Genomic DNA, 563,808 nt, shown 5'->3' with positions numbered 1-563,808 from the left:
GTAAAATGATAGGTAAGCATTTCATAAAGTGGTATATAATAGTTGAATTTATGCTTATTTTAAAGTTATTAAAATTTTTATCCTAATTCTGTATATAACTTTCTTAGTTCTTTACAGTTGATGAGGGCAAATTCTCTATACAGGTCTCAGAAAAATCTCTTGACTTATACAAAATGTGAACTTATGTCTACTTTACAAACATGTTTTATTTAAACTTATTTATAAAATGTTGAACAGATAATTAATTGATGGGTTTACTGTGATACCTAACTAGATACTAACTCGAGGGATGATTTAGATTATCATAATCACACATGAAAGTTTAATTGATTCATTGTGATATCCTTTTATCTAGCATAAATATTTAGAGACAACAATCGTCTACGATCACAGCATTAATTCTTACTAGGATTAGATTATAGTTGGACAATATAATTACATAAATGCTCAAACTGAGGTAACAGAAACAGAACAAGATTCCCTAGGCTGGTTTACAGTCATCCAATTGCTACTGGTGATGGGAGCCTTAGAGATGATGAGCTTTGCATAGGAATGTTAGTAGCAAGCATCAGCCAAGCAGAATGTTGTTTAATGACATGAGGCCATAGGAAATGGTAAAGGCTATGACCCCCATAATAAAACTTTATGAGGCTACAACTTCCTAATTCTGAACAGTCAGAAATGAATTAACAACCCCAAATCATTAAAGAAAAAATTATCCAATTGTTATTCTCCAACTTCTTATAATGAGACAGTTCTGTAACCACATACTTCAGTATATGATTTTGGGATTCCTAAGTAAAGAGAGACATTTTTACTAAAACAAACTAGTAATTAAGTTGCCTATACTATGTTATTCATTAACAGATTGGTAAGAAGGTAATGAACAAGGTGTATTACAAAATGGGTAAAAGCATTCTTAATGTGTAATGATTTTTGAGGCAATTGGGAAAGAGAGTATAAAGACAGTTTATGTTAAGTATTTCTAATTATCATATATAAATTCTATAAATTCTGTAGTTTTCTTCAAACCACTTACACACATTTCTTGGTAAAATTATTTCAAAGTATTTTGGATTTTTGTGTAGATATTAAGAATTGTTAACCTCTAGTAGTTAATAGTATATATGAATGCAAAAGTCTTATCTAGTATTTAGTCACATTACTAAACAATTTTGTCAGTTTTGCAATCGATTCTTTGGCCTTTTCTGAATAAGCAATCTAAGACTGTAATTACCAATATTGTTAATATTGTATCACTGTTAAGTGTCAATAATGTTTAAAATGTCTTTATAAATGACTTGTTCATATTGGGATCCAAATGAAATCCACATACTGCATTTGGTGGATATGTTTCTTGTAATCTCTACAGCCCCCTCCTGTATTGTCATGACATTTATTTATGGATAAATTTGATCATTTGCCCTGTAAAATTTCCCGCAATCTGTATTTGTCTCATGACATTTTAAGATGTTTCTCCATCTCCTTTATTTCTTGTAAACCAGTAGGTAGGTGCAACATCTTAAATGAATTCAGGTCTAAAATGTTTTTGGCAAGTATTCTTCATAGGTGATGCTGTATACTTTCAATTGTATCACACTCAGAGCATGGTAATGTCTGATTGTTGCACTTTTATTAATGTGAAAATGGGTCAGTGATTTCACGTGATGTCAGACTGATTCATTCATTACAAAAATTGATCGACTTTTTAACCTAATGATTTTAAGCAGCCATCGATAATCATTGCCAAGATCCATTATTTTATTAAGGAATCAAAATGGTGATTTTTCTAATTTTGTCATTCTTCTGCATTTATTCACTGTGATTTTTCTGTAAAGAACCTTCCTTCATCAACTGTGCTTATCCTCACATACAGGTTTTAAGGGAAAAGATGAATATTTGATTCAATTTGCAGAATAATGAGTGAGTTCGTAGCAGCCTCCAGAAGCGACAAAATGTTTTGTTTTAATTTTAGTGTATTCTTGCAGAACATGGAATATACAAATATATCTGTGTTTTTTCATCTACTTTAATTCACTGTAGTAATTTATTATTTTTTTTAATAATGAAAGTGTTCATGAATCTGACATATGGCTTTTGGCTACTTCCCTTAAGAGTGAGTATGTGTGTTGCAGATGTGTGTGTGTGGTTTGCAGTTTTTTGAGGTTTTGGTTTGTTCTTATTTTTCTTATTTCACATTTATGTTTTTAAAGTTATTGTTTATTTTTTTTAAATCACAGCAATCCTCCCCTCATCTGTGGTTTCATTTTCTGTGGTTCCAGTTACTCATGGTCAACCATGGTCAGAAAACAGGTGAGTACAGTACAATAAGATATTTTTAAAGAGATAGCATTCATGCAACTTTTATTACAGTATATTGATATAATTGTTTTGTTTTATTATTGTTGTTAGTCACTATCTGTAATTTGTAAATTAAACTTTATCATAGTTATGTATGCATTGGAAAAGCATAACATATTATATGGTTTGAATCTGTGTCCCCACCCAAATCTCATGTCAAATTGTAATTCCCAGTGCTGGAGATGGAGCTTGGTGGGAGGTGATTGGTTCATGGGGCTGTTTCTCATGAATAGTTTAACACTATCCCTCTCGGTGCTAGTTCTGTGATAGCAGGCTAGTTCTTGTGAGATCTCGTCACTGAAAAGTGTGTGGCACCTCCCCCAACCTGGTCCTGCTCCTGTCATATAAATGCCTGCTCCTGCTTTGCCTTCTGCCAGGAGTAAAAGCTCCCCGAAGCCTCCCAGGAAGCAGATGCTGCCATGCTTCTTGCACAGCCTGTGGAACCATAAGCCAATTAAACCTCTTTTCTTGACCCAGTCCCGGGTATTTATAGCAATGTGAGAACAGACTAATACAGTATATATAAGGTTTGGTACTGTCCTCAGTTTTGGGCATTTACTGGGGGTCTTAAAATGTGTCCCTTTAGGATAAGGGCAAACTATTGTGTAGTAAAAATATGATCTTCATAATTTCTGCTGTTGGGAATTTATTAAGTATCTTTCTCTACTCCATTATTAATTTTCTACATCTTCTTTATTGTGTCTATTTTACCTATTATAGATCAATACTGTAAAGTCTCCTACAGAAAGTGTGTTTCTGCCCATTTTTCTTCATATATCTAATATTTTTATTCTACATACTTTTGCAACCTCTACATATTTTTTCTTCATATTTGCATGATAAATTATGCCATTTTCATTGTTTCTATTGTTCTTTGTTATTTTGTTTCAGTACTTTCTCCTGGAGATAAGGAATTTGATATTTGTCCCATCTTTTCTTCCCAGTCTGAGATTATAAATTCTCATTTATTATTTTTGTAAAAATAAATATTAATATATACTTTCAAATGGTTAAAAGGATATTGAATGTTCCCAACACAAACAAATGATCAGTGTTTGAGATGATCAATATGCTAATTACCCTGATCTGATCACTATACATTATGTGTATGGAAATATCACTATATACCCTATGAATGTGCTAAATTATTATTAAAAAGGATAATAATAAAAATTAAGGTTGTAACCATGTATAAAATAATCATTTAAATTTATAGTTATATTGTTAGCTGATTTCATGTTCTTTATGGTATCAACACTCAATTGTTATTTTTGTTTTACCTTTAATTTTTCTAGGATATGCTTTAAACATTTTATTCAGTAATTATCCGTATTTGGCATATATTTAGGGTTCTCATAATCAGGATTTCTTTCTTGCCTTCATTTACAGATGGAAACCTGAGCAGAAACTTTAGTGGGAAGAAAATCTTGGGGTTACAACTATTTCTTCCAAAGCTCTGTAGATGTTGCTTCCTGTCTTCTGACACCCACAGAAGAAATGTCTGAGGCTTTCAAATTCCTTTTCTTTTGTGGGTAGCCTAACTGTTTTTGCTGGGTTTCCCTGGATCCTTTTTTACCCCACAGATCCCTTTAAACAGTATCTTCACTGGATCAATGTCATTAAGTCATCTGACTTAAGATACAGATATTTTAATCTCTGTCTATTCTCTCCTTGTCAAGTAGAATTTTTGAAAGAGAAAATGTGCCTGATGACATCTTTTCTAGAATTCTGTCCAAACAGGGACATAAGTGGTCAAATTTTCATGTATGTAGATAACTCTGATGACAATGAAATATCACTATGTTGTCAGGGAGGATAAGAATGGGTGAAGAGAGAGAAGGAACACTGGAGGCTGGGAGACCCAATAGGAGACTGTGTCGTAATCTAGTAAACAATAATGAGGGTAGCAGTGGTAGGAATAGTGAAAACGGGATAAAGTCATGAAATTTGATAACATGAAATCCACATGACTTGGTGACTCACTGGCTTTTGTTAGGAGGGATGCACAGATTGCTGATCAGGTACCAGTTAGGGCCATCAACTAAAATACAAGGGGAAAAAGTGGGGTTGAGGGAGACCAATTTTGTTTCAGATTCCTTTTATTTTTTTTTCTTAGGAAAAAGAAAATTATTATTTTGCTTATATTTTTGATCTGATTTTAACTTATGGGTTTGTCTAATTATTTTCCAATGTATTTGTGTGTGTTTGTTGGGGAAGGAATATGATGTTTGATTTAACAAGTCACAGAATTTTTCTGTGTTCTTTGTTACTGCATTGTTGCTCATGTGTTAAATTTATTTCATTTCCAGTGTCTATATTATTTACATAATGATGTAAATATTTATCATATTTTAAAATCATATTTAGGACAGACTCAGAACATGGTCAACCTTTACAGCTCTAAACAAGTGCATAAATTAGTTTCTAATAATCATAATAGCTTTGAGATTAGATGAGGCTCTAAGTTAATCATACAAAAAATTCTAAACAAACCCTAAATCATTTAAGGGATTATAGAAAGTATTAGCCAAATTTGAAATTTATGTTATTTATTGTAAATTTCTTTCATTGACAAATTAAAATATCCCCTGCAAATTGTAAGAAGGGGTACATATTTATACTGGGAACTCTGACTGTTAAAAAAGCATGTTAATGTTACTTCAGAATTACTACAAAAGAGCTAAAGAAGGCAGTTTTCCTTCCATTCTTGAGTCATTGGTATTTAATGAAGAGGGATTTGGGGTTTCCTGATTTATTAGGATAGATTTTTTTTTTTTTCTAAAAAAGCTACAACAAAAAAATAATATGCAGTCTTCTAAAAGTTTTTCAATTTGGGCTTAATAAAATCTTAGGATTGAATCTTACTGTTTTGAAACTTGTGTATTTATATCACATATGAGGCTACTTTTCAAGTTTCAATAAAGACAATTATTTTTCTTGCTTTATAATTTTGTTTCTTCAGTGATTTTGATCTTACAAAGTTTTCAACTTCAGTTTATCATTAATAATTTAATTACAAAATAGTAATTTTCAATTTTAAAATAAATTCAAACAATACCAAAGAATATGATGTGAAAATATTACTTCAGCTGCTTCTCATCCCAGATCCCATTCTCCAAATTAAGCATATTCATTGTTGCTTGATCTTATTATTTAACCTTTAAAGAAAGCCTAATTCTTTAACTTTAAATAATTTAGTCCAGGGGAGAAACAGTATCTAGTTCTCTTACAAGTAACAAAAACTAAGTATCAATACCTTTAAATTTTTGATAACTCACAAACCTAGAGATACTGAATAATATTGAAAATGTTTGAACCTCTTAATTTTAGCAACACTAAGATTGTCTTATTGTTGCTAAGATGGCCAAGTAAACTTTGTTTTGAGTAAGAACATAAGCTACACTTCTAAAAAGATGCTTTTCTATATTTCTAATAGATATAGCAAGTTTCACTATTCATGTCAAATCAATATATAATTTCAATATGTAAGTTTAGTGATCCTAGCTCTATTTAAAAATGAAAAATACAGTTTATCAGGGGTATTTTAAGTGTTATTCATCTTAATCCTTTGAAGGCTACACATTCCAATATCCAAGTTTTAAAGTAGTTTGTATATACCCAGCATGCAAGCCATGACTTTAATCATTTCCTCACCAGAACTTCAATTATGCCAAGCACTTTTTAATTATCCTGCAGCCCACAAGTCTATTCTTAGTAAAAGTCTGACTTTTATGGAGGCAGTCTTCTCCTCTGTGGCAAAAATCAACTCACCACTTAGCAACTCCACCCATGAAAAACCCTGTGAATTAAAACCTACTAAATTAAGTGTGTATTTTTAACAGCTTCAATTTTAAAGTCTATTTTGGCATAAAAGTTGAAGCTTTTTTTTTTTGAAGTACAAAAATGCTATGTTGGCATTTCCTGGTATTTTCAGAATGCAATTTGTGTTTTGAGTTGTCCCTTTTATAGTCAGTTTCTTATAACATCAATTTATTTTTCTGAAGAGAATATATGTAATCAACTTGCCCTATCACTTTGTATTTTTTATCTTGTTTTAAAAAAGAAAATTCTGAACCAAGAAGAACAATGATAGAAGAAGAATTTGTGTGTGAAGCAGGGCTGTAGGATAGGAGGAGAGGGTTTGGGGGCACAGCGGGAAGCAGAGGAACACAGAGCTGAAGTGTAAATGGGCTCAGTCTTTCCTGCACAGATCAAAACCTGGAACACAAATCTAGAAATTAAGAAAAAGTAAAGCAGGTAAAATTATTGTGCTTTTTACTATTTTCATTTTATAGTAGTGGAAAATCTATTTTTCCCAATTAATACAAATAGAATACAAAGTCATTTTAGGAAATGCTTGTATAAGGCTAATGCTTATAAGATATATTAAACACTAGTATATAATACATTCATTCAAGAAATAATAAGGACCTGCTGTGTACAAGGCCCTGTACTTCTCTTGTGTTACAGTGCAGCTCCAATAAATGATTGTATTATGATCCACCTTCCCAAAAATGTGGTGTTCAAAAGCTGAACTTAGGAAATGTGGCACATACTGTGCCCTCAGTCAACACCTGTTTTCCTTGTTTTTCCCTGCTTTCATCTATTATAGAGGTTGGAATATCTAAAAGTTCCCCAGTTTGCCTTACAGATGAAATTTGCTTGACAAGGTTCTGGCCAATGAGATGTGAAGAGAAAGTCACTGATACCACACGGTCTCTTTCTAGTATGCTCTGGAAGTGCTGCTTCATTCACCTCAGGTGGTGGAGCTGAGAAGCCAAAAGAGTCTTTGAAGGTGCTCTTGACTTACTATTCTAACTGTGAACCTCCTAATCAGGACTTCTTATGGCATAAAATATACACACCTCTTCCTTGTTTAAATGACCATTCGCTGGGTTTCTGTTACTCTCAGCTGCGTGAGTTACTGACTCAGGAAAAAAATTTGGCAATAAGCATGACAGTGGTCTTCATATTCCAAATTGTGATGAACAGTCTCTAAGACGGCTCACAATGATCCCCACCTCCTTCACCGCCTTGTGTAGTTCCTCTTCCACTCTCTACCAGGGTCAGTTTCTGTGACCAATAGAAAGTGGCAGAAGTGAGGGTTGTTGCTTCTGAGGTTATAAAAGGTTACAGTTACTGGGGTGCTCTCTCTCTGATTCTTTGCTCTAGGGAAGTCAGCTACCATGTTATGTGAGCGGCTCTATGGAAAGGTCCACATCGTACAAAACCAGAGCCTCCTGCCAACAGGAGCTTGGAAGCTGACTCTGTGGTCACTTCAGATGATGGCCATCTCACAAGAGACCCTGAGACAAAGCCACCTAGCAGTGCCCCTTTCAGATTCTTAACCCTCAATAGCAAATGCTTGTTGTTTTAAGCCACTACATTTTAGGGTGATTATTACTTAGCAATAGAGAACTAAGTGATTATTACTTAGCAATAGAGAACTAAGAAACAAATAGATTGATTATAGTATCTTAAACGGTGTGCTTTAAAAATACTCAATTAAAAATATTTTATAGTTCTTTAATAACACCTTTTGGTTTAGGAAATGGATATATCCTATATATATATATATAGGTAACTTTTTCATATTGAAATATATGTCCTCGTATGTTTGCTATTAAAACTTTTTTGGCCTTCTTAATGTTTGAGTGCTATTTACTGACTCATTGAATACGTGATCTAGATAGTGTTCTTTATGTGAGTCAGAAAATATCCCAGCTTTCATGGAATTGCTACTGTGGTGTGGGAGGCAGGTAATTGAACAAGTAAACAAATAAGACAGTTTTATATAGGGCTGATCATTGGGAAGGAAATAAAACCATTAAAATGATAGACTCGGGATGAAGATGGCTGGATTTTGGAGAGAGAGTGACTTATTATGCTAGGAGGGAACATTGTTACTGAAATCTGAATGCTTAGAAGAGGCCAGAAATGTAAAGGTCCCCCTAAGCAGAGCACGCAGAGAGTGCAGAGGCTAGGAGGTGGGAATTCTTAGCTTGCTTAAGCAATAGAAGTAAGGCCATTATGACTGGACCACAGTGAATGAAGGAGCATAGGATGAGGGCCTAGTTCCTTGAAGGTGGCTTCTTGTTGATAGAAACAAAGTAGGCAGGGCTAAGCTTTGTAGGACATGGTAAGAAGTTCAATGAAAGCCACTGGAGAGTTCTAAGCAGGGCAACGTCATGATTTGTGTATTGATAACGATCTGTGGGGCTGCTGGGTACAGGCTGGATAATAGGGCAAGAGGATGCAGAACAACTAGGAGAAAGTTGTGCTTGGCATATATAGGAACTGTATGAGTGAGTGTGTGATAAGCGAATTAATGAATATGTCAGAGTCAGTCAAGAATGACTATAGTTTGGGTCAGTGTGATGGCAGTGGAGATGCAATCATGTGGACAAATTTGCACTATATTTTGGAAATAGAAACAGTAGAACTTGATAATGCTTTGGAAATGTGCATCTGGAAAGGCAGTGAGGGAAAAAGCAGACTCAAGAAAAAATAACTCCCACCATTCTGATGTAAGCAACTGGGTAGATGAACATGCATTTATAAGTTGGGCAAAGACTGCGGGGGAGTGTATTTGGGAGACAAAAGCTTTTGTTGGTTTCAAAATATCTGATATTTTCATGTGAAGATTGTAATCAGAGAACTCAGCTGGGTATTTGACTACATTGCTTATAAGAGGAGTCAGGACTAGAGAAATACATTTAGGAGCTGTCATCAATTTCTCAGAGATTCATAGTGCAGGTTAATTTTATAGAGGCTTTCAAAACCAAGCTTCATTGGCTGTGAAATCTTGTCATGCTGAAGGGAACCATCAGACTGAGATAAAAATATATAGGTGCTATTTAGATCATGCCACTGGATGAGGTACAGCTCTAGAAGAAGACAGAGCTAGTGGAGCTTAAGGGTGCTACAGCATCACAACGATGCTTTAACTGTGATACCATCAAAATTGAAGTCACGTTAGAAAACATTCTGAATAATTTCCAGGTCTTTGTAGAGCTCTCTTTTTTCAAGGAAATTGACAGAATTTTGTATCTTGGCTTAGCACTCTCTCTACCATTAGAGTCATGTGGCTTTCTGTGTCTTCTTAGAAATAATAGTTCTCATTTCTGGGGCTGTAGATGGTTTTCTTGAAGTTTATTTTTAAAATGTGTGGTATTTTCATAGAAAAATAATGCAATAATGTACCACCGATATGGCACATTGATTATGCATGCTTTTCTTCTTAATACAGCTAGTGTACAAAAAGGGATCACAAGAGAAAAACAAAAGAATTCTGCTACTGAAGATCTTACAACACTGTGTGAAAGGTATCTGTTAGCAATAATAGGAAGCTACTTCACACTTCAGCAGTGATCTGAAAACTGTCAGATGCTTTTGAACTTGCCATGTTGGCATGCAGCTCCTGCACTTATTTGAGTTACATGAGGTTGCATGTTCTTATTGAGAATTAAGAGTTCTCATTTGAAAGCAGTCCAGTCTTGCAAAACTCTAATGATGAAAGTAACTCACTTACTGGAAGGTAGTGTAGATGTCTGGGTCACTAATTGAGAATAAGTGACTTCGGGGAGGTTAAGCACCAATAAAAGGCAGTTTCAGATGGCTGGCCAGCTATCTCACACAGGAATCTAAGACAGGAAGGCTGCAGTCATGTGCAATTTAATGGCAAGTCTAATAAAGATGATAATTTCAAAGTAGTGATGAAAGTAAAAGATATTTGGAGATATCTCCAATAACAGTAATAAGAGATTAAACTATCTGTGGTTACTATTGGTGACAAAGTGACTTGTTCTGCTCCTACAATGGTGATTTGCTGTCTACATTCATAATGAAAGGAAAGACTAAATGTCAGTTAGAAGTTTAATGAAAATAGGCCGGGCATGGCTTTGGGAGGCTTCTGCAGGCGAATCGCTTGAGGTCAGGAGTTTGAGACGAGCCTGGTCAACATGGTGAAACCCTGTCTCTACCGAAAATACAAAAATTGAAACCCTCTCTCTACTAAAAAGATACAAAAAATTAGCCGGGCATGGTGGCAGGCGCCTGTAGTCCCAGCTAACTGGGAGGCTGAGGCGGGAGAATGGCGTGAACCCGGGGGGTGGAGCTTGCAGTGAGCTGAGATCGCGCCACTGCACTCCAGCCTGGGCGACAGAGCAAGACTCCGTCTCAAAAAAAAAAAAAAAAAAAAAAAAAAAAAAAAAAGAAAATACAAAAATTAGCCAGGCATGGTGCCGGGTGCCTGTAATCCCACCTACTTGGCAGGCTGAGGCAGGAGAATCACTTGAACCCAGAAGGCAGAGGTTGCAGTGAGCCAAGATTGGGCCACTGCACTCCAGCCTGGGCAACAGAGCGAGACTCTGTCTCAAAAAAAAAAAAAAAAAAAAGAAGAAGAAGTAGTAGTTTAGAAAAAATAAAGATGTGATTTACTTTTCCCATCTATGTTTATGCATGCATTTGTGGACCCCAGGTAAGAGCCCCTGGTTTAAGTGTCAATTAAAATAATATGCCTGGGTTAACATGCTGTAGTTTGAGGGGATCACTGTTCATCTTTTCACTATTTATCTTTTCTTCCCCACCTGATTTTAGGACAAATTGAGAGTAACAGATGCAGGAATAAAACACAGAAATCAAAATAAAGGGTTTACTGCTGAAAAATCCGCTTGAGCAAGCCTGTGAACATGTCTTTCCTGAATGAAGCCAGCTTACCCATAGGCCTCCACTGTCCCTCAGGAGAGAGAACACGTAAAACAAACTCTCTGCAGAAAGGAGGATCCCAAAGAAGGGGCCAAGCTGTACATTTATCAGGAAAGCTGCTCCACCCTCTATTGCAGCCCCTACAATTCAAAACAAGTATTCTTCCTAACACATTAATTCATGAGTTTATCAGTTCCTTTCATTTTTACTTTGAGATTTTTGTGAATAACTATAGAAAAATCTATTTCACCTGGCAGTAAATAGGAAAAGGCACAACATAATGTTTAAATACAGAGAATATTGTTACATGTGAGATGTTGATCGAATGTTCTAAATACAATCGAATGTGTGAGAGGGGGAAAAGGCATATTCAGAAGGACTTAGGTGAAGCCAGATGAATATTTTCGTGACAGATTGTTGGCTATTGATGTGAAGAAAGTAGAGGAATAGACTTGCTAAAAGTTAGAGGAGCCTAGTTTATCTTCCAAGAGGCTTTGCAACCCTGTAATACTGTAGAAATCACAAATTTGGCAATAATTTTAAGATAATTTATATTTATTTTTTATGGAATGCCATGTTTCTCTTTTTATAAATGACATTTTTCTGGTCAGTAATAATATATATCCTTTATTAAAATTAGAAAATACAAACAAACATTTTATTTATTTATTGGTAAAAAAATTATTAGCCTCATTCTTTTTATTTTTTTAACCAGTAAAAATCTGGGTAAAGAAAAACATTTTAGAAAACCACTTGTAGAGCACCATGAGCCAGTCTCTCTTCTCCATTTGTAAAAATTTATTGACTCACCTTTTTTCTATAACTTTTTGAGATACTATTTCAACCACTTTGCATTTAGAGAAAAAGAGGCAGAGAGTGATTAAGAAATCTGCCCAATGCTACATGGATAGAAGTTGAGAGAGCTGGGATTTGAGCTTACGTAAGCTAGTTCTAGCATTTGTGAAGTTCTCACCTAGTAAAAATTATCTGCAACTGTAACCAGAGCAAATCATTTCTAGCCTCCTGTCTACAGACACGCAGACACATTTGTAATGTTTTTGTTTGTTTGTTTGTTTTTAGCATGACAGATCAATTTCTGCTGGCATTATAGTTCTTTAACTATCATAGCTTCTCTGATTTTTCAACACATCTGTCATCTGTATTCTGCAGGCATAGCCAACACTGTCAGTGTCCCCTCAGGCAATCAGAATCAGCAGACAGAATGAATGTAGGACAGAAAACTGGCTGCAAACATGTTGGAAGGGCTGGAGGAGCAAAAGAGGCAATATCTGTTACCTAGAGATTAGTAACTTCCAGAAGTCACCACTATACTAGTGCAGGAGAAGCAGAAAGGCAGATGCTGCTACCCAGAGTCCACAGTCATTGTGCCCCTGATGCTGCCGGAACCCCACTGCAGCTGCTTTACAGAAAGCAGGGAGTTAGCGCTCTTGCTGATGCTACAGGGATCCAGGATCCCAAAGTCATCAGCTGCTGTCCCTCTTGCAGCCTAGGGAAACTGTCCCGCTGAGGCTGTTGGGGTACCTGCTACTGCATCTACTGTCTGAACCATGTTGCCTGAGCAGATGTCCAGGGCTCAGTCTTGCCTGCTGCTGTCACTGCTGCCACCATGTTTATCAGAGCTACTTCCAGAAGAGAAGAAATCCTCCTAATTTCCAGTTTTTTCCAGTGCCTCCCACTGCCTCCCAGAATGCCAAATACTCTTTGAGAGACAGCTGAAAGGAAAGTTTGGAAAAGACTCTGGCGTATGCAGATTCTGCTTCCCTGCAATAGGGGGAAAGCATGGGGTGGAGCTGGAGCTGAGAGCTCATCACAAATGAGCAAATCAGTCTTCAAGACATTTACCTTCCCCTGAAATGTTTCCCTTCTTTTGCCGTGTTTTCCATGTCATTATTCTTCCACAATTCTGCATCATATTCTGTTAACTATTAATGCCCTGGACAAGTTTATTTGCTCTTTCTTAGGGTTAATTTTTCTCCTTTTCTTTGAAACTTTAATTTGCAGGTTGAGCTTGTGTGGGAGTTTTCATCTCCATCCTCTTCAAGACTCCTTGATATAAATTTTTTGGTTGCTTTCACCAACTCTCCCCCCACCATCTCTAGACCAGGGCATGGTCTTAGTTGGTGGCTTGAACTCCTGTGGCTTGGTGTCTTTTGGGATATTAGAGATCCAGTCACTGAGCTGGCAAAGGGAACACTGTCCTTGCTTCCAGCTTTAGGAAGAATGCTTTGCTCTGTCACCCCACGTGAGTCCAACTCTTGGCTGCCTACGCTGCCTGAGTCTTCAGTTCCGGCATCATGCTGCAGGTGATCTATATCCTGCTTTTGAATGTGGCTATGACTTTTCTTTATATATTTTTTAAAAACGTTGTTACTGGTATGTTTACAGTGAAGGGAAGAATGTAAAGCATGAACTCAAGAGTCACAGTAATGATAAATTTTAATGATTGTAATTGTCCTGTCATAATACATTTATTTAGTTGATTTGTTTGGATTTTCTACGTAAATAATCATGTTATTCAAGAATAATGAATGCAGCCACCATGTAATCATCACTGATTCCATGGCAAGTACAGTCTGCCTTGTGCTTTATATACTTGTCAGGACTCAGAAATGGGCAAAGGGGATCACTGGTGTCTTTCAGTGGAGTGCTGGGCATTACAGTGGAGTCCTGGATTATCTGATTCCAAAAATTCACACCTTGACTTTCTGTTGACTAGGTTATTTTGCAGCTCTGCAGAGGTAGCTGTTAAATTGTTGAAAACTGCTGACAATGCAGCAAATTCTTATTCATATCAAAGCAAACAAATTTTGACTGGTTGATTAGAAAGCTCTATAAGTCAAATTCTCATTTGAACAAATCTTACTATATTAGCAGTTCCCTCAGTAATTAAAAAGTTGAATAAAATCTTTGACATATGTTTCTTTTATAACTGTAGAAGGGTCATAATTTTACTTTTTTGAAAATTATCCTTTAGCATACATAGTATCTTTTAGTCTTCACAACCTGAGAGGTATCACTCCCATTTAATAGATGAGAAAACCGAGACTCAGATCAAATGCTTGCCTGCTCAATGTCAAGCTAGTAAGTGGTCAACTAGTAAGTGGTCAAGCTGGGATTCAAATGCCAAATTTTGCTGTCTTCAAGCCCTACCTTCAAGATCTATGCTTTTATATATTTTTTGCTTCCGGAGAAACCATTTATTCACAAATAAAATGATGAAAAAATATGAACTTTGATAAAACAATATTAATAATAACTAATATTTATTAAGTGTTTACTGTGAGCCAAACACCAGACTAAACTTATGTGGATTAACTCATGTAAGTAACAATGAGAGAAGTAAGTTTAAAGAGGTTCAATAACATGCTGAAGGTTTTACATGCTATTTCTAGCTTTTTCTTTTCTTTCTCCAAATGCCTAGTTTTCCACATTGGCTGCATGTTAGAATCATCTAGAGAGAGCTCCTTAAAAAGATTAGGGTATCAGCATATCTTATAAGCTTCCTAGGTGATTCTAATATGGAGAATCACCACATAATATAGAGGACTTATCCTGCTTCCCTAGCTGATACTTAAGAGAACTGGACAAATCCGTAATATTTGTTTTGGTTTTCCTGCTGTAGCTTGGAAAGGGAGTAATTGGGCTGAAATCTGTACTGTCCTGAAGGTTGAGTATCTAGATGTATGCAGGGCTTAGCTAAAAGCATTTGAAAAAGCATCTCAGCCAAAGGTCAAATCATAGCAGGAGCACAGCAATTTAGAGAAACCATCTGAGTGGTAAGAAAATGACTTTTACGTGGACTTACTAAATGATAAAGATCTGCCTTAATAAGGCCAGACAATAACACATAAATGTCAGTATTTGCTAAACAAGTTCTCTTCTTGTTATTTAGAAATGATTTCAATCACATATTAATATTTTCTATAAATATCCTTATCTCCTTGCCCATAGAAGCAGACACAGTGGCCTAGCTACTCAAAAGCCATTCTCAATCTTTCATTCTTGTCTTTTCCTTCATCATGACTTGAAAACTAAAACATTCAGGTTTCCAGCCATCTTTCCATTAGAAGTAACCATGTGACCCAATTCTCAACCAGTAAGATGAAAGCAGTTGTTATGATATGAAACTTTGAAACACCGTTTTTAAAGAGATAAACTAAGAAGCCCCTGCCTTATATATAAATGAGCCTTGAGGTGGTAGAGCAGATATTTTGTGACCATGCAGAAAAAAGCCACAAGTCAAGAATGGTGGAACAGAAAACTAAAAGGATTCTGGGTTCTGGATGATATCGTGGAGTCATGTACCAGGCCTCAACAGCCTCATATCAGAAATTTTTTAACATAAAAAAGGTAGTCCCTTAATCATACAGTCTACTCTTGGTTGGTTTTTCTGTTGCTTGCAGCTGAACGAAATCCTAACTGATACATTTGTCAAAACATGGAAATAAGAATGTATTTTTTGTTGTTATTTTATTTGAAAAACCACTGTTAAACAAAAGCTTCTGAAGGCAAACTTCAGTCAATTTAATTAAGCCCAATAGAAATATACCCAAGTCATGCCTTTTTGTTGTTGTTGTTGTTGTTTTTTGAGACGGAGTCTCGCTCTGTTGCCCAGGCTGGAGTGCAGTGGCCAGATCTCAGCTCACTGCAAGCTCCGCCCACGGGCTCATGCCATTCTCCTGCCTCAGCCTCCTGAGTAGCTGGGACTACAGGGACCCGCCACCATGCCTGGCTTATTTTTTTGTATTTTTAGTAGAGATGGAGTTTCACCATGTTCGCCAGGATGGTCTCGATCTCCTGACCTTGTGATCCGCCCGCCTCGGCCTCCCAAAGTGCTGGGATTACAGGCGTGAGCCACTGCGCCCAGCCGTATTTTTTGTTTTTAAGGCAGTCATGTGGTGTTGTCTTCTACCTTAGTTTCCATTCTGATTTCAAATTGAGTGACAACTCTAGTAATATATACCCAGAATTTTTCTAAATTAACTCCTATTTTTTCCTCTTTTACAATAATACATTACAAAACCTAACACTTAATAGAAATCAGATTTCTTCTCTTAGATTTAATTGTAATGCAGAAATCTAGCAACAGGATCAATTGTGATATTTTGTAATACAAAACTCCCAAGTAACTTTTAGGCCTTTAAGCATCTCATCCTGAGAAACATGGATTAAATATATAATAACATTGTTAGAAAAATGTGTCCTGTTTTATTGGAGCTTCCTGCTGCTTTCTTTTCTCACCTTTTCATGTGGTTTCTTTATAATTGTTCTACCCAATTCTCAACCAGTCTTGTTTGTTCATATTTCAGATTAGTAATGTGGTAAAAACATAGTGATTTGTGATGTGAAGAATAGTTTGATTGATAAAATAGATTAAATCTAGAATATCTAGATTAAAATAGCAAGTTCTTAGATAATCAGAAGAATACTATAATTTCTCTCTTATATAATTTTTATTTTAATTTTTTAGAGACAGAGTCTCTCACTGTCACCTAGGCTGGAGTGCAGTAACATGATCATAGCTTACTGCAGCCTTGGACTTCTGGGCTCAAGCCATTCTGCCCTCTCAGCCTCTCAAGTAGCTAGGACTATGATCAAATGCCATCATGCCCAGGTAAATTTTTTGTTTTTTAATTTTTGTAGAGATGTCTCTCTGTGTTTTCCAGGCTGGTCTCAAACTCCTGGCCTCAACCAATCCTCCTACCTTAGCCTCCCAAAGTTCTGGGATTACAGGCATGAGCCGCCATGCCTGGCCTGCCATATATAATCTTTAGGTATTTTAGTATAACGTACTTAGTTCTAAATTTTTTTCTAACCATAATACAATCTTTCTTTAATTCACAGTACATAGTCTTTTCTGCCCAGTAGAGCTTACGTTTCTTTTAAGAAAGTTTTCTTTTAAGAAAGTTTTCTTTTATAATTACCCATAGGTCAACAAATTTTAACCTTTGATAGAAGACTGAATTTACTTTTCAAAACTGAGTAAATTATTAAACTCATTTTGAGTGATGCAAGTAACCCATCCAATGCGATATAGATTGTCCTTCTTATCTTTATTATTAATGAGGAGAAACACAACCATTTAGAGTCTCTCAAAGGAGATGGAATTTTATAATATTCAGGGTGTGGGCCAGTGTTTTGGAATGAACATGTTATTTCTTCATAAGAGTTTCATTAAACATGTTTACTAATGTTTTGCACCAGTGGAATTTCATATCTGTCAGAATTCATGATCCCATTCAGTTGTTATAAGAAAAACTTTAGACAAATTAAATTTAATGGAGTTTAATTGAGCAAAGAATGGTTTGCACATCAGACAGCCCTCAGAACCAAAATAGGTTCGGAGCAATTCTGGTGCTGTAGCATGATCAGATCATATTTATGGACAGAAAAAGGAATGTGACATTCAAAAAATGGAAGTGAGGTACTGAAACAGTTGGATTGGTTACAGCTGGGTGTTTGTCTTATTTGAACCTGGTTTGAACAGTTTGCTGCCTGTGATTAGCTACTTGTTACAAGAGTAGGTTACAGTCTGTTTACATATCAAGTTAGGTTATAGCTCACTATGCATGGAGAAACCTTTAGGCAAAAGTTAAAATATGTAGGGAGGCAGCTTTAGGCCAAACTGAATTTAACAATGACCCCTTCAACCTCTCAATTATACCATAAACTTTAAGCATAATGTCACTTTCTGTCATTATTGTAAATGGACAGACTTATTTGGTCTCAGTATAGAATTCACAAGTCTTATTGGGTCTCAGTTCCCATCTGTTTTGAGATCTGCTTGCTTCTTTAAGGCTTTGGTTTGATTATGTGGAACATAGCATAAGTGACTCCAAGTTGGGTTAGTGTAGTCTGTTAAGGCCTAGTGCAGGAGTTCAGTTCAAACCAGTGGCCTCCCATAATTTTGTTTAACAAATCTTAGATGAGAGCATGACCAAAACTTAGAGCTTTATTGCTATTCTTGGTTACCATCATTTTGGGGTTCTAGTCTCAACAAGTCAGTCGTAAGTTACAGTAGTGTCCTCATGATCACATGTCTTTGGGTTTTTGTTGTTCTAGTTGAAGAGGGACCACTTGGCATTCTACAGATGGCTGCATGTACACCTTTAAAAATTTTAAGAGAATACAGCACATCAGGGAGACTACTATTATGGCTATCAAAAGGATAATATCAAGAGTTTAGAATATACTTCTTAGCCAGGTTTCCCCTGAACAAAACCAATCAAAATCAAATACATCAAAGAACGAACCAGATGAGGAATCTACCTATTTTAACTAAGCAGCTTGTTGCTTAATCCCCTGTGACTGAGTCCCTATAATACCTGATGTATTCATCTATGTGTAATAAGAAGTGTCAAAAACTGCACAGATTCCTCTCTTTTCATAGTTAATCTAGAGCAATTTTATTACCTAATAAAACGTTAGCAAGAGAATTTAAAGACGTCTGTTGTGCAACCACAGTCTTTGCAGTTGAACCTGCTGTAGAGCCTATTATGAGTGATACATTTGTAAGCATTGCCTCATTTATATTTAATGCAGGCCATGGGAAAAGAGACCTAAGAAATGATGCCCATCCAGAAGAGTGAAGACTTCCTGGCAATGTTCTTTTAACCTAAGATGTAGGTTAAGAGGAGTGAACAAATGTTCTGTTTCTGACTGATCATGGAGCAGCAAAGGTACTATTAAAATTTCTAGCCCATATTGGCCCTTCATCTTCCATCCATCAAGGCATAAGTTGCTCAGGTATAAGGTTGGCTGAAAAATCCTCCACAAATAAAAGCATACTCCATTGGTGCACACAAGGCCCCTTTCCCAATTATATTGTTCATAGAGGCATAAGCAAGGAAAAGAAAAAAACTAAGAGAGGTAAAATTTTTCTGATGACAGAGAATTCTTGATCCACGATCTTGGGAAAGTTGTCCATGTCTAGGATGCTGTCTGCTTCTGGGGAGAGACTTCCCTGATTAGCTGCACCTTAAGGTCTCCTACAGGTGTACAGTTCCAAGAGTCTGAAGGGCCACTCTGAGTTGTGTGATTACAGGCCCAAGGTTCAATGTCCCAACGTTTTGCTGCAGTGTTGGTGGCAAGGGCAGTCTTCCTCTATTATCGTTCCCAGGAAAACCTGGTCTCCACGTTGTAGATCATGAAGGGTTTGATTGTCTTAAGTTGGTGAATCATGAAAAGTTTCCTTTACCTGGTGAAAATACACTTTGGCATAGGCATTAAAGCTTTGCAGCATTTAGTCATATCAGAGGTTAGAAGCAGAACATAAATGAGTTTCTATTATTAGGGAAATAGGCCTTCCAGTAACTCTTCCCTAGGGGATCAACTTGTGTTCCCATTGGAAGTGGATTTGATTGTAATCAATCTATAATATCTTTGACTGAGGCAATCCAGTTGATTCAGTTTGCTTTGCTTAATGTGACTGTATCCATAATACCTTATTTAACTGTTTTACCACTTGTCCAGTGAAACAAGTAGATCTATTGCTGGAATTTTCTCCAGGAATACACCATGAGGGAAACACATTTTCTAATAACTTTTTAGCTACTCTTGTAGCCTTCCTATATGGGAAAGCTTCTGTACAATCAGAAAACATGCAGAGAAAATGGCAATTGAATGAAATCCCTTTATAAGTGACCCATCAGATTGAAGAAATGTACCTGAAGTTTTGGTTGTCTTATCAGGATTATGGTTTTGACAAATCAAAAATTGGTCATCAACCATTACAGAAATTTAGAACAGTCACCACACCAATATTTTTTCCCATAATTTGGATCACTGTATCTCTTCCATGATGAGTCACGGAGTGCAAAGCTTATAATGAAGCTTTAGGGACTCAGGAAGCAGTCAAGGCTCCATGAGTCCATGCTTAACCTTGGGTTTATATCCTCTTACATTCCAGTTTTGTTTTTCTACTTCAGGTGTGTAGCACTCTTTGTTAAATATGTTATCATAGGTAATTTGACTTGGACCATGGAATTTATTGGAATTGTGTATCTTAACAATTTCAGTACTTATAAACTTAGTATGAAAATCTGCAACCATATTTCCTTGGTATTTAATTAATTCTAGTCTGCTTGGGTAAACAGTTTTATAAACCAGTTTCTTCATTAGAGTTCTGAGAATTCTTACCTAATCCAAATGATATGATCCTAAAGTAATCAGAAATCTGTATTCAGGAGTGCTTGTCAGGGTCCTTTCCATCCTTTCCATGCACCTCCTTGAAGATATAACACTTTAGGATAATAATTGCTTGTAAAGAGCTTTCAGAAAAGGCATCAGAATTAATCAATTAACTAGGACAACAAGACTTAAAATGGTTATAACTAAAGACATAATTGACAAGAAAGTTTAATTCTGTCTGTGGCCTACAATAATTTAACATAATAATCATAATATCATGACTGATAACATATACCATGACATGTCAGAATTTTAGAAATCTCATACTATTTTTGGAAAATGATGTAACTCAGGAAAAGGCTAAACATCATTTCTTATTTGACAATGCTTCCCATATAATTAAACATACCAAATAAGCCTATTTATTATATCTGTTTTGAATGCTTCAAGGGCGCCCTGTAGCATCCGAAGGTTAGTTTGGAGTCAAAAAGGCTTATTTTTTCTTTTGAAATTTTATGTTGGGAAGCCTGTCAAATATGTCAAAGGTTTAAAACACTTGATCAAAATAGGATCACAGATCACTCTGAAATAATAATCAATCATTTAGCCAAATTGATAATTAAAAGTTTTAAAAAGCAAAAACCTTTACTCTTTGTTAGAGGGAAGACCTAATTTTCCAAATAATTAAAAGACCTAAAAAAAGACATCATGAAGCACGTAAAATCTGTTTCTCTTTCTCTCCCCTCCCACTCTCACCTTTTGCAGTTTACTCAAAAGGTGAACAAAAAATCTTTTACTATCTCTTATTACAGAAAAATCTTTAAAAATATTTTTCCCTTGATACAGTCTCAGGAGATGCTGAGAACCTATGCCCCAGAAAAATCTTGTTTAAAGGAGAAAACCAAATTCTCATTTTGTATTAGTACAACTTTGATAGTAATGCTGTTTTTAGAAAAAACTTATAATTCCCTTCCAATTTTAGCCAGCTTAATTGCACATAAAATTCTTTTCACAAGATTCATCTTTCATAAACTTTCCACAACCTTTTCTCTTTCTTATTTTGGGACAACTAATCATCCTTAGTTTTAGTTAATGTTTAGTTAATTTTAGTTAATGTTTCCCTTAACTAAAACACATCTTTCATGTAAGCTTCACTTACCAAAAACATGTCTTACTTTCCTTGCGTAAGGAGTTGTTTTAATTACCATATGTTAATTAGATTTTTAAAACTCTAGTAACCTTAATTTATCATGAAAACCTAGGACATAAGCAATTTTGAACTGTTTCATATCAACATTTTGTCAATGGTAACCATTTCATAATTTTCAGAAACATGTTTCCTCACAACAAAATTTTCATGTTTATTTACAAACCCAAATATATTTAGCTTATCCATACCACATAAAAATATATCAAAATGTATAAACTTAAATTTATGCTTAATAATTAGTGTTTCAGTGTTTTAACTGACTTAGAAATGGCCCAGACATTTAATAAATATCTATTACTTAATTTAATATAACTTTAAGATTCAAAATTGCTAAAAAGGATTTTTGAAATTGTTACAAGTTAATTAATAAACTTTTATTCCATGACACATCAGATTTGATTTTCTCATTCTTAACAATTATAGCTGAGTTGCTCATTAAGCAAAGCTAGCCATTGAAAGATGTTACTTAACTTCTCTGTGCTTCAGTTTCTCATCTACAAAGGAGAAAATAATTATCCCTGTTTTCTAGGGTGCTTGTAAGGATTAAGCAAGATTAGATACTGGTAGCATTTAAAACAAGGCTTGACATATAGTAGCTATTTTGGGCTAACTATAGGTAACTTCTTACTATTATTGTCATCATCATCATCTTATCTCCCTGCCTCCTTCCTTTGTGGCACTCTTCGTGAGCTGTAATTACATTGGTTACTTACTTACTGATTGTCTGCAGCACATACAGCATGGTAGAATGCAAGGCCCCATAGTAGGATGCAAGGTAGAGGGAAAGAGGCTCTTCTACCTTGTTGATTTCTCTCCCCTTTACATCTCCTTTGAGCTTGGAGCACAGTAGGTCTCAATACATTACACATTTCAACCATTCTCTTTATCTCGTACTACATTTCTCATTGTTGACCATGCCATTCATTTTTCTTTAAACTCTCTTTTTTTTCCCTTTCCTCATCTTCCTCTGCCCATATTTATAAATGCCGGGATATGTTTCTGTGAGGGTAAAGGACAGAGCAGAGTCATGAGTGGTAGTTGAGACCAGGTGAGACCTGGGTATCCAGTGGAGCTGATAAGAGTAGAAAGGATGCCTGGGGCTGCTGATCGTAATGGAAGAGTAGAACACTGGACTGAGCCAACGGGGTGAAGTTGAGAGTAAAGGGCTTGGGCTTACTTTTAAGGTTGTAGATCAACTCAGTATGAATTAGGCCCCCCTATGCATAAGACTGAACTGGCATTAGATTAAAAACATAAACAAGGTATGGTCTCTGCCAACAAGGATATCAAAATATAGATATGGATAGACAAAATATAAACAAATACTTGAAATTCACTATAGGAAGAGTTGTGTAGAGGTGTGCGCAAGGTTCTGTGCTGGTAATGAAGAGTGAAATCTGCTGTCTCGGGGCCCTGGGATAGAAAGAGGAGTAGAAATGTGAAGTGAGTCTTGAATGTATCACACCAACCAGGGAAAGAAAACTCAAGCTGCAGAAATAGCACATGCAAAGGTAGAGAAAGATTTCTGATTAATATTCAGTATGGTGGATGGAGCTGACATGAAGAGATTCCCAAACATACAGAGATCCTTAGCATCCCTGCAATTGTTATAAAGCAGATCCAACTTTGGGAGGAGAAAGTTTTATATGAGTTTTAAATGAATTTCATTTTGGAGTAAATCATTTCTCTAATTTGTGGTTTGATTTGATAGATAGAGCTACTACTTAATCTTGAGAATTCTTAATATTGAATTCTACGTGCCAATTTTAGAAGGGAGAGAGGGTAGATGGTTATTTGGGATAGGGGTATGGGTGAGTTGACTGGGGGTAGATGGGTAGGTGGAAGACTGGGAGATTGATGCCAATAAATCCCATGGAGATTTCGTATGGTATTGCTTTACAGAAGTTCTGCTTGGACAATATACCCAGATGCAATAGTGACCTGGGAAAGCCATCCACATCGTCCTATGTACCAATTTCAGATTTTATTATGATTTCAGTAGTTATTGATATCTACTGTGTATCTGACATTATACTGGGTTGTTTTTCTATATTATCTCTAACTACCCTAGAAGAACAATTTGAGGAAATTGAGACTTAGAGAAGTTACTTACCGAAGGTAACAGAGAAAGTAGATGGCCTGGATTCAAACCTCGATTTACATAAATCTAAAGCTCATGTTTTTCCTACTATATCACAAGGATGATTCCTACTTTTTTCTGAGCAAGGATACAATTTGTTTCTGTGCCCACTTGCTAATCACTGGTCTGCTTCAAGAATTCTCTCCAACTCTTGGAATATAAAGGGCAGCTAGGAATGACACTGCTATTCCATTTCCATGATGCCTCTCCTTTAATATAAATGATTTTTCTTCTAGCACTGAATGACCTTCGGCAATATCAAATGCTTTTTTTTTTCTGTTTGGAATGGTGGCCACCACCACAGTCAATTTTCTTCTGACGTCTATTTCATGCTTCTCCAGAGAGAATTATCAGCTGTGGTTTCTGTTATTTGCAATTAAGACTTTCTGGTTGGGCTAAGTATTAAGGAAATTATTACCAGCTATTAGATGGCTTACAAAATCATTAAAGTGGCTAAAAGAGCAGGCTCTAGGCTATGTTTCTAGGAAAAACTCCCCATTTCCAAAATCACCCAACTTTTGCGTGGCCAAGAATCTCACAATCTCCTCCTGACATTTTGGCAGGAAACTGATAACAGGAGATCCTTGATGCCACAATCAGCAGGCATAAAATGGAATGCTTTCTTTCCACGAAGCACCAGCTTCATGAGCAGGTGATCTATGCATTCTTTCTGGGCCCCCATCCATGGAGTTTAGTGCTCTGTGGCTACCATGATGAAATTCTTAAAAATTTGTCTTTTAATTTGTGTTTTAAAAGTGATGTCCTTGGGGACAATAGAGTATGTCCTGGGGGACCTTAGGTCTTCTTCTTGCCACCTTCCTGTGACAGCTTCTCAGCCAACAGCTCCTCTAACCCACACGTCCCCTTCCTGGGCATGGTCCACCAATCACTGCCTCCCTCCACCTCTGGTGGAGCCCTAGGCATGGATAGGAAGAAGATTGGGGTTAGTTAGAGTCAGGCACATGCTCCCAGAGCATCTCTATGCAAGACAGGATAGGAGAGGGCAAGGCAGTGGCAGTCCTTGCCCCAGGCTGGTAGCATCATGGAACATTCAGTGGGTGACTTGGTGAGGGTACACCTCCTGTCTCCATCCAGCTGTCTCATTTATCTATACATGAAGGTGACAGTACTCTCGGGGGTCACCCAACAACCTTGAGTTGCTGTGGCCAGTGGAAGGAAAAAGATGCCTGATTGAACTTGTGGAGCCTTTTGTCTTGCAGCAGGTAGGAGGGAAACCTTATAGCCAGTGGGCTGCACATACGCCAGATTATAAGTACTGGTGAGGATCTGCCCTCATATCTGAGTATCCTCACATTTCTGGGACTATAACATTCAATAGCAAAAAACAGACAAACAAAACACCCTGATAGATGGTGAGAAAGACCAGGGGAAGAAGACAGGAGGAAAAAGTTTTTTAACTGCCTTTTGTACAAGGGTCTTCACACTTTAATTTTATATTGGCTCTTCCAAATTATGTGGCAAGCCATGTCTCCACTTAATTTAGTTACAATCCAAGTCTTCTGAGTGCATCTGAATGGTGGAATCCCAACCACATCCTAAACTCTGACTATAAGGGAGTCTGGGAAATGTAATTTCTAGCTTTCCAAACTCAGGAGTACTGGAAGGAGGCTGGAATGGATATTGAGGAAGGCAATCCATTTTAGATGCCCCATTACCTCCACCATGGTTCTGGCAAAGAGTGGTACCCTAAGGTCTGTGGGGCAGGGGCTGCATCTGGCTCATGCACTTCTCTATCCCCAGTTCAGGCTATAAGTCCTGTCACATAGTATTATCACAATATTTGTAGAATTGAATTGCAAATCATCCATTTTTATATGCTACATTTATGAACCTATACATTTAATGGTATAACTTCTCTTGCCATTGTTCATATTAGCTGGAGCTCTTCATTACCAGTGGCAAATTCATACATAAAATATAGTGAGTTAGGGAAAAAAAGTAGGTAACTGAATTCTACTTAGTGATTTCTTTTCATGTACTGGGCATAGCTAATGCAAACAGGGTACCATATGTCCACTGCACTTAATAAATTAAATCACTTTCTAGGCCAGTATGAAAACATTATTAATGTTTATCTAGTCACAGAAACCACTAATATGAAATTACATTCCTTACGGTCTTCACCTTTCAATGTTCACAAGCTGGGATTAATTTCAAAGGGAACATGTTTCTGGCTGAGGTACATTAAGGGTGGGCAAATCACTCTTAGAATATTCAATGGAAAAATTAGTTTGATTTAAAACAGGAATGCTCTGAGCAAAATCAAACTTTTCTTAATACTTTTCACCATCTCCAAAATGGAAAGTAAGGATATTTCCCCCAGAATGTTTTAATTAAAAAGTGTTTTGGAATATGCATGTGTGTATAAAAATATCTCCTAATTACAAAGGCATAAAGTTAAAGCTTTTACCTGAGATTTAATTAGTAGTCTAAATTATGTAGTTTTGGAGTGGATGATGGTGAGAACAGCTGGGAATTTGATGGATGGTCTGATCATCCAAAGCAACTCAGGAAGTAAAGCTGTACCTCTCGGAACTTCCCTGACTAAGTGGTGGAGAGTAGAGGGCTTGCTCCAAAAATTTTGTGCATTCAATAGGATAAAAGAGGTCTTTGGAATCTCCATCTTTAGAGGCTCTGCTCAGGGGTTGTATTGTGGAAATCTGGCCTGACAATGTGACAAGTCCTGAAATAGATCTAGTCATAACTCAGAGCATATGAGTTGCTTTACGGGAATCAGTGAGCCAATTGTGCATGGTTACTGGTTGTGATGGCCTGGAGGCACAGTCTGGCCCTTGAGCCAAAGTAGGAAGTCAGATAATTCTGGTTTCATTCAGGAAATGTGGAGCAGATAATGTTGACTCTTATTATCCAGGTAATCTTGTCTTCCACATCAACTTGACTGCAGAATTTACCCTAATCTATTTTGCCTCTAAAGCAAATAGTTATATTTAGACAGTATAACTATAATACAACTATAAAATATAACTACAATAAAAATTATCCCCCCGGATGATCCAGGGTAATTTCCCCATCTCAAAATTTGTAATTCAATTATATCTTTAAAGTACTTTTTGTGATATAAGGTAACATTCATAGGTTCCAGGGATTAAGGCATGGATATCTTTTGGGAGGAGCCATTATTCAGCCTAACAAATATACTACCTGAGGATTCACTAAAACACAATCCTAATTACTACCTATTTTCTTATTTTTTATTTATTTGTTACAGAATGACAGACAGAAGGAAGACTACTTATTTGTTTTGAATTGTTATCATACACCTATAGTGATATAATCAGTACCAGGTGTTTTGTTGTTGTTGTTTTAGGGTAAGAAACATGGTCTTGGTCTGTCACCCAGGCTCAAATGCAGTGGCATGATCATAGTTCACTGTAACCTTGAATTCTTGGGCTCAAGTGATTCTCCCACTTCAGCCTCTGGAGTAGCTGAAACTACTAGCACGTGCCACCATGCCAAGCTAATTTTTAAAATTATTTTTGTGGAGATGGGATCTCCCTGTGTTGCCCAGGTTAGTCTTGACCTCCTGGCCTCAAGTGATCCTCCTGCGTCAGCCTCTCAAAGTGTTGGGATTACAGGTGTGAGACACTGTGCTCAACCCCATACCAGGTTTTGAAAGACGGTTATTTTAAAAAGAGTTGTTTGGGGGAACATCTGAGAACATGGTTTCTGTTTTTAAATATCCAGACGAATTTACAAGTCTTCAAAAATCCTGAGGGTAGGATTTATTTGAATGAAATTTAATTATGGTTCTGCTGTATATGTTATTGAACTTCCTAAATTATCATGTGTTTCTGGGTGTTTTTGATCAGCCATGTGGAAGCTATAAGACCTGGAATCTGGAGTGAATCAACACTATTTAATTTGGATCACCCTGGGACTGATAGGTTATGCTTTGAACTAGATTAAGGCTGAATTAATAAACATTTTTTGATGAGTTTACACCCAACAGGTCATTTAATATGTCCTAACTGACCTTAAGCATGGCTATTGAATTATTATTGCTGAAGTTTAAATGGAAAGGCAGGTAGCTTGTTTCAGGATCCAAACGTTAAATATAAGGACAATTCCAGCTTTGTTCATTGTTGTAAGATTCTGACTACCATGTATCTCACTAAACAATTTTAAATTTGTCCTGTTTTTGTAAAATATTTTGATAAATTAGAAAATGTAGCCTTTAGAGCTCATAAACTTTCTTGGGCTTGACTACTTTCTGCTGTTTAAAATGTTAGTTACAGCCACCAATTACTGTACTTGGGACTTGTAGTTCTAGTTCTTTTAGTGGAAACATGCCTTCAATACACCTAGAACTTCTATTGAGCATAGACTCTATGACAGCCATGATGTGAGGGACACAGTGGATATGAAGATATCTAAGACTTGGTCCCTGCTACCTCTAGCCTGTGAGCTCTGGACTGGGACCAGGTTTTATTTAACTTTAATCTTCAGCATCTATGCCACTTTGCAGCACATATTCAGCTCATACTGCCAGCTTGCAGTCAGCTCACATTTCTTCATTAAATGGACATTTGTTTAATGAAATTTTTGTTCATTAAGTAGTTACTGAATGAATAAACAGTCTAGAAATTGAGCTGGTAATGAAATCAAATAACTGAGATAGAATGTTTATATCTTTAAATCACTTCTAAGTGAGGTATTGGAGGTCTCAACAAGGCACTCTGGGACCCCAGAGAATGGAGCTACCAAATCAGCCAAGGAGAGAGTCATGTGATTCAAGTCCTAGAGAAAAAGAGTCCAAATCACCGATTCACCACTTGTCTTAATGTACTTGTTATTTTCTCTATTTAGTTTAGATGGCCCGATTCTCATTGGGTCTCCATAATAGTGTTTCATGGAATGTGGGGTTTGTCTCTGCCCCAGCTCCTTGCTGCTTATGCTGGAAGGAGCAGGAAGTGAGTGAGTACATGGGGGAGAGGTGGGGAGCAGAACCAGCACACAGCACAGCCCTTGCAGGGAGAAAAGAGACTAGGAAGAGACTAGGGGCGGAATGCCTGGGAAACCGAGAAAGGAGGAAGCTGGGGCTACTTCTTATTTCTATGAAGAATGTATTTATGCAAAGTGGTTATATTTGGGGATATATTCTGTATGAGTATATATTCCCTGAATATATCTTTCTCTTTATGACCCACATCCTCTCTCTCATTGCAATCAGCAAATGAGCTGAGCCTCCTTCCCATCTTGCCCCTAGCAGAGGTCTCCTATCTCTGTCCCCAGCTCTTTCCAGCTGCAGCAGCAGGAAGCTGGGTAAAGATAAATTAAACATTCCTTAAAATGCTGCTATGAAAACAAAATTAAAACTGATCAACTAAAAGTTTACATAAATCTTTAAAAGCTATTAAAAAGATCTCATTCAATGTGGATTGCTGTAAACTTTATAAAGAGTTCTAAGGAAGAAGAAAATTTGGCAAACTGTCCTTGTGGAAAATTGGCTTTCTGCAGTTTGATTTTTGGCAAATTGACCCAAAACCAGTCTTGAAGAATTAATACACATTCACCTAGAACAGAAAAGCAAATATTGTGAATGATAAAAGATATATAAACATAGATAAAGATTAAAAATATAAGTAAAATGACCATGTACAGTTTTGGCATTCAAGAAAAATCTAGATGGAATAAATTGTTTATGCTAACTAAAATTAACTTAAGAAAGGGACAACAATCTGAATAAATCAATAACCATACAAGAATTTAAAAAAATTTAAAATTTACTTTTTAGAGGTACCAGATCCAGTAGATTTATTTGACTGTTATAATAGATAATCAACAAAGATGGCACAAAAATATCAAAGCATGTAGCCCAATCTCAGATACGATGATGAAAAAAACCCCCCAAAACTTGAAATATATCAAATCCAGAACATTTATAACAGAATATGATAATAAACTGTAGTTTAGTAGGGTTTTCCCTCTGTGATGCAAGAATAGTTTGAAATAGGAAGTCCATTAATATAATTAACTGTATAACAGATTAAAAGAAAAAAATATAAGCACCTATTTCTATAAATATTAAAATATAAAATTCGCCATTCCTTCCTAATAAAAACCCATGGCAAGAAATGATAACTCACTTAGTATGATAAAAAAGACTTTTTACACAAATCAACAACTACAAAAACAAATATTATGCCTGGTACTAAAACCTAGAGGCATTCTCATTAAAGTGAACAATAAGACGAAGAAACAGTAACACTATTCAGAATATTTCATTTCTTCTTCTTCCAGGCATCTTATAGATTACACTATTCCACCCCTTTGACATTTACATTTGAGGTGGCTTGTTATAACAGGTTGCAGCCAGAAATACTATGATTCCTTTAAGGTCAGAGTAATTATTTCTGGCTGGACACTGCTACTGCTCCCTATTCTGGTTATAGAAGCATGTGTGCAGAAGGAATTTCCATGGCAGAAGTAAGTCCTTATTTAATAATAACATCGAATGTGAATGGACCAAACTCTCCAGTTAAAAGATATAGAGACTGGCTGAATGGATGAGAAAACAAGACCCATTGATCTGTTGCCTACTGAATACACACACACACGTACACACACACACTGTCTCTCACACACACACTTCACCTGTAAAGACATGCATAGACTGAAAATAAAGGGATGTAAAAAATATCCCATGCCAATGAAAACCAAAAAAGAGGAGGAGTCACTATACTTATATCAGACAAGATAGATTTCAAGACAAAAACTATAAGAAGAGATGAAGAAGGTCGCTGTGTAATGATAAAGGGATCAATTCAGCAAGAGGATATAACAATTTTAAATATATATGCACCCAACACTGGAACACCCAGATATATAAAGGAAATGTTATTAGAGCTAAAGAGAGAGAGAAGCTCCAATACAATAACAGATGGAGATTTCAACATCCCACTTCCAGCATTGGACAGATCTTCCAGACAGAAAATCAACAAATATCAGTTTAATCTGCAATAGAAACCAAATTGATCTAATAGATAGTCACACAACATTTTATCCAAGAGCAGCAGAATATGCATTGTTTCCCCCAGCACATGGATCATTCTCAAGACAGACCATAGGTGAGGTCATAAAACAAATCTGAAAACATTAAAAAATTGAAATAATATCAAGCATCTTCTCTGACCACAATGGAATAAAACTAGAAATTAATAACAAGGGGATTTTGAAAACTATACAAATATATGGAAATACAACAATATGCTCCCAAATGACCAGTGTATCAATGAAGAAATTAAGAAAGAAATTGGAAACTTTTTTGAAACAAATGATAATAGAAACACAACATACCAAAACCTATGGGATTCAGCAAAAGCAGTATTAACTGGGAAGTCTACAGCTATAAGTGCCTACACCAAAAAAGAGGAAAAACTTCAAATGAACAATCTAATGATACATCTTAAAGAATTAGAAAAGCAAGAGCAAAACAAACCCAAAATTAGTAGAAGAAATAATAAAGATTAGAGTGGAAATAAATGAAATTGAAATGGAAAAACAATGAAACAAAAAGTTGTTTTTTTGAAAAGTTAAAGAAAATCGACAAACCTTTAGCCAGACTAACAACAACAAAAAAGATGATCAAAATAAATATAATCAGAAATAAAAAAAGGAGACATTACAAATGATACCACAGAAATTCAAAGGATCATTAGTGGCTGCTATGAGCAACTATATGCCAACAAATTGGAAAATCTAGAAGAAAGAGACAAATTACTAGATACATACAACCTAATAAGATTGAAGCAGGAAGAAATCCAAAACCTGAACAGATCAATAACAAGTAATGAGATTGAAGCCTTAATAAAACGTCTTCCAGTAAAGAAAAACTGGAGACCCGACAGCTTCACTGTTGAACTTTACCAAACATTTAAAGAAGAACTAATACTAATCCTACTCAAATTATTCAGAAAAATGCAGGAGGGAGGGAATCCTTCCAAGCTCATTCTGCGAGGCCAGTATTACCTTAATACCAAAACCAGACAAAGACACATTAAAAAAAAACTAGAAAAAAAAAAAGAAAAGAAAACTACAGGACAATATCGCTGATGAATATTGATGCAAAAATCCTCAATGAAATACTAGAAAACCAAACTCAACAATACTTTAGAAAGATTATTCATCATGACCAAGTGGGATTTACCCCTGAGATGCAAGGATGGTTCAACATATGCAAATCAATAAATGTGATATGTCATATCAACAGAATGAAGGATAAAAACCATACTATCATTTCAATTGATGCTGAAAAGGCATTTGATAAAATTCAACATCCTTTCATGATAAAAGTCCTCTAAAAACTGGGTATAGAAGGAACACCCTTCAACATAATAAACACCATATGTGACAGACACACAGCTAGTATCATACAGAATGGGGAAAAACTGAAAGCCTTTCCTCTAAAATCCTGAACATGACAAGGATGTCCACTGTCACCACTGTTATTTGACATAGTTCTGGAATTCCTATCTAGGACAATTTGACAAGAGAAAGTTAGATATAAAGGGAGTCCAACTTGGAAAAGAAGAAGTCAAATTATCCTTGTTTGCAGATGATGTGATGTTATATTTGGAATAAACTGATGACTCTGCCTGAAAAAAGAAATAAAAAGTAATCCCAATTACAACAGCCACACATAAAATTAAATACCTAATTAATTAAAATTAACAAAGAAGTGAAAGATCTCTGTAATGAAAACTACAAAACACTTATGAAAAAATTGAAGAAGACAACAAAAAATTGAAAAATATTTCATGTTCCTGAATTGGAAGAATCAATATTGTTAAAATGTCCATACTACCCAAAGCAACTTACAGATTTAATGCCATCCCTATCAAAATACTAATGACATTATTCACAGAAATAGAAAAAAAATCCTAAAATTTACATAGAATCATGAAAGACCCAGAATAGCCAAAGCTGTCCTACACAAAAACACCAAAACAGGAGAAATCACATTATCTGACTTCAAAATATACTACAGAGCTATAGTAACCAAAATAGTATGGTATTGGCATAACAAAAGACACATAGACCAATGGAACAGAATAGAGAACCCGGAAATAAATCCATACACCTACAGTGAACTCATTTTTGTCAAAGGTGCCAAGAACATACACTGAGAAAAAGATAGTACTGCAGTAAATGATTTTGCAAAAACTGGGTATCCCTATGCCAAATAATGAAACTAGACCTCTATCTTGCCATATACAAAAATCAAATAAAAATTGATTAAATACTTAAATGTAAGACTTCAAACTATGAAACTACTATGAGAAAACATTAGGGAATATCTCTTGGACATTGGTCTGGGCAAAGATTTCTTGAGCAATGCCCCACAAACACAGGGAGCTAAGGCAAAATTGGACAAATGGGATCATATCAAGTTAAAAAGCTTCTATACAGCAAAGGATACAATTAATAAAGTAAACAGACAATCACAGAATGGGAGAAAATATTTGCAAACTACCCATCTGACAAGGGATAATAATCAGAATCTGTAAGGAGCTCAAACAACTTTATGGGAAACAATTTAATAATCCAATAAAAAATGAGCAAAAGGTATATGAAAAACTGCTCAACAACATTGACCATCAGAGAAATGCAAATCAAAACTATAATGAGAAATCATCTTACCTGAGTTAAAATGGCTTATATGCAAAAGACAGGCAATAACAAATGCTGGTGACGATGTGGAGAAAAGGGAATCATTGTACACTATTGGTGAGAATGTAAATTAGTACAACCACTACGGAGAACAGTTTGGAGGTTCCTCAAAACACTAAAAATGGAGCTATCATATGATCCAGCAATCACATTACTGGGTATATACCCAAAAGAAAGGAAATTAGTATATTGAAGAGATATCTGCACTCTTATGTTTGTTGCAGCACTGTTTACAATAGCTAATATTTGGAAGCAACCTAAGTGTCCATCAATAGGTGAATGGATAAAGAAAATGTGGTACATATGCACAATGGAGTACTGTTTAGCCATAAAAAAGAATGAGATCTAATCATTTGTAGCAACATGGATGGAACTGGAGTTGATTATGTTAAGTAAAATAAACCAGGCACAGAAAGACAAACATCACATGTTCTCACTTATTTGTGGGATCTAAAAATCAAATCAATTTAACGCATGGACATAAAGAGTAGAAGGATGGTTATCAGAGGCTAGGAAGGGTAGTGGAAGGTTGGGCTAGGGGTAGGTAGGGATGATTAATGGGTACAAAAAATAGAAAGAATGAATAAGATCTAGTATTTGATAGCACAAAAGGGTGACTGTAGTCAATAATAACTGTACATTTTAAAAATAAAGTATATAATTGGATTGTTTGTAACTCAAAGGATAAATGCTTCAGGGGATTGATGTTTTATTCTCCATGAAGTGCTTATTTCACATTGCATGCTTGCATCAAAACATCTCATGTACCTCATAAATATATATACTTAGTATGTACCCACAAAAATTAAAAATTTTTAACTCTATATAACATGGAAGAGAGGAAAGAAAGAAGAAGGAGAGAAAGGAAGGGATAAAGGAAGTTAGAGCACCATTAGAACTTTGCCAAGGGGTGGCAAGGCTGTGGAGAAATAGGTTTTTACACTGTTGGTGGGAGTGTAAATTAGTTCAACCGTTGTGGAAGACAGTGTGGCAATTCCTCAAGGATCTAGAACCAGGAGTACCATTTGACCTAGCAGTCCCATTACTGGGTATATACCCACAAAGGATTATAAATCATTCTACTATAAAGACACATGCACACATACGTTTATTGCAGCACTATTTACAATAGCAAAGACTTGGAACCAACCCAAATGCCCACCAGTGATAGACTGGATAAAGAAAATGTGGCACATATGCACCATGGAATACTATGCAGCCATAAAAAAGAATGAGTTCATGTCCTTTGCAGGAACATGGATGAAGCTGAAAACTATCATTCTCAGCAAACTAACACAGGAACAGAAAACCAAACACTGCATGTTCTCACTCGTAAGTGGGAGTTGAACGACGAGAACACATGGACACAGAGAGGGGACCATCACACACTGGGGCCTGTTGGGGGTGGGGGACAAGGGGAGGGAGAGCATTAGGACAAGTACCTAATGCATGCGGGGCTTAAAACCTAGATGATGGGTTAAGTGCAGCAAACCACCATAGCACGTGTATACCTATGTAACAAACCTGCACGTTCTGCACATGTATCCCAGAACTTAAAGTAAAAACAAACAAAAACAAAAACAAAAAAAAACCTTTGCTAAGGAACAAAATAAATAAATGGACAGATGTGCCTATTCCTAGCTAGGATCTGGTGAGGTAAATTTCTTTCCAAATTATTCAGTATAGTATGTAATTCTGCAATGACAGAACAGACAGTGGCTAGTTTGTGCTAAACATGGTTGAAAGTAAAGGGATGATAAGTATTAACTTAAAAATCACTATGTATAACAATGTATACATTTAGAAAAGAGACATTTATTTCCTTTTTTTCTATTTTGGTTCCTCATCATTCAATTTGATGAGGTTATGAGCTTTATTTCTTAAGAAGGAGATTACAACCTCCAGGCAGGAAGCACAACCACCATCAAAAAAAGCACTTTGAGGCAGAGGAGGATGGAACAGGGATTTTTTTGGAATGGGTTGGCCAAGTATACATATTCAACAGGTTACAGGAGGAGCTATGAATATTCATGAAGTTGGTCCTCATGCATGTTACACACCACCCATGTTCACTTAGGAGTGGAAGATTAACATTTAAATGTATTACAGCTGAGCCAAAAGGTGAGGCAGGGACACGAAGGCATTCCAGTGTGCAGTCTCTGTAAAACCCACCAAAACCAGTTCATGATAAGTGGTCTCTCATCAGAAGAAAGTTACAGAAATCAGTCTGTTGTCCAATCAAGGCTTGTGGAACAGGGTGTCAGTTAGTGAACATCTGGTGGTGAGTGGCAATTGTTTTAATATTGTTTATTTCAAGGCCAGTGCTTGTTTAGCTTCTAGAGAAAAAGAAAAACCTTGTAGCACTTTGCACATACTTTATTCTTTAAGTGTAGGGTGTATGATTTAATCCTTCTCTGGCATGGCCTTAGGTCCTATTTATAATCTGGTATCTTATTTCCACGAAGAGTCCATTCTGTCAGTCTTATGATATCTATTTTGACATTACTGCTGGTCAGTTGTTTCTAAACCACAAAAGGAGGTGGGTGTAACAAGGGGTGTTGGACCTCCCATCCTGACATGGCTGGGAACTAAATTTGTAAGGTTTCTCTGGAGTCCCCTTGGCCAAGGGGGCAGGGTCCATCCAGTCAGTTTGAGGGGCTTAGGATTTTATTTTTAGTTTACAGAAACAAGAGGATTCATGAAGAATGTAATTATTCAACTGCAAAGCTGAGGAGAAGTAGCAAGAAAGCATTCTCTGAAAAGACATGTCAAAAAAAGTCCACTTCTTTCTACAGCTGTTGCTAATCATTGTGAGCTGTGTTGTTTGAGTGAGAGAAAGCATACTGATCACAGAAAGACTATATTTGTCCCTTCCACTTTCCTCCCTACAGTTGACTGAATGTTAGTAACAAAGTGACTCTGGAAGATCTGTTCCCAAGGTTCTGCATTTGTCCTTCAATCTTGTGGTGGATCTTGGAGAGTTACTCTTACTTAACACAGAGGCAACGGGGATGGTAACAGGTGAAACAAGCAAATAATTTTTTTTTTCTTAAAGTATAACATGAGAGGACTTACCTACTAGGTATGAAAACACACTATAAAGCTTTATTACTACTACTGTTTTTAGTGACATTTATTGAAGGCTTACTGTGTGCCAGATGCTGTGCTATGTTTTACATACCTGATGTCATTTAATTATCTTACAAACCTTATAAAGTAGATAGCATTTTTAATACCTAATACTTAGAGGAAGAAACTGAGGCTCAGAAAAGATGCATTTGCGGAAGATTAAATAGCCAGTAAATAATGAAAATAGAATTCTAATCTAGATATTATAACTCTAAAGCCGTTTTTATCATTACTATCAATATAATTTTGACTGTATAAAAGAGGAACGGTAGAACAGAGAAGAGTGTAAAAACAAAATAGCCATATCTATGGATTTCATCATATGATAAAATTGATGTTTACATCAATTTAATAATTATTGCTAGACAATTGGCTATTCACTGAAAAGTAGCTATTATCTCTCATACCAGAAAAAGATATAATTCAGAAATTTAAAAAATATATATAAAAAGATAAAAATAGTACTAAAAAATATAGAACATACAGCAATCTGGTGGCCATAAAAAATAAGTTAGGGACCAGGGAGGTCCAGGTTGCAATGAGCTGTGATCAAGTTACTGCACTCTAGCCTGGATGACAGAGTGAGACCCTGCCTCCAAAACAAAAACACCAAAGCACCAAATGAGTGAGGGTTGGTACATAAGTGGAAGCCTATTTGCTACTTCTCCACAAAAACTGAGAATGAATGAAAAGAAAAAGTTTTAAATTAAGAAGTTTCAAACTTTGGCTGGAGACTGTTAAAACATTCTCCAAGACGTATGAGGAGAAGGAAATATTTATTTTCCAGTGCAAATTCAATCATTTATTATTGACATTGTTTGATACATATGGATAAAAAAAAATCCTGCATTGGTTAGAATCAAAAGACACAGTTCCTGAATGACATAATATAAGAAAAATAGGCTGGGCACAGTGGCTCATGCCTGTAATTCCAGCACTTTAAGAGGCCGAGGCAGGTGGATGACAAAGTCAGGAGTTTGAGACCCACCTGATCAACACAGTAAAACCTCGTCTCTACTAAAATTACAAAAAAGTTAGCCAGGCGTGGTGGCTGGCAGCTGTAATCCCAGCTACTTGGGAGGCTGAGGCTTGAACCTAGGAGGCGGAGGTTGTAGTGAGCCGAGATGGCACCACTGCACTCCAGCCCAGGCGACAGTGCGAGACACCGTCTCAAAAACAAAACAAAACAAAAAAGTGAATGAGAATAGCAAAATTTGACTAAAAATCTTGATCAATGACATCATTTATTTAAAAATTGTATTATTTATATTACCTTGAAGCTATAAAACAAAGGTCAAAATAGATTGTGGGAACTTCTATTTCTAATCAAGATGGAGTAACAGGAACCAGATTCTTCTTTCTATCTTTGACAAGAAAAAAATAAATAAATAAAAAAGGACAACATACAACATACAGGACACAATAGTTCTCAGGATGCTGGACATTGGGGAAAAAAGACAGTAACCCCATAAGAGACAGGAAACAAGCAAGATGAGCCCTATGGTTGCCCCAGCTTACTGTCTTGAGAGAATTTCCAGGATGAGGCGCTGAGGGGGGAAATCCAGGAGAGTGCAGTGAACTCTGAGTTGAGGAGACAGAGTTGAGAGTTCAGGGAGACTAAGATGGCCAGAGTCGTAGGACAGAGTACTGGAGAGCAGAGACCTGCAAAGAGAGAGAACTTCAGAGATCTGCAAAGGATTCCTCTCAAGTATTCAGATGAATACAGATTAGCACTTGCCTATGAGGAAACTGCGTGAAGAAAGGAAAAAATCCCTAAACATATTAGAGGAACCAGTGCCCAATGCTCACACAAGGCTGAGAGTAATGTCTGTTCCCACCATCCAGACTGGAAAATCCCATAATTCACAGGACATTTGCTACAGTGCATAGTCGGGTCTTGCCTCAGTGGGGAATAAGTAACTCTACATTGAATATTGCTCTGGGCCAGCCTAACAACCCTGAAAGGATAAAACTGTTTCCAAGCATCTCAGAACAAAGCTCAAGAATACTTGTAGGAACACAGAAATATCCAGCACCCAATGAAACAAAATTTACAATGTCTGATAGTCAGCTAAAAGTTACAAGTCAAAGAAACAAGAAAATACAAACCATATTTGGAAAACTTATCACCCAATTGAAACAACTCAGAATTTACACAGTGTTAGAATTACCAGACAAGGCAGTAAAGTGATCAGAATTACATTTTATATGTTTATAAAGTTAAGGTGAAACATGAAAGATATTTGAAAAACAAAATAAAACAAAACACATTGAACTTTAGAGATAAAAGCTGCAGTAGACCCACAGAAGATTAGACATTGAAGAATAAAAGAGTAGTGAATTTGAAAACATAGCAATAGAAATGATCCTAAATGAAGCACAGAGATAGGAGAATTAAAAAGAGGAAAGGACATCAGTAAGCTGTGGGACAACTTCAGACATCCTAATATGTGTGTAATTAGAGTATCCAAAGGAGAGGAGAAAAGAGGAAATAGAGAAATAAACTCTTAAAAGTAAATTTTCCAAATTTGATGAAAACTCAAAACTCATAGACTCAAGAAGCTCAACAAACCCCAAGCACAGGAAACATGAAGAAAACTACATCAATGTGCATCATAATCAAAGTGCTCAAAACCAATGATAAAGAGAAAATCGTAAAAAGCAGCCAAAAAAGAAAGACATGATACATGCAGAGGAACAAAGATAAGGATGACAGTATAATTTTTATTGGAAATTGCAGGTGAATTCACTGTGAAGCAACATATTTAAATTACTGAAAGAAAAAAAGTCAACCTAAAATTCTATATTTAGAATTCTATACCCAGAAAAAATATTTAAAAAACAAAGGTGAAATGAAGACTTTCTAGACATAAAAAACTGAAATAATTTGTAATCAGTGGATCATCAGCACTATCATAAATGTTAAAAGATGTCCGTCAGATGAAAGGAAAATTGTTAGCTATATAAACAAGGATACATCACAGTGACAGCATTAAAGGTTATGTGTTATAGTCAAACACTTTAAAGAAAAGGATCTGGAGAGGCTGGAGGTAAGCTCCAAATATTCTTCCTCTACAGAGAGTACTTTCCTCCTACTATCAGAAATGACATCACGATGTCCACTTCTTCCACTTCTGTTTAACATTGGGTTAGATGTTCTAGCCATTGCAATGAGGCAAGGAAAAGAGTAACAGGCACACAGACTAAATAGGAAGGAATAACACTGTCGTTATTCACAGACATGATAATTACGTAGAGAATCCATGGAAATCTATAAAGACACTTACTAGAACTAATGACTTTAGCAAAGTCACAAGATACAAGATCAATATACGAAAGTATCTCTACATACTAGTAAAAATGTTATTTACAATAGCAGCAAAAAACATGAACTAACAAAGGTGAAAGACTTGCACATTGAAAACTACAAAACACTTGTGAGAAAAATTAAAGAAAATCTAAATAGGTAGGTATGAGCTGAGTGCAGAGGCTCATGCCTGTAATTTCAGCACTTTGGGAGGCCAAGGCAGGCAGATCAGTTAAGGCCAGGAGTTTGAGACCAGGCTGGACAACATGGCGAAACCTCATCTCTACCAAAAGTACAAAAATTAGCCAAGTGTAGTGGCACATGCCTGTAATCTCAGCTACTCAGGAGGCTGAGGCATGAGGATCCTTTGAACCTGGGAGGCAGAGGTTGCAGTGAGCCAAGATCGCACCACTGTACTCCAGCCTGGCGACACAGCAAGACTCTGTCTCAAAAACAAAACAAAACAAAAAACAAACAAACAAACCAATAAATAAATAAATAGATATGTCTTGCTCATGGGTCAGAAAACTCACCCTGACCCCTCCATTAATGTATAGATTTAATGAAATTCTGATCATAATCCTGAAAGTCTCTTTTGTAGGTATTGATAAAAACAATTATAAAATTTACATTGAAATGCAAAGGCCTAGAATAGCCAAAACAATGTTGATAAAGAACAAAGTTAGAGGACTAATACTACCTGATTTTAAGGTTTATTATAATGCTAGAGTAAGCAAGACTAGTGGTACTAGCACAAAGATAAAGAAATGAATCAGTAGAAAAAAATGGAGAGCCCAGAAGTACACACACCAATTTTTGAACAACTAATTTCAAGTCTTTTTAGCAAAAGTTGAAAAAAAGGAACCTCAATCCATTCCTTAACACCATTTACACAAATTCACCAAAAATGGATCATAGACCTAAACATGAAACCTAAAACTATAGAACATCTAGAAGGAAACATAGAAAGAAAATCTTTGCTGCCTTGGATTAGGCCAAGATTTCTTAGACACAACACTGAAAGCATGATCTATAAGGGAAAAATGATATATTGAACTTCATCACAGTTAAAAACTTCTATTCCTTGAAAGAAATAAAATGCAAGCTACAGAGAAAATACTTGCAGATCGTATATCTGATATATCATCTATATGATATATTTGGATAAACTTGTATCCAAAATATATAAATAACTGAAGACTTAATATAAGAAAGCAAATGAGTTAATTAAAAAAATGGGCAAAAGATTTGATCAGATTCCTCACCAAAGATGACATATAAGTCTGTTTTCTCATTGCTGTAAAGACACATGAGACTGGGTAATTTATAAAGAAAAGAGGTTTAATTGGCTCATGGTTCTGCAGGCTGTACAGGAAGTATGATGCTAGTATATCCTGGGCTTCTGGGGAGGCTGAGCTGTAGGCATCTCACATGGTAGGAGCAGGAACAAGAGAAGTGAGGGGAAGTGCCACACACTTTTAAATAACCAGATCTCACAGGAACTCACTATCACAAGAACAGCACCAAACCATTCACAAGAAATCCACTCCTATGATCCAATCACCTGCCACCAGGCCCCACCTCCAATATTGGGGATTACACTTCGACACGATTTTGGGTTGGGCACACAGATCTAAACCACATCAGAAGACAATATGACTAGAAAACAAACATATTAAAATATATTTAATATCATTAGTCGTTAAAGACATGCAAATTAAAACCACAATGGATAGCACCACTCATTGTCAGAATCACTAAAATTTAAAAGACTGACCATACCAATATAAAGGAACTAGAATTCTCATGCACTGCTGCTGAGAATGTAAAATGATACAACCCCTTTGGAAAACAGTTTCTAAGTTTCTTTGGTTCATAACACCATACATAACACCTTGTATATAAAAATTCATAGCAGCTTTACTTGTAAGAGCTAAAAACTGAAAATAACCCAAATGTCTATAAACAGATGAATAGATAAACAACTGGGTTACATTTATATAATAGAATATTAGTCAGCAATAAAGCAGAATGAATTGTTGATATATGCTATACCAGAGTGAATCTCAAAACAATTATGCTGAGTAAAATTTAAAAGGTCAAAAAAGGATACATACTGTATAATTCCATTCATTTAAAATTCTAGAAAATGCAAACTAATCTAGAGTGGTGTAAATTAGATCAGCAGTTTCCTGGGAATCTGGACTTTAAAATTACAGAGGGGAATGAGGAAACTTTTTTGGGTGATAGACATGTTCATTATCTTGATTGTGATGATGGTTTGGTGAATGTGTACATATGTCAAAACTAATCCAATTGTATACTTTAAATATATATGATTTGTTGTTATTTGTCAATTATATCTGAATAAAACTTTTTTTTTTAAAGTTTGTATCTAAAAGGATAGTAAAACTACTCTCTTCTGAAGGCCAGATTTCTATAATCCTCAATTCTCTGATGTAGAGATATGCATCCAGAATTTTTTTTAAAGCATGATGAAATGGCTTTGACAAAGCCACAGCACTCTGGCTAAATTCCTTATTTCCTAGGTGACCTTTTAAACTCTCATTCAGAGCCTGTTTGATTCTACCTAACACGCTTCAATTAAGCTTGATAAGTTATAAACAATACATTTGAAGAGAGAAAGGGGCATAAAAATATTTGAGGGAGTCCCAGTGAAAAGTGATTATCAGTACTGCAAGAAGTGAAAAGAATTTTGGAAAGTAGCTGGAATTTCACTCTGCAAGCACTATCTAGTAATGAGTATTCATTGAGATAACCAAGGAGAGCGTCTTTTTTTTAATAAGTCAGGTTAAAATGTATGGACTTCAAAAAGATTTATGTCAAAAATAAGATGCAAAAGATTTTCAATTCTAAAGAGATGATTCTTGGTTACGTGAAAATCTGATTTAGGTGGCATACCTTGTTGACCCACAATGAAGTGCTTTTGAGGAAAGTCTTGAGTATTACAGAAAGTAGTTGGATTCAAACTAAGTAAAATATTGGAAAGAATGTGAAAGAATATTCCAGCATTAGAGGAAAAATAGAAAGGTTCACTCCAATCCTTTTCCCTTTATGAATGTGCATGTGTCTTTGGTTTCCTAAAGTGCTTTTTGTGTTTAAATTGACAGGAAGGGAAGAACAAGTCTTAATGCCTTATGGCTCCAAGATCTGTTTTCCAGTCATTTCACATATGGCTCAGAATGTTAATAATGGAAAGTTGATCTATGTTGACTACTTGCCAACTTTATTACTTAAATTCATTCCTTGACAATAAATCTTGTCCTTTCAAGGACAATTCTGGAATTAGACTCAGAATTCTGACAGTATGACTCTTCTGTTACTGAAAATTACATCTATCATTTAAAGCATTTTATTCTGCTAAACCTGTAATGAAAATTTTTGAAACATCACATTTCTAGGAACTCCTAAAGAAGAAATCATCCATTCAGTGAGAGCAAATGAACACACCAACAGACTGAAACAAAGCATCTTTGCAGGAGACATGAATGCCAGAAAGCGAAGAGAACTACAGTCAGGGTCTCTGCTGGCATGGTCCAAGCCCACCGTGGCATGACCCAGAGAGACGAGTCAGCAGAGTGCTATGGACACCTCCCATACTCCTCTCGCAGATCAACAAGCCAGCACATAACCCAGGGAGATAGATAATAGTGATGCTGTGCTCTGTAGAGGGTAGTGGCAACAGTGGGATTTCTTCTGGAATAAATCTGTAGTGAGCCAGATGTTTCTTCTGACTGTATTACTTCTGACAGTGTATAATCCAAAATTGTTTCCTTGGCCTTCCAAAGAGTTTTATATGCTACCTAACGGCTGCAATAAATCCCTTTCTTCTTAAACTAGCTAAAGTGGATTTTTGTTCTCTACAAAACAGATCCTGCCACTAAGAACCCCACTAGTATTTGTTGACATGATTAGGGAGAAAGTTAAGCCACTGTAAGCGGGGAAAAGCAGCTCCAAGTACAAGGGCTTAAATGTGTTAGAAGCTTCTTTTTCATATCACAGTTCAAGATGAATATCTGGGCTATGCTCCATAAAGTCATCTAGATACACAGGTTGCTGGGGCAAATCTGCCATCTTCTACATTTGGCTTTTCTCGCTAGGTCAAAAGTGTTTTCTCCAGTGATTGTCAACTTCACTGGTTCCACATTCCAGGCCACAGAAGGGAACAAAAGAAAATATGAAGGGCAAACAACTTTATTTTGAAAAACACAAAGCAGAAGTGGTTACTAAAACTTAGGCCTTGCGGGGTGGCTGACATCTGTAATTCCAGCACTTTGGGAGGTCAGTGCAAGAGGATCACTTGAGCCCAAGAGTTTAAGACCAGCCTGGGCAACACAGGGAGATACGTTCTCTACAAGAATTAAAATAAAAAATAAAACAAATTAGCCAGGTGTGGTGATGTATGCCTGTAGTCCCAGCTACTTGGGAAGCTGAGGTGGGAGGATCTCTTGAGCACTGATCAAGGCTGCAATGAGCTATGATCACAACACTGCATTCCAGCTTGGGTGACAGAGCATGACCTTGTCTCACAAAAATAAAATAAAACCTAGAAGCTAAAACCAAAACTCAGAGCCTTCTCAAGAGAATGTGGGAAACGTAGCCTGTAACTGGAGTAGCCGTTAGTCTAGCCAAACCTTGATGGGTGTGGGGTGTTCTCTTAGTAAAAGAAGAAAAGAGAAATGGACATGGAAAAAATTCCAAAACTTTATTCAAGAGGACATCATCAGCTTTTGAGACTTCAGCTGTCCCCTGCAAATGGGCTTTTACTCTCCTCTCTTTTCTTAAAGCAAAAATACCTGCAGGAAGCCGCAGAGCAGTGGCAAGATCAGAAAGCATACTCCTCAGTCCTTCTACCTAAGTAGCAATGTAACAGTGAGATGGGCATAGCTATTTTTACTCTCTTACTAAAGTAAAACATTTAGATTTTGAAACACCAACTCCTCCTCCAATGTAGAACTTCCTCTGTGTAGACCCTACGAGATACAGAAGTCAGCAAGGCTGGCCTGACCACTGCCCTGTTGATGCTTTCGTTCTGGGATGGAAAATTAATGTTTTGGTAGTTGATTATTTAACTAATCATTAAGAGTGCTCCAAGGAAGTACAAAATGGATATGTGTATAAATGGATATGTGTCATAAGTAAATGGATATAAGTGTCATAAGTATAGGACACAAGAATTTGACCTTGGCTGAAGAGATCACAATGCATTTTCCTCTTAAAGTGATATTTAAGTATATAAAAAATTATGAACAGATTTACTAGTGAAATTTATTTCTGCAAGTTGGCAAATTGTTTACATAACCTTTCTGTTTAACTCTTTAGTTATGATTAGATTAGGAGTTTTTTTTTTCACTTAAAAACATGTATCAACATTTTTTGAGTAGGTATTCATTTACTTGGCTTAAACACGATGTATGAAAATGTAGCTGGGCACCATGGCTCACACCTGTAATCCCAGCACTTTGGGAGGCCGAGTCAGGAGGATGACTTGAGCTCAGGAGTTTGAGACCAGCCTGGGTAACATGAAGAAACCCTATCTCTACCAAAATACAAAAATTAGCTGGGCATGGTGGTACACACCTGTAATCCCAGCTACTTAGGGGGCTGAGGTGGGAGGATCGCTTGAGCCCAGGAGGTCAATGCTGCAGTGAGCCATGTTTACACCACCGCATTCCAGTCTGGGCCTCAAGGTGAGACTCTGTCTAAATAAATAAATAAAGAAATAAATAAATGGAAGAAGGAGAAGGAGGAGGTGGTGGTGGCGGAGGAGGAGGAAGAGGAGGAGAAGGAAGAGAAAGAAAAAGAAGAGGAAGAGGAAGAGGAAGAAGAAGCTTCTATGGGGAAGTTTAGGGAGAGGGGCTTCTCATACAGGAATTGTCTTTTGCAACATACAGGCTAAAATCATCAAAGTGCAAGACAATCAGTAAAGCTTCACCATTCAGAAACCAATCAATGTCCTTTTCAGTATCAGTTAAGTTACATATTAATTAGTACATCAACAGTTTGAGGAACCCACTATAAGATTTCAGGGACTCAGGATAAATTTCTTTACTCAAGAATAGGATGTAAGCCATGAATCATAAGACCTCCCTAAGGTGGATTAATTTGGAAACCTGCCAAATGTGGCGTCTAGGTTATCATATCCTTGATAAGAATTTGTATTTATCTGAAAGCTAATAAAAATAATTATATTTTTTCTCCTTTCAAGTTACAGATAATAGGAAATTATACAAATTTTACCTCCCGTTCTAGCTTTTTTGACTTACTATAGCATGGAGATATTTTGATATGTTGATAAAAAAGCTTTTTTAAACAAAATTATAGTATTCCATTTTATAGATATACTATTAATGTATTTAACCAGCCCCTTATTGGTGAGCATGTAGATCATTTCCAATATATTGCATTATAAACAATGCTTCAATGAATTATATCCAAATGTCCTTTCATTCTTATGTGTTTGTATCTATAGGAAAAATCCTAGCCCATTTGAAATTTACCGTGGGTTAGGGTGTGAGGCATACATCAAACCGTATTTTTTTCTCCATGTGGCTTCCTCGTAGTTCCCAGATGATTCATTGATAGCACCTCTTTTTCTCACTGATTTAAGATACCACATTTATTATATACTAAAACTCCATATGGATTTAGGCCTATTTCTGACTATACATTTTGTGTTAGTCTGTTTGCCTATTCATGTGTCATAACAATAATAATCACTGAGGCTTTATCTGATAGAGAAAAATCTTCCTTTAGTGGTTTTCTTTTGTGGAGATTTCGTATTTTTTTGTTTCTATTTCCATATGTGCTTTTTCTGTTTTTTGAGACAGGTTGTTGTTGTGTTGCCCAGGCTGGTCTCAAACTCCTGGGCTCAAGCAATCCTTCTTCCTCGGAATAGCTGGGATTACATGTGCATACCACCATGCCTGGCTTACTTTCATATAAACTTTAAAATTATTTCTGGTCTAGTCTGGTTCTAAAAAAACCCAGATTTTATTTTTATTGAAATCACATTAAATATATAAATTAAGTTCAACATCTTGATAATATTGACTCTTCCTATCCAAAATGCCTTTCCATTTGTTCAAGACTTCCTTTTCTCTTTCAAAGAATGTTTTAATGTTTTTGTCTGTAGAATACTCAGCCTTGAACGTTTCTTTTTAGGCTCATCACCTCGCTATGGGGTCTTTTCTTCTATTATATTTTCAATGAATATTGATTGTATACATGAAAAAATTTGCATATTAATTTTGTACCTTCCTAATTTACTGAATGTTTTGTTTGTTTGTAGTAGTTTTTATTTGACCTCCTTGAATTTGCTAGATATGTTATATGATTTACATATAGTGATAGTTTTATTGCTTTGTTAATTCTCACATCTCTAATTTCTTTATCTGGCATAATCGCATTGGCTAGCATTTCTGGTAGAATGTTAAATAATAGTGATGATAGGACCTTTCTTAGCTTGTTCCTGAGTGGGGATGCCCTAGTAATTCTCCCTGAAATGTACTACTGATTTGGGAGGTGAAATAATTATATTTCAACATTCAAAGATGTATCCATTGATAAATACTTAAGAATTTCATCAAGAATGGTTATTAAATTTTGTCAAGTATCTTTTTAGCATATATGAAGATAAAGGTGATCATATGATTCTCCTCCTTATGCCTACTAATTGGTAGATATAAATAGATTAATAGGTTTTCTAAGATTGAACCTCCTTTGCAGACTTGTAATAAATCCTATTGGAAATGGTACATTTCTCTTTTAATGTACTGCTAGATTTATTTAGGAGTTTTCTTTAATATTCATATGATATTGGAGATAGTTTTCATCAGATTTTACCATCAGTGTCCTGCTTGCTTTATAAAAATAATCTAGAATTCTTTTTGAAGATCTCGTAAAATTGCTCAGAGAAATAATTTCAACCTGGTGTTTGGCCAGGGAAAATGTGCAAGAGGTGGCAGTATCTCTTTGATGAAATTCTGAGTTTCTGTTAATGAAAATTATGCTACTTAGATTTTATGTCTTTTCTAAGCTTGAGTATAAAATTGTCCAATTTATTAAGATTTTTTTCATTTTTATGATAATTTCCTCTCCTAATCCTTCTCATTTTATTAGCACATTTTTACATTTTTTTTTATTAAGTTAGTAGTTTATGTTTTTTGACTTTTTTTTTTCAAAGCAGCAGCTTTCAGTTTTTGTGTTCCAACTTCTTAAATTCTGCTTTTATCTTTATTGACTTTTTCCCTTGATTCTCCTTCATTTTATTTTGTTTCTTTTTTAACTTCTAAAGTTAAATGTCAAATTCATTTTTTTAGTCTTTCATGTTTATAATGGAAGTATTATTTCCTCTCCTCTCACTATTGTTTTAGCAATTTGTAGTTTTCTTATTATTGTTTGTTAGATGTTTTGCAATTATAGTTTTGTTTTTTTCTCTTTGATTCAACAATTGTTTAAGTGAGATTGTAAAAGCTAAGAGGTATTGGCTTTTCATTTTTAAATTTAATTATTAATTTCTAGTATTACATAGTGATCACAGAATGTTGTCCATATCACTTCAATTTTTTGTAATGTATTTAGGTTTTCTTTGAGTCTTAATATATCATCAATTTCTGTGATCATGGACACTTAAACAGAAATGTGTACTCTTTTTTCAGGATACAGAGTATGATATTTATAATTAAATCTGCCTAATTCATTGTGTCATCTAGATTGACTTACTTTTTTCCTCTTCATCTATTATGGCCTGAGAAAGGTGAATTAAAGTTTTCTTCTATTAGTAAGTTTCTGTTTTTTCTTATAGCTCCTCTAGTTGCTTGAAGCATAAATTTTCATAACTGTTACATCACTATTGTGAATTACCTTTATTATTATAAAGTTCATTCCTTTACCTCATTTAATATGAATTGTACATTCCATAATATTAGACTGCGACCTTTACATTCTCTCCTTCTCTCTCTCTCTCTCTTTTTTCATTTGCCTCATATGCCATTCCCCCATTTTGACCGTTCTGAAATACTTTATCTTAGAGTGCATCTCTTAAAGACAGTGTAGAATAGGTTTAATAAACTAATTTGAAATCTCTTTGTAATTGGTTTAAGCCTACTTACTCTTATTGATATGAAAAACATATTTAATCTTAGTTTCATTATTCAATATTGTATTTTCTGAATTTATAGATTGTTTTATATCTTTATAAGCTTTGTGTTCTGTTTTTCTCTGTTTTGCTTTCTATGTGTGATTCTACTGATATTAAGAAAGGTTTGTGATTTTGTTCTCACTGTTATTTTATAATTATAGCTTTATTTAACATCCTTAGTTCTTCACAAATCATTATTAATAAGAATTCTCTAGATAAATAGAACCAATTGGTTAGATAGATAGATTCATTATATGAAATTAACTCACATGATTATGAAGTCTGAGAAGTCCCAAGATCTTCATTTGGCAAGGTGGAGACCTAGGAGAGCCAAGGATACAATTCTAGTCCAAGTGCAAAGGCCGGAGACTGAGGAAAGCCAATAGTGTTAGTTCTAGTCTGAGTTCAGAGGTCTAAGAACCAAGAGAGCTAATGGGATAAGATTCAGTCTGAGTACAAGTCTGAAGGAAGGAAAAGACCAGTGTTCCAGCTCACACACAGTCAGGCAGAGACAGTAAATGCTCTCTTCTCTTTCTTTTTGTTTTATTCAGACTTGGATGAGGCCCACCCATATTAGGAGGGCAGTCTGCTTTGCTCAGTCTACTGACTCAGATGTTCATCTCATCCAGAAACACCCTCACAGACACACCCAGAACAATGTTTAACCACATATCACACACCCAGAACAACGTTTAACCAAATTTCTGGGCACTCCTGACCCAATCAAATTGACACATAAAATTAACTATCACAAGTCTCCCCCTTGTCAAGTCGGCCCCCAAATATGTCTCATTAAACCATATTTAATCTCCAAATAAAGACAATAACAAGGCTATAATTCTCCCTAACATGATACAACTATACCATACATAACCAAAAAAGCACCTACCATTGCCTCAGAAAAGAAAGAAAAGTTCTTGGGTGATGTTTATTCTTCTCCTTGATATCCTATAACTTAAATACTATGATGTAAAATTAACAATACTTAAAAATACTACGATATAAAATCAGTATTTTTTTACATGATAAGAAAGAAAACAAAGGTATTTGAGGTGTGTGTCTCTGTGTGTGTCACACACATTCATAACAAAATAAGGGGAAAACACTTATGACAACTACAGTCCTTGTTTCTATAGCTGGCCATATGGTCATAGCTAGTATTTACCTTTTTCCACTACCCATTTTGTATTCCCTTTGTTTTCAGCAAACACCTCAGCTGGTAATGGTTCTTTTCCTGGTTAAGAGGTCTAAATCTTCACTCTATAAGATTTGGAGATGTTGGTAGTGTAATGTTGCCTGGATTGGGCTGTTGTAGTTTTCTGTTGACCTTAACCACGTTGCATGGTAATCCTGAAATGCCCTAAGGGCTCTTCTGTATTGCAGACATACTCTTCCTTACTTCCACTGTGGCATAGCAGTTTAACTTCCTCTTTGTAGTTGGGACAAATCACCCTGGTCAAAGCATTAACTTCCTTCTTTGCCTGTTGATTAAGAGGCTTGAAGAGCCCAAAGTAACCAGACAGCAGGCTTAACTTCCAGTTCAGTGGAATCATTGTGTCTCTTGGTGAAAGCCTTTCTCTTTCTGAGACTGAGGGCATAAGATTGCAAAAACTGGAAGCAACATTTTTGCTAGTGGGTCACTAGGGGTAATAGTGAGTGGTGCAACTTCCATTTCCACCCCAATGACTCCTGGATGATGAATCTTGGCTGTGGGAGAAATAGCATCATACAGTGGACACTGATTCAGAGTATATACAGCCTTCTAGAGAACCTTATCCCCACCTTGCAAGATGTTACCACCTAGCTGATATTGTAACTGCCTCTTCAAAAGACCATTTCATTGTTCTGTCAAACCAGCTCTTCAGATGGTGGGGAACATGGTAAGACCAGTGAATGCCACAAGCATAGGCCCATTGCTGCACTTCCTTTGCTGTGAAATGTTTTCCTTATTGGAAGCACAGCTGTGTGGCATACCAGGACAGTGTATAAGACTTCTATAAGTCCATGGATGGTAGTTCTGGCAGAAGCATTACATGCAGAGAAGGCATATCCATATCCAGAGTTAAGTCTATTTTAGTAAGAAATAGACTGCCCCTTCTGTGATGGAAGAAGTTCCATGTAATCAACCTACCACCAGTAGCTGGCTGATCACCCTGGGGAGTTTTGGATTCAGTGTTGGTCTCTGCTGCTAGCAGACTGGCATGTGGCAGTGGCTGTAGCCAGGTCTGCCTTGGTAAATGGAAGTCTGTATTGCTGAACCCATACACAACCTCCATCCCTGCCACATGGCCACTGTGTTCATGAGCCAATTGGGCAATGACAGGAGTGGCTAGGGAAAGAGGCTGACTGGTGTCCACAGAATCCACTTGATTAAAAGCCTCCTCTGCTGAGGTCACCCTTAGGTGAGCATTTATGTGAGACGCAAATATCTTCATGGTTTTTTGTCCATTGAAATAAGTCTATCCACTTACCTCTTCTCCAAATTTTCTTGTTACCAGTTTTCCAATCGTGCTCCTTCCAAGCGCCTGACCGTCTAGCTAAACCATTGGTCACAGGCCCAGAATCTGTATATAATGGTTCATCTGGCCATTTCTCTTTCTAAGCACAGTGCATAATCAGGTGTACTGCCCAAAGTTCTGTCCACTGGGAGCATTTTCCTTTACCATTGTTGGTTGGTGATGGCCCAGAAAGGGGCTGTAGTGCTGCAGCTGTCCACTTTCAGGTGGTTCCTGCCTGTCATGCAGAGCCATCTGTAAACCAAGCTGTGGCCTTTCCTTCCTCTGTCAGCTGATCTTAGAGAACTCACAAGGCCATAGGTGCAGGCTAGGAGAAAGAAGGCAGTGTAGCATAAGGCCTGTTCTCTGTTTGCTTTGCTTTGCTTTCTGTATGTGATTCTACTGATATTTTAAAAGATACGTAAGTTTGTTTTCACTGTTGCCTTTGTAATTACAGCTTTATTTAATATGCTTATTCATATCTTTAGTTCCCTTATATGAGTAAATATAAAATTGAGATCTTTCATACTTTTCCTCCTTTCCCTACCTCATCTATATCACTAGCTTTAGAATTTACAACTGTATTGTGAAATATTCATATAGATTTACTTATATGTCAATTTTAAGTGATATCTTTTTACTCCAGATAGTACATATCTAGGAAAATCAATATTTTTTTTACCCACTTTCTTTCCCATTTCTCTTCCAATGTTTTTGTTGTAATTTCTACCATGTTAGGGCATACAGTATTAATATTCTCTTATGTCCTCTAATCTCCACATTTTTTAGTCTGAGTTCTACATTTTACATATATACCTGCATATGTATCATGAATTAAGTAATTTATAGATGACATCATGAGAATAACTTATAGACATTCAGTTATATATCTGCTTTAAGTAAATTAAGCAAAAACATCAGGAAATTATAAACTCAAATGAAATTTAACTCTTAAATCCAACAATTTGAAATGAAACATGGACTAAAACATTTTTCTGGCAATAATCCTTTTCATTTGGCCTTTTCTGTTCTCTTTCCAACCTCCCCACCTCAAAAAAATCAACCAAGAAATCAAAAAGCAGCTATACAGTATCATCAAATCCATGTTAAATCCACATATGGTTTGGAAATATTTGAGACCTAGCCATGTATAAGCAAAGGCAGATGCTTAACTTTTTTTTTTCAGTTGACAGTTTCAGTGTTATTAACTCTGTTGGATATTAGAAATACTCTCAATTCTACCCACTAGAATATACTATTGTAACTTAACACAACATCCTAGAATTGATATCTTCTTCTACTTTCAGATCCTAAGGGCTATCCTGCAATTCATTCATCTAGAATAGACTCCAAGAGCTTCAAGAATGGGCTTCTGGAGTGCATTCCAACTCCATTCTTGCTTCTTGGTCCCTCTGGTGCTGGTCTGGCCTCCAAGGATGTGAGCCAAAGGTTTCTAAATGTTTGATGAGTTTCAGAGTGTTTGACTTAATTTTGGTTGATGCACTGACAGTTGGGGCACTTCAAAAAAAAATTTATGGGTTTATTGTTTTTCTGGATTCTTGCATAGGTTACTTCACTTTTCTTAGTTTTTAAAATATGAATAATAATGCCTTCCTTGCCAGTTTCACAAACTCTGTTTTATTTGTGTGTGAGGGCTAAATTAGCAATGCATGTAAAAGTACTTTACAAGATGTATAATATGAAACAAATAGGAGAGTGACATTATTTACTTTTGTTTGGTGGCAGGTAAAGGGGAGAAAATAGCATAGAACCACTTATATCACAGTCTCAGTGATAGAAACCAGTGGAAGAGAGCACATGGTAAGACTCTAAAATTGTGTTTAATTTTCTTTATTCAACTACATACTGCCATGTGCTAAATGTCTAAGTCTCCATTAATTATTCATCAGAGCTGGCAAGTATAGCTTGATATTTGATCTACACACCTTGCCTGGAAAATATATCAATGTCATCCGTATTCTTGGACTTTCTTTCCTAAATAATTTTTATCAACACATTGGCACCAGCTGTGGCTTCAAAACATTCAAAGCAACCATATTTAAGTACTTTAAAATCTAGTGAATAGGAATTTTATTGGACCTATCAAAATTGTTGCCAAATGGGACATTTGAGAACACGACTAACTTTTGAACACGTTTTTAAACACAATGATGTTTAAAGCTTGTGAATAAAATGTTTTTATCTTGTGAATTTTGATAGTTAACTCTAATCAGTGTGTCCCTGAAACCTTGACTATGGAAGAAAAGGAGTAGAGCAGGTTGGGCGAATAGAATGCTCCACTGATTGTCCCACTCCACCCCCACAAGGATACCAATTTAACAACCATCTACATGAGAAAAGCACTTTCACAAGAACCAAAGATCAAGCAAGCACCCACAGTACCTAGTTTTAACTTCATATTGCTGAAAGAGGCCCTGAAGAGGGAAGGAGACAGATTTGAATCACTGATGCCACTCTTCCCCCCTATTTCCTGGCAGCTGCTGCAAGGCATGGAGAATGAATCTGTGTACTTGGGAGAGGAAGAGTACAGCAATTGTGAAACATTGCACTGAACTCAGCGGTGCCTTGTCACAGCAGAAAGCAAAACAATACTGAAATCAGCTGACTCCTGCCCACAGAGGTAGTATTTAAACCAGCCCTAGCCAGAGGGGACTCACCCATCCCAGTGGTTAGCACTTGAGTTTTGGCAAGCTTTCCCACTGTAAGCTAAAGTGCCCTGGGGTATTAAATAAACTTGAAAGGTAGTCTAGGCCACAAGGACTGCAACTCCTAAGAGAGCCCTAGGTCTGAACTGGGCTCAGAGCTAATGAATGGGGGCAGCATGCGACCTACTGAGTCAGTAGCTGGGGCAGCTAAGGGAGTATGTGTGCCACCCCTCCCCCAACCCCAGGCTGCACAGCTCATGGCTCCAAAAGAGGCCCCTCCTTTTTCTACTTAAGGAGAAGGATGAGTGCGGAGGACTTTGTCTTGCATGGTGGATACTAGCTCAGTCACAGTAAGATAGGGCACCAGTCAGAGTTTGAGGCCCCCTTTCTAGGCCCTAGCTCCTGGACAATGTTACTAGATACACCCTGGGCCAGAAAGGGAACCTGCTACCTTGAAGGGAAGAACTCAGTCCTGACAGGACCTATCATCTGCTGATTAAAGAGCCCATGGGCACTGAATAACCAGTAGCAATACCCTGGTCATATATTATGGGCCTTGGGTGAGACTCTGAGACTTTCTGGCTTCAGGTGAAACTTCACACATTCCCAGCTGTGGTGGGTAAGGGGAGAGACTCCTGCTTGAGAAACTCAGAAGGAAAAATTAGGGGGTTTTGCCTTGCACCCTTGGTAACAGCTTGGCCACAGCAGGGTAGAGCACAAAGCAGGTTCTTGGGGTCCCTAATTCCAGGCCTCTGCTCTTGGATGGCATCTCTGGACCTGTGCTGGGCCAGAGTGGAGCCCGCTGCCCTGAAGTGTGAATTGCAGTCCAGGCAGCATTCATGACAAGCTGACTGAAGAGCCCTTGGGCCTTAAGGGAACATTGACAGCAGCCTGGCAGGACTTCCCATGGACCTGTGGTGGTGGCCACTGAGTGAGGATCTTCTGCCTGTGGAAAGGGGAGGGAGGAGTGGGAAGGCTGCACATTGTGGTTGAGTGCAAGCTCAGTCACAGTACAATAGAATTCCAGGTAGACTTCTAAGGTTTTTGACTCTAGTCCTTGGCTCCCAGATAGCACCTCTGGACCCTCTGGGACCTGGAAGAACTTGCCACCCTGAAGAAAAGTATGTAAGACTGACAGGCTTCCCCACCTGCTGATTGTAGAGCTCCAAGGTCTTGAGTAAACATAGGCAGTAGCCAGGTAGTGGTTATAACAGGTCTTGGATGAGACCCAGTGCTGTGCTGGCTTCAGATCTGACCCAATGTAGTTATAGTGGTGGTGGCCACAGGGGTGCTTGTATTAGTCCACCGCCAGCTCCAGGTGACTCAGAACAGAGACAGAAACTTCAACTGTTTGGGAGAAAGTAAGGGAGGAGAATAAGGATCTCTGCTGGATAATTCAGAGACTTATTCCAGATCTTATCCAAGATCATCAAGGCAGTACTTCACAAGTCTGCAAGAACCATAGTGTTACTGGACTTGGGGTGCCCCCTAATGTAGACATGGATCACAATCCCAAGTCTTTTCAAATACCTAGAAAGCCTTCTCAAGAAAGGTAGGTACAAACAAGATGAAACTATGAAGACTACAATAAACACCAAACTCTTCAATGCACAGACACAGATGAACATTCCCAAGCAAGAAGACCATCCAGAAAAACATGACCTAACCAAATGAACTAAATAAGGCACCAGGGACCAATCCTGGAGAAACAGAGATACGTGACCTTTCAGACAGAGAATTCAAGATAGCAGTGTTGAGGAAACTCAACTAAATTCAAGATAACATAGGAAGGAATTCAGAATTCTATCAGATAAATCTAACAAAGAGGTTGAAATAATTAATAAGTAGAAATTCTCGAGTTGAAAAATGCAATTGACTTTCTGAAGAATGCATCAGAACCTTGTAATAGCAGAATTGATCAAGCAGAAGAAAGAACTAGTGAGCTTGAAGACAGGCTATTTGACAATATACAGTCAGAGGAGACAAAAGAAAAAAAGAATAAAACACAATGAAGCTTGCCTGTGGGATCTAGAAAATAGCCTCAGAAGAGAAAATCTAAGAGTTATTGGCCTTTGAGAGGAGGTAGAGAAAGAGATAGGGGTAGAAAGTTTATTCAAAGAGATAGTAACAGAGAACTTCCCAAACCCAGAGAGAGATACCAAGATCTAAGTATAAGAAGGTTATAGAACACCAAGCAGATTTAACTCAAAGAAGTTAAACACTTTTACCCCAGAACAGTATATCCAGTAAAAATATTCTTCAAACGTGAAGGAGAAATACTTTCCCAGACAAAAGCTGAGGGATTTCATCAATACCAGACCCATCCTCAAGACATCTAATAGTCAAACTTTCAAAGGTCAAGGGTAAAGAAAGAATCCTAAAATCAGCAAGATAAAAGAAACAAATAACATACAATGGAGGTCCAATACGTCTGGCAGCAGACTTTTCCGTGCAAATTTTACAGGCCAGGAGAGAGTGCTGAAAGAAAAAAAAAAAACACTTTTACCCCAGAATAGTATATCCAGTGAAAATATTCTTCAAGCATGAAGGAGAAATACTTTCCCAGACAAACAAAAGCTGAGGGATTTTATCAATGTCAGACCCATCCCACAAGAAATGCTAAAGGGAGTACTTCAGTAAGAAAGAAAAGGACATTAATGAGCAATAAGACATCATCTGAAGGTACAAGGCTCACTGGTAATAGTAAGTACATAGAAAAACAGAAAATATTATAACACCATAACTGTGGTGTGTAATCTGCTCTTATCTTAAACAGAAAGACTAAAAGATGAATGAATCAGAAATAATAACCACAACTTTTCAAGCCATAGTACAGCAAGATATAAATAGAAACAACAAAAAGTTAAAAAGCAGGGAGAGTCAAAGTATAGAGTTTTTATTAGTGTTCCTTTTGTTTATTTGCTTATGCAAAGAATGTTATCAGCTTAAAATAATGGGTTATAAAATAGTATTTGAAATCTTGACTGCGATTTTCAAAACCAACTAGATTATTATTCAAATAGGCCTACCAGTTGGGAAAAAAATTTCTGTTGCACAGGACTTAGTCTACAATGATTGAATTTTGAACGCCCACTAAAATTCTGACAAAATGCCCTCTAATGGATAAGCCTCTATTTCCCATTAGAGATACTCTGAACCCATGTTTTAGAACTAGGCTTAACGTACACAAACAAAATTTTGGAGATTGCATACAGAAACAATCTTGCAGAATTCTAACCTTTTCAATTTTTCTTCAGATTATTTATGGTGTAGGGAGAGAATGGGACAAGAAGTCTTCTAGTTTCCAAGGCTTTCAAGGCCTTTGAACTACCAGTCTACAGAAATTTCCTTGAACTACGCACAAAGGTGACAAAGACAATTTAAACTGAGCATTGACATTCATTTTCTATAATTAAAATTATTGATGAGAATATTTTGATAATATTGAATTTACTAGAATGAGTCAGTCAATGTACTCAGTACTTGGCACACATGATCTTATGTAATCTCATAACAATCTCATGAGGTGAGTATAATTACTCCATGTCATCAATAGGTGCAGAAAGCTCAAGGACCTTGTTGAGGTCTAGCCACAAAGCAAACTTGTGTTCCTTTTTTTTTTAGATGAGTCTCGCTCTGTCACCCAGGCTGGAGTGCAATGGCACGATCTTGGCTCACTGCAATGCACTCTGCCTCCTGGGTTCAAGCAATTCTTCTGCCTCAGCCTCCCAAGTAGCTGGGAGTATAGGTGCACGCCACCAAGCACAGCTAATTTTTTTGTATTTTAGTAGAGATGGGGTTTCATTGTGTTGCCCAGGCTGGTCTTGAACTCCTGAGCTCAGGCAATCCACACGCCTCAGTCTCCCAAAGTGCTAGAATTACAGGCGTGAGCAACTGCGCCTGGCCCAAAGCTTGTGTTCTTAATCATGATACATTCCCCTCCTTTTTTTTTTCATCTAAGCATGCTATCAATTTTTTAAATTTTGGTTTTGTAATACTGTAGCATGGCAGAACTTCATCACTTTTCTTTCAAAAATTTAAGAACAATAAAGACTTGAGTAAATACATATGGACAATGTGGACATTTGGAAAACAAATGTTGATTTTCAGACTTCCTATTGATATTTTACTTGAAGCATTCTTCTGAAATATATGTATATTCACCCACTGAAACTGGCATTGGGCCAAAGTTAAACTCTCCTGATGTCCAGTGGATGATGACATTTCCCAAGCATCCATTTGACACACAAATATGCTGCACTAGGGATAGTATCTAACATGAAAAGTGTGGAAAAGGAACCATCCCAAAACCAGCACAAAATTTGTGCTGATCCAAGGCAGTTTATTGTCATCCCATCAAACTGAACTCATTCCTCTTGGAAATGCAATTAATTCTTTAGGTGAAGATAATTTTAAAAGCCTGCATTTGAACATCAGCCTCCTCTTGGAAGAGCTGAGAACTCAGTTTGCTCACAACTCATGCAATGGTGGTTATTTCAATCTCTGGATGAGCTTTCCTATTTCTGATCTTGCTCTATTGGGAGTAACTTGAGTTTAAATGTTAGTATCAGTTTTACTAATTTTACATCTGAAAGGGACATAAATTAGTAATAAGTGTTTTATTAATTTTTAATCTTACAGAGTTTATCTATTCCCACATGTAATCTTATTGGGCTGAAGTAAAATTTCCCGTAGGTATTTAATTTGATTAGATTTCCTATGTATTTTAAGTTAAAAAAGACATCTATTAAGGTTCACTAATCACATGAGTTTATGCAGACATATTTTTGCCTAAAGCTGAGCATATTCAAAAGTGAGATAGTGGCTCAAAAAATGACAATGTATTCAGTCAGATGATTTCTTTCCTCAGGTGGAAATGAGAGGTATTTCTGTGTTCCATTAATATATGCATGTTAAATGTAAGGCTCACGTGACCTGTCCAGGCATGGAGATCACAGGATTCTCTAATGACTAAAATATTTTTACATTTCAGCAGTGCTTTCCATGCTGTTTGTGTTAAATAATATTTTTAGTTATCCGTTTTATAGACAGGTCATCTTTTCTTTATAACTAACTTCGGAAATATAAAGAATTCTGTCATTTTAATGTAATATAAAGAACTACCTGAACTTACACATTTAAAAAATTATAGGATTATTAAGTCTTAAGCAAACATATGCTATTTCTGTCAATAAGCAATGACTGTATATGACAAAAGCAATACAGTACATGAAGTCTGGATTTTTTTTTTGTTGTTGTTAAGAGGGGATGGATTAAGATATTTATTCTGATAAATTGACAATGTCTGCAACATTCCTTGCACAACACCTCCTTCTCAGAGGACTAAGAATTGTGGAAAGTTAGGAGGTAGAACCTGGAAGCAGGAAGTTCCTTCCTAGAAATCTTTGGTATTGTGTGGAGTCTGCCAGATAGCAGATAGCGACATTTTCTGCTTAGATGATTCTGCCAACATGGCATTCCTCTTGGGCAAGAAGATGAGCTAAAGCTACAGCAGCCCCATAGACCAGGCTTCTGCCACCCTGTATACTCCACAGAACTCCATCTCAGGCTAAGATATGTCACTGGGAAAAAACGTTCTGACCTTCAATAACTGTGAACAGTGTTAGAGAACAGTTTGGTCTCTGTTGGCTGATTGAGAACAACTAAATTAAGCTTTCTAAGCCTCAGTTTCTTCTCCTGAAAAATGGGATTCATGATACATATGAACCATAGGGCTGTTTAGAATTGAGTGAAACAAAGAATGAAAACACTTAACACAATGCCTGACATATTTTAAGCTTCACTAAATTATAAAGATTCTTTATATTTTTATACTATGGCTCAGAATGTGAAATTCTTGTTGTTGCCAAAAAAAGTCAAGCTAGGAATAACAATTTATTTGGCTGGACATCTGTGAAATTTGCTCTGGGGAAGAGGTTTCAGAACACTGTATTAGTGCATTCACGGCAACAACAAACCCAAAGAAGCAAAATGTACAAAATCTTTACTCATGTGGCATAGCTTCAGCATATTTGAATGAGTGAGTCATTTATACTGGAAAAAAATCTTATTTGTTATCAATAAATTTATCTCACAATTTATCTCACCTTTCATTGTCTTTTCTCTACAGAATAGTTTTAGGAAGTTGTTTTTTCTTTAAAGTTCAGTTTCAATTTTCACTCTAAAACTGTAAACAGAGAGAAATAATGAAACAGTAATAATCCACAGCCCTCCTCAGTGTATTTGGATAGAAGAAACAATTGGGCACTTGGTAGCTGTGGTGATAATGGTGATTTGGAGGAATTTTGAAATGTATTTCTGACTATTAAGTTTGCTAGAAGTCCACAGACTGCCAAGAGTTTGTCAGGAAGCCAATAGAATTATTCTCTTTCCTAATTAATATTCGCCAAACTTTCAAGGAAGGCCTGGCATATTATATTTAGTAACATGAGATCTACAGTCCCTTAACAAAATCTGGTTCTTAATTTCAAAGTACTACTACTTCTATTGGCATGATCAAGAGACACTTATTATATACTCACTACCTATGAGGCACCATGCTAGATTCTGCAATTACCAGAAGAAACTAGGAAGGATCCTTGTCCTCTAAAGTCTTATTATCTAGTTGGAAGAATAGGGCATCTGTAAGTTCAAGACTGAGTTCTTTGAAGACAAAACTATGTTTTATTATAGACCGACTGTAGGGTCAAGATATAAAATGACGTCAAAGTGTTGGATCAGCTTGTACCTGTTGGATCACTGCACTCATTGTTGTACTCAAACTTTAATGTGCTTTTGAATCGCCCAGAGGTCTTGTTCAAAAGCAGATTATGATTCAGTGGGTCTGGGATGCAACCTAAGATTCTCAGTTTCTAACAAGCTTTCAGGTGATGTTGATGCTGTTGGTCCACAGAACACAGTTTGGAAAGAAAGTCTCTAGAGCAGTGGTCTAAAACTGGCTGCACGAAGAATCACCTGGGAAACAAAAATCTTGATGTCTCCAACCCTCTTTACAAGTGGAAAATTCCCCACTCCACTCCACTTCACACAAGAATCTGGGAGCTTTTGCCTCTCCTCAGGCTTCCTGGCCTCAATCAATAGGGGGTCAAAAGTGTGCCCCACAAGCTTGGAGCAAGACTGCTCCTTTCTCGGGTTGGCAATTTTACATATTGCCTGGAAAGTTGATGAAAAGGAAAGAAGATGAAAGACAGGAATCCATATGTCATCAGAATCATGCAGCCACTCCAAAATGTTTCCAGTATTCCTTCAAGTCACACTAATAGACCAAGGTTCTATAGTGTTTCCTAAATATTTTTGAACCAAAGCTTACAAAAAATTGCATTTGTCTGTATTTTCCACATTGAAACTACGTATCTATTTATCACAGTTTCTTCATTGTACATTGGGAGGTCTTAATTAATGTTAAGGATGATACTCAAATAAGAATAAGTATTAGCTGAAAACACAGGGAAATGAAAACAATTATATATTTGGAATATCGAGTAGTTAAGATGTAGTGTTGACTTCTTTTGTATTAGTAGCTTCTAACTTTACCTGAAGATGCCAAATTTATAGATGCTGAAATTAGTGAGGATATAATTGATGAGGTCATGTATGATGGATGTCTGTCTTTTTCTAAGCAGAGTTTTAGTTTATGATTAACTGATTCATATATCTTCCTAGCTACATGTGAAATATTTTTAATGCTGGTCCACCAAGACTTTTCAACAGCTTATTTTAGCTTGATTAATGACCATTTAATGGTAGCAAAACTATATGTAAAAATGTAATCTTAGAAATTGAGGTTTTTCTTTTTTTACTCTCCTTATGATATATATTAGGCTGATACACCATGTTACTGCCTACCAAGATATTTTCTTTCAGTACACTGATTTGAACCAGTCTTTCACCAGCCACTTCCCTCCCAAATCCTTCCACTGTGCCTTTGGAACACATAGTTCATCATGCTTTGTTGAATATAAATCATGCTTTGTTGTATAAAAACTACCTTATGGGGCTGTTAGGAGGATTTAATGAGACATGCATATAACATGTCTAGCACCATGCGTGGAACATACTCATCATTCAGTGGCAGCCAACCTTTAGTATTGTTACAACTGCTATGATTATTTTAGTTAAGTGTTCCAAGCAAAAAGAGTAACACATACAAAGACAGTGGGGCAGGGGTAGAAGCCATCAGGGTGACTTAGGGAGAGTCTACGTAGAGTGGTTCAGGACTGGATTCATATTAGGATTCCAATCCTCGCTCTGCCACTTTCTTGCTATGTGACATTGGAAAGTCTGCTTCCTCATTTTCAAAATGAGGATAATAATAGTGCTTACTTCAGAGGAATATTGTGGGGATTAAATTAGAAAATAATGCAAAAGTTCCTCACCCAATGTCTGACACATAGTAAGTTTTCAGTATGTTTTAGCTAAGACAAAAACAATTGGTCAGAAGCCCTTTAGATGTATTTACCTTTCCTAGTGATAATGCTGTCTTCTGAATAGGAGGTGGGTTCTCCACTTCCTCTTGGAAATGCTAATATTCACGCAAGTAATGGTCTCTCGGCTTGACCAAGGATTTCCTACCTGGACACAGGAGTGCTTCCACCTCGTGTGTCTCAGCACTTGCAGCAGCAAATATACAGCGATAATCTTTGTATTATTCCCATATATTTCTTGCAAAATGGTTCCTCTTGATCCTTTTTGTGGGCTTATATTCACTTTCATGGTTTGTACTGTTTTTATCAGGTTTTAATATGATAGCTATGCTAGCTTCCTAAAATGAGTCAGGGAGCTTGTCATCTTTTCTATGAGTTGGAATGACACAAATAATATAGGCATTACCTGTTTTAAGAGTAAAATCTAACCCAATTACAAAACTGTTTTTGTCTTGGTACATGTTTATGTGGCATCTCTTTTTTTCATTATTTTTAGTTTTTGAGACAGTCTTGTTCTGTCGCCCAGGCTGGAGTACAGTGGGCAATCTTGGCTCACTGCAACCTCTGCCTCCCTGCGACCTCTGCCTCCCAAGTTCAAGCAATTCTCCTGCCTCAGCCTCCCGAGTAGCTGGGATTACAGGTGCCCACGACCATGCCCAGTGGCAATGTTTTTTGTATTTTTAGTAGAGATGGGGTTTCACCATGTTGGCCAGGCTGGTCTTGAACTCTTGATCTCAAGTGATCCTCCTGCCTCTGCCTCCCAAAGTGTTGTGATTACATGTGTGAGCCACTGCGCCTGGCTGCATATCTTTATTTTAATGGGAGACCTTTAATTATATTTCCAATGTAGTCTATAGTTATGAGTCTATTTAGGTTTTTTTAACCTCTTCTTGGATCAACTTTGCCTCTTTTTATTTTATAGGAAATCATATAATTCTTCCAGATTTTCAAATTGTTTATCATACAGAAACACATAATATTCTCTTATAGTTCTTTTAACCTATTCTATTAACATATCCTAATCTATTAACATATCCATGGTATCTTTCTCATTGCTAATCTCACATGTTTTTGTTTTCTTTTCTTTTTAGAGAGATTTACTGCGTCTTTCCACTTTTTTTCTTTTGTGCTGATTTCTATTTCCTTCATTATTTTAATCTTTTATCTTTATTAATTCAAGTCTCTTACTTTCTTTTAGTTTACTTTGGTATTCTTTTTCTAATATTTAAAGTCAAATCATTTAATTTTAGTCTTTATTTTTAATCATAAAGTATTGAATAAGTAAGTTTTTCTCTGAATTTGGCCTTGGCTATATCTCACATATTTTAATATAAAGTGGTCTTTTTGTTACTTTCTAAATAGTTTGTTTTTGTTTGGGTGCGGTGGCTTACACCTGTAATCCCAGCATTTGGGGAAGCCAAGGTGTGATTATCGCTTGAGCCCAGGAGTTTGAGACCAGCCTGGGCAACAGAGTGAGACCCTGACTCTACAAAAATAAAAAATTAGCCAAGCATGGTTACGCACATCTGTAGTCCCAGTTGCTTGGGAGGATGAGGCTGGAGAGTTGTTTGAATTCAGGTGTTAAAGATTTCAGTAAGCTATGATCATGCCACTGCACTCCATTCTGCCTGACTGGCAGAGCAAGAATCTCAGTGAAAAAAAGTTTGTTTTTTTACTTTGGTCTAAGATTATTTTGAGTGTTTCTTAATTTCCAGTGTTTATGTTTTTACTGCTTTTTAAATTGTTGATTTCTAGTTATTAGATTATAGTCAGAAAACAAGGCCTGAAAACATTCCTGCTTTCTAGGATGTATTAAGGTTCTTTGTAACCAAATATATAACCAAATATCATAATTAGAGAAATAATACGTATTCTTTGTTTGTAGGATACAAATTTTTGTTGTGTTTATTATGTTTCTAAAATTGTCCTTCATTTTCTATGAGTTTCTTTGGTGCTAGTACTGCTTAGCACAAAAAGTGGTATGTTATCTCTTTGTGAATTGTACCTCTTGTCATTTCATAATATCCCTCTTTTTCCTTGAATTCTTATTTAGTCTAATGTTAATATTGTGGCACTTTTTCTTTTTGTATGTATATTCCTAGTGTATATTTAATAGTCACTTATTTTTGCCCTTTCTTTGTCCTTTCCTTTTAGGTGTGTTTCTTATTAATAACATTGAGTAGTTAGGAAGCAGATGTGCCTCTCCAGGGAAACTCACAGGGGTCCACTGGGCTAGTATCTGCAGAGAACCATCGCAGTTGTGGTCTCTCTCCCCAGCTTCAAGCAAGGGCAAGTGTTCCCTGTGTCTGGTTCTTCTGCTGTCACCTGAAGCCACAGAAAATGATCTGAACCTGCTTAGTCCCTGGATGTATCTGGGGAATACAAAGTCTCAGACTCACTCTCTAAGAATTGCCAGCATGTTCTAGAGATTCTTTAGATGCATTGCTGCATGGAGCAAAACAGGGTCAGGAGATGTGTGCTGAGGTCAAGGTCTTCTCTTATGTTTCAAAAATATTAACATTTCAGGCATGTCTTCTTTTAAAGAATAGTTCATGTATATGATTTTAAAAAAAGAAAATCTACCAAATCAAATAAAGAAGTCCTGGGAGTTCACCTGGTGTTTTCTACAGAACCAAAGTATTCATATTGAGATCCTTCAATATAATTAGCTATGTGACCTTGGTTAAGTTAATTAAAGTCTCTGAAACTGAGGTTCCTCATCTGTGAAATGGAGATATTCAACAAGGTGCCCTGTGGGGATTAGATGAGATTGCACATCTAACTGCCTAGAGTGTAGTAAGGGGTCACTGTTTCCTCTTTACTCCTCAGGAAAATTTGATTGAACAAGGATAGAAACTTTGATTCTAGGGACAGAACGTCTTCAGAAGTCTTTGAGGCCAGAGGGCCTCTCACAGAACTGCAGTGTAGGTTCATTAAGACACTTTCATCCTAATGTTTATCCAGAGTGTCTAATGGATTTAAAAGGAAGACAATATGGCACAGACTATTTGGGAAACCTATGCCCATTCTGCCAAGAGGATATCTCTATTGGTGGTCAGACTACTTCACTTATAAGTTTTCTTCTTTCCTTAAGTCATAAAGATTAAAATTTACTGAAAATTTGAGGGTCCATTAATGGACTCCCACATGGCTTTCCTCTTTCCTTTGAGCTGGCTTCATTTTCACTGACTCCCGAGTCCCACACATCTGACAATTGCTTCAGACCTTGGACATGCTTGAATTATTTTATGCAAATCATTTGAAAAGGCAAAGTACCACTGTTCTTTCTTGGGTTTCTTCATAAACTGGCTTCTAATTTATCTGCTGCTTTTTCTTGATCCAATTTGTGCCTATGCCTTACTATAGATTCTTTGGAAATAAAGAAATAAATAGTATATCTGTAGCTATTTTGTTAAACTAAGAATGTTTTAAAATACTTTATTGTAAAATAAAATTCCTTTGTTCTCTCAGAACTTAGGTTCATAAAAATCATTCACTAGGAATTATTGTGTCAGGCAACATTATTTAATAATAGATATCTACCCTAAAGCAACAGAAACATTGCTTAGGAATAACTCTGCATTTATATACATTAACTATAGTACATTAGATTATTAGATTAGATTCTTTTCTAACCTGGCCTTAAGTAGAATAGGACTTTTTTTTGGTCTATAACTTTTTGGTTTAAATGTTTACTGGGTTGTTATTGAGGGTTTTGTTGTTTAGTTTTGCTTTCATTAAATAATTAAAACCTTAAATCAAAGATATTATCTTAGATAATGGTTTTATTTTATTTTTAACTGAGCCACATTGAAAGAACAAATGCAAATTAAGGTAGGTAGCATTGGACTAAATTAAAAGCATGTTGGATAACTGACTCTACTGGAAATCTTTTTATTTTATTTTATTTCATTTTATTTTTTGAGACAGAACTTCACTCTTGTTGCCCAGTCTGGACTACAATGGCGCTATCTTGGCTCACTGCAACCTCTGCCCCCCTGGTTCAAGTAATTCTCCTGCCTCAGCCTCCCAAGTAGCTGGGATTACAAACACGCGCCACCATGCCTGGCTAAGTTTGTATTTTTAGTAGAGACAGGATTTCACCGTATTGGCCAGGCTTGTCTCGAACTTGTGACCTTGGGTGATCCACCCGGCTCAGCCTCCCAAAGTGGTGGGATTTCAGGCATGAGCCACCACGCCCAGCCTTGGAAATCTTTTTAACTGCATGCTTTAGTCAAACAAAAATCGTTAGCTTTCTTTTTTTTTAAGCAAACAATCTCTACATATAAATTACACTGAACAATGTATGTAATTATGAAACATAAATAGAATTTTGATGGCATGTACTCAAAAATGCTCCCAAATGTAGGTTAATATGCAGTGCCCTTTCATTTGGTAGCTGGAAATTGAGACCCTGGCAGGAGTGATAAATATTGGAATTAGGGTCTTAATAGCAGAGCATGTAGAACATTTAATCTTCTGCTTAGGATTTGAAATGCAATAAAATAGAGCCAGTTTCACTGTCCAGATTAATGCTCACCTTTGCATGTTATGCCTCCAAAAGGAAAGTAGCAGCGGCCACAGTGGCCACCTTCAGCAGGAAGCAACACACGATGGCAATTCCATGCTCACAAGGGGCGATTCAGCACAGCTATTGGCTTGGCCCTGGGACTACAGGCCTGGTGTGATGCCTCAAATGCATGGGCAGCACCAAAAAGGAGCTGGGTTTCTGCATGAAAATCGTTTATATCAAAGTGCCTTCCAAGAACAGCATTCTTCTAATGGGTGTTTGGCCTCTGATTTCAGTCTCTTTTTCTTTCACCTCAAATAACTTAAAAAAAACAAACAAAAAAGTATCTGGAGTTTGTACTTACCATGGTACCCAGAGGCAGACAAGCCACAAAGACCAGTCTACAGAAGGCACGAACCCGGTGCCAGGCACTTGGAGGGGCTCAATAATGGTAGCTGTTATATTATGGAAACAAAGGGCAGCTGTAGAGGTGGTTTTCCAGGCCTGAGTCCAAGCTGAGACTTTCCGTTTTATATTTGAATTAGTTTTGCTAACTGAATTCTCATGAGTAGAGATGAAATCTGCATGCTTGCCTGAATTTTACAATCAAGTCTAGCAGAAAGGTCAGCCATTCACTTCTCTGGGCTCAGGCTTTTCAATATTTATTAAAACTCGCAGCCCATGGTCCTCTCTGACTCTTGCTACGTCTGCCTGTTAGAGCTCACTACTTCCACTTCCTCACTATTCAGTCTGGCCTCTGCTCCCACTTCCAAGCCCTCATCTGTGTCTATCTAGTTATTAAATCCTTATCTTCCTTGATCTCTTTGCAACAGTTGACATAGGAAATACTCTCTCTGACTCAAAATTCTTTCTATCTTGGTTTCCATAACAGCTCTGGCTATCCTTCCGAGGCTTCTCCAAATGTTCGTCCTCCTCCCTCGTATGTTCTGTCTCAGCTCTCTCCTCATCCTACACTTTTTCTTAGCAGTCTCATCCATTTCCTGGACTTCAACCACCACATGCATGTGGGTAAGTCACAAATCTCTTTCCTTAGCAGCAAGGGAACTCCAGATTTTCACATCCAAACTCTTAGTCAACATCCGCACTTGTTATACAAGAGACACCTTTAGCTCACATGTACAAAATGAAACTCATTGTCTCCTTCAGGTCTGCCCCTTTTCCACCCATTTGCTTAAGCCAACATTGTATAACTTTTCTTTTGTGCCCCATAGCACTTTGTAAATAATTTTATTAAAATGCTTATTGCCCCTATGTTGTAATTGTCTTTTTAAAAATCTGTCTTCTGGCTGGGCACGGTGGCTCACGCCTATAATCCCAGCACTTTGGGAAACTGAGGCGGGTGGATCACCTGAGGTCAGGAGTTCAAGACCAGCCTGGCCAACATGGCAAAACTCCATCTCTACTAAAAATACAAAAATTAGCCAGCCATGGGGTCGCATGTGCCTGTAGTCCCAACTACTTGGGAGACTGAGACAGGAGAATTACTTCAACCTGGAAGGCAGAGGTTGCAGTGAGCTGAGATCGTGCCCACTGCACTCCATCCTGGGTGACAGAGCAAGACTCCATCTTAAATAATAATAATAATAATAAAAATTTGTTTTCTTCATGAAGACTGTCATTGTCCAAAGGCCTAGTACATTGTTCGTCACAGAAGAAATCATTAAATGACCTTGGTACACAGGAATGCTAGATAATGTCTCAAACTAGCTGGGTTGTTTTTCAATTTAAATTAAAACATTCCGGGAATGGTGGCTCACACCTTTAATCCCAGCACTATGGGAGGCCAAGGCAGGTGGATCACTTGAGGCCAGGAGTTGGAGACCAGACTGGTCAACATGGCAAAACCCCGTCTCTACTAAAAAAAATACAAAAATTAGCTTGGTGTGGTGGCGCACGCCTGTAATCCCAGCTACTCCAGAGGTTGAGGAATGAGAATTGCTTGAATCCAGGATGTGGAGGTTGCAACGAGCTGAGATTGTGCCACTGTACTCCAGCCTGGGTGATGAAGTGAGACTCTGTCTCAAAAAACACTAAAATACCCACTTTAAAGTGTGAAGTCATCTTTAACTTTAACTTTAATGACTGACTTGGCTGTTTTAGCTATTCACACAGGTAATGGATTTCTTGGCATTCAGTCTTTGTTAGGTATCAAATGTTTGACAATCTTTTTAAAATCAACTTTATTTAATTAAAATTTACATCAATATAAAACATACCAATTGAAAGTGTACAAATATACTCACTCATCACCCCAATCAAAATATAGAACATTTCTATCATTCCAAATATTTTCCTCTCTCTTCTTTCCACACCTGGTCCTGGGCAACTAGTAATCTGCTTTCTGTCCCTATAAATTAGTTTTGTCTGTTCTAGAATTTCACATGAATGAAATCAAATAGTATGTATTCATTTATGTCAGGCTTCTTTGACTCAACTTTTTTTAAGATTTGTCAATATTATTGCATGCATCAATGATTCATCTTTTTAAATTACAGAGTAATATTCCATAATAGAGATATACTACAATTTTTCCATTCACCTATGGACAGATATTTGGGTTGTTACCAGTTTTGACCTACTCTGAATATAGTTTCTATGAACATCAATATACAAGTCCTTGTGTGGACAAGTGCTTTTCCTTTGTTTTGGGTAGTAACGTAATAGCAGAATTGAAGGTCATATGGTAAGTACCTGTTTAACTTTGTAAGTAACTACCAACCTTTCCCAAAGTGTTGGTGCCATTTTGCATTCTCACTAGCAATGTATGAGAATGTCAGACAAGGTATATCCTCTCCTATACTTGGTATAAGTCTTTTTTTTTTTTTTTTAATTTTAGCCATTCTACTGGGTTCACAGTGATATCTCATGATTTAATTTTAATTTTCATTTTGATTGATGATGTTGAGGACAGCCTTTTATTATGATGTTTGGTATCAGATAGTCACTGTTAACTTAATATTGTATGAGTCATTACTTTACCGACAAGCTAAACATTAACTAGAATATAATTGTTTGTAATGCAGTGGCAGTAGCATAGCCTTGGAATCAAAGTTGAATTTAGATATGGATTACCATTTACCAGCTATAACTCTGGGCAAGTTATTCTTAGCTTTACAAAATTGGGCCTATAATACCTTTATCCTAGCACTGCTCTGTGATTTTAAAATAACAATCATAGAGTTCTTAGCACAGTGCCTGATAGTAGAAGCTCAATAAGTGATAACGGTTATTATGAATATAATTATTTTACCTGTACTCATACCTATAATTAAAATATATGAACTGGCAAATTGTACCATCAATGTAAAGGATCTATGCTAATTAAAATAAAAACAGCAAATGTTGCTGATTTCTAAAAATACGTTGCTGAAAATGATTTTCACAATCCAACTAAGACTATCGTTATGAGCATTATATATAAAGACCATAGGAAATATCAAATGATCAGTGAGGAGGCTATTAAAACACTCCAGTAAGAGATCATGGCAGTGGCACCAAACTGTTTGTAAAAACAAAAGTGCAGCCTAAGATTTTATACATATATTTGGCTTTGACTAAACATCATTTCTTGGAAGATAGCAGCTTCAGTGCTTCCAGACATCTTGCAGCAGGCTCCTTCTTGTCTTTGTCTCAGAGAAAGCTGCTCTCATCTCTAGAAAAGAGTAGCTCAAATTGCCACTAGATTCTATTAGCCTGAATTGTCTTCAAGCACAAAACTATATTGATTTTTCATATTCATTTACTTAGTATTAAATACTAAATGCATAATATTACATTGTTTACAAAAATAATTTATTTTATTGCCTGGATCTTTAGTTCTGGAATGTAAACATGACAAGAGCTAGTATATATCCTATCTTGTTCGTTGTTATATCTTTGACACTCAATAAATTGTCGGTGCTGAGACCACCAACATCTGTAGGTAGTCAATAAATACCTGATGAGCAAATAATCAATCAATTAATAAAACAATAGGTACAAAGTCTCTAAGATATAAAACATTGTGACCTTTTTTCAGAAACAGCAGTTTGTTTAAGGTAAAGGCTATGTGCTAGGGACAATAATAACAGTATTCGCTTAGCACTTCCGTGTCTGGTTATGCCGAGACTTATACTTATGGTATCTCATTGCAGCCCCATGACAACTTTATGAGATCAGTACTATTATTAACCCCACTTTATGGATGTGCAGGCTGAAGCTCAGAGAGATTAAGGGCAAACACTGGTCAATAACAGAACCCAGAGAGAGAGAGAGAGAGAGAGAGAGAGAGAGAGAGAGAGACTCCCAGACTATTGGAAAGGCTCTTGGAAGGAATTTGAACTCTATCCTGTTGGCAATGACAGGACAGTGGAGATTATCAGGCAAGGGAGTAACAAAAGCATTTTTGTCATATTTGTGCTGATTTGTGTTTTAGGGAGATCATTGAGGAGTGGTACAGACAATAGACTAGAAAAGGGCAAAAGTCAGGGAGATCAGTGAGGAGGCTATTAAAACACTCCAGTAAGAGATCATGGCAGTGGCACCAAACAGGGCAAGAGGGACTGGATTTAGGGATTTCCTAGGAGGCAGATAGAACTCAGTGAATAACTGGATGTGGATATAAAAGAGGGGAGGCACTGAGGAAGTTTCAGAGGATGGATGTGTGGTTTGGATGTCTGTTATCTTGCATCCTTCACACTCCCAGTCCCAATATTTGTCATGGAATTCCCAAAGCGCATACTTCCTCCATGACCTGGGAAAGTCTGAGAGTCAGCACACAGATGAGCTGTTGGTAATTTTGGAGATCCTGCTGCATCATGAATATGAAGCACTAATGTAGAAATAAGTTAGGGACAAATAGTTTCCTTTCATCATAGTCCAACCTTGTAGACCTAATTATGTTATCTGTGACATTGTACAAGTAACATTTTGAGTATTATTCCTCTTCAGTGAAACCAAGGCAGAGGTTAGGTTTCTGGAGTGTCTGTGTGTGTGTGTGTGTGTGTGTGTCTTATTTTCAAGGATTTTGTTGGTAGATTTTTTAAAAAAGTTCTTTGCATGTTCAACTAGTTTATTATTCCTTAGTAATTTTCTCATTCTATGCAGCCCATATTTCATACATACTTCTGAGGAGGCACTGAACCCTTTCACGGGTCTGTGTTGTGGTGGCTCAACAATGCGCTTCTGGAAACTCTGTGGATAGAAGGACGAGCTAACTCCTTACAGCTGCGGCCTCCCTTGCTGCTCCTCATCAAGAAGACTGCCTCACTACCCAAGAAAGCTTTCTTAAAAGATACTTCTGAGGCTTTACTCAGTCCCAGAGGTGTTCCAGGTTCTTAAACACAAATCAAGGCAGGCTCCTACCAGCAAGACAGACTATCCAACAACAGACAACTCACAATACAAATTCTGGGTAAGTAGACCCTGAAATTGAACTCCTTTCTCTTTAAGTTGTTTTATTGTCTTCAGCCAGATAGATGGTTGAAAGGAAATGGTAACCAACAAATAATGGTTTTCTAAGGAACCCTCCCAGTCCAATGAAAGAGTGTCTCTTCTACACTATAGGAGATGCCTTGTCATAAGTGGGTGTTTTGTACTCAGTTGAGTAAAAAAACAGGTTGCTCTTAAAACTGTTAATGATAGAACACATGGCATAAATTATACCGTAAACTCCAAACAACTCTGAAATTATAAACATTGCTTAGTCAAGGCTTTTCTTTTAACAATGCCCTGATGTCTCTGGCATAGGCTAGTGATTTCAATCGATGTTATTTTACTTGAAAGGAGGAATTTATTTTCCAAAAAATAGTCTAAGAAAAACTGTCTTCCTGGCTCACTTCATGAAACATCTTGCTCCAATGGCCTGTGTCATGTCTTGCCCAGGGCTGAGGAGAAGGAATATAAGATAGACAGAGGTTTGAGAAAAGTCATGTTATGAAGAGAAACTGCAGGTTTGGTCCTGACAGGAGGCTGACTCTAGTAAGTGGGAACTATGACTAAAGAGAGACTATCAGGCTCTGAGCCAACGTGCTTAGGATCTGGTATGGTGTTAGCATTGAATTTGGAGTGTCTTCCTGTATTTGCCTATCATAATAGTTATCTAGAAATGGGGAAGCAGAGAGATGTTTTGTAAATTATGAGAATATGATTTAAATCATTTACAGCTGACTTTTATTGGGCACTTGTTAGATGCTAGGCACCTTGGCCAAATATTTTATGTAATTATCTTATTTAATCTTAACAACCCTCGAGGTAGGTACTATTATTATATCTTCATTATGGACGGAAACTGGTGTTCAAAGAAGTTAAATTTTGCCCAAGGTAACATAGCATGTAAATGGAAGCCGGGATTCTAACCCAGGGCAATGTGACTTAGAGCCTGTACCGTGAACTATTAACAGCTATGTTATGCTTCCTCCATGGGGATTAATTAAGAAAATGTGTGTGTTTTAAAAACAGCAAATGCTGTAGACGTGCTAGTGATGGGCTCTGGAGTCAGAAAAGCAGACCCATCCTGCTTCTTAATGGCTCTGAATGTTAGATTTGTCAATAAGATACTTGTATCCCAGCCTCTTACTCACAGTATTGGAGATCTAGCCCATCTTTGGTCATCATGGTGAGAGCCTTTTCTTTCAATGCTGATCTGTAACAGGTATTTCATTGTCCTTGAGCCTGATTTGGCTGGAGTCTTTTCATCATAAGCGTTTTTTTGCTTGCTAACCTCAAATTACACTTTTACTTGGGGCTTGTAAGCCTGTAAATAATGCTATCGGTTAGATAGGAGAAAGGTAAGAAAATTTAAGTAGTTTGATTCAGTTCATTCCCACTCTTGGAAAAACAGATGCGTGCCTGTCCTCCAGTTAATGGAAAGGTAGCATCATATCTGTAAACAAAGACTCTCTTTGACATGAAAAGGAAAACTTAAATGGAGAGAAGTATCATTTATCTATCTAGAACATTTTCTCCTAGCCAAAAACAGATTAGGCAGTGGATCTAACCAGCACACCTCTCTAATCTGACAGATTCCTGCCTTGTGGGGATGCTTTAGTGCAAATGTTCCATAGTCCCTGAGTTTATTCATATGGTGCATCTCCCTATGTCATACTTACTCAATGAATACTCAGTAAAGTCCACATTCTGCACCAGGGACTGTGCTGTTTGGATGATAAAGAGTCTCTGTTACAGATGGGGTCATAATATAGTGGGGAATTATAGTATAACCAAAAATCATAATATAATATGAAATATGCTATGTGAAAAATTTTGAGTAAAGTTCTAAGGTGATGCAGGAAGGGGAACCTGGAAATTGCTTCTAACTCATGGAAAATAGGCTAGAGTGAGAGTAGCTTGTCTTTGTGCTACTGTCACAGCAGACGTGAGAGAAGCAGGCGGTAGACAATTTTGGTTCTTCATTTCTGATTCATTTCTCATTCTCAGCAGCAAATTAGGGCATGTTGAAGACTAGAGAAATAGGTATTTAAGTACAATTCAATATTTTTACCTATCTTAATTTGGTGAATGACAACTTGGCAGTCATGGAGCCCATCCCGGGTATTATGACATGATGGGAAATATCTGCATTCCATCTTACAGGTGGTACCAAATCCAGCACAGGGCAAATTCAACAGCTTTAGTACCACGTGGCACTGCATATCCAAATACAGAGATCTAACTAATGAGAGACTGTATTTTGTAAAGAATTATTTGTGAGGCGCATTTGGATGTCATAAATAGCTTGTACTTGTGAGTTGCTTCTGTCCCTTAGCTGTGTGAGAGGCTGACAACTTGCTTTGCTGAGCTTCAGTTCTCTCGCATATAACAAGAATAATATAAGCCTTTTAAATGTATGCGTATATATGGCTTTTAATAAACAGCATTGAAAATTGTTATATATCTATCTATAGCACTTTAATATATAGCATATATACATAACATTTTTTCAAGCTTCAAAATGTTATAAAATAATGATTAATATTGAAAGCTCTATTTAGGTAGTTATCACTGTGTGCACTCCCAAGAGCCTCTTGTATGCAAAATCCCACTAAGGAGATGGATAGAGGACAGGTTAGTCCCTTGAAGATATTTTGGGAAAATAGTACAACACAGATACTCTTGAAATGTGAGCTCCTCTATGTTCATATCACATTTTCAGCAGTTTCCAGAATAGCAGTTCCTGACAATGTTCCCATAGTCACGACCTGTGTTATTAGAATAATAATCTTTGAAAAAAGATGCTTGTGAACATAACCAAAAATAATTGTAATTTCTCCACGTAGTAACGTATGGCTAAAGTAAATAATAATAATAATTTATAATTTGGACTTGTGACTTTTTCCCTATTTCTACTTGAAACTTGAAAACTTTAAAAAATTACCTTTGCAAAGAATAATTTTTTTCTTTTTGGATATAAGAACTGTGGCCCAAAATTCAATCCAAACTAAATTTCAAATACAGAGTTATAACCCCTACCTCTGCATGGAAACCACGGAGCCCCTCAGCCAGAGTGGCAATTGGCAGTTCTACCTTGTTCTCCAAGGACACATACAGTGGGATACCAACCAAGAAAAAGAACAGGGAAAGAATACAAGGGGAAATGCTAAAACCATCTGTACAGAGTTGGGTTTTGTATGCTGCTGCTACAACAGGATTCTTCTTATCTTAACTAGAGTCCCATCTCCTTCCCATGACTACATTTGAAAGAATAGTAAATGCCTCTTGTGGTACTGATTTCACAGAGTCCGTGTGGTTTAATATAGGGGTCATTAGAGTGGGGGTCAAGAGACAGGGTTCTATCCTAGCTTCATCATCTCGTGGCAGGCACCTTGCCCTCTCTGTGACTCAGAAGCATCATCTGTAAATGTGGATATTAACAGTTGTAACCACTTTGCAGGTCGTGGGGGGAAAAACACACTGAGATGTATATAGCATTACTTTAGGCTTTCCTACTAGGACAGACCCAGGCCTGGCCCCTCTGGATACTCAGACTCTGGGGTGCTGATCAAGAAAGAACCAAACTGTCCTGGAGCCCACATCCTCCATTCCTCTTTCACTAGTCTAGAATAGGGGAGAATTATCTCACAATGCAGGCTCTAACAGAATTCTTTCCCTGTGGTCTGTGCCCACCACACCTGCCTCCAGATGGTCCAGACAACATTGAGAGCAGTATCTACCTAGGTCGGTGCCAGAAGAACCAATCACTGCCTCATTCCTGCCCATCCTTCAGAAGCGGTGGTGCTAGGGCCATGGGCCTGGCCCTGCAGGATGAAGGCCCTTTGCCACTGCCAACCTGTGGTCTGGGTCATGGACCAGCTCCTATAACTCTGGTTCACAGTCCCAGCAGTCACTTTTATTTTCCAACAACAGCTAAGATTGTTGTTTTTGGATTCCCTGTTCTCTGAAAGAGGAAAATTAATGTAAACCCTTAGACAAATATGTTCAAAAGATGATTATAATGAATTTTAAGTAAAAACAGAATGAAAACCAAGGAAGTGTCTAACAAAGCGAAAATTAACAAGCACCTCCTCTATCTGAATGGAGATATATATCTCTGGTTACAGTTGTGCTACAACACCACCATTGTGGTTTATTGTCCCATTAAATGGCCATCAATATGGTCTTTTATGGGGCCTGGTTTGCTGCATGGTGGTCTTACCTGAAGATAATCTTTAGCAACAAATACACAGTGAGAAGGCCTAGATTTCTTATTATATCAACCTCTGGTCATGATTTTTTTCTTCTTACCTTTCTTCTAGAATGTGTTTATGCATAACATGTGTGTGTAGTCTTCAAAAGAGCCTAACATATAACTAGTGCAGGGATAGGTACAAATAGAAACTGCCCCAGTATTTATTTTGTGGATTATTTTCTACATTTTTTCCATTTCTAAATCCTCCCAAAAGACCAATTTTCTTTGGTAACAGAGAATATATTTCTCTTTAAGTTTGTAAAAGAAGCTACATAAAATTCTCCAGACACATGTTTAAAATGTGTGGTCAAACTGGCATCTTTACTTGGAAATGGCCAGTGGTGGAGAATTTTTAAGTTTGTCTGATGATACCTCAAAGAGATTTTTTTTCAGTGGAACATTAGGTCTGCAATTATGAATTATTCCCACATTTCAGACCTACCCAGTAGACTTTTCAACTTTAAGCCGTTTTTGTTATTAATGAAAAAATTCATTATTCATTTACGAAGTCTGGTTCTTCTTACTGTTCTGACTTTAGAGGAGGATTTAATTTAGAAAGTTAACCTGTGGAATAAACTATGTCTCACATGAACCCATTTAGAGACAGATGGGTTTCTGTAATATGTACTGTACAATCAATTTGCATTTATCCAAAAAGTTGCCACATTAAATGGACTCAATAGGCAAAATTTAAACTATGGAAAATGTGCTTTTCCAAACAATAAGAAAGAAGTTCCCCTTACACCCTGGAGTCTTCTGCTTTGTGGATGCAAGATGTCAAGCCTGCTGCAGTCACCTGATGCGAGTGAAGATTAGAACACATCTGAAACACAGCTGAAAATTTTACAAAACTGAAGCACAGAAATAGATGGAAAAGAAAATGACCGAGGCAGGAAGGAGGAAAATAAACTCACATGCCCACAAAAATCTTAAAGGAAGGAATTAGGGGAAGTTAAGTCTATTTCATATATGAGACAAAGTCAGAATTAATTTGCTTAGAAGTTGACAAACAAGACACTAAGGTGTAGTCATTAGAGCTTGGATCTTGCCACCAGACAAATAGGGGTTTAAATTCCTGCCCTTCAGATTACTAGCTGAGTGACCCTGGATTTTTGCTTATTTTCTCTGTGGCTGTTCCTTCATCTATAAAGATGTAAAATGGGAAAATAATTCCTACCTCAGAGAGTTATTGTGATAAGTAAATAAAAACAATTTTCATAAAGCTCCAGACAGTACCTGCCACTTTATTTAGTGTTCAATAAATTGGAAGAAGTCCAGAAAATTTCAGCTTTGTCATAGCTAAGAACTATTAAGTGATTTTTTTTCTTTTACCATTTAAAAAAATAATGTTAGGGATATATAATTTATATATCTTAAAATTCACCCACTCTAAGTATATAATACATTGATTGTTTTTGTAAATTTATAGAGATGTACAACCATCACTGCAATCCAGATTTAGATTCAAAACATATTCATTACCACAAAAATTTCCTTATGTCTGTTTGAAATTGATCTCTGCTTAGGCAACCACTAATCTGCTTCCTGTCTCTCTATATTTGCCTTTGCTGAATATTTTACATAAGTGCAATCATACAGTATGTCATCATTTGCATCTGGATTCTTTCACTTAACATAACATTTTTTAGATTCATCCTTATAGCATATATCAGTTTCTTACTCCTTTTTATTGCTGAATAGAATTCCATTATATGGATATATCACATTTTTACATTTATTCACCAGTTGATGGATATTTGGATTGTTTCCAGTTTTTCACTGTTATTAATAATGCCTACATTCATATACATGTTATGTTTAGACATATATTTTTATTTGTCTTTCTTGGGAGAACTGCTGCATTGTGTGGTATGTTTACATTTAACACTTTAGTAAACTGCCAAACTGTTTTACAAGTTTCTGCACCATTTTATATTTCCACCAGCCATGCACGAGCATTCCAGTTTCTCTACATGCTCATCGACACTTGGTATTGTCTGCATTTTTTTCATTATAGTCATTCTAGTGGGTATGTAGTGATATCTCATTGTGGTTTCAGTTTGCATTTCCCTAATGACTAATGATGTAGAGCATCTTTTCATTACTTATTAGTAGTCCATGTATCTTTCCTGGTGAAATATCTTGCTCATTTCTTAATTAGGTTTGTCTTTGTATTATCAAGTTGTAAGAATTCTTTATATATGCTAAAGATGCACATTCTTTATCAGAGATGTAATTTGCAAATATTTTCTCCCAGTCTGTAGCTGATCTTTGGCACTTAAAAAGACACCATTAAGAAAATAAAGTTCTAAATTTTAAAATAGAAATTTAAAATTTGTCTAATTTTATAAATTTTAATGGATGAAATGAATTGTGCTTTTCCTTTCATAATTAAAAATCCTTTGCCTCACCCGAGGCCACAAAGACTTACTCCTATTTCTTCCAGTTTTATAGGTCTAGCTCTTAAATTTAGTTTTACAGTCCATTTTGAGTTAATTTGTGTGTCTGGTTTGAGATAAGAATCTAAGATCATATTTTTGCATGTAGATGTCCAGTTATCCCTATATTATTTATTGAAAAGTTTACCCTTTCCCCCACTGAATTATAATGGTACCTTTGCCCAAAATAAAATAACCATACATTTAAGGGTTTATTTCTAGGCTTTCAGTCCTGTTCCATTGATTCATATGCCTATTATATTTGCAACAGTCTTGATTGTGTGCAGGGAGTCCCCACTTACATCAATACCACGCTGTCTTGATTGCTGTGGACTTAAAGTATGTTTTGAGATTGGGTAATAAGGAAGCATAAGTCCTCCAACTTTGTTCATTTCTTTTTCAAAGTTGTTTTGGTAAATGTAGATGCTTTGCATTTTTATATACATTTTAAGATGATCTAGTTAATTTCTGTTAAAATGTCAAATGGGATTTTGATAAGGATTACTTTGAATCCATGGGTCAATTTGGAGAGGATTGTTATCTTGACAGTATGGAGTTATAAGCTGATGAACATGGGATGTCTCTTTGTTTATTTAGATATTTTAAAATTTCCCTCAGCAATATTTTATGGTTTTAGGTGTAAAAGTCTTACATTTATTTTCTTAAATTTAGTCCTATTTTATCTTTTTGGTGCTACTGTAAATACAATTATTCTCTTTATTTTATTTTTAGATTGCTTTTTGCTAGTATAGAAATGTAATTGATTTTTGTATATTGATCTGTGAACTTGCAAACTTATTTGTTAATTCTAATAGGTTTTTAATGGTCCCTTTGGTACTTTTTACATATAGTATTATGTTTTCTGCAAATAATGACAGTTCTTTCTTTCCAATAGGAATACTTAATTTTTCCCCTTACATCACTCACTACAATCTATAATACGGCATTGAGTAGAAGTGGTGATAGAAGACATACTTGCCTTGTTTTCAATCTTAGGGAGAAAGTATTCTGTTTTTCAACATTAGGAATCACATAGCTATGGGTTTTTGCAGATATCCTTTATCAAGTTGAGGTTATGTCCTTATATTCTTAATTTGCAGAGCTTTTATCATAAAAGGAGGTCAGATTTTTTCAAATGTCTTGTCTGCATCTATTGAGATTATTATGTGATTTTATTCTATATTCTATCAATATGGTGCATGACATTAATTGATTTTCATAAGTTAAAACAACCTTGCATTTCTCAGATGAATTTCATTTGATCACGGTGTAGAATTTTTTTATATGTTGCTGGATTCACTTTAATAAATTTTGTATCTATGTTTATGTGGGAATTTCTGTAGTTTTCTTTTATTGAAATGCCTTTTTCTGGCTTTGGTGTTAAAATAATCCTGTCTCATAGAATTAATTAAGTGTTCTTGTCTTTGTTTTCTTAAGAAAGGATTAGTATTTTACCTTTTTAAATTACTTGATAGTATCCACCAATAGAGTCATATAGGCACCAGGGCTTTTCTCTGTTGGAAGATTTATTTTATTTTAATTAATTAATTAATTAATTAATTTTTGAGATGGAGTCTCGCTCTGTCACCCAGGCTGGAGTGCAGTGGCGTGATCTCCGCTCACTGCAAGCTCCGCATCCCTGGTTCACGCCATTCTCCTGCCTCAGCCTCCTGAGTAGCTGGGACTACAGGCCCCTGCCACCACACCCAGCTAATTTTTTTGTATTTTTTTAGTAGAGACAGGGTTTCACCATGTTAGCCATGATGGTCTTGATCTCCTGACCTCATGATCCGCCCGCCTTGGCCTCCCAAAGTGCTGGGATTACAGACGTGAGCCACTGCACCCGGCCAGAAGATTTTTAATTGCTCATTCAATTTATTTACTTGTTATCAATATATTAATATTTTCTATTTTTTAAATCATTTTTATAGCTTCTTTTTAGGAATGTGTCCACTTTATTAAATAAGTTGTGTAATTTGTTAGCATGAAGTCATTCCTTTTCATTTCTGTAGGATCAGTAATGATGTACATTTTTTTCATCCTTGATTTTGTTAATTTCTGTCTTCTCTCTTTTTTTCTTAGCCAATCAGCTAATGATTTGTTAATTTTGTTAATCTTTTCAAAGAACCAGCTTCTGATTTTATTGATTGTCTCTGTTGTTTTCTGTTTCTATTTCACTCATTTCTGTTCAGATCCCTCAGAAACCAACAAAATATTCCAGAAGTCTCATCTTTTCCTTTACCCTTGTAATCTGTAATCCTGACTCATTCAGAAGACTTTAAAATTTATAAATAATTACAGAAATTTAACCAAAGGGAATCCTGAAATATAATGTTGGTCTTTGAGGATATAGGAGTGTCTTCGAGCCTTCTCCAAGGGGCTTTTTTAACCCTTGAATCTCCACATTACCAAATTACTTCCTGCCATGTGCAAAGCTTTGCAGTCATACGGTGTCTACATTCAGTCCAATCATTCAGAAAACATTCTCCAAACCTGTTTTCCATAAATAGCCCATACATATCTCTTCTTAAAATTCTGTTTTGGAGAAGTCCCGTCCTTAGTAAGACAGCGTGTGAAAAAAAAATTATCCAGCAAAGATAAACATGATATGTAATCCATAAAATAAAACATATTTATCTTCAACTCTCTTGCCACCTCATAAATCCATTTAAAACAGAAAAATAATAAATGAAAGTCATCTTGTCCCTTAGTACATAAACTTGTAGAGAAAAACCTATGTTTTTTAAAATACTGTTTTCTGTGGTTGTGAGGGTATGTTGAGGGCTGCTAATGAAATCTGTTTCCATTAAGGGCTTCTGCTTGAGGTTGATGAAGACAGAAAGGAACTATCTTTTTAAGGCATAATAATTTGAAAACTGGTACCAGAAATATGGCAAGAGAAATAGAGTAATAACCTGTCTGCAGGCTGTGAGTACAGTTTGTTTTTGTTTGCTTGTTTTTCTTTTTTCAGAAAGTCCTTCAAATGGCCAATGTTTTTCTAAGGAAAACATCAAAGAAAGGAACCCAACCAAGACTACTTGGGAAAGGTTTCAAAAACCCAGACCTAGACTACCCTTTGGAAAAATGGCTCCTTATAAGCTGAACAATTTTAGTCAAGCCAGTTAAATGCTCTATGATTACTCTGGCTAATTTTTCCTCTCTTCTATGGCCCCAAGATTTAAAAAAATTTATCTTGGTATATTTTACAATTTGACCATTAGTGCAAAAATAGCTATCAGAACCTGTCTGCCCCAATCCTATTCCATGACAGTGATAGATCTGCATGGTGTAAACCACATCTAGCAGATTACAAGGAGCGAATTCTGAACTTAGAAAAGCATTCTAGAACTGGCATGGCATGAGTCCCTAGGTGCCCGAGAGACTGCTTGGTGGTTCTCTCTAGTACACTTGTTCCTGGGTTTCTGCTCAGGTTTCTAATATGCATTCTGTGTCTTGCCTGCCTTACTTCTCTAGACCTCATTCCCCAGGAGTTGGCTTAAGCTTCTTGCTTTATCTGGATATGCTGCTTGGTACCACAATCCTGCCCAGAGGATTCTGGAATATCAGACTGGTAGACCTTCGTGTGATTTTGTGTATTGTGTTGTGATTTGGATTACAGGTGTCCCTATTCTATCCCATAACCATCAATGGTTACTCCTGTCTTCCTAGTAGCCCATGAAATAGCATGGACTCTATACTAAGGTCATATAAAATATGATTACATCCAGAGAGAGTTTAAAGGATCTGTAAAGCAGAGGTCTGCTGAATCTGTGGGGAAAATGTGCAGATGTTTGGAAAAGCCAGTGGGCTTACCAGTCCTTGTTTTTGTCCTTCAGACAAAGAGTAAATCAGAGAAGCCCTTCAAACTGTAATAGAAACCAAAAGCTTTTAGTTGAAAGGTAGTAGTCTTCTACTCTGCCGCATCAGCCCACAGATGAGAAAGCTAACTCAGCATCTAGCTTTCTACTGTGCAATATTAGGTTTCAATAGTAGCTACCCATGTGAAACCAAGCCAAGCGCTGGCCCAGCAAACTAATTCCAGAATGTAATCAGGGAGGTAGGATTTGCTTGGAGTGGAAGCTGGAAAGAATTAAGACAACTCATGAGTGAAGTGGGTAATGCCAGGAAGAATGGAATATAGTGTAGTAACAGGGCATCAGGCACCAGAATGCCTTGCTGTCCTGCAGCTCTTCAACCCTATCCTGACCACTGCTTTCCTTGTGGAAGCCTGGCATGTGAGTCCCTCGGTAGCTTTCAAAATGAAAGAGGCATGGCTGCACTCTGAAGCGAAATGACCATGACAGCTATCATAAAAGGCAAGCACTTAAGGAAATTTGTGGTGAATCTTCTGAAGAGGAACGTGTGTCTCTGCCTGTCTCTTAATGAATCTGTCTGCTGCTTTCTTGAGTGCTAACCAAGTGAACATCTGCCTGACAGAACACTGAACAAGATGCCCAGTGGAAGTCCTCAGGGGAATACTGTTCATTGAAAGTGGTTTTGCCCGTTTAAAAAATAAATCTGGATTAACAAAGGGTTTATTTTCATGGTAGCAAGAGACTCAGCTATATGGCCAACTGCTCTCTTCCCCTGAAGATAACCTAATAACTTTCATGGTGTGGGAATTCCAAAAGCCTTTTCCTTGCAGTTCCTATTGGAGTATTGCAAATGATGCCATGTCACACCTGCCACAGGAGCTCTTCCTTCGCTCCTTCCTCTGTGAGCTATTATGCATTGTGTTGTTTGTATTCACTTGCAGGTGTATGAGAGGTATATTGCCTCTCAGAGTTTATCTCTTTAAATTACTTACTGAAGGTTGAATTTTAAATTAAACAAGTAGCAAATTCTAACAAGGCAAATATTAGGCAAATGCACTATAAATTTCTGTTACATAGTGGAGGGATGGACAGTTTCATGTCACTGTGGAACCATACACAGTTAAGAATTGAAAGGGACCTAGTAGGTCATGTAATGTAGTCCTCAGCATGACAACCCCATTCTACCTGGATGAAATCCCTCCAGCTTAAGTAAATACCAAATATCTGCTTCTTGGTATTTGGTGTGTCTCAAATGAGCTATGCATGTTTTTAGGAAAATGTAAGTCTCTCCCTTTTTCTTTTTTTTTTTAAATTGAGAAGCTACCAAACTGCAAGTTTCCATCTTAGCTGGAAGTGTGCTCTCTCTTTCCACTGTATATCTTCTATATTCAATATATTTAATACTTAGTTGGCACTTATTTTGTGTGGTCTTGATTGTGAGTCTTTACATGTACATACATGATCTCCTAATTAATCTGGAAATGTAAGTATACCAACTCTGGCTACATTAATCTCTCTACCCCTAATTTCATCAGCTGGTATATGAAAAGTTTTTAAATCTAATTTTTTACTCCTTATATCTATTTTTTCCAGCTACTTCTGAAGGGGTGGGCTCTAGGATAGTTCATGAAAAGCTATCTACTAGCTATCTCTAATCTCAAACAAACCTTATACACAATCTGAGCTTGAGCTTCCCCATCTGCAATGTGAAGATGCATGACTCATTTAGCGCTTCTCAAACACCTTCATTTAGGAAGCCCTGATGACAGGGAAATGAGTTCCTGTTCCCTGAGATTGAGGCTACTGGCTGTGAGGCTGACTTTCTTTTAAATTTCACTGTTTTTTAAAAATGAAGGTAAATTTGGCCACGCGTGGTGGCTCACACCTGTAATCCAAGCACTTTGGGAGGCCGAGGCAGGTGGATCACATGAAGTCGGGAGTTTGAGACGAGCCTGACCAACATGGAGAAACCCTGTCTCTACTAAAAATACAAAATTAGCTGGGCATGGTGGTGCATGCCTGTAATCTCAGCTACTTGGGAGGCCGAGGCAGGAGAATCACTTGAACCTGGGAGGCAGAGGTTGTGGTGAGCTGCCGAGATCGCACCATTGCACTCCAGCCTGGGCAACAAGAGTGAAACTCTGTCTCAAAAAAAAAAAAAAAAAAAGAAGGTTAATTTACAGTGTATTCTGCTACCTATTTCATACAGCAAAACAACTTTTGCCCCAATCTTCAAGCCAAATGAAAACTCAGCTGTGCCATGTTTATTTAATAGCTTCATACTTCGAACACCTCTGGTACAGAGTAATGTTTTTCAGTTTGAGATACGTGAGTCATCTCTCTATGGCCTTATCCTTTATATAGCTATTCACTGTAATCCAGCCAACACTGGTAGAACACATACAATATGTGAGGCACATCACCAGATGGTAGTCTTGAACTAGGGAGTTATATGCCCCCACCATTCAGAGGCTGATTTTTGGGTAATGTTCATGGCACAAATGCCACATGTAGTGAAGACTCAGTAACTACAGTCATGAACTGCATAACAACATTTTAGACAATGATGGATTGCATATACATTGGCAGTCCCATAAGATTATACTGGAGCCAAAAAATTGTCTAATGACGTCATTAGCCATTGTAATGTTCTAACACAACGCATTGCTTGCCAGTTTGTGGTGATACTGGTGTAAACAAACCTAGTGCTCTGATATTAGTGTAAAAGTCTAGCACATGCAATTATGAACAGTACATAATACTTGATAATGTTAATATGTTATCAGTTTATATATTTGCTATAGTTTTATTGTTATTTTAGAATGTACTCCTACCAAAAAAAAAAGTTAACTGTAAAAAAGCCTTGGGAAGGTCCTTCAGGAGGTATCTAGAAGAAGGCATGGTTATCATAGGAGATGACAGCTCCATGCATGTTATTGTCCCTGAAGTCATTCCTCTGGGACAAGATGTGGAAGTAGAACACAGTGATACTGATGATACTGTGTAGACCTAGGCTAGTGTGTATGTTTGTGTCTTAGTTTTTAACAAAAACATTTAATGAGTAAAAATAAAAAAAATTAAAAGTAGAAAAACGTTTCTAGAATAAAGGTATAGAGAAAAAATATTTTGTGCAGTTATACAATATGCTTGTGTTTTAAGCTAAATGTTATTACAAAAGAGTCAAAAGGTTAAAAAATTGAAGCTTATAAATTAAAAAGTTATAGTAAACTAAAGTTAATTTATTATTGAAGAAAGAAATTTTAAAAATAAATTTAATGTAGCCTAAGTGTATAATGTTTATATAAAAATGATAGTAGTTTACAGTAATGTTCTAGGCTTTCACATTCACTCACCGCTCAGTCACTGACTCACCCACCCGGAGCAACTTTCCAGCCCTGCAAGCTTCAATCATGCCCTATAAGTGTCCTATATAGGTGTACCATTTTTATCTTTTATACCATATTTTGCTGTACCTTTTCTATATTCCGATATGCTTAGATATACAAATACCATTGTGTTACAGTGGCTTACAGTATTCTGTACAGTAACATACGAGTACAAGTTTGTAGACTAGGAACAGTATCTGTACCATATAGCCTAGGTGTGTCATAGGCTATACCATCCAGGTTTGTGTAAGTACACTTTATAGTGTTCACACAATGAATAAATCACCTAATAATGCATTTCTCAGAATATATCCCCTTTGTCAAGTGACTATGGTTCCCCTTGATTTTCAGGTCATGGCTCCTGGAGCCTCAGAGTGTAGTGGCAGTGTCTTAGTCTCTACAGTAAGGAAGGGTTTGAAGGAGAGACTGAGCTTTCCTTAAGCTAACCAGTTTTGCCTTTATCTGTTTAAGTACATTTTTACTTAAAGCTTTGATTTTTATAGATGTCCTTTATCCAGTTGAAAATGTCTATTTCTAGATCTCTGAGAGTTTTGACCAATAATGTTGAATTTTATGAAATGATTTTTCCTCAGCTATTGAGATTATCATATAGTTTTTATTTTTTAGTTTAATATGGTGAATTATATTACACCCATGCTGGAGTACCGTGGCTGCTCATAGCTCACTGTAACCTCGAACTACTGGACTCAAGGGATTCTCCTGCTTCAGCCTCCCAAGTAGCTAGGACTGCAGATACACGCCTCCAGGACTGGCTAATTTTTTAATTTTTTATAAAGACAGGGCCTCACTATCTTGCCCAGGCTAGTCTCAAACTACTGGGCTCAAGAGATGCCCCAAAGCACTGAGACTGCAGGTGTGAGCCACCATGCCCAGCCCATTGATTGATCTTTTAAACATTAAGAAAACGTTGTATTACTGGAACATATGTATTATCCTTTTTATGTATTACTGGATTCAATTTGCTAAAAATGTTTTGTTGTTCATGAGAGCTATTGGTTTGTAGTTTTCTTTTCTTGTCTTTTTCTCATTTTTGTATAAGATTAATGCTGACCTCATATGTTGGTATGTATTCTCTCCTTTTCATTTTTTTGGAAGGGTTTGTGCAGAGTTGATAATATGTCTTCCTTATATATTTGGTAGAATTCACCAGTGAAACCGTCAAGGCTTAGAGTTTATTTTGGGGTAAGGTTTTTAACTACCAAGTCAATTTATTTAATAAGTACACATCAGGTTGTCTGTCTCTTCTTGAGTAACCTTTGTTGTTTGTGTCTTTAAATACATTTGTTCATTTCCTCTATGTTGGCCTATTAATTGGCATAAAGTCGTAACATTCCCATATTATACTTTTAACAGCTATAAAATCTATAATGATGTTACCTTTATACTCTGTAATGTTGGTAATTAGGTCTTTCTTCCTGATCAGTCTAGCTAGAGGTAGAGAGTGAGACAAAGAGAGAGAGAAAGAAAGTGTCACTCTGTCACCCAGGCTGGAGTGCAGTGGCATGATCTTGGCTCACTGCAACCTCCACCTCCTGGGCTCAACCTGACTAATGTTTGTATTTTTAGTAGAGGCAGGGTTTTGCCATGTTGGCCTGCCTGGTCTCGAACTCCTGGCCTCAAATGATCCACCCGCCTTGGCCTCCCAAAATGCTGGGATTGCAGGCATGAGCCACTGTGCCCAGCCAGAGGTTTGTAAATTTGAGTGCTTGGTTTAATTGATTTTTTTTTATATTTTCTGTTTTCCATGTTATTGATTTGTACACTAATTTTATTTTTTCTACTTATCTTTGGTTTAATTTGCCCTTCTTTTTCTAGTTTATATAGGTAGAAGCTAAGGTCATTGATATCTTTCTATTCCTGGTTTTCTTGCACACATGCCCTGGTCAGTATTCAGCTGAAGCCTCTGCAGAGCTGCAGAGTTCTCCCTCTGAGCAGCTGTCTCTTCTCTGGTACTGTTTCCTATGAACCCTCACTGCCTTACTCTCCTTAGTTTCATCTCCTCAGCTCAAGATGTACTTTGTGTATCTCTTGTGTTTTCCCATACCCTGGGAAACTCTTTTGCAGAAAACTGGGGTACTTATAGGGCTCACTTTGTTTGCTTCTCTTCTCTTAGAAAGCACTTTCCTTTGTTGCCTGATGTCTAGTGTCTTGCAAATTACTGTTTTATCCATTCTGTTTATCTTTTAGTAGTTTCAGGCAGGAGAGTAAATCTGGTTCCTGTGACTTTATCTTGCCTCAAAGAAGAAGTCTGGACTGTATTTCTAACTTTTTTTCTGTGTTTTATCCCTTTCTGTATCTAGTGTAGTACCATTTGCATGGAGCAAAGCTCCATGTGTACATATAAAGTATACAGGGATACAAGGCAGAGTGCCTAGGTTTGAATCCCCTGTGCATAGAGTAACTGATTATGTGCTTTGAGCAATCATTTAACCTCTTTAAATGTAGTAATCTATCCTACTCAGTCTAAAAATAGTAAGAATGATCATATAGTGAGCATGTGCCATGTGACAAGCACTGCGCCAAGAGCTTTATGTAATTAATACTCACAAAACAGTTTAGCAAAGATTACCCCATGTAATCATCACAGCATTTTTATATGACAAATTTTATTAATCCACATTTTATGATGAGAAACTGGTCCTTTGGCCAAATTAAGTGTTTTGCATCAGGTTGCTCTACTCAGCTGGTATTTTACTCAGAGTCCAAACAAATCCCCTACCTATGTCATATTGTCACATGTTTGGCAGGTTTGTAAAAATTAAAAGAAGTAAAATGTAATAGTTAATTTTATGTGTCTGTTTGATTGGGCTAAGGAATACCCAGATAGCTGGTGAAACATTATTTCTGTGTGTGTCCATTAGAATGTTCCCAGAAGAGCATAATGTTTGAATGAGAAGACTGAGTAAAGAATGTCACTCTCCCCAATGTGGCTGGGCATCGTCCAATCCACTGAGGGCCAGGCAGATCAGAAACGTAGAGGAAGGGTGACTTTGCCTTCTGCTTGAGCTGGAACTTTGGTCTTCTCCTGCCGTCGAGCATCAGCCTCCCAATTCTCTGGCCTTCAGGCTTAGACTGAAATTATATCACAGGCTTTCCTGGGCCTCTATCTTGTAAGTGGTGAGTCCTGAGACTTCTTAGCTTCAACTAATCTCTTTCTGTATAAATATATATCGTGTTGTTTCTGTTTCTCTGGAGAACATAGACTAATATATAATGGATACAAAAATGTTTTACAGAATGTAAAGCCTGGTGAAAAATAGTAACGTTGGGTAAATAATAATTCAGTATCAGAAATTTAAGCTCATTTCTGACTAGGTCTGTATATAACTCTAAAGCCAAAAACAAAACAAAACAAAACTGTCCATTTCCCAATTTCTAGAAGAAATCTTCAAGGACTTTGAGATACTTTGTTGTTTAATATGTTTATAACTCATCATGGGTTATAAACAAGAAGAATTAGAAGTTTACTTCACAGATTTGCTAAGAGTGAAAAGTATTTCTCTTTGTTGCCTGAATCAAGATTGCAGATATAGGGCCCAGTTCATTTTCTACATGTTGGCCTTCAATTTTCTACACTTTGCTCGTTAGTGAAGGACTCAAATGAAGCAAATATTTTATCTTGTCTCTGCTTATCAGACACAGCTGGAGCAACAAGTCCATTCTGCCTGTCAAGCCAAACTTCAGGCTAAGTTAGGGCCTCTACTCCATGTGGGGAAAGAATATGACTTGACATGATCCAGGCGATGTACATTTGGACTGGTTTGCAGACTGTTCCACATTTGTTGTAAACAGTTTGGGAATCTACAGTCATGTCTAAGGTTACGTATGGAAAAAATGTGTTTTTTTTTTTTTTTTTTTGTTGTTCTTGTTGTTGAATGAACTGTGCAAATAAGAGGAGGGAGGGAGCTGGCCCACTCCTTTCTTGCTATGTGAGAATGCTGACTTTCCAATTTTTAACAAAAGGATCTCAGGCTTTCCCTTCTTGAATGACCCATGACACAAGGTTGAGGTCACTAGAGGGAGAAAGCCATTGTGGCCTTTATAAACAAAAAGAACAGTTTTAGAGTTCTGATTGCCTTGTAAGTTTTCACGACATGTTCTCAAGTCAAATAGCAGAGCTGATGGCACATCAATGTAGTGCTTTTAATGCATCCACGTAGAAATCTGCTGAAATTCTGAATTCCAGTTCTCTGAAAGGACTGAAATTACAAACTAAAATGTTATTTATTTCTCTGCTTTGGAAATCAAAACCTGCTTGTTTGTTGTTTGGTTTTTCCTTTAGTTTCTAATCCTGTCTGACAGAAGTATTCATCCATAGAATGTATTCCGGTCCACCACTTCCCTCTGGTCCTACAAGCTGTCTCATGTTAAGCAGAATTTGTTTCAGAACAAAAACACCAGGCACACTGAGTTATATTTTCCAATCAGAAAGTGCCAACATGCAGATTAAGAGTTCAGTGCCGCCACACTTGGCCAACAAACTAAAAATACTTCTGTTGAAATAACCCAGAGTTATTATCTCTTCATTCATCCATTCATTCAACTATTTGAAAATAATTTTTCTCTTCTGCTAAAAGGATATACTTCTTTAAATAAGCAGCCACTAGAAATTCTGGTCAATCACACAGTTTTGTTCAATTTGTTCAACTGAGAAGCAGTTTCAGATTCCTGAAAATCAAAGCTTCAGCTTTAACTGTAAAATAGTGATGACTACTACTTCATTAGATAGTTGTGTAAATTAAACTGGTTAAGATTTATTAAGTGAATATCATATAGTAGGCATTTTTAAAATGTTAATTCTGAGGCTGTATTCTCATTTCTCATTAAAGTTTATATGGTATCATCCAGAAGTAATAAAGTCTTATGGATGAATATTTAATCATGGCCTAAAAACTTTTTAATGTGAGATAAGAAAAGCTTACTGAGCCAAAGTCAGAACATAGGAGCTCTAGTAGTGTTACTGTATGCAGTGAGTAATTTAATCTTGGGTAAGACCTCTTATAGCCTGCTGATAGTTACTCATCTCCAAGGCTGGACTTGCATCTTTCCAGGCTCCAGCAACTCCCTTGCTAAAAAGAACTACCTTGTCATTATATAGTATTTCTTTATTTGAGTTGATTATATTACTGAATAATTTTTATTTTTATCTAAGTTGAACACATAAGTTTAAAATACTAATAGTGCTGAGTCTTATAATGGAAAAGTTAGTGCTCTTCTCCATCTTCCACCACTAATTTTAGCCGATCACTTTCAAAACACTTTTAGCGATTTCTTTGGCAATCACCACCACATATCTAAATAACGTTCTTATAATGGTATTCTTGATTGTTTTGTCAGCCTTATTATTTATTGACATACCTGTATAGGAAAGAAAAATTTAACACTGCTGTCATAGACACACACACACACACACACACACACACACACACCCCCCTTCTGTTCCATCCTTCTTATATTGTATGTCATAAATTTTGGTTAGATATTCGAAATTTACGTTATCATTCACAGTTAATTCAGGTTATAAATATAATAATTATATATAACTGTATTTTTTTCCTTGCACAACTTTTTTGTTTCCGTGAAGGTTATAAATTTATTGCTTTCCTGTTTGCTTAGTTTTCTTCATAGTGTCACTAATTCATTCAAAAATCTTTACAAAAAGTATAAATATCATTTTGCTACATATGAACACATATAAACATGTTTATATGTGTTTACCAGATTACCACATCTGGTAATCTCTCAGTTTGTGAAATAAATTGCACTTCGAGTTCTCCATTCTCTTATGCCAAACTGGACTAGTTGCTCTGTAGCTGTACCATGTTCTATTTCATGGAAATTTATCTCTTTTCACCATCCTCCTGGGATACTCTTCCTCTCACTCTGTAATGAACCCTCTTTTTCCTGGATTTTCCGTCTTCATTTTACTTTTACTCATTTTAGAAAAGCACATCCTCCAGGAGTACTTTCTAAAAAGAAGATAATGGTTTTTGTTTTTGAGATCTTTCATATCTGAAAATGTCTTTATTCTACACTTACGTGTAATTGATAGTTTACTGCGGTATAGAGTTAAAGATCAGGAATATTTTTTTCTACAGATTTTAAAGCATCACCCCATTGTCTTCCAGCTTCCAGTGTTGCTATTAAAAAGTCAGATGTTAGTCTGATTTTCAATACTTTCTAGGTAAACTGTTTTTTGTTTTGTTTGAATATCTGTAAACTTAAATTTTTAGTATTTGGAAAGTTCACAGTTATATGTTCTTATGTACACAGTTATATGTTCTAATATAGATATATTTTCGTTTATTATAGTGGTTTCTTGGTGGAGTCTTTCAAATTGGAAATGCATCTTTCCAGTCTTAACTATTTAAAATAATTTTCTTTAAGTAATAATTCTAACATGCTCTAAACTCACAAACTGAAAAGTCACTTTCAATATTGTTTTCTTTGTCATTAGAATTACTGCTTGACATCATAAGTGAATAAAGTGGCTGGAGTTAGGAGAATAGGATAGGCACTTCTCAACAAATATTGAGACATTGAATTTTCTGGAATAAGTTTCTTTAACCTGTTATAAAATAGGTGCTTTCCTGATTTATGGTAGGTGATGAATAAGGCCTATCCTGTTTTCTAACATAGATATACCACTGCAAAATCCCTTTACATCCAAACAAAATGGAAGACATTCATGAGTAGCTTAAATGTTTCCCAAGTGAGAACAGTATGTCCAATAATAGAGTGTCATGAAATTTATTCTCAGTTTCTTGGTACTAGAATATATTGCTAATATATAATATTAGCATATATAATATAACAATATATAATATATTGCTAATATATTAGCAATGAATAGGCACCATTCACTCTAAAATTGAGGAATTCTTAGATTTGCATTTGGAATTGAAGTAAATGCATTTTTGCAGGAATGTGCATTAATATAACCCTTAGGAGAATGTTGATATTTACTTTACAAAATATTTATTAATGCCAGTTTTTCATCATTTTTATTCAGAGCTGTGAAAGAAAAAAGTATTTCTAAGTGAATGAAAAAGACTAGGGATAAAAATTAGTATACCTAGCATATAGTCTCCTAATTATGCTTATCAGAGCAATTGCTCTATAGAATTGCAACCTCCTTTATTAGACATTTTAAGGAAATTACACATTCCACAGGGAAATTTAGACACATTCCCTTATTTTCATTTTACTGATTTTTAATTAAAATTTTTCTCAAAGATATTATTTATTTGGCTAACTTAAACCAGGATCACAATTTTAACAGACTCTGCTGAATATTATTGCTCCTCAACTGAAGATGAAGTTACATCCTAATAAACTCATTGTAAGTTGAAAATATTGAAATCAAAAGTGCATTTAATACACCTAACCTACTGAATGTCATAGCTTAGCCAAGCTGGCCTTAAACATTCTCAGAACACTTTCATTAGCATGCATTGGGCAAAATCATATAACTCAAAGCCTATTTCATAATGAAGTGTTGAATATCTAATGTAACTTATTGAACACTGTACTCAAAGTGAAAAATAGTGGTTGTATGAGTATTAAAGTACCATTTTTACTGAATATGTATTACTCTGTCACCATAATAAAGTTGAAAATTTGTTAGTTGAACTGTCACAAGTCGGGGACTTTCTGTATCATGTAAATTTTTCTTGGTAAGTCAAGATCATCATTCTACATTAATGACTATGTTAAACTTTAGGAGAGTTATGTCCTTAGGGGTCATGAAATTGTGCAGTGCAATTGGTCCTAAATTTAATGTTTCAGAGAAATTATGGTTTTTGAGAAGCTCCTACCACTCAGTAAGAGAAAGCAAAGTAACCCAATTTTTAAAAAACGAACACACATTTTACAGAAAAGGAATAAGAAACAGCTTATAAACATATGAAAAGATTCTCAGTCTCTTGGTGAATAGAGAAACACAAATTAAAACCACAATGAGCTTCCACTGCACATCTTTATTATAAAATGTCTGACAAAACCAAGTGTTAGCCAGGATGTGGAACTGTAGAACTTCTTTATACTGCCAGTAAATTTTTATAACTCTATGGAAAACAACTTGGCATTACACAATAAAGTTGAATATGCACATCTTAACCCAGAAATTCCACCCTTAGATATAAATCCTGGAGAAAATCTTATACATATGTAGAAGAAGATATACATAAGTATGCTCCTGACAGTATAGCTTATAACAAAAACTAAAATAACCTAAATATAGATGTGCTATAAAAGAGAGATGAATTGAGTTGAATGCACCTGTAGTCCCAACTACTCAGGAGACTGAGGCAGGAGCATTGCATGAGGCCAGGAGTTTGAGACCAGTCTGTGCAACATGGTGAGACCCCATCTGATATGGTTTGGATTTATGTCCCCACCCGAATCTCATGTCGAATTATAATCCCCAATGTTGGAGTAGGGACCTGGTGAGAAGTGATTGGATCATGGGAGTGGATTCCCCCCTTGCTGTTCTCATGATAGTGAGTGCTTGTGAGATTTTATTGTTTAGAAGTATGTAGCATTTCCCCCTTTGCTCCCTTTCTTCTTCTCTGGCCATCTAAGATGTGTCTGCTTCCCCTTCACCTTCAGCCATGATTGAACGTTTCCTGAGGCCTCCTCAGCCATGCTTCCTGTCCAGCCTGCAGAACTGTGAGCCAATTAAATCTCTTTTCTTATAAATTACCTAGTTTTAGATATTTCTTTGTAGCAGTGTGAAAACAGACAAATACACCATCTCTAACAAATTTTTTAGAAAATAGCTGAGCACTGCACTCCAACCTGGGCAACAGAGTGAGACTTCCATCTCTTTAAAAAAAAAAAAAAACCGAGATAGATGAGTTATGGTGTACTTATACACTGGAATCCCATCCATCAGTGAAAATTACTGCATTAAAACTATATGCATCAATATGGATGAATGTTATAGTGTTGAGGGGGAAATAATAAAGTTTTAGAAAGATATATACAAGCATTATTCAATTAATATAAAGTTAAAGATCTGGATATACTAAATATGTATTTTATATTTTGTAGGATATATAAAGTTTGGTTCAACTATAAAGAAAAGCAGAGAAATTATTAACAAGATATTCAGCGTATTTACCTAAAAGGAGGGTAGGTAGGAGTATGATCACAGAGAGACATATAGAGGAATTCAAATGAATGATAATGTTCTATTTCTTTAGTATCATTTAGTTCAACCAACATTTACTAAATGCCCACTAAATGCCAGGCACTGATAGAAGTACTTGGAATACAAGTTCAAACAAAGCAAAGACTCCTCTTCATGGAGCATGTATTCTACAAGGAAAGGCAAATAAATAAATAGAATGTAATAAAGTATTAAATTATTACTGTGTTAGATGGTGATAAGTTCTATGAAAAAAATAGGTTAAGAAGGCTAAGGCAGATTAGAGTGGGTGTATAGGTTGCAGAATTAAGTAGGATGATAAGGGTAGGCTTCACTGAGAAGGTGACATTTAAGCCATGATTTGAAGGAAGTGAGCCATATCGATATCCGGGGGAGTAGCATTTCAGGCAAAGGGAATAGCCTTTGACCTTAAATATGTATTTTCTTCCCTATGCAAGTGAGCTGCCAGAAGTAGTATAAAATGACTAGAGTGATTTATGAGAAGAATCAAATGTCTAGAATAAATGGAAACTTAAGATTCAAGAAGAGAGATCTCATGGGAGCATTGTGATTTCTTTACCCACCATTCCCTTGAACCTAGCCCCCTGCTCCTTAAGAGTACACCAGTTAGCACTAAGGAAGGGGAAGGAAAGTTAAGCAAAGGATAGGGACGGGGACAGAAGAGGAGGGAGAAAAGAAAGAAAATCCTGAAGGACTGCTGCTTAGCTGAGATGACATCAATGCAATTCCTATAACTGATGAGAAGAAATTTTTTGTTAGACAAATTGCATTTCTCTCAATGTTTCTAAAAGGACAAGGGAAAAACTTAGGAAAAGGAAGACAAACAAGATTCATCTCTGGGACTCCATGCTCAAATTCCTGTAATGTCTTCAATAGCACTTTTGACAGTGGTGGATTCATTTACAGTGAAATGATGTAGAGAGAGGCAAAAAGTTAGTGTTTTCTATGTTATTTTAAAGAAGCAGGAGAGAACAGTGTGCTTTATAGACATTCGAAAGATTTGTACCGATCTTGGAGTTTTAAGGAAAAGAAACTATGGTTAGAAATGAAAATGGTAGGCCAGGCGTGGTGGCTCAAGTCTGTAATCCCAGCACTTTGGGAGGCCGAGATGGGCGGATCACGAGGTCAGGAGATCGAGACCATCCTGGATAACATGGTGAAACTCCGTCTCTACTAAAAATTACAAAAAACTAGCCGGGCGAGGTGGTGGGCGCCTGTAGTCCCAGCTACTCGGGAGGCTGAGGCAGGAGAATGGTGTAAACCCGGGAGGTGGAGCTTGCAGTGAGCCGAGATCGCCCACTGCACTCCAGCCTGGGTGACAGAGCGAGACTCTGTCTCAATTAAAAAAAAAAAAAAAAAAAAAAAGAAATGAAAATGATATTTGGTCCCCTAGGAATTTACAACTTACAGTGAGAAAACAAATACATATGTAAGCAAAGAAGTGAAACAGGTAGGTGGGAATATGGAACTATCCAGGCAGCATGTTCAAGCACTGGTGCTCTGGTGTGGGCTGTTTCTAAATTCCGGCGTATAGTTTATGACAGTTCATCCTCCTGAGACTCTTAAGGCTGAAGGCAGAGAGAATGTTAATGAACAATTTCTGGTCTAGAACAGGCCTTCCAGCCCCCCTCCCGCATTTCATCCAATAAGTCAACCCCATCCAGTCTTAACATATATAACATTTTGATACTCAGATCTCACCCTGAGTTGTGATCCCAGACCTGACCTAGGACTCAGAGAAAATAAAGGTATCTTTCCCCAACACATCTGAGACAAGGAGAAATACCAAGGTGAAAGATTCAAACGAAGCCAAGAAACACGCAGGGGAACTCAGAGAAAAAAGTCTCTGAGGAAATGTCGGTAAGAGTCCAAATCTGGGGTGTGGGGCAGGTACAGAGAGAGCCAAGGGTTTAGAACTAGAATGGTGAGAGCAAGCACAGTTAGGCAAGGATCAAAAGGGAGGTGAGAGTGGGAGCTGAGAAGCTTGAACATCTGTTAACATTTGCAGCTTGATTTTATGGGTTTGTGTGGGTGTGTTAGCCTGGCTTAAAAGTATCAGGGGTGGGGCAGCCACTTGGCACAGCCCAAAACCACATGGACCTCCAATGGTGGAGCTGAGAGACAAGGCTGGAAAAGACTTGTGGGACTGCTCACTCCTTAGGACTGTGCACCAGCAGCAGGTGAAGACATTTTAAAACAGGAAAAACTAAGCCATACCATTTCTCATGTGAAAAGAAAAGGGAAAAGAAGAGCATTTGGTGTAACTATGTGAATGTGGGCCCTGACATTGTGTTTAAACTGCTCCATTTACAAAGTTTTGTGACTTTGTGCAAATAACTTGAAATTTCTGAGCCTAAATGTTTTCATCTTTAAGATTGAGATTTTAATATGCAACTCACAGGTATTGATATTGTTACATATAAAATAATATTACGTATACATGTAAATATATTTACACATGAGTTGATTGTATAGTGCCTTGAACATAATAGATGCTCAATCACTGGCAGTTACCTTCCTCCTCTCTTGTTATTGTCATGTTCCTTGATGAATGATTAAATTAGTAATTGATTACTTATCAGCGGGTACTATTTATATAAAATGTAAGTAAACTATGGACTTTAGTTAACAATAATTGTATTAATATTAGTCATCAATTGTAATAAAAGCATAACTAATGTAAGGTACTAATAATAGGAAAAAACTCTATGGGGAGAGAAGAGGGAGTTTATAGAAACTCTGTACTTTCCACTCAATTTTCTATAAACCTAAAACTTCTCTAAAAAGTAAAGTCTATTAATTTTTTAAAGTTTTTTGATCTTCATCTGCACTACCTTGTGCAGGTGAAGATAAAGAAGTGAAAGATAAGATCTCTATTTCCTAGAATTTTACAGTTTAATTAAAAACACAGATATTCATAGGAGAAGAACTAGTTTGTGGAGATAAGACATACCTTTTTAAGAGGTTAAACCAGGATTTCACAACAACAGCACAATTGACACATTGGACCACATAATTCTTTATCATCAGGGCTGTCCAATGGATTTTAGGATGTTTACCAACAAGTCTCCAGATTTTGCCATGTGTCTCTTGGGAGGCAAAATTTCTCCTAGATGAGAATCCCTTGGTTAAATAAGAAATCTTCTTCTTTCTTCTTCCAGCCCCACTTTCCTCCAGCCCCACTTTCCATTGATCTATCAGCCAGTCCTGTAGTGTCTGGCCTTTTCTAGATTTTATTTTTTCGCTATGGGATACACCCTGCAACATATCCTCCACCACAACCAGGTCCCCATCATCTATTGTCTGGACCACATCGGTAGACTGCTAAATCACCCTACCTGATCTCACTGCTTCTGCATCATCTTCTTCAATGTATTCTTCCTACAGGAGCCAGCAATCTTTCAAAAAAAAAAAAAAATCCAAAGCATATGAATCCTCCTATCTCAACCATCGTATGCTGAGATTCTCCACTTAGGAAGGACCGTAGTGGGGATTAAACTCCAGCCTTTATCTCCCCAGCACAATGTGGCAGCTGAAGCCTCTGCTTAGCAATTTACCCTTCATCTCCTGCTTTTTTTTCTGAGTTTCTTGGAGCTTTTCCCTATACATGCACAGCTTAGCAATCATCCAGTACTTTGAGGGGAAACTACACAAAACTTTTGGGTTTGCTTTCCTGCAATTCTCACCTCCCTGGGATTTTGCCCTTCAAGGGAAAAAAAAAAAAAAAAAAAAAAAAAGCCAAGGTGAATATGAAGCTGTGTTTCACTTCTCTCAGGAATCGTAGCCCCTCAAGTCCTATCAGAGTTGGTTACTCTCCAATGCCTTGAAACTGTTGTTTTGTGTGCTTCATTTAGCTTTTGAAGTTATTTTCAGTGACAGGATTGCTCAAATTCAAGCTATTCCATCATGGCTGGTACCAGAAGTCCTTACACTGAGATTTTTAAAAATCTCCCAGGTGATCCTACAGGGTAGCCGAGATTGAGGACTGCTTCAAGTGGTTTACCACTGCATTTAGATTTAACAATTTGCAGCAATTCTCCTTGACCAATAAGTCCGACAAACCCCAGGGACTTCACTACCTTATTCACCAGTGTATCTATAGCATCTGGAACAGTATGTGGCACATAGTCAGTTGAATTAGATATAGTATAAAAATTAATCTACAGTATCAAAATTAATATAAAAGCCATCACAAAGAAATATCCCACTTTAAGGACAAATGAGAAGTGTAAAGAATGTAGTAACAGCTTAGAGAAATAAAAGATGAGTATGATCTATTATTAACAATAAGAAACTTTCCAAATTAAAAAATAAATTAGTGCCACATCTCTCTGTATGAGTCTAAGCTTATCTAATTGCACTGGCTTTAAGTGGAAAATGAGGTCAATGGAATATGAAGAATGGTTTTTGATGATGCTATAAAGTGTGTGTGTCAGTGTTCAATACTTCCCTCCTGGGGTCAACAACCTCAGAGAGGCCTTGCAAGAAAATGATTTTAGCTAAGTAGTCAGAAAGCTCCAAAGAATATGTTTGGCAGTTTTAGACTTAGAAACATTGCAGATTAGGGGAACCAGCTGGCCCAGCATTTGAATTTGCTAAAGTGTGAACTCAAATCAAGGCCAGACGAAATGATAAAAACAAAACAAAACTTGCTGTCAGGATCTCAGAGTTTGAAGACATTAAGGAGGCCAGGTGCAGTGGCTCATGCCTGTAACCCCAACACTTTGGGAGGCTGAGGTGGGTGGATCATTTGAGGTCAAGAGTTTGAGACCAGCCTGGCCAACAGTGTAAAACCCCATCTCTATTTAAAAAATACAAAAATTAGCCAGGCATAGTGGTGCACACCTGTAATCCTAGCTACTTTGGAGACTGAGACAGGAGAGTTGCATGAACCCGGGGCAGGGGTATTTGTAGGGGCAGAGTTTGCAGTGAGCTGACATCGCACCACTGCACTCCAGCCTGGGCGACAGAGCGAGACCCTGTTTCAAAAAAGAGAGAGAGAGAGAGATTATGGAAAACAAGGACAGCATTATGCTCTGTTAATTTAAGGTCCTGCAACTTGAATTGATATTGGCTTAAGAAAAAGAGGAATATTTTGCAATTGACATTGGCCTAAGAAAAGTCAATGCCAATTGACATTGGCCTAAGAAAAAGAGGAAAATATTTTTCTCCATTTATCTGAGGCCTGCATTGGCCCCAAATACCTTATGTCTCTTCTTGGGGTCTTGGAAAACAGAGGGTTTTCCAGGTTGTTTTAGTACCTCAGAGTGACTAATATAGGGAAGGCCAGTGATATGTCTTGGTGTCCCTACTATTCCTGTTAAGATAATATTTCTAGAGTATAAATTCCTCCTCCTTGAAATTTTTAGTAAAGTCTCATATGATCACAAACACACACATGCAATACAATCTAAAAAGTCAGGGTGGGGTTGCCTAGCTTTCTGTAGAGCTGGTTACTTATAGCTCAAAGGTTAGATGTTACAAATTGAAATAAAAACATCTGGTAGGTATGCTAGATAGTTTTATTATTTCAACTGTGATATGTAGGGATTTGGTAAAAATAATAGTGGGGCTAACTCATAGGGAACTGTGTTTTCCTGAGGACCTTGGAAGCTGAATCCCAGGGATGACCCAGTTCAGTATAACCCTCGTCCATTAGGAAGCTGACACTTCGGGGCGTCTATCCTAGCTACAATACATATTGGGCATATGCCTTTAAAATGAGACCTCTAGTCTTGAGAAACCACAATACTGACGGGCTGAATGCACTGCCTCTGAACCTAAAAACAGTTGTATTAGTTTTCTAGGTAACAAAGTACCACAAACCGCGTGGTTTGAAACAACAGAAATGTAAAGTCTCACAGTTTCAGAAGCTAAGAGTCCAAAATCAAGTTATTTGCAGGTCTCTGCTCCCTCTGAAACCCACAGGGGAATCCTTCCTTGCTTCTAGTAGTTTGCTGTCATCTTTTGCATTCCTTGGCTTGTAGCCATGTAATTCCGATCTCTGCCTTTATCAAGTGGCATTCTCGCTGTGGGTATATCTTCTTAGAAGGACTAGTCCCATTAACCTAAGGGCACACGCTACTCCAGTATGATCTCATCTTGACCAATTACAACTGCCATGACCCTATTTTCCCAGTACGGCCACATTCAGAGGTATTAGTGGTTAAGACTTCAACATATCTTTCTTGTGGGGAACACGGCTCAACCCATAACAGCACTTATGTGAGTGATCACATCAGCCACACTAGAGATAAGAAGAAAACTATTTCCTCAGTGACAGACCCTCATTCTCTGTTAATGATATTCTACAGGAGTGGACACAAACAGCTGCATGAAACATACCTCATTCTCTCTGCAGGGTCCTCTGCTTCTCTTTTCCCCGCAATTGATCTCTCTTTGTTTAATCATGTGGAAAAGAGCCATATACCATTCACTGGTGATAATGCAAAGCTTTTGACTAGAAGAAAGCCTCTATTGATATTTATGGAGAGTTACTACCTTGAAAGGGTTAACTTTCACTTGGGCTTAATGTTTGCTACTGCTTCCAAGGACTCAAGCTGAAGGATGCAACTCTCCTATTTTCTGAGCTAGCCTAACAGTGGAAATCAGAAGGTATCTGCCTTTTTTTTTTTTAAATCTGCCTTTCCAGTTTGTTTGCCAAGGTCATGTCTCCCCTCCATAGAAGCCATTCACACTTCACATACCAGCCAGTTGACTATGGCTGTGAGGTTATTAGAGAGATGGGAGAGAAAGAAACTGCCAGACTTTTTTTTTCCCTCCAATTGTCTGGGAAAAAAAGACCACTAAGGTCTTAGAAGAGAGCATCTATGCCCAGGGATCCCTCAGCAGTGGTAAATGTTTGAAGTTTGAGGAGATGAGAAGCAAACATCCAGTTTATAGCACTGTTATTAACCAGGATTTCCTCAAGAGCAACAGCCAGCTGTGTATGAAATTGTTAGGAACACCAGAGGAGGATATTTACATAACAGTTGTACTGAATTTGCATATGTCCACTCAAATTATATCAGCTGTTCTAAGACAGCTTTAGAAGTTAAAACTGTTTTACAGGCATACTTCATTTTATTGTACTTTGCTTTGTAGCCCTTGACAAATAATAATTTTTTTTTTTTTTTTTTTTTGCAAATTGAGGTTTTGTGGCATCTCTGTATTGAGCAAGTCAGAGAAAGTGTTTTAGGCCCTTGGTGAGTAAGAGAGTATAAATCATCATAATCTTGTTGATATTTGTGTATTGACAAAATGAATTTGTTGAAATGATTTTAAGCTTCGGGAGAGTTCTAAATATGAATATAGATCACATTCAAACAGGTAGTATGCATTAATGTTGCATGAAATAGAGAGCTATCACTAGGCTTAAAATGCTGCAGAATTATTGTGTTCCAAGGAAAGAATCAGCGTTTATTTTCTCTGTTTCTCTGCTTTCAGTTTTCATTTTCCTGTTTCTCAGAGATGTTGAGCATGGAACATGTGCTTGACAGAGAGAGCATCATGACATTACGAGTCTGCTAAACTCTCTATTCCTAGGTAGGATTTTCTAGAGTTTACCCGAATATCAAACATGTGATAAATGCTTTATTAGACATTGACAGTCTTTCCACCTCTCCTCCCTGCCCTACCTTTACCTCACTCCACCCCACTGAGTAACCCAAGCTCCACTGATAGGGAAACATAAGCTGGATAAAGGCTTATGTTTGGTTCTGGACTGTTTCAGGTGAAATCAAATGATTTGGTTCTGGACCTTTCTGAAACACTTCCTGGTCCATTCAGAGGGAACTTATGGGGTTGGGTGAAGTTTTCAAACCCCAATTTGCCTTTGTCAAGTGGAGACAAATTATTTTAGGAAACCGAGCCAGTCCCACCCTGAATTAGTCTATATTAAACTGTACCACAGAGCCCTCTTGCCTCTGGAGCTGCCTCCACGTTGGCCTTCTATGACTTTCTAACCTACCTCCTCTTGCACTGCCTGGACTATGTTTTCAGCCCTTATGCTCAGGAGGTACAAATGCCTTTTGTATAAAAAGCTGTAAAAAGGCAGCTCGGGTGTCACTTGTCATTATTTTCAGAAGGAGAATTCTGGCCCTCATGGAAGCTATGGGTTTGACAGTTTCCCAGGATTTCTCACAATCACTTTTTCTTTTTCTTCCACAGTTTAACACTACTCTGCTCCCTTTTCGGCCTTGCTGTTACATTCATTAGGAACTGTGTTGCCACAGTTGCTTTTTCTATTTTTGATATTTGCTTAGGCTAAAATATCAGACTTGTTCTGGCATGATGCTGGCCCAAATTAGAGAGAAAGGCAACAGAATAGTCAGGAATAGAATCTCAAATCAAAAATCTGCTAATCTGCTAAGTTTAACATTTCTATGAGAGTGAATGAGCAGGTTTCACATTTGTGAGTTTGGGAAGAAAGTAAAAATTTCCCCTCTGGATCCATGACCAGATTTCATTTTTCTGGTGTGTTTGATGTACCATGCCAGTTGCTGTGGGCACAAGATGAACAAAGCATCATCCCTGTCCCCAGGAGCTCACTGCCCCTCACACATCAGGTTCAGTGCATGCCAGCTCAACCACAGGAAATCCCAGTGCTCAGGCTTTGCCCACACTGTTTGATAAACTGAATCCTGAGCATATGTAACTTAGAATATGCCTCATGTTCCGCCCTCTGCAATGAACTGTTAACCCTTTCAAGTTAGAAGCAAGACCTCCTGGGATTTTCCAGTATCTAGGACCCTACATGTAATCATTCCTATCTGACAGACACTGGGTTGCAATTAAGAGTTTGTAAAATATTCCTATAATATTCCTATGATTAGCAACATCTGTAATATGGTCAGGACAGCTGCTATTATCCACTTTACTGATAACAAAACTGAGACTGAGATCGCACGGCTCAGCAGCCATTGTCAGGTAACAAGAAAAGCAGTTGTAGAGCTGGAACTAGAGCTGAGGTCTTGACAATTTCTCCTGTTTTTCTTGCCACAATTTACTCAAACCCAGTAATCTGATAGTAGTCATCTGAAACCATTCATAACATTCTCATATGTCTTTATGATGGAAAGACAGGAGAAAATACTAGTTTAATCAACTTGCTATTGATATCCTGAAAATAACATCTCTACCTCAAATCCTTGTTTTCGAAAAAGGAGAGAACAAGGTAAAAAAAAAGAAGAAAAAAAAATGCGAGATGATGTAACTTGGTAGTTAAACTACTTTGGGCAAGTTGCTGAATTTACTAAACTTCCATTTCTTCACCTGTCAAATTGGAATAATATTAGTATATATTCATATATAGTAGATGCCCAACAAATATTAGCTATAATTATTGCTATCATAATTATAATTGTAATTATACTAAAACAAACAAAATCAAATCTTAAGCAGCTCTGGCTAGTTTGGGATGTCCTGAGCCTTCTTGAGAAAACTTTTAGGTTGGTGCAAAAGTAATTGAGGTTTTTGCCATTAAAAGTTACTTTGCTATCACTTTTAATGGCAGAAACCAAAATTACTTTTGCACCAACCTAATAGAAGTCAAGTCTTGGGTCCTGTCACTTTGAAAGGGCATTTTCCTAGACGGCATTGCTTTTGAGGAATTCAGGAAAGAAGAGGAAGGTGGAGATGAGGAAAGAAAAAGAAAATTAGCAATAGATTTATTGAATCAGACTTATTTCCTTTTAAAGGCACTATCGTCTCATGGTATCTTAGCACATGACATGTTTAGATATTTTCTTGCAAAAGAAAATGGATACCTTCCTAGAGAAGTGGATGCTGAGGTAGAGGCTATGAAGCTGGCAACTGTGATTTAAAGAGAGTTTAGGAGTTTAACCTTGATGTGGTTCAAGATCTCCCAGGACATGTTCTGGGAGTGAAATACAGAACTCTAAACAATGGTACTGGCAATTGACGTTGAACATAACTCATAGACATCCATGAAATTTATAGCTTACTGAGCCTCATACACATACGCTAAAGGAAGATAAAGTGAGACAAAGCTAAGTGGGAAAACAATCCAAATTAATATTCCTCTGAAATTATTTTTGGGTTATAGAATTCAAATATGAAAAAGCTGTAAGCCTTTAAAAAAGCAACTACTGATTACTTACAAATAGGGTATGGACAAATTATTTTGTATAGTTTTTCCTAATTAAGAGATCCAAACAAATTGGAAGAATTTTGTATTTTCCGATAGGGATATTTGACCTGCACTGTGCAGAAGGGGTGGGGACACTATGGTTTTGAAAGGGCCTAAGAACATTCATTTACATGCTGCAATTGTGTTCTGGTTTGGTCCAGAAGTCCTTCCCCAAGGAGCCACCTACAGTATCAGAGGGTCAAAGTTTATTTTGGATTGAATAAAGATGAGGCATGTGAGAAGCTTACGCATACAAACTTTTTTTAAATGTAGGAACCACAGTCTTTTCCATTTCCTCTTTAAAACTGAAGACTGGGAAATTCATCAAGGAGACAAATTCATTCATTTTAAACATGTTATATAACTCAGGATTGTTAGATCAGGAAATGAAATGGAAAAGTCATTTCTGCCATCAGGCTTGTAGCAGTCTGTGGTGGCATTTTACTATTTAATGTATGTTGTTGGGGACCATTAGCCTCATGTGGCTTTACATTGGAAACTTTAATCTGACCACCTGTACTTGTTATATATGGATATTTACAAACTTGTTTCATAACTTTTTATAGAAATTTGTAGTCTATATCAAGTTATACAAATGATCTAGTCACTGGCATACATTATTCAGTGCTTGCAAAGTTACATACTTTTAATTATGCTAAGATATTTTCCTGAAGAAATCAAACATATGTTTGCCTGTTGCCTTTTCACATTCATTACTTACAGCATCTAGAAACTTCCAAAATATTTTTATGCCATGCAAGAAGGTTATTTATGTGAAGAGGCATCCAGTTCAATTAGCTCTAATCCCATTAAATTATGCAGCTACTTCTTTATGCCTTATTATACATACGCTATGCTATAATGACAGATGCCTCATTTGTATAACCTGATGCATTCATTATTTTGGTTTCAATTACGCTCTCATGAATAAGCTGTACAAAAGTCACGCTATTTCCCTTTTGTTTCTCATGTTTCCCATTGACCCTACTCCTCCAACCCCTTTGTGAGAGATGAAAGTCAAAATGCATACATATAGAATACAACATTGTTCCAATTTTGTTTGAATTCTTAAGTGAAAACAGTCACTCTAGAGTTCACCATAAAGTGAGGCAAAATCCCAAAATAAGCTTTGGCAATGTAGTCACCAGGAAATTCCTATGGAAGAAAGTCTAATATCTGTGCTGATGAACAGGACACAGTCCTTCTCAGAGTGGCTGAAGCAAGATTCTTAGAATACAGTAGATAGACCATATATATGGTTGTTGAACTGAACCTTTGGTGTCACCTGGGAAATCTGACTAATTACAACAGAGATAGCAGGTTTGGAGAAAAAACTAAAAACTTCATGGGACATTATAGCATGAGGATGTTGGTGGCATCCCATGAATTCACTTTGAAGAAGGGAGAAAGATGACTGGAAGAGATGCAGAATTATTTCAAAATTTTTTCATTTGATAGTGAATGTCTAAATTTATAAGGTTTCATTTATATAACATTTTGTATATAATATTTAATAGCACTGGTTGAGAGTATATTTAAATTCTCAATTTTAGAGGAAACACCACCACCATTTCACCATTAAGTGTAAGGTTTGCAATAGGTTTATTGGAAAACAGCCTTTTATCAAATTAGGAAAGTTTCTATTTCTAGCTTCTAACAGTATTTATCATGAATGGATATTAAATTTTATCAAAATTTTAAATATTAATTATAAAGATAATCATGAGATTTTTGCCTTTTATTCTATTAATGTGGTAAATTACTTAGATTTTGAATGTTAAATCAATCTTGCAATTTTATAAATCTAATTTGGTTAAAATGTATGATCCTTTTTATAGACTATTGGATTCTGTTTGCCAGTATTCTGTTTAGGATCTTTGTCTTAATGTCAAGAGTGAGATTGGACTGTACTTTTTTTCTTGCAATGTCACTCTCAGGTTTTGGTGACAAGTTTGTGTGCTGGCTTCAAGCAGACTCTTCTTGTGCTCCTCCCGGTCTTGAAGAAGTAGCCTACCAAGAAGTAAATGCTCTGCATAGAAAGGAACCTCTAGGGACTAAATAGAAAGGGTAGCCTCTAGGGACTAAAAGTGGCCACCAGCAAGAAACTAAAGCTTCAGTCCAGCAGCTGCAAAGAAATTAATTCTTCCAACAACCTGTGGGAGCTTGGAAGTGATTCTTTCCCTAGTCAAGCTTCCAGATGAGAACACAGCCTAGATGATAACCTTGATTGTGGCCTTGTAAGACCCTGAACAAAAGACCCAGATCAGTTAACCCTGGTCTCCCGTCCCACAGAAACCATAACATAATAAACATAAATTGTTTTAAGCATCTAAATTTGTGGTACTTTTCTATATAGCAATAGAAAACTAATATATTTCTTGTTTTTTAAACATGTTCCATCAATACTTGAGCACTTCCTTACCTTATGACCAACAGGATATTCCTGGCTCAGCTTGTGCTTTCTGTGAATAAACATGGAATTAATCATTTTTGCAAGGATCTCTGCTACCTTTTGGTGGAGAATGGAATTTAGAAAACAAGGCCTGAGTGCTAGGTGTGTCAATATTCTTAGAGTGTTTTGTTCTTAGACTTTCCCATTGGATAGAGCTAGGGATATGTGTGTGTGTTTGTGTGTGTGTGTGTGTGTGTGTGTGTGTACTCAAATTTGCTTCTATATTTATATCAGTCTCTATCCGCTGCAAAACATAGGTTCTTACTGAAACCCTGCATTCTAACCCAGTACCACAGTGTTTATTCCACTTTTCTTTCCTTCTATATGTGTAACTCTCTTCTCTGATAGGAGAAACCTGACTCCTATTATTCTCAATATGTTTACTTACTGGATAAATTCTTTCTGTATGTGACAATCTCCCATCATCTTCATTATCTCTCTTGCTTCACAGATTCCCTCCTCACCCTGTTCAGTCTGTACCAATGCTGTACCATCCTCAAAGGCACTAGGCCCCATGTAATGGATTATGAACTAAATTATCCAAGAAAGGAGGAAGGTCTAGTTATTTTTAATTAAGCACTAGAGATTGTATATGAAAATCTATAGGAATAATGTGAAGCCCAGTGTGATGTTTTATTCCCCCAAAGAGTATGTACCTTGTTGCAGGCAGCTAAGGTCGTTAGCAATGCCAGTTCACCTAATACAGACTCATAATTGAGATGAGTTGAAACTGGGCTTTCATCACTACGAGGGCTAGTTCAAGTTGACTCTTACTCCTGGTTTCTAATCCAAAACCTCCCTCTTTGGAAGCCCTTGAACTCCAGCTTTTGTCCTCCTTAGCCCCATAAGGCTGAAAAAAGCTCTACTCAGTTTCTCAGCTACTTCCTCCAGAATTGGAAGAAACTGCTAGGAGAAAAAAGGCCCTCAAAGCAGGTCTCAGCTCTCTGGAGTTGCTTCTTCTTCCAGGTATTACTCCCATCATTTTTTCACCATGTTACTAGCTTTCTGATGTATTCAAGAATTTTTTAAAGTATATTTTGTCCAATTATCCTAGTTAGTATCACTAGGGGAGAGGTACAAATTATCTAGTCCTTCATTACTGGGAGAAAAGTCTTCTATTGGTAGCTTCCTATTTTTAAACTAACATATAGTGAATACTTAGTGTTCTTAGTGCCATTTAAACATTTCATGTGCTTTATCTCGTATAACTTTTACAACCTCCTTAGAGATCAGTACTATTATTAACCTATTTTACAGTTGAAGATCCAACATTTAGTGAGATTCACTATCTTGTGCAGGGTCACATAGCAGTAAGCAGAGACCAACTCAGGTCTGTCTGACTGCAAAGCCCAGGATTAAAATACCGAGCTGTGTCATTTCCCACCATTAACTTTCACAGCCTAGAAACATAAGCACCCTGTAGGGACAGTCTTAGTTACCAGTCTATTCAGACAATTTAGAGAGGGAATAGAACAGACTTTTTTTATTTGCTTAAATGGCTCTGAGACAGGGACAAAAATAGCACTCAAGTTTGGGCCCAAAGTGCCACATTTATTGCTTCCTGTTATCCAAACAAGAACTGTGATGGATTTGAAATTAAATTAAATTACAAGACTCAAATGGGGGAAAATGTCACTATCCTAAACCTACCTTTACATATTTTGTGGCATAAATTAAAGCTTTTTTTTCCTCCTCCCGTCATAGGAATCTGTCAGTTGACATAAAATTGTGCACCATGACCGGATGTGATAGAGGCAGACAAGCAAGATGTGTCTCACTGATGCATCTGGACAGGAAACCTTAAATATGGTTTTCTTTTCTTAAAAAAAGAAATCCCAGCCACATATGTTTTTGTTTTTCTTCTCAGCATTTGGTACGTGAAAACACAGGGCATGTTATTGCAGGTAGCAATTCTCCAGAGAGTGGTAGTACTTTTTGAAAGATTTTAGGAGCCCTCAAATTCTTCCAGGGATGAAGATCCAGGTATTTTGATCTGATACTTTAAAATATATACATATTTATTTACACTCTTTTGTGTACAAACTGGAACAAGTTGCCTACATTTTCTTGAAAATTTTGGGAAGTTACTTCTATTTCAGAAATACTTTTCTGTCAGCAAAATGTTATTAGTGAGGACATGAAACTCGATTTCAGAACTTCCAGGTTCTCTGGGGACCATACTTTTATTGTATCACACTGAATTTTGAAATGTAACAGTCTGGTCTTTCTTCAAAGAAGTCAGAACACCTTCCAAGATGATAAGCACTCTTCCTTATATAGCATTTGTGAAGTCTGTAAAGAATAAAGGGCTGATGAATGTTAATTGATTTCTGCTAGTAGACTTGAGGCATTCCATGCTGACTCCAACTACACAGCCAAATGTAGAGTCACTAGAAACAGTATTCCCGGCTTTCTTTGCATTGCTCTTTTATCTATTTTGTCTCTGTTCCTGTTTTGACTCCATTCAAGCTGCTAATAATTTTCTATAGCAGGTTCCCATTTGGTTGGTAATATTTGATCATGGTCAGGTTACATTCTACCTGGATTCCAGGACTGGTAACTAAATAGCTATGGGGACATTTAACCACACAATAGGAATCTCTCATCTTTCAGCTGGTGTAGAGTCTTCTGAGAGAAGCAACAACATTAAGTCATCAATGAATATTCCAGTAGAACTGCTTTTATTGATCGACTTGGTATAATCAGGTCTGGACTGAGAAAGGTGAGAGCCCTAGATAAGGTAATAATGAAGCACCCATCAAACTAATGTGTTTAAAGTACTTTTTAAATAATTATTTAGTGGAGACAGTCAAAAATGGTTTCCAATATTGGAAATAAAACACTACTCACTTTATGTTTTAGATAAGAACTTTATAACATGCAATTACTGGAACTAGACTACTTCTTGGGAGGCATGTAGAGTTATGTAAAATGTGAATAAAATAAATCTCTTTTTCACAGTAAATGCTTCAATCCCGTGAATTACTCAGACTCAGCATTTCAGTTTCAGGTGCCTGGGAAATGGCTGGTCTCAGAGCTGGTGATACAGCTACATTGTACCATAAAACTTATTTGTATGTACTTCAAAAGATTAAACTAGGAGATAAGGTGTGGCGTTTTTCCCTCTACTGTGACCCAAGGAAACATTTTTTTTTAATTTTTATTTTTATTTCAATAGTGTTTGGGATACAGGTAGTTTTTGGTTACATGAGTAAGTTCTTTGGTAGTGATTTCTGAGATTTTAGAGCACCTGTCACCCAAGCAGTGTACATTGTACCCAATATGTAGTCTTTCATCCCTCACCCACCTCCCAGTCTTCCCTCCTGAGTCTCCAAGGGAACAGTTTCTTCAGCAGATTCTCATTTGGTAAGATCAATTTCTGTTTTACTAGATATGTATGAAGTCACATATAGAAATCTGAGTCAACTGGTACTGAATTTCTAATTCACCAAAGACAATGTTTTAATGTTTCTTATAAACTAGCACCCCAGGAATATGTCTTGCAGGCTGGCCCCTTGCTTTAGCTCTTGGTGTGATATTATCAGCCATACCATGACCTGAATAAATTTGTCTTTAAGAAGAATCTTTATGATATTAAATTGTGTCATCTTTATTAGGGACATAAGAGCAATTCCATTTTAGTCTTAATTCTAAGAATGACTTGTAAGCAATTGGTCAGTTTTTACCTAAACTATGAATTGGGCAATTGATTAATTTTTTTTTTTAGTTCTTGTTATTAAAACATTGAGTCAAATAATAACCCACTCTTAGAAAACTCATGGGTGGAAAGAAACATGTTTAAAATTAACCTTATCCCTGGTGTCATTTTATGTTCCTTTCATTGTTTTTCTTTCCTACTTTTACTTAAGCTCTCTTGCTTTATTTTAGGTATCCCCATAAGCTGCCCTTAATCCTCTCTGGAATGAGAAGAGTATATAAAAATAAGTCCACAGTTGCTAACTTAGTAAAGACTTTGTTCATTAGATTTGCAGAAAGTGAACAGCATGCTGAAGGAACAGAGCATTGTTTCATGAGTGTTGGTGGGGGGGCTTCGGGGGGATGGGGACGGGTCTGGGCTTCTGCACAGCAGGGAGAAATCACCACCAAAGAACTTATCCATGTAACCAAAAACCACCTGTACCCCAAACACTACTGAAATAAAAATAAAAATTTAAAAACTTGTCCCTTGGGTCACAATAGGGGGGAAAATGCCACACCTTATCTCCCAGTTTAATCTTTTGAGGTACATATGAATACGTTTTATGGTACAATGTAGCTGTACCACCAGCTCTGAGACCAGCCATCTCCCAAGCACCTGAAGCTGAAAAGCTGAATCTGAATAATTCATGGGTTTGAAGCATTTATCGTGAAGGAGAACTGAGCCGGCACAGCACAGATGACAACTCTGACTTGTTTCATGATTCTGCAGAGGGTAGGCCCTTGGAAATACAGAACCATCAGATAAATGATTGCTGGAAATGCCGGTGGAAAAATTGTTGTGTGCCTCAGTTCTAGTAGCATCTATACTCGTATTAATTCCTACTGCTCTCCAAGACATACACCTGGCGTTAATCTATTGAATTACCTTTAACAAAACTGGCTCATGATCCGCCTTCTCTGACACTTGCCTTCCTCACTGAAGAGTTGTCCCTATTTGTTCTGTCTCCCTGCTACAAACAAACTGAACCCAATGTGAAGATGAGACTTAAAGGTGCTAGCTATACTGTGTTCATTGCTTGAAGAAAAATATGTGAGCTGAGAGGTCTGTTCTGTGATTGCTCTGCTTGTCCACAGAGCAGAGCAAACTCTTCTCAGCGAGAGGTCAGAATAAAGCTGGCACTTAGAGCAGCAAGAATAGGATACCAATGGAGTTCTAGAGTTGCACTTCCTGTTTCCAGCGCCTCACGAGGCTCAGAAATGGCTCCTGCCTCCAGTTTGCTTGTTATTCTCCTCCTCCTATGGGCCAAGGTTGCTCAGGTTGCTGTCCACCACTCTGAGGTTAATGGTGCTTCACTGAGACATTAGCCCTGAAAAGAAAATGTTTCCAGTGGAAATCACCAAAGATGCACTTAGGGACTTAAATACAATACTCATCCATTCAACAGGTATTTGTTGATGGCTACTATACTAGATCTCAGATGGTATAAATCATTGAATCAGATAAGTAATGCTGTTTACTGTCTGACAGAGGATAAACCCATAAACTAGGTTAAATGACAATGAGGAGAAATATTTACTGGCAGAGAAATATATTCATAATAAATTGTTAAGTGAATAAAGGAAATTAGAAGACAGTATGTATAATACATTTATAAAACCATATATAGTATATGTGTATCATACATATATATGCACATGCATATTTTTTCTTTCAATCTGTACATATATATTTGGTATATATAACATACATATTTACACATATATCATGTTTATTTATAGACTGGAAAATAAAACAAAAATAATTTGAGAACTTGAAGGATACCCAAATGTTAAAAGTGGTTATTACGCTGGCAAGATGATTATTGCTGGTTTTTATTGTCATACTTTTTCCTGTTGACATGTATTATTCTGAATAAAAATTATAAACAACAATATCCTTTTGGAAATTCTTCAAACATGTACAATAATATATGTTTTGCAAAATCTGTCAGCACAGATGTATCTTTGTAAACCACAGAAAAAAATAAAGTCAATAACTAATTAACGTTTAAATATATACCCAATAAGAGGTTGGGTATTAGAAAACTTTAGAGAAACAGTAACATAAAAATGCTTTTCTTTTTTTTTCTTTTTTTCTTTCTTTTCTTTTCTTTTTTTTTTTTTTGAGACAGAGTCTTGCTCTGTTGCCCAGGCTCGAGTGCAGTGGCACGATCTCAACTCACTGCAAGCTCTGCCTCCCTGGTTCACACCATTCTCCTGCCTCAGCCTCCTGAGTAGCTGGGACTACAGGCGCCCACCACTGCGCCCGGCTAATTTTTTGTATTTTTTAGTAGAGACGGGGTTTCACCATGTTAGCCAGGATGGTCTCAATCTTCTGACCTCGTGATCTGCCCGCCTCGGCCTCCCAAAGAAAAATGCTTTTCAATATAACATTTGCAACTAAGTGACATTGTTAAAAAATACAGATAAATTTTATTTTATGTCATTCAACAAATATTATTGAGTACTCTTCCCGTGCCAGGCACAATTCTAGGTTCTTGGTGGTACATCAGTGAATAAAATTGACAAATGTCCTTGTACTCAGCAACTTAATCCTTTTAGAAGTCAAGTATGGGGGACAGCATCTATAAGTGTCAGGTCTGCTTCATTTCTGTTTACTTTCCTATGTGCCTGCCATAACACTGGGCACATGGAGCACAAGCCCATCATAATGGAAGGCCTGCACTCAAGCATCTCGCTGTCCCCGGCAGCATACAAATAAATAAAGGGCAAATTTACACAGCATGATAAGGGTGAGGAGGAGTAAGCACAGGGGCCATGGGCATGGATGAAAGGCAGAGTCATCCTGGGCTTTGTTTTGGGGATAGGTGATAGCAAGGAAGACACATTGCCAGGAGGAGACAAGATATCCTGGTTCCCATTACTATCTGAGCTGAGGCCTGAAAGAGAAAAATAGGAATTATGCAGGTGAAGAGGCTGGAAGAGGGGCATTTCAGGAGGAGGAAGCAAGGAGAAACAGGATAGATATTGGGGAATGTAAGTGAGTCAGTATAGTTAGAGCTTAATTTGCAAGCTAGAAATGACCAAAAAATGGGGTAAAAAGGGTGAGCAGAGGCTGTGTGTTAAGAGTCAATGCTGTATAGTACTCAAGAGTGTGGTTATAAACCCAGACTCTGACACCTTTTAGCTGCATGACTCAGGAAACGTTACCTAGCTGTTCTGTGGATCAGTTTCCTTACCTATAAAGTTGTATAATGGTATGTAAGTCCTTACATGCGGCTATTGTAAGTATTCAATGAAATGATGTATGTAAAAATTACTCAGAAAAGAAAGAGCTTCTTGTAGTTAATTTGCGCTGCTATAACAAAATACCTGAGACTGAGTACAGTTGGCTCTTGAGCAATTCAGGGTGAGGGGTGACAGCCCTCTGTGTAGTCAAAAACCCATCTGTAACTTTCAGCTTTCCCAAAATGTAACTACTAATAGCCCTCTGTTGACTGGAAACCTTACTGATAACTTAAACAGTATTTACAGCTGCTTCCCATCACTTGTATTATCACCTGAGCTCCCTGGCATTAGATTCTCAAAGGAGTGTGAACCCTATTGGGAACTGCACCTGCGAGGGATCTAGGTTGCATGCTCCTTATGAGAATCTAATGCCTGATGATCTGTCACTATCTTCCATTACCCTCAGATGGAGTTGTCTAGTTGCAGGAAAACAAGCTCAGGGCTCCCACTGATTCTACATTATGACGAGCTGTGTAATTATGATGAGCATTGTAATTATAATTTACAATGTAATAGTAATAGGAATAAAGTCACAATAAATGTAATGTGCTTGAATCATCCCAAAATCATCCCTTCCCTGGTCCGTGGAAAAATTGTATCCCAGGAAACTGGTTCCTGGTGCTGAAAATGTTGGGGATCTCTGCACTAAACCATATTCCCAAGCCCATTATAAGCCTATAGATACAATAAGTAAAATACCTTCCTTAGGGCATTTCAGGATGAGGTGGTTTTTGGGGGGCAAAAGGGTGATTATGACCTATAAAGAGATGGTTATGAGTTGGGAAGATGAATTCTATCCTTGAAAATATGATGATTTATAGAAAAATAATTTTTCATATAAATCTTTGTTAGTTTGGTAAAAATGTTGAGAGACAGTGCAGTATACAAACAGCCCAGAGTGAGAATTAGGGCCTAAGTGTGATCTTGAGTACATTCTTTAAGTTCTTTGAGATTTGGCATTTTTGTCTTTCCCTAAAAGAACTGGACTAGCTGATAACAGGTCCTGGGCAGCTCCAAATTGCTATGGTGCTGTGATCCCTGGTCAGCTTCCAGAAGAGCAAAATAGACTCTTAGATGACAATGGACTTCTTCAGACTTTTATAAGTCATGTGTCCCATTCTCTGGCTGGTGACCAACAGTTTAGGGGCATGGACTTGGGGTGAGCAGGGCTGCACCCAGAGAAAACTTGAGAACCAAGCAAAGGTAATCTACATGCTTACTCAATTGTCAGTTTTTATCTTTTCTTAAAAAAAAAATATTTTATTTTAAGTTCCAGGATACATGTGCAGGACGTGCGGGTTTGTTATATAAGTAAATGTGTGCATGGTGGTTTGCTGTACCTACCAACCCATCCCTTAGGTATTAAGGGCCACATGCATTAGCTGTTTATCCTGATGCTCTCCCCACTTCCCTCTATTCTTGTCTCACTTTCTTCCTAGTCACCTCCAGACTCTTAATGTCTTCCTTACACCTGTGTACATTATAAAATTTTCTCATTAAGTTTTCTCAGCACATTTTCCCATGGTGTCTGCCTTCACAGCATTTCAGGAATTTTCAAATATATTCCCTCAGTATCTGAATTTCACTTTCATTATTCCCCAGATGCTGGCTAAGTAACTAGTCAGTTGGAGAAACAAATCAGGGCCGTGGGGGTAATGGTTGATAGTAGCCTAATCCCTAATATGACAGGGACCATTCAGGGACTTAGTCCCAAGAATCTAATGGGGCAGGGTTAGAAGAACTTTTGGAGTTTGCATAACCTAGCTATATTTAACACAAGGTCTGGATGAAGAATTAATTTACATATTGTCAGAGAGTTTTCTTCAAGCCAACAGAGCAAATATTTATTAAGTGTGACTATATGGCAGGGGTTTGAAGTTTTTTTGCTCTCATGCAAGCTCCAGTTGAACTCCAAGCATAATTCAAACAAATTGTTTCCATTTCTGGAAAGGGTTTCTGAACTCAACTGCTGCCTCTTCCAAGTTCTGTGACCTGGGAAATATAATCTTCATAGAAACCTAAGGTCCCCATTACTTTTATTTGTCTTAAACCCAGAACCAATCCCAATAGATTAGCATCCTGCTTTCCACTCTCCAGCCTTCACCTGACCCCTCTTACGTCTCCAGAATCATGAGTACTTCCTAAGGAAAAATGTCCCTGACGCCAAACAACAGAGAAAGAAGGAGAACACAAAGATAGGAAAGCAGCACAGGTGCTTATATCAGTGAATGTAATCAAGACATGTCTTTCTTCGGAAGTAGGAAATACAATATGTCATGATAAACACCACACTACTGGTATCTATTAATTGTCACTGAGCATAAGATTTGGAAGTTTTCACAGAAGTGACTATTTTGAGCTGGACTTTGAATGATGAATAAGTGTTTACCAGTTCAAGCTGTAGGCAAATTCCATGTCCAGGGAAGTACATGAGCAAAATTTGAGAGTTGTAAGCATGCATGGGCTGATCAGGAGATAGCACGGAGTAGGGTGAGGCTGGAGCATAGGATACATGGGACCAGAGCTGGGAGATGAAGTAGAAAGGTTGGGTGACTGAGATTAGAGTTTGTGTACTTGGCCTGAAAAAAATTCAACATATAAGACTAAATAGGAATGAGTCTTAACATTTTCTGGGAACTAGGAAGCTCTATTACTATGTTGGAGCCTAGTGGGAGAATCCTGGAGTAGTCAGGAAACATAAATTCTAATTCTGGTTGTGTCTGAACCAAGATTATCTGGTGGCATATTCCTCATGAGTTATGTAGGAACCGGACCAGGTGACCCAGGTCCTTTTCTGCCTTACCCTGGTTTTAGGAATGTCAGACATAAACTAACGTCATTTTGTAATGGTGCCACCCATGGCCCCAGGATGTGGTTGCAGGGGAAGGACTGTTATTGAAATACCATTATTGGTTTCTGCCAGAAGCATCTTTATAGAAATGACATTTTATTTTATTTTATTTTTTCATTACATTTCATTTCACTGTTTAACTCTCCAGGAAACACTGGCCAAGTCAGATTCCTACATTTCTTTACTGGAAAGCATTGGCTGTTTTAGTTAAATACATGACCTCAATCCTAAAGCATTGAGGTATGTGTGTGTGTGTGTGTGTGTGTGTGTGTGTGTGTGCGCGTGTGTGTGTGTGTGTGTGTGTAGAAATTGCCATTATGTCTTGGAGTCGCTTAGAGATTTGAGTGGAGTCCTATTGGCTGACAACAAGTGTGGCATCTGTTGAGTAGGGTCAGATGAAGAAAAGTGAAATTCATGTTGCTGTTAGCAGACACAAGGTAACTAGAGGCCTAAGAAGTTTATAAAGACCATGTCCCTACCCCTCTAGACCCTCAACTCTAGGATTGTAGCCAAATCCATCTGTGTGTGGGACACTTCATGGAGCAGGCCTTGCCATGTAGGGACCGCGGTGGTCAGGCTGACCTGAAAGAGTCCCAGCTTCATCCATATTATCTGTGTGATTTGAGTAACTTGCTGAACCTGTGAGCGCCTCGGTTTCCTCATTTATAAAGTGATCCTTCATAGGGTTACTATTAAGATACAATGGTGATCAATATCTGAAAATGCCTGCCTCATTATGTAAGTGCGCAGTAAACTGTAGAATTATTTCTTCTTACTGAGTCAAAAGCAGCCCCCGATACCGATTGCTCAGACTTCCCTTCTTTAGAAGAAATCATCCTGGTTCCTTAAACGTTTTGACTGAGTCTTGTTTCCCAGCCTCTTATTATCTCTGTGGTTGTTTACAAACCTTGCCTTTAGTGCTCCTTTGGTGACATTTGAGAAAAGCCCAACCTTTGGGAGCTGACAGCCACAGTTACATGCCAGTCTGCCTCATTCTTATCCATCACACTCCTTCCACTTCCAGTATCCTCCCTCCTCCTGGGATGTGAGCCAAGTGGAAAGAGCTTAGCCACCATCCCCACCCCTTCCCAAATGGTGGTGATGACTAGTCCTCACAGCAGCCACTCCTGAGACCGACTCTTGGCAAGGGTTCAGGTGCTACCAAGAAGTAAATCCTGCCCCTGCAACTTTTGGGGATGAGGGAGTCATAAAAAGAGAGGGAGGGTTTATCTGTTGCAAGTTCATCTGTAGCATTTTTAATTCAGCAATGGATAGAGTGTATAAATTCTTCGAGGGGCCAGAATTGACACCACTGCCAAACAGTCTCCTACTAATGCATAACTAATGCAAAACCAATGCATGACTGGATATCCAATACTGGATAGTTACTTCAACTTGAACTGAACTGAAATAGCATTTTGTGTGTGTGTATGTTAAATGTGACCCACTACTACGAAATAAGGAAAGAATCCCTGAAAGTTTTCCTGTTATATAAAAACAGTCATGTGCTTATTGAATTAATTTTTTTAGCAAACATTCAAGTGCAGATTGTATGTCAGATTCTATTCTTAGGGACTTAGTATGTGTTCATATTAAATGATAATATGTGTAACATTTACAATGTAAATAAGTCTCTATCTTTTTTAGTTAATTAGTTTGTTTTATCTCTCACAGTACTACTTACTTTCCACAAATGTCAAATTGAGGTTGAAAGCAGGTATGCCTTTGTCTGGAGTAGAATCAGATCCCATAAATAGAATCTTTGGCTAAGCCTATTATTTGAATGTATATAGCATCATAGCCTTCATAGTATCTGCATTTCAGGCTAGAATAATAATCTAGTGCCTCTACCTAAAACATTTTAGAATTCCCATCACCACCTAGATTTCACTAATTCCTATTCTTTCAACTGAACAAAATGTTTGAGTGCTAAGAAAGTGCTTGACACCTTATTTTACCAACTCCTTGTGCCTTTCCAGAATATTTATAACATTAAAATGGTGGTGTGGTGGTGGTAATATTAAGATGAGACTCAGAAATGGAAATTTCCACAATAGAAACCAGAAAATTTCCTGGCTTTTGTGTAGATTCTGACTCTTAGAATCATATAAGACTAAAATTTGTCATAAAGACCAGCAGGGGATCTACAAACTTGGTTGTCTGGCAAATTTTGATCTTTAAGAGAAAGGTCAAATCAAATGTTACTTGAAACCTTCAGACAGGAAAACTGAATTTGAAAGATCCTTTTAGACATAGTTATTAATGCATTTAAATCCCACCCCAAAACTGTCAGTTCTCCATTGTACTATTATTAAGGTCTCCTTGAGCTTACTGTGTGATTCCCTGATGCATTTCAATTGATAATTGGATTACATTTTGGGTAATGACTTCCATAATTATTTTAATGCACATTCTAGGTGCAAAGAACTGTCAGGAAGCTAAAAATCTGCCATATGATATTAGATTCTTAACTCAAAGTTTTTCAGTCCAGTTGTTTAATTCAAAATTGACTTGTTTCTGCTAAAACAACAACAAAAAATCCTTTAAAAGAATTCCGGTGCTTTTTTCTTCATCTCCTCCCTGAAGTAGGGAGAGAAAAAAACCAAGTCTCAAAAATATTTGTCTGACTAATGAAAAAAGGAATGAATCCTCTTAGTTCTATGTAGGAACTATGGGGTTAGCATGAGTCACAGCATCATTTCTGGGGGTCACTGGTTCTGCTGAATTGTTCCTGAGTAAGGAGCCCATGTTTGGGGATGCTCCCTTCGTATAAATAGTAGTTGAGGAAAGCTTCTTTGAATTGCAGAAATACTGATAATGATAATTTCTCAAGGTAAATTTAATTCAAGAGTGTTTAACCTCCTTCAAATTACTACTCAGTATAAATGGGCTCTCCTAATTGCTACAAATGCTAACTTGACAAGACTTTTTTTTTCTACTAGTTCTCAGCACCAGAAATGAAATGAAATGTACTAAGCAAGCAGATACTTCTCCCTCCTTGTTCTCACAGCTTTTCTTTGTTTTTGTCTTTTCTTAAAAAGAAATGAGTGAGACAGTAGCCAAAAATGGAATTTAGTTCTTGATTTCTTCCCATCTATGTGCTACACTCATTAATTATTTCTTTTTCCAATTAAAGGAGAAATTAATTACTAATCTTTGCCAAAGCTGTCAGGCCAATTTATTGACTGATAAACATACTGGTTTTCTCCTGATGTTTTTGTCTTCTCTTTTCTCACAAACAAACATTTCAACAAAGTCTATTACCAACCATTAAAAAAATACAATTCTTACTACAAATACCATCATTCTATACATGAGATATGAAGAAACATGATGTTTGGTTTTCATATCTTTTGATATAGCTGCATGGTAAAAGGATTTAAATGCAGAATATCAGACTGTAAGTTAGACCCACCTGTGGAGGCAGCCAACCATGAGTGAATCCCTGGCCAAGGAGATCAAGAACAGGAATTCTGCAGGTGTATCCATCAGAGTCTTCCCGAGAAACACATGAGTGTGTGTTCATCTCTGTGTATGTATATGTGTGTGCATTGTGTGTGCATGTGTATGCGTGTGTGTGGGCATGTGTGTATGTGTGGACATGTATGTGTATGTATATGTGTGTATGTGTGGACATGTATGTGTATGTATATGTGTGTATGTGTGGACATGTATGTGTATGTATATGTGTGTATGTGTGGACATGTATGTGTATGTATATGTGTGTATGTGTGTAAGTATATGTATGTGTGTGTGTGTGTGTGTAGAGAAAGTTTGAAAATTTTAGGCAGTCTGGAAACTCAGACAGGTGTTAATTGAGTCTTGAGGCAAAATTTCTTTTTTTCCAAGAATCCTCAGTTTTTATTCTTAAGGCCTTCAACTTGTTGGATGAGAGTTACTCATATTATTGAGGGTAGATTCATTTACTTAAAGTCAACTGATAACAGATATTAAACACCTCTACAAAACTACCTTCACAGTAGTACCTGGATTCATATTTGATTAAATAACTGGGACCATAGCCTAGCAAGGCTGACACACAAACTGTCATGATGGGCATGGAGAAGCACAACACGGGTTCAGATTATGCTGTTTCATGCCTTCATGCCCTTGTACAAGCTATAACCACCCTTTGGAATGCCCTCCCTTATGTTGTTCCTTATTTCTGAATGAGCTTTCTACTTATTCATTCAGATTCACCCCCTTACTAATGTATGGGTCATGGGGATGGAAAGAAAAGAGGAGATTCAAGAACAGTTTAGGAAAATCAATAGGACCTGGTGACTGATGTATTTGGAAGTGGGAGAAGAAACAAAAATATGTCATAACTCCCAGGTGCCTGCCTTGGGTAAGTGATTGGTGGTATCATTCACTGATGCAGACAATGGAAGAGAAAAGTAGATTTGGCAAAGAAAATGGTCATTTGGACACATTGAGTGTGAGTTGCCTGTGAATCATCCAGGTGAAGATGGACAGAGGGAAGATAGGGCTATGAAAAGAGATCTTAACTATTGAGCTCTGCACATACGGATCTGAGATGTGCCCATATGTAAATAGAGTTGAAATAATGGGAATGGAAGAAGTCACCTAAGGAATTACACAAAGTGGGAAGATCAAGGACAGAATCCTGAAAAACACCAGAAGAATAAATAGGCCAAGAGAAGAAAGGTCTTTGAAGGAGACTGAGAAATGATTGTCAAAGAAGTAGAAGGAAAACTAGGCAAATGTAGTGTCACAAAATAAAGGCAATCAATCAGTGTCAGATGGAGCAGATAAGTCAAACAAGATGAAGTCCAAAATGTTTTCCACTAGAGTTAGCAACAAGGCTGTTAGTGATCTTGGAGAGAACATTTCCAGTGAAATGGTGGGGGTGGAGTGAAGTAGGATAAAGAATGGATAGGACATCAAGAAATGGAAGCAGCAACTGTAGACAAATCTTCCATTGACCAACCTTCACTATGTAAATAAAGAGATTGGTTCTTGGATTCTAGCAGTCTTGTTTCAGGAGATTGAAACCACACCATGATTTAAACAGGGGAAGTTTAATAGAAAGAATTAAAGTGATTAAGCTATGATACTAAAGTAACCATAGACTAAAAGAATACTCTATATATGGTACATCAGAGCAGAAGGAGAGAGAGGCACAAACTTGGAAGGTAGCACCCTTCCCAAGACTGCAGTTCAAATCTCATTATAGAATGTGTAGTTGAATTCAGCAGATGGTAGGGAAGTTTGCTGGTTTGCTCATCAGAACTGCAGTCACAGCAGGGAAGAATATGCTGGAGGGCAGGCAAGGCTGGGAGCCATAGCTGGTGGCCAGTGCCTGGCAATGCAGCAGGAGTGGGACCTTACTGCTGCAGGAGGCCTGGAGTTCACATGGGGAGGAAAATGAGATTGAGAGGGGCACAGCATCAAGAGGACTGTGGGAGATGGACCTGAGGACTGGGGTGAGTGCAAGCAACCAGGGAGCCAATGCCAGCAGGAGGCTGGAGCACAGGGTGTCTGTGTGGAGAAGGCAGCAGAAAGATGATCGCTAGGCCATACTGGGGCTGCAAAGCCCCCGAAGGACAATGCCTTCTGGGCTAGTGGCTGAGGCCAAGCACCTCCAGATGTCCCCACACCCACACTGTTGACCCACTAAGCTACAGCCTGAAGCCTCAGGAGAGCCCTTCTTCCTGCAGCGTCCCTCCAGGGCTCTCTCGTGAGAAAGTATAATATCATGCTCACTTTAATAGAGAAATGCTTTATCACAGAGCATATATTGAGGCTGATTTGGAGCTGAGAGACAATCAACTGATATTGGCACAGACTCCGTACAACTTGCTACTTTGTTTACTAGAGACCTTTCCTTCCATCGCTGGTAAAGATTAATGGGACACGATTGAGGAAGCAATTAAGCTGGGAGATCATGACTTTGCAGCAGCTCCAATTTGCAGAGCTATTTGCTTTGTCATCAGTTTTAAGCCATCCAGGCATATGGATAGAGAATGCTGATGGAGTACTGATCCAGATTTTGGTTTTACTGGTGAGGGTGAAGAGGGAGATAGTGATTTGTGTACCAAAGACTTCAGTGAAAGACAGAAAGTCTCCAGGAGACAGTAAATGTTGTTACCAAGGAGGGTTAGAAATGGGACTGTGGAACAATGTGAGGCTCAGGAAGGATAAACTTTACTAGAGTGGGAATCATCAGTGGTTTGGAAGCCACTGAGGGAAGCCAGGAGAGGGCCAAGTCCTCCTCTTGGCTCAAAGGTCTGAAGAGGTTGAAGATGTAAGGAAGTCAGCATTGGAATAAAGGATCCAGAGGCCACAGTAAAATAGAAGGGGTAGTCAATAGCAGATGGCACTTGAGGTGAGGCATTTCTGAGCAGTAAGAACATGACAAGGAAGGGAGCCTGGCCCTTCCTTAATGAGTTGAGAAAAAAGCATGCATGACAGCTACTAGCCTCAAATGTCCTAACTTGACCACAAGTTTGTTTGTTTGTTTTTGTATTTGAGTGGTATTCTGGTCTCAGAGATGTGACGAGGGCTGCCACAAGGCTTGTGAAAGGGAGGCGAGGGTCCCGTTCTGGGCAAGGGCTTGCTCAGTGCTCACAACAGTAGTCAGGGTCCTGGTTAGGATTCCAGGATGCTTGTGAACTTTTTATTTTATTATTTGCTTTTAACTTAGGTATTCTCTTAGTATAAAAACAATGTAACCACGTTGCAGAAAATTTGGAAATTGAGAAAAAAGAAAATAATAACAATTTCATCGACCCTAATGTAATGATTTGGAAGTTTCTCCTAAAGCTTTTTCCCTATGCACATTTTAAAATCTTGTTATACTCAGAGTGATACACAATTTTATATCTTTTCACCTAACAAATCATAGACATTCTTAATGTGCTGTGTGGTCTTCATAATTATAATAAAGGTTTGTGTAATAGTTCTTTCACTGGATGCATTATAATTTATTTATTTCTCTATTGTTAGACTGATTTTCTCAGAATTGTTAACAAGTCGTTCGGTGAACTATGATCTGTGGTCGTGGCTATGTATGACTATTCATTCATTTTTATGCCAGAGTCAGTATTTCTAAAATTCTTGTACCCAAACCATAGCTATTCATGAAGAGTTTCCTAGGCTACATTTTGAATTCAGCGTATCTTTGATGACATCATAGTGGAATGCCTTTTATTTCAGAGGGAGGTCCACAATTCTATCTGATATTTCTTTGACTCAGCATCAAAGGCTTTCATGCATTTTTAGTCTTTTATAAGTCAGAAGTGAAAGAAGATAAAGGAGCTCAATGTCTTTAGAAATAACACGTTTTTCAGTGGCTAGAAATCTGGAAGCTTATTCATTATGAGTGTTTCTCAAACCACCCTCACCCCTGCTTTCCCCAATTCAACTGCAGCTGCCTCTCACAGTGTTTCAGTTCTCACCTGCACAACTGGATAAAATATTAAAGTAGAGTAAAATAAACTCATAAGTGTGTCTTGGGATGGATTTTAGTTACCTTCTATGAAAACCCATGTTTTAAGGTGAGTAGCGTTCTTTGGCAGCAAGCCAGTCCCCGAGGAGACTGGATATTCTCACGGTACAACTAAAGAATAAGGCAGGGAACGGGGGCGGGGGGTGGTGTGAGGAAGCCTGGAACTCAGTGCTGAATCAGTGAATCACCAGCTTAGGGGCCTCACGCTCCCCAGGTCTGGGGATAAGATTAGTCTCCAAATGTGGAATGGTGCCTTGCCCACAGGTTAGGGTTAAGTGACCTTACCTGTAAAAGAGAATGCAGGGCAATGAAACCAAGTGAGTAGTCCTTCCATTATCACTATGAAACCAGAACTATGTCAGGGGTGTGTCGGAAATGAAATGACTGATACCAGTTCCCAAAGGAGACTGTTGAGGTTTAAGAAACTTTGCAGCTTTTTGACTTACACTGGTAATTTGAAATCAGCTATTATAGGAGTATCTACAACACAGAAATTAGCACCACAGAATTACACCACAGAAATGCTACTAATCAGGACTTTTCTCTCCCACAAAATCTGATGGCTAAACATTTACCAGAACACCTCTGGGGGTACCTCCACTTTTAGTAATAGGTATTTTCACTTTTTCTCTTTTTGTTAGAGAGTCAATGTCTCTGAGCCTCAGTTTTCTTATGTATAAAATGTGAAACCCAGCATTTAGATTGGAAAGATATTTTAGAAATTATGTGGCCCAAACTTTTTATTTCACTGATGCTTATTCTCTCTGACCAGAAGGTGATGTATGTATTTTTTTCCTCAGAGACAGAAGCCATGAATGCATCTATCACTTAGTAAGATAATCAGCATTACCCACTCCCTCCTGAAGCAGGATTCTTAGCAATTGAAGCCTAATGTATTGCTTGGCACATTTTCATAACTCATGGTGATGAGCCAGGCAGCAATAGCAAATCCCAGACTGGGAGCCCAGGTAGCTAACTGGGAAGGGGAAGCCAGTCAGTCTGGGAAGAAGCAGGTAGGTCCTTGTGGTTTGATGGGTTAGGGTGTCATCTGATGAGTTGAGGCGGGAAAAGATAAGATCCAGGCCAGGCACGGTAATCCCAGCAATTTGAGAGGCTGAGGCGGACAGATCACCTGAGGTCAGGAGTTTGAGACCAGCCTGGCCAACATGGCGAAACCCCATCTCTACTAGAAATACAAAAATTAGCTGGGTGTGGTGGCATGCGCCTGTAATCCCAGCTACTCAGGGGGCTAAGGCAGAAGCATTGCTTGAATCCGGAAGGCGGAGGTCGCAATGAGCCGAGAATGCGCCACTGCACTCCAGCCTGGGCAACAGAGTGAGACTCAGTCTCAAACATAAATTAATAAATAAAAGATCCAGGCTGGATGCAGTGGCTCACGCCTGTAATCCCAGCGCTTTGGGAGGCTGAGGCAGGCGGATCACGAGGTCAGGAGATCAAGACCATCCTTGTAAAACCCCGTCTCTACTAAAAATACAAAAAATTAGTTGGGCGCAGTGGTAGGCGCCTGCAGTCCCAGCTACTCGGGAGACTGAGGCAGGAGAATGGCGTGAACCAGAGAGGTGGAGCTTGCAGTGAGCTGAGATCACGCCTCTGCACTCCAGCCTGGGTGACAGAGCGAGACTCCCTCTCAAAACAAACAAACAAACAAACAAAAATTCAAACCCAGCCAAAGTCAGGGTTTTCATTCAAACAGATGGGACAATCATCTGACAAAGTCTAGGCAGTAGGACAGTAGATGTAAGAAAAAAAATAGTTTTCAGAAGTTCATGCTGAAGTTCAGGAAAAAAAAAAAAAAGTCTTATTAACAACAGTTGAGATCCCAGGGCCTATTTCAAATTGCCTAGCATACATACTACATACACAATATCAAAGCTTGGCATTGTCAGTATAAACTTCTAGAATGTCAAATCCACTGCGCCCTTTGCCTTAGGAATATAGACCTTTTGTAACAAGGAAAATGGTCTTGATTCCTAGTTCAAAAAGATCCTTGAAAGATGTCTTGGGAAAATAGATGAGGGCATGTACTTTTCCCTCTAAGACTCTTATTCTTTTCATGATATGTGAACATTTTACTCCCATGCCTTGATTCCAATCAATATGGCAGTTAATTTTGATTACAGAAACCTACCTCTGAATTGGCTTGCTGCATCAAGTTCAGATTTTGACTAAATTCACTAGCCTTTCTTTACTTGCTAGCGATCAGAAGAGCAATTAAGCCATCTTTTGATTGAGCAATCAAAAACAATAAATCCCTTTCATTTAAGTATAGGGATGCAGGTGAGGAAATAGATTTCTCTTAGTTATGACCAGATAAGTGCTGGCATCAAGATAGAAATATGGTCTCTGAGGAACACGTACCAATGGAGGCAGCTGATATGAACTTGACATAGGAGATAGAGCCATTTAGGGGCCCAAATCAGAGCCCAATTAGTGGAGTTTTAAATTCAAAGGATAACTTCTCAGATTACCCTTATCAAAGACAGCATCGCTCCAACAACACAGGGTGAAAGTGAATCTTGAAGTGGTGTGGATTTAGGAAAACACCAGGCATTACATTATTACAGATGAATTGGCTTAGAATATCTCATTTTTCTTAGTAACTAAGTGATGGAAAAAGGATGTCATGTCCACAATATCACTAAATAATAGCTAATGAATGTTATTCTTCCACAAAACAGGGGTTGTTAGCCATAGTTGAGTCATACTAAGTTCTGCAGTAGCAGTGTCAGCATTCTCCATCTTACAAGTCTGGCATAAGGAGGCACATTGAAGTTGATTTGACAGATAGCCTGCATGCATTTTCTTCAATATTGGAAAATCACTTCATCTCAGTTGTTTCCCCATGTACCTTAATTTATGCGAATTTTCCTCAGTCTACCTTTTTTTCCCCTCCCTATTGCCAAGTTCATGGACTATAAACTTTTTGGCATTTCATTAATTTTGTTACAGAAATAAATTAGTCAAATCTTGTCAAATTAACCAGCATTTGGAAGAATTAGTATCAAAAATATTTTATTAATTTTTATTTTTTTCTTGAGTTTAGCTTATAGTAAAGGGAATTTTACTCACTACAATTTAAATGGGATTTGATAAACAAATATTTATTAGGTATATTACTACCTAAAACATACATTATTAGGCCGGGCACGGCGGCTCATGCCTGTAATCCCAGCACTTTGAGAGGCCGAGGCACACGGATCACGAGGTCAGGAGATCGAGACCATCCTGGCTAACATGGTGAAACTCCGTCTCTACTAAAAATACAAAAAAAAAATTAGCTGGGTGTGGTGGCGGGCGCCTGTGGTCCCAGCTGCTCAGGAGGCTGAGGCAGGAGAATGGTGTGAACCTGGAAGGTGGAGCTTGCAGTGAGCTGAGATCACACCACTGCACTGCAGCCTGGTCAACACAGCGAGACTCTGTCTAAAAAAAAAAAAAAAAAAACATTATTAACTATAATAGTATTTTTTAGGAAGCCAGTAAGAGTTCCTCACAATGTTTTACCTATAATGCCTTATGAAAATATTGCTATCATGGATTGATTAGTCAATTTTTCCCCTGAGGATAACTACTCACATATATGCATGATTAAAAAAAAATATTTCTCTTCTTCAACAATAGGAACATAACATTTTTATTAATGGCGGTCCCAGAGTGGATGGGAGAAAATGGAGTGAACGTGGGCCACTAGACAAAAAAGTCTATCCTACCAACCACTAAACAATACTAAATCTGTATGACCAATGTGCTAATTATAAAAGATGCCATCTGTGACACTCACTCAAGAAAACAGGACTTGGGTAAACTAATAAAGTTGAGATGAGGACAAGGGCACGGCCTGAAATTAGGCACATGGTATTATTAGTCGTGGGGGTGCTAAGGGCAATGGTAAAAACAATATTAATAGATAAGAGCAAGGTAATGTCTAGTGTAAAATACGCTAGCTAGAGCAGAAGCTGTTTTGTCTTAAGAAAGCGTATCTTATCTGGCCCTGTGGTTGTTGAAAAATTGGGGAATTGATTGATTGCACTTCACAACTGATGGGCTGTGTGGAATGTACCAAATGAGCACTGATGAATAACAGCTGTTTGTGATTTCCAACGCCAGCATCAAGGAGGTCAAATTAAGATGATCTGGCATGAAACAAAGACATCATTGTAATCATCAGGATGCTTTTTACACATTGTCCTAAGATCATTGTGTAATTGTCTGACCCTCTTGATAAGTTCTCTGCCACTGATCCAGTTATTTTGAGAAATTAGACCTCCATGATTTTAATCACGAAAAACTGAAAGATGACTATTACAAATTAATGGCCATGCAAGGGATCAGTGGTGGAAGGAAGGAATGCTTCCCCATTAGTCCTGTTCAGTGGCTTTTCAGTGCCTTTTTTCTTTTTTAAGTAATTATTTTCCATTTTTATTGAATATTTCTACCTGGAGATATGTAATTTCCTTTCTCTATGGTGGCTTTTTTTTTTTTTTTTCCTCCAGTGCTGTCTTTTTTCATCTGGTGGTGTCACAATATCATACGAGCTGTCCCCTGACATCATAGCTGAATTCCTGAGAATGCTAGATAAATTCTGAAGTGACTGTTCTTGTCACTGTTCATGTTTTATAAATGTCTCTAAAATGTTTCTGCAACATCTAAACAATAAACAAGTTAACTTACTTATAGCTCCATTGATTATTATTTACGGGCAATTGAACATAAACGCTTTTCAGTAAGAAAGATTCTGGAATAAATTAGGAATAATTGGATTAAAAAAAATCTTGGTCAGGCCAACCTTTGTCAAATCAACCTACTCAAATTTTCCTTGCCTTCTGAAGTTTAAATTCTTGATTAATTAGAGCTAGGGTGGAAATTTAAACTCTAAACCAGATGAATTTCTCTAACTACCACATTCTAGCAGACAAAGCATGTCTTAACCTTTTATCCTTAATTCAGCTCTCCAGTGCTTTTAAGAAGTCCTGGTTGTTTACTTAAAGGTTACAGGAAACTTTGAAAGACATTATCTGTAAAACCACATGAAAAATCTGCTATAAAATTAATATCGAATTCAAAGTATTTCTGCTCTGAGATTGTAAAGCTTTTCTGTTTGGGAGAAAAATAGATTACTTCATGTCTTAATCATCATTGTAATCTTGTTAATGAGGTTTCCAGCAGGCACCAGTGAGATGTTGCTGAGATCAGATTGTCATGTAAAGCATCTTTGTACTAGTTTAAGACTTTTGCAGGATCTCTCAATAATCTGACAGGATGAACAGGAATACTGAAACTCAAGGTGATCTCTGCTGCTCTATACGTGTGTTGGAGAAGGGGGTTGCAGTGTTTGGGATGAACAAATGAAGCAAATTTATGTAAACAGGAATCAATCAGCAAATTTATGTAAACAGGGTGCCTGCTTAGGGGATGGGAAAATGTTTTATCTGGTTAAGAGCAGAGAAGTAGAGGGAAATGAGAGTTGCACTTAGAGGTTTACCTTCAAAATTTAAAATTCAGAGTCTGGTTTTGATGAAAAAGAAAGGTGTAACTCATGGTTTTGCTTGGCAACTTGGGATCCATTGCAATGATGGACAGGCCTATAGAGGTTTCAACAACCACTACAAGGTGGTCACCAGGAAATACAGCATTGGGGAAATATTGGTAAGATAGCTTGACTTACTTCTAGAAAGGAGACTTACTTGTACAGATGTACCGATTACAAGAATAAGCTCTCTATCCACCCATGTTTAATCAAAGTAAACTCTAATACTATCTATATATCTCTTACCTATGCAAATATGTTTAGATGGTGTTTCTTTTTTAAAATCTTATTTGTATACTCACTAGTTCAGCAATGCACTTTCTTTAAATACTCATGTGTTCACCTATATCTACCTATAATCGCCCAGGCTATTGTCATTACTTTCAATCCCATCTGTTTCAACTTGAATTTAGTTGCTATTTTTAACCCAAGTGTAAATTGCCTCATTAGCACCACAGGGCTTCTCCCACAGCAATTAATAGCTCCCCAGCAGCAATTAATTTATCCTGGCCTAAGTGATTCCTCTGGCACTCTCCAGCTCCCTCAACTGCCTTTTAAAGAAAAGTCTTTGCCTGCTCCCAGCTGCTTTTGATTCTTTCACTGATGGCGGTTCCCCTCAGTGGGGGGATTCAGATTCTTATTATTTAGGAAACCATTTTTAAAGGACTAAATACAGACAGATTACTAGTTTCATTACATAGTGCAAAAAATGGTGGGTGTGGTGGGGGTGGAAAACAAAGCTCTAACATCCATGCCGCCTTTACAAGCACCAGGAATTCTGCAAGGCACTTTTCAGACACTCATGCTTTAATGTCCACCATATCTACTTTATTCTATTGGCCCATTTTAGAAAAGAGGAAATGGAGGCCCAGGCCCACAATTTCTAAAAGAAAAAAAAAAAAAAAAAAGCTAGGATTTGAATCTAGATCTGCCTGACTCTCAGACTACTGTACTTTTAAGAGGTAAAAGAAAAAAGTGTTGATAAAATGTAGAATGTGAGTGAGTGCAATCAGGATAAGATGGGAACGAGGGTGGAGCTGACCGGCACCGTGTTCATGCCACCAAGGGAGTGTCTGTATTTCATCATTGTGTGCTTGGTGCCTCCAGTTCAAATATTATTAGAACGCAAAGTTCCACAAGCAAAACAGCACTATGACAGATCCCCCAAAGAACCTATCATTTCCCAAAACTTTTCTGGAGAGCCTCAGACTTAGGACAAACAACTCAGGGTAAAAACTTAAGCTTGACCACAGAGATTTCTTAGTATGATACACTGGATTTTCTGATTTAAAGAACCTTTGATCTCCTTCCCACTTCAGCAAAGCCTTGCAGGCTCCACAAAGGACTGCTGGAAAAGAAGAAAAGATTTGGGTAAGGTCCTATTAGTTTTGTCATTAATTCTAATGACTCACCCCCATAAAACTGCAATTCTGTCTCTTTGCTTTTGATAATCATTTGAGATAGCAAGACTTGTGATCATCTATTTTACAATAAGTGGCTGCATTGCTATCATAAACACACAATGAATATATTTAGTGATCTCATGTACTAATTAAAAAGCTTGAAAAACCTGGTTCTCTGTCAGAGCCCCCAAAACTCCTTGGGGAGAATACCATATGACAGTCTAGAGCAGACTGCTAACGTTTCTGTAAAGGACCAGATAGTAAATATTTTAGGCTTTGTGGGCCATACAGTCTCTGTCACAGCTACTCAATTCTGCTGTTGCAGTGCAAAAACAGCCATAGACAATATGTGAACCAATGAGCGTAACTGTGTTCCAATAAAACTTTATTTACACAAAGAGGCAGTGGGACAAATTTTCTCACTTGCTATACTTTGCCAAACCCTGGTCCAGAGCAGTGGTTTTCCAGGAATGATTTCTGAATCAGCAGCAACACCTGGACATTTGTTAGAAATGCGAATTTTGGGGGTCCCACCCCAGCCGTAATTACTGAATCAGAAATTCTAGGGGGGCTCACTCCTGTGTTTAAGCAAGCCCTCTAGGTAATTCTGAGTTATGTTAAAGAACCACTGATCTACTGAAAGGTAACGTTTATTGAATGGCTGATTTGTTCCAGGTGCTTCCAATATTTTTTCTCATTGAACTTACGACAACCCTTTCAAATTAGATGCTTTCTCTACAACTGGAGCAGCTAAGGTTCAGAGAGGTTAAATGACGTATCAAATACTGATGATTATTAAGGAATGGAGCTAAGATTCAATCAAAAGGCTGGCTGACTCCAAAATATATCTTAGCTAAAACATCTCCAAAATTATCCCAGAGATCAATCTAATCCACCTGCTGATTTTACAGGTGACAGAATTAGGGACCAGAGAGATTAGGGAAATTTACCCAGCCTATTTCTTATTGCTCCCAATTTAGTAATCTTTCCTTTGCATCATGCCAGAATTGCAAAGTGAGCAGATCTCTGCAAGTGCTGGGACAGAATGTAAATACACCTAGAATAGACAATCCCAGGCACTGCTTGGAATGGTGGAAAGCCTCCACTCTATCCAAAGGAAATCTAACAGGTTCCATGCTGCTAAGGCAGATTCTGGAATTGCCTAGTCATTGAACCATCACTTGGGTCTGTGATGCTGGCATTTCATCCAGCCCCTCCCCAGTTCCAGGATATCAAGGCAGAGAGATGATCTCAGGCGTGTTCTAAAGATTTAACAGGGAAGAAGAAGAAAAGACATTTATTGAGCTATTTATGCTAGGTATTATTCTATCTACTTTGTATATATTAGTTCAAATAATCCATTTAAGAATCAACAAGGTAAGAATTATTCCATTATGTAGGTAAGAAAACTAAAAGGTAAAATAAATGTAACTGAATTGGAAAATATCCTACAACTATCTGGACTCTATGTAACTTCAGAGTTCTTTCTTCTCTTCCATACCATCTGCTGACCAAATCTTGGATGCTCTCTGCTACTTAATGTCCTCAGTGTGTGTTCACAAGTTAGTGAGCTGGTCCTGTGCTCTCTACCCTCTGAGTATAACCAGGATATCTCAAAATGCACTGTGTACTTTTGGGTGAAAGGTTTTGTGTTTGTTTTTAAAATGCAAGTAAAATCAACTCCAAAAATGTGAACAAAAGCAATTGCATAAGAATGAATTTGAATGAACACTCTCACAATTTGACATTTTGGAATATAATACACAAAATCACTTTGTTATAATGTCTCTCGCTTTCCCCAATTTCAATGTTTTCTCATACATAACACTCATAAGTCCCAGCCAGAGACCCATAAAGCAATATTTTCCCCCATGTAATGGTTTCCTGCACATAGAGTTCAAAAACATGGTCTCCTGGAAAACATTATAAAGACTTCTACAGTATTAGAATGTAACTCACACTCCTTCAAGATCACTAACACCACTTAAACATATCCCCATGTTTAAAACACCTCTTTCTGTAGTTGTCTTTCCATAGTTTATAAATATCATTCCCCTCCAAAAAAGTTTAAAAGGAAAATGAAGTGTGAAGTTCCTGCCTACAAAACATATATTTTAAACAAAATCCGACTGAAAATATTTTTAAAGCTTTGTTTCACAATGAACTTAAAAATGGAGAAAAAATGGTTTCCTGCTTCTGAAGTGATTGTATTAGTTTCCTAGGAAGCCAAAACAAAGCACCACAAATATCTCAGCTTAAGACAACAGAAATTTATCCTCTTGCAGTTCTGGATGCTTAACCTCCAAAATCAAGGTGTTGGAGGCTGTGCTCTCTGTAAAGCCTTGTGGGAAGAATCCTTCCTTTTCTCCTCCTGGTTTCTAGTGGTTGCGGGTGTTCTTTGCCATTCCTTGGCTTACAGCTGCGTCATTCCAGTCTCTGCCCCCATTTCACAAGGCCTCCTTCTCCATTTATCTGTGTCTATGAGCCTGAATCTCCCTCTCCTTTCTCACATAGATACTAGTCATTTGATTTAGGGCCCATCCTAATCTAACATAACTTCATCATAAGTTGATTACATCTGCAAAGACCCTATTTTCAAATAAGGTCACATTCACAGGTGCTAGGGGCTAGGGCTTGAACGTAACTTTTTAGGGGACGAAATTCAATCAACTACAGTTATCAGGTAAATATATCTGAATATTACTTCAGTCATGAGAATAGGTTTACAAGTTTTTCAAAATCTTTGCTTTTACAAGAACTAATTTTTTATTTTCTACAAGAAAAATTTGATCTAAGTCAGATTTTTGGTTAATAACCAAAGTAGGTGTATTGACTCCTTCTGGTTGGTATTGATGAATATTATTATTATTATTTATTATCTTAAAATGATTTGATAATGACAATAATAGTTACAGTAATAACTATATATAAAGAACTTACTGCGTCCAGCATATCCGTAGTGCTAATCTTTTAGTCTGAACAATAATTTTATGAAGTCAGTACAGGTTTACCCTCATTTTACAAATGAGAAGACTGAGACCAAGAGACATTAAGGAGGTTGCCCATTGTCATGCAGCTGAGTAGTAAGTGATACGTCCAAGATTCAATATCTATTTCTTTGGTAAAGAATTTCTATTTCATTTCACTAAGGCAGGAAGCCAACCTACCCAGCAGTGTGCCAATGTTTCCTTTCTTTAGTGTTTCCTGTTCCAAAGTAACTGGAACAGGTGTATTTCCTTGATGTTCTTTCAATAGCAAAGATTTGTCAAGGACAGTTTCCATGGGTTAGGCACCAGAAATTTAAATAGTTAAATAAGTAAACAGATAGAGACTTTAGAGCAGCCTACTTTTAATGGTTGCCAAGATAGCTAAAAAATATTAAAACATCATGAATTATTTCACCTTCTCTAACCCTCAAAGCAAGCAATAGCACTCTGCTGTTTGTCTTTATACAATCAAGATTAGTTTAAATTAATATGCATCTGTGTAGCAACAAGAGCAGAACATGACATAGTCAGAAACAGAGTAGGGGAAAGAGGTGGGAAAAGGGAATGAAGAGGAGAAGGGAGAAGAAGAAACTGGTAAGTCTGTAGCACCAAAATGTTCCTTCTGTCTAGGACCAGCATTTAACAGATTTAGAAGGGAAACCTGAGGATACAAATCACTGTGGACCTTTGGCTTAGTCTCCTCCTAGTTGCCAACTACTAATAAGGAATGCCATGACCTGGATGTAAGCAAGAAGCTGTCTTCTGGAATTATGCAGAAATAGTAATGGTATAAATTTTATTTGCCAATGGCTGCTCCTGAATTGCTAAAGGAGTTTTGCAATTGAATCCCCAATTGCCCTTTACTCTACAAGTGGAAAACTTAAACTTTTAGTGGAACAGGAATGGCTCAGAGTTGTACAATGACAGTGTTTTTTGCTTCAGTTCCTTAGCTCATGGGAACACGCAAATATATTCGTCATTATTGCTCATGTTCTTCCAGTTCAATTGGTACCTTAGTTTCACATTTGTGGTTGGTTCATCGGAGGACTTGTTTCAGTGAAAACACTGTGTGGAAAGAGTTTATATCTGGTCTACAGTAGCCAAGAGGTGATACTCATGGAGGGCAGAAGAAAAGGAGAGAAATGGTTTCACCACAAGATTAAATAGATGCTCATTCCCTCCTCATAAAAAAGAAAAGAAAAACGTTCTCAAGTATTTGCAAATATTTTCTATACTATAACTTTGTTTTTAATTATAAAATAACTCAAGGAAGGTCAAAATCAATATTACTTGTATTTTTTACTATTTAAAGAGAATATTTAAAGGTAAAATAACAGAAACAGTCTATACATGCACAAATGTTGATCAATTTTAATTGTTAATGCATAAAACCATCATGTCTACCAGCCTCCCTCATACCTTCTATGCAACATGAACAAAAACTAACTCATCATTGTTCCTCCTAAACTTGCTCTTGATCCTAGATTTCCTATGCAGTGAACGGAGCCATTACCACCTAGTCATCCAAGCCAGAACCCAAAGCCATTGTATACCCATGGAGTACCTCTGCTTCTGGTTAAAACTGGATAACTGGCACGGGACTAGTGTTCTGCCACAAACAACTATAAAACTGAATAAAATACATGAGCTTACTATTTCTAAGCATTAGACAACAGGCATCACAAAACTGTAATATCTGAGAGAAGGAAAGCTTGCTCTTGCCCTCTGTCTGGGGACAATTTCTTGACCCTAGTGCAAGGTTGGAATCCAAACATGGTGGGAGACTTTAGAGTTCCAGCCCAACCAGAATGGAGAGACTGAGGTAATGTCATCAACATCTCAGTCATTCAGTGGAAACACCAGTAAGGCTCTACTTATGAATAAGGACCACCCTCCAGAATAAGACCTACTCAAGATCCACTGTGATGAAGCCTCAGCCTCCAAACTGTTCCCATGTAGAGTTGAATATAGCCACATAGTAGAGACTTGGGAAACACCTTGGACTTTCCACAGATCCATGCTAACAAAGTATAAGACTAAGTCTACCTAAATTCAAGTTGATGGGCCAGCAATTGAAGTACTTCTAGAACAAAAATCAACACTCTTCAAAAGGAGATGATTATCAAATGTCTCCACCATAAATTGTCCACAAAGTTTGTATGTAAACAAAAATTATTAGACATGCAAAGAAATCTGATAATCAAAAAGCGAAAGGGTGGTTAATGTGAACCAGCCCCAAGAGTGCTCACCTGTTAGTTTTAGCAGATAAAGGCTTTACTACAGCCATTATAAATATGTTAAAATAATCAAAGGAAAATGTGTTCAAATAAGTAGAGGAAAATAATAATAATATTTTTTTTCTTTTTTGAGACAGAGCCTTGCTCTGTCACCTAGGCTGGAGTGCAGTGGCAAGATCTCGGCTCGCTGCAACCTCTGCCTCCCGGTTAGCTGAGACTACAGGTGTGTGCCACCACTCCTGGCTAATTTTTGTATTTTTAGTAGAGACAAAGTTTTACCATGTTGGCAAGGCTGGTCTTGAACTTCTGACCTCAAGTGATCTGCCTGCCTTGGCCTCCCAAAGTGCTGGGATTACAGACGTGAGCCACTGCGCGCAGTCTGGAAAACATAGTCTTAATGAGGGAAGAGATAGACTATCTCAGCAGAGAACTAAAAGCTATTTTTTTAAAAAGCAAATGGAAAGTATATAGTGGAAAATTATAATTAAAATTGAAAAGTCACTGTTTGTGCTTAATAATAAACTGTAGATAGCAGAAAAAAGAGTTGGTGATCTTGAAGAAAGATCCAAGCATCTTCCAATCTGAAGAACAGAGAAAAAGAATTGAAGGTAAACTTTCCAAACTGAAGAATGGAGAAAAAAATTGAAGATAAATTTCCCAATGTGAAAAACAGAAAAAGAATTGAAGAAAAATGAACAGAGACTCAGGGCCTTTTGGGCAATATCAAATGATCTAAGGTATATGTGATAGAGTCCCAAAAAGTGAGTAAACATATTGGAAAGTATACTAACTGAAAGTTCCCTAAATTTGATTACATTGACTTAGATCCAAGATTAAAGCAGTATTAACATAAAGAAAACAAAATATGTAAGTACATATTGAAGACCAAAGGAAGAACATCTGAAAAGTTGAGGGGAAAAAAAAGACACATTAAATACAGGACAACGATGATATAAAAAATGACTAACTTCTCATCAGAATCAATGAGGGGCAAAAGACAATAGAATTCTATCTTTAAAGTGCTGAAATAAAATTTTTAAAACTGTCAATCCAGTTTTTGAAGAAATTTTGAAATATCCTTCAAAAATTCTTATAGTGAAGACCTACCTGCACTATAAGAAATGCTAAGAAATATTCTTCAGGCTAAATGGAAATAATATAATACCATATACAACTTCAATCTATTGTAAGAAATGGAGCACACTGGAAACAGTAAATGAATGGGTAAGTATGAAAATCATCATTTAAAAGAAAAATAATATAAAGTGAGGTTGGTAGCTACCTGAAAGTAAAAGCTACAACAATAACAAAGGGAGGGTAGGTAGGTGAGTGGAGTTATCCTTTTGTAAGATTATTACACTTGTGACATGAAAAGTAGCAAATGGGAAGTCTGAGTGTCAGGTATAAAGAGTGAAGTGGTAAATTATTGGACTCTAAATAGTCTTTAATAAATACATTTATTATTAGTGCTAGAAAAACCACTTAAAAATAATGACAGAGATAAAGTCACGAACCCAATAGAGGAAACAAAAGAAATACTAAAAACCTATTTTATTAACCCAAATGAAGTCAGGAAAGGAGAAAGAGAGGAATAAAATATTTGGAAAAATTTGAACAAAAGGAAAACAACTAGCAAGATAAATAGAATAAATGATAGATTATCCACAGCAGCTTTATTTATAATAATCTCAAGCTGGAAACAAGCAAAATGTCCATCAACAGTTAAATGGATAAATGAATTATGTTATGTTTACACAGTGGAATATACTCTGCTGAAAAATGAAAACCAATGCACACAACAACGTGGATGAGTCTCAAAAACATCTGAGCAAAAATAAGCCAGATCAGAGAGGGTATTATATGGGTCAATTTACATGAAATCCTAGAAAAGATAACACTAATCTATAGTGCTAGATATAAAATCAGTAGCTGCCAGGGTCAGGGGTGTGTGTGTGTCTGTGTGTGTGTGTGTGTGTGTGTGTAAGGGAGCTGGGAGTTAACAGCAAAGAGGCATGAGGAAACTTTTAAGGTAATGGAAATATTCTATACCTTGTTTACAGTGATGGTTTCACAGGTATGTACATTTGTCAAAATCATCAAATGGTACAGCTAAAGTAAAACATTTTAAAAAGCTATCTGTGGAATCTATTCTCTTCTCCTTGGCTAGCAGCAAATCCATGCGTCTTGAGCCCAGTCCAGGCTCTTTCTAGAATGTCTTACTGATGTCAGGTACTATTTGCTGGTGGTTATCAGATTCTTTATTTTGTGTTTTAGTACTAGCCTTTTTTCATCAAAGAGAAAACATATAGAGATTACAATGGCAGTTAGTACCAAAAGAATTAACAAAGTTGTCCTGTATTTCTGAATTTTTCCTGAGTAAAATTCTGAGTGTTGGAACCATCTGGCTTATTTCCTAGCAAGGGAAATACTGGAGTGGTTTTTTTAAAAAATGAAGTTTCCTTCCAGGGAAAGTAACTTTTCCCTTAAATAATGTAGAGAATATGGGGAATTTATAAACGTTTAGAATTATGATTTCAAAAAGTTGTTTTGGTACTTTATCTTTTGTTTCAAATGTTTTGGCCATTTTTAAGCAAACATTTGAAGATTCCTAGGAAATGCAACATGTTACAGCTATTTAAAAGTTGATTTTATTACATCATTTTCCTCCTAATCATCTTGGGTTGATGATTTCATATTTAATTTGGGAAAAAACCCAGTTTGTCCGAGTTTAGATAATGTCTAATTTAATATTAATCTGTTTTCTTATTATTCACTTAGTAGGCTTTAATACTTATTTTAAAATTCACATATACACATTCACACATATATGGCTGAAAAATATTTAAATATTGTGACAGTTTTGTTGTTTGAAAACTTTTTACTTAAAAGTCACAAGTTATGTTTAGGAAATGTCAGTTTAATATAAAAAATAAAACCCATTATGAAATATTTTTTAGAAGGCTGGATTAGGCAAAGGACTTATTGAGGGACAGCTAGGAAGGGATGCTGTCTACAGAAAAGAGTAGGTGAATGATCTTGAAAATGCATGTAAATATGAAAGGAATCCTTGACAAAGGATAAGCTAGGAAGCATAATGAGAAGATATTTGGCAAAAGAATGGATGCCCTAGGTCCATCACATTTCAGTTCTCTTTTGCAATTTCTGAAAAACACTCTCATGAGAACAGCCATCATATTGGAGGAAGGAATCAGATTGAGAAGTGACATAAAGAAGAATTACATTTCTTCTTCACGCAATAAATTCTGAACACAAAATTCCCTGTTGTGGCACTCACATTTGATCTCCTCCAGTTGCCCCATCCCTTAGTGAGCTCTCCATTGCCTAAACTCCATTAGCACTAAACTGTCTGCAACACCCTTAACATGGATGTGATACCTTGTACTGTATTTTGATGAGTTTTACAGCCTTTTTGCGTTTATATCGCTAAAGCCTTGGACAGTGTTGACATATACTAGGTCCTCCTCAGTGATGAGGAAATGTTATTATTAAAATATAACATGCCCCTCTGACATCTTTTCACCAAACATTGTATCATTTAATATTTACTGCACTGTATAATTGTCAGTACATTTGGTAGAATTCTCTATACTAGAAGATTCTTGAAGTCTGAGACTGTTTTATTCACTTCCTTACTCTCATTGTCTTGCACAGCTTGAGTCTAAGAAATCTTTGTTGGACAGAAGTATGAACAAGAGAGAACTGGACCAGGAGGAGTAGATGTTAGTCCTCTACAACTAATTGGTTCAGAAAAATTGAACAAGTAGTTTAGCATTTGTCTCTCAGTTTCCTCATATATATGTAAAATGAAGTACTTGGATTTGGTAAAAATCAAAGACCCCTTACAGTTCTAGAATTCTATGATTTGGTGATGATGGTGATAGCTTAAAATAGAAAGTTGCTTTAGTTAAAATGAGTTAATGAGTTAGATGATATCAGCTCTTAGCAACTGGCTTTCTCCTGCCTCCAAACCTTTCATCCTGGAACTCTAAAGGGGTCCTTGCTGAAGATTTTGGAATTGTCATTATATTACAAATAGCTCCTCATAAGGAACAGACTAGAGACCCCCAGATATCAGTAGTTCAATTAGTGAGGCAACCTGTTTAGATTTTGAACCAAAGGTTAATTTACTAAGCATCCTTGATCCTCTCCCATTGCCTGCTCGGAAATAACATCAATTGGTTTGAGGAATTCTCTAAATCTATAGATACAGAAGCCCTACATGTCCTACATACATTTGTTGAGCACTATGTGCACACATTGTTCTAAGCTCTTTGTGTATTATAAATCCTCACAACATCATCATTTGGCAGATAGATAAACTGAGGCAAAGATATCCAAGGTTATACAGCTAATAAATGATAGAGGCAGAATTCAATTCATTACTGACACTAAGCGAAGGATATTAGAATGGTACAGTTTATAGAAGCTCCCTTTCTCATCCCCTGCAGGAATTGGGAGGGGGGCATTAAGTATGAATAATTCAGACTTTGAGACGATAAGAATGCATTGCCTTCATCTCCCAACAATTTTGCCTATGTGTAGAATACAGAGATGTTTCCCAGACTATTCCCATTTGTTTGGAAAGCCAGTTACCATTCCTTGGAGACCAACAATGGGATTACATTAACTGGTGATCTGAACTTCATCCAGGTCTGTGTATCTTGGGAGCAGACCTTGTCTGAGAGAATGCAGCTGTGCTGTCAGTCAGCGTATTAAAGCAGGTGGGCCTCATTATGAGTTAGAGAACCAAGTAAAGGGCTCAAAGACGAAGGTTTCTCTCTCCTCCCAGCCAGAAGATGGAACATTTATCAAGTGACTCTGTGGGGAGATTTTACTCTGTTGCTTTCCATTTTCCTGGGATTCTGTAAACCTTGTAATGTGGGACAGAGAACAGGGTAATTCTGGTTTATGTTCTTATTCATATTTTCTTTATTATGTTCCCATATTCATATTTAATAACTATAAATAGAACTATAACAGAGCCTTTCTTTGACACAGGAGGAGTTATCTGCCGAGATACTGGCAAGTTCTTTTACTCATCTTACAGGAACCAAAATGTTCTGGCCATTAAGTCCAAATCTTTCAGCAAGCATTATTTATGAGACAATCACAGTTATTATTTTGGCTTAGATTCCCAAAGTATTTGCAACAGTTTCTGAGTGGGATATGCCTGGCCCTTGACTCGGAAAACTAAAAAAAGGCTCATGTATTTCTCCTTAATGAATTCAAACAGTCCTGGAAACCTCAAATATTAAACAAGCAAAGAGCTCCCAATGATTTGTAAATTCTCACATTCTGATGAAACAGTTTTTGTAGTCATTAAGGAGTAGTCTCTTGGCATGGAAACCAAATCCTTATCAGGGAATGGGTCCCTCCTGTGATATGCAAATGAGTCAGTTGTCCTGCTTCTGACAACAACTCCAGGGGCTGGGGACTCACTCTCAATAAAAGACTTTTCCCCATTTTTGGGCAACTCTAATTTTTACAAAGTTCTTATTTTGACCTGAAATTGTACTGCTGCACATTTTGCCAGTGTGGATATTCTTTCTTGCTCGTCTTTATGAGCTTCTCTTTCTCTGCCAGGCCTATTTAGGTGTTCCTAGGAAACCAATATTCTTATTTCACATAGAATATTTCACATAGATTGTCCCTGGACAATCTATGTTTAATAGTTCATGCTCACAGTGAAAAGTGTATCTCAAGCCCACACTTTCATGCTGAGCTCCAAGTCAATATATTCAACACCAACATATCTACCTGTCTGCCTCACAGGTACCTCATATTCCATTTATCCAAAGTTGGTTTTACCTTTCCTTAGACTCCTGAATTTGGTGAATGATGCCACCATCCACTCAGTCTCCTAAGTGAGAAACCAGAAAGTTTCTTGGATTTTTGCCACCAGTCGTCCATCACTTTTGATAGTGCCCTGTTAAAATCTCATGTATATTTCTTCCTGCCCAACTCCACTACCAGTGGTCTTTGTTGTTTCTTGACTAACAATTATAAGAGGTTCTAAATTGCATCCCTGCTTCTGGCCTCACCTCCTTCAACCTTTCTCCTTAACTTCTCTAGATTGAACCACCTAAAATTTAAATCTCTTGCTGTCATCTGCTCAAAATTATTGAATGATTTCATCTTGTGAAAGGATAAGCTTAGTGTATTTGATGGCATTTAAGTTCCTACACACACACCCATTAGGATGACAATAATATGTAAATAGCTCCTACAACTAAAAAAAAAAAAAATAAAAATGGGGAAAAGATTTGAATAGCTATTTCTTCAAAGAAGATATATGTATGGCTAAGAAACACTTGAAAAGCAGCTTAATAGCTGGGCACACAGTGGCTCAAGCCTGTAATCCTAGCACTTTGGGAGGCTGAGGTGGGTGGATCACTTGAAGCCGGAAGTTCAAGACCAGCCTGGCCAACATGGCGAAACCCCATCTCTACTAAAAATAAAAAACTTAGCCTGGGGTGGTAGTGTAGGCCTGTAGTCCCAGCTACTCAGGAGGCTGAAGCAGGAGGATCAGTTGAACCTAGGAGGTAGAGGTTGCAGTGAGCAGAGATCACGCTACTGCACTCCAGCCTGGATGACAGAGCAAGACTCTGTCACAAAAAAAAAAAAAAAAAAAAAAAAAAAAAAGACGAAAAGAAAAGAGGCTTAACATCACTAATCAGTAGGGATATCCTAATCAAACTGCAATGAGACAATTTACACCCATTACTATGGCTACTTATCAAAAAATGAAAAGTGAGAATATGGCAAAACTGGAATCTTTGTGCTTGTAGGAATGTAAATGGTGCAGCTACTATAAAAAACAGTGTGGTAGTTCCTCAAAAATGGAATTACCATATGATCCAGCAAATCTACATCTGGGTGTATACCCAAAGTACTTGAAAGTAGGTGTGACTTTATTACAGTGAAAAAAAAAAAAGAATTAGAAGTAGGGACTCAAAGAGATATTGGTACACCTGTGGGTATAGCAGCATTATTCACACAATAACAAACAAACAAAAACAGAAGCAACCCAAGTGTACACTGATGTATGAATGAATGAGATGAAAGGAATGAGTGGATCAACAAGATGTGGCACGCACATACACTTATTCAGCCTTAAAAAGGAAGGAAATTCTAACATACGTTACGACATGGATGAACCTTGAAGATATTGTGCTAAGTGAAAATAGGCAGTTAGAAAAGGACAAATACTGTATGGTTTCACTTCTGTGAGGTACCTAGAGTAGGCAAATTCATAGAGACAGACGTGGAATGGTGGTTGCTAGAGCTGCAGGAAGTTAATGTTTAATGGGTACAGAATTTTAGTTTGGAAAGATGAAAAATGTTCGGGATTGGATGGTGGTGATGGTTGCACAATGATGTGAACGTACTTAAAGCTGAACTACACACTTAAAAATTGTTAAAATGTCCAATTTTAGGTTATATGTATTTTATCACAATTGAAGATCCTATGGAACCTGATTCTTGGCTAGCTTCTCTTGTCTGCCAATACGTGGTCTGGCAACCTTGAGCCACTTGCAGTTTCTCAAACACACGAGGCTCTCTCATGAGTTAGTGCTTTGCGCTGCCTGGCAATGTTTTACTCCTCCTTCTGGTTGCCGCTCAAATCTAGGGTGCCCAACCATCAAGTTAGCCTGGAACTGAGAGGTTTCCCAGGATTCAGGATTTTCAGTGACCAAACTGAAAATTTGGGAAAATTTCAGGCAAATTGGGACAAGTTGGTCACTCCACTCAAATTCCAGCATTACATCATTTCCAAATTTGATCAACGTTCTCAAGTGTCCTCATCTAAACACTTGAAAATTTCAATTTGGAAAGGATCGACATCAGAACTCTGCGATGTACTAAAAGATGTTTATGAAAGTTCATATCCATTAATTAACATTCCTTGCATAATAATGCAGTATATTCTTTGCCTTATGTTATCTAAAATATATTTCTCTGTTTTCTCCATGACAGTATCATAAAAATCTAGTCAAATGCCTTTCTAAGATCCAGAATCACTGTATTGAAATGCATTTCTTTGATCGCCTGTTTTGCCTACCTGTCCAAAAAAGATATTAATCTGTTAGAGCTTGTTGTTTGTGAACTCACACTGGCTTCATGTGCTCAGAGCTGCTTGTGTATGTGTGTGTGAACAACTGTTTCAATTAACCCCTCAACAACTTTTATTTGTTTATGAAAAAATATTATATTCTACCCTGTACCCACATTGTCATAGATTTCCTAGGTTTTCAAAGTTATTGAAGTTAATAAAAAGAAAAAGGATTTTCCTCTTCTGACCACATTAGATTCAGTGACCCAGTGTTAGGCAGGATTTGTGTTACTGAAATAGTCTCTCCCAACACAGAGCTCCTACCTGGTAATTCCTGGTGAAATGGCTGAGCCCAAAGCAAACACAAACTGTAGGGATTCATAGAAATGTTTGTTTCACATGTAAACCAGCTATGTGAATACACATTTATTCATAAGAATATAAATACAGGTCTTGATTAGTGGCAAGTCAGCAACATTAAACCAATAATTGTTACCATTTGGAGAGGTTTGGAGGCAGATGCATCTTGGTCTAAACTGATAGCTTAAGTAATTGCAGCATTTGTTTTAAGTTTTGTTTCCAAGTGAAAACAGGCTGATTCTGGTTGTCCTGGGTTTGGACCATGCAGCTGAGGAAGAGAGCCTTTCCCCTCTCTGAGGATAGTTTGTTCCCTTCCTGCAATGTAAGCTTCGTAAGAGTTGCAAGTAAGAAGCAAATTTAAAAAGAAAGGGGGATAAAGGGTTTGTTAATTAATGTACAAGATTTATAATAATTTCTTTATTGTGTCACAATAATTGGATTCAACTTTCTATTTCTGCCACTATGACTGAAATATGTTGTTTAAGTTTTAGAGTAAAATGTCATCAATCAACTAGCATGAAATTCACTACCCAGAAGTAGTAAAGATAATGTTATTGTTATTATCATTATCATCAGAAAGGTCTGCCTTTCTAATGTGACTCTGCTATTCACTAGCTGTGCATCTATAGCTTTGATAGCTTTGTCTTTAAGTCTATTTCATCATTTGTAAAATTGGGATTAAAATTATCTATACTGCAGGTCTGAAGGCATAGTTAGGAGACAGTAACATTTACTGAGCATGCGCTGTGTGCCAGGGACTGTATGGCATCTTACATAGATTATTTCACTTAATCTTCACAGCACCCCTATGAACATGGTAATATCATCCTTGTTTTACAAACAGGGAGACTGAAGCTGAGAGACATTACATAATGTACCTAAGGTCCCACAGCTTTTAAATAGCGAGGTTAAGATTTGATTCTACACTGGGCTAAGTCAACTCTACTATATCAGATATAGATGTGCACGGACTTCTGTTTAGCTATATACCTACCTGTAGAAATGTAGATACATGAAAAGAGCATTGATTCTCTCATCCAGAGTGAGAGGGGGATTTTATACATTCCTTTGGATTTCCTAAAAAGCCTGTATGATTTCACTGACATCTTAAGTCAAAAGTAAGGGAGTTAAGAGACTCTTCCAGAAGTATCACATAGAAAAGGTAATATTTATATAACATTAAAAATTTCACCCACTATTTACATAAATGTACTTAATATCACATTGCATTGAAAAGAAACATTCCACACAAAGCTTGTATTCATTCATGATATTCAAGTGCTACCTAACTTCATATAATGGAAACAATTCTTTATGCAATCTGGTATATGAGCTTTAAAATCCTTTCACATGCATTCTTTTATAAAATGCTACTCAGGGAACAAAATTCATCCTCGCTACTGTTGCTTGAGAGATGTTTCTCTTGCATCTTATTCAAACCAAAGTCTAAACCAAAGATTTTTAGGAAGAACATCCATCTCTCCTAGAATTAGTCTGGTTACCCTTGAAGACATACTCTAATTCTTTCCATTTCTTGTATTTCCTAAATGTTTTCTATCCACATTTAGTATTTCTTTAACCAAAATAATACTCCATACTCTGGGGCTGACACTAACGGAATTCTAAATACTTTCTCCTTGAGTATATATTCCAAAAATATATTTTTCTGGTCCTAAGCTACAGATATTTTGTTTTACACATCAGGTATAGTGGTTATGAGAATGGGAAATTTTTTAAAAACCAAAACATCCTCTGAGAAGAAAATGATTGGTAATTATGGTGGTCAGCTACCATCCTAATTCCCTAGTTTTGGAACAGTTTAAACATCAAGGTGTTCTCACATTTCTTTCTATTTTAGTAAATATTAACACAAATTATTCCATTAAAAATTTAATTCCATTAATTTAAAAAAGTGTTATAGAGCCTTTAAACATGACTAAGATTTCCTCCGAGGAGCGAAGTAATTTTTATGTTAACCAACTAGTGCCTTTCGGTTAATTTGCTTTCTAAATTAAAATGTGGAAATATGAACTGAATAGACAGACTTGAAATAAAGACCAGTGACGAAAGAGAAATAAGTTTGTTCTTGAATTATATATCTGTTTCTGTACACGTGTGTGTGTGTACATGAGCATGCACACACACACACACACACACACACATACACACACACACCAGATTCATAGGAAAACAATCTTGATTTAATAATCTGTGTGCAAATAATAAAACAAGAGGGAGGGAAATATCTCTACATAATTAGCTTATACAGTTAGTATAAACCTCAATTTGGGTTAGAAAAGCAATGGGAGAAATACTGTATCATAGTAAATGTAAACTAAAAATTGTATGACAGAAAAAATAATTTTACAAGGCACAATTCAGAGGGCAAATTTAAGAAATTTCATCTTGGAATTCTTGCCAATCTGAAGCCTTTGAGATATTTGAATAAATAAAAGTGTGCCTACGTTGGAAATCTTATTTTAGAGCACGAGAGGGTCAAATATAATCGTTTGGATTCATTTTCCCTATTGGATGAAAGCCAATAATTCCTGGTAAGTGTAGTTATATTGAGCCCTACTATTAATCACACGCTCTTCTTAGTTTCAGTACGGCCAGGAAACAACTGTGGCAGACAGATTGGGCTGGCACAGGGAGATCAGAAAGGGACAGCTCTTCCCAAGCAAAGACGTAGATTCGCCTTGAAGGAGACAGGGACAGATTGACCAGACAAATGCAGAAGTATCTGAAGCTAAAACCCAAAGGATTTATTTTCAGTGGGGAAAGAAATATCATAACTCCTGCTGTACTCTTTTCCAAGAACCTTTAACTAAATATTAATTCTTCATATACTGAAAAACAAAATTATTTTGGCCCAAACCTTGTTATAAATTTTTCAAATGTTAAAAGCTCTGATTTGGGGTCTGGAGGGCACACAGAGCCTTCAAAGGTATTAATAATATAGTATTTCTTATATGATACTATTGTTTTCTTCTTTAAATTTTATATACACACAATGAACTCTCTTCCAATGATACATTTCTTGAAAAAACTTTAACATTAGGAAATGCCATTTAGTGTGTTACTGTGATTCTAAGTGCCTCAATTATCTGTTAGCATATCTGCAAACTATTACTTGAAAGTTATTTTATTTGTGTACATCTAGAACAAATTGCATTCTAATTATAATATGTAACCTTAAACTTTTTTTCAGCGACTTTTAGAACAAAATTTTGTCATATGAAAAATGAGGGAAATTTCCAGAGGAGATTCAGGAAAAGTAAATCTGGGTAGAAACTTTCCTTTTACTCCTTAAATACCTATTATTTCTATAAATTGCTCTATAATAATCGTTCTGTAAAAGAATTTGGGTAGAGATACACTAAAAGGTTTAGAAAAAAATGTATCACTGTAGAGAGTTGTCCCCCAATCAGTCTCTCCCCTGTCTCCAACATGCTACTACATCTGGTATTAGGGGCACATTGTTTGTAGCAATTATTTTTTAATGGGAAGAGGGACTCAGGGGAGATATCCTCAAAATTTTAAAGGCAAATTCCAAAGTACCAGTTTTAATTTAACTTTATATATACATTTGAAAATTAATGGGCTCTCTGGTAATGCTGTAGCTTTTGGAATTCATTCAGAAAGGGTTTTAAAATGGAAATGCTGACAGATCGTGAAGTTCAGTGGTATGAATGGTGCCAATGTAACACTTTACTATGCAGGCATGATGCCCATTGTAACAAACATCCCTGTGGCCATATTTTAATATTTTTAAACTTAAACTTTACACATACAGATTTGTTTGAAGGGCGGACCAAAATCAAGTATCAGAGTAGCTAGTGGGGCAATCTGCCATACATATGTTTCCCTTTTAATTTATCTTTTTTGGTGTTTATTCTTGTTTGTTTGCCTTCAAATTTGTTATTACTCTCCATTTAGTTCACTTTGCAAATGAACAGTATGAATCTAGGCTAAATGGCTAGAATTGTGAGACAGCATACAGGAAGAATAAGAAACAAGTAATTGGGATGGCAGAGGTATGAAATCTTAGTTCCTGGCAATTCCACCTTTTGTTTGCACAGGCAAGCTAGGCTACAGTAGGTGTGAAATGACTAAACTAAATTAGTTCAGCCATTGTGGAAAGCAGTGTGGTGATTTCTTAAAGAATTTAAAACAAAAGTACTATTTGACCCACCAATCCCATTATTGGGCATATACCCATAGGAATGTAATAAATTCTTTTACCATAAAGACACATGCACGTGTATGTTCATCACATCACTATTCACAATAGCGAAGTCATGGAATCCACCTAAATGCCCCAAAATGGAAGACCTAATAAAGAAATGTGATACGTATACACCATCGAATACTATGCAGCCATAAAAAGAATGAGACCATGTCCTTTGTAGCAACATAGATGGAGTTTGAGGTCATAATCCTAAGCAAATCCTAATGCAGAAACAGAAAACAAAATTCCATATGCTCTCACTTAGAAGTGCGTCCTCAATATCAAGTACATATTGGCACAAAGAAAGAAACAACAGACACTGGGGCCTACTTGACGGTAGAGAATGAGAGGAAACAGAGGATGGGAAAACCACATATTGGGTACTATGCTTATTACCTGGGTGATGAAATAATCTGGACACCAAACTCTGTGACATGCAATTTACCTATATAACAAACTTCCACGTGTGTCCCTGAACCTAAAATAAAAGTTAAAAAAAAAAAAAAAAAAAAAATGGTTGAACTGGGTAAACTTGAGATCCTGCTCAAAGAGAAGTGATTGATGGGACTGAAATGGTTCACGGTTAGTACTCTACAAAATATGTCAAAAGTGTCTGTTTCTATCTAAGGGAAATACTCTTTTTCTTGTCTAGTCCCAGTCAACATGTCACACTTCCCACCAAAACTCAGAATCAAACACCTTTTTGGTGGCACATGACCCAAAGCAGCAAGAAGACCCTGGGGATCCACATGGAAGAAGAACACATTATGTGGAGCTCACTAGATCCAGGACCAGGCAAACCAAGAAAGGAAAATCATTCTGCCAACTGTTTTAGATACACATTTGAGTAAATTTACAAGAGGCAGAATAAAGGCCCACAACACAGGAAGAAATATTCTAGCATAACCAGATTTTGGGAGAAAACAGTAACAACAAAGAGGATCAACAGCGTTTGAGTAATAAAAGAGAGGAAATCCAGACAGAGTCAGACACTGAAAAAAATTTTTCACCAACCAAGCTAAAGGTTTTCATCAGTTTCCCTTGTGAGGAGGAATTGAGATATTTTGTCATTTGTAATCTGTTGTATATAAACATGTATGAGTCAACTATGTGACAAAATGTACGTAGTTCTCTTCCCAAAGTGAATATTGCCATTTCTAATGACTCTTTTTAGCTCAAGAGTCCTTTCAGCTATTGGCATGGGCCCCCAACTGGTTATTGCAGCATTCCTTGTTACTTTAATAAAGTCTGTGCCTCTAAGGTGCCTTATGTTCTAAACATAGGAAAAAATCTTAAATTCCAGGACCCATATTTTAAACTGAGTGATATTTAAGCATGCTTCTCTCAAATGTTTCATCAGTTTCCAAGGCATCATTACCATTTGCACTAATATAAAAGAACCCTTAGGCTGGGCATGGTGGCTCATGCCTGTAATCCCAGTTCTTTGGGAGGCTGAGGTGGGCAGATTGAGCCCAAGTTCAAGACCAGCACCTGGGCAACGTGTGGTAAAATCCTGTCTCAACAACAACAAAAAAATGAGGTGGGTGTGGTGGCATGTGCTTGTAGTGCCAGCTGCTCCAGAGGCTGAGGTGGGAGGATCACCAGAGCCCGGGGAGTTTGAGGATTGCGTCACTGCACTACAGCCTGGGCGACAGAGTGAGAGTGAAACCGTGTCTCAAACAAAAAAACAAAAACAATAACAACAACAAAAAAATCCTTCAAGATACTCTAGTCTAATAGAGATGAAAATTAGGCTAAGTCCAGATTCCTGAAAATTCCTGCATGACCCTTCCAGCCTCATCTCTATGTTGTGGCCATTACAGCTATAGGTCCCCAGTAAGAGTGCCAGAGTCTTTTATCTCTCCATGCAATTGCCCACACTGCCACCTCTGCCCAGACTGGCTTGACTTTTCTTGTCTACTGAGCTTTATATGTTCCCACTCACCCACAATAGGATTGTGTTCTATTCCTTTGTACCCCAACTGCCCTATATCACCAAGTTGGCTATTCTTATTTTTTTCTATCATCTATACCAGTTGGTTTTTCTTATTAAAATCCGTCCCTGCAGGTTACAAGCTCCTTAGGGGTGATAATTATACCATATATCTTTATAACTCCTGGTCTTAGAACATTGCCTGGTGCATATTAGACATGCAACTCCTTATTTAGTTATTCATTCATTCACTCATTCAATAAATATTTAAAAATGAAATTTCAATTAAGCCACTTATTCTTTTATTCTTATTCTCGTTCATTTATTCTTCCCAGGTATCATGAACGAGAGTATTTACTCATTAAGAGATTTCACAGCAGTCTGTAAGTACTGTGTTGGTAACTAAATCAGGAATGGCTTAACATGTTAATATAAGATCACCAGGCTATCTGCATCATGATTACGTGTAATAATTTTAACAAATGCTGTTGTTAAAAATGCAGATTCCTGAGACTCACCTCAGACCTAATTAGAATCTGTAGGCATAAGACTCAAGAATCTGTAATTGTAAAAAGCCACTCATGTGACTTGTATTTACACTGAAGTTTGAGAATCATTGGATTCTAAAGAGCATGAACTTCAGGAAGTGAGGGACCTGAGCCAAGGCTCCGAATCTACCCTTTATTTGCTGTATGACCTTGGAAAAGTAAACTAACCTCTTAGATCCTCAGTTTTCTCACTTATAAAATGAATATACTGATGTCTCCCCATTGGGTAATTGAAAGGATTATGTAAAATGAGGTAAACCACCTAGAACTGTGCCCATGACACAGAAATGTGTGATAATGTCAATTATCTCTTTGTCTCCCTACTCCAGCTTCACTTTGTTCCCCAAATTCTCTCTTCTGAAAACAATCACGTGTGTCCCTTAGAGCTCCGCTGTTTAGAGTTTAAGCAATCTTGACATCACCATAATAATTTTGAATATGATTGTTTGAACTTTGCATATGCTAAAATATTCATATTTTTATTAAATTCTCCTTGTAGGAGAATTAAATCTCCTTGCAGGAACTAAACAGATTTTGATATGGGTTATATAGAAGTTTTACTTTGGCAGAAATGGATACCCCCTTTCTCATTTTATGCCAAGACTTGAAATCATGTGGTGGCATCTGCAGGCATTCATTGCCTCCCTATTAATTTCAGAGACTGGCCTGGTGCAAATTAACTTTTCCTCCTGTTCCATGGAAAAACTGATATTTTTATGTTCTTTCATAATATTGCCATTATTGTTGCAAGAATCTTATTCCAAAATATGGAAAAGTTTCTTCCACTTCTATGTCTCAGAAAATACTCTTACCATTTGTCTGTTTTCCTTTTGTGAAAAAGTGCGTGGCCTGTGTTCACTTTGTAATTGTTGGAAAAGAGAAAATATAAATTTCCCATATTGAATTTTCTAATGTACATTGTAAGGTGCAGGAATTTTTGCTAAAGGTGGTGAGCGAGGATCATGAGATTGACTCTGTGTTCTTAGGTGTCATCTCAGGCAGATGACTATCCACGATCAGTTCTCATATGACTATACATGATGCTAGTCTATCACTGGTTTCTATCAATTAGGTTCTCTGTTAAAGCTGGCAGCATCTGTATTAGTATTCATGTAAAAAATACTAAAACACTTGAAATAAACCTTTAGGAAATTGCAGATGGAGAAAATAAACCTTATTATAAAAGAATCACAGATGGAGAAAATAAACCTTATTATAAAAGAATCAAAGATATAATGAAACATGAGAGAAGCAAGATATTTTATTTGGCCCTTTAATAATTCCAAATGGCAACTATCATTGAAATACTTTTTTTTCCCTTTTCTTTTCTTTTTTTTTCTTTTTTTTTTTTTTTTGAGACAGAGTTTCACTCTTGTTGCCCAGGTTGGAGTGCAATGGCTTGATCTCGGCTCGCTGCAACCTCTGCCTCCCAGGTTCAAGCAATTCTCTTGCCTCCCAGGTTCAAGCAATTCTCCTGCCTCAGCCTCCCAAGTAGCTAGGATTACAGGCATGCGCCACCACAGCCAGCTAATTTTTTTTTTTTTTTTCCAGTAGAGACAGGTTTTCTGCATGTTGGTCAGGCTGTTCTCAAACTCCCAACCTTAGGTGATCTGCCCGCCTTGGCCTCCCAAAGTGCTGGGATTACAGGCATGAGCCACCACTCCTGGCCTATTGTAATACTTTCTAAAGAAAAATACTATGTTTTATCCTTACCTACATTTGAAATTGAAAATCTTGTTTATTTGTCCTATTATATTCTTATCTCAGCCTACAGTTACCTTCTAAATGAGATTCCATAGATATTCAAGCAAACATCGGTCAGTTGTGTGTAACTATCTCAGCTGATTGAGAATTCTCTGCAGTCCAATTCCATTCACCCTCTTCTTTTCATTAGTAAAAGAATAATATTTCCCCTTATACTAGAAGACATTGTAAAAATTAGTAACTGGTTAGTAGAAAATTAGTCTTGGGAGCACTGAATATGAAAAACCTCCATCTCTGAATGGAAGCATATCAACCTGTCATTTTATAATTTCAAATGTAAATTCTACCCTTCCTAGAAGACTACTCCAGTAGAGGGCTCCAGCTTGCTTTAACTTGTTGTGGAGAAACAATTAGGGAGATTTTTGAAGACGAACTTTCAATGTGGCATTAAAAATGTAGAGTTTTCCCCCTGGCATGACTATACAAGTGTTTACATATCTACCTGTTTGGTTGTTCTAGAGTCGAGCTCAATTTATGGCTCTGCCTTTCTCTAGCTACACAAACACATCTTAATCCATTTATTAATGTCTTGTTGCTCCTTCCCTAGAATCTTTTCCATGTTAGTTATTCCAAACCATCCATACGGTCCTCAGGAGCCCAATCTATTTCCCTCAATCTTGAAACTCTTATGTCCTTTTCTGATGTATGTAAATAATACATGCTTATTGTAAAAAATAAAAATGGCAAAATACAAATGAATAAAGGATAAAAATTAAATCAGCATCCCTAATTTTACCACCCAGAAATTCTCTTTATGCTACTATTAATATTTTGGTATATTCACTTCAGTCTTTTTTCTAGGATACACAATATATACTATCACACTCATATATAGGATAGAGTTTTTAATCTTGTTTGTTCCACCTAAAATATTTTAAGAATTTTTTCATGTTAAGAAATAGTATCCCTAATGTTATTTTTTGTAGTTGCCTAGTATTGTATGAATGTACTATGATTTGTTTACCTAGAAATAAAATAACACTGTAATTATCATCCTTATACATGTTTTCATGGGCAAAATCTGATTAGTATTTACTTAAGATGCATTTCTAGATTTAAAAAATATGACATTTTTAAGGCTCTTACTGAGTACTGTCAACTTTCCCTCTAGTTGTATCTAAGAGTACCTGCTTAACACTGCCGTCACCAACATGGGATGTTATAGTTTTAAACAATCTTTGTCATTTGCTCTGGGAGCTTATTGTATTAACTTGCATTTTTTGAACTGAATTAGTTAAATATTTTTATATGTTTTGGGCCAATTTGATTTCTTCCTATGTAAATTGCATTTTCTATACTTCTATCTATATTCATCACTTTTCTTACTGACATAAGAAATCTATGACCGGGCATGGTGGCTCATGCCTGTAATCCCAGCACTTTGAGAGGCCAAGGCGGGTGGATCACAAGGTCAGGAGTTTGAGACCAGCCTGGTCAATATGGTGAAACCCTGTCTCTACTAAAAATACAAAAATTAGCTCGGCATGGTGGCAGGCGCCTGTAGTCTCAGCAATCTACTCAGGAGGCTGAGGCAGGAGAATCACTTGAACCCGGGAGGCACAGTTTGCAGTGGGGTGAGATCACACCATTGCACTTTAGCCTGGGTGACAGAACAAGACTCCGTCAAAAAAAAAAAAAAAAAAAAAAAAAAAAAAAAAAAAAAAAAAAAGAAAGAGAGAGAAAGAAAGAAAGAAAAAAAAGAAAGAAAGAAATCTTCACATATTAACGATCTTGACATTCTACAAAAATAATTAATAAAATCTGAACTGTTTAAAAATGGTCAAGGTCATGAAATAACCGACCATTCAAGTTTGCCTGGGGCTGAGTGGGGAACTTTCAGTGCCAAAAGCAGGAAAGTTGGACAAACAGTGATGGGTTGGTCACTCCACCTCAGAAACTTTTCCAGATTGAAGGAGACTAAATGCACCTAAATACAAGATGTGATCCTGAAGCAGGAAAAAAAAAAAAGGCGGCGGGGGGGAGTTTCTGGTGACAAACAGCAATAATTTATGAAATTTGAATAGCTCCATACATTAAATAATAGTGCTATGTAAATATTAATTTCCTAATTTTGATCATCGAGCTGTGGTTGTGGAAAAGAATATCCTCATTTTTGGGAAATATACACCGATGGTGTATACTGAAGGGGTTAATCAGCATAATGCCTGCAGTTTACTCTCAAACATTTTGGGGAGAAAGAGAAAGAGGGAGAATATAATAACATCAATGTGATAAAATTTTAACATTGCTGAATATAGGGGAAAGGGCATACAGAAATTTTTTTTCACACTGTTTTGCTATAAATTTGAAATTATTTCAACATAAAAGCTTATTAAAGATGTTAATTATCTGCCATGCACTACAAATAAATTAGGTTCTCTGTTAAAGTTGGTAGCATTTTAATGCTACCTCAGTTTGTCATTTGTTTCTTCATCTGTTTATATTGTGTGAGACTTTTGTTTCTTTATTTTATGAAATTTCAAATTGCACTGCATTCAGCTTTGTCTTTCTGAGAGACTGCACATCTTCCAGAGCAGGATGAATCTGCCTGATGATTTTCATCCCCAGTTCATAGCAAAGTGTTTGGAACCTATTGCTGTCCCATAAATATTTGATAAATTAGTAAATATAAATAATTTTTTTGTTTTGTTTTGTCCTGTGCTTTTATTCTTAAAAGAGACTCACCTCTAAAGAAGAACATTTTTACATATATTTATTTCTAAATCTTTTCAGAATTTAATATTTTTGAACAGCCCATTAATGTATATGGAGTTTCCTTTGGTATACAGCATGAGGTAGTGATAAGTTTTTCCTTCCTCAAGATGAATTGTTTCAGCACTATTTGTAAAGCAGGTCTTCCTTTCTATATAGTTGTGAAATGCCACCTTCATTATATACTGAATCTCATATTCTTATAAGGAAAGAGAGACAGAGAGAGATAGAGAGAGAGAGAGAGAAATTACTGAGGGTATGGACTTCATCCAGAGTCAGTCTGAATTGGTTTAAATATTGATGATTAGGCCAGGTATGGTGGCTCACGCTTTGCTTTTAATCCCAGCACTTTGGGAGGCTGAGGCGGGTGGATCACTTGAGGTCAGGAGTTCAAGACTAGCCTGGCCAACACGACAAAACCCCATTTCTACCAAAAACTACAAAAAAAATTAGCCAGGCATGGTGGTGCACACTTGTAGTCCCAAGCCACTCAGGAGGCTGAGGTGGGAGAATCACTTGAACCCAGGAAGCAGAGGTTGAAGTGAGCCAAGATCCTGTCATTGCTTTCCAGCCTGGGCAACAGAGTAAGACTCCATCTCAAAAAAAAAAAAAAAAAAAAAAAAAAAAAGATCAGTTTTATAATCTCTTATAATCTCAGGCTATTTAATCCTTTATTTCCTTCTCTTTATAAGGAAGATAAATAATATCTAATTTAATATAATTTTAAGGGATAAAATAATTTTATAATAAACACTTAGAATAAATCCTGATGCATACTAAGCATTATTAAGTATTTGCTATATTGTTTTTTAAGCTCCTATACTATTATTTAAATAATGTTATATGCTTCTTGTTCTATCTCCTTTAATTCTGTACTGTTTCCTTTCACTTTCTGGAGTCTAAGTTTGTATCCTCGGTGCTGTACTCCCTGTTTTGATAGTCTTTTCTTTAAAAATAGACTCTACTGTCAAGGCTTCAAATACCATTTTGTGCAGATGATGATGAAATCTAACACTCTAGTTCTGGCCTCTCGCCTGAACTCTCTCTCTTCTACTCTATTGAATAGTTCCAAAAGAATGTCTTACCATGGCTTCAAACATAATATAATATGCCTCAATGTGAATTAGTTGTCTGACTCTTTGACATTGGCCAGTATCGTAATTTCTTTATCATTCAGGCTTTCAATTTCATCTATGCCTTCTCCCTTCCCAATCTAACCAATTATCAGATATTGATTTATTTTAATAATGATTCTCTTATTTAGCTTTTCTACCATTCTGACTATAGTCGGAACCTATCTCAACATCTACACCTAACTTATCCCCTTTTCAATCCTGGCATCTGATGCTGACTCATCTTAAAATGGGAGTGTGGAGCAAGCGAAATTCTAATAGTTTTCTATTGGCTATAGGCATAAATCTTAAACAGTAGGATTTAAACTCCATAACGGGAAGGATTTTCATGTATTTTGTTCACTGCTGTAACTCAGTGCCCAGAAGAATTCTAGGCACATATTAGGTAATATGATAAATGAACCCTTATCCTGACATTCAGGGACTTTCACAGTTTGCCTTCAACCTCTCTTCCAATGCAGAAACCTCTAGTCCAGACTGACGAATCTGTTCTTTTTCTCTGGATATAATTTAGATATACTCTTCTTGGTTCATGTGCTGTTAGTCATCTAACATCCATTTCTAAACATAATACCTTTCTCCTTTCTATGTTTGTAAATCCTTTTTGCTTTTCATGGACCAGCTAAGTCCCAAGGTATCTGTTTAATCTGTCTCGATCAATTGATCTATGCTAATCTCCATCATCCTATAATGTCTATAGCAGTTAAAACTTACATTGTTTATCTTTTACTGGACAAATGCCTCCTCTCCCCGAATAAATGTACTCTGAGGGTATGTGTGCACTTGAGCATCTTCTACATATTAAGTGTTCCACTAACTCTAACTAGCAACTGTCATCTTATGCTCAAATAACCTGAAATACATTTTAATAACTTCATTTCATACAGCATTCTATTCTTCAGACTCAGTATTGTAAACAGAAAAAAAGACTTTATTCCAGAAGTGTATCTCATGGAAAAATGGAGATGGAGATTGAGTTACTTAAGCTCTGCTCAATTTTCATCTATTGTTCTTTCCATCAAGCCAAATTAGCTGTCTTTCTTTAGCTGACTAGTAGGAAAAAGCACAAAAACCAGAAATTAAGGGCATTTAAGAATGACTGCCTTCCCTCAGTCCTGGGTTTCTAGGAATATTTCATAAATCTGTGGTTATTTGTTACAAAAACTGGGAGAAGATTTTACAATGGCAAGTCCTGTGAGGTGAGCACATTGACTAAGTGATCAAAGTGAACATCACTGGGAGGTGACATATGAACCTCATATACACCTGAGATTGATGCCCTGAGAAGGGCACACCATCACTTTAGTGTTATTTATGACCAAAATACATAACCTGCAACCAATCATGAGACTATGTCACAGAAATCCAGATTGAGGAACCCTCCACAAAATGACTGTTCAGTGCATTTCAAAAGTGTTGAGGTCGTGAAAGACAAAGGAAGACAGGACTGCCACAGATGGGAGGAGACTAAGGAGAACTAACAATTCCGTGAATCACTGTGTTAGTTTATTAAACACAGTGTAGGATCCTGAGTAAAATCCTGGACCAGATAAAGGACATTAATGGAAAAACTGACAATATTTAATAAGACGTATAGATTGGTTATTAGTATTATATTGGTGTTGAGTATCCAGGGTTTTTATTTTTTATTTTTTTTATTTTTGAGATGGAGTCTTGCTCTGTTACCCAGGCTGGAGTGCAGTGGCGCGATCTCAGCTCACTGCCACCTCTGCCTCTCTGGTTCAAGCAATGCTTCTGTCTCAGCCCCCTGAATAGCTGGGATGACAGGTGTGCACCAACAAGCCCGGCTAATTTTTGTATTTTTAGTAGAGACAGGGTTTCACCATGTTGGCCAGGCTGGTCTCTAACTCCTGATCTCAGGTGATCTGCTCGCCTTGGCCTGCTGTGCTGGGATTACGGGCATGAGCCACCACACCCAGCCCAATTGTCCAGTTTTGATAACTGTAATTTGGTTATGTAAGTTGTTAACATCAGGGGAAGCTGAGGGAAGTATATATAGGAACTCTGTACTATTGTGCAACTTTCTATAATCTAAAATTATTTCAAAATAAACAGTCGAAAAATTGAGGCGGGGGGGGAACATGATGAATTTCTATATTCTTGCATTTAAAAAATTACCAAACTTGAGAGTCACATCAATTATTGTCATTCACCAAAATGATCACTTTAACCTTTATAATGTGTGTGTAATGTGGGATCCCTTTCAGCATGTGGGTCATTAGCTCTGGGAGGCACACAGGCTAGACAAGAAAAATTTGGAGAAATGATACTCAGTGATATACAGCATTCATTCAATAGATATGCCAGGTAGGTGCTAAGAACACAACTATGAACAACATAATAGATTCCTGGCCTCTTGGAGTTTCCAGTCTTATTAATAAGGAAGATAAAATCAGAACGTTTGTTTTCTGTTTTTGTTTTTGTTTTTGCAAACATCAGAAGGTGGATTTCTTAGTATAAGGCCATGGGGGCATAGCACCTTGTGTCAAAAGAAGAAATTTGCTACAAAAATTGGAGAAGGTATTCAAGTTGTTAAGGCGGTGAGGTGTGTGTGTGTGTGTGTGTGTGTGTGTGTGTGTGTGAGAGAGAGAGAGAGAGAGAGAGATTGTGTGAGTGTAGTGTGTGTGATGTGCTCTTGATGTGAACCAGTAAAACACACTTGTAGGCAGGAAAAGGCAGAAAGGTGAATTACAGGAGAAAAATCAGTAGAAGGTCTTAAGGGGGACAGACTGAAAGGAAAGAGTGAAGGGAGGAAAGGTAGAAATGAGAACAGTTAAAGTCATTTAATAATACCACGCAAGCCACTGGCCTAACTGCAAAGAAGGCAAGAAGGTCGCAGGGTAATGAAGGCCTCCTCTAAGTGTCATTTCAGAAGGTGTGGGTGAAGAAGGTAGAGAAAAAGATTGGGGATGGGAGACACGCAAGAGGAAAACATCAAATTGGGGACTGCTGAGATGGGGAATGGAACACGAACATGGTATGGAAGGAAGGATACTAGCCGCCTACAAGTGGGGAAGGAGAGCATCCGGTTGGGTACCCAGGCAGCAGCGAGCGTGTCCGGGGTGCGGCTGGCCCAGCCCGACCCCGAAGGGCTGGCGAACGGGGACGCCTGGGACGGGCGCTGGGTCGGGGAAGGTTGTGGGGGCAGAGGGGGAGGTGTGCGCTGTGTTTGGTGATGTCATTGCAAGTCAGTGAGCGGTGAAATTTAACACCGGCCGGATTTGCTTGGCTCCTCTTCTTCCAGGCAAAAGCAGCCGGCAGCAGTCAACGCCGAGCTCCTGCAGTTGCCACCGGCCCCCTCGCACCGACTTGATTTCCGAAGTGGGTGTGTGTGCTTGTTTGACAAATGTTCGGGCGCGGGCTCTTTCCGAGGACTTCCTCCCCCACTTCATCTCCTTCCCTACCCCCACCCCTTTCTCCTCCCAGGCCCAAAGCAGAGGACTCCACTGGAGTCACAGAGTCGCCTTTGAACCGCAAGTGAACTTGAGTGCTGCACTAGCAGCCAGGCTCTCGCTGCCGCCGGCGCCCCGCGGCCTCCCAGTGAGGTTTACCTCCTCGCCCGCCCTCCCCGGGGAGCGCAACCCTGGGCTCGTTCGTTACCGAGCCAGAGAGCTAGGAAGCTTGTCCTCCCCTTCGGGTGCTATTTCCTACCTCCTCCCGACTTCACCGCCCCCCCCCCCCCCCCACTTTTTTTCTTGTTGCGGGTTTGGAGCATGGTTTTCATGTGATTGTTTTTTCCCTTTTTCATGGACAGTACCTGCACCCTAAGCAATTCAGAGTTGGCTTCTGTTTTCCGTTAGCGCTTTGCTGCACGGACAAATGCATACAAATGCATTTAGGAGCCCACAGAACAAGGCGTGGAAAAGTCTCCCCCACGGCAAAAACGTAAGTAGCCCACCCGCCGGGTAGGGTAGGGGTTAGACCAACCCCTCTCTCCACCCCCTGGTTCTGCTGAGCCTGATGGAGACCTGAGGTCCGGCTCCTTGGCACTTTTTGGCGTTGGGAGCGGGCGAGTACCCGCGGTATAGTCCCCTTGTCTTCTCAGCTTGTAAAATACCGTGTTTGAAAGGATGCCTCGTGCCAGCAGATCTCAGAAGTTTATGCTAAAGCGATCTTTTGGCTCGAGAGGGAAAGTTCGCTGGAGCGAGTCCCGAGGTCCAGGGCAGCGGCTCCCGAAGCTCCAGAGCTCGGCTCCGACGATCTCTCTGGCTCCAGCTCCCGCCGCCCCCGCGCCCTCCTCCCCTTCTCCTCCCGCAGGGCCCTGTCGAGGTCCTGCTTCCCCGAGGTGCTTCTCAGGGCGTCCAGCCTGGCGATTGCTGTGACACTAGAGATCCCCCAGGGTCGGTGTGCGCAGCCTGGACTACTGGACACAGGCATGAGGAAGGGTCGCCAGTTGGGGGAAGGGGGTAGCTGCAGAACCTCGGGCGTCGAGGGGTTGCTTTACCCACGGGCTCAGAGGCAATCCCCTCTTGTTAAAAGGCCAACAAACGTTGCCCATCAGAGCCGAGGCTGCGCCCTGATCACTGCCCTGTCACTGGGGAAGTGGCACTCGCGGCAGGAACTGGGGAGGGGAACAGGACACGGGGGCGGGCCTGCCCCTCCTGGGGAGGTTTTGGGCGGGTCCTGACGGGCACCCCACCTCCCTTTTGGGCGCTGTACCTGCTCCCATGCCTTCACTGGGAAAAGGGCGTGGACCAGGGGTTGCGCGGCTTTGGCTGGATGCCCTGGTCCCCCTGGAAGAGGTCAGTGGGTTACACAAGTTTGCTTCTGGCCCCTGGGTGAGAAGGGTGAAGCGGCTGTGGAAGTCTTCTGCAGAGAGGCTGCCCCTCAGGAGGGAAGGTGGGAGGAGTGCAGGGAACAGAATTGACCGTGTCAGCTGAGGGCAGGCGGAGGCGGGGTGCGGAGAAAGAGCGCCTTGTGGTAGTGTTTGTATGAACATGTGCTTCCCAGCCGCATGCTGCCCAGCCTGGCTGGGGCTCGCTCGCGCGCTCTCCTCCGACCCCTGGAAGCCTCGCTGCTGGGCTTCCCAGCTGACCAGATGCACCTCCCCGCACACCCCCATCCCCATTCAACAGTGAAGAGGAAACCTCCCAACCTCCTCAACCCTGTGCGGGCAGCGCGGTGCTGGAGGCTGGGGAGTCCCGGGAGCGAGTAGAGGTCAAGCTCTGCGGGTTGCCTTCTCAAAGCGGCTCACGCAGGTCGCATGGGGTTCCCAGGCAGAAGATTTCCCGCCGCTGTTCTCGATAAACATCCCTCTGTGTGGACCAGCTTGGAGAGTCGGGGGTTGCAGCCGATCCTGCGAAATTGACAGATCTTCCCGCTGATCAGGGGCGGATGCAGAGAGGCTCTAGCCCCGCCAGCCTGGAGACTCCAGGAGAGGCGGATGCGGAGAGGCTCTTGCCCAGCCAGCCTCCGCATCTGCCCTCCTGCCGCTCCCGCCCCGAGGGCTTTCCCTCTGCCACCGCGCGAGGCCCACGCTTGTGACTAACACCCCCCTTGGTAGTTGTGACCAACCTCCCGGGTTAAAGCAGATCTGCTCCTGGGTTCTGTCTTGTCTGGTTTACACTTCCCTTCCAGACGCTCCCAGAAAAGGCCCTGCATAAATTCTTGGGCAGTTTGGGGTTTGTAAATTGGGTCCAGATGATTGGGGGGAGGGAAGCAGAGAAACCAAATAGAATGGATTGCACCGGAGGAACTTCTGAAGAAAAATTATACAACGTGGAATGGGAAGAGAACCCTTGTGCAGAGACGTGGGGATGAGTAGCAGGTTCTGGATGAAGGTGTTTGTCTCCCATGACCACCAGAGGCCTTGCAGCCCTTGGTTATCTCATAATATCCAATTTGTTCTATTACAGGGGCCATTGGGGATGGGCTGCAGAGAATTAAGGGTAATCCATAATTACATCAGATTACAGAACTCACAGCTCCAACCACACACATGCAAACTTGGGAAAGATAGTTAATGATTGGGCTGAAAAAAATTGTTTCTAGAAAATCCAATTTTCATAAATAATTTGGAATTTTTCAGTTTGAAAAATAATGCCACCAACCCTTCGAAGTTTGAGGCGGGGCTTGGGGGCGGGGAGCTGGATTTGGAAGAAGTAGCTGATTTATAATGTCAGGCCACTGAATTAAACCTTGAGTCTCTGATGAAATCCCTGAGTTTTGTTTTCCTTTTGTGGTGATGTTTTGTAAGAGAGGGAGCGCTTTTTAAAATCACAGTTCTGATTAGTCACCGAAAAACATTTCCAGTTTAAAACTGGATCTTTACAGACACTTTCTTTCATGGGGTCTTTTATATGGGTTGCCTAATGTGAATTTGTAGAATTAAAAAAAGGAAATGAAATCTCAAAGTCAGCTTTAGATACCTCAATTTGACATATTATCAGAAGGTGTCCCAGGCAGGCTATTATGGTAATTAAAGACTTTTATAACCAAAAAGAATTTTTGGAATATAAAGATCTATTTCCTAGATGGCATGAAATTCTGTTTTTTAAAGTTGCTTATCTTTGTGTTCAAATAAATTTTTAAAATAAACTGATGACTCAGGGAGAGGAAATGTAATTTATGGAAAGTACTTTTGAGTGTCATTTAGACATTCTGCTTGGTAATTTGTGAACTGCAGAATGAAAGTAAATTTTATTATGGGAATTAGAATAGCTGTGCTAGTTTCCTTGCCATGCCTTCCAACTATGACTTATTTTAGAATTTGTAACTCTAAGTGAGAACTAAAGACAATTTTATTTTCATTCTCATAAAAGGCTAACATTATTCTGTCATTCATTTATTCAATATTCATTAACATATTTATTCAACACATGTTTACTGAGCTCCAACTATGTGCCCAGTGTGGTTCTAGGCAGTAGAGATACAATGATGGAGTATGACAGATCCACAATTGCTGCCCTCCCAATGTGTTCAGTCTAATAGAGGAAATAGTAAATGAAACAACCAAGTATAACGAAATGAGAGGAGGATATATACATGAGGGGAACCTAGCAGTCTTGGATGGGTGGATAGGGGAGAAAAGGATAATACTGGAAGGAAAAGGCAACCAAAGGAAATGAAATCTAGACTGAGACCTTAGTGAAAAGAACATGAAATTTTCCAGACAGAAGGAACAATAAAAGGCTCACAAATGAGACAGCACAGTGCATTTGAGGACCTGAAAGAAATGAAGTTGGTTGGAGTACACATTCTAGGGAAGAAGTGACTGGAGCTGGAGCTGGAGAGATAAACAGAGACCAAATTCTGAAAGGCCTTTAAACCATGTTTAACAACTAGAGGTTAGGGAGACTTGACTTTTCTTGATTTTGGGATTGGAGTATAGATAGAAGATACCAGAGAATTTATGTATTTGTTGAAACGCAAGACCACCTGATAGTTTCACTGGAAGATTATCTGATTCATTAGTTCATTTGAAAATCTTTATCTAACACTAGTATGTGCCAGGAACTTTACTAAGCTAGGCAGTAGTTTAACACTCCCTGTGATATTACTAGGACACTCTAGTTTAGCTGTATTTTTCTTCCCTCCTACTGACTGGACTCTAGACACTTTGGCTATATGAAGTTCTTAAGCTTTTATCTCCCTTGCACTGCATGGATTGCTTGAATTCTTGGAATTTAATGAAAAGCTCTACAGGTTGAGTACTGCTCATCTGAAATGCTTGAGACCAGAAGTGTTTTGAATTTTGAATTTTTTCAGATTTGGAATATTTGCATATATATATAAAATGAGATATCTTGGGGATGGGACTGAAGTCAAAACATGAAATTCACTTACGTTTCATGTACAGCTTATACACATAGACTGAAGTTAATTTTATAAAATATTTTTAGTAATTTTTTGCATGAAATGAAGTTTTGACTGTGACCCATAAAGTCAGGTATAAAATCATTCCAGTATGGCATCATTTCAGCCCTCAAAACTTTTCAGATTTTGGAGCAGTTAGGACTTTGGATTTTCAGAGTGGGGGTGCTCAACCTGTAGTACACCTCACACTGGTTTAGCTATACAACTACCACCTGAGTTGAATTAATAGTTGGAAAAATTCTTTGTAAGTAAGTTAGTGACAGTACTACTTTGCTCCCTGAATCATTCAACTTTATGTTCACTGCTGTGATTGAAAACTTTTTTTTTTCAGTTATTTTGAGAACAGAGAACAGAAATTTTACTATTTCTGGATCTTAGTAGCTAGTAAAGAGCAAAATCTGTAAAGCTGTCATGACTTAGAGAAGTTTTGGGCATGTAAATGTAGGGTGGTGGAGATTGTTGAAATTATTAATGTATATCACGTGTGTGTTTTTTTCAGATTTGTTCACCATTTTCAATTGGTTTAAAAGAAGGCCACCAACTCATAAAAAGTTGCCTATTCACAAGATTTCAGAAGTCCTTCCCACTATTATAAATTGAATCTATGTAGGAATGAGCATCAGTAGCCTGAAGACATATGTTATAATACCTAAGAGTCTCATGGGTACCCTAAACGAAAAAGATTCCTCAGATTACCCTAAAGCAACTTGGATCCTTTGAACAAAGAGGAAGTTGAATAACTCTAAGAATCATTTAGGAATGATGCCTGGGATGAATATTAGTCATTTACATGTTCTGAGTATGGTCTTTGGATGTATATTTTCTGTCTTCTCCTCTTTAGGCCTTTACCCTTACATGTCTGGTTATGTTTGGACTGTGGCTGGTGTCAAACTGAAAATGTGACTAGCAGCCAGACTCATGCAGAGTGTTTCTTCTTTTGTTAGATATCAATATCATGGGTCATATTTTTTGAGCCTTTATTAAGTGTTTGTTACCATATTGTTGACTTCTTTTGGATATGGTCTGATTTTGTTAAATGTCTGAGTAACTATGACTCTGTAACTTTGTATTAGTGACACATGGTCCACATACACAAACCAGTGAATGCAAACAAACATGCTTTGAATATTTGAAAAATGTTCATGTTTAATATACCAACTAGACTATTTGTGGGAGTAAACTAAATATATGAATGAATTGACAACTTAGTAGACTATTTTAGGTTACTTAAATAGTATTGGACCAAAACCATAGGAAGACCTTTACAGTTTTGTGGTTAAACAACAAACCTTTTATATATATGTATGTGTACACACACACACACACACATATATATATAACATTTTGCTAAGTAATTTGTTTTTTGTCTTTTAATGCCAGTATACTAATATGATCCCATCATACACACAAATTACAGGATTTTACATTTGGAATGTAAAACATAAAAACATAAAATTTGTATTATGTCATCACATAATAGATGAGTCAGCTAAGACCCAGAAGAGGACAAAGAACAGCTGCTTCCCTAGAGGACTCTACCATCTACTGCTAATGTGGCAACTTGATAAGTTTTATTTGTTTAGGAAATGTATAGTAAATGTAATATCATAAGGAGAAAAATCCAAAGAAACAAACAAACCTAGTCCATTAGACATTTCCCAAGAATCTTGGATTCATTAAATACCCATTTTACACAATGATGAAGTTTGGCGCTTTACCAAATTGACTATGTCAATGAAGCTTCATCCTTACTTTGTGTACCCACTTCAAAGACAAGAAAGCTAAAATGAAAAATAGGAAAAAAAAAAAAAAAAAAAAAAAGAAAAAGAAGACTTCCATATATGCTACCATAGCAGATTTAAAAAATTCTATTTCCCTTCTCTCTCTTTGGATATCTAACTAAAATTGCCTGTGTTTTATTTTATTTTTTCCAAGTATTAAAAGAATCAAGTCCATAAGGAAAAAGCGAATTCCTCAGTCATTTGGAGATAATACTTTTGATCATTTCCTTTTAAAAAGTATTTACTGTCAATTTCATGTAACACGTGGGTACACTAGAGATAAAGATGAAGACCTGCTGCTTGCTCAGATATTTACTTTCATAAAAGGTAGGACTTATAGGGGTATAATAAAGTCACAATTAATGTATCAAAAGTACAGAGATGGGGGAGAGACTCATTCTCCTTTAGAGATGATGGGAAACTTCATGGAGCAAGTATTGATTTAATTAGGCTTTGGGTATACTTAAGAATAATAGGTGGAGACTGGGAGGGCATTTCAGACATATACAAGCTCTTCCCAGCAAATGGAGAATAACTTGGTATGACTGGAACTTTGGAGATATCAGGGGTAGTGGGATCCATACTGCTGAAAAAGGAAATTGAAGCTGAATAATAAGGGCCTTGAATGCCTTGTAAGAAACTTTTCCTGTTCTTTTTCAGTTGGCTATTAGTTTTGGTTGTAACTAAACAAAGAGAAAGAGAATCTGTTTCCGTCATTGATCTCTACCACTCAATTAGTCATCAGCTTTCATACATAGGTACATTTACGTAAGGTATGGCTCAACTGATTTGTCATAATCCCCTAGGATCACCTGTCTAAAGAAAGATGTTTGATGTACTCAGGTTTTCCTGCCTCACACCAGGAATGAACTTGTTAACATGTTTATTTCCATTTTTCTCCACTGAGGTCATTGGGGAAGTTGATGAGTTTGTTGAATTGCTAAATGAGCAGTGCTGGCTGTTGTAATCGTCATTAGTTATTTTTAAGGGACAAGTGCCTGTTGGGTTGTTTCTATGCATCTGAGTGAGCCTGATTACCTTGGGCAGGTGAGACATGCCTCCATTCACATTCGACTTTCTACTTAAGACAGCATAATTCAGATGCGCCATCCTTCATTGACTGTAATCCTAAGTAAGCAGTTTCTTAATCTCACTGATACGTATCCTGCCAGTTACATGTTTAAATATAAGTTTGAAAGGTAAATAGCCTCCTTACTCAAGCTCTAAATCACATTAGGATACATCCTGGAGAGCCCACACATCATTTTAATCTTGCACAATGGTCCTCAACCTTGTTTGCACATTAGAAACACTGGAAAATGTTTTAAAATGCCTGTGCTATGGACACATTAAAATCAGAATCTCTGTGGGGCAGGGAGAGAAAGATCCAATTATTAGTAGTTTTTAAAACTCCCCAGATAGGCCAGGCACGGTGGCTCATGCCTGTAATCCCAGCACTTTGGGAGGTCGAAGTGGGCAGATTACCTGAGGTCAGGAGTTCGAGACCAGCCTGGCCAACATGGTGAAACTCCGTCTCTACTAAAAATACAAAAATTGGCTGGTTGTGGTGGCAGGTGCCTGTAATTCCAGCTACTCAGGAGGCTGAGACAGGAGAATTGCTTGAACCTGGGAAGCAGAGGTTGCAGTGATCCGAGATCGTACCACTGTACTCCAGCCTGGGTAACAAAGAGTAAAACTCTGTCTCAAGAAAACAAAAACAAAAACAAGACAAAACTCCTCAGGTAATTCCAGTGTGCAGCCAAGGGGTAAAAAGATCCAAACAGGCAGACTTTATATCATCTCTTGAGGGTCATTTATTTTAGAGTGGTGGTCCTCAGAATGTAGTCCCAGATCAGTAGCATCAGCACATGCAGGAAGTTGTTATAAATGCATATTCTTGAGCCCCACCCCAGACATACTTAATTAGAAATTCTGGGGGTGAGGCCCAGCGATTGTTCACAAGTCCTTCATGTGATTCTGATCACACTAAAGTTTGAAAACCACTGACCTAGTGCAGTAGAAAAGGATTTTTAAAGGGCCAAATAAAAATTTAAGGGTCATGTCATGTTATAAAATTAGATATATATGATTTGAGCAAAAGTAAAATCTATTTAGATATATTTTAATAACATTGTAAATGTAAACACAGTGAATGTTCTAAATAGTTTTGTCTCAGAGTTTGGTACACATACAATCTGCATTAGAATCACCTAGTTAAAATGTATGCATCCTGGATATCCATCGCAAATTTTGAATCATAATCTCTGTGTTGGGGCCCAAAATCTGCATTTTTTACAAGTTGCTCAGGTGAGTTTAACATTTGGGAACCATCCATCTAAATGAATAATGTCATATATAAGAATGTTTCATAGGCCTCATTGCAATATATGGTTTAGTTACTTATCCATATCAGCTGAAATTTCTGCAATGATTCAGTTGATTTGTTTGTAGAGTTAGTGACAGTTGTTAAGTATTCTATCAAAACCTTGTCTTATAAGAGCTGTGCTATGGACTAAGTATGGCCATAGAATGTTCAATTTTAGAATTACTAACAAAGGATAAATACCATTTTAATACAAATGAGATTTGTGTTCCATTATAAATAGTCTGATTTTATATTTGCTGGCTTAAACTTTGTAAAAAGATCATCTTTCTTACATTAAGATGCTCCTTATACTAGTTGGTAAAGGTAAAAACATCTTATTAGTAATAAATAGAAAATGTACCAATTACTACTAGCACATCAGGAATGTAATAAAAAGGAATTAATGCTTTATAGACAGCTCTATAATCACTCCTTGCAGAACTGCATTTTACAAATACATCATTTGAACAGTCCCTGGGTTAGAATCAAAAACAGAATCAGGGTCTATATTAGCAAAAGTAGGTAATGAAGTATTGTTTTCAGCCTGCTTATCATATCTCTTCAAAATTATTTCTCTAATTTTCATTTTGGAGGTAGATACAGCCAATTATGAAGAATGTTCAGCAAAATTTGTTAAAAGTTTGGTTATACTAACAATGTCACAAAATATTTTTGCTTAGAAACCTCATCAATACAAATGGACATTTTAATTTGTAGTGATTGGTTACTGTGCTTATAGCTACTACTAATCAAAATGCTCAGTGTTGACATCTACAGGTCATTGCTATTTTCAAAACCAAAGAATCATGAATCTAGTACCAGTAATTTAAGTATGATATTCAAATGACTTTCACATATAACCATTAATTTAAACAAATAAATAGCTGGTTCCCTCAATTTATAATCACTATAGTTAAGCAACTATAATTTGCATTATTTTTGTGGAAAATTCTATTACTTTGTATGAAATTGCATACATGGTAATTTAACATAATATATGATAATAATACTACCTACACTAGTTCACAATTATCGAATGTTTCCTATGTGCCAGGTACTGTTTCCTGTGCTTTACATGAACTTTTTAAGTTAATCTTCAGAAAATCTTATGAGATAGGTTTAACAGATAAAGCAACTAAGGCACAGAATGGTTAAAAAGTGTGCCCAAGTCGCACAGTAAGTGGCAAAACTGGAATTTCCCTTCAGAGCCTTTGGTCTTAACCACTATGAATATTAAAATATCATGCTATTTAAAATAAACGCTTAATTCTTAATCTTGCATAGACTTTGTTTTGGATTTTATAAGACTGTAAATGTCCAACTAGTAAGTTTTTCCCAAATGTTTTTTTCTTTTCCTAGGAAACCACTTCTTCATTTTATTGTGCTATGTGTGGCTGGGGTTGTTGTTCATGCACAAGAACAAGGTAAGAAAATTACCTTTTAATTTATTTGCTTACTTAAAAATTCTACTTCCAGACAGCAAAAGTACATAACTTTTAACTCATCATAGCCTTAAATTCAACATTAAACAATAACAAAAATTCCACCCAGTACCATGAGAATGTATGGTTAAAAAAACCAATTTTGGGGGGAAATATGACCTTTAAGAAATTACTCATATCTTCTGTCTGTGAAATTGCTTACATTTTTAAGCAAACTCTATAAAAGAGAAGTTTTGTACAATAAAAAGGCTTTGCTTGTGACTTCATTTTAAGTGGGAGTTCTTGGGGGTGGCAAACTGTGACTGCATTACCTTTGCACTTCTTGATACAACAAAAGCATATAATAAATGTTCCGTCTAGATTTGCATCATTAAGAAACAAAATGGAATTTGCATAGTAGTAGGCTTAGGATTCTATTTAATTCAAATGGGGAGGTTTAGAAAATAAACCTAAACCTGTTTTGTTTGTGCCTGCTAGTTAATTATTCTGGTAGTATGATGATAGAGTTTCAGGAGTATGTATATCCTAATTCATTCATTTAAACATGATTGAAGCATCTTGTATTTCCTGTGTAATATCCTATTGCCAATGATTGAAAATGTAAATAAGATAATGTCTCTAGCACCAAAGTGAAAAAAATGCCTTTGTCAAAGGTGAAAAACATACTAAAGTCAAAGAGAAAAATCCTAGAACTATGCTGGAGAAAGTAAGAAAAATACAAGTAAACAAATTAGAATGAAATATGTGCAAGGTAGAGAGAAGCCAAAATGGCAGAGTTGTATTCTGGTTGACCAAATTGACAAGTAGATACAGATAAATATTCTTTCAACTATTACATAGATGAATTAAAATATTTCTTAGGAGACATTTTCTAAATCTCTTTTATGGGAAATGATTAAATTAAGCCACATGTCACATGTAACTTCATGAAAAACTATTACTGACCAAGGCATTTAGGTTACTTCATTTTGCTTGAAGTAGTCATGAAGAGGAGAAAAACTCTCTCTTTTAATTTATTGGTATTATCACTGTTACTGTTTCTGAGAACTTACTATGAACTACTAGTCACTGTGCTAGTAGAATATACATTTTCTTCAACACTGCCTCATCGCAGGGTTTTGTAATTATGGCCATGATAGGACAGCTGAAACTAAGATTAAGGAGAATAGGTAACCACCTCCAAGTAACAGCCTAATGAATGGTAGAACCAAGATTTGAGCTCCTATTTTGACCGCAAAGTCTACAAATTCCTTAAAATTGAGACTCCTAGAGCCACAGAGAAGATAAGGAAGAGAAGAATACAATTATTAATTAAATGTATATTTTGTATCATGTCCTTTGTTGGTACTTTACATATATTATTCTAATCACCATAATGAACCTACATAGTACATGTTATAGATGAAGAAACTGAGACTCAAAGAAGTGGCTCACCTATAGCTTAGATTTGAATCTAGGTCTGTCAATCTCTGAAGACAAAACTCTTTCTCTTAAACATCCTCTAGCTTCACATTTGCCAGCCACTGGCATTACGAGTTTAATAATTTACCAAATACATTATTATCAAAATATTAGAAACCCATGCAAAGAAAGATACAGGGAAAATTAAATATTTATGAATAGATTTTTTAAAAATCTAGAACCAACAAAAGTAGCAAATGAAAGAAACAATATACTTCTTTCACCCTTAATATCTCATTTACGGAATGTAAAATATGTTCTTTTATTTCAGGGCAAGCATCATAATTTTCAGTCTTATAGACCTAAAATTTTATTGCCAGTTCTTAACAAAAAGAAAAGTCCTTTAGAAAACCTCTCAGACTTTAGAAAATTGAATATTTTTGAGCACAGGAAAGAAATGGAAATAGTATACTATCAGAAACTTAGAAACACTTTTTTCCTAAAAGAAATTTTGTGATTAAATTGGCATGATGCAATTTGTAACACCTAATCAGGAGATTGGAAAACCATTATCAGAAAAATTGTGTTTTTATATGATCACAGATATTATTTATATTCATATTGCTGAATATGTTTGAGTGAGAGATATTCTAAGTTAGACTTATCAGAAATAAATATTTGTGTGCTTATGAGATTTTTCAAAACTTAAAAAAGTATATCAAAGAATTACAAGTACTGTACAAAGTTTAAAGGCCAAATTGTATGACAAAACATATAACAAAAAGTAGTGTCCCTTCCCCTTACCTACTCCTGCTATTCTCTGCCCAAACTCTTTTAGCACCTTCTTTTGGTTTTAACATCTATATTTAATACTATAATGTTTAAATATTATATTGACTTCCTATTATTAATGATGAGGATTTAACATTTCTATACTATTTTCTGTGTCTTCTTTTCCTCCTTCTATTCTCTCAATATAGTTTTATCCAATTTTTGGTTAAATTAATATTCACAATGCAGCTTATTATGACCATGTGCATATTTTTTTAATCACTGAGCCATGTACGTTTATATTTTTTTCTTGTAAATATTACAAGATTGCCTCCTTTTCTGTTTGCTTTATGTTCTATGTCACTATCACTAAATCTCAGATATTTTGAAATATATTTTCCCCCAAAACACACAAAATACTCCAGAAATTTGATTTTTTCTGAGAGATATTCCTTCTGCATGCTAAAATTCTGCTCTGCTGTGGACCAGTAGTTCTCTAAGCTTCCAGTAGAGCTGATATCTGTGTTACATGGAGTTCTTGGAACTCTTATTTCATTTTTCATAGTCTATTTCCTTATTTGGGTGCAGCATATCCTCCAGTTGCATCCTGAGAATATGCACTTGGGTGGTGCATTTTTAAGAACATTCCATTTCTGAGAATGTGTTTATTCTCAGTCTTATACTTAGAGGTAGTTCAGGTGAGTATAAAATTTTAGGCTGTAAATATTATTCCCTCAGAATTTGAAAGATTTTCATCTTTTGCCTTTTTTATCTGGCTTGCAGACTTTTAAAATCTTATGTTATATTAATTCTTGATCCTTTATAAATGACCTTTTAATTTCCCTTTTAATCCCTTAAGATCATCTATTTATCTTTGATGTTTTGGAATGTTACAATAATCTTTCTTGATACAGGTCTTTTTACAACTCATTGTGCTAGGCACTTAGTAGGCCTTTTCAGGGTGGAAGCATCCTTAATTTTCTGGGAATTTTCCTGTATTATGTTTTTCTTACTGATATATATATTTCCTCTTTCTTCAATATCTTTTAAATATTAAATCTTCAGTGTTGGGCTCTTTATTTTCTTATTTTTAGATCCTATTTTCCGTCTTTGTTTTATGTACTACTTTATATGAGATTTTTCATCACTTACTATTCCAAACATTTTGTTTAATTTCTTATTTCTTCTGTGTTTAAATTTTTAAGGGTTTTTTTCCACTGAGACTAGTCCTTTTTTTTTTTAAGCATCCTGTTCTTATTTCTTTGATGCAATGTCTACTCTTATCGCTGTAAGAATAAGAATGATGATTTTTTCAACTTTTCTTCTGCTCTCTGCATTGTCTTTGTTCTAGATTTTTGTATTGGTCTGTCTTTTATGTTGGAGAAGTTATTTATAAGTATGCAGCATTTCTGTTATCATTTAAAAGTAAGACACTGGCCAGGTATGGGGCTCATGCCTGTAACCCCAGCACTTTGGGAGGCTGAGGTGGGCACATTATCTGAGGTCAGGAGTTTGAGACCAACCTGGCCAACATGGCGAAACCCCATCTCTACTAAAAAATACAAAAAAAATTAGCTGGATGTGGTGATATATGCCTGTAATCCCAGGTACTTAGGAGGCTAAGGCAGAAGAATTACTTGAGCCCAGGAGACGGAGGTTGCAGGGCACTGAGTTCGTGCCAGTGCACTCCAGCCTGGCTGACAGAGTGAGACTCTGTCTCAAAAAAATTTAAAAAAAGAAGAAGAAAAAGAAAAAAAAGTAAGACACTAAAAATATGCTTAACAACTGTTTGCATGGGTAGGCTAGTTAACTGAGATGTTTCACATAGAGGATGACTAAGTAGAAATCTGTCTGACTATTTTGTTAGGCTACACATGTCTGAGGCTGCAGAACTTCTCTAGAGAAGAATCCTCCAATATCTTACTTGTAGAATATAATCCTGGTTGCCACTGTTATTAGAGTTAAGTGATATAAAGAGGTTCTTGGGTTGGTGCGGGGAGGATTATCTCACAATTTTGTATGTCAATTTTAGCCAAATTCTTTCTCAATATGGTGCTTCCCTTCCATTTTCCTGTATGATTGATTCAATGTTTCTATGTCATTAACCTTTGGTCTCCTTTAGTCCGGAAGCTTCTTATACAAACTTTCAATCCTCCACCCTCACATATCCCCAACCCCCAATTTGAAGTCTCATTGCTGAATTCATTGATTTGGTACCTTCAATTCTTGAGCCTTTTCAGGATTTTGCAATATGAATCAGCCTGCCTGTCATTAGCATTTGCCTCTGTAAGCCCTTAGGTTCAGATTTTTCAGTTCTGGTAATTTCTTCATGTGCTTTTCATTTTCCAAAAATTTGTTGATATATTTTGTCTGCTGTTGTTTCTTCTACTCATTAACTTTGTCCCTGTAGTTTTAAACCACATTTCCTTATTCTCATTTGAGTAAGATTTTAAGAATGAGAAGAAATAAGCATCTATGTGATTTGTCATGGTTTCAGTAAATTCCCTTAAATTTTAACACAGCTAAGAAAAAACATTTTAAGTACCTTATTAATAGATGTAAATTGTAAGTTTTCTTTGTCCAAGTTTTAGGTGTAATCTAATGAATAAATGATTCTATCTCAAGAAAAATTAATTTTGTAAGCCTGAGTTTTCTGAGGATTTGACAGATATAGATACCTTTTCTTACCTGATATGTGTATTTTCATTATTACTTTGTCTGTGTTGGTGGGCCGGCTGCCAGTGAGATGCTGGCATAGCTACAACACTTCTCTGCAATGACTTGCACCATGCATAATGTGTAACTAATTCTTAACATGCACATCTTTCTCAGGTTCACGATCCCTAGGTGCAAAAACCACATGTGTAAATATCTCCGTGTAGAATACTCATCTCGAGGAAGAATTTCCCATAGAAATTAATCTGAAATGTGTTTATTGTTAACAGAAGCAGTTCATTGTAGCTGCAGTAACTTCAAGTCCTTTCTGCACAAACACTTGTATGGGCACTTAGCCGAAACTTTTATACATAGCTTAGAGCTTCATTTTTCATTTTATAAATAAACTTGAATTTATCTCTTTATACAGAATAGACGTGCTATTTAAACTAAGAATAGTTTTAAGAAACAATTGCCACCTTTAACATAGCCAGTGTGATGATGGTATTTAAGCACAGGTGTTCCAGAGCCAGCATCTTGGAGGTCTGGTCCAGCTTCAACCATTTATTATCTAACTGACCTTGAGCAAGTTTCTTAAATACTCTGAGCCTCTTTTTTAACAACGCTAAAGTGAAGAAAATAATAATACTTACTACACAAGGCTGTTGTGTGGATAAAACAACACATGTAAAGTGTTTAGCTTTGTGCCTGTTACATAAGGATACAATAACTTTGAGTAGAAGAAGGGGAAAACTCCAGATCCTTTTTTTCCCCATATCCTCATAATATTTGAAAAAATAAAATAAAGCGGTTTATTTTAAACAATTTCCTTTAGTTCCTTAACTCAGTGAACTGGAGCTGGGAAGCTGTGTTTGAGTCTTGATTCTCACATTGACTATTTAGCTGAGACTATAAAAAATAATACAAAGCGGATATTGGGCAATTGTCTAGTTAGTTTGTTTAGTTTACTAGTTTAGTCAGTTTGAGTAAATTGGCAAGAAAAAGAAAAGTATGTTGATGCCTGTATAATTGTTCTCATTTGCAAATTTGGTGACTTTATTTTAAACAATCATATTTGTTCTTTCCTACAAACTGGAAAGAATATAGCTTTGGGGACTTAACTGATCAAGACATATGAAAATTTAAAACAGTGAGAATTCATTAAATTTAAGTGCTATGTTATATTAATTCAGTGATTTAATAGTTAAGAGTTAGCTCTGTAACTTGTTATAATTTATAAAGTGATACATTACTCCTTTTTATCTAAAAATTGATAACTTTAAGTATTTTAAACTACCAATTACTAAGAAATGTAAAAATCTCCCCATTTTGAGGGAGTAAACATAATTATACAATTCTTCTTCTTCCAATTATTTGTGATAGAGTATTGCTGAATATTCACACATATAATGGTTCTTTGGTTCTCTGTACTTGTAAAACGAGTATAACCATTGGATCTTCCATATCTATTTCTTTAGGCATATACTATATTCCCCCCACAGAGTCAATTGATACAGTCACTGAGTTTAGAGTCAAAGACTTGGTTATGAGTCATAGTTTTATCCTCTACTAAGACTTAATTTCTCCTTTCTCCCTCCCTCTTTCTCCATCCCTCTTTCTCAATCTACTTCTTCTCTCTCCTCCCTCTCCCTCCCCCTTTCTCCTTCTCCCTCATCTTTCTTTTATTCTAACTTGCGATAACAATATCAGTGCTGCTTACTCTACAAGTTTCAAATGAAAGACCATAAAGTTTGGGCTGTCTGTGTCTACATAGTATGTAAGCTTAGAAGACTGATTTCATTAGCATACTAAGAGAGGATCTATTTCTCATTAGTGTTTAACGAAACAACAAACAAAAATTGTGCTGATGCCTTAAAGGGGAGGTAACGTCTTGAACTGAGCCTTGTAGGATGAATAAAGATTGGAATGGAGGGATATACTTAGCAGGACTCTGACAGGATGAGATTAAAAAAAAAAAACAGATAAGCTTTGTTATGGCAAGAAATTCAAGGAAGAGTAAATACAGAGAGTGGAGAATGCTGTGAAATGGGCAGATATATCAGTGAAGAAAAAAATGAGTAAGGGGTATGTCTTAATCTGTTCTCATGCTGCTGATAAAGACATACTCAAGACTGGGCAATTTACAAAAGAAAGAGGTTTAATGGACTTACAGTTCCACATGGCTGGGGAGGCCTCACAATTATGGTGGAAGGCCAGGAGGAGCAAGTCACATCTTACCTCGATGGCAGCAGGCAAAGAGAGAGCTTGTGCAGGGAAACTGCCCCTTATAAAACCATTAGATCTAGTGAAACCCATTCACTATTGCAAGGAAAACATGGGAAAGACCTGCTCCCATGATTCAGTCACCTCCCACCAGGTCCCCCCCACAACATGTGGGAATTCAGGATGAGATTTGGGTGAGGACACAGCCAAACCATATCGGGCTAGTATAAAGTTAGAGAGCTGTCCCCAAGACCACCCTTACTTCTGACACTAGCTTCAAGTTAAGGGGTCCCCAAGACTACTCTGAGCCTCAGTGATACTTTAGAAGGACTCACAGAACTTACCGAATTTGTTATACTCAGAGAATTCACTGAAGCGTTATATTCACAGTTAAGAATACAGATTAAAATCAGTACAAGGACACAGATTAAAATCAATATATTCACAGTTAAGGATACAGATTAAAATCAATACCTGGGTTTAGAGCATCCCAACAAGAAAGAACAGTAAGTACAAATGCCATGAGTTTAAAATTAGTTGGGTGGATTTCAGAATGAAGGAAAATACTAGTTTGGCTGGAGCAAAGTTAGGTAAGATAAAATGATAGGAGATGTGATCAGAGAGATAAGAAGAGAATAAATGGCATAGGTGTCTTATACCTTGGAAAGCCATTGGAGGATTTTGGTCAGAAGACTGGCATAATCTACTTTACAATATGAAAAGATTATTCTGCTTGCTTGTGTGGTTGTGAGACTCTTCACTGAGAGAAGCACTCAAGTAAGAAAAATGAGGTTTGGGGAAAATACATTGAAGTGGAAATGCTTTTGGAACATCTGATTTCTATTGGATAAATTCAATAGACAATTGGATATGCAAGCCTAGAAGAGAGGTTTGTGAGTCAGCATATGTGGTTGTTGTAGCCATGGTTTGGATGAAGTCATTAGGCTTGGTATTTACAGCAAAAAGAACAAGGCGTTGTCTTGGTGACACCACCATTTATTTTACACTTCAGAAGCAAATAAAGGAAGGAGATACTGTCAGTTCTGCTGTTAGGTAACACATGCCTTTCCTAAATTTCACCATGATAAGAAATTGGCTTTAGATGACTGCCTGCATGCAAATTCTGCCTCTGCACTCCCTAACTGGGTAAGCTTGGGCAGATAATTTAACTTTTCTATGACTTACTTTTCCTAACTCTCACATGGAGATAACAACAGTGCCTACTCATACAGTCGTTGTGCGAATTATGTGACTTAAAATATTAAATTTCTTAGAATAGTGCTTGGTACAAGGAAATTTAGTAAATGCTGCTATAATTCTTACTTTTTAAAAATGTAAAGTACCTAATATAGTGCTGGGTTGATCATTAATATTCTTTAAATGGTAACTGATTTTCCAAGTGACATGAACTGGATTGATTTTTTTATATAGGGCCACTCACAAAACAAGCAATTTACTTCAGACAACTTAGTTATTTCTTGTTAACATTGGTACGAAATACCTAAATTCAACCCCAAATTGTAATTTGGTGATATCTAAGTCCAGGTATAAATTAAATGTTAAAGAGTCTGACCTCTGAGTGAAAGCCTTTCTTCTTCTTCTCTCCCCCACCCCCATTTTTTTTGTCTCCAGTTCTCCCCAGCTCCACTCATATGTGCCTTCGACCCTTAAGTGTTCTTTAGTCTCTCTTCTCTTATCATCTTGCTCAAACACATTTGCTAAGTGTATTCATACTCAGGTATGAAAGCTTAAAATTAGGATGACAATTTGATAATTTCACTTCAGGTACCAATTTTGGTGGCTATCTAGAGAGTATTCCTCACTGAGATTTCTGTGGGGTAAAAGTAATACTGCCATGATTAATTAGTGAGGTTTGCCAAGGAATATGTGGAGTGGTGTGGGGAATATAATAGCTGAGAGGTCGTGTGGTGGAGCAGTCAAGAGACTTTAAAGCCATATTGATTGGGCTCAAATGCATCTCAACCATTTATCAGCTGTGTGACCAAGTTATTTAATCTCTCTGTGCTTCAGAGATTTTTCATTTGTGAAATGGGTGCAGACTTTAAGTATAAACTTGAAACCAAGAGATATTATCTTCCCACTTTTGTTCTTGGATATCATACAGAAGAAAAAAATGAATGAAATAATAAACTTAAAAATGACTTTCAGCAAAACTAGGGGACTAATATAATCTGCAAACCCCCAAAACCCCCAAAACCCCCCAAAACCCCCAAAAACCCCTCTGCTCAGAAAAGCAGAGCCCATATGGAATAAGGTCAATAGTGAGACTTCAGAAAGCACCAGCAAAACCAGACTTCCTAAAGGTGAGAAGCACACCCCAAAATATACCTTTAGCACGTGTACACAAGTGCTACAGGGTCTGGGGAAGGCAGAAGCTGCCAAGGGGAAAGTATAATAAAGAAGCACAGATAATAGCTAAAAAGGATCAGTGGGGACAGATCTCAGAAAATGCAAAAATCTGCTAACTGAGATGAAGGATTCATTCTGAAGCATATACCGATATGAGGGCATATGGAGGAAGGAGAATGAAGGGTTGTACATAGAGCTGACTGCAGAAGTCCTCCTGGACTAGATTTGGTTTAGAGAAGAAGGTGGGGCTAGAAGCCATTTGAATGAAACTGGTAGTACCAGAGCAGAGCTTTTGGGTTTTGAGACTTGGAAGTCACAGCCCATCATCTTCTTCTGCCAGCATCTTGCTATAAGTTGCTGGGCTAGGAATTAATGAGTAAAAGGAGTTGGCACAGCACAAGTAGAAATATACAATAAGGAAACATGTAAGGAAAAGCAGCAAAAATGAGAATGTACACACAAAAAATGTTGCTGTTAAACCAACAAATATTCTGACCAAATATGCCCCCCTTATCACCTATACAGAGAAAGATACTAAGGCAGAAATGAAAGAACTCAGGGAAAAGTAAAAGAAGGCAAGATATTAAAACAATATGAATTGTGAGCTTGTAGAAGTCAGTAAAGAAGTCATAGAAAAATTACCTCATAAATCTAGATGAAATTGGAAGGAGCACAAAGGGAAGTTATACTTTCAAGGAAACAGTAAAGAAACATAAGAAAATCAAACAAACAAAAATAAATTTAAAGAACATAATAAAAAGGATTACAGAGAAATGATACATATAGAAGACAACAATGATTGAACATACTCATAATAGGAATTTTTAAAGAAGAAAACCAAAACCATGAAATAGAACCAATATTCAAGGATACAATTCACTAAAAGTTTGCTGAAGTAAATTTAAAAAAGACTTGAATCTATGCAATGAATGGGCATACTGAGCACCTGAAAACATTTATCAAGAATGGTCAATATGGAGCCATATTCTAATAAAATTACTGCATTTCAAAGATAAAGAACAACTCTTTCAAGAATGTTGGTAAAAATACGGAGTCACTTATAAGGAGAAAAATATTTAGCTGACTTCAGATTTAGAAGGACCACCTGAGAACCATGGAACTACAGCTGCAAGATATTCAAGGAAATAAAGTATCATGAAATAATTTTATATCCCACGAAATTTAAGGTACAAGTCTACAAAAAATCAATTCTGAAAAGGAACAACACTCGGGAAATGTTCCCATAAACCCTTCTTGAGGAAACTAATAGAGGATAAACTTCAGCCAAAGAGAAGTGATTGGAGAAGCTACTACAAGAGTCCAGCTCTATTTGTCAAAAGAAAATGTGGGAAAAGGAAAAATATAAATGCCATACAAACTAATAATGTGGGAATGGTACAATTACAGAAAAATAGTAGGAGAAGAGAGTAAACATGTGGAGAGTAGATTAATTTTGCTGATTGCCGTATCTGAAGAAGCTAGGCATTAAATATTATATGGTTGGTAAATTAGATGAAAGAAATATAAGGATATTTAACAATGAAAAGATAAACACTAAGAAAGATACTCCTATTGACTAATATTAGAGGGTACGGGAAAGGGTTAAAGGGAGGAAAATAAAACATTGTTCAAAGGAAAGAAGTAATAGATATGTCTAATGAAAGGACTAGGGGCATCATATACATTTGAAATTTTAAAGGAAAGCCTTAGAATAAAAATACAAACCCTTCTAAATCTCAAAAGACATATACAAAGCAAAGCAAAGGAAACAAACTACATAGTGAAAGACTTCAAAAAATTAAAGTGGTAAAACAAAATAATACAACAGATTAAACAAACCATCGTATTAGCAAATGTAGATAGATTTAGTTTATATATTCAAAGAAAAAATTCAGATTGGATAAAAAAACAAATACAAACCCTTTTTCTTTACCTAAAGCACAGCGTTTCAAAGTAGATGAAAACAAAAACAAAGGCAAAGGTGTATCAGACAAATGTAAACAAAAAGAAAGTCTATCGAGGGAAGCTTAGTCTTACCACCAGTTAAGGTAACGCCAAAAAAAAAAAAAAAAAAAAAAAACCAATAAACTAGACATAGAAGTTCTTTTTGTAATTCTGAAAGGTGCAGTACTCAATAAATATGTGAACTGTATAATTATCTGTGCATAAAAACCATGACATCAATATTCATAAAGCAAAGACCACAAGAGAGAAAAGACCAAATAGACACACTACTGGTAAGAGACTTTACCTCTCAGTTGGTGGCAGATTAATTGTATAAAAATAAACAAGAATATAGAGGATATAAATTACATAAACAATGATGTACAACTGGTATGTATTAAATTTTGTGCCTTGAAACACCTTTCCAAGTACTTATGAAATGTTATTGAAAATTGATCACTCATGAGGCTAATTGAGTTTTAAAAAAGAAAGTGCTGATTAGACACTATTCTCTGATCATAATGCTATTAAGTTAGATTTTAATAACAAAAATAAGAAAACAAAAAGACCTTTCCAACGGAAAATATAAAACTTTTTTTCTTAAACCATTTGGGTCAAAGAGAAAATACAAATAAAAATACTTTCCAGAAAACAACAAAAATGCAAATGCTACATATCGAAATCTAGGAGATGCAGCTAAAGCAGCACTCAGGAAAACGTATAGCTTAAATGCCTTCATTATCAAGGAAGAAAAGAACAATAAAGAACTAATTACTCATCTTCAGAAATTAGAAAAAGAGTAAAATTAAACAAAATAAAATGGGAAGAGATAATAAAGATAAATGCTAAAGTTAATGATATAGAAAACAAACAAAAAAATAGTAGATAAACAAATCTGAAGGCTGTATAGATTTGAAATGACCAATAATGACACCGACTTAAGAATAAATAGAGCAAAATATTCAAAATTGGAAAAATGAGACAGAGGGCCACAGGCATAGGAAAACAAAAATAATTGTAAGAGATTATTAATTATGTGAAGATTTCTGGGTAATACATATGAAAGCCTAGAGGAAATTTATTATTTCACAGAAAAAATGTAAATTTCTAAAATCGTCTCAAGATGCAGTTGAAAACTAGAATAAATCAATTAACATAGAAGAGATTAGGAAAGTGGATGAAGCGCTATCAGTGAAAGAGCCAACATTATCAATTTGGTTTAGAGGTGAGTTTTTGTAACTTTTTGGGGAAAAATGTAATTTCAAAGGTTACTGAAATTGTTTTAGGCTATAGAAAATAATGAAATTTCAGTATTATTGTCTGATAAAGATAAGACAATAAGTGAAAAACACTGACCAGTCAACTCATAAATATTGATGCAGTAATTCTACATAAAATTATTAGTCAATAATCCAGCGAGGTATCAAGAGAATACCGTAAAACTAATAAGATTTTATTTTAGGGATGCAATCATGGTTCAATAACAGGAAATTTATTCAGTAATAAGTGTTCAAACACATTTGATTTTTATAAAACAACTATTTGTCATGAAAGCTCCACTAAAAATAGAATTGGAGGAAACATACATATAAAGAAACATTGAAAACACATATATGCTTTTTAAAGTTTTCAAATAATACTCTTCCCGATAATATTTCTGTATAATAGGAACAGAAATTTGAAGCACTAGATGGCAGGGGTTCTTGATAAATGCAAGGGGAGATGTTTCTGGGGCAGCGTGCAGCCCTTGATATAACACATGTATGATTCTTTTTTATATATGTAGTTTATCTGGTATCTCAGAATTATAGCTTTCTGATACTTTATGATCATATATACTTTAAATTTAAGCATTGTGATTTCCACAGAAGCAGTGTTCCTTCCATAGTTTACTTCTCAGATTGAGCTAGGCATACCCTTAGAGTTAGGTAACCCTGGGTGACGATATCCAATGCCACAGACTAACATAGCTAGTTTCAGCACTGTAAATTTTCACTGAAGATTGGGGATGAGTACAATTAGCTGATTTAGCTCCTAAGTAAGGTATATTGTATATTGAAACAACCAGACATATTATGGATTAAAGTTTAAATTTTGCATGAATTATGATGATAAAACATAAGAAGTCAAAGGGTTTTTTTTGTGATTATATGGGGACTCTTTGAAATATTTCCCTAAATTCCTGGAGGTGCATATAATTCTACACTGGTGTTAGGAATATTTTGGTGGAAAAGTTTGAGACACTCTGTCTTACAATATCATAGATATAAATGTTTTTATCCTTTAAAACTGTCATGAAATTACAACTATTTTATTGATAAAATGATGGTTGTTCTAACCTTAAAACACTTGAGTGTTTTGCGAAGATCTCTGTTAGAAAACATTTAAATTGCATCGCTAGATTACACAGGAATGGCATTCAGTAATTTCATTGTTGTACACAGTTGTGAGATATGGGAACTGAGATTCTCCCTTATCTTTTGTTATTTGTAATAAGCATGCATTATCAAATATCTACTAATTTCCTACAAAAGGAAAAAGTAAGGTGATGCCAAATGTTCCTGGCTAATCTTCAAAAACTTTTATTTTTTTCACTTATCACAATTCTCTAACATTTCTGATTGGAGATGATTATATTTATGCAAAGATAAAGATGGGAAATTTATAACCCAAAGAATAATAAAGATCATACAGCTGACTCTGCCATTCTGTATTTTAAAGACAGAATTCGTCATTCTTTATAAGTGATATTTAAATTTATATCACTCCAGAGGTGAATATGAGACCTGGTCAGATTGCTGTGGGGCAAATTCATTCATTCAGAAATTACAGGACTATTTGCAAGGCAGGTGCTGAAGAGATCTAATAATGAATCAGACAGATCCAGTTTTCCAGAAGCTTTTAATTGGGTAAAGGAGACAAACAATATACTATTGGTAATATTACAATGAATAATAAATCAGATGAATCCATAATTATATCAAATCCATATTATGTAAAATGCATATTCGATAATAGATATTGAAAGAGTCTAAAAGTTGGATAAAAGTTACTCTGGAGGACTGGAAAAAAGTGGAAGAAAGAGAAGCTTGGAAGGAACAGAAAAAGCAGAGTGATTGCCAATAAAATGAATTTAAATTCTTTTATCCAGGAATTATCAAAGGACTTTGGTAACCAGAGTACTTTAAGTGTAGCACACACTTAAGATAGTAGGCATTGGGAAAGCTTCCATGCAACTTGTAAATTCCCAGAAGGTTAGAAGGAAAAACGGCCTGAAAAATTATACTTTAAGGGATCTTGTGAATCTGATTTATAAAATGCTTTCCAAATCACAATTATCTTTGGAAGTATGACTCCACTTTCACTTTAACATAGATGTCATTAAATTTTAAGTTCTAAATTAAAGAACCAAATGGCATCTGGGAATCTTTGAACATGTATATTCATTGAAGTAACAAATAAGAATCCTACTCAAATGGAAAACAAGAGAGCTAAACTAATTAAATTTTGGAGGCCAGGTGTGGTGGTTCACACCTGTAATCCCAGTGCTGTGGGAGGATTGCTTTAGCCTAGGAGTTCAAGACTATCCTGGGCAATAGAGCAAAACTCTGTCCTATGAAATATACAAAAATTAGCCAGGTATGATGGCATGCCCTTGTAGTACCAGCTACTTGGGAGGCTAAGGTGGGAGGATCCCTTGAGCCCCAGAGTTCAAGGCTGCAGTGAGCTATAATCATGCTGCTGCACTCCAGCCTGAGTAACAGATGGAAACCCTGTCTCCAAAATAATAAATAAACTAATAATAAATAAGTTTTGGGTTTAGAGATTGGTGTGTGTGTAGGGGGAGGAGCATGTACTTTATTCAAATTATTGAGTATAATGGCTTATTCTCCTCCTCCCTCTTTCTCATTACCCGTAATTAGTTAATTGACAGAACATGGTTATTTTAGAAATTATTGTTGCTGCAACAAAGATTTCCTCATATTCAAACATTTATATGAACACATGAATGCATAAAAGTAAGATTCTTTCTCTCTTTCTTTTTTAAATTTCCAGGCATAGATATTCTTCATCAACTAGGCCTTGGAGGCAAAGATGTAAGACACTCATCATCAGCGACTGCTGTACCAGCATCATCTACACCATTACCTCAGGGGGTCCATTTAATAGAATCAGGCGTCATTTTAAAAAATGATGCTTATATTGAGACACCTTTCATGAAAATTTTACCAGTCAACTTAGGGCGGCCGTTTACAATATTAACTGGGTTACAGTCACATCGGGTGAACAATGCATTTCTCTTCAGCATTAGAAATAAAAATAGACTGCAATTAGGAGTGCAATTACTACCTAAAAAATTAGTAGTACACATTAGAGGAAAGCAGGCTGTAGTTTTCAACTACAGTGTTCATGATGAGCAATGGCATTTATTTGCCATAACTATTAGAAACCAAAGTGTCTCAATGTTTGTTGAGTGTGGAAAGAAATATTTTAACACAGAGACTATTTCAGAAGTTCAGACCTTTGATTCTAATAGTGTGTTTACTTTAGGAAGTATGAATAATAATTCTGTCCATTTTGAAGGAATAGTATGTCAGTTAGATATTATTCCTTCTGCAGAAGCATCTGCAGACTACTGCAGATATGTGAAACAGCAGTGTCGCCAAACAGACAAATACCAACCTGAAACAAGCCTTCCTCATACAACTCTCATACCAACTAAGATACTGGAACACTCTCCCCCGCCCAAACGCTTTGCTGAAAAAGTACTGTCAGAGGATACATTTACTGAAGGCAGAAGTATTCCAAATATCATAAATAATGATTCTGAAACAGTGTATAAAAGACGAGAACACCAGATATCAAGATCTCAGTTATCTTCTCTTCAGTCAGGAAATGTCTCTGCTGTGGATCTCACAAACCATGGGATTCAGGCCAAAGAAATGATCACTGAGGAAGATACCCAGACAAATTTAAGCCTGTCAGTGACCCCTCATCGCATCAGTGAGGCAGGAATGAATACCAAAGAGAAATTTAGTTCTCTCCTAAACGTATCTGACAATATCACACAACATGATGATAGACTAACTGGTCTGTCACTGTTTAAGAAGATGCCATCTATTCTTCCACAAATAACACAAGATGCAATTACTAATCTCAAGAAGGCTATCACAGCAAATCTACATACTAATGAACTCATGGAAATGCAACCGATTTTAAACACAAGCTTGTACAGAGTGTCAAATGAACCGTCTGTGGATAATCACCTTGATCTAAGGAAAGAAGGTGAATTTTATCCTGATGCTACTTATCCCATCGAAAATAGCTATGAAACTGAGCTTTATGATTATTATTATTATGAGGATCTAAATACAATGCTCGAAATGGAGTATCTGAGAGGGCCAAAAGGAGACACTGGACCTCCCGTAAGTTTTTTTTTGTTTTGTTTTGTATCTCTTAATACGCTAACTTACATTTTAAACTTTCTTTAAAATACATTTTAAAGAGAGTTCTCTGGACCAAACAATACATAACAGATAAAATCTGTCACAGAAATGCATTCTGGCACAGTAAGTGAATTTATGGTTGCTGTAACACATCTGCCAGAATGTAACCCTGGCTCAAATATTGTGCTTTTGTTCTTCAACTGGTAGGCTAAAAGGTTACTTCATTCTGGTTAAGTAGTGGGCAAACTTTGTTTTTCTTGTTCAGTTGAAATTCAATCAGTAATTCAACTGCTAAGTATAGATAATATATTTATATTTTGAAAACCGTAGGAGAATGCATAGTCATGTTAAGAGAAGGATATAAAAATATGGTAGATTAAAGAAAAATACATTAAATACGCCTATTAAATATTATTACAGCAAAATAGCATCAAATAGATTAAAATAGGGTGTAAAACTTACTTTAGATAGAGATTATTGTGTAATGAATCATTGACTGTCCTTAGTGATATGGTCAATTTATATTTATGGGTTAATTAAAGCTCCCCTTGCCTAACACAAAGAGAACCAGTTATCAGTCAATTCAATGGGGGGCAGGGGTAAAAAAAAATAACAACCAAGGCACTTGTTTAATATCATATAAACAAAACTGTGAGATAATAGACTGAATTTTTCAGCCCTGAATTTCTTTTGTTGTATAGGTGGGAATTAGAGATCAACATTTAAAAATTTCTAAAATCATTTAAAAAACCACTCAAAGCCATTTAAAATCACAGTGTTGGAAATACTGTTTTTACACTTCATATTTGTATAATTTACCTTTATGTCTTTAGAAGTTGTTTTTATCAAAATTTCAAGTAGACTAAAATATATCTTAAAGTATTTATTTAATGAAAATAAAATTTGAGTCTTTGGCTTAGCTCTAGAAATCATAGAATGGGAGAAGGTGAAGTCACTCTTTTAGCTTGTGTTTCCTTCATGGTTATTCCTAAAAGTGATTTGATAGGTATTGAGCCACTCTTGCTAGAGTAAATGTTTGAGGTTTAAAAATAAAATATGAAGAATATACTATTATAGAGAAATAAACTCTTCAACTATGGCAATTATCAACATATTGGTCATAAAATTGAATCACTGGACATGTCATATTAAGCAAATAGTTATGGAAGCAATTTACTTTCTTCAGAAAGAGTCAGTCTGATCAGATGAGCGTCAATCTCTTCTGTAAATTCAAAAATAGTCATTCAATATTGGCAGGTGAAACAGTAATATTCAGCAGATATTTACTTAGTCTCTGCTATATGCAAGGCAGGAACACAAAGTATGTGTAACCCAGTAATTGCTCAGAAAAAGCTTGTATTTCCTAATGAAGATATTTATAACTATTAAATATATCTTGTGATAAAGTAAGATAAATGTTGCAGAGAGATGCAAAGTAAGTGTATGGGCTAGAGATGTTCAAAGGTTAAAAAAAGTAGTATTTTTTTGATGGAGTCTCTATGAAAAGTCGCTTAAAGCTGAGCTGTTTAGAATAAGATCTTGTGGGCAAAGTTAGTTATGACCTAAGCTCTAAGAATGGGTAAGATTTTGATAGGTGAGAGGAGTAGGTGAGTTTTTTTATAACAGCATAATAGCTATCATTTATGGAGTACCTTGTGGAAGATGCTCTACCAGTCTCTTTACATATATTATCTTAAAAGAACTTTGTAAAGTTAGTAGTGTTATCCTCATTTTTCAGGTGAAGAAACTGAAGCCCAAAGAGTTAATTTACTTGCCCACAATGACATTGTTGGTAAATGATAGAGCCAGGATTTGAATCCATGTTTTCTTCCTCTAAAGCAGACAAATAAAGATCCAAGCTTGATGGTGTCAGGTTGTGGACATTCTTAACTGTCAAGTGATCATTCTAACTTTATCTTGTTCTCAAAGGGGAATTTTGTAGATTTCTAAGCAGAGATATTAATCGGAAAGTCGGTCTCGTAACAGTGCCCAGGATAGGAAGTTTCTGTTACCATCTTGGTGTTAAAGGACTAGAACATTATCTAGGTTGGCAGCAGTGAAAATGCAAAGGAAAAGTCGGATTCAAGATTTTGGAGAAAGATTTGGTAGAACTAGGAAATTAATGGGACCTAGGGAACAAGCAAAAAGGAAAAGAATAAAAGATGACTTCAAATTTTAAGCCTGTAGGTTGAGAGCATGGTGATATCATTATTAAAAACTGTAATTAAGAGGGAAAGTCCATTTTAGGAGAGAAAAATGAAACATTTAAAGAACTGTTGGTAATTCGGCTGTTAGAAGAGTTGAAGAAGCTGAAGTAAAGAAGAGATGTCGAGGCTGGGGATATAGATTTGGGAGTATTCCTATTGATATTATAGTTGAACTCTAGAGTTGGATAGATTTTCAAAGAGAGGAATGTGGCATAGGGTCACCAGTCAAATCAGGGGGATGTTTGCTTTTTGGTTATAAAAAGAAAAAGCAGAAATGTGATGAGAAGTCAGAGAGACAGGAGAAAAGAATAGTAATATCAAAATATAAAAGAAGCAATATCAAAAAGCCAAAGAAGAGACTTTTGAGAAGGATTTCATCAGCAGAGCCAAAAGAGAGAAGTCAAAGAGAATGAGGACTGAGAAAAAGGGGTAATCTGTTGTATATTTTGGTGAAAAAGTCATTGTTGAACTTTGAGAATCCTAACTTCAGCACAGCGTAGAAGACTACAGGTAGATTTTAGAGAGCTAATGAAAGACTGAATGGTGATAAAATAATGAACTTGTAGGAGTTGTTTTACTGCTTCTTGAAGTAGATGTGACTCAAAAGCCTGAAGCCAGCCTGGTTTTTCCTACTTTTAGGTGACAATTTTTTCCTGCCTATATACCGTGCAGTTCTGTATCTTTGAAGTTCTTTAAACCTATTAGGTTCTGAATCAGGTATTTGGGGGAATACTCTTTCGATCTGAAGATTATTTTTCGTGATAGAAAGACCTCCCCTTTTAATAACCAAATATTGCTTGGTCCCATTTTTCTAAATTCTTCAGGCATACAAGCTTGCATATGTCAAATGTCATTTGTGATGATGAATGGTATTTATTATCTTCTCTACAACTGTGTCATCATGATTGCTCTTTTCCATTTCCTTTTGTGTGAACTCATTTATTCTATATGTTCCTATCCCTTCACTGATTTTTAAATTCTATTTAATCAGTTTTTATTGCTCTGACATGGCTTTCATCAAAGAGTTTCTTTTTTTCTCTTTCATTTTTTTTTAATCTTTCACATTTTTAAAAATCTTTCACAACTCTTCTTTGAGCTTTATTTTTGAAGATTAATGTCATGTTGACATTCTTCGAATATGTAGTGAACTATGTAACTGAACTCTTTATCTGTTATATGAAGTAATTCCTCTTCTGGTAAATAATTTTCTTTTTTTTCACATTAACAATTATTCTCTTTATTATGTGCTAATAAAAAGGTTGCTGTTAGTGAATTAATGTTTAAACAATATTCATGTTAAAAGAATGGTACTAAGTAGAATTTTTTTTTATTGTACTTTAAGTTCTACGGTACATGTGCACAATGTGCAGGTTTGTTACATATGTATACATGTGCCATGTTGGTTTGCTGCACCCATTAACTCGTCATTTACATTATGTATTTCTCCTAATGCTATCCCTCCCCTCTACCCCCACCACACAACAGTCCCTGGTGTGTGATGTTCCACCCTATGTTCTCATTCTTCAATTCCCACCTATGAGTGAGAACATGCGGTGTTTGGTTTTCTGTCCTTGTGATAGTTTGCTCAGAATGATGGTTTCCAGCTTCATCCATGTCCCTACAAAGGACATGAACTCATCCTTTTTTATGGCTGTATAGTATTCCATGGTGTGTATGTGCCACATTTTCTTAATCCAGTCTATCATAGATGGACATTTGGGTTGGTTCCAAGTCTTTGCTATTGTGAATAGTGCCACAATAAACATGCGTGTGCATGTGTCTTTATAGTAGCATGATTTATAATCCTTTGGGTATATACCCAGTAATGGGATGACCGGGTCAAATGGGATTTCTAGTTCTAGATCCTTGAGGAATCGCCACACTGTCTTCCACAATGGTTGAACTAGTTTACAGTCCCACCAACAGTGTAAGGGCATTCCTATTTCTCCACATCTTCTCCAGCATCTGTTGTTTCCTGACTTTTTAGTGATCACCATTCTAACTGGTGTGAGACGATATCTCATTGTGGTTTTGATTTGCATTTCTCTGATGACCAGTGATGATGAGTATTTTTTCATGTGTCTGTTTTTTCAAATGTCATTTTTTCAAATGTCTTCTTTTCAGAAGTGTCTGTTCATCTCCTTTGCCTACTTTTTGATGGGGTTGGTTGATTTTTCTTGTAAATTTGTTTAAGTTCTTTGTAGAATCTGGATATTAGCCCTTTGTCAGATGGGTAGATTGCAAAAATTTTCTTCCATTCTGTAGGTTGCCTGTTCACTCTGATGGTAGTTTCTTTTGCTGTGCAGAGGCTCTTTAGTTTAATTAGATCCCATTTGTCTATTTTGGCTTTTCTTGCTGTTGCTTTTGGTGTTTAAGTCATGAAGACATAGGCCCATGCCTATGTCCTGAATGGTATTGCCTAGGTTTTCTTCTAGGGTTTTTATGGTTTTAGGTCTAACATTAAAGTCTTTAATCCATCTTGAATTAATTTTTGTATAAGATGTAAGGAAGGGATCCAGTTTCAGCTTTCTACATATGGCAAGCCAGTTTTCCCTGCACCATTTATTAAATAGGGAATCCTTTCCCGATTTCTTGTTCTTGTCAAGTTTGTCAAAGATCAGATGGTTGTAGATGTGTGGTGTTATTTCTGAGGCCTCTGTTCTGTTCCATTGGTCTATATATCTGTTTTGGTACCAGTACCATGCTGTTTTGGTTACTGTAGCCTTGCAGTTTGAAGTCAGATAGCGTGAGGCCTCCAGCTTTGTTCTTTAAATTTATTTTCCTGTCCTCTCACTTTTCCCTTCCTCCCAGCATCTATTTATAAATCCTCTACTGATTGCTCTCTGGTTATTATTCATTTTTAAAATAAAGGCAACTCTATCTGGGTGACTTGTTTCAGAATGGTATAGGGAGAGGCATAAGAAAGTAAGGTGGAATGGTACACAGACTCAAATTTAGATTGCTGCCTGAAACACTATCTTACCATATTTGTTGTATCTTCTACCCAGAGGCGTGTGTCCTCTCATGTTCACACACAATTTGTTGTGAAGCCTTTTGTATCACAGGTTCTCTCAGAAGTGATAGGGTGATTTGTGTTCTTCTTGTCTTTTGTCCCCGCTCACCAGAGAGGGTTCTGGTTGTGGATCATAAAAATGGTATTTTCTTCTTCAGCTCCACCTTTTCTACTCTTGGCTCTTTGAAGTTGGGTTTTTACTGGGTCATGAATCATGTTTCCTGTGGCCCATTCCCTTAAACCTTATCCTAATCAAAAAATTGTTGAAGTGGATTTTGAAGACGAATATGTATCCAAGGTTTGAGGTCTGAGGAGGTTTTTGGTTTTGGTTATCTCTCAACACCTTCGCTCCAAAGTTCCTCAGTATTGGGCAGATAATCTTCACATTTTGTGGTTTGTGGTTATGATCCTTTCCTTGTTTCAGAGGAGATGATGTTTTCTTCTTTTGGTGCTTCTTGTTGTTTATAGCTGATTTTGAGGGAGGGAGAGTAATCTGAAAAATCTTCTCACTCTGGTATCTTTTACCAAAATTCTCTAGTGATCTTTTACAAACATGAATCAGATAACATTATTTATCAGCTTAAATCCTTCAGTGGAAGAAGGTTATAGCACTTAAACTCAAACTCTGTATCCTGACCTGTGCAGGTATGTGATTTGGCCCCTGCTTTCCTCTACAACTGCCTCTTGCCCCACTTTTCCCCTTACTCTATTAGTTTTTCTTTTAATTCCTCAAAATGATTGTGTCTTTTATTTGTTTTGTTTTGTTTTGTTTTACTCATGCCCTCATTCATTTATTCCTATCTTCTGGAATTTTATTTTCTTCTCTTTTCTAGTTCCTATTAATCTTTTAGGTCTAACTAAATACTTCTTCAGAAAAGCCTTCTCTGACATCACAATAAAAATTAGGTCCACTATGTTAACCTCTTTCTTGATTGCCTTTTCTTTTCCTCCATATCACTAAGTAAAATTTGTAATTGCGTGTTTATATGTTAATGTATGTGTTTTTTTCTAGACTGAAAACTCCAGGAGGGCTTGATGCTTTATAATATTTATTGAGTGAGTGAATGAATAAATTCAAAAAGGAATGTAAGATGCAGGATTTCCAGTGTTAACTGACCAGGGGTTATTATATTTTAGAAGTATTGATCTATCAAATAGATTTACCTTAATGTATATATTACCCTCATAATAATGATATCTAACATTTACTCAGTGATTGCTGTGCCTTATGCATACCTTAAAAAATTAATTAGGCCAGGCACAGTGGCTCACACCTGTAATCCCAACACTTTGGGAGGCCGAGGTGGGGGGATCACAAGGTCAGGAGTTTGAGACCAGCCTGACCAACATGGTGAAACCCCGTCTCTACTAAAAATACAAAAAAATTAGCTGGGCGTGGTGGCACGCACCTGTGATCCCAGCTACTCAGGAGGCTGAGGCAGGAGAATTGCTTGAACCCAACAAGGGGAGATTGCAGTAAGCCGAGATCATGCCAGTGTACTCTAGCCTGGGTGACAGAGCGAGACTCCGTCTCAAAAAAAAAAAAAAAAAAGTCAATTAGGCTACCGTTTACTGGTTAACTACTATCACTGCCAGGCACAGCGACAGGTATTTTATATAAAACAGCTTTAATACTCACAATAACCCTGAAAGGTAAATTTCTATCATCAATATTTTAAAGATGAGGAAACTAAGGCTTAGAAAGGGTAACTGACTAATCCAAGGTTATTCAGGAAGTAAATGATTGAGGCATGATTTGAATCTACATTGTATGATTGCAAAACCATTGCTCTTTAAATCGAATTGTACTTTCTCTTAATAACAAATAATCTGAACGTTAAAGTGCCTTTCTTAGTACTTAACTTTATTTATAGAAAGTTTTATTCTCCTCAAAAATGTCATGCTATAAAAATTATCTTTCTTTTCTGGTATCTAGAAAATGCCTATTAATAATATGTTATCAAAGATTTTGAAACCGCAAAATTATGAAGACGTGAGAATTGATTTTAATTTAGTGCTTATTAAACAATTCAAATATTTAAATCATGACATAAAATATACCTTCTTTTCCCCCCAGTGTCTAATGTTAATTGCATCTTAGTTAGTTCAGGCTTCTATAACAAAATTCCATAAACTAGGAGGCTTATACACTATAGAAATTTATTTCTCACAGTTCTGGAAGCTGGGAAGTTGAAGATCAAGGTGCTGGCAGATTTGGTAGTTGGTCAGGGCCTGATTTCTGGTTTATAGACAGCACCTTCGTGCTGTGTCCTTACATGGTGGAAGAGGAAAATGAACTAACTCCTTTATGCCTCTTTTATAGGACACTAATCCCTGACCCATCACCTCCCAAAGTCCCCATCTCCTACTACCATCACTTTGTTTAGGATTTCAACACATGAGTTTTGGGGAGACAGAAATGCAAGCCATAGCAAACTGCCTTTCTGATGTGAATGGAATAGTGTTTTCTTTTGTCACAAATAGTGAGACAGGGCACTAAACCAAACTAGACATTTTTAAAGAAAACTTTCCATTTTATTTTTCATTTTAGTTGCAATTTCTCCTACTGGCTCTTATATTTTGGGAAATTAAATTCAAATCAATAGCTGCTAACTTTTGATTATAACAACAGGACCAGAATTAACTTGAAAAGAAAGTCAATTTTTCTTGATAATGAGTGAAAATCAAGATTTGATGGAAGCTAGTGGTATGATAATGGCTGCTAAAAATATTTGAACAGCTGAGGAAGGAGAATGCCCTCAGTTAGGGGCTGAATAGAAATAGCATTTCTCTCTCAGTATTAGGAAATACATGAAAAGTTTTATAAATTTAGGGGGTAAGAGAAGAAAAAATACAACTAAAGGAAAAACATGGACAGTCTGAAATATATAATGAATATCAGAAAACTGCAAATGACTCTAATAAAAGACAAAGTTTCAAGGAGTAGTTAATATCAAAAAAGTGAGATGAGAAATATGTAAAATAACTGTTATTTTTTTCAACATAATTTACTCATTTCCCTCTGTGTTTTTGAATTGGAATGATCCTTTCCCATCATTCCATTTTCCCTCTCCTCCTTTGAAACTCAGTGTACATTTTAGGTGTACCTGGCCATGCTGCAGTTTAAACTGTATGAAATTATGAAATTGTAGGTTAAAAAACTGTCATGTATTGGCAAGTACATATGATTTAACCTGGATTCATCTCTTTATTTTATGTGCAATCAGCATAGATATATAAACATTTTACAATGAAGAAAAATAAAGCACATTAGGTCACAGTCCTTGTTACTAGTGAGGCTAGTATTTTAACCCTGATATGTCGAATTTGGCAGTGTGTACTATTTTTACCGCAATAATGAATGAATATTTGTTGAATGGAGTATGTGTATGCTCTATAGACACCAAGAACAATGCCATATCTCAGAGTGCTCAGTAACAATTGAATGAATGAACAGATGAATGAATGAATATGTATTCAACCATATCACAAATGAGCATTTATTCTTCCACAGTTGATTGTTAAAGTAAGTAAAGAAGACAACATAAAACATTATATGGAGAAGTAAATAAGTAGTGTCCTATTTTTTATTTGATATATTTAAAAATTAACATTTAAATAACTCAGAACACTTTAACAATTGATCAGTTTTTGCTTTCTTAGTTTGTTTTATAAATCATTTAACTCTATTAGTGACTTCCTGGTGTGCTGCAATTGGTATAAGTCAGATTTATTAATGGATATACAAGAAGAATTTCATTATAACAGTTTAACACGTTACACAGATCCTTGGTATAATTCTTTTAAAAGAACATAAAATGGCCAGTGCTTTCATTTTTCAAAGCAAATCTTCAATTGTGTTTGAAAAAACCTTGTAGTTGCTGGTCTCCAAACCCTAAATTGAATTCCTCCTTCCGCAGTGAAAGTAAATTTAGGTAAAAAATTACCCACAAAACTACTAGTTGTGGTCCCTTTAAAAACCAGATACCGTGGCTGTAACCATAAGTCATAGACTTCCTGCTGCCATTTCTGACCCGATTAAAGAGGACACTTGAGTTTCAACTCACCCCTGCCGATTAGGGTAAGGGGGTTTATGTTACTTAAAAATCATCATCAGCTGGGAACTGGGAACTGAGAAAGAGTTGTCTTTGGGTGGAAATCTTATTAAGACCTGTAAGAAAAAAAAAAATGCATCTACTATCATGCCTAATGTCTTGGCATTTGTTTTCCAAGGGTCCACCTGGTCCAGCAGGTATCCCAGGTCCGTCAGGGAAGAGAGGTCCACGGGTAAGTAGATGGGCTACATTTCCTGCTGGCAGTGAGAATTTTTAACTTTCTAATATGTTTTTTCTAGTATTGTACAGTATGTACTTCCTTTGGAAACCTGCCTGGATCTTCAAACTTAGTCCTACCTTAGCCAATTCAAGAGAAGTTTAAGAACACATGTAGCCTAGTTTATTTTGAGTGTAAACACACAGCCAAAGCATTCTCTGTGAACGTGTCCAACAAAGATGATCAAATTTGTAAATTAGTGGTTGTTCTGGTACTACTTGTAACATTATTCTTACTTATAAAGTGACCGCAGTAGTCTAAGGTGAGGTTCATTTGTTTGGGGAAATGAAGAGGAGTGGGCTGCCTTAAAACAGTACATTCCTGGATTACATAGTGGAAAATTCTGAAGCTATTGACTAGAAAATAACTGCCCTGAGGGAAAAAGCTGCATTAAAGATCAGCAGTAGTTTTTCACATTACACAGGCCCAACAAAAGACTTATTGCTGTGTTAAAATTAGTTTCTTTCAAACCTACAAAAAGTGTGGATATTTTACTACAAAACGCCTTTGTTCAATAAGTTAGAAAAAGAATTGTATGACAAATGCAAATACCTTTTATATAATCCACTTTGTTTTTATTCTGATTTTTATTTAACATACGAAGACTATAAACAAAAAATTACTCTAAAATATTACCTTAAGTTGTCCATAGTCACATCAAACTCTTGTCCATTTGAGGCCTAAGATAAATTCTCACTGGGCTCTAGCTGTTTTGCATTAAAACAAATTCTCTGTAGTTGATGACCTATCACATTTCTCATGTAGCCCTTCCTAAATCTTGCTCATTCTCCTCTAGCCCATGAACCATTCCCATCCTCCTACCTCTCTGTGAGAATTTGGATCCTACTTCTCTGAGAAACTGGGCCCATTTTCATACTAATTCTATTCCCTATCCACTGCTAAGGTTGTTCTCTCAACAGCATGAACTTCAGGTTCAGAATCTCCATCTGTTCTCATAATACAGCAGTTTCCTTCCATAATTTACTTATCTTCCATTTATTTGTCCAATTCTCATTCCCTTAAGGAAGAAAGAGTGTTTTTCTCAAGGCAAATTATTTTACTTGCGTTCCTAATTTCACCTTATCTAACTTAAAATTTGCAGCTTCACATGTTTTCTCTCTGTAAATTTTATATTTGGCAACAACCAACTAGTTAACCCTCTTTTATAAATCCCAAACTTTCATTGATATTAATTTTTCCTAAAGCTATTGTTTTGGCTCACTGTTTACTGAGCTTTGTGAAATAATAATTTATATCCATTGTCCTTACTTTTAAATCAGCAACTTATTCATTAATCCCCGTAAATGTTTTACATATACTTTATTAAAATGTACTTTTTGAAGGCTACCAATAACATAAGTCATAACATCTAACCATTTATTTATTTATTTATTTTTGTGAGACAGGGTCTCACTCTGTCACCCAGGCTGGAGCGCAGTGATGGGTATCATAGCTCACTGCAGCCTTGATCTCCAGGGCTCAAGCCATCTTCTCACCTCAGATTTCTGAGTAGCTGGGACTACAGGTGCGGGCCACTATGCCTGGCAAACTTTTTTGATTTTTGGTAGTGAGGAAGTCTTGTTGTGTTGCCCTGGCTGGTCTCTCCTGAGCTCAAGTAATGCTCCCACCTTGGCCTCTCAAAGTGCTAGAATTACAGATGTGAGCCACCACACCCAGCCAAAATTTAATCTTTTTTCTTTAGTTTTCATCCTGCTAGTCATATTTTCAATATTTGCATTGCTGACATCTCTGCCTTTCTGAAGCATTCTGCTCTATTAATTCAGAATTGAAGAGACAAATAATTATTAACTATATGTTATGTGTTAAGAGGGAGGTATGACTGAAGAGCACAGAAGTAGGGTGCAAAATTGAAGTAAGTATAGGGAGCCTGGAGACATGGAAGCCTTTCTTGGAGAGGGTGACCTGTTCCTCTACTTACTGGTTGTATGAGCTGATTTTTAAATGGGAGTAAAAATAATAACCTTGCAGGATTGTTATAAGGATTAGTAATGAGAGGCACAAAACATTAACAGTTCGTAGCATATAGTAGGTACTCAGAAATGGAATCAAGTTTTGAATTCAGATTATATAATTTATCAGTGATGCAAAATCAAATTGCTAAATATTAATCGAGTGTAGCCATTCAATGTGTTAAGTACTACACTAGTAATATTTTTAAGAGTCTCTTTTCAAAGAATTTATAATCCTGGGGCTAAATAGAACATGTCATAAGGTAGTTAGAACAGCAATAAAGTATTTAAGCAACAGATTAGAACAGTATAAGAAATGTCCCGAGGCAATATACAATTACTTGGCAAATGAATTTTACATGAAGAAATTTCTATAGAAGTTAGTAGGAAAAAGATATTGCTTCATGTTCTTGTGACTAGGATTTAAAAATGAGTTGACATCTGAAGAATAATTTGGGTAGGTATAGGGGATAAACTAAAGGAAATAGGTCTTTAAGGCATATATAATAACATAAGCAAAAACTCAGATGTAGAAAGGGATAACACATGTTGACAGGAAAGTAAGCAATTGTACATTGTTCCCTTCCAATATGTTCCAAGAATGATGACTTTTTTCACTACTTGCAGGGCATACCAGGGCCACATGGAAATCCTGGGTTACCTGGATTACCTGGTCCAAAGGTAAGTGACTACTAATGAGTATCACATGATTTTCCTGACATTAAAAAGAAGATCCCTAACATTTAAGGCCAGTCTTGATACATCAAGGATCTCTATCATCTCCAGAGCATGATTCTTCAACATGATTGTCTTAGCCTGGCAGAGAGCTAGGTTCCTCTGAAAGCCCACCATACTTGGATTTATATTCTTAGTAATAAAGTCAGGTATAGGCCTGCTTAGTATTCCAAAATCATTATTGTCAAAAATATGATGGCAATGTATGGAAACCTCTGAAATATAAGATTATGATTTGAGTAATTTACCTTACTCAAGGGTCATTTTAATTTGTAAATAAACACCAAGGAAATAAAATATTATTTACCTGCTCCACACTTCCCTAATTATTTTTACCTGAAAAAAACCCGAGGATGTTTAAAGAATGGTCAAATGTTTATGAAAACATCTAACCTGAAAATCTATATGTATGAGTGTACATAGTTGTACAATAGTCATATGATAGATGATTGTGTGATAAATAGTAGTAAGAACATAGAAAAATGTATGGAAGAATACAGGAACACAGGTTACCTTGTGAGAAAGTATGGGAATGGAGATATCACTAAATATAAATATAAAATATTTAATGATATATCCATCCCCATGCTTCCTCATTAAAATGAAAGATTCCCATTTCCATTATATATAATATATTAAATAAATATATATAAAATAAAATATTCCCATTCCCTTAAAATATATAAAATAAAGTATTCCCATTCCCAATATATATATATTCTTAGTTTTTCAGGCTGCTATAACAAAATACCATAAACTGAGTAGTTTATAAGCAACAGAAATTTATTTCTCACAGTTCACACAGTTCTGGAGTCTCAGAAGTCCAAGATTAGAGCACCAGAAGATTTAGTATCTACTGAGGGCTTGCTTTTTGGTTCATAGGCAGAGCCTTCTCAATGTGTCACCACACAATGGAAGGAACTAACTACATCTCTGGGGTCTCTTTTATAAGGGCATTAATCCCACTCATACGAGCTCCACCTATCATTACGTTGAGGATTAGGTTTCAATGTATAAATTTTGAAGGGAAAAACATTCAGTCTATTGCATTAAGAAGAGGAAAAAAGAAAAAAAGTGTGCATATGAGTGATGACAGAGGTTGGGGAACAGATTAGATAAGTATTAGGATCTTGGTTGCCAGTAACTTCATGAATCTTTGAGGATCTCACCCCTCTGCTTATCAGTGATCGCATTCAGAAGTAAACATGAAATCATATAGATTGGGGTTAAGAACATAAGTTTTGGAGTCTGACAGATGTGGGTGCAAGTCTTAGCACTTTCAATTTGAATGGCTAAAAGCAAATTGCTTGCCTAGGCTCATCAAGCTTCTCTCCTTTTCTGTAAAATAGGGAGAATCATGCTACCTGGTCATAGTGCTATAGTGATGGCTAAATACATTAATGTGAGTAAAGCTCTTAACATGGTGCTATGATGCCATAAGTAGTATCATTATTATTCATAGGTAATAATAGCATATAACAAGGATAACTCAAATCTAAATTTTCTAAAATTTCTCACCTGTGTTGAAAATTGTTTTGAGTTCAATAAAAGTGCCTCAGAGAGGAAAAACCAATCTTTAAAATCAAGTCTGGATGAGTAATAGGGAAGAAGATAGATGGTTTCTAAAGAAATTAGGAATTTGTTTTTGAGTTTGTGGTTTCATAGCCCTTCGAGCTTTATTTGGGGACTTTATAATTAGTCTAGTAAGGTTAAAGTAGCTGTAAGGGCTCAGATTATATTTCTCCACAGGGCCGAAGTTATACTGGGTTTATATTCCTGCTAATTGCCTCCTCTCCACAAGATCCAGGGAGACAGAAAAAAGGAGAGGGGAATTTCCTCATGTCTTTTATTCTTCTCCCCCTTCTAGGTTGGTGCTAAAGTAATTCCGGGTTTTGCACATTAAAAAGACAGAAACCACAATTACTTTTGCACCAACCTAATACTTCAGCCAGTAGCGAACAGTTAGGCACTCTTGTAATTTATCTCTCAATCTGCAGTGGCAAGTACCAGTTTACTCCCTTTAGAGAATCCATTTTTTTTTTTTTTTTTTTTTGAGACGGAGTTTTGCTCTTATTGCCCAGGCTAGAGTGCAATGGTGCGATCTCGGCTCACTGCAACCACCGCCTCTGGGGTTCAAGCGATTCTCCTGCCACAGCCTTCTGAGCTTCTGAGTAGCTGGGGTTACAGGCGTGTGCCACCATGCCTGGCTAATTTTCTTTTTTTTAATCTTTTATTTTAGTAGAGATGGGGTTTCTCCATTTTGGTCAGGCTGGTCTCAACTTCCCGACCTCAGGTGATCCGCCTGAGGAGTGCCAGCGTGAGCCACCGCGACCAGCCCGAGAGTCCTTTCTTAATAAGCACTGTTGCTGTTTCAGAATAGAAGCAAATACAAACAAAAAATGTTGAAAATAGAGTGAGGAGAGATAACGTAGAGATGGTGGAAAGTATTTTATTTCATTGGCTTCTTAAAATGTATATAAATATTTAGAAAAAATATTTGAGAAAATGAAGAACTTTGTATCAAAGTAAAATTATCTCTGTTCCAAGATTAAACACATTGTAATAGAGATCCCAGTTACCTTGATTTGATTATAAGAGTATATCAAATTATTTATCACATGTACCTGGAGAATATGTATCAAAATAAATTTTAAAAATATTAAAAACAGTATTTTTAAATAGTGTTTAGTATTAATATATGTCTGTGAGATGACCTAGGAGAGAAGAAAATGTAATCTCAAGAGTCTTCTTTAATATTATATTTAGTAGGATGGACTTAATTTTGACTATAACTATACCAATAAGGTATTTCATGAACCCGCATATTAGGGATTTAAAAACCTACATTTATTTTGCAAAAACTTAGGCCTATTGGGAATTTACTCATATAAACCTGAACAATAGTCTTTAATTAACATTTAATTTGAGGATTTGATAACTGTGTCCAAACTAGCCAAAACTGATCATGATTTAACTGCATATATTTGTGGAAGACAGTAGATTTGTGACAGGTATTAAAAATTACCATTGTGTCACAAATGTATCATATAAATCTTGTAGTATTTGATTTTGTGAAAACGATTTTCTTAGGTACTTAACATGCATTTTTAGAGTAATCAGAATTAATAGAACATTCAAGCTTTATACTTTATAATCCTCTAATCCAATATCTGCCACTTACTTTATGTATGACATCTCTTTAGTTTTATCCCAATCATAAGTACTATGAGAGCAGGCTTTATTACCTTCTGGTTTGCACTGAAGAAAACACTTGAGAGCAGTAAGCACTTACCCAAGGTAACACTGTTTGTAAGTGGTAGAGGGGGAGACAAAATTGGAAATGTCTTGGTCTTTTCTTTACGCAAGGTTGTCTCTCCCAACACAATGAGGAATTCTTTTATAAAATACCACCTTAAGAAGGCAGGATAGTGGTGGGCTTAACTAACTTAAAGACTTTATGAATTTATTTAGTAATAGTAACAAAGTAGTTATATTCAAAGGTTTTAGGTTATCCTGTAGATAATGATAGTAATATAGATATTCTATGAGGAGTGAAACTGATTCCTAATCCCTGAGGATTGTATTGTTAAATTGCTAAATAATAGAAATATAAAGTGCCACACACAAATTTAGTGGATATGCAGCAATTTTTCTCAGCATCTAAAACTAATATGATTTAAAATAGAGAAAGACTACGGGGATCATTAACTGAAATCATTGGCTGAAATCAGGAGACTGATGGTAGAAATAATGTTCTTCTTAAAAAAAATAAGAAAGTAAATTCCATTTCCTGTTTGCCAGAGAAAATGGCTTTTTTCTTGTTATCAAATGCCACCTGGGTGTATAGTTTATCATATTTATCTATTAAATGAACTATATTTCTATTTATTTGCAGGGTGATGGAAATGTTCATTGCTATTAATTAAATACGGAAAATTATGCTATAGATCTTTGAACATGAGTAATGAATGCATGTAGAGTCTGTATCTTCAGCCTACCACGTGCTTACAATTCCAGTCCAGGCAATCTGTGGTCAAGGTAGTTCTTTTCCAAAAAATGCTTCTTGGAGGAAGCCTAAAACCTTCCTACAAACATTCACATCCTGTATTAATTTAGTCAGGGCCAATAGTTCTTTCAAATTTAATCCAGTTAAATGAAAACATCTAGCCTTAATAACCCACAGTAACAATGTTTCATTAATAATATTTAATATATTAGTATATATATATAAGTATTCAACACCAAAGAGTAGTATCTTGGTGCTATGTTCTATCCCTGGTTAAGACTGTCTTTTCCTATGTCTCCATCATGTATTTATCTTAACTAGAAGTACAATTTTTCCTTCCATATGAATTAAATAAATATCTTAAGTACAGATGCTTACCCACAATAAGAATTTTTAGTGGGTCAGATTGCCATAAAAAATAGTCAGTCCAACATTATGAAAATGTAAAGAATGATATGGGAGCTGGGCAAGATGACTGACTAGACACAGCCAGGTGGAACAGCTGCCACTGAAGACTGGGATGACTGGCACACTCCTAACAGATCTGTAGAGAAAGGGCATGGAGAGTGGACAGAGGGAAGACGCAGAAGCTGGGTGGAAGAGGGAGGAAGCTGGGAATCCTGCACAGGGCTACTTCCCATCAGGACTCATTCATGGACCCCAGCTCCTGGGGAACAGGTGAGTTGAACTGGCAAGGAGCAACCTGCTTTCACTATGGGCCTCTGGAATCCCGGCAGGAGAAGACCCATCAACCACCACAGCCACTTGATTGGCAGGGAGAGCTGCTTAGATAATGGTAGGGGCAGCACTTCAGCAAGTGTGGAGCCCAGAGGGTTTGGTGCCGGAGCATCTGTAGTGGAGCATGGCCAGGAATGCCAGTCCCCCTAAGCTCCACTTGCTCCCATAGGAGACTTTAGCCCTAGGGGAACTGTTCCCCTGGGGGAACTTTAGCCCAGCTGTAAACTCTGCAGGGTGGTCTTCCCTATCAGATGGAGCCGGTCTGATCTGAGCTTTCCTTGATTTGCTGGCCTTTCCTAGGGCACCCAGTGCTGCACTGCAAACAGATACAGCCAGGCTGGGGCCCTGGGGGCCCGCATCATAACTCCTGCACTGTTGGACTGTGCCTGACCAGCAGAGCGGCCCTCTGGACATGCAACAGCCGACCTGTTGCTTCCCCCACTGCAGCATCCCCAGGCTCCACGGCCACTCCCTGTATTGCTTTGCCAATGCATGTGTGTGCAGGCAGATCTTGCCTTCCCTGTTCCACCAGTTTTGCATGTGAACCCTGCCATGGCACTGTTGCTGGCGTGTGTGCACTCCACCTCCCCTCCCTCTGCCAAACCACCATTGCAGTCGGAGCCCTGGCAGGCATAGAGTCTTCCAGCCCCGCCCCTGCCAGCACCCCAACCCTGTGCCAACACTGCCACTGGAGTGAAACTAGGCACAAAGAAGAGTGGGCCCTCTCCCACTCTGAGCAGCCACCTCCACCTGTGTAAACACGCACAGAGGGCACACACAGTCCTGCACCTGCCAGTGCCTTGCACCTGTGCTAACACCACCACCAGTCCACCAGTGTGACCCCCACCTTCCTGAGTCATGCTACCTCTGCCACTGCTGTATATACCTGCATGGAGGCTGGTCCCTCAGCACCCGCCAGCATCCTGCCACGCTGCCACTGCTGCTGGCATGTGCAAACAAGGACAGATCTTGCTGCTACCACCCTATGAAACACTTTGGCTGGCACTACCCATTGGAGTGCTGTGACCAATGGTCCAGGAACTTAGCTCCCTACATTGCAGTGGGTTCCAAACCTTGAAGAGCCAGAGAACAAAGTCAAGGTCCAATATCAGTCCCTCAGAGTTAGAGCATGTAGTCCAGGAGCTGTGAGTTGAGCCTTGGCCCCTTAAAATCATCCAGAGATGAGGCCAGTTGACTGAGCCAGCCTTATACCACAATAAAACCCTCAAGTGCTTCAAATAGGATAAAAGAAAAATAAACCATTCAAAGGACAGCAATTTCAAAGACTGAAGTAACATCAGCCCACAAAGATGAGAAAGAACCAGTACAAGAACTCTGACAACATAAAAAGCCAGAGTGCCTTCCTTCCTCCAAATGACTGTACTAACCCTGCAGCAAGGGTTCTGAACTGGGCTGAGATGGCTGAAATGACAGAAATAGAATTCAGAATATGAACAGGAACAAAGATCATTGAGATGCAGCAGTAAGCTGAAACCCAACCTAAGGAAGCTAAGCATCACAATGAAATGATACAGGAGTTGACAGGTAAAATAGCCAGTATAGAAAAGAATGTAACTGATCTGATAGAGCTGAAAAAAAAAATAAGAATTTCATAATGCAATCACATGTGTTAAAACAGACCAAGCCGAAGAAAGATCTCAGAGCTTGAAGACTGGCTTTCTGAAATAAGACAGTCAGACAAGGATGAGAAAAAATAATGAAAAGGAATGAACAAAACCCCTGAAAAATATTATGTAAAGAGACAAAATCTATGACTCACTGGTGTTGCTGAAAGAGATGGGGAGAATGGAAACAACCTGAAAAACATATTTCAGGATATCATCCATGAGAACTTCCCTAACCTTGCTAGAGAGGCCAACATTCAAATTTAGGAAATACAGAGAACCCCAGTATGATACTTCACAAGAAGATCATCCCCCAGATACATAATCATCAGATTCTCCAAGGTTGAAATGAAAGGAAAATGTTAAAAGCAGCTAGAGAGAAAGGTCAGGTCACCCAGAAAGGGAAGCCTATCAGCCTAACAGCAGACCTTTCAGCAGAAACCATACATGCCAGAAGAGACTGGGGGCCAATGTTCGACATTCTTAAAGGAAAGAAATTCCAACCAAGAATTTCATATCCAGTCAAACTAAGCTTTGTAAGCAAAGGAGAAATAATATCCTTTTCAGACAAGCAAACGCTGAGGGAGTTAATTACTATCAGACCTGCCTTACAAGAGCTCCTAAAGGAAACACTAAATATGGAAAGGAAGGACCATTACCAGCCACTACAAAAACATGCTATGTACACAGACCAGTGACACTTTAAAACCACCACACAAACAACTCTGCATAAAAACCAGCTAACATCATGAAGACAGTATGAAATCCACATATATCAACACTAATCTTGAATGTAAACAGGCTAAATGTCTCAATGAAAAGGAACAGAGTGGCAGGCTAAAGAACAAAGACTCAATGGTAAGCTGTCTTTAAGAGACTCATCTTATAAGCAGTAGTACACATAGGCTCAAAATAAAGAGATAAAGAAAAATCTACCAAGCAAATGGAAAACAGAAAAAAGCATGAGTTGCAATCCTAATTTTGGACAAAACAGAATTTAAGCCAACAAATATCAAAAAAAGACAAAGAAGGGCATTATATAAAGGTAAAAGGTTCAATTCAACAAGAAGACCTAACTATTCTAAATATATATGCATCCAACACAGGAGCAACCAGATTCATAAAGCAAGTTCTCAGAGACCTTTGAAAAGACTTAGATCCCCATGCAATAATAGTGGGAGACTTTAACACCCCACTGACAGTATTAGACACATCATTGAGGCAGAAAATTAACAAAGATATTCAGGACCTGAACTCAGTACTGGATCAAATGGACCTGATAGACATCTACAGAACTCACCACCCAAAACAACAGAATATACATTCTTCTCATCACCACATGGCACATACTCTAACATCGACCACACAGTTGGACATAAAACAATCTTCAGCAAATGCAAAATAATTTAATTCATACCAAACACTCTCTTGGACTACAGCAAAATAAAATTAGCAATCAAGGCTAAGAAAATTGCTCAAAACCATACAATTGCATTGAAATTAAATAACCTGCTCCTGCACAGCTTTTGGGTAAATAATGAAATTAAGGCAGCAGTCAAGAAGTTCTTTGAAACTAATGAGAATGAAGATACAAATATGAGAATCTCTAGGACACAGCTAAGGCAGTATTAAGGGAAAATTTGTTGCGTTAAACACCCATATCAAAAAGAAATATCTCAATTTAACAACCTAATATCACAACTAAAAGATAACCAATAGAAAACTAACCTCAAAGTTAGCAGAAGACAAGAAATAACCAAAATCAGAGCTGAACTGAAGGAGATTGAGACACGCAAAATCATTCAAAGATCAACAAATCCTGGAACTAGTTTTTTGAAAAAATTAGTAAAATAGATAGACTGCTAGCTAGACTAATAAAAGAGAAAAGAGAAAAGATTCAGATAAACACAATTAGAAAAAACAAAGGGGATATTACCACTGACCCCACAGAATACAAGTAACCATCAGAGAATATTATAAACACCTCTATGCACAAAAACTAGAACATTTAGAAGAAATGGTAAGTTCCTGGACACACACACACCTTCCCAAGAATGAACACAGAAGAAATTGCATTCCTGAACAGACCAAAAATGAGCACCAAAATTGAATCAGTAATAAATAGCCTACCAAACAAAAAAAAAGCCCAGGACCAGATAGATTCATAGTCAAATTCTACTAGATGTCCAAAAAAAAAAAAAAAAAAAAAAAAAAAAAAAAAAAAAGCTGATACCATTCCTACCGAAACTATTCCAAAAAATTGAAGAGGAGAGACTCCTTTCTAACTCATTAAATGAGGCCAGCATCATAAACTAAAACCTGGCAGAGGTACAACAAGAAAAGAAAACTGTATGCCAACATCCTTGATGAACATTGATGCAAAAATTCTCAACAAAATGCTTGCAAACTGAATCCAGCAGCACATTGGAAAGCTTATCCACTATGATCAAGCAGACTTTATCTTTGCCATGCAAGGTTATTTCAACATATGCAAAGCAATATGTGATTCATCGCATAAACAGAACTAAAGACAAAAATCACATGATTATCTCAACAGATGCAGAAAAGGCTTTTAATAAAATTCAACACCCCTTCATGTTAAAAACTCTCAATAAACCTGGCATTGAAGAAATATACCTCAAAATAATAAGAATCATCTATGACAAATGCACAGCTAACATTATGCTGGATGGGCAAAAGCTGGAAGCATTACCCTGAAAACCAGCATAAGACAAGGATGCCTCTCTCACCACTTCTATTCGACATAGTATTGGAAGTCCTGGCCAGAGCAATCAAGCAAGAGAAAGAAACAAAGGGCACCCAAATAGGAAGAGAGTGAGTCAAACTATCCTTGTTTGCAGACAATATGATTCTATACCTAGAAAACCCCATAGTCTTGTACCCAAAGCTCCTTAAGCTGATACATAACTTCAGAAAAGTCATTCATCATCTTTTGATGATGCTAGGTGATTGTATCTGTAAGATCCTCATATCCTCTGACATCAGTTGGGTATCCAACAATTCAATTCAGTTCTGACAACAGCTTACCAGAGTTAGCATGAGTCTCCACAGTTTTTAAGACTAAGTCCCACAAGACTTCCCACACCTCACATGCCAGCCAAAAATGAGATGCCCAGACCACGACACACACTTCTGCTTGGGCAAACTACAAGCTAAGGGGTTCCCATGACCCATCCTCTCAGATTCAATATTTTACTAGAACGGTTTACAGAACTCAGGAAAACACTTTACTTGCTTTTGCCAGTTTATTGTAAAGGATACAACTCACAAACAGCCTAATGAAAGAGACATAAGGCAAATAATTGGGGATTTAAAAAAATAATGATGTGGTATAATATATATATATATTTGGTTTTTGTCCCCAGTTCCTGGCATAGAGCTCCTAAACTTGAAATTTTCTGAGGGATAGGGGTGTCGTTTGTTAGTCATAGCAAGCCCCTTCTGACCACACCAGACTTTATTCTAATAAGATGACACAGGCTGGGATCCCTAAATAGCTTTCAGCATTGGGGTCTGGTCACACAAAGACACACAAATGATTAGAGAATGGGAACTTTCAGCCCTACTTTCCCCTACCCCCTTTGCCAGGGAGGGGAGAGAGGGACTGGAAACTGGGTTATAAAAACTCTTGAACAAGATTTGAAGAGCTTCTGTGGGTGAACACATTGATTTCCTGGGAAGGTGGTATGGCAGGACAGAGCATAAAAGCTCCACACTCCCCATTTCTTTTTATGTCTCCTTTCTGCTCCTTATGCTGCTCCCTTTTAGAGTGAAACTCCTAAGTTGTTTCTGTTAGCTAGGAGACTTCCTCTCCTTTCGTTCTCTCCTGGACCTACTCTACACAGACATTTTTGTCCCTACCTCTATCCTACTTCACTTTTTCTTTCTCAATCTTATTGTTGTATTGTAAACAATGGGTTCACGCCATTGTCCTACCACACTGACAGATGATAGAAAATTCAAGTAGGATCTAAACATAAGAATTTTTAACATGATATTTATAATAAAAACATTGGTCACAAAGGGTTTTATTATATTTAAACTTTTCAAGGGCTATCATTTCTTATTTTAAAATTTTTTGTAAATTATTGCCTTGAATCAACTAGTTAGCTTTTATAATAAAAGATTAAAATATATTAAAACCAATAGATAAGATTTTTAATAGGCATTGTGATACAAGAAAGAAAATGGACCTTGTTTGCAAATATTTTCCTAAGTAATCCTTAGCAAGTCAATTAACTTTTCTGGGCTTTATTGCTTCTTTTATCTACAAAATATGTTTTACTAGATAAGCTCTAATTTCTCTTATAAATTCTAAGTATATTACCTTTTTGGATGATGACTTAAGTTTTTAAATATTAAAATATCACCAAAGCCATTTCTTAGGTTTCATAACCTTATAACCAGTGACCTAAAATTGTAGCCTTAGTAGTGGAATGAGCAGTGATGGCTACAATAAAGAAGAGGTCAACCTAGAAGACAAACTTTCCTTAAAGAAAACAAATTTTTTTTTAAGTTCAGGGGTACATGTGTAAGTTTGTTACATAGGTAACATTGTGTCATTAGGGGTTTCTTGTTCAGACTATTTCATCACCCAGGTATTGAGCCTAGTTCCCATTAGTTATTTTTCCTGATCCTCTCCCTCCTCCCACCTTCAAGTAGGCCCCTGTGTCTGTTGTTCCCCTCTATATGTCCATGTGTTCTCATCATTTAGCTCTCACTTACAAGTGAGAACATGTGGTATTTGGTTTTCTGTTCCTGTGTGCGTATGCTAAAGATAATGATTTCTAGCTCCATCCATGTCCCTATAAAGGACATGATCTCATTCTTTTTTATGGCTGCATAGTATTCCATGGTGTATGTACAGCACCACATTTTCTTTATCCAGTCTATCACTGATGGGCATTTAGGTTGATTTCATGTCATTTCTATTGTGAATAGTGCTGCAATGAACATATGCATGCATTTGTCTTTATAACAGAATGATTTCTATTCCTTTGGGTATATACCCAGTAATGGGATTGCTGCATCGAATGGTATTTCTGTCTCTAGGTCTTTGAGGAATCACCACACTGTCTTCCACAATGGTTGAACTGATTTAAAGTCCCATCAATAGTGTATAAGCATTTCTTTTTCTCCACAACCTCATCAGCATCTGTTATTTTTTGACTTTTTCAAAATAGCCATTCTGTCTGGTGTGAGATGGCATCTCATTGTGGTTTTGAATTGCATTTCTCTAATGATCAGTAATGTTGAGATTTTTTTCATATGCTTGTTGGCTGCATGTATGTCCTCTTTTGAAAAGTTTCTTTTCATATCCCTCGTGCACTTTTTAATGAGGTTGTTTGGTTTTTTCTTGTAAATTTGTTTAAGTTCCTATACATGCTGGATATTTCACCTTTGTTGGATGCATAGTTTGCAGAAATGTTCTCCCATTCTGTAGGTTGTGTTTACACTGTTGATAGTTTCTTTTTATGTTCAGAGAAGCTCTTTGGTTTAATTAGATCTCATTTGTCAATTTTTGTTATTTTTGCAATTGCTTTTTGTGTCTTCATTATGAAATCGTTGCCTGTGCCTGTACTAAATCATGTTGCCTAGGTTGTCTTCTATGGTTTTTATAGTTTTGGGTTTTACATTTAAGTTTTTAATCCATAGACACATAAACCAATGGAATAAAATAGAGAACCCAGAAATAAGAACTGCACACCTACAACTATTTGATCTTCGAAAAACCTGACAAAAACGAGCAATGGGGAAAGGATTCCCTATTCAATAAATGGTGCTGGGATAACTGGCTAGCCATATGCAGAACACTAAAACTGGACCCCCTTTCCTTACACCATATAGAATTTTTCTTTGACTATAGAATATAGGACTTTTTGCCAGTGAGGGTTCATTTCTAATTTGTAAAATGCAAGTACTTACTGGGGAACACGCAGGACTTTTCTTTTGGTATTCCATCTTTCATCAGTCAGCTTAAGTGTCATTTAAAAGCATCCCATATGTAAAAAGACATGACTATTTCCCAGTGAAAATAGCATTTAGAAGTATCTAGGAAAGGAGAACTATTTATTCTTAGTTGAGAATGGTAATGAAATCAGAATTTGAATTTTAAAGAATCTCCATTGTGGCCCCTATATTTTGAGATGTGACAAACAGTTTGAAAAAGAGTTACTTTGCTACTGTGCATCATAAAAATATTTTAATATTGTACCAAAAAACTTTAGCTGAAACCTAATGTCATATTTTCTTGAAATGTAAAAGATAAAGATCCTCAGACTATGAAAAGCATCTAATTTTATAACAGAATAAAAAGACTTTTGTGGATTAGAGGTATCTTTTTTCTGTTTATTTTTCATAATAATAAAAGTAATATATGTGCATTGTAATATTTTGGAAAACATTTAAACTTGGAATGATATCTTAGAATTTTAAGGATTATTATAAGCAGTTTTCTTTTACTAAAGTAATAGTTTTTCAATGCTAAAATAGGAATAACAACTCAATATGTCACAAAAATGGAAAAGATAATAAATCTTTACCTAGGTCCTTCAAGAAAAATGTTTCAATAGTGTATAACTTTAAATTTATTAGATTAAAAAATCAACTATGTCTAGAGAATTTTTAGGAATCTTCTCATCATTTAAAAATAAGGCTAAGAAAAATATACATTAAAAAATGAAATAAACAATGCCTATCTCAATGTAAAATTATTTTATTTAACACCATATAATGTATATAACATCTGGTAATAAATAGCTGAAGATATATGACACATTATATGCAACTTATGCTTTACCAATTGTTTTATAACTATTTTATTTAGGGCCCCAAAGGAGATCCAGGATTTTCCCCAGGTCAAGCTGTTCCTGGAGAAAAGGTAATTATTTGACCATGAAATGAAATTATAGTAATATATTTCAAGCATTTTAAAATGTAGATTTTACTGTATCAGACAGGAAGAAAAAAATGAGAATTATTGGATTTTAATGAAAGAAGAACTATTTGAAGAATTATGTAAATTTTATCACCCATTTCACTTATTGATTTAAGTCTTAACATTACTTTTTTTTTTTGTTTTTGGGAGACGGAGTCTCGATCTGCCGCCCAGGCTGGAGTGCAGTGGCCCGATCTCAGCTCACTGCAAGCTCCGCCTCCCGGATTCACGCCATTCTCCTGCCTCAGCCTCCCGCGTAGCTGGGACTACAGACGCCCGCCACCGCGCCCGGCTAGTTTTTTTTTTTTGTATTTTTTTTTAGTAGAGACGGGGTTTCACCGTGTTAGCCAGGATGGTCTCGATCTCCTGACCTCGTGATCCGCCCGTCTCGGCCTCCCAAAGTGCTGGGATTACAGGCTTGAGCCACCGCGCCCGGCCTCAACATTACTTTTATTAAATGTCTACAGTGGCCTGCCACTGTACTATCTGCCAATGGGGAGTGGATGGGGTAAAAAATTAGAACAGGATGTGGTCCTAATTGCAAAGATTTTTCTGTTAATACATATGCACACAATAATATATAAATTGTAATGCCAATTTACATCTTTTTAGAATAGTTTCACATACTTTATGATGTTTAATTACCAGGGTAACTCTCTGTGAGAGAAGCACTCATTATCTTGTTTTCCCATTAAGAAAACAGAATTCATAGATTTTAACGGACTTATCACATGGATAGTAAATGGCAGAGTTGATATATATCCAAATTTTTAGACTTCTCATCCAGTATGCTTTTCATTTCATCACAATGCTGTCAATACAAACATATACATATTTAAGTAAAAACTAGTTTTAAAGCAAAGATAACTACAAAAACTTTATCAGGAGAAGAATACTGTTTTCTAGTGAGGATAAATACAAATGGAGTCTTAGGAGGACATCTGGGAAGTTTGGTTTAGACAGGCACTTTATAAATGTAATATAATTATAGGATGTGTTTGTTTATGTAGTATACATTCACAAACTTTAAAAATCCCTGAACAATTTTGGTGGTTCCAAAATTGATCTGATCTTATTGGCTTACAGAAACTATCATAAAGTTTGAAATCTGTCTTTTTATTGGCTTACAGAAACAATTATAAACTTTAAAAAATCACATAATTACTCTACAGATACTATATGAAATAGTAAATCATCAAAAAATTATTTTATTTTGTTTTTAAAATTTTTACTTTTATGCAATAGTTACACATATTTTGGGAGTACATACTCAACATTTTTTAAATCTAAAATTTTGGTAATTTTATTATTGTGGTGGAACTGAGTTCGCTGAGTCAGAAGATTATTAGTATAAACATAGTACTTTCATTACTCTCTTAATTATTGCAAGGACAAAATTCTGCAATTTGAGAAACACAAGTGCCATATTTAAAAATATCTAAATATAATACATTTGATTTCTTAACTTAAAATTTAGAAATTAGAGGCCCACTCAGTTTTGGTGACTATTTCAAGTAAAACCCCTAGATTAAACATTCATATTTATATCAAATGCTTGGTTTTATCTTTCCCTGTGGCTTCTCTGAGCAAAATATAGGGTGATTCAATATGGGAGTTCAGACTTGGAAGCATGTTAGTCTTTTTTTACTTTTTGAGTTACTTGTATACTAACTGTGGTTAAAACTGTAACAGAAACATAGTAAGATATAAAATTTAATAGTATGTTGCCATAGAGCTTTAGTAAAATCCAACTGTTAAAATTAATAGAGGTATTCCTAAAATGGTAAAATTTAAAAATGATCTTTAGAAATTGTACTTACATTAAATTGGATTCAAATATACTGAGGAAACAGGAAACTGGTTATACACATAAATCTGAATACAAATAAAATACAAACATTAACTTGGTGGAAGTAGAAGGGGATTGGCAAACAATTTTATTTTAACCATTTAGCCATTTTTAACAATAAATATATAGTCAATGGTGAAAGAGAAAAAGAAATGCAGGATTCAGTACTTCACCATGTAACATCCACTAAGTAACATCTGTAATAGACCATACACAAAGATTTAAGCCATTTTGGGGCTTAAAAAGAGCATGCATAGATAGTTTTTAAATGGTGTAAGTTTTTCCTTTCCCATGAGACAGGTGAGATGACATCGAAATCATCATCATCACCATCATCATTATCAACCTCATTTTCCAGATGGAGGAATTTGAGGAGAAATTAAATGATTCCTTCATGACTAAAGCTATTGTAAGAGGACCAGCCTCTTGTCTCCTCTTTCCTCGTGCAGTTTTCTCTTCCTTCTATCAGAGTAATAAATGTAAAAAAGGTAGCGCTAATCGGTAACGCCTAGTCTGTTCGAGCCAAGCACATGATGGACTTACCAATCAATTTTCTCTCATTACTCCGGGGTGAGGGACGTTCTGTGGTGCTGGCACGCAGGATGAAAGGCACCAGCTCAGCTCCGGAAGCGGAAGTGCCTCCTGTGCGTCACGTGAACCTAGCTGGTCCCACCACAGCCCGTGAGATTCTCTCTGGGAGTCCTACCAGGCTGCAGGTCCTCACAGAAACGGAGTAGGGGTGACACCTCAACAGCTGCTTCACAATGCACTTGTAGATTTTTTAGGGAAACTACTTTCAATTTTCTTTTCTTTTTTTTTTTTTATTTTCTGAGACAGAGTCAGAGTTTCACTCTTGTTGCCCAGGCTGGAGTGCAGTGCCGAGATCTTGGTTCACTGCAACCTCCGCCTCCTGGGTTCAAGTGATTCTCCTGCCTCACCCTCCTATGTAGCTGGGATTACAGGTGCCCGCCACCATGTCCGGCTAGTTTTTTTGAATTTTTAGTAGAGACGGATTTCACCATGTTGGCCAGACTGGTTTTGAACTCCTGGCCTCAAGTAATCCACCTGTCTCGGCCTCCCAAAGTGCTAGGATTACAGGCATGAGCCACCGTGCCCAGCCCTACTTTCAATTTTTAAAACACGATAGACCTTGGACTGAGGCGAAGTTTGATAGCCAAAGCCTTATTACAGAAAAGAACAGAGAAAACAGAGCAAGAATATGGAGGTGGGGAAATACAGTCCAGTTATTAAGCCCTGGAAGAGATAAGGAAGGGCGGGAAGCCTCAGAAACGGGCTCAAAGATTGTGAAGATTGGAAATGATTGTAATAAGAGCTGATGTCTAAGATTAAAGGGAGCTTTAATTTTCAAGAGAATTCTAATTTTCAATTCTCTTTCATGACATTAAACTTCTGTGTTTTGTTTATAGGGTGATCAAGGCCTTTCTGGATTAATGGGCCCCCCTGGTATGCAAGGTGATAAGGTAAGATGGAATTTTACTTGTTTTCTTTTCTGTTTTTCTTTTTTTCTTTTGTCTTTTTCTTTAGGGATCCTTGTTCTGAAACATAATTGGATGATATATGGATCTTGGAGGTCTTCAGTCACTATGATCTTGTTTTGAAGTTGAGCCTAAAACTAATGTTTTAAAATTCCTTTTCTCAGCAAAAGAAAATTAGGATGCCATCATCATCCCGGAAAGTGGTGCCCACAAAAGGCAGAATCTTGAGAAAATAAAAGAAGACCCTTCAATTAATGATGGGCACAGAATTCACATGCAAGAGAAAGTCAGTCACTGATAGAATATTGAAGCTTTCCTTTTTTAAACTATGTTAGGGAAACGACCTACTTCTGAGACCTTGAAGTCACTTTATGACTTTTATATGCCCAAAGTGAGGTTTACCTGCTTATAGGTAATACATATGGATTTGTTAAGGGGTTCTCATTTTACTGGGAAATAATAATCTCTGTCTTGAGGTATATACAGATATGAGGCGTGAAGGGTAGGATGGAAGTGAGGATTGGGGATGGCTAGTAAAAAACAGTAGTCATGTTCATATGACTAAGCTTTTTGTGAGTTAGAAAGGAGTACTGACACAGCTGCAATAATTATTTTATAAAATATATCTTGTAGTTTCCTGGATGAAAGAGGTATAACTTCTTTTCTATCTGGTCAGCTTGTTTTTTCCCAAACACTAAGTTACTGATTTTCTACAGGGAATGAGGAAAACAAAAAATTTCTTCTTAAGGTGTTAAGAGTACCAAAATATTGTAGGGCAGTATTTGACTTGATATGGATGTCTAAATACATATAATAATGAGCTGTGTTGTTGTCTTAGTGTTCCATATCCCTTTCCTCTTGGGAGACTTATGTTGCAAGTGGTATTCAGGCTCTGGTTGCTTGGTTCAAATCCCAACTGCCATTTTGTAGGTTCCATCAACTTTGGACAGATTGCTTAACTTCCAAGCTTCAGTTGCCTCATTTGTAAATTGTAAGGATAATACTATCCACTTCATAGGGAGTTTGGGGGAAGATAGAATGAGACAATCCTTGCAACAACGTATCACATAAATAGTCAGCCCTTAATAAATGTAAACCATCAGCTATTTATATGGTTTTGGAAATAATCCTGACCTGTTTTGCTTTCCTTCATGGCCCCTATTATAGGGCTGAATTGTGCAATGATGAAAAAGTACTCATGAGAGTATTTTGTCTTCAATGACCACACCATTATTTTAATGTTCTTCAGACTAGTCTTCATCCTAGACATTAGTTAGAATTTGGTAACTCCCTTGAGATTGTTGGCTGCCCCTCAAGGAGACATGAAACTGCAGAGTGATCATTTCTGACAGAATTGATCTTGATACACAGGCATGAATCTGTTTATTTAATGCTACTGAGTATACATATGACTACTCATATCTCTTAGGCGATTGTACTGACATATATCATCAAACAAGACCTCATAATATGGATATGCTCTCAATTACTTTAGTTGATATTAAAATACAGTTATTGCATCTTATGCAGTGATACTGTATACTACAGAAGAATAATCATTACTTTCTGTAGTTAAATGATGTCTGTGGTTCCTGAAATTAGCACTCCAGAAAGGGACACACTAAGTAAATGTTGAGTAGTTTTTGTGTAGAAGAGTATATAACATGCAATCTCTGGGAATACATATTATTCATAGACCAAAGAAAAAAATACTTTGATTTTAACTGTTAGAGCAGATTATTGTTTTAACTTTGAAGTTGTACTTGTTTAAAGCAGAATTACTAACTTTCAGAGACCTGTGTACATGTTATATGGCCCATCAGTATTTTAAAATATTAAGAATATATTCTTTTTGGTCTGTGTAATATTATTTTGCATTCTTCTTTTCTAGTAAAGTCATAAAACAGCATTATTTTAAACATACTGGGCCATTAATTATCTTTCACAGATTTCTTGTTTCTCTTATATGATTTTTTAAAACCTTTCAATCTGGCTTTTATTATTAGCTGATAGAAGTAGACCCTATAGAAGTCGGGGATCTTGGTGTATTATCAATTAGGAGCTATTGCACGATCTTCTCAAGCTAAAATTTAGTTGAAAGTATTTAGAAAGTGACTTACTTTCTGATAAAAGAAGAATCCCTGGTTCACTGTGATTTGACAGTAGTTCAGAATAGTGTTGAAATATTTGAGATTATTTTGTAATATTTCTTGGAATATTTTCCTCCTTTTCAGAGTGTTTCTATTAATGGAAACTGTGTACAGATTTTTGAAAACCAAGTATAACTAGGAAAAGGATACAATGACTCAATTTAAGCCTAGACTAATTCTCCACCTAGCGGGCTTGAGACAAGTTTGTATCATACTCCTTGTGGTGTGTCTTACTTTGATATGAGTATACAATAGAAATACATTCAAAATGAACTTGATATACTTTTCCTGTGGTTTGTATGGAAAAGGGAAAGGACAAGACTCATTATTACGTAGAATGTTCAGGTAAAGAGCTATTTTTTTATTGAATTTGGTTCAATTTGAACTAATGTGGTTCATTTTTGGACACTTAAGGCACTCACAGAATTGCTTCCTGCAAACAGGATCCATGCTAAGATAACCTAGAATAGTGGCTCCTATTAGCTGTAACCTAGGGACTCCTATTCCTTCATCCTTGCAGTTCTCCCCGAAAGTGCTGAATGAATTCTTAAGATCAATACAAAGATTTAAGTTATTCATTTTCTAAGTGAGAAAACAAACATAAGCCCAGAGTGGTTAAAATAATTCTTCAGGGTCACTTTGAGAGTGATGGCAGGATACTGAAATTGCTGTGCTTTTAACTATTCAGTTCATATTATGAGAGATGAAAGGGTACTTAGGTTTTGGTTAATACGAAGTAATTATATCTTTTTATCTGTTAAACTATTTTATGAATTACTATTGTAACTATTACTACTAACATTTAAAGTAGCTATTTTATTGTGTACAGTGTTCTAATCTGTCTGCTGAGCAGTTTCTTTTAATCTTTAAGACAACTCATTGAAGCCAGGAGCAGTGGCACATACCTATAGTTCTAGCTATTTAGGTGGCAAAGGCAGGAGAATTGCTTGAGCCCAGGAATTCCAGGTTGTGATGTAGCACGATCCTGCCTATGAATAGCCACTGCACTCCAGCCTGGGCAACATAGTGAGATCTTGTCACTTAAACAAACAACGACAACAACAAAACAACCCATTGAGACAGATACTATGTTTGGTATGTCATAAATAAGTTAATTGAGGTGTATGAGGGTTAAGTCACACTTTCAAGGCCATGCAACTATTATTTGGAAGATTTATAACTCAAATCCAGGCCTGTTTGACACATATGACTGTGCTCTTAATAATTTGGATACTGCTTCTTTATTAATTAATTTATTATTTAGCACCCATAATGCAACTATTTGTTCCCTTAATGGTGTCCCATAAATTCTGTAGGCTTACTTTTTTGGGGGGCTGGGGGGTCTGTCTCTATTATTTCAAATGACTTTTAAGTTCAGAAATTCTTTCTTCTGCTTGGTCTAATCTACTGTTGAGGCTCTTGATTGTATTTTTTTATTTCATTCATGGAATTCTTTAGCTGTCAAATTTCTGTTTGGTTCTTTATTGTGATATCTATTTCTATGGAATTTCTCATTCAAATCATGAATTGTTTTCCTAATTTTGTTGACTTGTCTATCTATATTCTCTCATTTCTCACAGAGTTTCCTTAAGATTATTATTTTGAATTCTTTTTTTCTGGCATTTTGTGTATTTCCTTTGATTGATACCTGTTACTGGAAAATTATTCTATTCCTTTGGAGGTGTGGTGTGTCCTTGCTTTTTCATGTTTGATGTGTTCCTACAATGATTTCTACACATCTGGTGGAAAAATTACCTCTTCTAATTTTATGGAGTAGGTTTCCTAGGGAAAGACTTTTTCATATGAACTGGTCTTGGGGTGTTGTTTTGGTGCGATATATTGGCTTTGGTTCTAGATGGAAACAGTAACGTAGTCTCCATGTAGTTTCTTCAGTTGTAATCCATGCTAGTGACATTTATGAGTGTCTCGGTAGCCTAGGCCGAGAGAGTTTGCGATGGTGGTGGTGAGGCTTTGTCAGGGGTGGGCTTGCCAGGCTGTTTCTCAGGTCAGGGGCATGTGCATGCACATGGTAAGTCAGCCAACTTAGGGCTGGGGTTGGGGCTATGGGTCTCTTACTCTGGCTGGAAGCATGTTAAGTCAATATCTGTTAGATACTGGTATTTAAGTACATCTGACTATCTCTAGCATGTTGCAAGAGGAAGTAAAATACTGTTTTTCATGAAAGCCAAGGGAACAAATATAGTTTTGGATGACAGATAACAATGACTTCATTATTCTTTTTCTCTGGAAAGTACCTGTAAATATTAAAATATTTCTAATATAAACCAAACTCCAGTAATCCTTAAAGCTAAAATGTCTGCAAGAAAGTTATGTGAAATACACTAATGACTGATAAAAACTGTTGAGGTAAATAAATAGAAGATTAACGTAAAAAAAAGTCTTGAAAATTGAAAGTGAAATTGAGATAGAGAAGGCAAGCAAATTAGCAGCAGTATTCTCTTCAGTCTTTAATAGATTTTTTGGTTTGCTTCTTTTTCCCATTTTTCCATCCATTTCCACTTTTTCAAACCAGTATTAACATTTTTAATGAGCAATATGTTTTCCCTAGATTGACTGGTTATATTGCCTTAACTAAGCAACTTTCATGTAACTCTTATTTTCCTAGGAACTGAAGTGTAGTTTTACTTCTTACTGAGTGTCTGAATTTTTGCCAAAAAACAGATAAGTTTGATCCAGAGTGCATGCTTGATTGGATGGAAGACACGAGTCCTAATTCTGAGTTTGGAATCAAGATAGATTTTTACGTTTTTTAATATAGCCAATCAGTTGCTACATTAGAATGGAAAGCCTTCTATTTATAATTATAAGAGCATTAGCAATCCAATCAATTGAAACAGTTTTTCTAAGTTCGAGACGATAAGCCATATTGAAGTAGTTAAGCACCCCTTACCACAACTCAGAGCAGTTGTGAAATATGATGCACACATTTTAAAACAGATTTTTGTAAATAATATATGACAATATTTTTCTGGATATTGAAAAATCCTCTCAGTTTAGTGATAACTATAAATCCATGTGAATTTTTATTTTACTTTGAGAGAATTTGTTCAATTATTTTTTAAAAGAATCTTTTCATTGCATATGAGGCACACAGTAAATATCTGTATAAAGTTGGGCAGGAATAAAGAACCAAAAGCATCGGGTGGAATGCACTGTGACTTATCAGTCACCCCCAAAGTGTGCAGCTCTTCATAAACTTTTTAAAGCGAGGATAGTACTAAGGAGCTATATTAATACTGAATATAGATAATCACAATGACCAAAAAAAAAAAAAAAATCAGAGTTGGCATAAAAATCAGTGCCTGAAGAAAGATAATGGAGAATTCTACTGCTCTATAGCCAGCTCTATAGATCATCTCTCACTGGCTTATTATTCCTATAAAAATCTGCAGAGCTGTGTTTTACTTTGAGTTGCTTCCCAATTCAAGTGTAGTACTGAGTCTAATACAAATGCTGCTGCTTGGAAGTTGTGCTGCCACCACTGTTACCATCTCTGCAATCCCACTAATTCCACTAATGGTAGGGGAAGCTGAGAACAAGGTATCACAGTACTGAACTCTCCAACAGGCAAGCCAGCGGTTGCCAAAGTGGCGTAGTTTTGGGGACTTTGAAAACTTCCTTGCGTCCAAAGATATTTCCCTCAGTCTGGCTCATATGATTGAAATTCCAACATTAATGACAAATTCATTTGGCTAAAAGTATTTCAGTTTCCAGAAGTCTTTGTAAATATTTCTGTGTCCTCAGAATAAGCTGTGATCTGTGATTTAGCATCATTTTAAGAATTCATCTATCATACTGTTTTTCTATGTGAGGGCTGGTTGAGAGGTACTAGGGATCGATGGGACCACAGAAAAAGCCAAGTACTACTTAAAAGAGATTAGCAAGTGAATATTGTGAGGAGTTTGGGACTAACATTGGCATGAGTCTGTTGTATGCCTTAGGGAAGTATGTTCTAAGTGAGAAGGTGGGTAGAATAGAGAGGTTTGTGTTGTATTCGTCCTATAATTTAAGTCTCCCAAAGTTCTCCAGCTATCTGGGATTATTCTTTTATTTAATTTTTTTTTTTTTTTTTTTTTTTTTTTTTTTTGAGACGGAGTCTCGCTGTGTCTCCCAGGCTGGAGTGCAGTGGCGCGATCTCGGCTCACTGCAAGCTCCGCCTCCCGGGTTCACGCCATTCTCCCGCCTCAGCCTCCGAGTAGCTGGGACTACAGGCGCCCGCCACCACGCCCGGCTAATTTTTTGTATTTTTAGTAGAGACGGGGTTTCACCGTGTTAGCCAGGATGGTCTCGATCTCCTGACCTCGTGATCCGCCCGTCTCGGCCTCCCAAAGTGCTGGGATTACAGGCTTGAGCCACCGCGCCCGGCCCTTTTATTTAATATTTTAAAAAAAATAATTAAAATCTTTATTCTTAAAACATTAGGAACTTTAAGGCCTTACCCCAAGAAGTGCTTACATTATTCTGGTTGTTGATTTTCATCTTGTTCTGAATTCTTGCTTAGGGATTCTTTTTTGATAACTATACTATCCTATTTTATCACTATTTCTCAATTTTGCCATAGTTTTCTCTGGTTATTTTGGCCAAACCATGGTCATAGGCCTTTGTTGTATTCCTCAAGGCATTGCTGACATGAGTCCTGTAATATTTGACTAACTTTAGTAGAGAGTTATAATTACCTAATCTGTAGAATAAGGATATTACGTTGTAGAGAAAGAAAATTTAATGTTGGCTTTTAGACAACAATGCAGTAACAGTGGCTAAGGGAAAAATATATGGATTTAGGAAATATAGTATAAGTTGCTTAAGTGTAATGTAAGGACTACATTTCATTCACTGTGGTATTGCAGTTCAGTGTCTGGCACATAACAAGCACATATTATGACTGAATGAATGATAATGCTGCTCTTAGATTCAATTGACTCTGCCCCTTCACCTTGCTTGCTTGTCAAAGCACCACCTCCTCTCCGCTGTCTTATTTTCACTGAGTCCTCTGGCTCCAACCACCCATCATTTTATTTCAGGTTAGCTAAGTAGAACTACTTAACCTGTTACTCATCACTCAGTGATGTTGCCTTTTACAGGATTATGCACGATGGTTAGCTCACCTTTGCCTCAGCTTCCCGAGACTAGACAGAGGCAAAAGATCCAGGAAAATTGCCTCAAGCAGAAGAGCAGTTTTTTTCCTTGATAAATTCTGTAACTAACCCTAAAATTCTGCAGCTGTTTTAGTCACATCTTTTTGTCCTGCAATTTGTTCAGCAAACCACTGTTATGTAAATGATATACATATATGATATCCAGTTGATATGTATATCAACTATATATGATGTATATAGTTCCTGCCTTCAAGTAGCTTACTGTCTTGAAAAGAAAACAGTTACAGACTGAGCATCCTAAATCTAAAAATTTGAAATCTGGAGTGCTCCAAAATCCGAATTATTTTGAGCGCCCACATGATGTTCAAAGGAAATGCTCATTGGAGCATTTAAGATTTCAGATTTTCAGATTTGGGAGACTCAAGTGGTGTAATGCAAATGTTCCAAAATCTGAACAGTTTCAAAATCCAAAACATTTCTGGTCCCAAGCATTTCAGGTAAGGGATATGTAACCTATACAAAAGTAAATAATTAAAGTATCATAATAAATTATAATTATTATATATTATGTAAATATAAATTATATTTATATATTATGTAAATATATAAATTATATTTATGTTATACAAATATATAAAAATTGTTATATTTATATGTTATATAAATAAATTATGCTATGGCAAGTGTGATTATGAAAATATGAAAGAATTATTATAGTACATAGTTGAGCTTCACATAAGCTTCCTGGAGGTGAGGGGTGGATGGATACAGGAATCAGGGAAAGAGGTGGCATCTGAGATGATTCTTGAGGATGAGCAGAAGTTATCCTAATGATATTGCACCTAGTGGACAAGTATGCTGTCTACACATAGATAACACATAAGCAAAGGCTGAGAGGTAAGAAACACTTCTTTGTTCATGAATCATGAAGTGTGAGGGAGAAGGTGTCAAGAGATAGAGCTTGAGGAGTATTGAAGTACCAAATTATAAAGGGATTTATAAGCCATGTTGAAGCATGTACATTATTGTCTAGTAGAGAGGTACTACAGGATTGTAAGAAGGGGAGTGCCAGAGGCAAATCCTTTAGTCTCCAGAATTTCTTTAACATTTTTTATGAGTTCGAGAGAGATATGCTTCTATCTTTCTGAAACCAGGCTTATGATAGAGAGTGGGGGTGATTATACAGAAGCTGCCTTGTGCTATGTAGAATACTTTCTCATATGTTGGAAAAGTCTTTATCTCCATGAATATAAGTTCTTCCCATTTAATGGGGGAAAAGAAAACTGTTAAAAGGAGTAAACCATTGATAAATAAAGTTAATAACATGTAAATTATAGGGGCATTGAGAATAATTCTCAATATTTATATGCAGGCAGTCCTTACTTTGTGTGGTTCCTATATACATATATTCTGGTTGCCACAATTTAATTACATAGCATCTGTTCCCAAAAACATAATTAATATTTCATTTACCACAGTATATTAAGTATGATTAACTACATAAAGTACAGACTTTGCTACTGGCCCTTTAGTCCACAAATCACTGCATAAGTAATGGAGTCCATCATGACCAATTACCAATCAAGTCATTTCATTCACTCTGTTGGTGATTGCTCACTGTGTATCTGTTATTCAATCAGGTACAGACACTAAAGTTGTGTTGTTTCCTTGTTTTGCAGTGATAAACCCAAGCGATATTTTACGCCGATGAATAATAGAAAGGAGTATTAGCTAACAAAGATGAAAGAACAGCAAATAAAGGAATAGTGATAACAGGAATTTTAAAGAAATAGCTGACCATGAGATACTGCTGACATTTAAGACTCTGCATATGCAGCCATGGAAATTTATTGCTGGTGAACTTTTAGACATAAATGAGTAAAGTGGTTATGATGAATAGGACAAGGATGTTCCAGAGGAAGTGACACTTTCAAAAAAAAAATCTTCACATTAGAAGAACTCTTGGAAATATGTCATGACATTGAAAGTGCAAAAGATGAAATGTTGGGAATCGATCCGTACTTAGAAGCGAGTATGACAATTTGCCAAGGCATAGGAAATATGCTTGCTTGGTATGATAATTTAGACTACAACAAGAAGGCAAACACTTTCAAACTAATTTTGATAACTTTTTTCAAAATAAATGATGCTTTAATTTCTAATGTTTTCAATTATACTGTACTAAATTAATACTAGTATTTTTTTTTATTTCTCCATGCAACTATAACCAACAGTAAGAGAGTTTTTAACATTTTGACAAAAATATTTAAAGGCCATGGAACAATTGTAAATTTTCCCATTGCTTAGTAAGACTGCTTTGTACAATTTCAGCTTGCATAGTTATTTTTATTGTCCTATACTATAGTGCAAAGTGAGGAGGATCTGTGTATAAATGATACTACCGTTTTCCTTATGATTAAACATTTTATTTACATATTCAAATCTTTATTACTGGGAGTAGTTTGAAACTGGTTTCTTTTGTAACCACTAATATTTCTGATTTTGATTCAATTGTGTCTTTTTTTTTCTGTCCTGTGTGGTCACCTATTGATAACATATTTTTAGGGCTCAAATTTTTGTTAATGTATTTATTAAAATTGAAGTCTATATAAAATTGGATTATAAGCTCCATTTATTATTGGAATTCTTGCTGAGGCAATTTATTTATTTATTACTTTAATTTTGTAGGTACATAGTAAGTGTGTATATTCATGGAGTACATGAGATATTTTGGTACAGGCTGCAATGCATAATAATCACATCATGGAAAATTGGATATCCATCCTCACAAATATTTATCCTGTGTGTTACAAACAATCCAATGATACTCTTTATTTATTTTAAATTGTACAATTAAATTATTATTTACTATAGTTTCTCTGTTGTGCTAACAAATATTGGGTCTTATTCATTCTTTGTAACTATTTTTTTTGTACCCATTAACTATGCCCCTTTCCCTACCTCCGCCTCATCTACTGTTCCCCTCCCAGCCTCAAATAACCATCCTTCCTTTCCTGTCTCCATGAATTCAATTTTGTGATATTTAGATCCCACAGATAAGCAAGAACACATGATGTTTGTCTTTCTGTGCCTGGCTTATTTCACTTAACCTAATGACCTCCAGTTCCATCCATGCTGTTGCAAATGACAGAATCTCATTCTTTTTTGTATGGCTGAATAGTAGTACTCCATTGTGTATATGTACCACATTTTCTTTATCCATTCATCTGTTGATGGACACTTACGTCACTTCCAAATCTTGGCAGTTGTGAACAGTGCTGCAGCAAATTTGGGAGTGCAAGTATCTCTTCAATATACTGATTTCTTTTCTTCTGGATATATACTCAGTAGTGGGATTGCTAAATCCAGTGGTAGTTTTATTTTTGGTTTTTTGAGGAACTTCCAAACTGTTCTCCATAGTGGTTGTACTAATTTACCTTCCAGTGAATTGTATATGAAGGTTCTCCTTCTTCCATGTCCTCGTCAGCATTCTTTTGGATATAAGCCATTTTAACTGGGGTAAGATTGTAGTTTGGATTTGCATTTCTTTGATGATCAGTAATGTTGAGCACGTTTTTATATGCCTGTTTACCATTTTCTTGTCTCATTTTGAAAAATATCTATTCAAATCTTTTGCCCATTTTTAATTGGATTATTTGATTTTTTTTCCTATAGAGTTGTTTGAGCACCTTGTGTATTCTAGTTATTCATCTCTTGTGAGATAGGTAGTTTGCAAATATTTTCTCCTATTTTCTGGGTTGTTTTTTCACTTTGTTGATTGTTTTCTTTGCTGTGAAGAAACTTTTTAACTTGATACAATCCCATTTGTCCATTTTTGCTTTGGCTGGCTGTGCTTGTGGGGTATTACTTAAGATATCTTTGCCCAGACCAATGTCCTGGAGAGGTTCCCCAATATTTTCTTGTAGTAGTTTCATAGTTTGAGGTCTTAGATTTAAGTCTTTAATCTATTTTGAATTGATTTTTGTACAAGGCAAGAGATAGGGATTAAGTTTCATTATCCTACATATGGATATCCAGTTTCCCCAGCACCATTTATTGAAGAGTGTCTTTTCCTCAATGTATGTTCCTGGCAACTTTGTCAAAAATGAGTTCACTGTAGGTGTGTGGATTTATTTCTGGGTTCTCTATTCTGTTCTTTTGGTCTGTGTTTTTATGCTGGTACCATGCTGTTTCGGTTACTGTAACTCTGCAGTATAATTTGAAATCAGGTAATGTTCTCTTTGCTTAGGATAGCTTTGTTTTCTTTGCTCAGGATAGCTTTGGCTATTCTCTGTCTTTTATGGTTCCACATAAATTTTAGGATTGCTTTTTTCTATTTCTGTGAAGAATATTACTGATATTTTGATACAGATCGTATAGAATCTGTAGATTGCTTTGGGCAGTATGGACATCTTAACAATATTGATTCTTCCAATCCATGAACATGGAATATCTTTCCATTTTTTGGTTTCCTCTTCAATTTCTTTCATCAGTGTTTTATAGTTTTCATTATAGAGATATTTTACTTATTTGGTTAATTCCTAGTTTATTTTATGTGTGGCTATTGTAAATGGGATTGCTTTTTTATTTCTTTTTCCAATTGTTCACTGTTGGCATATTGAAATGCTACTGATTTTTGTATGTTGATTTTGTATCCTACAACTTTACTGAATTTTTTTTACCAGTTCTAATAGGTTTTGTTTTTTTGGTGGAATCTTTAGGTTTTACCAGCTGTAACGTCATGTCATCTGCAAACAAGGATAATTTAGCTTCTTCCTTTCCAATTAGGATCCTTTATTTTTTTTTTTTTTTCTGTTGTCTGATTGCTCTAGTTAAGATTTTCAGTACTATGTTGAATAACAGTGGTGAAAGTGGGCATCCTTGTCGTATTCCAGATATAATAGGAAAAGCTTTCAGTATTCCCCCATTCAGAATGATATTAGCTGTGGATCTATCATATATGGCTTTCATTATGAAGAGGTATATTCATTTTATATCCAGTTTTTGAGGTTTTTTTAATCAAGAAGGGGTGTTGAACTTTATCAAATGCCTTTTCAGCATTAATTGAAATGATAATATGGTTTTTGACCTTCATTCTGTTGATATGATATATCATAGTGATTGATTTGTGTGTGTTGAATCATCCTTACATCCCTGAGATAAATCCCACTTGGTCATAATGAATCATCTTTTTAATGTATTCTTGAATTCAGTTTACTTGTATTTTGTTGAGGATTTTTGTATCAATATTTATCAGAGATATTGGCCTGCAGTTTTACTTATTTATTTATTTTTTATTATACTTTAAGTTCTGGGATACATTTGCAGAATGTGCATGTTTGTTACATAGGTATACATGTGCCATAGTGATTTGCTGCACATATCAACCTGTAATCTACATTAGGTATTTATCCTAATACTATGCCTCCCCTAGCCCCCCACCCCCCCACAGACCCCGGTGTGTGATGTTCCCCTCCCTGTGTCCATGTGGTCTCATTGTTCAACTCCCACTTATGAGTGAGAACTTGCAGTGTTTGGTTTTCTGTTCCTGTGTTAGTTTGCTGAGAATGATGGTTTCCAACTTCATCCATGTGCCTGCAAAGGACATGAACTCATCCTTTTTTATGGCTGCATACTATTCCATGGTGTATATGTGCCACATTTTCTTTATCTGATCTATCATTGATGGGCATTTGGGTTGGTTCCAAGTCTTTGCTATTGTGGATAGTGCTGCAATAAACATATGTGTGCATGTGTCTTTATAGTAGAATGATTTATAATCTTTTGGGTATATACCCAGTAATGAGATTGCCGGGTCAAATGATATTTCTGGTTCTAGATCCTTGAGAAATTGCCACACTGTCTTTCACAATGATTGAACTAATTTACACTCCCACCAACAGTGTAAAAGCTTTCCTATTTCTCCACATCCTCTCCAGCATCTGTTGTTTCCTGACTTTTTAATGATCGTCATTCTAACTGGCATGAGATGGTATCTCTTTGTTGTTTGGATTTGCATTTCTCTAATGAACATATGAGTTTTTTTTTTTCATATGTGTGTTGGCCACATAAGTGTCTTCTTTTGAGAAGTCTTTGTTCATATCGTTTGCCCACATTTTGATGGGGTTGTCTGTTTTTTTCTTGTAAATTTATTTAAGTTCCTTGTAGATTCTGGATATTAGCCCTTTGTCAGATGGGTAGATGGCAACACTTTTTTCCTGTCCTATAGGTTGCCTGTCCACTCTGATGATAATTTCTTTTGCTGTGCAGAGCTCTTTAGTTTAATTATATCCATTTGTCAATTTTGGCTTTTGTGGTCATTGCTTTTGGTGTTTTAGTCATGAAGTCTTTGCCCATGCCTATTTCCTGAATGGTATTGCCTAGGTTTTCTTCTAGGGTTTTTATGGTTTTAGGTCTTAAATTTAAGTCTGTAATCCATCTTGAGTTATTTTTTGTATAAGGTGTAAGAAAGGAGTCCAGTTTCAGTTTTCTGCATGTGGGTAGCCAGTTTTACCAACACCATTTATTAAATAGGGAATCCTTTCCCCATTTCTTGTTTTTGTCAGGTTTGTCAAGGATCCGATGGTTGTAGATGTATGGTGTTATTTCTGAGGATTCTATTATGTTCCATTGTCTATCTCTTTGTTTTGATACCAGTACTATGCTGTTTTGGTTACTGTAGCCTTGTAGTATAGTTTGAAGTCAGGTAGTGTGATGCCTCCAGCTTTGTTCTTTTTGCTTAGGATTGCCTAGGACATACTGGCTCTTTTTTGGTTCCATATGAAATTTAAAGTAGTTTTTTCTAGTTCTCTAAAGAAGGTCAATGGTAGCTTGATGGGGATAGCATTGAATCTATAAATTACTTTGGGCAGTATGGCCATTTTCATGATATTGATTATTCCTATCCATGAGCATGGAATATTCTTCCATTTATTTGTGTCTTCTCTTATTTGCTTGAGCAGTGGTTTGTAGTTCTCCTTGAAGACATCCTTAACATCCCTTGTAAGTTGGATTCCTAGGTATTTTATTCTCTTTGTAGCAATCATGAATGGAAGTTGACTCATGATTTGGTTCTCTGTTTGTCTGTTATTGATGTGTAGGAATATTTGTGATTTTTGCACATTGATTTTGTATCCTGAGACTTTGCTGAAGTTGCTTATTAGATTGAGATTTTGGGCTGAGACAATGGGGTTTTCTAAATATACAATCATGTCATCTGCAAACAGGGACAATTTGACTTCCTCTCTTCCTATTTGAATACACTTTATTTCTTTCTCTTGCTGATTTCCCTGGCCAGGACTTCCAATACTATGTTGGATAGGAGTGGTGAGAGAGGGCATCCTTGTCTTGTGCTGGTTTTCAAAGGGAATGCTTCCAGCTTTTACCCATTCAGTATGATATTGGCTGTAGGTTTGTCATAAATAGCTCTTATTATTTTGAGACACGTTCCATCAATACCTAGTTTACTGAGAGTTTTTAGCATGAAGGGCTGTTGAATTTTGTTGAAGGCCTTTTCTGCATCTATTGAGATAATTGTGTGGTTTCTTTAATTGGTTCTGTTTATGTGATGGATTATGTTGATTGATTTGTGTATGTTGAACCAGTCTTGCATTCCAGGGATGAAGCTGACTTGATCGTAGTGGATAAGCTTTTTGATGTCCTGCTGGATTCAGTTTGCCAGTATTTTATTGAGTATTTTTGCATCGATATTCATCAGGGATATTGGCCTGAAATTTTCTTTTATTCTTGTGTCTCTGTCAGATTTTGATATAAGGATGATGCTGTTCTCATAAAATGAGTTAGTGAGGAGTCCCTCTTTTTCTATTGTTTGGAATAGTTTCAGAAGGAATAGTACCAGCTCCTCTGTTTACCTCTGTTAGAATTCAGCTGTGAATCTATTTGGTCCTGGGCTTTTTTTTAGTTGGCAGGCTATTAATTACTGCCTCAATTTCAGAACTCAGTATGGGTCTATTCAGGGATTTGACATTTTCCTGGTTTAGTCTTGGGAGGGTGTATGTGTCCAGGAATTTATCTATTTCTTCTAGATTTTCTAGCTTATTTGCGTAGAGGTGTTTATAGTATTCTCAGATGGTAGTTTGTATTTCTGTGGGATCAGTGGTGATATCCCCTTTATTGTGTCTATTCGATTATTCTCTCTTTTCTTCTTTATTAGTCTGGCTAGCGGTCTGTCTATTTAGTTAATCTTTCCAAAGCATCAGCTCCTGGATTCACGGATATTTTGAAGGGTTTTTTGTGTCTCTATCTCTTTCAGTTCTACTCTGATTTAGTTATTTCTTGTCCTCTGCTAGCTTTTGAATTTGTTCTTGCTTCTCTAGTTCTTTTAATTGTGATGTTAGGGTGTTGATTTTAGATATTTCCCTATAGCATTTAGTGGTATAAATTTCCTCTAAATACTGCTTTAGCTGTGTCCCAGAGATTCTAGTACATTGTGTCTTTGTTCTCATTGGTTTCAAAGAACTTATTTATTTCTGCCTTAATTTCGTTATTTACCCAGTAGTTATTTAGGAGCAGGTTGTTCATTTTCCATGTAGTTGTGTGGTTTTGAGTGAGTTTCTTAATCCTGAGTTTTAATTTGATTTCACTGTGGTCTGAGAGACTGTTTGTTAATATTTCTGTTCTTTTGCATTTGCTGAGGAGTGTTTTACTTCCAATTATGTGGTCAATTTTAGAATAAGTGCAATGTGATGCTGAGAAGAATGTGTATTCTGTTGATTTGGGGTGGAGGGTTCTGTAGATGTCTATTAGGTCCACTTGGTCCAGAGCTGAGTTCAAGTCCTGAATATCCTTGTTAATTTTCTGTCTCGTTAATCTCTCTAATATTGACATTGGGGTGTTAAAGTCTCCCACTATTATTGTGTGGGAGTCTAAGTCTCTTTGTAGGTCTCTAAGAACTTGCTTTATGAATCCAGGTGCTCCTGTATTGGGTGCATATATATTTAGAAGAGTTAACTCTTCTGTTGCATTGATCCCTTTACCATTATGTAATGCCCTTCTTTGTCTTTTTTGATCTTTGTTGGTTTAAAGTCTGTTTTATCAGAGACTAGGATTGCAACCCCTCCTTTTTATGCTTTCCATTTGCTAGGTAAATATTCCTCTATCCCTTTATTTTGAGCCTAAGTGTGTCTTTGCACATTAAATTGGTCTCCTGAATACAGCACACTGATGGGTCTTGACTATTTATCCAATTTGCTCTTCTGTGTCTTTTAATTGGAGCATTTAGCCAATTTATATTTAAGGTTAATATTGTGATGTGTGAAATTGATCCTGTTCTTACAATGCTAGCTGGTTATTTGGCCCATTAATTGATATAGTTTCTTTATGGGGTCGATGGTCTTTACAATTTGGTGTGTTTTTGCAGTGGCTGGTACTGATTTTTCCTTTCCTATTTAGTGCTTCCTCCTTGTAAGGCAGGCCTGGTGGTGACAAAATCTCTCGCCATTTTCTTGTCTGTAAAATATTTTATTTCTCTTTTGCTTATGAAACTTAGTTTGGCTGGATATGAAATTCTGGGTTGAAAACTCTTTTCTTTAAGAATGTTGAATATTAGTCCCCACTTTCTCCTGGCTTGTAGGGTTTCCACAGAGAGATCTGTTATTAGTCTGATGGGGTTCCCTTTGTGAGTAACCCGACCTTTCTCTCTGGCTGCCCTTAACATTTTTTTCTTCATTTTAGCCTTGGTGAATCTGATGATTATGTGTCTTGGGGTTGCTCTTCTCGAGGAGTATCATTGTGGTGTTCTCTGTATTTCCTGAATTTGAATGTTAGCCTGCCTTGCTAGGTTGGGGAAGTTCTTCATAATATCCTGAAGAGTGTTTCCGAACTTGGATGCATCCTCTGTCACTTTCGGGTACACCAATCAAACATAGGTTTGGTCTTTTCACATAGTCGCATATTTCTTGGAGGCTTTGTTCTTTCCTTTTCATTTTGTTTCCTCTAATCTTGTGTTCATGGTTTATTTCATTAAATTGATCTTCAATCTCTGATATCCTTTCTTCCATTTGATCGATTCGGTTCTTGATATTGTGTATGCTTCACCAAGTTCTTGTGCTGTGTTTTTCAGCTCTATCAAGTCATTTATGTTCTTCTGTAAACTGGTTATTCCAGTTAGCATTCCTCTGACCTTTTTTCAAGGTTCTTAGCTTCCTTGCATTGGGTTAGCACATGATCCTTTAGCTCAGAGAAGTTTGTTATTACCCACCCTCTGAAGCCTACTTCTGTCAATTTGTCAAACTCATGCTCCATCCAGTTTTGTTCCCTTGCTGGTGAGGAGTTGTGATCCTTTGGAGAAGAGGCATTCTGCTTTTTGGAATTTTCAGGATTTTGCACTGGTTTTTCCCTCATCTTCATAGATTTATCTACCTTTGGTCTTTTATGTTGGTGACCTTCAGATGGAGTTTTTGTGTGGACGTCCATTTTGTTGATGTTGATGCTATTTCTTTCTGTTAGTTAGTTTTCCTTCTAACAGTCAGGCCCATCTGCTGCAGGTCTGCTGGAGTTTGCTGGAGGTCCACTCCAGACCCTGTTTGCCTGAGTATCACCAGCGAAGGCTGCAGAACAGTAAAGATTGCTGCCTGCTCCTTCCTCTGGAAGCTTTGTCCCATAGGAGCACCTACTAGTTCTAGCCAGAGCTCTCCTGTATGAGGTGTCTGTTGACCCCTGCTGGGAGGTGTCTCCCAATCAGGAGGCACAGGGGTCAGGGACCCACTTGAGGAGGCAGTCTGTTCCTTAGCAGAGCTCAAGTGCTGTGCTGGGAGATCCACTGCTCTCTTCCAAGCCGGCAGGCAGGAATGTTTAAGTCTGCTGAAGCTGCTCCCACAGCCACCCCTTCCCCCGGGTGCTCTGACCCAGGGAGGTGAGAGTTTTATCTGTAAGCCCCTGGCTGGGGCTGCTGCCTTTCTTTCAGAGATGCCCTGCCCAGAGAGGAGGAATCTAGAGAGGCAGTCTGGCTACAGCAACTTTGACCCATTTTGAACTTCCCAGTGGCTTTGTTTATACTGTGAAAGAAAACCACCTACTCAAGCCTCAGTAATGGTGGATGCCCCTCTCCCCACCAAGCTCGAGCGTCCCAGGTCAATATCAGACTACTGTGCTGGCAGCAAGAATTTCAAGTCAATGGATCTTAGCTTGATGGGCTCTGTGGGGGTGGAATCCACTGAACTAGACCACTTGGCTCCCTGGCTTCAGCCTCCTTTCCAGGGGAGTGAACAGTTCTGTCTCACTGGTGTTCAGGCACCATGGGGTATGAAAAAAATTCCTGCAGCTAGCTTGTCTCCCCAAATGGCTGCTCAGTTTTGTGCTTGAAACCCAGGGCCTTGGTGGTGTAGGCACCTGAGGGAATCTCTTGGTCTGTGGGTTTCGAAGACTGTGGGAAAACTGTAGTATCTTGGCTGGATAGCTATGTCCCACAAGGCACAGTCCCTCATGACTTCCCTTGGCTAGGGAAGGGAGTTCCCTGACCGCTTGCACTTCCCAGGTGAGGCAACACCCCACCCTGCTTCTGCTTGCCCTCCGTGGGCTGCACCCACTGTCTAACCAGTCCCAATGAGATGAGCTGGGTACCTCAGTTGGAAATGCAGAAATCACCCGCCTTCTGCATTGATCTCACTGGGAGTTGCAGACCAGAGCTGTTATTCGGCCATCTTGCCTAGGTCATCTACCGTTTTCTTTTTTTGATGTGTCTTTGTCTGGTTTTGAGATCTGGGTAATACTGGCCTTATGGAATGAGTTTGGAAGTATTCCCTGGTCCTCTGTTTTTTGGAGCAGTTTGAGTAGGATTGATATTATTTCTCCTTCAAATGTTTGGCAGCATTCAGCAGTGAAGCCTTGGGGTCCTGGGCTTTTCTTTTCTGGGAGACTTTTTATTAAGGCTTCAATTTCATTACTTGTTATTGGTCTGTTCAAGTTGTCAATCTTGGTTTGTGGTTCAATCTTGGTAGGTTGTACGTGTCTAGGAATTTATTTATTTTTTCTAGATTTTCCAATTTATTGGCACATAGTTGCTCATAGTCAGATTTGTCAATTTTGTTTATCTTTTCGGAAAACCAAGTTTTTGTTTCAATGATCTTTTATATTGTATTGAAATGAATTTCAAATTTATGTCCACTCTGATCTTTATTATTCCTTTTCTTCTACTAATTTGGGGTTCAGTTTGCTGTTGCTTTCCTAGTTTATTAAGACACATCATTACGTTACTTATTTGAAATTTTTCTTCTTTTTTGATGTAGGCACTTATAGCTATAAATTTTTCTCTTAGTACTGCTTTCACTGTATCCCATAGATTTTGATATGTTGTGTTTTCATTATCATTTATTTCAAGGAATTTTCCAAATTCGTTTTTAATTTCTTCATTGACTCACTGGTCAATTCAAGAGCATACTGTTTAATTTTCATGTGTTTGTGTCGTTTCCAAAATTCCTTTGTTATTTTATTCCATTGTGGTCAGAGAAGATGGTTAATATTATTTCAGTTTCTTTGAATGTCTTAAGACTTGTTGTGTGACCTGACATATGACCTCTCCTTGAGAATGATCCGTGTGCTGAGGAGAAAAATGTCTATTCTGCAGCCATTGGGTGAAATGTTCTGCAGGTATCTATTAGGTCCACTTGTTCTGTAGTGCAGATTATGTCTGATGTTTCTTTGTTGATTTTCTGTCAGGGCAGTCTGTCCAGTGCTGAAAGTGGCGGTATTGAAGTCTCCAGCAATTATTGTGGTACGGTCTATCTCTCTCTTTAGCTCCAGTAATGATTACTTTATTTATATGGGTGCTTTAATGCATATATATTTACAATCATTGTATCCTCTCGCTGAATTGACCCCTTTATTACAATATAATGACCTTCTTTTTCTCATAGTTTTTGTTTGGAAATCTGTTTTGTCTGATATAAGTATCTTGCTCTTTTTTGGTTTCCATTGGCACGGAGTATCTTTTTTTATCCATTTATTTTCAGTCTGTGTGTATATAGGTGAAGTGTGTTTCTTACAGGCAAAGATCATTGAGATTTGTTTTTTCATTCATTCAGCCACTCTATGTCTTTTGATTGGAGAAGTTAGTCCATTTACATTCAGTGTTATTACTGATAAGTAGAGACTTATTACTGCCATTTTGTTATTTGTTTTCTGGTTGTTTTGTGGTCTTCTCTTCCTTCTTTCCTTCCATTCCAGGTTTTCATTTAGTGAAGGTGATTTTTATCTAGTAGTATGCTTTGATTTCTTACTTTTTATTTGTTATGGATCTGTTGTATGTTTTTTTGGGTTTGAGGTTACCATGAGGCTTGCAAATACTATCTTATAACCCACTATTTTAAACTGATGACAACTTAACACTGATTGCATAAACCAACAAACATGTAAAGAAAAAACTGATAAAAACTCTGTCTCAACTTCATCCTCCCATTTTTAAACTTTTTGTCGTTTTTTTGTGTTTTTATACTATGTCTTGTAAAGTTGTAGTTATTATTCTTTATTGGTTTTTAATTTAATCTTTCCACTTAATTCAAGAGAAGTTGACACACCACCATTACAGTGTTATATTAGCCTGTGTTTTTCTGTGTACGTACTATTACCAGTGAGTTTTGTATTCAGATGGTTTCTTCTTGCTCAGTAACATTCTTTTTTTTCTGATTGAATGACTCCCTTTGACATTTCTTATAGGACAGGTCTGGTGTTGATGGAATCCATTAGCTTTTGTTTGTCTAGGAAAGTCTATTTCTCCTTCATGCTTAAAGCATATTTTTGCTGGATATACCATTCTAGGGTAAAAGTTGTTTTTTCCTTCAGCACTTTAAATATGTCATGCCACTCTCTCCTGGCCTGTATGGTTTCCACTGAGAAGTCTGCTGCCAGATGTATTGGAGCTCCATGGTATGTTATTTGTTTCTTTTCTTTCACCACTTTTACGATCATTTTTTAATCTTTGACGTTTGAGGGTTTGATTATTAAATACCTTGAGGTAGTCTTTTTAGGTTAAATCTGCTTGGTGTTCTATAACCTTCTTGTATGTGAATCTTGATATCTTTCTGTAGGTTTGGGGAGTTCTCTGATATTATCCCTTTCAATAAACCTTCTAACCCTTTCTCTTTCTCTGCTTCCTCTTTAAGGCCAATAACTCTTAGATTTTCCCTTTTAAGGCTGTTTTCCATCTTGTAGGTGTGCTTCATTGTTTTTTATTCGTTTTTCTTTTGTCTCCTCTGACTGTATATTGTCAAACAGCCTGTCTTCAAGCTCACTAATTCTTTCTTCCGCTTGATCAGTTTTGCTATCAAAGGACTCTGATACATTCTTCAGCATATCAGTTGTATTTCTCAGCTCTAGAATTTCTGCTTGAGCCTTTTTAATTATTTCAATCTGTGAAATTTTTCTGACAGAATTCTGAATTCCTTCTTTGTGTTATCTTGAATTTCTTTGGGTTTCCTCAAAACACCTATTTTGAATTCTCCATTTGAAAGGTCATATTTCCCTGTTTCTCAAGGACTGGCCCCGTGCTCATTTGGTGAGATCATGTTTTTGTGGTGGTGTTGTTACTTGTAGATGTTCACTGGTGTTTGGGCATTGAAGAGTTAGATATTTGTTGTAGTCTTCACAGTCTGGGCTTGTTTGTGCCTGTCCTTGGGAAGGCTTTCCAAGTATTTGAAGGGATTTGGGCCCCAAGCCCAATAACACTGTGGTTTTTGTAGAGGTACCGTACGCCTTGGTGGTCTTACATAAGATCTGAAAGAATTCTCTGGATTACCAAGCAGAGACTCTTATTCTTTTCCCTTAATTTCTTCCAAACAAATGGAGTCTCTTTCTCTTTCTTTGCTGGGCCACCTGGAACTGGGGGTGTGGTGATACAGGCACCCCTGTGGCTGTCACCACTGGAACTGTGCTGGGTCAGACATGAGCTACTGGGCCTCACCCAAGGCCCTTCCCTTTGGAGTGATGAGTTTCCCCCAGGCCCAGGGTGTGTCCAAGGATGCTGTGTGGAAGCCAGGGATTGAAGTCAAAGACATTAGCAACTTACCTCCTCTTCTGCTCTACTGTGGCTAAACTGGCATTCAAACCATAGTAGAGTCCTTCCCACTCTTCCCAGTAATTTCCATAGGCAAATGAGCCCTTCCCTGTGGCCACCAACACTAGTCCATGGGGGTTTCTGCTAGGCTTTCACCAATGTTTACTTAAAGGCCAAGGGCTGTCTTCCATCAGCTTGTGTTAAATGCTGCCCGGCCTGTGACTCATCCTTCAGCACAGTAGGCCAGGTCCAGAAATCTGTCTGAGATCCTAGTCCTGCACTCAAGGACCCCAAGAGCCTGCTAATTGCCTTACCCTACTGTGGCTAAGCTGGTACATAGGGTGCAAGACAAAATCCTGTCTCTTTTTCCCTTTGCTTTTCTCAAACAGAAGGAGTCTTTCACTGTAGCCACCACAGCTGGGAATGTACTGGGCCACTCCTGAAGGCCAGCATGTCTCAGAGCCCAAGGCCCACAGCATACTCACTGGGTATTGTTGGTGGTTTTTCAGGGCCCAAGGGCTCTTTGGTCTACAGGTGATGAATTCTGCCAGTACTGGATCCTTCCCTTCAAAGCAGCAGGTTCCCTTTTGACCCAGGGTGTGTCTAGAAATGTTATTCAGGAGCTAGGGCCTCAAATGGGGGTCTCACGTCTCTGCTTGGTGCACTGTTGCACTGTGGCTGAGTTGGTATCCAAGATGCAAAACAAAGTCCTCTTTACTCTTCACTCTTCTCTCTTGATGCAGAAGGAAAGAGTCACCTTCCTTGTTATGAGCTGCGCTGCCTGGGCTTGGGGAAGGGATGGTGCTCACACTCCCTTAGCCATGCCAGCTGTTGTCTCCCTAGTTCACATTCCTCCCTAGTTCACTGGCTGTAAGCCCAGCCTAGCACTAGGCATAGCCTAGGAATTGCAGTCATTGTGTCCTAGACAGCCTTTGAAGTTTGCCTAGGACCCCAGAGCACTTCAGCCCATGGTGGTAAGTAAGGCTTGCCAAGAAACTCTTGTTCCTTGAGGATGTGCGATTCCCTTCTGGTTAGGGCTGGTCCAAATGCTCCTGCTGTGACAAGGAAGTACTGAGTTCAATGTAAAGTCTCCCAGTCACTGAGCTTTCCCTTCCTAGAGTGCACAGATTCTATTTCCACACTGCACGGAGATCGGGGAGGGGTGGCATTCGCTATTCAAGACTGTATCGCTTGTCCTCCTCAGTGTCTCTTTCCACAATATTAAGTTAAAACCAGGTACAGTGATTGCTATTGCTCATCTGATTTTTGCTTCTTGTAACTATGTTTTTCTGTGTGTGGATAGTTGTTAAAATTTGATGTTCCAGCGATGCGGAGGGGACGAGTAGCATAGGCTTCTATTTTGCCATCTTGCTCTGCACTCCTTTGTAAACTGATTTTATATTACAACAAAAATTAAGACACTTCTGTAATTTATTGTAATGTGTTTTAAATCTGTATTGAAACAATTTGTAAATTTTCCTATTGGCATTCCTTAAGGAATGTATTCAGTTTTCAGAATGCTAATCAGAGAAAAATCATATGCTAGTTATGGAAACATTTTTGTTATTCTTCCTGTATGAATATAGAAAATAATGACTCAAAAAATATTTTCAAAAGACCATAATATAAACTAGTTTTTAAAAATAAAATCCCTAGAGTGGAGCTATGCCAAAGCTTGAATGTAGGCAGTTTTCCAAGGAATGTATCCCCTTTGCTTTTAAAAACTTTAGAGACTAGTGTTTAAGTAGAAAACAAATAAGGCATATGGGAATAAATGAAAGTACATAATAGTGGAGATAACTTCAGTATATTACAAATACATATTTTAAAATAACAGAAAGGAAGTCTTTATTCTGTTTATTACCTTTCATTTCAACATTCAGATAATAGAGTTACCATATTAAATACTTAGAATCTATTTTCTACCCAAGTGATTCTTAAATTAATCCAAGTCTTTTCATTCATTCATTCATTCATTCATTCATTCATTCTTCCATCCATGTCTCTCCACCAGTTAATTAATAAGCAACATCTATGTACCAGACAATGGGAACACTACAGTGAGTAAAATGAAGAGCTTAAATTAAGCTTAAGCTTTTTCAAGTGCTTAGGTATCATCTTTAACTCTACCAACATAGGCTAACTTATCATTATCTTTGACCTAGACTGTCATAATAGCCTCCTACCTAACCCACTCTCTTCCATTTTGCCCACTCCAGAGTCCCATCTTTGTTTTAGAGCATTTAAGGAAGTGCCCCATGGGTGCCTGAATCTGGATTTTTCTCTGATATGTACACTGACCTTACATGAATTCTCCCTATGTCTCCAAATCTGAAATAACTCTTTTTTTTTTTTTTTTTTTTTTTTTTAGATGGAGTCTTGCTGTGTCACCCAGACTGGAGTGCATTGGAGCGATCTCAGCTCACTGCAACCTCTGCCTCCCGGGTTCAAGCAATTCTCCTGTCTCAGCCTCCCAAGTAGCTGGGATTACAGGCACACGCCACCACACTTGGCTAATTTTTTTGTGTTTTTAATAGAGACGGGTTTCGCCATGTTGGCCAGGCTAGTCTCGAACTACTGACCTCCAATGATCCGCCTGCCTCTGCCTCCCAGAGTGCTGGGGTTACAGGCATGAGCCACTGCGCCTGGCCTTCCTGAAGTAACTCTTATATCTGCTTTGTTTTTTACTCAGTGACAGCTACATTGAAAAAAGTAATGACTTTCTTATAGATTACAGTAGTCAAAGTAATCAATAAAAAAATTTAGCAAAAATGTAATTGAAAGCTGTCACTTTACAAATTAAGACATTGATGTTAACAATATGACTAGTTTATGGTAAAATTGGATCAAGATCAAGATCAAGATGGCTTGATCTGTTCATTGTTATTATCAGTAAAACAAACAAAAATTGCTTTACTTAGGCTCTTCGGATTGCTTAGAAAGGGGATTTAGGATATTTCAAGAAACAGTGATTATTTCAATCCTCTCTGCAGCAATAAGGAAACAGGGATCCCATGGAATCTAAAGCCAGGTACTGTAATATGACTTGGTCTGACATACACACTGATTCAAAGCAGCTGTATCTTAGCAGCATTAGTTTGTGAATCTTTTATTGTACTTTTCTACCAGTACTTATCTACTTTCTCTGCATCTGCTTTTTTGTGTTATCTTGTCCTCTGACAACTGTCTTAACATAATTTCTATTTCTAATTTTTATGTATACTCTGGCTTTCTTGGAGCATCTCAGCGACCCTACTCTTCCTCTTAGCCTTTCTTTGTGAATCTGTCTAGCTCCCTCCTACCCCCACTGTTAAGTACTTGCATTTTTCTATTGTTGTTTTAATAAACTTTATTTTTTTAAAAAAGAGATTTTTATTGGCCCAGCTTGTCCTTTTTTTTTTTTTTTTTTTTTTTTTTTTTTTTTTTTAAGAGGGTGCTATGTTGCCCGCACTGGACTTGAGCTCCTGGGCTCAAGCAACCCTCCCACCTCAGCGTCTTAAGTAACTGGACTACAGGAATGCCATTTGCCTGGCCCAGCTTGTTTTTATTTAAATAAAACTTTATTGACATGGATGAATGAATGAATGAATTTATTTAAATAAATCTTTATTCCAAGTCATTTTGTAAGCTACTGGCCTGACTTATATTGTCCTCCCTTAGATTAAGTGTCAAGTCCTGTGGCTGAGGTGGGGAAGGAGTGAGTTCATAAAAAACAGATCATGACTGCACGGTGCTGCCACCTTGTCAGGGTCTCTGAATGAAGAAGAACCCCTTTAAAGAGAAGTGTACATACAGAAGATACCATGATTAACATATACACATAGTTCACTATTATGGAGTGATTTGGGGAAAATAAGCTAAAATAAAATTGTGCCACCATTGCATTTTGTTTCATTATAGGCTAGTGAGGAAACTAACTCTGATTTGAAAAACAGGTGTTGGCCAAAGAAAATCAAGCTTGTAGCTAGACAGCTAGATTCAAGGGTTCACAGAATTTAAAATAAGTAAATAAATAAACACATACTTTTTTAAAAAATAGGAAAAGGAAATAGGCTCATGGCAGAGAGTCTCTGTAACCTATGAGCCTCCTACCCTGGCTCTTTATTTGTCATCCTCCAGGAAACTTCCAGCTCACACTCTCCTAGAGCTGCTGCCTCATCCCAGGGAGCCACCACCACTGTCTAGCACTGAGGATATTTCTTATCCCCTGTTGTAAAAAGTGAAAAAACTAAGCTTTGTAGATATTTTACTTGTGGAATTTTGTGTAAACATTTAGACAACTGAGCACGATATGTATTATATTATGTAATTAGCCTAATCTTGAACTCTCTTTAAAAATGTAAAAACAGTTAAACTGTTTTAAGTTTAACATCACAAAAGCTGTTGAAATCATTCCTTTAGTTTTCAAATAGGCACCTCTTCTAAATGATGTTTTTTAACCAAAGTGTCATTCCCTTCTCTCATCCATTAATCCAAACTCATCTCTTCTGATAAACCCTCAGTGATTAATACTGAATAATTCTTTCACTGCATTGGGCTATATTCTGAAACCCAGGAAATTTGTCTTTAGTTTGCAGTATATTAATTGGAAATTTTTGATATTCGTAAACTATGATTTATTTCAGGCTTTTGAGTTATATTTTAAGTCCTTAAGAAAAGGAATTTCTTTTGTATGCACCAAAATCCTGTGGTAAACAGTAGATCAAATCACTGATTTTTATGTAGAACTGTACAAATAAGCTCCAAAATCTTTCTTTATTTCATTCTTCCTGTCCTTTCTTTTAGTTTCCTTTATTTTGTCCCTATATCTTTCTTGAAGAAAGATATTGTCTATTTTATAGCTTTGGGTGTTAACTTATAGAGAGTAAGATTTTCTTTTGCTTCTATTATTTGGAAAATATTCTTTATTACTAATTCCCTAGACAACTTTATAGAACCCCTTTTGATGAACCTGTGAGTAGCCTCATGATTCTTTGAGTTAGGTCATTCTTGGGGTGTTATGACAATGATTTGGGTTAGAGGAACTGCCTGGATATGATCCAGTTTTTCAATAATTACAAGCAGATTATGTCTGAGACCATTTGTCTTAGCATTATTCAACTAAAACTAACTTTTTAAAAGCTTCAGCAAACTTAACATATCCATTGCTAGATATGAACCTTTTATAAAAGATACTGTGCTTTACTCTCTATTCAGTACTATGCTACCATTTTAGTTGATAGTAACAAGTCATTCAAATAACATGCAAGAAGGCCGGGCACGGTGGCTCATGCCTGTAATCCCAGCATTTTGGGAGGCCGAGGTGGGCGAATCACGAGGTCAGGAGATCGAGACCATCCTGGCTAACACGGTGAAACTCTGTCTCTACTAAAAAACACAAAAATTAGCCGGGTGTGGTGACAGGCGCCCGTAGTCCCAGCTACTCAGGAGGCTGAGGCAGGACAATGGCGTGAACCCGGGAGGCAGAGCTTGCAGTGAGCCGAGATCGCGCCACTGCCCTCCAGCCTGGGTGACAGAGCGAGACTCTGTCTCAGAAAAAAAAAAAAAAAAGAAAAAAAGAAAGAAAAAAAGCATGCAAGATTACATTATTAAAAGAATTTGTTATTTAATAAAAAAGTAATTCTTATTAAATAAAAAAGATTAAGTTTAATAAGAAATAAATTAGTAACAATTAAATTTGTATTGAAGAGGAAACCAAAAGTTGGGATATAAGGCAACTTGCAACCTATGTTTCGTTATTTGGCGCATATGAGTTTACTTTTCATAGAGTGTCTTTGCTTATTCTTTTGCAGGGTCTCAAAGGACATCCTGGACTCCCAGGACTTCGAGGTGAACAAGTAGGTACTTCCTTTATACGACTTATATCATGTGTGAAAAAGACACATATTAGAGAACACCATTGAGAGATTATTTGCCCCCACTTTTTCAATTTTTCTTCGCAGTGATTTTTTACTCTGTTTAGTACAGGACAACCTTTTAATTGATTAGCTGTAGACCTTTTTATTTAAAAAACTATAACAGATATTATTTCACTGTTATTCATTTTTTGCTTTTGCCCCATATGTTTCAGACTAGTAGCTCTTAAACTTCTGCAGTTCACAGACCTCTTTGAGAATCTCATAAATATTTTGAATCCTTTCCCAGAAAATATCCATATCCATACACACACACACACACACACACACACACACACAGACTTGACTTTTTTGTACAATTTCAGGAGCTTACCAGTTCACTAAAGCCCAATCCATAGCTGATTGTTCCCTGACCTTTTCCTGAGGAAATGCAAATAAATTTCAATAACAGTCCAAATTAGAATAGTACATATATCATTGTCCATAGTACACATACACAATATTTAAAAGTCAAAATAGTTTTGGAACTATCTAGTTTTTGATCATGTAACTGCTTCTCTCTCATCAGAAAATAATATATCATTATATCATAGAAAAAAATAAAGTCATATCTCTTATAGTGTTACTATATTGAAAATATAGTGTGACTATAACAGTGAAAAGGGTAAGATATTAGAAACTGACTATGATGATGGATACTGCTATTAAAGAATCAGCACAGAGACTCAGGAAGCCCTAAAGGGAGATCCAGGAAGAAATGTGATGGATGGTACCTGAAGGAAAGCTATAAATGAAGAAACAAAGCCAATTTTCCCTTTCATTCATGTTAAGTTAGACAGTATACTCTGTTCAGTCCCTGAAGCACAACTTTTCAAGATTAATAATTACTAGACATGGCAAGCAAAGTGATATATGTATCTGTAACACATGTAATATCAGTTTCCTGCAAATCAACATGTACTGAAAAGCATTTGAGCATTTACGAGAGAAAAAGATGAGAAGGGTGAGTGGGATTAGTCCCGGGGGAGAAAAAAATTTGTAGGATACTGCTTTGGCAGAAACGTGGATTCCAACAGAGGAAACCTGATACTTCACAAGTGGAAAATTGGCCATGTGTCATTACTGACCAGTTCACTCACAAAACTGCTCCATAAACTAGTTGTGGTGGTATATATATTATCTCTAAGGGTCATATACTTTTTAGAACAGTCTAAAACCAATTTTAAAGATTGGAAAATGTATATTCTAGTCAGTTCTTGCTTTCTATTCTATTTGTTTCCAGAAAAAAAAAAAAAAAGAGGCAAAAGTTGTGTTAACTTTGAGAAACAGCTGAAATAATTTTGCATTTTAATTGCGAAGTGGGCTTCATCCCTGGGATGCAAGGCTGGTTCAACATATGCAAATCAATAAACGTAATCCAGCATATAAACAGAATCAAAGATAAAAACCACATGATTATCTCAATAGATGCAGAAAAGGCCTTTGACAAAATTCAACAGCCCTTCATGCTAAAAACTCAATAAATTCGGTATTGATGGAATGTATCTCAAAATAATGAGCTATTTATGACAAACCCACAGCCAATATCATACTGAATGGGCAAAAACAGGAAACATTCCCCATAAAAACTGGCAAAAGACAGGGGTGCCCTGTCTCACCACTGCTATTCAACATAGTGTTGGAAGTTCTGGCCAGGGCAATCAGGCAAGAGAAAGAAATAAAGGGTATTTAATTAGGAAAAGAAGAAGTCAAATTGTCCCTGTTTGCAGATGACATGATTGTATATTTAGAAAACTCCATCGTCTCAGCCCAAAATCTCCTTAAGCTGATAAGCAACTTCAGCAAAGTCTCAGGATACAAAATCAATGTGCAAAAATCACAAGCATTCTTATACATCAATAACAGTCAGAGAGCCAAATCATGAATGAAATCATGAATGAACTCCCGTTCACAATAGCTTGAAAGAGAATAAAATACCTAGGAATCCAACTTACAAGGGATGTGAAGGACCTCTTCAAGGAGAACTACAAACCACTGCTCAATGAAATAAAAGAGGAAACAAACAAATGGAAGAATATTCCATGCCCATGGATAGGAAGAATCAATATTGTGAAAATGGCCATACTGCCCAAGGTAATTTATAGATTCAATGCCATCCCCATTAAGCTACCAATGACTTTCTTCACAGAATTGGAAAAAACTACTTTAAAGTTCATATGGAACCAAAAAAGAGCCCGCATCTCCAAGACAATCCTAAGTCAAAAGAACAAAGCTGGAGGCATCACGCTACCTGACTTCAAACTATACTACAAGGCTACAGTAACCAAAACAGCATGGTACTGGTACCAAAGCAGAGATATAGACCAATGGAACAGAACAGAGCCCTCAGAAATAATACCACACATCTACAACCATCTGATCTTTGACAAACCTGACAAAAACAAGAAACGGGGAAAGGATTCCCTATTTAATAAATGGTGCTGGGAAAACTGGCTAGCCGTAAGTAGAAAGCTGAAACTAGATCCCTTCCTTACTCCTTATACAAAAATTAATTCAAGATGGATTAGAGACTTAAATGTTAGACCTAAAACCATAAAAACCCTAGAAGAAAACCTAGGCAATACCATTCAGGACATAAGCATGGACAAGGACTTCATGTCTAAAACACCAAAAGCAATGGCAACAAAAGCCAAAATAGACAAATGAGATCTAATTAAACTAAAGAGCTTTTGCACACCAAAATAAACTACCTTCAGAGTGAACAAGCATCCTACAGAATGGGAGAAAATTTTTGCAATCTACTCATCTGACAAAGGGCTAATATCCAGAACCTACAAAGAACTCAAACAAATTTACAAGAAAAAAACAAACAAACAAACAAACAACCCCATCAAAAAGTGGGCAAAGGATATGACCAGACATTTCTCAAAAGAAGACATTCATACAGCCAACAGACACGTGAAAAAATGCTCATCATCACTGGCCATCAGAGAAATGCAAATCAAAACCACAATGAGATACCATCTCACACCAGTTAGAATGGCGATCATTAAAAAGTCAGGAAACAACAGGTGCTGGAGAGGATGTGGAGAAATGGGAACACTTTTACACTGTTGGTGGGATTGTAAACTAGTTCAACCATTATGGAAAACAGTATGGCGATTCCTCAAGGATCTAGAACTAGATATACCATATGACCCAGCCATCCCATTACTGGGTATATACCCAAAGGATTATAAATTATGCTGCTATAAAGACACATGCACACGTATGTTTATTGCAGCACTATTCACAATAGCAAAGACTTGGAATCAACCCAAATGTCCATCAGTGACAGATTGGATTAAGAAAATGTGGCACATATACACCATGGAATACTATGCAGCCATAAAAAAGGATGAGTTTGAGTCCTTTGTAGGGACTTGGATGCAGCTGGAATCCATCATTCTTAGCAAACTATCACAAGAACAGAAAACCAAACACCGCATGTTCTCACTCATAGGTGGGAACTGAACAATGAGATCACTCGGACTCAGGAAGGGGAACATCACACACCGGGGCCTATCATGGGGAGGGGGGAGGGGGGAGGGATTGCATTGGGAGTTATACCTGATGTAAATGACGAGTTGATGGGTGCAGCACAGCAACATGGCACAAGTATACATATGTAACAAACCTGCACGTTATGCACATGTACCCTACAACTTAAAGTATAATAATAATAAATAAATTAAAAAAAAAAAAAAGAGAACCACAAAAATCCTCTCAACTGGAAAATATACTCAGAAAAGTACAAAACAGACAAGTGGTAGCTAGATTTACTGTGACACATGGCATGTAAGCAGTAATGTGGCAGTAATGTTTTCTCAGAGTGTAAAGCAAACTGCATTTGGCTGCACTGCAGACCTCAAGACACAGAACTACCTGCAAATGACAACCATCACGATGCTGCTATAACAAAATCAGCTCTTATATGACCTCTACATTCTCTTAGCAAATACCTAAGAAACACAAGGGGACAGAATACACATGGGCCCTTCTGTTGGACCATACTAGCTATAGCATACTCAAAAACTTGGCAGAGCTAACAACCCCAGCTATGTGGAGGTCCAAAAAGTTGCTGAATTCCCTGGCAATATTTTAAATGAGTCAAGCTATGACTTAAGTTGTAAAAAACTATCATTTAGAATTTAAATGCTGTTTTAAAATCATTTGAGAATTACCTAAAACAAATGTCTAAGAATTTGAAAAAATGTGAATAATTTATAAAGGGCTTCATATAGTTGGGTTTCTAACATTTAAATAAAAAATGATTGGAAAAATCTTTCAACTTCGAGAATTGTTTTGGTGATATAATTGAATAATAGGGTAAATAAGCCTGTTAATAATTAAAATACTCTTACATTAATATTTTCACTGTACTACAAAATTTAAATGGCCATTATTTAACGTGAATGTTACATGTTAACTATTTTTAATAAAAGTAAATCAAATGCCAAAAAAAAATAATAATAATAAAAATAAAATACTATGGACATTAAGAGGAGCATAGCTGACTTGCTAGAAGACATTTGTCTTGAAAATTTGTAAATATCTTCAAATTGGTCAGCAAACATTTGGAAAGGTAATTATATCATTTATGTGAGCTCTAGTAATAAGAGCTGTCATTTACTTACAGCCCTTATTATTTGCCAAACTATATTACTATTAACTACAACTTCTAGTCATATATTCAGTTTTACATATGTTAATTAACCTAATGCCCAGCAAAAAATACAGTTATTATAGTTACTTCCACTTTTAAATATATTTCTACACATAGTTCTATTTTATCCACAAAATGAGTACTGTTATTCTATTTTACTAATGAAAAAGCAGAAACCATAGTAGCAGTGCTGGAGCAGTGCCGGAATTCTGAATGAAGTCTAACTGACTCAGAACGTGTGTTTTAAGTAAGATTAGGGCAGGCTTCCTAACTTTCTGTTCCTGATTTCTCAAGGGGCTGTTGATACAACTGTATCTCTATTACTCCATCCAATCTGCAGATTTGAGTGAGCCAACTTTTTTTAAAACTCTATCTTTAAATGCAGAGTGAATTAAGTCATGCTGTTTGTTTTGAGTTTCTTTTGAGTTTCTTTGGTTGTCTCAGTGATTCTAGGGTCTGGTTGGCTCAGAATATGTTTATGCCATGTAAAGATTATGCTGAAATCTTACTTGTTTACTTTGTTTACTGCTGTTCTAGTATAGCAGAACTTAGACACTGAGTGGAATTATTTTGTGTCTTTCTCTGCATAGCTAAACTGTGTTAGCTAGATCTCCACATGTTGCTTTAACACCCTCTGTGACAATCCATTTGAAATAGTATTTCACTTATGTTCTATAACAGATTGCCTTTTTATTGAGGTTAGTTAACTTAATTTGACTAGGAAAGGAATGGAAAAGGGATGGTGGTTTTCATTAGCCAGATAGATAGTGACCTACAGAATAAAAACAGCGTTTTACATTTGTCTTACTCCCTTCTGTTGGCATACATCAATATAAGGTTTTGTGAATGTCTAGAATGTGGGCCTGGGTGTTTTGGATTTGGATGGGGCATAAAGGAAGGTGGTTGTAAATATACTACAGCAAATCTCATAATTACAGGACTTTCCTTGGAGTGCTATTGGATGTTTTTGGCACTTCAAACCCACACTAGGGAAATGGGCCTTTGAATGGTGGTCTCTGGAATTAGACTTGCTGATTTAATTCCTGACTTCCTACTTATTAGCTAAGTAACCTTCCATTGGTGACATAAACACCTTATGTCTCATTTTTTCTCATCTCTCATATGGGAATAATGATATCTATCTTATAGGGTTTTTGAGTAGATTGAATAAGATAATACGTCTAAAATACTTGAAGTAGTGCCTGGCATATGATAAATGCTCAATAAATGTTATGGGAATAAAATATTATGTAAATATATGATATCTAATATGAATGGGGAATATTTAATATATAAATATGGCTTCTGAAATTCATAGGATATAATCTCTCTACATATAGACAAGAATTTCTTCTGTAATCCTCACAAGGCCATTGTTTATTCACATTCTCTTTAGTTGTCCATTGTCATAACTTCTGTGTATCTTAGTTTCTTTAAATGTAGAATGAAGAAAAGACTATCTCATATATGTAAAGTGCTTAGCAAATAAAAAGTGCTCAGTAAATGTTAATTTTGGTCAAGGGAAGGGAAGGGGAAATGAGAGATAGAAATGAGAGGGAAAAAAGTGAGAGATGAATTCTGAGAAAAGTAGAGAAAAGAAACTCAACTATTATCCTCTATTTTTCATTTCCTTGGTCTGTTCTTTCTCTAGATTTTCCAAATTTTTAGAAGTTTTAGTGTATCTGTACTTAAAGTGGAGGTAACACTCTTCTATCTACTTCAGAGCAAAAGGACAAAGTGCAATTATCTTTCATTATATCATTTATAAACAAACAGGAAAGGAATTTTAGGTGATAATAAGAAATCTAGACAGCATTGTTGTCATCAGCTCAACACACCTTCTTCTGACATTTCCTTGGGTCAAGAATTATTTGATAGACCTAAACTCTGAATAAACTAATGAGTAAATGAATGAATGAATGATGTATCAATGAAAAAAGAGGTGTTTTTTTAATATATATAAAATAGAAGCTATAATATTTTGTCTCACTTTTTCACCCAGTTCTGTAGCAGTTTTTCTTTCTTATGCCTTTGGGTTTCCATCTATCAGCCTTTCCTGAGCAAACTTTGTTTTAAATCAAGAATACAAAGTTGCACATTCCAAATGAGATTTGTCTAAGTCAGTTTGGGCTGCTATAACAAAAGACCATAGACTGGGTGGCTTACAAACAACAGAAATTTCTCACAATTCTGGAGGCTGAAAGTCTGAGATCAGCATGCCAGCCTGGTTAGGTTCTGGTGAGGGCTATCTTTTGGATTACAGACTGCTGACTTTTTATTCTATTTTCACATGGCCTCTTTATAAGGTCATTTATCCCATTCATGAGGGCTCCAACCTATTTACCTTCCAAAGAGCCACCTCCTAATACTGTTAGGCATTATCAGCAGGGTTAGGATTTTAACATGAATTTTGAGGCACACAAATCTTCAGTCCATAGCACCATTCAAATTTACTAGATCAGACCCATGTCATGATAAAGGTATTTGCCACTTAATATTCATTTACTTAATCAGACTTACTGTAAGGTTAAGTTTACTTTAGGAAAGAAGTAGAGGTTGGTTTTGTGGTTTACTGCCCCTCTTAGTCTTCTGGGGCTCATGCTCAGACTGTTAAGGAGTGTTGTAGGATGATCAAGACAAGAAATAATTCAATCTACTGGTAAAAAAAAAGTTACTGGTAATTAAGAAATATACCAGCTCTTCTTCTAGAATAAATGTCTGTTTTAGCTATGGATTTTTCCATCCTAGATTTATCATTATTAATGGTCAATATATAATTTAGGGCCCTAATCTAATAGCTTTACTTATTTTATTTAGCAATTTTTGCCCATTTTCCTTCACACAGGTGATTTCAGTTACATAAGCCATGTGTAGGACTCAGTATTTTTATGGGGAAAAATTATTTCCAAGCTTGTATATTGTAAATACACCAAATTTGTTTCCTTGGGCCTCCTTTGGCTTTGCTGTACTGTTTATTTTATTTATTATTTCAGGGAATTCCAGGATTTGCTGGTAATATTGGTTCACCCGGTTACCCTGGCAGGCAGGTGCAGTAACTATATTTAGACTTTTTATGTTCCTATTTATTAATACATTGTATTTCTGATTTTGAGAATTAATGTTCAAATAGTTGCTTTTATTAAATAATGAATAAGTCATAGAGAAATAATTTTAAAATCAAGTTGTAGAAACCCATTACAATTTTTCTGCAGAAAGTTTTATTTAAAATGGGAATGGGGCTTTTAAATATGTTTGATGTGATATACAATGGAATCTTCAAAATTAAAATGCCCAAGTGTTAGTAAGTTCTTAAAACAGTGCTGATTGTGATTTTACAATATTGTCACTGAACTAAATGAAGTAATAGTAAGAGTTAAGACTCTCTGTAATAAACATCATTTTTTAATAACATAGTTATAAAAATTTGAGAAACAGTATACCACTGGCAAACACTTTTATCTAACTGAATTCGGTTATTTGTAAACTGTTTTAAAAATTCATTCTAATCATTTTATATGTATTCCCTTATAACTTCTAACTTTCTCTACTTCATGTAGATTAATAACAGAACAAGCTATCTTTCCTAAGTTTTCGTGAATTGATTACTTCTAAAATTTAACTAAATGTATAAAGTTACATTTATATCTTTTATATTCTCAAGAATGAGGGAAATAAATAAGCCAAAATATTTACAAAATTCCATTTTTTAGGACTTTAAAAACACTTAGAGGTATTCTGTATTACACTCTTACTCTCAAGTGAGAATATATGTTATATAAAAATATAAAACATGAATATGTAAACATATGGACATTGATCTAAAGTTTAAAATATATTTATCTTTTTAAAAATTTATGGTAATATCTTTTAGAATAAGTTAATTAGAAATATTTTAAAACAACACAGATAATCTTCCAATGAGAAATAATGTAATGAAAAAATTTTTAAAAATCTGACAATGTGTTAAGGTACTTTATTTATATATCCAAAATATTATTTGTGTATAGATTATTTCCGATGGCTCTTTTGGTTCAGAAATTCTAAAATTCCTCAAACATTTGTAATCTTCATTAGTTATACAGAGTTCGGAATTCTATAGTTTTGAAAATGATACCTCTTTATATGCCCTTTTTATTAATCTATTTATTAACTCTTTAAAAAGTACTATAGTATGATGACGATGTCTTTTGTTTACACCAGGGTTTAGCTGGACCAGAAGGTCATCCAGGTCCTAAAGGTGCACGAGTAAGTAGGCATTTCCATTATTTTGTTAAGCATGCTTGCCTAAAAGTGGAATGAAATATATAAAACACTTACACTCTCTTAGTAGCTTTGAATTTAATTCAGATGTAGCATGAATACACTTGCTTACTACAGTAGTTACTTTCACTTTTATGGTGACAGAAAACAGTCTCACTGTGGTAGGTTTTGCATAATTATTTTATATTTATTTCCATAGCATAATATCTGGCATGTTTAGAATGTGCTCTATAAACATTTGTAGTATTATTTATATATGAATGGATACAGACCTAAGGAAGTCATGATGTAAAAAATATGAAGAGGTAAAGAAATTCATAGTGGTTCAAGGCTGAGATAATTTTATTATACAAAAACTGTCAGGAGTAAAGAAATATCTGCAAAGAATGAAGTAACCTTATTGTATCCAGAACATCCCATTTCACTCCCAAACCATTAAAGGAAATGTTAGCCATTTTTAGTCACTAAGGAAGCAAAATAAACGTTTCTATATTATATTGTATTAGTTACTTTTTGCATCACTATAAATACCTGAGGCTGGGTAATTTATAAAGAAAAGAAGTTTAGTTGGCTCATAGTTCTGCAGGCCATGCAGATAAGGCGGCATTTGCATCTTGTGAGGGCCTTGGGAAACTCAAATAGTCACAGGAGAAGGTGAATGGAGAGCAGGCAACGTCACAAGGTGAGAGTGGGAGTAAGAGAGAGAAAAACGGAAGGTCCCAAATCTTTCAAACACCCAGATCTCGCTTGAGTTGAGAACTCACTTATCACCAAGGGGATGATGCTAAACCATCAATGAGGGATCCACCCCCACGATCCACTCACTTCCCACCAGGCCACACCTCCAACATTAGGAATCACATTTTAACATGAGATTTGGAGGGAACAAACATCCAAATCATACATATGTAGTGTATAAAATAAAAAATATATTTTTAAAATTCTTTATTTTTAATAGCCAGATATTTTCCAAAGTCTACATTTGTGCCTTATATTATCTAAAATACCTTTTGTTTTGTTTTGTTTTTGGTTTGAGATGGAATCTTGCTCTGTCGCCCAGGCTGGAGTGCAATGGCACAGTCTAGGCTCACTGCAACCTCTGCCTCCCGGGTTCAAGCGATTCTCCTGCCTCAGCCTCCCGAGTAGCTGGGATTACAGGCATGCACCACCATACCCAGCTAATTTTTTGTATTTTTAGTAGAGACACGATTTCACCATGTTGACCAGGCTGGTCTCAAACCCCTGACCTTGTGATCTGCCTACCTTGGCCTCACAAAGTGGTGGGATTACAGGCGTGAGCCCCTGCGCCCAGCCTAAAATGCCTTTTAAAAAGAAGTTAAGCATAAGGTATTTAAACAATATGTGCAATATGTCTTACATTTTAAAAAATTATGAAACATTTCCAACTACTTTCATATGTATTTTATTCTTTTATTTTGCCATCGGCCCTGTGACGTAGAACAGGCCTATCATCTCCATTTTACTGATGAGAAAAATAGTAAGCTAAGGAACTTGCTTGATCTGCCAAAGTTCTAGCCAAAGCTGGCTAGAACTGGAACCAATGTCTTTTCACGTTTAGCTCTGACCTCTTTCCACTAGCTCATGTTGTCTTTGTTCTTGCATTAAGTAACCATATAATGAGGAAAAGTCGTGTATTTTTTTTTTTTATTAGAAATTACACTGAAAACACATGTTGACTTGGATTTGGGAAGTAAGAAGAGATTAGTGGCCAAGAACATGGACTGTGGAGTTAAATAGGCTTTTTTTTTTTTTTTGAGACAGAGCCTTGCTCTGTCGCCCAGGCTGGAGTGTAGTGGTGTGATCTCGGCTCACTGCAGCCCCTGCCTCCCAGGTTCAAGTGATTCTTCTACCTCAGACTCCTGAGTAGCTGGGACTACAGGCATCTGCCACTACACTCAGCTAATTTTTGTATTTTTAGTAAAGACGGGGTTTCACCATATTGGCCAGGCTGGTCTGAAACTCCTGACCTTGTGATCTGCCTGCCTCGGCCTCCCAAAGTACTGGGATTACAGGTGTGAGCCACAGAGACCAGCCTCTTAATACTTCTTTTACTAGCTTTGTGACTTTTGATGTTATTCAATCTCTCTCTGCTTCATTTTTGTTATCTCATTATTTGTTAAATGGTCACAATGAAACTTACTTTTCAGGTAGTTGGGAAAAATTAAACAAGATTAGCATTCTTAAGGTATAGGGCATAGTGTATGCATGTATTTACTATATGGATTCTATAATTATTATTTGAATTTGAGAGTTTCTTCTGTTCATGAACTAATAACTCCAAGGAATATATGCGAAATATATTTGGCACTGTACAACTTACTCTTATTGCATTTCGTCATCTTGCTTCAGTGATCCATATAACTGTGTTCTTCTGCGTACCATTTTTGCGTTGTATTATACATCCTTTTGTTTTTTCTTTCTCCCACTTGTATTGAAAATTGTTTTCTCAGTTACAACCCTCTTAAGTTGTACTTTTAGTTAGGTTTTCACACTTTAGTTAGGTTTCACACGTGGGAGTGTGATTGGAATCAGGAGGGAATTTCACATTCATAAAGGTTCTCAAATGTAGATTGAAAAATTATTTTAGATTTAGGGGTATATGTGCAGGTTTGTTACATGGATATATTGTGTAATGCTGAGGTTTGGGCTTTTAGTGATCGTGTTGCCAAAGCAGTGAACATAGTACCCAATATATGGGTTTTTCAACCCTTGCCTTCTTCTGTCCCTCCCTCCTTAGGGAGTCTACAGTGTTTATTTTTCCCATCTTTGTGTCCATGTATACCCAATGTTTAGCTGCCATTTATAAGTGAGAACATGCAGTATATTTTGTTTTCTGTTTCTGTGTTAATTTGCTTAGGATAATGGCCTCCATCTGCATCTATGTTGCTGCGAAGGACATGGTTTTGTTCATTTTTATGGCACTGTAGTATTCCATGGTCTATATGTACCACATTTTCTTCATGCAGTCCACTATTGATGAGCACTTGGGTTGATTTCATGTCTTTTCTATGGTGAATAGTACTGCAATAAACATATGAGTGCAGATGTGTTTTTGGTAGAATGATTTATTTTTCTTTGGGTATATGCCCGGTAATGAGATTGCTGGGTCAAATGGTAATTCTATTTTTAGTTCTTTGAGAAATTTCCAAACTTCTTTCCACAGGGACTGAACTAATTTGCATGACCACCAACAGTGTATAAGCATTCCTTTTTATCTGAAACCTCATCAACATCTGTTATTTTCTGACTTTTTAATAATAGCTATTCTGACTGGTGTGAGATGGTATTCCCCTGTGGTTTTGATTTGCATCTCTCCGATTAGTTATGTTGAGCATTTTTTTTTCATGTTTTTGGGCCACTTGTATGTCTTCTTTTGAGAAGTGTCTATTCATGTACTTTGCCCACTTTTTAATAAAGTTATTTGTTTTTTTCTTGTTGATTTGTTTAAGTTCCTTATAGATTCTGGATATTAGTCCTTTGTCAGATGCATAGTTTGAAGATATTTTCTCCTGTTCTGTAAGTTGTCTATTTACTCTGTTGATGGTTTCTTTTACTCTGCAGAAGATCTTTAGTTTAATTAGGTCGCAATTGCCAATTTCTTTGTTGCATTTGTTGCTTTTGAGGATATAGTCATAAATTCTTTGCCTAGGCCAATGTCTAGAAGGGTATTTCCTAGGTTTTCTTCTAGGATTTTTATAGTTTGAGGTCTTACATGCCTATTAAGTCTTTAATCCATCCTGAGTTAATTTTTATATATTAGTCAGAGGTAGGGGTCCAGTTTCATTCTTCTGCATATGGTTAGCCAGTTTTCCAGCACCATTTATTGAATAGGGTATTCTTTCCCGATTATTTATTTTTGCCGACTTTGTCGAAGATCAGTGAGTTGTAGGGTGCGGCTCTATCAAATGTAGATTTTTAGCATTAACTTCAAATCTGGTTAAAAAGGAAAAAATCGTAGAAATACACTCATAAGATAGATGTTTTTCACTTAATTTGTGTCCTGTTACTGGTAAATTCTAAATGTTATGCATTGTACATGAATATTTTCATGAATCATGATAAATTAGCTTTTCATTGGCAGTTATTTGATGATATTTTTTGGTATTAGCAGAAATATTTTGTCAAATGTAAACATTTAAAACACATCATAATTTTTAAACCCTTCTTTGGCATTTCTTTATGTAATAATGTGCTAGCTGCCCCCAAAAGTAAAAATATATTGAACCTCTCCCGACCCTCTAGTGGTCCTGCTGGTGACACAGAATTACTTCTAACCAGATCTACCACCTTCAAACCAAAAAGCAAAAATGTGTGTTATTCTTTTTAATGTTCTTTGTTTCATTACACAGTAAACTCTAGTTTAATGGTGGTATTTTGAGAATGACCTCAACTCTGTGTGGTTTCTTTGTTTGGTACTACTGACATCTTATTTCTGTTAGAATCAGTGTAATGACGATCAAGAAAACTCTATGAAACTCCTAAGCAATTACTTATAACATTATTGTATTTAAAATATCTAATTGTAAAATGTTCCCTTTACACTCTGTACAGCCTATGTTGGAGTTCTGACTTCAGTTCTTGAGTTACCAATTGATTATTTAGTTCACTGATAAGTATACACCAGTTAGAGTGTCTTCTTTTTATTTGTAACCAAAACTCCTGCTGGATATATTAAAACAAAAGTTTGCTGACTTTACACTTGAAGTCATCAACAGATGATTCTGAAAATGTACACAGCTTGTCATCATAATCCTAAATGCTCTAGTATCAGAAATACTTTCGTATGGTTCACTTTAAAAGAAACATTTCCCATTCTCCAGCTGCTTGACTTTCGAGTAAGAAAATTATAGATGTTTTGCTTTATTAAAGTTATGTATAAGGGAACACATTCTCTCTCTCTTTTCTTTCAGTTTTTGCTTGTTCATACAATCTGTGGAATATAAGGCAATTTTAGGCACCTTTGACAAGGAAAAACACCTAAAAAAGTTTTCAAGATGGATGATTGCAACTTTTTTAATGACAATACTTAACTAAACTCTAAGGAACTAAAATCTTCCAAAAGTTTTATTCCAGGCAACTTAGATATGATTCTTGAGACATTTATCGCTTTCTTTTTAAAATGAAAAAGATAAAATATGCGTAACATAAAAAGTTCTATTTATAAACCCTCTTTAATTATATAGTCAGTGGCCTTAAGTACATCCACATTGTTGTACAACCATTGCCACCATCCATCTTAAAAACTTTTTCATCTTCCCAAACTGAAACTCTATACCCAATAAACGATGCCCCATTCTCCACTCCCAGTTCCTGGCAACCACCATTCTGCTTTCTGTCTCTATGAATTTGACTACCCTAAGTACATCATGTAAGTGGAATCGTACACTATCTGTCCTTTTGTGAGTGGCTTACTGCACTTAGCGTAGTTGTCTTTAAGGTCCATCCATGTTGTGGCAGTTTTCAGAATCCATTTTTAAGGCTGAATAATATTCCATTTTATGTATATACAACATTTTGTTTATTCATCTATTAATGAACATTTGGGTTGCTTCCACCTTTTGATAATTGTGAATAATGCTGGAATGGGTATAGAAATGACATTTACTTTTTAATGCTTGAATTCTTCAGTATTTGTTATTATGAAAGTATTTACTCTGAAAAATCATCCATTCTGTGATTCAAAATAAGAAGGCTTTATTTAAATCTTAGTGAAAATGACCTACTGTATCTCTACTTCAATTTCTTTTATACTTTGGCTTTTCTCTGCATCCATATAACTACTCTTCTCTCACACCCCTATTTCACCCTCTGTCTGATCAGTGAGAATTTTTCCTATTATTTTCTCCTCAGAGCTTTAGTCTGTCTTTAAGACTTCAAACATATCTGTCCTTCAGATTTTTTTCTCTATGAGCTTTTTCTATGAACCCTACATCTCGCAACTCCCTGCCATGATAATTACATTTGAATACCTCATTATAACCACAAAATCCAAATAACTAACAAAACTCATCCTCTTTATACCAAACTCAGCTTTTCTATTTGTTTTCCATATTTCTATCAGTGGTTATCATTTGCCTGTCAAGCCAACTGTAAACTTTAGAGTCATCTTTTCTCTTGATTCTTATAGATAGATAAAGACCTGTGTGACCCGCTGTAATCAAAGTGAGTTTATAAAGTGAAAATTTGATTATATCAAAACTATGTCTGAGTTTTTTAATGACTCATGGTGTACATTGCAGACTTTCCATCATAACAAAAAAGACTCTTTATGATATGACCCCCTGCCACCCTTTCCAAACTCACCTCTTGCCCACCAATCACACAGACTATTTGCAATTCTTTGTAAAAGCTATGTCATTTCATTCTGATTGATTGACTGATGGCACATTGTTAGCCCTGCCTTTTCTTTTCTTCAGGACTTAGTTCAAATGTTGCTTCCTCAGTAAAGCAAAGCACCATTAATCTTCTCTCTAGGCAAAGTTGGTCATTCTGCTTCCAAAGTTCCCATTGTTTATTTGTCATATCACCTATTACATAATCATGTAACAATTATCATATGATATTACAATCATTTATTTGTATGACCCTCTTTCCTAATAAACTATGTACTTGTTGAGGGCACTGATTTTCACATGCATCTTTATAAACGCAGTACCTGACACAAAATGGCTACTAAAATAATGTTTGTTGAACCAATAATCTGGACCCATAATCCTTCAAATTTAGACCACTTAAAGAGCTTCTAATAGGTTTGCCTATATTCAGTGTTTCCTGTCATGGCTGTATGCTGTATCCTATCAACAGATTAATATTTTAGAAATACAACATAACATCAGTGCACTACCATACTCCCTAAAATCAGTAGCTTCCATTTGTCTAATATATAAAGTCTAAAATTTTTATTTTAAAATTTAAGACTCTCCTTAATCTAGCACCCAAACTACCATACACTTCATCTGTAAAATTGATGAAACGCATTATTTCCCATAAGTGAGATATAACTAAGTTATGTTAGAATAAAGTGCCTTGCATTGTTATTTATATGTATCTCTTGTTTCTCAGACCAGATTGGAATCTTTATTAAGGCAGGATGGGTCTTACACATAAAACTAACATATAAAACCATCTTACATACAAAGCATGTTATATATAAAATGTGATCAATTACCATTTACAAACACTCTCCAATTGTTACCATTAACAAAGACTTCCTATTTTGTCTTTATTTACTCTAATTGCTCTTCTAGAATTCTTTCTCCAGTCTCTGCTTATTAAGATTTTACCCACTCTGTAGACCTATCTCAAGTGACAGTCTCCTTTGAAGCTTTCTTTGATTGCCTTTACCTCCTGCCACATTTAAATGTATCTCTTCCTCCACTGTACTTCTTATATTATTTTGATACCTCCATTCTGTCTTAAATTTTAGCTAATTATATACATATATTTTCTGCCCACTATAAAATTTAGTGAAGGAAATTATTTAGGGTCATTTTTATTAGCCACCATTTCTTAAATTATATTTTATATTTTGTGTATTTTTTAATGGGAAGATTGATCTGTAACTTCTGGAAGAAAAGCAATTAGGTGAGGGGAAGTTATTCACACTTGTAAGTCTTATAATTTCATGCTACTACAAATAAAATTTTAAGTACTTCTTTTTAGAATCATTTGTGGGGAGAATATTCAAATGAAATAATATACAGATTATTTTCTTGTTTTAAGGGTTTTATTGGCTCTCCTGGAGAAGCAGGACAACTGGGACCTGAAGGAGAAAGGGTAAGTCCATTCTCTTCAAATAGTATTTCTGAAATGATATACTTATGATAATGTACAACAGGAGTCATAAAATCAGATGTCAGGGAAGAAATCTTACTGAGTTACCAAGCCAGGTTTAAGAAAAATCACCTGCCAGAAATGTAATTTGATTTTTGAAAATCTTACTGAATTTTGTTAAAAGAAAGTAACATAGCATGATAGAAATATAATTATACTTTAAATTTAAATTTTTGAAAATACACGCCAAAATACTAAATAAAATATCTATGAAATTTTTATTTTGTAATTCATTATCTTTGAGTATAAATTCTTGACAAGTCTTGATTTTGAGAGCAATATGTGGTAGAATTTAGCCTCAGAAGATATATTTTTGTTTAATTTAATAATGGGAGATAGCTGTTAATAAATATTGGTACTTATAAGTAAAGACAGAACCTTTGCAAAATGGTTTGTTATACTAAAAAGGTTAATGAAGTTATTTATAGGAGTTATGGCATTGCAGCTTCATCATATCTAGTTTTCAGTGCTATATGCAATCTATATGGAGTAATTTCTCTTTGTATTCCTTCATTTACATTGCCAGTATTAATTGAAAACAGTAGAATTGAACAATATTAGTAATATTGTCGTAGAATTTGAAATTTGAGAGTCATATTCAGAATTCAGTCTTCACTGCTATCATTATAAGAGTGCAGTTCAGGCCAAAATGTTCATTTCTGGAAAGTGATTTTTGCAAATGAAAGTGAACCACATTCTTTGCTAAATGAATTTTTCAAATAAATAGTTTTTAGTGAGGGAGTTAAGCTATATTTTCTTGTAATTACTTGTGAATGCCCCTGCAGAGAAGAAATAATCAAAGAGTTTAAATGTGCTGTAATGACAATCAAAATGTCTAGCCATCTTTGGTGAGATGAGGTAAAGATGTTTCCCTGGTGAACACAGCAAGTCGTTTTGTTCAGTAGCAAAAAATATCTTCAGCATAACTCCACAACTAAGCCACCTAACCTTTGTATACTACAGCAGACTAGCAGAGGATGTATCTCATTGATCATGCAAAGAATTGATCTGCTGCTTCTTGACCCAATGATTCTGGTTTACATTGTTAATTACTCTGCTTTTCATGACAATCCTTTTCTGATCCTTTGACGTGAACTTATTTCTCATAAGTTATTTAACAAACCAAAATTATGTGTCCTTGTAAAATGTTGTCATCTTGGATTTAGTGATCTTAAGCCCAGTGTTGACACTGGCTATCAATTGGCACATTGTTGTAATCACATTCACTAATTTTTACCAGTCTATATGAAAATATCAAGACCTGGCCGGGCATGATGGCTCACACCTGTAATCCCAGCACTTTGGGAGGCCGAGGCAGGTGGATCATGAGTTCAGGAGATCAAGACCATCCTGGCTAACATGGTGAAACCCCGTCTCTACTAAAAATACAAAAAAATTAGCTGGGCGTGGTGGCGGGCGCCTGTAGTCCCAGCTACTCGGGAGGCTGAGGCAGGAGAATGGCATGAACCCAGGAGGTGGAGCTTGCAGTGAGCCGAGATCACACCACTGCACTCCAGCCTGGGCAACAGAGCAAGACTTTGTCAAAAAATAAAAATAAGAAAAAAAGAAAGAAAATATCCAGACCTGTCTCAACATATAAATACACAAGACCAGTTTGTGATATTGGGCCCATCATGGGTACTGTGTCCTAGTATTATTTGGCTATGTCAAAATTCTCATTAAAACTATGAATGATGTGGCTTAAAGGGTGTTATGTATAAAACATTTAAGTAAAGAAAGCAGAAGAGAATAAGATACAATAGTGCTAAGTATTCCTGAAAACAAATGGAAAGAAAAAGTCATTTCTGGGAGTCAATACTGTACATTACGTGCATATTGTGTCTATACACATACACACACATATGAAACATGTACACATATATATGTGTATATAAATGAAAAATGCTTGTATAATTCTGTCTGTATTATTTGACTTCTTGATGAGATTTAGGGAGGCTACTGAAAATTTAGGAAATAATTATTCTATTATTTTTTAAAAGGTTGGTTGTATTATGTAAATATATATAAAGTCTTAATGAAATGAGTCCTCTTGCTCACCTGTGAACTCTTTTTTGATGATCAAATACATGAGTATTTTTTAAACACTGTTGACTTGAAAGTGAATGGATTACTTCAGCCAATGATGTCTTCTAACTTACCTGTATGTGCTATTAATCTCAAGCTACATGGTTGTGACAGACTGCTTAGTCTGCAAGTCTCAAAGTGATGATATCAAGTAAGATGCTTTAAACTGCAAATAACAGAAAACCACAATTCAAAATGGCTTAAACATAAGGATATTTTTAATGATGATGATGATAATAGCAAATGATTTACCGAATGGTTTTATATATGTGCATGTATATAAAAACAATTTAATAAATGGTTTTATATACATGAATTAACTTCTTTATTTATATATGTATATATATGAAATTTTTAATAAACTTATATATATATGTGTATGTATATATACACGAATTGACTTCTTTATATATAAAACCATGTATTGAATGGTAGGTATTGTTATTCTTCTCATCATAGATGAAGAAAATGAGGCACACACAGAGGAAGTATCTTGTCTTAGGCTATATACAGGCAGTAAGAGCAGAGCCAGGATTTAGACAAGGTTTTGTCAGCTCTAAAGCCTGAGTACTTAAGTACTGTACCCTACTGCTTCTTACATGACCAGAAATCCATAGGTTAGGTGGGCTGTAGATTCATCTCTCTGCTTTACCTTTTCTAATGTTGTCTTTACCCTAAGGCTTATTTCCCATGTGACTGCAAGATTGCCAGTGCACCGGTTAAATGTGTCTTTGTTTATATCCAGATAGAGAGGGGAAGACAGAGAGGAGGGCATTTTCCCTTAGATATGAAAATAAGACCTTCGTGTTCATCTGGTTATGCCAACTTTGGTAATATGCCTATCTCTGGACAAATAACTATCACCAGGGACACGCCAAGATCCCATTTGGAAGTACAGATGGGATGGATTCCTGAATAAAAGCGGAATTTTGTTTTGAAGAAAAAAGGGGCTGCCTCAGTTAAATTAATATATTGAGGCTTTTCTGAATATCACATCAGTTTATAGAACAATTTGTTTTTGTCTTTTGCATACTTTATTACTTTATATTGGGAGAAAAAGATCTATAGTACCTAATTAATTCATTCAACAAATATTTCCTTTTTCTTTTCTATATTCTAGGGCATTCCTGGGATCCGTGGAAAGAAGGGTTTTAAGGGGAGACAGGTATCTTCATTTGTGTTTTTGAGGTTTATGTTAGAGCATTATAACCTGGTTATGTGTTCTCATCTATGAAAATATGAAGACACTTTTTACTGTTTGTTGTTTATAATCGTTCCATTTTAATTTTTGCCTCTTGAATAGTGTATCAAATAATACCTGAGAATATAAAGGAAAATCTAGATTAAAAAGTAACTCAACTTTGAACACTTCTAACCCTTTCACCATACCAGTGGGAAAACACTTACCTCTATGGTAAGGAGCTAAAATGCCACAGAAAATACGTGAACAACTTAAAACACAAATGGTAGTACTATTCAACCAATTCTACATGACCAGATGTTGTAGAGGTTCAACCTCATATTCTAGAGATTTTTAAAATGCGTGCTTCAGCTGTTAATTCAGAGATTAGTTTTCTACAACTTCTTGTATTTTCAGGTTAAAAAATCCAGGAAAGTGAATTTTACTAGGTAATATAATAATTTCAGAGATGGCAGGAAATTGTGACATCATCCAGTACCCCATTGCTTAACAAATGAGAAAAATGTGGTCCAGAAAGGCATCCTGAGGTTCTCCTTGTTAATCTACTATAGTCCATGAAGATAAAAAGTGAGATTTTTCATAACAGCTTTTCTAAAATTTTGTGTGCTTGAATAAAATCTTAATGATAATACTAAAGGAATGCAGCTCTCACCAGAATGTTCAAATCATTTTGAAACATTTATCCTTCAAGCTTTGTAATACTCCTTGAAGGTAAAATAGAGTAAGTATTAATGTCACCATAATATAGGTGAGGAAAATAAAGCTTAGAGATGTTAAAAGGCTTGCTTAGCCGGGCGCGGTGGCTCAAGCCTGTAATCCCAGCACTTTGGGAGGCCGAGACGGGTGGATCACGAGGTCAGGAGATCGAGACCATCCTGGCTAACACGGTGAAACCCCGTCTCTACTAAAAAATACAAAAAACTAGCCGGGCGAGGTGGCGGGCGCCTGTAGTCCCAGCTACTCGGGAGGCTGAGGCAGGAGAATGGCGGGAACCCGGGAGGCGGAGCTTGCAGTGAGCTGAGATCCGGCCACAGCACTCCAGCCTGGGCGACAGAGCGAGACTCCGTCTCAAAAAAAAAAAAAAAAAAAAAAGGCTTGCTTAGATCAGATAGTTGAAAGTGGTAAAATCAGTAATTGAGCAAAGCTCCACAGAATCTAAATCCAGAATCCTTTTCCTTACTGCTTAGATATTTCTGCTTTGTCTTCTACTCACACTGCTTAGAAGACGCATGAATTGTTTTTTCATGACGTCTGGCCAAATTGAGATACAGTTATTTTAAAGTTTAAAGATTTTAATATATTAAGATAAACTTACCAAACTGTCAAGAAATACAAAATAAGCCAAACGTTTTGTTTCCCTGCAATTACATTGAACTTAAAAGCTAATCTTATAATGGTTATAACAGTAGAAACTGCCATCACTACTGCTATTATCACCATTTTTAAGTTCTCAAGCACCGTAATAAGTATTTTGTATGCCATCTCATTTAACTATGCTCTGTTATACTTGAATACATTGGTGTGTTATTATTATTATTATTATTATTTTATTTTTACATTTTAGCTCTCATACACATATCCCAACAGAAAATGCCTTTCTATTTATTGGGCATCCAATTTCTAATCTAAAATTCTAAAGATTGACAATAGGTGGTTTGTTTTCTTTAGTCTTGTTTACTCCATTCTGTATCTTCAAATTTTCACCCTTCTCCTATCAATGTATGCTATTAATAAAAGAACCAAGAAAATCATTTGCCGTAATATATAAATTACTTCCAATGCTTAAAATGCTGCCTTACCCTTTGGCAATTATTTTAAGTATATTGAGTGTGAAGGCAGGGCGCGGTGGCTCACGCCTGTAATCTTTGCACTTTGGGAGGCTGAGGTGGGCGGATCAGTTGAGATCAGGTGTTCAAGACCAGCCTGGCCAACATGGCAAAACCCCATCTCTACTAAAAATACAAAAATTAGCTGGGTGTAGTGGCGGGTGCCTGTGATGCCAGCTACTCAGGAGGCTGTGGCGGGAGAATCACTTGAACCCAGGAGGCAGAGGTTGCAGTGAGCTGAGATCGTGCCACTGCACTCCAGCCTGGGCGACAGAGTAAGACTCCATCTCAAAATAAATAAACAAATAAATAAATATTAAAAATAACATAGAGTCTTAAGACAAAATAACTAACCTGCAATGGTGGAATTTTAGACATTGATGAGCAAATTGAATATTTTCTCAAAGCCTTTATATGTATCACTTAGACAACCACCAATTATTTCTTTTTTTTTTTTTTCCACCAATTATTTCATTTGCTAATATTGCTGATCTCATGTAGACATCAACTTGATTTTAGCTTTGGCAATGTATAGGTAATTGCTAGTTTCCTACTATAATGAATTATGAAATTATCCAGAGACCTTTATAGACAACTTCTGGTTTTGTAATCCATAGGGAATTATAAAATTATCCAACCGGAGCCTATTGAATTGAAAAAGGGAGTTTAAGAAAACAGTGGAAAAGTAGTGAATGAAATGATTATGGGGCTCTTGTTTGATTGCACTCTTCTTTTTATTATAAAATTTGCAAAGCTTTATTGCTTTTAAAATATATGCATATGTAATAGATTTAGATCTTTTGAAAAATTGTATTTGAAAAACATATATTCATTTTTTCTGACTAATGTTTATTTTAAAGTCTGTCTAGTATGGTAATATATTATGTGTGCTATATGTACTTTTTTTTTTTATCATTTTTACCACAAAATGATTTGTCTATATTTATAAGGAAAATATGAATACTTAGAATAAAATACAGTTACAGCCACATGTCAACTTATGGCAAGGCTCACCTCAGAGACTGTCCCAGAATATTTATCCTATGTATAAATGCCCCCCTTATTCTTTCTGTTTATTATAAATAAAATCATCTTCAAAAGATATTATGCACCATAGGATTCTTGTATTTCAATTCAGATGATTAAAATTCCATGAGAAACATGGTCATTTATTACTGTTTTAATAACAGTAAAAGGAAAAGATCTTTTGATAATCTGTCCACTCTCCTTGATGTAGAAAATAGTAGGTGTGTAGAAGATGAATATGGTCATGTTCTCCTGGTAATTTGTTAAATTATGTTTACTATTAATTGTGAAATACAGAACAGAACTAAAAGATTCCAGGCTACTATGAAGTAGATGGATGACACCTATACCTTTGAGAGAATGTGATAGAAACCTGGAAATGCTGAAATCTGAACGTATCAGCATCTGAGAAACTTTTGGCTTTGCATGAGTCAAAAACCGTTTTAATTTTCTGCTGGTTTGAGAGCTATTTAGAAGTTTGGGCCGGGCACGGTGGTTCATGCCTCTAATCCCAGCGCTCTGGGAGGCCGAGGTGGGTGGATCATGAGATCAACAAATCGAGACCATCTTGGCCAACATGGTGAAACCCCGTCTCTACTAAAAATACAAAAATTAGATGGGCGTAGTGGCGCATGCCTGTAGTCCCAGCTATTCAGGAGGCTCAGGCAGAAGAATTGCTTGAACCCAGGAGGCGGAGGTTGCAGTGAGCCAAGATTGCGCCACTGCACTCCAGCCTGGCAACAGAGTGAGACTCCGTCTCAAAAAAAAAAAAAAAAAAAAAAAAAAGGAAGGAGAAGTTTGGATTGATGTTTCATTGTAGTACTGCTGTGTAGATACGATATCATTTCATTTACTATCATTAGGTAGAATCGTATTAGAAGATGTACTGTATCACAACTATTACCCTTAAGTTTTTAAATTCATATTTCTGGTTTTTTCTAACTTTTTTATTTTTAATTTTTGTGGGTACATAGAAGGTGTGTGTAATTATGAGTTTCATGATATGTTTTGATTTCTGGGTTTTAAATGAGCTGGTTTCCTTAAATTTTAGGTAGAGTGATACAGTTAGTCTTATGAGCATGGAGTATGATTCAGTTTTAAAGAGTTACAACATATGATTTATAGAACAATAGTAGCTATTTTTAGAGAAATCTATGAAGTTTTATTAGCATTTTATACTTAGATTTTTTAAGACTCTGAATGTAAGCCCAGAAATTAGTAAATTACTTCACTTTCTGTTTTATGTATTACATGAAACAGTCTGACAGTCAATACGGTGAAAGCAATAGCCATAAAAATCTTCAAAATCTCAGTTCAGGTCTTTCTACCTATGGTCAGGATAAGTTTCTTTGGACTACTGAATTGGATTCTCAGCTGTGTAGTAAAGCTTCATGTTTCATATGGAATCGTTTGCAAAAATAGTAATCATATTATATATACATATAGCATGGAAATGAAGTAAAAGTCTTGTCTAAAATTGTCCAACCAGTTAGTAACGTTACTAATTTTACATTTGGGAAGATGTTGCTATAAATCACGTGCTCATACTGCTAGCCAAATGATCACTTATTTCTCTGAGTAAACACAAAGCATGGAATTAAGTTGTCGTGAATGAGCTTAGTAGTGTCTGTGTTTTTCTTTTAATGAACTTATAGATTTACAAATAAGAGCTATCTTCTCTTAGATAGTATAAATATTTTATGAATGCAATTGAAATGGACACATTTTATAATAGCATATTATTTTGGTTATTCAAGAGGTAATTATTTTTTAAAAAGAGAAAAGTATTTATTATTTAGCCTCATAATGGTATGTTTAAATTTAACATTTGTGTTTATTTCCACTTAAATCTTATTTCCCAGAAAGTTCTTTTTTCCCAAAATGAAATGTTATGTTTATTAGATTTAATTGATATTTGTAACACACTTCTTTCTTCAGTAAGGACCATTAGTTTGAAGTGGGAAAACTGTTTTTGTTAGGCATTTGGTATATTTTAGAACCAAAGATTATTTAAAAATAGTTATATTAACAAATTCACTTGTTCCTTGGTTTTATATTGTTGGCATTTGAAATGTTTTTTTATTCCTTGTATTTTAAGCCGTTTTTGATTTCAGGATTTTAGCATAAGTACTTGCTAATCACAACAATTATTTTTAAAGACCTCCTGTAATCAGTTATTATTAGTCAATGTATGTCCTCATGCTTTTGGATAGTGATGTGTAGTTCCGACCTCTTCCTCTCCTTCCCTCCTGCACTCCCTACATGTCACAATTGGATCAAAACCCTTAATGTTAATTAATATTAGAGAATACCCTGAGGCTGTCTGTGCCTTCAATAAAACTAACCGTTGAAGATAGAGAAGCCCAAGAGTCTATAATTGTCTCATCCTTTTGCTCTCTATCTGTGGATATTTGAGTTCAACTCAAGTTCATTCTCCGAAGATTTCAGGAAAAGACAAGATAGTAGTCAATCTTAATTGATCAGGAGCCTTTCAACACCATAGAACTACTACTGTTTTGTTTTACATGCTTTAATGTCTTTATTTGAGAATCTTCTTGGAACATATCTGATGTGAGCCAGATTCTTTAAAAGCCTAAGTACACTGATGCATAACAGAAGAGAAGAATCCTGTTCAAAAAATAAAAATAAAAATAAATAGGGGAGGCAGGGAGAGAGGATTTGTTATGTATTTGATAACTTTAGATTTCTTATACCTCACTCCAAGTAGCTTCCTTTTTAGTGTAAAGTTTCCAAAGTTTATTTTGTAGTGCTACAATCAGGAAATTCTATAGTTGCTTTTAAAAAAGGCATTTACAGAGCTCTCAGCTTGATTTAATCAGTAGTCTCTGTCTTGTACCAAGTTAGCCATGCAAATTTATATGGCTCCACAGACCTAAAAAATTTATGCCAGAACTGACTTGCCAGGATTGAAAATAAACATGAAATTGGAGATGGGAGTTACTTTCAACAACACCTAGAAAACTGCTATCAGAATACTGATGTTTTTCAAGGAATTTTTCAGACCCTTAGAAATAGATTATAAATAATCAAATCACATTACATTTAAAGTTTGACAAACAGCAAAACTGTACTTAGTTTTCTTCCTCTGAAGATAAAAATATCACATCCTAGAGTGGTGGGCAAAATAACACCCTTAAGGCACCCAGACTTCCGAGATGTTTACTTTTCTAATTACAGAAAGGAGTGCCTGTGCCTCTTTTCTCGTATGTTTTTCTGTTAGAAGAGTGTATTTGAAGTAAACTGTATTTTGGCTTCTAAATCTAGAGTTAGAATTTCAGAATATAAAATCCTGGTGTTGGACATCTGTTATTAGTTTTTATCTTTAGCCCAAGACAGTCTTAAATACATATTGCATAGTAGCATCTCAGATACATACATTTTGTGGAAAATTTAGAGACTCTTGTTTGTTTTGTTTTAGGAAGAAAATGCAGTTAATTCGATCATAAAGTACAACTCTAGCTAGAACATTATGAAAAAGTTGTTATTAATTGTTAAGGAATTCTGCCTCCTTCAGGAAAAATGTAATTTATGTATTCTACTTTACTGGGCATAGTCTGTAGTAGCTATATTTGGCTAACATACATATATAATAGTATGACGGGATGTATGGAAGATTTCAGGACTTTTAATTAACCCCACCCCAGGGTTGGCATAGACACTAAGAAGAGGGACACCCAATGAACTACATATTATAATTTGGAGGAAGTCCAGGCAGAACATGATTGATTTCATAGGGATGTAACACCAGTGGGTGGGAATATGGAAATTATCTTCAGGGTGGATAACGTAAGGGACAACTCAAAGAGCCTTGTAGGTTATCAAAATCAGAAGTGTGAGTGCACATGTGGCAGTTAGGCCTAGGTTGGGCTCAGGGATGATATTCTCTAGGAGGGCGAATAGCAAGAATAAGGTGGGAGCTTTATTATTGAGGGATAGAACATGATGTATACCACATCTGGTTTTTGGACACAAGAAAAAGGACACAATGTGGTAATCAGTCTTTTAGAACAGGGCCAGAACTTGAATCTGGAAATTGAGGCCCAGGTTAGCATTAAGCCTGCCTTGATGCCAAATCTCCATGAATAGGGCCAGACCTACTCATGTTTCTGCTGAAGTTTAGAATTAGTCTCAATTATGAGGATCCGGTTGACCCTGAGTGTGGATCAAATTGTCCTTGCTGTGAGGAAAAGAAGGGTGAAGAGATCAGATCATCACAGAATACTTCACACTCCAGCCTTTTCCTGCAGTGATCTTGTTTTATATATGAAGGATTTTAAAATACCAGTATTTCCTGGTAATATGTATTCATATGCAGAATGTGTAAAAATAACTTCTAAGTTAAATTTTAGTGTTTCTAATTCTAGACAAGTTAGTGTGATCCTGTATTTTCAATGCTTAGTTTTGGAACAAATTATTTCTGTTATGATTATTAATGCCTGTTTAGTATTAATCTTCTATGATAATTTATATTCATTTCTACTTCAGATTAAATATGTTGTTTCTAAACCTTCCTCTAGAAATAACAAAATATGTTCTCCTGAAGGATTTTTGCATTGCTTTTGTTTTTTAAAAATTCTGTAAATATAGTCATTGTGACCATTTTATGGTTATCTTGGTCTTCTTATTTTCCTAGTTATTTTATATACATTTAAAAAAATTGTTTGTGGAGCTAGGAAAATAATGCTTTTACTGGACATGCTAAGGAAGAAGGTTTTCACTGTTTAAACATATTTAAATATACTACCAAATGTAGTATCTATGAGTGATCTAAAATATTAATATCACATACATGTATTCAGGCCTATCAAGTCTAATAAACTTCTTTTGGTCTTAGTGTTTAATAACTACCATGTTTGATAACAGGACCATTGTAAGACCCAGGAATCAGAGAAACTTGCTGTGGGCTCTGAGCTTTAGGGGGCCCTGCATATCATACATTTAAAATACTTGAGTGCCTCTGTCATTCAGGATCCAGCACTTAGCACTGGCATCGCATGCCCTGTGATCCTAGACAGTCGCTCTTGTTACTATGTATTAGCTATCTATTGCTATGAAACAAATTACATTGGTGGTTTAAAACAACAATAAATATATATTATTTTTATAGTTTCTGTGGGTCAGGAATTTGGTAGTGGCATAGTTGGGTGGTTCTGATTCATGAGGTTGTAGTTAAGGTTTTGGTTAGGGCTACTGTCATCCAAAGGCTTGACTGGGGGTTGGAGGATTTGCTTTTAAGGAGGCTCACTTGCTGGCCAAGTTGGTGCTAGTTGTTGGTGAGAGACCTCACTTCCTCCCCATGGAGACCTCTCCACAGTGCTGCTGAGTATATTCAGAACATAACTTTGGCTTCCCCCAGAGTGAGTGGTGTAAAGATACTACAGCAAGATGATAGCTGTGGTATCTTTATGACCTAGCTTCAGAAATTACACATTGTCACTTCTATATTCTTTTGGTCACATAGGCTCACATAATTCAGAGTGGGTCTGGACTACATAAGAGCATGAATACCAGGAATCCAGGAATCAAAGATCACTGAGGTCCATCACTGAGGCTGGGTACCACAGTTTAAATTAATAATGTTTAGGCTTCAGAGAAATTCTCCACATCTCTTGCCTGTATCTTCATATCTGAATGCCGTGAAGGTTTGTAAGTGGTACCATTGCTGACATTGGAGACAGAAACTGCTCAAGATTTTGGTAAGGGTTCGAGAAGGCAGTAGAAGCATTTCAATCAAAGGAAAGAGAAATTATCTAATTTTTCTCTCAGCATGAATGCAATAGAATCTTACATGATAAAAATATTGTTTTCTGGTAATTTAAAGCTTCTATTATCCTTTCTTTCTGTTATAATTTATTGTTCCTGAGGTAATAGAATTAGTGTGATATTTGCAACAGTTGCAATTGGAGACTGACAAGCATTTTCCATTATTAAACAATGCATATTATTATTAAATTTGTCTTTACATAAGTATGGACAAAAAATTCATGAAGTATGATAAGATTTTTTTACATTGGCAATAGATGGACATGAAATGCTAGAATGATAAAGTTTGAAATACAGATATTTAATAAGATTAAGTCAAATTTTTAAAAAAGTAAATACAAAAATTTTAATATTTTTTAATTTGTTGTTAATTATAATTTGTAATAGGAAGTAGACAGCAGTAGAAAATCTTCAGAGATGATCTACTTGAGATTTTTAAAACTAGAAACAACCGTAGACTTATGTTGAGCATTTACCTATGGTAAAATTTGGAAATAAGACTTTATATATTCTCTAAAGAAGATTTAATTACCAATTTAACTGGTTTTCTGTTTCTATTGCTATTTTACCATAATTAATAACATACGTCAAACTTAGCAGCTGAAAACAATATTCATTTATTATCTTGCAGTTTTCATGGGTCAGGAATCTAGGTGTTACTTCACTGAGTCTTCTGCTGTAGTCATAAGTTTGCAATCAAAGTGTCAGGCTGCATTATCATCTTTAAGCTTGACTGGGGGAAGGTTCATTTCCAGACTCTTTCAGGCTGTAGGAAGAATTTATTACCTTGAGATTGTAGAATGGAGGGCTCTGGCTTTTTGCCGGCTCTCGGCTATGGGCCACCCTCAGGTCCTATAGACTGTCCACAGTTTTCAGAGTCACCCACAGTTTCTTGCCACATGGACTTCTCCAACACAGCTGCTTACTTCATCAAACTCATGAGAGAAGCCTGTAGCTCCAGGCTGCTAACACAGTCTTATATAGTGTAACATAATCATGGCAATGATATCTCATCACCTTTGCTATATACTATTTGTTAGATTAAGCAAGTCATAGGTGCTAGCTACACTCAAAGGGAGGATGTCATAGAAAAGTGTGAACACCAGGAAATGGGAATCTTCGGAGATCTTTTAAAGTGTCCACCACACTGATCATTGGAAATAAACAAGAAAATAGAAAATTATTCACAAGTTGAAGAGATTAGTGGAATTCCTGAAACATCGTATTCTTTATCACATAAAATATTTTAACTGATCAAAATGTGAAAAAGAGAACTATATACAGCACAGAAGCAATGGTGCGACTCTGGCATGCTCATTAGAAGGTGAAAATTACATTCATGAAACTGGCAAATTGAACAAGAAAAGCAAAAACTCTTGAGCTTTCCTATCTCAGTTGCATGATAATCCTGGAAAATGGCCGTTATGTCCTTTGGCAATGTGAGAGTATTTTTAGGAAAACACAATTTGATTTAAATTAATGATTATAATTTTCTACCAGGCAAATATAACAAAATATTTCATTCTTCAACATTCTTTCAACTGGTTAAAGAAATTATAGAGACTGTCTTTTGTATTATAAAATTAAAGGAAAAAGATACTGTTCCATATTTCACAAGCAATCTTGAAGACCATTTTTTGGCAATGAACCTATGTGGCTGCAAACATTTAGGCTCATGATTAAAAGAATATAGAACCTCACCTGTATTAAAAATATTAATGCAGTTATTAACATTGAAAAACAACTGAATAAACAATAAACAAGCAAGGAGATTCAACAGTATAAAACATTGGTATGATTTTCTTTAAAAGAAAATATTATGTATCTAATAAAGAGCCAAATAATGCCTTTGTGGTATTAGCTGTGCAATATTTCATAAAACAAGAAGTGTCTAGATTTCATAGAAATTATTTCAAAAATTGATAATACATGATCAGTATATAAGACGGATTAAAAGAATAAATCATCTCTGTCAAGAATAGAGAATTAAAATGAAATGTTTAATGAGTAATAAAGTGGGAAAAGAAACAATGCACAAGGGCTTGGTATGGTAGCTTACGCCTGTAATCCCAACACTATGGGAGGCTGAGGCAGGAGGTATCGCTTGAAGCTGGGAGTTTGAGAAGAGTCTGGGCAACACAGTGAGACCCCCATCTCTACAATGATAATAATAATAATAATAATAAAGAAAAATACATTAAAAATTTAAAGTAGATATTACTCAGCTCATCTAAATTATTTCAGGGGCAAAGTCAAGGTGAACAACTAATACGCGTGTTTATGAACTACCGGAAGAATAAGAAGTTGAAATTAATGAGTATTGCATTGTTTTTATGCTGGTTGTAGAAAGTAAGTATTTTGTGATGAGGGAAAAATTGATCACAATTCTTTCCCCTCTTCTCTCTCCCATCTTCCCTCTGCTAGGTGGGGAGAAATTACTAATTTTGAGGGAAGGTGAGCCAGAGAGCAGTTTCTCCCTCTGGATGCAAGGGACTGGGAAGGACTGGGGAGAACAGCACATTCTCTAGGCAATCCTGAGTGAATTCCCAAAGATGTTTTCAGCAATCCCACTCCTTGTTCAGGTTGTTTTTTAAGAACAACTTTATTGACATATAATTCACATACCATAAAATTCACCTTTAAAGTGTATAATTTGGCAGTTTTGAGTATATTCAGAATTGTGCAGCCATCACAGTATCTGATTTTATAACATTTTCATCACCCCCAAAAGAAATCCTGTACTCATTAGGAGTCACTTTCCATTCCTCCCCCACATCACCAGCCACAGGCAACCACTAATCCACTTTATGTCCCTGTGAATTTGCCTGTTGTGGACATTACACAGTAATGGAATCATGCAGTGTGTCCCCTATACTTTATTATTTCAGTGAGGTTTCTGAAAAACCTACTTATGATCTATCTAAGAAAATCAATCATCTCTTATGTTTCAGACTTACTGTAGTATATATTTCTTCTACTTTTTCCATTACCTGTGTGTCATAAATACTTTCAAATATCCATGTTAGCTCATACTGAATAGGATAATATATTGCAGAGTTGCAAGTTGTTGACAACAAAATCTGACTTCCAAAGACAATGAAAGTAAAATGCTTGCTTGAACTTCAACTAACTTTGAAGGGAGTATGGCTACAATATATTTGGCTACACAGATGGTTTTTACATTATCCTTTGATTACAGGATAAGGGAAACTGTGCTTCTAGTAGGAGTTAACTATATTTTAGAAACATTGTACATTTTTTCAATTGTTAAACTATCTTTTAAGTTTAACCTATTCATTTTTGTTCTGGGAACCAGTAATTTTTGGCAGTCTGTTAAACATAATATTTAATACTGACTTGCCTAAGTAAAGAGATTATAAGAATCTAATGATAGACTTTTATTTTTGTTATTCCTGGTTGTTGTAAATGAATATTATGAAAATATTTATAATAGTAAGTCTTATAAACATTTTTATAAAGTAGCCTCTTAAAAAGTGAGCTTTAAAGTTGAGGAATGGTAAATCTTTAGAGAAAAATGTAGTTTTATAAAGTAAGAGTAGCTGAGCATTGAGTTATTTTACAATAGAATCTACAATGAGAAGGTTTGTTATTTTACCGTCCTTCATAGTTTTACCATGTAGAATTCTCAATAGGCATTTGGGAAGCTTTTAATTTTCACCTCATTTTAAGTTTGTAGTATTTATGTGTATTATTCCTTTCCTTAATAAAATTGTACTTAAAGGATTTTTTGTTTTACATATGTGTCTTGGAATGATGATTTAAAGTATTTAGTGCAGCACAGTTGAAAAAGCATGGACTCTAGATCAGTCTGTCTCCATTCACATCTCTGTCCCACCCATCTTTAATGGTCTAACCTTGAGCAACTGACCTACACTCTCTGTGCTTTAACTTCCTCAACAACAATGTGAGATTATTAGTATCTATTAAATAGACCTGTTATGAAGATGAAATGAAGTGTGTATATATAATTATGTGCATAAAGCCTTTAGCACATGGTAAGTGCTTAATAATACTAGCTGTTTTATTCTCTGTGGAGTGAGTATAGGAACAGTTTGGAATAGCAGAGATAACTGAAGATTGTTCAATCAGAAATCTTCATTATTTTTCCTTTCATTTGGTGATTTTTTATGTATGATGAACAAACTTCAGTTTCATTTTCTGTATATGTTATGTGGCATATAAAATAATTTTATAACATATAGAAATATTGTATTTAGTTTTTTATTTTTTGAAATATTGTATTTAAAATCAATTACATGTGTTATACAAAAGAGTGTGTTTGTTGCATTACAGTTTAAGAGTTAGGAAATAAATATTTTCTATTACTAAATTTTTTATTAGAAAATACAGCAAAAATGAATTCTTTATATATGTTGGCATTCTTCCTCTTTCCCTGTGACAGGGTTTTCCAGGTGACTTTGGAGACAGAGGCCCTGCTGGTCTTGATGGCAGTCCTGTGAGTACATTATGTTGGTCCAGTCTTGCATTCTAACATCATTCATACTTTATAGCACTGCACTTACAGTCCTTATTATAATATTTGTGAATAAACACTATTGGAAAAACAGTCTCCACACGACTGTGCACATTCCAGTTTGTGATTTTTCAACTTGGGAAATAAGTCAAAAATATTTCAAATTTCATCATGACATTCAATCTTTAAATTAATTATTTTGATGATGTTAAATAGGTATAACTGCTTAAGTAAAATATTAAAAATATATGATCACAATATTGGCTCTTATACATGAAAGTACCAACAAGACTTATATAAAAATTGTACACTCAGTGATTGCTCTTTGGATTCAAACCTGTCATTGATCCACCTTACTTCTTAGTGTTTTAGGGAAAATTATTCTACTTTGGGATTTTTTAACTGTCAATGTTCAGATTGAGAAAGAGTTACTGTCCTAAAGTTAGTTTAATTATATCATCAAAGAATGATGATGGATTGCTATTTTTTGGCACTAGGTAGAAACAGCTTTAGCTTTTGCCCTTAAAAAGCATCCAATAGCTATTTCCCAATCTATGCCATTTACATATTCTTTTCATAATTTTAAAGTGAGTTAGAAAAAACACAAAATCTCTGTAGCCTAAATTGGGAATAGTTCCAATAATTACACATAAGTAAATCACTAATATAAAGAGTTTAAAATAGTTTGTTTTTCTTCTTTTTTACTTCTGTTTTCCAAATTAAAACTATATTAGCTCATTCAGTGAATTCAGCCAAGGTTTCATTTGTTATAAGGCATAGCAGATAAGAGTAGAACTGATTTTCAAATACATTGTTAAAAACTTGAATGATGTTTTAAGTGGAATGTTTACCTTTATTTCTTGCATATGATTCTGAAGAGTATTTCAAGCATAATAAAGTAAACATTATTTATTTTTAATGCCATTTGTGCTCTTGTGTACCTAGTGTGAAGCCATTTTACATAATTTTTTGTCAGTTACTATCCATGAAGTCTATTAAGACTCCCAGAATATTTGAAGTTTTCTTTTAAATTATATTAATTATATAATTATATAAATTATATAAATTATATTAAGTATATAATTATCTAAATATGTAATTAATATTAATTATATCTTAATATATAATTGATTTATATAATTCAATTAATATTAATTATATAAATTATATTAATATTAACATTTTCCTAGAATATTTAAAGTTTTCTGCTCTTCATTTAAAATATAATAATGTTTCTTCAGAAGCATTTTGAGTTTTTAAAATCTTTAAAATACAAGAGTCAACTGGATATATTTAGTTTACTGGTTTATAATCCCCTATAGTATATTCTCTGCCTTTGTTTCAGAACAGAATTTGAAATGCAAAAAAAGAAGGACATTCATGTACTTTGTGCCTTGTAAATAATGTGACAGTGACATAAAGTGAATTAGGAATTATCTTAAAAACTATAAAGTGTAATGACAATGAGTTCAAAAGACCAATCACAAATCAGCTGGAATATTTAATAATGATCATTAAAATCTGATACTTACATAAATAATTTAACAGTATTGAAAATTTTATAATTTTTATAGTGCCTTTACATATGACAAATTTTATTGTGATTTTTACAATGAGAAGAGATATTGGTATTTCTGTTTTAATGAGAAAAATGAAGATTAGAGAATTTAAATAATGTACTTCAAAAGAGTCGATAGTGTTTTAAACCATCTGAAAATGTTTTTCTAATCCTACATGCTGACCACCTGTCTTTTCATAGAGTAGATAGCCTAATTAAATGTACAGTGTTGATTATTGATGGGATTTACTTCCTTGGTTAAATACGTAGGAAGCAGAGAGGACTCTACTTAAGCTAGAATTAAGTGGTAGTCCTGGCGTCCAAAAGCATTTAGCCAAGGGCACTTGTGAAGAACATAAACGGCCACCATGGGTTTGTCCTTCTCAGGAGGATGCATAAGATTAGGGGAGTTTCAGAAGTTAGCTATAATAGAAGGTACATTTTGATGTATTCTTAGCTAGAAAGTTTTTGTGTTTATCTTCAGAAATACCTTCAGTAGTTGGGAATCAAATTTAATAAGTATTGCACATTTCTTTTACAATAGGGACTTGTAGGTGGCACTGGTCCTCCGGGGTTTCCTGGGCTTAGAGTGAGTATCACTAAATATCATCATTCTTAAAAAAATATTTTATTGTGCAATTTATATATGTTAGATGTGTTTTTGAAACTTAGGAAAATGAGAAGTTTTACTGTCTTTATTGGTTATCAACCTTGATTAAATGTATTTTTCAACCAGATCTGAATAATTAGACCAGTAGTGTAAGTCAAAAAATTAATGTATTTTATGATAAGAAAAAATAATGATATATTTTTATAGACCTGTATGTATGTGTTTGTACCTGTACGCTAAAGGATACCTAAGACAAAAGTTTCCTCAAAAGCATAAGACATAGAAGACCCACTTCTTTCCTTTTAAAAAAATTGTCAATTATTTTCAATATGTAATAGTTGTACATATTTATGGGGTATATGTGATATCTGTTACAAGAAAAAAATGTGTAATGATCAAAATTTGAATAATTGGTGCTTGTATCACCTCAAACACTTACTATTTCTTTGTGTTAGGAACATTCTAATTTCCCTCTTTTATTTTATTTTGAAATCTGTGATCAACTATTGTTAAAAATAGCCACTCTATTGTGCTATGAAATACTAGATCTTATTCTTTCTAACTGTATTTTTGTATCTATTTATCATCCCTTTTATATCCTCCACCCCTACCCTTCTCATATATTTAGCTCCCACATATTTGTGAGAACATGTGTTAGTTACGTTTCTGTACCTGGCTTATTTCATTTAACATAATGTCCTCCAGTTCTGTTCATGTTGTTGCAAATGACAGAATCTCATTCTTTTTTATAGCTGAATAGTATTCTATTGTTTGTATGTACCACATTTTCTTTATTCATTCATCTATTGATGGACACTTAAGTTGATTCTGTATATTGGCTATTGTGAATACTGCTGCAATAAACACGGGAGTGCAAATGTCTGTTCAATATATTGATAGCCTTTCTTTCAGTCTTCTTTCCCTTATCTTTAGCTATCCCAAAGCACAAGGTGACAGCTTGGTCAAAGAAGTCATGGCCGGGCATGGTGGCTCATGCCTATGATCCCAGCACTTTAGGAGGCCAAGGCAGGAGGGTTACTTGAGCTTAGAAGTTTGAGACCAGCCTGGGCAAGATGATGTGATCCCAACTCTACAACAACAACAAAAAAAAAAAAAAAAAAAGAAAAGAAAAGAAAAGAAAAAAGAAAGAAAGAAAAAAGAAAATTAGCCTGGCCCACTGTGGCAGCATGGCAGTTCTGGTGAAGCCCCCTCCCTGCCATTTGGTTTCCTTCTGCCAAGTGGCTACAGGCTGCCCTTCAAATCTTCATTTGTCCCTTTTCACTTCTTGCAAAGCAAACCTTTGAGAGTTTGTTGGAAATGGCCTTTGATGACCAAAGATACTAGAGTGTGTGTGCTTTGTCTTGTATTGTGATGAATGAGAAATGCGGACTTCCAGCTCTTTTGTGAAATATGAGACAGACCTAAGAAGTAGGTCATCTGGGATAGGAGTGGTTCAGTGTTGGGGGTAGACAGTCACCCAGCCATGCTCCACCAGGCCACCAGTGCATATTTGGCTGGTGATCTTCCAAGTGCATGAGACCTGCTGTTCACTGCTTCTCCACCTCAGTTGGTGGCCTCCAAGATGTCAGCAGCACCCCTAGGGCCCTGTCTTCAGCATGTTACAAAGCCTCAGAGTGGAAATTCTTGCTAAGGCTCTATGTGGATGCTTTTCTTCCATGGCTTAAAGGAGACACTGTACTCTAAGCTTTTGACCTCATGCCTTGTGTAGTAAAAAAGATTTGGGGTATTTTTTCTTTTGTTTTTGAGAGGGTTGCGTTTTGTTTTTGTTTCCTTTTGTTTTTGTTTTGGCCTTTCTTCTTTGTCTTTTCATGTAGACCAGATATTTGAAAGGGCAGACAATGGCTAAAGGTATAATGTGCAGCTTGTTTATATATTATTTTGGGAAACTTACCTTGGATAGGAAGTGGAATTGTGGATTCTCCAGGCTGGTGCTGGCACACTCAGCCTTCGCCCTTTTCCTCCAGTTCAGTACCTACTGTTTCTCCTTTCAAATATGTGATTGTGCTAGCTCTTTCCATAGGGAAGAATTCTCCTTATTTAAATAAAAAAGTAGTTTAAAAAATAAAGCTGAGAAAAATGTTTCAATTAGCCAAGTGAGGTAGAGCACACCTGTAGTCTCAGCTACTTAGGAGGCTGAGGTGAGAGCATCTCTTGAGCCCAGGAGTTAGAGGCATCAGTGAGCTATGATCATGCTGCTGCACTCCAGCCTAGGTGATGAAGTAAGGCCCCATCTCTCTAAAAAAATCAAATAAATAAAAATAAATAAGTCAGGAGCTCATTTATTGGAACTGTGGTAAAATTTAAGTCAGCATAAGCTTTAACTTGCCATCTTGGGATAACATGAATATGGGATTTAGAGTCAAAGAACCTGTGTGAGTCTGAAACATTTAAACTTTTCTCTAACATAATGGTAAGATTTGTAGTAGTAGTAATAATAAAATTACTGAGGGCGCCTCACATTTATTTACTATTTTCAGTGGACTGGCCACAATTGTTAAGTCATTGCATTCTCAGACCAACCCATGACTACTGAGCTGATAAGTGTTTGAGCCCAGATTTGAAGCCAGGTGATCCAAATCCAGAGTCCAGAATTTTGTTGGGCTGTACCACCTCCTTAAAACTTATACTCCCTTAAGTGTATATTATCTACCTTATAAGATTTCTTTAGTCCTTCCTGAGAAACTCTATGTGATGGTGGAACACAAATTGACTTTTTTTTTTTTTTTCTGAGAACTTAGAATAGGGTTAAACCTGTAGGTATTAGTCAATGGGTAGAGAAAGGAAGTAAGCAAAAGGAGTTAGATTCCAAAGATGCTCTTCATGCAGTTTTTATTTAATCTATTAGCATGGAGTTGATTAGCTAAAGCGCTTCTGTTATTACTCTCAAAATTAAGACCAAATTTTTAAAACATGGCCCAAGATATGTAGTCTGGTTTGGTTCTTATCCACATGTTCATTACATACTATTTGTATACTAGCAAAGCTGTTAATTCTCAGATGCCATGCAGCAGCATCTTTGCTACAAGGTTTTGCACATGTTTGTCTACCTGAAACACTATCTCTACTTTTCTCCAACACTTAGCACACTACCTGGCACATAAAAGTACTCAGGAAAAATAACTGAATCTTCTGTATTTTCTCTTTCTCCATTCACCTTTCAGTTCATGGGAAGAGATTCTACAGAAAAGGAAATGGCTAATGATAACTGTATTAGTCCATTCTCACACTGCTATGAAGAAATAACTGAGACTGGGTAATTTATAAAGGAAAGAGGTTTAATTGACTCACAGTTCCACATTGCTGGGGAGGCCTCAGGAAACTTAATATCATGGTGGAAGGCAAGGAAAAGCAAGTGCCTTCTGTAGAGGGTGGCAGAGTGAATGCAAACAAGGGGAATGACGGATGCTTATAAAACAATCAGATCTCATGAGCCTCACTTACTATCGTGAGAACAACATGGGGCAACCATCTCCATGACCCAATTATGTCCACCTGGTCCAGTCCTTGGCCTGTGGGGGTTATGGGAATTACAATTCAAGATGAGATTTTGGGTGGGGACATAGCCAAACCATATCATTCTGCCACTGGCTCCTCCCAAATCTCATGTGAGGACACATTTCAAAACACAATCATGCCTTTCCAACAGTCCCCCAAAGTCCTAGCTCATTCCAGCATTAACCCAAAAGTACAAGTCCAAAGTCTCACCTGAAACAAGGCTAGTCCCTCCATCTATGAACCTGTAAAATTGAAAGCAATTAGTTACCTCCTAGATACAATGGGGGTACAGGCACTGGGTAAATACTCCCATTCCAATTAGGAGATATTGGCCAAAACAAAGGGGCTACAGGCGCCATGAAAGTCCAAAATCAAGTAGGGCAGTCATTAAAACTTAAAATTCCAAAATGATCTCAATTTGACTCCATGGCTCACATCCAGGTCACACTGATATAAGAGGTGGGTTTCCACAGCCTTGGACAGCACCACCCTGTGGCTTTAAAGGGTACAGACCCCCTCCCAGCTGCCTTCATAGGCTGGCATTGAGTGCCTGCGGCTTTTCCAGGTGAATGGTGCAAGCTGTTGGTGGATCTACCATTCTGGGGTCTGGAAGATGGTGGCCCTCTTTTCACAGCTCCACTAAAAAGTGCCCCAGTGGGGACTCTGTGTGGGGGCTCTGACCCCACATTTCCCTTCTACACTGTCTTAGCAGAGATTCTCCATGAGGGCGTCACCCCTGCAGCAAACTTCTGCCTAGACATCCAGGCATTTCCTTACATCCTGTGAAATGTAGGCAGAGGTTCCCAAACCTCAATTATTGACTTCTGTGCACCTGCAGGCTCAACACCACGTGTAAGTAGCCAAGGCTCAGGGCTTGCACCCTCTGATGCACCGGCCTGAGCTCTGTGTTGACCCCTTTTAGCCACAGCTGGGATGCAGTGCACCAAGTCCTGAGACTGCACAAAGCAGCAAGGCCCTGGGCCCAGCCCAAAAACCATTTGAGAAGTAACCATCAGATAGTAAGAGCCATCTTTGTAGTCCTCATCTCTTCTAAATTGATACAGATGGTCCTTTCTACTTTTCAAAGTAGTTTCATATACATATCTTATTTGCTCCTCAATGAGTTGTAAAGTAAATAAAGCAGTTATTGTTACTTCCATTTTACATTCATTACTTTTAAAAATTAAAACAACATGAGCACCTACCAAATGGCTGAACTAACTGCTAGGCCTAATAATATGAACAAGTTAAGATTCCTATTTTTGGCAATATTACAATCTAATGGCATAGAAGGAAAAATAAGTAGTGTCATATACTGTGATTGCTGCTATAATGGATTAAATGTAAAACCACTGAGAAAGGAGCAATTTGTGTTATCTTGGAAAGTCAGAGTAGGCTTCACAAAGGAGATATTTTGGGGGCTATATCTTGAAGATTGTATACGAATGGGGTGGGGTGAAAGGGGGAAGAGGGTTCTTTAGATACAAAAATACTGTGTTCAGAGACACAGAAGATGAGGGAAAATGAATGTTTGGGAATGGAAAGAGGAGTAGTGGGATTGTAGCATAGAAAGTAGGGGGTTGGGAGCAGAATGGAAAGAATTGAGGTTTTGAAAGTAATTGGGAAGGATTATGGAGAACCTTTATATTGCATAGTAAACAACTTGTCTGCTTGCCCAGAGCAGCAGCCTCTGCTTTATCTCTCAGATGTTCCCTTCCAGCAGGTTTAGTTTCTGATAAAAGATGCTATTGCTTTAACTAAATTATTTTTTCCATGCAGTTGGTCATCATTGTTATATGCTTTCTTAGACTAGTGACAATGTGTATCACGTATGAGTATGATGGGTGTGATTAAAAAGAACCATGTGGAACTCACAGTCCTTTCTGCAGTATACTCATATGAACTCTTATTAATTGGCCAGTGACTGCTCTTTTTAATATAAATAACTTATCCTTTGGGTCTCTCTATTTCTTTGACTTTAATTCAGAAGTTCTCAGAGGAGCTGTGTGGGAGGCGCCTCTGTCTCTGATACCATATCCCAAACACCCTCAGCAAAGCTCCCGTGCACAAAAGTATTTCTTCTGTCTGTTCCACATTCTTGTGGAAGATGAGTTGGTAGGTAGGGAATGCTGAAGGACTTTCAGGTTACCTTTGTAGAACTGAGAACTGAGTTACTTTCAGAAGGCTATAGTTTCTCAGGAGTAGAATTTCCACTCAATCTGTGACATGCTGTTTCTTGGAAATTTCGATTCCATAGTATTCAATTTTACTTTATAGGTCTTTATTTTTCTAAGTTCATTATAATGTATTTTTCATATCTCCCAATACTTATCATTAGGTGATTTTTCTTATAGAGTCACTGAAAAGTAAAATAAGATATTATACATACAAAGTACATTCATCTGAAGATGCCAGTAATATACTTACTGAAAAAAGTTAAGAATATTATTTTATCTATGATGAAAACAACAGGACATAAAGAAAGATTTTTTTGTGTGTTCGTTAAGATAGTCCTTTCTATACTTTCTTGGATTACTTTTACACAATTTCCAAGCATAGATATTTTTGTGTTTTTCTAACCTATCATAAGTTTTAAAGCTATGAACTTTGAATAAACTATCCACTGTAATCATAAGCATAAGTTTTCCTATTGACATAATTTGAAATTACAAGCATGATGTATTAATATTGCATATCTCTTAAGTTGGAAAGTATTACCCTTTGCCTGTAACAGTGTTATATATTTCAGGATTAAACATGTTAGAAATAATTTATCATAGTTATATTTCACAGACTTTAAGACTCTTCCATATGATGTCATATTCTCCATTCTGAAATTTGTATTATATAAATGTAGACAATTAGAAATGCTGTTATGTTGGGATATTGAGCTCTAGAAATCACCATTTCAAATTAATCCCTTCAGTATTCATTCTACACTTTATTTCAGAACCATTATCTGCCAGTTATTATGTTGGGTCTGGGAAATTTAAAAAGCAAATGAGACATGTTTTTCTGCTGTCACAAAATGCACAGACTAGGAAGGCAGAAAAAAAAAAGTACAGTGCTGTGTACTAAGTAGTGAAGTAGAATGGCATTCTAGTACTGGTAACTATCTTGTCAAAGGTTCTGAGCATTTGATAAGGGAGAGCATGTCCACTGCAGCTAGAACGGAGGATTTCGGGGAGGGAGAAGTAAAGGGGAATGGAAATGAGGACAATGGAAGGAAAGGAGACCGGAAAGATTGATGGAGGTCTGATAGAGAGGGCCTAGGATGCTATCCTAAGAAACTGGAATTCTAACTACAAGGGGTAACATTTTTGGCATTTCACAAATGCAACTTCAATAGTTCCTTAATATTTCAAAACTAAAAAGAGAAGTTTGAACTAACTTGGATTTCCATTATAAAGAGTAGTAAGGAAACCAGGCAAAGAAAGGTAGTGAGTGAAAGAAGAAAAATGAGACCTTAGTGACACAGAAATTATAACTGATCCCAAACCACCAAGAAGTGCCATTTTGTTTTGCAATTTTTTCTTTCATACCCTTATGTTGCTATTGCCCTTTGTTTTCTAAGATGACATATTGAAAGAGTTTTTTCTAAGTCTCTTGCTTGCGGGAGATAATAGTGGTAATGTTTCTGAGGAATTAGAAGATTAAATTGATGTTAGAGATTATGTCTTTTTTCTCTTTTATTCTTCAACAGTGTCTTGTACATATTATGCTTAGTAAATATTAAATGATGAATAAATGAGATAAGCCCAGAAGGATACAGCCTTTTGTTTACCTCTGAGTTTATCCCTGAAATTATGATAAATTTTCTCATTCTGCAAACTGGAAATTATAAAATCAAATCATTAGGATGTCTGGCACATAGTAACTGCTCAATAAATATTGGCTGAATAAGTGGGTGAAATAAAACTCTAAGACAATCAAATGAAGTATCTGTTGTTATTTCCTGGGAGCATGGCACTGAAATATTTTTTAAAGGTCTCATCTAGTTGAGAAATATTGCAAGATGAATGTCATGGACAGTATCATAGGAGCTCAAAGGAGGAAAGAATCTCTGTGGACTAGACAAATATGAAAAGGTTTCCGAAAAATGATGGACTTCACTAAAGTTTGAAATATTGGTATGATTTATAAATGTAGAGAGGAAAATAAGTTGTTGAAGAGCAAGGCACGTGTAGGAGCTTAGTGAGATGACTGTTTTGGGTTCATTAATTTATTAATTCTGCCACATTTTCTTTCTAATCCTAATGAATGATTAATGGTGCACTTCTTTCTTACTGTTTTTCAGGGCAGTGTTGGCCCTGTAGGACCAATTGGACCTGCTGGAATTCCTGGCCCAGTGGTATGGTTCTATTTGTATAATGGATATTTCCCTTTAATCTCTCTATGATATCACAAAATGTCACCTTTTTTCGTAGGGTCTTTCAGGGAATAAAGGACTACCTGGAATCAAAGGTGATAAGGTGATTTAAATATTAATATTATAAAAATAATTTTTTTATCACATTTGTCTTTTACTTTTCAGTCAACACAATTTATGAAATATTTTGTTTTTATGGAGTCTAATTTGTAGTATCAATTATATTAGTTTTCCTCAGAAGTAAGAAAAATAGAGAAATTATTCTTTTATAATGAATATTTGCTTTCTTATAATATTGCCATGTTTGTGATACATAAGTATCTTTGCATGAAATTGTGCTTTCCAGGGTGAACAAGGGACTGCAGGAGAGCTAGGAGAACCAGGGTATCCTGGAGACAAGGTAATGTTTTTACCATTAATTTTATGTAAATATGAAAAAGTGTAAATTCAAAAGAAAGAACTGCTTATTATTTTATCCATGTCTTGTGTTAGAATGTGGTATCAGTATGGTTTTAAGTTCTTGTTTGAAACTTTTTTCTCAATATTTTAGCATACTTTATGAAATTTGTTAGCAGTTTGTAAATAGTGGTATATCTGCCTTTTGTGCTATAATAACTTTCTCTTCTCTCTGTTATTCTCTTCTTTTAGGGTGCTGTTGGTTTGCCAGGACCACAAGGGATGAGAGGAAAGCCAGGGCCTTCAGTAGGTTTGAACTTTTGCTTTGCTCTTTGTAATTGACAGAGTGCATGCGATGGCATGAGTCTCGACACTGTTGATCTAAGTAGGGTATAAGCCTACTGAGCATTTGCCTCCTCAGTTTCAGAATATAGCAAATCCCTCAAGTATTCAGTTCACATTCCGTAGACTTTTGGACTTCCCTCTACTCCCAACCCTAGGCCAAAGCCAAGTTTCTGAGAGTCCTAAAGATCTTGGTCATATTATTCTACTGAATAATCTATTATAGACAATATTTAAATTAAAACAATAGGCTTTGAAGCCAGAAAATATGAAGCATCTTAAATAATATTTTAACTTTTCAAAATAGCAATTTTATTAAGGAAACAGTCTGAAGAAAAGGTAGCATGTTTGCACTCTCTTGTGGACCAAAATATTCTAAATCCTTATTTTTTTTCTAACCCTTGGATATCAATTAGATGAAAGAAAAAGATACCTTATATTGCTGTTAACATAAAACTCAAAAAATTGTAAATCAAAATTACTTAATTATTAGAGCTATTTAAATAAAATGATTAAAACATGAGACAAAATATATTTCTAAATATTAAAAATCATAATTATTGTAGCTGACATTTACTGACTACACAATACCAGGCAGTATTCAAAGGACTATACATCTAAATTAATCTTCACAACAATCCTACAAAGTTGGTACTATTATTATTCCTATTTTTTATATTAAGAAAATTGAGACACAGTGTTAGAAAATGCCTAAGGTCACCTGGGTAGCCACCAGTTACTTAGTAGGTGACCATTCAGAAAAACCTAGGCAATCAGGTATGTCCGAGTTTATGCTTTTAGCTACTGTGCCATACTGTTTTAGGGTTTAATATTTTAAGACGGTTTTAGGATTTTAATATTGATTACAGCTCCATGAAGGTAAAGGTGATTACAGATAGAAAAAATTAGATATAGGATTCAATTCTACAAAAAAGATAGAGATGATTATACATATAAAAATACATATAGGAAAGCCTGTAATCCCAGCACTTTGGGAGGCCGAGACGGGCGGATCACAAGGTCAGGAGATCGAGACCATCCTGGCTAACACGGCGAAACCCCGTCTCTACTAAAAACACAAAAAATTAGCCGGGCGAGGTGGCGGCGCCTGTGGTCCCAGCTACTCGGGAGGCTGAGGCAGGAGAATGGCGGGAACCCGGGAGGCGGAGCTTGCAGTGAGCTGAGATCTGGCCACTGCACTCCAGCCTGGGCGACAGAGCGAGACTCCGTCTCCAAAAAAAAAAAAAAAAAAAAAAAAAAATACATATAGGATTATAATTTATTAATGTCACATTAAAACATACATTTAAAAATAAGAGTGTTGTGTTCCTGAGCAGTTTATTGTCTTCCCTCTAGCTCTACCCTTCCATCTAAGGATTGTTTATTTTTTTTAATGTCAGGAAGCAGTATTAAATTACAGAACTTTACCCCGTTCTTTGTGACTTCTAACTCTGATAGTATTTTATATACATCTCTTCGGAATTATTTAACCCAAAGAACAATTTTTGGCATCTTTTCGATGAAATGTTAGTAGTGACCTTTGCTTATAGTAGTTTTTTGCCCTGGGTTTATTGCCATAAGGGCTTAACCTAGTAAGCCATGTACCCTCCCTTGTACCCTTGAGTTGAATCTCAGAAGCTCTAGAGTGCATAAACTGGATCATGAGAATAGATCATGAAGCTAACAAACTACTTCTGTTTTTCAACATGGTTCTTAAACCATATAAAGACACTCTGATGTGCAGTGATTGGCAAAATAAGATCTTTTTTACATATTTCTCTCTTTTTTTTTTAATAATGTGACAGTTTTCTATCCCTTGACCAAATAGGATGAAATGATACAATACATGCTCTAAGGGCACTATTAACTAATAAATAATATAAGTATTATTCTTTTGTACCTTACAATTAATTTTTTGAGAAAACTAGAGGTAAGTATCATGCTTACACAAGGCAAACCATTTTAGTGTTCCTTACTCTTTGATTAAATTTCTATTTATAACACATTTATGGGAGTAAAAAAATCATTGGCTAGAGAGACAAAGACCTGGATTCTGGTCCCAGCTCTGGCACTTAACCTACTAGCTAGGGTATTTAACCTTGGGTATTTAACTACCATGGTACCAGTTTCTCATGTTTAAAATTAAAGTTAGGGCCACGCATGGTGGCTCATGCCTGTAATCCCAGCACTGTGGGAGGCTGAGGCAGGCAGATCACGAGGTCAGGAGTTTGAGACCACCCTGACCAACATGGTGAAACCCCATCTCTACTAAAAATACAAAAATTAGCCAGGCGTAGTGGCACACACCTGGAGTCCCAGCTCCTCAGGAGGCTGAAGCAGGAGAATAGCTTGAACCCGGGAGGCAGAGGTTGCAGTGAGTCAAGATTGTGCCACTGCACTCCAGCCTTAGTGACAGAGTGAGATTCCGTCTCAAGAAAAAAAAAGAAAAAAAGAAAGTTAGGCCATATCGTATGTAAGGTTCCGTATAGTCCTGTGATTATGATGTTCTTAGATAGTACTTATTAATATTCCTCTAGTGTAAACTAAAGAAAAGACAGAGAGCCTATTTCACCTTTAACACATTATCTTAAAGCCCTTAGTATTTTTTTCCTGAAAGAAGTCACAATAAATGCTAATGATGTTCTTTTAGGGCAGGGAGCAAGAGACAATGAGAGTGAGTCTTTTACTTACTCGTTTTACACCTTTGTGTACTGTTCTAATAAAGAAAATTAATGTCAGCAGGAATTACTTTGATAGGGAGATAATTGATTTTTTATTTGTCTTACCAAACTTTTGAAAACACTTTGGGCCGAAGGTAAGATAGGCATTCATGAATTAAAATTAGTGAGATAGCCTTGTCTTTAGTCTCTCTTGTTGTATCTATTACTTGTTTGTATCTTTTTGTTTTAATTTTAAAAAATGTTTTAGGAGACAGGGTCTCCCTCTGTTGCTCAGGATAGAGTGTAATGGTGCCATCACAGCTCACTGCAGTCTCCAACTCTTGGGCTCAAGTGGTCCTTTCACCTCAGCCTCTCAAGTAGCAAGGACTGCAGGTGCTCACCACTATGCCCAGCTAATTAAAAAAAAAAAAAAAATTGTAGAAACTGGGTCTTGTTTTGTTGCCCAGGCTAGTCTTAAACTCCTGGCCTCAAGCGATCCTCTCACCTTGGTCTCCCAGAGTGTGGGATTATAGGTGTGAGCCACTGCACCTGGCTCTATATATTATTAATAGAAAAACTGTAGATATTTGACCAGGAAAACTTTGCTTTTTATGGAAGGAGACACTTGTTTGATGAAAAGTTGCTTATGCAGAATCAGTTATTATATTAAGAAACAAACTCCCACACTCAATTATATAAGTTAATGCCTACCTAAAATATTTGTTTACTGTCGTGGAAAGAATGTCAACATCATAAGGATGTCTTCCCTATTTTATAGATCCTACTTTTAATTTTCTGTTACCTAAGAGGTTGGTGTTACTAACTAATATTGTTTCCAAGTAGATCTAAGTTGTAACATGAAGTAATATTTTCAAGATATAAGAAAGAATGTCCTGATTTGGAAAGTTGGTACAGTTCTTGAATAGGAAAGCTTTTGCTCTATAAGTATTTTAAAAAATAGAGAAAACTACCACTCTGAGGTTGTCAGTAAATACACTTTCCTTTAGACCAAGAAAACAAACACAATTGTTATGCTCTATCCATTTTTTAGCTAGAGGTTTTTGTCATTTGTAGATGTTTATTTAATATTAGTCAGTTATCTATAGATAAGTAACTTTAAGTAACTTCTAAGTTACTTAAAATGTCAGCTTTTATAAAGGAAAATTGACATTCATAGGAAATTTGCAATCGAAGTTTTTCAAAACAAAGAATTATTCTGAAGAACAAATAAAATCATGACACAATTTCTGTTTTTAAATATCTGATTGTCAATTAGCTTTTCTGAAAACAAAGCCCTAGGGTATTGCTATTTTATCCTCACTGCTTAGAAATTTAGCTTTGTGATTGGATTTTGCCACTAGAGGGCTCCAATGAGAGCCCCTCGCCCCTATCTCTATCTTCTTTAAAGAGAGATGCTTGTCATTTTGAGAACTTCAGTATACTGATTCTGACAGATCACAGATTTTGTTTTTGTTTATTTGGAAAGGGAAACTTAAATGAGGCTTTCCATAGTATTTCACTGCCTTCCTCTAGGTTTGATTGCAGTAGTTGTATGGTGTCTTGTTTTATGTCCAGATACCTCAGCACTGAGAATGAATTAAGTGCATATTGGAAACTGTGCTTTAGGTTTTGGAAAATGGGCAATCCCATATTGTAACTTGCAAGTTTAGGTAATCTGAGGCTTATTTAAATTAAATTTGAAACTTAATATAACAAATAATGAATGCAATAGTTTTTCTTATGAAAATAGATATATCAGACTACTGTCCTCCCTTTCCAAACTTTCATCTCTTGAAAGCATTGCTAGCCTTCTCTGGTTTCAGGATTTATGCCTACTTCTCTCTCCTGTCACTTTCTCCTTTAACCCTGATTTCACATCTTTATCATGAATCTCAGAAACTAGCTTCAGAGATATGAAAACTGAATCCTCAAAACTTCAATTAAAGGATGAAAACGATCTAGGAATTCTGTGTATGAGCCAGGAAAGCAGCAAGGGTGTGAAGAGAAGGAATAATGATTGTAAAATTGGTTGATATTTAATGAGTATTTCATATGTCAGACATTCTGCTTAGCACTTCACATATATTATCTAATTTAACTTCCAATGACTCTTTGAGAATGTTACTACTATAATTATTATTTCTATTTTATTGATGAGAAAACTGAGGCTTAGAGAGATTAAGTAACAAGGATTTCAATCCAGGTGAGTCTTAATTACTAATTCAGGCCACTTACAGTATCAAAGGAGAGAGGAATTTTCAGAGACAGCCCTGGGACTGTGGTTATTTATAAAAGCAGTTTCTCATCTAGAATTCCCTATCTTGTTGAGTCCAGCTTTATTGTCTTATCTCTGTGAAACATGCATAAACACACAATTTTTTTTCTTGATTTGAGCACTTGACTCATTAATTTGTTTATATCACTAACACTTGAGTGAATGTATATTCAACCTATAAACATCTTATTTATAACACCGCATGTTCTCACTCATAGGTGGGAACTGAACAATGAGATCACTCGGACTCAGGAAGGGGAACATCACACACCGGGGCCTATCATGGGGAGGGGGGAGGGGGGAGGGATTGCATTGGGAGTTATACCTGATGTAAATGACGAGTTGATGGGTGCAGCACAGCAACATGGCACAAGTATACATATGTAACAAACCTGCATGTTATGCACATGTACCCTACAACTTAAAGTATAATAATAATAAATAAATTAAAAAAAAAAAAAAAAAAAAAAACTTTTACGGTAATGATGGTTACAGATTTTTCTAAAAAGTCATTACAACCTTGTTTGACATGATAATATAATGACTACTATTTTTTTTACCATATGCCTGTTTCTTCTTTTAATTGTGTTTATTAAGTTAATGTTTATACTTTGATCCTCCCCCCCATTTTAGGGCCAAACAGGTGACCCAGGACTCCAAGGACCATCTGGCCCTCCAGGACCAGAGGTAAAATATTGGTGGAAAGATAATAAATTTGAAACAAAATGGTGGAAATTAAACTTGTTTGGTAAAACATATTTAAACATAGGAAGCTTAAGAAAGATCCTCTTTAAAGTTTGTATCTCTGTAAATAGTTTGGACTAAATTTTTTCTGTTGTGTCACGAGGTATGCAACAGGGATCCTAGGGAAACAGAAAAACGCATTAGCCACATTTTCACACTGATTAGGATCACAGCTGATTTATTTGTTCTGCATAGCTATTAATAACAAGTACTTGAGACTTGGAACCCAATTTCAGGAAAGAAACTCCACTGAATTATTAATGCAAAATGTTTCCAATTATTGCTATATCCATATATCATTGAAATCTCATACAGTATTCTAAAACAAATACAATTAAGTCTGTAGTACATATATCAGATTTGTTTGTATATACTTTAAAATTTGTGACTTTGGTTTAATGGTTGATACAGAGTGGCTTTCATTTCTAAAATTCTATGTAGAACATAAGCTTCTGAGATGAAACATTTGGATTTAAAAAATCATACTATGAGTCAGAACTATGAGTCAAAGATATATTACATGGAGATGAAACTTCTGAAGCTCACTCTAGTTTCAAAAATATATGCCTATATTGATATGTGTGTGCCTGTGGGTGTCTACACACACACACATACACACAAGCACACACATATCAGTGATTACATACATATTTAATTCAGAGTCGTAGATTCAGCAGAAGCCTGAGAAAATAATTGGCATCAGAATAAATAAGTTAGAGCAATAATGTCATAGTGTCAGAGTGGTAGGCAGAGTTTCTAAGACTACTGCTGTACTGATGCTGTCTCCCTCTCTTTGTAAACCATAAAATCTACTTCGATGGCTTCGCAGCTGTCCTTCAGGGTTGGCTGATTTTTTTCGAAAATGCCTATTCTTACTTACTGTATGATTTAAAAACACATTGGGTATTGATAGTTCAAAAATCTAAAAAGCAGGCGGGGCGTGGTGCAATCCCAGTACTTTGGGAGGCTGACGTGAGAGGATCTCCTTGAGTCCAGGAGTTCGAGACCAGCCCTAGCAACACAGTGAGACCCTGGTGCTTAAAAAAAAAAAAAGGTTTTAAAAGTTAGCCAGGCCTGGTGGCTCACACCTGTAGTCCCAGCTACTCGGGAGGCTGAGGTTGGAGGATCACATGAGCCTTGGGTGGCACCACTGCACTTCAGCCTGGGTGACAAAGTGAGACCCCATCTTAAAAAAAGAAGAAGAAGAAGAAGGAGAAATCGGCCGGGTGCGGTGGCTCAAGCCTGTAATCCCAGCCCTTTGGGAGGCCGAGACGGGCGAATCACGAGGTCAGGAGATCGAGACCATCCTGGCTAATACAGTGAAACCCCGTCTCTACTAAAAAATACAAAAAAACTAGCCGGGCGAGGCGGCGGGCGCCTGTAGTCCCAGCTGTTCGGGAGGCTGAGGCAGGAGAATGGCGTAAACGCGTGAGGCGGAGCTTGCAGTGAGCTGAGATCCGGCCACTGCACTCCGGCCTGGGCGACAGAGCGAGACTCCGTCTCAAAAAAAAAAAAAAAAAAAAGAAGAAGAAGAAATCGTCTTCGAAACTTCATTGTACTTAGTTTTATATCAATAGAGAGGAAACAGGAAGTAAAATACAGTAGTATATTGATCTCTGCGTTCTGATAAGAAGGAAATTGAGTAATTAAAACTAAAACTTCAGATTAGTATAAGCTTCTCCATATGAGCCTACAATTTTTATTCTAATTATTTTTAATGAAAGCTTTCCTGTAGTGAATAGTATTTACACTCTTGTCATACTGAGGATAAAGAATCTATTTTAATTTTCATTATCTTTAAAGGTTATTATTATGACTGTATTGCCCCATTATTACTGCAGTTACAGGTAATACGTACACTAGAAATGTCTATGTTGCCTCCTTGCTGTCAGTATGGTTTTCAGTCATTTTTCTTCTTTCTCATAAAGCTTGGTTAAAGGATGCATGAGCCATGTTTTCACTTACTACTTGATCTTCCAAAGATGTTTCTTTATTTCTCTCTTCCCTTTAAAATTTCATAATATCCATCAACACTGAAAACATTGTGTCATTATCTCTGATTTCAGCACCACTAATATAAGCTCCTGAGCCCCAGCCTTTTCAGAGTACCAGTCCTTCCTCTTCACCTGTCTTAAGTTTTTTCATGGAGCTAAAAATGTAACCTGTACTCTCTCAAGAACTGATGCTAGATTGTTTTGGGAAACAGGGTCTAATCCAAGGAGCATAACTTTTTCTTGATCATAAAAATATAGTACCTAGGCAACTATATATGAGACAACACTTCTATCCAAATCCTTTTCAACATTAAGCTTTTAATAAACTTGCAGGTCCAAGAATTTTAAATAGTATATTTAGTAGTAAAACAAGCCTGAAAACTTTCTGCTTGTATAGCGGATGAATTTTTCTCAGGTAAAGGGTCTTATGCATTGTGCTAAATTCAGACTTTATCCTGTATGCATTGACCAAAGATATTTAAGCAAGAGATGAAATTATCAGACTTGTGCTTTATGCAAGGCAGCAGGGGAAAGGATAAAAGAGAAGAAGGGAAGGAGGGGTGCCAAGGAGACAAACTAAAGGTTATTTAGAAGGATGGTGCAGCCGAGCAGGGGATTGATCATGAGGTCCTGTAACAATAGAGAGGAAAGTATAGCTTAAAGAGAGAACTAGAAAATATAATTCACAACACATAAAACAATTAGTTTAGCTCATTCCAATTGTGAGAGAGAGGAATAAAAGGCAATTTTAATGCTTCTTGCTTGAAAAGTTGGGTAGAGTGTGCATCATCATTCCAAAAATAGAAAATAAAAGAGGAAGAGGAGGAGGAGGAGAAGGAAGAGATTCAGGGTGGCTGGAAATAATGTTTTGGCTTTGAATCTGTTAAGGTTTAAAGGCCTTTAGGAGACATAGAAAATTAGTCTAATAAGTGTCTTAAAATTGTAGGCCTAAAGCTCAGAAAAGTAGACTAGAGATACATAGTTATATAATCATCTGCATAAAGGTATTAGATGAAGCAATGTAATAGATGAATTAAAACAAAGTTTAAAAATACTACACCTGGAAACTCACTCCTGGAAGGCTACATTCTTTGTCTACGGTGCAGCAAAGTTTTAAGTTGGTAAGAAAAAGTCAGTAAAATAACATTTTGGGTGACTGAAAAATACATTCCTTAGTAACTTATGGTCTGGAAAGAAGAAATATTGCAATGGAAATTAGAAAATGTTTAGAAGTGAATGAGAACGAATCAGTATAAAAACTTGAGTGTTGCAGCTGAAGCAACATTTAGGGGGCAATTTATATACAAATTCATTTTTCTTGAAAGCAAAGCAGGTAAAAAAAAATGAGTTATATACAGCATAACTCCAGGGATTTGTTTCAAAAGAAGGAAGAAGCTGAAAGAGGTAAATAGCATAGTCTCTGTTTTCTTAGTCTTGAGACTAAATCTCAAGAGTAAGGGGACTGTGCAGGAGAAAGGAGCTGCAGGAGCTCTTTGAAAAGTGAGTGAGTGAGTGACTGCGGAATCATAAAATAATTTCTGAGTTGTTGGTTAAGGTAATTTTTGGATAGGTTTTTGTTTGTTTGTTTTTGTTTTTGTTTTTGAGACAGAGTTTCACTCTTTCACCCAGGTTGGAATGCAGTGGTGCTGTCTTGGCTCACTACAACCTCCACCTCCCAGGTTCAAGCGATTCTCCTGCCTCAGCCTCCCAGGTAGCTGGGGTTACAAGTGCCTGCCACCACACCTGGCTAATTTTTGTATTTTTAGTAGGGTTTTGCCATGTTGACTAAGCTGGTCTCAAATTCCTGACCTCAGGTGATCCATCTGCGTTGGCCTCTCAAAGTGCTGGGATTACAGGCATGAGCCACCATGCCTGGCCCATTTTTTGGTTAGTTTGAAATGTAAGAGGCTTTTGCCTGAAATACAGTCACAAAACTCTGTACATTTTGTTGTAAGGGAATTTCAGATTTGAATGCGATCTTCCCACTGCCAAAAGGATGACACATGATTAGTTATATGATTCTCCTGTCTTTTGGATTAGAACATATTAATTATTCAAAAGGAGGTAGCAATTCATTGTATTATGTCATTTCCACTATTCAATACAGATGGAAGTTATAATGTGAAAGCATAATTCAGTAAAAGTAATTCTATTAGGGGCCAAAATGATGAGACCTACATAGGTACTTCTATGATAGCTTTTGTTAATAATTAGGTCATAAAAGGTTTAAGATATCTGAAAATTACAGAATTCGGGGGTTAACATCTTCTGAATGAGAATTGAGGAGTTAGTCTGAGTACCTTGAGCAAATTACTTCAACTCCCTGGGCCTTTCCTCATCTGTAAAACAGAAATATTAATAGTACCAACCTCATAAAGTTGTTTTATTACACACATTAATTCATGTAAAACACTTCAGCATGTAGTTAATAGGAAACATTCAGTATGTATTAGCTGCCACCACCACTACCACCACCACCATAATTGAAGACAGCACACATTGTATAGACCCAAGGCAGAAAAGCCTGGCCAGTTCAAGATCAGAAAGAATGCCAGTGTAACTGGAGTGAGCAGAATGAATGAAGAAGAAAGTGGTATACAACGAAGTTGGAAAAGTAGACAGGGGATATATCATGTATGCCCTTGTAGAGGAGAGTGAGAAGTTTGGATTTGGTTCTAAGTGCAGCAGGAAGCCATGAGAGGCTTTAAATAGGCAGTGGCATGATCTGATCTGATTTATGCTTTTCAAAGGTTACTCTGGCTGCTGAGTGAACGTAAGACTGTGGGGAGAAACAGTGCTGAAAGTAGGGACATGATTTTTTCTTTTTATTTATTTATTTATTTATTTATTTATTTATTTATTTGAGATAGAGTCTCGCTCTGTCGCCCAGGCTGGAGTGCAGTGGTGCAATCTCGGCTTACTGCAACCTCTGCCTCCCGGGTTCAAGCGATTCTTCTCCCTCAGTCTCCCAAGTAGCTGGGACTACAGGCGCATGCCACCACACCAGGCTTATTTTTTTGTATTTTTAGTTGAGATGGGGTTTCACTGTGTTAGCCAGGAGAGTCTTGATCTCCTGACCTCGTGATCCACCCGCCTTGGCCTCCCAAAGTGCTGAGATTACAGGCGTGAGCCACCACGCCCGGCCAGTAGGGTGATGATTTAAGGAGATTATTTTACTTATCTAGGCAGATAACTTATTTTAATGAATAGTAATTTTAGTTTTTGATAATAAAACCATGCCAGCTATAGAAAATGATTTTTGATTTTTCAACCTTACCTGGGCATTACTATCAATTTTTTTAAGGCTGGGCATGGTGGCTTATGCTTGTAATCCCAGCACTTTGGGTGGCTACAATGAGAAGATTGCTTGAGCCTAGAAGTTCAAGACCAGCCTGGGGCAACATAGTGATGCTTTGTCTCTATTAAAAAGAAAAAAACATACTCAGATTCCCAGGGCCAATCTCAAAAATGCGGAATCAGAATCATTGGGGGTTGCTCCACAGCTGATTAAGAGCAATAATAAAGAACCACATCTTATTTTTCTGTTCTTTATGGCAGCAGAACCTTTATCCGACAGAGTGAGAGTGTTTTCCACCCAGTAAGGTATAAGATCACCAAAGAAGTCAGAACATTCTCCTTGTTCTCTGCTTGGAAATTATCATCTCATTCTGTTTTAGCAACCTGGGAAAATTATTACTGCCATTTACTGCAGCATAGCATGACACAGAGATAGCATTCTATAAATGTTTTTAAAAATAAAGTGATAAAAGAAAGACACTAATAGGCTTTGCTATGGATTTTTTTCCATTAACATTTAATTTGCACAGGAGCTGGAGCAGAGGAGAACTGGATTGCCTTTGCAGTACAGGGTGAATGTGATTCAAAAGCACAAGTTTTATAGTACCAAGAGCGTATGAAGCAGCCTGAGATAAGAGTAGGAGAAGGGTAGATAACTTAGAAGGTAGTCTCACAGACAGAGAAAAATAATCCAAGTTAGCCCAGTGAACTAATTATACATGTTGACAACATTTTACAGTCATTAAATATCTTGCAATTGTATTTATTAATCATTATTTTTCCACAGACTAATTAGGTTAAATTCTATAAGGCTAAAATCAGGGGCTAAGCCTTCCTCAATAACCGCCGCCACCATTACCACTTTAGAGTAGTGTAATCTTAGTGGTTAAGCTGAGTTTATTCATGAGTAACTAAAAGGTACAGAAAAATAATTCATACGTTTTTCTTTGAAACCGTGTGAGGAAACTCATATTAAAAGTATACTTTTATTAAACAGTAATTTTAACTGTGTATTTTCTTCCAGAAAAATTAGAGAAATTGTTCTATAAGGCAAAGCTATATAGGACAAAGTTAGATAAGTGTACTACCCTCCTTACTTTTCTGCCCGGTCCTCATCCTCTTATCCTTTTTCAGTGTTCTCACCTACCCCTGAGGTATCCAATCTCAGTAGTTTCTGTGTATCTTTCTTGTGTGTCATGTATGTGTGTATGTTTTGCTTGTTTAAGGGGCAGATGTATGTGTATTTTATTATACTTTTTTATTACATAAAAGTTACATAGTATAGATACTTTTTTGCACTCTGCTTTTTTTACTTAAAAATATATCCTGGAAAACACAGCATATCAGTTCATGGAGCTCTTCTTTATGTAATTTTGTAGCTTCATAGTACTTCATTGTGTGGATGTATCAGTTTATTCAGTCATTCTCCTACATATGGAAATGTAGTTTGTTTCCAGCATTTTGCAATTATAAACACTCCTGCAATGAATAAACTTGTGCTTATGTATTTCTGTATGGTTGGAGGTGCATCTTCATGGTGAATTGCTAGAATTGGATTGCTAGGTCAAAATAAGATATTGTTAGATATTGCCAAATTCTTCTCCGAAAGAATTTCATTCCTATCAACATTTCTGTAATTATGACATTTCTCTCACTATGAATGACACTGAAAATCTTTTTATGTTTGAGGACTGTTTTATAATCTTTCCTGCGAAATGTCTGTTTATGTATTTTGCGCATTTTTCTACTAGGTATTTGGTCATTTTACTCTAATGTTTAAAATTATTTGTGTATTAGAGAAATTAGCCCTTTACCTGTGATAACTACTGCAAGTAATTTTTTCCCAGTTTGTCACTTGTCTTTTGACTTTATTTGTAGAGTTTTTTGACAGGAAACAGCTTTACATTTTTAAATAGCCAAATTTGTCAATCTTTTAAGGAATTTGGATTTTGAGTCATCATTAGAGAACCTTTTCCTATATCCAGGTTTTAAAGAAATCACCTATGTTTTCTTCTGATTCTTGACTAGTTTCCTTTTTGTATTTAGGTCTCTGATATATTAAAAGTTTTGTGTGTGTCTGTGTGTGTCTGTTGTGATTTATGTATTTCATTTCACATTTTTCTAAATGGCTAATCAGTTTTCCCAGAATCATTCATTAAACAGTCTATCTTTGCTTCAGTATCATAGTTTATTTTAAATTATGCTACCTATATCATACACAGTCACATACAGCATGCATCGTTTCCGTCATTGATGGGCCTCATATAAAACCCTAGTCCCATAAGATTATAACAGAACTGAAAAATGTGTATCACCTGGTGATGTCATATAAAGCCTTTGTAACATCATTACTCACATGTTTTGTAGTGATGCTGTTGTAAACAAACCTACTGTGTTGTCAGTCATATAAAAGTGTACAGTAATGCCCTGGGCCTTCACATTCACTCACTACTGACTTACTACTTCACCCAGAGCAACTTCTGATCCTGCTGGCCCCATTCATGGTAGGTGCCCTACATAGGTGTACCATTTTTTATCTTTTATACTACATTTTTACTGTTCCATTTGTATGTTTATATAGATTTGGATACACAAATACCATTGTGTTACAATTGCCTACAGTATTTAGTACAGTAACATACTGTACAGGTTTATCGCCTAGAAGCAATCGGCTATACCATATCGCTTAGGTGTGTAGTAGACTATACTATCTAGGTCTGTGGAAGTGTACTCTATGATGCTCACACAATGACAAAATTGCCTGACAAAGTATTTCTCAGAACAAATACCCATCATTAACTGATACATGACTGTACTAAATTTCTACTTCTTGGATCTATGTCTTACTTTATGTTCTCTTCCATCTGAGTGGCTGTCTGTTCATGCACAAGTACCACCTTGTTTTAATGACAGAAACTTTATGGTGTGTTGAGATGTCTGGAAAGGTTTTAAGTCCTCTGAGCTTTTTTCAGTGTTTTCCTGGCTATACTTGCATTCTTGTTTTTCCATATAAACCTTAACATCAATTTATCTAGGTTCATTAAAAAATATTGTTAGTATGTTTATTGGCTTCAACTTACACTTACAAATTAATGGAGTGCTGGGATCTTTATGATATTGACTCAGTCTTTTCGAGAACAGCAGTTGTCTTTCATTTGTTCAGATCCATTTTTATGTTTTTCAGGAGTGTTTTAAAACATTCCTTAGGTTTTGCACATTTTTTGTTAAATTTTTTCTTCAGCATTTTATATTTTTTGTTGTTATAGTAAAACGGATTTTCTCTGCCATTATATTCTCGAATACATTTTTGTTTATGTGTCCAAAGACTATTGATTTTTCAATGTTAATTTTATATCCTGTTACCTTAATGGTTTCTTTTTTTTTTTTTTAGTTAGTTTTACTATTGATTTTCCAGAGTTTTCTAGACATGCTCTCATGTAATTTTAAAATAGAGATCATTTTAGTTCTTCTTTCCCACTTCTTAAACCTCTAAGTTAATTCTCATGGTTAATTGTGTTGTAATACCCGAGTACAATGTTAAAGAAGTAGTGAACATCCTTGATCTGTTCCTGATATTAGTGGAAACATTATAGTGATTTCTCATAAAGCAAATGCCGGCATGAAGAATAAAATATTCATATTTTATTACATTAAAGAGATAGGCTGGGGATTGCTTGAGCCCAGGAGTTCAAGACTGGCCTGGGCAGCATGGCAAAACACTGTCTCTACAAAAAAGACACAAAAATTAGCCTGGTATGGTGGTGTGTACTTACAGTTCCAGCTCCTCAGGAGGCTGAGGTGGGAGGAACACTTGAGCCCAGGAAGCAGATGTTTTGGTGAAGTTTTTGCACCACTGCACTCCAGCCTGGGCAACACAGCAAGACCCTGAAAAAAAAAGAAAGAATAAAAAAAGAAATATCCATTAATTTATATTTTCTTGAATGTTTTAAATCACGAATGATTATTATATTTTGTCAAATATATATACTTGGTTAAAGGTTTTATATTTCCTACATGTATTGAGATAATTATGGATTTTTTCTGTTTGGATCTATGTGTATGGTATATTAATGGATTTTTTTTTATTGACCCAACTTGCATTCTTGAAATATATTCTACTTGATTGTGGTGATCCTATTATCCTCTACAAGAGTGGTACATTTGTTACAGTTAATGAACCTACATTGACACATCATAACTATCTCCCAAGGTTCATAGTTTACATTAGTATTAGTGTTCACTCTTGATGTTGTGCTTTCTATGGGTTTGGAAAAATATGTAGTGATCTACCACTATATTATTATACAGAGTATTTTCACTGCCCTAAAAATCCTTTCTGCTCTGCCTAGTCATCCCTTCTCTCCCCTGCCCCCAGCAACCTATGGGCACTGATCTTTTTACTGTCATCATAATTTTATCTTTTCCAGAATGTCAGGCAGTTGGAATCGTACAGTATGTAGTCTTTTTAGATTGACTTCTTTTACTTATTAATATGCAATTAAGATTCCTCCATGTTTTTTCATGGCTTCATAGCTCATTTCTTTTTAGCACTGAATAATATTCTATTGTCTGGATATACCACAGTTTATCCATTCACCTACTAAAGGACATCTTAGTTGCTTCCAGGTTTTGGCAGTTGTGAAGCTGCTGTAAATAGTCATGAGCAGGGTTTTGTGTGTGCATAAATTTTCAACTCCTTTGGGTAGAATTAAGGAGTGTGGCTTCTGGATCACACAGTGAAAGTATGTTTCGTTTTGTAATAGACTCCCTATCTTCCAAACTGGCTGTGCCGTTTTGCATTCCAACCGGCAGTGAATAAGAGTTCCTTTTGCTCCACATCCTCACCAGCATTTCGTGTCAGTGTTCTGGACTTCGACCATTTTAGTGAGTGTGCAGTGGCACCACATTGGGTTTTGTTGTTGATGGTGGTGGGTTTGTTTGTTTGTTTGCTTGTTTTGAGACAGAGTTTCACTATGTCACTCAGGGTGGAGTTCAGTAGAGTGACCATGGCTCACTGTAGCCTCAACCTTCTGGGCTCAAGTGATCCTCCCACCTCAGCTGCCTGAGTAGGGAGGATCACAGCCATGCACCAAAGCGCCCAGCTGTTTTTATTATTATTATTATTATTATTATTATTATTATTTGTAGAGACAAGGTCTCACTGTGTTGCCCAGGCTGGTCTCAAACTCCTGGACTCAAGCAATCATCACACCTTGGCCTCCCAAAGTGCTGTGATTAAAGGCATGAGCCACCGGAACCAGCCCCCATTGTTGTTTTAATTTGCAGTTCCCTAATGACATATAATTTGGAGTGTCTGTTCATATGCTTATTTGCCATCTGTATATCTTCCTTGGTGAGGTGTTTGTTAAGGTCTTTGGCCTTTAAAAAATTTTTTTTTTTAATTGTTGAGTTTTAAGAGTTCTTTGTATATTTGGGGTAACAGTTCTGTATCAGATGTGCCTTTTGCAAATATTTTCTTCCAGTCTGTGGTTTGTCTTCTTATTCTCTTGACATTGTTTTCTGCAGGGCAGAAGTTTTAAATTTTAATGAAGTTCAGTATGGATTGTGTCTTTGGTGGTGTTTCTAAAAAGTAATTGCCATACCCAAGGTCATCCAGATTTTCTCCTGTATTATCTGCTAGGATTTTATAATATTGCATTTTACATTAGGTCTATGATCTATTTTGAGTTAATTTTTGTGACAGATGTAAGGTCTGTGTCTAAATTCATTTTTGTTTTGCATGTAGATGTCCAGTTATTTCAGCACCATTTGTTGAAAAGACTATCTTTGCTCCATTGTATTGCCTTTGCTCCTTTGTCAAAGATCAGTTGACTGTATTTATGTGGGTCTGTTTCTGAGTTCTCTATTCTGTTCCACTCATCTACTTATCTATTGTTTCTTCACTACCATACTGTCTTGAATATTGTAGCTTTATAGTAAGTGTTGAGGTCTAGTAGTATCAGTCCTCCAACTCTGTCCTTCTCTTTCAAGTTGGGTTGGCTATTTTAGGTCTTTTGCCTCTCCGTATAAAGTTTAGAATCTGTTTGTCAGTATCCACAAATAACTTATTGGATTTTGTTTGGTATTGCATTGAATCTGTAGATCACATTGGGTATAATTTACTTAATTCTTTTTTATTTCTTTTATCATAATTTTATAATTTTCCCCATATAAGTTTTGTACTTATTTTCTTAGGTTCATACCTAAATGTTTCATTTTTTGGTGCTGTATTGTGTTTTTAATTTCAAATTTCATTTGTTTGTTGTTGGTATATAAGAAGCCAATTAACTTTTATTAACCTTGTATCCTACAACCTTGCTATAATTGCTTATTCATTCCAGGAGGATTTTGTTCATTTTTTTCTGATTTTCTACATAGCCAATCATGTCATCTGTGACAAAGGCAGCTTTATATTTTCCTTCTCCATCTGTATAGTTTTTATTTCTTTTTCTGGTCATATTGCATTATCTAGGACTTCCAGTATAATGCTGACAAGGGGTCATAAGAGGGGATATTCTTGCTTTGCTCCTTTTCTAATTTCTTTTTATTCTTTTATTTTTATTCATAAAATTTTTAAGGTCTGTTATTTTTTTCTCTCATCATTACTTTAAATGTATTCAATAGACTTCCATATGGAGTATGTTTTATTAAAATTACTTTTTGATATTTTGTAATTTCAATTTGTATATGCCTTCTCACCCAATAATTATTTAAATAGGCAATTTTTAAATTTTCAAGTGGGAGAGCTTTTTCAGTTCTGATTTTGTTAATAATTTCTGGTTTCATTGCATGGTGATCAGAGACTTTTTTTACTTTATAGAACTTACTGACCTTTTTCTTTTTTACCTAGTATATGTTCACTTGTTGTGAATGTTCAATATCTTCTTGACAAGATGGTGTATTCTTATTATCAGGTGCAAAGTTTGGTATATAGTGATTTGCCCTTCCTCATTGATTATGTTGTTTAGATTTGCTGTATCTTTGCTTATTTTTGTTTTACATGATCTGTCTGTGTTAGTAGGATGGACTGTGGCCTCTCGCAATCCAGTTGCTCTCAGATCCACAACTGGTACTTTTCTCACTCTTTCACTATCCATTTTACATTCCCCTCACCCTCAGCTATCACCTCAGCAGATCTTGGTAGCTTATCTGGTAGTATAACCTAAACCTTCATTGCTGAAGAGCATGTATGTTTGACAGGAATACAAGAAGGTGCCCAGTGTACCACCTGAGTTTCACATGTATTCCTTCCTGCCTTTATTGTATAAAAGCAGTCTTGCTTCCTTTTGTTTATCAGGGTCAATTAGTCATGCCAGTGTGGTGACTTCTCTTTTTATTTGTTCAGACCTGGTCACAAAAAGTCCAAAGTGCTCTGGTAGCTGCCATAACTTTTAGTTTAGTAAGACCTTTGTTGTATCTCCTGTCAAGAGAGAACCCCCACTTTGGGTAACAAGATCTTCAACCCTATAGAGTTCAGCGTGTGATAAAGGAGCACAGAATACAGTGTGTCATTGGGAGTGATGGTAAATAGGACCATACCTGCTTCCACCCCTCGGTCTTTAGACCCAAATGTTCATCCTATTTGGGACAAAACTCCATATGGGGTCAGTGATTAAATAAATCCACTGTGTCCTAAAAGGTAGTACACCATTTTTCACATTATTTTCTTTTAACTGGCATATCAGTTATAACTTTAGAAGGAAGTTCCAATGTTACATGAGGCTGGATGCCTCTAGACTGGGCAGGATAAAAACTAATGGATTATATCATGGGCCTACTCCTTGCACCTCCTTCAATGTAAAGAGGGTCTCCATTTTTGGATGCTGTGTTCTGTGAGGTTTCCTGTTTGTGGATCAGGCATTCTGTAAGTCTCTAGATAGTGGCGCTAGTAGAACTTTAGAAACAAGAAAGGCAAACTCTTACCCAAAATAGATATCTATCTCTGTGAGGATGAACTGTTGATACTTCCAGGTTGGAAGGGGCCCAAGGTAAGACATTTGCCACAGAGTAGCTAGTTGTCTTCTTTGAGGAATGGTGCCATAATGGGGACGTTGTTAGTCTTTTTGCTGACAAATGGGACTTTCAGAGTCAGCAGAAGCTGGAATATCCTTGGTAAGTGATAGTACATGCTGTTGGGCTCATACATAACTTTTGTCTCTGCTACCATGTCTTCTCCATTCATGTGACACTCATGCCAGTCTGGGAGTGACCAAAGATGAAGGCTGCCTAATGTCAACTGGCCAAGTCATTTTGTCTCCTTGGTTTTTTATAAACTCCTTCATGGTATATGCTTCCTGGTGGGCATTAATGTGTGCGATAGAACTCTTCATACTCTTTCCCTAATCCCATGTGTCTATTCATGTGACTGTATCTCAAATCTCTCTCTTCCTCTATTTTTTCTCCTCCCAGGCCCCTGACCAGATAGCCATGCCATTGATTACTGCCCAAGAATCTATATATCCTCACTTCGGGTCACTTCTCTTGACACACAGATGATGAGCTGGTACACTGCTCACAGATCTACTCATTAGGATGACTTTTTTCTTCTCTGTTATTATTCAGGTACTCATAAGTGTACCTTTTTTGCTGTTGCTATCCATTTTCAACTAGAACTGCTTGCCCAGCTGACCCAACCATAAACCAAGCTCCTCCAGCTAGTCATATGGGAGCTATTTTCTCACCCTAACACATATTCCTTTAGTTATAAGCCGGGAGAAGGGAACTGCAGTGAGTGTGAAGGTGACATTGGAGTTTGGGCTACCTATTAATGCAGCTTACTTGTTCCCCCTGGTCCCACTTGGGTTCAATCCTGTATATAACATTTCTCCTGTATAATGGACTGCTGCTAGTGCCCATCTGAATTTATGTCTTGGCAGCCTAACAGAACCCAGGATATAATGGCAAGTTCTAAGTGTGTGGTTACTTGATGTCCCATAGTCAAGTGTCCTTCCTTTACTAGGTTCCAGTAACACCAAAAACTGTTTCTCAAAAAGCATATTATTTTCTGCTTCAGATGAAATGGCCTTACTCCAGAATTCCAGAGGCAGCATTTATTTCTCTCACTGCAAACTGCCATAGGCTTCATACTGCATCTTCTCCCACTGTAATACCTCCAATACTAGAGGGTCTTCTTGACTAAATGTACAAGTGGCAGGACTGATTGTACCATGTCCTAGATTTATGATGTTGCCCTTTCCTGTTTTGGGTGCCGCTCAAAGCTAGCAGCCTTCAATGTCACCTGGTATCTAGGTATAGAATAGTTTGCTCCCTGGACCCCAAAAGGCGTGCCTTTCCTTTTTTTTTTTTTTTTTTTTTGTGTGTGTATGTGTGTGTGTGTGGTGGAGTATGTAAGACTCTCAACTTGCTCTTGCCTTAAAGGGGCTATTCAAGTATATCCCTAACCACTGGGATCCTAAATCTTCAGAGAATTGGCCAGCTTATGAATCTTTGAAGGGTGTATATCCTACCATCTTGAGTGCATGTGTCTTGCCAAATTCTCTATTGTACTAGCCATCTCTTGCTATTCTTGTTCAATCAGCATGACATCATGTATGTAGTGGATTGGGGTGATGTTCTGTGGCATTTGCTGAAGGTTCAGATCTCTTCGGACTGAACCTGTATCATATGACAGAGGCAGGAGAACACAGGAAAACTGTAAGTGGCTATTGTCCATCCTACATGAATGCAAACTAGTTTTTTATTATCTTTTTTAATTTTAAAGGAAAAAAGTACATTTGCTTAATTGGTGACTATATACCATTTATGGGAAGACTTAGTAATCTTCTCTAGCGATGATACTACATCTGACAAAGCAGCTGTAACTGGGGCTGTGGTAGTCTCCAGTCACCCTTCAGAATCTATCTGATCTCTGCAGGAGCCCGCCTGGTGAATTCAGCGATGCTGTGATAGGGACCACCACTGCTACATCTTTTAGGTTTTTAATGGTGGCACTAATCTATGACATCCCCCTACACACAATGTGACTGACAGTCATAGAGATGTGATTGGCTGATCATCAGAACCCAAAGATCTACCTATGGGAATATCTCTGCCTTTTATGCTCTTCTTTAGACTATCCAATTCTTACTATTCATTTTCAACAGATCTTTCTCGGATGTCTATTATATATGTCAATCACTAAGAAAAAAAGTGCTGAGGTGAATAAGATTAGGCCCTGACTTCGGGAGCTTATAGTCAAGAAGTCAATATTCAATTCTTGTACCATGTCAGGGCCTCTGCTGTCTCTGTCTGTCCTTTTTCCCAGGCATCAGGTTTGATTAGGTTTGATAAAATTAAAAATTAAAAATCAGGTCATCCCTTGAAAGTCTAGAATCAGTGCAGTCCTCAGAGAAAGTTGTAAAATAGTTGAAGAATTTTATTTTTTCCTGAGGCTCTTAGTCTCTCCTTTGTGTGTGTGTGTGTGTGTGTGTGTGTGTGTATTTACCCCCTTGGGCATGAGTTCTTTTCCATCTCAAACAATCGGTGTGCTCTTTTTTTCCCCTAAAATTTGCCCTTCCCATCAAAGCCTGTTTTCATGGAAAGACCCTGATGAATATATTTCACTCCCAGCAGTAAATGATTATGAGCTAACAGCAATGTATTCCTATTTTAAGAATATTTGCATTTTAGCAATGAACAGAAACCTGAAACTAATGCAAAATGTCATTAATCAAAGAATTTAGGGTGTCATTTAGTGAGCAGGGAAAAACTTATGGATGACTAGAAACTTTTATACCTCTCAACTTAATCATACCATGCAAACGGTCATCTACTCAACTAAAAAGGCAGGACAGGACTGACCACCATTTCTTGCTAGTGACTTTTGGTTAGGAAACTCAAATCTTCATAAGAGTTGGTGAAAGCAAAGTACTCTGAAGTTTTTGTTGTAAATGCTATTTGCCATTGGCATTGAAGAGAACTGTTCATCATTAAAGACCAGCTGAGCAAATGTGATTTCAAACCACTTCAAAGCTTTCTTTCTCTTCGTAATGTTTTACTTATTCTAGGCAATGTGACAGTGATGATACTTGCATATGCTGTAACAATGAAGTGAAAAGATCTGTGCATTTAGCTTTTCACAGAATTGTAAATATTAGAGGTGTTCCAAGATAAAACATCACTTGCCTTAATACATAAGATTTATTTTTTCCATACTTTTTTTCCTGCTTTTAATAAAAACATATGGGAAATGCTCTACAGGAATCCTTTCTATTTCTTTAATCATAGTAGTATCAGTTTTGAGCACTAACCCCAAGTGTCCTGTCAGTTCTGGCAGCAGAGCACCTTCTTATATGGTAGCAGGATGGTTAGAATGTTTGTTGATTCAGCTGTTAAGCCCCCTGGGCTACAGAGATTGCCAAATATTTGAATTTTGGATGATGTACTTGGTATATGGGGCCAGTTGTTTATGACAAAAATGAATCAAGACCACTAATCACAGCAGTGCCAGAAGTGGCCAAGCAGTGGGTCCTCTTTTTCCATCAGGGTGGTCTTCATTAGAGACAAAGACTAAAGTGAGTTTCAAAACTCTGGCTATATCAAGTAAAAGCATGCTTTTAAACTTCATTTTTAGTACTTCAGTGGACTTAACTGGAATAACCTAGACTGTGGCCAGCTATATTAATTGATTAGAATGTAATGGATTCCCTTCACCCAAATGATTTACTTCTTTGATATCTTTTATGACTTGGATTTGGATGATAAATTTCATGTTTTTAATTGTCGCTTAAGTCATGCTGAAAGAGTACATGTGATTAAGTCAGTCAATTTAAAAAGTATTAGGTTTCTACTATGTGCAAATATGTGCCTAGTAATCACTGTAAGATATATTAAAAATAAAATGTAATTGATAATTTGGGAAGATTTAGTCTAGTTGGGAAGAACAAAATCTATATGTAAACTGTTAGGTAATGGTGAAGGTATCATATGAGAATTAAGGAGTTGTTATAGTTCAGTGTTAGTAGAGATAGATTTACATAAAATGAAAGGATAGAGAAGGGTTCATAGAAAAGATGGAAGGGTTTATAGAAACGACAGACCTTGAATTAGATTGTTTATTAATAAATCGCAGGAACAGGGCAGGGCATTCCAAGCACAGTGAACCACATAAGCAGAGCCAAGAGACCTAGGGTATATGCATAGTGGATTTACGGGAGTAGGTGACACTGGCTGGCTGATACAGGTTTTTTATGTGTTGGCACAGAGTGACAAATAGATTGTAAAAGTAGGTTGGCATCAAATTGTTAAAACCTTTTATTTCAAGCAGTGTCAGAGGCAGCATATTCAGTGGTTAGGTAATCTGGGCTAATGTTGCAATTCTTGTGTTGTGAAAAAATATGAGACCCCTCTCTCATCTCCCAGGTGAACCAGCCAAAGTTCTATTGCATTGCCTGGTTTTTGCTCATACTGGTCACAAATTTTCATCCTTTTATACTCACTGTAGATGGGAGTCTCTGTAACTATTGTCTATAAGGAGATAGAATCTTCTGCCTACTCAGGATGAATCTTTCTTTTTCTTTTCTTTTCTTTTCTATTTTTTAATTTTATTTTACTTTATTTTATTTTATTGAGACAAGGTCCTGTTCTGTTGCCCACCCAGGCTAGAGTGCAGTGGCGTGATCATGGCCACTGCAGCTGCAACCTCCTAGCCTCAAGCAGTCCTCCCACCTCAACCTCTCAAATAGCTAGAACCACAGGTATGCACTACCACTACCCAGCTAAGTTTTTTAATTTTTATTTTTGTAGAGATGGGTTTTCATTGTGTTACCCAGGATGGTCAAGCTATCCGCCCGTCCACCCACCTCAGCCTCCGGAAGTGCTGGGACTACAGATATGAGCCACTGCCCCCAGCTGGAATCTTAGTACTAGTTGTTACAATGTTGCAAACCTGAAACTGCTCACCAGATTGATGGGAAGCCTTTCTGCCCAGAAGAGAGTTAGGGACAACTACGGCAACTGTCTTTGAACTTATTTCCCTGTACTTGGTCTGAAGCTGTCTCTCCCAGTACGTCCTCTAAACAGGCAATAAAGTGGAGGACCATTTATTGCTTGTTGACCATGTATTTGGTTGACATATTCATTGCAATTTCCCATGGACTTCTCTCAAATCATGTTAATCATCTGTGAGGCCCTAATACTTCCTCCTCCAGAAAGCTATGTCTCTATCAGTATCCCATCTTCATCACCAAAACTGTCAGAATCTGAGATTTTATTCTGTTTGCAAGCCAACAAGTTAGTCTGACAGTTTCAATGATTCTGGCAAAAGACACAACCTCCTAGAACAATGACAAAAGATAGTTTATTACTCTTGGCAAAAGCACTTTTCAGAGTATCAACATTTTTGCATTGATTCATTGAGCCCCACTCCCCATAGGGTGACAAGAAGAGGGCTAGATGATGCTTGCATATGTGGTAGGTTGCATTACATAAGAGGAATCTGAAGTTTAAGGAGACTAAATCTTTTATAATGGGCAGTCAGAAAAGATAATGTATTCCAGAGAGATATTATCTCTGTTATCTTGGACGGTAAGCATTCCTTCCTGCCCTTTGCTTCAGGAAGCAATGCAAAAATCTCTGAAGAGAGTGACTGGAATAATGCGAAGTCAATACCTCATTTGCAGAATGTGTGGAAATGGAAGGGACCAAGAAGAATTATCTTCCAGTGACATGTGAAGTTAAACATTGGAGGTACAAAAATGGGTCAGATACATTCCTTTTCCTGCATGAGCTTACATTCCATTGGAATAGAGAAACATGCCCTTAGTTATAGTACAATATGAATAGTGCTAACTAGCCATATTAACAGAGTTCTGTACAGATACAAAATAATCTGCTGCTGATTCTGACTAAGGTGCATCGTGAAAGTTTTCATAGATCATGTTACATTTGAGTTGGTAACAAGTTACGTGATACAAAAACCAGTGGCATGGAGTACATGGGTGTTTGAGCAGTGACTTGAAGAAATAGTATGGATTTATCAAGTAGAAACAGAGGGCAAGGGCATTCCCTCCAGAGGAAACAGCATTTGTAAAAGCACAGATGTGTGAAGAAGCTAGTTGTATGTAAAGAACTGCAAATAGTCCAATGTTTCAGTGAGGCCTCTTTCCATGGAAAGTGGAAGAAACTCAGTTTGAACAGTTTTAAGTAAAAAAAAAAAAAAAAAAAAAAAAAAAATCAGAATTGGATAATATAATCAGGAAGTCCAGCAGTATATGTGTCTAGAGATTTGGCTAGGTACAGGAACTTGATGAATATAACCAAGACACTCTGTAAATCTTATCCTGGCATTTCTCTGTTGGCTACATTCACAGGAACACGTTGTGGAAAAAGTGGTCATTGGCAATTCTAGGCTTCTGTTGCCCTCAGAGTTAGTAATCTAAGCAAAAAGAAAGCACTCTTTTTTTCCTTGTATCTCTAGCAAAAATTGTTAGGAGACTCCAGCCAATCAGGATTTGACCACATAATCATCTTTTTTTCTTTTTCTGTCATGAGGCTGGAGTGCAGTGGCACAATCTCAGCTCACTGCAACCACTGCCTCCCAGGTTCAAGCGATTCTCCTGCCTCAGCCTCCGAGTAGTTGGGACTACTGGCACATGTCACGACACCCAGCTAATTTTTGTATTTTTAGTAGAGATGGGGTTTCATCATGTTGGCCAGGAGATCTCGAACTCCTGACCTCGTGATCTGCCTGCCTTGGCCTCCCAAAGTGCTGGGATTAAAGGTGTGAGCCACCACGCCCGGCCCACATGATCATCTTTCAATCAATTGCAATAGCAATGGAATAGGAATACTGTAATTTGCAAGATTTAGGTCATTTTCCCACTCCTGGAAACTGGGATGGAGAACAGAGTACGTGGACTGAGAAATGGGGAATAATATTTCCCCAAAGAGATTTTTAGCAGATTGAAGAAATGTCTTCTACATTTCACATCTTTAGTGCCCAATATCTACTTATACCCTCTTGCCACTTATACAGTTTTAAACATGCCTTTGCCTAACAGTGCAGGCACCTACACAGCTGAAAAAGCACTGTCGTTTCTCCAAAAGAAGGTACCCCAAGGTACTGGCCAATTATTGCTTACATCTCTAAGGCCAAGTTCTCAGGATAAGGTGCATTCTTTTCAATGAGGCCTAAATATGTCTACATTTCTACTAACCAGTATAGATAGTAAAGAAAGAAAGAAAACAAGATATCCCATTTGAAGAAAAAGAGAATGTGAAACAACATAGAGTGGCCCTGGACCCGTAGCTGTGTATCTAGAACAAAAGTAGGTAATTGAGACATGCCAGTTCCTCATAACAGTGTAAATCTTTTTTAATCACCTAACTTCCCACTCCATGCTGCAAACATACACACATAGAAAGGGAGAAGATCTTTGAGATAAAGAGTCTCTAGAATATGCTTTCTATGAAGCCAAGGAATTTTTTTGTTTGTTTTCTAGTATATGATCAGTGCCAAGAACAGTGCCTGATACATAGTAACTATCTCTTGACTAAGTTAATTTAAACTCTTTTTTGTTTTTGAGATGGAGTCTCCCTCTGTCGTCCAGGCTGGAGTGCAGTGGCACCATCTCAGTTCACTGCAACCTCCGCCCCCAGGGTTCTAGCAGTTCTCCTGCCTTAGCCTCCCGAGTTGCTGGGACTACAGGAACCCACCACCATGCCCGGCTAATTTTTTTGTATTTTTAGCAGAGACAGGGTTTCGCCATGTTGGTCAGGCTGATCTCAAACTCCTGACCTCAGGTAATCCACCCACCTTGGCCTCCCAAAGTGCTAGGATTACAGGCATGAGCCACCGTGCCTAGCTGAGTTGATATTCTTTACTTAAGATATTTATAAGAATTCTGAGACAGATATATAGATATTGAGTACCTAAAATTATACTTAGCCAAAAATATGCATTAAATAATGGTTATGCTGTTACTTTCAAACAATTCAAAATCTGAGCTCCACTGATTTTTATCTGGGGACAAGTTCAATGAATAATTTCTATTTTCTCTCTAAAGATCTTCAAATTATTACCAACTGTTGCCTACCAAAAAGGAACATCTAAAACACCTAATACCAATTACCTTTTTTAGTTACAGCTTTACAGAGGTGCAGTTAACATGTAATAGTTACATGTGGTAAAATGTGATAATTTTTGACATATGTATAAATTGTAAAACCATCACTGTATTCGTCTGTTCTTGCACTGCTATAAAGAAATACCTGAGACTGAGTAATTTATGAAGAAAAGAGGTTTAACTGGCTCACGGTTCTATAGTCTGTACAGGAAACATGGCTGGGGAGGCCCCAGGAGACTTAACAATCATGGTGGAAGGTGAAGGGGAAGCAGACACATCTTACATGGCCAGAGCAGAAGGAAGAGAGAGAGGGAGAGGTGCCACACACTTTTAAACAACCAAATCTTGCAGGCACTCAGTATCATGAGAGCAACACTGAGGGTGAAATCTGACCCCATGATTCAGTCACCTCCCACCAGGCCCCACCTCCAACACTGGGGATTACAATTTGACATGAGATTTGGGCAGGGACACAGACCCAAACCATATCAATTAACAAAATCAGGATAGTGAACACACCCATCAAACCCCCCAATTTTCTTGTTTACATTTGTAATCATTTTCTGCCTCTCCTTTCCCCTTCCTCCTCAGGCTACCATGGGGGGATCTGCTTTTTGTCACTATAGATTATCCAAACCTAAATATCAAATAATGGCCAGAATAGTTGATTTTTGAATTATAACTTAACTATAATTTTATGTGGACTTTAGACTAAAAGTACACTTTCCAGTTGACTTTGTAGTTTCCTTTAAAAGCAATAGTAAAAATACTGTGAACATCTGGGCACAGATCGCTTGTATCTCTAATCTTAGCTACTTGGGAGTCTGAAGCAAGAGTATCACTTGAGGCCAGGAGTTCAAGACCAGCCTGGGCAACAAAATGAGACCACATCTCTAAAAAAAAAGAAAAAAAAAATTTTTTTAATTAGCTGAACATGTTGGCGCACATCTGTGATCATGCCACTGTCAATCAATCATTCCAGCTTGATTGACAGAGCAAGACTCAATCTCTTTAAAAAAATACTGTAAATACTATCTAAACAAAAGTCTTATTTGGAACACAGAATGTACATTTTGTCATAAGGAATTTTATTGTCATTGTAGTTTTGTGGATTTTCTCTGTTGAGTTTTCAGGATGCTGCACATATGGAATTGATCTGTGCTATATTTTCTGCTCAAATATATAGAATTACAGAAGGGAAAATATGTGAATAGCAATAATCACTAAATTTCTCAGCAGTATCATGATGGAAAATACCTGGTTTTCATGGCTTTTAGATCTAAAACAGCAAAAGAAAATGAAGGAGAGACAGATACCTAGATGGATTATTTTGCATTTTCAAGAAACTGTATTTTCTGCTTGTGGTTTCCTCAGAAGACAGAATAGTTCCTTCATTTGCAGTTTGCATGCCTCCCAGTGCTAAAGTTTAGTTTCTATAGATTACTGGGAAAGTGAATGTATTACATTTGCCTTTTGAAATTTTTTTTGGCATTGACTTTTGGATAGGTTATTCTCACTTGGTAAAGGCTATTTTAATGTTTTTCTTTTTTATTATTACTTTCCTACCTGGACTCATCATATTACTGACATGACATGTGCTTCCATAAATGTTAGAAAATAAAATCTTGTGACTGTAAGCTGGATCCTTGTCTCAGACCAAATTATCTTACAAAACCTCTTACAAAACCTCTCTCCCTCTGGATACATTCTTACTTATTTCAATATGTAAAATTTCAGTCCTGTCTTTAGAAGCTAGGCTGGTTCTTTTTTCAGGATAACTTTGAAACTGCCTAACTGAAGAAGTTATTATTCAAATAGAATTTATTTTTAATTTGGTCATCAATTCAGACCATCAAATGTTTATTGAATGTACTATACATTCACAACACTAGCCAAGGCTTTGCATAACTTTGCCCTCGAGAATTCATAATTTACATGTTGCCTTTATTAATTTTATCTTTTAGCCTTTTTTAATGATTGTTTTTCCAAGGGCTATATTCATCTCTACTTTGTTCAGACTTATAAACTACTCAGAAGATACGTTTAAGCCAAACTGTGCTGTGTTCTTGTATATTTAAAGCACAGTGGATATTAAATCAATAATTGAAATTTTCCATGAGAGTTAAACGGTCCAAGTGTCACTCTTATCTGTAACAACAGGGTATCTTAAAGCTACCTTGCAAAATATCAGAAAAGTTTCAATTTTCCAAAATATATAATTTGTTTTAAAGCTGTTATTATAATTTAACATGTTATTACCTCTAAAACAAGCCAAAATCTGAGCAACACTGATTTTATCTGAAAACTAGTTCAAGTAATTATATATTCTCTCTAAAGATCTTTAAACCCTTAAAAAATGTTGCCTACCACAAAGCATATGATTATCTAAAATACCCAGTACTAAATACCTTTCTTTTTACAGGCTTTTTGAGGCATAATTGACATATAATAAACTGCCTATATTTAAATTTTACAATTTGATAATTTTTGACATATTTATAACCTGTGAAACCATCACCAAGATCAAGATAATGAACATATCTGTCAAACCCAGTAATTTATTTGTTCACATTATATATAATACCTTATTTTTGTCCCTCTTGTCTTCTCGCTTTCCATGCCACTTCCGATCTGCTTTTTGTCACTCTAAATTAATTGGAATTTTCTAAAGTCTTTATATAAACTGACTTATATAGTGTGTACTCTTTTTTTAATCTGGCTTCTTTCACTTAGCATAAGACATTTGAGATTTGTTTAGGTTGCCACATCCGAGCTGTTCATTTTATGGATATACTGTAATTAGTTTGTGTATAAGTGTATAAGTTTATCCACTTACCATTTTTTAACTTGAGGGACTATATATTTGAATAGAAAACAGAGACTTTAACACTTCTATTGGAAAACTATTAAAGTGCTCAATGTATGTGCACATAATATAATATATTCTATTAGGACACTCTAGCTTCCAAGCTTCTGGCTACTGCCAAATAAGAATGATAATATTTTACTTTTATGATTTCCCAGGAAACTAATGGAATCTGCTAGTGCTTCGGTTCCCAGGTTTTGCTTTAAAAAAAATGCATGTGAATTAGTCTCCAGCCTCTAGTGATTATAGAATAATAAAACTTTGTTTTTACTGGAGAGAATGCTGAGTCACTCTTCTCAGTATAGCAAACAGATGTGAAGGGTCTGAAAACAGAAGACATATTTTCACTTATTATTTTTAAAACTACTTCTTTTTTCTGCTTCTTGGTAAAAATTGGTGGTCAGACTAGTTCCATTAAGAGGCACCAGAAGCCAGACTGCTGTTCCTTTCCTTCACTAAGGTATTATATTTTAAATTGTGATGGGATGACTTAACTGAGGTAGTAAAACACATTGTGAGAGAAAATGTTTGGACTGATTAATGTTTTCTAAATTATTTTAAATTTATAAAAATGAATTAGAGCATCTTTATCAGATTTTTGTTTTTACTTTTCTTCCTGTATCGTTTCATGCTAATGTAGCTTCTAAAAATGAAAAGTATGGACTCTGATGATGTACTTTTTATCTTTCAATCTGTAAGCTTTCTGAAATTTTGGTACTTGGCAAAGATGTCCATGTCATTTGATTACATTTTGAGCACTAAATTCATGTGTTTAAAAAAAAGGTTTCCTTTATTTATATGTTATCATTCAAGTTCAGTTGATAGTTAACTCTGGTTTTAACATTGAAATGTATTATTTAAAAGGCAAGATCTCTACTTGGTAGTAACCTAGGTATGAATTTTTAAAATAATGAAAAGTTTATTTGGCCAAGGTTCTGAACTCTCCTATGTGGGAAGGAAATAAAAATCTCCTCCTTTTAATAATTTGTGCTTATATATTTGTTAGCTTTTCAATAAGGTTTTAATTTTTAAATATTCAGCTTGTATGACTATACTATGAGATCAGCTGTGTTGACATCTTTTTCTTCTATTATCCTTGACCTTACCACTTTGTCTTTTTAATATTTCTCCACTGATACTTTAATGAAGTCTTAAGGGGCAGAGATTCACACATGTATTCAGCATTGCATGTTTACCCAGAAGTCACCCCAACAATTTTTTTCTTACCATTTTATTGTAAAGTAAAACATAGACACATAAAACTATACAAAACAAATGTAAATCACAAACAATTATAAGACAGACTCTTGTAACTACCACACAGGTCAAGAGTAAAACTGCCATAACTACCGAAGCCATTATGTGCCCCATGAAACCACAAGCCCAGCTCGCCTCCCAAAAGTAAGCAGTCCTCCTTTTTAAAACATAGTTTATCACAAAAGTATGCATCTTTAAAAACTATAGTTTAGGCTTATTTGTTTTATTTGCTATGTCTTTCACTCTACAAGTTCTCTCTCTATTCCCTGTTTTCCCCCTTAAAATTTAGTTGTCGAAGCTCCCCAATCATTTGATCTGTAGAGTTTCCCACGGTCTGGATTTTGCTTTTATAGTCTCATGGTGTAGTTCTGCTTGTTTCTTGGTCCTGTGTGTTTCCTGCAAATTGGTAGTCACATATAGAGACCTTGTCATATTCAGGTTTGTTTTTGGCAAGACAATCAGTGGTATTCTGTTCTTTTTTCAGGAAGCACATAATGTCTGATGATCTCTTTATGTGTGTATGATGTTAGTAATAGTTGATGCTCAGCGCCTAGATCAATTAGATTATTTGTGGCATTGCAAAATGGAGATTTTTTTAATCCTCTTATTTCTTTTTCACTTACTGGCTGGAATACATCCCCTCATCTACTATTTGATTACTAGTGGTACACTAAGGCAGAATAAATGCTTGATTCTTCACCTTTGTTTACCATGTTTCAAGATAATGAGTTAGCCTCCTTTCATCTTTGAATGTGGACAGTTTTTGTTGTGTCATTATGAACTTATAAATTTAAACATATTTGATGTTTTTCAATCCATTGTAGTTCTTATCCTTGTTGAAGTTCATATAGTCCCATATCTGGCTGAGGGGATCCTCTTCAATCACCTACTAAGTGTTTTTAATATGACTCTAGTTTTGATACCTTGATAGCTTTCTTGCTTTCTGGCATGATATTGCAGGGACCCCCAACGCCTGGGCTGTGGACCTGTACTGGTTTGTGGCCTGTTAGGAACTGGGCTGCACAGCAGAAAGTGAGTGGCAGGTGAGCAAGCATCACTGCCTGAGCTTCACCTCCTGTCAGATCGGTGGCAGCATTAGAGTCTCATAGGAGCACAAACCCTGTTACGAGCTGCACATGTGAGGGATCTAGGCTGCATGCTTCTTGTGAGAGTCTTAATGCCTGATGATCTGAAGCAGAACAGTTTCATCCTGAAACTATCCTCCACACCCCAATGTTATGGAAAAACTGTCTTCCATGAAACTGGTGCCAAAAAGGTTGGGGACCGCTGTGATAGCGTGTTCCAGGCTTATCTGGAGGATGGACAGGGTTTATTAATTTATCCGTGCAGATGCTATGAATAAATGCTCTAAATTGACTGAAAACCAGTACTGAGGGGCTAAAACTAGCCATGAAACATGTACTTTCTTTAAAAAAAAAAAAAAGAAGAAAAGAAAAACAAATCAGTCATTCAACAGCAGCAACAACAACAAAGCATTTTTTAAGCACTTACTGTGTATCAGGCGTTGTATTGGTTGCAGAGAATATGGAAGTGAATAACATAAAACTGCACTCAAAGAGTTTACAATCTGATTAGGAAAACAAAACAAGCTAAAACACTACATTAAGGGACCTTTTTAGGCCCCAGGATGGTGTGAGAGTTCATAGAAGCAACCTAATTCAAGGTATGGAAGTCAAATAAAAGTTTGTAATGAAAATATTATTCAGTCTTCTAGTTCAAACATAAGTGTTCTAGGTGAGGAAACTTAAGGGAACATTATTCAAGGTGGGGGAAACAGTATATACAAAAACCCAGAAGTGAAAGAGAGTGTATATTATGAGAATATGAAAATTGTTCAGTGACTGAAGTGCTGGGTGGAAGAGGGTAAAGAAGAGAGATAAATAGAGACCACCGAATCACGAGCAACCCCGTGAACTGTGTATTAAAGAATTTGGATTCTATTCTGAGGCCAATAACAAAGAGGCATGCTCAGATTCCATAGAATGATCAGTCTGACTATAGAGTGAAGATGCATTTTACAGGGGATAGGAACATGAATAAGTAACAGGAAAACAGAGAAAGTGACTTGCCCTAGGGTTGTGGAGGGAAGTTTGTAGAAAAGTGGCTCAGACCGACAGCGAATTAGGAGATGTAATGCATGGGGCTTAGTAAATGATTGGAAGGTGGTGGTGGTGATGGTGGTGGTGGAGAGGGAAAAATAAGTATTCAGACTATATCAAAAATATGAAAATATTCAAAGCATATGATTTTTGGCTTAGAAACTGGTGGATTACCTCAAGGTGACATTCACTCAAATAGTGAACAGAGGATGAGGGAGGAACATAATGGAGAAGGTAATAAGTTCAATTTTAGACTAGCTAGTGTTACAGCAGGAACTAGAAGTGTCTTGATTCAAGTCCACAAGAAATCCCCCCCCCCAAAAAAAAAAACACACTAACAAAGGGTGTGTTCTAGAGAAAGGGTGTAAAATTATCAGGAAAAGAATCTAGGTTTTAAAAAATTGCCTTATATACAAATAATAGCATAGGTGAGCCTGACTTTCTTTGATTAGTAAAGCAATCAACAAGTTTCTATTAAACATATCTGTATTAAACTATTCCAGAACATTCAGAAATCTGATCTTGTGATTATCTTTCTGTTGCCACTGCTTTTTCTTTTGTCAGAAATGTCCCCAAATTATATTTTTCCTCACAGAACCCAAGCTTTAAATCTGAGTTGAGGCATTCATGTCCTAATCCAGACTGGATACATTGGTATCCAGTCTTCTTATTATATCTTATGTCTTCTTATTAGTTTTTCTTTCCAGAATGAATATCCCAGAAACAACCTTGCTGTTCCATCTTACTTCATATTTTTTATTCCCGTTACAACTTATCCCTTCACTGAACTACCTTTTCTTGTGGATGTTCACATTTTAATTTCAGCTTTATTTACTTTTAAAGATGCTGATTCTTATACTTTTACTTTTTTCCTTCACTAATGTCAGTGGAAAGTAACCTATGACAAAATCAATAAAATGAAAACACAGTTACTAGCTTATTACAATTATTGAATCATAATTTGACGAATCACACTCTATTTCAGCAAGAATTTTAATCTGATACTTTTAAAGCAACATTGTAGGCCTTTTTCCAGCACAGATTGTATTTAACACTGTAATCCATTTCTTTTTGTTTTGTTTCTCATTTCTTGAGCCAAGTATTTTAGACTGCTAATATAATTTCCAAAAAAGTAAAATCATTATTCTCATGCAAATTTAAAGTAAACACAGGTCAAAAATTTTATTCAACTTATTAATTAATGATGGAACCTGTAAGATAATGGTTCGTAGAGCCTTTGAGGACTTCAGTATTTATAGACAATTAAATATGGGGATGTTAGAATAAGATAGTTTAGTTAGATACAAAACTGATTAATCCTGTATATTAAGCCATAATTTTGGGTGCTGGGTTTTTTTTTTTTTTTTTTTTTTTTTTTATCAGAGAGAAGTTGTTTGCATCTCTACCTAACAAAATCTATACATTAATGTGTAGTTAGTAAACAATGAGTCCAACAAAGTACGTTCACCTAATCTTTGGTAGCCCTATATCCCATATGATGTTGAAAGAATATGTCATATACCTTTTTGCCTTATTTCCACATTGTGGATAATTTTGGACTAAGACTTCTACTCTCTTTAACTGAACTAGAGGGCCTCAGGATTGTTTGTGAATAACTGATGAAGTAAATTCTATTTTAGTATACTTTGTAAGTTTTATATTCCAGTGTTAAACAACTGCCTAACTTAATCTTCAATATTGAATTTTTGAGGAGTATAAATTGCTTTAACTGGGTATGGGGGAATAGCAAAGAGAATTTTATATGATAAATGGATTTAAAGTAATTTTCTGCAGAATAAACTCTCTACATTTTTATATTCTCTAGGGTTTTCCAGGAGATATTGGGATTCCTGGACAAAACGGCCCTGAAGGACCAAAGGTAAAATTAAGAAGAAGAAGAAGAGAGAGACTAAATAATTATGGTTATCTAGAGATCCTGATTCTCAATAAATGGGAAAATATTTTAGAAATATCAGAACATTTCTGGATATTTTTAAGCTATCTCAGGTACATTTAATAAACTTTAGGTTTCAGATAGTTGCAAATGATTTTTCTAATTTGGTATGAACTGAGATTAAGGGTGACAATATTTGCAAAATCACCCAGAAGGGTTTTTTTGGAAGAGATTGGGGAAAAAACTCTAAAAAGCCATAGCGTATAAATGGCTGAATATAAATAAATGGATGAGAATTTCCTGACCACTAAAACCCTTTAGGGACATAAGATATCCACTCATTAAAATAAAAGAAAGCCTATGGTGTCCATGAACCTTTACATAGCACAAAATACCTGAAGAAACCTAAGCATTTTCAACTTACAAGTGAAACCACAATTATTAGCTTGTTACCATTATTAAAACTCATCTTGAAGACTCACATACTAATTTATTATTTCAACAATGCTTTTAATCTAACCATTTTAAAGCAACATTCTAGACCTTTTCCCAGCACAGATTTTGTTTAACACTATGGTATATACACAAATTTACTGTTTTGTGTGTATACTAGGAAATATCCTTAGCAAAATTTTAAATACCACAATTTGCCATGCAAGCTGATGTGGAATGGGCATTGTAAGCAAATAAAGCATTATGAATTCACATGTAAGGATGAAATAGCCTGAAGTTGGGAGAACTGGCAAGTTGTGAAATGTAGCTGCTATGGAGGTATCAATGGGAGCAGAGAGAGACAAAATGACAGGAGATGAAGCTGGAAAGGATCTTGATAATAGCCATATTTGTTAGTGTTCTTAATGTTGAGCAGCACAGTACTCTAGTAAATGCTTTATAGACATTATCTCATTTATAGTTATTATGTCATTTAATTTTGGCAACAGCATTATGAGGTAGTTATTCCTATTTTACAGATGATTAAGCTATTCACTCAGTCACATAACTTTAAGCTACATAGCCAGAATTCTAACCCAGATATGATTCCAAAGTCTGAGCTTTTATACCCTTAGCTTTGATATTAACTTAAATAGAGCATTCAGTACCATGCTGAAGAGTTTCTACTTTATCAGACGGGCATCATGAAGTAATCAAATATATTTGAGTAGTGAAGTATCTTCGATGGTTATATTTTTAAAAGATACCTCTTATGCCAGTTTGGAGGATGGTTTCAAGAGGGGAGAAACTGAAGACAGGGAAAGTAGGCAATAAATAATAAAGATTTGAAACAGGACATTCATTCAGCAGATATTGGCTGCCTCTCATGGCAGCCATTGTGCTAGACCATAAGGCTACAAAGATTCCTATTTTCAAGAAAAAAAAAAGAGTCCTGTTCCCTGTTTTCAAGAAACTTAAATCTAGAGAAAGATATTCAGGAAAACCTTAATAATAATCATAATGAATAATATATAATCAGCAATACTGTGAAAGCACAGGGTCAGGGAAGTCAAATTATGTTTTGCAGGGAAGATAGCACTTGAGCCTACATGAGTGAGTAGGAATTTGTGAAGCAGACAAGTGGGATGGATGGCATTCAGGAAAAAGAAACTTGTGAAAAGATGGAGGTGCTATATTTGGAAAATATTTATAATAGAAGTTATTTGTTGTTGATCTGAATTTCAAATTTAACTGAGCATCCTGTAGTTTATCAGGCAACCCCACCTGCCACCTACAAACTTATACCTATATGCAGGGATCTTTTCCCCTTCCTTTCTGTCTCCATAGAAGTATTCACTCACCTCTTCAAGTTCCACATATGTTTTGCATCACATCCTCTCCTGACTCTTCAATGACCTCATGCCATCTATTATCACCTTTATCCCAATTTCTCCTTTGATAGAAATTTCCCCTTTACCCTTAAAATCATTCTCACTGCCAATCTTGTAGTTAGGCACCCTTTATTTTTCGCCAGGATAGTGTAGTAGTCCTCCAGTAGTTGTTCTTCCTGCCTCTAATCTGGCATTTCTTCCTATCTACCTTCAAGCTGCAGATGGAATAATCTTTTAAAGTATAGATCTCATCATGTCACTCTTTTGCATAAATCCTTCGTGACCTCCACAACTCCCATGTTAAGGCTCGTACTTTTTTTACTCTTTATACAACGTTCTTTATGATAAAACCCTCTCTCTATAATTGTATAGTTATACAGTCATATCCACCATCACTCTTCCAAAAGCATCACTTTAGCCAAACTATTTAGAGTGCCAAACCATGCCCTGCTTACGCAAATCTCACAGCTTCTTACATGCCATTCTTTTTGTCTGGATATATATATTCCTGTGCCCTTCTTCATCTAGCTAATACCTACACATCACATGTAACATGTCCAGGAAGCTTTTTCTGTTCCTCCCAAATCTAATTGAGATATGCTTTTCCTATATTGCTGAAAAAAAATCTATCAAGCACTTATCTTTATGTATTATAACTTCTGATGTGCTTATCTGTCTATTAGACTGTAACCTTTTTGAGAGAAAAGATTAATTGATTTTATATACGTCATAAAAACTAGAATAATATGGATAGCACATATAAATAACTCAGTGAATAGTGGTTGAATGGATGATTAGTTGAATGACTTTAGTTAAAAGCTGTTTTGGAAATAAAAACAAAACAACTAGGTAACTGATTAACATAAAGTGATGGAAGAAAGAGAAGTCAAAGATAAAGCAGTCTTTGACTTGGGTTGCTGATGTCATTGAACTTAAATAGGCGACCCAGGAAGAGGAACAGTTTTGGAGGATGGGGATGATAAGAAATTTGATTCTGGTTATATTTAGTTTGAGGTACCCATTTGACATCTGGAGGTAGAAATAATTAATAGTTCATAGTAAACCAGGCTGAAAAGCAGAAATAGAAGCATGAAGGAAGTTGAGAGAGACAAATAGTGTAGAGAATGGAGTTGAGGATTTTTCCTGCCAACTTTAGCCCTTCACCTGGTACATAAATAGGAACTTGAACTTTATACATCATATAAATACATTTATTTATCCTGTCATTCAATAACTTATTTATTCAAGCATTATTGAGTTTCTTCTGTGTTAGATCAAGTAATAAATGTGGGATTATAAAGATTTCTAAACTCTCTTCCTTCCTCCAGATGAGGTTATAATTTAGTGGGAGAGATAAAAAATAATAAGAAGAAAAAATATAAGAAGTTCCATATAAAAGAGTTAGTGAAGTGCTCTGAGAGCCTAGATAATTGAACAATAGTGTCTCTCCTGGGAAATTGGAAAATACGTACTTCAGGTGGAAGTAATAATAGAACTTAACGTTTTTTTTTTTTTAATTTATTTATTATTATTATTATTTTCTTTCTTTTTTTTTTTTTTTTTTTGAGACGGAGTCTCGCTCTGTCGCCCAGGCTGGAGTGCAGTGGCGCGATCCCGGCTCACTGCAAGCTCCGCCTCCCGGGTTCCCGCCATTCTCCTGCCTCAGCCTCCTGAGTAGCTGGGACTACAGGCGCCCGCCACCGCGCCCGGCTAATTTTTTGTATTTTTAGTAGAGACGGGGTTTCACTGTGGTCTCGATCTCCTGACCTTGTGATCCGCCCGCCTCGGCCTCCCAAAGTGCTGGGATTACAGGCTTGAGCCACCGCGCCCGGCCTATTTATTATTATTATACTTTAAGTTGTAGGGTACATGTGCATAACATGCAGGTTTGTTACATATGTATACTTGTGCCATGTTGGTGTGCTGCACCCATCAACTCGTCATTTACATCAGGTATAACTCCCAATGCAATCCCTCCCCTCTCCCCCCTCCCCATGATAGGCCCCGGTGTGTGATGTTCCCTTTCCCGAGTCCAAGTGATCTCATTGTTCAGTTCCCACCTACGAGTGAGAACATGCGGTGTTTGGTTTTCTGTTCTTGTGATAGTTTGCTAAGAATGATGGTTTCCAGCTGCATCCATGTCCCTACAAAGGACACAAACTCATCCTTTTTGATGGCTGCATAGTATTCCATGGTGTATATGTGCCACATTTTCTTAATCCAATCTGTCACTGATGGACATTTGGGTTGATTCCAAGTCTTTGCTATTGTGAATAGTGCTGCAATAAACATACGTCTGCATGTGTCTTTATAGCAGCATAATTTATAATCCTTTGGGTATATACCCAGTAATGGGATGGCTGGGTCATATGGTACATCTAGTTCTAGATCCTTGAGGAATCGCCATACTGTTTTCCATAATGGTTGAACTAGTTTACAATCCCACCAACAGTGTAAAAGTGTTCCTATTTCTCCACATCCTCTTTAAGTGTGCATATCATACTAGGTGAAGAACCAGAGAACTTTCAAAATTCTCTTCAGTTTGGGAATTTTGTTTCTCTTGAAGTTTAAGTGTCAGAGAACTGAAGAAAGCCAAATGACCTATTTAATTTTCTTTTGTAACGGTGATCTTTAGAACTTTCTTCTCACTACTTCTTTTAGTCTTAAAATTAGAATGTCAAAACTGGGGCAAAAGACTTGAAGGCTAGACATTTTAATGAACAACAATGGTAGTAATTACTACCCACTGGAAATTCAACCAATATCTAGGTTTATTCAATAAACATGAGTTCATAGAGTCATTAGTACCAACATCATGAGACTAATTGATGTTATACACATCACTGAATTTTAAAAGAATATCCTGGGATGATTTTATCAAAAGAACAGGAAAATTATAATATAATTTTCTGTTCTGTAGATTGAGGAGGATCTGGTTTTGTCTATCTTCTTGGTCCTTCTCATTTTCCTTGAAATTGTTTCTAGAAACAGAGGGAAAAAACAACCAAACATACTGACCCTGTTAACATGATGTGTTTCTTTAGCTGGGTGTACTGTATCGTAAAAGCAAACATCTTGAAACTTCTTTCATTTTTATATACATGTCTTGTTTGGAAAATGGGAATGATAAAAATTGCTAAAGCTCTGTTGAGGCTTTACAATGTGGTCATCAAGAAAATCATGTGCACTGTATTTGAAATACATAGTTACCCTATTTGCAAACAATTTGGGCTCTTTCCAGAGCAATTTGGCACAGCAATAAAGAAGGCTTTTATTTTCTGTTCATTTTCTGCCAGTTCACTAAAAACCTCAAAGTAGGAATGGAAACTTGTGTTAATTATAGTTCTACTGATTGTGGATTTATATGTGTCTGTATATTTGTATTAAGCTACAGAACATACATCAGTAAGCCTTTTTGAGAGCTACACAATTTGGGAATCTGCTTTCAAGAATCCCATATCATTAGCAAAACCAGATCCTTTGCTGCTTACTGCAGAAGGTAAGAGTAGCAAATAAATATTGTCTATTCTCCAGTAAGCAGAGGAATAATTTGTTGCTATAAAGGTTTGTGTTTTTACTTTGGCTATGGAATTAGGGATACTAAAAGAGGCTGTTATTGTCTCTTGCATAGCAGACCTGATAAGTTTTTATAGAAAGCTTACTATTTGGATTATGTTGCATAATATGTGGAAATAGTTCTTGCACTGAATTATTAAAATATGTCATGTATTTATCTGTAGAGAGGTAAGCTAACTTGGTAAGAGGGAGGTGTGTAACTCTACACAGTTTTCTAAGATTACTTTGACCCAGGCCTGAAGGTTTACATTCTATATAGGCTATACCAAGATTTTATACACAGATTTCTTATATAAGACATTTATTCTCCAGGTAGAATTTAGTCAGCTAAGAAATATTTATTGAGATTGTACAATGGGCAGGGTACTGTGTTTAAGCAGTGACTCAGAAACAAAATTAAAACATGGTCTTCTTTTTGTTAGGAACTTGTAATTCTCTGGAAACATGAGTCCTTCAAAAGTGAAAAGGTAAAAAGCACAATAACTAGGCAACATATGATAAATGAGTAGGAAGAAGTTCAGAGGAGAGGATAATCTGTATGGTCATTTTTCTGAGAAAATAGAGAAGTTGGGATTTTAGTCAGATTGGTTGGATTAGGCCAAGTAGAGCCGAGGAATGAGAGATTCTGTGCAAGAGGTGCAAAATGAACACTGGAATGGAGAGCAGAAGTAAACCTACCTGACTTTAAAAAAAAAAAAAGGGGGGGGGTAGGAAGCAGATTGTGACAGATCTTAAATAGAAAATTAAAGGGTTTAAATAACAACAAGCATATAACATGAATTACACCCCCTTAGTAAATTTGTTTTACTAATTTGTTTATGGTATTATAACACTTAAAATGTGTGCACACTGTTGTACAACAGATCTGTAGACATTTTTCATTTTACAGACTGAAATTCTACACTTATTGAACAGCAGCTTCCCATTGTCCTTCTCCCCACAGCCACTGGCAATTAGCATCCTACTTTTTGCTTCTATGAGTTTAGCTACTTTACATAGTGCATATAGGTAGAATTATGCATTTGTTCTTTTATGACTGGCTTATTTGACTTATTTCACGTAATGTCATTAAGGCTCATCCATCTTGTAACATATGACAGGATTTCCTTCCTTTTATGGCTGAATAATATTCCATTGTTTGTATATACCACGTTTTCTTTACTCATTCATCTGTCAATGAACATTTGGGTTGTTGACACCTCTTGGCTATTGTGAATAAAGCTGCAATGAACACAGCAGTGCAAATATCCTGTTTATATCGACAAGATATAAATATGCAGTTTTTATCCTGTTTACATTGATGTAAACAGGATATTTGCACTCCTGTGAGATCCTGTTTTCAATTTTTTTGATGAATACTCCAAAGTCCTTTCTCCAATTTTTAGCCCAGTACTTTGGTTTTTGCTATTGAGTTATAGGAGTGTTTTACAGATTTTGAATATTAACCCCATATCAGATACATGATTTGAAAATATTGCTTTCCATTACATAGGTTGATGTTTCACTCTATTTTTTTCTCTAACTGTGCAGAAGCTTTTTAGTTTAATTAAGTCCCATCTATTTATTTTTCTTTTTGTTGCATTTGCTTTTGGGTTTTTGGTCATGACTTCCTTGCGTAAGCCAATGTCTAGAAGATTTTTTTCCAGTGTTATCTTCTAGAATATTATGGTTTCAGGTCTTAGATTTAAGTCTTTGATCCATCTTGAGGTGATTTTTTGTGTAAGGTGAGAAATGAGGATCCAGCTTTATTCTTTCACATGTGGCTTGCGGTTATCCCAGCATCATTTGTTGAATAGGGTGTCCTTTTTTTCCCCACTTTATGTTTTTGTTTGCTTTGTTAAAGATTAGTTAGCTGAAAATATTTGGCTTCATTTCTGGGTTCTTTTTTCTAGCCCATTGGTCTACATGCCTAATTTTATACCAGTACCATGCTGGTTTGGTAACTACAACCTTGTAGTATAGTTTGAACTCAGGTAATGTGATGCTCCAGATTTGTTCTTTTTGCTTAGTCTTGCTTTGGCTATTCTGGGTCTTTTTTGATTCCAAATGAATTTAGTATTGTGTTTTCTAATTCTATGGAGAATGATGATGGTATTTTGATGGGAATTGCATTGAATTTGTAGATCGCTTTTGGCCGTATGATCATTTTCACAGTATTTATTCTGCCCATTCATGAGCATGGGATATGTTTCCATTTGTTTGTGTCATCTATGATTTATTTCAGCAGTGTTTTGTAGTTTTTCTTGTAGAGGTCTTTTACCTTCTTGGTTAGGTATGTTTCTTTCTTTTTTCTTTTTTTCTTTTTTTTTTTTTTTTTTTGTGAGACGGAGTTTCACTCTGTCACCCAGGCTGGAGTGCAGTGGTGCAATCTTGGCTCACTGCAAGCTCCGCCTCCTGGGTTCAGGCCATTCTCCTGCCTCAGCCTTCTGAGTAGCTGGGACTACAGGCACCGGCCACCATGCCTGGCTAATTTTTTTTGTATTTTTAGTAGAGATGGGGTTTCACCGTGTTAGCCAGTATGATCTCCATCTCCTGGCCTCATGATCCACCCACCTTGGCCTTCCAAAGTGCTGGGATTACAGGAATGAGCCACCGCGCCTGGCCTTGGTTAGGTATATTTCTAAGTTGGGTTTTTTTGGCTTTTTTTTTTTTTTTTTTTTGTAGCTATTGTAAAAGGGGTTGAGTTCTGGATTTTTATTCTCAGCTTGGTCGTTGTTGGTGTATAGCAGTGCTACTGATTTGTCTACATTGATTTTGTATCCTGAAACTTTACTGAATCTATTTATCAGAGCTAGGAGCTTTTGAGTGAGACTTTAGGGTTTTATAGGTATATGATTATATCATCAGCAAACAGCAATGGTTTGACTTCCTCTTTACTGATTTAAATGCCCTTTATTTCTTTCTCTTGTCTGATTGCTCTGTCTAGGACTACCAGTACAATGTTGAATAGCAGTGGTGAAAGTCGGCATCCTTGTCTTGTTCCAGTTCTCAGTGGGAATGCTTTTAACTCTTCCCCATTCAGCATAATGCTCACTGTGGGTTTGTCATAGATGGCTTTTATTACCTTGAGATATGTTTCTTCTATGCCAATTTTGCTGAGGGTTTTAATCATAAAAGGATGCTGAATTTTGTCAAATGCTTTTCCTACAACTATTGAAATGATCATATAATTTTTGTTTTTAATTCTGTTTATGTGATGTATCACATTTATTGACTTGCATATGTTAAACCATCCCTGCATTTCTGGTATGAAACCCACTTGATCATTGTGTATTATATTTTTGATAAGCTGTTAGATTTGGTTAGCTAGTATTTTGTTGAGGATTTTTGCATCTATGTTCATCAGAGATATTGTTCTGTAGTTTTTCTTTTTTATTATGTCCTTTCCTGGTTTTGGTATGAAGGTGATACTGGCTTCATAGAACGATTTAGGGAGGATCCCCTCTTTCTCTGTCTTTTGGAATAGTGTCAATAGGATTGGTACCAATTCTTCTTTGAATGTCTGATAGAATTCAGCTGTGAATCTCTCTGGTCCTGTACTTTTTTTTGTTGGCAGTTTTTAAATTACCATTTCTATCTTTCTGTTTGTTATTGGTCTGTTCAGAGTTTCTGTTTCTTCCTGGTTTAATCTAGGAGGGTTGTATACTTCCAGAAATTTATACATCTCCTCTACATACTCTAGTTTGTGTGCATAAAGGTGTTCATAGTAGGTTGAATGATCTTTTGTGTTTCTGTAGTATCAGTTGTAATATCTCCCGTTTCATTTCTATTGACCTTACTTGGATCTTCTCACTACTTTTCTTTGTTAATCCCAGTAATTACCTATCAATTTGACTTATCCTTCAAATAACCAGCTTTTTGTTTCATTTATCTTTGTATTTTTTGTTTCAATTTAATTTAGTTCTGCTCTGATCTTTATTATTTCTTTTATTCTGCTGGGTTTGGGTTTGATTTTTTCTTGTTTCTCTACTTCCTTGAGGTGTGACCTTAAATTGTCTATTTGTACTTTTCCAGACTTTTTGATGTAGGCATTTATTGCTCTGAACTTTCCTCTTGCTACTGCTTTTGCTGTATCCCAGCGGTTTTCATAGGTTGTGTCACTATTATTGTTCAGTTCAAATAAATTTTTAATTTCCATCGTGATTTCATTGTTGACCCAGAGATCATTCAGGAGCAGATGATTTAATTTTCATGTATTTGTATGGTTTTGAGGGTTCCTTTTGGAGTTAATTTCCAGTTTTATTCTACTGTGGTCTGAGAGTATATGTGACATAATTTCTATTTTCTTAAATTTATTGAGACTTGTTTTGTAGCCTCTCATATGATCTATCTTGGAGAATGTTCTATATGCTGATGAAAAGAATGTCTATCTGCAGTTGTTGGGTAGAATGTTTTGTAAACATCTTTTAAGTTCATTTGTTCTAGGGCATACATGAAGTCTACAATTTCTTTGTTGACTTTCTGTCTTGATGACCCGCCTAGTGCTGTCAGTAAAGTATTGACGTCCTCCACTATTATTGTGTTGCCATCTACCTCATTTCTTAGGTCTAGTAATAATTGTTTTATAAATTTGGAAGCTCCAGTGTTAGGTACATATATATTTAGGATTATGACATTTTCCTGTTGGACTGATCCTTTTATTGTTATATAATGTCCCTCTTTGTCTTTTTTTAACTGTTATTGATTTAAAGTCTGTTTTGTCTGATATAAGAATAGCTATTCCTGCTCACTTTTGGTTTCCATTTGCATGACATACCTTTTTCCACCCTTTTACCTTAAGTTTATCTGAGTCCTTTTGTGTTAGGTGAGCCTCTTGAAGACAGCAGATATTTAATTGATGGATTTTTTTTTAATTCTGCCATAAGTGGAGCATTTAGGCTGTTTACATTCAATGTTAATATTGAGATGTGAGGTACCATTTTATTCCTCATGTTAGCTGTTGCCTGAATACCCTGTGGCTTTGTGTGTGTGTGTTGTTGTTGTTTTGTAGGTCTTGTGAGATTTATGCTTTAAGAAGGTTCTATTTTGGTGTATTTTAAGGCTTGTTTCAAGATTTAGAACTCATTTTAGCAGTTCTTGTAGTACTGACTTGGTAGTGGCGAATGCTCTTCACATGTTTGTCTGAAAACGACTTTACCTCTTTCGTTTATGAAGCTTAATTTTTCTGGATTCAGAATTCTTGATTGGTAATTATTTTGTTCGAGGAGGCTAAAGATAGGACCCCAGTCCCTTCTGGCTTGTAGGGTTTCTGCTGAGAAATCTGCTATAAATCTGATATGTTTTCCTTTATAGGCTACCTGATGCTTTTGCCTCACAACTCTTATGATTCTTTCCTTCATCTTGACTTTAGAGAACCTGATGACTATGTGCCTAGGTGGTGATCTTTTTGTGATGAATTTCCCAGGTGTTCTTTGATCTTATTATATTTGGATGTCTCTATCTCTAGCAAGGCCATGGAGGTTTTCCTGGATTATTCCCTAACATAAGTTTTCCGAAGTTTTAGATTTCTCTTCTGCCTCAGGAACACCCATTATTCTTAGGTTTGGCATTTAACATCATCCCAAAATTTGTGAAGGCTTTGTTCTTTTTTGTTGTTCTTGTTTTTTTCTTTGTCTTTGTCTGATTTAGTTAATTAGGAAGCCTTGTGTTTGAGCTCTGAAGTTCTTTCTTCTACCTGTCCTAATCTATTGTTGATACTTTCCAGTGCATTTTGTATTTCTCTGAGTTTGTCTTTCATTTCCAGAAGTTGTGATTATATTTTTATGATATCTGTTTCGCTGGAGAATTTCTCATCTATAGCCTGTATTGTTTGTTTTTTTAAACTTCTTCAAGTTGGTTTTCACCTTTCTCTGGTATCTCCTTGAGTAGCTTAATAATCAATCCTCTGAATTCTTTATCTGGCAATCAGAGATTTCTTCTTGGTTTGGATACATTGCTGGGGAGCTAGTGTGGTCTTTGGGGGTGTAATAGAACCTTATTTTGTCATATTACCAGAATTACTTTTCTAGTTCCTCTCATTTGTATAGACTGTTTCAGTGGAAAGATCTGGAACTCAAGGACTGCTGTTCAGATTAATTTGTCCCACAGGGTGATCCCTTGATGTGGTGCTCTCCCACTTCTTCTAGGAATGGGACTTCTTGAGAGCGGGACTGCAGTGATTGTTATTGCTCTTCTCGGTCTGGCCACACAACAGGGCTACCAGGCTCCAGGCTGGTGCTGGAGATTGTCTGCAAAGTGCCCTGTGATGTGATCCATCTTCAAGTCTCTCAGCTGTCGATACCAGCACCTACTCTGGTGGAGGTGGCAGGGGAGTGAAGTAGACTGTGAGAGTCCTTGGTTGTAGATATGTTTCGGTGCTGACTTTCTCAAATGCTGGTTATGCTAGCAGTGAAGTTGTCATGTGGACAGACTCAGGACCTCTGGTTAGCCAGGATGTTGCAGTCAGTGAAATTAGCTATTGTTTTCTCCTTCATTGGAGTAGGGTTATTTTGTCATGAGTTGCCATAATATCCTGAGTTGGTTGGCCTCCAGTCAGGAGGTATTGCTTTCAAGAGAGCACCAGCTGCAGTAGTAGAAGGAGGATATAAGCTTACCCTAAGTTGGCCAGAATAAGTATTTGGGTTTCTCAGGTGATGCGCAAGGCCATAAAGCTCCTAAGGATTTATGTCTTTTGTAATTGGCTGCTAAGGTGGGTAGAGAAGTACCATCAGGTGGGAACAGGGTTAGGCCAGTCTGAGCTCAGACTCTCCTTGGGCAGAGATTGCCGCACTCCTGTGGGGGAGGGGTATGGTTCTTGGGCCAATGGGGTTATGTGCCAGAGGGCATTTTGTTCCATAATACCCTCTGTCATCAAGGAAGTAGGGGAAAACTGGTAGCATTAGGTCTTACCCAGCTCCCATGCAGTTGGTGAGGCCGGTTTTGCCCCTGACAATGTGCCCCACTAGCAGCACTGAGTTTGTCTCCAGGTAGCCTGTGCTCAGCTTTCAGACCTTGCCCCAGGCTATAAGCTTCCCTGCTGAGAAAGCAAGCAAGGCTTTCAGGCCTCCCCCTCCCTGCCTTCAAACACTGTTGGGCTTGGCTCCTGCGCTACTCTCTGCAACAGTTCCCGTTCACCCCCAGATTCTGCTCAAGAGAGCTTGCTTCAGTCAAAATTATTACAAAATTCAGTTGGAACATCACATACCGGGGCCTATCATGGGGAGGGGGGCGGGGGAGGGATTGCATTGGGAGTTATACCTGATGTAAATGACGAGTTGATGGGTGCTGACGAGTTGATGGGTGCAGCACACCAATATGGCACAAGTATACATATGTAACAAACCTGCACATTATGCACATGTACCCTAGAACTTAAAGTATGATAATAATAAATAAAATAAAACAAAAAAAAAAACAAAGTTCAGTTGGAATCTTTTTTCAGCCTGTGATCCCTCCCAGATTCTGCTGGCTGCCTTCCCTGAGGGCCCTAGTGAGATATAGTCAGGGATGGATTCCCTTGGCTTGACCTGGAGAATGGGAGCGCCTACAATGCTCCTCCTGCTGCTGCTTCTACTTTTATATTTCACGCTAAATCAGTTTCAGCTCTAGGTAAGGTTAAATCCTTCTCCTGTAATCCGGATTTTCAGGGTCCCCAATGGGGATGTGTTTCCGGAGGCAGGTGTTTCCCCTCACACACTTTGGGAACTCATGGTTTTTTTGCCTGCCTCACAGAATTTGTAGCAGTGTGCCACTTCTGTCAAAGGATCTATGAAATCCTTAAGTTTTCCTGGGAATTTACTGTAGTGGTTCTTAGAACAAAAGTCCGTGATGTGAGTCTCCATACACTGTTCTGTCTGTCCAAGTGGAAGTCCCTTCCCTACTACCATTCCCAGCCTCTGTTAACCACCTTTCAATTTATTCTCTATCTCCATGAAATCAATATTTTTAGCTGCCACATATGAGTTGGAACATGCAACATTTGTCTTTCTGTGTCTGGCTTATTTCACTTAATATAATATCCTCCCATTCTATCCTTGTTGTTGCTAATATAGGATTTCATTCTTCTTATGGTGGAATAATATTCCATTGTGTATAATATACTACATTTTCTTTATCCAGTCATCTGTTGGTGGATACTTAGGTTGATTCTGTATCTTGGCTATTGTGAGTAGCACTGCAATAAACATGAGAATGCAGATTCTGTCTCTGATATACTGACTTTCTTTCTTTGGGATATATACTCAGCAGTGGGATTGCTAAATCATATGATAGTTCTATTTTTATTTTTTGAGGTGACTCCATACTTTTTGTCATATTAGCTGTATTGATTTACATTCCCACCAATACATCACCCTTTCTTTGCATTCTCACCAGTATTTGTTATTTTCTCTCTCTTTAATAGTGATCATTCTAACGAGATGATATCTCATTCTGGTTTTGATTTGCATTTCCCTGATGACTAGCGATATTGAACATTTTTTCATTTATTTATTGGCCATTTGTATATCTACCTTTGAGAAATGTCTACTAATTAATGTCTGATATAAAAGGAGAAAGGAAACTGGTATTAAGTTCCTGTTATATTCTAGGTATCATTTTGTTTATTCCTACAGCAACCTTACAATGCTGATGGTAACATGATTCTACAGATTAAGAAATAGTTTACATCTCTAGTAAACTGCAAAACTGGAGTTCAGATCTGTACTCTACTTCCAGTTCTGCACAGTTTAACTTTTTTAAAATTTGTATTTAACAAATGATAAATATGAAACATATGTGCACAGCTTAAACAATGATGATAAAACAAACCCTATAAAGGATATTAAACAGAAAGTTAGAAGCCCCTTGTGTGTCTCTCTCTAATTGTGTCTACCTCCTCCATCTCTGCATTTAGAGGTAAATATTCTTTTGTTTTGGCCATGCTTTTAGCATCTGTATATACTCCTACAATATCTGGCGCTTTGAGTGTTTTGTAAATTCATGTAAATGGAATTCTACTATACATATTCTTCAGTGACTTTCTTCTTCCATTCAATTTTGTCTTTTCATCTTAATCCAGGTTGATACATATAATTATAGGTTCATTTTTAATTTACATTGTATAGTATAACCCACTATATAGATATACTGTAATTTTTAAATTGATACTGCTGCTGATAAACACTTATGGTCTTTCTTGTGGTTGGTTTGCACAAATGCTCCAGGTGCATCTGTACACTATGTAAATTCCCATTTAAGGATTCAGTATTCTATAGATGACCATTAGATCAAGTTTGTTAATATTAGTATTTAAGTTTTCTCTATTCTTGTGGTCTTTATCTGCTTGACTTATGGAGAAAAGTGTCTTGAAATTTCTCTCTCTAATAGTGGATTTGCCCAACTCTATTTGCATATTCATCAATTTTCACTTTTTATACTTGGAATTCATGTTATTAGATGCACAAAAATTTATGCTTTTTATCTCTTCTTGATGAATATAACCTTTAATCATTATTTAGTCACACACTTAAATAATGTAGTTTACCTTCAAGTCTGCTAGATCTAATAATAATGTAATTACATCAGCTCTTTTGGGCTGGTAAATGCCTTGCATATTTTGTATTTTAGGTGTGTTTCTTGTAAATGACATATAACTAGATTTTTTTTCTTTTAACCCAACTTTCATTTTTCCTTTAAGATTATAATTTTGATTTTGAAAGAAGAGAGAAAAAGAAGCCTAGATTTGCCTGCTTCACTGAAAGGATTATTTCTGGTTCTGGATAAGTGGTTCCATCCCGAGTAAATAGTTTCAATGAGAAAGTTAGGGGGGACCTCATTTCCTTTAACCAGTCAGTCCTCTGCAGGTTACACTCTGGATATGGAGCTGAGCCTGTTTTTTTCATGCACACCCTAATCTTAATATTGTATGTTCTTAGAGCCTTTTGAGCCCCAGAAGTTGTTTATAATTTTTTATTGTATGCTTATTTTTATCTACAAGTTTTTATTAGCCTATTATAACTCAATACAAAATCATTTTCATATATTAAAAATATTCTAATCCTCCCAGAAAGGATTTTGCTCCTTTTTCTAAATTCTTATTTATACTTTGCATATACCTCTACTTCTATTACAACTCTTAAAGTAGTAAGTTTTATTTTAAAGGACCATCTCCCATAATAAATGATGAATTCATTGGAAACAGGGACTCTGTCTTACTGATAATTGTATACTTAGGGACTAATATTGTGCTGTTAATTGAGCCTTATACATAGTAGAAAATTAATAAAATGTCAGATGAAAAATGAACAAACAGATGAATTAAGTGATTAAACTAGCTGACAGGTGGTAGAATTCAAATATGACAACATTCTAATTCTGTACCTCCAGTCAGTGTAGACACTTAAAATCTTTCACTTTGAATTCTAAAAGAGCAGTTTCAGATATTGAAGGCAGTTTGAAATCATTGTATCAAATCAGGATTATTTCAGTTGTAAGTGGTGGAAACCTGGCTTAAACAGGCTTACATAAATACATGAAAAGTTCAGGGATTCAATCACAGCTGAATTCAGGACCCTAAACAATATCAGAAGAGCCCAGTCACTCCAACTCTCTCCATTTGTTGATTCATTGATTTCATTCTCAGGCTGTCCCCTGGATGGTTTCCCACTGTTCAGTTTTACCTCATTTTTAATGCTATTCCAAGCAGTGCCACTGAAGTTTGAAATGTGCTTCAGTTGGGCTGAGTTGGGTCCCTTACTCATTCCTGGACCAGTCATTTTTTCTGGGGATGTACAATACACCGACTGACTTAGATCTCTGTCACATGTTCACAGTCACAGTCGGAGGTGGAGTCACCTCCCCTCAAACAACATGCACGAAGAGTGAAGAGAGTTTTTCCTTAAGGAAAATTAGGGTGCTTTTGCCTGTAAAAGGATTAACATATATTGGACTGGCATGAGGCACAATATGCCCATTTCCATAATCTAATCCATATCTTACTTTTAAAAATAAGAAAGCTGAATTAAAAGGTTAGGTTATTGCCTAAAGTAATACAGTTTCTTGAATGGTGCTATTTATGTAATAAGCTTACAATACTATATTATAGACTTTTAAACTGACAGAGAGTTTTGTTTTTATTGTGTTAAAGTACAGCAAGTATAGAGTAAAATATAACATGAAGGAAAGATTCCCATGTAGTTTGTCACTTTGCTGCATTTCAGAACAAGATCAAAGTCACCTAATAGATTTGCTCTTTGGTGTAGTTATTTAAAAATTATGTAAGTACAGTTAAAAATTAGATAAAACTTCTTAATGATTATAAAATGACTAAAAGCAATCATTCAAACTATAATTCTAAAAATAGACTTAGAACCTTGCTGGCATCTTGCGTCGTTAGGAGAACAGAACTTATTAAGAAAATGTGGCCATGTTGAATAGACGTATACTGTTTTCTGATTTAAGACTTTTTAAAAATAGTTACTTTGAAAGGGTTTTCATTCAGAGAGCAATTGATTTTTAACAACATGTATTTTGTTTAACAAAATACTTTTTTAGTCTTGAAATTTCTAGTCAAATTCACACTCACTTTCTTCTGCAAATTCCTCTTCTCTTTTTGTCATCTTGTAGCAAAAAGGGAAATAAGTTGAAGAATATTCTTCAACTAATGAGTAATGAAGAACTAATGCATTCTTCAACTAACAAATAATGAGTTCCAGACTCTGCAGATCTCTTAATAGGTATTAAAACATTATTTGTTTCTTCCATCTGTTTTCAGACTTTGTGAACACTCTTTTTATTTTACTCTTATCAGTTTAACAATTGGCCCCATTGCTTCCATTTTAGAAATACTTTTTCTGAAAAGGTGTCTGGAGGTTGAAGAATAAAATACTGAGCAGATTATTTGAATATTAACTTACTGTTTAAAAATAAGTTTATCCTGTGTTTTTGGATGCTTTGTTGTTTTCTGCTTGTCTATATTGCCACCCATTTTGAGAACTTCTTAATGGGAAATGAATGGTTTCAAAGAGTATTGTCCATCTCCACATTAATGCTGATTTATCAAAATGTCAGTTAATCTAAAATTTCTATTGTGTGCGTTTATATTGCTTTTATAGGGACTCCTCGGAAATAGAGGGCCTCCTGGACCTCCTGGTCTCAAAGGAACTCAGGTATGGAAGAAGTGATATCCAGTCAGCTTCAGCAAGGTTTTTAGTTAAAAGTTTCCCTTTTTATTTCTTGTGGGCCTTCAGTTTTTGTTTAAACACTATCAGATTTCCAGTTACCATTTTATTTATTTATTTAGACAGAGTCTCGCTCTCTTTCCCAGGATGGAGTGCAGTGGTGCAATCTTGGCTCACTGCAGCCTCGACCTCCTGGGCTCCAGCAATCCTCCTACCTCAACCTTCCAAGTAGCTGGGAGTACAGGTGCACCACCATTAGCCTGGCTAATTTTTGTATTTTTTGTAAAGACACAGTTTTGCTATTTAGCCAGGTTGGCCTACTTCTGGCCTCAAGCAGTCCTCCCACCTAAACGTCCCAGAGTGCTGGGATTACAGGCATGAGCCACTATTCCCAGCCTTCAAGTTGACACTTTATTTTGTCAGTTATGGAATAGAATTTAGAATCATTTTACAGTGTTCTGAATTCATTAAATGATTTATGTTAGCGGTATCCAGTGGAATGTCTGAAGAATCTGAACCCAGAATCTCACTCATATATACTAGAATTTATATTTACTATTTGTGACTACTTAATATTTTTGAACCAATAAATTATATTTTACTTGAATTGTGAATTGAGCAAAATGTTTACCAAATAAATAATATATACTATATGATTCTAGGGAGGTCTGTATGTATTATTCAGAAAGCAATCAACTATTTTTTAAAGGTAAATCAGTATATTTAGTAAATATGTCTGTAAATGTAGTAAAAACACTTACTGCTTTTTTTTCTCTTAGAGAATTATGAATAAAAACTTTTAATTTTTTTCTATATTCATCTTCAGTCTCTATCCACCCATATAGTTTTTGGTCCTTACAAGAATGCACCAGGTTCACACAAAAAACTAAAGTGTTGTGGGGGTGATGGAGTTCAAAGTACAAGAAAATAACAGCATTATTTTCATCACATCTCAGAATGAGCCTCACATTTTAGAATAAATAGAGAAAATAAGAGTTTACATTTTTAAATACCCATTTTAGGCCATAATATGTTCTGATTTTTGTTTTTAAGGGAGAAGAAGGACCAATTGGACCCTTTGGGGAACTGGGGCCACGAGTAGGTATTGTATAATTTTCCATAAGTGGTTTTCTTGAAAATAGCTGTTCTATAAATGTTTTTAACATCATAACATTTTACATTATAGTGAAGGACAAAAATGAAAACAAACTATAGTCATAAAATGCCCCAAAATAAAATAGGCCAATAACTGGAAGTCTCAAAGATAGTTTGAATGATGTTATGCCTACTGTGTAGTTACTTGCTATTTTGGTGGTTTATAGACTTAGTAATTTGTGCAAATTGTTTATAAATTTCTTGAAATGTAAAGGGAGCTAAATACTTTAGCCATTTTAGTAATATTCTGAGATTTCCTGTTTCTAAATGTGTTAGTAAAATTATGGAAGGCTAATAAGATGTATTTTCTGCCAGTGTTTTTGTCAGATAATACCATGGGTAATATGTGAATTGTTTTCAAGTTCTAGAAATGAATTATTTAAAAATTTTTGGTATACATGACCAAAGTTTACCTTATGAAATGATTAAGTTATATGTGTTACATTTATTTTAAGAGGCATTAGACTCATATGAAATACATCTCATTTCTTTTCTTGACAACATCATAAAGTACTGGTTCTTCTTCTTTTTTTTTTTTTTTTTTTGAGATGGAGTCTCACTCTGTCATCCAAGCTGGAGTGTAGTGGCGTGATCTCAACTCACTGCAACCTCCACCTCCTGGGTTCAAGCAAATCTCCTGCCTCAGCCTCTCGAGTAGCTAGGATTACAGGCGTGTGCCACCATACCCTGCTAAGTTTTGTATTTTTAGTAGAGATGGGGTTTCACCATGTTGGCAAGGCTGGTTTTGAACTCCTGGCCTCAGGTGATCCGCCCACCTGGCCTCTCAAAGTGCTGGAATTACAGGAGTAAGCCACCATGTCTGGCCAAAGTACTGGTTCTTAAAATGCTTTTACATTTAAAAAGACTGTAATTATTTCTTTCACAGTTTTACCTTACTAGCACATATATTGCTACTATCCCATTGGGGGTAAAAAAGAGTTTTCATTTTTTTTTTTTTTTGAGAATTATATAACAGAAAAACTGGAATTTGAGCCCAATAAAATTGATCTTATTCAAAATTTACTTCCTTTGAAAAGAGGAGAACCATATTCACCTCTGGTCTACACAGTCTTAATATTAATAATTACTGTTGTTGCTATTCGTTGAATATCAATTTGGGGCCTAATATTGCTATAAGTGTATGAATCATCTTTAATCCTGAAAACAACTCTGCAAGATATCGTTCCTATTTTTAGATTTGAAAATAAGGTTTTAATATTACATGTTCAAGTATAACACGATCAAATCAAAATCAATACAATATGATAGAATTTAAGTAGGACAAGAAGTTATGATTCTGTTTCTGATACTCTGAATCGCTTGATTCCAAAGACTTTGAAAATGTGCTGATACCAGATTCCAGTGAGATTCTTTCCATAATGTAAATATGTATAACTGTATCTTAATATCCTACACAGTGCTTGAAATAGTATTATTAAAGATAAAAGAAATGTCACACTAAGGCTCTTACCAAGCAGTGGAAATAAAAATAGAATTGGTTTTGTAAATATCATAGAAAAAATCTAATAATTCAGGTTCTTAACTCTATTTCTTGTTCTGTGTGTCTAACTTAATTAGAGAACAATTGATGTTTAATAATAATAGGATGGTTTTCAGTTCTTTGCTTTGCTTTTTGCTTGTTAGGAAATTATTCGATAATTTCGAGCAGGCAAAAGCAAAAATTAAAATGTTTTGACTTCTAGTCTAATAAGACTAGAAGTCTTAAATACAGTTGTAAGTGGCTAAATCTTTTATGTGTAGTAAAAACAGAATGTGAGCCAGAGGGTTGTTCTGTTCCACTTTAAGAAGAAAAAATATGAGCATGTCTTAATTGACAACAGCAATAAAATCCAATATAGCAGGGGTCCCCAACCCCCAGGCCATGGACTGGGCATGAGCATTACCACTTGTATTAGTCAAGGTTCTCTAGAGGGACAGAACTAATAGGATATATATAAAGGGGAGTTTATTAAGTATTACCTTACACAATCACAAGGTCCCACAATAGGCTGTCTGCAAGCTGAGGAGCAAGGAGGACCAGTCGGAGTCCCAAAACTAAAGAACTTGGAGTCCAATGATGGAAGGCAGAGAAACATCCAGCATGGGAGAAAGATGCAGGCTGGGAGGCTAGGGCAGTCTCGCCTTTTCACATGTTTCTGCCTGCTTTATATTTGCTGGCAGTTTATTAGATTGTGCCTACCAGATTAAGGGTGGATCTGCCTTCCCCAGCTCACTGACTCAAATGTTAATCTCTTTTGGCAACACCCTCACAGACACACCCAGGAGCAATACTTTGTATCCTTCAATCCAATCAAGTTGACACTCAGTATTGACCATCTAACTGCCTGAGCTTCACCTCCTGTCAGATGAGCAGCAGCATTAGATTCTCATAGGAGCAGAAACCCTGTTGTGAACTGTGCAAGCAAGGGATCTAGGTTGTGTGATCTTTATGAGAATCTAATGTCTGATGATCTTCTGAGGTGGACCAGTTTCATCCCGAAACCATACCCTGCCACCTCATCTGTGGACCTGCTCTCCCCTACTGATCTTATCCTCTATTCTTTTCAGCTACTCTCTGCTACAGTCATACCCTTTACTTTGTCATTACCAGTGATAGCGACCTCTCATTTTCAATTTTAAACTTCTCATTTCCCAACCACCATCTTTCTTTCTAATACATTCACTCTCATTATCCAGTCTAATAAACCCAATAGGAATGTCAATGCATTGATTCTGCTGCTTTTCCATTGTGTCTTGTCTCCTTTATGATCACAAATTCCTCATCTTGCTTAAAACATTATAATTATTCCTTTGATTACATTCTGAATTCTGTCTTCAAACCTATTTATTCTCTTGCTTTTCTAAGTTATTACTTTATACTTTGTTTCTTCAAACTCCGTTCAGTTCTCTCTCATCCTTATTCTTAGCCTTTGCCTGGCATCCTACTTCCCTGAGAAGATTGAAGTAACCAGAAGAGAACTTACAGTTTTCTGCCATTGCATGTACCCACCTTCTTCTATCTATACTCTGCTTTCTTTCCTGTTGTTGTTGATGAGCAGGCCATTTTTCAAGCTAAGGAAAACTTCCAGTTGTTTGCTGCATACTCTGTCCTCTTGACTACTCAAGATAATTGGTCCAACAGTTCTCTCTGTCTCTGCTATATTTTCTCTTCTCTACACGAAATCATTCCTATCAGCATATAAAGCTGCTGCTATTCTTCCAGCTTAAAAACAAAAACAAAACTTTTTTGGTCTCAGTTTGCCTTCCAGGTGTTACCCTATTTTTATCTTTCCCTTTTCAGTAAAACTCCTCAAAAGTGTTGTCTATACGTGCTCTTTCAGTTTTTCTCTTCCCTCTATCTGCTTAAACCACATTTGTTCCCACCACTACAATACAAATACTCTGATCAATACGATCAGTGGTTTCTGTATTGCTGGATCCAATTGTCATTTCTCAATCCTCAGAGTCCTCTTATTACTCAATACTTCTATTCTTCAGAATTTGACAAGATCACTCTCTCCTCCTAGAAACAATTTCTTTACTTCCATGATTTTCCTCCTAACTTTCTGGCACAAATTAAATTTTTTCTAATTTCTTCAAATTCTAAGTTTTGGAATACCCCAAAGCTTGGCCTGTGGATTTCTCATTTCTATCTATACTCACTGACTAAATGAGGTCATCCAGCCTAGGGCTTTAAATACCATCAAAATGCTGGTGGTTTCCAAGATTATTTCTTCTTATCAGATCTTTCTACCTGTTAAATTCTGAACTTGTGTAAATAACTACCACAAGATCTCTCCATTTAGATGTCTAACAAGCATATCAAACTAAAATGTCTAAAACTTAGCTTCTTATTTACCCTCCAAACCTGTTTTCAGTCTTCTTCATTTCATTTGGTCTGCTACTCTTACATTAAAATCCTGAGATTCATTTTTGACTCTTCTCTTTCTCCCACATTTCACACATGACCCACCAGCAGTTCCTGGAAGCTCTACCTTCATATTATATCCAGAATCTTGCCACTCTGCTACCACCCTGATTCACACCCCCATCATCTCTCACTTGGATTATTGTACTAGACTCTTATTCAGACTCTCTTCTTCTACCCTGGAATCAAAGTGATCCTGTTAAAACTTAGATCTTATCAGTTTTCTCCTTAAATCTTGTCTAAGGCTTCCTGTCTCACTCAGATAAAAGTCAAAGTCCTAACTGCAACCTACAAGGCCCTATGTGACCTGACTTCTCATTCCCCATTTCCTTCTTTGACTTCAGCACTTTACTGGTCTTCTCCTCTCAATTCTTCAGCTTCTCCTGATTTCTCCAACATACTACACACATTTTAGCTGTAGTGCCTGTGCACATGCCCTTTTCCTCGGCCTGGAATACTTTTCCTTCAGATATCCATATAACTTGTCCCTTTCTTTAGGTCTTTATTCAAATGCCACCAAACTGCCAACTCCCCCAGGGAATGGCACTCGCTAGGGAAGTTGGTTGAGAGTCAAGGGTCACACTCTTCACAGAACCCTGGGATCTCTCTTCTCTCCTTAGGCCTGGGGAAGTAGCTTCGCTCTCTCTCTCTCTCTCATTGTCATCAAAGACAAGTCAATTCTTACCTTTAGACTCTCTGAAAACTAAAGTAAGAATACAAGTAATCTGCAAACAACTTTTTGGTGAGGTCTTCTTTCTGGAATCTTATGAACACTTTCAATAAAATTCCCACAACAGTTTATATATCCCTTCCTTGCTTGATTTGTTGCCTTTCATATTACCACTACCTAACATACTAATATTTTACTAATTTTTTAAAACGTTATTCTCACTAAAATATAAGCTCTATGAGGGCAGGTATGTTTAGTGCAGTCCTCGATCCTCTGCATCTAGAACTGTTCATGGCACGCAGTAGACAGTTGGATATTTGTAGAATGAATGGCGAATGAGTATGATGAAATACATTTATCAAATAATGTTAAAGTGTTTAATTTTATAAGAATAGTCTAAATTTCATATATCTTAGGAAACTTTCAAAAATGAGAATGACTAAACATATATACTTTCTTCTTTCATTCTGTTCTGTTCTAGGGAAAACCAGGTCAAAAGGGGTATGCAGGTGAACCAGGACCAGAAGGCTTAAAGGTAAAGCAACTGACTTTATTGTCAGTTTTAAAATATAATTTTCAGAAACATAAAATTGTGACTTTCATACAAATATGAAATGAACACATCAACTTAAAAAGAACCGGTAAGATGTTAAAACTGTTACGAAGAGCAACTAAGAATCTGTATCTTTATATTTGTATCTGTTTATATGCAGGTTGAGTATCCCCTGTCTGAAATGCATGGAACCAGAGTGTTTCAGATTTCAGGTTTTTTTGGAGTTTTAAATATTTGTATTATACATGCTTACAAGTTAAGCATCCCAAACCAAAAATCTGGGTTTTTGCTCCAATGAGCATTTCCTTTCAATGTCATGCTGGTACTCAAAAAGTTTCAGATTTTGGAACATTTATTATTTCAGATCTTGGATCTTGGATGCCCAATCTGTGTATCTGTGATTATGTCTGTATCTATATTCTATATCTATGTATGTGATTTAATAAAGAAACGTTAGGATAAGATTTGTGGGTTGCATACAGGGCAATAAACCATAACTTCTGGGGTTATCAATTCTACTGGGTAGAAATCTACAAGTTCATATAACTTTACTAAGTCTGGATCTTTTAATCACTAGTAAACGGTGAGTCTAAGTATATTCACTAGATAATCACTGAGTAACCTTCATCACTTTATGATATTAAGAAGATGTATCACTTACTATTTACTTTATTTCCAAGCTCTTGGATAATTTTTTTATAACACCAACAAATATAAAGTAATGCAATGGTTTATTACAAACAGAATTGAGACCTGAAAGAAACTAGCTTATAAGAATTGGTAAGTTTTGCAAATTTAAAATTTAACTATAAATTGACGTAGTCACAGCATTTTTACTAAGTTTCCTAAAGCTAATTTTTTTAATTAAATTCATCCTTTTTATGATGCTGGAACCTAAGGAAAAGCTAAACAACACTTTTCGAGCTTGATAAAGAAATATGAGCTAAAGTATGTTTTAATGTATCAGTATATATGAGGCTAAAGTTATCCTGGGGCAGAATATGTGTACCTGACTCTTTCTCAAGTTACATACAAAAGTCCTCTGAAAAATAGGGTAGTAGTATTTATAAACAGAAGGCTTAATCAATTCGCCTTTACTGGGATTAACAATTCTCCTTTACTGGACTGCCAAATAGTGCTAGGAAATCCAACTGTGAGCTACCATCCAGTGAAATTGGCAAGAAACAGAATCTTAGTTATTTTTATACTTTCTCTCCCTAGAATCACACCAGAATCTAGGCGGCTTCTGTGTTACCTAGTAAACAGAGGAAATTTTGTAATGTTCATTCCTTCCTAGCTGTCACTGAAATTTGCGTTTCAGTACATCATGTAGCTATTAACTGAGACCTGGCACTCCCTCGGGGAGTTGGTTAAGGAACACACTCTTCATAGAACCCTAGATCTGTGTTCTCTTTCTAGGCCTGGGGAAATAGCTTCTCTCTCTCTCTTTCGTTGTTGTCAAAGACAAGTAACTTCTTACCTTCAGACTCTGAAACTAATAGTACATTTTATTTAACTCAAGATATCAAAATATTATATCCTTTAAACATGTAATCAATATTGAAAATATTAATGAGATGTTTTATATTCTTGTTTTGTAGAAAGCCTTTGAAATCTGATGCATTTTTTTATACTTATATCACAATTCAATTGAGACCAGCCTATTGCAAATATTCAGTAGCCACACATCATTATTGGCTACAATATTGTTCAGTATCTTAACATCTTACTGTTCTACACTGGAATATAATTATTAATGTTTAGACAGTAATTGATTAATTTTAGACATAACATATTTAATCTGTTTCTGTACACAAAATGTATATTGCTATTAGAGTGTGTCTCTGTGGTACTTTGAACTTAATCTTTCACCTTTTGTTAATCTATACCTTTGCCGATGCCATTCCTCACCACCAAAAATGGCCCTTCCTCATTACCAGTGTTAAGTATCCCATATTTTTCAGGGCCCCGCTTACAGTTTCATAATCCATTATTTGAAATCATTAATGTTTGGATTTTTGAAAAGTAACATGTCGCATATAGTATATTTTATTTACCACTACCAGAAGGGTGTGCAACAGCATACCATAATTAGATATATTAATATTTCTGTAGTGAAATGTAAGGATGTTCAGATTAATTTGAATACATCAAGACTATAAATGGCCTTATTCAGAACAAAATAAGCTTTACTGCCAAATCAATCCAAGTTAGGTCAAGTTTGCCACCAAATGAGTTGTGAAAAACTCTGAGTTTTCAGAGCATTATGGACTGCAAAATTTTGTTTCAGAGGTTATGAACATGCGTTACTTCTCCAGTGATGCCAGCTCTAGCTGTTCCAGTTCACAGGGTGCCTGCTCCTAGAGTACTTAACCTGTCCCATGTATTGTTCTATTTGAGCAAATAGAATATCCCTGTGGGAAAGACTTTAATTTCATTCTTCTTAATACCTTTCACTGTGCTTACTACTCTGTCTTTTACAGAGTACACCTCAATAAAGATTTTATTTTTAAAAATTTTATCTATAAAAGTGATTAAAAGTCACGAATAGGAGAATATTTTTTAAGAAAATAGATTATTACCTGATATGGTTTGGATTTGTGTCCCTGCCTAACTCTCATGTCAAATTGGAGGAGGGACCTAGTGGGAAGTGATTGGCTCATTGGGGCGGATTTCCGTTTTGCTGTTCTTGTGATAGTGAGTGAGTTCTCACGCAATCTGATGGCTTAAACGTGTGTGGCACTTCCCCCTTTGCTCTCACTCTCTCCTGCTCCAACATGTGAAGTTGTGCTTGCTTCACCTTTACCTTCCACCATGAGGCCTCGCAGTCATGCTTGGTGTTAAACCGTGGAACTGTGAGTTAATTAAACCTCTTTTCTTCATAAACTACCCAGTCTCAGGTAGTTCTTTATAGCAGTGTAAGAACAGACTGATACATTACTATTTGAATGAAAATAGAGGGTAGGCCACATTTCATAGAAATACTCTACCATAAGTTTTTAAAAATTTTTATTTTAAGTTCTGGGGTACATGTGCAGGATATGTAGGTTTGTTATATAGGTAAACGTGTGCCATGGTGGTTTGCTGCACCTATAACAAAGTTTTAAGTAACTGAAATTTCCTTTGCCTTTTTCTAGGTTATGACTAGATAATTGCATTAAAAATGAAAGTTGAAACTGTCATGAATAATCTAGCTTGAAAAATAACTGTTTTTGCAACTTTATATTCTTTTTTGACAGGGAGAAGTAGGAGATCAAGGAAATATTGGGAAAATTGGTGAAACAGTAAGCTTATTTTATGCTCTTATTTTTTTTAATCAACTGTAAGCATTTTTAGGAATCATATTAGCCATGATTATGTTCGCTATAATCAAGTTACTCAGAATCAGAGTAATTCTTATCTACTACAAATTTAAACTTACTTGTGATGTTTCTACTGACAAATAAAACCTAATGTACAAGAGAGAAATGAGAGAAAACACAATTGATGATGTTTTCATCCAATATAAACTATATTTGTGACCTCAGAAACATTGTTTCTAATATTTGGTTTTCAATATTATTCTGATAGCTTCAATCTAAATTTGACCTTACAATTTTTCATTAATTATATTTATTATTATTATTATTATTTGAGATGGAGTCTTGCTCTGTCGCCCAGGCTGGAGTGCAGTGGCTCGATCTCTGCTCACAGCAACCTCTGCCTCCCAGGTTCAAGCGATTCTCCTGCCTCAGCCTTCTGGGATAGCTGGAGTTACAGGTGTGCGCCACAATACACCTGGCTAATTTTTGTATTTTTGGTAGAGACGGCGTTTCCCCATGTTGACCAGGCTAATCTCGAACTCCTGACCTCAAGTAATCCACCTGCCTCAGCTTCCCAAAGTGCTGGGATTACAGGTGTGAGCCACAGCGCTCAGCCATTTTTCATTATTTAAAAACTTATTAAATTATATAATAATTTAATAGCTTGAAGATAATTTTTCTTTAGGTTTGAAAAGTTGAGGTAAACTAAGACATATTGAGTTGGAAAGTATAATTGTGTTCCTCAAATAAAGATTGAATTGTTCGAATTAATATTATTGTGGAAGAACAGGCTTCATGTTGTATTTGAATCAGATTTGTTAGAAGTAATTTTATTTTTTACAGTGAAGAAAGCCAGCCAAAATATTCTCTAACAAATGAACTTACGTAGCATATATAAAGTAGAACATTAAATTAACACCAGGAAAGTGAATTTATTTACAGAGTGTGCTAAATTAATTGTCACAAAATAGATAATTATTTCTTATGACTTAAAACATTTTTTTTCTATATGGTTGTTTTATAGGATTAAATAATTAAACAATTATAAATCTTGGTCTTGTGACAAAACAGCAAAACATTTCTGATACTGATTTTTTGTTATTAATTGTTAATAAAAATAGGAAGAGTATCTGTGTAGTCTTAAAAGATCATTGCCATACTTAATTAACCCTGAGTCACTAGAAGGAGAACTTTTTGTTCTTGTTTTTTCTGGGAAAGTTTCAAGGAAGTATTTATATGAATTAGATTATTAAAGGCTTCTAGTCAGATATGATTGTAACTTATATTTCTCTAAGGTTACTCAAATTCTGCCTTTTCTGAGTGACAAATTGCTTAAGAAATATATATAAAGTTGGTATCCAAAGTTAAAATACTAATGAAGAACATATTTTCTTAAAATAATATCTTACATATTAAACTTTTAAGTGTCATTTACCTAATAGTTTTGGACTAATTCCACACAGTATAAGAACCCACTGCTGGTACTTTCCAAAGAGGACATGGACTATCTTGGCAGGTAGTAGATTTTTGTCACTGGAGGGAAAATAACATTTATGGAACATTTGCGATGTACTAGGTATAATGCTAAGTGACATTTCATATTATGGTATTTAATTTAATTCTCAAACAGCTTTAAAAGATATATTTTGTTATTCTGGTTTTTAAAATTAGGAATCTGGCGCACATTGAGTAACCAGTTCAAAGTTATATAGCTAATAAATTACTGAATTGAGATTTAAACCCAGAGCTCCTAACTCAAAATCCAAATCTCTGCTTTATGCCATGCTTGGATGTTTTAATATTGGTTCGATAGCTATCTCATATAAATGTTGTAGAGAGTCTTTAAGCATGTGATAAGTTATTAGACAAAAAGATCTTTCCAACTTCGAGATTCTATCTTCCTTGTTAAGGAGGGCACATGAAGCCTTCTTTAAAAAATTACTGACTATATCAGGTTAATTCAAATATATAAAATGTCTGAAGAATATTTTTGTTTCTCAGTAATTCTGGCTTTCATTTTGCCTTTCTAATTTCCAAATCTTAGAAATATAGTTCATCTAATCCAGAGTTCTGTTGCCAAGAGAATTCTTGAGAGATAGGAGAAGGTACAGTTGTACTTCATGACATCTATCTTGTAATTGTAGTAGCTGATTTTTACTTTGCTCAATCTTTTTGTATAGTCATTAATTGCTTTTAACTGGCCCTTCTCCAGGTTTGTTTGTTTCTAGATTTATACTAATTGAATTCAATTTGTGATAGAGTGTGCCAAGCACAGCAGTTCTACCTATATTTCATGTCTACCTCTTGCAATTATTTATAGTATACAAAGAATTAACTTCCATAAATGTGCCCCAGATGAGTCTCTAATTTCAAAAGATGCCCTCTCATCTTCCACATTCTAGCATTCAGATGTTTAGAAGTAAATCTGGAATTATCTAACCATAATTACCAGTCTTCTGTGTCTTAAACTGTCTAGGCTGAAAGTATCCGAAGAGCTGTAAAGAAAAAAAATGTTCTTTTTCACTATTGGCCAAGAGACTAATATTAGGATCAGTAGATAGACATTATAAGGGAACAGCTTTTGGTTTAATGTAGGCAAGAATATTTTAATAGAATTTTAAACACTCAAATAGGCTTTTCCATAGAGTGATCCAACATCTTATTATTAGAAGGTTTGATGTCTTTTTTCAGTCATTTACCAGGCAGATATTTATTGATTACACCAGGCACATTTTTAAACATATAGTCCCTACCTTCATGGAACTTACAGTCTATTGGAGGTTTGACAGATATTAAATAGTCACATAAAGAAATATGTAAACTGTGATACATTCTATAAAGAAAAAGTACAAGGGACTATGACAAGGGTGCCAATTTAGATGATCAGTAGATGAGAGAAGGCTGTTTTGAGGAAATGACATATGAGTAGTAATCATAAAGAATGATATGAGCTAGCCAGGGAAGGGGTGGGGAAAAAACTTCCCTGGAATATGCAATATAACATTGTTTCCACCTTTGCCACCTACCTTGCTATGGAGAAATTACTAAATGTTTCTAAATATTTGTTTTTTTCTCAGAGTAAAATGATGAAAATAACTACCTTATAGATTTTCTTATGATGATTAAACATGATACAATGCCAGTCATGTAGTAAAAACTTGATAAATGTTAGCTGTTGTTGTGGAGGTTATTGTTATGTGTGATGGTAGATGCTGTTTCGAGGAACTGAAATAAAGTTGGTGTGGATAAACTTTGATGAACAAAGGGTGAAGGTATGTGAGATGATACTAGTGAAGGAGGCAGGAGCCAATCATTTAGGACATGTTTATCACTTTGCACTTGAACCTAAGGTCAATGAACAATTGCTAAAGGTATGCTAAGTAAGCCAATGTCATTATTTAATTTGAGGTTTAAGATCACTCTTGTTGCAATGGATTGGGAAGTTAGAACATGGCTTTGAAGACCTGAAGTAGAAGAGGATAACCAATGGGAATGCTATTGCAGTAGTCTGTATGAATGAGAAAGATGATTTAGACCAGTGGAGATAAAGAGAAGTGGATATATTTTGAAGATATTTGAGGTAACAGATTGGAGGTAGGCTGCAAATCAGGGGAGGATTCTAGTCAGTCTCCAGTGTACAATTAGGCCTTTGATAACTAAACTATGTAGGATTTATCAGGAATATTCTGAAAGCACAAGGAAATGGTATACAGAATGTCTCAGGATAATTCCAATTCTAAGAATCCATGACTTTTTTCTAAGAATTTTGATGTTTCTAGTCTTCCTCTCACCTGCAAATTTGACTTCTTTTCTCTGTCCCTTTTATTTTATTTTATTTTATTATTTTATTTTATTTATTAAATTATACTTTAAATTCTGGGATACATGTGCAAAATGTGCAGTTTTGCTACATAGGTATACATGTGCCATGGTGGTTTGCTGCACCCATCAACCTGTCATCTAGGTTTTAAACCCTGCATGCATTAGTTATTTGTCCTAATGCTCTCCTTCCCCTTGCCCCCCAACCCCCAACAGGCCTTGGTGTGTGATGTTCCCCTCCCTGTGTCCGTGTGTTCTCATTGTTCAGCTCCCACTTATGAGAACATGCGGTGTTTGGTTTTCCGTTCCTCTGTTAGTTTGCTGAGAATGATGGTTTCCAGCTTCAACCATGTCCCTGCAAAGGATGTGAACTCATTCTTTTTATGGCTGCATAGTATTCCATGGTGTATATGTGCCAGTTTCTTTATCCAGTCTATCACTGATGGGCATTTGGGTTGGCTCCAAGTTTCTCTGGCCTTTTTCTAGTTTAATTATGTCTTTCTGATGTTGGAGCAAACAGAACTAGAGTAAAGTATTTTACAGGCAGTGATTTCACAGCTTTCTTCATGAGTAGGTAATGACTCCTATTATGTTTTCTTTATTGTTGATGATGCTTAAATCAAGCAGGCCTTTTACCTATAACAGGAAAACTGGGGATGTCTTTGGCAAATAATCGGTAGGGATTTCTAGGATCATTTTCTGGTCTCATATTTTATTTTTTCACAGTTTCCTTGATTACACTGAGTTTCAGTTGCCACATTTCTGCCCCACTTGAAGATTTTCAGATGATTGCCCAGTAGTCTGGCCACATTGTTTCATTTCTTAAAACATAACCCAACTTATTTGATTTACCACAATAATTCCTTTACTTACAGACTTTGGTGAACAAAGTAAGATTTCATGAGAAATCTACTGTGTCCTCTCTGTTTTTCTGCCTCCCCTCTGGTGTGCTAATGTATAATAAATGTCCAATGAGCAGCGAGGAAGAAGAATAGAAAGGCATGGATAATCCTCAAAATCAGGTATCCTGTTTCTCATTACAAAACCTTTAGAATCATAAATCCCCTCATGACTGATTCCAAGCTGGGTTATAACCAATTGATTCAAAAGCAAAAAGAGGTGGAGTCAGTGGAGGAAGAAAAAAGAAATAAATGTATTTATTGAAGTCCTGTTAATTTCATTTAGTCTTTAAACAACTCTTATAAAGTAAGTTTTCTTATTGCATTCTATAAATGAGGAAGCTGAAATTTATTGAAATTATGTAATGTATCCAAATTCATACAGTGAGTAAGTAACAGACCTGGATTTCAAATCCAAAATTTGTATTTCCAGTTCCAAGTCACTCTTTTCTGCATCAGGTAATCATCAATTTGTCCTGTTTTAAAATTTAAAGTGCATCCTTGGGAATTAATGTTTAGGAGATGTGAAAAGGGTAAAATAAAATTTTGCTCTCTAATATCTTAAGTCCAGCTGGCAATTTACTTTTTAAAATATTGTCAAATGTTATTTGCCTCTGAGAATTATGGAAATATAACTTAATGTATTTGTGATGGAAATAGGAAAGACTTTGAAAGAGCCAGAAAAAAATATCGTAGAAGTGCTCAGCACAAAACCTCATTTGATACAGTGATTGGTTTTGCTGCCCTCTAGTAGAATTACCATGAAATTAGCTTGATACATGTTCATTTTATTTTATTTCCAATTTTTTCTTTCATTAATAATGAAATGGGAAAAGTTCCCTTATCCCCCTTGCAGGGTGTGCAATAGGGGTGTGGCTCATTTCTTTGGTGTCCCGCTGTCAAACCCCGAGGGGAAGCATGCAGACGGGGAGGTAGTGTGTAGCATTTTGGGGCTCCAATCCCATGGCAGCATCTAGGGTTGAGTGTCTACAGCTCCCAAAGCCCCATTGGGCATGTGTTACAGTGTGCTCTTTCAGCCTGGCCATCTGCAGGCGGCTTGTGTTAATCAGCTCAATTAGATGCTCTGCCTTATCACAAAGACAGAGGGATTTCTGTATCCCGGATTCTTGCCCTGGTGTACTGGAAAAATCAGATCACAGTGGACTTGGAGGATGGGTGTAAGGTTTTATTGAGTGGTGGAGGTTGTTCTCAGCAAGCCAGATGGGGAGCAAAAAGGGGATAGAGTGAGAAGGTGGTCTTCCCTTAGAGTCAGGCTGCCCAGTGGCTGGACTCTTCTCCACCCACACCAACTGAATTCCATGTGGTCTCTCCGTAGATGACCTGTTGGTGTCTGTTGTTGTGTTATTCAGCTCCTCTTGATGTCCACCCGTTTGTGTCTGTGTCTACTTAAGGTATCGGGCTTATATGAGCACAGGATGGGGAGCATGGTGGGCCATCCTAGGCACAGGCCTGAGGGTGGAGCCCTGGCTAGTTTCCCCAGCCTTCCCTACCCTGCACTTCCCCGCCCCGCTTCTGTATCAATAGGAGACTGCTAGTTTTAGAGGTACCTACCTAAATCATAAGAAGTCATATTTCTTTGAGGGAAAGACCCAGATACTGGTGGTACCATTCAGCCAAGCAGCAAGAACTGCAGTATAACGCTACAACTATGCCTAACTAGGGCCTTTGTAGTTTCAGTGCCTTTATCTTAAAGAATGTCATCTACCCCTCCTGTTTTTAGGCTACTCATATCTATATAACAGCAGTAAAGCTGTTTTATACCTTCTATATGATGGGGGTAGTAATTTTTCTCAGGCAATGGAAAGTTATATGAAATGTGTATCCATGATACATTTCATCATCAGGAGGGTGTTTACCTGAATATGATAAAAAGTAGCTACTATTTATTGAGAACTGATAATATGCCAGACACTTTGCATATATTGTATTATTTAATCCTCATAATCACCCTGGAAAATAATAATTATTATTCCTATTTTATACAAAAGGAACTTATGTTTCAGAGAAGTCAAGAAACTTGTCCAAAGTCAGGTCATATCGCAGCAGAGCTGGGACTGAAAAGGAGATATCTTTAACTTCTCACTATCATCCTGCTTCCTTTTAGCAATCACCTGAAGATTTTCAGTTGTCTTTCTAATGAATAAGTATAAACCTGCTATTACTGCATGAAGTTAGAGGTCATGGGGCCACACATACCATATTATGGTTTGAGAAACTATTCTGAAAAACCACAGACATACAAAATTATTATGTGTTAGGATCATGTATTTGATATTTATCATCTTCGAAACTGAAAAAGAATTAGACCTAGCATTCATGCACTGGTATAGAAAACAAGCTAGTTATCATACATGCCATATTAAAGAGTAATAAACAAGAGAGTACCCTTCTTAGTCTAATAAAATTTTTCAAATTGCCCAAATTGTAAAAACAATAAACTACTTCTTCAAAATAATAAAAATAAAAGAGATATTAAAATGAAATTTTGTTTTTAAGATAGCATCAGTCTTTTTCAGATGTGAGTATTTAACATGCTTACTGCCCTCAGAGGCAATTAGCCCGTTAGCCTTCAGAGTAAGGAAATGTAAATTTGATCACCTTACTTGTTTTAGAATTGATAGAAATAGTATTTTTTAATAACCTCTGGTTTTTAAGGATTTACTCCTAAGGATTATTTTTTAAAAATCACATTCAATATAATTCTGTATATGTGCCTGGGACATTAATAGTTAGAATCCTAATAGGGTTAAACATTATTATTCTGTGACTTGAAGTAAATTCATTGTCTACAAATATGTGTGTCTCATGTTTTTCTTCATCGTGTACTTATGTTTCTGTGTTTCAGAAGGATACTGTGATTTTTATAGCCAAACAAAAGGAAGATACCGTTAAAAACTAGTATTTTTCTCTTTTATTTATTCTAGCATTCAGAAGACACTTATTGAACACTTACTGTGTGCTAGAGAAAACAGTAAAGTAAGACTTGATCTTTAAGTGGTATATGATCTAGAAAATGAGAAAAGATTATACACATATTTTGCCAAAACATTAGTCCTCTTTCATAAGATACTCTAAGAAAAAGAAGCAAAAGTTATTTTGGCAGCTGTCATAAGGACATATGTGTTGATAGAGAAACTCTGGCTTTATTTTGCCAAAAATATGTTACTATTCTCTTAGGTAGGGATATTATGAAGTGTTAATCACAACTTTTGAGGAAATGGCAGCTCTAACTTTCTATATAGAAGGCCCAAGGGGTGGCATTTTGATTGGAAGAGGCTGTCAAGGGACCTCCCCTGAAGCTAGTTTGCATGAAAACTATACTGTTTGCATTTATTAGTAGTGCATTATCTTATTTTTATTTACACATCAGTAAAAATAGCAAAGGTTTCTAATGATACTTTATGGTCAGGATCTATAAAATGGAGAATACATTGCTTGTTGGTATTAAAGAATAGGATGGACTGATGGAAATAATGGAAGGGGCAAAGGTAAAGGCATTGCTTTGGGCCACCTGTTGGCACTACCACTCTTAGAGAAGATGATGGCTGAATTATAATCTGAGAGTAAAAATAGTGAAAAATTATTGTGGTTGTGATTTTTTAAAAAAGGTATTAAGGTCTATGTAATCAATGTACTAAATTTTAAAACTTAAAGGTTACAAACATTATAGAATAGTGGTCAGGAAACTCGTTTATAAAGGGCCAGGGAGTATATATTTTAGACTTTCAGGCCATACGGTCTTTATCACAGCTGCTCAACTGTTGTAGTATGAAAGCAGCCATAGTGAATACATAAATGAATGAGTCTGGCTCTGTTCCCAGGAAACTTTATTTACAAAAACAGACGGCTGGCAGGAGGTAGCCTACAGGCTGTAGTTTGCCCTTTCCTGTCCTAGAAGGTTATACTTTATTTGACATGTACAAGATTTTGTTAAATGAATCTACCATATGTGATTCTGCCTAATTTGTCTTTTATCATTAAGAAATATTAAACACATGTGATTTCTTCAACTCTTACTTTCAAATCAGAAAACAGATTCAAATTAGCAGACAAATTGTGTTGCTACCACTTATTTATTTTGTGTAGTGTGAACATAATGAATTAATTTGCATTTACATGTACAACCACATGTATATCTAAAGTACTTTTCTGGAATTTATCACTTTTTTTGCATAACAAACACTTAAGAATCTTACCAGAAAATATGTTCAAGAGGAGTGAAATCTGTTCTTTAGGTGCACATGTTCACAAGAAACATTTTTCTGAACACTTTGCATGTTTTTTGAAGTCTTGCTTTACAGATCAAAGCATTTCCATATTTTAAGTTTTAGTGACTTTTTATTTTATTATTTTGAAAAAGTTATCAGAGAATGTCATTAAACTTATGTTTCCTATCAGGTTGAGATATTTTGAATTTGGACTCTATCTTCTGTTTATGAAATGTCTCTTTTCTTCATTAATGGTACTAAGCAGCCCCTTGAGGGAAGTAGCATAGCATTTTTGACCACAAATATATGAACGCTCTTCTTTTGACTATAAGAAAAGTAATTGATTGAAATCTGGATTTTATTTTAACCACAAATGTAGCCACCTATAGAAAACTTTTTATAAGTATATAACCTTTTCATTTTCAGTTGAAAATGGAAAAATAATAACAGCTGAGGTTGGTTTTCTCAGCACTTTTCTGATTAATGAGTTTTGGAATCTATGTTTTTCTGGTGTGTTGATAAAATCAATTTGCTGTCACTAAAATCAGAAAAGACCAAGATAATATAAATGCCTCCAAAAAATGCTGGGGGAATGGGACGTAGTAGATTATAAGGAGGAAAATGAGTCTGTAGAGGCTTTAAGAATATAAATTGTAAAAAATTTTATTCTGACTTTTAAGATCACCCACAATATATTCCTCACCTATCTTTACAGTTGTTATTCCTACACTTTCCAACTTACTCCCTATGATCTGGCCACTCAATATTCATTAAACATCACTCATTTATTTATGCCTTTGTTTCAAGCTGTTTCTGTCACCTCAAAAGACCTTCACTTTCCCACCCTCATTGTCCACCAAGCATCAACTTTCAAGATCCATCTTAAATTACCTGCTCAACCATGAAGTCTTTTCTAACCTCCATGCCCAGTTAGATTGCGTTTCTTCCTTCTTTAGCCTTTTCAGCACTTTTATCTACACTATTATGGTTCTTAGCATTCATTGTTTGATATCACAGTAACTTTTTTACTTGAACTATCCATACAGAAAACTCTTCTATAGCAGTGACCACATGTCTTATAATTGTACATTGACACTACATGTATGTTGAACTGTGATAAATTAAGAAATGAAAGTAATTTTAAAAATTTATTTGCTACTGTCTGTATACAGTACAGACAGTATACATTAGTGTGCTTAATCTAAGTCTGAAAATGCAACAGATTCTTGTGAAGCAGTCAAAATAAGGAAGGACATTTCAATGGGAACAACAGCATGAGAATAAAACATGGAGGCATGAAATGACCTGGAGCGTTTGCATAACTGTACTGTAAGCAGTTCATGATAGCTGGAGGGAGGTAAGGCACAATGAGTCACAGCTCACCTGGCTTCTACTAGTTGCCTCTAATGTCCCACCCAACTTCTTGAGTTCACAAATACTCTTTTTTCTACAAGTCAATGCCAGTATCACTTCTATATTTCACATCAAGTATCCTCTGTATTTTATACATGTTTCTATTTCCACTTCTTGCCATTTTTTATTTGCATATGTCTTTTCTCTTCTGGACCTTAAGTCCTTTAAGCGCCATGATTCGTGAAGCACAAACTGAATCATGAAGGGTAACTTCTGTTTATGAAATCAATGACAGATGAAGTTAAATCTGAAAGCATCCCCTGATCTGTACTTTTTAGTAAAGTTAAAACTTATTTGTGCCTTTGTTTGAGGCTATTTTCAGGTTTTCAGGCCTAATGCTTACTGGGTTCAAACCTTCACTCATCACCTTTCTTCTAAAATTCAATTCACCCCCTCCTCTTACTATTTTCTGAATTGGTACCACACTCTCCAGTTACCAGGTGATTAAAATTCAGCATTTTTTTTTTGTATTCCTTCTTTTCCTTTGTACTTGCTTTCAGTGAGCTACTAACTCTTATAAATTCTACATATGTAATATGTTTTGCATCCATTCTTTACAACCTTAATCTACTGGCTTTTTGAGATTGTCACTATTCCACAAATATATTTTGGATACAATTGTTTGTCAGACATACTGTTAGGTGTTACAGATAAATAGTTTAAAAAATTCTTGCTTTTTATGAGTTCATTGAGAGACAAGTAAAAATCCATTATGATACAATATTTTATGGCTATAATAGAAGAGCACAGCATTTTTTTGTGGGATAATCAGGGGAAGGCTTTGAAAAGGAGTCAGTAGGACCTTGAATAATGTGGAGGAGTTTTCCTAAAAATGTAAGAAGGCCTTAGGCATCACTCTAGGTAACAGGACATGTACAGAGGCTGAGAATCATGAGAGAACCAATACATACTGAATAATAATTAGTTTTATACCACTGGATCACACAGTAAAAGGGAGGAGGGAGAAAAGAAAGCGTCTGAACGAGGAGTAGACAATGATGAAATAATGAGGAACGCTGTATATATGCCATCCACAGTCATTAACACTGGGTCCTGTAGCGGTAAGGAGATAATTGAATTTATGGGAATATTTTGAAACAGTCATATTAGCCCATTAGAAATATCTTGCTGCTGCAAGATAAAAGATGAATTGGAGATAAAGGGAGACCAATAACAGGTGATTGCAGTAATATTAAGGAGAGATGACAGCAAAATGCTTCAACTTGGGCAGCAATGAAGGGGAAAGTTATAAAAGATATTTAGGAAATAGAGTAAAAGCTCCATACACTCAAGGACTGTATCTTATATACAGTGTCTGGCACATAATATATATTCAATAAACGTTTGTTCAAAAATTAATGATTTGGATCGACTCAATTTCCGTTCCCTTTTGAAGTGTCCTAGACTTCCATCTCTGTATATATTTCCAAATTTTATCTATTCCTTAAAGGCCCAGCTCAAACACTACCTGTGGAGTATCTTCCCTAAATCTCTGAGCTGAAAACAAACTTTATCTCTTGTTAAATTCAATAAAATGTAGTCTTTTGTATTTTTTAACACTTTCTTCCTTGTGTTTTAGATATTTATATCCCTAGGCTCTTTGATTATAAATGTTTTAGGGAAGAATCCATGCTTCCCTTCCTATTTATATTCCTCATACTGACTAGCACAAAACTCTTTCACTTATCAGTTGTTCAATAAATATTTGTTGAATGAAAAAGTGACAATCATATCTAACTATGATTTTGGAAACAAAATATCTTAGAAGAATATAACAAAGTAGGTAAGAGTAAGGACTCTGAGACCAGATTGCTTTCATAGCATAGCAGAAAATACCAATATGTATTGATAACCGAGACTGAAAAGATGAAAAATTGTCAAAAGTGTGTCAGGAAAGAACGTTAAGAGAAAGTTTCAGAAAACCTCATAAAGATTAAGTAATTGGCAATTACTTGTATTTTTAATGTTGTACATCTCTTTTTGATGAGCTGCTAGACTCAGTTTACCAGTATTTGTTGAGGATTTTTACATTGATGTTCATCAAGGATATTGGCTTGAAGATTTCTTTTTTTGTTGTATCTCTGCCAGGTTTTGGTATCAGGATGATACTGGCCTCGTAGAATGAGTCAGGGAGGAGTCATTCAAAAATATAGTTTTTTGACTCCTTGGTGTTGCTAAGTTGTGTTGGTATACAGAAACACATGATGACATTGCTCTCCTTAAGGATCATCAAATCTCAAAAAGTCAATATTTGTAATAGAAGAAACAGGATAAGAGTTAATGGTTTCTTTAGTTACCAAAAAGTTCATGGTAAATAATTTAGTTACTAAAGAGGATAAGGGTATTGAGAGCTTATAGTGGTTTAAAATAGTCAAAAAGGCTTCTTGAAAAAAGTTAAGACTTGATTTATCCCTTACAAAGTAAGAATAAATTGATTATTTTCATCTGCAGATATGCATGAGACTTCATGGAGTAATTGATATCTTAACAGTACAGAAAGTGATGGATGCAGGGAAAAAAGGAATAAACTGTTTCAAAAATACCAATTTCAAAGAAACACAATGACCTGAGGGAAAAACATAATGAAATAAATTCTTATAGCATACATGCATGACTGCCAAATTCCATAAAACTTATGTGATGGAGAAAGTGTCGGGGGTTGACGGGCTTCCATGTACTGTTGATAGAAATGAAATATCCTTGAAATTGTTCCCATTTTAATAATATGAGAAAAAAATTACAAATAGTTATTAGCCTGGATTAGAATGTTGTATTTTAGGAGGAAGTATAGTGTTAAGTCTTCTTAATGTGATACATGCCACTTGAAGTTCAATCAGTTACACTGATTTTTTTAAGTCAGCTTTTTAAAACAAATATTTTGTTGCCCATAACAGGATTATCAGAGGCTCTTTATTGTTAAAGGATCAGTTATTTTTTTCTCACTGGTATCAATAGATATACTGATAGGAGATGTCTAACATGAAAATATGTCCAATAGCCACTTATTTTCATTAAATTTCTAGTTAGAATAGCATAGATGAAACTGAAAGAATATACATGTTCCGAGTAAGGCAATTTGGTTGGTTTCAATTTCCCTTCTCCGTGTCACCTATACTAACCTGCATTTCTTCCACTGGACTGCGGACACTAGACTGTAAAGAGGGGGGTTCACCTTTGTTTCCTGATTATCTAACACATTCCTGGCATATGTCACAAATTTAGTGAACAAGTCTTGGATTGAAATACTTGGCAATTTGGTAGCAACTAGGGTCAGTTGAGTTCTACATGTCTTTGTCAAGACCACTGTGTGCTCATCTAGTTTTGGTAGGTAAATCTAAAACAGTCCATAAGGGAATGGGGACAAGGATATTAAGGCATTGATTTAATTGCCAAAATAATTCGTAACCCATGAGGAAATTGGGACTAATACTTATTAAGCATCTGTTCATGCCGTGTGCTAATTATTTTACATTTAATGTCTCATCTAATCCTAAGGTTTTGAAACTCAGGATTGTCCCTTTAGTCCTGTGCAAAAAGCATGAAGTACACACCGACTGGATTTCTTTCTTTTTGTAGTCACCAATTTCCCATATTGGCTAGTCGGTATATATATATATAACACAGAGCAGTTAAGAATTTCAACAGAATAGTAGTTCTGTTTCAGTTTGAATATTGAAAATTAAACAAACTGCCATATAAAAATGTGGTGCTTTTCATTAAATAGCTGTTAAATAAGAAAGAGAAGGAATGAATGTGTTATTTTAGAAAGTGCATGGGTTTTAAGGTAAGATATGTTTGAATTCTGATCCTGGATTTCCACTTCCTCATTTGTAAAACTTAAGGTAAAATGCCTTTTAGCCGTGTTTATTGTCAGGGGTAGAAAATAGGAACTGCCTTGGATGAAGCTGACACATAGAAAGTACTTAATAAATGGTGATGGTTGTATTTATTATACTGCTGCTGCTGCTGCATAAGGAGAAGGATAACAAGGCAGTTATATTTCTCCTTTTCCCCAAGTTTCTCATGGAGATACCTTAGGACACTGTGTTGAGGGTCCCCAAGTCAGTCCCAGGTTCAGTGATTGACTGGTAGGACTCACAGGACTCAGCATATGAATGAATCTTACCCATGAGTAAGATTCATTACAGTGAAAGGATACAGAGCATCAGCAAAGGGAATGGTGTGAAGTCCAGAGGAAACCCAGGGCAGTGTCCCAGAGTCCTCTCCTGGTGGAGTCACACAGTATGCACTTAATACACTCAAATCAGAACTGAGTTATAACACATTAAGTATTGTCTACCAGGAAAGCTCATTACAGACTCAGTGTCCATGATTTTTATTGGGGGTTGATCACATAGCTACCCTCTGGCTATCATGTAGCAAAACCCCAAACTCTCAGAGGGAAAACAAGTGTTTAGCATAAATATATTGTTTGCACAAACAGTAGAGGCACAGTGAACCACTCTTGCCAGTTTTGGAAATGCTGGGAACTGTCCGCAAATCCAAATTCTCCAGACACCAGCCAAGAGCCAGTCTTGTAAGCAGGCCATTTTAAAGATGGCAAACTCAAGCCTGCTGTCTTAACTCTTTTTGCCCAGATGTGCAGATAAAATGTTCATAGGAGACATTATTTGAGGAATTATGTTGTATCTTCCAAGTAACCAGTAATTTACCAAACAAATAAGTCATTAAGAACTAGATTAATATTTCTCTCAAGAACATTTCAAAGACTGAAAGATGTAGATGGTCACTCAAGTTGCCTACAGGAAGTCTGAAGGTGGGTCCTTTCATCTCACTCTTAAAATCCAGAACCATCTGCAACTAGAAGCACCATCCACTCGCCCCACTCCAAGATCTAGCTTAGTATGCATCCAGTCGCGCCATAATTAGACCAACCTATCTGGCATCTGTGGCAGTTGTTAGCAGGTCAGTTGGTGATGGTCTTAAGGTCTCAGTCATCAGTATTCTCAAAGATGAGAATATATGCTTGCTTTCCGCTCTGTATATTACAGGACTCCAGTACAAGAGAAAGGTCATACAAAACCACACTCAAGGTTTAACTTAAGAAATGACATAGAACTTTTTTATAAAATTGTTTCAATTTTTCAGTCAGTCACGGCATCCTTAAGCTTCAGGATTTTCAGTACAATGTTGTTATGTATTGTTGTATTTAAGAATCTCTTCTCGGCTGGGCGCAGTGGCTCACACCTGCAATCCCAGCACTTTGGGAGGCCGAGGCAGGTGGGTCATGAGGTCAGGAGATGGAGACCATCCTGGCTAACATGGTGAAACCCCATCTCTACTAAAAATACAGAAAATTACCCAGGCGTGGTGGCACATGCCTGTAGTCCCAGCTACTCAGAAGGCTGAGGTAGGAGAATTGCTTGAACCCGGGAGGGGGAGCTTTCAGTGAGCCGACATTGCACCACTGCCCTCCAGCCTGGGCAACAGAGTGAAACTCCGTCTCAAAAAAAAAATAAAAGAATCTCTTTACACAGAGGAAGTGTCTGTCCTACCTGTGAAGTACTAATGAGGGATTTGGGCTATAATCTTGTAAGATCAAATCTGAAAATATAATTCTGGAAAGAATAATTAAAATTTTTTTAAAAAAGATTTATTTACATTGTTAAAAGAAGCTGTATTTGAGAAACATAAAAAACATGACAGAACACTTCCTAGGCTACTTTAATAAAATAGGCAATGATAACATACATATTTTTGCAAGCAGAAACACTCAGATATTCTAATGACAGTTGCTCGGGTATATCAGTTATAAGCAGATGAACAATATTCATAAATTAATAGGTCAAAAAGTGAAATGTATAAAAACTGTATCACTTATGGTTGGTAATTGTCTATACCCAGCTTTATAACTGCACCCATCTGGAGCACTGTAACAGAGAACCCAAGTCTTTTGACAGGATCAATACAAAAGCTGCAGTGAGTCACCACTACATATGCACATAGCCATATAATCTTTTCCAAAGAGCTGAGATCTGTAGAAATTTTATCTTTCACAAATGCAAATGTACAAAAAGGACATCTCTTCATTTACTGGGAAAGTTCAATGTTTTGACATACACACACAGTGCCTACACACACTATCAACATTGTGACAATGCACTTCCATGGAGTCAAATTTGCAAAAACTGCATAACATGAATTAGAACTTTCTAAAAGTGTTTTCATAATTTATACTTCCAGTTTGGAATGATATGAAGCTGAAATACATAGCACAGCAATTGGTGCTATGTGTGAAGGGGTAGAAGTCACACATTATTGCATAATTTGGAAGGAGAGATTTCTTGGACTTTTAACCTGCCTTTTCTCCTCTGTAATCTTTGAAACACCTGCTGCACTCGTATTTAAAGAGTGGTTGTTGTCTACACATTTTATAAACATATGTTGTCTATTTGAATGCCTAATTGTTGCTCAACTGTTGCAATTAAGTGATTTTCTGCTTTCACTGTAGTAATTAACTTTTAGTAATTCACAGTAGTAATTAACTTTTAAACTTTTCTCTTTCACTATTAAGTAGCCACATTCACTTAACTTATCACAGCCTTTTGGTGAGATAACAATTTCACAGACCTCTTTCATTGTGTGTAAGGAATACAGTATGAAAGAATGATACTCAGCTTTCCCATACCAAATTTGTATTAGTCAGGATTCTTCAGAGGGACAGAACCATAAGGTTATGTATAGATATATGAGAGGGGATTTATTAAGAGAATTGGCTCACATGATTATGGTGGCTGAGAAGTATCACAATAGGCCATCTACAAACTGGAGACCCTGGGATGCTGGTAGCTTGGCTCAGTCCAAGTACAAAGACCTCAGTACCATGGAAGCCAATGATGTAACTCAGTCCAAGGCTGAAAGGCACAGGACATAGTGGGTACTGGTGTAAGTCCTGGAGTCCAAAAGCTGGCATGCCCTGGAGTTCTAATGTCCAAGGCAGCAGAAGAAAAGTCTGTCCCAGCTCTCAGAGAGCAACCAATTTTTCTTCTGTATTGGTTCTCTCCAGGCCCTGAGAGATTGGATAGTCCCTGCTGACATTGAGGGCAGATCTTCCCCACCTAGTAGTCCACTCAGGGTTACACACTAATCTCCTCTGGAAACACCCTGATAGACAGACCCAAAATAATGCTTTACCAGGTTCCTAGGTATTCCTTAGTCCAGTCAAATTGGTACCTAAAATTAGGTCAAGTCTACCCCTCATCAATCTGGCACCCATAAGCATCTCCTCACACCATATATAATTTCCAAATGAAGACAGTAGCTAAGTAGTAGTTCTACCTAATGTAATGTAACTGACATGATGCAGTTTTCCTGCATACAACTGAAGACACACTAATCCCTTCTCCAGGTTTCAACTTCCAACATTTCAACATTAGGGATTTTAATCTTTGAGGATTATGATTTTTGGAATTTTAGACTTTAGGAATTTTGAACTTTTATGATTTTGATCTTTTGGATTTCAACATTCCAGATTATGACATTTAGGACTGTGTCCTTTGGGATTATGATTGGCGTATTCTACAATGTAGCAAAGCCAAAATTCAAGAACTCCAAATAACTAATAGTACTAACTTGGAAGGCACAGAATAAAGCCAAGGAAAGACCAATCCTTTAAGCCAAAACCATACAGGATAGATACTCAAAACCAGCAGGAATAAGTGATACAAGAGCAAATCACAGTACAAGAAATAAATGAGAAATGTGGCCCTCTATCATTTCATTCTGACAAATGATGTCTTCACCATTCAGGAAAACTTTCTAGGTTTTTCTGCAGCGTGTCTCAAAGTTGCTATCCTATACTTGAGCTCTAAAAATGTCATATGTGTCTATCAAATGGTATTTCAAAAATCCATGGTCTAATTAGCTGGTAGAGAACTTCAAAAGAAGAAAGGCAGACTCTTGAAAACATCTTTTTCTCTGTATGATCTCCACTTTTCCTTCTTTATTTTTCCATAACTTAAACAAGTAAAGACATTCCTACGTTTAAGTACACTGTGGGAACTTCTGTAATTTCAGTATATTAATTTAGAAACCAGCATCTAATTTATGCTGTGCAATCACTCTATATATCTTTACTGAGCACCTGTTATGTGCCCAGTGTGCTGCTAGACAATGAGATGGGCATTGAGATGAACATCACAATTAATGGAGCATAGCCTCTACACTCAAAGAGCCCACATGAGTTTAGAGGATCCAACAAGTTTAGAAGATTAGACAAGTTTTTTGGATTAATGAAAGAAAGTAAGCTCTGAGTGTTCACAAAGTCTGCTTCCTGTAGATATGTCAGGAAATAGTTTCTAAGTGATACTTAGGATTCAGAATGCTGGAAACACCTTCTTCAATATGAAATAATAAAAGTATTCCAATTTTTAAAAAAAATCTACACATCTCATTCTTACCTGTTCAAAATATTTTAAATACCCTCTAAATAGCTGAATGCTTTTCATTTCTCTTATTGTTAAAATAATAGAATTTTAGAGCTAAAAAGTATGAACAGAATTATCTAGCCCATCCTTTTTGTTTTTCGGGTTAGGAAGGTGAAACCCAAATTGCTTCAAAGACTTGCTTCAGAATTGAAGATCTAAGTTGGCATTCATCGTCCATACCATGCTGTTATTTTCCTCATTCTTAGTTAGAGTGATTTGAGAGGAAGGGAATGTTGACAGTGTGGGGAGGCATCAGATGGTAGATTTTCTTACTTTGACTTTGTCTTCAAATATAATCCTCAGAAATCACAACACCTATGAGGTCTGCATGGAAGAAATATAGGACTAATTTAACAATTTACACGTGAAAATAATATTCTTCATATAAGCATATATCCTCTGAATATTCCTGCTAGTTATTAGAGTCTTAGGAAGAGCTTGCAATTCAAATGTTTTGCAATACAAGTGTCATAGCAAGAGAATTCCTCTTATTTTTCATCCAAGTTACTTTTTTTGAAACTAGTAACACCCTAAGTTCAACCAAGTTAGGTGGATGATATTCACATTATCACCTTTGATTTATTACCAAGAGACTCATTTAAAAGGGCAGGCTATGTGAACAACATTGCCAGGCAAATTTAGTGCAGGGAGTATAGCACAAGTTGCCTTTCTATTCTTGAGTTTACCATAACGTAAGTGTGAGAGTAAAAGCATCTGTTGAGTAGACATTCCAGGCATATCCTCTTGATCATTGCCAGACCTTCCTCGGGCAAACCTTTGTTCTGAACTTTTATTTTATTACTACATTTTTGATCCAAGAGTCAAATAGTTGTTAGGGAAATGTTAGAAGCTGAAATCCCTATTTGGATACCATAGACCATTCAGTTTTATAAAACTTTATGTATCCAAATGTCTGAAGTGGAGGAACTGTGACTCCAAAGTAGACTATTGTCTAATCAGGAATCTCCAAAATCATGAAGTGCTTGTCTTATATTCTAAATTTAATTGATAATATAAAACATTATACATTATTTAGTATGCCTGGTATGTTATATGCTCTCAGATATGTTTCTTGACTAAATAAATGACTGAATATATCTTATGGCACTTTTTAAAAGTGTTAATGAATGCAGGATTTATATAAAATGGCTTTTTCTTCAATTCATCCTCAGTGTTTGTAGATAGTTTGTCTTCAACTTTTAGAAACCTTAATAAGACATTTTAGGCACACACTTAGTTTCAAAGACTGACTCAGTAAGTAGATAGCACAGGTGAGTAGTCATTATTTTTATTTACTTATACTATTATTTCGTGCCAGAAAAGAAATTAAGAGAGCAGTGTATATCCTATGTTCAGTAACAGATATGATTCAGTAATCTCTGTGCTACATCATTTCCTCATCTGGTTTATTTGAACTTGTTGGGCACTAGATATGGTATAGTAAAATTCTCCAAGTACATAACATAAGCACACTGCACGTAATGAAACAGAAATAGACTTAAATAAAGTTTTTGGTAAATATTCCGGAAAAAAACTTATAATAAGCTATAGTTTTTGCTGTCAAAGTGTCTTCAGTCTTCGGTAAGCTCTAAAAGTTTTCTTCTCCAGCCAATCATCAGGAAAAGATTTATTACTTAATATGAAGGAGAAGGAGGGATGAGTATCTCACTCCAGATGCTGTCTCAGAGAATCTCCGTTAGGTTTGATTTGGGATACATACCAAATGCTATTTTTTACACTTTGGACTTGGGAGTCAATCCCCAGAAACCATGTGTGTGTAATGGACAGCTTTCTTCCTTATAGGAAGGCAGGATAAAACCTTCTGTGTTTCCTAAGGATAGCAACAGTTCTTACCCAGACATTGAAGCTACAGTGAACATTAGGAGCCACACTGCTAGGTGTGATAGTTGTTGTGCCCATCAAGCATAAGTGAACATTGAATAAAGGTATAAATTCCATTTTTTCCATAACCACAGATTTTGGTTACGAAGAGATTCTATCTTAGTTGTTTCCAATGTTCTCAAGAGTGAGGATCATTTACAGTTGGTATGCTTTTATGTATCTAGTCTACTCTGAGTGGCTGTATATAACCTCGCTGACACTTTTCAGTATTTCTATGGCCCTCAATGGGTTGAGGTCCACAGTTAGAGAAAAACTGTGAGCGCACATTGGATTTTCTAGAGGCAAACTGCTGAAATGGCATTTCACTACAGGGTATTTATTAGGAAGCAACAGTTGTGGAAAGAGGTGGGGAAGAAGCAGGATTGGGTAGAGGAAGAAGTCAATCTGTGGCACAGACCCTACTAAGTTTCAACCACCCCTATAAGAACCTCTGAATCCTTTATGACCTATCTGAGTAGTCCCATGCTAGGCTTAAGTAACTGGGCTTTTATAGTCTCCTCCAAGCAGTCACCTTATATGGGCCACCCTGGGAAGGCCATATGTACCTTTTGTGAAGAAGGCTCTCTGGAACTAAGGCAAACCATGAAACTACTGACAGCTTAGGCCACACAAGTTCTTTCTTGAAGGAGTACCTTGGCGGCATATCTTGGTGTTCACCACAGTCTACTCCTTGTTCTGCTTGGATATACTTCTTCATATCCTTTCAGGGAGATGCTGTTCTAGGATTCTAGTGGATTCTCTTCCTGAGGGAAACTTAGGAGAGCAATCAGTGGTACAAATTACAGCCCCTAGCACTGCAGTTGATTTTAAGACTTCAGTGATATTGATCTTCTCCCTCTTCTGATGATCAGGGTGAATTAACTGTGCCAAGATGGTGACTTATTTTTGCCTGCTGGTGTGTGGACACAGGGAAATTTAAGTGCTGAAGAGATTGCCATAGCTTATAGTCCAGTGAGACTCTCACTGTGTCACTTGGTGAAAACGTGTTGCCTTTGAGGATGAGAGACTCCGTGTCTGCAGAGCTCGCATTTTGTGGGAATGGAAAGCAGAGAGTCCTCCACTTGGACATTGAGAGTGATATTAAGTGGAATTAATTCTGCTTCCACACTTTGGTTTCAGACCCATCAGTATTTTCTATTAGAGACCCAGTACCATATAAATGTCTTTGAGTCAGTGTATATACTTCATCCTATAGGATAGTGCCTTATCCTCATAAAGTATCACCTCCTTGCTGGCACGTTAGCTTGTACCTTCAGCAGGCCATTTCAGTGCTCTCTCAAATTGGAAAATTCTTGGTGTGATGTAATATGACAATTAGATCTCATGGTCATAGGCCCACTTCTGCACTGTGTTTGCATAAAATGAGTCCCCTGCTCTGACATGATATTTTGGGGATCCCCTATGGTAAATTAGACACTTTCTAAGCCACTAAATACTGGTACTAATTGAGGCCTCAGTGTGGGGAAAGCAGCCCATTTACAAAGCATGTATCATTCCTGCTAGAATAAATCTTTGGCCTTTCCAGAATGGACTTGTCTCCAACTAGCTGGTTGGGCTTCTCAAAGAATGGCATCATGTTGTGGGCTTAATGTTGTTCTCTGTTGTTGGCAGTTTGGATATTCAGTGGAAGAAGTATTTATATTAGCCTTGTTAAATGGGAACCTATGATGTCAGACCCATGCATACCTTCCATCTCTTCTACCATGCCCATTCCATTCATATATCCATCATCCAGCGCTGAGGTGACTGATGATCAAGGCTTGCTGATTTCAGCTTTCTGAGTCATTATGTCTACTTCCAGATACTCTTTCATGTTTGACCCTCTCTGGTCAATATTGGCATGTGATATAAAGATCTTCACACTTCATGCCCACTCCAGTACGCCCTCCCATATTCCTGTTCCTCACATCTTCTTGGCCCCAGTCTTACAATATTCTTCCTTTTAGGTGCCTAATCAACCAGCTAGGTCATTCAAAAATTTCCATTAGTCTGTATGTATTCTAACCTCAAGCAACCTCTCTTGCTTACAAAGTGAATGATTTGGTACACTGCCTGAGACTTGCTCATTAGGAAGATGTTCCCAGGCCGGGCGCGGTGGCTCAAGCCTGTAATCCCAGCACTTTGGGAGGCCGAGACGGGCGGATCACGAGGTCAGGAGATCGAGACCATCCTGGCTAACACGGTGAAACCCCGTCTCTACTAAAAAATACGAAAAACTAGCCGGGCTACCGCGGGCACCTGTAGTCCCAGCTACTCAGGAGGCTGAGGCAGGAGAATGGCGTAAACCTGGGAGGCGGTGCTTGCAGTGAGCTGAGATCGCGCCACTGCACTCCAGCCTGGGCGACGGAGCCAGACTCCGTCTCAAAAAAAAAAAAAAAAAAAAAAAAAAAGGAAGATGTTCCCTGTTGCTGTCTTTTAGGGCACTTCTGGGTGAAGCAGTAGCACACCTGCCATCCCTCTTCAGTTTGCATCTACTTACTAAACCTACTGTCCATAAACCAAGTTTGGGCTTTATCCTTCTATGACAGCTGGTCATAAGGGATCCCCCAGAGAGCAAAGGTGTCAGCTAAAGAAGAAATACTGGCTGGGAATATGGACTACTTGTTTATGCAGTCTGCTTTTGCCTCTGTCTTGCTCATATTCCATCCCAGATTGCGCTGGAACTGGTTGGCCTTATGTCTTGATGAATCTGATGGAACTCAGCACGCTGGAATTCATTTTTCAAAATGTGTTTAAATCTCTGCTGCAGGTAGCACAGACTTGATACAAAATCTTAGGAGCCTGCACTGTGATCTTCCCATCAAGGCTTATCGAAGGCTTTGCATAACTTATTTTTCCACCATTGATGCCTCTACTACTGTAGGGTCTGCCAGGTCATGTGGCCCAAAGTACAGGACTGCTTGCCTCACAGCTTGGACTCCACTGTAGGAGCTTATGCAATCTCCTGGGGTCCTTGCCAGAGTGTTAATTCCTATATCTTGGAAAGTGCTCCCAAATTAATAAACTTTTCCTTATCTAATTTTATGTTATTTGTGTTATATTATGGTTCTCTTGATCAAATACCTGTGCAATCAGATCCACGTATATGCCCCCTTCTTCTACCAGTATATACTGACAAGATCTTTTATCCCCTTGAGTTATAGTCCCTTCTGCCTATATCAGGTGCGGCAAGTTATGCTGTGATTTAACCCTAGTTATTGGCATAATGGCTAGAAGAGGAGGTGGTGGGAATCCTAACTGGGTTACGTTTTCTTACAGGGGAGAGGTTTTGTTAGGGGAGAATGCTAGATTACAATAAGAAGTAGGCTACTTCTGTAAGCTGGTAGAGTTCAGAGACTAGCAATTCAAAATCTTCAGGGACCTCTGCCCAGATACTGTTTTCACAAGCATCAGAGTCCCACTTTTTTTCCAACCAAGACCCTGACTTTGGCATAACAGACTTGTCTTGGTTAGGAGTTGAACCTTCTCTGGATTTTGGTCACTTTGACTATTAAATCCTGGCCTTTACTCAGTCTTCTCTGCAATCCCCCAGAAGGAGAGAAGAGCCTAACCAACTGTTTGGACCATCAGAGTAGTCAGACATTGGGCCCAAATGGCCAGACCTTTATACCCCGCCTTAATCAGGCTTTGGATATAGGCCTCTCTGCTAAGGCCTAAATCTTGAAGGAGCTTATTGCAGGGTTAATAAGCTATTTCATAAAAAGGGAATGTGGGTGGCTCACCTCTTTTTCCACCACTACTGCTCTATCTAAGTTGTTCACTCATTCATTCAACATATATTATCTTCTGTATCCCAGGCAGTAGGCATAAGGGATACAGTATCAGACAAGACATCATCCTTGCTTTACAGAGCATATGGACCAATGAACTTAAAGTCACATCTTCCTAAATGGTACAGGATGAAGCTCAGTGAGCTAAAGTAACTTGCTACAAGTCATGCTGTCAAATAAATAAATTCTTAGCTTACAGATTTCATTTGAAAATAGGAGTGAAGTGATCCAAAGGTTAGCTATTTGAAAACAGTGATGTATTTACAAATAAACAGAAAGGGTTCATTCATACTTGTCAAGTCGTAAAATTACCCTCCAATGAAAAGGGTTGAAGAAACATTATGGAAAAAAATAGACAGTATTCTCCTATTGACAGTTCACTTTTTTCCTATGCATAGTCAACTTTATGTTTTCTTTCTCCGAACCAGCTCGCTAAATGTTATTGTTCTTAGCCTTTTCCTGTTTTTGGCCTACATACTCTCTTTGGTGACTCATCTAAGTCTAAGAACTTTTATAAAAATGTTTTAAAATTTTTTGGTTTCAAATAGGAAATATTTTAATTTAAATCAGTGTTTAGTTAATAAATAGGATATAGTTACTTTAAAAATAGTAGGAGAGAGTTTTAAAGTTTTTATATACCATTTTTCAAAATATATTGTTTTGCCAAAAGTGAAATGTTTTCAATTATTATATGGTTGTCTGGATCTTGAAACACAGCATATTCTAGCTAAACACTTGGTATTTTCTTTAATTGTGTGTTAGATGTGGAATCAGTGTTTTTAAAGATTTTTAATGTAAATTCTTGGTATATATTGACAATAATTCTGTCTATGGCTCAATGACTGTTTTGTGTTTTCTTTAAATATCCAGAAGAAATGACTTGGGCTTTGTGGACCATATGTTCTCCGTTGAAATAACTCAGTTCTGCCTGCATAATGTGGACACAGGCATAGATAATAAGTAAATAAATGGGCAAGGCTGTGTTCCAATGAAACTATTTACAAAACAGGCAGCCAGCCCTCAGGGTCATAGATTGCTCTCTACTGTTTCATCTGCTATTCTATAGTAGTTCATCTTCTGGCATTGTTGGCTATCTACTTTCATTTTAGTTATTAGTGACGTCTAAATTGACTATTATAGTACCTTATTCATGATAGATTCTCAATAACTAATGAAATAAGAATGAAATGTTGTACATTTCATCTGTAGGAAAATGTACATTATTCCAACAACACTAATTTAGAGTGTTCCTGAAGAAGTGTATAACTTAAAAATACATACAAGAAACTAAAGAAAACTATTGGGAGGAGTCAAAGTCTTAATACAAAATCAAACCAAGAATAGAATTTAAATCATTGTAATCGTTTAAAAATACATCTACAAATTCTTTTCTTTTCCTCCATATGAAATATGCTAGCTCTTTTTTAATGTGGGGTGGACTCAGTTATGCATTTCTAATGAGTAGGATATGGCAGAAGTCAGTGTGTGCTAGATCACAAAGGCACTGCAGCTTCTTCCTTGCTCATTCTCTTTCTTGCATCACTTAATCTGGGGAAAGCCAACTGCTATGTCCTCAGGTCTACGGACTGAGGAAATAAGCCTTCTTGGAAATGGATTTTCTGGTCAGTCAAGCCTTCAGATGACTGCAGCCAATGCCAAATCTTGACTGCAACCTCATGAAAGATCCTCAGCCAGAACTACCCATTTAAGCCACCTTTGAATTTCTGACTCACAGAAACTGTGAGATAATACATGTTTATTATTTGAACCACTAACTTTTGGGGGTAATTTGCCTTGCAGCAGTAGACAACTAAAATAGTAATATGTAAGATTTCAACATTTGTTTTAAAATGAAGAATAAATAGAAAGGAACAAACCGGAAGTCACCCATGTCTCTATTTTAAGGAGCTATAGCAGTAAATAGAAATAAATTATAACCATTTCCACATGCACATAATTTGCCTTCGACCACTTTACAATTGAAAATATAATTTTGCCCTTGACTCTCACTTGCATTTGTCTGATTCTCACTAGCATATATGATACTTGAGGTTTCATGGAAAAAAATGAGAACAAGTCACAGCACCTCTGTCTGCCTTTCAGAAAGTACTTCTGTTAAGAAGAGGTTATATGGCAGCTTTGCACAATACATGCCTTCCCTGCATGGAGCATTCCAAGTGTAGGGATGCTATTCAGAAGTAGTGAGCTAGCGAGGAAATAGTCTTTGGGAGAAGATTAATCCTGCCGGCATCTTCTCTCTGTCACAATGTGTTTGTTCCCAACCAATCATAATAGATTAGGCCATAATAATAACGTCTTTAAAAAAATTTATTCTGTGAAACAGAGCAAAAATGTAGGTTTTTAATGCAATTTATTTCTGTTCAGAAGGGTACATTTTCTATTGCCAATGAACTTTATTTGGCTGACAGCAAAAATTGGATTCTGAATAGAGTAATTTTGCAACCATGTCCTTTAGCAGTTTTCATGCCTCCTCATTTGTACTGCCAACTTCTTAAAATAATTTTCTAAACTATACAAGCTTTTTACATTTTCTCTTCACCTACATATTCTTAACCCTTTGGCAAACATATCCAAACACATTAGAGCTACTGAAATTGTTTGTACAGGTTACCATCAATGTGGTGATTGCCAAATTCTATGACTTTGTCTTAATGTTCATCCTTCTTAAACCTTCCCACATCACACTGATTTCTCTCTTCTTGAAACTTTTATTTTGTATATCTTTCTTTGTGCATTCCTGGTTGTCCTCCTATTTGACTCTTTCTTTTTATTATTATTATCATTATTGCACTTTAGGTTCTAGGGTACATGTGCACAACATGCAGGTTTATTACATAGGTATACATGTGCCATGTTGGTTTGCTGCACACATTAACTCATCATTTACATTAGGTATTTCTCCTAATGCTATCCCTCCCCCTGCCCCTCACCCCATGACAGGCCCCTGTGTGTGATGTTCCTCACCCTGTGTCCAAGTGTTCTCATTGTTCAGTTCCCACCTATGAGTGAGAACGTGCGGTGTTTGGTTTTCTGTCCTTGTAATAGTTGGCTCAGAATGATGGTTTCCAGCTTCATCCCTGTCCCTACAAAGGACATGAACTCATCCTTTTTTATGGCTGTATAGTATTCCATGGTGTATAAGTGCCACATTTTCTTAATCCAATCTATCATTGATGGACATTTGGGTTGGTTCCAAGTTTTGGCTATTGTGAATAGTGCTGCAATAAACATTTGTGCGTATGTGTCTTTATAGTAGCATGACTTATAATCCTCTGGGTATATACCCAGTAATGGGATTGCTGGGTCAAATGGTATTTCTAGTCCTAGATCCTTGAGGAATTGCCACACTGTCTTCCACAATGGTTGAACTAGTTTACACTCCCACCGGTAGTGTAAAAGCATTCCTATTTCTCCACATCCTCTCCAGCATCTGTTGTTTCCTGACTTTTTAATGATCGCCATTCTAACTGGCGGGAGATAGTATCTCATTGTGGTTTTGATTTGCATTTCTCTGATGACCAGTGATGATGAGCATTTTTTCATGTGTCTGTTGGCTGCATAAATGTCTTCTTTTGAGAAATGTCTGTTCATCTCCTTTGCCCACTTTTTGATGGGGTTGTTTGATTTTTTCTTGTACATTTGTTTAAGTTCTTTGTAGAATCTGGATATTAGCCCTTTGTCAGATGGGTAGATCACAGAAATTTTCTCCCATTCTGTAGGTTGCCTGTTCATTCTGATGGTAGTTTCTTTTGCTGTGCAGAAGCTCTTTAGTTTAATCAGATCCCATTTGTCTATTTTGGCTTTTGTTACCATTGCTTTTGGTGTTTAAGTCATGAAGTCATAGGTCCATGCCTATGGCCTGGATGATATTGCCTAGGTTTTCTTCTAGGGTTTTTATGGTTTTAGGTCTGACATTTAAGTCTTTAATCCATCTTGAATTAATTTTTGTATAAGATATAAGGAAGGGATCCAGTTTCAGCTTTCTACATATGGCTAGCCAGTTTTCCTAGCACCATTTATTAAATAGGGAATCCTTTCCCCATTTCTTGTTTTTCTCAGGTTTGTCAAAGATCAAATGGTTGTAGATGTGTGGTGTTATTTCTGAGGGCTCTGTTCTGTTCCATTGTTCTGTATCTCTGTTTTGGTACCAGTACCATGCTGTTTTGGCTACTGTAGCCTGTAGTGTAGTTTGAAGTCAGGTAGCATGATGCCTCCAGCTGTGTTCTTTTTGCTTAGGATTGTCTGGGCAGTGAGGGCTCTTTTTTGGTTCCATATGAACTTTAAGTTAGTTTTTTCCAATTCTGTGAAGAAAGTCTTTGGTAGCTTGATGGGATGGCATTGAATCTATAAATTACCTTAGGCAGTATGGCCATTATCACGATATTGATTCTTCCCATCCGTGAGCATGGAATGTTCTTCAATTTGTTTGTGTCCTCTTTTATTTCATTGTGCAGTAGTTTGTAGTTCTCCTTGAAGAGGTCCTTCACATGCCTTGTAAGTTGGATTCCTAGGTGTTTTATTCTCTTTGAAGTAATTGTGGATGGGAGTCCACTCATGATATGGCTCGCTGTTTGTTCATTATTGGTGTTTAGGAATGCTTGTGGTTTTTGCACACTGATTTTGTATCCTGAGACTTTGTTGAAGTTGCTTATCAGATTAAGGAAATTTGGGGCTGAGGTGATGGAGTTTTCTGAATATACAATCATGTCATCTGCAACTGGGGACAATTTGACTTCCTCTTTTCCTACTTAAATACCCTTTATTTCTTTCTCTTGCCTGATTGCCCTGGCCAGAACTTCCAACACTATATTGAATAGGAGTGGTGAGAGAGGGCATCCCTATCTTGTGCCAGTTTTCAAAGGGAATGCTTCCAGTTTTTGCCCATTCAGTATGATATTGGCTGTGGGTTTATCATAAATAGCTCTTATTATTTTGCAATATGTCCCATCATTGCCTAGTTTATTGAGAGTTTTTAGAATAAAGGGCTGTTGAGTTTGTCTAAGGCCTTTTCTGCATCTATTGAGATAATCATGCAGTTTTTATTGTTGGTTCTGTTTATGTGATGGATTATGTTTATTAATTTGTGTATGTTGAACCAGCCTTGCAACCCAGGAATGAAGCCAACTTGATAATGGTGGATAAGCTTTTTGATGTGCTGCTGGATTCAGTTTGACAGTATTTTGTTCAAGATTTTCACATCGATGTTCATTAGGGATATTGGTCTAAAATTCTCTTTTTTTGTTGTGTCTCTGCCGGGCTTTGGTATCAGGATGATGCTGGCCTCATAAAATTAATTAAGGAGGAGTCCCTCTTTTTCTGTTGCTTGGAATAGTTTCAGAAGGAATGGTATCAGCTCCTCCTTGTACCTCTGGTAGAATTTGGCTGTGAATCCGTCTGATCCTGGACTTTTTTTGGTTGGTAGGCTATTAATTGTTGCCTCAATTTCAGAGCATGTTATTGGTCTATTCAGAGATTCAACTTCTTCCTGGTTTAGTCTTGGGAGGGTGTATGTATTCAGGAATTTATCCATTTCTTCCAGATTTTCTAGTTGATTTGTATAGAAGTGTTTATCGTATTATATGATGGTAGTTTGTATTTCTGTGGGATCAGTGGGGATATTTCCTTTATCTTTTTTTTTTTTTTTTTGCATCTGTTTGATTCTTCTCTCTTTTCTTCTTTATTAGTCTTGCTAGTGTTCTATCAATTTTGTTGATCATTTCAAAAAACCAGCTCCTGGATTCATTGATTTTTTGAAGGGTTTTTTGTGTCTCTATCTCTTTCAGTTCTGCTCTGATATTAGTCGTGTCTTGCCGTCTGCTAGCTTTTGAATTTGTTTGCCCTTGCTTCTCTATTGTGTTCTTTCAATTATGATGTTAGGGTGTCGATTTTAGATCTTTCCTGCTTTCTCTTGTGGGCATTTAGTGCTATAAATTTCCCTCTACACACTGCTTTAAATGTGTCCCAGAGATTCTGGTACATTGTGTCTTTGTTCTCATTGGTTTCAAAGAACATCTTTATTTCTGCCTTCATTTTGTTGTTTACCCAGTAGTCATTCAGGAGCCGGTTGTTCAGTTTCCATGTAGTTGTGTGGTTTTGAGTGAGTTTCTTAATCCTGAGTTCTATTTTGATTCCAATGTGGTCTGAGAGACAGTTTATTGTGATTTCTGTTCTTTTACATTTGCAGAGGAGTGCTTTACTTCCAACTATGTGGTCAATTTTGGAATAAGTGCAATGTGATGCTGAGAAGAATGACTATTCTGTTAATTTGGGGTGCAGAGTCCTGTGGATGTCTATTAGGTCCACTTGGTGCAGAGCTGAGTTGAAGTCCTGGATATCCTTTTTAACCTCTGTCTCGTTGATCTGTCTAATATTGACAGTGAGGTGTTAAAGTCTCCCATTATTATTGTGTGGGAATCTAAGTCTCTTTGTAGGTCTCTAAGGACTTGCTTTATGAATCTGGGTGTTCCTGTATTGGGTGCATATATATTTAGGATAGTCAGCTCTTCTCGTTAAATTGATCCCTTTACCATTGTGTAATGGCCTTCTTTGTCTCTTTTGATCTTTGTTGGTTTAAAGTCTGTTTTATCAGAGACTAGGATTGCAATCCCTGCTTTTTTTTTTTTTTTTTTTCTCTCCATTTGCTTGGTAGATCTTCCTCCATCCCTTTATTCTGAGCCTATGTGTATCTCTGCACGTGACATGGATCTCCTGAATACAGCACACTGATGGGTCTTGACTCTTTATCCAATTTGCCAGTCCATGTCTTTTAATTGGAGCATTGAGCCCATTTACATTTAAGGTTAATATTGTTATGTGTGAATTTGATCCTGTCATTATGATGTTAGCTGGTTATTTTGCCCATTAGTTGATGCAGTTTCTTCCTAGCATCGATGGTCTTTACAATTTGGCATGTTTTTGCAGTGGCTGGTACCAGTTATTCCTTTCCACGTTTAGTGCTTCCTTCAGGAGCTCTTGTAAGGCAGGCCTGGTGGTGACAAAATCTCTCAGCATTTGCTTGTCTGTAAAGGATTTTATTTCTCCTTCACTTATGAAGTTTAGTTTGGCTGTATATGAAATTCTGGGTTGAAAATTCTTTTCTTTAAGAATGTTGAATATTGGCCGCCACTCTCTTCTGGCTTGTAGAGTTTCTGCCAAGAGATCCGCTGTTAGTCTGATGGGCTTCCCTTTGTGGGTAACCTGATCTTTCTCTCTGGCTGCCCTTAACATTTTTTCCTTCGTTTCAACCTTGGTGAATCTGACAATTATGTGTCTTGGGGTTGCTCTTCTCAAGGAGTATCTTTGTGGTGGTCTCTGTATTTCATGAATTTGAATGTGGGCCTACCTTGCTAGGTTGGGGAAGTTCTCCTGGATAATACTCTGACTTGTTTCCAAAAACAAGTCATGTTTCCAAAAATTCCAACTTGGTTCCATTCTGCCCATCACTTTCAGGTACACCAATCAAACGTAGATTTGGTCTTTTCACATAGTCCCATATTTCTTGGAGGCTTTGTTCATTTCTTTTTACTGTTTTATCTCTAAACTTCTCCTCTAGCTTTATTTCATTAATTTGATCTGCAATCACTGATACCCTTTCTTCCACTTGATCAAATCAGCTATTGAAGCTTGTGCATGTGTCACATAGTTCTCATGCCATGGTTTTCAGCTCCATCAGGTCATTTAAGGTCTTCTCTACACTGTTTATTCTAGTTAGCCATTTGTCTAATCATTTTTCAAGGTTTTTAGCTTCCTTGTGATGGGTTTGAACATCCTCCTTTAGCTTGGAGAAGTTTTTTATTACCGACCTTCTGAAGCCTACTTCTGTCAGCTCATCAAAGTCATTCTCTCTCCAGTTTTGTTCAATTGCTGCCGAGGAGTTGCATTCCTTTGGAGGAGAAGAGGTGCTCGGTTTTTAGAATTTTTAGCTTTTCTGCTCTTTGTGGTTTTATCTACCTTTGGTCTTTGATGATGGTGACCTACAGGTGGGGTTTCAGTGTGGATGTCCTTTTTGTTAAGGTTGATGCTATTCCTTTCTGTTTGTTAGTTTTCCTTCTAAGAGTCAGGTCCCTCAGCTGCAGGTCTGTTGGAGTTTGCTGGAGGTCCACTTCAGACTCTGTTTGCTTGGGTGTCACCAGCGGAGGCTACAGAAAAGTAAATATAGCAGAACAACAAATACTGCTGCCTGATCCTTCCTCTGGAAACTTCATCCCAGAGGAGCACCTGCCTGTATACTTGGCCACTTTGTTTACCTACTCAAGCCTCAGCAATGGCAGACGCCCCTCCCTCTGCTAGGCTGCTGCCTCGCAGGTCAATCTCAGACTGTTGCTTTAGCAGTGAGCAAGTCTCGATGGGTGTGGGACCCGCCGAGCCAGGCACAGGATATAATCTCCTGGTGTGCCGTTTGCTAAGACCATTGGGGAAGTGCAGTATTTGGGCAGGAGTGTCCCGATTTTCCAGGTGCAATCTGTCATGGCTTCCCTTGGCTAGGAAAGGGAAATTCCCCAACCCCTCGCACTTCCCATGTGAGGCGATGCCCCACCCTGCTTCGACTCACCCTCCGTGGGCTGCACCCACTGACCCACTGTCCAACCAGTCCCATTGAGATGAACCAGGTACCTCAGTTGGAAATGCAGATCACGCTGAGAGTTGCAGACCAGAGCTATTCCTATTTGGCCATCTTGGAACACGACTATTTGACTCTTTCTTTTGTGATTCCTTTTTTAATTTTTTTCTACCTCTTGCCTCCAGTGAATCTTCATTAGATTCTCTTCTTGTTCCTGTTTTATCATCAGTGTACATACTACATCATTCTTATGATTTCAACAATTGATTGTTCTATGGAGACACAAATCAGTATTTCAAGATAGACTCTTTAAGAGCACAACTGTCTGTTGGCTTACTTCGTCACCTTTCCTCTAACAGTGGCTTTTCTCCTGAGCTTACTGTTTCTTTTAATGATGATATCATTGTCTTCACACCAGTCATTACATTTAATCTGGACTATTATAATGATTTATGTTTGTCCTATTTTCTATTTTCTGTTTTTCCCATTTGTACACATTAAACACAGTGATGTTAAATTACCACCCATTCAAGTCTAGATATGATTACATTCCTCCTTTACTGAAAACTAGTAATGATTCTTCTACAAGCACACATTCTTCTGCAGATACCACAAACACAAATTTCTCACTTGGTATTCAAAGCCTTCTACAGTATATAACCAATGTATCTATCCCAGCCTATTCCCCTACACATATTCTGTATCCCAGACAATGTGGATTAACTTTGTGTTTGCAAATGTTTTATCATTTGCTTCCTCCCATCTTTAGCTCAAAACATTCCCTCTGCTTTGAATACACTTACACCATTTCATCATGTCAACATGTAACCATACCTGTTCATCATGTCAACATGTAACCATACCTGAGACGCTGCCTTCTCTGTAAAGTCCTTTCTTATGTTTTCAACCAGATATAAACTCTTCTGCCTCTGTGTTAGATATTATTTTACTTTTTCTTCTATTAGCATATAGAAAATATACATTTACCTTATTCCAATTTACTGGATTTTGAACTCCTTAGTATATTTTACTTGTCTTTATATCCTCTCCAGCTAAATCTTAGCACAGAATGTATTACATGAACAAATAAATATGCTTAATTTTATTTTCTTCAGCTCCTTTTGCATTTATTGAAGAAATTGATTTGCAACTGTATTAAGCTGGAAATTGTACACTTTCTGTGAGATTAACTTTTGAATAAACCAATTGAGCTAGATTTCAAAGGTTTTCAATTTTATGTTAATACTTGAATTCACTGTATTTTTTAGGATAACACTAACTGCCATAACAAATAAACCTAAATATTTTTTGTTGATTTAACATGACAGAAAGTTATTTTTGCCCACGTTAATTGTCTGGTGAAGGTGTCCCTAAGTAGCTCTCCCCTACATGTTGATTAAGAAAACCAGGCGCTCTCTCTTGATGGTGGTGGTGGTGGTTTTTATTTTTTTAAGAGACAGGGTCTCACTGAGTCACCCAGGCTGGAATGTAGTGATGCAATCATAGCTCCACTGCAGCCTCCAACTCCAGGGCTCAAGCCTCCCATCCCAGCCCTCTGAGTAGCTGGGACTACAGACACAGGCCACCACACCTAGCTAATTTTTAATTTTTCTTTTTTTGTAGAGACAGGGTCTCACTTTGTTGCCCAGGCTGGTCTTGAACTCCTGGCTTCAAGCAATCCTCCTGCCTTAACCTCCCAAAGTGCTGGGATTACAGGCATGGGCCACCATGCCTGGCCCAGGCTCCCTCTTTCTTGTGACTCCACCTACCTCTTAGGGTCATTAGCACTTGGGATAAAAGGGAGAAAACCACATGCTTCTCCTGTTAATAACTGCCATGTCATATCGGTTTAATAGGGCGTATTGCATCAGTCAGTTTAGGCTAAATTATGCTGCAGAAAGAAACAGCCTGAATGTATTAGTGGTTTACAATAATAAAAGTTTATTTCTTACTTGTATTCTGTACACTGTGGGTTGGCTGTGACCCTGTTACATGTCATCTGCATTCGGAGACTCAGGCTTAAGGGTCAGTGCCTATGTGGAACATGTTTAGTCTCATGGGGAAAGGAAAAAAGAAACTGACTTAAAAAAAAATTGGCACATGTCACGTTCACTTTCTATTTATTTGAAGTTACATGTTACATAGAGAAGAATGGCATTAATAGGATGCAGGAGTATATTCCTCCCATGGTAAGGGGCACTCCAAATTATATGGCCAAGTCTGACATCAGTAGCATAGGGAGATATAATCCTTCCACAGAAAGGAGCAGTGAATGTTTGAACAGTAAAACAATCTACCATACCATTTTTTCTTTTCACATTTTAACATTTTAAAAATTGAGATATTTCTCACGATCAGTGGTAAATTACAATTGCTTGGGAGACTTTTTTCTCTATTCAGAGATTTAAAAAATATTGGTGTATCTTACAATCCATGATATCTTAGATTTCATGAAATTTGGCAGACCTCAGCTTTGAATGTCTTTGTCTAATTCACCTATTATTTCCAAGTGTGTAGACCACTTCAAAGAGTAATATAGATTTAAAGACTGAATAGTTTAAAGCCTATATGTTCAGATTCCTTACCACTGATATAAACCTTTGTTGGTATGCTGATTTTCAGTCTGCAGTAGAGACAGCTGAAAAACATTAGAAAAATGGAATGAGAGAAATTTACAAAGGGAGACAAACAGACAAATCATCAATAAGATAGAATAGAAAGCTTAGAAATAAGCCATGTATGAGAGAAGAATGGCACTATAAACCAATGGGTGGGTAAGAAATAGTATTGAATATATAGTATTTGGAAAACTGTGTCCCTGTATGCAAAAAAATAAAACTGGGTCCCTATCTTATACCATGTGAAAAATGAACTCCAGATGGATTAAAGACCTAAATAGAAAAGTTAACACCAATAGAAAAGAACGTTCTTTAATGACATAGAAATAAGGAAAGCCTTCTTAAACAAGATCCAAAAAATACAAATCATAAGGCAAAAAAAAAAAAAAAAAAAAGGCACTGGATATGGCTACATAAAAATTAAGGACTTCTTGTCAATGAAAGATGCCAAAAATAATTTCACAGGTGAGTGATCACAAGAAGGAATTTAGAACATCTAAAACCAATAAGGTTCAGTCATGGTGGCTCATGCCTGTAATCCCAGCACTTTGGAAGGCCAAGGCACTTTGGAAGGCCAAGGCGGGCAGATCACCTGAGGTCAGGAGTTTGAGACCAGCTTGGCCAACATGGTAAAACCCCATCTGTACTAAAAACTACAAAAAAATTAGCTGGGCATCGTGGTGCATGCCTGTAGTCCCAGCTACTCAGGAGGCTGAGGTTGGAGGCTGAGGTGGCAGGATCAACCTGAGCCTGGGAGGCAAAGGTTACAGTGAGCCGAGATCATGCCACTGCACTCCAGCCTAGGCGACAGAGCTAGACTCCATCTCAAAATTAAATAAATAAATAAAATAAAATTGTATATTAAAAAATTTTATATAAAAAAACAATAAGAAGCTTATACTTTAAAAATATTAAAATTCCTGAAAATCATCAAGAAAATATGGGAAATCTTAATGGGAAAAAATAAATTGAGCAAAGGACATGGATAAGAATTACACAGAAAAAGTCCAAAACGTGAACATGTAAATGAATAGAAGTTCAGACTCAGAGAAACTAGTTATCAGGGAAATTCAAAGTAAAAAAATAGTGAGCCACCACTCTACATACAGACATTAGCCCTTATCCTGAAGTTGTATATGTAATTTCCATGTGTCTTATGCCAGTAAGAAATTAGATTATTATTGTATGCATTTCAAAATTTTGCACAAAACACATAGTGATGTATCCTTTTGAAAAGGATTTATGCAGTTTTCTCACTCAACATTATATTCCTAAAATGTTTATCCACGTTGATACATATAGATCTGGTCTATTAATTTTAGCTGGTGTTGAGGTTTTTTGTTTATTTCTCAGTATTGGTCATTCAAGAGTTTCCTTTATTGTATGAATGCATTTTAGTTTATCTGTGTCCATACTAATAATGCCGATGATTCTACTTTTGTACTTAAATAATACAGCAATGAACGTCTTTCTCTATGTCTCCTAGTACATACATGCGAAAGTAGAATTCCACGTCAACAACTAGAAGTGCTAAGTTGTAGGTTAGGTGCATCTTCAATTTTACTATATATAATAAATTGTTCTCCAAAGTGATTGTACCAATTTATACCATTTTCTGCTATTTCCTGCTGTATATTTTGAATTCTTCTTTCCTTACATTCTAGCCAACACTTGTGGTATTATCAGATTTTACATATGTTTTGGCTAGACTTTTTAAGGTACTGAAATAGTGCATTTTGCTTTTTATGTATTTTGGAGACAGGGTCTTGCTCTGTCACCCAGGCTTACTGCAACCTTGACCTCTTGAGTCCAAGCAATCCTCCCACCTCAGCTTTGTGAGTAGCTGGGACTACAGGAACGTGTTGCCCCACCCAGCTAATTTTATTATTACTATGTGTAGATTATTTTTAGAGATGGGGTCTCCCTATGTTGCCTAGGCTGCAAGGAAACCATTTTTAATCTATGTTCACCAACTTTAAGTTTTATTAAAGATAACCCATGGACATGGCTGGAATCCTGTGAACTGTCTACTTTTTAGTGAGAACCTCTGTCTTCCAATTATGCCCTTTCGACTGACTGCACCTTTTAATACTTACATGAAATAAAAAACTCAGTTGCCCTATTGGGACCAGGCAATAGTATAAGTAAGTAAAATGGGCCATGTGTAAGAGACAATAGGGAATAGTGAAGTAAAGAGTGCATCTGGATCTCAACAGTACAACAGTTACTTAGTTCTATCTAATATTTGCCTTTGAGAATGTTTGTCTACATTTGCTAGGTCATCTGAAGCTAGTAATTTTCTAAATCTTTATATATAAAGTATTTATATGTAAAATATCCAGATTTTTAAATGTTTTTACCTAGTTCAGTTTAGTAAATGCTATAGGCTAAGCAGAATACATTTGTAGGTGATATTGTTCTGGTGCACATGGGATAAGCTAAACGAGCCTACTCCATTCACTCCCCTAGATCATATATCTTAGAAAAAGGATTTATCGCTTTGGAAGGCCGAGGCGGTTGGATCACTTGAAGTCTAGAGTTCGAGACCAGCCTGGCCGACATGGTGAAACTCCATCTCTGCCAAAAACAAAAACAAAAACAAAACAAAAATTAGCCAGGCATGGTGACATGTGCCTGTAGTACCAGCTACTCAGGAGGCTGAAGCAGGAGAATTGCATGAACCCAGGAGGCTGAAGTTGCAGTGAACCAAGATCATACCACTGCACTCTAGCCCAGGCGACAGAGCAAGACTCTGTCTCATAATAAAAAAAAAAAAAAAAAAAAGAAAAAAAAGAAAAAAAAAAAAAGAAAAAGAAAAAGAAAAATGATTTTTTTCCCAATAGTTTCACTAGTTTGTGTTCAGTTTCTGTCATTTTTTTCACTGTCTCACAACAGATAGCTCTATTTCATTTTTCCTACTCAGATTTGATTGGCAGTATTAGTTAGGGTTTTCCAGAGAAACAGAACCAACAATATATAGATATGGATAGACTGATTTCTTATAAAGAATTGGCTAACGTGATTGTGGGGGCTAAAAAAAAAAATCCCACAATCTTCCATCTGCGAACAGGAGATCCTAGAAATCCACTATAGTTCCAGTCCAAGTTCAAAGGCCTGAGAACCAGAAGAATTGACAGTACAGGTTCTATCAGAGTCCACAGGCCTGAGACCTAGAGCACTGATTATTTAAATTCTATTCCAAGTCCAAAGGCTTGAGAACTAGGAGCCAAGGCTGTTCTAGTTCAAAGACAGGAGAAGACTGATGTCCCAGCTTAAGCAGTCAGACGGAAAGAAAAGTTTCCTTTCCTTTGCCTTTTTGTTTTATTCAGATCCTCAACAGATTGGACAATGCCTACCCACATTGGGGAAGGCAATCTGCTTTAGTCCGTTTACCTATTTAAATGCTAATCTCACCTAAAAACAACACACACTCAGGAATAGTGTTTAGCCAAATATCTGAGCACTCCGTGACCCAGTGACCTCAACACATAAAATTAATCATGACAGCCCTCCCTATTGTCAAGTTGACCCCCAAATGCCATCTCTTTAAACCATATTTAACTTTCAAATAAAGACAATAACAAGATCATAATTCTGCCTAACATGGTATCATTATCCCGCAAGTAACCAAAAACTCGCTAACCTCTTTTCCAAAAGAGGATGTAAAGTCCTTGAGTGACGTTTACTCTTCTCCTTTATAACCTGTAACTTAAATACTGTGATGTAAAATTAACCATACCTAGATACTATGTTATAAGGTCAATACATCTTATGTTATGTGATAAAGAAATGAGAGGCCAGGAACGGTGGCTTACACCTGTAATTCCAATACTTTGGGAGGCTGAGGTGGGCAGATCACTTGAGGTCAAGAGTTCAAGACCAGCCTGTCCAAAATGGTGAAACCTTGTATCTACTGAAAATACAAAATTTAGTTGGGCATGGTGGTGCACACCTGTAATCCCAGCCATTCAGGAGGCTGAGGCAGGAGAATCGCTTGGAGGCAGGAGAATCGCTTGAAGCCAGGAGACGGAGGTTGCTGTGAGCCAGGATTGCGCCATTGCACTCCAGCCTGGGTGAAAGAGCAAGACTCGGTCTCAAAAAAAAAAAAAAGAAAGAAAGAAAGAAAGAAAAGAAAAAAAGAAATGAGAAGAAAAGAACCAAAGATAATCGCTACACACACGCGCGCACACACACACACACACATTCACGACAAAATAATGATGAAATACGACAATTATAGTCTTCATTTCTGTAACTGGTCACATGGCCATAGCTGTTATTTAAAACTACCTTCTCCACTACCCATTCTTTATTCCCTTTGCCATCAGCAAGCACCTCAGCTAGTTGGGATCTGTACCTGGTGGGGTATTATGAACTGAATGTTTTTATCCTCTGCAAAATTCATATGTTGAAATTCTAATGACCAACGTGAGGTATAAAGAGGTGTAGACCTTGGGAGATGATTATGTCATGAGGGCTCTGCCATCTATGAACCAGGAAACAGGCCCTCACCAGACACTGAATCTACTGGTGCATTGATCTTAGACTTCTAAGCCTCCAACACTGTGGGAAATAAATGTTTGTTGTTAAAGTCACCCAGCCTGCAGTATTTTTGTTACAGTAGCCTGAATGGACTAAGACATGGGGTGACCCAAACCTTCATTCCTAAAGAATTTGGGCCACTAGTAGTCCAGCCTGAACTGGGTTGTTCGAATTTTCCATTGACCTTAATCACAGAGCATTGTGATATTAAGAAGTACCCTAAGGGATCTCCTGTATTTAGTAGTCCAGTTTCCCTGTGGGAGGCAGAATCAAGCAACATAGCCAACACAGTAACTCCCTTCTTTGCCTGTTGATTCAGGAGCATAAGAAACCCAAAGTGGCTGGATGGCAGTCTTAACTTCTAGTTCAGTGAATCATTGTTGTGTGTCCTGGTGGAAGCATTCCTCCTTCTGGAACAGACCTCTAGTCCAGCAGAGCATGAGCAGAAACAAAAAATTTTCTAGTGGATGACTAGGGGTAATAGTGAGTAGTACCATTCCCATTTCCACCCCTTGATTCCTGGCCCCCAAAATCCTAGTTATAAGAGAAACAGCACCATATATTGGACACTGATTCAGAGCATATACAGCCTTCTGGAAAGCCTTGTCCCAGCCCTGCAAGGTATTGTCACCTAGCTGGCCTTGGAACTGAGTCTTAAAAATGTCATTTCACCATTTTATCAAACCAGCTGTCTCAGAATGATGGAGAACACAGCGAGACCAGTGAATTCCATGGGCATGAACATTGATCACAGATTGTCTCAGAATGAAAGTGTTCAGTCTCTTACACTTAAAAACCACAGAAACAAATTATTAAATCACTTCCAACTAGATTTAAGCAATAATACTAGCATAGTGCCTAAGAGTATACATCAGTGCTGTCCAATAGACATGTAATGCAAGTCAAAATTGTAAGCCACATATATAATTTTAAATTTTCTAGTAGCCACCTTAAAAACGATAAAAAGAAAGAGGTGAACTGATTTTAGTAATATTTCATTTACACTAATATATCAAATCATTATCATTTTAATATGTAATTGATGTAAGCAATCATTAGTTAGCTATGTTGCATTATTTCTATGATAAGTCTTCAAAATCTAGTGTCTTTTACATTTACAGTATGTGTCAATTTGCACTAGCCACATTTCAAGTGCTCAATAGCCACTTAAACTCATCCATACCATTTAACCTCATCTGCCTCAGCAAACTGCTTAATTCATCTGCCTCATCTGTCAAAGGGGAATCATAATAATGCTACTCTGTCTGGTGGTTGCAAAGATTAAATGAGGCACATAGAAAACACTTAATATATGTTATTGTACTTGGGATCATTAGATGGATGGATGGATAGATAGATAGATAGATAGATAGATAGATAGATAGATAGATAGATAGATATCTGTAAGGGTAAAATCATGCTGAATGCACTAGATAAACGACAAGCCATTTTTCATGAGTCAGTGCTTTCTGTGTGCTAATATATATTATTGTATGAGAATCTATCTAAGCAAGGTCTTTGTATGGTAGCTATTGAAACAAATGTTTCAGATGTCTTTAAATAAAAGCAGAAAGTAACTGCTTATGATTTAAGACAGTCAGGAAAGAGATTATGTTCTTGTCAAGCTTGTTCTGTGTTACTCATTTTGCTTTCTATACTGTTTGAAGGAGAAATAATCGAGAATCCGTAAAGACAAAGATAGAAAAACCCTGAGACGTGTTCACTCTGAAGTGGTGTAACTGATTACCTTCTTTAACTTCTTCTAGCAAATCAAATTCATTCTTTACTCAAGCTATTTACTCTACCTAGAATATTCGTCCTCCCTTCTTTGTTTGGCTGGCTGGCCTCTTATTATTACTCAGATTTCATATTAAATGTCAGGCCTCAGTCTTCCCTGACCATCTGTGCTAGAATAGGTCTTCTCTTTTATTCTCCTCTTCAGCAATATTATTGTTTCCTTTATGAGCTTAGGGCAGAATTTATAATAATTTAACTTTTAATTTAGCTGCTTTTATCTCCCTGTTACAAGACTTTTTGCCTCATAAGGGCAGGGCCTAGATTTGTCTTCCTCACTAATGAAATCTTAGCCACCATCACAGTGCCTGGCACAGAGTAGGCACCAAATATTTCTTGAGAGGATGAATGAATGATAGGCATGTTCTGTCTCCTCGTATATTGAGGGGTTTTCAAAGAAGGTAGTTGCAGAAATGATTTCTTAAACTAATATATCTACATCAAACAGGTATGAAAACTTCAGGGGTTTTATAAAATCTGGTAGACTGTCAGTTCCACATGGACAGCAACTGTGGATTTGAAACTCATTGCCTCCCAGCATTGTGCCTGTTATATTTTAGGCACGGATATATTTTTGTTGATTGACTGAATAAATTAATTCTGATATGAAGTCACAGACTGCATAGCTATACAGGGAGGGATTTTACTCCAAGATAACATTTAGGATAAGTTAGAAAGGAACATAGTGATTACATGTGATTTAAGACCCGGGTACTACAATAGCAATGCAATATGTGTGTATTTACTGTTATTTTTTTTTTCCTAAAAGGGACCTGTTGGCTTACCTGGAGAAGTTGGGACAACTGGAAGCATTGGCGAAAAGGTAATTTTTTAAATTATTTTGTTTTATAGGACGAATTCTAGGCTAAACTCAAAGGACAGACTTTCATATGATCTTTTATGTTAATTAGAAATCACTTATAACTTTAGCACATTACCTTTACTGAATCTCTTAAATATATTGAAATATAGCTAATAGCACATAGGTTTCTAATTTTTACAGGGCAGAGTACCCTTTTGATTATAAAGATGTGATCTGAAGAGAAAAGATAGAACAGTCTAGATTTCTGACTAGAAAATATTATCTAAATTGACTTCATGAGAGCAAGCCTCCTATGAGAGGCTTCAGAGAAAGCAGTTTTTGAAAAAGAAGAATAAGTTACCATTTTACCTTTCTCTCTCCCCATCTTGTGCTTGGTTCTTATTCCTATTCCCATCCTTACTATTTTCTTGAACTAAAATATCCTCTCTTCTTCCCTCTGTTTTTTCAAAACCAAACTGTTGGACTCAGCTGAATTCCCATCTCCTCTGTGAAGTCCACAGACTCCTCTCATCCTAATTTCTTCACTTCCTGGACTTAGAAGTACTATTCTTAGTACCACATAGTCTAAAATTTACTTACTCTCTGGTTGTTTCATCTCTGTTAATACCTTGTCTGTAATTACTGAGGGTAGAATCTAAGTTAAGTTTTTTAAATATCTCTTCTAACTCTCATGTACTACATTCTCAATTACTTAAGTACTACATAATATATATTTATTGATTTTTTTACTAACAATGTAACAAAATATGAGTGCAGTTTAAAAAATTAGCGTTACAATTTTTTTTCACTCAGTTATTTCTGTGCTGAGTTAAATCTTCTATGCTAAAATTTTGATACTCTTGAGAATTTTAATGTGAATCAGTTTGGTCTTTTTAAGCTGCTATGACATGATCTTCCAGAATTATTTCTTATGGCACTTAATTGTGGTAGGCAGACTATAAAATAAAATTTTCTTAAATGGTTACACTTATTTGTTAAATTTTAATATGCTTTGATACTTTTACTATTCTCATATTTTGTATGTCTCATAAAATAGTAAGCATTTCTTACAAAAATTTAACATATGATACATGCTCACTTTTAGGTCTTGTTTATCCATAATTTCTATTTTCTTCATTTTAATAAGGCCTTTAATATTTTTCTCCAAAAAACATCTTAAGATAATTTTATTAAAAGTCTAACCATTTTAAGATAAAAGTGCCAAATTTGTAAATTTAAAAATTATTGGAAATAAGAATGAGGTATGCATGTAAGACATGATTCTGGCTGACAGTTTTTCTTTCTAGGCTTAGCTCAGTCATGACTAATCTCTATGTTACTTTTTTTTCTTTGTTCTCTTAAAAGGGAGAACGTGGAAGTCCAGGCCCACTAGGTCCCCAGGGGGAAAAGGGTGTTATGGTAAGAGCTCAGTGATTGAAAAATATGTTTCCAAAGAACGTAATAAAAGTAAGGCATTCCAGAGATGGAATTGCCTGGGTTGGAATTTAACTGAGTAAAAAATGTTAAATTTCCCATAGAATTTTCTTTTTAAATGGTTTATCTCCCAGAATGCTATGTGATATTAAGGTACTTAAAAGCATGTAAATGAGATGGCTTAGTCAAATGATTCTAGTTTTAGGAGAGGAATTTAACCACCACAATTTGCTAAAATGGATGAAGAAGAAAATTCAATTAGAATTTTGCATACTCTGGTTTCTCTTCAGATTGTATAAATCTTTCACCTTTTAAAATTAGAATTCTACTTATTCTTCTACAGCTTGTAGTTGATATGATGCATATCATCATTGCCATTCTTCCATGAGTTTGTGGTCATGATGTAGTTTTTTTGGCATATGAGAGCTCTGAATCCAGAATTCATCTTATTCTCTTACATTTTTAATATAGGAAATAGTTGACAAATTTGATATCTGAGTTGCATCTTTTTAACTTACTAAATAGTTTTCTAAGTATGGCAGGAACTAGAGTGAATGATTATTATCAATAAAAGGATCTTCCATACAGAAAATACCTTGTAATGGATCTGGTGGCACATAATACTGTCCACAAATTGATTTTAACTAACTTCTATATTATCAGAAAAGTCCTATAAGTTGTTGTTGTTTTAGCTATGCTATTTCCAGTTGCTGTCAGCTAGGAAATTTAGCATGCCTATAAGACTAATCAACTTCAAGAATCATTACCTCCTAAGGCATTTTCTGAATCAGTGTTAATACCATAAAGTGTGTGGTCCTTCTAAAGTGTGAAATGCTAGAATATTTGTACACATTTACATTCCTTAATTAGAGAGCTCCTGGACCTCTCTGAAAAGGATATAGTTTCATAACCTATATAACATAACGTATATCCATGGATAAGATAACATGATCTTCAGTAAAATGAAATGAATGTTCTCTTATAAATAGGCTGTAGTATGTGATTCTGGCTAGCAATTTTCTTGTCTAGGCAAAAACCTTCTAATAAATGGAATATATAGTTCCTATGTAAATAAAACTACATAAAATATATTTTTTATTTCTATGGTCTGTCTGCAGAACATTTACTGTGGCCTTTCATATCTTGGTCAAATTATCCCTTTTTATTATTGTTTATAATTTACTGGTTTGTCTTCAATGAAAATAATTTAAAGTAATAAGTATTTCACTTTTTAAATATTTTCCTTAAATTATAGGGATATCCAGGTCCTCCTGGGGTTCCAGGACCTATTGGTCCATTGGGATTACCTGTAAGTACAGGAAAGACTTTATGATTCCTTCTAGAGTGTGTATTTTAATTTAAACTCATCAATTGTTATGCTTTATTTTTGGTTTTTATTCAAAGTAAGTCATGTGTAAACTAGTGGAGACTGCTTCTCTCCCAACTATACAAAACACTCTTGAATTTGTCATGATATCTTCAACTTCCTTACCTCTACTTGGTATATAATCAATTTCAGTCCTACAACCTAAGCTAAAATGCTTTGAAGTTTCTTTTGAATAACCACATATAAGGAAACAGGATTAGTAAGATTAAAAGTGAAACCAATTGGATAAATAAATCATAAGTGTAAGTTCTAACATATTTTTCTTAGAAATTTGTAAATATTTTCACACAACCAGATAAAATTCATAAAAATATATTTATTAAACAAAAATTGAGGTATTGAAAATATTCCATTTGTTTACAAAAAGATAATGAAATGTTTCCCCTAAATTAATTTTGCTTATCAGAATCTTACAGCTATTGTGAACTTAAAATATGAAAAAGATCAGCCTGTAGGATCCCCTGAGCAGAACTTTTCTTATCAGTGAAAACTTATTGTTTGTGAAGCTTCTGTTTTAAAAATAAGCCTGATTTTCTAGTATATTTGTAAATATGTTGTTGGCTTTTAAATTTAGGAAGACTAGTCTCAAGAACAGTTACTGATCTCTTTAGTCATATAAAATAATAAATAAATTTGAAGTACTAAAGTTTACTTCATTTTTATCTACCTTAGGTTAACAGATAAATTTTGTTTTCCAGCTGAGTCTTGATTAAAGACTGTAGCTATAAAAATAATTCATTATAATTGACTTAATAATAAATAGCAACTTAATCTCCATTGCAGGCTATTTTTATAGCATATTAATTTGGAACATTTTGTGGCATTTTTATAACAAAAAAACTATTTTTTATGTGATGGGATTATCATAAATGTCTAGAATAATAGTAAAGAAATATTACCATGATAGCCATTGCTTTTTTGATGGGCCAGGCAGAATAGACTGGTCTGACTAGCTGAATGGATATCTCCTTTCTCCATCACTGCATATGTGTGCCTTCTGAAAACAACTTGGTCAGTGAATATTAAAGGCTTCTCCATTTTTTGTTCAGGGCGTAAACACCCAGATATTAAATTTGTCCAAAGAGTAGAATATTTCAAAAGTAGAATATTGGTAGAGGGCAGTATGATTAAAGCATATTTTTAAGGAAGACTAATCAATTTTAAGAATGTCCTGGGAGAATGATATATGTTATAAGAAAGATTATGGCTATTATTCTGATAGTATTCTTGTGAATTGTACAACTGATTTTTAAATTTACAACATATAGGGTCATGTGGGGGCAAGAGGACCACCTGGGAGTCAAGGTCCTAAAGGACAAAGAGTAAGTAATCTGTGGGAAAAAGTACATTAACCCTCCCCAAATTACTTCATAAATAGTGGAAAATGTGCAACAAAAATAGCATCATACCTTCTAGAATTCTGCTTAGATCTTGTCAGGTTTTTTTCTATTTTCATTATATTAGATGAATGCCCTACGTTAATTGAAATATGACTCATAATCATTTGTAGTTATAAAATCACACTTTTCTATTTTAATTTTTATGTATATCACTAACTCATATAGAATTCTTGTTTCTTATTCCCAACCTCCAATTCTATTCTTTGAGAGAATGGTAAATGTGAAGATCTTTAAATGAATCATTTCTCTACAGACTTACATAGCAAGGAAAAATGACATCATGACAAAATAAAGAGCAATAAGAAGTGGAACAAAGATACACAAGATGAATAAGAGCTTATTAATTGTAAATCAAAGTTATTATCATCATTGTCTAATAATTATGTATACAGAATTAAATAACAAATCTTCATCTCTTTAAGTTGTATCTTAAACATTAAATCCTTTTTAAAGAAATAAGAGCCACTATTTACTGCATGCCTGTCACATGCCAGACACTTTTTCATATATTATCTCAATACTCAAAACCACCCAAAAGGGAGAGATATTATATCTTAGATATTATAGTTGAGGAAACCGGGGCTCTCAAAGTTTAAGTATATGGCCTCTATAGACACACATAGAAATGGCACAACCAGTATTCAAACCTTAGTGTGTCTGACTCCAAAGCCCATGCTATTCAATACCATATGGAATATCAGGGAGTATTTTTAAAATAAATTTGGATATGTGGGCTTTAAGGATTCTGTGTTATGCCTTGACCTTACCTTGATTTAAATTTTAGAGCTGATGAAGAAAATATTTTAAAATTCTAAAAATATCCTCTACCTAACCATGATTTAAAAAAAAAAAAAAAAAAACCTGCAGTTTTCCAGTTCCAGTTGGCAAATGGGAGGAGGCTGTTAATGAATTCTCAGTTTGAAGTAATGACTTTAAAGTCATGTCCTGTGTTTTCAGTGAAGCTTGAAGAAAGAGAGCAGATTTGCCTTTATTATTGTTTCTTTTCTGAAAAACTATTTTCCTTCCTGGGTTCCAGATTTATACTCTATAGTCACATCTCTAATATATTAGCCCAAATGAGATTTAAAATAAAATAAAAAATAATGAGAGATGATTTGTACCCAAACTGCCATTTACTGGATAGTACCCTGCCAGCATTCAATACTTAGTTAGGTCAAATGTGTTTATTCAACTTTGTATTATTCATAATGGGAAAGTTCAACCAATTTGTGACAGATGAAAAAAAGAAGAAATACTTATTTGCTCCTTCTGTTAATTAAGTAATTTGAGTCCTTAGGCAGAAGCTGTGTATCTAAGCACAGTCTTTTCCTAAACCACTTTGTGCTGTCTCATTAAGTCATATGGGAAGTTCATTTGTTCTGCAGTTTTCTAACTTCACCATGATCCTATTACTGTTTCCTGATTTGAGACTTTGTCATCAATTCCTACCTCCCCAAGGATCTATTTTCTTCACATCCTTCAAATACATTTTACTGATTCTCTCCCTAAATGGTTCTTCATCATTTTTAAAATTTTTACCCAGGATCCAACAAGGAAGCTTTGTTTAGAAATAAGGGCTTGAGAGAGAGAGAGAGAGAGCTTTCTTTACTGAACGACTATTTTAGGTAAACAATGGACATTGGGTATACAAAAGAAGGACTGAAGACCAGAATATTTGAGAAAGAAAATAGAAGGGACGTTCCCTTCTGGTAGCCACTGATATATTCCTGTTTTTACTCTCTTCTCTCTTCAATCCATTTCCCACTAGGGCTGTAATCCCAGTACTCTAGACCCATTCTTCCCAATGTTTTTCACTCACAAAAAAATGAGAATATTGGTCCAGCCTACTGAGATAAATGAAAAGGGTACCTAGCTGCAGATTCCTGTGTCTGGCCTTTCCTTGCCACCCCAAAGACTGAGGAGGGCACTATTTTCAGCACACCTGTAATCTCTTTGTGGCAAATATGTGTCATAGTATGTTGGAGGGAAGCTCTGCCTAAGTACGTTTGCACAGAGACCACATAGAGACTTTTCATTATGGAACTGGTACTTATACTCTCTTGCTGTTCTGACTGTGATTTATGCTGTTAACATATTGCCCTATGACCATCATGAAGGGTAAGACTACTCCAAGGAGTCTGCTTCCTATCTGCTTCTTTCCTGCCCATCCATCCACCATACAGCTATCTAACATTTACTGATTCCCTGCAATTTGTCAAACACTATTAATACCATGGAAGACTCTAGACTTAATTATCTCTTAGATCTAAATCACATAGATTTTACAGTCTAATGGCTTTTGAAGGATCAGGCAATATTGCAATTTTTCCAAAGAACAGGAAAAACCCAAACAAACACTAATGTCCTACCATCTCAAGAAACAGCCTAAGTAATCCTGCCTTTTATATAGCTGAAAAAGATAACAGGATTGACTAAAAATATCATTCTTACAGAGGTTCTTAGATGAGAAACATGGCATAAACTTTAAAGTATTATTATTTATCCTACATACTCTAAACTTTGTTTCTACCCTGCATGTTTAGCTGAAGAATAATTAAATAAAATGAAATCACTTAATATACCAAAGCTAACTAATATAATACACAAAATCACGTCCCTTATGTAGACAATATATGCTAGCAGATTCTCTAATTCAGTACCAGAAAGACAGTGGTTTAGCCTCTTGGGTCACTAGAAATCAGCACAACATCAGCTATAATTGAACTCTTCAGAGCTAGGCAGCTGATCCCCTGGTATTACTCCATTACACGCCTCTGTGTCCAGCTACCCAAACAGGAGAGATGACACAGAGCAAGTTCAGGAGAGATGACACAGAGCAAGTTAAGCTCATCTTTTTTCTTGACCATGAATTGGCAAGGACCATGAGACACGTTTAAGTTTGCACTGTTTCTCTAGAGGGGCAGTGTAGAGGCATGCAACTGAGTATTTTTATTCAGACTATGCTGCTTAAGATTTAAATGGGAGGGAAAGATTAAAATAACTATATTAAAAATATGTAATGTTTTAAGGTTTTCTATGGAGGAGGTAAAATTGATCTGCCTATAGAAATTCTGAAATTTGTCCCTTCAAGGAAATGATTACCATATAGTGGTAAGCAGTCCTCAATTTTCAAATTTAGATTCAAAGCTAGATTCGATACTGAAGCACTCCAGATGATAAGCCGGACCTTCCTCTGTGGTTTCTTCTCCTGAAATAGTTTATAACAAGAATAGAATCAAAAGATTTTTTTTCCTTAAAATCACTGATAATGTTAGTTTTTGCTTAATAGAACATTTTGTTTCAGCTGTATAAATCATGAGCCAGAAAAGACTGCTAGGCCTAATTAGTTAGGCACGTGAGTGATGTTAACATTCATATGAAGTAGTGGTTCTGTAAATTGATCATTTGTGAATTTAGTTATTGCCTATAATTCAAGTAGCATTTATTTCACAAAACATGCTTAGTTCATGTAGCTGAGCTATCAAATTTTTATTTCTGCTATGAGAACTTACTAATACAGCTCAGTGCAGCCAACTTTAATTTTCCTAAGAATGTAAATACTAGATTTTCTCTTTAGCCAGCATAGTTACTCCAAGAGAATATCCATGAGATATTTTTAAATGATTATTTTAAAATATAACTATGCCAGATTTAGGTGCCTATTATAATGCTATTTGCCTAACTTTCTTATAGCCTGTCAAAAAGCTTATTTTGTCTTAGAAGTCAAAGCAGACGTATATACTAACCCATGAGATAACTTCTATAACCAATACCAAAGTGAAATTTAAAGATGTTGATAAAGCTAAGCTTTCAGTTAATTAGCTTACTCTTGCTTTAAACAGAGAGAGTACCAAGCTCTCCTAGAGTTCTTCTGCCAGCCTTAAACTCTTATCTAGCAACTTTAGGCTTTATTACCTTTAATTAACATAACTGCATTACTTAGACCTTTGGGTTGTTTTTTAAACTAAATGTGGTTATCATCACTGTAGTCACACAGCTTCTCTTTCTTCATTCTCTGTGTTGTCTTGCCTTAGAAAATGAAATAATAAAGTGAAAGTATTTTTCTAAGTAAAGGGTTTTTTTAAAGAAACATTCTTTTATTTTTTATTGATACTATTTGTACATATTTATGGGGTGGGTGTGATGTTTTGTTACATGCATAGAATGAATCATAAACAAGTCAGGGCATTAGGTATGCATTACCTTTAGCATTTATCATTTCTATGTGTTGGGAATATTTCAAGTCCACTCTTCTTGTTATTTTGAAATATACAATAAATTATTGCTAACTACAGTCACCCTACTCTGTTATTGAACAAAAGAACTTATTTCTGCATTTCATTGCATGTTTGTATCCACTAACCTCCTTTTATCTCCCTCTCCTACCCATACACCCTTCCCAGCCTTGGTATCTATCATCCTACTCTCCACCTCCATGAAATGAATTTTTTTGGCTCCCACATATGAGTGTGTAGGGCAGCCAGAGATCACATCCAGCCCCCATTTTAGTCCTCAGTGGGTTCTTCAGCGGGATCTGGAAACCTGATTGACACCAGGCAGATTAACAAAGACAAGCTACAAATTATATTAGTTTTGTGTGTATATGGGGATCTTTACAAGAGAGTGAAGTCTGAAGTGCCCAAAACAAGATGCTTTTATACTTCTTAGACAAAGAGTGATAAATTTGAGAAAAAGTGACAGGACAAAGAAAATCTAGCTAGAGTGGTAAACATTTCTAGGGAAGTCACTAGGAGATATATTGGGAGCGGGGGTGTAAAACAGGTGGAAGATATGAGTTACTTCATTTAGTGTGTTTATTCAGGTCCATTGCAGCCTTCAATTCTAAGTCTCTGGTGATAAGGACTGTTTTCTCATGCTGGTATGGAGAAGGTAGCTCTCCCAGAGGGGTCTTGGTTGCTTGCTGCATGCAGGAAGAGAGATCAGCTCGCCCTTCTGGAAACTACAATTTCTCCAGTGTTTTCATGATGTATTTTGGGATGGTATGTTCTTCATTCCTTCAAGTGAGAACATGCAGTATTTGTCTTTCTGTGCCTGGGTTATTTCACTTCACATAATGACCTCCAGTTCCATCCATGTTCCTACAAATTATTCCACTGTGTACGTATACCACACTTTATTTATCCATTTGTCCGTTGAAGGACACTTAGCTGATTCCATATATTTGCTGTTGTGAATAGTGCTGCAGTAAACATGGGTGCAAAAGTCCCTTTGATATCTGATTTATTTTCCTTTGGATAATAAAATTCCACCCAGTAGTGGAATTGCTGGATTGTATGGTAGTTCAATTTTTTTTTTTTTTTTTTTTTGAGACAGAGTCTCACCCTGTTATCTCACCCTGTTGTCTCACCTTGTTGCCCAGGCTGGAATGCAGTGGCATGATCTCAGCTCACTGCAACCTGTGCCTCCCGGGTTCAAACGATTCTCCTGTCTCAGACTCCTGAGTAGCTGGGATTACAGGCACCAGCCACCTCGCCCAGCTAATTTTGTATTTTTAGTAGAGACGGGGTTTCACCATGTTGGCCAGGCTGGTCTCAAACTCCCGACGTCAGGTGATCCCACCCGCCTTGGCCTCCCAAAGTGCTGGGATTATGGGCGTGAGCCACCACACCCAGGCTCCATAATCTGCATACTCTTTTCCATAGTGGCTATGGAATTAGTAATAATTCACATTCTCACCAACAGTATGTAAGAGTTCCCTTTGCTGTGCATCCTGGCCAATATCTGTTGTTTTTTGTCTTTTTGATAATAGCCATTCTTCCTGTGATATGATGATATCTTATTGTGGTTTTGATTTTCATTTTCCTGATAATTAGTGATGTTGAGCATTTTTTCGTGTATCTGTTGGCCATTTGTTTGTCTCTTAAGAAATATCTGCTCATGTCTTTTCCCCAATTTTTAATAGAATTATTTTTTTAACTACTGAGTTGTTTGAGTTCCTTGTGTATTCTGGATATATAGTCCCTTGTCAGATGAATAGTTTGCAAATATGTTCTCTCATTCAACAGGTTGTCTCTTGAACTGTTGATTGTTTCTTATGTTGTACAGAAGCTTTTTAGTTTACCATAGTCCCATTTGTCTGTTTTTGGTTTTGTTTCCTGTGCTTTTGAGGTTTTAACCCGAAAATCATTGCCCAGACCAATGTCATGGAGCTTTTCCCCTGTTTTCTTCTAGAAGTTTTATAGTTCTGAGTCTTCATATTTAAGTCTTTAATCCATTTTGAGTTGATTTTTTATATGGTGAGAGATAAGGGTTTAATTTAATTCTTCTGCATCTGGATATACAGTTTTCCTAACATCATTTATTGAAGAGACCACTCATACCCCATTGTCTGTTCTTGGCACCTTTGTCAAAAATCAGCAGGCTACAAATGTGTAGATTTATTTCTGGGCTCTCTTTTCTGTTCTGTTGGCCTATGTGTCTGTTTTTATACTAGTACCATGCTGTTTTGGTAACTATAGTTTTGTAGTTTATTTTATTTTATTTTATTTTATTTTATTTTATTTTATTTTATCTTTTAAAGATGGAGTGTCACTCTGTCACCCAGGCTGGAGTGCAGTGATGCAATCATAGCACATTGCTGCCTCAAATTCCTGGGCTCACATGATCCTACTGCCTCAACCTACCAAGTAGCTGGTTCTACAGGCACCTTCCACCGTGCCTGGCTAATTTTTAAATTTTTTGTAGAGACAGGGTCTTGCCATCTTACCCAGGCTGATCTTGAACTCCTGGGCTCAAGTGATCCTCCCTTCTCGGCTTCCCAAAATGTTGGATTACAGGTGTGAGCCACCACACCCAGCCCAGTAGTGTACTTTAAAGTCATGTAGTGTGGTGCTTCTAGCTTTATTCTTTTTGCTTAGGATTACTTTGGCTATTTGGGCTCTTTTTTGTGTTCCATATGAATCTTAGGATTTTTTTTCTATCTGTGAAAAAATGACATTGGTATTTTGATAGGGATTGCACTGAATCTCTAGATTGCTTTGAGTAGTAAAAGTATTTTTTAAATGTAAAACATAAAATGAGTGGTTATCATTACTATATGTATTCCTTAATTTTAGAAGGAGTTCCCTTGATTTGCAATACCAATCAGCACTTTACTTGTGAATGTTTAATATTCATTTTGTAAACTTCTAAATTTCAGGTCCTCTATTCCAGCCTGAATTCACTTGCTGACAGGATTAACCTCATTTCTTTCTAACCTTTGAAAAAATATGATAAACTTAATAAAGCGTAGTCGTTCAGTCTTTGTATATTTAGACATCATGGGAGTCAGGCTACTCATCTAACATCTACAAACTTCATCTTAAAAATTGGGGTTTGGACTAGTTCAGCAATGGCAGTAGGTGATTTCTGTGCCCAAACAAGAAACTGGCAATTAATTATGAGACTTAGTCCAGCTAGATGCAGCCTTTTCTATGTATATATCTAGGCAGTCACTTAATCTGATTATTTAAGAAATGAAACGTATTTTCTATCTTTGGACCAAGTAATCTTTTTTTAAAAAATTCTATATGTACAACTGTGTGTCTGGGGGCCTTTTGAAGCTTAATGCTTATGGCTGCCACCATGTAAACTCAGAATGACTTCTAACTTTCTAACTCTCTATCACTAGCCTTGGAGATATCTACTTCATTGGCCTTGATCATCTAGAGTCGAACTCCTTATCTTCCACCACTCCTCCCTCTCCACCCCAAGCAAACCTACATTTCTAATTTGCTTTCTATTGATGCTGTTATCTTCTACCAATTACTCAGTAATAAAATATCAAAGAAATACATAGAAATTCTAGGTTGTAAAGGACTTTTAAGGGCCCAGTTAATTACCAGTGGACACATTTTCAATTTAGACCTTACTTGTTTTTTATAGTATTTTAGAATGTTGACCACTCATTCCTTTTCACACTCTTTCGGCCTTCTTCTTTTGTTACTCAAAAAAGTTAGCTGTGTTTCTTTCAGAGCAAAAAGAGAAGAATTAGGCATTGAAGGTGCTAGAGAAAAAGAATCAATACAGATGGCTGAAATTTCAAGATCATCTTGAGGGTTGAGGGTGATTATTAGAGCAAAGTCCTGAGGGACCTTCATGCTTAAGACTTGAGTCATCCATTGAACATTGTTCTTTTTTCATCTTCAGATACTCAATTATTGAATATTCTAAGCATGCCCCCTCATCAGAACTTTGCACTTGCTGTTTTTTCTGCTACAGTGACCTTCCCCAAATTATTTGCGTAGCTTGCAATCTTACCTCTTTTAGGTGTCTACCCACATGTCACTTTAGAGAGACTTTTCAGGCCACCCTATCTAAAATAGTCCTCTCCACCTTGGATACTCTCTAGTTCTTTATTTTTCTTCATTACACTTAACTACATATTTTCATTTTATAATTTAGTTTTACGTACTTATTTGCTTGTTTATGAATTCAGGGATTTGTCTCTTCTCCCTACCGTGTCCTCTGGACCTAAAACAATGCCTGGCTTTTAGTACGCACTCAGTATACATCTGCTGAATGAATAACACATGTTAAAAAATACTGATCTATTAAATTAAGTCCATGCTCCTCAACTTGATCTTCAAGGTCTTGCACAGTAAGACTGTAGTTCAGTTTTTCAGTCCTTCATTGGAAAATAGAGCAGAAAGGAAGTTGGGAATAGATTTTGGAGTACCTTGAATATAGACTTAGAAATTGTAGGGCCGGAGCTATGGCTTTATCAGGATCAGTGGAGCTACAGATCCTCCATGAAGTATGTGTTCTGTCCAAATCCATGAATGTGCCTCTGAGGATCAAGGAATGCAGTTACCCTAAGAGTTCCGAGAAGAGTCCTATTACAGTAAATAGCTTTTAATAATATAAAGCTAAACCAAAGCTTATCTCAGATGTGATACAAGAGAAGATTCTGAAGCCTAAAGGACTCCTTCAAATCTGTATGTTGTCCTGGGAGATGTGTATCACTGTTCTGTATAGAAATATTCAGCATCAGTTTTCTGCCAAATTATTTAAAAGTAAACTTCAGTCCTTCACCTTATAAGTCCTAGTCTTCTTTTCCACACTTACATCTTAATATTTACCAACATGTAATCAATAGCCTAACCAAACAAACAATGTTTTTATTCTGTGAGCATCTTTTTTCATGCCTCTGTATTTTTTTCTCATACTATCCCTCAATGTAGAGTTTCTTCTATTTGGAATAAGTCTATGAGAACTCGACCTCCATCTGCTAAAAATATCTTTATTCCCATTACAAATGTGAAGGTTGTCTCCCTCTTTGAATTCTTGTTTTGGTCCTTGGCATGTCTTATCTATCTATCTATCTATCTATCTATCTATCTATCTATCTATCTATCTATATTGTCTTTTGTATAGTTGTATAATAGAGAAACTTCCTCTCAATTATAAATCACCGTAACACTTAATACAATTCCTTTTCCACAGGTATTCAGTTCTGTAGAATTGAATCAAGTCCCTGAACAAAGACTTTAAGGTCTTCCAAAGAAAGTGATAATTTAATGGAAGAGTATTCTATCATTTTATTATAGAATGACTTTTGCAACGGCTTTTTTGCAGCTAATTATTGAATGAACACTGAGAAGTTTCAAATTTACACGAATATTTTCAGTAGTATTTTCTCTTACCTTTTCTGTGCTCCTGCCATCTCCCAGTAATTCCTGGCAAGCAGTTGCATAGCAGGTACAATGCAGTCAGCACTCATTTTCTTTCTTTCTTTCTTTCTTTTTTTTCATTCCAGCTAAACTTTATTTCTTTTTTTTTTTTTTAATTTTTATTTTAAGTTCAGGGGCACATGTGCAGGATGTGCAGGTTTGTTGCACAGGTAAACATGTGACATGGTGGTTTGCTGCACAGATCATCCCATCACTTAGGTATTAAGCCCAGCATCCATTAGCTATTCCTCCTGATGCACTGCCTCCCCCAGGCCCCCTGATAGGCCCCAGTGTGTGTTGTTCCTCACCATGTGTCCATGTGTTCTCATCATTCAGCTCCCACTTATAAGTGAGAAAATGCTGTGTTTGGTTTTCTGCTCCTGCATTGGTATCATTTTCTAATAACACGAAAAGAGCACCATCTTAAAATATTAAACTTAAGAAGACTGTTTAGAGAAACAAATCCAGCCACTTTTGATTTAGAGTTGATTAAGAATAAATCCTGGCTGGCTGCTGAGTAAACTATAAAGTGAACGAAATACCCAAATAACACACCTATATTATAACCACCTCGACCACTGAGTTAGCTATTTTTGTGCTCATTTGACTTATTATTTGTCATTAAATCTTAAAAACATGGGCTGATTCTCCCATGCAGAGAGGTTGAGCCATATACCCAGCTGTAGTATTTTCTGTTGTCAGGCATAAAATCAAGAAGAAGGAGTTTGTCTACTAAAGAAGGGCACAGCATCTTCATCTGTGAGGACACATAACAGTAAAAAAAAAAAAAAAAAAAAAAAAAAAAAAAAAAAAAAAAAGGGAACATTTCAAATTAACAACAGGATATTTTTTTCACCTCTAGGGACCAAGAGGACCAGATGGTCTCTTAGGGGAACAAGGTATACAAGGTGCCAAGGTAATCATTGATTTTTCTCATTTCATATACAGTTAAATTTTATTGAGCCCGTATGTCCTACTGGTCTAAAAAACAACACATTTCCTTACAAAAATATGGTTCTAAATTTTCTCTTTGTCTAAGTATGAAACACATAAAAGTTTTTACTACAGACACAGAGATGTTTACTTTTCAATATTGAACTGTATACTTACTATCTTTTTGTATGTGAATATATGCTAGCATATATAAGACGATAATTCACATTCTTACTAACTCACCTGGCTTTGATGCTTTGTTAGGGTGAAAAAGGAGATCAAGGAAAAAGAGGGCCTCATGGTCTTATTGTAAGTAATACAACATTTCACATTAAAGATGAACATTTTAAGTCTTTTTTGTTTCTCTTAGTATGATTAATCTTTTTGGAGGGGACTACTTGACTCAAGCATTTTCTTTCTCGTGTAGGGGAAGACTGGAAACCCTGGAGAAAGAGGAGTTCAAGGGAAACCAGTAAGTAATAAAAAAAAAAAAATCAGGCGATGAACAATTTTTATCTGCTATTTTTTGAGGAGAGGGGCTGCTCAAACAATGTTTGGGGGATTTTTTGACACATAAAAATTACATATATTTGCAGTATACAATGTGATATCTTGATATATGTATAAATTATGAACTGATTACCCTTATCTGCTTTATTCTCTGATACAACTATTGTTTAGTATTCAGTACGTTGGACTAAAAGAATGTAAGTTCTTTTTCTCCTTTAATCATTGGGTCATTGTTTTATTTGAGCAAGTTGCTTACCCATTCTGGGCCTGGGTTGTACCTATCCATAACTGGTGGTTATAACTGATACTTTTACTTCACTCTATGATAAATAGAGTGAAGATAAATTAGTTTTACTGTAAAACCCATTTCAAAATAAAATGGCATGATATATAAATATAATGAGACGTTAATAAAGCTAACATAATAAGTAACTTTTTTGGGGCCTCTTGCCTAGTTTTCTTTTAACTCAACTTGAATTCCTTTTAGGCCTTTGGAGTGTAGAGCTGTGTGTGTCATCATGCCTTCCCATGGCACTTCTTAGGAGTTGTTAATATTTTATAATACTAGTTATTTTCCTACCATCAAAAATCTTACCAGAATTATACATTTTTTCCCTGAAAGGCAACAAGTTCTGTGGTTATCGTCACTAAGTAAGAGGAAAAAAAAGTTAAATAAAGATTTACCCACACATGCATACTTACACATAGACACATAAGATAGTACGTGTATATGAGCACATAAGCTTAGGTATATGAATATTTTTACTTTCATTCAGAATTTTAATTTTTAATGATGACATTTTGATTTGTTATATACACATATATATAATATAAAGTTATAAAAATAGATAATATAAACATATTGCAGCTCAGGAGACAGAAAAGGATAGAATAAAAATGTTTTAGCTGCTATACTATTAATAATTGTTTACATAGTAAATGTCACTGCATTTGCTTGTTCCTTTTTGAAATCTGCTGCCCCCTGCCCGCTGTTTCCCACAATAACATTGTGTTTAACAGTGATCCAACCTAAAATACCAGAGACCTAAGACAGAAAATAAATGACTGTGTCTGGGAAAGAACTTGTGTGTGGCATTGTATTATTGATTAACGTTATCCTCAAAGAATGTTACTTGAGTTTTAATATTCATCATCTGAGTTTCTATTATATCGATATAAATGGTGTTTGTATAGATTATGACTACTTTGCTGTACTTTATACAGTGCCCATACGTTGCAGTGAGTGGAAAAGTTTGGAGCTCAAGTTCATTCCTCTCATTTAAAAAAAAATGAGGCCCAGATAAATAAAATTACTTATTCATTTTGTATTCATTGATGTACTGAAAATGAAGGTAAAATTATGGGTCATTCATTTTTGACCTTCCCTAGAATTTTACCTTCATTTTTAGCCCATCAATGTATGCTTGTATAAATGTAATATTTCATGTTTGACTTTCTCAATTAAATAAAAGATACTAGAATCATTTTGTAACCTTACCCTGGTTTGAAACCGTTACCCTGGCAAACGTGTCACGTAGACTCCTGGAAGAATTAAGTTTCCTTAGTGCATGACAAAGTTGGACATAAATATGAATTTATAATAGTTATTGAGGTTTATTTGGCTCTATACCTACATTGTCTCCTTCTCCTTGATTGAATTGAGATCTTGGAGAAGCTGGGAACAATCAATTGAAAAAAGCCAAACAAGCCCCAAAGATTCATTTGATCCTTCAGCACAGTCTTAGTGTCTCTAGTCATTTATGCACTATCAACAAACAGGCAGTGCTGTATATTAGAAAACTAAATTTGAGGTCAGATTGACTTTTGGTCTAGTGTATGCTCCTAAAAACCATATAACCGTGTTTAAATTGGTTAGGGCTAGGCGTGATGGCTCATGCCTGTAATCACAGCACTTTCAGTGGCAGAGGAAGAAAGGTCTCTTGAGCCCGGGAGTTCGAGACCAGCTAGGGCAATGTAGTGAGACCCCTATCTCTAAAAATACATATTCTTTATTTTTAAAATGAATTTTAAAAAATGGTTAGGATGAGAGCTCTAAGACCCTCTCCGTCTCTAAGTTTTCATAATTTTAAGCCAGGAATTAAATGAAAACTGGCAACACATAGTGCTCTGGTAATCCAGATAACTAGTAAAAGTGTATTTGTCTGTGGACCAACACTGTTTCCTATACAATACTTGCCTCCCATACATCTGACTCAAAAGAAAATCAGGAAAAAAGACCACAATCCACTGTGTTAATAAGGTGTTAAGGCCTGGATCACTATTTTAGGTTCTCTAAATAATATAAAAACTATCATAACTCATACATTACTGAGTATTTTTTAAATCTAGATATTCTATCAGTTTGTGAGATAGGGGTGTAAAAATTCTCCAACTATAATTTTTGTGTTTCTCTATTTCTACCTTTGATTATTTCCAATTTTGCTTTATGTATTTTTAATTTCTATTGTAAGTTTATTCACATTTGTAATTATTATGTCTTCCTCATCAGCTGATCCTTTTTTGTTGTTAAAAAATATTCTTCTTTATCTCTGGTAATGCTTTTTACTCTTGGTAATACTATTTGTTGTGAAGTATACTTCATCTGATATTAATACTAATATAAAGTTTCTCCAGCTTTCTTAGCTTGCTGCTTACATGGCATATCTTGTTACTTAATTTACTTTCAACCTATCTGTGTCTTGATATTTAAAGTGAATATCTTATCTTATAGTTAGACCTTGCGTTTTATTCATTCTGACAATTTCTGCCTTTTAATTTGAGCATGTGTTCAATTTCAATTTAATATAATTATTGATACGTAATTGATATGGTTAGATTTGGGTCTCCCATTTAATGATCTGTTTTTGTTTGTTTCCTTTTTGTTGTTATTTTTCAATGTCTTCTGTTGGCATTGAATAATTTTGAGAATTCTATTTTAATCTGTCTGTTGGATTTTTAGCTCTATTTCTTCTCATTATAATTTTCCATGGTTATTCTAGGTCAAGGGTCAGCAAACTTCTTCTGTGAAGTGCTACAAAATAAGTGTTTTATGTAAATACTTAACACAAGTGTAAGAAACTTGCCAACAATATAGGTCCATTTACTAATACTTTTTTATGCTATAATCGTTTTATGTATTACATCTACATATATTTTAAACTACACATTTGCAAAGTTATAATTTTTGCTTTAATATAAATAAAATGTTTTCATAATGTAAATGAAATACATACTTTAGAGATGTTTAATGGGAAATAATGTTTATCATTTACCCACATATTTGCCTTTTCTGATGCTGTTCATTACTTTCTGAAGATTTGTGTTTCCAAATGATGTCATTTCCCTGTAACCTATAGAACATCCTTTATATTTCTTGTAGTAAAGTCTGCTAGTACATATTTCTCTTAGGTTTTGTTTATGAAATGTCTTTATTTCTCCTTTACTTTTGAAGTACAGTTTCACCGGATATCAGATTTTAGGTTGACAGAGTCTTTTGGGGGATTCTTTTGTTTTTATTCAACTCCATTTTCTTTTGGCCGTCGGTATTTCTGATAAGTAGTCCACAGTTTTTTATATATATATATATATAATTTTTTATATATATATAATTATTCCCTTGCATATAATGTATCATTATATTTTATTGGAATCAATCATATTGGAAGTCATATATTGGCTTTGCCACTTACTAGAAGTCTTGACTTTGTACAAATTACTTAACTTCTCTGGGCTTCAGTTTCCCCATTTTTGATATAGGAAATCTTTTATAGTTATAACAAATGTTATTTATTATGTTCCTGGAACAGGCTCTAATAAATAACAACCAAAATAACCATTGTTATCCTCATGGTCATCATTATCATAGTTACTGGGTTGAAGTAATGGAGAAGGGAGTTCTAAAAAGCCTTAAAGATAATTTTTATTTTATTCCAGCTTGTGCTTTTCCGCTTTTTCCCCAATAAAAACAGAGTCCACTTAAATTATTTCGTGGCTTTGCAAAAGAGCTTTTATGCAGTATCAACAGCATTAAAAGTACATGATAAGCTTGATATTATGTCTATACATACTTTACAAAGAAAATTGGGCAGATATTATTTAAAGTTCTGAAGTTTTCTGTATATTTCAGTTGTTCTACTAGGCACAGAGAGATTCCTTATAATGATCCTATCTCTTAATTAAGGAGCCTGGAGTAAATAGGCACCATATCATTTACATGACTGAAACAGAGCTTCAACTAGATGGGAGTCCATAATTTTACATAGTTCCCTTTCCCTAGCCAGAGAAACTGAACATAGCATTAAAGATTATAACTTAGAAGACAGTGTGTTGCTAAGAACTTTGAATATCTTTACTTCTAATTTAATGTCATATTTTTATACCTTTTAGTTTTTTAAGGTAAAATGGCATTTGTGATTAGCTGTATAGTTATCAACTTTCCCAAGGTCAATAATGCAGAAGATGCAACTTACGGCTGGGCGCAGTGGCTCACGCCTGTAATCCCAGCACTTTGGGAGGCCAGGCGGGTGGATCATGAGGTCAGGAGATCGAAATCATCCTGGCTAACACAGTGAAACCCCATCTCTACTAAAAATACAAAATAAAAAAGTTAGCCAAGCGTGGTGGCGGGCGCCTGTAGTCCCAGCTACTCGGGAGGCTGAGGCAGGAGAATGGCGTGAACCCGAGATGGGGAGCTTGCAGTGAGCCGAGATCACGCCACTGCACTCCAGCATGGGCAACAGAGTGAGACTCCATCTCAAAAAAATAAATAAATAAATAAAATAAAGCAAAAAAAGAAGATGCAACTTACAAATGGGTCAAGATGTTAGGTATTGTCAGTGGTCATCAGTGCCTCACACACAGTAAATGCTCAATAAATCTTTGACTGAGTCAGAGAAGACTCAGAATTTGGTTTAGTGTTCTATCTACTTCATATCTGAAACACTCTTTTATGGTACTACAAAGAGTGTAAAGATGGGGAAAAAAGGAAGTTACAGGTTCAGTATGGTTATTTCCAGTTATCTAGGTTCTGAGTCTCCTGTGCCTTGCCAGGGTTTAAAGACATAAATCATACTTATTAACACATCACAAGGACATTATTATTTTTTGAAAAAGGAAACTTTATATGGACATTAAAACTGTAAAGAAATTCAGATTTAAAATAATTTTAGGTAATTATTTGTCACAGTATAGGAGTGAGGATTAAATAAAAATAGGGGTAGATACAAAGAACTCCTACAACTCAAGAATTAAAAAAACAACCTGATGGAAAAATGAGCAAAGGACTTGAACAGGCATTTCTCCAAAGAAGGTATACAGATGGCCAGTAAGCACATGAAAAGATGCTCAACATCACTCGTCATTAGGGAAATGAAAATCAAACCACCATGGGATACTATTTCACAAACATTATAATGCTGTTATAAAAAAGAAAAAGAAAATATGTGTGGCCAAGGATGTGGAGGAATTGGAACCCTTGTTCATTACTGGTACAAATATAAAATAGGGGGACTGCTGTGGAAAACAGTTTGGTGGTTTGTCAAGAAGTTAAACAGAGAGTTACCATATGATCTATCAGTTCCACTTCTAGGTAGATACCCAAATAATTGAAAAAAGGGACTCATGCAGATACTCGTATACCCATATTCATAGCCACATTATTCACAATAGCCAAAAGTTGAAAGTAATCCATGTTCTTTGATAGACTAATAGATAAACAAAATGTGGGATATGCATACAGTGGACCCAGCCTTAAAAAGCAGAACGTTTTCACGCATGCTACAACAGGGATGAATCTTAAAGACATTATGCTAGGTAAAATAAGCCGGTCACAGAAAGGCAGATATTGTATGATCTCACTGATATGAGGTACTTAGGGTATTCGAATTCATAGAGACAGAAAATAGAATGGTGGTTGCCAGGGAATAGAAAAAAGGGGTGATGGGGAGTTAGTATTTAATGGGTACAGAGTTTCAGTTTGGGAAGATGAAAAAGTTCTGGTGATGGTTACACAACAATGTGAATGTACTTAATGCCACGTAACTACATTTAAAAATGGTTAAAATAGTAAATTCACCACAAAAGAAAAAATAAATAAATAAATAGCAGTAGACAGAAAAGTTGGGTGGAAGGATCTATAGGAAAGCTAAGGTAAGGAAACTGTGTAAAACATCTTCACACAACACTTTTCCTACAAGTATTGCCTTTATTTGTCCAGGGTTTACAGGGATTGCCTGGAAGCACAGGTGACAGAGGACTTCCAGGAGAGCCAGTAAGTTTATATTTATACTTTTCTAATTGTGTTTTTCTCATAATGTACATTTACGTTTCTATTATTCCTCTGCTGTGCTGTGACTGGTATGTTTTAGAAAGCAGCATTTATCATAGACACCACAGACAAATCACAGAATAAAAAGTAATAGTTTATCGTGCCTTTCTGGTTTCATATAGTCAAATATGCTGCTGTTTTTCTGGAGCTGTTAAATCTGAGCGTATTTCTGTTTTCAACAAAGAAAACTCTGTTTTATTGAATCTCAGAAATTCTCTTTCTGAATGGCTTGCTTTTCTTATAATATTACATTGCCACACACGCACAATCACACTTATGAGGCAATTTCTATAATTAGAAGACCATATAGAGAGAAGCCAAACATTTTGATGGGCCAAAATGTGCAAACATGACAGAAATGCAGTTACATCAACAGTACAAAAACTTGCATCAATACAAAAACTTATGAAATCGTTATGAAACAGTTTCAGAGTTTCCATGGAAGGTAAGTTGTGAAAAGGAAAGACCTGTCACACCTACTTTCTTACAATTTATTCTTTTTTGCCAATGAAGTCATTCTTCTGGTTAATGCTGTCAGATGTAATGTGCTATAATGTGCTTCTAAGATGTACAATACAATATAGTCTTTCAAACAACTGCATTGATTTTATCATCAGTTGACACAAAGATTTACAAGTGGCTTTTGTATAATTCATTTAGTTAGTGGCAAATGGAAAATTCTAACAGTCAAAGAGCTATTCTTACCATAACCTTTTCCTCATTTATATATTTAACCTATGATATAAGCTCTCAAAACAATAAGTAAAGATTTGACAGTATATATAGTTCTTTCCAAATAAATAATTTTAGATATGTTGTTGATTTTTTAAGCTAAATCCTTCTTGGTTTTCTCCCTATTATGTATATCTTAACATGTCATTTCAATTCTGATATTTATCTGACCTAAAATAATGCAACTCTCTTTAGCATTATTTACTTAAGTATATCCCCTAAAAAGTCTGTAACCTGCTTGAAATCAGAGACCATTTATTTTATCTTTGTAATCCCCTTTCCTGGTATAATGTCTGGTATATATAAGTAAGTGCCAGATGAGGTTAGAAAGGAGGCAGGTGGCAAAACACGCATAGCTTTATGAGGGCTATTGCCAATATTTTTAATTTTTATCCTTAGAACAAAGGATGTTATTAAAGGTCTAGGACTAGCTTTATTATCAGATTGTTTAGTTTATTATCTGATATCTATTTTATAAATATCAGTCAAATCACAAAATGGAAGGAGCCAAGAATGGCTGGCTGTTGCAATAATACAGATAAAAATCAGCAGCACCTTTTTTATGAGCAAAGAGATGAAGTGGACAGAATGATTCAAAAGGGGATAAAATCAATAGGTAATAAAGACTCTGTATGTGAAGTATAATTCTTAAATTTCTGGCTTAGTGTATTAAAGAGTTGATGATAATATTCACTGAAACAAAAAAAACACAGAAAAGTAGGTTTGAGAATGGAAGATTATAAATTCAGTTTAACTGTTGAATTTGAGGTGTCTTTGAGAAACATGAAGTTGGCAGTTGGATTCAGAGTAGAGGAATGCACTGAAGTTAAAAAATATTGGATTCATTGCCTATAGAAAGAGTATAAAGGTGAGAAAAGAAAAAGATCTAAGGCTGAGGCTTAAAGAGCTACAACATTTACAAAACGCTGGCAGAAAAGGTTGAAACTGCACAAGAAACTGAGAGAGTAAGAGGAAAATCAGATATGTAAGTTAGGAGTTTCAGCTATAACCATAACCCATCTTAAAATCTTCATGATAATATTAGATTCCCTTAGAAGTATGTAGGCATAAAGTAGGATAGGTAAACCACTGCCCTCAGTCCAGTTATGCTTCTGTAAATCAAATTTTATTGAAACACAGCCACAACAATTCCCTTATGTATGTATGGCTGCTTTCATACTATGAGAGCAAAATTTAAAAGTTTTGACAGAGACCACATGACCCACAAGCCTAAAATACTTACTGTCTTGCCCTTGAAAAAAAAGAAATTTGCTGACCTCTGATGTAGATTTTAATCACATATGTACAGAAAGAAAATGTCTAATCAACTCAAACCTTGTAACAAATAATGTCCCTTGGTTTGTGTAGTGTACAACCTGCACAATCACCCTCAATAAGAGGAGAATGGTGACATTTGTTCATTCTCTCTTTTATCATTTTGTTCATTTATTCTTCCATTTCAGAAGACAAGTTGAAAAAAAAATCTCCTGACCTAAATAAATATAGTTAATATCTCTTAATTATTGAAAACTGCCTTTAAAGAGGGAACAAGGGGAATGCTATACTCTAAAATTTAAACTCTTCATAAGCTTCCTTTATAATATCCCCTGTAAATTTTAAAATATTATTTTCTAGCTACTTTTTCTTAGATACCAGAAGTCATTTCCACTTACCTCAAAAAATAGTTAATAGGATTCTCAAGTTAACTAAAAGTGTATAATAAAACTTCACTCAGTTACTCATTAGAGTGGCAACAGTCTTGGAAACAAAAGATAAGAGTACCCTATATCAGCATCTCAGTCAGACAAAGAGAGCAGCCAAAATAAAGCGGCAGATGAATTTCACTTACAAATATAATTGTAAAAATCTGAACGAAAAATTAAGTAAAATTTAACCATGTATATAAAGAATTATCCACCTCAGTGAAGTAAAAGGAAGAATTACAATCAAGGAAAAGTTAGTTGTTATTAAGAAATCTATTAATATATCACAGATATAATGAAAAATACAAAAACAAGTAATCTAAAATTTAGCAACTTTTTATTTTTATTTTTATTTTTATTTTTTTTCTTTTTAGACGGAGTCTCACTCTGTCACTCAGGGTAGAGTGCAGTGGCGCAATCTTGGCTCACTGCAACCTCTGCCTCCCAGGTTCCATCGATTCTCTTGCCTCAGCCTCCTGAGTAGCTGGGACTACAAGTGCCTGCCACCACGCCCCACTAATTTTTCGTATTTTTAGTAGAGATGGGGTTTCACCGTGTTAGCCAGGATAGTCTTGATTTCCTGACCTTGTGATCCGCCCACCTCTGCCTCCCAAAGTGCTGGCATTACAGGTGTGAGCCACTGCATCCAGCCAGCCATTTTTGATTCTTTAAAAATCATTGCATGGGGGCCAAGCACAGTGGCTCATGCCTGTAATCCCAGCACTTTGGGAGGTCGAGGTGGATGGATCACTTGAGGTCACGAGTTCAAGATCAGCCTGGCCAATATAGTGAAACCCCACCTCTACTAAAAATACAAAAGATTAGCCAGACATGGTGGTACACACCTGTAGTCCCAGCTACTTGAGAGGCTGAGGCAGAATTGCTTTAACCCAGGAGGCAAAGGCTGCAGTGAGCCAAGATCACACCACTGCACTCCAACCTGGGTGACAGAGTGTGACTCTATCTCAAAAAAAAAAAAAAAAATTATTGTGTGTGGAGCACAATTTGGCTTCTAGCTGAATCTCCCAGTCTCCCCCCAAAAAAAGATTTAAAAATCATAGTGTGAAAGTTGTCAGAATCAAAATGGAGTCACTGATGTTAAGAAAATAAAAGAAAAATCTGACAAATAGAGGTGAAGGCCATAAAGACAGAGTTCTCATTCTTAGATGCCTGATAGCACAAACGATCACAAAAAATTGCAAAAATCACAACCTTGCCCAAAGAACATTTGCATCCATATACAAAAAATATTTCTGAAAAGACATCTGCCCAGCAACGGCCTGTCCAGCCCTGGACTGGTATCACCATTGTTGTTGATATTTATAGCCAAGGATAATCATTTCAAAACAATTATATAATCCTCATTTTTCCTTTACAAACTATTCCCTTTCTTTATCTCCCTGAATATGTGCATAGCTTACTACGACATGCATGTTCCCATTACAATGCTCTATTCCAAAATAAATACCTTATTTCTTTTAGAGAGCCTCTTTCTCTTTGTTATTTAGGTTGACAATAGTAAAGTGTTTTCTGGGTTGGGCACAGTGGCGCACACCTGTAAACCCACCACTTTGGGAGGCCAAAGCAAGTGGATCACTTGAGGTCAGGAGTTTGAGACCAGCCTGGCCAACATGGTAAAACCCCGTTTCTACTAAAAAAAAAAAAAAAAAAAAAAAAAAGCCAGGCATGGTGGTGGGTGCCAGTAATCCCAGCTACTCAGGAAGCTGAGGTAGGAGAATTACTTGAACCTGGGAGGCGGAGGGTGCAGTGAGCCTAGATCGTGCCACTGCACTCCAGCCTGGGTGACAGAACAAGACTCTGCCTCTAAATTAATTAATTAATGTGTTTTCTGGTCTGAAATGTAAGGAACTTGGAAGTCATCAAAACATCCTCAAAACAAGAAAAAAGATGGACACACTGAAAGTCAACAACTCTTCTTAGATCTGTCAGAGACTTAAGGTCACAAGACAAAGTACTGCCCCCAAAATGGAGAGACAGACAGGCAAATACATAGCCCACATCTGGACAGTAGGGACACTTTAAACCATAATTAGCAAATTACTGGAGACTCAGTGTAGACCAGCTTGAGTGTTAAAAAAACTCAGAGAGGGCCTAGTCTTTGGGAGGCCCCTACGTGTTCCTTGAGTTTTACGTCCTTCCGGAGCCCTAACAAGTTCTCACTTTCAAACAGAGAAGAATTCCCTCCTGCTTCCAGCAGAGGGAGAGGGATAGTAACCATTTTGAAACACACCTAGCTACAACCAGTAAACACAGCCTAACCCACAGCCAGATAATATAAAATATCACATTAAAGGCCTATTCACCTTGGTTTCATTTACATTTATATCATGTCTGGCTTTCAAAAAAAATTATAAGGCAAGATAAAAGGCAGAAACAGTCTACAGAGACAAATAAGCAGAAACAGACTCAGGGATAACAGACATTTTGGAATTATGAAGCTGGGAATTTCAAAGTAAAAGAGAAATAAAGTCTTTCTCAAACAAAAATTTAAGGAATTTGTCACTAGTAGACCAGCAAGTAATGTTAAAAGAAGTTCTTCAGAGAGAAGAAAAGTGACATAGGTAAGAAACTCATCTAGGTAAGAAGAGTGTTAGAGAAGGAATAAATGAAAGTAAAATAAAATATTTTTATAATTCTTAATTGATCTAACAGACAATTTGTACAAAATAATAATAGCAACAGTATTTGGTATTATATCTCATGGATAAGTCAAATGTTATAAGGAAGAAGAGGGAGGAATTGTTATAAAGTACTGGCACTACTCATGAAGTGGTATAGTGTTATATGAAAATGGACTAGATCAATGGCCATAGCACCCTGAATGTTCTTAATCTCATCTGATCTTGGATGCTAAACGGGGTCAGGACTGGTAAGTACTGGGATTGGAGATGGCCTAGGAATACCAGGTGCTGTAGGGTCTTTTTAAAAAGAAAGAAAATGGACTTAGGTTAATTGCAAATATGTATTGCAAACTCTAGAGTGTCCACTTTAAAAAGTTTTAAAAGTAGCATAATTTGTATGCTAACCCAGGAAAGAAAATGAAATCATATAAAATGCTTAATTAAAATGAGAGGCCAGAGTGGGCATGGTGGCTCATGCCTTTAATCCTAGCACTTTAGGATGCCAAGGCAGGTAGATTGCTTATGGTCAGGAGTTTGAGACAAACCTGGACTACATGGTAAAACCCCGTCTCTACCAAAACAATGCGAAAATTAGCTGGACATGGTAGGACGTGCCTGTAGTCCCAGCTACTCAGGAGGCTGAAGTGGGAGAATCACTTGAATCCGGGAGGCAGAGTTTGCAGTGCACCAAGATCATGCCACTACACTCCAGCCTGGGTGACAGAGTGAGACTCCATCTCAAAAATGAAATAAACATAAAAATAAAAAATAAAATGAGAAGCCAAAAAAATAAAAAAGAAGAAGACCAAAGAAGAAGAAGCAATAAAGAACAAAGACAACAAATGAAAACTAACAACTATGGTATATACTAGCTCAATGATATCATAGTCACTTAAATGTCAATGGTCTAAGTATACCACTTAGGAGATTGCCAAAGTGAATATGAAAGCAAGACCCAATTGTATGTTGTCTTCAGGAAATCCGTTTGAAATATGAAGGAAAGTATATCATGCTAACGTTCATCAAAGGAAAGCTGGAAATGTTTATATGTCAGAGAAAGCAGTCTTCAGAACAAGAAAAATTATCAGGGTAAAGAGAGACACGGCATAATGATAGCAGGGTCATTTCTCCAAGATGGCATAACAATACTTAATTCACCTGACAGTGGAGCATCAAAATACGTGAAGCAAATGCTGAGATGATTTTCAAGGAAAAATAGATGACTCTATTATTATAGTTGGAGACAATAACACCCCTCTATCAGTAATTGAGAGACCCAGCAGGCAGAAAATTAGTCAACAGAGAGTACTGTAAGTCAACTAGGTTTAATTTACATTTATAAAATATGTTATCGAACAACAGTAGAATACACACTCTTCACAAACTGACATGGAACATTCACCAAGAGAGACCAAATTCTGGGCCATAAAACACCTTAACAAATTTAAAAGACTAGACATCATACAACGTTTGCTCTCAAACTACGGTAACAGAAAATGACTGGAGATTTCCAAAATATTTGGAGATTAAATAATACACTTTTAATAACTTATTGATCAAAAAAGGAGTTTCAGGAATAATTTAAAAATATTTTGAACTAAATGAAAATATAGTTTGTCAAAATGCTTGAGATGCAGTGCCTAGAGGGAAATTTATAGCACTGAATCAAAATAAGAGGAAAGAAGAAATACTTAAGATTAGTAATCTAAGCTTCCATCCTAGGAAACTATAAAAGAAAAGCAAATTAAATACAAAGTAAGCAGAAGAAAATAAGTAATGAAAATCAGCAGAAATCAGTGAAATTGAAAACAGGAAAATAATAGAGAACATCAGTGCGACCAAAATTAATCAACCTCAGGCCAGGCTAACCAAGGGGAAAAAAAGAGAAAATACAAATTACTAATATCAGAATATCAATATCACTACTGATATCATTAGCATTAAAATGATAATAAATGGATATTATGAGCAATTCTATTTTCACAATTTTTTTTTCTTTTTTGAGACGGAGTCTCGCTCTGTCACCCAGGCTAGTGGTGTGATCTCAGCTCACTGCAACCTCCGCCTCCCGGGTTCAAGCGATTCTCCTGCCTCAGCCTCCTGAGTAGCTGGGATTACAGGTGCGTGCCACCATGCCTGGCTAACTTTTTTTATATTTTTAGTAGAAATGGGGTTTCACCAGGTTGGTCAGGCTGATCTCAAACTTCTGACCTTGTGATTGGCCTGCCTCAGCCTCCCAATATTTCCACAAATTTGATAACTTAAATGAAATAGACCAATTCCTTAAAAGACATATTTTACCAAAACTCACATAAACAGAAAAGGATAACCTGAATAGGTTTGATTTGACTTGATTTGATTTGATTTGATTTCCATCAATATCTTCATCAACGTGTATCGATGAAGAAACAGAATCAATCACTAATAACCCTCTGAAACAGAAAGCACTGGTCTCAGGTTATCTCATTGGTGAATTCAACTAAACATTTAAAGAACAAATGATACCAGTTATGTACAAGCTGTTCCAGAAAATAGAAACAACAGAATATTTCCTAATTATGTGAGGCCACATACGTGAGGCCATTACATGAGCATTACCCTAACAAAAAAACCAGACAAACATATCACAAGAAAAGAAAACTATAGACCAATATTATTCATGAACATAGATGTAAAATCCTCAACAAAATATTAGCAAATTGAATCAAACAATGTATAAACAGAATTATGCATCATAAACAAGTGTAATTTTTTCCAGGTTTACAAGACTGGTTTAACAGTAGAATGTCAGTTAATGTAATCCACCACCTCAACAGGCTAAATAAGAAAATATGATATGAAAAGATGCAGGAAAATCATTTGAAAAAATCTAACAACCATTCATGATAAAAAAAAAAAAAAACTCTCAAACCTGAAATAAAGGGGCACTTCCTCAGCTTTTTGAAAAACATATTTTAAAAAAAATCTTATAGCCAATATTATACTTACTGGTGAGAAAACTAGATACTTTTAAGAGCAAGAGAATAAGGAAAACATGTTCCTCCTTTGTTAAATTTTAACTCCTATTCAGCATTGTCCTGGAAGTCCTAGCTAGTGCAATAAGAAAAGAAAATAAAAAGTATACAAATTGGGAAAGAAGAAATAAAACTGTCTTCCTTTGTAGATGGCATGGCTGTCTGTGTGAAAAATCTTCAAGAACTTATTTTTTAAATTCCCTAAACTAATAAGCAGTTATAATGAGATTGTAGCATAACAGGGTATAAGTTAATATACAAAAATCAATTGCTTTTCTATATTACCAGCAATGAGTAATTGGAATTTAAAATGAAAAACACGATATCATTTACATTAGCACCAAAAAAGAGAGAAAGAAATAGGTATAAATCTAACAAAATATATGTAAGATCTGTATGAGGAAAACCTTGATCAAAGAAATTAAATGGAAGGATATTTCATGGTCATAGGTAGAAGGACTCAATATTGTTAAGATATTAGTTCTTCACAAATTGATCTATCAATTCAATGCAGTTCTAATCAAAATCCAAGCAAGTTACATTGTATATATTAACAGATTCTCAAGTTTCTATGGAAAGGCAAAAGACCCAGAATAGCCAATACAATATTGAAAAACAAAGTTGGAGAACTGACACTGACTTCAAGATTTACTGTAAAACTACAGTAATCAAGGCAGTGTAATATTGGCAAAAGAATAGACAAGTACAATTGACCCTTGAACAACATGGGTTTGAACTGCAAAGGTCCTCTTATTTGTGGATTTTCTTCCACTTCTGCTACCCCTGAGACAGCAAGAACAACCCCTCCTCTTCTTCCACCTCCTCAGCCTACTCAGCATGGAGACAATGAGGATGAAGATCTTGATGATGCTCTACTTCCACTTAAGAATACAGTATTCTTTATTCTAGCTTACTTTAAAACTACAGTATATAATATACATATAAAATATGTGTATATGTGTATATGTATAATACACATATAAAATATCTGTTAAACACCTGCTTATGTTATTAGCAAGGCATCCAGTCAATAGTAGGCTATAAATGGTTACATTTTTGGGGAGTTGAAAGTTGTACTCAGATTTTTAACTGTGCAGGAGGTTGGCACTGTAACCCTTATGTTGGTTTAAATTTCAACTGTAGTTCATTGGAACAGAATGGTGAACCCAGAAATAGAACACAGATACACTCTTTGTTCTACACAATATACACAGTATATAGTCACAAATAAAGTCAAGTGATCTGTGACAAAGGAGCAAAGACAATACAATGGATAGTCTTTTCAACAAATTATGCTGGAACAAATAGATACCCACATGCAAAACATGAATCTAGATGCAGATCTTATACACACACACACACACACACACCCCCTCAAAATGAATCATAGACTTACATGTAAAAAACAAAACCATAAAACTCCTAAAATATAAACATAGAAGAAAATCGATGTGACCTGAGGTTTCTTGGTGAGTTTTTATCTACATCCCCAAAAGCACAACCCATGAAAGAAAAAATTGATAAGTTGGACTTCATTAACATCTTTTTAAATCTGCCTTAAAAAAACACTGTTAAGAGAATGAAGAGACAGTCCACAGACTGGGAGAAAACATTTTCAAAACATATATCTGATAAAAGACTTGTATCTAAAATACAGAAAAAACATTTAAAAGTCAACAATTTTCTTTAAACACCAGTTAAAATGTTGGCAAAAGATCTGAACAGACACCACACCAAAGAAGATATAGAAATAGTATAGAAGCATGTAAAAATATGCTCAAGATCATATGTCATTAAAGAATTGCAAATTAAAACAATAATGACATACCTCTATACACCTGTTAGAATGACTAAAATCTAAAACTTTGATGATGCCAAAGGTTGGCAAGGATGTGGAACAACAGGAGCTCTCATTCATTGCTAGTGGGAATGCAAAATGGTCCAGCCACTTTGGAAGACAGTTTTTTTACAAAGGTAGGCATACTCTTACCATATGATCCGGTGATCATGCTCCTTAGTGTTCACCCAAATGAATTGAAAACTTATGTCCACACAAAAACCTGTACAAGAATGTTTATAGCAGCTTTATTTATAGGTGCAAAAAATTTGAAGCAACCAGTATGAATCAATATGTCTGCTATAATTGGACCATGTTCCCCCAAAAATTCGTTTGTTGAAATCCCAGTCCCCAAGGTAATGGTATTATAGGGCAGGATCTTTGAGGTGCTGTGCCCTCATTATTGGGATTAGTGCCTTTATAAAAGAGGCATGCAAGAGCCAGCTCGCCCCTTCTAACATGTGAGGACACAACTAGAAGGCACCATCTATGAAGCAGAAAGTGGGCCTTCACCAGACACTGAATCTGCCAGCACCTTTATCTTGGACTTTCCAGCCTCCAGAACTGTGGGAAATAAATTTCTGTGGTTTATAAGCCATTAATGTATACTATTTTGTTATAGAATCCTCAGTTAACTAAAACAATGTCCAATGAATAAATGGATAAACAAACTGTGGTATACCCATACAATGGAATATTATTCAGCATTAAAAATAAATGAACTATCAAGCCACAAAAATTTACAAAGGAAACTTAAATGCGTACTACTAAGTTGAAGTCAGTATGAAAAGGTTACATGCTGTATGATTCCAACTGTATGACATTCTTGAGGGGTAAAACTACACAATCAGTAAAAAAAAGATCATATATTTACATCTTTAAGATGCAAATTTCTTTGTCACATATTTGCTAGGAATTTTAAGTAGATGAATGACTATCACATACATTAAATAAGATACCTTGTCAAAATGCTTAGCACAATATATGATACTTATGAGGTGCTTAATATTGAATGAATGAGTGAATTAGAGAATAAAAGAATGAATGCCACTCTTTTCTTTGTAATACAAGCATAGCTTAGTAAATTTATTTTAAAAACACGTGAGGCTGGGCGCGGTGGCTCACGCCTGTAATCCCAGCACTTTGGGAGGCTGAGGCAGGTGGATCACCTGAGGTCAGGAGTTCGTGACCAGCCTGGCCAACATAGTGAAACCCCATCTCTACTACAAATATGAAAATTAGCCGAGCGTGGTGGCAGTTGCCTGTAATCCCAGCTACTTGAGAGGCTGAAGCAGGAGAATTGCTTGACCCTGGGAGGCGGAGGTTGCAGTGAGTGGAGACTGCGCCACTGCGCTCCAGCTGGGCAACAAGAGTGAAACTCAGTCTCAAAAAAAAAAGAAACAAAAACACATGCGCGCACACACACACACACACACACACACACACATGAATCAACTAAAGATATAATTTTGTCTATACAGAGTAAAGTAATATGTTGATAAATGTATTATGTATTTATACAATTATGTATTATGTATTTACATAATTATGTATTATGTAAATATGTATTCTATTATAAAACCCATATCCAGATGCATACATTTACTGACCCAGAGTAAACTTTTATTCTCATATTTTACATTTTATTTTAATATAGGGCCTGCGAGGACTGCAAGGTGATGTTGGACCTCCTGGAGAAATGGGCATTGAGGTAAATTTTTCGTGGCTCGTTCTTGTTCATAAATATTCTACTTTTTGTAAGGCTCTAGGGTAAAATTAATAATTAGATATATATTATGAGGAATACTTCCATAGTATTGTTTCATATTCAGAAAAAAGCCTAAAATTCCATTAAAAGCAGAGATGATTATTATATGTCTAATTTTATACATATGAAGTTCTCCTCTAATAATTACCTCATTGAGATGACAGAACACAAAGTAGATAGAGCTTTCCCTTCACTGATTTAAAGTTGACTTGAAAACCTTTCATTCTAAAATATTATATGCCCTGTATAGGAGAATACTGAGACATTACCCAATTTAGGATATATTTTGGAATTATAAGCCAAATTTGTTATAAATATCCAATTCTTTTATTTCCATTGTTTGTAACTTTAGTACTAAATAAATCAAACATTTTATTTAATGTTTGATTTATTTAGCTGTTGTGAAACTGCTCCCTTGGCTGCTGTGAAACTGCTCTGTCTTGATTTGCCACTTCACCTTCTCATTAGCCTTTCTGAGTCTTGACATGAAGTTGCCCTTTTACTTCCTTGGCTTAGTGATCATGTTATTACAGTGACTGTAATTACCAATTTTACTCTGATAGATCTCAACTTGGTAGCTGTATTTTATACCTCTCTCCTCAGATTCAATTATTGATTTCCTGTTATCTTTTTAAACATCCGCCTAGATATCCCACAGTCATCTACAATTCAAAATATCTAAACCAAATTCATTACTTTCCCACTGTTCTTCCTCTGTTTAATTCCCATCTCAATGAAAGATATCCCTTATACCCAATAACCCAAAACAGAGAGTCATCCTAGACTCCTTCTTCTACCTAATCCTCTCTAATCAGTGACCATTTCCTTTTGAATAGGCCTCCTCCTGCCCATTCTTCTTAAATCTACCCTTTCCTCTTTATCCCTATTGCCAGTGCACTGTCCCCTACCCTCTCATGCCATGTCTCCTCCAACTCCTATAATTCCATCATCTACTTGTTGCCAGTTTATCTTTCTTATATCATTCATTTCTTTTAAATTTTTCAAGAGTTCTCATGGCCTTTAGGATAAAATGCCAATTTCTTAACATGGTAAATAATGGTTTACATGACTTAATTTCTGCAGACCTGTTCACCTGTGTCCCCAATAAAACTCTTCTCCTCCCTAAAGGGAAGGGAGGGGCACACGTAGCATGCTCACAAATAAGGTAAATGTTCTTGGAGACAAAAATAGTTGTAACATCAGCAATAGTAGGAACTTTAGGCCTGGAAATAGCCAGAGGTTGCAAGAACTTGTATGTTCTCAAAGTAAAGAAAACTGAAAGCTTCCCAACAAAAATGGACCCACCATGAAAGAAGGCTGGAAAAGAAGGTGTGTGTGTGTGTGTGTGTGTGCGTCTGTCTGTCTGTCTGTCTGTGTCTTCTATAATGTGAATAAATTTATCTCTTATTTGCATTATATTTTTATGAAACCAACAAAGAAAAATGAATTTTTAAAGTAAGTAGATTCCTGAAGGCACTACAGAAAGGGAAAGGAAGAACAAATCGCTTTGGATGAAGTTTAAAGGATGACAGAGAGGATTAGAAGAAATGGATCTTGAAAGTCCTAATTTTAGATGAAGTTGTCTTTACATTTGAACTATTAAATGGTGTCAGAAAGTATCTGTACTTATGCTATGAAGTTGATAAAGGGACAGCAATTATGCCCTTTTGGACACAGGCATCTCACCCTTGAGTTCAGTGTTACCACCATCTTCTCATGAGACTGCTGTTGCCTTTGTAATGTGTCAAATTATTCTCTTGTAGGGACCTCCAGGCATTGAGGGAGAGTCTGGTCTGCAAGGTGAACCAGGTGCAAAGGTAACCTTCTAAAAAATAGTGGAGAGTCTCTAAACTTTCATCATTGAATCCTCTATACTTGCTACCATTGAATCCCCTACATTTGCCAACTTGAAAGAAGGTGGAAGCCCCCAGAGAAAAATTTGGAACTCCTATTCCTTATGACAGCAGTCCCCAACCTATTTGTCTGGCACCAGGGACCAGTTTCATGGAAGAGAGTTTTTCCACAGATGGAAGTGGAGCAGGGGATGGTTTCAGGATGAAACTGTCCCACCTTAGATCATCAGGCATTAGATTCTCATAAAGATTGTGCAACCCAGATCCCTCAAATGCACAGTTCACAATAGAGTTCATGCTTCTGTGAGAATCTAATGCTGCCACTGATCTGTCAGGAGGTGGAGCTCAGACAGTAATGCTGTGTCACCAGCTGTTCACCTCCTGTTGTGCGGCGCAGTTCCTAACAGGCCTTGGACAGGTGCCCTCTACGGCCCAGGCGTTGGGGAACCGTGCCTTATGACATGCCCTCCATAATTAGCCATGCAGTCTTAGTAGAAAAGAGTTTAATCTTTCCCTTTGTTTCCTCAGGGAGATGTTGGACCTGCAGGAAGTGTTGGAGAACCTGGGGAACCAGGTTTGCGAGTGAGTGCCCACTGGAAACTCTTTTAATACACTAACCCCCTTCTTTCAGAGACTCAAAACTTATTAGTCTAAACACTCAAAAAATAGGATAATAAACCTTTCTGATACATTATAGAAAATGTTTGGTTTTATTTCATAATTTCAAAAGCTGCGTGTCAAATTTTGTCCCTATTCTAATTTAGTAGTATTTAGAGTCTTAACCTCGTATGTCCTTTTCTCAAAATCAGGTATACTTTGTAGAACCCTTACCAAAAACGTGGAGTCACTGTGATTGTCACTAACGTCAGCATTAAGAAGAAATTCACAAGTACCAGTGATCAACTCTCAGAATAGTTCGTGACCTAACAAGACAGATAAAAGATTGAAATCTAATTTATAGATTTAATTTGCTCTAAAAAAATCAAACCTATGATCATGCAGGGTTAACAAGATGCAAGGCCATAATTGCAAATTGTTGCAGTTAGATAGCTTTGAGAAGTTATCCTAATATAGATAGCCTTTATTCTGAGCTGTGGTAAGGAGTTGTTTCCTAAGATAATAGTGCCCAAGATAATTTTAAGAGACATTTGTTCACTAAAAGGCAAAGTAGGGAGATATATTTTGTATCTGGCTTCTTTCTTTTTACATTCCCTTTTTTGTGTGGAGTGGGGTGAATGAGAAGTGAGGATAATAGAAATGTCAGTGATAGAAAAGATGGAGCAACGATAAAGATGCACTAATTAATTTACTTTTAAATAATTTCAGTATCAAGAAAGCCAGTCCTACTTTAATAGCTTTGTAAAGTATGGCTCTACATTTCTGCAAGTTCCATATCTAAAAGACAACTAAGTAATGTACCAGAGCCTTAATCTTTACCTCTCTATTGAAAGGGAGGAAATGTGGAAACTTTAAAAATCTGGTAGAGTGGTCATAACTGAATCAAATTATATTAACCCATGTAAATTCAATATAGCAAAGCACTATAATTTTATGAGATGCAGTATTTACATTTCTTGAACTCAAAAACACAAGTCTAGCTGTATAAAATTCTAGAGCTACCAAATGGATGTATATTACTTTAATTATCTAAAATTTACTAATATTCTGGGATCATCTTATATTTGAATTTATGACACTCTGAATCATGAAAGCATCTTCAGAGCTATTCAAGGCAAATTAAATCATGCTCATTATACTGTCAAATCCTCTTTAGAGATAAAGTAATAGAAATAAGTGAACACAAATTTGTTATTTTCCATATATGCTGTGGGCTAAAAATAAAATAAGATAAATGATATAGCAAAAAAAAATTCAATCGTACTGTTTCTGCTACAAAATAGGGTGAACCAGGAGCTCCTGGAGAAGAAGGTCTCCAAGGAAAAGATGGGTTAAAGGTAAATTATACTTTTAACATTATATATAAAATAGATGCTTTGTAAAATCTTTAAAATATTAGACATCATTATTTTTGTGTGGCAAGCAAAAACCTGCTTTTTGTTGGCATAATTATTTCACTGTATTCTTTTATAAAAAAAGTTTTTTATTGCATTACAGGGAGCTTCAGGAGGAAGGGGACTTCCTGGAGAGGATGGAGAAAAAGGAGACATGGGCTTACCAGGAATTATAGGGCCCTTGGGTAGATCAGGCCAAATGGGCCTTCCGGTAAGTACTGCTGGGTTCACTTTCAAATACTAAGTGAATTCACTGCCTGTATGTGTACACATGCACACACCTACACATGCTCTGACCTCCTTATATATCCAGTGGGTAATTGTATATGTGGAACTGTGGCTTGAGAGAAGGACAAGTCAAGAACTGATTATCAGCCCTCCTAAGATCCAAAGAGGAAAGATGCTTTGCCCATAAGCCATGTAACTTCTGTCATAAGGCATTTATAAAGGAATGTTTTATGTTGTCTTGAACTTAGTTTGATTAAATATTTTGGATCTATATTCCTATAACGGACATTATTGTTGTAGAGTAATATCCCAGCTCCAGGATGAAACAAGAAATTCTTTGCAACCATTTGTTATTACTTATTTGTTATAATAAATTTTGTTATTACTTCAAGGGAAGTTCTAAACATCATATTGAACAAATTATCTCACCTCAAGACAAATGGAAGATGTGAACAAATAATAAGAATAATGGTCAGTCCTGTAATCCCAGCACTTTGGGAAGGCAAAGTGGGTGGATCACCTGAGGTTAGGAGTAATAGACCAGCCTGGCCAACATGGTGAAACCCCTTCTCCACTAAAAATACAAAAATTAGATGGACGCCACGGTGCATGCTTGTAATTCCAGCTACTCGGGAGGCTGAGGCAGGAGAATCACTTGAACCTGGGAGGCGGAGGTTACAATGAGCCAAGATCATGTCACTGCACTCCAACCTGGGAGACAGAGGGAGATTCCATCTAAAAAAAGAGAGAGAGAGAGCGAATAGCATCCTTTTTGCTTAAATGCTTAATTTATATTTATTATAGTCTTCCATATTATAGCCTATCTGGTCATTCTATTGTTTCATTTTACTGTTCCCTTTTTCTTGTCTCATATCTTTAAACATGGGTTCTCCTCAGAGTTATTGTCTTTACTTCTCTAAATGTTCTTGCCTTCAGAGGTATTCTCCTATCTTGGGAGTCATCCCTTTTGACCCTACCAGAAAATGGTTTCTCTTTCTTCTGTACTCTGGCAGTTTTATTCTGCCTTTTAAAGATTGCAACATTTAAGCATGTGGGTCTCTTCCCCAAGAGAAAGCATAGCTCTTCAAAACCAGATGCTCTGTCTTTACTCCTTCCCATAAACCACAGTGCTTCTGTGCTCCAGTATTTCCACATGGGAGCTCAGTAAAGACTGAGGAACTAATTATGAGTAAACTGATCATGCAGGCAGACTGGAAGACAAAGTAATGGTTTACAGAGTTTATAATTTTCAACTTTTTTTCTGTCCTTCTCTTTTCCTCTGGTTTCTAACCTGCAGATCATTGAATGGGCCCTGCCCCAATCAGTTCAGTTAGGTTTGCAGGACTAAGAGGAAAGCTCTATCTGGAAGAAAACAACAAATATCATAAATGAAACACAAGCTAGCTGTCTCACCATTCATTTTTATCAATGACTATAATTCCTTTAGCAGCAATTAAAATAATATTATAGTACATCTACCCCCAAATAATGGCATATTTCAAAATAACATTTGACGAATGAAGATAAACCGGAAGTATCAGATATTTTTGAGCACTGGCAAATGGCAACATTTTTCTCTTCAGTTTTACAATAGTAATAAAGTGCCCATTTCTTCTCTGTCCTGCTCTCAGTCCTGAAGAACTGTGATGGGTGTTCCACCACAGCAAATACAAAGTACTTAGGAATCCCCAAAATTATTTATTTGTTTATTTATTTATGAGATGGAGTCTCACTCTGTCACCCAGGCTGGAGTTCAATGGCACAATCTAGGCTCACTGCAACCTCCGCCTCCCGGGTTCAAGAGATTCTCTTACGTCTGCCTCCAGATTAGCTGAGACTACAGGCATGCGCCACCATGATGGGCTAATTTTTATATTTTTAGTAGAGACGGGGTTTTACCATGTGGGTCAGGCTGGTCTTAAACTCCTGACCTCAACTGATCCACCAGCCTCGGCCTCCCAAAGTGCTGGGAATACAGGTGTGAGCCACCGCACCCAGCCCCCAAAATTATCTTAGACATCATTAGTCCAAACGTTAAACAATATAATTTCACTTATATACTGTCATAGAATCCTCCCAATAACCTATAGATGTTATTATTTCCTATTTTACAAATGGGAAAAAAACTTAGAAAAAGCTAAGAGATTTGTACAAGGTAATATAGCAGATGGCACTGCTTTATTTATTTACTAAAGAATAAAGAAATCACTAAAGAAATTATTAATAAAGAATCTTTTCCTTTAGACAGAGTCTCACTCTGTCACCCAGAAGTTCAGTGGCACGATTTTGGCTCACTTCAACCTCTCCCTCCCGGGTTCAAGCAATTCTCCTGCCTCAATCTCCCGAGTAGCTGGGAGTACAAGCACCCACCACCATGCCCACCTAATTTTTGTATTTTTATAAGAAACGGAGTTTCACCATGTTGGCCTGGCTGGTCTCAAACTCCTGAACTCAAGTGATCCTCCCACTTTGGCCTCCCAAAGTGCTAGAGTTACAGGCGTGAGCCGCTACACCCAGCCATTGAAGAACTTTCTTTATTTTCTGGATTTGTGTCTCTAAGCCTTGCTTACCCATAGGTTAACCAGCTTTGGCCCCATATTTTTCCTCTCTAGAGTTCTTAATAATTTTCATATTTGTTAAAGGACTCATCCCTCTTCCATTAGCATCACGCCTGTACCCACAGAGAAGCCAAGTAACAAATGCCAAGAAAGTGTGATTATCTTCCTGATAATTCTTGTCAAATTTGTTTTTAGGTTGGAAAAGCCATCAACAGTTATTCATATTTTAGCATGTATTTTTAAAAACTCAACTAGCATAGTTCTCTAGCAGAATCCTAAGTGTTTGTAGGGAGGGGAAAAACAGAATTAAGAAAAGGGAAGGTCTAAACATATACCATAGAATAACACAGCAAGGAATCCCAAAGAGGAATGATACAGTATGACAGTGACGAGTAGAGCAGAGATGGAAAAGGTACTCAAAACAAGTCATGGAAAAATGATAAACACAGATTTCATCTGCTTCATAATTTTTCCCAGGAAAAATCATGCCTAGTACACATCTTTGGTGCCTTTTTTTAGTAACACCACATGTGTGTTTTTTTATTCTTTTTGTTGTTCTCCTTGGAATGTTAAATGGCTTTCAGCTTATAAACTCAATAAAAATACCATGGCATATTTTTTCAAAAGAATTTTGCGATCCAAGGAACTATTGCTTAATCAGACAGCCTAATGCCGGATTTATTTTTGCACTTTAAAAATTCTTCCTTAGGCAGTGTCACAAAGATGCTACCTTGGATTCTTACAAAATAAATAAGAAAGAGAGTAAGAGAAAGAAATAAAACTTTTTTTTTCAAGAAAAGAAAAGATCTCCTTACTTCCTAGAAGATTGAAGAATGAGATCTGGATTGAAAAAATAAAGCAAGAGAAGCATCAGTAACGAATTCCAAATCCAGGAGTTAGATTTCTTTAAACAGAAAAAAAAAATTGTATATTTTACGCTTGAATCTTGTGCTAAAATGTTCAGTTGCCTAAATGCATAACTCTGCATGAGAAAAGAATTGGGAAGCATCTGAAAAGAAGCATCTGAAAAGAAACATCTGCCAGACTTATGGTCTATTATCTATGCTAAAAAATCTACCACTGTGTTATCTAAGATCTGAGCAGACATGCAACTATCAACTCCAAAGTTGGGTGTATTAAAATGAAATTGTCCTGTTTCATATGTTTAGGAGAAAATTTGGTTGGATTTATTGAAATGTGGTTTTTACTACCTGTTTAAGGTGGTATGATAATAGGTAGAGGTGAATATCTTAAGGGAAGATAAAATGAAATAAAGTGACCTTCTCAAATAAGTTTTTTAAATAAGATCTTAAAAGTGAAGTCATAAAGATGAGAAGAATATCATTAGTTAGAAAAGAACGATAAAGGAGAATGGCTTAAACCCAGGAGGCGGAGCTTGCAGTGAGCTGAGATCTGGCCACTGCACTCCAGCCTGGGCGACAGAGCCAGACTCCGTCTCAAAAAAAAAAAAAAAGAAAAGAACGATAAGATATACGTGTTTCTTGATTCTAACAGTTTCCTTGGAAACAATCAGTTGGGAATTTAGGGTCAATGGCAGTAAGTGGCATTATGGAGTAAATGATTATCTAAATCTTTATCTTCAGAATGGTTTCTGTGACTCTGGTGTTAGGCTTGTTTATTCTGAACAGTTTCATCATAAAGCAACACAAATAGCAAGCCCTGCACTGACCACTGTGTCCCTGATCTCCCACTAAAGAGCTGTACATTGTTGAGTGAGTCATTCTTTAATTTATATGTTCACACATGACACAAAATAAAGGGGTTGGAGCTATGCAGAACTTCCCAAGATGGTTGTGTCAGGAGGGATACTAAGTTAGCAGGGCCCCATTTTTTTCTATTCCTGTATCTATCAGGAAAGATCCATGTATGTTTTTTTAACATAGATTTTTAACATAGATTTTCTAGGAAGTAAAGGTTCTAAGGCTTTAAAAAATGCATGGTCTTAGATTTTCTAAACTTTTATTCAGCCTTACAGACTGTGATTCTATAAAATATTTTTGTTCATTTATGAATTCAGTGAGGTTTTTGAGTACCTTCTGTAAGCCAAGAACTCTACTAAACATTAGGGATACAGTGGGGAACAAGACTACCAAGTTTCCTGATCCTCAAATGTTATAATCTGGTGAAGAAGACTGACAGATTAAAAGATCACTGCAGACTGTGATAATACAATAATGGAAATAAACATAGTAATGAAAGAGAATAACTGATGATGGGTAGAAAAGTCAACTAGTTAAAGATAGAGAACATATTTCAGCTAGGGTAGTGAGAGAAGTCTTCTCTGAATAGGGGACAGTTATATTGAGACATGAAGAATAAAAAGGAACCCATCATGCAAAGAACTGTGGGAAGATCCTTCAAGACAGATGAAGAAGCAAGGGCCGAGATATAGAGGTGAGAATGAGCTAAGTATTTTTAGGAAACTGAAAGGAAGCTATTACAGCTGCAGCATAATAAATAGTGAAAAGTTGTTTGAGATGAGCTTGAAGAAATAGGTAGGAAGTAGATCATGAAGGACTTTTTAAGCTATGATAAGAAATTCGGGTTTTATTCAAAGTGTGGTTAGTGTTATTGGCTATCTCAAGAAATGAAACAAATTACAGGAAAAGAACAAAATAAATTTCATTTAGAAAAGCACATCATATGCCAAGACAATTCAATGAGAGAAAGAATGGTCTTTTCACCAAATAGTGCTGGAACAACTGGATAACCACATGCAAAAGAATAAAGTTGAACCCTTTCTTATGCTACAAAAAAAATGAACTCAAAATGAGTCACAGACCTAAATGTAAGAACTAAAACTGTAAAAGTCTTAGAAGAAAACATAGGAGTATGTCTTCATGATAAATTGGACTTCATTAAAATTAAAAGCTTTTTGGTTCATAGGACACAATCAGGAAAGTAAAATGTCAACCCACATAATGGGAGAAAATATTTGAAAATCATATATGATAAGGGACTCATATCCAGAATATATTAACAATATGATAATAAGATAATTAACATAAATGAAAAATGGACAGACTTAAATATCTCCAAAGAAGATATACAAATGGCTAATAAGTACATGAAAAGATGCTCAATATCATTACAAATATCAGGAAAATGCAAATAAAAACCACAGTGAGATACCACTTCATACCTACTAGGATGGTTAGTGTTAATGAGGATATAGAGAAATTGGAACCATTATACATTGCTGATGAGATATAAAATCTGCAGTTTCTTTGTAAACCACTTTGTCAGTTCTGCAAAATGTTAAACGTGAACTTAACATATGACCCAGCAATTCCACTTCTAGGTATATATGTCCAAGAGAATTGCGTTTAAACAAAAACTTGTACATGAATTTTCACAGCACATGATTCTCAAGAGCCAAAAAGTAGAAACAACCCAAATGGGCATCACCTGATGAATTAATAAATAACATGTGAAATATTGTTTGACAATAAAAAGAAATGGTGTACTAGTACATGGTACATAGATGAACCTTGAAAACATTATGCTAAATGAAAGAAACAATTCACTAGAAACCACATATTGTACTTTTTTTTTTTTTTTTTTTTTTTTTTTTGAGACGGAGTCTTGCTCTGTCGCCCAGGCCACAGTGCAGTGGCACGATCTCGGCTCACTGCAAGCTCCATCTCCCGGGTTCACACCATTCTCCTGCCTCAGCCTCCAGAGTAGCTGGAACTACAGGTACCCACCACCATGCCCGGATAATTTTTTGTATTTTTAGTAGAGACCAGGTTTCACCGTGTTAGCCAGGTTGGTCTCGATCTCTCTGCCTCCCAAAGAGCTGGGATTACAGGTGTGAGCCACTGCACCCAGCCCACATATTGTACTTTTATAGGAAATATCATAAATAGGCAAATCTATACATACAGAAAGTGGATTAGTGGTTGCCTAGGGCTAGAGGGGTTAGAAAGAAATGGGGAGTGACTTCTTATGATAATGAGATTTTGGGGGGGAGTGAGGAAAATGTTCTAAAATTGATTTTGGTGATGGTTGTTCAACTATGTGAATATACTAAAAATCGTCGAATTGTACAAATTAAATGGGCACATAATTCATATACATGATATGTGGATATCATGTATGAATATATACATATCGTGACTGCCACATATGTAAATGTGAATTATTCCTCAATAAGTCTGTTTTAAAAAATAGATTTTATGTGATACTTCTGAGATAAAACAGCTACTTTCGCAAAGTCTAAAATAGGGAATCCCAACTGGTTCCTCTATTTTATTAGTAAGCAACATCAAGCTGACTATTCTCAATCAACATGACATAGATAAATGACATATATAAATTGTATAAAATAGCATTTTTAAAAAGATGGGGTCTTCCTATGTTGCCCAGGCTAGACGTAAACTCCTGGGCCCAAGGAATTCTCCTGCCTCAGCCTCCCAGATAGCTGGGACTGTAGGCACACATCAAAAAAATAGCATTCTTCTTTCTGTAATTATTAAATAAATCCATTTTAGCATGCACATTGTAAAACAAAAGTTGCTATTTTTCCTATATGCCCTGGAAACCTCTGGATACACAAATGGGTTGCAGTGGGCAATGTTAACTTTTAAAAGCCAACATTTTGGAGCAAAATATTATTTACACATTTCAGGAAAAGCACTAAAATAAACTAGCCTACTAGCAGTGGAAATTTACACTTCCTCCTAAAAAAATAAAACAACAACATATCCTTGAAGAGAAAAATACTGAACAAATAACCAGGGGGTTCTTTCTGATTATAACAACAAGAAAATACCATATAGAAAAAGGCAACCCCTTTTCTCATACATAATGGGTTTTTTAAATATGTGCAGAAGTTTACTGTGCAAAAATTTCCTAATAGATTCATATGTTCTGTTCCCTAGAAGCTGAAAAATATTATTAAAATCTCTCACTATACTTTGCCTTTTACTCACAAACCTTGGTTTTACTTTCGACATTTAATGCATGTTCTTTAAAATGTTATTTTCTTACAAGTGAATACGTAATAGACTAACTTACTGTCTGATTAGGGCTAATTATTTTCAACTTTGGGCATACATTCTGTCACTCATTTATTGATTCATTAAATATTTATTAAGCCAGACACAGTTATAAATGTTAATGTTACAGCAGTGAACAAAACAGACAAGGTTCATGCTGTCATGAAATTTATAGGAATTTGTATTCTAATGTGGGAAGACAATTTGAACATGAGTGATAATTCTGGTAGTGATAAGTGCTGTGAAGGAAATAAAGATTGAGTGCAGTGATTCATGCCTATAAACCCGGCACTTTGGGAGGCTGAGATGGGAGGATCACTTGAGCCCTGGAGTTCAAGACCAGCCTGGGCAACATAAAGAAACCCCCATCTCTACCAAAAAAAATTAAAAGTTTGCTGGGTGTGGTAGCTTACACCTGTGGTCCCAGCTACTTTAGAGGCTGGGGTGGGAGCATCTGCTTGAGATTGCTGGGAGGTCAGGGCTGCAGTGAGCCATGATCATGCCACTGCACTCCAGCCAAGTGACAGAGCAAGACCGTCAAAAAGAAAGAAAAGAAAAAAGAGAAAGAAAGAGAAAGGAAGGAAGGAAGGAAGGAAGGAAGGAAGGAAGGGAAGGAAGGAAGGAAGGAAGGAAGGAAGGAAGGAAAAGGAAAGGAAAGGAAAGGAAGAAAAGAGGGAGGGAGGGAAGGAAGGAAGGAAGGAAAAGATAGAGAGAAAAGGGAAAGAAGGGAAGAGAAGGAGGGAGGGAAGAAGGGAAGGGAAGGAAGGAGGGAAGAAGGGAAGGGAAGGAGGGAGGGGGAGAGGGAGTGGGGGGGGAGGGAGGAAGAGAGGGAGGGAGGGAGGAAAGGAAGGAAGGAAGGAAGGAGGGAGGGAAGGAAGGAAGGAAGGGAGAAAATATGTTACTGGGATGTGGAGTGACTAGGTAAAGGGGTTACCTATTTGGCATGATCACAGAAGTACTACCTGAGGCTGCATTGAGACAGGCACCTAAGCATAGAGAAAGCCACCCATGTGATTATCTGAGGAAAAGAGATTTCTAAATAGAGGGAATATCTAATGCAAAGGCCCTAAGGCAGAAGGGGTCTTGATCTATTTTTTAAAAAAGGAAAGAAAAAAATGGGAAAGAGCCCTGTGTCTAGATTATAGTAAATAATTGGAAAACATGATGTCAGAGAAATGGTAGGAGTCAGATCATAGAGTATTATAGACCATGATAGGAGGTTTAGTGATTATTCTCATTGCAATGGACAGTCATGTGGAAGGTTTTGAACAGAGAGAAGGGTATGATTAAAATTGTTAGTGATTATGTGGGCTATTGTGAAGAAGTGGACTATGGGGTTAAAAGTAGACCAAACCACTTATAAAACTTTGGCAGTAGTCTAGATGAAAAATGATGGTGGCTTGGATTGAGAAAACACAGTGATAGTGAATAATGATCAGATTCAAAACATATTTTAGAGGCATAGCTGACTGAATTTGCTCCTGGTTTAGATGTTGAGAAGATGGGATAAAGTAATAAATAATAAACCCTAGATTTTAGCCTGAGCAACTGAATGGATGATCATGCCATTAAATGTGTAACAGAGCAACAAATTTGTACTTAGAGATATGCAAATATGTAATTAATTTATTTCTGGCTCATCTGCTTTTTCTCACAAGCTGCTACTTACTGATTAGTGGAATGCAGTGGGGTTGGGGGGACAGATGGCAGCAGGCAAAGAGAAAATTTAAAATCCGATTCAGTTGAATGCTTAAACTTAATCTAATCATATAAAGTAGTAATTTCTTCAGGTGCTCAGACTTGAGTCCTTGACCTCTCTCTTTTACTCCTTTCCAACATTGAGTCTATGTGTCTTGTGATGGCAAGGATGAGGATGCCTTGGATATTGATGCAGTTGTTATTCATGCTAATTGGGACAGGGTAATCTTCCCTCACTGCCTATCCTGATGGTTTCTGGTGATGATGTTTGTGTCTAGTAATTTTCTTTCTTTCTTTTTTTTTTTTTTTTTTTTTTTTTTTTGGAGAAGAGGATTCCCTTGCTGAACTGGTCTCACATCAGGTCCCACTAATTTCTATAGATGTCTCTGAGGTCTGCTGTGGTCCTTATTCAGTACTAGCCAAGGAAACCTGCTCTTCAGCCCTTATTGTAGAGCTATATATTCCTAGAGTAGTGATCACTCTGTTCCTGCCACGAACTTCCCAGCTGTTTCTGAGTTGACATCTACATCATATAGGAATCGAAGAGTAGCTCAGGAAAATGTAACCATATGGTCTTCCTCATTTTGACTTTGTTGAGTAACCATATTGATGGGGCTACACACCAGGTGATATCTACAGAAGATACCTTTCCAAATTCCAAATGAGTAGTCGGGAACAAAGATCTCTCTCTGACAAAACTCAGAAAAGGGAAAATATGTCTCTCTCTCCTCCTTTGCCTTCCCACATTCTCCTGGAGCCAAAACAAACAAACAAAACCTCTGTGCTTATCTTTACTTCCCCTGTGTTATATTCTCATCCTTCTAACATCTAGTAAAAGCCTTATGGTAATACATGGAAAGTGTCTTTTCTATCACAGGACAGCTTTGTGTGCTAGGTGCTCCAGACTCAACTTGTGAAATGTTAAAAGTTGGAAACAAGGAAAATAGAAAAATATTATTTTAAGGCATTCAGCCTTTGGGCATACAGACACCTGAGGCTGAACAGGCAAAGTCCTCATATTCAAAGAGGCAAGAAAGAAAACCATTTTACTAATTTTCAAACTTTGCCTCATTACAGTGGAGGTGGGGAAGAGTAGGAGGAAAGCAGTTTAGGATTAACAGGAGGGATTTTGAGACTTTGGCTTTGGGTGCATAAAGTTTAAGACACCAAATAGAAATGCAAAGAGCTATCATTAGGTAGGGTAATCAGAAGGTCAGTGATGGAGTGAGAACAGGTGATATAATTTAGGAATCATTAGAATACAGATCTCTCAAAACCATACCATTAAATGGAAATTAATCAGTCTGCTCCTGAAAGACATTTGGGTAAACAATGAAATTAAAGCAGAAATCAAGAAATTCTTTGAAACTAATGAAAACCGTGATACAATATACAAAAATCTCTGGGATACAGCTAAAGCAGTGTTAAGAGGAAAGTTTATAGCACTAAATACCTACATTAAAAAGTTAGAAAAATATCTGATTAACAGCATAACATCGCACCTAGAGGAACTAGAAAAACAGGAGCAAAACAACCCAAAAGCTGAAATAACCAAAATCAGAGCTGAACTGAACAAAATGGAGATGAGAATAAAGCATACAAAAGATCAACAAAACCAAAACTTCATTTATTGAAAAACATACAAAAGATCAACAAAACCAAAACTTCATTTATTGAAAGAATAAATAAGATTTACAGACCACTAGCTAGACTAATAAAGAAAAACAGGGAGATGATCCAAATAAACACATTCAGAAATGACAAAGGGGATGTTACCATCAATACCACAGAAATACAAAAAACCTCAGAGACTGTTACGAACACCTCTCTGCACACGAACCAGAAAACCTAGAAGAAATTCGTAAATTCCTGGAAACATACATAAATTCCTGGAAACAGACTGAACCAGGAAGAAACTGAAACCCCGAACAGACCAATAATGAGTTCTGAAATTAAATCAGTAATTTAGAAACCTACCAACCAGAAAAAGCCTAGGATCAGATTGACAGCGTTATTCTACCAGAGATATAAAGAAGAGCTGGTACCAATCCTACTGAAACCATTCCAAAAAATTGAGTAGTAGGAATTCCTCCCTTATTCATTATATGAGGCCAGCATCATTCTGCTATACAACAAAAAGAGAAGACTTCAGGTCAATATCCCTGTTGAACATAGGTGCAAAAATCTGTAACAAAATACTAGCAAACTGAATTTAGCAGCACATCAAAAAGCTAATCCATCACGATCAAGTAGGCTTTATTCCTGGGATGCAAGATTGGTTCAACATATGCAAATTAACAAATGTGATTCATCACATAAATAGAACTAAAAACAAAAAACATGCAATCATCTCAATAGGTGCAGAAAAAGCTTTCAGTAAAATTCAACATGCCTTCATGTTAACCCTCAACAAACTTGACATTGAAAATACATACCTCAAAATAATAACTGTCATCTATGACAAAGCTACAGCCAATGTTATACCTAATAGGCAAAAGCTGGAAACATTCCCCTTGAGAGATGGAACTCTCACCACTCCTACTTAATATAGTACTGGAACTCTCAGTCAGAGCAATCAGACAAGAGAAAGAAATAAAAGGCATCCAAATAGGAGAAGAGGAAGTCAAACTCTTTGCAGATTATATGATTCTACACCTAGAAAACCCCATAGTCTCTGCTCAAAGGCTTCTAGATCTGATAAACAACTTCAGCAAAGTTTCAGAATACAAAATCAATGTACAAAAATTAATAGCATTTCTATACACCAATAACATCCCAGCTGAGAAACAAATCAAGAATTTAATGCCACTCATAATAGCCACAAAAAGAATAAAATACCTAGGAATATTTGGGAGGCCAAGGCAGGTGGATCACAAGGTTGAGAGATCAAGACCATCCTGGCCAACATGGTGAAACCCCTTCTCTACTAAAAATACAAAAATTAGCTGAGTGTGATGGTGCACATCTGTAGTCCTAGCTACTCAGGAGGCTGAGGCAGGAGAATCGCTTGAACCCAGCGGATGGAGGTTGCAGTGAGCCATGATCGCACCACTGCACTCCAGCCTGGTGACAGAGTGAGACTTTGTCTCAAAAAAAACAAAACAAAACAAAACAAAACCTAGGAGTGCAGTAACCAGGAAGGTGAAAGATCTCTACAATTAGAATTACAAGAAACTGCTGAAAGAAATCAGAGACAACACAACAAATGTAAAAACATTCTATGCTCATGGATAGGAAGAATCAATATTGTTTAAATGGCCATACTTCTCAAAAGCAATTTAAAGACTCAATGCCAGTCCTATCAGATTACGAAGAACATTTTTCACAGCATTAGCAAAAGCCATTCTGAAATTCTTATGGAACCAAAAAAGAGCCCAAATAGCCAAAGCAATCCTAAGCAAAAAGAATAAGGCTGGAGGCATCCTACTACCTGACTTCAAACTATACTACAAGTAACTAAAACAGCATTGTGCTGGTACAAAAACAGTTACACAGACCAATGAAACAGATTAGAGAACCCAGAAATAAAGCCACACAACTACAACTATCTGATCTTTGACAAAGCTGATAATAACAAGCAATGGGGAAAGTTTACCCTATTCAGTAGATGGTGCTGGGATAACTGGCTAGGCGTATGCAGAAGATTGAAACTGGACCCCTACCTTTTACCATATGCAAAAATCAATTTAAGATGGATTAAATACTGAAATGTAAAACCCAAAACTATAAAAACCTTAGAAGAGAACCTAGGGAATAGTATTCTGGACATCAGCCCTTGCAAAGACTTCATGACAAAGATTCCAAAAGCAATTGCATCAAAAACAAAACTTGACAGGTGAACCTAATTAAACTAAAGAGTTTCTGCACAGCAAAAGAAACTGTCAAAAGAGTAAACAGGCAACCTAAGGACAGGAGAAAATATTTGCAAATTATGCATCCAACAAAGGTCTAATATCCAGAATCTGTAAAGAACTTAAATCAATAAGCAAAAAATGAACAACCCCATTAAAAATGGGTAAAGGACTTGAACATACACTTCTCAAAAGAGACATACATGTGGCCATCAAGTATATGAAAAAATGCTCAATGTCACTAATCATTAGGGAAATGCAAATCAAAACCACAATGAGATACCATCTTATACCAGTCAGAATGGCTGTTATTAAAAAGTCAAAAAATAACAGATGCTGGTGAAGTTTCAGAGAAAAGCGAACACTTATACACAGCTAGTGGGAATGTAAATTAGCTCAGCTACTGTGGAAAATAGTCTGGAGATTTCTCAAAGAACTTAAAAAGAACTACCATTCGACCCAGCAATCCCATTACTGCGTATAAACCCAAAGGAATATAAACTGTTCTACCATAAAGATGCATGCACATTTATCTTCAGAGCAGCGCCATTCACAATAGCAAAGACGTGGAATCAACCTAGATCTCCATCAACAGTGGACTGGCTTAAAAAAAAAATGTGGTATGTATACATCATGGAATCCTATGCAGCCACAGAAAAAGAACAAGATCATGTCCTTAACAGCAACATGGATGCAGCTAGAGGCCATTATCCTAAGCAAATTAATGTGGGAACAGAAAACCAAATACCACATGTTCTCCATAAGTTGGAGCTAAACCTTGAATACACATGGACACAAAGAAGGGAGCAATTAACATTAGGGCCTGCTTGAGAGTGAAGGGTGGGAGGAGGGTGAGGATTGAAAAACTGCTTATCGGGTATTGTGCTGATTACCTAGGTAACAAAATTATCTGTATACCAAATCCATGTAACACATAATTTACCCACATAACAAACCTGCAAATGTGCCCCTTGAACCTAAAATAAAAGTTAGACAGAAAAAAAAAAAACCCATAATAACTGTGGTTACTGTGGCATGCATCTGTACTTCCAGTAACTCGAGAGACTGAGGTGAGTGAATTGCTTGTTCCTAGGAGTTCAAGTCCCGCCTGGGCATCATAGCAAGACAGTGTCTCTAAATACATAAATAAAAGTGATATACAAAAATAGGTTCCATTCTTTTTCACCAGCAACGAGCAGTTAGATATTTTAAAATGCAATTTCCAACACAATTAGCCACAAAATTAAGTATCTAGCAATACATCTAAACAAAATATTTATAAAAATGGTGTGGAAAATTTTTACAATTAAAGAAATTATAATCGTTTATTAAAGAACTAAATAAATTGACAGGTATTTTATATTCACGATAGGAAAACTCAATATTATAAAATTATCAATCTTCTAAATTAGTCAATACATTTAATACAATTTCAGTCAAAATCCTGATGGGATTTTTAATAAAACTTGATTGATAAAAAGTGATTTTAAGATTCGTGTGGAAAACCAAAGGGCCAACATTAAGACAACTTTAAAGGATAAGTTGTGCAGAGGTGGGATGGTTGTGGGGGAGGTGGAAGAGAGAACTTGACCTATCTAATATAACTTATTATTGAAGCTAGAGTAATTAAATTAGTGTCATACTCATTCACAAATAAACAAACAGACCAATGGAAACTGAAGATAACATAGAATCAGATATATTTTGAAACTTGATTTTTGACAAATTGATTATGCACTGCAGATCTATAAGGAAATGAACTATTTAATAAATGTTACTAGTACAATTGGTTATCCAAATGGAAAAAAAAAATACTCTCCCTCACACAAATGCGCACGTGCACGAACACACACAAACACATATCCTGCAAAATTAAATTCCAATTTGATTAAAGGCTTAACTGTTAAAATCAAAATCTTAAAACTCTTGGGAGAACATTTAAGATAATATTTTATGACCTTATAAGGAAAGGGCAAGCAGTAAAGAGTTCTTAAGACAAAACACTAAAAGAAACAAAGAAAATATTAATAACTTTGACTGCATTAAAATTGCAAACTTCTGTTAGCCCAAAGTCATAATAAACAAGGTGAGAAAATAAGATACAGGCTGGGAGAAGAGATTTGTGATATATAGAATGAAAAAATACAAGTATGTATAAACACATATACATGTAACTCAATAAGGACAGCCTTAATGGGCACAAGATAGGAACCAGAAATTCACATATAGATATAGATGTCCGATAACTTTACGAGTAGCTATTCATTTTTCCATAATAACCAATAACATAAATTGAAATGGTAATATCATTCTGCACCCATTTTAAGTCTCATACAATCAAGCATTACAGGAAATATGGAGTAAGTGGAACTTTTAAACATTGCCTTTGAGGATGTAAATTGGCAAAATCACTTTGGAGAACAGTTTGGCAAATATCTGGTATGCTTGAAGATGCATATATCCTAAAACCCAGCAGTTCAATTCCAGGGCACGTACCCTATAAAAACTCTTGACATGAGCACATAGAGACATGTACAGGGTGTTTATTCCAGCATTGTCTGTAATAGCAAAAGAAAACCACCAAAACTTTAGCCAATGGGGAAAAAATACTTAAGTTGTGGTTTGATAATAACATGGAATCCTGTAGCAGTTTTTTTTTTAAGTAAATGAATTAAAGACACAGTAATTTCAAAACAAAAATGTGTTAAAAAGAAGTTTCAGGAGAACACATAAAGTATGATACTGCTTTTTTTAAAATTTTTAAAGATGTAAAATAACTACGTATTGTTTGGGGATACAAATGGAGTAAAATTATTAAGAAATGTATGGGAACAATAAAATTCAAGACAATGGCTGCACCTGAGTAGGGAAAAAGGGTGATGAGTTTGGAAATTATGTGTTTAATGTGAGGCTTCAATTATATGTGTGTGTGTGTATATATATGTAGATATATATATGTAGATATATATATATACACACACACACATATACATACACATATATTGGTTCTATCTCTTAAAGTAGGTGGTAGGTAAATGGGCTTTCATTGTACCCTTTAGCATCTTTATGTGTACTTAAATATTGTGTAAGACACTTCTAATAAACAGCAGAGGTTAATAACTACTAACATATTTTGAGCTCATTATAAGTCTAGTTTTTCTAAACTTTCTAAACTTTACATGCATTCTCTCATTTGCTCTTAGTCTTTGAAGAGATTCTTTTATACCTCTTTAACAGGAATCTGAGGCCTTTAGAAATTAAATAATCTACCTATGGCCATATAGGTGTTAGGTGCCAGAGCCAGAATATGAAATGGGAGCAGTCTGACTTTTAAAAGCTCATACCTTTAATCTCTGTGAAGATTAATCAGCCTCTTTTTGAAAGGCCTCATTAACTTCAAAGAATTCTTCATGCTAGTGCAACTACCATTTCTACCTCTGGATGCAGCTATAACTACAGCAATAGAGCACAACAGCTTTGGCCTTTAAATTCAGTGATTTTCTGAAGCTAGAAGAGCATTTGCTCAGGAGCACAGGGTATGAGTCATTTCCTTAGGTATCTGTTTATTCGTTCAACAAATATTTATCTAGAGCCTACATAGCACAGTGGTAAACCACAAGTTATTTCTTGTCTACATCATTTTTGCAGTTTGCCAAGCTTTTGGGACACAAATTTGAGATTTCCATTTTCATTTCCAGCGAAGGCAGGGAATGTTGTGATTAATTATTAGCCATTTTAGAACTTGCGACCTGGCTTACTGTGGAACTCACTTAAGCCTAACCATTGTTTACCTGAAAATTCACATGGTACCCCACCTTCACTAAAAAAAAAAAAAAAAAAAAAAAAAAAAAAAAAAAAAAAAAAAAAAAAAAAAAGGTATCTTGAAAAATTTTAATCTACTTCTAGCTAAACAAAGGACAAATGGAAATGAAAATATTATTTTTAAGTTTTATGTGATTACCTCCTTTTTCTCTCTGTATTTCCTTTTTTTTCCCCCACAGATCGAAGAATATCTCTTTAACTCTTTCTACTCCAGTGAGATTTTGAGATGTTCCTTGACCACGTATTAGATGCCTTGAAATTTTCCTTGACCATGTACTACATGTATTTTATGCTCTGTACTTCCTTTTGTATGTGTGTGGAGACTTCATTGGATAGGCAGGAGTTCTGTACTTTCCACAAGATGCTGAGCTCCCAGTAGCTGATAGCAATGCTGAAATTGATGCATTGGGGTTTATACTTGTTTATGTTTGTTAAACATTTTTTACAACCTGTGACGTAGAAGGCATGGGTTAACTTTAATTACATTCTCTGTAATTAAAATGGGTATACTGAATTTAAGTAAGGTTTCACCTAGAATAATGAACAGTGTAATTACGACTGTCTTGGCCAGTTTGTGCATGTGAACTTTATAGCTAATAACAGCTGTGCGTCTAAGTCATTGTGACCTCTTTTTAAATGATGCAAACCTAATAATGTGAAAAGTAGCCCTCATTTTTACTTCTTGTCCAATCCAATCCAGTGATTATCTGATAGAAGTATTCAAATACTCCATCTCATCTTTTCTTTAATCATTTATTTCCTTTTTTATATTGAATATTTTAGGGACCTGAAGGAATTGTGGGAATTCCAGGGCAAAGAGGTCGTCTAGGAAAAAAGGTAATTTTTTACATTTTCTTATGCAGGTTTTCTTTCTTCTGATGTATCCAGAGCTCCATAGACTGCTGTAATGTTTTTATTTGGACTAGATAGTAAAGTGGTAAATAATTATACATGTTGCTTTAAAAGATACATTTATATAAATTAATATTTAATTTCAGTTAGGAGTGCTTATTATCTTGATTATTTGAAGGCAAATTTTCCATTTTGTAGTTTGTAGAAAATCTTGGCTTTTCTTTCTTTCTCTTGTTTTCCAGAAATTCTTTTAGTAGACCATGGGCAAGAAGAAAGATAAAAGGAAAATACTATACCATTTGTGCTATTCAATAATAATTTTAGTAAAGTATTTGAGGGAAAAGAATGTAACTATAATTATTTGTTGTTAATGTGTTTTTCTAAGTTGATTTTATTTTTTCCAAATATTAAGAACTTCAAATCAAGAATATTTTTATTTGCTTACTTTATTTTTTACTAATAATTGGTTGTATTTATAAAATTTTAATGCATTATAATGAAAATTTGTATTTATATAAATATAGACTCAATAGTCTATTCAAATATTGATGAAACATAAAATGGTTTTCCCGTTGGACTATGACAGTTTTGAATTATTTATTGTAATTAACTTCAAGTCACACATATTTTGATTTTCAGAATCCAATTCTAGCATTTCTGCTGATATATACCTAGTCAGTCTTTCTCAGAATTTTTAGACAGTAGATAGGGATAATAAATAATGAAGAGAAACTAATGAGGTAATGTTTAATTGCCATTCTTATCTATTAAAAATAATTTCAATATTGAAGTTTTTTTCATCATATAGAGTGTTATGTCTAAAATCAACATTAATAGTGAGACAGTGCAAGTCTTTGTATAACAACAACCTGCACCACTGGAAAAATAAAATAAAGCCTCTTAACTGTTATAAATCCCAAAAATTTCCTATCCAACTGCGTTCACAGTAGTTTTTCTTTGTGTCTTCTTGCTTATTAGTAATAGAACAGGTTGGTTCTCACTTAAGAAATGAAAAATAACACAGTGTTGTTTAAGAGCAGCTGTATTTTGGTGCTAAAGAAAGGTCAGTTTGTCGGTGGGGTGTGGTGGCTCACACCTGTAATCCCAGCACTTTGGGAAGCCAAGGTGGAAGGATCACTTGAGGTCAGGAGATCGAAACCAGCCTGGCCAACATGGTGAAACCCTGTCTCTACTAAAAATACAGAAAAATTAGCCAGGCGTGGTGGCGGGCGCCTGTAATCCCAGCTACTTGGGAGGCTGAGGCAGGAGAGTTGCTTGAACTTGGGGGGCAGAGGTTGCAGTGAGCCGAGATCACACCACTGCACTCCAGCCTAGGTGATAGAGTGAGACTGAGTCTCAAAAAAAAAACAACAAAAAAAAAGAAAGGTCAGTTTGTCTAATAGAAAGCAGAAGACAGTTAGTTTTCAGAAAGATGTAAAATGATGTAAAAATGATTACATCATTTTTACATGATGTAAAAATGTTACAAGATTTTTCAAGGTGCACTCCAGGCCAATGAGTGATGATCCTGAATGTACAGAACTGCACACTGGAGCTCTTTTTGTATTGAACAGACCTTTTTGCATTGAAATTCTCTATAGAAACAGACTTTTCAAAGACCTTATTATTTCTTATAGTAACAATACATACATGCATATTTACATACATATATAGCAAAATTCAAAAGTTAAAAAAAATGGTTATTTGGAATTCAGCATGAGCACCAGATACCCCCTGCTTGTTTGGTCAAAAATTTTTTTTATCTTTTTCCAAAATTACTTTTATTTTTTAAAATAACTTATGTGGTGATGGCATGTTATTATTGTTAGTGGTGGTCTGTAATACTGTTAACTAAATATTCCTCAGGAGCTATTCAGGAATATGATATAGTTAATTAATCTAAGTATAAATTTTTTTCTTATGTTTCTCTCTTAATAATGTCTTCCACAGGGTGATAAAGGACAAATAGGACCCACAGGAGAAGTTGGAAGCAGAGGTTATCCTGGAAAAATTGGGAAAAGTGGTCCTAAGGGTGCCAGAGGAACTAGAGGTGCTGTGGTCAGTATTTGATTTGCTTCCAGAAGTGAGTCACTGTGGATGGGAAAGAAATGTATCCATGCCCTTAAAGTTTCATCCCTTGATTAGCTTTACAGAGAAGGCAATAGTCCCATTGAAAATAATCTACCTCCATGGGATGTGGAGAATTGTAAGCATTCCACAGTACTTAAATGGCTTAGTGGTTTCTGGACATGAAAAAGGAAAGAGAAAAAAAAATGAAAATGGAAATAAAATATGAAATGAGGTTTTAAAAAATAAGATTATAACTCCTAACCAAAGTAGGAAATTTTATATGGCCAGCACTTAAAATTGGGATTTAGTATCTGTATAAAACTATGCTGTCATGGTTGACAAATTGCTTTGAAAATCAGGTTTACTTGAAATGGATTTTCTTTCTCTGGTTGGAAACAAATCTGCTTTATCTGGATATTATTTTTCTAACCAATTGTGATAAATCTATCATCTAATTTTATCTTCAATCTTTCTCAGGAACTTTGCATGATGTTAGGAACAAGTATAGCATGATACTTATGAACTCATATATTAGCTGAATTATATTGCAAATATATTTAGACCTGTTCTGAAAGTCACAGCATGAAAGAGATGCAAAATATTTAAAAGATTATCTAATTGAGTCTTCTGTTTCATAAGCTTTTTTACAAAATGCGTGTGTATTTCCATTTAGTGTAGTCTCCATTTAAATGTCACAAGTACTAGACTTCACTAAGGCTTTTTAGAGATCATTGCATAATCCATTTGTTGTCTGAGGAAAGTTTGCCTCAGGCTCATTTTCGGTATTCCATTCCTTACTGTGATCTAGGCCTTTCTTACTTTCTTTTATTTAAATTACTATCATTTCTCTCTCTTTGACCTGTGTACAAAAACATTTTATAATGTTATTAATTTTTAAATTTGACATGTTCCCAACTTACCTTCCCAAGAGGTTTCACCAAATTTACACTCCCACCATCAACATTTCATATCACTTCTTTTGATGTTTGCCAATCTGATAAGTGAGAATGTGTATTGCATTTTTTCTTTCTATTTACACTTTCCCAGTTGCACTTTTTTCTTTATGGAAGTTGCTTGTTCATGTATACTGCACATTGAATTGTTGCCTTTTTCTTATTGATTTGCAATCACTCCTTATATACTTAAAAAATTAATACATTTTTGTTAAATATGTTACAAAATATATTACAAATGTTTTCCTTTCTGTAATTTATCTTTTAATTTTGTATATCCTTTGCTGTATAGATCATTTTAATTTTTATATGGTCAAACTTGTCGGTCTTTTCCCTTGTAGTTTCTGTGTTTTATTTTACTAGAAATGCCTTCCCTACCTAAAGGATCTAAGAATATTCTTCCATATTCTTCTAATACTTTTATAACTTTATTTTTACCCTTAACTCTTTAAGACATATGGAGGTTTTTATGGATTTTTGTGGGGTTTTTTTCATGTAAGGTGTATAAGACTAATTTTATTTTTTCCAAACTTACAGACAGTTGTTCCACTTCCATTTATTGAGTGGTCAGCCTGTTTTCTGCTTTTTTGAAATGCTACTCTTACCATAAACTGAATTCTCAAATATTCATTGGTCTGTTCTTATTCTACTTTATTCTCTGAATCTAGTAGTCTATTTCTGGGTCAATACCACGCCATTTTACTTACTGTACTATTGTGATACTTTCTGTTAGGGCAAATACTTCATAATTCATTTTACAAGAATGTTTGGTTCTTGCTATGATCTCCTCTGTCTTTTTTCTGTTTTGTTTTGTTTTGATCTCCTCTTTCATGTGAACTTTCAATTTCTTCAATGCTGAATCCTTCTATAAACACCTTATGTCTTTTTATTTACTCATATCTGCTTACATATTCATCAATAAAATATTTCCCTTATCTCTGTTCTTTAATCTTTCTTGTTAAGTTTATTCTTAGTATTTTTGTTTTTTGTTTTGTTTTTGTTTTGCTTTGCTTTTGAGTTTTATTCTCAGTGTTAATATAATCCTTTTTCTGTTACATCAACTTAGTGGTGCTGTTGGTGCCATTATATTTTGATCTTATATCCACTTTAGCGAATGTAGATGATTCTCATAGGGATTCTTTAGGTAAATAATATTGCCTCCCCTTATTTGCTTGTCTGAATTGCTACATTGGTTAGAACTTCTACTATAGCAGTGAATAGAAGTCATGATGAAGAAAACCTTGTCTTTTGGGCCTGTCTTTAGTGAAAATGCTTCTAATGCTTATAATGTCAAGTATTGTTTACAGTTGTTTTTTAGATATACCATTTATTTGTTTAAAGAAATTTCTTTTCGTTCTTAAATGAGAGTTTTGACCAAGAGTAGATGTTGAATTTTATCAAATCCTTTTACAGTATTTGTTTAGATAATCCCATGCTTTCTCTCCTTTGTTTGTAAATATAAGAAAATTCATTAGTAGATTTCCAAAAGTTGAATCACCCATGAGTTCCTAGGATAAATCTGAAGTATAATTATATTATTATTTTAATGCAAATGGATTTCATTTTTTAACATTTTATTTAAGAGTTTTATTTTAGCTTATTGAATTTAGTTTACCTTAAAAGTTTTACATTTGTATTTGTAAGCAAAGTAGGCCTATTTATTCATTCCATCGTTCTTCATTCCATCTTTTTTTTAATGTTTACTATCACTAATTGGATTTAGGTATAAGTGTTAAACAAGTCATATAAAATGGGTTGGTAAATTTTTCGTATTTTTCTGTGCTCTGTAACAGTATGGGACATAGATATTGTGTCTGTTCTTCAAAGGTTTTATGAAACTTGCTATTAAAACAATCTGAGCCAATTGTTATTTTATTAGCAGTAGATCTTTGGCTTTCTTTTCAAATTTTGTATCTTCTGGAATAAATTTTTGAAATTTTTCTTAAAAATTATTTATTTCATCTAGATTTTCATATTTAGTAAGTGAAACTTGAAATTACTGTTTTCTTATAATTAAATGTTTTTCCTGTGGTTATGTCCTTCTTGTTTCTAATGTTGTTTTATCATGTCTGCTCTTTACTGTGATCAGATTTGCCAAATGTTTTGCTATTTTATTAGTCAGTTCAAAGTGTCTACTTGGTTTTTCACTCAACTTTTAAAAATGGTTTTCTGATTCGCTAATTTATGCTTTAATATTAATCTCTTCTTGAATTAAATGTCTGGCCCATTTATGTAATTTATTTAATAAATACATTATGAAGCTACCTGTTTCCTTTTGAGTGCCACTTTGGCCATATTCCCATATTTTTATGTTTGTGTTTTTACCATCATTTACTTATGAATAGCTTGCAATTTCAGATTTTATTTTCTTCTAAATAAGAGTTATCTTAAAGGATCTTTCTTTTTAAGTAGATTTTTAATTTTTATTGCTCATTTTTAATTACATTGCATTATAGCCAGAGGATGTGACCTATATGATTTCTGCTTTGAGGAAATTTACTAAAATCTTCTTTGAGGCCTAATATACTCAAGTTTTGTCAAAAGATTATGCATTCCTTTTTCTCTCTTCTTTTCTTTCTTTCTTTTTGTTTTTTGGGGCTAATAAACAGTCCTAAGTATTTCTGTTAAATCAAGTTGTTAGCTAAGCTACTTAAATCCTTATAGCTTTCTTACTGCTTTTCTTCCTTGCTATTTGAGTCATTGATTTCTCAAAACAGAGTTTGAGGTCTGCTTATCATGTTTTCTACCCGCTTATTTTTGGAAGGCTACATATTTTGCATACATATTTTAGGTACATAAAGGTTTATTTTTTCTTTTATGAATTGCACATTTTATTTCTTGTTATATTGGCTTTAGAGTCACTTGGAGTCAGCAGCAGTCTTTAGCATTGCCTGCTTTTTGCGCAACAGTTTCCACACTCATTCACTTATCTTCTAGGCAAATGCTACCATCAGTTACCCAGCACAAGTAGAATAGGAATACCTGACTCCTTTCCCCAGTTAGTCACCTGAACCTATCTTGCCCCTTCAATGTCTTGATTTCGGCATTTGAAATTTCCTTGAGACTATTTGGACATCTGCAACAATTTTTTTCTTTGCATATTTTCAGTCCTAATTTTCTGTCTCAGATTACAAAATTTTGGTCCACTGATGATGTTTACTTATTTTCCAGTATTGTTATTACAAATAAATACCTTTATTTTCTCTCTCTCTTTTTTGTTGAATGGGACTATTGAAACAAGCATATGTCATTCAGCCATCTTGAGCTAATGAATAGTGAGTAGTTACATTCTATTCTAGATTATTCACCTAGGTAATGGCTGAATTCTTATTAATGTTTTAAAATTAATTTTGTGCAGTTCCTTTTTTAGACTGAAACTTGTTCTTAACTGAATGAGTCTAAATTTACTGATCAATGGTTAATAGTTGCAATGTGAACTTTTTTAGAGCTGGGACTTTAAAGAAATCATCAAATACAGTGAAGCAGTACGATTAAATGGGAAATACTATATATGCAGAATCAAGAGACTTAGTTCTAGTATGATATTTGGCAAGTCACATACCTATTCTGTGCCTTAATTTTCTCATCTTCTATTTGTTTTGAGAGTCAAATAGGAGAGTCAATATGGAATCTTTTTGATAATATGAAATATAGGACTTCTTCTGGTTTTTTGTTTTTTTTTTTTTTTTTTTTTACTTTTTCAGTTGAGCAATCTATTCAGTAGGCTAAGGGCATTTGCTGATTAGTCTTTATAGATGGTTTCACCATCTACAAAAATATTGATAAATAGAGTAACTATTACATGTACGTTGTCAACCATTTCTCTTTTAATAACTTTGACCAGGACTAAAACCATATTCATCAAAGCATCTGAAACTAAAAATGAGTATGGAGTTCTGGATCCTGTAGTGACAATGTCAAAAACTCTCAAGTTGCACTCTCTAATATTCAGTGACCACATCTGGCACAAACTTTGACAGATGTAAACCACATTTCCAATAATTCGTTAGGGACCAGCAGGATTCTGACAACTGAAAGTATTTTTAAATATGATTAAGGATGTTTATATCAGAAGTAAACCAAAAAGACATTTGTTACAGAACTTTTTGTGTTTCAGAAAAAAGAATAGACAAAAGTTGGGGTGTTATTTTTGGCTTTCCTACTTCAAACTAGGTAAATTTCAACCGTGAAAAATCTAAAGGTAACAATTTAAATAATAGGAGTACAAGTCTAATGATTTAGACAATTCTCTACTTTCGCTCTCTCACTAATATTTACTTTGTTTTTTAGGGACATTTAGGATTGATGGGACCTGATGGAGAACCAGGAATTCCAGGGTATAGGGTAAGTATTTATAACTGAAAAAATATATTCACATGAAAACATTTTTATTAAAGATGATATCCCAAATATGCAAATTACTATGAAATCTCTCTGATAAACCTTTCTAACATATTTAGGCCTCATCCTCCCAGACAGTGAATCCTGTTTTTCATTTCAGAATAATACAATATCTAATACCTAGATAGAGCATGTATAAATGTCTACTTGTCCTTTTGTAGGGCCATCAGGGTCAACCAGGACTCTCTGGATTGCCAGGACCTAAAGGAGAAAAGGTTTGTGTGTATATTGACCTTTTAATCCTGAAGTTAAATGTTGAGATCATGAATTATTCCTGAAAGACTGCATGGAAAAATTTTCCAGAAATAAAGGAAGCACTTTTACAGTTGAAAATTTTACTAATTCCGGAAGAAAAAAACAAATATCAAGGAGCTAAAATTTAAATAAATTATTAAAATATCTTCCACGGGTTGTTTCAAGATTGAGCTGAAATAATATATGTGAAAATATTTGTAGAGCTTTGTAAGAGTAAAATTAATTATTTAAAGAAATTGTAAGGCTCTAGATTAAATGATTAATTTTAGTACATTTATATTAGAGTCTTTGGGACAGGAGTCAGGATCAAGCGATCTTGACTGTTGCCCAGGTTGGATTCAAACCAATCAAGCAATCCTCTCACCCCAGGCTCCCAAGTAGCAGGTACGACAGTTGCATACCACCGCACCTGTCTCACTGATATTAAAGATTAAAATTTTTTGATGATTTAGGAATAACTACAGCAGTAATCTTAATTTATGGTATCATTGAAACCTGACACTTTTAAGAAAAGTTCTGAGCTGCTTCTTATATAATTAAAGGGGATTGATACTTCCAAGAAGAATCCTGTACAAATTACAACTCTGTATAAAATACCATATGCCTAGTTTCTTACATCAAAGTTTTCCACTTAAAAAAGATAAAATCAAATGCATTTCCTAATATATTTAAAAGTAATAGGTTGTGTATTTTTGAAGTTTATTTTATTTATTGAGTTCTATTTATAAATCATTATTTCATTTTAGGGCTACCCAGGAGAGGATAGCACAGTCCTAGGACCACCTGGGCCTCGAGGTGAACCAGTAGGTCTTTTTCTGAAATAATTCTGGTTATTCAAGATAAAATATAATTATATAATAGATTCACAACACCAATTACGTCTCTTCAAAGAGTTTTCTTTTGTTAGTTTTATCACATGGTTTGATAGGACAGTGATATTTATGGTCACAAAATTTAAATGATATTAAAATCTTTAATATGAAAAATACGAAGGTCATATTTTAGCATAATATATAGGGTTCATATAGTGACTTCCCAAATCTAACTTTCTGCATTGAAGGCATGATAGCAACTTTTATAAAGATTATCAGAAAACATACACTCTAGACATTTTAGGGTACATATTTCTTTAATTATCACATTCAGATTTATTTCTAAATATTAAAAAAATCTTATCTATGTACTTCTTATAACAGTTTGCACACTGTTGCCAAGTGATTTCAAAACCCCTCTACTGAGTTATTAGAACCAATAACCTTTAAAGTTTACTGATCTGTAGACTTCTTATTAAACATTTTAAGGACTAACTATAACCATGGTTTCTAAAAAGTAGCTAATATAGCTTTGATTATCTGAATAACTGTCTCTGTGTTCATGTTTGACTAAAACAATGTCTAAAGAACATATGTTAATTAAATGAATTAAATGAAAATTATTAGTTCATAGAAACAAATACTATATAATTGGCTATATTTTCCATTTCTCACATAGTATTATATAGAGAAAAGGAATCCTAAGGCACAAGGATCAGAATATGTCGTCACTCCTGATATTTTGACCTGACTCTTTGGAGATGGCTGAAAGTTATACTTTGTTTTAGAAATGGAAAAGAAAGATTCTAATATTTTCTAATTAAATCAAGCCATCTCATATAGAGGCAATAGGTATATAGACATCTAAAAGAATATGTAAGTTTCTTTATCAAATAATATTTTAGTCTCTCTAAACCACTAAGAGAGGGAAATATATGGAAATAATGTAAAAATCTTAAAGCAAATGGAAAAAAATTGGCAAAGGGAGTATAGTAGTGGTTGTTTTTCCCAGATTTAGATATGCCAGGATCGAAGAATGTCACCTAAAATGTAATAAATATATTAAAAGTCTAGCATAGCAATAGTAGTTTTATCCAGTATACATGGGACAGGCATGAAACTTAAACCACAAAGATTCTAAATAATTAAAGCAGAGTCAGAGATTATAGTATTGACATTATGTCTCTTACCTTTGTCCACATAAGAATAAGTTAAAATTTATCAATTAGTGCTCTATAATAAATCCTACGTTTTTCCAGTTAATTTCAATTTAAGTTTTTGTTCAGATGGTAGGTCCTAGTGGGTGCTGATATTTCATTTTATAGTAGATAATTTGATGATTTATTATGTTAAAGATTTTCTATTAGAAATGTTCAGGAAAAGTAAGTCTGAGTTTATTAGATTATTTTTGGCTTAAGTATTAAAATTAATAAGTGTATTTTTTAGGTTAAATTAAAAATTTTGCAGATTAAACAATAGACTTTTATTCTGAGACTGTGTCTCCCTCTGTTGCCCAGGCTGGAGTGCTGGTTCACTGCAGCCTCGAACACCTGGGCTAAGTGATCCTCCTACCTCCCAAGTAGCTGGGACTGCAGGCTCATGCCACCAGGGCCAGCTAATTTTTATTTATTATTTTTTAGGTTTTTTTAGAGACAGAGTCTCACTCTGTTGCCTAGGCTGGTCTCAAACCCTTGAGCTCAAGCGATTCTCCTACCTCAGCCTCCCAAAGTGCTGGGATTACAGGCATGAGCTAACACACCCAGCTAACAGTAGACTTTTTCATGAAGAATGGTAAAGTAGGATTTACTTTATAAATACCTTTTAAAAGATCACTCAAACATAATCTTTTGTAATTAATAGCATTATGTACTGAACTGTCCTGCTTAAATCTTTTTCAGTCATTTTAAAATTTAGTAAAAACGTAAGTTATTCCAGCATCATTTATAACATACTGTACTAATTGAAACGTTTTGTTGTTTTGTTGTTGCTGTTGCTGTTGTTGTTGTTGTTTGAGACAGAGTCTCACTCTGTTGCCCAGGCTGGAGAACAGTGGTGCAAACATGACTCACGGCAACCTCGACCTCCTGGGCTCAAGTGATACCTCTGCTTCAGCCTCCCCAGTAGCTGGGACTATAGTCACATACCACCATGCCTGGCTAATTTTCAAATTATTTGTAGAGACAGGGTCTCACTTTATTGCCCAGGCTGGTCTCAAACTCCTGGGCTCCAGGGATCCTCCTGCCTCAGCCTCCAAAAGTGCTGGGACTATAGCTGTGAGCCACCACACTTGGTGAAAATATTCATATTTTTAATTGGGCTGCATTTTTCAATATTTTTCCTAGTAGATTTATTATGAGATTTTTCTTTATATAATTCAATGGTTGGTGTATTTTTATGTTGTTCTTGGTATCATTGAAATTCAATATTTTGAAATTATTTAATGGAACTAAACAAATCATATATTTGGTTTTTTATTTTTGACAAAAGAATAAACCACATTAATCTTATCACCTGCATTCACATATACTTTGATCCAGCTGTAAAACTGTTTTGTGTGTGGTCTCTGTAGGGTCCAGTGGGGGAACAAGGAGAGAGAGGAGAGCCTGGAGCAGAGGGATATAAGGTAATTGCAAGTTATACCCCTTACTTCTGAATTTAAATAGGGTTCTCTGTGTTTCTATTCCATTTCAAGTGAAAATAAGCATTATTGAGATAATTAGTAATGTCTTATGTTTTTAATCCTAGAAGAAACGTCTTTCTACGTTCTGTTCCTCCTTCCTAGAATCATCTTTGTCTTTTCCCACTTCTGCTTTTTCTCATCATTCAGATCTCAACTGAAATGTTACCCCTGAGAGGCCTTCTCTAACTGCCCTATCTAAAATAGATCTAGAACAATCAGTCATTCTGGACCATAATACTCAACTTCCTTCATGACATTTTGTGCTATATCATCTTGTCACCTTTTAAATATATTCGTTTCTTTGTTTATTGTTTGTCTTCCTCCACCAAAATGTAGGATCCATGAGAATAAAATCTTGTCTCTCGTTTTCATCATTATACCCCCAGTTTCTAGAACACAAAGTTCCTGGTATATAGTAGGAATTCAATAAAGAAGTGTCAAATAGATGGCTAAATACCTTTATATTCTCAAGGCTTAAGTCAATTCTTATCCTCTTCCATTCCTGAGAGGGATATTATATGACCAACTTAGCTAAAATTAGACTGTGTATAGAATTATTCAGAGTCATTTTTTAGAATCACATTTGTTTTGAAGATGTTCTGTATTCCTGCCTTATATCTCTTCCCTCTCTATTTACATTGTCAATTGTTTTACAGAGTTAGAGGTTGTCTCCTGTCTCCCTGTTGTTCCTGTCTTATTCCTTTGCTCATAGCATTCTCTATTTGCCTATAATATTATGTAATCTTTGCTTATGTAAATCCTTTATAATTTCACTCAAGTTTCCTTTTTCCCTGACCCACTAACGGTAATCTTGCTCTCTCCTGTAGTCCTGTAATAGTATTATTTATTTAAGTCATTCAACACAAACATTTTACCATCTTCTGTTGCTATTTTTTTTTTTTGCTAATTATTTTTAATGTGTAGGTGTCTTAGCTCCCCCAGTTTGCATATGTCTTCTTTCTTTCTTGTACAGTGTCTAGTTCTAATCCCTGTACATAATAAGTTTTTAATAATGAATTGATGAGTTAATTGATCTGATACATCTCTCTGTCAAGGTAATATTTCTGTGGTCATGTCTGAAATGCAGATTTATATTACCCAAACTAAATGGACAAGATGATAGATAGATAACTGTCATTAATAAGTTGATTTTTCTCAAGCCAGAGGAATCTGAAAAATTAACTTTCACTCCCTAAAACTCTATTTGAAGCAGATGTTGAGAATAGTTCTAAATGTTTGTGAAATTGTTGCGATTACCATTTGTTTTTCTGTTTTCAAAGAAACATTTTTAGCAGGTTATATGTGTTCTGTTTCTAATTTACATAACATTTGTATCTACAAGTGTTTCCTAACCCAAGGAATTGAGTGGATTTATTTGAAATTTACTTTTCTCTGAGATGAGAAGCCAACCCAACTGCTTCCAGCATAATTTGAGAAGCCTCTTAAAGTTCCTCAGCTTTTTCTGTGCATGACTTCTTCACACAGTCTCAAGAAAACCAGGTTCTTGCAATATCTCATTTTGGCTTCTACCAACTACAGAACATTCAGTAGCTAAATCAGTATATTTACCAGCAAATGAGCAGTTAACTATTCGCTTGAAAGGAGACAAGAATTTCCACACTTGGCTAGCTGAAGAAAAGCCCTGCCAGCATTATTCTGGACAGTCATTCACTTTTCCCTAGGTTCACTGTCTAATCTACTTCTCCTTCCCCTTGCTTGTATACCCCTGATTAAGTTTTCAACTGTAGATGTTTTATAAACTAGTTTGATCCATGTCTTCCTTTCTGTCTTATTTCTTCCTAAGTCCTTAGTCTTTAGGGATTGTTTTATGTATTGGTGATTCTATGCTAAACACTTAGCCATCTTGTGCCAGACAACCATGCTACTTGTACTGCTTAGCTCAGAATCATGAAATATCCAACTTTCTCCCTTGCCAAGTTTTCTCCTAGCACAAGTTTGATTTATACAGAGGAACCGTGCTTTATTTAGAATTAGGTTATCTTGTTATAGCTTCAGGTGATATTTTAAAATGTTTGCTTTTCTATATGGATATTGTCTACACTGATTTCCCTCTGCTAAACTGATGGTTAGCATTATCACCAAGCTTCTTTATTAGGATAAAATACATGTAACGTAAAATTTACCATTTTAACCATTTTAAACTTTACAACTCAGTGACATTTAGTACATTCACATTGTGTGCAGTGGAGGAAAAATATATTTTTCTTCTATCCTTCTGAATTCTTGGCTGGGGACCCTGTGACAAAAGGCAGATTAACAAGAGAAAAGCATACAGATTAATTTCATATAAATTTTATGTAACGTGGGAGCCTTCGTAAAAAAATAAAGCTCCAAAGAAACAGTTAAACCTCAGTATTTTTATGCTAGATTTGATGAGGAAGTCTTAGAAGAATGTAATAGGCCAAAGGTATGGGCTAAGATTAGTAAACTGGGGAAAACTGAGCAAGGACTGTTCATTCAGATTATTCTCTGTGTCCCTTCATTTATGGAGATAAGGATGCTCTTTTCCTCCACATATAGGGAGGGCACCTCTCACATGAGTGTCTTATGACCTGCATCAAAGGAAGGTAAGAAAGTCCTTTCTGCACATGCTATCCCTCAGATTCCTTCAGCTTAAAATAGTCAATATTCCAAGATGCCGTATTTTGGGGTAGTATGTCTTGAACTCCATCATGTGAAACCATCACCATTGTATAGTTCCAAACATTTTCAACACTTCCAAAAGCAAGCCCCATACCCACCAAGCAGTCACCCCCTATTCCCCTGAGCCCCTGGAAACCACTTTTCTCTTTGTCTCTGGATTTGTGTATTCCGGATATTTCATTTAAATAGAATCATACAACATACAGCCTTTTGTGTCTGGCCTCTTTCACTTAGCGTAATGCTTAAAAAGTTCATCCATGTTATAAAATATATCAACATTTGATTCTCTTTATGACTAAATAATCACCTGGCTTTAAAAAACAATTGTTTATAGTCGCAAACATCTTTGACCAAAGTCAAGGGTCCTGCTCATTATTATTAATGAATACTTACTTGTACTGACACACTTTATGTGTTATGTATTATAACATTTCTAAAAACCGTGTCTCTGGGCCAGGCACAGTGGCTCACGCCTGTAATCCCAGCACTTTGGGAGACCAAGGTGGGCAGATCATGGGGTCAGGAGATCGAGACCATCCTGGCCAACATGGTGAAACCTCATCTCTATTAAAATACAAAAAATTAGCTGGGTGTGGTGGCACACACCTGTAGTCTCAGCTACTTGGGAGGCTGAGGAGGGAGAATCACTTGAACCTGGGAGGCAGAGTTGCAATAAGCCAATATTGTGCCACCGCACTCCAGCCTGGCAACAGAGCAAGACTCCATCTAACAAAAAACAACAACAACAGCAGCAAAAAAAAAAAAAAAAAAAAAAAAAAAAAAAAAAATTTCTCTCATCATTAAGCTTGTATTTGAGTGTCTGCCATGGGCCAGGAGACGAGCTAGGGGCCATGGATATTACATTGGACATCCCAGACACAATCTCTGTCCCCATGGACATCATATACATAAAAAACATGGGGAATAAGAACATTTAATCAGTATAAAAATAAACTTAGTGAATTTTAGCTATAAAATATGTACAGTTATTTCATGTTATTTCATAAAAGGAAAAACAATTATAGCTGTCATCCTGCAAACTAAAACTATACATCACATAGATCAAGATAAATTTATTTGAGGCTTGAGAGCCAGAGGACATGGAGGGAATAAACTTATTATCCTGGCAACAGCCACTTTTTAAAGGTATAAATGGAAACATTTTACTTAAAGGTATAAATGGAAACATAAATATCCAAGATTAACTCAAGCTAAACTTAGGAGAGATGAAGTCCCAGAAATACTTTGAATAAATTATATTGCATCTCAAAATTCTTTTTGCGGGGGAAGTGGGAGCAGGTTGGCAATAGTCAGAGAATTTTTACACACAATAAAATAACTAAATCCCAACTTGGTCTTTACTCCTTAGCATCAGACATACATATCTAAATAGCTATTAGACATCATCACAGGCACCTCAAACTCAGTAAGTGCCAAACCATTGTACCTCATCCTTTCCAAATTTGATCTGATCTTCCTCTTGTTATGTCCTTGGTTCAGTGAATAGTATCACCAGCCATTTAGATGTCTAAGCCAGTAGATGAATCCTCTGTCTCTCTCTCTGTCTCTCTCCCTCCCTCCCTCTCCCTGTCTCTTTCTCTCTCTTTCTCCCTCTCTCTGTCTGTCTGTCTCTCTCTCAATCTCTCTCTCTCTCTCTCTCACTCACTCTATCTCTATGAATCTCTTTTTCTTCCCCATACCCCTACTTATCTCTCACAGTCAGCCACTTCTTTTGGTTCTTAAATGTTTCTGGGATCTAGCTACTTTGTCCTACTTTAGTTGAGGCTCTTATCATTTTTCGCCAAAATTATTTCAATAGCTTCCCAACTAGACTCCCTGTCTCCAGTCATAGCCCTCTCAGGTCCATTTTCTGTCTAACATGTTCTGTCAGATGCATCCCTTTATTTGCCATGCTATTCCTTGCCAGAATGTCCTCACTTTACTGCCCGGAACACTCATTCTTCAAGATTGAACTTACCATTTCCCTTATAAAATGTTTCGTAAGTTCCTTTGGCCATTCAACTCATCCCACCACTAATATTATCTGACAAATTCATCACTTTCCATAACCTCTCCTGCATAATTTTGTAATAACATTTTCTATGGCATATTGAATTTTTACAATTACAAAAAAATGGTCACAGTCAATTTTTGGAGTGATAGAATGGACCAAAGTAGTTTTAATGAAACTCTTAGAATGCGGGTTTGTCTTGGTGAGATTTACATTCATACTTTACAAAGCTAGGAGAGGCAGTTGGCTATTCTATGATCATTCTGAAAATATTTCTGTAAAACTACATACAGGGATGGTGGAAAAGCCATAATTTGGCATGATAGTTTCGAGTTTTGTAGTTTGCTCATATTCTCACTCTCACTTCAGCTCCAGCTTTTCACCAGCCACTTCTTTCCTGAATCCTGTTTGATAAGTGACCTTCAAGTAGTCATATTTACTTATACCACACTCCCCCTTGATTGGCCAGATTCTGTTCATTGCTGGCTGTGCTCATGTTTTGCTAAGGGTCATGTGTGATTGTGGTTTCTACTTTAGTGTGGCCATGTGCTATATAGAAGCTTTCCAGACTAGCCTTTCTCTCTTGCCACTGTTCACTTCCTTAAACAGGTTTCATTTCCTTTATGAGGAAGTTGACACTTAAACCAAAAACATTTGCCTCAGAATGCAAACAAAGAAGCCTTCAATTAACTTTTCTGTAAGAATAAATATTGTTAACCTATGTATGCAATCTCATCTTCTAGCCCAGGAGATGGGACTGATAACTCTTTTCCTAAGGCATTCTTTCTGTAATATACAGAAAATAGGAAGAAAGAAATCTGATTGAGTAGAACAGTAGGAGAAGGGATAAAAGAGATTACATGCAGAATTCTTCCTGCGTAACTGTCATCTGACACGCTTCTGGGTTGTTGCTAGTTTCTGTTTACACACTTGAAAAGGGAAATGTGGTAGGCCAGCATTCCTTCTTAGGAGAACTGAGGTGATGATGGATTGCTGAATGTCAGTCATGTGGTGTTTCTTGGTATTATAGTAATACCTCCCAGTGACTGCTCCCAGTCTTCAGCCCAGTAAATCTACCGTCCAAATAACTGTGAATTTAGTTGGTAAAAATGGAGACCATAGTACACTTTCAGAGGAGGAAGAGGTTGAAAAAGAAATGTATTCTCAAACTCTGTTCCTTTGGTTATTGACTATATTAGTTTCCTGAGGCTGCTATAACAAATTACCACAAAATGGGTGGCTTACAACAATAGGTATGTAATTTTCTCAGTTCTAGAGACCAGAAATCCAAACTCAAGGGATCAACAGGGCCACACTCCCTCTAGAGGCTCTAGGGCCACACTCCTGCCTCCTCCAGTTTCTGGTGGCTGTCAGCATTCCTAGGACTGCCTCTCCCCAGTCTCTGCCTGTGTCTTCACCTGGCCTTCTCCTCTGTTGTCTGTTTCAGTGTACCTCTGTGTCACTTATGCTCTTTAGCGGATTTAGGGCCCACATGGATAATCCAGGATAATCTTATCTTGAGATCCTTAACTTAATGACATCTGCAAAGACCCTCTCTCCAAACAAGATCACATTCACAGGTTCTGGGGATTAGGACATAGACACACATTTGGGAGGCCACCATTCAAGCTGCTACGTTAATTCACAAGAAAGAAAGAAAGAGAGAAAGAAAGAGAGAGAGAGAGAGAGAGAGGGAGGGAGGGAAAGAGAACCCTAAGTTGTTCTCAGTCACCATAATATCCAACAGCTATTATGTTCTTTTCTATTTCTAAGAAGAATCATAATCTCTATGACATTTAAGTTGAGCTTTGCAACACTTTGCTACCATTTTAAGTGAGAGTATCCTATTCTCTTAAGTCACATGTCTCTACTTACTCTAATAATGTAATCTTTTCTATTTGTAGGGCCATGTGGGCGTACCAGGACTAAGAGGTGCCACTGGACAACAAGGACCCCCAGTATGTTTTGAAAGCATTGTTTCTAAAAATTAACATTAATATAACTTATTTGGTCTCTGCTTCATATGTGATTTTTATTTTGGTTTCTACTAAAGGGCGAGCCAGGTGACCAGGGTGAACAAGGACTAAAAGGAGAGAGAGGATGTGAAGTAAGTTGAAATTATTTAAGATAATTTGAGATTTATTGTTAGCAATTTTAGAAAGCAGGAGCACAAGGGGTTGCTATTTATTGTAAGTCAAATTATCATTTATCACTGTAGAATATGGATCACTGTGGGCCTCTAAATAGGGTGTTTTTCAATAATTGTGCTAATACAAAATTATTGATTGAGTCATTTGTTTTGACTATTATCCAAATTTTTCTTTTCCAGAAGCCTATTCTAACTTTGTGAAAATTGCCTAAGTTGTCTCAAATTAATACTATGTTCTTGAGGTTTCAAACAGAAATACCAACAAACCTTAAAACTAGTATTATAAGGTAAAAAAATATCAGTCAAACCTATATGATTGTTGTAGAAAGCATTAAAGAGAAAATCATTAAATGGATAATTGTTAAAGCATGGTAAGGAAGACTTTGTTCAGGACTATTACAATAAGTACAGTGACCACTGCAATGGGATTTTGCAGTGGGGAAGAGAGATTGGACTCAACACAAATATAGCATGGGCAAGTAGGAATTTATAACAAAGGAGCAGATTGAGTATGAGTGAATGGAAAATTACTTAAGAGGAAACACCAGGGGCAAGGGGAATTTTGGTTAAACTGACCTAACAAGAATTTTGCTGAAGACGGGCCAAGGTGATCACACATCAACTGTGGGATAATCAGACATCAACTGAGGGATGGTAGAGGATGAGGAACCCAGTTAGATATCAAATAGCAAGAGTGATCAGATAGTGAGGGTGAAGGTTCTTGCTAAACCGACTTGGCAGGGTTCGTTGCTAAAACTGGATTTTACAAGGAAGTACACGGAGGGCCTAGAAGGTTCAGGAGCCTGACTAAAGTTCGACCAAGCAAAGAATCATTGGCATAGGATAAGAGAGGAAAAAGTAGTTTGACTATGTGACACAGGCTTATAATTGATTTAAAAGTTGTTTCTTCATAAGGCAAATCAAATATTTATCAAGCAAACTAAAAATCTGTTGGTTTACTGAATTTAGTCTTCTCTTTCCATGTGGCCAGATAGACATTGCCTCAACCTTACGTAGCAAGCAACTTTGTCATTTGCACCTTCTATACGTTGCTGCCCTGTTTTTCAGGCATTCTGACTTCACATGCTATTGATTTCAAATTCAATTCTTAAGAAAATGCACTCTACTATTAATAATAAATTAGATGAGAGTGGATAAAAAGTAATGATTTTGAGATTGTGTTTCTCCTGATTTGTTAAGCAGCCTTCACCCATACTTGTGTTTTCCACTTATGGGAGTAAGTAATAAAATGGGGTTGAATCAGATATGTTAAATAGGCATTCACTTACCTAGAACTCATTTTGAATAGTCTTAGCATCTATTCAGTAACTTTCTGTTAGGTTCCCTAATAAATAATATTAATAAATAAAATATCCTATTGAAGATAAGCCTAAACAAGAAAAAAAAGCAGAGAAAGAAGATAGGTAAGTCATTCACTTAGAATTTTTAGTACCCAAATTGGAAAAAGTCATGGAAAACACTGGGAACCTAGAATACTGTTGCTGCTGTCATGCTACTTCCTTACATTTGTAGTAAGTGCCTAAGAATGCAAGTTCTGTCCAACATTTGATCCTAAAATGTCTACTTTTTTACAATTAATACTTTCATATTTACAGGCTTTCTTTTTCCATCTTGAGAAATCTCAGGAGTAAGACATTTTCTGATGCTTATTAGTATATGTTAAAATTATGCTAATGAATATCAAATACTCTTACTAGTCAACTGCCTCTCTAGCCTATGTGGTCAGCTCTCCCTGTGTGTTGGAGCTAAAAGGTGCTAAGAAGCCATAGTTTAAATTCTGTATAATCCAGGAGAGCTAGTTCTTTCCTACTTTGGGTAATGCTGGCATACAACCCAAGGGCACATTTAAAAGCCTCTTAGAATTTAAAATTGTATTAATTGCTACAAGAATAATGACTGTGTATTATTCACTAGGGATACCTTCAGTGGCCAGATGGGTCCTGTCCAATTGCTGTCATCTTGTTTTTGCAAAGCTTTAAATTTATTTTTTAGATTTGGAAATGGCCCTTTAAAATTGTCTGGATAACCCTCTCAATTTTCAGATGAAGAAATTAAAATCTCAGAGAGATTATGAGTTACCTAAAATCACAGAACTAATTAGCAACAGAAGCAACACTAGAAACATTATTTCCTAGCTCCTGTTATTATGCAGAAGCCTATTACTTGTAATCTTTTAAAAATTAAGTAAAATATGATTAATTTAACCTAACCAACCAATTCATTCATTGGGCATAAGACTGTGGGCAGCTATAAAGAAAAATTTAGAGCAAGTCAAAACCAATTGCAGAACCATTTTTTAAAACTTTTGTAATGCAAATGTGAGTTAACTGTCCTATAATGACTCTCAAAGACCAAGACTCAAGCCAAAATCTTTGTTCTCCCAAAACAAAATTCCAGATTTCAATAAATTGAAATTTCTTGGTTAAAAAAGAGAGAATAATTTTTGCTTAACTCTCTAAATCTATTTTTGCTTTATAAAGCTACCTTCTTAAAGAGTGTTAGAACTAGTGAAGTATCTAGATAACTGTCCTTCAGCCTCATTTAAACAAACAAACAAAAAACAAGAGTTTGTGTTAACGTTGCATATTAAAAAATATTTCCCTCATCAAAATAATTAGACTATGTTCTCTAGTATTCTGTGAGCCAGCACAGTCCCAATGAACAGAAGTCTTTTAAAATGGATCTGATTTCAAATGGGCCACTATACATATTTTTCAATGCTGGCCAGGCAAAAAAAGTACAGTTTTATATGTACTGTAAATCTAATCCATCAACTGCCCTTAACTCCATTCACTCAAATATCCTACATTTGATTTAGAGTTTTCCCCACTCACTCTCTTCTCAAATTTGGAGTTACAGATGGTAGGGAAGGCGGGTGGAAAATAAGTTTAGTCTTCAGTCATCATCTGTTCACACTAGTGTCCCCTGAAATGCACATCATCCCTTTTGGCCCACGGTTGCTATCATCTCACCATGTTGGCATCTACCTTGGCCCTCCTGCCAGAAGTACTTTGACCTATACTGGCATGTGCAGCTATTTGTTCATCTCAGGTCCAAGACCTCCTCAGGCCTCTCAGGGCCATCTTCTTCTGTTCTTGGCCACATATAAATAACATTATCTGCTCCCCACACCATACAGGGTACTTGGAGGACTCAGAAAAACATTCTTAATCCCACTGTCCTAGACATCTCAGGCAGAGACTTTTACTCTATATACTTTATATAGACTTCTCAGTGAGGACGTTGGTCTCCCTAGGTATCATCTTTGTGCCCAGATCCCCAAACTTGTCTGGAAGCATTAGTGTTTCTATCCACCCTAAGAAAGACTCAAGGTCAGGCCAGGCACGGTGGCTCGTGCCTGTAATTCCAGCACTTTGGGAAGCCGAGGCAGGCAGATCACCTGAGGTTAGGAGTTCGAGACCAGCCTGGCCAACAAGGTGAAACTCCGTCTCTACTAAAAATACAAAGATTAGCTGGGTGTGGTGGTGCATGCCTGTGATCCCAGCTACTTGGGAGGCTGAGGCAGGAGAATCACTTGAACCTGGGAGGTGGAGGTTGCCATGAGCTGAGATTGAGCCACTGCACTCCAGCCTGGGTGTCTCAAAAAAAAAAAAAAAAAGAAAGAAAAAGACTCAAGGGCAGGATGAGGGGCAAGAGGCTCTTTTCAGAGACTGCTGTCAGTGTCTAACAGTCCTGCTTCTCTTTTGCTGCTTCTTTTCCCTTTCCCTGACTTGAGGATCCTTATCCCCTTTCATGGGAAAAACTCTCTGTTACATTATTATTATTATTATTATTATTATTATTATTTTAAATATGTTCTTTATAGCATAAATTTTATAATTTGAGTCCTTTATAACAAACGTTGGTTTTTAACTCAAAAATAGACTTTTAATATTGAAGAGTCAGGCTTTTGTGTTGAAAAAACATGATTTTGAAACTGAAAATATGTTTTTTTCCAACTGTTACCCCCACCATGAGTTTCGTCGGACTATTTTGAAATTCAAAAGCCAAGGAAAAGTCCATTTTGAAAAATCAAAAGTATAGAACAGATATATCTCGTTGCATAAAAAGAAATACTGTAAAGGAGAAAACACACTGATTAACATAATTGCATATTATGATTCATATGCTATTTAATAAGTATTATTCAAGATGACCGAAATCACAACTTTTTTCCACTATTTAAAATAGTCTTTGTTTATTTTGCTTTTTTATTGGGTTAGGAAAAACATATTTTACTTATAGGGATCATATGCGCTAGAAATGTATATACTTTAATTAAACCCAGGTCACCAACTATCCCATTTTCTGGTTTTCTCATCTTCAGAAACATTTTGCATTAGTGACTTCTAAGACAAGTACAATAGTTTTCAAAGTTGGAAGTACAACCCATGATCCTTATATCTCCCCATTATCAAATCCTGCAAAAGTTGGATTTTTATCTCTTAGAGAAGATGCTCTTTTTCTCTGTGAAAACATACTATTTCTTCATAAAATCTTTAAGCTCGTTGTCAAAAAAAGTAACATCTTTTGAAGTTGTTTCTCTGTTGTTATTGTTAAACTGAATCTTTAGCACAATTTGTCTTCAAAATTGAATGATTTAACATCCCACTTTAGTGGGATTATCCTGTTTGTGAGAACTGATGATGATTTCTGAGAAATGTGTCTGGTAATGACAACATGATTCTTCTTCTTATTTGTGAACCAAGTCACTCTTTTCCACATTTTCTTCTTTAAATACTTTTAGAATGTCATCAGAACAATGGCATGATTTGTAAGAGCAATGTTCCTAACTATCCTGGCAGACCCATTACTGCTGAATCAATTATGATTTAAAACATCTCACACATGGAAAAGCAAACAGTTCCGTGGGAAATAAATATCTTTTCCTTGAATCACAAGTATGCTCTTCTCTGTTCTTCCAGAGAAGCTCATTTTAGGCTATCAGTTCATGTTCCCCTTGCCACATTGTAAGTGCCTTGCAAGGAGGAACTTTGCCTTTGCCTTCCAAGCACATGACAGAGTCCCTGATACATGATACTCAGTAAATGTTTACTGATAACGTTTACTGATACTAAATGTTTAAGTAAATATGTAGCATTTTCAAAAGGAGATCAAGGCCCTTCCTGAAAGTAGGGACATTGATTAAATAATGTATTCAGGTCCCTTTTAGAAGTACACTTTAAATTCTTAAATCATATAATTTAGAGCTACAAGGAAATTACTAGATGATCTTGTCAAAGGTTCTCATTTTCAGATGAAGAAGCTGACTCCCAGGAAAATTAAATGGCAATCTCAATGATATATGACTAGTTCATGCTAGTTCTTGCTGCAGCATCCAGGTCTCAGTGTTCTTTTCTATGGCTTCAGTTTAAGTAAGTTTATTACAGTCAACTGACAACTGTGCTTTCCATTTTTAGGGTCATAAGGGGAAAAAAGGAGCTCCTGGTCCTTCTGGGAAAGCTGGGATTCCTGTAAGTAACAGGCCTCTTTCATCTTTCTTGCTTTTCTAAATAGAACTGGCAACTTTAGCAAGCAGAAAAGTTTGGGGCCAATTATGTCATCATGTTGGATAAATCAGATTGTCTTAAAAACAATTTAAACCCATGCTGGAACACACAGGGAACAAATATGACCATTAACTCGAAACCAAGCTTGCTGTTTAAATATAAGTCCCTTCAGTTGAAGGATGCTATTTTCCTGTGTTATGAAGCCCTCCCGGTGGACTCATGCTTCTTACGGTGAACCACTGAAAAACAGAGAACTTAAAATCATAATGAAATGAATGGTGACAAAGACCAGAGATCTTCAAGCATAATTAAAATGGTATGAGGTAGATTTTAATTAGAGGACTCAGCCTCTCATTCTCTAGACAAATAAAAAGTCTTAGAAAAAAAAAATAATCTTTTTATCACAGACAAAGATTAACTTTTACCTCACCATCAGTTTCCTCTCCTGGCCAGGCAGATAAGTGTTGACTGGCTCTTCAGCAAAGACTTCTACTGGTGTCCCCTAGCCAAGGATTAGATGCCTGCTTTGGGTGACCTGTATTGGCTTGAAAAAAAATAGAGGAAATGAATGTAAATTATAAGCACATTCAGATCAGAGATCCTTGAATATGAAATTCAGTTGCCCAAGGGTAGAAACAAAATGTTCAGACCTTGCTTCAGTCATACAATTATCTGATTCAAAGTGGCAACTAATTAGCCATAATTTATTTCTCGGGAAAATAACACAATATAAGGTTTGGCAGATGGGAAATGATAGCCTCTGTCCTAAGATGACAGCTGATCTTTTCTCCACAATTATATAAAATATTGGTTGACACAATAAGAAACACCAGAGAATTACACTAAGGCCCAAAAAGTTACACAGTAAATTGTTGATTAGCTTGGCATTTTTGTTTGGGGAACTTTTAAAGGCTTTTAAACTTTTAAAGTTATCTGTTGAATCCAAATATTAAATCATTAAGGAATCCAGAAAACAGGAAAATTTGTCCTAGAACAGAATATTAAAATGTAAACTTCTCCAACTCAATAAATAAAAAAGTATTTGTCATCTTAACATCTTTTCAGCATCTTTTCATCCAAATAATTTTTAATTATCAAGGGACTTCAAGGCCTACCTGGACCAAAAGGCGTACAAGGATACCATGGAGCAGATGGCATTTTGGGAAACCCTGGAAAAGTTGGGCCACCAGGAAAACAGGGACTTCCTGTGAGTAGTATGGGTATCTCTTTGCTCATTATTTCTTATGCATGTGTCTCCTTGCTAGACCATAGATATTTTGGCTACCTATTTTAGCTTTGGCATTGGCTCAGATTAAGCCAATTCATTTCTCTAATAGCTATTATGCAGTTGTATTTAGGATTTCCAGGAACTGTCAACAGGTACATTCTCTTCAGTATTTTATATCTAATAACTCATAGTGTTAATAATTCATGCCATTTTAAAAATATAAAAGCTGTTAAAGAAGAATTATAAAGAAGCAAAACCTTAAGGACTACACAACCTGGCTGTACTTTGAGTTCATCAAATGTTTTAAGCCACCTTTGGAACATTTAGGTCTTGGCAGTAACTCAAGGTAGGTTCTGTGAAAAATCATTTTCCCTTTACTTTTATAGCCTCAGTATTTTACAAGAATTGTGTGAATATTTTCTCTGTGTTCATCTAATTCATTCATTGCAATAGGTCCATCAGCTGTCTGTCTTCTGATGTATAATTGTTCATGCTATATATTAACTGCATTTCAACTACCAGAAGAACTTTTGGTAGAATAGCAAACCCATGTCTAGAATATGTGTCTACCCCTGTGAGGACAGTCACAGCTAGCTCGAACTGATTCCCTAAGGAGCGTTGCTGTGTTGGGAGCTCAGTGTCAGCTTCTACTTTTAGCAAGTTTGGCAGTTACCAGGGGTGGTAGCCAAATCAGCCTTGGTGAAGAAAAGTCCACATTGTTGGATTTGTGCCAGTGGACTCATTGAGCAACCACCATGATTATTTTGGGAAAAAAAGTAATGCAATGGTGTAGATTCACTTTTATTTTTATGCAGATTTCTGTCTTATTTATTTGAAGTTAAAATTTAATTTGAAATTTAAAAATCATATTTTTGTCTTTGCTTAGCCATTTTCCCGCTTTCCTTCCCTAATGTCATCCTAATTGAGACATTTTTGCCCCAGGTTGTTTTTACTTTAAACATTAGAAGAATTAGAAAAATTAACCACATACTTTTAAGAATACAGTAAAACTTACTCTTTTAAATTTCTGTTATTTGGATATGGTTACCTATTGATTTGTTGTTCTGTTCTTAGGTAATAGGTCAATTCTATTGTTTATTGAAATCTAGTATGGTGCTATGCCTAAACTTAAATGCAAATTAATATTCTTTTTCACTACAATGAATTATCTCATTTGTTTTAACCAGTAAAATTATTTCATTAATAAATATCTAGTCAGATTCTCTGAAAATATGAATACTGTTAAGAAGCCTTAACATGGTTTCTATTTGTTTTGGAAGAAACAGGTTATGGCCTAGAAAACTTGAACAGTCAGGTTGAAGTTTTTAATTAAAATAAGTATTGTATAGACTTTTGCTAGTAGTATCAGTCTGGTTAAAAGAGATTCATTTGAAATCCCAGTCTTATAGGGAGCTCATACACTGGGTCTCCGTCTTCATGCTAATCTCCATACTCACCATGTGATAGTCTTATAATGAGACTGTGAAATGTTAAAACTACAATAGTAAAACCCTTTGAATTGGTTTGAGAGTCTGTATTTTTGTGGATTAAATTTTACTGGGAAATATTGTAGTGAATCTCTTCCTATTACTTTGAATAAGATTTTTGAGAATTCAAACAAGGAAAACCACGTGTGAAAATATGTCCTATTTGTTGCTGCTATTCACAAGTATAATCATGGAGGTGGGGTGGATGGGCCCAGTAGTTTATAAGGCTAAACAGTGAGCTGTAAAAGTACTCGTAATAGCAAATAAATTTATTTGATAATAAATTGGTAGTAAGTAACTTATTAATTAATAGGACCAGGAAGTCATTTGTTCTCAGGCTAAAATATGACTAATCCAGATATTAGTTCCCTATGTGGATAATAGAAATCAGTATCCTACATATGGGTTTAAGAAAAATTTCAGACGTTCATCTTATGAGATACCCATCAGGACATTAGTGACACATCAAAGTCATTAATTACTTTTTACTCAGGTCATTTAATGGTTCATTATGACAAACAACTTCTTTCTAGCAACATGTAATACCTAGAGATCCCTCAAGAAGGAGAGAAAATTTCATGGAATGAAAACATTGATATGGATTATAAAATTATGGATGATTTTCTCTTGAGATCAGATATTATGGAAATCTGAATTGCTGCTTATACATTTTGTCTGTGCTTTCTGGATCTGCTAGGGCCCAGTTTCAATGTATGACGTTTTTATTTAGGAAAATTGCAATGTGGCACTGATTATCTGTTGCTTGTTTCTAGCAAGAAAATAGATGTTTTCTAACAACTCTACATTTTTCTTCAATATTGAGGTAATATTTAAAGGACAGCAATTTAATGGCTAAGAGAAAGCCAATACAAAAAATACTGAGTTAACACAAATAAAATGTTGATTCCATTCAATGCCACTCTAAAGCTTATTCCTAGAATCTGTCATGCTAGTTTTATCTGCTGTGTCGGCAAAGGCTCATGCCTGTAATCGAAACACTGGCTTTATCTAGAATACACAAGAATGAAGGGGTCTTAAGGCCAGATGATGAAGCTGTTTGCATTCTAGAACCCAATTAGGACTTTGGGATACCACCAAGTCTGACTGGTTTTAAAGAAAAATCTTCTCTGGCTAACCTAAGCAGAAAACAAATTATAAGATAGAGACTGGGTTGCTTACAGAATCAGCTAAAAAGCTTGAAATCCAGGGTCAGAAAACAGTCTGAAGTTAAGGATTTCTTGCAACAGAACACCACAAGCAAGGAGTAGTCTAGTTAGGATGCCACCAATGACATTGGCACCAGTCAACTTGGCCACCATTGGACTCTCCGTGCCAATGCTACTGCGTTATGAATAATTTCTAAACTGTCATGCATCTTCATGCCACTTTTTCAAGATTCAAAGACCTGAATGAGATTGTCTAGTAATTTGACCTAAGTCACCTGCCAGAGTCCTGGATGCCAAAGGAGTCAAAAAAAAAAAAAAGTCTTTCAACTTTGGCTTCTTTTGTTTTATTTTTTTATTTTTTTTAAGGTTTTCCACTCCCTCTCTTTGTCTTTCACCTTAGGTACAGAGTTGTTGGGATAATCATATTAATGAATTTATGCATATTATCATCCTTCAGTTTTTTCATGGACCTACTCTTAGGCTGACTTCTTTTTATCCCCACTCTCATTCCCCTCTCCCTAAAATAGTCCACTATTTTATAATTTTTAAAGTGTATTTTTATCTTTATGTGTTCTTCCAAAAATATGCTACTGGTTTTTATGCATATCTTTAATTATGGAAATGATATTAGGCCATTCTGCATCTTCTTTTTTTCACTTAGCACTGGGATTTAAAGATACATTCATATTGCTATAGGTATATCGGCTCTCTCTCTCTTCTGATGTATAATTCGTGCTGTGTATCAACTGCATTTCAACTGCAAGAAGAACTTTTGGTAGAATAGCAAATCTATGGCCGGGCGCGGTGGCTCAAGCCTGTAATCCCAGCACTTAGGGAGGCCAAGACGGGCGGATCACGAGGTCAAGAGATCGAGACCATCCTGGCTAACACGGTGAAACCCCGTCTCTACTAAAAAAATACAAAAAACTAGCCAGCCGAGGTGGCGGGCCCCTGTAGTCCCAGCTACTCAGGAGGCTGAGGCAGGAGAATGGCGTAAACCCGGGAGGCAGAGCTTGCAGTGAGCTGAGATCCGGCCACTACACTCCAGCCTAGGCGACAGAGCAAGGCTCTGTCTCAAAAAAAAAAAAAAAAAAAAAAGCAAATCTATGTCTGGAATATGTGTCTACCCCTGTGAGAACAATTGCAGCTATTATAGCTCCAACTCATCTCCCAGGGAGCATTGCCCTGTTGGGAGCTCAGTGTTGGCCTCTACTTTGGCAGGTTTGGCAGTCACCAGGGGTGGTAGCCAGATCAACCTTGGTGAAGAAAAGTCCACATTGTTGGATTTGTGCCAGTGGGCCCATTGAGCAACCACCATGATTAGTATGGAAAAATGTTGACTGATATCCAGTAAAGGTCCATCTTCTTTACCTGACTATTGAGAACCTACTCTATAGAGGATGCTCTCTGTTAAGTATCTACATGGAATATAATTAACTCTACATTGATTCCATTTTGAAAGGTTCGTCTAAATTTATCTTCCTCGGACCTTCTTATCATTAGCCTTTCAAACCCATTATTTCCAAGTGCCTGACCAGCTGGCCAAACTCTTAGCCAGTGCTCTCTGAATTAGTGTAGATCCATATCTCAAGCCATCTCTCCTTCTAACTATATGTATTGCCTCAAGTTCTACCTACTGGAAAGAGTTCACCTTACTAACATCTTTCAAGCTCTAATGCAGCCTGAAGCTGTACACTTCGGGCTGATGTTGACAATCAATGCAGATCTATCCAAAAATCAGGCCTGAGGTTTTTCCTCCTTCATTAACTGGTAAAGGGAATTCTCTAGGAAAGTTGAAGGAGCAATGTCAAAGCAATGGGAACAGGTGTCATGGAAATCTGAATTGCCTGCTTACACATTTTTCTGTGCTTTCTAGACCTGCTAGGGCCCCGTTTCAATACATGCCATTTTGATTTAAGAGTAGTATGCTAGGGTATACATTCAATTTCACGGTTCAGTGGATTCAATTATTACCCAGTTCATAATGGGAAAAACAGAGAACAGAGAGCATAGCCATTTGACATTCCAGGTTCAGTCATTCAGTTTCAGTCAGAGCAAGCTCATAGCTATATTCCAAAGGGTAAATTGCATTTGACAGAGAGGGCATGGCCTGTCTCCAAAATCTTACGGATATAAGCAGGGTTTCTCTTATGGGAGATTACCAAAGGACCCATATGGCATCTCTACCAGCTACAGAGCCTTCGGATATAATTAGAGTTTATCAGTCATGAGGTCCAAATATTAATAGCATTGTAACTTACATCCTGAATCTGCTGCAGAGCCTTTTATGACTTCAGGGTTCACTCAAAACTGGCAACCTGGAAAAATACTTGAATAGACATTTCTCCAAAGAAGATTTACAAATGACCAGTAATCCCATGGAAAGATGTATAACATCACTACCATTAGGGAAATGTAAATCAAAAACAAAATGAGCTATCACATCACACATGTTAGGATGCTATTATAAAACAAACATAAACAAACAAAAGCAGAAAATAAGTGTTTTCAAGATGGTGGAGAAATTAGAACACAAGCACATTGCTGTTGGGAATGTAAAATGACACAATACTGTATGAATGTATGTATGACACAAACCAGTATGGTAGTTCCTCAGAAAATTAAACACTGAATTACCATATAACCCAGCAAGTCCACTTCTGGGTATATATGCAAAAGAACTGAAAGCAGGAATGTAAAAGATTTTTTTAAATAAATTTTATTGTATAAATTTAAGATGTACAGTAAGAAGTTATGGGATACATATAGATAGTAAAAAGATTACTAGAGTGAAGCAAATTAACATATTCATCATTGAAGGTATTTTTACACCAATGTTCATAGCAGCATTATGCATAATAGTAGAAACAACCCAAATGTCTATCAGTGATTGAATGAATAAACAAAATGTGGCATACAATGGAATATTTTTCAGCCTTAAAAAGGAATGAAAGTCTAACACACTATAACATGGATGAGACTTGAAGGACATTATACTAAATGAAACAAACCAGACACAATAGGATGAATATTGTGATCTCATTTATATGAAAGACCTGTGATGCTGGCAAACCCCAAAACTGTGGCTCAGCCAGGGAGTGTTTTTTTCTTCCAGGAAGACAGGAAATAATTCAGGAGGGAGCTGACAGAGTAAAGTGAAGGCAAAGAGTGTTAGGTTGTTCTTGCACTGCTATAAAGAAATACCTGGGACTGGGTGATTTATAAAGGACAGAGGTTTAATTGGCTTACAGTTCTTCAGGCTTTACAAGAAGCATGGTGCTGGAATCTATTCAGCTTTTAAGGAGGCTAGAAGGTGAAGTGGGGACAGACACATCCCATGGCGAAAGCAGTAACAAGCAAGAGAGAGAAAGAGTGAGAGTAGAGGGAGTGTTGCCATGTACTTTTAAATAACTACATCTTGTGAGAACTCACTATCATAAAGACAGCACCAAGCCATGAGGGATTCACCCCCATGATCCAAACAACTCCCCAAGCCCCCATCTCCTGCATTGGGGATTACAATTCAAGGATTTGGGCAGGGCCAAATATCCAAACTATATCACAAAGCAAGTTTATCAGAGCAACAGAGTATAGGAAAATGGCTGCTCCATAGATAGAGCAAGGCCACCCCATAGGCAGAGTAGCCCTAATAGATTGCTGGCTAGCTGTATTTATAGCTACTACTTAATTATATGCTAAATAAGGGGCAGGTTATTTGTGAATTTTCTAGAAAAGGGATGGGGCATTCCCAGAACCAAGGAAGGGTTCCCCTCCCCTCTTAAACCATATAGGGTAACTTCCAAGCATTGCCATGACATTTTTAAACAGTCATGGTGCTAGTGGGAGTGTCTTTTAGCATGCTAATATGTTGTACTTAGTGTATAATGAGCACTGACAGCAACTAGAGGTCACTTTTTTCACTATTTTGGTTTTAGCTGCATTTGGTTAGTTTCTCTACTACACCCTATTTTAACCAGATCCTGTTTTGATCAGCAGAGTCATAGCCAGTGCTTGGAAAACAAGTGCTGCTGACCTCCTACGTCACCTAGAATAATCAAATTCAGTGAGACAGAAAGAAGAATGGGGCTGCCAGGGTTTGGTAGAAGGGGGTAATGGAGAGTTATTGTTCAATGGGTACAGAGTTTCAGCTAAAGAAGATAAAAGTTCTGTAGATAAATGGTAATGACAGTTGTACAATAATGTAAATGTACTAATGCCACTGAAATGCATACTTAAAAATGGTTAAAATGATTTTATTTATATATGTGTGTGTGTGTGTATGTGTGTGTGTATATATATAGATATATAGCCATCTCCACAATTAAAAAAAAAAAAAAAAAAAACAGCAACCTTACAAGTTACTAAGAAAATGGATTGGAGCAGAACACCCAAATCGGATATAAGTTGACTCCAAAGTCCACAGAGGCTCACCAGAACTGTACCCGTTTTATTGTGATGGTCAGTCAGTGCAAAGTACAACAATTTATCTCTACTTTGGCAGAGGTATCCTGATGTGCCCCCAAACCATTATTCCTGGAACTTCACCCATGAAACTGCCTTTACAAAATTATGACAGTCAGAGAAATCTGACATAATTGACTCCATCTTGCTTCTGACCTCCAAGCTGTCCTTGATCATTCCTGGGCAAAGACCAAGCTAACTTTGGGAATAATTTAGTTTATAGTTTAACTTGAAAGCAAGAATGACAATAGTCCCACCTTAAAATTAACCCCTTCCTTGCTCGGGGAATGAAAACTGCCTTGTAAGACTAATTAAAGCCCACAAGAATAGGGTTATGGGAGAGACCTGAACTCTACTAAGATGTAGGTTTAGTTTTCCTAATTCCTTGCTGCTCAGGAGTCATGTGGCCAGAGATTACAAGATAGGTGTAGTTTCTATAATCCCTACTGCTCAGGAGTTATATGGCCAGAGGTCACAAGATTTGTGACTTCCCCAATTGCTTCTATAGATAATATCACTATTGTAGAACATAATATTGGATTTTTTGAGCTATCTTTCTGACTGACTCCACCAGACTCATGAATCATGACTCAGCTGATCCTGTGGCCCCATCCAGAGGGAGACTCAGCACACAAGGACAGTTTTCCACGCCCCTGTGATTTCATCCCCAGCCAATCAGCAGCACTCATTTCCTAGCTGCCTGCCCACCAAATTGTCCGTAAAAACCCTAGCCTTTAAGCCTTCAGGGAGACTGATTTGAATGATAACTCCAATTCTCCCATGTGGGCCAGCCTTGCATCAACTAAACTCTACTGCAATGCTGCAGTCTCAGTGAATTTATTTTTGTCTGTGCAACAGGCAGGAAGAACCCATCAGGTGATTACACACATTTACCAAGCCCCTGAACTTTTAAATTCTATCCTCTGGTACACCTTTAGGGTGCTTGTTCATTTCTACTCTCCAAGTCCAGTTTAATGGATCTGAATGATATTTTTTGAGATATCCAGACTATAAAGGTATCTGCTCAGTCTGTTTTATGATAGAGAAGCAAATTGAGTTGGCGTAGCACTGAGGTAAGACAGGGAAGGGATACTGCTTTTCCTGCCACATGAAGGCAAGAAAACTGCTTCTGATTATCTTTACTGATAAGAATGTGAATAGGAAATATTTTTGCTAGGTCAGTAGCTGCTGTTGCCAGTGGCTATATGGTTTAGTAAAGATACCATATCAGAACCTGCAGCTGTAATTGGCATCATCCCCCAACCCATTAACTTTGTAATACACTACCAGTTTCTTCAGGTTTATCTGTTGTTTGCTCTAGCCAAACACATGAGTAAAATGGATATGGAATATAGTAGGAATCACTACCCCTGTATCTTTCAGGCCTTTATGGCAATAATATGTACAATTTTCCACAGGGATGGGAGTAATATGTACAGTTTTTCACAAGGTTGTGTTATTACATTAGATTTATTATTGGTGAGGAGGGGACAGGAAGGGATAGTTGTAGGAACATTCATTTGTGTCTTCCCATCTTACCATAGTAGTAGCCTTTATAGTTAGGAAGTTTAACTATGCTCTGAGATTGCAGGGGACAAAAAAAAACTGAGCTCACAGTCTTTACTGGGCCCACTTGGAAAAGGAATTGGATCAAAACTCCATTTATCACTTGGTCCTCGTAAGCTTCCACTCTGACCACAGTGTTTATTTCCAGGGATTATCATCAGGTTATAGCTCGTATCTTAACAGCTCTAGAAAGACTTGGAATTTGTCTTTTCCCAGTGTTCACTCACCTAGTAAATGACCATAGGTCTCTCTCAAGAATACTTAGGGGAGGAGTCGTAGTATACACCACTGACCACATTGCAGTGTTTTTTTCTTAAAGAGAACCTACCTCCTTCTCAATCAAGGGATTCTGATCTAGGAACTGGCTTGAGTCTGAGAACTGAGTGAGAGTACATGAATCCCAGGCACAAGGGCTTAAGTAAGATTCATATCTATAAGACCTACAATTTTTCCACCTGTGTGTTAATATATTCTAGTATGCTGTGATATATTCAGTTCTTATGGCTCCTATGTTCAATTAACCATCACCACAGATCTGTGCAAGTCAAAACAGTCTGATTCCACTCCATCCTTGTAACTTATTGTGGTAATTGCTCCTACATTTTCTCTGATAGCAAAGCACTGTGACCTGGATTCTACCACTCAGGGATTCCAGTGTTCCCATTTATATCAGAGAACCTAATTCCAATGATATTTCTTAACTCTGTGGTAAAGAATGTTCTTTGAGCCCTTCCAGGGTCTGTGGTTAGAGGGTAGCTGATTCAATTGCAATAATAGAGTCACATTTCTCCACATTTTCATCTTCCTGGGCCTTTGAACCCCTTTCTATTATGAGGGAAGTTGTAGCATTTCAGCCTCATTGAGTATAGGCCACAATTGAGTCCAGTCTTCAAATTGCCAATCTATTGGACTATTAATGGTGTTCCCAGGCACTTGAGTAGGGACTGTCTCCACAAGCCGGGAAGGTTGAATGGGATTAGAGGTTCAGAGTTCTTAGTCTTGCCCGTGTCTGTTCAAATGTCCCCATTTCTTATCCTGGGGTTCTTCTCTTTCTCCACCAGTGCTCTTATCTTAGCATAGAATCTGGCTAGTTGAAGATGTATTAATATGCAAATTCTGCAAGCCTTACAGTGGGTTGGGTCCTCAGTCATATCTGCCTTGTGACTACAGGGGACTTCATTCCTGTTAGTACCCCTTTGGTAAGGCACTGGTCGACAGCTAGAGTAAAGGAGCCTGCTGGGTCGTAGAGCAGGGTGGAGATTGGATCTCGAAAGGCAAACAGATAAAATCCGGTCAACTTGTTTAAAAGTTCTCATTTATGCATGAGTCAATATCAGCAGTCCATTCCAGTATTAGCACACCACATTTGGTGAACAAATCAGCCTGTTTTTGTACAGCCCATGAGCTAAAAATGGTTTTTACATTTTTTCAGTGGTAGAAAATAGAAATAAGAAAAATGTTTTGTGAAAAACATATGAAATTTGAATTTTGGTATTCATAGATTAATTTATTGGAACACAGCCACAGTAATTTATTTACATATGGCTGCTTTTGCACTACAAGAGCAGAATTGAACAGTTCACATAGAGACCATATGGCCTGCAAAGTCTAACAGAGTTACTGTCTGGACCTTTTACAGAAAACATTGGCTGACCTCTGATCTATTTGTGTCATCACACTATTCTTATTACTATGACTCTGTAGTATGTTCTTGTATGTAGTTGGCAAGTCTCCCTTATTTAAATTCTTTTCTTAAGGTTGATTGGCTAGTTACAGACTTTTATTCCTCCACACAATTTGAGATTCAGTTTGTTGAGTTTCTCTAAAAATAAAGCAAAAGCTTGAATTGTTATTAGATTAGTCTTGAATTTATAGATTTATTTGGAGAAAATTTGTATCTTATCATTTTAGTTATCTAAGATAAAAGCAGGAAATATACATTTCTATCATTTTCTAATAGAATTTCTTCATAATAGTAATGGCAAAATTTACACAATGCTTAGAACATGCCCAGGTACCGTAAGTGTTTTAATGTATTAACAAATTTAATCCTTACAACCCCATGAGGTAGGCATAATTATATTTCTCATTTTGTAGATGCAGAAATTGAGGCACTGAGAAATTAAGTAATTTCTACAGTCACATAACTACAAAGACAGTCTAAAACTCCATATTTTTTTGTCTTTATAAATCTGCAATATTGCCACTCAGTAAAGGCTTTGTATATTCTTATTTTTATTCTATTTTCTAGGTAGTTATTACTGATATAAATAAGCACTACTGATTTGTATCAGTTATAGTCTAATATGGCTGAAATTTTTATTTCAAATAATTTACTGTTGTGATTCTATTGGGCTTTTTCAAATAATGGCAGATTTATTTCCTTCCTTACATTATCTCTTTCCTTAAATTCATTTATTTTTCTTTCCATGTAAGTTGCAAGTGACCTTGAATATTATATTAAACAATAGCAGCAATCGTGGAAACTCTTCTACTGCTCCAGATGTTACAGGGAATACATCTAAAATTTCTTCATTAAGAATATTTGCCACCCAGGTGCAGTGGCTCATGCCTGTAATCCCCAGCTCTTTGGGATACCAAGGCAGGAGGACCTCTTGAGGCCAGGAGTTCAACACCAACCTGGGCAATATAGCAAGACCTTGTCTCTACAAAAAAATTTAAAATTATCTGGGTATTGTAGCTTGTGCCTATAGCTACTCAAGAGACTGAAGCAGGAGGATTGCTTGAGCCCAGGAGTTAGAGGCTACAGTGAAGTATGATCATGCCACTGCACTCCAGGCTAGATGACAAAACAAGATCCAAAAAAAAGCGCATTTGCCATCTGAAATCTATATTTCCTTTGCCCTGTTGATATGGTTTGGCTCTGTGTTCCCACCCAAATCTCATTTTGTAGCTTCCATATTTCCCACATGTTGTGGGAGGGACCCAGTGGGAGATGATTGAATTATAGGGGTGGGTCTTTCCCATGCTGTTTTCACGATAGTGAATGGGTCTCATGAGATCTGATGACTTTAAAATCAGGAGTTGCCCTGCACAAGCTCTCTTTTTGCCTGCTGCCATCCAGGTAAGATGTAACTTGTTCCTCCGTGCCTTCCACCATGATTGTGAGGCCTCCCCAGCCATGTGGAACTGTAATAAACCTCTTTCTTTTGTAAATTGCCCAGTCTCATGTGTGTCTTTATCAGCAGCATGAAAATGGACTAATACACCTGTACCATCTTTTTGGGGTTTATTTCTTCTTCTTTCCTAATTTCCATTGGATGACTAAAGTTTCTTCTGCTGGCTTAAAAATTGCTTCTTTTGTTGTTCCTCTTGTGCAGTTGTGCTGAACGTAATAACCAAGTGTGTATTTATTTAAATCTATTGATTTGTTTAACATATCATTACCTGTATCTTCCCTCTAACAAAACACTTTCACATATTCTCATATCCCTTTGTTTTATAGACCAAAAACAAAGGTTTGGTCTATAAAGCTTTCATCTCTCCTTCATCATTTAGGTATTTTGCCTCAATTTTTTACTTTTAGCTTTTATTCATTTACTTTCTCCTTTTATTTCTGTTATTTCTAGACTCCTTTTTAAATAGTAAACTTAATTAAGCTATTTGATAACCATTACTTTCAATATTCTTTGCAGAATCTCCTGAATTTGTTTCTATTAGTATTTCAATGCTTTCTCCAAAAATTATTTTAGTGTAGGTCATGGTGAGGCAAACCTTCTGATGTCTTATATGCCCACGGATGTATATATTACCCCCTTATATTCGTATGACATATTCAATAATGAACTGGAAATTCTAGCCAATTCAATGAGGTTCTAGCCAGTGTAATAACAAGAAATAAAAGATGTCTACATTGGAATAGAAGAAATAAAACTGTCTTTATTTGCAGAAATCATGGTTGTCTAGTAGAATATCCAAAATCTACAGAAAACTGAGTTTAGCAAAGTTGCAAGATATAAGATTAATATACAAAATTAATTATATTTCTGTGTACTAGCAATTAACAATCAGAAATGGAAAATTTTAAAGCAGTGTTATTTACAGTAGTATCAGAATGTGAAATATTAGGGATAATTCTGACCAAAAGAAAGTGCAAACCTGTATACTGAAAACTGTAAAACATTGCTGTGGTAAATTACAGAAGTCCTAAATAAATGGTGTATATACTGTGTCTCTGGATCATAAGACTATATATTGTTTTTGTTTTTGTTTCTGTTTTTGTTTTGTTTTGAGATGGAGTCTTGCTCTGTTACCTAGACCGGAGTGCAGTGTCATGATCTCAGCTCACTGCAACCTCCACCTCCCGAGTTCAAGCAATTCTCCTGCCTCAGCCTCCTCAGTAGCTGGGACTATAGGTGTGTGCCACCATGTCTGGCTAAAATTTTTAGTAGAGATGTGGTTTCACAATGTTGGCCAGGCTGGTGTCAAACTCCTGACCTCATGATCCAACAACCTCAGCCCCCCAAGGTGCTAGCATTACAGGCATGAGCCACTGCACCCGGCCTCTATATTGTTAAGATGTCAATTATCTTATATATTGGTAGTATCTAAAAATGTTAAACATACATCTAACATATAACCCAGCCATTCTATTCCTAGCCAAGAGAAATGAAAGCATATATCCACACAAAAATTTGCACATGAATGGCCATAGCAGCTTTCTTTGTAATAGCCCAAAACTGGGAATGAACCAAATGTCCATCAAAAACCGAATGGCTAAATAAATTCCAGTACATGTGTACAATGAAATATTAGTCTCAGTAAAAAAGAATTATATACATGCTTTAACATGAATGAATCTCAAAGTAATTTTACTGAGTAGGGAAAAAAACACACAAAAAAGGATACATGCTGTTTGGTTCCACTTACATAAAATTATAGAGATTTCAAAATGATCTGTAATGATAAAAAGCAAATCAGGGGTTTTCAGGAGATAGGAGTGCATGTGTAGAAAGGAATGCTTTCAAAGGAATAGGAAAAACTTCTAGGGGTGGTGGATACATTATCTTAATAGTGGTGATGGTTTAATAGGTGTTATTTATTATGCCAGTTTATCAAATTATATATTTGAAATTTACTTCATGTCAATTATACTCAGTGAAATAGATATATAGAGATAAATATGTTATCTACATATATAAATTCATATGTTATATGAGTGGGAAGGAGGAGAGAGATGACACCAAAAGATAATTGGAGTTCATAAATTGGGAATAATAATAATTGTAGGTGGAGAAAGCAGGAAAGAAACATTCTAGGGAGAGACAACAGCATATACAAAGTTAGGAAGAACAGGATGTGCTTAAAGAATCAAAAAAGACCAGTATGGCTAAAGTTTGGTGAGCAAGGTATGGAGTGATACGGTTTCATGCTGTTGAGGTATACAATGACCACATCATGGAGGGTATTGAAGGACGTATTAAGGTAATTGAGCATTATCTAAACAGAGTAGACCTCACTGAGGTTTCAGCTCAGGAGAAACATTATCCAGTTTTACATTTTTAATGGATTCCCTCTGGCTTCAGTATAGTAAATGGATTGGAAGGGGACAAGACAAGATGCAGAAGACTAATAAGACTACTTATTGCAGTACTCCAGGCTATAGGTGTTCATGATTTGAACTAGACTGGTGAAGTGTAAATGGAAAGAAGTGGATGGATTTAGGTACTATTTAGGGGGTGGCTTTAGTAGGACTTGATATTTGATTGGGAGACATGAGGGGGAGAGATATCAAGGGTAACTTCCAAATTTCTAACTTGCACAAGTTTCCAACTTAATACCTTGTGGTGTCTGCCCATCACTGAAAAAGCAAATAGTATAGGAGGCCTAAATTTTATGGGCAAGGTTATCACATTCAAGTGGCGATATTAAGTCAGCAATTAAATATTCTCAGCTGGAGCTGAGGGAGGAGGTCAAATATGAATTTGAGAGTCATCAGTATATACATAATGTCTTAGTCAGAGCCCTGTTAGGAAGCAGATGGAATGCTCAATTGGAATTTTGAGGAAACTACCTACAGAAATGTAGACAGGGTTTAAAAAGTCAACAAAGGGTTCTGGGAAACCCAGAGACTATCAACGGTAGGAAGCCATTACTGTCCTTAGACCTGAAATGGTAAAGGGAAGAAATGATGTTACTAGAATCAAATTGAGATCAGGAACTGCTGGAAAAGAGGCATCTGACAGGAGCTATAGCTGAGAATAACCCAACCACTTATAGAATGCCAAAGACAGAAGGAAATGGGAGAAATAAATATATTACCTTTCTCTCCGCTCACTTTTCAATATCCTAGTGGCACATCACTTTGACCAACTCCAACTGGAAGCCACAGGGCAAGAGAATGCCAGCGATGCAGTACGTTGAAAGTCAGATTCCCAGGACAAGTTGCAAGATAGAGAAGGGGTGGTCAATAGATCTGGGGAACAAATGAAAGAAAACAAACACAAATTTTGTTGAACGAACAATGGGAGGGAGGTCCAGAACCAAGCTGTGAGGAACTCTAACATTTAAAAGTCAGATAAAGGAGGAAAGAGACTGAAGGGAGTGATTATAATAGGTAAGAAAAAAAATGAATGTGGTGTCATGGAGACTTAAGAAAATATTTCAAAAAGGAGAATGTCATCAACATATATAATAATCTCGAGAAACTGTGTTGGACACTTGTTTTATTAATTTTGGTTTTCATGGGATTTTTGTGTGTAGATCCTTTTTGTGTTTTTTTGCTACTCAACATCTTTATCCCATTTTTTTTATTTAAAAATCCCTCTTTTTGAGTTTTGGTGAAAAGCCACCGTTTACTACAGTAGCCAGAAGTTCCAAATTCTTACTTCCTTGTCACTTGAAACAAGGATGCATGCTCTGACCTAGGCCTGATCAGTTAGTTATATTCACCTTCAAATGGGGAGTTAGTGATACACAGAGGCAGGGACAGTGGAAAGTCTGTTCTGGTGGCAGTGGCAGTAACATCAACAGCTCCCAGTTTCCAGGGATGACGGTGGCATCAGTAGTAGTGTTCAGTGTCCAGCAGCAGATGTAATACATGCTGTAGTTTTCAAATTCTGGCTTCCTGACATCACTTTAATTCTGCCCATTTTCCAAACCTGATTCTCCAGGTTTATCTGTGATTATGTGAGCTGCCAAATGTGTTTTCAATGTCTTTTCTGCCTTTATTATCCAGGATTAGTTTCTGGTATTTGCAAGTAAGGACTCTGACTAATATGTAGATCTAATAAAATGAAGTGATGATCATGTATTTTAGTACATAGAGGTCATCAGTAACTTTAGCAAAGAATCTTGTCAGGTTGGGGGCAGGAATAGGATTGGAGTTCTTGAGGAGAGAGAGTGGACAGTGAGAAAATCACTGTCAATGGAGAAGTTTGGTTCTGAAGGAGAAAATAGGGCAACGACCAGAGAATAAATTTAAAGTAGAAAGTTATTTTTAAATATGAGAATCCTGACCACGTTTAAATGCTCATCAGAAGGACCTAGTAGATATGGAGAAGTGGAAGACACAGTCAAGAGAAGGGAAAATCTGAGTATGAATTAGACAACAAAACCTGCATATTCTAGCTCCACTTCCTAAGTTACTCTAATTGGGAACCATTTTTTAAAAAAACAGATTCTGAGCCATAGAACAGATTCTGTCCCTTTATGTATGACCGGTACAGAAAGCTCATTGCACTTTGAAAGAAACAAATGGATTACAGTAATGTTAAATACTGTTGCAGTATACCTCCTAGGGCCATGAAGTTGAATGGTAACTAATATTGCCATTAGCAAGCAATTAACTACCAGATCATAAGTCATCATCTGCTACTTGTTAGCATTTTCACAGAACAAGTTAGACGAATTTTACATGCATACTTAGAATATTAGGGTGTCAAGTGTTGAAATGTTTTGTATCCATCAAAACAAAAATAAAATAACTTTCTCTTGAGGATCCCTTTGTGAATCCAAGGTTTACACATGCTGTTGGTATTTATGCACATGGAAATATTTTCTATAAATGTCTCTGCTCTCTGTAGAATATTTTATATGGAATTAGAATTATAATATTTTTTAAGGAATCATTCTGTTGTTCAGTGAAATAAGGTGGCAATGGCTAACTGGGCATTAGGGAAAGTGATTTCTAAGAGAAGTATTTCTCAAACCTACTGTGGAAATAGAAAAACTACTTAAGAGGAAATAAGGCCATTTCTAAATACTAGCAAGTTCCTTGGAGTATTTTCAACTGAGGATAAGGACATCTTTCCATTGGTCTTTTTTTGTTTTTTTTTTTTTAATCACGGCACCATGGTGTTCTTTGGCTTACCTTTAAAGACTGCTGGGTTTTTCCACTGAGAAAAATATTTATTCTGGGATTTTTAGCATTATGCAACTGCCTGGTTTTCCTAAACAATGTTCTTTTCTTTCTTTCTTTCTTTCTTTTTTTTTTTTTTTTTTTTTTTTTTGGAATGTGGCCAAGGAATTAAAGAATTCTTGGCATATTCACTCTGCAGTTTCGATGTTTTTTCAAGATCATGTGACTGTAACTGATGGACAGTATTGGGGAGGCTCACCGTTGCCTGTGTGAATTTCCTCCTGTACAAATGAGTGTTTTGAGGCCAACTTAGCACATCTGTAGTAAATGAGTCTACCATGCTGTTTTCTTCGAGTTGGACTTCTGTACAAGCATAGTACCTCAATCATTTAGGAAAAAGCAAAACAACTTTTCCTTGCAAAGATCATAAATCCATTTATCACCAAAAGGAATGCTTACCAATCTTTTTATTTTTTTATTGCTGTGACTAATAAAACTGGTCATTGGAAAAGAGGGAAAGAAATAAAACTAACGACTTGACTTAGGACAAATCAAAGCCTTTCAATCTTGACTTTGCAGTTTGCCAGGTGAACATAAGCATAAATGTTGTCTAAAATGAGTTTCTTGTCTTAAAGGAACATTGAAAATCCTGAATTTTCCATTTGTGGATTATGTCCAGTATAAGGAGGAAAAACACACTTCATCAGCACCTTTGTAGTAGGACCACCATCGAAGCTTCTATTAGGAAATCCAGCCACCCTGCCACCCATCTGGGCTGTGTGTTCTCACAGGCTAGTCGCACGAAAGAAACTTTTCTTTCAAAGAAGGTACATTTTTTCTTCACAGTATTATGGAGAAAGTGACCTACCTTCTTTGCCCAGACCTACATTTAGCAAATCCTCTCATCTCATTATTAAGAGGTTGATTATTCAGTTATGGCTTATCCTGATTGCTGCTTTTTCCCTCCCCCGCCAACCCCCACCCCGCCGCTTGTTTTGGCCCTTTTTCTACTCATTAGGAACTGTTCCAGAGCAACAAAGCTCAGTGTATTTGGCAGCATATCGGCAACAAAATGAAATTTCTGCTAAAGGATTTAACTTTCTTAGTTGAATTTTCCATGACTCCCAATCAGATAAAGTTCATACTTTTTTTTTTTCAATAGAGACAGGGTCTCTCTCTGTCACCCAGGCTGGAGTATAGTGGTGTGATCTTAGCTCACTGCAGCCTTGAACACCTGGGCTCAAGTGATCCTCCTACCTCAGACTCCCAAGTAACTGGGACTGCAGGCATGCACCACCACATTCCGCTCATTTATTGTTTTTTATTTTTGTAGAGATGAGGTCTCACCATCTTGCCTAGGCTAGCCTTGAACTCCTGAACTCAAGCAATTATCCCACCTCAGCCTCCCAAAGTGCTGGGATTACAGGCATGAGCCACCATGCTTGGTGGTTTATACTCTTTATGGAATAGTGTTTCTTCATGGTCTAGCCTCTGTTGACATTTCCAGACGTTATTCTACCTTGCTTCTGATGTGTGCTGTGCATTTCAGTCATAATCACAGCTAACAGTTATTAAATGCTTACTGTATCCCAGGCACTGTTCTAGGTGCTAATGTGTATTAAGTGATTTAACCCTCACAAAACCTCCATGAAGTAGAGATAACTGTTATATCCAGTTTACAGAAAAGGAAGCTGAGATCGAGAGAGACTAAATAACTTCCCCAGGTTCACATAGACAACAAGTAATCCAGTCAGAATTCAAACCAGGCATCTTCGTTTCAGAGCTATGCTTCATCAAGTATGCCTATTTACTTAGCCCCCAAAATTCTGTTAGTTCCCTCACTTTCTGGCCTTCGTGTAGTTTCTTTCCACTGCTTAGAAAGCTCTTCCATTTTTCCCTCTAACTTTATGGTGATCTTTTAGGACTTAATTCAACTATTACCTCCTTCAATCACTTTTCTAGTTGAGCTTGTCTGCTCTGAGCTTTTGGATGCTCAGTACACTGCCTCCATCAGGGCATGGATGTTATCTTCCTTTCTTTCTGTCCCAAGAGTCCTGTAGAATCACCTAGCACCATGTCAGGCCCATAGGAGAAGATCAATAAACATTTGGGAATTGAATGTTCTTTTTCCTTTTTTTTTTTTTTTTTTTTTTGACAGAGTCTCACTCTGTCGCCCAGGCTGGAGTGCCGTGGCGCAATCTCAGCTCACTGCCACCTCCACCTCCCTGGTTCACACCATTCTCCTGCCTCAGCCTTCCTAGTAACTGGGACGACAGACACCTGCCACCATGCCTGGCTAATTTTTTTTGTATTTTTAGTAGAGACGGGGTTTCACTATGTTACCCAGGATGGTCTTGATTTCCTGACCTCATGATCCACCCACCTCAGCCTCCCGAAGTACTGGGATTACAGGCGTGTGCCCCCGCGCCCGACTGGGAATTGAATGTTCTTTGCATAGTTGTTAGGATCTTGGAGACCTGGGTTTAAAATCTAAATGCGATAGCTATTTGACATCTTAAGCAGCAGTTATAAAATCAGTACAATAGTATTATACTTCATATGGTTTTTATAAGAATCAAATGAAATATTGTATGTAAAATGCATAGTACACTACATATATTTATTGGGTATCATCTTTTCATAATAAAAAATATAAATGATTAAGCCGACATGCATTCATTCAAAAAATATTTGTTTAGTGCCTACTAAGAGCCACGAGTTAGGGAATATAGCAGTGAATAATGGGCAAAAAACTGCCCTCATGGAGTCTGGTGTATTCACAGGGTTGTGGGAGAATCAAATAAGATAGTATGAGTAGATTATTTTTTATTTTTTAAATAAAAGGATAGACATTTATTTCTCCATAATGATGTGAACCCAGACATATCTAAGAGTGAAAGTATAGATGAAAACATCTTCTTTCAGTCCCTGTTAGTCCTGTGATTGGACGTTGAGACCTGGGTAAAGGAGATTTCATAAAATACCCTTATTTTGTCAAATATCATAGTGACATTTGCACTGTCTATTTTTTAGGACTGATAAACCATCAGTTGTAAATAATTTCTGTGAAGTAAAACAATGCCAAAATACCTGTATTCATTAAGGTTGACAAAGAGATTATATACTCTTGGGAATAGATGTGAGTCAAACAGACCTATCTTCACTACCTTATGACCTGCCTCAACTGTGCTCTCAGTTCCATAAGCTTTAATACGTTTAGAGATTCAGAACTAAAAGTACCTCCTAACTTTAGTATACAGCTCATTCATAAATCTTATTTCTAGCAACTGGCTACATTACTTATGATTGGCACTGCACAAAAATGTTATGAATGCTACATTATTTATATAAAATGTAGCCTTGCATATAATCACCTAATAATTACCATCCCACATATTTTTAAACACCAATCCTTTGCTAGGAGGGATATATTTAGTAAACCAAATAAAATGAGAAATTCTCCTTAAACAGAAGTGTTTTGAGTTGCTCAGAGTAAAGGAAGTAAAGTATTACTTACATAACTTCAGGGTTTGCTGGCTTAAGAAAAAAAAATAGTACTTACATTGCCTAATGATCCAGGATATTATACTTATTTTTGTACTACAGAGAGTAAATTAATTTTAAATTAATTTTTCTGAGTATCTTCTTACATAGTTCATAACTATACAAACATATAAACTATATATAAACTATATACACATAAGGTGCCTGGCAGAAGAGAAAGGAAACAACATTTTTAGAAAAATGTTAAGGTAGTACTTTAAAGAAAAATATCAACTAATATGAAGTTCAGTGTCATTTTAAGTTTATCATTCTACTGCAAGAAATCAATAAAATTCATACTTGAAATATTTGTAATTTCACTTAGCATAATTTTAAATATAATATTTTTAGTTATTTTTAAAATGTAGATTTTTATCATTGCCTGGATTTAACAAATTTTATTTTTTAGTGCTTATTTTTAATATATTTGTTTCAATCCAAATGAGAATAAGATGGTTAAGCCAAGGAGCTGGGGAAATAACAGAGTGACACTTTCTTTGGTGTGTTTCACTATTATATACACATAAGTCATCATCATTCCAAAATTTGTCTCTGTATCTTTTTCCTATACATGGTGCATATAGCCCCATTTTCCTCCCCAGATCTTTCCATTCCGTTCTAAAATGAAGGCAGACTTACCCTAAAACGATTTCTTCCTTTCCCCAGAGGGAAGTCAAAGTGAAAAGCAATGCCTTCTTTCCTTAACTGACACCAGATCAAACAAAATAATGTAAACCATAATGCTATTCATTTCTGACAAATGGAATGCACTCAATAAAAGGCAACTCTTGTTGTTGTGGTTGATGTTGTTGTTGTCATTACTGATCCAAGTACTTGTTTCTTTAGAGTCCAAAGACTTAGGAAGCCATGGGTTTCAGTCCTGTCAAAACTGACAACACTTTCCTGCTGGTTTAAAACTTATTTCAGTAGGGAGACTGGCTCCTATCTGAGAATAAAGGCAGTCTCTGGTCATGTGACATCATGGACTCTTATAATTATATTAATTTTTAATACACATGTAAACTGTTCATTGATTTTTGGCATCTCTGACCAAAGTTAATAATTATGGTTATATTTACTTTTTAAAATTTACCCAGAATGATTTACCATAGGTTGAATGGTTTTAGACAAATCATTTAAAAGACACTGGAAAGAATGCCTAGGGTTAGCATCTGTTTCTCTTGCAAACAAAATTAATCAGCCATCTGTGTATTCATAATAAGAAATGTTTGTTCTTTACTTGTAAGAAACATTGTTTGGAACTTTGAACAGAACACTCTGCTACCATCCTCCGATTTCTCTCTAAGAAACCAACAAGCGTAGTAAATGACTTGGAATATATTCATTCTACTGGGTTAAATATCTGATAGCACTGCAAGTAAAATGAAGTTGCTAGTTTACAGTTAGCCCTAATGACAAGTTTTGTGTTCCTTATTATTCTCAATCAAAAATACCTCTTGACTTCAGGAGTGTTCAGTAGTATCTGAATGTCCGTTGTCATGTATCACTCAAAAGATACATTTTTTATATTAGAAAATGAAGAACTTTGAAATTGCCTAGAATTATAAGTAAAGTGAGGCAAAGTGGTCCTATTTTATAATTAGGCAACTTTGAGGCATCTTAAAATCATCTAGGATAATCAGTTCTAATGATGCATCTCCCTACAATATCCATTACCTCTATAAAATATCTGGGGATAAGAGGCTCACAAACTTGCAAGACAACCTAATGCTTTTTTAAAAAAATTCTCACAGTGATCTACATCTATAACTTAACTTTTCAACTGGTTTAACGCTGAAGTTACTTTATTTATTACTTTATTTTTTTCCCCTGCTTACATGCCCTTTCTCTCATCTTGTATGTATGACTTTTTAAAATCTGCTCTCTCTTCAGGTTTCTTTAGGTCTTTTAACTATTTTTGTTTTTACTGGGGAGGGTGCTATTCATCAGAATTTTGTTTTTAAAATTTGCCTTTCCTGTAAAGTCATATCCCCATTAGAGACCTGGTCATTGGTATACACCTGTGTCTTCTCTGAACATTTTTGAAAATTTATATCCCAAAGTCTCAGATGAGTATCATTTGTATTGATGATCTCTAAAATGGCACCATCTTATGACTCCAGGGTTCTCATCATTCATGTGGAAAGTACACTACCAGATAATCTATCCCATAGGTATGGAACAGAAAGGCTCACGGAAAATTAAAACAAATATAAAAACACTTAGAAGCCAAGGGTAAGAAACGGGATAAGATAATACACTTAGGATGAGGCACAAGCAACTTAGAAGAACCACATCACCCACAGTATGGATCTCTTGCTCTCGCTCTCTCTCTCTCCCCTCTTTCCTTCCCTCCTCTTCTCTTTCTCTCTCTGTCTCTCTTTCTCCCTTTCTCTTTCCCTCTCTCTTCCTCCCTCTTCCTCCCTTTCTCCTTCTATGAGGATTTTGCCCTTGTAATGGTTCCTTTGACATATTGAGCCCCACTAACGTAGATAAATGGTGAGAGATAGTTGGGACAAAAAAGACTTAAAGGTCAAGCTGAGGAACATGAACCTATATCCTATATGTACCTCCCTGTAAGCACCCAGCATAGGGCATGAACCTAGTAGACACAAAATACATTATTTTAGTGAGTTTTGTGGCCATGAAGAAAATCTTCTTAGATAGGGTAATTTAAAAAATATACTTAATTATCTTTTACTATAAGCAAGAAAATAATAAAATATGTGATTACATAATTTGAAGAAAATATTATTTGAAAAAAAAAGGAAAAATGCTTTGGCACTAAATTCAAGATTGACTTTACTTTTTAAATACCATTCTCTCAACTAGGCCTTCCACAGAAATGACGGTAGTCTGTCTTCAGCCAAAACATCTCTCCCACCACATTTATAACTTTAAGGGCAATATCTTTGTATTATGATCGTGATCCAGCTTCTTCTCACTAATTTCTTTTCTGATTACCACTAAAGGTAACTTCCCCTCCTCAGAACCTCTCAGGTATTTACATTACATCTCTCTTCTCTGGAATTTTTTTAAAACTTTTGCTGGCATTATAATTATTTACATAGTACATTCCATCACATTGCATTGTTTTGTTTTTCTTTTTCTTATTTATTTATTTGTTTATTTCTGAGACAGGGTCTCACTCTGTTGCTCAGGCTAGAGTGCAGTGGCATGATCATGGCTCACTGCATCCTCGAACTCCTGGGCTCAAGCGATTCTCTCACCTCAGCTTCCCAAGTAGCTGAGCCTACAGATGTTCACAATACCATGCCCTGGTAATTTTTCTTTCTTTTCTTTTCTTTTTTTTTTTTTTTTTTTTTTTTTTTTTTTTTACAGATGGGGTGTCACTGTGTCACCCAGACTGGTCTCAAACTCCTGGGCTCAAGTAATCCTCCCACCTTAGCCTCTACCAAAGTGCTGGGGTTACAGGGATGAGCCACCACACCTGGTCTCATCTTTTTCATTTAATTTTAAGCTTCTTAAAAACAAGAACCATATTTTATTTATATCTATATTTTTAAAGGGTTTCCCATGGTACCTTCCTTATGCATAGATGATATTCAATAAATATTTGTTGAATACATGGAGACACTATTGAATAACCAAATTTAATATCCTAAGAATAAACTCAGAAAGTAACAGTCATTCCTAGAAGAGAAGTCAACAAACTTTTTCTGTAAATATGAATACATATTTCTGTAAATATGCATATAAATATGAATAAATTTTAGTATTTGCAGGAAGCAAACTCAAGGGTATTGCTTGCGAACTTATGTAAGAAGAAATTGTTCACAAAATTTTTATTCATATAATTTAAATATAATTAAGTAAAAATTTTGTAATGCAAGACTAGTAATGAGAAAAGTGGCATGCTTTGTATAGAATAACACTTAGCTTATAAAATCTGCTTTCTCTGTGGGTTTCTTTAGGTTTTCAGCTGTTTTTATTTTATTGGGGAGGGTGCTATTCATCAGAATTTTGTTTTTAAAGCTTGCTTTTCCTGTAAAGCGAGCTTATTACAGTTCCCTGTTGTCAAAATTTTCTGCATTTGTTAATGCTGTTAATGTTGACCTGTAATGAGACTTTGCATATTTCACATATTTCATATTTGAAAATTTTTTTCACACAGATAGATGCTGCCAAATGCTACAATTCATGAGCATATGATTTTGATTGAATATACTGATTGCTTGAAAAGAATATCCAGAATTCTATTAGGTTCTTCTCCTGATTTTGCCTTTTCGCATGTGATTTCCTTGTAGATTAATCATTTTCAATTGTAAGTTAGGTGGAAATTCCTCAAGTGCACAGTCACATGGATTTTGAATTATGGAAATTTATGGCATCTAGGTCTAAGATATGCTATTGAAACTATTTGAGTTCAGAAATCTACCCACCATAAGCTTTCCAAATTTATCCAGTAATTCTTTTTGTGATCCATAGCTGTCAGTTTTATTGCATCCTAGCAGAATCCACAGAAGATTGTACTGATTTAGTGTTTTTTTAACTTTTTTGAAAATATTCTCACTTGCAGTCACCCCACAGACTATTTATACAATTCTTCCATCTCAGCATTCACTCCTTTTCAGACTCAGCACTGACTCCGTGAGTGAACAACTGAGCAGTATTGCTAATTTCTATTGACTCATCAAGAACCAACAGGCCATGCTGGTGGGGAGAGAAGAAAAAAAGAAAGAACCTTGTTTTTTAACTGATTGTTGATGCTGCACCAGTGTCCTCAACATTTCAAGCAGCTATTCTTGCCAAAAAGCTAACAATCTTAAATAAATGTATTTTTGCTATAGATTTAATTAAGTCATCAATAAGGGATTTTCCTTATTGGGCTAATGAATGAAGTGAACACTCAGAAACTTACCTCAGTTGCAGCCTCATTTTCATTTTGTTGTGAAGAGATCTGCTGTGAAAAAATACTCCATGTTACATTTTCTAATTTTTCTGACTGTTGCATTCCTGTGAGGTAGAAATATTATATTGTGTGCCTAGTCTGATAATGTTGATGTATACTTTATAATTTTTAAGCATAGCTATAATAATATTACATAGTAAATGCAAGGCTTTGACATCTAATTTGATAAGAAAATAATTCATTTTCCATGGTGCCTTAAAAAAACACAATATTCGAAGTCCACTTTTCTTGTTTTGATATGATAGCATGCACTGGTAATAAGTAAAATTAAGTGTCACAGTAATATATGTTCCACTTGAAACACTGTCATATTATAACTGCATCACTGCAATTTGTAGTACACCAAGCAACAGTGCAAAGCAATGGAAGTGCCATATAAGATCTCTACCATGACACAAAATCCCTTCAAAAAAATCAATGAATCCAGGAGTTAGTTTTTTGAAAAAAAAATAATGAAATAGATCGTTAGCTAGTCTAATAAAGAAGAAAAGATAGAAGAATCAAATAGACACAATAAAAATGATAAAGGAGATATCACCACTAACCCCACAAAAATGCAAACAACCATCAGAGAATACTATAAACACCTCTATGCAAATAAACAGGGCAATCAAGAAGAAATGGGCACATTCCTTGACACATACATCCTCCCAAGACTGAACCAGTTAAGAGTTGAATCCCTGAATAGACCAATAATGAGTTCTGAAATTGAGGCAGTAATAAATAGCCTACCAACCAAAAATAAACCCAGAACTAGATGGATTCATAGCTGAATTCTACAAAAGGTACAAAGAGGGGCTGGTACCATTTCTTCTGAAACCATGTCAAACAATTGAAAAGGAGAGACTCCTCCCTAACTCATTTTATGAGGCCAGCATCATGCTGATACCAAAACCTGGCAGAGATATAACAAAAAAAGAAAACTTAAGGCCAATATTCCTGATGAACATCAATGCAAAATCCTCAATAAAATACTAGCAAACCACATGCAGCAGTACATCAAAAAGCTTATCCACCATGCTCAAGTTGGCTTCACCCCTGGGATGCAAGGCTGGTTCAACACACACAAATCAATAAATGTAATTCATCACTTAAACAGAACTAAAGACAAAAACCACATGATTATCTCAGTAGATGCAGAAAAGGCCTTCAATAAAATTCAACATCCCCTCATATTAAAAACTCTTAATAAACTAGGTATTGACAAAACATACCTCAAAATAATAAGAGCCTTTTATGACAAACCCACAGCTCATATCATACTGAATGGGCAAAAGCTGGAAGCATTCCCCTTGAAAACCGGCACAAGGCAAAGATACCCCCTCTCATCCCTCCTATTCAACACAGTAATGGAAGTTCTGTCCAGGGCAAACAGGCAAGAGAAAGGGTATTCAAATAGGAAGAGAGGAAATCAAATTGTCTCTGTTTGCAGATGACATGATCCTATATCTAGAAGACTCCTTCTTCTCAGCCCAAAAGCTTCTTAAGCTGATAAGCAACTTCAGCAAAGTCTCAGGATACAAAATCAATGTTCAGAAACCACAAGCATTCCCACACACCAACAGCAGACAAGCAGAGAACCAAATCATGAGTGAACTCCCATTCACAATTGCTACAAAGAGAATAAAATGCCTAGGAATATAGCTAACAAGGGAAATAAAGGACCTTTTCAAGGAGAACTACAAAACACTGCTCAAGGAAATCAGAGAGGACACAAATGGAAAAACATTCCATGCTCGTGCATAGGAAGAATTAATATCGTGAAAATGACCATACTGCCCAAAGTAATTTATATATTCAATACTATTCCCATAAAACTACCATTGACATTCTTCAAAGAATTAGAAATAACTATTTTTTAAAGTTCATATGTAGCCAAAAAAAAGAGCCCATATAGCTAAGACAATCTGAGGCAAAAAGAACAAATCTGGAAGCATCACTCTGCCTGACTTCAAACTATATTACAAAGCTACAATAACCAAAGCAGCATGGTACTGATACAAAAACAGACACATAGACCAATGGACCAGAATAGAGAACTCAGAGATAAGATGACACACCTACAACCATCTGATCTTTGACAAGCCTGACAAAAACAAGCAATGTGGAAAGGATTCCCTCTTTAATAAATGGTGCTGGGAGAACTACAAAGATTAACTCATGATGGATTAAAGACTTAAATGTAAAACCCAAAACTGTAAAAATCCTAGAAGAAAATCTAGGCAATACCATTCAGGACATAGGCTGGGCAATGACTTCATGATGAAAACATCAAAAGCAATTACAACAAAAGCAAAAATTGACAAATGGGATCTAATTAAACTAAAGAGCTTCTGCACAGCAAAAGAAACTATCATCAGAGTGAACAGACAACCTACAGAAGGGGAGAAAATGTTTTGCAATCTATCCATCTGACAAATATCTAATATCCAGAATCTATAAAGGAGCTTAAGCAAATATACAAGTAAAAAACAACTGCATTAAAAAGTGGGCAAAGGGCTGGGCATGGTGGCTGACGCCTATAATCCCAGCACTTTGGGAGGCCGAGACGGGTGGATGATGAGGTCAGGAGATTGAGACCATCCTGGCTAACACCATGAAACCCTGTCTCTACTAAAAACACAAAAGTATTAGCTGGGCATAGTGGCAGGTGCCTGTAGTCCCAGCTACTTGGGAAGCTGAGGCAGGAGAATGGCGTGAACCCAGGAGGCAGAGCTTGCAGTGAGCCGAGATCGCGCCCCTCCCCTCCAGCCTGGGCGACTGAGTGAGAATCCATCTCCAAAAAAATAAAATTAAATTAAAGTAAATTAAATTAAAAAATAAAAAGTGGGCGGACATGAACAGACACTTCATAAAAGAAGACCTTCATGCAGCCAACAAACATATCAAAAAATAGCTCAACATCATTGATTATTAGAGAAATGCAAATCAAAACCACAATGAGATACCATCTCACACCAGTCAGAATGGCAATTATTAAAAAGTCAGGAAACAACAGATACTTGCGAGGCTGCAGAGAAATAGGAACATTTTACACTGTTGGTGAGAATGTAAATTAGTCCAACCATTGTGGAAGATAGTATGGTGATTCCTTGAAGACCGTGAGGAACCAAAGTCCAGGAATACCAGAAATACCGTTTTACCCAGCAGTCCCATTACTGGGTATATACCCAAAGCAATATATATCATTCTGTTATAAAGATACATGCACGTGTATGTTCATTGCAGCACTATTCACAATAGCAAAGGCATGGAATCGACCCAGATGCCCATCAATGATAGACTGGGTAAAGAAAATGTGGTACATATACAGCATGGAATACTATGTAGCCATAAAAAGGAATGAGATCATGTCCTTTGCAGGGATATGGATGGAGCTGGAAGCCATTATCCCCAGCAAACTAATGCAGAAACAGAAAATCAAACATCTCATGTTCTCATAAGTGGGAGCTGAACAATGTGAACACATGGACACAGGGAGGGGAACAACATCCACTGGGGCCTGTTGGTGGAGGTGGGACAGAGCGGGATGGAGAGCATTAGGAAAAATAGCCAATGCATGCTGGGCTTAAAACCTAGGCAATGGGTTGATAGCTGGAGCAAATCACCTACGTAACAAACCTGCACATCCTGCACATGTACCCTGGAACTTAAAATGAAATTTTAAAAAACTCTGTCATAACTACTCAGCTCTGCTATTGTTGTGCAAATGCAGCCCTAAATAGTATGTAAATGAATGAGCATGACTGTCCAGTAAAACTTTATATATACTGAAATTTTAATTTCATAGAATTTTCCATGTCTTTAAATATTATTCTTCTTTTCAATGTTTAAAAATGTAAAAACTGTTCTTAGTTCATGAGATCTACAAAAACAGGTGATGGATTGAATTTAGTTTGCAAAGTATAGTTTGCCAACCTGATTTAGGATTTGGTTTTAAGGATATACTGTTTGCTTGCTTAACTTTATTTCCAGTTAAACTATTTTTAGCAAATTTTCTGGAATCATGTGTGGTTGAGGAATAGAATTTTCTTCTTAAGGAGACTTTCATCAGTTATTAGAGTTGTCATGTACACCACAGTATAATGCAAAGGTTAAAACACAACAAACATACTTCATACCTAAGCTATGTAAGTAAGAAGGTAGTGGTGAACTTTGTATTGCTTCAGTGTTTTCATTTTAAAAAACCAAGATCATTGCATGAATGATAGAAATTTCAAGTGAGTGGTGAGTGTTCCTAAAATAGTATTTAAACATTTCATCTTTTAGGAAAGAAGCCCAGGATAACTCCTGGGCAGTATGTTAACAGCAGCCTTTCAGGACACAACTCTTACAACATTTTATTGAGCCTCTAAACTGACTTTTTAGAAGCTTTCCCAGTTTTCATTTCTTATCTGTGTTATTTAGGGCATCAGAGGCAGCCCAGGAAGAACAGGACTTGCTGGGGCTCCAGGTCCTCCAGGAGTAAAGGGTTCATCAGGCTTGCCAGGAAGCCCAGGAATTCAAGGCCCAAAGGTACTTTAATATTTTGTTCCGATGGGTGAGCAGTATTGGCCATCCTTTCTGGCCCTGAGTTCATTGGCTAGATCACAGGATGGTAAGATAGAATTTGGCTAATAGTAATAGAATTTGGCTAATAGTAAAAGCACATTAGGAAAAGAGAAAGTATGTGGCTTTGACATATCCATCTCCCGTGATAGCCACAGTACCTGTAATTTGGTATAACAACTCTTTGACCCGGGACTAGTGATGCTTTACAAAATGCTACATCTTTGACTCATTTTGGTTCTTTTTCCTTCTCTGTCATCTATCTTCTTCTCCAAAACAGAGAAATCTTATTTACTTCCAGATAAATACTTTCTCAGATACAATTCATATTCCTCTGACTCTGAACCTAACCAACCAATTAATTAATCTGATAACTGTACAGACTGTTTCTTAGAGTTAATGTGACAGTAACTAAGTCTTACATTGTATTTATTGTGTGGAGTTTGTCACATGTCAATAGACTTTCCAGACAAAACCTCTTTTAGAAATATCTCATGCAGGATTGACCCAGACAACAGAAATTAGTCCAACATCTAAAGCTCTTTCATAAATGCCTAAGACTAAGACATTGGCACCTTTACCATTATTACCTCTTAATCTGATTTTCACAGTTCCACTTCTAAAGAATTTTCAGATTTCTGACCCATGTGGGTAAACTGAAAATCATGACCCACTTGCTTACTGTTTACAATATTAGTCTTCTGTTAATGTTTATACTATGAATATTCCTTTGTACTAAATCCAAAGCAGCTAAGCAAATGCTAAAGCCAGTAAAAGAAATAAAGATCCCTACCTTTTGGCTTGAATTTGCAATAAGAAGGATCCATATTTGTCAAGCCCCAAAGTTGTATAGCTTTGTTTCAAGACAGTGAGAGATAATTTGTTAATCTTAAAGAATCTTTGGCCAAAGTCTACCAAACATCATTTTTCATTAACCTATCTCTAAAGTCCACCTGATTCCTAAATTTACTTTTAGAAATGGTGTGAAAGATATTTCAACTCTCATTTCAAAAATAAAAATCAGTGAAAAAGACTTGACTTTTAAAACTTCAATAATGTTGATTAAGTGTATACTTAAAGTGACTTTTAGGGGATAAAGACAGTTCATATCAAAGGAACCTAGGGAGACAGATAATGGAAATTTTTTATTGATGGAATTAAAAAGATAATCATGGCTAAAACCAGAGTTTACACTTCAGGAGACTACTCTTTTTCTAGTATTAGATAGCTGAATCATCTTTGGATGGTAAGGAAAACACAGAAAAATGATATCAATTCAAAATACAAGTTCTGGCCAGGCACAGTGGCTCACACTTGTAATTCTACCACTTTGGAAGGCCAGTGCAGGAAGATCACTTAAGGCTAGTAGTTCAAGACCAGCCTGGGCTACACAGTGAGATCCTGTCTCTGCAAAAAATAAAAAATTAGCTAGGTGCAATGATGTGTGCCTGTAGTCCCAGTTACTCAGGAGACTGAGTTGGGAGGATCGCTTCAGCCCGGGGGTTTAAGGCTACACTAAGCCATGATCACACCACTGCACTACAGCCTGGGCAACAGAGCAAGACCCCATCTCTAATAAAAATAAAATAAATACATAAACAAAAATATAAGTTCCATCACATCTAAGCATACCCACACATACCACACCCTCACTATCCTCTCTCAAGTCTTACTATCCTCCTAGTTCTATAGGTTCCCCCTTCCCTCTTCTTTCCACACGTCACCACAATCTCTGGAATTTCCGTTTCCCACTGCTGCACTTCTGGTTCATTATAATTAAATACTACTTGTGTGGAAAATATTGGTGAACAAGATGAACATGCAAAATTTGATTTCCCCAGTGCCTTGTATTATGCCTAAGGATGGGCCTGTATTTGGGCTTCATTCAAAAGCCAATATATTTATATGTTCCGAAGTGAATATCACTTTTCTTTGTTCTACCCGTAGGGTGAACAAGGGCTACCTGGTCAACCTGGAATTCAAGGTACAAGAGGTCACCGAGGAGCACAAGGTGATCAAGGACCATGTGGAGAGCCTGGCCTGAAAGGGCAGCCTGTATGTACCACCTCAGAAATTCACCAAGCACTTATTCTACAGAACAGGCTACCATTGTACAATAATTATTATCATGTCAATTCACTTTGCAGGGAGAATATGGTGTTCAAGGTTTGACAGGTTTCCAAGGATTCCCAGGCCCTAAAGTATGTTTATATACTTTTTTCTAGTCTTCTTACTATCTAGAAATAAAAGAGCTGTTGAAATATCAATACGGTCTCTAACTTGAGCTTTTTTAAATGTGTAAAATTTCAGTAGGTACATATTTATATATTCGAGTTTTGAATATGTCTGTTTTTAAAATTATGTAACTATACATTTTCCCAGAAATTTTAGTATATGATATGCTTTTGTTTTCTTTCATCCCTTTTCCCAAGCAGTTTATTATGAAAATTTTCAAACATACAGCAATGTTGAGAAGTTTTTATAGTAAATGCCTATACCCATTACCTAAATTTTACCATTAACATTTTATCCTACTGGCATTATCGTGCTTTTCCATCTATGTATCCCTCTCTCCCATCGTTGGTGTATTTCTAAGTAAATTGTAGGCCTCAGCACACTTCTTTCTGAATACTTCAGCATGCGCAACAGTATTATATTCCATTTTTAAAAGAGCAATTCTTGATAGATTGATATAATTTTGTAAAATGTTCATATAGAGCTACGAATTTTATCTTTTTGTTTCTTATTGTATGTCTAGGGTCCTGAAGGGGATGCTGGCATTGTTGGGATATCAGGTCCTAAAGGTCCTATTGGACAGAGAGTAAGTGTCAAGTCATTCTGCCTACCCAGAAACTGTAGTTCTTTGCTCACTGTAGGGCTTAAGAGCTCTAAATGTAATGTGCTACAAGTAAATAACTTAATAAAATGACTTTTAAGATAGAAACTCATAAGGGCACATGCAGAATTCAGTCTTTTGCAGTTTATATATTAGTTTGAAGCAAAATACCTCATAGACCACCCGTACTTCCCAGTATTACTTTAAAAAAAAAAAAAAAAAGAATCATCAGAATTACTGTGAAGACTGGATAATGTATTTATTAACTCACGCCAGGAACAAAAACATACAGCAATTTCATGTTATAAGCATTAATACAACCAGAGACCACCTCCATGCACCACCTGGAAGAAGCTTGTGTATGACCAGAGCTCTTCAGACCAGACTGAAAATATTTCCCAATAGCTGTGTTTTCCCAGCTCAGGGGCAGGTATCCCAAGAGAGTGATGAGGAACCGCTTAAATAGTTGCAAAAAACAGGGTCTGAGGAACTCCAATTAGCAGTGAGTGCTTGTAATTGCAAATTGTAGAGAATATAAATAGGACAAATAAGCCACCAGTGGTTACTGATTATTGTTTTTAGTTTTTTGTTTTGTTTTATTTTAGTTTTTATTAACCAAAACTTTCTAATTGATGAGATGTTCTATAAAACTGAAAGAAAAAGAAACTGAAGAGAAAAAAAATCAAAAACTTCAAGTAATGGTTTGGCTGTGGTAGTAGCATCTCTATGACTCATAGCAGCTGCAGGGGCAAGTGTAGAAAGAGCAGAGAAAGGAAGAAGGGAAGCAGTTCAGATGCAGGAGAAAGGTATCTTAAATGACTATTCAATGAAAGTCAAACTTTTAAAATCCTTCACTGCTTTCCTAACTCTTACAATAAGTTGTTTTCAATAATGCAAAAAAGGCCAGACGCGGTGGCTCACACCTGTAATCTCAGCACTTTGGGAGGCCGAGGCGGGTGGATTGCTTGAGGTCAGGAGTTCGAGACCAGCCTGATAAATATGGTGAAACCCCGTCTGTAATAAAAATACAAAAAATTTAGCTGGGCGTGGTGGCACATGCCTGTAATCCCAGCTGCTCAGAAGGCTGAGGCAGGAGAATCACTTGAACCCAGGAGGCGAAGGTTGCAGTGAGCTGACACCACTGCACTCCAGCCTGGGCAACAACAGACTCCGTCTCAATACAAACAATCAAAACATAATGCAAAGAGGAGTATTGTCATAGTAATTGTTTAAAGACCTTCCTGAATATTTCTTCAACTATAAATGTATTAGCTATTTTCATGATTTCTGAAGAACCAAGGAAGCTGAAGTTTGTAGGAAAAAACTAAAATGGGCATTTTGTACTCACTGAGAAATTATAGACTCTGTTCCTACTTTGGGAGGAATTGATCAGAAATTCACCTTATTCAAGGTTATCCTCATAATCAAATAACAGCTTAAAGTTTTAAAAGCACTTTTCATATTTAATTCTCACAATGTCCCTATGAAGTAGATGTTCTTATTCCTGTTTTACAAATGAAGAACTGAAGTTTAGTTGGTCACATACGCTTCCCTCTGGTTCCTTACTGTACTTTTTCTCTATTTCACGCTTCATGTTACCCAAACATCTGCTCTTTCAACATCTGCACAGAAATTTATTCAAAACCTTGTTCATCATTCTATTCTTTTTTATATAGTTTTATTTGTTATATAATGACATACGTGTAAAATGCATCATTGAAGTTATCACCACATAAAAATCATAATGCTAATTCATCAGTTTTTTAGAAATTATACAGATGTAACTCTCCTGATAGGAGACTTTAATAATATGCAAAATTGAGTCACATACTGTTAACCAAGATTATTATAATTTATGCTAATGCTATAAGATTTTATATTAAAAAGGATAATTATGTAGACATGACTCTTTTACCATTGTACAAAAGATTCTCTGGAGTTGTTTTTTTTTTTAATTATACTAACAGCGAGACTGTTTTTCTTTTACTTCAACAGGGAAACACTGGTCCCCTTGGCAGAGAAGGTATAATAGGCCCAACAGGTAGAACTGTAAGTTTATCATAATATAAGTCTTTTGTACTCTTTTTTTTTCTTTAATCCTGTTTCTAGAATAATCTACAAAGAATTAGGGTATTTGAGAAGCAATTGGAAAAAATAGACATACATTTTCTTCTGGAAGATGATTCCTGAGAAGTTAGGGACCATATGTGTAATGAAGACAGTGTAAGTAAGTAGGTAGGCATTTATAATTGGAGTTAAGAAAAGAAAATAGAACTGAGTCAGGAAGGGGAGAGCGTCATAAACACTTGAGCAATAAAAATAAATTATTCTTCTGAAGGAAAGAACATAGATAGCAAAAGGTGTGCAGACATCCAAGATTTGAGTTTTTGGAAGTACCTACTATAAAGGAAGGAAAGAATCGTTCGAGAGAATAGCTTTCAAGAAAGGAGTAGTCAACAGTAATCTTTGAGAGAATAAGTTGCAGTAGAAGATAGAGTACAGGTTACAATGATGAAGGAAGTAGAGGAAAATATTTAATAATAATGTTCCTTAAATTCTTACAACAAACTTTTGCAGTAGATATTATTTTCATTTAACAGATGAGGAAACAGATGAGGTTTATGGATTCATCTAGTCATTCAAGGTGATAGACCTGGTGAATTACATAGCTAGTGTTTCTTACTTCAAGACCAGCGCTCTTTCCACTCCATTCAAGCTGTGTCTGGAGAGGAAATTGAGATATTACATGCCAGCGCCTTAAGAAATTTGGCTATGAAATAAAACAGAGAAATGAGACAATGATTGGGCAAGTGATGTTGGAAAAGTTTTCCAACACTGATAATAGTATTAACAAACAAGGAGGACAGTAGAAAGGGTCAAACTGAGACTTAGAGAGGAAAGATTCATTCTATCTAGGGAATTGATATTTTGAATTATTTGGAAGTTATTTATAGACACAGACAATTTAAAAATATAAAAATAGAATGCTTCAAATGTTTAATGCCACTATTCTCTTTGATAAATTTAGAGAAGAAACCACCAAAGTTACTGGATATGTAAACAAAAGAAGTAAAATGTATAACTCAGTATTTCTCTAGACTTTCAACATTTGCCACTCGGAGCTATATAAGATTGTAAGTGGGATAATTCTTATATTTCAGTGAGTGGTTCTTCAGCAAGCTAAGGGACACATACTGTTCTGATTACAGAATGATTGTTCCCCTCTGTCAAAACTATGATGTATTAATTGGTTAAGGAAAATGTAATTTTAAAATTACTTAATTAAAATATCTTACTGTGTTTTGTTTATAGATAGTTCTTAAAGACCCTTATAGTATTCAGCATGTACACCAATTTTTCCATATTAAGTTTTTTCCATTCTGAGAAGAAAAGTTCATTATGAAAGAATAAACATTTGAGATTAGAGAAAACATTGTGAAAAAAAATACTGGTGAGGGGTGACGGGCTTGCTTTTCTGATAAGAAAACAATACTACAAAGTCATTGTAAATGAAACTATATAGTAGTACAAAGAAATAAACAGATGGGTGTAACAGACTGAAGCCCAGAATTTGATCTTAAGTATATATAGGAATTTACTTATAACAAAAATGGCATATAATTGAGGAAGAATTGGCTGCAAATAATAGGAACCCTGAACCAAACTACTTTTAGCAATAAGAAAATTTGTATCACGTTATAGGAAGGGCTTCAGAATTGGTTAATTTGGTGACTCAATTATCTTATCCAAGACCAGGTTCTTATGTCTTTCTTATATCTCTATGTCTCTACCCTGATATCCTGAATGTTGGCTTCATAATTAGGCATATAGCAAGATTACTACAATTTCTCAAGAACCACATCCAGATATAATTATCCAAAGGAAAAAAGTGGCATAAAGTACTATCATGGCAAAAATAAGAATTTTTTTAGAAGTCTCCGATTACATTTTTTTCATATCTTTAGCATTCAGCCAGATGCTTACTCCTACGTCAGTGACAGGGAAGAGAGATGGAATTACTTTGAGTATCTTCCTGCTGTAAGAAATTGGAACACAGCCTGGGCAAGACAGTGAGACCCCCATCATAGAAAAATAAATTAGCTGTGTGTGGTGGTACATGCCTATAGCCCTAGCTACTTAGGCTAAGACGGGAGGATTGCTTGAGCCCAGGAGTTCCAGGCTACAGTGAGCTGATTGCACCCACTGCACTCAAGCCTGGGCAAACAGAGTGAGACCCCATTTCTTTAAAAAAGAAAAAAAGAAGAAAGAAGAATTGGAATCCCATTTGCCAAAATTATTTTAATCCTAGATGAACTGTTAAAGACTTTAATGTAAAAACTAAAATAATAAAAAGCTTAGAAGAGGCCATGCGCAGTGTCTCACGCTTGTAATCCCAGCACTTTGGGAGGCCGAGGTGGGCAGATCGCCTGAGGTCAGGAGTTCAAGACCAGCCTGGCCAACATGGTGAAACTTCATCTCTACTAAAAATACAAAATTAGCTGGGTGTGGTGGTACATGCCTGTAATCCCAGCTACCTGGGAGGCTGAGGCAGGAGAATCTCTTGAAACTGGGAGACAGATGTTGCAGTGAGCCAAGATTATGCCATTGCACTCCAGCCTGGGCAATAAGCGTGAAACTCCATCTCAAAAAAAAAAAAAAAAAAAAAAATTGAAGAATAATCAAGAAAACTAACATGTAGCTTAAGGATTGGGGAGACCTATAAAAGAACAGAAAGTATATTTGAATACTTGAAAAGGTTTTAAATTTTATATGGAAAAAAGATTCCATGAATAAAGTTTAAAAGTAATATCGATTGGGAAAAATATTTACAAAGCATATAACATATAACAGGTTAATATACAAAGAGTTCAATTGGGCACAGTAGTTCATGGCTGTATTACCAGCACTTTGGGAGGCTGAGGCTGGAGGATTGCTTGAGCACAGGAGTTTAGACCAGCCTTGGCAATATAGCGAGATCCCATCTCTACAAAAAAACTAAAACTGAGCCTGGTGTAGTGGCAGATGCATATAGTCCCAGCTACTCGAGAGGCTGAGGTGGGAGGACCACTTGATCCCAGGAAGTTGAGGCTGCAGGGAGCCATGATCGTGCCACTGCACTCCAGCCTAGGCAAAAGAAAAAAAGAATATTTACCTATCTATTGATATGGATATGTGTGTGTATCTAGATAGAGATAGATGATAGATAGATAGATAGATAGATAGATAGATAGATAGATAGATAGATGTATATCTATCTTTCTAGATAGACATACACACACATATACCAAGAACTCTTATAGTTTGAAAAAGAAAGTTCAATAGAAAAATGAAAACCATTCCATCAAAAAAGTAGCCAGTGGAGAAAAAAAGAACAAATCCGAAAGTTCAACTATTGTTTTATAATAAAAAGACACTCACCTAACTTTAAATTAGAGATATGCAAATTAAAGTAAAATAAGATATTACACTTAACTTCTCAGAAGGGAATATAGGAGAAAACAGTACTATCATTGATCACTGGTAAAAATGTGAATTACACCCTTTATGGAAAGATTTGCTAAATATAGGGACATATTCTTTAACAAAACAGTTCTACTTTGAGGAATTTATCCCACCGGTATAAACACACCCAATACACTAATGAAATTTTGCAAAGACTTTTTTTTTTTACAATACTGCTTTTATTGGGGAAAAAAATTGAAATTACATGAATACTCATTTCTAAAGGAATTATTGGATAAGTTATAGGTTAGCCATTTCATGGAATATTATGCAGTTATTTAAAAGAATTTATTATATCTAGTTTGACTGACTCAGTTATTTCATGATGTATTGTTAAGTGAGATGCATAGAAGAGTATATAATATGATCCCAATATTATAAAACACAAGCAATATTTCCCATACATATATAAATGTATTTGTCAGTATTTGATTAGAAAAAGGTATGAAAAGATACATACCAGGTTTTTAATACTGACTAGGGAGTGGAAAATGGTGTATATGTATTTTTTAAGTGCTGTGTAGATATCTTAAAAATCAGGGTCCGGGCACAGTGGCTCACTCCTGTAATCTCAGTGCTTTGGGAGGCTGAGGTGGGTGGATCACAAGGTCAGGAGATTGAGATAATCCTGGCCAACATGGTGAAACCCCATCTTTACTGAAAATACAAAAATTATCTGGGTGTAGTGGCGTGCTCCTGTAGTCCCAGCTACTCAGGAGGCTGGGGCAGGAGAATCGCTTGAACTCAGGAGGTGGAGGTTGTAGTGAGCCGAGATCATGCCACTGCACTCCAGTCCGGTGACAGAGTGAGACTCCATCTCAAAAATAAATAAATTAATTAATTAAAAATAAGTAAGTTATTTTAAGTTAATACCTAGTTTAAAATGAATTGAGACAAGATGAGAAACACAGAAGTCATACAAATGGTGAATAAATGAGAAGATAGTATTCTTAGCTTGCAAATTAACAAAGAACATGACATAGATCAGAAGAAATATACACTTCCATTTTTCAGGTGTGTATGTAATTTCAAACTAACTTTCTGGAGGACAGTCTTTAACAAAAATTTTATACTATAAGGGTATCTCTCACAACACTGCTAACAATGACAAAAATTAGCAAAAAGTCTAATAATAGCAAATTTAAAATATTATCATAGTATGTTAAATACTAGACAAGTATTTTAATTATCTAAAAGAATGTAGATTGACATGGAAGAGCATTCATATTATATATATGAAGGTATAAATTCAGGTTACAAAAAAGATGAATAGTATTATCTCATTTTTTACGTATATATAAAATTTTCAAAAGGATGAACAGGAAAATATTAACACGTTTTAAAAGCAGTAGGTCCACCCAACAATAGCAAACTACATTTGTTTCAAGTGTATATGGAACATTCACCAACATAGAAGATATTATGGGGCATAAAACAAATTTTACTAAATGTAAAAGAACTGAGGTCATAGAAGGTATATTCTCTTGCCAATGGAATTAAACTAGAAATCAATAACAGAAAGATAATAGGAAAATCTCCAAACACTTGAAAATTAAATCACACACTTCTAAATAATTCATGGATCAAAGAGGAAGTCTCCAAGAAAATTAGAAATTATTTTGAACTGCATGGAAACGTATACAACATATCAAAATTTACAAGAAAGAGAAAGGAAACCATCCCAGAAACAGGGTTTTCAAAAGTTAAGAAAAACAAATATTAGAAGAATTTAACCTGAATTTAGAATGTCCTTTTTAAATTGTTTTGTATATGATTGTCAGATAAGCTGTTTTGACTTAATTGAATGAATAAGTAGTTATCTCAGTCTCACCTTAAGGTTAGAACTAGGAACAGCAAAGCAGACAACTTGATAAATCACTAGGGGTTTTTTGTTTGCTTTGCTTTATTTAGGAAAATAAAACTAGAACTTATACAATTTAACAAAACAGGTCTTACTACATAGAAAAAGCAAAAATATAAATTGTCGTGTTTCTACATATAATGACCTCAGCTACATTTAATACATAACTATCAATAACACTGAACTAACATCTTTTATTTTTTTCTTTTAGGGACCCAGAGGTGAAAAGGGCTTTAGAGGTGAAACTGTAAGTTTAACTAAATTTGTGATTTTAGTAACCCTGACATTAGACTTTAAGCTCCATGAAAGCAAGGACTATTTTACAGTTATTCATTATTATATCTCTGATACTTGTAGAATAAAAATAAAATTGCAGTTGTTAGGAAGTAGATTTAAATTATGTGGTAAAAGAGACTTAGACTCACACAAAAATAATGGGAGACTTTAACACCCCGCTGTCAATATTAGACAGATCAATGAGACAGAAAATTAACAAGGATATCCAGGACTTAAACTCAGCTCTGGACCAAGAGGACCTAATAGACATCTGCAGAACTCTCCACCCCAAATCAACAGAATATGTATTCTTCTTAGCACCACATCACACTTACTCTAAAATTGACCACATAATTGGAAGTAAAGCACTCCTCATCAAATGTAAAAGAACAGAAATCACACCCAACAAACTGTCTCTCAGACCACCCTGCAATCAAATTAGAACTCAGACTTAAGAATCTCACTCAAAACTGCACAACTACATGGAAACTGAACAACCTGCTCCTGACTGACTACTGGGTAAATAACAGAATGAAGGCAGAAATAAAGATCTTTGAAACCAATGAGAACAAAGACATAATGTACCAGAATCTCTGGGACACATTTAAAGCAGTGTGTAGAGGGAAATATAGCACTAAATGCCCACAAGAGAAAGCAGGAAAGATCTAAAATCGACACCCTAACATCACAATTAAAACAATTAGAGAAGCAAGAGCAAACAAATTCAAAAACTAACAGAAGGCAAGAAATAACTAAGATCAGAGCAGAACTGAAGGAAATAGAGACACAAAAAAACCTTTCAAGAAATCAATGAATCCAGGAGCTGGTATTTTGAAAAGATCAACAAAATTGATAGACCACTAGCAAGACTAATAAAGAAGAAAAGAGTGAAGAATCAAATAGATGCAATAAAAAAATGATAAATGGGATATCATCACTGATCCCACAGAAATATAAACTACTATCAGAGAATACTATAAACACCTCTATACAGATAAACTAGAAAATCTAAAAGAAATGGATAAATTCCTGGACACACATACACCTCCCAAGACTAAACCAGGAAGAAGTTGAATCTCTGAATAGACCAATAACAAGCTCTGAAATTGAGGCAATAATTAATAGCCTACCAACCCCAAAAAGTCCAGGACCAGACAGATTCACAGACAAATTTTACCAGAGGTACAAAGAGGAGCTGGTACCATTTCTTCTGAAACTATTCTGAGCAAGAGAAAATGAAGGAATCCTCCCTAAGTCATTTTATGAGGACAGCATCATCCTGATACCAAAGCCTAGTAGAGACACACCAAAGAAAGAGAATTTTAGGCCAATATCCCTGATGAACATCGATGTGCAAAACCTCAATAAAATACTGGCAAACCAAATCCAGCAGCACATCCAAAAGCTTATCCACCATGATCAAGTCGGCTTCATCCCTGGGATGAAAGGCTCATTCAACATATGCAAATCAATAAACATAATCCGTCACATAAACAGAAACAATGACAAAAACCACATGATTATCTCAATAGATGCAGAAAATGCCTTTAACAAAATTCAACAGTCTTTCACACCAAAAACTCAATAAACTAGGTATCAATGGAATGTATCTCAACATAATAAGAACTATTTATGACAAACCCACAGCCAATATCATACTGAATGGGCAAAAACTGGAAGCATTCCCTGTGAAAACCGGCACAAGACAAGGACCACTCCTAGTCAACATGGTATTGGAAGTTCTGGCCAGGGAAATCAGGCAAGAGAAAGAAATAAAGGGTATTCACATAGGAAGAGAGGAAGTCAAATTGTCTCTGTTAGCAGATGACAAGATTATATATTTAGAACACCCCATCGTCTCAGCCCAAAATCTCCTTAAACTGATAAGCAACTTCAGCAAAATCTCAGGATACAAAATCAACGTGCAAAAATCACAAGCATTCCTATACACCAATAACAGACAAACACAGAACCAAATCATGAGTGAACTCCCATTCACAATTGCTACTAAGAGAATAAAATACCTAGGAATCCAACTTACAAGGGATGTGAAGGACCTCTTCAAGGAGAACTACAAACCACTACTCAAGGAAATAAGAGAGGACACAAACAAATGGAAAAACATTCCATGTTCATGAATAGGAAGAATCAATTTCGTCAAAATGGCCGTACTGCCCAAAGTAATTTATAGATTCATTGCTATCCCCATCAAGCTACCACTGACTTTCTTCACAGAATTGGAAAAAACTACTTTAAACTTCATATGAAACCAAAAAAAGAGCCCACATAGCCAAGACAATCCTGGGCAAGAAGAATAAAGCTGGAGGCATCACACTACCTGACTTCAAACTTTACTACAAGGGTATAGTAACCAAAACAGCATGGTACTAGTACCAAAACACATATATAGACCAATGGAACAGAACAGAGACCTCAGAAATAACACCACACATCTACAACCATCTGATCTCTGACAAACCTGACACACACAAGCAATGGGGAAAAGATTCCCTATTTAATAAATGGTGTTGGGAAAACTGGCTTGCCATTTGCAGAAAACTGAAACTGGACCCCTTCCTTACACCTTATACAAAAATCCACTCAAGATGGATCAAAGACTTAAATGTAAGACCTAGGACCATAAAAACCCTAGAAGAAAACCTGGGCAATACCATTCAGGACATAGGCATGGTCAGAGACTTCATGTCTAAAACACCAAAAGCAATGACAACAAAAGACAAAATTGACAAATGGGATCTAATTAAACTAAAGAGCTTCTGCACAGCAAAAGAAACTATCATCAGAGTCAACAGGCAACCTACAGAATGGGAGAAAATTTTTGCAATCTATCCATCTGACAAAGGGCTAATATCCAGAATCTACAAAGAACTTAAACAAATTTATAAGAAAAAAGCAAACAACGCCATCAAAAAATGGGCAAAGGATATGAACAGACACTTCTCAAAAGAAGACATTTATGCAGCCAACAGACATATGAAAAAATGCTCATCATCACTGGTCATTAGAGAAATGCAAATCAAAACCACAGTGCGATACCGTCTCATGCCAGTTAGAATGGCGATCATTAAAAAGTCAGGAAACAACAGATGCTGGAGATGTTGTGGAAAAATAGGAATGCTTTTACACTGTTGGTGAGAGTGTAAATTAGTTCAACCATTGTGGAAGACAGTGTGGCAATTCCTCAAGAATCTAGAACTAGAAATACCATTTGACCCAGCAATCCCATTACTGGGCATATACCCAAAGAATTATAAATAATTCTATGATAAAGACACATGCACACATATGTTTATTGCAGCACTATTCACAATAGCAAAGACTTGGAACCAACCCAAATGTCCATCAGTGATAGACTGGATTAAGAAAACATGGCTCATATACACCATGGAATACTATGCAGCCATAAGAAAGGATGAGTTCATGTCCTTTGCAGGGACATGGATGAAGCTAGAAACCATCATTCTCAGCAGACTATCACAAGATCAGAAAACCGAACACCACATGTTCTCACTCATAAGTGGGAGTTGAACAATGAGAACACATGGACACAGGGAGGGGAACATCACACACCGGGGCCTGTGGGGGGTCGGGGGCTAGGGGAGGGATAACATTAGGAGAAATACCTAATGTAGGTGATGGGTTGATGGGTGCAGCAAACCACCATGGCACGTATATACCTGTGTAACAAAACGGCAAGTTCTGCACATGTAACCCAGAACTTAAAGTATAATAAATAAAAATAAAAATAAACCTATGTGGTAGATTGCAGTGAAATCTGATAAACTCTAAACGTGTTTAAGAACCTGCCAATCACTTCTTCCCCGATCACTGTGTGAAATGGATTATTTGCCTTGCCAGGCGTCAGGAGATAGGGAATGAGTTTTCTTCACTAGTGAGAGAACAAAGGGACTGCCAAGTCGCTTTAGATATATACCCGCTATGTCCACAGCACCAAAGAGGTCTGCAATGCAGAGGCAAATCATTAGTTGCATATCAGCCAGTTAGAGACAATGATGAGAGGATGGGCAAAAGGTACACAGCACTTTTGTGACCAAAGTAGCTTATACTGACACTACTTCCCTCATTTCTAGGATGCCAATTCTTCCAAACTAAGGAAGATGTGTTGTAAAGGGGCCACTTCTCCAGCAGAGATCATGCTGAGCTTATTTTTTAATAAGTTTTTTATTGTATAGATTTAACACGATGTTATAGGATACATATAGATAGTAAAAAGGTTATTTATAAGCAAGTAATTTGACTATAAGTAATTTTTTGAAGCAAATTAACATATTCATCTCACATGATTACCCATTTTTTTGTTTTTGTTGTTGCAAGAGAAGCTAAAATCTACTCATTGAGTATGTGATCCATGCCGAACTTATTAAAGCAGCAACCATAAACAGAGGACAGACATGAAATAAAATGAGGGAGATTGAAACTAAGTACGTAAGGCCCATAAGAATAAATTTAAATATAGCAGTAAAGTCTTGATTACAAGGTAATGAGATTACATAGTGACAGCTGAGATTTTTTCTTCTCATCGTAGGGTACACTTGAGACTCAGAATAATTAAGTTGCAGTTATATTAATTAGCTAAAAAAGAGAAATTATGTAATCTCAGATAGCCTAAGAATCACAAAAGGATATTTAAATCGATGTGTTCAATTTGTGGAAATGTGATCCTCACCTTTTCTCAGCAGATTTATTGTAACAGGAAGCAAAAGCATATGCACACAGTGAAGCTATATTTCCAAGGAAGAGTGAAGGAGGGAAAGGAAAACAGAGAGACCTGGAATTAGCCCATGTTCCATATCAGTGTGGCTCTGCATGCCTCCCCAGTATCCTCTCCGAGTACTGTGGCTGGGACATAGTCTCCATCAGGATTAGGAAGCCTGAAGTACCTATGGCAATGTCACAAGCATTTCACATGAAAAAAAAAAAAATTGAGTGGCTCTGATGGATTACAAATGCAATAGATTAGGACTGCCATCTTAGGTTGTAATGGTGGAAATACAGCATGCAGAATAAAGCAGGTAGTGGTACCAGTCATGCTATCCCCAAAGAAAACATGGACAACATTAAAGCACATTCAGAGAAGGGGAAGGATCTGGGGGAACCCATATCCTGGTAGGACCCATTGAAATATCTGGGATGGTTAACCTCTACCAGATTCTGCAGCCTGATTACATCCCTCTCCTTGTTCTTTCATCTCTTGTCTCACTTTCTGGCTTTTGCACCTCTTATTTCTCTACCATACCCTTTATGTATGGTAGAGAGTTCCTGCTGATCTTGACATTTTGATTTAATGAACATTTCTTGGAGCAGGCACGCTAATGCTTTAACCCCACGCTACTCCCACCCCTGGACATGATATCTAGCACTCAGGACCTAGTACAATGCCTGGCATGTGTTCTTCAGTTTTGTACTTAAATGTCCTCTTACCAGAGAGGTTCCTGACTAGCCTGTGTGAATAGCAGTGCCCCCACCTTCCTGAGTGCCTTATATTCCTTCTACCCGTGTCTCTACCACCTGACATCTTACATATTTATTTGGTTTTGTTTGTTTGTTTGTTTATTGTATTTTTCCTCGCTAGAATGTAGCCTTAAAGGCACAGACATTTTATCTGTTGATTTTTGTTTGTTTTAATGCTGTGTCCCTCACATCTAGCAGTGCCTCTCTTATAGTTGGCATTCAGTAAATATTTAATGAATTATTGGTAAATGAATTAGATAAAATTGAGGTGTTGGCACATGATAGTTGTCTTCAAATATTTGAAAGGTTATCTTATAAAAGAGAGGATAGATACAATATGAGTAACTCTAGAGGATACAATTTAAATGACTTATTTATTGAATTGTACTTATAGTTTCTGTGCTCAGCTCCCTGAGAGAAAGTGAGCTCCATGAAGGCATGAGATATATTAGATACCACCTAGTACCTACCTACCATCGTTGTTACCACCTAGTCCCCAGTCTGTTATAGCACCGGACACATAATTAACACAATAAATACTTAGTGACAAAGTTAATAGAATACTGAGGCTAATTTCAGCTCAATGTAATAATGAGCTATCTAATATAATAATGAAATAGTACACAAAAAGATCATTTTGCAAGGTAGAGGTAGTAACTACCTTTCACCAAAGCCTACTGACCATCTCCCCGAGTTATTGGACTGGTATTCCTGTGCTGAGTAGGGAATTAGAAGAGATATCTATAAAGTTCTTTCCAGATCTGAATATGTGTAATTCTACATAAAAGAAAAATAAATAAGCCCCCCCACAAAAGAACTAACAAAGCTATAGAACATAAAGAGTTCTTTAGAGATTAATTCCCATCATCTGTAAATCCTACTCAGAATCCATCTCTCATTCTTCACTGGCACCCTTGTCCAAGTGATCATGATATCCCACCTGGACTCCTGGTTTCTTATTTCTTCCACTTTCCCCCCACTACAATCTATTCTCTACATAGCAAACAGAGTGATATTATTACAGAATAAATCAAATTATATCATTCTCCTCTTTAAAAACCTCCCTATGACTTTTTCTTGCACTTAGAATAAAATCTAAGCTTCCTTGCCTGGATTTACAAGGCCCTACATGAACTGGCCCCTGTTTGCCTCTCCAGTGTCCTGATGTACCATTTTCCACCTGCCACCTACACTGACCTCCTTTCTATTCTTAGGAATATGCCTTTCTTTTACCTAGGAAATTATTTCATATACTCTTCAAATGACTAATTTTATCTCAATATTCAGGTCTTTGCTCGAATGCCATTTTAAAGAAGTCTTCTCAGATCATTCTGTCTCATCATTTCTGGTCATTCTCTTTCACAGCATCTTGTTTTCTTCATAATAGCACTCATTGCAATTGTTTCCTGTCCCCTCCACTAGAATGTAAACTTCATGAGAGTAGGGAACTTTGTGTAGTACACAGGTTATCAGTGTCTAGCACAGAACTTGCCATGTAATAGGTAATAGTTGATAAATGAATAATATGCCCTAAAATTAAAAAGGGAAACGCTATTTCCAATTCTAGCCTGGTAAAGTAGAATTTCCTGAATTAATATGCTTTATAGGGTTTTTAGTCTGTGGGTTATCATGGTTCTCTTCACAAATAATATGCAAACTTCCAGTACCCGAGGGAGATGGGAAATAGGCACAGTGGCATTTAGAGTAGCCAACTAAATTTGCTGCAAAAAATAATAATAATAATAATTTAAAAATAAAAAAAAGATTCACTGGCACATTAGAATTATGAGTTTTTTCTGTTTTATTGTTGAGTAACTGATACTAAATACCTTTTTAATCACCTCGTTTCCTTTGATTCCATTATAATTTAAGGAGCTTTATAAAGGTAATCTTTCAATTCCTGGAGATCATTCTGCAATTATCATAATACATAAGATGTGCTGTTAAACTTTTCTCCTTTGTTTTATGGAAAAGCTTGGTAACATTTCTTACACTTTCACTGGGAATTTTTCAGTGCATTCTACCAGTTTGTTTTCTTTAAGGAGACAGTTTAAATAATTGACTGGCTAAAGACACCTAATTGGTTACTGTCTTTCAGAAAGTAATACACTCACAGAGGTCATTCTCAGATAGTACTAGTAAATGGTGCATTTTTGGAATGGATTTTATTAGCTAAGACCTATTGTATTGAGACAAATAAGAGACTTAAGTCTTTGCACAAATATCAGAATCACAACAGTCTATCAAATTGGTTTATCAATCTTATTATTATTATTATTATTATTATTATTATTGAGACTGAGTCTCACTCTGTCACCCAGGCTGGAGTGCAGTGGCACAATCTTGGCTCACTGCAAGCTCCACCTCCCAGGTTCAAGCGATTCTCTTGCCTCAGCCTCCCAAGTAGCTGGGACTACAGGTGCCTGCCACCACACCCAGTTAATTTTTTGTATTTTTAGTAGAGACGGGGTTTCACCGTGTTAGCTAGGATGGTCTTGATCTCCTGACCTCGTGATCTACCCCAGTCAGCCTCCCAAAGTGCTGGGATTACAGGCATGAGCCACCACGCCTGGCCTCAATCTCATTTTAAAATTTTCCATGCAGAAAAATTTATTAAACTATGAATTTATTAAACTGTGCTCTCCTTACCAAGTTTTTGTTTGTTTGTTTGTTTGTTTGTTTGTTTGTTTTTTTTTGAGACGGAGTCTCACTCTGTCGCCCAGGCTGGAGTGCAGTGGCCGGATCTCAGCTCGATGCAAGCTCCGCCTCCCGGGTTCACGCCATTCTCCTGCCTCAGCCTCCCGAGTAGCTGGGACTACAGGCGCCCGCCGCCTCGCCCGGCTAATTTTTTGTATTTTTTAGTAGAGACGGGGTTTCACCATGTTAGCCAGGATGGTCTCGATCTCCTGACCTCGTGATCCGCCCGTCTCGGCCTCCCAAAGTGCTGGGATTACAGGCTTGAGCCACCGCGCCCGGCCCTTACCAAGTTTTATACCTAAAAATAACCAAAAAATGACCAAAGCATGATTCAGTGACTTTAAAAAAATACAAAGATGTTTATAGCTCATTATACAACACATGAAAAGTAACCCCTTTATTATAATTTGGGTTTCTTGATTAGGAAGCTTCACATCTTCTGTAATTTAACATTGTAAACTCTAGTATTGATCCCAAGTAGGTCCTTTCCACCATTGAGAGAGCTGATTCTGTATGGCCATTTATGAAAGAGTTATTTTTCTTTCTGTTCTATACTTGCTGCCTGTCTGCCTGCCTATGGACTGTTTTTAAAATGAGTCCCTAGATTCGTATATATTTTCTTTTTTTCTTCTTTTTTTTTTTGAGACAGAGTCTTGTTCTGTTGCCCAGGCTGGAGTGCAGTGGCATGATCTCAGCTCACTGCAACCTCCACCTTCTGGTTCAAGTGATTCCCGTGTCTCAGCCTCCTGAGTAGCTGGGATTACAGGCGTTCAGCACCACACTCGGCTAATTTTTTTTCTATTTTTTGTAGAAACAGGATTTCACCGTGTTGCCCAGGCCAGTCTTGAACTCCTGGCCTCAGATGATCTGCCCACCTCAGCCTCCCAAAGTGCTGGGATTACAGGCATGAACCACCGCACCCAGCCCTGTTCATATATATATACTAAACAGAGCCAGAGTTTTATGGCATCCTAAGGAAACCTAGCAGATAACATGTAGAATTATCTACTCTTTCTCTACTTCAAAACTGTTGTGTTACTGGCAAATTAATCCTGAAAGTTTACAAAATTTCCTGCTTTCTATGAGACCTCAAACACTTAAAACACAATTGAGTAAATTTTAGAGTAAGTAATGCAAAGAGGACAGCTGGAAATAATGAGATACAGTTAGTAAAAATTTAACGTAAGTAAAATTCTAAGTAAAATTTTAACTTATAGCAGAAATGGTATCCTAGTGTCAGATATCGGCAAATGATTTTTTTTTCTTTCTTGACAGACTTGCTCTGTCACCCAGGCTGACATGCAGTGGTGCAGCCATAGCTCACTGGAGCCTCGAACTCCTGGGCTCAAGCAGTCCTCCCACCTCAGCCTCTCAAATAGCTGATAGGACTACAGGTGCATGTCATTGCACTTGGCTAATTTATTTATTTAATGATTATTACTATTATTATTTTTGTAGATACAGTGTCTCCCAGTGTTGCCCAAGCTGACCTCGAACCCTGGCCTCAAGTGATCCTTCAGGTCTTTGCCTCCCAAAGCCCTGGAATTACAGGCATGAGTCACTATACCTGGCCTGAAAATAATTTTGACAGAATGTCACAACTTGAATCACATAACTTAAAGCTATAGAAATAAAAAAAAAAAAAACGAGAATAATCTCAGCATGAATTTTTAGATTAGCTGCTTCATATTTATAGCATACTATTTAATGAAATCATAAAATATTGAAACATCCCATTGACATTTTCTCTAATATTATCTCTAAGTTAATGTGTCTTCACAGTTCTTGATTAGCATTGTCTTATTTGCCTCCAATTTGAAAGTGAGGAGGATGGTTTCTGCATTAGAAGGAAAAACTAGGATATGGGAAATAGGTCCTAAATATTAACACCGTAAGCTTTTAAAGCATATATATGTATGTATTTATTTTTGAAATTCATAAATAGTATAAATCATTCCTTAAAAAATTATCAAACTTATTAAATTCAAGAACACTTACTATTACATTTGTACAGACTTTAAATTTTAAATTCCCAATCTGTATGCATATGTACACCTTCTTTATCCAGATATAAAACATGAGGTAGGTCAGGTGCAGAAGCACATGCCTATGGTCCCAGCTACTCGGGGATGCTAAGGCAGGAGAATTGCTTGAGCCCAGGCATTCAAAGCCAGCTTGGGTAGCATAGCAAGACTCCCATCTTTAAAGAAAATTTAAAAATTTTAAAAAACACATGTCAGGAAGAAATTTGACAAAAGTCTTGAAAATCATAATTTTAAAGTGAACCTTGGAGATTATCTTCACTAGACCTATTATATTACAATTTAGATATCTGAGATCCAAATGTGCAGCAGTTCACTTAAGACCATATAGCAAATTAAGTTACAAAGACAAAAACCAGAGCCCAGGTCTCCCAGTTCCTATTCCTATGTGATTGTGTTTTTCTATAAATTACAGTGCCTCTTAGAAAAAGAGGGTTAGAAGCAACTTGGTAAGGAATATGGGTGTGTGTGTGTGTGTGTGTGTGTGTGTGTGTGTGTGTGTATCCTCCACCTAGAGTAGCCCAGCTATCACCCACATGACAGCTTGAAGAGTTTATGTTCTTGTTTGCAGTCACGCCATATGACTTGTGATGCTCACTCATTCTGTTCTAATTACATTGCTATCTAGTTAATCTTATTTAATATTACTAAACTCTCCTTTCAAACCAATGAATCTCAACCAGCAGCCATTTGTCCCCCTACTGCCCTAGGAGACATTTGGCAATGTCTGGAGAAATTTTTGGTTGAATAATTGGGGAAAAAGAATGAGATGTTAGTGGCATCTAGTGGGTAGAAGCTAGGGATGCTGCTAAACATCCTACAATGGAAGCTCCTCAGTTTATAAATGAGAAACGGAAGCTCTCTGCAACTGAGCCAGCCTAAAATAAGGATCATGAAGCTAAATCAAGATTGCATTTACATAAGGGAGATGACATAAGGAAATGAAATAAAAGAAATTTACATAAAAGAAAAGACTAACATACTCAAGTTTAAGGGAACGCACTTACACGTATTTTTAAAGTATACTGATAGAATACGTTACTTTTGGAGGATTGTATGTAAATTCTGGAATAAAGTGGAAAGAGAATCTATTTTCATAGGCAGTGTTTTCACTATAGCCAAATAACCACCATAAGCATTCAGAGTAATTTGGTTCCCCTTTAGAAATTGACATAGATGGCCAGGCACAATGGCTCACGCCTGTAATCCCAGCACTTTGGGAGGCCAAGGCAGGTGGATCACTTGAGGCCAGGAGTTGCCTGCCCAACATGGTGAAACCCTGTGTCTACTAAAAATACAAAAAAAAAAAAAAAAAAAAAAAAAGCCAGAAGTGGTGGAGCACGCCTGTAGTCCCAGCTACTCGGAAGGCTGAGGCAGGAGAATCACTTGAACCTGGGAGGTGGAGATTGCAGTGAGCCGAGATCACACCACGGCACTCCAGCCTGGGCGACAGAGCAAGACTCCATCTCAAAAAAAAAAAAAAAAAAAGTGAAAGAAAATTAACAGAGACAATCATAATATTGTTATAAACTACTTTACTTATTTAATTTTATTTTTTGGAGACAGTCTCACTCTGTCACCCAGGCTGGAGTGCAATGGCGTGATCTCGGTTCACTGCAACCTCTGCCTCCCAGGTTCAAGCAATTCTCGTGCCTCAGCCTACCAAGTAGCTGGTACTACAGGAGTGCACCACCATACCTGGCTAATTTTTTTGTACTTTAGTAGAGAGGGAGTTTCACTATGTTGCCCAGGCTGGTCTCAAATTCGAGCTCAGGCAGTCCTCTGGCCTTGACCTCCCAAAGTGCTAGAATTACAGGTGTGAGCCACCATGCCCGGCCTATAAACTGCTTTACATGAAAGAGAGAGACAGGGAATCACTTCACCTTAATGGTGTATTAGCTAGAGTAATAAAAAAGAACTAATAAAATGTTATCTTGTTGGAATCATATTTTTTTAACTTGGCTACTTTCCCTATTCTATGTGATTACATTGGGGTTGCCCTGCCCCATCTTGGGGTGGGTTTGAAGTATTTTGTTTGATCATATTTGTGGTGGTCTGACTTGTTCTGGATAACAAGCTGGAATGAACTTTATGAAGTCAACAGTAGAAATTGTTTCTTATTTTTCTATGATAAATTCCTCTTTTGAAGTCAAGGATAAGATACATATTTTGTACTGAACCATCAGTGATATTTTCCAAATTTCAAAAACTTGCTAAGTGGAATGGACTATCACAACTGTTTATTATTTTTACATTGTTGATCCAAAATGGAGAAGCGTACATAACCAATTTCATTTTGAGCTTCTGTATGGTTAAAAGGCTATCTCCAATGTGACATTTCTGTCACCTACCATGCAGCTTCTGAAGTACATGCATTGACTGATAATTAAATGAATGGATGATGTTAAAATTAACTAGTATTAATAGTATTAAAATTAACTAGTACTAATTTTAACATCATTCGTTCATTTAATTATGTACAAGTTTTGTACATTCTCTGCTTAAAATTGTAATCATAAATCAGATAAACTAAGACATGTCTAGCAGGCACAGTGTTGGAGTACTCTACTCTTTTCAAGCTGCTATGTATTGTTTGTTCTAGCTATCACAGTATATTTAGGATTAACAGCTTTGGCAATACAAGATACTTAAAACTAAGTCAAGCATGGTGTCGACATTATCCAAAACTCAGCTGAAGATAAGTGTTGCTTTGCCATCTTTTAACCATAATTGGAGTCGATTCAATATAGTCTTAACATTTAGCTGAACATCTAGGTTACTTTTGAACAGACATACAGGGCCTTTGAGCATTTTTAACAGTAATTACTATTGCTTCATTTTGAAAAATGTCAACATAGCTTTTGACATTTTGCTATATACCTTTTAACTTTTCTAATTTCCACATTAATACTAATTAATTTTAACATCCTTCATTCATTTAATTGTCAATAAAAATGGAGAAGTATTATTTTGGAGTTGGCAAGCAGTTTATAGGTAGATGAAGGAAATTAAGGTGTCTAAGAACACTGAAGTTTCTATATTTGATGATTAGGTAGGTGGCAGTTAGAAATAACAGGAAAAACATCTTTAGACAATACTAACATTTTAAAATGTTACATTTATAGTAGTTTAGTAAAATGAGTAAATTCAGTTTCTAATAATATCAATATCAATAAACAGGAAAATAAATATCCAGCTTGTTTATGAATATGGATGATAGCTAAGTACCGGAGCATGTAACTTTAGAATACTAAAACAATTTTAAATTGTATGACTTGCCTGGCACGAAAGGTGATGACAGAGGTTGAATATTAGTTCTCTTGCTTATACCCAACCAAAAGTATAACATATAACTCTTGTGTTTGTCTCCATTTCTTCCAGGGTCCTCAAGGACCGAGAGGTCAACCAGGGCCTCCAGTGAGTTGGTTTTCATTTATATCTGTTTACTATTGATGCTTATATGCTTGCCTGGTTTGATATGTCTACTAAATAAATGTATATTTTTTTAATTTGCTGTGTTCTAGGGTCCACCTGGAGCACCAGGCCCAAGAGTAAGTTTGCTTGGTTTGATTTTATTTTGTTTTATCTTAGTATGTCATGTTAACTTTTTAAATCTTCTTCTGTTAACTCCCTATTAGAAGGTGTCCCTTTTGCATACCTCTGTTCTTTTTTGCTAACCTGATACAGGGCTGGCCCAGCTACACAAACATGAAATCCAAGCCTCAGACTTCTTATTTATAAAATGGAGAGGGTATCTCCTGCTTTCTTGGGTGGTTTCAAGTATTGAGTAAGAAGTAAAGCACGCAACACATTGTATAATACATAATAAGCACTTGAAAAACTAATTACCTCCATTTCTTCCTAATTCTACATCTTCACTCTCCTTTTTTAAATGTTCTCTTTTTGCCAGCCAGAGTTATCCACTTCTTTGATTTACATGAATCTTTCTCAGTTTCTGGTAACTCTCGAAGCCATCAGACTTCTCTTATGTTTGCTTATTATCTAACTACTATGACCCAAAACTTGCTACCCTTATCTCTGAGGCAATGTTTATGTTGCTCCTGCTATTCTCGTGCCCTCTGATATTCTAAGCTTGATTTTCCTTATGCTTTGTATCCATTCTCATATTCCGCAGTCTTTTTGTCTTCCTGCTCCCTATGAGAGGTCTGTCTCCATCTGCAACGTCACCCACACCCCGCTCCTCCAGCCTCCTCGTCAAATACAGTAGTCCTTGGGTCATATTTTCTGCCTAGTGTGGATCTACTGTTGGCTACACCATCCTAAACAATGGTCAGTCCTGCGCCTTTTAAGCCTTCTTATTTCACATGCTGCTCTGATGTCATTTAGATCTCTGCTAGTTCTCGGTGGTGGTTTCCTGTGATCTACTCTCAGCAGATCAGAAACTCTTCATTTCCCTCAGCTTTTCCTTGGGGCATAGTGCCACAAGGAAGACTATCCCCTTGAAAACAAGAGACCCATTTATCTGTGATTTTAAAAAATCACTTCCCCTTTCTGGTCTTCTGACTAATGCAGAGGGAACCTCTCCCTGTGTGAACATCAATAAGAATGTCTTTCGGCCGGGCATGGTGGCTTGCACCTATAATCCCAGCACTGTGGGAGGCTGAAGTGGGTGTATCATCTGAGGTCAGGAGTTTGAGACCAACCTGGCCAACATGGCAAAACCCCAGGCATGGTGGCACATGCCTATAATCCCAGCTACTCAGGAGGTTGAGGCAGGAGAATCGCCTGAGCCCAGGAGGCGGAGGTTGCAGTGAGCCAAGATTGTGCCCCCTCACTCCAGCCTGGCAGAGCAAGACTCCATCTCAAAAAAAAAAAAAAATCCTTCTTCAAGTCTTCAAATAACTTTCCACTTGTTTATTCTTCCCTTCCTCCTGGATCCCCACAATGCATGGATTACAAGTACCCTCATTAATTGCCTTCCCAAATTATAATAACTTTGATATATCATAGCTCCCTTCTCAAGAAAGAACAAGTTCAAGTTCTAAAGAATCATATGTCATTGGCAAGTTAAAGAAATGTTTAGTGAAAATTTTCACATTTAAGTGCCAAAGTGTGGGACACATATCCCTGTCTCACTTGGAAAATGTATGTGTTCCTACACAGCCAAAATAGACTAAGACATGAGAGGTTTTTGCTCAGAGCAAAATGTGGATTAAAATATGTATATACTTTGATAAATTAGGAAGATTAAGAAGATATATGTGTTGAATACATTATAACTACTCAATAAATGCTGTTTCTTTGTTTCCTTCTTTTCTCCCTTTTCCTCCTTTCTGTATTCCTTCTTGGCCGATATGAAAACAGATTTCCATATATAGTGCTGTTTTCCTGGAACTTGCAGAGTCCACTGTAGGAAAATAACATTGAGAATAAGATTTCTAGAGCAGACGTCTAAATGACAATGAGAAGACACCTATGCATTCTTTCTAAAGTCGGCCTCCATGAAACTTTTCTTAATTCCATCCCCTCATCACACTACAAGATAGAACTGATCACTTCCTGTTCTTCATTCATACTCATTTACTTTCATGTTTGTCTTTTCTATTATATTGTGAACCCTCTGAAGGTAGAGACTACTTTTTAAATTCCCCTTCCGTTTAAGCTCTTAATAAATGTTGAGTGCATGCCTGTGTGAATACAAAAAAGGCAACATCTCAGGAAATTTTAGTGGGAATCTTCTAAACTAGATTTCACTTGGAGAGAAACAATATCTATAAAGGAATAGATTCATAGAACTAGAGGTCCTCTCAGTAATTATTTAGCAGTTATTTCAGACTTTGAGTTGGGATTCATTGGTCAGTGGATCATAAGACCAATTTAGTGAGTCTCATTCAAGATTATTTTTAGAGCAAATGAAATAGAATAGAAAAAAATATAGGGAGGGACTGCTTAGTAGATATGGATTTTCTTTTGGGGGGTAATAAAAATGCTCTGAAATTCAATCATGGTAATGGTTGAACAACATTGTGAATCTACTAAAGACAACAGAATTGTATACTTTTAAATGACTAAAATAGTGAATTTTATGTTATATAAATTTTACCTCAATTTTAAAAAACAAAAAAAAAGTCAGTACATCATCATCGGCAAGAATAAATATGGTTTTACAGAACTTTTTGAGGTTAAATATATGTATGTTTGTCTGAATTTTGTCGTGATGTAAAAATGTATTTCTTACTGTGGGTCAAGATAAGTATGAAAACTTATAATCCAGTCCAGCCACATCTTTATAAGACCTACGAAACTCAAGTAACTTGGTCAGTTATTTAAAGTGGAATAGCTAAAAGGAAATGTTTCAGGAAAAGTAATATGTATTGATGGTGAATTTGAATGTGAGGGTAGGGTAATGACCAGACCTCAGTGTACATGGTAAGATATTTAGAAATGAACACAGAAGTATACAACATGATGTCAAAGTTAACTAGAAGTGATTAGTGGAGTAAAGGGAAGAACACGGTGTCTATGTGTGTCTGTGTTTGGTGTATAGGATGGAAATAACAATCATTAAGAATCATTAAATGAGAGAAAGAATTCCCAACTGATTTATTCCAATTAATGGGTCAATTGTAGAACCTGGATTGATGAATTAAGAAGTGGTAGCTTCTATTATATTCTGGTTCCCTAGAATCAGCAAAAACTCCCATCATAAAAAGGGGTGTGACCTGAAATGAGTTCCTATTTGGTCAGCATTTTCACCATCCAGTGATCTTGAAACTTCAGACATATGAAAAAATAACACTTCTCTTCAAAATACTGAGATGCCTAGACTAGGTATGCTCTTCACTTGAATGATTTGGAGAGAATTGTGAAGATTACATTCTCCCAACGTATAATGAATCCTGCTGTCTAATTCCCCTCATTATTTCACACTCACTAGTCACAACATATAATCAATTTTTATTCTCTGTTTTCTATTTTACATGCATGTTTTTGTAAACATTGAGTGATTTCCATGTGAGAATATGTTCTAACTAGATTGCCTGGAAGAAGTTATTTTTCCTTTTTTGATCCCCTCACTGCACCTAATGAGAGATTTATACTTCGATGTGGGCACTTAGATGTAACTGAATGACTTCCCAGGCAAATCCTCTTAATACAATTTCTCTGACCGTGCCTTTCTTAAAGTCTGCCTGTGGGGAAAAAAAATCAATAAATTCAACAAATTAATTGACTGCTATGTGCCAGTCTTGAGCTAGGCTTTGTGAATACCTTGGGGATTCTAGGAATAGAGATCGTCAAGAAAAATTTTAGTGGCCAAGTGTTATGAAATTTCTTTTCTTTCTAATACCTGTTCGGGAAGAAAAAGTGCCTTTTTATTGAGTTTTCGCTTGCGCTGGTGGTGTTTAAAATTGCTGGTACCTTAGCATGACTAAAGCATCAAACTCTACACTACTAATCTACTAATAATCATTGTATTCTTTATTGCCACACACAGAAAATCATAGTCATGTCAATTAAGACTATCCTGTGATTTACTCAGCTTGCCCTCTGTTGATGAGCATTTTTTTTCAATTTTTTATTACGCATAGTACAAATGTCCTGTCCATATACATATCATTTTGTAGAATACCTAGGGGACAAATTGCCAGAAGTAGGATAGTTTGGTCTAAGGGATAATGAGCATATTTACTTGTTATTTTTAATGTTGGCAAGATATACATAACAAAATTTTACCATTTTAACTATTTTTAAGTTAAAAATAGAGTATAGAGTTCAGTGGTATTAAGTACATTCACATTGTTGTGCAACCATTGCTATCCATGCCTAGGACTTTTTTTGTCTTCCAGAACTGAAGCTTTGTACCCATTAAGTAATAATTCTCAATTCCTCCCTTTCCCCAGCCCCGGCAACCACCGTTCTACTTTCTGTCTCTATGAGTTTGACTACTCTAGGTACCTCATATAAGTTAAGTCATACAATATTTGTCTTTTTGTGACTGACTTACTTCACTTAATGTAATATCTTCAGGGTTCATCTCTGTTGTAAGCTTATAGTAGAATTTTACTTCTTTTCAAAGCTGAATAATAGTCCATTGAATACATATACCACATTTTGTTTATCCAAATGGACACTTATTTTGCTTCTACCTTTCGGCTATTGTGAATAATGCTGCTATAAACATTAGTGTACAGACATCTGTTGGAGTCTTCACTTTCAATTCATTTGGGTATATACCTAGAAATAAAACTGTTATATCATGTAGTAATTCTATGTCTAATTTTTGAGAAACTGCCATACTGTTTTCTGTAACTGCTACACACTTTATATTACCACCAGCAGTGCACAAGTTTCCAGTTTCTCCACATCCTCACCAACACTTGTTATTTTCCGTTTTATTTTTTCTATAACAGCCATCCTAATGGTTGTGAAGCAGTATCTCATTGTGGTTTTCACATGAATTTTCCTAGTGCTTTGTGGTGTTGAGCACATTTTCATGTGTTTATTAGACATTTGTATTTTTAAAAATTTTTTTTTGAGACAGACTCTCTGTGTTGCCCAAGCTGGAGTGCAGTGGTGCAATCTCGGCTCACTGCAACCTCCACCTCCCAGGTTCAAGTGATTCTTCTGCCTCAGCCTCCTGAGTAACTGGGATTACCGGTGCCCTCCACCACGCCTGGCTAATTTTGTATTTTTCGTAAAGCTGGGGTTTCACCATGTTGACCAGGCTGGTCTCGAACTCCTGACCTTAAGTGATCCAACCGCATTGGCCTCCCAAAGTACTGGGATTACAGGCGTGAGCCACCGTGCCCAGCCTCTTCTTTAGAGAAATATCTATTCAGTTCTTTGCCCATTTTTTGAATTGGATTGCTTTTTTTTTTTTTTTTTTTTTTTTTTGGTTGTTAGTAAGTTGTAGAAGCTCTTTAAGTATTCTAGGTATTAATCCTTTACCAGAAAGACAATTTGCAGTTATTTTTTCCCATCCTTTGAGTTGCCTTTTCACTCTCTGTATAGTGTCCTTTGATGCACAGATTTTTATATATATATATGTAGTCTAATTTATCTACTTTCTTCTCTTGTTGACTGTGCTCTTGCTATCTCTCCAAGAAATCACTGCAAAATTAAATGTTATCAGGCTTTTCCTATTTGCTTGTAATAATTTTTTAGTTTTAGCTCTTATGTTCAAGTCTTTGATTCATTTTGAGTTCATGATATAACTCATGATGTAAGTTTTTTGTACTTGATGTAAATTAAGGGTTTAACTTCATTCTATCCCATGTGGATATTCCATTTTTCCAGCACTGTTTGTTGAAAACACCGTTCTTTCCTCATTGAATGAGCTTAGCACTCTTGTTGAAAATAATTTGATCATAAATGAGAAGGTTTATTTCTGGACTCTCTATTCTATTTCATTGGTCTTTATGTCTGTCTTTATGACAGTACCAACTGTTTTGATTACAGAAGCTTTATAGTAAGTTTTGAAATCAGGAAACATGATGCTTCTAACTTCTTTTTCGAAATTACTTTTGGCTACTTGTGGTCTATACTATATATTATATTTACTGTATTGTAACTTTTACTACTGCCCTTTATTTCTTCAGCTGGATTCAAGTTTCTGCCTAGTATCCTTTACTTTAGGCCTGAATGACTCCCTATAATATTTTTCTAGGGAAGGTATGTTAGTGATAAATTGTCTCAGTTTTTATTTAACTGGGAATATATTAATATTTCCTTCATTTTTAAAGGAGAGTTTTACTGGAAATAGAATTCTTGGCTGACAGTCTTTTCTTTTAGCACTCTGAATATACTATCCTACTGCCTGCTCACCTTTATGATTTTTTTATGGGAAATTAGCTGTTAATCTAGTTGAAGATCTCTTGGACATGATGAGCCTCCTCTCTGCTTTCAGAATTCTCTCTTTGTCTGTAGAATTGGATAATTTGATTGTGACGTATCTGGGAAAGTTTGTAGAGCTTCTTGGATGTGTAGGTTAATATTTTTGCATCAGATTTGTGATGTTTTCAGCCATTATCTCTTTACATATTCTTTGTACCCCCGTTTCTCTCTCCTTCCCTTCTGAGACTCTCATCATGCATATGTTGGTAAGCTTGACAGTGTCCTACAGATCTCTTAAGTCTCTGTTCATTTTTCTTCATTATTTTTTTCCACTCCTCAGACAGGATAATCTCAATAAACCTGTCTTCAAGTTAACTGGTGCTTACTTCTGCCTATGGAAATCTACTGTAGAGCCTATCTAGTAAATTTTTATTTCAGCTATTGTCCTTTTTAACTTCAGAATTTCTATTTGATTCTTTTTTCTATAGTTTATGTGCTTTTATTATATTCTCTACTTAGTAAGACACCTTTCTCATACTGTCCTTTAGTTCTAAAGACATGGTTTTATTTCATTTTTTAACTTGCCAAGAGAGAATTCTGGAAGGTTATTATTCCACCAGTTTTGCTGTCTCCTAGATCTCTTATCTTCTTTAAATATCTTTTTGATATTTTGTATGATGAAATGGAAGAACATATAAAGTACCTATAGTGCACACTGTAGTGATTGCTTTGAAAGCACTGTGCAGCTATTTGAGTTGCAAATTCAACTAGCCAGTTTTATCATAGAGTACCATTTTTTATTGACAGACTACCAGTATTATTAAGACATGAGTAGTTTACAGATATTTTCTTGAAAAGGAATGAAGTTAGCCTGTCATTTCAAGGAAAACAACTGACAGAATTTGATGCCAATGATAAATTTCAAGCTCTCAAGCAAAAATAAGAATTAGGGAAAACGTATTTATCACTGAGAATTTAATAGATTCCCAGTACTTATGTTCTCCTGATAAGTAACATTATGTTTTCCTGATGATGTTAACAAATGTAATTTCTGACATTAAGTAATGAGCTGTATCAGTGTTTGGAAGACCTACATAATTCCATAAATCAGTATTTTCAGAATGATTAATATATGATGTTAATAAAATCATGTATAGGCAAAAGATCTATGAAAGTATAAAATAGACCAATAGATTTTAGTATAAAAGTACAAAATGTTCATTGAGGTGGGTTCAGTTTTCCCATAGAAACTAACCTTTAAGAAACTACCACTTATCAAGTTTTGGTATAAGGTATAATATGATAGAAGAAAATCCATAATTATTTGAAAAAGATAACTTAAATACTTTTCTTTTTTCCTCCTACGTATCTCTATGAGGCTAGATTTTCTTCACAACCAATTGAATACAAAAGCAAATATGAGAATTTAGCTGTAATGTATTAATCCAGACATTACAGAAATGCACAAAAATGTAAAACTGGGTCACCCTTCTCATTAATTTTTTTGTTTTGGCAAACATAGTTAATTTTTATGAAAATATTGATATTAACATATAATGGGTTTGTTGATATTTTAAAGCAATTGACACATGAATAGTTTTAAAATTTGTTTTGGTTTCTACCATAGTAAATATCAAAAGTTGGCCGGGCACGGTGGCTCATACCTGTAACCCCAGCACTTTGGGAGGCCAAGGCGGGCGGATCACCTGAGATCAGGAGTTCAAGACCAGCCTGGCCAACATGGTGAGACTCCATGTCTACCAAAAATACAAAAAATACAAAATAGTGTGTTGGCACACACCTGTAGTCACAGCTACTTGGGAGGCTGAGAGGCAGGAGAATCGCTGGAATCCAGGAAGCAGAGGTTGCAGTGAGCCGAGATCGTGCCACTGTACTTCAGCCTGGGTGACAGAGTGAGACTCCAAAGTTATAATTCACATAAACAAAAACAAAAAATTTGTAAGGCCTCTAATAATAAAGGAATTCTTTATTAAAAGTGCAAAAGGATTCCAATTCTGAAGAGTTTGAGAACCACTATGCTAGATTTTCTAATTAAAACTCTTAATCACCAACAGGGGACCAAGTGAACAACATAAAGGTGGCTTTGGTTCAGCACTTAATTCAGTTTCCCATTTTTAGTGCCAATATTTTTGTGTCACCCATATCCAAAATCTGCTCATTCACATGAGCAGTATGGTCATAATTATTTAATCTGCAGAGAATATTTTAGGTTTAACCTCTTTGCTACTTGAATAGTCCATGCTCCTTCTGTCGCGTGGCCTTTGCTTCTTCTGCCTGGAAAGCTCTCCTACCCCTTCTCCTAACAATTCTTATTTATTCTTTGGATATCAGTTCAAATTTTACTACCTCAGGGAAGCCTTCCCTGACCTATTCCTTCCAACCTCTTACATTTTCCAGATTTGATTAATTTCTCTAATTTCTCTCATAGTTTCATGCACTTCTCTTTCATAGCGTGTATCTCAATTAGTAATTATGATTTTTGAGATGATTTAATTATTGCCTCTCTCCTCTCTAAATTTAAGTTCCATAAGGGCAAGTTTCTTTTTTGTTTACCATTTTCTCCTCAGTGTGTATCACAGTGTTTGGCAGTATATATATGCAGAATGAGTCAATTATTTTCCAATATGAAAAACACATGCTGAAGCAAGGGAGAGCACATTTTACTGATTATTCCATCATTTTAAATAGTTTTTCAAACTACCAACCATGAGCTGTGAGAGATCTGTTGAAAACTGTTTCTATTATATAAGCCTTCAAGTAAAAAGATGTCTTCACAGTACAATGACTCTGAAAGAAATTAAATTGCTTGTTTCACTTACACAGATGCCGTTTCCCAGAACCATGCTTCATTGTTCTAAGATAATTTTTAAAAAATAATTACAAAAAAAAGACTTTTACTAATGATTATGCTCAGTCTTTTTCTAAAAATATATTTTATTAAATGCAAGAGGAGATTGATTTCCTTCTGTATTATTTCTTTTGGGACTCATGGTACATTTTCCAACTTCAGAAATTGTTTTTAAAACCACAGAAGTATCAGATTAAATTAATGTGGTGACTACCTCAGGACAGTAGTATTTGATTCTATTCCTTCCAAGAATGTAACTGTTAAAAATTACTACAGTTATTTATTCTTCACTTTACAGTTTATTAACTGAGAGGATCATATTTTCTTCTCTTCCATTTGAGGAACTTTGTGTGTGTGTTTTCAGGCAACAGGAACAAATAGTTTTTCATTTGAGGACTCTACACTCTGGTCCTACTTTAATTAGGAGGCCTTTAGATTTGGATGAAGGTGGCATATTGTCCTTTTAGATAGCCAGGTAATATTTGCAAAATCTGTCTAAGAGTTACAGAACCCCTTCAGATAATAAGTCTGGTATACTTTACAGCAGTGCTTTCAGAATTTGCAGCCTTTACTTTGGAGCACTCAGTGTTGATCTTATTCCTAATCTCAAATGGTTTTGTTTTACACAGAAGCAAATGGATATCAATGCTGCTATTCAAGCCTTGATTGAATCAAATACTGCCCTACAGATGGAGGTAACGTATCTGGTTTTATTTATATTGGCACTGTCTCTCAATATACCAATTAAACAGAGAAGTTTTTTGGAGGCCAAAATGTGACATTATCTCAAAGATTGTATTTAAAACAGATTGAAAATGTGAAACCATTTTCAAGAATGAAGTAAGTGATTTTGGTATAGTTAAGCAGAAATATATGTGTAGGATGTTTTGTAAGGAAAACATTTAAATCAAAAATGTAATACTGTTATTTGTAAGGAATTTGGTACTAGCCAAGAAAGTAGTTAAATGAAGTTAGCCATGTTTCTTAAAATGAGATATATATATTATCACTACTCATTTATTTTATTTAAACTCTAATCATTCAATGTGTAATTTTAAAAACATAATACAGTAGACATAGCAATTCTTATGTTAGCTTGAAAACTAAACTTGCGAATGTGAACTTAACTTCTTTAAAAGATTAAGGTTAATAAAACATACACATATGCCTATGCTTAAATATAAACTGTTCTTTACATTCTACTCCCAACTTACTACACGTAACGGAAACACATTCTTCTCCTGCCTTGGCACATGTTGGTCCTCAGGAGTTTTTTGCTTACGTAATTCTTATGATGACTTGGCAGAACTACCAGAATACTGAAGTGACTTTAATTGACCACAGTGAAGAGATATTCAAAACCCTGAACTACCTTAGCAATTTATTGCACAGCATCAAGAATCCTCTTGGCACACGAGATAACCCAGCACGAATCTGCAAAGATTTACTTAACTGTGAACAAAAAGTATCAGATGGTAAGTTCTTGGTTACCTCGAACTCTGATGTCAAATTTCATTTCATCAGTTCAGTGTGTTTGAGATTTGTAATGTGTTCACTCTAAATCATAGTTTGTTTGATAAAACTCTGGCAGAAGCCATTTTAATGTCATCAAGAATAAAATACTCTATGAGGGAGACATGCTTCTAATGTCGTCCACCCCTTGCTATGTCATTTGCTTACATTTTGTTCTTGGAATACAGCATATTCATATTAAAAATTAAGATAGATAGGCCTGACCTTTGCATTAACAGACAGTAGCACCCATCAGAACTTGGTAAGTCAAGACTACCAAAGTTAACAACATAAATAGATATATTAGAGAATCTCCTTCACCATACTCCCTAAAAGTCTAGTTTTGTTTTTAAATACAAAGTGGAATTTAAAGGTCCCATTCTAGAATTGATGACCATGAAGATGGGAGTGGTTTGTCATTCTTGGAAGTTTCTCATCTCAACACAGATGCCCCAATTTCATTAGCCAGAGGTGCAAAAATGAACGTAGATTGGAACAATCAAGGCAAGGTTTTAAATCAAGAGGAGTCATCAGTTAAACAGGGGGAACCCTGTCTGCTACAAACTCTAGTTTTAACACAATGACATTTTTGAAAAAAAAATTATGATTTGAAAAGTTCTGATGTGAAAAATGCTGATTTGAAAAAGCTATGTTATGTTATTCTGTGGTCATTTTAATTTTGTTTATACATACACATGTCTCACATACCTGCACTCACACACACACAAATGCGCACATACACACATGTCCAAACCATCTGCTTCCGTTCTAGAACTTCAATGAAAACAGTCATTTTGTTTATATTAATAAAACACTTAACTTCTAAAGATATTTTCTGCCCTAGATTAATATAAAAACTAAAATAATACTTACAATTGTAGCTGCCTATAATAATTCTCAGCTTGATTCTTTCCCATATTTGAGGGCATAAAAATATAATTCTGTAGAATTGAAAGGAACAAAGACATTGTAAGATATGCAAAATTAGTATGAAATATAGTTCAAAGTCCACCTTCCTTATAAGAGAAATAACTAAATGGTGTGGATTGTGCAGTATTCAAAAAATCTTTATGCCCCCAAATACCATCACTAGAATATGATAAATGCTATAAGGAAAAACAAAACAGCAGGGAAGGGGGACTTGATAGGAAGTGGAGCACAAGATACAATTTTTAAATAGAATGATCAGATAAGGCATCTATGAGAATGTGACATTTGGGTGATATCAGAAGGAGGTAAGAGAGCAAGCCACAAGAAATCTAGAGAAAGCTTTCCAGGCACAAAGAATAAATGCAAAAACCCTGAGTCTTTGAGTATACCTAGCATGTTTTAGAATTAGCAAGAAAGCCAGTATGAATGGAAGAGAGTGCATATGGGGGAGAATGTTAGGAAATTTATTAGAAAGATATCAAAAAGTCAGATAATACAGGACCCTCTAGAGTACTCAGAAGTCTCTAATAAGATGGGAAGCCACTGGAAATTGCTGAGCCAAGAAGTGACATAATTTGGCTAAGATTTTTAAAATATTACTCTAGCTAATATGTTGCAAATATAGTGAGGAAGACAGGGGTAGAGGTAGAGAAACTACTGAGAAAGATATTGGCATAATCCAGGAGAGATGATGGTTGGTTGGACTAGAGTTGGTTGCCGAGGGAGTGGTAAAAAATGGTTACATTTTTCAATATGCTTTATTTTAACAAAAATCATTGTTAGCATCCTGGCTAACAGTGGAAAAGCATTCCATTATTGGAACGCTAAGCATGTAGGAGTTATTTATATCCTACTGCTTAAAGTCATCACCAAGGTCTGATTGCAAAAGTTCAAAAAAATTACAGCCTCAGGAATAAATGGATTAAGATAGAGCCAGCAGTTTTTGTTGATAGATTGGATGTGGGCTATGAGAGAAATAGAATGGCAAAGGATGACTCTAAGGTGTTTGTTTGTTTGTTTGTTTTTACCATAGAAGGGTGGGATGTTGTTAACAGGAGATGAAATTTTGGAGAAAAGATCAGGAGTAAAATTTTGGATATATTTACTTTGAGATGTCTCTTAGACATTCAAGTAAGAATGTCAAGTAGGTAGTTGGCTACTCAAGTTGAAGGTCAAGAGGGAGGTCTAAGTAAGGATAAAAATTATGAAATCATTTACATTTAATTGGTATTTAATGCCTTGAAACTGCTTAAGACTACCTACATAGTAAGTAAAGGAAGAAATGAAGTCTAAGCCGGCGCGGTGGCTCATGCCTGTAATCCCAGCATTTTGGGAGGCCGAGGTGGGCAGATCACAAGGTCAAGAGATTGAGACCATCCTGGCTAACACAGTGAAACCCCGTTTCTACTAAAACTACAGAAAAATTCGCTGGGTGTGGTAGCACGCACCTGTAGTCCCAGCTACTCAGGAGGCTGAGGCAGGTGAATCACTTGACCTGGGATGCCTAGGTTGCAGTGAACTGAGATCACACCACTGCACTCCAGCCAGGCCACAGAGTGAGAATCCATCTCAAAAAAAAGAAAAGAAAAAAAGAAATGATGTCTAAAAACTAGATCCTAGGGCTCTCTAATGTTTAAAGATCAGAAAGGTGAGGGCAAACTAGCAAAGAAAACAAAGCAGCAGCTATCACTGAGATAAGAGGAAAACTAGATTAATGTGGTGCCCTGAAAATCAAGCAAAGAAAATGTTTGCCAGAGGAGGAGGGAAGGGATTAACTGAGTCAATGTTAAGTAAAGCAAAGACTGAGAAAGACTACTGAATTTAGCAATGCAGACATCATTGAGGAGCTTCAACAAGAGCAGTTTAGAGGAATGGTAGTAGTTAAAACCTTATCAGATTTTAAGAGAAAAGGATAATGCTAGGAACTTTTCATTCCCAGTAATGAAGCAGGTAATTCATATTACCTGGCTAAATTAATTTTTGAAGTTAAAAGCATAAAATAAATAACAAACAGCAATGAACTTTCAAGCTGAGACTTTAAAGGAGACAGCAGAAAGTGAACCCAACATTTGGAGCTACTTTTGCCCCCAGTATGTTGAGAAGCTTGGTGGCTTCAGGAGGTAGGGGTCAAAAGTTAGAATCTGTGGCCCACCAAAGGTGAGGACTTAGGCTTTCAAAGGCCTGCACTCTAGTAGTAAGGATAAACTGGAAGAAAACGAACATTCATACAGACTGTAGCTTTGCTTCACATCATCTGGATAGCTCAGAAAATCCCGAACTTTGAACCTGTATTAAAATGGTTCCAAACTGCTGGAACCTCCACATACCTGTCAGAAGCAAACAAAAATCTTATATAAAAGATAACATTATCCTAGGACTCAAATTATTTCCACAGGTAATTTCAAAAATGCAGTGTCCAGCACACAATCAACGACAGCCAAACACACAAGTTGACAAAACACCATGAATGAGAACTAGTAGAAACAGCAGACAACAAAAGCAGACTCAAAAGAGAGAAGAAAAGAAGTAGAATTTAAATCTGAAACTGTAATGAACAAGATAAGTCTTCTTTCTTTTTTTTTTCTTTCTTTGAGACAGAGTTTCACCCCAGTGCCTAGGCTGGAGTGCAGTGGCTTGATCTCGGCTCACTGCAACCTCCGCCTTCTGGCTTCAAGCAATTCTCCTGCCTCAGCCTCCCAAATAGCTGGGATTACAGGCGCCCACCACCGCACCTAGCTAATTTTTCTTTTTTGTGTGTTTTTGTTTTGTTTTGTTTTGTTTTGTTTTGTTTGTATTTTTAGTAGAGACAGGGTTTCACCGTGTTGGCCAGACTGGTCTTAAACCCCTGACCTCGTGATCTTCCCGCCTCAGCCTCCCAAAGTGCTGGGATTACAGGCATAAGCCACCGCACCCAGCCAACTTTTGATATTTACTATAGTAGAAACCAAAACAAATTTTAAAACTATTCATGTGTCAATTGCTTTAAAATATCAACAAACCCATTATATGTTAATATATTTTTCTAAAACTTAACTGTATTTTCCAAAACAAAAAAAATAATAAGGGTGACCCAGTTTTACACTTTTGTGCATTTCTGTAATGTCTGGATTAATAGATTACAGCTAAATTCTCATATTTGTTTTAAGATAAGTCTTCTATAGGAACACAGTTTATTCACTATAATAAGAGAGAAGGCAGGCCAGGTGCCATGGCTCACGCCTGTAATCCCAACACTTTGGGAGACTGAGGTAGATGAATCACTTGAGGCCAACATTTTTTTCAATAAATTTGAGACCAGCCAGGCCAACATGGTGAAACTTCATCTCTACTAAAAATAGAAAAATTAGCCAGCCGTGGTGGAATGTGCATGTGGTCCCAGCTACCCAGGAGGCTAAGGTGGGAGGATCTCCTGAGCCTGCAGGGGGTGGAGGTTGCAGTGAGCCAAGATCTTGCCACTTCACTCCATCCTGGGCGACAGAATGAGAGAGAAATTCCTATTTCAAAAAGAGAGAGAGAGAGAGAAGGTAGAATATATGTGCACAAGCACAGACATGTGGATAGATATGATAGTGGGAGTTTATATAAGTTACATAAATTTTCTTCAGATTCCTTCAGTTGTCTCATTGAAATTGGAAGGTTATGAGTTGAGGATAAGAATGAATGAATAGGTATAAGATAGTTAACTATCGGCCGGGCGCGGTGGCTCATGCCTGTAATCCCAGCACTTTGGGAGGCCGAGGCGGGCGGATCACAAGGTCAGGAGATCGAGACCACGGTGAAACCCCGTCTCTACTAAAAATACAAAAAATTAGCCGGGCGCGGTTGTGGGCGCCTGTAGTCCCAGCTACTCGGGAGGCTGAGGCAGGAGAATGGCGTGAACCCGGGAGGCGGAGCTTGCAGTGAGCCGAGATCACGCCACTGCACTCCAGCCTGGGCGACAGAGCGAGACTCCGTCTCAAAAAAAAAAAAAAAAAAAAAAAAAAAAGATAGTTAACTATCTTAGTGATAGAGGGAATAAACTCTGGAAACACCATATTACTGTCTGGCAACTTTACAGACACATTTGAATTTGAAGGAGACCCATCACAACAGTTGTGTTTTTCTCCTACCACTTTTTTTCTGTGCAGGTATAGGCACAGGTTAGGGAGAAACTTATGTAGGATTGGGGATTTGTGAGACAAGTAGAGTGAAATGAGGCAGGGCAAGGGTGTTAAGGAAGTTCATAAGGACATTACTACAGTAAAGGACTGTAGATTTTTAAGCTGGGTAAGAAGGGAAGTGAACATATGATCATTAGGGGCAATGAAAAAGTGATAGTAGGTCCTCATGAAAGTGAAGAATTATTGGAGTTAGGACACCAGAGGGAATGAACTGGAAAGAGAAGAGAAATGAAATTATGGAGGAGATGCAGTTGTTGGTAATAACAAAAGGTAGGATATGGCCTTGGAAGTTAATGGTTAAAGTAAGGTACGAGGGTATGGGGAGGGTACAAGATCATTGGTGGAAAAGTAAGAGGGTTGGGGAGGATACAGTTCAGGGAACTGAAGGCCAACATATTGAAAGCATCATCTACATGGATTTAAAATCACCAAGAATTAGGTCATAAGTAGATTTTCTGAAAGCGATAATAGGCTAAAATTATCAAAGAAAAATAGTAAATGATTACACCAGGAGGGACTAATGAGTGATAGAATGTGATTATAGTAATTTCAGTATGGAGTATTTTCAGGGAGAAAGTGGAAAGAATGGTCTGAAAGTAGCAACGAAGAGCAAGAAAGATGCCTTCCTACCTTCAGGCATAACACTGTGGAGGCTACAAGAGAAGCAGTGTCCTCAGGGAAGAGCTAGTTTTGAGTCAGAACATTTAGGCTCACAAAAGATATATCATGGTGCAGGACTTTATCTCTAACTCAGCATACCTTGAAAGAAATTATGGAGCCCTTATCAGTTCACCATTGTAGAATATAACACCTGAATTCAAAGCATTTCACCCCATATAACAATAAAAATTTGCTTGATGAAAAACCTGTTATAAAGAACTTTTTTATTATTAGCTCATATAGTAGTCAGATAGTATTTCTTGGAAGACAAGAGAAGATGAAAGAAGATATATGTTTACTCCATTAGGTAAGACTGGAAGCCCTCATCAGTTTCTGATGAAAAATTCAGCTGTACTTTCTACAAACTTTATGAAATATTCAAAATTCTGAAGATAAGGGACTAGGAATGGTGGACCTCCTTCACCCCTTTCTTCTGTATTTCAATATATCATTGGTTCTCCAGATGTGATCCTGGGCCAGAATTAGATGCTGTTGACATGCAGATTCTTAAGCCCCACGCCAGACTTAATAAATCAGCAACTGTCAAAGGTAGGGCCCAGCTATGTGTGTTTTAGTGATGGTTTGATGCACACTAAAGTTTGAACACTGCTGCAGCTGAGGACCATTTCTACCCTTTGAGCTACCAATTCAGCAAGTAAGCATATTGAGGGATTAGTAGAATAGTAGAGGGGAGAATATTTGAGGATGTTTTGGAAGCTAGAGGAAGCTCAGGATGAGCTAGAGGAATCTTTGCTATGGAATAAAAGTGGAATGAACAAAGACTTCTGCCTACTGTAGAAAAAATGACATTTGACAAAAACTGTTGAATTTTCTTGCCTTTTTAATGCAGGAAAACAGGGCTGCCTTATTCAAAAATTCCTGTCCCTTGTATTTGGAATAAGATGCTGTTTTACTATTCTCAGTCTATTAGTCTGGAATTAAGATGCTAGCCCATTGCTTTTCAATCTAAGTATTTTCTGTAGTCTGAGTTTAGGCCCAGTTTTATTCTCTTGGGCACTCAATGGAGTAAAGACTGGTAGAATTTCACTAGCTATAGGGACTTCAGTTTTTCCCACTGAATGATAAAGTGGGAAATCTGAAAGAGTACAAAAATGATAAACATTTAATTGTATGGTTTTTTTAATGAAAACAAAAATGTTTTCTTATTTTTATTTTACTTATCAGTATTATACATAAAGATATATTTTTCCTTCAAAAGATCAAAGTTGTTTCTATTATAAAACAAAATGTTCATTTGAAACACTGTAATGATGTATAACAGAAATATACAAATATACTTCATTAAGTTCAACTTTTCTATTTACTATGTAACTTTAAACAATTCACTTTTAGTTGCTGAACACATCTTCTTATCTGTAGAGTGAAACAATCAATTCAGCAATTCTATCATTTTGATTAAAATTATGAAACACTCAAATTGATAGTTATGTGAAAAATACAGCATTTTTAGTATCAATTTTACATAATGCTTGTAGCATTCATTCATTCACTAAATGTAAGTATATCATCTTCTATGTTTTTAACAGGTAAGACTGTGATAATATGTATTTAAAGTATCATGATAATTTATAAGGATGTGGCGGGCACAGTGGCTTACGCCTGTAATCCCAACATTTTGGGAGGTCGAAGTGGGCAGATCACTTGAGGTCAGAAGTTCAAGGCCAGCCTGGCCAACATGGTGAAACCCCATCTCTACTGCAAATACAAAAATTAGCTGGGCGTGGTGGCACATTCCTGTAATCCCAGCTACTCAGGAGGTTGAGGCATGAGAATCACTTAAACCTGGGAGGTGAGTGAGCCAAGATCACACCACTGCACTCCAGCCTGGGTGACAGAGTGAGACTCTCTCTCAAAAAAAAAAAGTTACAAGGATTATGGCATTTAGTAACTTTATGTTTTACTATAAATTATTAGGAAAATACTGGATTGATCCAAATCTCGGCTGTCCTTCAGATGCCATTGAGGTTTTCTGCAATTTCAGTGCTGGTGGCCAGACATGCTTACCTCCTGTCTCTGGAACAAAGGTATGTTACTGAATTTTAAAATAGATGTTGTTATATTGCACAGTATCAGTGAAAAGTTATTTTTAAAATTCTATCTCTTTAAATAATTATGAATTTTAAGAATGAAAGCAAAGATTTTTCTCTCTTATGTATGAGAAATAAGTATGCTATTTTTAAAATCTAGTTAATCACAGTAAATCTTGACATTTTGATTGTGTCTTTTATGATTTAGCTTAGTTTGGCTTACTCTACTGATCATGTTTTTTAAATTCCTTTTAAAATTGTGCAACATGTGCTATGTTTTTATGCATACACACACATTAGAAATTTCTTAAACAGCTGTAGTGTTTGTAACCAGTAATCAGTTACCTGAAGTTTTGCTGAAAATTATATTATAATCATTAAAAAAGAGAATTTTGCCACAAAATCTTGCTATTTGTGGTTATTAGGCACACAATAACCTTTCTTAAACATCCACAAAATACTACTAAAAACTTCTTTCATGAATAATTCTATAAATCAAACGTTTAGAACGAATGCATGTTAGTTTGTTAAACTAACATATAACACTGAGAGTTATAACAAATATTTATAAAACCTAAATCCTAGCTGTACCTATAACATATATTGAAACCAAAACTATGTTTCTTTATTTTTCTGATTAAACCAGCTTGATCTATGATCAAGAATTTCTCATTGACAAAGAACTGATACATGTGCCTATTGTGTGTTTTGTTCATCATAAAAAGACAGCAGATAAAATTCAATCTCTTTAGCTGCTTCTTATTGAACTGCCCTGTCCTCCTAAAACACCTCTCTTCATTAACCAGGGCATTCCATCAATTTATCTTAATAGGCATTCACCATTATCGCCCCTGAAATAAAAGAGGGAAGGATTCTTCCATTCCTAGGGAATCATGAACCTCTAATAAAGAGCAGCATGATAGTCCTACTTCCAAAATATCCATATCATCATCCTCATTCCAATGGAAATTGGCCCAGGATTATCCAGAAGGAAAGAAGATGGGGCTGTGTGAACTGTGCAAAGGAAATAGGAGCAGTGGGGAAGCAGTACTCTAGTTCTTTCCATGACTGAATCACTTCTCCCATTTCTTCGATTCATAAACTCAACCCAAGGAAGACCAGAGAAGTGCTAGGATGAACAGTAGAGTGGGAATCAGGGACTGGGGTTCTAGTCTTTATTCCTCTATTAACCTAGGGAATAAAACTGTGATCCACCAGAGGGCCTGCTCTGTGCCAGGCACAATGCTAGGTAAATTACATTTGTCATTTTTAATCCTCATAACGACCATACCAGATTGGTGTTATACCCCACTTTACTGACAAGGAAATTAAGTCTCAGAAAGCTTAAATATTTTTTGCAAGCTTCTGACTCTGATCTGTAAAATGAAGGAATTGAATTACTTAAATTCTAACGTTCCTTATTATCTTTCCATGTGTATGCCCTTCTTTTGCTTTTCCTCTCATTTCGTTTTTTTCTTTCTGTTTTTCTTTTTGTTGTTATTTTTTCTTCTACATTACCTCATAACTGATATTTTTCTAACCTTATGCTTGAACATTAGTACAAATGCCTCAGTAGGAACCATTTCTGTTCACTTACATTATGACCGTATCCCTGCTTGAATAATGCTAAAATAATAATAATAATGTCTGGAGCTATAGGAAGATCTGCCTTTCTGTTCAAGCCTGGGGAATGTGCAGTTTTCTTAACTCAGATACTGTCCTGTATTGTTCATTGTATTAGTTAACACTTGTTTATGAATTTCATTCATTCATTCAATAAATATTTATTAACAATCACTGTGTGAATGAAACTACATTAGGGGCTGGCAACACAAAGAATAGGGTTCTGTCCTTGTCCTTTAAGGCTCTCAAACTTAAAATTACTCAACCAGATTATTGTTACAACTTGTAACTCGTCTTCGGTAACTCTCACCAAAAAAATAATATCAAAGGCAGAGACAGATCTCAGATTTTTATTTAAAAAAGTATTAAAGCATTAACCAAAAGCAAATTATTACTACATTTTATATAATGTGAAAATTATCTTTATTTTATTAATATTATATGTAGTAGCCTGATGATGTGAACTGGAACCAGTCCATACAGGCTCAGGAAAGCCAACTGTTAACATTTCTTTCCATTGCCATGTTCAGTGACCTCACCTTGGTAGTCTGAATTCAGCCGTGCCTGTAATCCCAGCACTTGGGAGTGCTTCTACCATAGGAGTCAGGAAATACTATAAATCATGGCTTTTCCCCCAAGAACCTGTGGTTAAACATTTACCAGCACACCATTGACTGGCACTTCAGTTCCAAGGAAAAGAGCTTTCTGGAGGCTGCCTTTGAAGGACTTTTCCTCAGATTTTCCTGAACTGTTAAGTTTCTCAATTGCCACATGTTATAACCTGCATATTGTTTCTATGACATTAGTTGGAGTTTGGAGTGGGGAAAGTCCAGATGAACTTCCTTCATTTATTGAGTTCGGAAGCCACCCATATCATCACCATTCACTGTCTAAACACCCCAAGGTGGACAAGCACACAAACAAGTGGCCCAGGATTGCCTATTGGTTTCAAGGGATGGAATGGCCAGATTTTTAAAGTAAATACTCTACTTGAACCTAAAGTGCTTTCAGATGACTGCAAGGTAAGAAAATGGCACCTTTAGAATTGTTCAGTATAACTGACTTAAAAGTGGTAAAACCATAAAATTAGGATAATTAGAGTAAGACTTTAATTACAAACTGCAGATACAGAAGGGTAGTAAGTTTTAATGTGCCTGACTTGTAACTGCATTTTTTAGAATCAATCATTTGTTTATATCATACCTTATCAACTTGTGTCATACCAATTGGTCTTAGATTTTTATATGCAAAACAGGTGTTAATATGTAAATTTAATTTTTATTCCCTATGTGAAATAATTATACCTGGATAGATGGATAGATAGACAGACAGATAAATGATAAATAGATAGTGTATTTGGATAAATATTTTCATGTGTTTTCACTGCTGTAATTCTACATCTCGTTATTGCATAAAAAGCAAGTTATAGAGGCAAGTAAGTTTTATTTCATTCTGTCAATCCCTGTACCTGATACCAAATATGGGTATAATTACATATTGACTGGCCCCACCAGTAAGTATTTGGTTGTAGCCTATATTTTTTCCATTAAAACTAAATAATGGGGCCAGGCGTGATGGCTCATGCCTGTAATCCTAGCACTTTGGGAGGCCTAGGCAGTCAGATCACTTGAAGTCAAGAATTCAAGACCAGCCTGGCCAACGTGGTGAAACCCAGTCTCTAGTAAAAATATAAAAATTAGCCAGGCATGGTGGCAGGTACCTGTGATCCCAGCTACTTGGGAGACTGAGGCAGGAGAATCACTTGAACCCAGGAGGCAGAAGTTGCATTGAGCCAAGATTGCACCACTGCATTCCAGCCTGGGCGACAGAGTAAGACTCTGTCTCGAAAAAAAAAAAAAAAATTAAATTAAATTAAATAATGGGGCTGGGTACTGTGGGGCACATCTGTAATCCCAGCACTTAGGGAAGGTGAGGTGGGTGGTTCACTTGAGGCCAAGAGTTTGAGACCAGCCTGGCCAACATAGAGAAACTCCGTCACTACTAAAAATACAAAAATTAGCCAGGCATGGTGGCACACGCCTATAATCCCAGCTACTCAGGAGGCTGAGCCGCAAGAATTGCTTGAACCTGGGAGGGAGAGGCTGCAGTGAGCCAAGATTGTGCCACCGCACTCCAGCCTGGGCAACAGAGCGAGACTCCGTCTCAAAAAAAAATAAGACTTAATGAGTGAATCTAATGGTATTTTGTTATCATACCAAGCTCATGACTTTAGACAAGTAATTTATTTTCAATGAGCTTCAATTGCCTTAACTTTAAAATAAAATTTATAGCTTAATCTCTAAAGTTCCTTCAAAATTTAAAATTTCTATCATGATAATTCTGTGAATAAGTGAATTAGCTCCGAAATAACAGCTCCACAAAACTCATCAATTGTGTTTCTCTGTTGTTTCTGGTTGAATCTTAATCATCGGATATTTTATGATATGTTTTTGTTCCATAGAATTTATTAGAAACAGAAGAGCATATACTAATAAGAGAAACAGAAAGCCATGGAAGGAAGAGAAGAAAGAGGGAAACTGTATAAATAGAGAGCTACAGAATGGGGGAGAAAAAAGAAACCTAGAAGATGATTGCACATAATTATAAGTTTAATTATTTCTGACTGAGGTGATTCTGTTTATTTGCTACCTAAAATGCAGAGGTTGAAATAGCTCGTTCCCTTTTATCAAAGAAAAATATCCATCCTGAAGAATCAGTCCCAAATAAAGGAATACAGAACAGATGGTTATTACTCGTGTTAGGAATATTGCAGTCTTTTAATTCATATCTGGTCCAATGATTCACAGAGAGTTGAAGCAGAAGCCTGGCCTTAGCCTCTGGAAGTGAAAAATTAGAACACACAATGCCATCCTAAAGAAAGGAATAAACCCAGGTTTTCAATTAATAGTAGTAATTTTACCATTTATTGAGCATTGTTCTAGGCACTTTCCATTCATTATCTCTAATCCTTAAAACAAGTTCACATTATCTGTGAAAGGCATCGTCTACTGAAAGTGACTGCTAATGAAATGCATATGAAAGCATTTTGTTCTTATTTTACAGATTCAAGATGGCAGCTGGCATAAGGCAACATTTCTTTTTCACACCCAGGAACCTAATCAACTTCCAGTGATTGAAGTACAAAAACTTCCTCATCTCAAAACTGAACGAAAGTATTACATTGAAAGCAGTTCTGTATGCTTTCTGTAAAGTCTCTGAATTAGTTCCGAATTCAGGCTGTTGGCCAGGTAATTGCTGCAGAGGGAGAAATGAGACAGAAAGATACTGTCATTATGAAATGCATGTAATAAAGCATTGGCTAAATCTTAAAGAATCTCAGGAAGAACAGACTTCCTCCTAAGAAGGAGAAAAGGCATTTTTAAAGGACTATGATTGATAAAGTATTTAATTCTTTTAAAAATTATATTGATCTCAGCTTTTTTAGAGAATTCCCTAGAACTAAAAATGTATAAATATGGAATTCTTCAGGGTATCTTTTATTTTTGACTGAGTGCATAGTACCCATTAGACAGCTGGAGATGCAGAGCACTATGGAGCAATACTGGCTAATGCTTCCAAATGTGCACTGCTTCTGTCTAAAAATTACAAGCCACAGTCTAATATGCCTTATTTTCCAAAACACTAAGCTGTATTCAGGTCCCTGATGGGCATATACATCTTAGCCGGTGATACACTACCTCTTACGTGTTGCCTCTTTGTGTTGCTTGGTGCTCTTTTGAAAACAAGGTGCTTATGGCTTTCATAGACTATTTCCTTTTTCATCTTTACCACTCTTTAAAAGTGTATGTACTGGTTACATCAAGATATGTTTTGGTTGTTAGTACTTATTTTAAATTGTTTGGTCACACACTTAATAACACGTAAAACTATTTATGTGAAGTCCTTGTTTTATTTTAAAATTCTCTTTGTGTATGTGGAATCAAAGCCAGCACATTGTAACGTGTGCTTGTACACAAAAGAATTGGGAGATTTCTTTGTTTTTATTTTTTAAATTGTTGTAAAAATTATTATAGGCCAGCTACATCTAGTAGTAGGTTTGGGGTAGAGATTGGGGGTTGTGCCATACTGTTTTTAAAGTTCACGATCATCTGGAATGATACTTTGTATATATATATTTTGTAAAGTTTTAATTCAGCAAATTTTTTTAAATTGCTGCTGTTTTAAATTATAACAACTTTATATTTCTGCTTTGTAGAAATTATATGTTTTTGTAGTATTCATTGATTTTCTTTCACTGTACTTAAATCTAGTGTTAGTACTTAAAAAAATTTAATTTACCAGTCTTTAAAGCAACATCCAGGAAAAAAAAGTCTTTTCCCATTTAAAATAGGCTCAGCCAGTTCAATGTCTCCTTGTTATCAGAAAAATGTTAGTTCAATATTGAAAGAAAAATATTATACCTCTTGGTATCTAGAAAAGCTTGTTCATCCATTATAAATATATCTTTAGCCACAGCAAACCACACTTAACCTATCTATAATAAAAATGTGCTTTAAATCATTTTGGGTGGTATTTGTTTTTCCTCTTTTGTTGCAATATGCTTTTATTATTTATAATAGCCCATCTGGCATAGCCTTTCTGTGTTATGTATATCCATATTGTTAAGAAGTATCTTTTATATACCTGCAAAAAGATTATAGGACCTATTTCCATGACAAAAATAAACTCTCACATATATGATCAAATGACTTTCAACAAGTGTGCCAATACCATTCAATGGAGAAAGGACAGTCTTTTCAACAAATGGTTCTGGGAAAACTGGATAGCCACATGCCACAGAATGATGTTGAACCCTTACCTTATATTACATACAAAAAGTAACTGAAAATGGGAGCAAATATCTAAACAAAAGAGCTAAAACTATAAAACTCTTAGAAGAACACATAGGAGAAAATCCTTCATGACATTGGATTTGGCAGTGATTTCTTGGAATGACACCGAAAGCACAGTCAACAAGAGAAAAAAATAGATAAATTGAACTCTCTGAATATTAAAAATTCTCTGTGCATCAAAGAACACTATGAAGAAAATGAAGAAGCAGCCCAAGGAATATGATAAAATATTTGCAAACCATATATCTGACAAGGGATTAATATCCAGAGTATATAAAGAACTCCAGTGACTCGACAGTAGAAGAACCAGCAACCCAGTTTAAAGAATGGGCAAAGCTACTGGGGAGGCTGAGGCAGGAGAATGGCGGGAACCCGCGTGAGCTGAGATCCGGCCACTGCACTCCAGCCTGGGCGGCAGAGCGAGACTCCGTCTCAAAAAAAAAAAAAAAAAAAAAAAAAAAGAATGGGCAAAGGACTTGAATAAACATTTCTCCAAAGATATAGAAATGGCCAATGAATAAAAAGATTCTGGCTGGGCACAGTGGTTCATGCCTGTAATCCCAACACTGGGAGGTTAAGGTGTGAGGATTGCTTGAGTCCAGCAGTTCAAGACCAGCCTGGGAAACATAGACATGATCTCTACAACAAAATTTTCTAAAAATTAGCCAGGAGTGGTGGCACACATTTGTAGTCCTAGCTATTTAGGAGGCTGAAGCAGGAGCATCACTTGAGCCCAGGAAGTTGAAGTTGTGGTGAGCCATGATCACACCACTGCATTCTAGCCTGGGTGACAGAGTGAGACCCTGTCTCAAAAAAAAAAAAAGGAAAGAGAAGAGAAAATGCCCCCAAATCAATAGTCGTTGGGTAAATGCAAATCAAAACCACCAGGAGGTACCAATTCTGTGGTATAATGCAAAACTATATTTGCATTATCTCTGGTTCCTGGCACAGGGTTCCTAAGACTCTTGGAATTTTCTAAGTGAAAGGAGTGTCTTTTGTTATTTATAATGAACTCTTTTCAATAACACCTGAGTTTATGTTAATAAGGTTTTTTTAGAGTGGGGCCCCTAATGAGCCTCAGGATGGAGCTGGTCCCCAGAAAGACCAAGTAATTAGAGGATTGAGACTTTCAATCCCACCTACTGACCCCTGGGAAGAGGGGAGGGCAGGCCCTGGAGATGGAGCTCTGTAAAAATTCTTGAACAGTGAGATTTACAGAGTTTTCTGTTTGGTGAACACATTAACTTGCTGGGAAGGTGATATGCCCAGTAGGGCATGGGAGCTCTGCACTATACTCCCCGTACTTTGCCCTGTGCATCTCTTTCAATGGGCTGTTCATAAGTTATAATAAACTAGTAAACACAAGTACTAGTAATAATAAACTAGTAAACATGAATAAAGTGTTTTCCTGAGTTCTGTAAGCCATTCTAGCAAACTGTTGAACATGAGGGCGGCGTCATGGGAACCTACCACTTGTAGTTCATTGGTCAGAATTACAGATGGCCTCGGACTTGCAATTGGCATCTGAAGTGGGTACTGAACCCATTTATCTGTGGAATCTGATGCTTATTTCAGGCAGTGTCAGAATTGAGTTTAATTGTTGGACATCCAAATTGGTGTCTGAAGAACTGGAGAACTGGTTGTTAGTTTTGGAAAGCACCCCAGAACTTTACATCCATTAGATGGCTATTTTTAAAATAAAAGGAAAATAACAAGTGTTCTCAAAGATGAGGAAAATTGAAAGCCCTGTGCATAGCTGGTGGGAATGTAAAATGGTACAACAATTGCACAGAATAGTTTGGTGGTTAAATAACTTTTTAAAAAGTTGTGTGTGTGAGTGTATCTGTGTATATGTATATATCTATGTATGTATAAAGCTATATATACATCTAGGTATATACCCAAAACAATTGAAAGCAGCGATTCAAATAAATATTTGTATATCAATGTTTATGGGAAGCATTATTACAATAGCCAAAAGGGATAAAAAACTGAAATGTCGATAAATAGATGAACAGATAAACAAAATGTGGTATATACATACAATAGAATGTTATTCAGCCTTCGAAAGGAATGAAATTCTGTTATATGTTACAACATGGATGAACCTTGAAAATATAATTATGCTAAGTGAAATAAGCCAGACACAAAAGGACAAATAGTGTATGATTCCACTTATATGAGGTACCAAGAATAGACAAATTCATACAGACAAAAAGTATAATAGAGGTTACCAGAGGCCAGAGGAAGTGGGAATGAGATGGGAACTATCCTTTTTTTAATGAGTGCAGAGTTTTTGTTTGGAATGACAATGTTTTGGAGATAGACAGTGATGATGGTTGCATAACAATGTTAATGTACTTATTGCTACTGAATAATATGCTTTAAAATGATTAAAACAGTCAATTTTATGTTATGCATATTTTACCACAATTTTAAAAAATAGGGCCTTGGCAAAGATGTCTGTTTTTTCATTTGAAAAAGATAAAAATGGTTTTAAAATGAGCACAAAGGTTGAGTGTAAACTAAAGAAACCATATCCTACAATCTAGTTTCAGTCTACATGCTATACATTCTCTTCCAAAAAAATAATAATAACTCAGTTTGGACTTACATGATTTTTCTAGAGATCATTTAAGAAACATATAGAGGACAGAAATGCCTTGCTTTATGTTTTAAGTGAGTTCCTAAAATATCAAATTTAAAGCAAATTTCAATCAACTTAATCATAGGCAGTATAGTAGTTAGGAGTGCTCTGAGAATTCACTGTGTGATTTGGGGTGTATCATTGTAGGTTCATTGTCTCAGTTTCTTCTCTGTAAAATAGGGATAATAAAAATGCTTATCTCATTTGGTTGTTGAGTGGATTCAAAAATGGAGAAATGCTTAAAACAGTGTCTGGCACAAAGTAATCACCATAAACATTAGTTGTTGCTATTTATTGCCATCATCATCATCATCATCGTTAAAGATTTAATAGTTCTATGGTCATTATCACCAAAGAAGTTTGTGCTAAATCCCTTAATAAAATTATTCATCTTCTTTAAAGTCATGCTATCTCCATATTTTGTTGTATATAGATTTTTATATATTATAATTACTATTTATTAAATATAAAGACTTTCTAAAAATGAAGTGCAGCATGTAATATATATAATTAAGAAAGGTGTTTTGCTTTTCTCCCCATTTTTATGTATTAATGTAAAAATTACAGTGGTTTGGCTGGGCACGGTAGCTCATGCCTGTAATCCCAGCACTTTGGGAGGCCGAGGCTGGCGGATCACCTGAGGTTGGGGGTTCCAGACTAGCCTGACCAACATGGAGAAACCCTGTCTCTACTAAAAATGCAAAAAATTAGCCGGGCATGGTGGCATATGCCTGTAATCCCAGCTACTCGGGAGGCTGAGGCAGAAGCATCGCTTGAACCGAAATTGCACATTGCACTCCAACCTGGATGAAAAGAGTGAAACTCTGTCTCAAAAAAAAAAAAAAAAAAATTACAGTGGTTATTACAAAATAAATATCATGGACATTTTCTGTAATATGAAACCATAGCAAAAGGAATATTGAACTTAGAGGCAGAAAACATGAATTAAGTTTCAACTCTCCCATTTATTGGTTTGCAGTACTTGGGTAAGTGACTAATTCTCTGTTATTATCTGTATTGGAATAGAGAGAGAGAGAGTAGGTAGGTATATAGAGTTTGTGTGTGTGTGTGTGTGTGTGTGTGTGTGTGTGTGTTTTCTTTTTTGTCTATATTAGGAAGTGTTTTTTTGGTCTGCTTGTCCTATCAATTACATGAGAGAAGGGTGTTAAAATCTCCAACCATAACTGGGTTTGCCTGTTTCTCACTTTTTCTTGCTTATACTTGTAATTAGTTGCATTCAAATTCACAGTTGTTATATCCTATAATGTTCTGGCCAATGTTTAACAGCCAGCTCACTAAGAGGGAAGAAAGAGACAATCCCTAATTTGTTAGCATTTGCCCATTTCCATGGTGTAAATACTTGTACCATGGCTGATTTCAAGCTACAAATAGATTACAGAACATGAAGACAGGAAGAGATAACATGTTGGGTCTAAGAAGCTAGTCCAAGTTGGCTTTAGCCCACCATTGGTATGTCATCCTGTTAGAATGATTATTCTGTCATTATGAAATATCCCTTTTCTGCTTATTATCTTAATGTTTACTTTTTCTATTGTTTGTATAATTATACCAGTTTTCTTTTGGTTAGTGTCTGCATGGCATATCTTTGTCCATCCTTTTATTTTTAACCTTTCTGCATCCTTACCTTTATTGTGTTTCTTGTAAGCAGCATGTCATTGTATTTTTATTTGTAATCAACGTTGGCACCTTCAGACTTATTTAGGGTATTTGGTCTGTTTACATTTAATGTAATTACTGTTACATTTACATTTAAACCTGTTCTCTTACTATTATTGTGTATTTATCTCATCTCTGATTTGTTTCCTCTTTCCTCCTTTCTTGCCCTCCTTTTGAGTGGTAAAATATTTTTTTCTATATTTCCTCTTTTAGCTACTAGCCATACATTATTTTTATTTCCTTTTAGTGGCTACCCTAGAGACTACAGTGGTCACCTTCATATCCTTGACTTTATAGAGGCTGTATAAATTAGTACTTTTCGTGATGGCTCATGCCTGTAATCCCAGCACTTTGGGAGGTCGAGGCAGGTGGATCCTTTGAGGTCAGGAGTTCAAGACTAGCCTGGCCAACATGGTGAAACCCTGTCTCTACTAAAAATACAAAAAAAAATTAGCTGGGTGTGGTGGTACACACCTGTAATCCCAGCTACTTGGGAGGCTGAGGCAGGAGAATTGTTTGAATCCAGGAAGTGGAGGTTACAGTGAGCCAAGATCACACCACTGCACTGCAGCCCAGGTGATGGAGTGATATTCCATCACAAAAAAAAAAAAAAATTAGTATTTTTCCACTTTTCAGACAATGCAAGCCCAGATCATGCTACTGCACTCCAGCCCAGGTGATGGAGTGAGACTCTATCTCAAAAATAAAATAAATAAATAAACAAATAAATAATAAGTGCTTTTCCACTTTTCAGATAATACAAGAATATTACTACACTTTAATTCCATTTATCTCTTCCTGACATTATGTGGCACTACTCTCTGTATTTTTATTATACATATATTTAAAACTCTAAATATTTTAAACTGACCATTTCGTTTTTTCTGCCTACTTATCCTTTTCTATGCTTTCTTTTTTGTTGTTTTTTAAAACATTTTTATTGATATATAACTGTTGGACATATTTTGGGGATACATGTATTATTTGGGGGATACATATAATATTTTGATACATGTGTACAATGTGTAATGATCAAATTAAGGTAATAAGAACATCCATCACCTCAAACATTTATTTTTCCTTTGTGTTGGAAACTACTATTTTTAGTTGTTTGAAGAACCTCTGTACTGTTTTCCATAATGGCTGTCCTACTTTACATTCCCACCAACAATGTATGAGCATTCCCCTTTCTCCTCATCTCCTTGCCAACATTTATGTCTTTTTTATAGTAACCATTCTAAATGGGATAAGATGGTATTTCATTGCACTTTTGATTTGCATTTCCCTGATGGTTAGTGATGTTGAGAATTTTTTCATATACCTGTTGGCCATTTGTGTATCTTTAGAGAAACATCTATTCAGCTCTTGTGCTGATTGTTTAATAGCATCATTGGGTTTTTTGCTATTGAGTTGGTCGAGTGCCTTAAATATTCTGGTTATTAGTCCCTTGTTGGATTGATCATTTTCAAATATTTTCTCTCATTCTGTGGGTTGTCTCTCTTCACTTTTTGTTGATTGTTTCCTTTGCTGCACGGAAACTTTTAGGCTTGATGTAATCCTATCTGTGTACTTTTGCTTTGTTACCTGTGCTTTTGAGGTCTTAGCCAAAAAATCTATGCTTTTCTTTCCTTTGTTACCATGCTTTCATCTGGGATAATTTGCCTTCTGCTAGAGAACCTCTTTAAGTATTTCTTTTCACGGCAGATCTCATGTCCTGACCAAAATATATGAGTTTGGCCCTCCTATGCAAGACTGGCAGGTTTCATAGTTTCAAAAATAAGTATAAGCTAAACCTTCAATATATGTCCTGTTGAGTGTAATTTTTTCCTTATTACCTATATATTAATTGGCTCTGTTAGCTATGATGAAGTTGTTGTCACCTAAGCCTGGGTACACAATTATGCAATCTGTGTGCTTCGGATTCAGAGTCCTAGCATTGTTTAAAGCCAAGTTAGAAAAATGATACCTCTTTAGAGAAGAGCAACTGATGGGGAATCTCAGCTGTCATCTTGGCTGTGCCTAGCAGTAGAATTTTAGAACTGCACACAAGTACAAAAAACAATCTCAGTAACAATCCATTAAAAATAATTGCATTTTATTAGGTATCGAGTTCAGAACAAATTTATGGTTGAAATGCAATTAAACTTTTCACTTTTTTTTTCTTTTTTTTTTTTTTTTTTGAGACAGAGTCTGGCTCTGTCACCCAGGCTGGAGTGCAATGGCACGATCTCAGCTCACTGCAACCTCCACCTCCCGGGTTCAAGTGATTCTCCTGCTTCAGTCTCCTGAGTAGCTGGGATTACAGACACCTGCCACCACGCCCAGCTAATTTTTGTATTTTTAACAGAGACGGGTTTTCGCCACATTGGCCAGGCTGGTCTTGAACTCCTGAGCTCAGGTGATCTGCCACTTCTCCTCCCCAAAGTGCTGGGATTACAGGCGTAAGTCACAGTACCTGGCCAGCTTTTCATTTCTTGAAGCAAATAGTTGAAACTCAGTTTCATGAAAAGTGCATTCCTCATGAAGGTATAAGGATCTTCCTCAGCTACTAGGAAATAAAAACTTTATTTAAACTTTAATGATATTACATTTAATTTTTTCACTTAAGCATTTTCAGTACATAAAAGAGGTTCTCATTTAACTAATAATGCAAATTCCAAGATACTATATAAAACATTCACAGTTAAAATAATTTTCCCAAATGTTTCCCACATAATTCAATATGATCCAAAAATACTATGTATTTTTTTTCAAGTCTTCATACAATGACAAAACAACTTTGTAGAAATATTTAAATTAGTAGGCATTAGCAAGTTTTTGGTTTGATAGTTGGAAGCAAGAAATTTAAATAATCGGAATTTCTTGAGTTTGGGTTTTATAGCCAAATATTATTCTGGCTAGTAAAACTTGCTCCTTTTAAGCCTTGTGTTAAAGAGAAATAATAATAATAAATTGAAATTTTTAAAAAAATTCTAAAACCTTTTTAGAAATAAATTTCACATACGTCTCTGCAACAAATACTATGCCTTCTGTATCAGGTCCTGAATTTCTGTAGTGATTACCCAATTATTGGATCCTTCTAGAGGAACATCAGTTAAGATTGAACCACCTAAATGTATGATGTATCTGTTTGATCCAAATAATGCTTTGCCAGTAATCAGTCCGGGCAATTCTTTGGAAACGGTTATTTGTGTGGTCATAATAGGTCCGTCCAAATCACGGTATAAGTCACTATCCCCTGTTAAAAATAATCGTACCCAGAACTAACCAGTAGTTTCTTCCCTCACCACTTACTTCTTTTCCCCAACCTTAGAACCCAAGCTCAGGAAAAGAATCTGGCTCTTTATCACCTGCAGGATGAAGAAGCGCAAGCTTCTCTGGAAGGCCTACAAAGCCTTGGTGACCTGATTTTTGATCACCTGTCAGCATTTTCTCTTTCCTATCAAAGTCAGCACTCTCCATCATATTTAAATATCTGTCCTAGTCTGTTCTCTGTTGCTAGAACAGAACACTACAGACTCAGAAATTTTTAAAAAGAAGAAATTTATTTCTCACAGTTCTGGAGGTTGGAAAGTTCAGAGCATGGTGCAAGTATCTAGTGAGGGTTATCCCGCACCAGAAGGTGAAAGCAATGATACAAGAGGCAACCTGGGCTGGATTTGTTTTACCAAAACTCAGTCACGTGATAACTAACCCACTTTCACGCTAAGATTAATCCATTCGTGAATGCTCTACCCTCTTAAACCAATCACCTCTTATTAGGCCCCTCCTCTCAACACTGTTGGGTTGGGGATTAGGTTTCCAACACATGGACTTTTGGGGTACACATTCAAACCACAACACTCTCTGATGTTCCCTGAACATACTCTACTTTCTCATTCCTATCTGGAAAGCTCTCCTGCCCTGTCCTCCCGGCCAACTCCCATTCATTCGAGCTCCTCAGAAAAACTTTCCTAACTTTCCTCACACAGGAATGCATGCTACTTACACTTAAGATCACATTCTATATTCTAATTTCTTGCTTCAGTGTTTCATTTTTGCTATTTTCATGTTTATCTCCCTTCACTGAACTGTGACCTCCTTGTAGGCAAATGGTAGATTTTAATACTTACAATCACTCAGCACAGCACAGTGTGTGATGCATAATAGGTGCTCAAGTCCTTCATGTTTTTACATTTTATTGTCATGTATCAGACACTGTACTCTGAGTTGTTGAGAAAAAAATGCAGGGTCCCTGAGAGCTTACTCTCTGGAGGAGAAACTGATGTTAATCAAGTGATAATACAAGTAAATACATAATTATTATAACTTGAAATAAGTACTCTAAACACACACACACAGACACACACACACACACACAAAACCATGATCTAGGTTGAGCATGGGGGAGGAGGAGAGGTCAAAAATGCTTCCCTAAGGAAGTAGTGCTTGACTTGCTTGCCATCTGAAGAACTAGTAATGAGAGAGAAAACTGGAGAGAAGATACAGGCCAGAATATGAGGGATCTTCACAAAGCTATAATAAGGATTTAGTTCTTTATCCTAAAAGCAGAAATTAGGCATTGAAGGTTTTTAAGGAGGTGACTGACATTATCAGACTTTGATTTGTAACAATGCTCACACTGTACTTTGGAGAATGAATTGAAAAGAAAAATAATGATTGAATAAGTGAACATATTAATAAATTAACTAATATGTTAATTCTTCACTATGTTAACCTCATCTAATTGAAATTTGAATTTTAATACACTTCTGGTATAACACGGTGTAACTGAAACATAATATGAGCTACATATGTAACTTCAAATTTTCTAATAGCCACATTAAAAAACATAAAAGCTCAGGCACAGTGGCTCAGGCCACCCAGCACTTTGGGAGGCTGAGGAGGGCAGATCACTTGAGGCCAGGAGTTCAAGACCAGCCTGGCCAACATGGCAAAATCCCATCTCTACCAAAAATACAAAAATTAGCCAGGTGTGGTGGTGCATGCCTATAATCCCAGTCACGCTGGAGGCTGAGGCACAAGAATCACTTGAACCCGGGAGGTGGAGGCTGCAGCGAGCCAAGATGGTGCCACTGCACTCCAGCTTGAGTGACAGAGTGAGATTCTGTCTCAAATAAACAAATAAAAAGAAACAAGTGAAATTAATGTTAACAACATACATAACATAATATATCCAAAATAATATCACTTCAACATGTAATCAGTACAAAGGTATTATTGAGATGGTTTACATTCTTTTTTTAAATATACTAAGTCTTTGAAATCCAGTGTGTATCTTATGCTGACAGCACATCTCAATTTAGATAACTACGTTTCAAGTGCTCAGGAGTCACTGTGGCCAATGGCTACCATATAGCAAAGTGCAGTTTTAATACCTTCACCCAGTGGTTCCCAAAGCTGCTTATACATCAAAAGTACCACCCAGATACACTTGTGAAAAATATAAATTGCCCAGAAACTCTCTCCATTTTGTTAAATACCTCTAGGGAGAGATCCAGAGATCTGTTTCTGATTAAGTACACCAGGTGATGCTGAT

The 563,808-nt window shown here is 36.3% G+C and overlaps 1 protein-coding gene, 1 long non-coding RNA gene and 1 pseudogene across 5 annotated transcripts; 2 read left to right on the top strand and 1 right to left on the bottom strand.

Moving 5' to 3' along the window:
* Nucleotides 1-16,412: 16,412 nt before the first annotated feature.
* LOC126944095 (uncharacterized) lies at nt 16,413-43,571 on the top strand. The gene is made up of 3 exons (XR_007721957.1): nt 16,413-16,702; nt 18,631-18,767; nt 43,137-43,571. It is a non-coding gene; the product is annotated as an uncharacterized LOC126944095 (long non-coding RNA).
* Nucleotides 43,572-161,569: 117,998 nt separating this feature from the next.
* On the top strand, nt 161,570-553,611 carry COL24A1 (collagen type XXIV alpha 1 chain). 4 transcript variants are annotated; one of them, XM_050772480.1, is made up of 61 exons: nt 161,570-161,654; nt 162,084-162,214; nt 171,650-171,714; nt 187,153-188,522; nt 197,997-198,050; nt 200,693-200,746; nt 214,017-214,070; nt 217,404-217,457; nt 245,539-245,583; nt 253,300-253,353; nt 254,507-254,551; nt 262,310-262,363; nt 265,626-265,670; nt 278,766-278,819; nt 280,940-280,984; nt 288,819-288,872; nt 288,949-288,993; nt 289,237-289,290; nt 289,539-289,592; nt 295,197-295,250; nt 324,731-324,784; nt 342,270-342,323; nt 343,389-343,433; nt 348,570-348,623; nt 351,881-351,925; nt 394,727-394,780; nt 396,125-396,178; nt 397,449-397,502; nt 398,849-398,902; nt 409,514-409,567; nt 409,849-409,893; nt 410,012-410,056; nt 416,309-416,362; nt 428,005-428,058; nt 429,879-429,932; nt 430,497-430,550; nt 431,870-431,923; nt 432,084-432,191; nt 449,942-449,995; nt 451,961-452,068; nt 457,324-457,377; nt 457,596-457,649; nt 458,436-458,492; nt 461,071-461,124; nt 467,761-467,814; nt 467,910-467,963; nt 473,447-473,500; nt 474,636-474,743; nt 504,648-504,755; nt 506,736-506,843; nt 506,936-506,989; nt 507,547-507,609; nt 509,620-509,673; nt 515,199-515,234; nt 528,877-528,912; nt 529,020-529,046; nt 538,789-538,854; nt 539,466-539,634; nt 547,357-547,466; nt 549,899-550,114; nt 552,156-553,611. In XM_050772480.1, exons 2-61 carry the CDS (start codon nt 162,159-162,161, stop codon nt 552,300-552,302), a joined length of 5,145 nt encoding a protein of 1,714 aa, XP_050628437.1. In that variant the 5' UTR covers nt 161,570-161,654; nt 162,084-162,158; the 3' UTR covers nt 552,303-553,611. The 4 variants fall into 4 exon arrangements, 3 of the variants coding, with proteins under 3 accessions (XP_050628437.1, XP_050628518.1, XP_050628589.1); XM_050772561.1 differs by lacking the exon at nt 515,199-515,234; XR_007721823.1 differs by lacking the exons at nt 547,357-547,466; nt 549,899-550,114; nt 552,156-553,611 and adding an exon at nt 542,997-543,381 and having other exon boundaries at nt 539,552-539,634.
* LOC126944024 (uncharacterized) lies at nt 282,268-283,198 on the bottom strand (annotated as a pseudogene).
* Nucleotides 553,612-563,808: the final 10,197 nt, after the last annotated feature.

The sequence above is a fragment of the Macaca thibetana genome, chromosome 1, assembly GCF_024542745.1.
Source record: "Macaca thibetana thibetana isolate TM-01 chromosome 1, ASM2454274v1, whole genome shotgun sequence".
NCBI lineage: Eukaryota > Metazoa > Chordata > Mammalia > Primates > Cercopithecidae > Macaca > Macaca thibetana.
The sequence above is the reverse complement of the archived record's forward strand: the minus strand, read 5'-3'. Positions and strand labels throughout refer to the sequence as shown.

Coding starts and splice junctions, on each gene's coding strand:
- COL24A1 (XM_050772480.1), top strand. CDS start 162,159: ATGCATTTAGGAGCCCACAGAACAAGGCGTGGAAAAGTCTCCCCCACG. Junction 449,996..451,960: donor GAGGTCGTCTAGGAAAAAAG/GTAATTTTTTAC, acceptor TGTCTTCCACAG/GGTGATAAAGGACAAATAGG. Junction 457,650..458,435: donor CAGGACCTAAAGGAGAAAAG/GTTTGTGTGTAT, acceptor ATTTCATTTTAG/GGCTACCCAGGAGAGGATAG.